Consider the following 576716-nt stretch of genomic DNA (forward strand, 5'->3'; position numbering starts at 1 on the left):
ATTGCGTAAAACATCTAAGTGCAATTACAAAATATTTTACGTTCTTCAATTCATTCTGAAGTTCAGATTTTGAGATTTTAATCCTAAAATAAGTCTTGTTCGATGTCCTACATAATTTTAAAACACAAACTGCTAGATGTTGTAGGAAGGAAAACAAAGTTTTACAAATCATTAATTTTATAGTTCTTGACGTATGTAATATCACATATTTCTACTGATTCGTTTAGTTTTTATTGACATTGTTCAAAACACAGTTGAACAACTAGCGTTTAAAAATAGGAATTTTATGACGTGTGAAGGTTTAGTTTACCACGAATTTTGTATCATAGGAGTGTTATTTTATGTAATACACTTGTAAATATTACACGCAGTATAGCATACCAATCATTCGATGACTTATAATTTCATTGAGCCTGAAATTATTGTTATCAGAAGTCTTGAATGATTTGGATAAACGAGTTCGAATATTACCCCACATTAAATTCTTTCAAAATTCTTCACTTTACATGTTTAATAGCATTCTGACAGACAGCCCCTCATAGATTACGAAACAAGCCCTAGAAAAAATTGGAATCGAGACGGTTCCATCAGTTGGCCCAGAGAAACACAAAATTTTCCATTTCACAAATAATTGAAAAACTTTCGCAATTTTCATCGGATTCAATCTAACAAGTGCTTATTTTCATTGGTTTTTAGCAGGCTTTAAGTTTCCATAAAAATATATTTTTTGGGATTGCTTTATCCAGCCGAAAATCTTGACCAAACGCACATTTTTCTTTAAAACATAAGAAAAAATTCAATAAACTCGTGAATAACGTCCGAACCAATAGTCACACTAAAACAAAATGCTCTAACGACCAAAACTACATTCTATTACCTTTAATTCAACATAATAATATTTCATATCGATGCACTACAACCGAAGGTATTTGGATTTTTTTTTATTTGAGAGGCAAAATTCACTTTTTTGCTGTAACTTGAAAACTGTTCTACTGTAAAAATTTCGGACCTCATTTTCGGATGGCCGACTTAAATTTGACGCATTTCATTGTACGATTATTAAAAAATCTGAAAAATCCTCATTTGCACTGCGTGCAGAAAGATGCTTCTTGTTCGATTTAGACATTTGTTCTTCAGTTATAAAAGTGTCGTCCCAATGAGAGTCCCAAGATGAGCACATAGCGAAATTTCGCTAGCGTATTGCCTGAATCCGAACTACTTGCACGCCAAGTTAGTGAAATCGTTCAAGGTAGCCAAATAAATGCCATCCAGAAGGGCCGATAATTTCAAGCATTTGAACGTTCTTCACACAGAAATATCTGATTTGGCAGGCTTTCTGTATTTGTGGCTTGAAAAGTCACATTTTCATTGCAACCTAGATTTTCAACTAGGAAATTTACGTGAAAGAGATCATGAAAAATTAATTCCATTAAGTAACACTAAACTGCTTGTGGCGAACAAAGTGGACGAAGTGACTGTATAGAATTTGATGGCAGTAGTCGCTCAACCAAAGGCAGTAGATGCTGAACCGAAGGTATAGCTGAATATTTTTCCTAGTCTAACACTAATTAAACTTATGGAAAAAATGCTTTTTTAATAAAAAAATTGCGCCAGTAGATGAGTGGTAAGCGTGAGTGCCACTTAGCTCAGTGGGTCTGGGTTCAATCCCACCCGAGGTCGGTGAGGTGCAAACTCTGTGTCTTGTCTTCCTTCGCAAGGGAAGCAGAGCCCTTGGTACTGGTCCAGGTGTTCATGAACCGATATCTTGTTGTGCAATCACCTCTCTGGTGTCAGTGATAGGCACTCAGTGTGGACAGAGACCGACGAAAAATAAACGAAAAAAAAATTGACCGTGACACCCTTTGAAATGAAAAATCATTTGTATTTACAGCTCTCAGTGTGTTCTATTACAGTTCGTCCACAAAAGTTTATATACACTGTACATAAAGCAGCGAACTATTTTTTCAATAAATTTCGAGTTCAATCGTTTCTGTGTTCGGAAAATATTATGTTGGACATCACGGGTCCGTAATTTCTCTCTAAAGCCCTGGATGTAATACATATTAAAATGAGTGCAACATTACTTGAATTTGTGAGTCTAGATCACTAATGATCAATCAAAGTAGCTTCTATCACATACCTATGACGGTTCTTGATGCCCCCCGGGGAACTCGCCAAGTTCCTAAGCAAATATCCAACTTATTTCCCAGCGAATTATTGAGCGGTTTTTACAAACTTGAAAGATACAGTAATCCCATTAACTGCTATTGAATTTGATTCGGTTCTGACTTTTGGTTCCGGAGTTACAGGTTGATTGGTAAGGTCACACTGGTCAATTTGTCAACAGTTTTTTCGGCATTTAATTAGCAAGGGACTGGAAGGTGAAGTATATTTTTCAATATTTAGAGCCATAGTACTCAAGGGAGAGCAAGGTGTTGAAGGGAGAAAGTTTAGAAAAGCGTGGAAGGATCATATATGCAAGCTTAGAGCTCACCGGCAACTTAACCTTTTGTCTGCTACCGTAGGAGTCAGGGTCTTTTGGCATTAGAAATGCGAATCACCTAAGTCTACGGCATGTCCGGACAAGCGTAAAGTAACTTGTTACTTCATGCTGTCGGAACCGACAAAAAGTTAAGTCACGGTAAACTTCCACACTAAGCATTTGCGACGTTGAAACTCATTGAATGAGCCAGTTTTGTTTGTTTCCTCACCAATTGCCTGCCTGAGTGATTTTATTTTATCGACTATTGTGACTGTCTCAGCGTCTGTGACAATATGGTCACATGTGATTCGCATTTCTAATGCCAAAAGACCCTGACTCCTACGGTAGCAGACAAAAGGTTAAGTTGCCGGTGAGCTCTAAGCTTGCATATATGATCCTTCCACGCTTTTCTAAACTTTCTCCCTTCAACAGCTTGCTCTCCCTTGAGTACTATGGCTCTAAATATTGAAAAATATACTTCACCTTCCAGTCCCTTGCTAATTAAATGCCGAAAAAATTGTTGACAAATTGACTCAATAGGTCGTTAACAAAAATGGTTAACAAAAAAATGGTAAAAAAAAACATCACACTGGTCACCTCCAGCATTTAAAAATATGATCACATGAAGATAATATTGAACTCATGTGGCAGCGTCGATTTTCGTGGTGGTCGTGTGATCGGTGCTAAGTAAAATTAGAATGTAATGTACATTTTCACAATTATATTGAACATTACCAGCTAGTTCCTCTTGTATATCAAACTGGATTCCTTGTTTTAATTTTTTCATAACAAAATCTATTGTCCCCACTCTTGTATATCGAATTGTATTTCCAGACTTAAAATAGCTGTAAAATTCTTCCTCTCTATATAAAAACATATCTCAGCATAGTAATCTTCTAGTTTTAAGTTATTTAAAATGCAAAAACAAAATAATTTGGCACCGCCAGGTAAACGCATTGGTGCCTATCAAATAAACGAATGAATATAAAAAAAACTAGCTAACGAATCATCGTTTGGATAAATGAGAAAGACGAAATGATACAGCTAGGTGGATTAAAACATGTTTTTCTTTAAACTTAATTGAGAAAACAATATTAAATGGTCCGATTTGCGCATAAAGACACAACACCTAACTTCGAAAAGTTGGATTTGTATTTCGTATTCTACTCGTCAGTAACTGACACCAACTTGCAGCCAGTTGGACGAGAAATCCTTACTGACATCAAAAGAGTATTCAATTACGAAATATGCATTAATTGTAATGGGAAAAGTTTCACTTCACTTATTTTCATCCACTTTATCCACTTATTTTCGAAAGCGCTTCGTTTTTCAAAAATTTGATTTTTATGATTGGGCTGAAATGAAAAAGAAATTTAATTATAATTACATTTATTCGACGTAATGGGTATCCCTATTTTTGTCGATGGAACAATTTTTTACTGTAGTGATGCTATCGTGTCTAATAAAATTATAAATTATAAATCGACATATAAGCAAATTCACAGAAGAAAGCTTATTTACGAAACTATACCGTCGAACCCACTAGACGGCTATTGACTGCCTTGGTTGAATTTAGAAAAATGGTAGCGTAGCAGTCTTAACGTCTCGCCCTAACTCAAGAGCTCCCTGTCGCTTTGCGAACACCCACGATGGCACAAAACAATAGTCGACCGACTAAATATACTAAGCGTAAACTAAGCCAACCAAAGATTTTGCCGAACAGTTTTACTACTTGTTTTATTGGTTACCATTTCTCTTCTATCTTCCGTTTGTTGCAGATCTGTTTTTTTTGTATGTGAGTTGTTTCCTTGCGAAACGTGACCCCATCCGACAGCAGCAGCAGCAGCAACAGCGAAGGAATGACGTTGAACGGAATGTAATTTAGTCGGGAAGAAAACAAATTAATTTTCACACGATAAATAATACGAATATAGCGCTGAAATTAATTTGACGTTTGAAGCTTCGGTTTCGCTTGCCGAGCAGAATGATATTAGAGAGAGAGACGGACGGACGGAACGGTCCTTAGTCATTTCCCCGTCTGCTATTTTCCGTGATGCTTGGCAAGGCTCTTTGGCGGGGTGAACGGTGCGAAAAATAACTGGAAATCAATTACGAGAGATTAATGATAAAGTCAAGTTATACAAATCGGAGTAGGATCAGGAGACGGTAGAATACGTGTGATCTCGAACTGGGGGGAGCGAGGTTGGGTTGGGCGGCGCTATCTAATGGATTGATGAACTGTTTTTATGATGCTTATGCTAGGATAATGAGCTGTTGGAGTTCGACAAAAGGGGGAAAGAATCTAACGCGTGAGAATTTGGTTTATGACGCGACCTGGTGGTGTCGTAAAAGTAAGATTGAAGCGAGTTCTATTTCGTTGATTAGCAGTTTCTCCGATGGGTTTATTGTCGGTCAGAAAACTACCACAAATGTACTAGACGGAGAGAGTGAGCTGGATGATTTCTCACATCACATAGTATGCCCCTTCAACAAAAATTTCAATTTTCTTCGTTTATTTCATGGATTTGATGTTTCTCAAAATTTCACAGCATTTATTGCTATTAGATTTTCGATGATTACGTTAGAATGACAAAACTTGATTCTGAGCCAACGATAGACAACGGTATATGATCAAATGATTTCTCTAGAAGTTATAACTTATTACAAAAATAATGAAAATCGTGTTTAGCAAGCAATTTGAAGTTGAAAACCAAAACGTGATGCTTTCGTTATATCTCGAGCCATTCATGAGGGTATTAGTCGTAGATATTTTCCTGAAAAGAGATGTGTACATCATCGGTTCTAGTGATACTGTGTAAATAAAATCCGTTTGGAGGTATTCGGAAGCAAACCAATCTATCAAGACGAAGAATAAGTCATAGCATAGCATACAAAGTTCGATGAAGATATATTTGTTTCCATAAAAATGGATCAAGGTAGACATTAATATCGTAATAATCAATATAATTTCTTAAATATTCCTAATATGCAATGTTAACATTTTCTACTCGGGGCTCATACGATATCTATGCAGGTTAATGGATAATACCTGCCCTAAAGTAAACTTCTTAGCTTATCTGGTTGTTCCACGCTCGATTTTTTTCCTAATTGTTCTGCAACAAACGATTGAATTTTATGTAAATGTAAATTTATTCCTACGTTCTTATCAATAATGGCACTTGCAACAATTACATCCGTTGCATGTTCCAGGAGTCAAATTTCCGAAAAAAATACTGCAGCTGCAATTACCCCAACAATTTTCTGCTGTAAAAAAAAGCAATCAAATATCGATCCCCTTTTTGTCCAGCCTTCAGCATTTCTTTTCCTCCGACCGTTGAACGTCGATATACACAGGAAAAGGCATGTGGAAGCATCGGATTTGCGTGATCAGATTTCAGCTGCTGCACTTGCATCGACTTTGGATATTATAATTTATGCTAAAGCATACACAAACACACACATATTTACACCAAATAGCATGAGGGAAACAAATGAAACTTGACTGCCGGCAAATACAGAAGCTGCCCTGGTCAGATTAAATAATTATAATTCTGTTTCAATTATCCTTGGCGTGATTCCGCTGCCTGCCTGCACCGGTTGGGGATCATCGCCGGACTTCTTTTTTTGGCTCTCACTCCAAATGAACGAAAAATATGTTGATTGCTTACGGCACTGTTGCCTGGCTGGATACACTTATTTTGGAGTTTCTTGACGCTTGCTTAGAAGGAAGCAACAGCGAAATATGGTCACAAGCCGAGGCGAAGAGCAGCGGTCACGCCGATGTGGATGTTTGATGGCGGGATGAGATGAGAATAGGACGCGTCGCGCATTTATCATCAAATGACGCATTCATCTTTCACCAATCTCATTTTCGTGGTACAATATATAGAATCGTGGTTCGGTGTGATGGGAGCCAGTGACCGAAAAAAGACAATTTCCTTTGAATTTTACGGTTATTTTTATAACATACATCATTTGGATTGTTGCGGGGGGAATCAGGTTGGGACTCTGTTTTCCGCTTGCGTTGATGATTAATTACTTCTAAATGATCGTAGAACACAGCGCGACTGACTCCCATGAAGAGGTTTTAGGTTGAAGCATCCGCCGGGAGACGAACTATTTACAGAACTATAAAGGCATATGTGTTAATCGAGTTTAGTGGTACAATTTAGAAATGAATCAACGAAAAAGTTTTAAATATACATAAATCAAAATAATTTTTTTCCCTTCATCACAAAATCCGCATCAATCGAATGAATATCCAATTTGCATGTAGACTGTCCGCAATGAAAGGTCAAGCTTTTCTGCCTCGGAATAATGGAAGGATAATTGACATGAAGAGAAATAAAAACATGTGGTCAGCACATTTTTTGTATCACTCATTGTGGCAGCCTGCCCTAATCCTGGCTTTGTTGAGTTGTCTCACGCAATGTGTCAGAAGGTTATCCTGTTCAAGTGAAGGACAATACATCGCTTGGTATTGGAGAAACCAAATGTTCATGAATGGCTTAATAAGCGTAAGTTGCAATTGGAAGTGCTTGCAAGAGTTTACATGATTATTTGAATGATCCTGAAATGTGTATGTAAATATATTCACGATCTGTATGAGTTTTATGAATCCTTGGCGTTAGGTGTTGGCATCAGAATATTTTACCGATTAATCATTGTTAGCGTAGCATAGCATACAGGGCCGCCGAGAGGGGGGTGTTTCCCCCCGGGCCCGTAGTTCTGAAGGGGACCCGGAATTTTATGAAAAACTAAAATTTTGACAAATACTTTTTCCACATTAATTTATTTGAAAATGCAATAAAAAATCAAAATTCTGTGTATGATGAAATTAGAATAGCGAAAATTCTAAGCTATTTTATTTATTTAGTATAAAATATATTTTTACCAAATCAGACGATCAGACACGGGCAGGCATAACGTAGTTGGTACATCGATTGGCATGTACGCAGCTCATCTGAGTTCGACTCCCAACCCCGCACACAGGACTAGAGATTTTTTTTTATAGAAATAACCTGAATGAACAAGCGAATGACCCTAATGATAAAATTTCTATAATCGAAACAAAAATAAGGTCAGACTTTATGCTATATTTCACCCTAAGGAGGAAAATTTGGTAAAACCAAAATTTCTCACTAGGGTGAAAATTTGTTGGTAAAAACCAGTCTTTGTACAGGAGGGCACAAATCCTTATTTCATACTATGTTGCGTTTCGGCTTCGCCTCATCAGAAACCGACACTAACACATTGTCGGAATAGATTAGCGCCGGCTTGACGCAAATCCCTTACAACTAAAACACACTATGTGTTTCAATCAAACGACTGATCAAACGTGATGTCCCGTTCGAGCAGAAGTTCTGTTTATGCCGATGAGACACAAGTGAAGCCGAAACTTGTCTTGGCTTAGCAGGCCTATGCGAAAGCACTATGCTATGACACAAGTGAAGCCAAGACAAGTTTCGGCTTCACTTGTGTCTCATCGGCATAAACAGAACTTCTGCTCGAACGGGACATCACGTTTGATCAGTCGTTTGATTGAAACACATAGTGTGTTTTAGTTTTAAGGGATTTGCGTTAAGCCGGCGCTAATCTATTCCGACAATGTGTTAGTGTCGGTTTCTGATGAGGCGAAGCCGAAACGCAACATAGTATGAAGATCAGACTTGTTTGGTTTAAAAAAGTTAAATGATTTGATTTGAAGTCATGAGGTTGTCTTCAAATTTCGCCACAATGAAATCGATTTTTTTTATTTATTGAATTTCCTGTCTTCGCAACTGCTGGATTATTATCGAAATCAATTATTAGAAAGAAACAGAAAACTTCTTAAACTTGTATTTAGAATCCAGTGGATTATTTTTTGGATCGTCCAGCACACAGTCATCATGAACATCATCCTCGGACTGCATGTCCTAATCGATAAGGAGGGCCTCTCTCGGTGCCATTTAAAAAGTGATCACCACCATTTGGGTTCAGCTTTACTTTTCCCCACAAAACCTTCGTTTCAATGGATCATCGTATAATATGCTCCCCACAAAGAAAGGTAAATAAGGTATGGATCTGGTTTGAATATAATACGAAGCAGACTTCAAAAAATTTATTATGCTTTGATAACATGACAACATGATAATATGATGGCTGACGAGACATCGCATTTTTCGTTCAGTCGTCCGCTCCGGGACAGACGCTGTTCCATAGATCTTTTTTTATTCAATTCGTTTATTTGATAAGGCACGTTTGCGTTAGCTTAAAGGTGCCATTTTTTCATTGCTTTACATTTTGAATTTCTTAAAACTAGGGGGTTACACATTTCAATATTTTGTTTTTAAATATAACTTAAATGTAACTTAAAAAAGCTTACAGCTAACTTATACATATACAAAAGGGGGTAGTATAATATTCGTAAGCTTAGGAGACGGGTCATTTTGTGTGTTCTTTGTATAGTAATGCACATTATGATTTTTAGAAGGGAGATTGTTGGGGCAATTAATTATTAACTAAGTTGAACATTTTATAAGCTTACTAACTAGAAATAACTAGAGGGAGTGGTTCAATTTTATTAAGATTAGGGGGATTAATCAGGGCTATTTTTAAGTCGGGGTACTGTTGGGCATTTCTTAACGAGATTAAATATTGCTCAACTAAAACTAGAAGATAGGGGGCACTTAAGTTTTGGTAAGATATTCAAGGGGAAGAAGGGGGAAGTGAAATCCTACATCTGTGTATCACAGACATGATAGAGAGGGTGGAAAAGGCTGACACGGGAAGGAGATATAATCTTTCAGTTTCCGGCATCAGGAATCAACAGAAAGGATTACAGAATCGGACGGATGCATCGTATATTGGGACGCCGGGCGCTCTTCCTCGAGCCGGCAGGGGTTCCTCCAGACGATTTCGTAGTACGGCTCAAATGCGGATCGGCAACACACCGCGTTGCGCGTGTGATGTTGTACTGCAGGTCTCGTGTTGTTAGGTCATTCGACAGATGTTTTGTCTCATCTTGGAGTCGCATAAAACCATCGTTGGGATACGGTAGGCGGAAGAGCGCACTTCTGGGAATGATAAGAGAAATGATAGGGGCATATTGGATGGGTTTTTAGGAACGTGTATATGAGGGACATGTAGAGGAGATCGCGGCTTGCCAGTGCATCTCGAACCGGGACATTGGGTGATCTTCCTCGGGCCTGAAGGGAATCCAATAGTTGAGATCTGGCAGAACTACTCGGCGCATGCCCAGACAATATGTTCGATCTCCGCTATCCTCCAGCCCAATACGTCGGAGATGAGCGTCCAGTGTGTAGTGATTGGACATGAGCCGAGACATCACGCGACCCACATCCATCCCCCTGAACCAAGGTTGCGTCGATACCTTAGGGATTATCGAATGTAGTCACCTTCCCAGTTCACCATTGCTCCATGAAGTTTGCCTTAGTTTGTCGGTGAAAGACCATGCTGGTGCAGCTTCTCAGAAATTTTTTTGATAGAAACTGAATCAAAAGCCTTTATATCTAGGAAAACTGATGCCATCTGCTCTTTGCTAGCATATGCCATTTGAATTTCAGTTGAGAGCAACGCAAGACAATCGTTCGTCCCTTTGCCTTTGCGGTAACCAAATTGTGTATCTGACAGTAAGCCATTTGCTTCAAGCCAATTGTCGAGATGAAACAAGATCATTTTCTCGAACAACTTTCGGATACAGAACAGCAAAGCAATCGGTCGATACAAGATGTGGTCGGAAGCTGGTTTTCCTAGTTTTTGAATGGCGATGACCTTCACTTGCCTCCAGTCATGAGGGACAATATTACCCTCAAGAAACTTATTAAATAAATTCAACAAGCGCACGGTACTCAGACACAGAAACACAAAAGAATGGAAAAATACTGAAACCTCGACTAGGCGGAGAGTGCGCAAGATAACTTTGAACGCGGATTAGCCTTATTCTATTTATCGCTATAGAGTGTACGGACTGACAATAAAAGACTTCTATCTCGACTGAGTGCTCCAAAACGAATCTCCATAAACCTTATGAAGGGAAAATATCTGCAAGTTCGTCACGAAATGACCCGAAAGCTCATTATGCGAAATAGATAACCAATCACGATCGGATCCATAGTCGTATACTTATAAATAAAATAAAATATTCCGCCACGCAAGTAATGAGAAAAAAAGATTGAAGATAAAATAGAATGGTTAGACATTACCGAGATTATTCTCCGTTCGGCTTACCTACAGACCTGCCTTGAAATACCATGATTTTTAACAAACTGGTAGAGGCTAAGTACGGAGTGGTTGGATACTGATTAATTTAATTATACTATAAATACTGATGGATACTGATAAATTGGATACTGATTAATTTAATTATCTCGTACTTTTTAAAGTAGACGTATTTAATAACGAGAGACTCTTCTTTTTTGATTTTTTCGGCGCCATTAAAACACTTTTCAAATATTTCCTAATATGAACAATGATTGTTTAGGCTAAAGTTTAATCCACAGAGTTTGCGGGTTAATGTAAAATGATTGAATAATCGACAGAAGAAATGTCTTCTGTCTCTCCTTTTTAGATATTCTTATATTAAAGTTTAAATACATCCTTAATTAATTGTTTTAATCATCAGGAGAACTTTAAAAATTTTGGGAATATATCACTTTTGGAACTGATCTTATAGTCTGGATTCCATAGTCGTAAACTCAAATCAATATCAAATCAAATATGTGACGAATATCGCGCTAAATCGTATTCAGAGTTGGCAGCAGCCTCTAAGATTTTAATGCAACTTTTTGTACATGAGAAATTTGTCACAAAAATCCATTTTGCATACTTTGTTTTTCCAAAAGTGATCTAGACTGTCTTTTGGAAAGGGTCAAACATTTTTTACCATTTTTTTCACATGGCTAAAGTCTAAAAATGATAAATCCTAGAAAAAAATGTTGCAGGAGTGATTTTCACAAAATTAGTTCAATTTTTGAATAAAACTATTGAAAAAATTCTTCATCGACTCCTTCACTGAAAAAATCGATTTTAAAAATTTAAAGTCGATTTACAAAAAACCCCATCTTAGATTTGGATGAAATATTTAAGTGAATCACTGACATAGTCACCTTTTCTGACTCGCTGTTCCTGCTTGTGTACCAACGTTTTAGGTTCCTTAAGGCGGTTGTACAATAAGCGTAAAGGATGAAATCTAATTTTACACTAAGTAACAGCATGTATTAATATACTAGCACTTCTACGTCAAGGTATAACTTTCAAAGCTTTTGTTTAAAAACCATATTTAAAATTGGCTGCGTCACTCTTTCGAGTTTAAGTTCGATCATATGGTAGTCGGTCTTTGCCAGTATTACTCTTCTCCCATCCATTCTTTTTCTGGGCCGCCGATAGAACAAGAGCCTTGTCGTTGTGTTTGTTATATTTATTGCGCATAATAAACATGTCGTTTGCAACTTGGCATTGAATCCACATATGGTAGCGTTTCTGATAGGGAGAGTGGAGATGTCAACTTGTCATTAACATTTCGCAGTGAATTTCTTCACATTCATTTGGGATATCTTTTATACTTTTTGAACGCTTGCTTTGTACTGCATTTGCCATTTAAGCCAATATATTCTGATTGTACTGCAAACTTTGGAAATGATCATTGGGTCATTAGGCCGAATGGGTCATCAGGCCGAATGGGTCATTGGGCCGAATGGGTCATTGGGCCGAATGGGTCATTGGGCCGAAGGGGTCATTAGGCTGAATGGGTAATTAGGCCGAATGGGTCATCAGGCCGAATGGGTCATTAGGCCGAATGGGTCATTAGGCCGAATGGGTCATTAGGCCGAATGGGTCATTAGGCAGAATGGGTCATTAGGCCGTATGGGTCATTAAGCCGAATGGGTCATTAGGCCGAATGGGTCATTAGGCGAATGGGTCATTAGGCCGAATGGGTCATTAGGCCGAATGGGTCATTAGGCCGAATGGGTCATGGGGCCGAATGGGTCATGGGGCCGAATGGGTCATTGGGCCGAAGGGGTCATTAGGCCGAATGGGTCATTAGGCCGAATGGGTCATTAGGCCGAATGGGTCATCAGGCCGAATGGGTCATCAGGCCGAATGTATCATTAGGTCGAATGGATCATTATGCCGAATTGCGCAGGCGTCTAACGTAAAAGGAGCCTTACGACTGGCGGCCCAAGATCAAACAACCGGAAATACAATCAGTCATGATTCTGAACATCCTGATTGAGCCGAATTATCCATGATTTTTTTTTTTAATATTCAACAGTCAAAGTTTAATAACTGAAAAAAAACACATACGCATTTATTATACCTTGAGAAATAAATCTTGCATCATGCAAACCATATAGAACAGCTTATCAAGTTGATAAATAGAGCCATTCACTAAATACAGTCAACAAATAATGTTACCAACACACTTTCCCCGGTGCTTTGGTGAATCCTCTCTCGCATAATATTTCAATTGTTTTGCAAAGGGGCTCAAGGAAGCCAAGTAAAAACTATAATCTTGGTATGGTACAATACCAGAGGTCACACTCAGATGGGAAAGCAAAGTGTCATCAAGTTTTCGTGTCCAATTCGCATAAGTTCGGTACGTTTGGTAATTGGCATAGCTGTAGTTGGTAAATTCGCACATAGGGTTTGAAATTTTTCATAAGAGATTTTTTTAACTCGAAGAGGCTAATCACCTTAAGGTTAAAACCTCTATAATCGAAATAAAAAAGGCAATTTGTAAAACATATATTCTGCTATGAAATATGAAAATTCTAAAGAATTGAAAAAAAATGTTTGTATTCTCCAGTCAATTTAAAAAAAACAAAACTTTTTAAGCAACGTAGTGGAATGTCATTATAAGCCGTTACTAGCTAAGCAAAACCCATGGTACATAACTTCTATATAAAAAGACCTCACAGCTGATTCTTAGTGTACAGGATAATTGGTAGGGATAGTGCTAAGGTCTTACTGATAACTAATCCTTACTGGTTGGGGCTCGAGGATACGACGAGTGCCTTAGGAGACCAGCGCAATTAAACTGTCTTAAGACGGGTAATACTTCAGGTAATAAAACAGTAGGAGTTTTGACTAATCGATTCGTCTAGTTTATTTCAAGCCAAGAAGTCCTGGAAGCTCAGTAGGATACATTTTAGCTTCTTTATTAAACATTCGGCTTCATTTCCTTTGGCCTAATGCCCATTCGGGCCACTGTCCTAGTCACCCTCATCGAATATGAAACTGTCAAAACCAAGATCCCCGCGTATATGAAACTTGATCGGACAGAAAACGATTAAACTAAACGATTTGGCCCCGCGTACTGACACGGATTATGTCGAGGTATGACGAAGTGGAATCCGTCCAAATGACACTTGGAGAAACTTTTTGTGTTGCATTCTTAATGGTATACGGCTGCCGCTGAACCTTATTTGACTTTCGATGGCAGCTCATCTCAAGGTGTTAACTACATACAAAGAAGCCCATGCTTATACCCTGGACAGACGCCCACGTACCAGTTCTGCAACCAGACGGTAAGCCATGAGTCAAAACAACTAGAGAAAATTCATCTACTACAACCAACATCACCAAACAGCTTCCGACATCTGCTGATGCACCCGAGACAGCCGGAAAAACAATATTTCGCGGTATCCCCAAGCCATAGTTAACATACCTAGGGGAAAATTAAACAAGAAAGAAGACGGCTATTCAAGAGTCACTCGAAAACACAAAAAGCACCAAACATCCAACTACGAAATTAAAAACTCTTGCGACAACGACATGAACGCAAACACGACCGAAGGCAGACGGAATGATAAGCAAGCAGCAGTGGATGCTCACCAACAAGAAAAAAAATTAACACAAGAAGCGAAAAGCAGTGCGCTTAGGATAGACGACAGATAAAATATTTATTTATTTTGTTCTTTTTGCCCTTTAAAGCCTTAATAAATAAAAAAAATAAAAACAGCTCATGATTTAAAGAAGGAAAAACAATTGCAGTACTATGCATCATGGCACGAAATGGTTTCTACTGGTACGGACCGCTATATCAAAGGCCTCAAAGTTATTTCAAAGTTATTTAGGCATCTGAAAACCTGATGACCCATTCGGCCTAATGGCGTATACGGCTTAACGGCTTTTTGCCTAATTGTCAAACTTTCGTAAATATCGTTTTCTTCAACGTAACTTTTTATTGAATGTTTCAAAGACTCTGGCTTGGATAAAATGTAAATTTTATAGGTCAAATACTGTAAGTTCAAAATAACATGTTTCAAAGGTTTTCTTTCACAAATAGTCTACAAAAATTTCGTTGCGCCTACTAGATTGAGTTATGTTATCAACAAAGTTGTTTGCATAGCATTTTTGAAAACTTCGCTGAAGAACTTAAGTTTCGAACTAAATTTGTTTGAACGGTAAATTCTGCAAGATTGCTTCTTGGAGGATTAATCACCAAAATTATATTATCAGAATATGTGCTGTTCCACGTCGTAAAATTCTTCGAATATACTAAACCACTAAATTTGACGTTGATGTGATCTTGAGCGTGAAAAGCTGTTTGACGGTTTCGAAAGCTGTTTTCGAACCCTTATTTTTACTTTGCTTCTCTATAAAAGAGCACAACTTGAGTACTAGTTTTTGTATACGAAATTTTATTACGCCATTTAATTCAGTACTCAAATGTACACCATTAATAGCCGCTAATATAAATTATTTTTAAATATTCTTCATTTCTTTTATTAGTGGCTATTCATATAATTGTTAACATTATTCGACAAAACAAAACAAATTGATTGTGCTATGATCGAATATTGGTTTTCGGAAAGAAAAAACCGATCCTGATGTAATAAATACAAACAGTAAACGCCATTTTTCGTCATGTTCTGTCCACTTTCCGAAAAACAATATGCTGCCACAGCACACTCAAGTTGCTTTTTTGACGAACAGTACCTTGTGTGCAGCTCACCTGGGCTCAATCCCCAACACCGCTCGTAGGGTAAGAGATTTTTTGTAGAGATTTTTCAAACCCGAAAAAAGAGGCGAATGACCCTCTATTATCATAAAATAAAATAAAGTTAGGATTAACGATTATAGCTCTTCAGTATGTACGTCGCGTCGATTTGCATACAACTGTCTTTTGTTTATTCACAACAAATGACTCAAATCTGTAAGTAAAAATAAGTGCCATTTTCAATATAAAACTTCGTCTTTATACAAGCTGACCAAAATGAAGAGCGAAAGAAATTTGAGACAATTAAATTTTTATGCCGAACAAACACAATCTGCAATATCAAACATCAATCGTATTGCAATCATCAAACAAACAGCGCGATTGGTCAATAATTTCATTTTCGCCCCAGCATCCAATACAGCTGTATTAACGTTAGCAGTCAACCCACCACCACCACCACCGCCACTGCCCACACCGGAAAAACACGAATCGAAAAAGAGAGTATGATTAACTGAAAAACCCTGTATACACACAACAATCGGGGCGAATCGACTGAACCCGGAAAGGTCTTTCCTTTGAGCGTGTGTGTGTGCCTGTGTTGGTATCAACATCATTGCCGACGTATAAATAATCCGCAAGCCCCGTGTATAATCATATAAAAGCACTCGGTCCGTAATCAATTTCATTCGTTCGCCGCGCCCCCTTGATAGGCGGAGTAGAGTGTATGCATTCTGTAGGTGGGAGAGCGAGAGACGATGTGCACGCGCGCGTGCCCGAGGGAGAGCGAAAAAGACGACGCGCACGAATGAGTATAGTGGATATAAACCGGAAATCGAAAAGTGGGGTAGAAGCGATCGTTTGAATCTCCCATCATCGTCACCGTTGATTTTATTTAATGTTTTGAGAGGTTTTTTTGTGCTCTTTCTCTCGATATCACACTAACACATCGACGGAGTGCTAAGTATAGAAACGGGGCTATAAAATACGCGATTCGATTTATGTGCACAGAGGGATAAAAAATAGCAACATATTTATCGTGTTGCTTACTTCGGTTCGGCTCTCGCTTTCTCTCTCTCTCGTTGCCAAGTGGTGGTGGTGGTCGCGTATTCGTCGCATAGCGACGCACCGCACACGATGTGGATTGTTTGAATGGTGTAATAATTGCAGGGTTGCCGGCATTTTCTTTGGTTCACCAGCTTTTTTTGTATCGTTCGAGGAAAAAAAAATTGCAATCAGTACACCTCATTGGTGGACTTACATTGCTATCAAATGAGGGTATAATAAATACAAGGCAATTTTAACTCTAGCAGACGAACCAAAATTGCAGCCTTTGTAAAATAAGTGGTTCTGTGTACGACAGACTATCAGAAAAAAACGAATTTTTGGAAACTCAATCAACCCAACCCTATGGAGTTTCTGCTCCATATTTGTATCAAATCGGACATGTCCAGCTACCGGATCAACGCGTTCGAACTTTATATGAAACTTTTGGACAATTTACATGGAATATGTGCACTAAGTGCATTTTAACTGCTAACTGGAACTGTAGGCATCAGTTTATCACTGCAAGTGAAAATAAGATGATTTTACTGTCTACAACTTTGCGGAGGACCGCAAATCAATCCAACTTCCTTAGCAAAAGTTACGAAAGTTTTAGTAAAGTGTTGTCTAAGTCAGTTTTATTACATAGATGCCAACACTAACTATTAAAAGAAGAGTGATAGGCTATGGACATGTTTACAAGAATTATTGGAAACAGCGTGTTCTATAACTTTATGGAAGACACTCAATGTTTACCTCTCTCCGTAGGAAAGTATGCACTGCCGCCCTCTATGCGGTGAAATATGCAACTAAAATTTTGTAGTCAAACATTGAATACGTTGGTCCGTTAGCTAGACTTGTCCAATATAGTTCAAATTTGAATCCGAGACTCCTAGTGTGACTAGTAATCGATTCGTAGGTCCCTCTAGTGTACAAGATATTTTGGTGCCAAACAATCTCAGGGTGAAGGGTTTCATACCTTGATTGCAGGATGTGTATTCATTCAACCATCTCCCCATCTATTTCAACGAAAACAGCTGTACTTTCATTTCCTGGCTGCATAGTTTGATCTGAAAATTGTTCTGCTTACTTTTTTCATACTTCCACCAATCATTTAACTTAGTTCTTTAGCTAGATACACTCGTCGAAACTATCAGCGACTGTAAACAAAACTGTATCATCAAAAAAACGGAATTACTGCCGCCTTCTTTAGGATTTCCCTCATGTCTTTAATGTATACGATATGCCAAACGCATGGCAACATCATGGCTATAGCGTGTGGATGCTACAATAAGTGGTAGACGCCATAGATTTTCGGCAAGTGACATTGCACACAGTTAAATCGTGTACGAGTTGTTCAGGTACCAGCACGGTGTCTCAGGATGATTTACAAAGTTGAGTTACATTGCAGGGTTCGATGAGTGTGCTGCTTGAGAGTTTACGTTTGAAAAAAATAATTTATTTTTATGCTTGTATGTGCGTTAGATTGGCGATGTTTTCGGCGGTTTTTGGATACGTAGAATAATGAGACTATTGGCACAAATGTTTCTTATTTCAGATGTATGTGATACGTTTTTTTATCACTAAGGAATTTGACAACATGCTTCTGTAGTTATTTCTAAAGCACGAGCTGACTCCATTCGATTTGCGCCAGAAATGTGTGGGTTAGTTGAAGATTTTTTCTGGGCGAGGAAAATGAATTATATTAGAACAGTTTTCCTTTGATTTTTTTCAAAAAGTTGCGAGATAAGCTATAGCGATTCTTTGTAGTCAACCCAAAAGTAATGCTATCTGTCCAAACGAAAGCACTGATTGGTTTTTATCATAGGTTTCTATTATTATTTTACATCTATCGAATTTCTTAGGACATAATTTGATTGTATTAGTTCGAAATTCAGTTGCTAGGGAGCACAGTGTTGTCAAACCCAAAAGAGACGGTCAAAGTATTTACTGGCTTTCGATGATGTTTTCGTGCTTAGGTGTTTTCAGTAAATTTAACACAACTTGATGACACATCTAAATTGGTTACAATTATAAATTTTGTAAAGTACTCTCATTTTTGAGAATCTTTTTGTCGTCCAACAGTGGCCTGCTTCGTGAAGATGAAGAGCAGTCTTCAAGTGGATACTATCTACACCGACCTGAAGGCTGCCTTCAACTGAATTGACCGTGATGTATTGCTTGCTTCGGGCGTACCCCAGGGTAGTAATCTTGGCCGTTATTAAGAAGATAAAGCATCAGCTTGGTTTTATCGAAGTTTTTTAGGAATTTAGCGATTCTTTCTATCTGTGATCGCTTTACTGTTTATTGAGATGACCAATTTTAGAAAGATGCCCACCGGAAAACAGACCAAGAAACAAATACCGGAACGGTGAGAATGAAGAAATTTATAATTCACCTATTTTATCGGAAACACTAAGAACAGATATGTGTTCAAGCAGGAATCGAACCTGCGATATCCCAGTTTAGTCTATTCCCGACACTATCGTGATCACCGCCGCAGCCTCCAACACCTACTAATTGACCTATCGACCCCCAATGTCTCCTATAAGCAGATCGTCACATCTCCTTCTCCTCGATCGGACCGAATCTCTCTCGTTATCTATTTTTAGGGCCAGCAGACTGCGCTCAGGCTAGAGATATTATTATCATTGTTTGCCGCCGTAGCTAGCTCAGTCGCAGCCAGACTTTGATAGTGGGTAGAGCTATGGAGGAGCATGTTGAAGTCTGCCCTCAAAGTCTATCGGCAGATGCTAACGACAAATCTAGCCGATGATGGAATTTAACTAAATTTCTTGTTTTGACGTGAGGAAGGAGTTTTGGAACATGGTGGCGGAGTGGTTAACGCACCCAACTAGAGACTTGGAGATCGCAGGTTCGCTTCCTGCTGAGGACATATATTTTCTCAGTGTTTCCGATAAAAAAGGCGAATTTTCACCGTTTCTTCATTCTCACCGTTCCGCTCTTTCTTTCTCTATCTGTTTTCCAGTGGACACGTTCCTAAAAATCTTTGAAAAAGGAAAAAAGCAAGACTCACGTCAAAACAAGGAATATGTATAATTTTAGAAACTTCTTACGCTAGCGTTTTAACGGAAAGAATCGAGCTGGACCAGGAGAGTTTCGTTAGATATGCTCTGCGGAACTTACCTTGGCATACTGTGCTGAATCTCCCTTAGTATGTTGATTGCTGCTGTTTATTGAACCTTGATAAGCTACCGTTTATCAAGCCTTAATATTGAGGAACTGAGTTATTTCAATTTCATTGAGATAAATAGACTATTTTTCGACGGTTTTGTTTTGGGAATTTTTATACGAGTTATTGAGAAAAGTTCAATATAAAGAAGAAAAATACACAAAAAGTTCGGATTGTTATTTTCACCTACTTTCACATCACATTACAACAAACTTAATCGCGTTTGATATTAGAATAAAAAAATTTAAAAAGAGCTTTCTTTATTGAAATTTTCCTTTTTATTCCAAAATTAAAATTCAAACATATTGGTGTGTCTCAGGAATAATCGATAAAAATCCATTGTATGGAGAAAATGACAGAAAACTGATTTTGAAGTAACCCTAATAACAAATAGGTGTACATCGTCAGTTATTTTTTTTGGGTAAATAGTATCATCGCATTGCATTGTTGTTGACAAACTCCGAAGTGTTGAACCAGAACAAATCTGGGCTTAATGAAGCTAACGCAAAAAATATTTGAATTTGCTTATTTTTTATAAATTTATAAGTAAGAAAATGTTTTTGCCTTTTTCCTATAGAAAGGTTATGCAATCACTCTAACATCGTCAACTTAATTCCGGCCCGGAGGGCCGTCTATTATATACCATTCGACTCAGTTCGTCGAATTCGGCAAATGTCTGTGCGTATGTGTGTGCGTGTGACCAAAAATAAGCACATCGGTTATTCAGGCAAACTTAGTCTTAAATGAGGTACAACGTTCCCATAGGCTACTGTTGAATTTCATTGAATTCCGACTACCGGTTTCGGAGTTACGGGTTGAAGAGTGCGGACACAGAGCAAATTTACATTTTTGCCTTTCTCCTATAGAAAGGTTGTGCAATCACTCTGAACATCGTCAACTTAATCCCGGCCAATTTTTTGACTTGTATAGGTTTTCTGTATTTTAACAGGGGCTTAATTAGGGGAATACGGTGAGGGGAACCCCCTCTCCCCCACATCACTCACCACTTTTTCCTAAACCGCCCTTCGCTCATCATGTACCTCCCTACCCGAATAAAATTTTCTTATTTCTTCAGAATAAATTTTCCTAGTGGGTCTGAAAAACCAGTAAAAAATTTGGTTTGAAATGATTTTGAGTTGAGAAACTAATTTAAAATTTCTTAACAAGTTGAAAATTTTTGGTGGGGTCCAAACTCCCGAACCCTCCTCCTGGATCCGCCACTGATTTCAAGTGTTTCAGTGTCGACACATTGCAACTCAAGCTCGAAGCTATCGATTCATTGTACGTATGTGTAAATCGCACTGAATATGTAATAGACATTTCCTCCATTATATTAAACATACCCAGCCATGGAATCGTAGTTTGGATAATTGAGAAAGGCACAATTGTACCATTAGGTGGATTAAAACAGGTTTTTTCCTCAACAAATTTTGTGTCAAAACTGTTCTTATAACTATGTAATTTGTTTCCAGGATCTAGAGCAGAAATATGCCAAACAATGATATATAATAAGACTTAGCAAGCTTTGGTTATTAATAATAATAACGTATTTTGCCGTGTAATAAATTACCATATAATCCATGCGCCCCATTTCCTAAAATTCATAGTACATTCAAAGTTTGCATCTCCACTTCAGATGATTGATCTACAGCTTTATCGAAAACACCACTACAAAACTATTTATAACAGTGCCGCCCTAGTGACTAAAATCCGTATCCATTTGATACAATCAAATTAATCGCTTGGTGCAATACAGCAACTTTGCTGAAAACATCGTAACTTTAAAACGAAAGATACTGGATGACATGGGTTTTAATTTTCCGACCGCGGTTTTCCGTTTATTTATTCGGTCAATTTTCATTGTAGACATTCATTAGATACACAATGTCCATGTATAGCAAGTATTTGAACGGAACTCATCTTTAGGGACGAGGGTCGATTTCATAATTGAACTTTAAATCGGCTATGTGTCCAGTTTCCCAACATATGTCCTTCAACCTATCATACCTAGATGGTGAATTAGTATACTAATTTTTCCTAACAGCTTCCATAAGACGCTATGTGGGGTTAGCCATTTTTGAACGCCAGCTAATACTGGGGTCAATCAAGTAGACAGCTTTTATTACACGGTGCTAGAGTAATTTTGAACTTTTCAAGACACCTATTATAGGTTATAGTACTCATCAACTGCAATACAAAAAATTGTTAAAACATTTATGAATACCCCCAAAATCTGCGCGGTCACTTTTTACCGATTTTTAATTTTTTAACAGCTCTGGAGAGTAGAAAAATAGACCTTTGCTATATGATGCTGTTTTGTAAGAAATTATGTAAGATTTTTGGACAACAATGTGAAAATTACCATTTTTTAGATGTTTTCATTAAAAATATGCAAATGGTTCAACATTTACCAATGGCAAGTATTAGTTCTAATGAAGATCATTTAATTCCGCGTTCAAAGACGTAAAGACGATCATAAAAATCGGTCTTGAATTGGTGAAATAATCCAATTTTTACCAAATTAGGTACGTCCCTTTTCCTTCTTTCCAGAACTGTAAAAAATCGATAATCGGTTGAAAAATAACACCGAAGCTAATTTTTTAGTGCAAAGGTCCCAAAAATGGAGATTTCGGAGGTATATTAAACGGGTCAAACGTGGTTTTGTGTTGCATTTGAGTAGACCTATAACCTATGCTAGGTCACTTGCAAAGTTTTTTAAATTATTGTGCAACGTGTTACTGATAGCAAAAAAAAAAACTGAAATTAATTTGCAAACGACTCTGCACGTTGATTTCTTTAAAAATATATATAAAAATGGAAAAATATAGATTAGCCGCATTTGCGCGCTAGCCATTCACTTCCTCTTATCTCATATCTCTTCAACACACCAATCGGTTTAGGTCGATGGAGAGCGATGGTTCCAAACAATCCTTTTAGATCGCCCAAATCTGTCAAAACAACTTTTTCATCCTCAAGGCTTGATTCAATTTAAATAATAATAAAATGTTTCATAGAATAACTTTTCAACGCTCAACAAATGAAGCTAAATTACCCGATCGTGAAAGTAATGACAGATATGGAATTGTGACCCCGTATTTTAGTAGTCCTGAATGGCTAATGCTACACGGTACGTGTCCAGTAAAGTTCCTAGTTCAAGCTTTTTATATGGTGTCGCCAAGGTACAATTTATCTTAATGTGATGTAATGAAATGCATTCCCACTCCCTGAATAACACAATCTTCACAAATGTACCAGATATCGAAGACCTTCAGTGATAAAATCAAAGTCATAAACATCTCTGGCAACTCTGACCCGCTCCACCGATTCAGTTTGTGTTTGTGCAATCGTCCGTGTGCTTCCTGTTCGTATAGCGTCAAATGCTCGATCATACGCGCAACAGCGCGCATAGCCTTCCTCTCTCCACACCGGTCTACGGAAGCCGACGACCAACGACGACGGCATGCGGTAGATTTGCAGAGAGTTCGTGTTGATGGTTGCTGAGCAGCCGAGCGTCTTCGTTTTGTTGTTACTGTTGCCTGCCGTCGCGGTTGTTGATATTGTTTTTATTTTTTCTTGTGTACAACGCCGCCGTTTTGTGCCCGCATTCGCATTCGGCCCGTCGTCTCACATTGGACGGCGGCGGTGGCGCGCATAACGTCTGTTCGTTTTGTTCGTCTCTCTCTCTTTGTCCACATACCTATCTGTCTGTTAGTATCGGGCGGGCGTGAGGCGGATTTTTTTTTTCGTCGACGTACAATCGAGATCGAGTTTTTCTTCCTCGGCGCGATTTTATGCTGCACTCGATGCGGAAAAAGTGAAATTAATTAAGCTGGCTGAACTTTCTGGCGTTGTGCTCGGCAGGCAGCCGAGAGCTGGTCTAGTTGGTCTATGGTGATGAAGGAAAAAAGTGCGATTTTTTTTTCGAAGCGGATTTCTAATGGTGGAAAATTGTCTGTTTACTGTTTGTTTACGTGGGTGCTGCTTGTTGCCGCCTGAGCTTGAAACTTGTGAAGTGTCAAACGTCGGCGTCGACGCCATCCACTTATGCTGCTGCGCTAAGGAGGTGCTGCTGTGACACACGTATGCTTCCTTCATGTTTGCACGTTGCTTAGGCGCGGACAAGAGTTTGGTCGGTGATCCTATTGGGTAACACCGGTGTCCTGGTGTGAGTGTTTGTTTTGGGTGATTTTTGTTTGTTTGATAATTTGTGGCAAAAAGTGTTTGAGACGCAAGCACTAATGGATTTGAGCTGAGCCGCGGAAGTTTCGAAGAAATGAATTACATTTGATAGACTTTCTAGCTATGGGAAAAGCAGTGAATCCAAAATGTTCGCTAGAAGTTTGAAATCTGTGGAAAATGATTGATTGTATGTGAAATGATTGTTTAGCGAAAACTTGCAGGTGTGTACTACTTCCAGTGAAGTGGGTTCTATTTTCGGGCCGATTTAGTGAAGAACTGTTTCGAATTGCTGAACTGAAATATTTCATCAATTTGGCTGCAAAGGCAAGTATTATATTTTTTGAACAACGAAACGAGTTAATCAAAATTTAGCCTTGTTTAGAAAGGTGTGTTCCGTCGGTAAAATGAATTTTAACGGAGGCGATTTAACGTCGATAATGTGTCAAATTTGTCCCATGGGTGCACCCTTCGCTGAACATGTATCAAATGTACAGCTATTTTTTTTGTAAAGATAGACCGACATTTGACAAACGTCGTTGCATTCTGAGCAAAGGGCACACCTGACAATGCATTACCAACGTTATATTCCCATTTAATTTTTTAATTTTCGAATTTAATGTACCAAATCAGTTTGAATAATATTCTGATGCCAATGCATGTAGGCAATGTAATAAACGATTTTTGAAACTTTTCAGTGGTCGGTTTAATAGTTCCAGAGTAGGACTGGTTTAAAAAAAATTCCGATGTTAATTTACAGACGTTGGTGTTTTTTCTAGTGCGACGTTGGCTATATACATAAAAATGTTAAAGCTTCCGTAACAGCGTACGTAATAAGTTGAGTAACAAGTGTCAAAATTCGCAGACAGTCTACATAGTAATCGTCTAAGTATCTTCTGTGTCTATCAGCCCTATGTATTACTAGTTACTTTTCTTAATCCAGCTGAACGTTCGTTTTCTGGAGAAAAAAAGTAAACCTGGGTCGAGCAAATTCTAGATGATATTTGCGTCTAATATATTTTTGTTATGTTTTTTTTACTCTATTGATCCTATTCATAAACCTTTGCTTCGTGTACATTTGAATTGTCCGGACATTCAGTTCTGTTTAATACTACAAGTGTAGTGACCAATAAAATCGGTATTGGCAAAACATTTATATAATTCATATTATTTGCAATCATCTAATTAATTTTTTGGGGATAACGTAAATTTGAATTGACTAATCCAGCCAACACTGTCTTAACATCGAGGACAAAGACTTTTTGTTCACGTTGCCAACCTGTATAAGATTTTTTTAGTTGAAACGGATAAAAGTCAACAACTACAAGATTGATATCGGTTTTTTCGGGTGACTACTAATAATATAATACAATATAATATAATTAACAACTAATGTGTACGAATAAAATGACTGACGTCCCGGAAGTACAACATATTTTATTGGCAAATAAGACCATAGTGAGATCGAAACTATCTCGGATTATCGAACAAATATCGTACTGCTTGAATAACCATAACTCTAAAATTATAGTACCGACAGAAAGATATCGACAATCCTGGGAATTCCGACCCATTGTTGGTACAAAAATATCGAAACTGAACAAAATCCGGTATTTTTGGTACCATGCAAATTTATGAAGAATTTGTGCGATCCTCAAATATAAGAGCTAAGAAGCTGTTTCAAAATATCGGCCAACAAAGTGGCGTTTAATAATATTATTCTAGATAAATTTTGTGAGTGTATGAGGTGAGGTCATCATCATCATCATTGTAGAATTATCACATTACTGACTCCCGTTGGGCTGAACAGTATGTTTTAATTCCTACACTATTTATTCGAAAATAATTTCAACGATCTTGTATTAAATGTCAAAGTGTGCATATTTACCGTAGAAAAGTTGATTTTGATTTATTCATTGATTCCTGTTATTCGCTTGGTAGTGTCATAATAAGGCTGTATTTGGTGTGCTCTTGAATCTTTATCTATATAAGAACTGACATCGACCTAGTAGTAAATTCATTTAGAGTTGATGAACTGCTTCGAATGCACAGTGGTCGCAATGGTACCAAAACGTGCGTTTAATTAATGGTGCTCTAGGAGTTGATTTTAGCGATTTGGTGTGGTAGAAACACTTTTTCAGAATGGAATCCCCCTTCTTTTGATGTATACTGAATTGTGATTAATCCACCTACAAGTGAGATAGAAAATTTATTTCCACTAACTTTTAAGATAGAGGCACGATGTCAATGACAAAGTTATAGTAAATTCTACTGCGAGAAAACTTGTTGAACTTGCAAACTCTCCAAAATGTAATGGTGTTGAGATAAAGCACGTTGTTTGTGGGAGGCACCCAAAAAATCATTTTTTCATTATAACTTTTTTCTGAGATTTTTGCAATTCTTCAGATGTTCTATGAAGTTGTTAAAATTAAGAAATTGCAGATATTTGTCGAAGACGTCAACATTTTTTATTTCAAAACTTAAGAGTTATTAAATAAAGTGGGTTAAAAATACCGCCATTTTGAATGACAATTACTAAGAGATGTGGAAATATGTGGAAGACATTTCGATTCTATGAGAAAGACAGTGACAAGTACTATAAGAAAAAATACTACTTACAACGGGCATCCACTGGCCTGTTTACAAAAAATACTTTCCGGCAATGTATGTTTTGCATTTTATAACAAAATAATTACGACTTTTTCAGCATATTTTTTTAGCGATTGTTTTTCTGTGTGTCGAATATTATCTGAAACTGTTCAAAAATTAACAGGATTTGGAAAGTGAACACTAGAGACGTCTAAAAAGGTTTACTGTATTTTCATGAGTATGAACCATAGCAAAGAGTATTAGATATCATTTTCACGAAACGACTGTGTAGTCAGAGTTGCTACTTAGGATCCGACTTGCCAGAAAATCTTTAGAAAAATATTTTCACCTATATATTACATCTCTGTCAAATTTTAACCCTCAAAAAGGCAAGGGGTCTCAGAGGCTCGGCTAGTTACAGTTCCCTAGTTTCAATGAATTTGTAATTCGAAATACAAATGATCGAGCGTTTTCGGGCTTTCGATTCTCTCACTGGTAAAACGACTAAAAAGAGGATCTTGGTTTCATTGGGTCTTAGAAGCGATGCTTTATGAAGTCACAATTTTCGCTTGCCTTTTTGAGGGTTAATTTCAAATATTTAATGTTTCAATGCGTGCTTGCAAAAGAATTATTGACAATTCCGGCCACGTAATCGTTTCATGAAAAGGGCATATAGGGTAGACGAGCCCTTATCCATCTCATTAGTCGGGATGTCACAATATTTCGTTGATAACTCGACTTAGAGTGACTGGATTGTGCTTAAATAAGTATCACCATCTTTTCTTCGTTCCTAAGAAGCAGTACAGTTAGACTTTTTGAGCTAATGCGTTGAATAGAGATAGCAAATACTTCTCTAACTAATGAGTCCCAATGGGTGGGATGAATAGAGGAGCTAAAATGAATTAGGGCACAGTAACCCTAATACTGTTTGTAATGGTTTTTATTCTTGTAAAGACAGCCAAAAAATTTTGCGCATTTTTTAGTTGATCACTTTTTTTGTTGTGCTAGTTTAGGAATAATTCGTAAGTTGGAGACTACAGAGCTGAGAGTTTTGGATTCATATGTGTACTTTGACATTTCCAAAGATTTTTTAGAATATTCGTAGAATAGAATAACACATAGAAACAATTGCTATAAAAAGTTATGCTTAAAATGTCGTAATTATTTTGTTACAAAATGAAAAGCATGCATTGCCGGAAAGTATTTTTTATATACAGACCGGTGGATGCCCGTTGTGAGTAGTATTTTTGCTTATAGTACTTGTCACTGTCTTTCTCATAGAATCGAAATGTCTTCCACATATTTCCACATCTCTTAGTAATTGTCATTCAAAATGGTGGTATTTTTAACCCACTTTATTTAATAACTCTTAAGTTTTGAAATAAAAAATGTTGACGTCTTCGACAAATATCTGCAATTTCTTAATTTCAACAACTTCATAGAACATCTGAAGAATTGCAAAAATCTCAGAAAAAAGTTATAATGAAAAAATGATTTTTTGGGTGCCTCCCACAAACAACGTGCTTTATCTCAACACCATTACATTTAGGAGAGTCTGCAAGTTCAACAAGTTTTCTCGCAGTAGAATTTACTATAACTTTGTCATTGACATCGTGCCTCTATCTTAAAAGTTAGTGGAAATAAATTTTCTATCTCACTTGTAGGTGGATTAATCACAATTCAGTATACATCAAAAGAAGGGGGATTCCATTCTGAAAAAGTGTTTCTAACACACCAAATCGCTAAAATCAACTCCTAGAGCACCATTAATTAAACGCACGTTTTGGTACCATTGCGACCACTGTGGAATGGAGCAATTTTTATTCTTTTATTAAGTAAAAGAGACCGGAGTCAGCCAAAGTCCACAATTTCCGGGAAAGTAAGGAGTCTTGCTTTTTCTGCCATTTTCGCTTTGATCTACTTTTGATAACAGGGTATCTCGTATCTACCAGTGGTCGAAGCCGAAGCAAGTGGCGCCGCTTGATAGTGATTGATTTCGAAGTGCCCCAGATCTCGAATTAAAATAAAGTGTCAAAAAATCTTCTGCTAAAATGAGACATGTCATTCCCAAGCAATTGAAAACAATAAACATACTTTTTGAGCAGAATAAATCAATCATTTGAGAGAAAAAATCGTCAGTTAAGCATTCAATTTCACTTTGGCGCGTTTCTCGATTTAAAAAAAAAATTAAGTACCGGTACTGAGGGCTCCAGTGCCGCATTACCGGTTCTCGTCTAAAAGAGCTTTACTAAAAACCCTACATAGCTTGTAGTTGTCTTTATCCCATTTGGCATAATGTCATTTGACATAATAGTTATTTGGCATATAAATGATTTGGTATAATGGCCATTTGACATACTAACCATTTGGCATAACGCCATGTAGAACAATGCCATGTAGCATAATGCCATTTGGCATAAAGACCATTTGGCAAAGAAACATTTGGTATAATGATCATTTGACATAATTTTTATTTAGCGCAGTGGACATTGGACGAACGACAATTTAGAAGCTAGCGATTTTCACTTACTTATGTAAATTTAAAATAGAGATATCCTTTCTTTTTAAGAGTAGCTCATGTTTGAAAGAAGGGAAAATTCCCAACGATTTGTTTTGCACTACTTGACACGTAAGTTTGTGCTGATCCTAATTACACGTTGCTTCAGCGATGTTGTACTTTTCAAGTGACTTAGTATAGGTTGTAGATCTCATCAAATGCATCACAAAATAATATGTAAAAATTTATTTATACCCTGTTGTATCTGTAAAAAATATTAAGTACCGGTACTGAGGGCTCCGGTGCCGCATTACCGGTTCTCGTCAAAAAGGGCTTTACTAAAAACCCTACATAGCTTGTAGTTGGCTTTAGCCTATTGGGAATAATGCCATTTGACATAATAGTTATTTGGCATAGAGATTATTTGATATAATGGCCATTTGACATACGAAACCATTTGATATAACGCCATGTAGCATAATGCCATTTGGCATAAAGACCATTTGGCAAAAAAACATTTGATATAATGATCATTTGACATAATTTTTATTTAGCGCAGTAGACATTGGACGAACGAAAATTTAGAATCTAGCGATTTTAACTTACTTATGTAAATTTAAAGTAGAGATTTTGATATCCTTTCATTTTAAGAGTAGCTCATGTTTGAAAGAAGGGAAAATTCCCAATGATTTGTTTTGCACTACTTGACACGTAAGTTTGTGCTGATCATAATTACACGTTGCTACAGTGATTTTGTACTTTTCAAGTGACTTAGTATAGGTTGTAGATCTCATCAAATGCATCACAAAATAATATGTAAAAATTTATTTATGCCCTGTTGTATCTTGACTTATAGCAAAAAAACTATTTTTCAAGACTTTCGTTATTAAAATATTTTCTGTGCGGTCACTTTTCAACCGATTTTCTATTTTTTGAGTGTTCTGGAAAGGAGCATAACGGTATGCTATGTTATGCTCTTTTTTAAAAATACTATGCGGTTTTGAGACAACTATTATGAAAACAACCATTATTTTGCAATTTTTTTTAATGAAAAATGTGAAAATTGCCTAATATTCTTTTGAAGAAGCATATTTATTTTAATGAAAAATTATAAAGAACATTCAATACCGCATCTAACGACATATTTAGTATAAAAAACTTGAAAATGGAAGAGGTAATATTTTGTTTCCATATTAGAAACTTCCTCGCATGAACTCTTTAGGGGTGAGTAAGGCATTGTCGCGCCCCACAGAGGAGTAATTGGGATCGAATCCTGGCCAAAATTATTTGCTACTGCAATTGTTATTATTATGCCTTAATATGAATTAACAATAGACAATTACTAGTTTTTGGAACAATTTGGCATCTACCCACCTACCAGTGCAGAGTCCAATTTTCTATATCCTTTCGAATACTAGTAATTTCTAGGCGATCTTTGTGAATACATTTGTTTTTCCAGTTACATAAACATTTGATCAGTGGGAAAGGGAGAAGAAAAGGGACGCCTATGCGTATTTTCATAGAGATACATTTTGGCAAACATAATATTTGGCCCTACAGCATTTCGTTGTACCTCAAATTAGTCAAAATTTCAATATTTTCAAATCGCTTGGGATTGGTGGATCGGACAAGATCGGAAGAGTTCGAATATTTTTTGTATACCTGAAATCTTGTTTTGTAATACTGCTTCAGCAACTTTGCCGGATCTAGCCATATAATGTAACTTTTTTATCATTCAAATTTGGAATAAAATGTTTACAAAAGGTATTTTTTAAAGTTGTTGCAATACACAGTAAGTCTTCATTTTTTAGTTAGTTTTAAGCTGAAGTTGAACAAACGGTTGTGTTGAACTACGTTTGTAATAATATTGTTTTATTTAATACAGTCATCATCACTAGAAAGCGATTTTGCTGAATATATAACGAAAACTATTAAAATATCCCTTAAAATATCACCATCGGGCATACAGGCAAAAATTCTTTAACAATTTTTGATATACTCCTAATTTTGCCATGTTATACAGTAGGTTCTTAGGTATGTAAAAAAAATATAACAAAAAAAAAATCAAAAAAAAAATTTGGTTTTTGGCCAATAATTTGTTTAGTTACTTCTCTGTGCGCACTATGGAATTCTCTAATTATATCTTCTGTTTTTTTTTCAATTTTAACTTCAAAGTTTAGTTTAAATATTTTCAAATCTATATGTAATGACCGTCCCCTTAAAATTTCATGTGAGCGAAGGTCTAATTTGAAAAAAAATTGCCATTTTTAAACTGATTTTGAATAGATCGTTGGATGCGGAAGTTAATGCTTTTTCCAAATATTACAAAGAAACACGCTTCTGAATAAAAATGTTGAGTAATTTTCAGAACTATCATGAAACAATCGCGAAATAATGGTTACTTTCATTTTGGCGTCCCCAAACCTTATAGTATTTTTAACAAAAGAACATGACATAGCATACCGTTGGAAAGGTAATTTCTTTTTCTTTCCATAACACGTAAAAATTGAAATTCAGTTGAAAAATGACCGCTTAGATTTTTTTTGTGCCGAAAGTCCTGAAAAATATTTTTTTTTTGTTATAAATCAAAATTTTGAGGGTAAATTCAATTGATCAAACGTGGTTTTGTGTTGTATTTGACCAGATCTACAACAGATCGCTTGAAAAGTGCATTAATTTTTGTTTTATTTTGTCGCACCGTGTTATTGAAAGGTAATTAACCTACTTTACCGAAAATTCTTCCTTCTTTTAACTATCAGCTGTTCCTGAGCGTTATAAGTTGCAAATTCTTAATTTCATATTTCCATTTTTTTTTTAATTTTAACCATTTAGCGGCATACCAAACTGGTCAATAAAACCAGATCAGGTCAATTGGAAAGCAGTAATAAATGCGAACTAGTTAAAAAGATTCGTAGCTATACACCCTAAAATCCCAAAAATCCAAAAGGGACCCAAGTACATGAACCAGTCTGATAACGTACCATCCATATACCACGTGGACTATTTTGGGAAGACTAGGGGTCCACACTTGTCCATGGGGATTGAGGAGAGAGGTGGTATGGCAAATATCCACGTGGACATTTTTAATAATATATAAACATTATTATCATTTATATACAAGTAAGACCATCAAGAGAAGAAGTATTGCCCTGCGTATTGCAATACATTTTTTAAAAACCTTCGAGTCGTCTAAATTTTTCTTCCATGTTATTGAATAACACTGGGAGAGATGCTTATCTGGTAAGTTACTCATGGATTTGCGCATCGATTTCGTTTCATCGGTATCTGGCGGGCCGACTTGGTTACTTAAATTGACTTCAATTCCATAAACGGAGCACTATTTGTGTTCACAAGAAAATTACTGGTCACGGTTTCTAAAAACTGATCAGTTCAGTTCTAGTAAATTGATTCCATACATATACAAAGGATTGTTTGAACAGATCGAAAATGTTTAGGAGAGTTGTCATTTTCAGTTTTGTTTTGTTTCTTATAAAAGGTTTATTAAATAACCAGGTTACTTAAATAACCAACCGGATTTTGGAAAAATAAACAAAAACAAGAAATTTAAACTGTATCTTTCATTAAAATTCCTACCTGAACCACTGCACAGTGGTCCAGAATGCGCAGGAATTTTAACTTTTTGCTAAAATTAAATGACTTAGCCTTACAACATGTTTGGCAAGTTGTTGTACTTTGCAAGGCCCTTCTTTTTGTTTAAACCGATGCTAGGGTGGTTCTAAATTTAGCAATATTTAAAATAGAACTTTTTAACGGTTTGAGATAGAGCTTTACTGTCTTCGATGAAGTTGTAGAACAACACATTTTAGACAAATTTGCTGAAGACATGCAAGCTCTAGCTTTTCTATTTTCCATTGCACGAGAAATTCAAATGTAAGCTTTGGGATGTTCCTTAAAAAAAGGTTTTATTTCTATAACTTATGAAGTTTTTATTTTACGCTAAAGTACCCTTTGGACAACTTGAAAATTATTTTAGGGCACATAATTTGCTTTAAAATACCAACTACTTAACTTTTTTTTCTTTTTAAAGTTATAAGAACTTTTATATAAAAATATAACTTTTTCAAGTAGAATTATCTTCGATTCGGGCACTGAACATTAAACACTGTTGCTTTCATATGAAATAGCATGCTTTGTAGTATCACCAAAAATGGCAAATACGATATTTTTTATATCTTGCAATATTTACTCAAAAAATAGTTTATTTTTAGTAAAAAGTATATATAACTTTCTAACAAGCGAAGCTAGAGGTTCAATATATTAAGACAAATTGTTCTCCTTCAAAATATCTGAAAGTATTTCTAAAGTGATCTTAATGAAAAATCAAAACTGCAAAAGTTATACAAAGAAAACCATTTTTTAAGAAATGCCCTAAATTTTTTTGGTAAATTTCTTGTAAAATGAAAAGTACGCGACATAGGGTTTCTGTGTCTTCGACAAAGTTTTTTAAAATTTCATTTTCTTCAATTTTCTGGAAGACAGCGAAACTCTATCTCGAACCATTAAAAATTTAGAACCACCCTACCCACTATTTAAAATAATAGAATAGTATTGTAAAGTGCAATATTTTATCATGAAAACGAAACTACATTTTTTATATTGTTCACCATGAAAATAATTGAAACATATTACAAAGAGTCATTTCATGAAAAACCAAATTTTTAATATAACTTTTTCAGTTTTTATTTTTTCCAACCTATCTATAAGATGTTTTTTAGAGTTTTTGAAGATGAACATTTTCTTCTAATACATCAAAACTCTAGCTTTTATTGTTCAGAAGATATAATCACTAAATATTTCAAAAATAGATTTTTTTAAATCAATTTTATGAAATTTAAAAAAATATCGTATTCGCCATTTTTTGCCCAATTATAGCTCTAATCATGACCTTATTTATAGTTCAATAAGAATTATCTTTTATTTGCCCCAAATGAGTGATATTGTTATTCCAAACAACCCCATTTTCGGCGAAAAAGTGTTTATAACTTTTCAACCGAAAAAGGTTGGTTATATGGTGCCATGGAACAAATTATTCGCCTTGAAACAGTCTTAAAGTTGTCTGAAGACTACTTCAGTTTTAAATGAATACAGCAAAAGTTATTGGAATAAAACTGTATTTCGAAGAAACACCCTAAGCTTCGACTTTAAATTTGTTGTAAAATAAAAAGTATGACCGATAGAGCTTACATGTCTTCAGCAAACTTTTCCAAAATTTGTCGTTCTACAACTTCGCTGAAGGTCGTTTGGCTCTAGCTAGATAATAATGTTTAGTTTTAGTAAAATCTCGAAATTCCTGCAAAATTTGCATTCTGGACCACTGTGCACTGGCACAAGACCCTTCAAAATGAAGCCATTTTCACTGTTTCATTGAATTAACAAAGATTTATTTCGATAAAATATACATGAATAATTTTATTTGTTTTTTTTTTATTCAATTCGTTTATTTGATAAGGCACGTTTGCGTTAGCTTGAAGGTGCCATTTTTTCTTTGTTTTACATTTTGAATTGCTTAAAACTAGGAGGTTACACATTTATTTTGTATTTGTTGATTATTACAATAATTAGCACAACGGTCAAAATGTGGCAAAAATGGTTATTTTATGCTATTCTTGAGTTTTTCTAATTATTTTGCATAAAACATGAATTTCACATCAATGGCCATTGATATGCATCACAAATGTAAAACTTCCTCAATGATGGATCTTTAATACATCCAAAAATAGTAGCTTTCGTCAATTTTTTTTAACTTTATATTATCACTGTTCGATTTACAGACATTATTTAGTGAAAGACCATGAGATTACTCGAATAAAAAGAGAGGGGCAAGAGAGAAGACCTATGCATTGGTTATTCAATTTGGTCGCCATATTGAAGCCAACCTTTTCTTATCGGAAAATGCCTTATTTTCTTTATATTTTGGTTTAAATTGAGTAATTTAATGGTTTTTTACTAAATAATGTTCATAAGTTATCAATAGTGGACTATTTATGGGTGTATTAAGGAACCGTCATTGAGGAAGTCTAACCTCCAATATTAATATGTATGATGCACACCGGTGGGTATTGATATGAAATTTATGTTTTTATGCAAAATGCATACATCCTAGAATTTTTTTTCGTGATGAAAACTCATTTGTTACCTAAAATTGTCGCTTTTGGAATTTTTTGATCATGGTGCTGATAATTACAAACTAAGTTAGTATAAAAAAAGTTTGAATAAAAAAACTCAATGCAATAAATGACCTGCATCAAGCCAAAGCGAACTGAGCGCCATATTTTATTCCGGTATTTTTAATGGAAAAATTATTTTTTCGATAATTTACCATTATCATAGAAAGTTTAAGGGTACTTATTTGCTTTCGATTGCTATTTCAGTTCTCAGAAATAAATTGATGTAAGTGTTTATAGTGCTACATTGGATGCGATAGCGATTTTTAGGAAGGTACCTCCAAATGGCGCTTGGTCCTCTTTGGCTTAACACAGTCCAAATAACAAATACAACTTTTTAAAATGTATTTTTTCGATACAAAACTTTGCTAATTCAATGGTACAGTGAAAATGGTAATATTTTGAGATGACTTGTGCCAGTGGTTTTAGTTGGAATTTTAATGAAAGAAACAGCTTAAATTTTTTGTTTAGGCTTATATTTTGAAAATCTTGTTAGGGCATCCTTACGAAAAATTTTTTTGATCCTGGTTAAAACATCATTGTTTCTATAAATAATTCTATTAGAAATACTTAGAAACACTTTTGTATATGTTACATACATTTTTATAGTACACTCTGTAGATATTGATACATTTAATTCAAATGGGTGCTGAGTTTTTCATGGAATGACTAGTCAATCATAATAATATGTTTTTATTAAATATTGAACTCGAGATTGTCGATAATCGTGTACCTACTGTTAGAAAGGGCAACTTTCCAACACGCAAGTTATGCAAACAACGCACCTACACATACAAACACACAGCCAATCGCGTCCGAATCGAGTGGCAACATGGGCTCTTCGCAGTAGTGCGATGCCTTCCCCGTGTAATTGCAACTATAACCGATTGGTGCCTGGCCATTACACTGCATTATTAAACGACGACGCGCGGCCATCGCGTTTCTTCTGGTCAAACAATTACCTTTAAAGCGTTTGTTTCTGTGCCTCACTACTTGGTCGGTAGCTTTAATCAAGCATTTGTGTACACCGCGTTGCGTTGTAGGCGTTCTGCTAGCATTGCATACCAGGGTGGTCGCTGGCTTTGGGATGGGTGCGATATAGTCTGCCTATATTGTTCGATGTTTGGAATTTATTTAAATGTTATTGCTATTTTCAAGATTATTATACACACATATGATGAATTATTAATCGTAGTTTTTCAAATAAAGTTTTTATTTCTAAAACGAGTATTTCAGAAATGCCACGAAGCGGCTTTCGTGGGCTTATTACGAATCGGTTTTATTAGTCAAATGAATTGTTTGTTGAAATATTTGAAAATATTACAATATTTTAATTACCGCAAGGTTCTACTTTATCGTTTTGGTTGGCTATTCTCGTTTAATTTAGGATTAAAAGAAACGAAAGCAATAAAATTGAAAGACGGTAGGTATTCTAGAGCGAATCAGTTATAAACTTAAAACGGAAAACTAGAGCTAGGCAGGCTCACATGGACATGGTCGAAAGAAAACGTTAAGAACTTTTTGCCTTCTTTGTTTTATTAAAAAATATTATTTTTTCGTATTTCCACCTTGTATAATGATAAATTTGGAGCAACTTTGCTGACACTATTTATCTATATAAAGGGTGTTTTTCTAACGTTTTTTCCACGTTGAAATTTCTGACAACTGAGTTGACGTATGATCCTAATTCTTCTTTTAATTACTTCATTTTTTTTGCAATTTCATCGTTTCCAAATTTTGGAAATTGAATAAAAAATTACCGTTTGGTGAAGCAAACGTTTCGCAGGTTGCTGCCAAAACATCATTTTTTCAGACATGGCCTCTGGATAAAGACTCGCCAACTCTATCGTTTGTTTACCATTTATCTGCCAGTGTCATTTCATTCCAATCGAGCACCAGAGAGATGTAGAATACATAAGGAGCCCGTACTTCAAATGTTTTGATACTAATGGGAATTGTCGGATAAAAAGTGATTTGGGCTAGGAATATTTCAAATTATTTTTTATAAAAATGATGGTGGTCCTGAAGAGAACCGTTTTGTTGGCGTTGTTGTCGTCGGCGCTGCACAGTGATCACCTTCCATACAAAAGTCGGACAAAACCTCAAAAGTGGCCTGAATTTGATGAAAACTTTACATTAAGGTAATTTTGTGACGCTGAATTCATATTTGATGGTCGTTTTTTGTTTTTTTATTGCTTCAAAATTTTGGCACGTAGGGTGGTTCGAAAATTCAATATTTACGAATATAAAGTGCACTACATCCGAAAATTCATTTTCAAAAAATTAGGCGCGGTGAATTTTTTAACAGAATACACATTTTTTCAATTGTTAATAATGATAAGACACATCTATAAATTATATTACGAACCCTGGGTAATCAAAGGCTACCATGCGTCTCCTTCAGACATATCATGAAAAATCACCTTTTTCATACCTCGGGGCAGAAAGGGGCAAAACAAGATATTTATTTTCGGAAAGTACACTAATTTTCAAGTATCATGAACAACAAGCGATCTTTCCGAACTGTTTCAAAAAAAAGTACAGCCACTTTGAATATTATAACTTTAATTTATTGCGCGATTTATTATTTGTTCCTCATGTCTGAGCGAGAAGAAAGGCTTGTATCGACTAAATCGTATGGCAACTATAAGTCCAGCGAATAACCTTTAAAATGAAACCAGTTCAATCCTAATAGGAGTCTTAAATAAAAAGATATATTCATTTGAATAACTTAGGTTTGAAAACAGTGTTTCTCAGAACTGATCATCTATTTCATCTTTGAAGTTCTGTAAAAAATCGAACTATTGGCCTCAGGACTTTATATTTTGAGAAGACTTTATTCAACCTGTCAAGAAACAGGGAAAAATGTTAAATCATGAAAAATCTAAAATAAAATTTTGAGGTTTTGTCCGGCTAGGCGACACTGTGCGCTGGCTTCGATTCTCGTTACTATTCCCGGGTTTAGCTGTTGTCCTGCATGCGATTCTGACAGGATTGGTTATTTGGTTTATTTCACGTTACAAAATAAACCACTGGATCAATTAAAGAAAGTGATATAAAAAATACGAACTATATCTTCGGGTTTCTGCATTGACTTTTGACAAATTATATTTGGCGAAGAAATAATATCTTCAAATTTTATTCTTTTCAGTGGACTTGCTGAAACCGACTGAAATCATAATTCTTTCTGTTCAAGCTTCGCGGTTCGGTGCATGAAATTAGCGGGAACCAATAACAAACGAGCTTCGGTCAGATGATTTAAATCGGTTTTTTTCATGTGTATGCTATCTTCCATCCATCGGAAATGAAAATGATAGCCTCTGCTAGTAGCACGTAACGACACAAACTGATTCATCCACCAGCCTTGTACAGCTCACAAATATTTCCTTCTTGGTATTGTACAGTCTTTCGCTCGCTTCAAGCACCCAAATACGAATGAAAATAGAAATTAATTTGTAGCGAACCTATATTTAAAACTTTTCCTCAATTACGTGTTTGGTTGGTGCACTATATTGACGGCTCTGACCGAGAGAAGCTAAAAATTTTCACCATTTTCGAGTAGTTTCCGAAAGATTTTTCAAAACATTTTTTTCGTTATAAATGCATGTTATACATACTCCAAATTTTAATACTACATTGCTGAACATACACTGAGAGAATATATTCGTAAATCTGCTACGAATAGTTTTCGTAAAGAAAACTTTCGTAAAATATATAAATTTTTCGTACATATGATGAACAGTTCGTAGTTTCGTGACGAGTTTTTGCGTAAAAACCATGAAACGAATTCGTAGGGTCATTACGAATCTGTTTCATCAATCAAACGAATTATTTGATAAAATACACGAAAGTCTTTATAATATTTACGAGCATCTTTATTAATATGAACAATTTTTTCTGAAGAATCACCAAAATAATTATGCACAAAAAATTATCTTTAAATTTGTTAAAAATAGATTAGATGCTTTCATTTCGTGCAATAAAAACATGGCGAATTGGTGAACGAAATTTTTTGTGATTTTTAAATATTTAGTGTACATTGCACGAAACGAAATGTATCGTTATTTTACCAAATGTTTGTATATAGGGGAGACTGAGGAGACTTGATCCCCTTTTTTATTTTTCAATCCTACTCCGTGGAATGATTAAAAAATTATGTATTTTTTGTAGTTTTATATTGTTTCTAGGGTTGACTGATAATCATAAAAAAAATTCATGGAAATATTATACTGGACATGAGCTATGAGCATTTTTGGAACACATCAAAAAAATGGAAAATTCTTTGATTAGTGGAGACTCGATCCCTAATTTGGGGACACTTGATTATTTTTTGAAAACGTGTTTAAAAGAGCATTTAGGGTAATAAGCCTATTTTTGCCCTGTTTCTATTATCATCCTACCCATCGGAAGCCTTTGGTTAGAGCAGCGTTTGCCATCTTTGCTCAACGCATTGGCTCAAATGGTGTTGCGATAATTGGGGTACTCGATTAGAGTTTTTGCTGCGCTCAAACAGAAGATTTGCACCATTCTCAAGACAATTTTGTTATTATATTGGCTCTTGATAAGAGGCGAATGACATTAAGGCTAAAACCTCCATAATCGGAATTAAAAATTGCTCCTAATAACAAAGCAAAGAAGCTGAAATAATAAAATTAATAATGAAATAATGTGGTACCCTTCCTAATAGGGCAAAAACAGTTACCTAGCCCCATTCAATGTTATAAATGTATTGTGGTATTGATTAAATTGTTGTGATTAGATATTACTATTTTTGTTACCACATATTACGCATCTCTCACCTGATTTTTATTACGAATTCCCCAAATCTCTGTGCAATTATTTGAAAGCTGTCGTTATTATAGTTGAGGAACGTCAAATGTGGGATGCATGGTTGCTACGTATACTGTAGTAAACAATTACAGTTAAGTTTTTGTATGATAAAGCGTTCATTTTTGACAGTTTTTTTGTTATTTTATGGCAACAATGACTTCAATTATTCTGGTGTGAATTTGGTTATTTTCAGTGGTGTGTATGAAGCATGGCGAAGGGGATCAAATCTCCACGAATTTGAAGGGATCAAGTGAACCCATAGCATCTATTTCAGCAAACTTTAGTACAAATATAGTTGAACAAAAAAATCAGCTCAATCATAACGTATTCATATAATTGACATCCTCCTGTAATTCTGTATGCAAAAGTATAGTATGTAGTGGGTGACTTTATCAATTGTATAAAAGTTTGAAAATTTGGAAAATAAATCTTCTTCAGTTCTTCTGAGATTTTTTTCTTTAAATCGTTAAAAATTCGGTAACACATGTCCAATTTATTTTTTTGTGTTAAAGAAACTTATGTTTAGATAAAACTACGCAACTTTCTAGTATATTCGATTAATGTATTCTGATCCGCCTTTGAGTTACAATGATGGGATCAAGTCTCCCCGGGGATCAAGTCTCCTCAGTCTCCCCTACACGAATATTTCATTAGTCGCACGATGCACCGAACAAAATTTTCGCATATTTTTTCATCCGATCATTAAGGATCGATGTTTGACAATATCGATTTTTTTATATTAAAGAGATCAATCTGGGAAAATCGATTTCATTTCAAGTGTCCAGCACTATTGAGTACTCGTGACATTTACTGAAATTTTAAACTATAGTTGTGGAGGTATTTAAGCGGTTCTTTATTGATTTTTTTTATAGACTACTTTATTTAAGTTACATACAATTCTAGCATTTTCGAACGAACCGAAACCCCCAGCAATTTTGAATGTACGGTGAAAATTTGAGAACGATCAAAAATCATTTGTTCGAGTTACATTTCCGGCCAGATTAAAAAAGTGGTTTTGGGAAAAACGTAATCAAAGTTTTCCGTACACTCACGGTATACATAAAAGTCGTTGCGAATTGAAAATTTGAAAATTTGAACATTTATATATTATTGTTGCCTTCTGATATTTTGATATATCATTTTCAGTACCCTAAAACACATTTTTGACCAATAAAATTTCAATTTTACAAAATAGTTATTGGGCTTATTGGGCCTTTTTTATGTTGCATGCTTTTTGCTACCCTCAACAGCCCAAACCAAAGTTCTGCAATTATCGTAACATATTGTGTAGATTTAGTCTCGTTAGTAGTTAAAATAATAAAATAATATAACAAGTAACAACGTGAGATATAGTTTTGAATTTGATTTGTTATGTGTTTCTGGTCGGGTAGTGTTTGCAATACTTTTATGGATTTCGAAATATTAACGTTCTTTTTTCATGTGCTGTGTGTTTTTGCCCCGTATCAGATTCGCGATACGGGCGTACGTTCAATAACCCACTTGAATATGCAAATGGGCATGCGGTTATAAACCCGTATTCATACACTTGAAGTTTCATATAAGTTAGTACACACGACATTCAAGCGCCCAGGCGTTGAAATACAACTACATACAATCGCTTGAATCTTTCGCGATCATCCACACACACACGCCTACGCCCGCGATCTTGCTGACATGAAAACGTTTAGGTGAATCAGTGAAACGTTTTAACACTTCTACATTTATAAACTCAGTCTCAGATGCGAACATATAAACGCTCGTTTCCATGCGAGCATGAAATCTCCATGTCCCCACATCTAAACCGTACACTCAATATCACATTCCGAATCACAGTCCGCTGCAATTGGCCTTAAGGAGTGTTTCAATGGGTGACATTCCCCGTCTCGTCTGCAATTGTAGTGAGTGCTTCTGACACTGGGAGCCCTTCCGAGAACGAAGCTCAACAACTCCTATTGGTCCAGTATCTTAAAAAAAAAGAAAGTAAATTCTACAAATTTACCAAAGTCATCATCTCATTACATTTGCGAAAACGAAAACTTAAAATATTATCTTACTTTTTGGCCGATTTATCAGTAAATATATGGTATTAAAAGAAGAGGATTCTAATGTCAATAAAATTTGCATTATTTGAAAGTTGATGACAGAAATGCACTGTAGAACGGTCTTAAAGAGTCAAAATTTGGTCAAATTGATTACTTTTCTGTTCAAATCACGATATTAAATAATTTTTCACCCTCTCGCAAATTGATGGAATTGACGGTATTGTAAACATCATCAAGCAACAATAGATTCAATAGAGTTATCTAAATATAAGAACCTTCCCTCTTTTTAGTTTCTATTTGCACCAAGTTCTGCTACTAGAGGTTAATTAGTTCTCATGTTAATAATCCACCAATCATTATGACTACTCAGGATTTGATTTATATAAGAAGCCCGCTTCAAGATGTTGATTACAATGCGCCTCGATAGTGGTGTATCGAGGAGGCCGGGTGGGCTGATGTGAGCCTTTTTTCTGTTCTATACTATTCCTCTCTTTACCAGCTCACAACCAACAATCAACCAATAACAAATAGATAATTGAGAAAGGCTGTGGTGGTTGGCTATTCAAGTATTACGAGTGTTTGAATTACTAATGTATAGTTGTCGTGTGATGATCATAACTTCAGCTGTATCTTTTACCTGTCTAATCTATTACATCTCCCATCTGTTGTCTTTGATCTCTTATTTTTGAGACTTATACTGCCATTCTACTGGGTCAGTCAAAGATGACGCTTGTATCCACCAGATAACACGTTCCATGGTGACATGACCGGGAACTACAGTTGATACGAGGGAACTCACTCCATTCTAGCTTCTGAACGGCGCACTGAAATTTAGTATCATATTCACGCCTCGAGCGATCGTTCAGGACCACACGCAAATATGTGAACGTTACAACGGTCACAGAATCGAGTGTATACACGCGAATTCGCATACACGCTAGTACACGCGAAAAACACATTAACATACAAACGCTTGAGCTCTTCGCTACCACCCACGCTCACCTTCGCCCGTGATCTCGTAAACATGATTACACCTCGGTGATAGTGAACGTCTGGAAGTTTATACTCGATCCTAGAAGCCTAGGTCCATGCCTTCAGCTGGACCATACCTATTAGACAACACGTCTCATGGCGACGTGACCGGGAACCCTAGCGATGTAAGGGAACCTACTTTGCTAGAATCTAAACCGTACACCAAAAATTTAATATTAGATTCACGGTTCGTCCGACCATTCAAGAAAACTCGCAAATATGTTACAAAATAACGTTAGCATACAAACGATTGATCTCCTCGCGATTATTCAAGCAACCTACGCCCATGATCTCGCAAACATGATAACACCCCGGTGATAAGGTGAACTTCTCAGCACTCATAAGCTTACAAACGCGATCTCAAGGGTCAACTTATAAACAGCCGCGTTCGCGCTATCATATTTCGGGCACGTCCCGAAGTCTTTATCCTCGGTTCCAACAGTCTAGGTCCATGTCAATTATTAGAAAAAAAAAACAAAAGAAAATTAAATTGAAAACTTAAGAAAAAACTAACTCCCACATCCACTAGACAACATGTTCCATGGCGACATGACTGGGAAATTTAGTAATATGGAAGAAACCAGTTTCTTCTAGAATCTGAACCGTACGCGCAAAATTAAGTATCAGATTCACAGTCCGCGCGTGATCATTCTAGAACACACGGGAATATGAGAAAGGCTCACGGTTTTAATATAGAATTTATACAAGTGAACTTACATACATGTTAACACACGCGACATACAATCGCACACGCGATAGAACACGTTAACATACATATGCTCGAGCCCTTCACGATGATACACGCAAACGTGATGTCTCTCGCACATATCTGAACCGTACAATGAATGATATTCAAAATCAAGGCCCGCTTAATTTTCCTTAAACAGTGTTTCAGTGGGTGATATTTCCCATCTCGGCTGCAATTGTAGTGAGTGTTCTGACGGGGAGCCCTTCTGAGAAGCTTTACAGCTCCAGTAGAAAAACTCTCGATAAAAATTACGGTCCACATGAAACCTCCTCCACAAAGGAACCATTTTTCAATTTGTAAAATTCTCATCACAGACAACTATATTTTCGAACATCATATCATCCCAACAGTTGTCTCTGTGTTCTCGTTTGACGACCAGTTGGCGCTGCTTTCAAAACAATTGATCATAGTTTACCCTTTATTGCTTTTCTACCATTATCCAATCCCCTCGGCTCCCGAACGATAATTGTCAAACCTGTCAATAGTTTAGCTAAAATTTCCATACCGACCGATAACGAATATTCCACCGGCTTCCAATTTTAGCGGGAACCGCAAATTCCGTATGATTCCAATTCCATCGAACACAAACTCGAAACTGGAAGCTGCCGGTGGAACGCTTCATTCGCCATCCTCCTACTGTGCTTCGGTAAATACGTCGCGTCGCGTCGGTCGGTCGATCGGTCAGTTTTACCCCCCACAAGCACAAAACAATTAATAATTCACTTTACAAGCGTGACATTCAATTTGTGATTAGTGTGGCGACCCCGCGAAAGGAAACAATAACAATAACCGAACGAAAATTGAGTTTGCTTCGTTCCCGTTACCTGCCTCCATTCCACCATCACACACCGCACAGTTTGTTGGAGGACGAATATCGTAGGTAGTGACCAATTCCTAGATTATACAACGGTTGACTTTTTTTCGATTCGAAGTGCCTGTGTGTTGCGGTTGATACACGTTGAGTGTAAAATTGGAATTTCTTCTTATCGGAAGGCTTAGTGCGCTAGGTGGAAGCTTTGTTTATAGGGTTAAATTAATTGCGAATTGTGTTGTACTGTTGATTGCATTTTATGGTGTATAGTTGGAACAAATCGTCGCGTGTGTCAATTTTTTTCGTTCTCTTCGTTTCAAACTAACTAGAATTTGTATTGAAATTTCCTACTCGGTCCCATTAAGTTCGAGCGGTTCTATCGCTCGAGAGTCAAACGAAAAAATTCGGTCCAAAAACCCGCTCCCTTTGCCGGCGTATGGCTCCCCGATGGAGCTTTGTGAAACCCAACTGGATGGAAGCTACGATCAGGACTCGGACCAGGGCAATGATCCGATACCGGTAAGTGTTCAGTCAGATCCGAAGGTGTGTTAGATCATTTGAAACCAACGAGTGCAGTTTAGTTGGACAGATGATCCTGATGTTTCTCCAGAAGGTTCAATATGTACTTCGCAGAACAGGTTTTCCCTGTTGTTTGCATTTCGCCGCTTCTCTCGAAAGCAAACCCGTGGCACCTTTCATTGATCGATGTCGTTGGCACTGAACCTAACCTCTTCACAGCAGCCGATCATTCGATTCTGACGGCGCGGCAGCCACCGACGAACTTTTTTTTTTGTTTGACTTATTAACTTTTGCTTTTTAGCCGGCTTTACCATGGCTAACGACGAGGGAGAACTGATTTTCAGGTGTTAGTCCAGCCTCAGTTATGTTCTTTCTTTTCCTCATACCGTCTAACCCATGAAACTACCGGCCAGCAGCCGAGAGCAGTGATGGTGGTGTCGTCGCGTTTAAACGAAGGAAGAAGCGTGAAACGTATTTCTACCCCGATCCGTGGTTGCTGCTACAATTCCACTAACAATTCCAACTTTTTCATGGGATGATGTTTCGAAGAATGAAATGCCTGAAGCTGTTCCGTTTAGGATACATCCTATATGTATATGTAGGTGGGGGAAGATAAAATGAACTGCCGTAGTATGTCTGAGATAATAATGCACCAGTTGCCGATGTTATTCGAGATATTTTGGTTGAGCAGATGTTCAATTCCCCTTAGGGGAAGTTCACGGAGCGCATTTTTTTGCACACCTTCATTAAAAGCTTTCATTGAATTTACTAACCTTCAGTACTACCAGTCCAGCTTGAATCTTCGTTCGATCCGGTCACAAAACTCAATTGCTCCAAGTTTACGTAGAGTTTTGCAACAGCAACAGTCTCTCGAGTCAAGATTGCCTATATTTTTCCCCAATGAATCTTTCTCTGGACCATCTACTAGACTGGCATAAAATTTTTATCGGAACACCGCCATATCGAAACGAGTTTGGCTCATGTAAAATGTTAACATATAACGGTCGATTCTGGTTTACTCACACGAATTTTCAACTTTGCATGTGAATATGTCTAGGCTGGGTTTTCAAAAGTTCGTAAGGGACAATGTGACTAAAATATACTTGTTTGCAAAAAATTAAAATCATATTCTACATATTCTGATAGTTTGAACCATTTCTTTTTAATGGTACTGGTTTGTACAGGATCCATATCTCAGGAGTGGGAATTCCGAATAAAACGATTCGCAAGCTATAAGGATAACTGGAAAGAGACTGCATTGTAATCGACTGAGTGCACGGCTTTTGTGCTATCGACAATAAAATAATCCTAGACATTTCGCACTCTTCTTTTTTTACTTCTATGGGATAAAAACCTTTTTTCACCTGTTTGTATTAAACCTTTCCATGGTCCGTTGGTCATTTGACGCAAAATAAATATTTTTTCAGAAATCTGAGAATTCCAAAATAAGTCAAACATTGCGGTGTCCTGATAACTAATTAAGGTCTATCAATAAAATAGAATCATCAGATAATCTTAAACGACGACGCCAAGTGAAGAACAACTAAAACGAAAAAGTGAGAAGAGAAAAGAATGGAAACACTAGATATTGCATTATATATTAATTAGCCATTATTCAAACAATGGGATTTTCACAAATATTTCTCAATGATTCTCAAATTCGTTTAACTTGTTTTATAAATTTATTTTATTTAAATAATTTTTGTCTTAAATTTCATTCAATATACCAATTTTTTCGGTTTATTTATTTCACGGATTTTATTCGTTTGGTTTATTTCATGTGTTTTTAATACTGGCCTAATTTTAAATAATGATCATTTTATTTAATCATTTATTTCATTCAGTGTTCTTTTTATTCATTTTGTGCATTAGAGTTAATTTATTCATTTCGTGCATTTAACTTTTTTATGTACTGTTTTCATTTTATGCATTTCATCCATATTTTTCAGTTCGAACATTTTATTCAATTTATTCATTTAAATATTTTTCGAATTTTTTCAATTAATTCATTTTAATCATTCCATCCAAATTATTGATTTGACACACTTTAACTTATTCTATAATTCTTTTCAGTTTTCAAGATACTGTCTATTTCTTCATTTCAGTAGTTCAACTCATCACAATATGTTTATATTTTCTTCATTTCTGTTCATTTTTTATTTTATTTTATTGATTGATTTATTGATATTAATTTTATTGATATTATTTATTTGTTTTATTTACTTTCTTTTTATTTTGAATCTTGTTTAAATTATTAGTTTCATCCATTTCATTCCTTTTTTCATTTCGTTTTTTGTTTTGTTTATTTTATTCAATTCATCAATTTAATTCATTTCATTTATATTGTTCATGTTATTTTATTATTTTAATAATTTTATTAATTTTATTAATTTTACTACATTTATTATTATATTAATTGGTCGGTGTTAAGTCAGACCGGACTAAGTGACAATATATTGATTTTGAGAAAATACGAGTTTAAAGTTTATATCGCAGGCACTTTTACATTATAATTGAAAATTAATTTTTGCCAAATGTAGCTGAAGAAATTCTTTATCCAGCGCTATCATTATCCTACTTTTTGATGTTTTGCGACTTAGTCCTGTCTGACTTAACACCGACCAATTGTATCCATTTAATTTCTATAATTCATTTAATTCATATAATTAATTAAATCAATTATTTGCATTTTATTCATTTTTATTTCATTCATTTTATTCCCTTTGTACTTTTGATTCATTTAATCAATTTGATTGACTTTATTCATTTTATTCATACCATTCATTCTATTATTTTTTTTCTTTTCATACATATTATTAATGTTAATAATTCCGTTCTATTATTTCATTTATTCATTTCATCCTGTTGTTTAATTTTACTCAATGTAATCTTTTATTTTATTCATTTTGTAACGTTTTCTGAACATTTAAAATTTTTTATTTAACGATCTGATATAATTTGATTTATTTATTTGAATAATTTGATTTAAATTATTCGCTCCCAAAGGTTTAGGGGTTTGACGGTATTGCAAACATCATCAAGCATATTGCGTGCATCAGTTCTACATAACCTCTGACAGACAATTGCTTTAAGATGGGTATTGCATTACGCCTCGATAGTGGTACATCGAGGAGACCGAGAGGGCTTATGCGCCTTTTTATGTTATATATTTCTTCATAGTCTGCACCTGCGCATACCAACGCTAAACCACTGGTCTATGCGCGGTGGCGTGGCCGACTGGCGGATCGACGTAGATTGACTTTTGCTATGTGCCGTGTTTGCAAATATTGTTCTATTGGTGGTATCCGTGGACGGGGCTCACAGAGGGAGTCATTGTGTGTCCATTTATCGGTCGAGTTCGTCATTGTGCATATACTAATTAAATTAATTTAATAAAGTAGAATAAGTCGAAACCTATTAGTTGTAGCTTTGTGATAATCGTAGTTTTTCGTACTAGTGTACAAATGTTATGTGCTAGTCGTATGTCTGAGTATTTGTGACAGTTGGGTCAGGGAATGGATGCAGAACTGACGTGTACGATAGAATAGTGGCTGATACTTCTGGTGATCAATCTGAGCATTTGGTTCTATTCATTTGGGAAAGTCGGGTTGGATAAATTAGGGTAAAATAAATTTACCGACGCACGTGAGTCATCCATTCCCGGCCAGCATAGAATGATGCAAGTCTAACAGCATGCAATTGTCGTTAAAGATAAATATACAACATTTGCTGCATTTAGACGAGTTTGATTGCATGTTACATGTGTTTTTCTATTCTACTTCATTGGTCTGTTTCTTTTGTGCATCTATTAGTTTGTTTTTCCATTATTTATGTATACCAAAATAGTATTGTTCAATTTATACACTTCTAGTCAAGCTCTTTGCATCTTTTTTTCTTTATTCGGCATGTCATGATTCCTTTTATTAGTATATCTTTACTATACGCTATCTATACTCATATAGGTACAAACGCTCGTGGCCTTCGCGATAACACAGGCGCGACCATGCAGTTGCAGTAATCCACATATACTTGTGCCCGCAATTTCGCCTACATGAAAACACCCCGGTAGTTAAGTAAACGTGGCACCTTTAAACTTCAAAACGCGCTCTCAAACATTAACCCACATCTCGCGCAATCATGAAACGGTCACGTCCGAAAGTTTTACCAGTCTGGACTAATGCCTTCAGTTGAACCAATCAAAAAAGTGACGCTCATATTCACTAAACAACACGTTCCATGGTGACATGACCTGGAACTCAAGTTTCCCCATAGGGAAACGGACTACCATCTGTACCATACACTAAAAATTAAGCATAAGATTCACGGTCCGCGCGCGATCAAACAAGAATACACGCTACATCATTATAAAATCAAAATTATACACGCGAAGTCACACAACGTGACAATCACGTTAATATACAAATGCTTAAGCCCTACGCGACCATCCCCGGCACCTACACCCGCGATCTCGTAAACATGATAACATCTCGGTGATAAAGTGAATGTCTCAGCTCCTATAAATTTTCAAACGCGGTCTCAAGCGTGAACCTAAAAACTCCCGCACTCGCACGATCATGAATCGATCACTTCCGGATGTTTCTATCCTTGATATCAGCAGACCAGGTGCATACCTTCAATTGGATCAATTAAAAAAAGAAAGCTCTCATATCCACTGGACACCACTTTACATGGCGACATGGCCGAGGACTCTAGTGATATGGGGTAACGTACTCCCTGTCAGAATGTGAATTGTACACCAAAAACTATCAGAATGAAGGTCCGCGTGCCCATCCAAGAACGCACGCGTATATAGGAAATGCCACACGGTTACTAATTCCAGTCTTGTACACGCGAAGTCACATGAACGCGAGCACACGTGACAAACACGTTAACGTACGAACGCTTAAGGCTTTTGCGATTAACAACGCTCACCTACGTTCGCGATCGCGCAAACTTAATAACACTCCGGTAATAAGGAGAACGTTTTAGCACTCACGAAGTTTCAAACGCTGTCTCAAACACGAACCTACAAACGTCCGTTTTCGCGCGCTCATGAATCTGTCACGTCCTGAAACCATTACTATCTGTCCTAAAAACCTAGGTCCATACATTCAGTGGGACCAATCGAAAAATAAAGCAAATATCCACTAGACAACGCGTCCCATGGCGACGTCACCGGGCACTCTAGTGATATGGGGGATCTCACACTCTTTTAGCATCTTAGCAGTACACCAAAAAATAAAGTATTAGATTCACGATCCGCGCGCGATTATCTAAGAACACACGCGAATATGCGAAAGACACACGGTTATAGAATGGAATTCATACACGCGAAGTTACATACACGTTAGCACACGCGACATACAAACGCACACACGATCGAACACGTTAACGTACAAATGCTCGAGCTCTTCGCGATTATACACGCGATCGCGAGTCCCTACGCCCGCACATACCTGAACCGTACAATGAATATCACATTCAGAATCACGGCCCACTACGATTGGCCCAATGCAGTGTTTTAGTGGGCGACATTGTCTGTCTCGTCTGCAAATTGTAGTATGTGATTCTGACGGGGAGCCCTTCGGAGAACCTAGCTCTACAGCTCCAGTAGGACAACTCTCGAAAAAAAATAATTTGATTTAAATTAATCATTCTACTCGTTTAATGAATAGAATAACTTTTTTCAATTGTTTTGCTTCATTGTTTTTTTACATTTCATTAGTTTTTTTAATTTTCTATAATTTATTCAATTTATTCGAGGTTTTATTCGTGCAGGACTAAAAGCACACATTCACTTTTGGCATTTTTTATAATTCTTACATCTATCATTTTTTTGCTTTTAATTTAATTTTAACAATTGTGATATTAAGTGCATTCTTTATAGTTTACATTTTTTCGTTTTTTGAACTGGTTTGCAGTTAATTTCTTTTCTTTCGAAGGAGAAATGCAAATTCCATAACTAGTTTAGTTATAGGTTTTGTGTTTTTATTCGCAAATTTGGTTTTAAACAATTTTCTCCGTAGTGAAGAAAAATAGTTTTACTCAAATTTTTCTCCACTAATGAGAAATACAGCAACTTTGTTGTAATTGGCTACCCGAAACATCACTCGGAACAAGCCTATTGCGTTCGCATATTTTGTGTGAATTGTTTCAATTCAGTGTCTAACTAGCCCCAAATTGGATTAGTTTGGATGTATCGTATAACTGACCCAAGTTGAGCTTGTGCGACCACCCCTGGCTGCTACTCCGTTATCGATATGGACTAGCTGAATTTGCACATAGCATTAGTAGATAATTATGCTTGGGAGTAGCGAAACATCTTTCAATGTGCAACTCCTGGTAATCCTGAAGTTTGATCAATACCGGCGCCGTTCATTTTTCATATTTACTTAATTTTTGCGTTATTACATATATCTATTACTGTAATTATTTTAAACATTTTACCCATTTTTTCGCTTGATTTAAAATATTAAACATTTTTTTCGTACCTAACATTTCAAACATTTTTAATATTCTCGATTCATCGAGTTTTTTTGTTTCATCAATCTTTTCATATTCTTGTTTACTACTGTTTTAATTTTTACCTCTCTCACTTTTTCCGTTTTTCAGTATTTTTTAACATTTGTTCAATATTTTGTTACTTATTCAATATTTGCCATGATTTTTTCTCGTTCTTGTTACCAATTTCTATCTCACTTTAACTTTACTTTATACTAATACAATGTTTCGATTGAAAACTTTAAATAGCTCTGTTATTATTTGTAGTGCATAGAAACTTTATAGCTATGCAAACAAGAATTTAAAAAGGTAGAAAATTTGAAAAGACCTGAACAAAATGAAAATCATATAATGAACTGAAAAAAATCCATTTTTTATTTTGTTGGTTATGTATATTTCTCTATTTATAATTTGTCTACCTTTGCACATTCTCTTTTTGCCCGACTATGAAATTTCTATGCACTATAAATAATAACAGAGAGCTATTCTAAGTCTCCAAGTGAACTTCGGGGGTTAGCATTGTTATTATTAGGTTTGTTCCCCTTCACAACCACCATATCGTTGTAGCACCCCTCCTCTAGGCGGAATTCCATTATCGATTCAGTCGATATAGTCACACGCTTATGACGGCTGGTCTGGGTAGGGATGCAGAACTGGCATAGATGATTGAATGGTGGGTGTATAATTCTACTTAAGATTTGTTGGTCACTTTTCCCGGTGGCTATGCATTGGTGGAATCGAGTTCCTATTTTGTTCAAATGATACAGGGTCAGTGGTCCGAAGGAGATTCGGCCGAAAGCTGTTCTGCCAAAGGACATTAGGCTGAATGGTGGTTAGGCCAAATGGTTTTACGGTCGAACGTCTATTAGACTGAAGAACACACGGTCGAATGAGTTAATTAAAGTAGCTAGAACTGAACACAAGATTTAATCATTGTCAGTTTTCAATGAAGGATGAACTTTTGCGATTTGTTTTGAAGTAGAACACTCCTTAGGTTCATATAGGGGTCCCGTTTTTTATTTCCCGATTTATTATCGTGAATATCTGCCGTTGAGCAGAATAAAATGAATAAAAGATGTTTTAGCTATCGGTTTGGAAATGTGCACAACAATATTGTAACTACACTCAGGTTTTTTACGCGGTTTTTTGCGCGGTGCTTTTTGTGCGGGTTTTGAAATTTACGCGGTTTTCATTTACGCGGGTTTCGTTTACGCAGCCTGTATCCCCCGCATAAAAAAAACTTGAGTGTATTTCCACAGAATGTACATTGAACAATCACTAAAATAACGGAAACAATGGATTTTATTGAAGCAGTAATTATCTGCACCATGATTGGTCCGTACAATTCGATCAAGCAGCGAGCGTTGCTAGGACAGGACTGAACGGCGACATAAGTATAAAAATGGAGCATCTAGTGAGATGGACCATGATCGGTCTTGCCGTTTAATAGACAACACAAAAAAATGGAACATATGAAAAATTCGAAAGTTTACTTTCTGAAGTCGTAGTAGCTACTACGTTTTTTGTCAGCTCAATAAACGGATTTACGATGAAGTGGTTGGGTGCGAGGGACCCCACTCTCTTGCTCGTTAAATTATGTGTGGCGTGTTCCGATAAATTCACCACGGCGCGCGCTCCAGAGTGCACCGCGGTGTGTATATTGTAGTATAAATTGGAGTGCGCTCTTTGGTTCGTTTTCTTCTGACAAGCGGCAGTTCGGGTGCGATTGAGAATTTTTTAATAGCACTGGTTGTTGCGTTGTGTGAAGGAGATGATGTTGGTTTATTGGCTGCTGATATTAGAAGTTTCTGTTGGTGCACTGATTCGAATTGCTTCGTAAAGCTTACGAGTTTATGAAGTATTGTTGCACTACCCTGGAAAACTTTTAGTACTCGGTCCTCGAGGTAAACTGGGAAAACGTTTTACATATCATCGTATATGCTGCTATAAACACAGTTTTATAACGATCCGTAGAATCAGAATAATTGTGTAAGAGGTGCATGTATGACGGGATTTGCACCTCCTAGCCAATACTGGATTATTTTATGTTCGGCTAAAAAGTCTAAAGTTCAGTTCACTTATTTTGTTTGCTTGGGTAAAATTTGAACATATTGTTTATAGGGTATTCGCCTTAACTCTCTAATGCTGACATCCCACGCGTAAATGCCCTTTTGTTGGCTTTTAACCGTGGAGTGAGTTTAACTTACAGTTAGTCTAAAAAGTATTTGTTATCTAATTTGTCCCTTAATTTACTTTATTTGTGCATATGCAGCTAGACGAATACATTCGAATCCCACTATTCATATGTGTAATGTAATATTCAATAATCTGGACCGGTGGGTAATGTGGGTAGTATAGATAGTACTACCCACTTGAAAATAACCCAGTGGGTAATTACCCACTTGAAACTTACGACCAAACCTAACATTTGAAATTTGCCACATATTTGTACACAATACGCACTATGAAATTTTGGAGGTAGAGCCACGATTCTATTTGCACAATCGCATCGTAAGTGATTTATGTGAATGCCTTGTAAGCGTATGTATTGCGAAAATGTGACGTTTTCCCAGTAATAAAGCTATCACGCTATGCTTTTCTTACTATCTACTCGGGCTCAAAGTGTGGTGCCGTCCCTGTCAATAATCGTAAGTAAAACATATGACTTAAAAGTTATTCTAGATTCATTTTATAATCTTGAAGAAACCTATGGATGTTTGAATATTTTCCATTCCAATGTACGTGTAACAATATATCGGTACTTCCACCAGAAATAGCTTATTTTAATGCAATATGCAGAAGATAGTAAAAATTGCAGCATTTGAATCAACAGTCTAAGTGTATGATACTTCACTTCGTTATGTCTTTGACATTACCTATCCATTTTGTTTAAACTTGAAAACTAAATTTTTAGCATATTTGCGACATCTTTTTCGCCGCATATTTCGATAAAACAGATAGTAAACAACGTGAATATATATTTATAATTAGACTTGTCACAAACCGAAACTAATTAGTTTACAATTCTTGAAGAACTTTCGTTACTGACGTAATGGAATGAATAACATTGACGCCTAAATAATGTAGCGCCACATCGCTACAAATCGCCGCATCACAGACTTCTCTTTTACTTCGTGATATCCAGAAATGATGAAACTGTTAATTATCGTATGTAATTCGGAGAAACAGCTAATGGTAAAAAGAAAGATAATAAGCAAATAATTATTGACGAATTTCGCGCTAAATCGTATTAAGAGTTGACAGCACCCTCTCAGATTTCTATGAATCTTTCTGCACATGAAGACTTTGTCACAAAAAGCAACTTTGCATACTTTGTTTTTTCAAAAATGATCTAGGCTGTTTTTTGAAAACGGTCAAACTTTTTTTCAATTTTTTTTTCAAATGGCTATAGTCTAAAAATGACAAATCCCACAAAAAAATGTTGTAGGAGTTATTTTCACAAATCTTTCAATAAAAATATTGAAAAAAAATCTTCATCGACTCCTACACTGAAAAAATCGATTTTAAAAAGTTGATTTACAAAAAACATCTTTGATTTGGATGAAATTTTGTTCCAAGATGTGTAATTCCCTACCTACCGTCAAAAATTCAAGTTGGTCACTTTCAAGGAAAAAAGTTGTTTAAAAAAACTTTTCCTTGTCCAAACTGCTTTCTTTCAGTGTATTTTTATCGAAAATGAAACCAATAAAAGTCATATTAATCTCAGAATTCGATGCAACTCAGTTTGTGAGAAAATATTGTCTAATTTAGCAACTTATGAATTTTATGAATCAAGAATCCCATTGAAAAAAGTTTTTGTCATTAAACAAATATTACTTATTTTTCATTATTCTTTAGTTCTGAGTTTAGGATCAGGGAAAGAAATAACCACCACAACATAACGTATAGAATTTTACATAATTATTTATTTATTTTTATATATAACCTTTGTCTTAAAACTATCTTCATGTATGCTATTTTGTATTATTTCTATACAAGGAAAATATTTTTGGTTCATCTTCTGAATACCTTTTCGGCTGTACTTTGCAACCAGGAATAGGCACAAAACTGTGGAATTACTGAGTGCATTATATTGTTTAGGCGTTATTATACAGTTCTTTGAGTTCTTCTGACATTTTGTTGTACTGTTCAGTGGATATGTAGCATAAATTTAATTTTGTGATATTTTTATCATTTTGTTCAACTGCCCAGTTATATAACTCTCGGGGAGTTATATTTCCATAGTCGCTAGCAAGACTGGCTCTTTTTGCGATTCGCTTGAGAGTGCCACCAACAGCATCACAGGGTCCTTTTCCATAATATGTTGCTAAAAAGTGCCATTCTGCGCTTAATTCATACTGGAATCTACACAAGCTTGCGAAGTTTTTCTTATTTTGTATTGTGTTGCTGCTCAATTGTTTCATAAAATTTATCATTTTTGAGATGAACAACTAAACTACAGTCTTCCAGTATTCTAGTCTTCATTCAAGTTAGTTAATTCCAAATTCGTTACTGTTACTTTTTGTATGTATCAGGCAACTAGCAGTTGGGAAAATGGATTCTGAGATGATTATGACTTTCGATGGTTTAGTTTTCGATAAAAAAATACTGAAAAAAAAATTCAGTTTGGACAAGAATATTTTTTTTCAAATAACTTTATTTCCTTGAAAGTACCCAACTTGAATTTTTGACGGTAGGTAGGGAACATAATTACCTATCTCGGAGGAGAATGACCCTTAGGGTTAAATCCTCTATAATAAAACACATCTAACATCTAATTACCTATCTTGGAACAAAATTTCATCCAGATTAAAAATGGGGTTTTCTTGTAAATCAACTTTAAATTTTTAAAATCTATTTTTTTCAGTGTAGGTTGATGAAGAATGTTTTCAATATTTTTATTCAAAAATATGACTAATTTTGTGAAAATCACTCCTATAACATTTTTTTGTAGGATTTGTCATTTTTAGACTTTAGCCATTTCAAAAAAATGGTAAAAAAAGTTTGACCCTTTTCAAAAGACAGTCTAGATCTTTTTTGGAAAAACAAAGTATGCAAAGTGGCTTTTTGTGACAAAGTTCTCATGTACAGAAAGTTTCATTGAAATCTGCGAGGGTGCTGCCAACATTTGTTCGAGTTAGCGCGAAATTCGTGAAGATCAAATGCGTTTTCTCCAAAAATGAATAAAACTTTAAGGTTTTCACAATACAGTTTCAAAAATACTCAAAGTAGTAGGGAAAAAAATGTAGGTTAAACATTGTATGCAAGCTGAGGAATTCCACGAAGATCCGTCCGAAAATCTTTAAAATCGTGACCGACCATCTTAGATTCCAATGAAACTTTACACGTTTCACCGTCATGCAAGACTAAATATTTTCCACAGGTAATAAGATTATTTTGACTCAAGAGCAACTTTTCAAAAGGGCGTAAACGTTTCTACGTGCATGAATTTCAAATTTTTTTTTGTTCGATTACTGTATTTTATACAGCAAAACTATCTGAGAACTAGTTACAGGGAATGAATACTTCTGTCTGAAAAAATATACACTGAAAAAAATGTCATTTTTCAAAAAAAAAATATATGATAAAAATTTAAATTGCGAAAAAACCCATTTTTTTAAATTTTTTATATTTTGTTACCAAAAACCTAAAGAGAAAAGAAACATTTTGAATGTGATTGCATGATGGAGAAAAAATCGGTAAAAAAGTTTTCCTAACAATTACTTCGTACATTTTTTTAAATTTCATACTAATAGACATACAAAATTGTAATTCGATTACAGCATATAATGCTAAGCACAATTTAAATCAAAATGCATTTTGCTCCTTCAAAACAATTCGTGTAATTATGCTCTTTTTAAAAGTTATTCGCGTTACCCCATCATAAAATGTCAAAAATTTAATGTTAATCGTTTTAAAGACGTAAAAGCAACTTTTTTAGTGTATTTGGATCATGGAGAAGCTTTCAATAAAAAAGTTTTCCTAACAACAACTTTTGACATATTTTTATAATTCTTACTATTTGCAGTCAAAAATACAATTTTCTTTTTGAATATGATTCTAAACGCCATTTTAAATCGAAATGCTCTTAACAAAAAAATTCTAAAATGTAGTAGTTCTCGAGATATTTTAACTTTTGTTTTAACAACACAATTATTTTGATTTATTACGACCTTTTCATAAGTTAGTCGCGTTTCTCCATCAACGATAATAGGTTTTTCAAAAGGCCCGTAAACTTTCCTGTAACTTTCTCTTTGACATCATTTTAAAGTTACATGAAAACAACCAACATATGATTCAGCTATATAGTTTAATAAACAGACCCTATGGTTGAAATATATTTTGGTTGCTTTCATGTAACTTTCAAATGGTTTACAATATCGCCTTGAAGTCAAAGAGAAAGTTGCACGAAAGTTTACGGGACTTTTGAAAAACCTATTACTGTTGATGGAGAAACGCGACTAACTTATGAAAAGGTCGTAATAAAGCAAAATAATTGTGTTATTAAAACAAAAGTTAAAATATCTCGAGAACTAATACTTTTCAGAAAATTTTTGTTAAGAGCATTTCGATTTAAAATGGCGTTTGGAATCATATTCGAAAAGAAAATTGTATTTTTGACTGCAAATAGTAAGAATTATAAAAAATGTCAAAAGTTGTTGTTAGGAAAACTTTTTTATTGAAAGCTTCTCCATGATACAAATACACTAAAAAGGTTGCTTTTACGTCTTTAAAACGATAAACATTAAATGTTTGTCATTTTTTGATGGGGCAACGCGAATAACTTTTAAAAAGAGCATAATTACACGAATTAATTGTTTTTGAAGTAGCAAAATTTCAAATATCTCGAAAACTATCGCATTTTGGAAGATTTTTGTTAAATGCATTTTCATTTTAAATGATGCTTAGAATTATATTCTGTAATAAAATTACAATTTTATATGTCAATTAGTATGAAATTTAAAAACATGTACGAAGTTATTGTTAGAAAAACTTTTTTACCGATTTTTTCTCCATCATGCAATCACAATCAAAATGTTTCTTTTCCCTTTAGGTTTTTGGTAACAAAATATAAAAATTTTTAAAAAAATGGGTTTTTTCGCAATTTAAATTTTTATCATAAATTTTAGTTTTTTTGAAAAATGACACAACATTTTTTTCAGTGTATATTTTTTTCGGACAGAAGTATTCATTCCCTGTAACTAGTTCTCAGATAGTTTTGCTGTATAAAATACAGTAATCGAACAAAAAAAAATTGAAATTCATACGCGTAGAAACGTTTACGCCCTTTTGAAAAATTACTCTTGTATCAAAATATTCAAATTACCAGAGAATATCAGGGAGATTCATACAGCGAACACACCTGCAAAGTTTCGTTCGAATCGACGATGGTCATATTTTGCGGTCGGCCGGTTTCTCATGGAATCCCTCAGCTGTTGGTGCAATCCACAATTTTTTCGAATTTTGGATCTGTCACGTTACAAGTTGTTTGCTTTTCATTACTTCACAATAAAAAAAGCATTAATCCATATTAATATCAAATTTTCAAGCAATATCATCAAATTTAAATTAGATTACGATGGAAAAATGTTGTACCAGGCAAACAGTTGAAAATGTGTATTTTGTTTACCTTTCTATCTCCTTACGGTTTTCTAGTCCTTTTCAGGTCATGCAAGAAGCATCAACAAACTTTTATAAATGACAGACATGGATTTTTTTTTCTGGGCTCACCACTCATATTGTTTAATATTTGAGGTTATATACATATGGAAAAAAACAGTTTGACGCAAAATTTCATAATTTTTTTTCTGTGGTTGCCATTTTTGGAGCCATGACCGTATACTTTTCATAATATTACCATAGCTGAGAAACAGCTGGCGGTCCGAATGGTCGCGCTTCCCCGTACATAACAATCTCGCGTAAAGTGCTCACAGCAAACAATGTCGTAATATGGTCTTGGGTCGAACGAAGATCACAAATGGCCCATTTTGAGAGATCTGGGGAGCGTTCGGAACAGGGGGGGGGGGTGTCTTAAATGTGTTAAGAGAGATAAAAACCACTAACTAATGTTTAAATTGGCGTCCAACGACGAACCGATTCAGCTTATACAGCTGGCTATTGTTTAATCCTTACGCGCGAGCAGAAGTTTGAGGAATGTGGCCTTGAGAAAAGACACAAAGCAACACCGAGGCAAGCGTCTAATCGCACACCGCACAGAAATAAAAACACACCCGAACTGTCTGAGAGTTACGGTACGAATGCGAGAAAAATCATTATGTGGAAATTCATTCTCGTACGTTAAGTAAGGCTCGATTATTATTCCAGCAAAAGTTTCAACTTTGGAAAATTCCGGGGAAGCTTAACAAATTTGTAATGAAAATTCTAAATACACAAATACAAATCTGGAAAGTAAAAGTGTCTACATATAATGACAGTTACGATAATAGATAATTCGGAACAGATAACAATGTCCGGTTACATACAGATGCGCCGAATTTTACAAATTTCATTCCTTTCATTTCCATGTTCTCCCTAGCCGAAAATGGCAATCCCTCCAAAGTTACAATTCACGTTGCTCTAAATATAAAGTCAGCGGAAACCATTGAAGAAGAAAAAGAGCGGATGAAAGGGTATAAATTCGCAATGAAAGCGATACTAACACTAACAAACAGGTAGGTGTTTCTAGCAGATACGTGGCCGTTGTATTCACGTAAGTGAGTAGGAATCATTCGCGCAATCCGCGGAATTGATATAGGCCACGCCTTTTTAGTGCAATTTGGACATTAAATTTTCCTGCAAAGAAAATGAAAAAAATTGCAATTCGTATAGCAAAACATGCTCAGCAAAACTGAAGTGAACATTTACTAGTTTGCGGATCTAGTTTGGGAACCTGGTCTGATTATTTTCGCATTGGATCGTGGTAGAACTTTCTTTATATATAACTGTTTTTAGAAAATATAATATAATATAATACTATGTTTCACATGTAAATTAAAACCACAGATCTACAATTAACAATCGTGCACTGGAAACAAATATCTTACATTGTTGATGACTGCATTCAGTTCATGGTCGGAAAACTAATCAAACCATAATGCCATACAAGATGATGAGAAAGTCAAGAATTTTTCAATTTGTCACTCTTTCACCAGGCGAACTGTCATGATATTGATAGTGAAAGGAAACAACATCGTTTCATTTTCGCATTTCGAGTTTCACAATGTTGTAATGATGTAGTAAACTGCATGAAATTATGTTGACCGCCAATGCGTTATTATATGTACAATAATGTTGTCATAGTGATTGAAATGACAAAACCATTCACGATTGCACCTTTTTAAATGTTTTTAATAACGGTTTTGTGAAATTGGACAGTAAAATCGTAAAACATACGAGGGTGATAATACCAATAGATTAAAATTCTAACCATTAGCAGTATCAGCTTTTCAAAGACGTTCACCGTCAGCGAGCGGTATTTCTACTAAAACAAGTCGTTGTTGTTGAAAATCTCTGACATGAATCGAACATCTTTTCCTTCTCTGCATTACCTTCCCAGCGGCAGTTCCTTCAATGGAAGTTGCAAGCAAGGTGCACCAAACTCAGCTACCGAGTGATTTCTCAGTGCCCGAGGAGCCTGTTTTGACCGGCAGTGAACGGATTCGATGCAAATTCTAATTGCCATCATTATAGTGTGTTCAATTACAAAAAGTGCTCATGCCAATCGAAGGAAAAGGAAGCAACTTGTTTTATTTTATTCAAACCAATTAACCCCCGAGCAGGGTAGCACTTTTCAAACACACACACATGTGCACAGACGAAAACACTGAAATATATGCAATCGATGCATATCGTATACATAAAATTACGATACTTTATAAAGACACACTAATGCTGGTTATGTAGCCAGTACTATAGGTAGAATGCTAAAAAGCCAAACAAAAAAGGGCCAGCCATAAATATAAAACACATCAACAGCCATGCACGGCAATTAATTCAGAACAATTATCCGGCAATTAATATAAATTAACAAGAAATACTACAATTCAAGGTGTTGTACTCATACAATGAATTCAGCAATTGCATCTTAATTCTGCAATTATCCTGCGTTGCCGTTGCTTCCCACTAGTAGAGTACATATACATACTTTTCCGATCGACTAGACCCCGGTGGGAAACACTACTACTATGTGGTACCTATTTAGTCAGCGATCCAAATTAACACGCACGCAGCTCTAGCAGGAGAACGGTTTTCGCAAAAAAAAATTCACTTTACATTGCATTTGCACCGGTGAACAATGTTTCTTGGAAGTTCAAATTAGACGGCGCAGTTCAAGTTCTGCGCTACCGATGCTAGATGCGGTTCGAAGCGTGTGAATATATGGCGAAATTTTAACCCTGACGATCACACGACCGACTTGCTTTAATTTGTTTGCTCCCCAACCGTTTCGGTGGCTTCCTTTTGACACGCAGACAAACTTAATTTTCCTCAGGTATTTTTTTTGCGTGTGATAACGACATGTAACACACCAATCCCCGTCAACCGGGTGCACCGAATAATTACACCCTTCTCTCGGGTTTGCAATTACCGAAGGCACTCCTTTGCCCGCGTGTGGTTCACCCCATCTCTCTCTCTCTCGGTGTCGGTTCGGGTAGCGCAAACCAAAGACCCCTCCCCGGCGCGCGGGCATACGACGGCTGCTGCGATCAATTTCTTGCTCACTTATCAATAGCCTAGCTACCGGATAATTGCAGGTTTCTCGCTAGCGCGCTGTCTCCTCCGAGAAACTGAGGCATTCAGCGCTTGACATCAGCAGCGCACGAAGGCTAAATTGCATACCGTGATCTAGGCTGCTCGGTGACGATCGACGACGACGACCGCGGTCACAACGATGATGATGGTGATGGTGGTGATTACGGTTATGGGAGCGAATTAGAGGCGATCACATCGGCGACGACGCTGGATAGGCGGTCGATTAGGCGCCGCCCTGGTTCGGTTTGACGACGTGAGAAAATGAACTTTGGTTGTGCGGGATAAATTGGTGGGTCATTTTGTAGCAATAGGCAAATTTCTTCGAATTGCTGGCAATTACTTTGTCCCACGGTGTCTCTGGTAGAAGAAGAATATTACTAAACAAAAATCAGTATAGCTGGAACTCTTACCAAAGGAAAGCTTATGCAGTTTGATAGAAACGTGTAAATTTCCATTGAATTTGATGTAACCAAAAGCATCCATCAATTATAACGGAATATGTTATGATATGTGTGATATGAAAATTACTCAATTATAGCGTTATTAGGAAAATATGGCACCAAAAATACTGTAATTCGAACCGACAACCGGATTAAACATTGCTCAAAAACACTTAATGCTAGCTACATCAAATTAAAACATGTGTTAATGCAAATACAGGCGATTATTACATGATAATAATCATCGGCGAAACGATATGTCGGAAACACAAGCTCTTTGAGTTTCCTTATCAAGCCTTCGGCAAGAAGGTTCCATGAAAGTGGTGACAGCATACCACCTTGAGGACATTCTCGAAAATGCAGTTGTCGGTTGCTAAGCATTGCGTGTATCCAGTTCGTGATATATAAAGGTACTAGATGACCTTGTGCTGCTTCCAAAATGGATTTAAAAGGCATGTTGTCAAAAGCATTTTGAATGTCAAGGAGAACTTCTAGGCTTGGTTTATTCTGAGGAAAACCCTTTACAATGTTATAGACAACATTCCCAAGCAACACTTGCAACATGTAATGGCCGCGGTTTGTGGCATAACCATAAACTTTTGCTGGTGCGCTTTTTAAGTTGCTAAATCAGTTGAATAATGGTTTATGTACGCTTCTTTTCAACGAATTTTATCGTAGAAACTGCTAGTCAACAAGTGGTGCTGCTTGGGTTGTGTAACGGAGTGGTAGTGGACTTCTCCCGCTGATAACTATTTTCCATTGCAAGAAGCAACTTCTCACCCAAGCTAATACCCCAAATGTTAAGATTGATTAAACGTTACACTAATTTGAGAAGAAAGAGGTTCAGATTGATCGCTCTAAAGCTCTTTGTCTTTGAATTTTACAATTATTTCCCATAACGCTAATGGAATGTTTGCTGTTGCAAGAGTACAAACTGGAACTTTTTTTCCTATTTGAAGTGTTTATATTCTTTTTGAAGAAGTAGAAATGGAATAATTCCATCTCTTCCCGGGGGCTTACGTAGTAACACTTTAAAACGCCCATTCGAGCGACTCGTCGCAATTCTACGAGCAAATGGTCAAGAGTTAAATCTAATTGAAAATAACTCAGGGGCTCTCGTCGGTAATGGTTGGTGTATGAAGAAGTATTTCATTTTTGTAAGATTCACTATTAAATGTTCAAATCGAACTGACATGAAAAACTCTCGATTTCGAAAGTAGCTTATGTAATCTCGTCTCGTCGAGACTTCATATATTTGGGAACTTCGCTCAGAAGATCGAAGAGTAAGCTTTGCGAGCCGATTTTAATGCTACCTACCATTTCTACGTCTGCGAAATCAAGCTCATCTACATAACTTTTGAGTTTAGCAAGTTCGACATTCCTCTAGGAGCACGTATAACTCGAAGCGGATAAACCTCTTGTACGAAAAAAAAACATGAACAAAAGATCACGATTTTGTGAACTGAACGATTTACGAAAATCGTGACCAAGTTCCTGAATTTGTGAATAATAATCCTCGAAATCATGAAAGTATTCGTGTTTTTAAAAAAACTAGTTCGCCCCGTTTATACACATGGCGTTACATTCGATTGTTTGGTTTTGTTACTGTTGTTGTCCTCTTCACATGTTTAGTTTTGTTTTAATGATTCTTGTTCATGATTTCGGAATACACAGAAGACAGTCAAACGATGTTCATGATTACAGGAGCTTTTTCGCAATGTTTGTGATTTCTCATCACGCTACCGTGCTATTTCATTCATGAGTTTATTATCGGATTTTTCTGTCTGACTGGCGGAATTTATGTTTATGATTCCAGGATCTTAGTCGCGATTTTCGTAAATTGTATTCACGTTATCATGATATTTTAGTCATGAGTAGAGTGACTCGTGTTCATGATTTCAGGATCTTAGTCACGATTTTTGATATTTTAATCACGAATAATGTGATTTACGTTTGTGGTTTCAAAAATTTTGTCATAATTTCTATTCACGTTGTCATAATATCTTGGTCACGTGCAGAGATTTATATTTATTTCTGTTCATGATTTCAGGATCTTAGTCACGATTTTTGATATTTTCGTCACGAGTTGTGTGATTTGTGTTCATGATTTCAGGATCTTAGTCACGATTTTCGTAATTTCTGTTCGCGTTATCGCTAAATTTTATTCTTCAGCTTACTTTCAAATTTGACACGTAGAGTAATGTGACTCGTGTTAATGATATCAGCAGTTTTATCATGGTGTTCGTAAATTCTCTTTTCCTTATCGCGATCTGTTATTTTTTGGTTACTATCGGTTTTTTACTCGGAGTAACATGACAATTTGAACTGAATCATAAAAGTGTTACTGATTCGCGGTATCTTGTCCTGTCAACTATTTCACGAACACAATTTGTGGTGCACTGTTTTCGTTATCTGTCCAGATATCACACTGAACCTTGCGAAATGAATAAAGATGTTAGAGGCCCTAATAGTTTTCTTATATCTGCTGTTCGTAGCTATCATTGGTCGCTAGCAGCTGGACATTTCATGAAAATGTGCAGCGATCAAAAATGATTCCACGAATAATACTTCAAATTATGTTAAATTGTTCTCGTGAAAATTTCATGACCATGAAATTGAAAATGACTAGGGATATCTTCTACATATCACTAGCACGCAAAATAGATCATAAATTATGTACAAAGAATCATGATCCAGTTTCATGATTTTGTGAACTATTCCACGAGCACGGATATTGTATCGTGAGTAATATATTATCAATCATGAACCAGTTCACGAATACATGAATAATATTTTATCATTTCGTGAACTATTTCATGAGCACAAATAGTAGATTGTCAATTTTATACTAGATATCAAGTAGGGTGGATGTACCAATAGTCGCATACTTAAGGAAAACTTTTGCTAAAAAATCAATGAATAGATCTATGGGCAATGTTAATACATTAAACGAAAGCTTTCAATCCCTACTTCATAGGAAAAATATGAAGATGGTTTAATAACCAATTTATGTATTCGAAACCGCTTGTACCACTATAGGAACAGGGTGTACCCCATTAGGTATAAATAAGTTAGGCATACGGACGTTTGGCATACGTACGTTAGGCATAATGGACGTTAGGCATAAATACGTTAGGCATAATGGACGTTTGGCATAATATACGATAGCCATAATGGACGTTAGGCATATTGGACGATTGGCATAATGGACGTTAGGCATAAATTATCACTTAAAGAAAATAAATTTTTAACTGTGATGGCCTAGAATGGTAAGAGCGTAAATGTTTGAACTTTTTAGATGTGGTTGCATTACTCTGGAAGCTGATCAAACTCGAGCAACATTTTATTCTACTGTATATACTTGAATAAATCAGGACTCAAATAAAATAAGCAGACCGAATGCATGGTATGCGGAAACTCAGCTTGCGTTAATTTCTCTATGTACAACCTATAAATTTCAAATGACTAAAATAGCAGTTTTTTTAGACTGATATGTATACTGAAGAAGCCTACAAGTAATAGTTGAAATAATAGTATCTGATTGATGGTGAAAAGCAATTGTTTTTCATTATTATTAATATAGTGGAATAAAACGGAAGACTTAAGTAGATTAACTGTGACATTCCGCCAAGTCGCTCAAAAAGTTTTGAATTTTGTAAAAATGATTGTAATTCAACTTGTTTTTTTCTATCTTTGATAGTACTCCTAACGAACTGTCTTTCGCTTTTTCGCCCTCTAAAAGTCACGAACTTACCTCATTTTATCGCCACAACTTTGTATATAACCTTTGTATATAACTTTGTATATAGGTATGAATAACACACATCAACTTAGATTAACTCTTACAAACATATATGGTGCAATTGTCCAAAAAGAAAATATGTGCTCTTCAAGAACAGCTCATGAAAGAAAGAATGATGCATTTTATTATTTGTTCAACTAATATAAGAACATTACTGCTTATATTGTTAAGTTCAATGATTGTATTGAGGCCATCAAAATAGAACTATGGAAACTGTCTGATACGAGGGAGACTTTATTTGTGTACTGTGACGAGGTACCGAAACGAAAAAGGCATTGTCTCAAACGTAAAATCTGTAGCCTAAGGCTGATGCTGTATATAATAATGCAAGTTTCCATAGACTCCAAAACTTAATGTTTGTTCATTATTTGGCTTTTTTAAATATTTGGATGCAACTGTATTGGTTATACATATAATCGGCTTGAAATGTACTTGTACCAAACTGTTGACTTAAATCAATGGATACTTTCTGCATCTCGTCTACGGAAAAAATAGAATAAACCCTACACTTGCAAGGGATACATATACGGCATGGTATTTTTCATTTCTCGTCTCGAGTCTCTCGTTAAACCCTAAAAGACAAGTGTACGATTGATATCTCCATAATAACGAAAGCCTTGGTATTACTTTTACATTTTTGTGAATTATGTCTATCGTCCATTATGCCTAATGTACTTATGCCTAACGTATGTCGTCGCTGTTGTGCTATCTTATGACAAGCGCCATTTAGCTCATTTCGAGAAAAACGATTTTTAAAGTTTGAGATTGAATATCTTGAATATTATAAATGGTATAAACAATTCAATGAAGACAATTGATGCTTCTATCTATTCTTTATAAATCTCTCAAATATTATGAGGATCGGTTGACTATGTTGCGAGTTTTGACTATAAATGTAAACAAAAGTCGCACTCACACGTGTCATAGGTGTGTATAGATGACAAAATTTGTATGGCGTGTCATAACCGTGCATGGAAAATTTTCCATAGAAAAAAATCATCAATTATTAACTTTTATTCATATGTTTGGTTTAGTTTGGCCTATAAAAAATCGGTGAGATGTATTTTAAAGGAAATGAGTCAGAGAATCTAGAAAAAATAGTTATTTTTGTTTACAGTGTTGCCAAATATGCTATATTTCCAGTTTAAAACTAAAACTACATTTTTCTCACAATTCGTGTAATTTTGTTTTGAAAATTATTATGCCATTGTGTTCTTTAGAGAGTTTTACACATAAAAACATCTTATATATCAAGATACCTTGAGGTTATCCTTAGATACAGTCATTTGAAGCAAAAAATTCAAAATTTCTCATCATGTTTTTTGCTATATCTCAGTAACCAAGCAGAATATCAAAATTCTGAAAACGCCACTTTGTAGAGATTTTTTAGACACGTGATGTGGCATATCTAACTCAGTTTACCCCAAAATGGCGTTTGTCATAAGATAGCATAACAGCGACGATGTATGCCTAACGTACTTCTGCCTAACGTATTTATGCCAAACGTCGCGCACCCATAGGAACACATGTACTAATAGTGGTGCAATCGCTAATTTCGGTTCCTATTTTATTTTTTTTATTCATTTCGTTTATTTGATAGGCACAAATGCGTTAGCTTGGCGGTGCCAAATTATTTTGTTTTTACATTTTGGATATTTTAAAACTAGGAGGTTACAATGTTGAAATATTTTTTTTATAAAAGAGAAAAATTTTACACCTATCTTAAGACTAGAAATAATATTCTATATACAAGAGAGGGGGCAAAAAAAAATTTTATTAAAAATTTTAAAACAAGGAATTCAATAGTAATAGTTTTTAGGAAATATTTACAGTTATCTTAAAACTAACAATATAGTTTGGCACACAAAAGGGGGAACAAATATTTATGAAAAATTTCACCGGTGTTTTAGAATTAGGGATACAATTCTATTTACAAGATGGGGGACAATAGCTTTAACAAAGAGGTAAAATTACAAATATCTTAAAACTAGGAATACGGAATACAAATTTGATTTTTTATCGGAGACTTATGCTTGGTCAAGATATTCAGAGGGGGGATTATTTCCAAAATCGGCGTAGAAGCAGTTGTATCAAGGACAGGGGAGAGAAGGCGTAGATGGTGACCGGGAGAGAAGAGCAAAACTTGCAACTTTCGGACAAACGGGAGATCAGCGAAAACAATTAGCGCCTCAGTCTAGTAGGTCGGATAGGCGGATGGTATTCTTCGGACCCGCGGGGAATCCTTCTTTCGGTTTCCATTGTTGCAAATCCCATTGATTTCTTGCGGGACTTGCAACTATAGGTACACTATATCAACTATAGGTGCAAGGGAGCTCAAAATTCAAAGAAAATCATTCGCAAAAATTTAGCATAATTTTAGTGCGATGAATCGTTACAAAAAATTTGTTGATGGTTGGTAGCTTAGTTAGGCGTATAACCGACTACTGCAACTATTGGTACACCTCAACTATAGGAGCACCCACCCTACCAGTTAACGAATACGTGAATAATAATTTATAATTTTGTGAACTATTTAACGAGCGCGGACACTAGGTCGTGACCAATATATTGAGAATAATGAATTAGTTCACAAAGATTGCATGAATTCATGAATAAAATTCCGAGTTTCGTGAAATAGTTCACGAGAAAATATCCAGAATGTTTTTATTTTGTGAACTAATGTTCCTAAATCTTTGAATAACATCATGAGTCTTCAATTGGTTTTATGAACGGGTGTTCATAAAGTCATGAACTAGTTCACTTACGGAAAATCGATTTAGTGATAACATAACCGTGACTACACAGATTTTTTTTTTGTAATTTTAAATTTATTTTCATGCACATATTTGGAGCATGAATATAAATGTAAAATTAAGTTCCACCACAAATACACACAACTTGTCGTGCTTTCTTCAACGAATGTTTTAATTTTAATTTTACACGTTGATTGAAAATTGCAGTTTCATTAAATGGCAAACCAACGCACTTTAATGTATTTTTAATCCAATGTTGCTGTAAAATTAATGACATATAATATCACACGAACGAAGATGTATAATCACATGCTTTATGATGTTCCCATTGAGTGCTTTAAATTCACTTTAATATTCCATCAAATTTTTGATTTAAGCTTTGTATGTTTACATTTGTATTGATTTACATGTCGTTTAAATTTCATCATTTTTTGGTGTGAAGGTTCACAAAACATAAACAAATATTTTCATTAATAAAAGCATTACGCGAGCGTTACTGAAGGGAAATTGACATAATTTTAAAACACATTATGTTTGTTCATGGTCCTGTTTTCGTAACGTAAAAACGTGATTGTTCCAGAATTCACGATTTTGAGAACCTTTTTTTTCCGTGTGGTATTTTGTAATTATGAGTTAGTTTGTTTTATCCACGACTTGAAGATTCAATCGTTGGAAAATACCCATGCCAAGCAATTTTCGAGTTTGTTGATTTATGACGATAATTAAAGAGGATGTCTTTATCCAGATAACGGCGGTTCGACCTCATTCGAGTATGAGCCAGTTTGCGAACTCATGCGTAATACTGTCGGAGCAGGGAGTTGCATATATCATTTTCTGCAAATGCCAGACGTTTTCAGATATTAAGTGTAAGTAGATTGGTGTTTTTTAAGTATTCCATCAATTCAATGCCTTTTATATTACTACCGATTGAGAGTAGAAGCAAATTTCGGCCAGAGTATGTACTTTGTACTTTCAGTGTGTTATGATGTTGTTTACTCCTTTTTGCTCCTTAACGAATTATTTAAGGTGGAAGTTACCCTAAAAATATAGTAAAATTCGGAATATCTTTTAACTATGTTCGGCAAAAATATGTGGTTCGATACCGCAAACAACTTTGTGGAAGATTTCAAGAAGATAGGAGAATGTCTAAAAAAGTTATCATGAAAAATCTAATTTTAGAGGGTCTTCCATATAATATGTTTCATAACTAGTAAACTATTATTTTTATGGTGTCTTCAGCAATTTCTTTTGTAGTAACATTTGCTACAACTTTGCCGAAGACACAAAGTCTCCATCTTAATTGGTTCGGAAAATAAATTTCATATACATGTATCACTTATAGGTTAATTAATCACTAAACGGTATACTCCTGTGGATGCATAAAATCATAAGAACAACAACTTCTCCGAACAAACTATACTTACTAAGTCAACGGTTTAGACGCTATTAATTTTGAGCACAAAAACGACGTTTTAAAACACTGTGCAGTGGTCGGAAATGCCAAAAACGTGAACTTAATTCACTAGAGGCCAAATCATAAAATATATTCACAGGGTGTCTTTGGAGGAATTGTTCGTTTAAATATTCCCCACAATCTGGTAAAAATTAAATAGATGCATGGCTTATTATGATTGAACTAGAAAAATTAACTTCTTATACTGACGAGGTAGAAAGTTGGTGTCTTCGACAAAGCTTTAGCAATGCTCATAATGAAGAACTTTGTTCAACAACTTGAACTTGTAGGACTTAAGGTAATCGATTTATAAAGCGTTTTCTATGGGAAGCTTCTTAAATTTAGTTTACTATTTTCAACGTCCAGACTACGCATAATAAAGATAAGAAGGTTTGATGTACTCTAGAATGCTATGAATAGGGTAAGCTCATTTCGTAATGCTTTCGACTTTTTCCATACAAAAATCAACGAAAAAAATGTATTTCTGATTTTTTCGTAAAATTTTGTAATTAAAGGTTTAACATTCTTTTGTAAGCATTCATTATGACATGTATATTTGAGTATATATCAGTTTGGGATCTCCAATGATATTGAAAAATCCAAATTTTTGCTTCCAAGTTTTTAAAATCGGAAATTATCACGTATAAGTACAAATCATTCTTGCAATTGAATATCAAACCAAAAGTTACTAAAATTCATAAAAATATTTAAAAAAAAATTTTGCGTTTTTTTAGAGTGCCACGAATCAAACCTTCTTGTCTTTATTGTGCCTAGTCTAAATATTGAAAAAAGTGCCTGTTCGTGCATTTTGGTTTGAACCTTTCTTTCTTTTACGTTGTTTGAAGTTGGCGTAAAAATGTTAAAATTTTCAATAACTTTGAAACGAATGAGTATTTTTACATACAGTCTTCAACAATATTATGTAGTTTTAATGCCTCCACATGTGTTTGGAACATAGTTTGCACGAAATGTGGCAATGTAAAAAGTTATATTAATAAAACTAAATTTAAGGTGGTTGCCGTAGAAAATGCTTTTCAAATCGATAACCTTAAGTCTTACCAGTTTAAGTTTTTCAACAAAATTCTTCTTTACGAGCATTTATAAACTCGAAGATACCAACTTTTTTCCTCTTCAGCATAAAAAGTTATTTTTTTGTTTGATCGCAGTTAGCCATGCCTAATTTTAATTTTTATCAGGTTGTGGGGAATATTCTTACGAACAATTCCTCCAGACACCCTGTGAATATTTTCGATGGTTTGACCTCTAGTGAATTAAGTTCAAGTTTTTGGGATTTGCGACCACTGTGCATTGCTTGCGAAACCATACCGTGGGAAATCTGGCCAAAGTACCTTTATTTTACATCTTTCGTATGTTTTTAACAAAAGCATTTTTGCAAAATCCCTAACGGCATGGTTTTGCTAGAAATGGGCCTTGTTTGAACTCGCCTCCGTTTCAACTCTCCTCGGTTTCTCTTACAATAACGATTGTACTGTCCGGATAATATAGTCATGATGTTGCTCGTTTAGTAGTCGAGCGACGAATGATTAAAACGGACACGCAGCACCTCTATTTGTACTACCCGTATTTGATTGAATCACTTAGCTGCAAGTGTATGCCAACGTTGCCGAAGATCCATAGCGTCTACCGTCGATTGTATCGTCTGGACAATACAATCAACATTGTTGCTCGTTTAACAAGTGAGCATCTACTGATACGAAACGAACACGCGGGGCATATATAAATAACCTTAATAATGTCATGGATGCGTTTCGACTTCGTTTCATCAGAAACCGACTCTAACGTATTGCTGGAATAGATTAGCGCCGGCTTGACGCTAAATCCTAAAACGGAAACACTATTTATGTTTCCAATTAAACGACCGGTCAAACGTGATGTCCCGTTAGGCTAGAAATTTAGAAACTTGTTTTGGCTTAGCGAAAGCACTATGCTAAATTCCTCTCTAAGTCGGAACACACCCATGATTTTATTAAATTAGGATTTGTGCTCTTCACGTATATAGAGTTGTCGCCTTTGGGATAAATTTTGATGTTTACCCAATTTTTCCTCCTTAGGGAGGAATATAGCATACACACTTAAAAATATTTACATCTCGCGAGATGCACATAAAAGGAGCTTAAATTTACATTCAAGAACATGTAAAAAAATGCGCTTTGTTCACAATTCTTCATCTCCATTAAACCGAGATCTACATCGAAAGAGACACAATATTTTATTTCACATGTTAAAACATGTAAAACTCCATTATTAGATAGCAAAATACGTCGCAATGTTGTTTACATCAAATGTAATTTAGATTTTTGTAAGTGTGTAGTTAACCCTTTCATACCCAACTTTTTTCTAGTGCATGTAGGATTTCAAAACTATTTTTCCTTGAAAAAGGTGGGTTCAAGAAACACGAAAGGCCTATTTTCATAAAGATAGGTACTTCCATGGCAGTACTAAAAGCTGGTCAATTTTTACCTTCTAATGCTCAATACAATTCTCCTAGAATAATTACAATAGTCCAATTACGTGGAAAACGTGGCCAACGACAGTCTAAATTGATAAGCTTTATCAGTTTTCAATAATATTGCACCATAACGAAGATATATGAAAAAATAATTTTTCGTCGTCAACGTAAACTGTCCCTGGTAGCACTGCTCCATCGGAATCCAATCAGACTAATTGCAATAACTTCAGTTCTAGAGCTGATCCTTGTAGCTGTTAATACTCAAATTAAAGGCAATAATCACATTAATGACTTACTTGTTTTTGTGAGCAAATCTCGCCTCAATCAAAAGTTATAGCTGTTTAAAAACGTTGTTGTCCACAAACAACATGGGCATGAATGGGTTAATAACCCAGCCGTATGTGATGGATCGCTTTGATGCTTCCTTTTGACGGCTCTGTCTGCAATATGCTTGCATATTTCGCATTTTCCTCGTCGTTTTCAATAGATATTCTGAAAATTAGTTTTTGCTTTATTTATAGTAGTCGCACATTTTGCGAAGTTGAATACAAAACATGTGCACATATTTCCGATCAGACAATGCAAAAATATTGCGATTTTGTTCACTACAATGGAAGTTAATTGCACTTAAAAACTGGGTAAATTTCTCAGAGGAATTTTTTGAAACGGGACCGCAGCATTTAAACGTTAGAAGTATTCTACTTCAAAACTATTAGATTTAGTTGTACATTTGGTAAGAAGCACGAAATCTTTCGAGCTCTCTTGCCTGTGTAATTTTTACATCTTGAAATTCGCGAACATAATTCCAATCCACAAAGACGAAATACGCTAGACAATAAAAAATATCATGGAATAACTCCATTGGGCGCTGTCTTGAGCTAGCGAATGGCTAATGGTTATCACTGGAGATTTCCAGGTACCCACATTTACTTTAACATCAGGTATGGCCCAAGGAAGCTGCTTGCGACAGTTGATGTTTCTACTTTACTTCAATAACGTGTATTTTGTATTGAAGGTTCCTCCTTCGCAGACGATTCAAAAATATTTTGTCTCGTTCGCTGAATTCGAGAGAGCGGCTTTCTTCAACAACAGCTTTGCTAGTTGTGTTGTAGTAAAAACCGCGTGTGTGTAAATCCAAATAAGTGCTCAGTGATCGTATTCTCTGCAAAGACATTCTAGCAGGGCTCTACCTGGCGACCCTTGGGAGAGTTTCGCCAGGCACGTTTGATTGAGCGGTAGCGCGGTGAGAGAAACCACCTTTCGACTGTCCTGGGTTTTTACTCGTCTGATATGGGCACTAGACTGCCCAGAAAAAAAAAATGAATTTTTGAAAACTCAATCGGCCCACCCCTGAGTCAATTCCTAGTCACACCAGGAGTTCTTGCACAAAATTTGAAGCAAATCGGACAAGTCTAGCTACCGGACCAACGTGCCTGAAGTTTGTATGAGATTTTTCGACAATTTACATGGAGAAAACACACTAACTCGCATTTTTACCGCTAGGTGGCACTGTATGCATCGTATTATCACTGTAAGTGAAAATAAGAAAGATAATTTAATTGTCTACAACATTGTCGAAGACTGCTAGTCAATCCGGCGTTGTTAAAAGAAGTTATTAAAATTTTAACGAAGTGATGCCTGAGTCAGTTTTCCATGACGCCTAGCAGTGCAAGGTTGTGTATCAGTACTCGATTCCCACGAACTATACATTTTTGTCAAATAACCGTTAGGTTTAGCTCAATAGTATGTTCAGAAGAGTTCTACCACATAATACGAGTAACGTTTTGGTTGGAACATTTTAGTTCCAACTGTGACCGCATAGAGGGCGCCAACACTAACTTTTTATAGAAGAGAGATAGAATATCGAGATGTTCGGGAGAATTATTGCAAAATGCCTGTTCTACAACTTTGTGGAAGACACCTAATTTCTATCTCTCTCCGTTGAAAAGTTAGTATTGGCGCTCTCTATGCGGTACAATGTGGAACTACAATGTTCTAACCAAAACATGACTCCTATTATTTATTACAATTCTTCGGAACATACTATTGAGCTAAATCTAACGGTTATTTCACAAAAATGATTAGTTCGTGCGAATCGAGTACCGATGCACAACCATGCACTGCTAGGCCCTATGGAAAACTGGCTCAGACATCACTTCGCTAAAAGTTTAATAACTTCCTTTGACAAAGACGGATATACTAGCAGTCTTCGACAAAGTTGTAGACAATTAAATTACCTTTCTTATTTTCACTTACAGTGATAATACGATGCGAACAGTGCCACCTAGCGGCGAAAATGTGAGCTAGTGGCTTTTCTCCATGTAAATTGTCGAAAAATCTCATACAAACTTCAGGCACGTTGGTCCGGTAGCTAGACTTGTCCGATTTGCTTCAAATTTGGAACAAGTACTCCTGGTGGGACTAGAAATCGACTCAGGGGTGGGCCGATAGGGGTCATTTTTTCCTGTCACTCTAATGGGCACCCTAGTTATATCGAACTGTAATCATTGTTTGAAAATAGCTGTAATATTATTCCTCATCTTTTTAATAAAAAAAAATAATCTCGAATTGCTATACCCAAATTTTAAGAAATTTAAAATATAAGACAAAGAAGTTGGCACGGTCAAGCTAACATAAACGTTACTTATCAAATAGAACAGCGAAATAAAAAAAAACTGCTTAGAGTTAACTTGCAAACATGAGCCCAGGTTATCCTCACAAAGATATCCATCACCAATCAAACGATGCTTAATCAAATTCTCACGCCTTCAGATTAACCATATCCCTAACAAGGGTGCATTCCTCGAATCAAAATGTGTGGGTTGATATCATTTCTGCAATCACACCCGCTAAATTATGTGTCATGCGGGTGTGGGACCCTTTCCTATAGTCGAGGGTCCAGCATTGATCTCGTTAATCATGGGTTTGTATTGTAGGACGTACTAAAATTAATTGGCTTTCTGGAGGCACACAGAATGATGTCTTTATCAAGTTAACTCGATCACATTCGCTCGTTGACCAGCGCCAGCATAATTTGCGGTTTCGATGTCCCCTTTGTGAACCGGCTTGAGGGTCGTTTTTAGAATTATGCGGTTTTGCTGTAGGATTTGATGCGAAAAATTTCACATATTTACTTTCGGCCTGATTTATTATCCTGTTTGCCATGGTTGTCAAGGATATCACTTTTGATTTACGGTTAATGGAAAGTGATCTCGGAATAAATCGTTATCGATTCGATCGATTGAAAATTGAGAAAATTACACTAACAGTTCCGATTCGGTAAAAGAACTGTAGTTTGAAATATTCAACAAAAAAAAACAAGTGGACTCAACCCACGATGCAAGTTAGAAACGCATACGTGAACTCATCAAAGAAGCTCAATTACTTGGGCTTCTTCCTTCGTAAATACGTACATCAACACTTCTAATTCCTTTCGGTATGATATTAAATATGTCGCCTCAATACGTCCTGCGTCTTAAGTGCTATTTTCATTCCACTGAAATGCCGATAGCAATATGAATGTGGTGAATATGAAACGAAATTCGATATCGTCTCAGACGGAATTTAATTTTGAAATAAACGTCACCGGAGTTGGCTCGTGTCTTATACCGTTACAGGTCGTGTTCAGTGCCGACATTAAGACGTGCCTACGAGCGACGACGACGTCAAAAGGAAGTACAGTCGTATCGATTGGATTTTAATACGAAATAAATCGACTTAGCGAGGAAGCATGGAAATTTCTTTCCAGGACAGAGTGCCAGCAGAGGCCAGACCGGTATTGAATTGCTTCGGTCGGTGGCTTCTGTTTTTCGCCAAGCATCTACCGTTCCAAGGATTTTTTGTTCAACAGTATTTAAACAATTTTTTTCAATCACATTCCACCCCGGCAAACTCTGTCAGATCACCGGCGGAATGTAACCCGACACACTTTCCTAAAATTAGCCTTCGCTCGTCTCATAAAATAGGCTAATTAATCCTAAAATTGGACTGCCATATACCTACCAGCGCTCTACTAACCCGCACACCAGTGTCTATTTTTTCCTTTGCATCCGCTTCGTTTTGCGCCGGGCAAAGTAGGCAGAGTGTAGAGCGGTTCTGCTGGCTGGCTGATACTAAAATCTGTCACATCTGGTAAAAATTCATTTGTTTGACATCGACAGCCCGAAAGTGTGTATGCCAAGTTGGAGGAAATAAAAAGAACATATTTGTGCCATAGTCCGCAGCTTTTGTGCGATGTGTGAGGATTCGAAGAGAGGGGACTGGTTAGGGACGACGAATGTTTACGTTTTTGAGCATGTCCCTTTTCGGATTGTGTCACGGTATATGTAGGTCAATCGTAAAGTAAGAAGCATTAACCCTCACTGGTACCGGCGACTGTTCCCAGTTAAGGTTACTTGTTCTGTAGCAGCTTGTGCTTCAAATTACAAAAAGGAAACAATAGTAAGTGTATCAAATCACTTTTTGTCTGTTTTATAATATTTACCAATTGCATAATAATAATAGATTATAAGCCTAAGAAGAAATGTTTGCCATCTATAGTGATTTATTTTTACTAACAGCTACGAGGCATTCTGTGTCACTGTGCTTATGTTTGCGTTTCGAAAACAGCTAATGATTGTTAGTAGGAGTGAACTTGAGTTTATAGACGAAATCTGAAGGAAGTTTTCGTTATTGTTTCTATTGATCCCTACACAATTCTTCGGACACATTCCCAGGCTTAGGATAAAAAATGTCGATTTTCAAATAATCGAAAGGATATTTTCGTATCTTTCTTAATCGTGCGCCGTTTCAGTAAATTGATGCCTCGTAATCCAAATTCGAGTTCTCAATTAATTCAATTGTCGAGCGGACCTTAGAAGAGATCAGCTGTGAGGGTGCGTCACCGAAAACATGAACGGCACAACGAGCGATTTGTAGTCTTACTCACTCGGTGATATAACCTGGTCCATTGAGAATTGGGACACACTCAACCAGGTGTTTTTCGGAGGGTTGTCACGTAAGAAAATTGACTGTATTCTAAACGAAAGTATTTCATTGTAAATTCATAAAAAATGAAATGAATTTATAATAAAATACTTTCGTTTTATAATACAGTAAATTTTCTTACGTCAAATCATACCACAATTTCTTCGGCGGCGTTGCGGCCAACTCGCAGGCTTTCTAGGAATTGCTGATTTCTGATACCATCTGTCACACACTAGATCGCTCAACCTTAGTGGTCATTTTGTACCCATATCCAGCCTGCTGTGCAGCGTACGGGACTGTCTTTCCTGTTCTCTTCAACTTCCACTTAATAATTTCCCAATACTACTCGATAATTTGACCAGAGTTCATCGATCTATTGGTGATAAAAAGCTTGCTTTGCAGTCCGCAGCACCGAATTCCTCGCCGGATCATCAGTTTTTGGACGAAAAAAGCTTATATTTGCTGGGGATTCCAACTATGCCAGTGCATATGTGCACCAGTTCGTTTTCTTGCCCGCCTCCGATGCATTTTGTACGTAAATTTCCACGATATATTCAGATCTTAATACATGTAATCCAAGGAGTTCTTAGATGACCTAGAACTTCATATAATTATACCGGATGCATGTACCACGAAATGATCAATAATTACAACTAAAATACGTGAATTTGTATGAATGGCTGGTCTCCGACCGCGGCTAACCCACTTTTTCATTACAGGAAATAGGGACACATTCGAATTTCCAAATTCACAAACTTTTTAATTGAACAATATATTATTTAATTATAGCGCATTGATTTATGTTGTCTAGAAAAAATCTTGAAAGATTGAGCGAATTCTATACATTTCATACAGAAATGAAAAAAATACTTGCACAATAAAGTGCCTCGTCATATCGTCGCTGTTGTGCTATCTTACGACAAGCGCCATTTAGCACATCTCGGGAAAAAAATGATTTTTAAAGCTTGAGATTTAATATCTTGAACCTTTATACAGTAGAAACAATTCGGAGAAGACAATTTATGCTTCTAACTATTCTGCATTAATCTCTCAAATATTACGAAGATCTGATGACTATATTACGTGTTTTTTGCTAAAAATGTAAACAAAAGTCGCACTCACACGTGCCATAAGTGCGCTTGGAAAATTTTCTATACAAATAAATCAACAATTTTTAACTTTTATGCATATTTTCGGCCCAATCCGGTCTAAAAACAATATGTGAGATGATTTTTAAAGAAAATTGGTCAAATTTTTGATAGGTACCGCATAAAAAAACCCGCGTAGAAAAACCGCGTTAATTGAGAAATACTCGTAAAGAACACTCTGTAAAAGACTTAGAATATTTTTGGAAGTTTTTTTTGCACAGATTTTGCGAATGCAAAGAACTTAGAAGAATTTGGCAGTCTTTTTTGTGCGGATTTCGCGATTATACGTTTTTTGCAAAAATATTCAAAGTCCTTTTGAAATAAAAGACTTAGAAGATTTTTGAAATAAAAAAAGGAGGAGACGCCACAAATTGCTGTTGAAGCCATTTTGAAATCCAAGATGGCAACTTCCTTGTCTCCTACTCGTCGAGACTATTCCGGAAATACCCATAATGATTGAGTTATACAGAATTTCTTTACGCCAGAACCGGCTTTTTTGCAATTGTTTTCTCCGCTGATGGTTCATTTAGAATTAGGTACTGGACGTAGTCATTACGACCTGAACAACAGATATTTACAAACTAGGCGGTATAATTAAAAAAATCTTTGCGAGCCACCTAGTGGAATGTCCTACAAACCATATATTTTTGTGGAAAAGGGCGACATATAAAATTTTAAATTTCAAAACATGACTCGCATTATATTCTAATTTTTTTTTCAAACATTCTATTCAGCTAAACCTAACCATGATACTCAACCATGTCATGTTAGACCCCATGCGTTAATGGCTCTGACGTCGCTTCGTTAAAAGTCTAATAGCTTCTGCTAACAAATTTGGAATGATTTGCAATTTTCAACAAGGTGGTAGCCAATCAAAGAATCTTTATTATTTTATCTTACACAATAATGTTTTGATACTATCGGGCTCATATATCCTTATATGTATGCATATATCTGTTTATATACATATGTATTAGGGAGGTGCTTTGTTATATGGAAAATAGTAATCATAACCACATCAACCGAGCACAGCACTTTTTGGTTTCATTTGGGGTCCCAAACAACTGTGCAAAACTGTTTGTATGGAAATTAGTATGGGAAAACATACTTTTTTGCATTTTCAATTTTACAGGCTACAACTCTTCCTGCAGTATACCAACAATTAGATAGAAGTGTAGTCCAGGATATGCTGAACAACTTTGCCGAAAGATGCATAGTGTTAGAATGTCTCTAAAACAAGTTATAGCTATTCAAAGTACGATAGATCGAATTGATTGCCAAAAATCAACACTGCGGTACCAATGATATGGGACCATTCATAAATTACGCAACGCTTTTAAGGGGTGGGGAAGGGGGTATGACATGTTGTGACATAGGGGGGAGGGGGAGTTAGCTAAATCGTTACGTAACATGTTTTCACCGAAAAAACTTTTCTAAGAATTTGTTACGTAACAGGGGAGGGGGGATGGAGAAATTTGTGACAATTTGTTACATGGGGGGAGGGGGAAGCAATTTTGCGCAATTTTTGCGTTACGTAATTTATGAATGGTCCCTATCATATATTTTAGATTTACCTCATTGGTATGTTTGAATGAATTATTCAAAATCCTTAGCTCAATTTCATAGGCGTGGGTGATTGAGGAATAGGGCGTAGTGAGGAGGGGGGGGAGGGCCTCAGCATATAGAAATTCGAACTGAAATATTGTCGAGTTGAAATGTTCAGATGAATTATTTTAAAACAATTGCACAAATTCCTATGCATAATAGTAACGATGAAACGAAACATACTGTATCCTTCTGCATCGACTTATATAAATGGAAGTAAAGTTGCAGACTGAATCAACTGATGTCAAGTTGATATGTCAGAGGATTGTATTGATTATATTTCAGTTTGATACGCACTATGATTTGATGGGATGCTCTTTTCGATGCTATTCGATCACTTGAAGTAAAAATTGTTGTTGAATTGGGGCTCTGGTGTTTTGTGTAAATGTTTTAAAATAATTCATCTGAACATTCCAACTCGACAATATTTCAATTATTTCAGCTCAAATTTCTATATATAAAAGCCCCCTCCCCTCACTACGCCCTATTGCCAAACTACCTACACCCATGAAATTAAGCTAAGGATTTTGAATAATTCATCCAAACATACCAATGTGGTAAATCTAAAATCTAAAATACAGGATGTTATTCTGGTATGCTATATGAAACATCATTGCCCCTGCAGTGTTGGCAAAAAATGAGCAGAATTCTATTTTTTGGCCCACCCTAAAGTATATATATATATATATATATATATATATATATATATATATATATATATATATATATATATATATATATATATATATATATATATATATATATATATATATATATATATATATATATATATATATATATATATATATATATATATATATATATATATATATATATATATATATATATATATATATATATATATATATATATGTATATATATATATATCTATTTATATATATATATATATATATATATATTAAGACAGTGGGGGTAATTCGGACCCCCTCAAATTCTCAGAAAATAGTAAGACTTTCTGACTATCGCTATTCTGAAACATTAATTTTGAAAGCTGAATTTGATTCTTTGTTCTTTGTGTAAAGGAGATATAACGTATTTCGTTTTTTTTTGAAATTCTCAAAACAAAAATCATTATAATGACAAAACCGTGATTAAATCAACAAATAAAAGTGAAAAAATAAATGGTGAGTGTTTTGGAAAGCTTGAGGCTCTTATTTTATGGAATAATTTTTGTTTGGGTGAAAACACAGATATTTTCATAACGCTCACCACTTTTGTGCGAAATGAGCGTACGGGGCTATTCGGACCCCCTATTCCGTCAACCACCGCTCAGCGGCTTGCTGCTGCGCACACCATTGCACACACCACGGCAAAGAAAATACATGGGCCGCCAATCGACAGCTGTGACTTACCAAATTAAGTTTTTGTAAAGCAATTCTTTTTCTTTTGCTTCTTTAGGAGTGTCTTTTATGAAGATTTCATAGGTAAACATAATTCCATTGTAAAAAAATTAAAGAAAAATTACGGTCTGAATTGCCCCGTATGGAGATCCGAATTACATTGTAAAAGGATGGAAAAACGTAGAGGTTTGCAAATTATCGCCTAGCGCTGCCATTCGGTAGTGAAAATGCACCTTTTATGGCATCAAAATGTAGCTGAGGTTTCAAACTAATAATTAGGACCTTTGACCGGTAATTTTTTTCTTATCTATCCACCTAAAAGGGCGATTTGCTTAAGTAGGTCCGAATAGCCCCGGGTTCCCCTATATATTGTTTTATACTTATATACATCCATCCTTATGTATATAACTAGGCGTGATATAATCGAAACATTACTGTATTATTGTTTGCAGTAGTTTTTCTAATGCATACAGTACCGCCTAGCGGTGAACATGTGAGTAGGTGGATTATCTCCAAGTAAATGTCGAAAAATCCCCTACAAACTTCCAGCACGTTGGTCCGGTAGCTAGACTAGTGCTATTTGCTTTAAAAGTGGACTAGATGGGACAAGGAATTGACTCAGGAATGAGCCGATGGGGGTCGTTTTTTGTCTTGTGAAGACCTACAACTTTGTCGAAGATATAACTTTTTTATCTAGCTTTATCAAAAAAGGTCATAATAGCTCCACCTGTTAACCTGTAGACTGAGATCCAAACTAATTTGATGCAATCAAATAAAGTGTTAGGTGCTATGCTGCAATAAAGCTTTTGGGAAGCACGGAATCTCGGACAAACTTCTAAAAGTCGGAAGTGACTGGCTGTACTAAGCAATCCACTACGTGATCGGGATGAATTGGATGGAAGGAGAAATGCCATAAGATTTGTTGCCCGAGCAATCGAAAAACACATAAACACCCCTATGCTTATGATCTAAATCCAACCCCTCCCCAATCGATAATGTTTGGAATGGGATCATCCCATGAAAACACCATCTCCTACCATATAAAATCCATATTTAGTTATTGACCTTTCATACTCTAGCTTCCAGAAGGGCCACAAACTCGAGTATTATAACTATAGAGGAATAACGATCCTTATTGCCGTCTATAGAGTCCTTTCTCGTGTTCTGTTTAGCAGACAGCGTCAGTTAGCTCAATTTTTGGCCGGTGAAAACTGAAGCTGATTCAAAGTAGTACGACAAACAACGGACCAGATTTTGTCCATTCTACAAATTCTGGCTAAATTCCGGGTATACAGCTTGCGGACTCACTATCTGATAGCGGATTTCAAGGCAGCGTATGATACAGTAAAACTAAACTATTTGATGCAAATAATGGTGGAACATGAATTTCCGACAAATCTGACTAGGTTGATCTTGTATGATGCTAGGAAGGATCCAAATTAATCGATAAGGTAATAGACCTTTCTCGTCAAAAAATTTTATATGCTAGAATGCTTCGTTTTTTATCCCCGATTCGTTACTGCATATTGCCGCGATGATTTGGTACCTCTAACTGTGATGTGATGTGATGTGATATGAAGCCACCATCAGTTCAAGGTTTTACCAGTGAATGCGGGTAGACTTACAGTAGATCCAAAATAGTTTACCGTGAAACTTTTACATTATCACTGTTACTGAAGGGAAATCAAAAGGGGGTTTGGCGGGTCCGTAAGCAGAGACATTTACATGTACCTCGCGGGGAAAAAGAATCCCTTCCAGCAATAATTTTCCAGTCAAAAGATAAAAAATTTCGCTATACCTGCTTTACCCACCTGATGATTTGTTTTGTGAAGGGTGCATCAAACTCTTATCTGACCTTCTGAAGAAAACAAGTTTTCCTCAAGTGACTTGGGCTGGCTATCCACGTTCCCTCGTCCAGTCCTCAATTCGTATGATACCCTGGTGCTCCCAACCCCTCCCAGTTTCATAAAATAACGAAAATCGAAGATAACATTTAATAAATATATCAAACAAAGTATCGCAATTAATGAATATAACAAAAAATATAATGATTATAATAAAAACAAAGCATATAGTGAGATGTTGAATGCACCGAATATAACATATATGTTTGAAATAGTGACATGTGGTAAATGTAATATAATAGACTGGAAATAAATAATATAATAAATGTAAAATATATCATAAAAGTAATTCACGATATAATATTTGAAATATAATAAACATGGATAATTACACCACTATAACAAATAAGGCGAATATATTAAGTATAATAAATGATACGAGAACTGTAGATATACGAATATACTAAATATAATTATAATAAACTAAATTTTAATTTCAATTTCAATAAGAACAGATTTCCAACACTATGTTAGTGAATATTTAAAACTGAAAATTTAATATTGTTATGATGGAAAAATTTAAAAAGTTCTGGCGACAGGAAATTACCTTGCTAGTATTGTATTAGATTATTACGAATAAAACCATAAAATTACTACATAATTTTAGATGCTCATTAGTATAGCCAATAAACCGTCAATACAAATATATTGTGTCAATGTTAATATTAATGTAGTGAATATAGTTAAAATAATGAACGATGATTTGGTACCTCTAACTATTGAAAAAATCAAAAATAGTGCGAGCTGCTTACTTAACCCCATATTCTTGTCTTGTTTCCCCGTATTTTCACACCATTTGGATGAATTTCCTGTGGAGAATATTAAAAGGATGCCAGATGTCCATATATATTAGTAAATCTGCAGATTTTTTCTTTTTGCTGCAGATCTTTTGCAGATTACAAATATTTAGCAGAACAATGTCTATACAAGCGAATTTTAACCAGCCTTTAACTTTTTTGATCATTTAAAATATCATTTCTATGCCAAATTTATTGAAAAAATTTGTGGCAATCTGCAGACTTTTATATTTTTACTACAGGCTAGTGCTTAAATAGACCTGTCAGCACTGATGCTAAAATAATTCATTCACCTGTTATAAACATGTCTTAGATAAACATAGATCATTATTTTTTTCTCCTGTAGTGCCAGTCTCATCGTTAAAATTAACTAAAAGAGCTAACGTCCTCTTCTGTGTACTTTCCCAGTAGAATCAGTTCCACGTCCGGCTGGAAGAAACGGAATTCAAGGTAGGACGCAACTGAATAGGATCAGAATCATATTTTCGATTTCAAAATATTGTGTTCAATTGTACTTTCTTTCCTCCGGTAGAAAAAAAGCCTTTGAAAACCGGTTGCTCGGACCAAATACCAACAGCAAACCCTCCGGATGTAGTTGGCAGATGATCTACAGCTACAGTCGGATTCTTCAGTACTGTTCAATCTAGATCAGTTGGACATCAGCAGTACTTGTTTTGAATGGAGCTACATGTTAAATCTAACGATGGATTGTTTCACGCATTGGTGGTACGTTGACGAAAGGTGGCGGACTACGGAATTACCAACGCCGAATTTTGAAGCATGTTTTTCTTGTCCACAATTATTTACATTATACTCCAAACCATACTATAATTTTGAATGTGCGAGTTACATAATTATTATTTTTGAAATTTGTTTATTTTACATTTTTATATAATCTGTCTAATTTTATCCTTTATATATCGATATATAATATCGTTGGCTCCAAATTTTATATCCTCGTCGGGTTTCCTGTGGAAGATATATCTATTCGTACGGATCGTGGCAACAAATGAAAACAGAAGTAACGGTAGTAAATCATCTCCGTATTCTGAAAAACTGGCGTATGTTGGACAGCTGCTTTTGGGACGGCCTATGCTGATAGTACACCGATTACCAAAGATTTCGGTTTGCATACAGGACTAGATTTTTGCTACAATATAATGCTGCTAGAGTATTGCCGAGATTTCGTTGATTGTTGGCATTGTAACGGTTTGTACCTTGGCGGTTTTTATACAAAGAAAATCGTCGTACTTGCTTTTCACCGCTAGAACTTTTGTAGCAAATGTTGTGATTGAGTGTAACTTGTCCAACATTTAGCGGATGCATCCCTTAAAAGTTGGATGGTTCCCAAAAATCCCCAACGGTGCAGGTGAGATGACTGAGTGATTAATTCAAAACCATATAATCTCATTGATTAACAATAGATATTTTCCAGTTACTGGGAAAGATTTTTCAAGAATCAATATAAGAGATTACAACAGTAGATACAGATACTTAAATACCGAATGTGCCGAACAGCGATAATCCTAGTGTAGTGTTTTGAGTCTGCCTATAAAGGTCGCGTGTTAATGCTAGCTATGGTTGAAATATGTATCATTTTACGGTTGCATAGAGGGTTGTGATATGCTGGATCGAAAAAAGATAGTTCGATCAGTAAATGCGTGATCAACAGTCCCCACCAATTTCTGTCTTGGAGATGATCAACTAGGGGCACAGAGTTAACAAGGAGACATGCAGCATACTAATTCGCTTATTTCTATGTTCTAATGACAACCTTAGAGCGAGTACAAAACGTTGGCAATTATTAAGTATAATAATATAGCATACATTGGATGTAGGAGTAGTGCCGGGCTCTTCCGGAGTAACGAAAATACTCTTCAAAGTTATTGAATACTGGTTAAGTAACAAGTCTCTTTACTCTACGTCTTCTCGAAATTTTCGATTGACCTGTCAAAGTAAAATCACGCAATCGGGTAGGTCAGTCCGATTGTTACTCTGACATCATTCCTTTGGATTGCTCCAGTTCAGGCTTCGTGTCTTTGCAGGTGGGGTTGGAAGCTGAATCATTTTCGTCTCACGGCAAAGCTACATTATATTCACCGCAGATTAAATTGTGTACGGTTGAGAACAGTTGAGATCACCTCAAACAATCGGTCTGACGACACAAACCGGACCGTGTGATCGGTATGATCATGTATTTAATGTTCATCAAGACTCGATCTGTCAATGACGATTATAAAATACACGAAATAAATAGTTGACTATGTAACTGAGATCTCTATTTTTATTGATAATACGCTCGCTGTAGGGTTCCTTTGGTTTGTTCTTAAAAAAGTAAACTCTTTCGGTAAATCAATCAGAAACTAAAGGTAGCAAATAATTCAAATACGCAACCTGTACATATTTGAAATAAATATGTAGAGGCGGACATAGCATAATTGGTAAATCGACTTCCTTGTACGCAACTCTCATAGATTCGATCCCCAAACCCGCACGTAGAGTTAAAGATTTTTGTAACCCCATAAGAGAATGACCCTAAGCTTAAAACCTCTATCTATAATCAAACCATAAATACGACAGTGGCCGTTATGTGGAGAAATGCCGGTTGGCTTATATTCAGAAAAAATGAAAAAACTGTTACATGAAATAGGCAGGGTAAATACTAAATTCTAGCTCTTTCCGTTCTTTGATTTGCTACAATTGTTGACAATGGTGAACGCCCAGTGTTTGAGGTTAGCTTGAATAAAAAATCGTCGAATTTGCGGTCAATCTACGACTTAGTATTGAATAATGTTTCGTGGTTTCAACGGTTAATAATTGCCTTTTCATAAAAGGACACAGCTCGGGTTTGTCCGTTTGGTTGGGTTGACTTGGTCGTTGGCAATGGGACATTGCAAAATAACAGACCAGCGAGTTTGTTTACATAGTGCTAGAATTACCCTAGGAATTTAAAAGCAATTCTTTTTTGTACTAAGTGGAATCAAAAACGTTAAGTCCAAATAAACAAACTCTCTCAACTGTCAGAAATGTGAGGTTAAACATTTTCATGTAATGTTCTATGACTTTGTTGACAAAAAGTCAAACTTGACAGAGTGAAGTTCACTCATGAATGTAGTATCGCGACTCACCACTTCATTTTCAGTGTTCCCGATAAAATAATAGAAAAAAAATAAAACTGTAAACGCATATTTTGCGTCTCACCATTCTTGCATTGGTGAAAAAAATATTCAACGTTCTTGCTATTTTTAAAATATCATGAAAAATCCAGGAACCGCCCTATAATCCTCATGTAAACGGAAATGTTTATAACAAAATGAAATCTTTCGATAAAAAATAAGAAAAAGGGGTGTTAGGTCTGACAAGAAAGGTCTATTCTGGGGTGGAAATCGATGGGGCACTAAGTGAGGTTATCGACATTTTCATATACCTTGGAACACTAGTGAAATGTGTTAACGATATTAGCCGAAAGGTAACATGGTATGTTGCTGCTGCGAATAGGACATTCTATGGTTTGCACGGTCAGCAAAAAGCTCCATAGCCTACATACGCGCACCAAACTCGCAATTTGCTGATACTCCCCATTGCTCAGCTCGGTCATGATGCATGGATGCTCGGTGTATGTTAGAAGAGTTCTTCGCTCAATACTCGGCGTCACGGTAGGAAATGGAAATAGCAGCAGACGCATGAATCACAAGCTGTACATGAAATGCAAATGCCGGAAGAGAGGCCAGCTTATGTTATGCTCAGCAGAGAACTTGTAAGACGTCGTCGACTTTGAGGTAGTCCCTACACTGGCTGGTTGTATACAATCGAAGAAAATGCGAATGGGCAACCAAGATCGTGTAACCTATGTTTTAAAGATCTATATACTGTTAAAAAGTTATGACAAATCGTCGCTGTTGTGCTATCTTATGACAAGCGCCATTTTGCACATTTCGAGAAAAACGATTTTTAAAGTTTGAGATTGAATATCTCGAAACTTATAAATGGTATAAAAAATTCAAGGAAGGCAATTGATGCTTCTGTCTATTCTGTGTTAAACATTCAATTTTTACAAAGATCAGTTGACTATGTTGCGAGCTTTTAGTATAAATGTAAACAAAAGTCGCACTCACACGTGTCATAGATGTGTATTGATGACAAAATTTGTATAGCGTGTCATAATCGCGCATGGAAAATTTTCCATAGAAAAAAATCATCAACTATCAACTTTAATTCATATCTTTGGCTTCATTTGGTCTATAAACAATCAGTGAGATGCATTTTAAAGGAAATAAGTCAGGGAATCTAGCAAAAATAGTTATTTTTGGTTACAGTGTTGCCAAATATGCTATATTTCCAGTTTAAAACTTAAATTGCATTTTTTTCACAATTCGCGCATTTTTGTTTTGAAAATGATTATGCCATTGTGTTTCTGAGATAGTTTTACATATAAAAACATCTTATTCATCAAGATAATTTGAGCCAATCCCACTACATAGTCATTTGAAGCAAAAAATTGAACATTTCTCAGCACATTTCTCGCTATATCTCAGTAACCATGCAGAAAGTCGAAATTCTGTAAACGCCACTTTGTAGAGATTGTTTAGACAAGTAATGTGGCATATCTAACTCAGTTTACCCCAAAATGGCGTTTGTCATAAGATAGCACAACAGCGACGAAATAGGGTAAAGAGCTTTTTTTAAACTATTAGGGATGGTGCCACACTGTTTTATTAATTAGTCGGTTTAAAATCGATGCAATGCGTACAAATTGGCATCAATATCTTTGCTTCGTTTATCAGAACCAATATAATAGCACAAATGGTCTGAAAACGTGAAATGCTCGCAACGAAAGCTTGAATTCGATGTCAAAATTATCCGTACCATTTGAGATAATGCGTTGAACAAAGATAGTAGACGCTGCTCTAACCAACGTTGCAACAGTTTCAAATTGACATACCTAACTTTCCACCGAGGAAAGCATATCGTTTTTGTTCTTTTTTGTTAAAATATGTTTGTCCCCATCTGTGGGCCACTTCGGAAAACCTACCAAAAATGCAAAAGTGTGAATTGAAATCAGTGCCGTCTTTACGCATGAGCCGGGCACTGGAATTATGAAGGATCCGAACATAGATTCGATAAAAAACCATTCTAAAAGTTATATTCTAAAAATAGTTGCACTCAATTGTTTTTGTAACTCTTTAGCTTGTAGGTTTCAGTGGATCGTTAGCAGTTTGAAATCGCACATTGCAACTTTTCTCATTTGATCAAGGCGTTTAGAGAGAATCAGACAACCAAGCGAAGTGATTGGAGCGGTATGAAATGAGGCACTGAATAAGCAGGATAGTATCGAACCAATCAAAGCATCAATCCAACATTTTGATTCAAGATTTAATTTATTTTAAGTACACGAGAACGTTGTGTACACAAAGTTCAAAGGCACCGAACAGAAGTGGCAACCATAATAGAGTGGCAAAACTTGCACGAGGAAGTTGAAGAAGTTGTCAAAATTCGCTATAAAATTCTTGTTTGGCAAGCGATCCGTGGATGTGGTAAATATCCAATTCTTCTTCTTTTGGAAGCCTCCAAAAGTGATTATCGCGCTTTTTAGTGTCTTACGAATTCACGATACTTTCTCGACCGGATTTGACATGGAAATGACGTTTGTAATAACCCAAACAAATCTGATAGAAGGAGTTAAGGCTAACGTGTGTGCCTTCGAGTATATTTGAAGAATCTCGGAAATTTGGTGACCTATTTTACGTGCCCATTTTTTCCGGCTATTTTACGTAACTGGTATTATGTGTCAATTAAGGTATTGAATATTTGTGTTTTCGAATGATGATAATGCTAATTATTGTAACTATTCAAAGTTATTTTTCGTTGGTCTCCTCCCGCACTGAGTACCTTTCTCTGACACTAGACGGGCGGCTACAGGCGTTGTCTTCGAAATACTTATTTGTGTAATAGGGAGTCTGTACATAATAAAAAAACTACTTCACCAACAATTCATGGAAAAAGAGACAGCATTCAAAGGCTGCAATATTAGGTCATCTGTAAGCAAACTGGAACATTGATTGAATGAATAAATGTGGCTTTTTCGAAAACTGGAAATAAAATTTATCCAGTTTTATCATATCAGGAACATCAAAAGGTTAAGAAGAATGCTGAACGAAACAATGTAACTATTGTACTGCCGTTCTACGCATAATTGTCCCATGTATATAGGAAATCCCATAGAACATGGGACAATTAAGCTTATAACGGCAGTGTAGGTCTCGTTGTTTAAGTTCTGGAATACATAAGTTGCATGGCATTATCATGTTTGGATCGTTAATAAAACGTATATTTACAAGTTGAATTGGTGCTAGGACAATTTGGGTGGTGTAGTCAAATGAATTCTGGACAGTGCTGTAGTTTGTATCGTGTATCGAATATGTATTAGAGTAAAGAGTTTTCAAACATAATCTACTAAGAAAATAAACTTAAAACCGTCAAAATTATTGTTTCCATATTTTGATAGATATTTGAAAAAGCGATGTTTAGCCATCCGTTAACGAAGTTTGATAGTTATTGATATAGAACAGTGTTAATGTTAAAAAACTCAGATTTAACATGTATAAACTACAAATTCAAAACAGATTAAACCTTTTCGTCCTTTCGATTATAGAGGTTTTTGCCATTCGTCATTTGCCTTTTCGGGTTTGAAAAATCTCTCATGAAAAATTAACCCTATGTGTGGGGTCGGGACTTGAACCCAGGTACGCTGCGTACAAGGCAATCGATTTACCAATTACGCCCACCCCCACAATTGACAGATTAAAGTTTCTCATTATGGAGTATGCGCGAAGGAAATTTTTACTAGTCTGCAAGGCGTTCAAATAAGGAACGTTTAACCCGCCCTACTCCACCATTCCTTATTTTTGACGGAAACACTTCATCCTCAAACAACGACTTACAACTATGAAGGTCAGATTACATAATATGGGGAGGTGAAACATTCTCTGTTTATTTTTTATTTATTTTCACTATTCCACCAAAACGGTCCACAAAAATAATAGATACCTACATATATATAGTTTACTTTCAAATAAAAATATAATGAAATAAAAATATAATTAACAGTTCAAATTTGATTGTGATCTTTTAACCTATTGTGCTGATTCCAAAATCAACTGTTGTTGAAAATATTATCGCATTTCTTTTATACCATGATTAGTCATAAGAAAAATTCCCCATTTATCAAGAATGCTCATAAAATTGTTCATTTCCTCTTGCTCCAAAAATCCCACCGACCCACGTTTGGTCCCTTCCACCGCATAATTATTATTATGCGTAAATGACCACATATTTGTCAAGCGATCGCGATTCATATTCACCGACCGGAAAAGGAGTGTAGAAACGGGTTTGTCACCGATCGGCTAGTGTTCTCGTGATACATATTATGATCGCTTGTGGTAGGGTAGATCAGGACGAAGGCAACACCGACGACGGCGGCGCTGAATGCGATGGCGACGGTTAAGGCCATTATTGATTCATATTAAATACGTGACTTTAGTGCGCCGAGTTCAAGACTGATCGGTGATCGATTGTCGAGGGCTTGCTACAGACTTGCTCAGGAAAAGGTCTCTCCATAACGTAACAGCGTTCGGGTGATCCCATCGTTCGGATAAGCGAGAATTTCCATTAAAATTGAAACACAATCAACAAGTTTCTCGGTAACCGGTATCTTTCGCGGGAAAGCAGACCATCCAAGGTAATGAAATTCTTTTCATAGGCAAATACTTGACTTGGGGTGCCCGCACGGAGAAGTAGGATGATTTGTTTTTGAATGGTTTATGTCCGCTGTTGTTGTCGAGCTGTCAAGTAACAAGGCGTTTCGGGGCCGTACAAAGCACCGGAAACAGGAAGTTTGAATGAATAACGAATCCGAAATGGACTTTCCGATAAATTATTATTGGTGAGAGATCCGCTGTGGCGCGGTGAAATGCGATAAGTCGTGGACTGTGATGTGATGGGATCAAAGTAGGTCGGTCATTCGGTTGGAAGAGTTACGGCGATCTACGCTGTTACACGATCGGACCCTGCTCTCATACCTACACGAGAAAAAAAACACACGTAAATGTAATGTAAATAAATATCGAAAAACAAGTGTTTGAACGTGTCGGACGAGACATCGGAGATGCGATAACCACCGAGAGGACGCTGCGATGAATGTGGAACGTAAGAGACGGAGCGAGAGGGTTTTAATAATTAAACATATCCCGCCGGACTTGTTGACTTTTTCAATTTTAATATTTGACTTATACGAGGTGGAAAGAGCTGGATAATAATTAATAAAAAATGTCGGACTCATCTGACGGAACGTTGCAAGATCCTAGGTTGATTGACCATCAAGCGCGGTTTGAGGCTCGCCACCATCATCATCGAGGTGGTCTCCGGACGTTGTTTGTTGTTGACACAAAGAAACTTTATTGCGTTGAGATTTTCTACGATTTTGTTTGCACTGCGATGAAGGAAGGGTTGAATCGTTTAGAAACGAGGCATATTGATGTAATGCGCTTTCAATTAAATATTGTTGGATTATTAATCAACAAGCAACATTAAGAATTGCAATAAATCATCTCTTCAAATGAAACAAATCAAATGTTGTTCAGTGACTTCTGAGAAACCGTCAAAATCGATCAAAAGACATGCATTATTTTTTCATATTTCGTAGCCGAGATCGCACTATAAAATATCTCCAAGCCGGATTTACGACGGCGTTTTTAAAAATGACACTCAAAATGTGCACGCTAAACGATCGTTTTTTAGATCGTTAAATTTTTCATTTTGATCCACTGACTGACTGACTGACTTCCCCTGCAGCCGACTGAGTGGGTACCGTGTTAACCAAACCAATGTCGGTCAACTGAGTAGGCATCATCTCTCTCTCTTTCTACCATGCCGATCGAAGCAAACGCGACCAAGAGTCAGTCAGCCAGTGCCGAATAAATTATTCAATTAAATTCCCCACGAGACATCTTAAGAGTCAACAAACACATTTTCACACAAATTAAGCTGCTATAAAAAATCAAAACTGCCTCTGTCTGCCATACTCCCCACCTCTTCCTCTATTCTTCATTCATATCTTTTTTCGGTTACTGGTGGGGAACATTTTTCGGTTTCTTCGGTAGCACACGGTGGTTGATTTGGTTGGGGTGTGGGGTGTATGCTAGAAAGAATGTCGGATAGGGTAACCAACTTCGATGATACTGTGAATTGTAGAAAAGTAATTTTAGTATGCTAGTTTACTAATGGTTTTCTGTCAATTCTACCTAGGGTAGTTAAGAATTATTATTTTAGCGAAGATCCAGATTAAAAATTCACACATCGTTCCGAAAAAAATGATTATTGAAAATAAGTTGTATCTAACCTTTTTGCCTTTCTCCTGTAGAAAGGTTATGCAATCACTCTGAACATCGTCAACTTAATCCCGGCCCGGAGGGCCGTCTGTCATATACCATTCGACTCAGTTCGTCGAATTCGGCAAATGTTTGTGCGTGTGTGCGTATGTGTGTGTGCGTGTGTATGTATGTATGTGACCAAAAATAAGCACATCGGTTACTCAGGAATGGCTGAACCGATTTCATCAAACTTAGTCTCAAATTGAATTTCATTAAATTGCGAGTTCTGGTTCCGGAGTTACGGGTTTAAGAGTACGGACACACATCAAATTCGCATTTCTGCCTTTCTCCTATAGAAAGGTTATGCAAGCACTCTGAACATCGTCAACTTAATCCCGGCTAATTTTTTTTTTGCTTGCATAGGTTTTCTGTATTTTAACAGGGTCGTAGTTAGGAGGATACGGCGAGGCTCTCCCCCCACGTCACTCACCACCCTTCCCTAAACCGCCCTTCCCTCATCAAGTACCTCTCTACACGAATAAAATTTTCTAATTCCTCTAGAATAAATTTTTCTAGTGGGTCGGAAAAACCAGTGCAAAATTTGGTTTGAAATGATTTTGTGTTGAGAAACTAATTTTAAATTTCTTAACGTTTCAGCGTCGACATATAGCGACTCAAGTTCGTAGCTGTACGTACGTATGTAAATCGCACTGAATATTTAATTGACATTTCCACCATTATATTAAATATAACCAGCCATGGAATCGTAGTTTGGATAAATGAGAAAGGCACAATTGCACCACCAGGTGGATTAAAACGGGTTTTTTATCTAACCTTGAAAAAAGGAATTATTGAAAATAAGTTTTATTCAACCTTGAAGACGCAAAAACATTTTTGAAGGTTAGATTTCATATTTGAGTATTTCATGTTGAGTTTTGGATTTATCTCCAACTAAATCCTTAAAATAGCTTCTTTTAATTTTTTTTCCTAATTTTCATCCTCGATCTAAAGCACTTTACCCTGTTCTTCTTTCATTTGATTTTTTTTTCTTTTCTGATTTTCTTTTCCCCATTTTATATTCTGTTTTGCTATTATTTTTTTCTTTTTCCTGATTAATCTTACTTTCGTGCTTTTTTGGTTTAGCTTTCATATTTTGGTTTCATTTTTCCTTCTCTTTTCACAATAATTTTAGTATACTGCTTTTCTGTTTTTGGTTGTTCCGGTTTGCTTTTTCTACTGTTATTTAGAGCTTATCAATTTTCTTTCCCTTTATTTGGCTATTATTAATTATTTCTTCTTTTGATTTCCGCCATATTTTCTTTCCTTAACTTTTGCTTGTTGAATTTTTTTTCTTTGCTAGTTTTTTCTCGCTTTCTTCCTTTCTTCAATTTCCAATTTGCTATTTTGCTCTTATATATTTCGTCGTTTTTCGTTTTCTTTTTTTTGCCTTTTTATTTTTACTTTCCTTTTTATATTTATCTTGAAGCTTTCTTTCCATTATTTTCGTACTTGGTTCTCATTTGTTCTTTTGTTTTCATCCTTTACAATTTCAGTTTTTGTTTCATTTGCTTCTTCTATTCAGTCTTGTTTGTTCTTTGTTCATTTTGTCAATATATTTTAATTGCTGTTTTTTTCATTTTTTTCCTTATCTTTCTTCTGTATTTTACTTTGTTAGCATATTCCGTTTTTGTTTTTTATTTTTCTTATCATTTTCCGCTTTTCTTTTTGTCTTTTTAAATTTTTCATTTTAAATTTTTCCCTGTTGGCTATTTAGTTTTTTTTCCTTTGCTCCTTTTAATCTGTCTCTTTTTTTTCCGATTCTTTTTCTCCAACTATCTTGCTTTTAATTTAACGGCTCTTCTATTTTCCTGTTTCTTTATTTTGATTTCTCTTTGTCCGTTTTTCTATATTCGTCCTCACTGTCTTTCCCTTATTTGTTTTATTTTCATACCTCTTTTGCCATTTTCTCTATCATTTTCTTTTTCCCTTTCTTCGTAGTCTATTTTTCTTTTCTTCTAATTTTGACTTTTTAGTCATTATATGTTTTCATTTTGTTTTCATTCTTTTTTCTGTGTTTATTTCTCCCTTGTCTATTTTTATTGTTCAATTACGTTTAATTTTTTGTTCACCGTTCTTTTTCTTTCACCTGTCTTAGTTTTTTTTCATTTTCCAACTCTTCCATGCGTTTTCTTCTGTTTTATTTTCCACATTTTGTTTGATTTTTTCAACTTTTGTTTCTTCTCTTATTTCTTCTTTTTCATATTTCTTTTATCATCTTTTTCATATTTCTTTCACCTTTGGATTCTTCTTTTTTATTTAATTTTCCTTGTGATCGCGTTTGTGTTTTTTTCTACTTTGTTCCATTTCTTTTTTCTAATATTTTTTCTGTTCCTTTTATTACTTTTTTCTGTATATTTTTCTTTATGATTTTTCTCTTATGTTGCAAGAATTTTTTTTCGGACTGCTTTTTTATGTTTGCTTGATTTTGTACGTTCTTTGCTTTCTCTTTTTTCCTTTCCAGTTTGTTGTTTTTCTTTCTCTTTATTTTTCCTTTTTTTCTTTTGTTTTATTCATTAGGTTTTAGGTTAATTTGTTCTTAATTCAGTTGCCATTTTTCATGTTCCCTTGTTTCTGATTTTCATGTTTCTTTCTCTTTTTTGCTTTTCTTTTTTCCTTGTATGTTGCTTTCATTGTTTTTTTTTTCCCTTTTTGTCTTTCATTGATTAGTTAACGTTTTCAATTTCATTATTCTTTTATTAGATTTTCTTTTCAATCTTGTGTGTTCTTTTTCCTTTTGCCTAAAGTTTTTGCAATACGTATTTTTGTTACTATGTTTTAGTTGCCGCAAGGTTCTACTGTATCGATTTTGTTGGCTATCTTCGGCAAATTTGAGACTAAGAGAAACGAAAGCAATGAAAATGAAAGACGTTGTCCATAGGACCCTGTCTAGTCCTAGTTTTCCGTTCTAAGTTTATAACTGATTCGCTCTAGAATACCTATCCGTCTTTCATTTTCATTGCTTTCGTTTCTCTTAGTCTCAAATTTGCCGAAAATAGCCAACAAAATCGATACAATGCGTATTTTTTGTGCTTTTTTCCTACTTTTGCGCCTTAGTTCACTTTTTTTCATTTTCCTTTGGTCTTCTTTTTATATAGCTTTTTGAGCTCATTACATTGCGTTTTTTCTTGTTTTTTTTGTTCTTTACTTCGTTATTCTATTTCTTTTTTAGTTCTTTGCTTTCTTTTTGTATATTCGCTGCTCAATTTCTCTTATACTCGAAGTTTCGCCTCTTGATGCATCTTCTGTTACTTTTTTGTTTTATTTTCTCTTTGTTTCCTTTTTTTCAAATTAAATTACTTTACCCTCTCACATTATTTCCATTTTTTTCTTTTTTTCTTTTAATTTTTTTCAATCTTTCTTTTTCCGTTTCTTACCTGTTTTCTTTCTTCTCTCTTTGTTTTTTCTTCTTGTTCATATTTGTTCTTCATTAATCTTTTTGTTTTAATTTTCTTTCTAGCTATTTCCACTTTTTTCTTTTTTCCTTCTTGTTTTTCCTTTACTATCCTCATATAGATAGATTATGTAATCGCTCAGAATTTGTATTTTCATTTTCCTTTTATATAGCTTTTTGAGCTTATTACATTGCGTTTTTTCCTGTTTTTCTTCGTTTTTTACTTCGTTATTCTATTTCTTTTTTTAATTTTTTGCTTTCTTTTTCTATATTTGCTGCTCGATTTCTCTTATATTCTAAGTTTCGCTTCTTGATGCATCTTCTGTTTCTTTCTTGTTTCATTTCCTCTTTGTTTCCTTTTATATCTTCAAATTAAATTATTTCATCCTTTCATATTATTTCCATTTTTTTCTTTTTTTCCATATTTTGCATCTTTCTTTTTCGCGTTTCTCATTTGGTTTTCTTTCTTCTCTTTATTTTTTCTTCTTGTTCCTATTTGTTCTTCATTAATCTTTTTGTTTTAATTTTCTTTCTGACTATTTCCCCTTTTTTCTTTATTCCTTCTTATTTTTCCTTTCCTATCCTCATATAGATAAATTATGAAATCGCTCAGAATTTGTAGGTGTGTATGTGTCAAATAATCTCACACATTTTTCGCAAAGATGACTGGGCCGATTTCAACAATATCATACTCAAACCATATTACATGGAATTACACATGAAGTCCCCTGAACCTTGCCTTTGCCTTTCTCATATAAGAAAGGTTATGTAATCACTCGACAATCGCCAACCGGCTTTTTAGCAGGGTCCGCAGAGCCGAGTCCCATATACCACTTGATTCAGCTCGTCGAGTTGGGTAAATGTATGTGTGTTTTTTTTATGGAGGTAGCATCTTCAAAAGAGCCATTTGTCGACTTGGCACATGCTACTGTCGGATTCATGCCATGCTTTCTCCAGTACACCTACCGAAAAAACCTTAACCTCTTGTTTGTTCGTGTTCTTGTCATCTTTGGACCACCGTTAGATATTACGTCGGGAGGGATTGTGCTGCTACATTTCTTCTTTCGTTAAGCCCTTGGCCCTCTTTGTGCTCATTGAGTCATTTGTATCCCCCCCTCGATCCGTTTCTTTTAGCCATTTAGCTCCTTGTGATCTACTCGAATAGTCCCCGGCAGTGTATCTACCCTACTCCGTCTAAGAATTCCTTAGCGTACAGTGGCGATGGCTATCCAGCTCGCGCTATCGAACGCGTTATTGACGTCTATTGTAATCAGGGCACAATATCGCTTTCCTCTTCTTTTCTGTTGGTTCGCCATGTCAGTTCTCTCGATCACGATCCGTGTGCCTACCGCCCGGAAACAGAATATATTAGCTTGAATGACACGTTCCCCGTTTGTAGTTGGAGATTTGTGCCTACCGTCTATTTGCGTGAATATGTGTGTTTGTTACTCACTTTTCTCAGAGATGACTGTGTTGATTTCAACAATGTTATACTCAAAGGTGTAACATCGCCATAGGCTGCTATTGAGTTTTATTTGGATCGGAGGTTTGGTTCCGGAGTTAAGTGTTAAAGAGCACACATCCAATTCCCATATCAATCGGTATCAGTTTGCTTTTTGAATGGCGTCAAAATTATTAAAATATTTTCAAAACTGCGGAGGCTTGTGATTCTGGCTCACTGACGGTCAATTATACCCTCTTTGGCCACCTATAAGATCTAGTAGAAATAAGCCTTAAATTTAGCTGTTCTCTATAGTAGAGCCAACGTTGTGTTAGTTACCCTTCTCAGGTAGTCTAGATTTCGACTACATTCTGATGTCACTTGAGCCCGTTAACTGACCTCTTTTATATTGTTAAATGATAGATCTAGTTTGTCAGTTTGTAACTTTGATATGATGGACGATGTTATGGTTCATAACTTCGGGAACAACAGTTCGTACTCGGTTGAACGGCGAGCAGAGCACTGCATTGCGTGTTTCCACAGCCAGTGCAGCTGTAGCAGCCTCGTAGCTTATCACCGAAGACTTCCCAGCAAACCAGCAATCGTATATAAAAGTTTACAATAAATTACAAATAATGACAGACTAAATCAAAATTACAAATAGTGCAAGTAAAAATTATGTTTTGTTGTAAAAAGTTCACATAAAATGCAAATCTGTGATCGAAATACAATTTTGACTTGAAGTTATTTATTAGTCCACTATAACTTAAAACAAAATTGTACATGCGGAAATTTTGAAACATTGTATAGAAATTAATTTGCAATTGGATTAAACTGCAAAATCGTTCAAAAAACATAGTCACCTCCTTATAGCACTTCGCAAATTCTCTGCCAGACTAGTTCAATATTTGAGCAATAAAAATGGCTTGAGTAAAGAATGTAGGTTTTGATTTGACAGGTATACAAGGTATCATTGAAGGGCCATATTTAGGTTGGATTATGGTATTTTTAGATCGTAATCACAAAGCGATAAAAATGATCAAATATAATCGTTGCTTGACAGTGTATAAATAGGTGAGTACATAGCGGCTATGCTGAGAATACGAAGATCTCAGGTTCGAAACTGTGGAAGTAAATCGTAGCAGCTAATTTAATGTTCCAGTAACTCCAAACTCACCAATGAAAAACATATATCTACCAGTGTGAGCGTAACTATGTCTTATAACAGAATTATAGAAATTTCATCCTGATTTTTTATTTTCATGTTATTTTTAAAAAAATACTCCTTGTTACCACCTTAAGCTGCATAAACCTTCATGTGTGATTGTAAAGTTGATCACATATAAACAGATAAGCTAGATGATTGTATAATGCTTCTGATGAGATCAAAATTCGTCGTAAATCACATAATTCTACTATACCGATTTGTTGTACGTATATGGCCTCCACTTTTGTTCACATAGAAGGGATCTGTACATTTTATACAATCAATTTATATCGTTTAAGAGTACAGTTAAATTGCAGTACAAATTGCAACTTATTAAAGTAAATCAAAATGTTGGCTGGGTTGTAATGAGTGGCAAGTCTGCTACACTGACTGTGGAGGTACGCAACACAGCGCTCTGCTCGCCGTTCAATGGGCGATTGTAGGAATGGACGATGTCAATGCGATTCTTTTAAAGTCGATTATTTGATTTCGAAAAATCGATGTTCTGCATCCGATCTTTTCTGTTCGTTGTTGACTGATGACTCAATAAAATCGATTTCGTAGAATTGATTTTTCTTCTAAAATTCCCATTGAAAATGAAGCGATTTTTGTCACAATCGATCTTTTTACTTCGAAAAATCGCTTTTTTTCATCCGATCTTTTCCAGCTCGATATTTGATCGTGATCGATGTGGCAAAATCAATTTCGTTTTTCAAAATACCCACAACTAGGCGATTGAGTTTGTCCGACCCAACGAACATCAAACAGCATGCTTCCCCTTGTTCTGCGCTCGTTTCGAGCACAATGCCGTCGTGGCACTAGTTGTCTCTTTCGCTCCACCCATCATCACTAGCACTGCTTAGTGCGGATCTTCCATTCGTGTACGTAAATGATGTACTCACACAACTGTTTGATTCGAACATTGTACAACCTAACACCGTTCGCTTGGGTTCAATGTTTGAGGCGAATGTGGATACCAAGGCATGGGTGTACCCCATTAGGCATAAATACGTTAGGCATAATGGACGATTGGCATAATGGACGTCAGGCATAAATTATCTAGTCGAAGTATCACTTCAAGAAACTTATTTTTTAAAGGGTTGGCCTCGGGTGGTTGCGTGAATATTTGAACTTTTTTGATGTTGTAGAAATACTCTGAAAACTGATCCAACTTTATCAATATTTTATTCTGCTGTATATGCTTGAAGCAATCTTTGCTCAAATAAAGATATCGAATGCTTGGCATACGGAAAGTAAAATAGAATTGCAAAGATTCCATTAATAAGGCCCATATACAATGACAGCGGCATAGCGGCATGTGAAAATTTACAGTGCATGGGAATACATTTAGCATCCCATAATGAGTGCATTTCGGCAAAAGCGGTATTGCGGTATACTAAAAGTTGAAACTACCTCAGATTGCATTAATTTCTCGACATACAACCGATTAACAGCATATGGCTAAAATAGGCTCAACACGCTTGTTTAAAAACAATCTCATTTGCATTAAGGCATGAATAATGCATAACAACTTAGATTAATTCGTAAATTCCTATTCATGCATGGTGCAATTTTCCAAGAAGAAAATATGAAGACATTTTTTTCAATAGGTTCAATCTACAAAAGAGAGCCTCTCTTTGTTTACTTTCTCTTCCGCGAATTACTCGGTCACCTTTCTGATTTCCCTTCAACTATTTGCGTAAAAACCTTGGTCTTTCGAAACATAAATACCGATACCGATAAATGTTTAAAAAGTTTTATGGTTTTGTAGTAATAAACGAAAGAGAAAGCGAAGGACGTATTGGGAAAAAAAGTCTTCGTATATGTCTTTAAGAACAGATCATGAAAGAAAGAATGATGCATTTTATTATTCATTCAACGAATGTATTCATATTGCTGATTTTATATTATCCAATATGGGAGATAATATAGAAGCAACCATATTCATATATTCATTGAACTGTTTAATCTGGGATACAGTTCAATGATTATATTCATGAGGTCATCAAAGGTAGAACTACAGAAACTGTCTGATACGAGAGATTTTTTCGTGTACTGTGAAAAGTCACCGAAATAAAAAAGGTATCGTCACAAACGTAACAACCTTAGCCTAATGCGTCCATAATATTGCAAGTTTCCATAGCTCCAAAGCATAATTTTTGGTAATTATTCTGACTTATTTTTCAATACTTTATTACAGATATATTGGTAATACATCCAATAAACTTGAAATGTATTTGAACCAAAACTGTTGACTTAAACGAGGAATCCATCCAGCTAATGTACGTAAAAAAATAGAAAAAATATCTACACTAGTAAGGGATAAATATCTCGCATTGTATTTTTCATATCACGGTGTCTCGATAAAGTCATACGATGGTATGGTATTGCAAAGTGTAGTTTTTTTCTAACCTGAAAAACGGGAGTAAGGTTGAAATATCTACAATAAATAAAGGCTTGCGATTAATTTTATGTTTTTATGAATTATGCCTATCGTCCATTATGCCTAACGTCCATTATGCCTAACGTATATTATGCCAATCGTCCATTATGCCTAACGTCCATTATGCCTAACATACTTATGCCTAACGTATGTATGCCTAACGTACTTATGCCTAACGTATTTATGCCGAACGTCGCGCACCCCAAAGGCATACCTAATTTGTTTTCTTCCGTTGCACAAAAAACGAAATTTTTCCTTAGCAACAAATTTGCGCGAATCGATGGAAAGCGCAACGAATTTTTTTTATTTACGTTCGATCCATTCATTGATTCCACGTGATTAATTTACACTTCGCCTATCCTACTCTTATTCTGCTAATACATACAAAAACGTCTATTTATGCATGAAAAAACTGCCAAAATACTGCCAAAAAAAAAAAAAAAAAAAAAAAAAATATATATATATATATATATATATATATATATATATATATATATATATATATATATAAAATTATTTTCCATTCTTGTATTAAGGGACTAAGGGGTTACACCACAAATAAGTAGGGTGGTTCGATATGTAACATTTGATGCTGATTGGTTAAACTGTACGAATAAAATATATTTAAATTTAATATTAATCCATATATACTAAGAAAGGAAATATTTTACATTAAATAGTGTCGTCCTACGTCTACAATTCGTGCAACCCGATAGGGCTGTTCCTTGATTTTTTTGTTCATCGTTCTTTTTCTTTCTCCCGACTTAGTTTGTTTTTTTTATCTTCCAATTCTTTTCCACGCGGCCTCCTTTAAATTTTATGTATTTGGTTGTCTTTCTTCCACATTTAATTTCTTATTTCTTCTTGCTCTTGTTTCGCTCACCTTTTGTTTCTCTTTCATTTATTTGTAATTTTTTGTGTGCTCTGAGTTACTTATTTATTTCCTACTTTCTGCTTCTTTTTTGTTTCTTTTGTTACCTTTTGCTGTACATTTTTCTTCTCAAAGTTATCATATAATCTATCATTTGTCTGCATCGGGGTAAGCATAGCGGAATTTGTGTTCCGTTTGTCTTGTATGCAACTCACTTAGGGTCGTTTTCTAACCTTGCACATGAACTTTATAACCCGAAAAAGAAGCAAATGGTTAAGCCATTACAACAGAAACAAATAAACTATATGCATCCATGTTCCAAATTTGCACCAAAAATGTTTCAAAACTTGTCATTAATTGCGTCTCCGTTTTATCTCCATTTTAAAAACAGTATGCAGTAATTGTTTTAAATAATTCATTTCTTTTTGGTTTAACCATTTTGCATTATACTGTTCTTTTTTCATTTGGCGTTCCTCTCTGACAACCTTTTCCCAATTGTATCTTACAATGTTCTACTTTTCATTTTTTATATCTCCTTTGCCATTAAACTTTTAGTTAATCTGTTTGCTTTTCAGATTTGAGAATTTTTATCTTTATTTTAGATTCATGAAATATTTTTTGTTATTCTTGTTTTCGTACGTTCTTTGTTTACTTTTTCTATTTTCATTTTCATTTTCAGTTTTTTCTTATTCCTTTCTTTTTCTTTTTTTCGTTGCGTTTTCATTTATATTGTTCTTATTTCAGTTGTGGTTTTTCATTTTCTATGGTTTCTGATTTTTATATTTCTTTTTGCTTTATTAATTTTACCTTTTCCTTGTCCGTTTCTGATTTTTGTTTCTCATTGATTGTTTGTTTTCTGTTATTAGCTTTACATTTACTAGTTTTTCTCTTCAGTCTTGTTTGTTCTTTTTTCTTTTGCTTTTCATTTTTTTCAATGTAGTTTTTTCCTGCTTTGGTGCCACTTTTCCATATTCCTTAGCCATTCTCCTTCTTCTTTATTCATGTTTTTGAGCTTATTCCATTTCGGTTTTTACTATTTTTCTTGTTTCTATTTTCTGTTTTCCTTTTTTTCTTTTTCACTTTTCATTTTTCTTTTCGTTTGTGCTTTCGCTGCTTGGTTTACTTCCTTTCCTCTTTATCATTACTTTCTTGTTCCTTTTTTGTTTGATCTCTCTTGTTGTTTTTCCGATCATTCCTTCTCGTCTTACTTTTACAGTTTCGCATCTTAACGCATTTGCCGTTTCTTATTATTTCCTTTTCTCTGTGTTTCTTTTCCTTTTCATAGTTAGTTCCTTTATTCGTTTATTTCCATTCTATTTCTATTTACACGGTATTATTTGATTTTTTTTCTTTTTTACGTTTCTCTCTTGCTTTTCTTCTTGTTCATGTTTGTTTTCATTTTCTCTTTGGTAACTTCCTCTAGCTTTTTTCTTTCCTCCTTCTTTTTTGTCTTTTCTTCTTTAAATTTCTCATCCTACTTTCACTCATTATTTTTACCTACTCTGTCCCTTTTTCTTTCTCACTATTGCCCTTTCACTGATATTTACTGCTTTCTCAGTCTATTATACTTAAGCAAACGATATATTTATAGATTGCCCGACGTTTGGCCGTTTTTGATGGCCTTTTTAAGGGAAAATTTAATTTACACGTTTTTGTCGAAATCACTGATTGTTAACGATGGGAGGTTTGGGAATTTAATAAACTGAGAAAGCCGTAAATATCAGTGAAGGTTCCGTAACCAGTCGCCAAACATCTAATTATAACCCTTTCTTTTCGTTACTTTGCCAATTGATTTCGTTTGTCTATTATTACTTATTTGTGTTTCGCTCATAATTTTCCCTTCGCCAATCTTTCATTTTCCTTTTCTTTTCATTTTCTAACTCTTTCCATGCTTTTGTTTTTTAATATAATTTTTGTATATTTTGTTATTTTTTCGCCTTTTACCTCTTCTCTCTTCGGTTTTTACTTTTCGTGTTCATTGATTTTCTGGTTTTCTTTTCTATTTTATTCTTGTTGAGTTAAAACTGTTCGATCGAAATCTTGTCTTAACAATGTTCAATTTGTTGATAACTTATTTTCGATTACCTCTTACCTTTGCATATTTTGACAAAGCTTCACGACATTTGGAGAATTATGAGGAAAAATATTAAATGCTATACATTTTGAAGTAGTACTCGGAAAATTACAGTTTTTGCGTAGTATTTGGATAGAGATATTAACCTGTCTTGAAAAATGCGAAAAATTGGGGTTTTGAGCATTTTGTCCTCAAAAACTCCTATTTTCAATAACTTTTCTGATTTACACTGCAAATAATACATATTTTGAAGTTTTTATTATGTGACAAAATCTCAGGAACCGAATGGAACCTTTGGTACCTATGCTTGTTGAGGTTCTAGGGTTTTGACAATCATATCAAATTGTATTATTTTTTTAATGAAGCAAATTCTCAGAAACAAAATAGAAATAGATTCGTTACCGTCAAAATTCAGGAGCATCAGCCCTTATTTTTTTCATTTAATGTCCAAAAACCTCTACTTACGTGGGGTCTAAGATTGTCCAAATGATATGAAATTTGGCATCGGAGTTTCCTTTTACATATGTCATAATATAAAGAGAGAAGGGGGCTATGAAAATTAAAAAAAAATGCAATGCCCTACTCGAGAATATTAATAACTTTTTAACGGTTTAGTTTAGAAATTACAGACGCGACCTAATAACACCAAAATCCGGTTGAAATCTCGAGTATATAAATTATTACAAGCTTTCCTTGAACAGGAAAAGCAAAACGAAGCGATCGCTAAATTTGCATCATCACCCTAAGCGACGAAGCAGTTGGTCACCCTATCCACCACTAAGCGGTGACGATAAAACTTACATTAATTTAATTAATTTGACACTTTAATATCACCAAATCTACACACGTTAATCCCATAAAACATCATCATTATCGGTGGTACATTTTATCACTGTTCCGTCTGACTGGTTCGGGTCACAGAATGCGTGGCCTGTGAGTGCTTTGGGGTGATGCTCGTTCAATCGCTAGTCGGGCTCCGTTCGGTAGCAGCATCCGATGTCGTGATCTTGAACCAAACGGGTCTCGCTGCCTGCCTTCTTGGCATATTTTACAATGTCATACTCTAACCGCCTCCCCCACTCACCACCACATTTTCCGAGCAGACTACAACATAACGATGGCAGTCCAGGGTCCGCTTGGTGGAACCGGTAGATTATAGGCGCCCCCATTCGGGAGTGATTGCGTAGCGACACCCAGCGAATGTTTCGATGTCGCACTTACGATTAATCATTTTGAACGCTCAGCCGGCCGGGATGATGCGAGTGGCTAATTTCAATTTATATTTTTACCTTACCACTCTTTTCCTATCTGACTTGTTGCAGTCTTCCCCTCGCCCGGAGGACGACGATCACGCTGAGAAAGGTGGTGCTTCAAGCGGCGACGGAGGCGTTAATGTAACTCAGACCGTCGCGGCAGAAGCGAAGATGACATCCGGGATGGAGTTTGGCCGCAGTCCAGATCATCACTCAGAGCTGAAGTAAGTCCGCAATCAAGCCAGATTGCGACGCATCTGGTTTAATTAATTTATGATCAATTTGTTTCACTTTCGATGTTCACAACTAACCGTTGCACGTATTTTCGATTCCCGACAGCAGCAGCAGCAGCGGTAGCGTCCATGCACCACAGTTTGGCCAGAACCACCCGCTGGGGGTACTCGGAAATCTGTCGGCACTGAATATGAACGTACAGAACCTGTCCGGGCTGTCGGGTCTGTCTGGCCTGCAGCACGGGGATGTGTTGGAAAAACTGAAGATGCAAGTGCGTGACATGAAGGTGGGACTGATGGGCGATCAGAGTGATTTTGCGACGTTGCACGCAAGCTTCGGTGCAAGTTCGTTGCTACAGCAACAGCAGCAGCACCAGCAGCAGCAACAATCACATCTAACCGGAAGTGGAAGTGGGTATGGTAGTGTGGTGGATCATAGAAGTAGTGGACAGAACAGTGGTAACAATTGTGGTGGGAGTGTTGGGGGTGGTGCGAATCCAGCAAATGGCAGCAGTTATCCGTTTACACTACCCAACCCGCCGTCGATCAGCAAGGATGGTGAGTTGAGTTGCGTTATGCACTATAGATCCCAGCATGAATAGATCCAAAATCCACGATGAACGATGACTCAAACCTCTTTATTTCGTCACCTTTCTTTCCTCTCAGCGAACCCGGGCTCGAATTCGTCGACCTCGAGCGAGACATCCAACTCATCACAGCAGAACAACGGTTGGAGCTTTGAAGAGCAGTTCAAACAAGTCAGACAGGTAAGTGGCCCTCTTTTCGCGTCCGAAGCATTGCTTTCTTTGATTCGATCAGACTTTTTATTGTTGTTCGTTTTTTCGTTGTTGTTGTTTGTTCCACTCAATTATGTACCATCTTTACGGGGGAGTTGGAGGCAGTTCCACCCCTTTCATTGAAGAAACTAATCATTCGACATTCAGTTGGATGCGTAGTAAAGAATAACAATCGATTTTTCTTGAAAACAAAAACAATCAACCAAGCAAGGACGTGCCGGAAATCACTTCAATACCTCGTTGATTAAATGTAATTTGCGTAAGAAAGCGTTCCTCTTAAAAGGCCTGTCTAGCTATCGATGGTGGGAGGAAATGAAGGCCAGCTAGCCAGCTTTCAATTGATAATTTATTCCAACCGGGCCTCCGATTACTATAACGACTATTGGCAATTATTTATCATAGGTACATGGCTTTTAGGCGAACGATTTCGCAGCAGACAGATCCAATAAGTGGTCTCCCAGATGATAATGAATATTCATGATCAGTTGCTCTATCAGTTCGCACAGTATTTACCTACATCCGCCACTCGTCCGTTGCAAACGAAAAGAACGGACCAAGGTACGAACCGATTCAAGTCCATATCGACGACGATCGTGACTCAATGCCAGCCGGTGCAATGTAGGGAATGTATCATGATCCCTTGGCTGCGATCCGAGAGGAATGGCAACTTGATTAACTGTGAAGGCAGCGTGCCGCGGTGTCGCGAGACGACAGCATCAGGAAAAGTGCATTGGGTCGGGATTCAAATTAAAATAAATAGAAAACTGAATTGAGGTTTGTTTGTATAACCTGCAGGGAAATCAGCGTGTTTCGATACGGATGGCGATCAATTTTCCGCATAGCATTGATGTGAAAATCCGCGGGAGGTTTGACGAGAAGATTGGTTCGTTGTTGGATGAGCTATTCCATTGATGTGTTGATGGTTCGTATCAATTTGTATCTACAATATCGTCGGCTGAACCTTTCTCTGGGTAGTAAAATTAAACTAACATTATTGAAGTTTGTTTAATAAATTGATGGTGCGAAATACAATGTTAGCAACGAGTTCATCTCCATTTTTCCGGTCATTTGTAAGTGGCAGGTTAATGCTGACTGGATTTGCCAAGATAAAATACACTTTTAAGCGAAACGGATTTTACCTGATTGAGGTTGGATGGTAGGAGAAAGTGAATGCACATGATTACTCTTTTGTTTGTTGTTCATATATATTTGAAGTCTTAATAATAATTATTCAATATAATAATCCAAATATGTAAATCCAAACTTCATATTTTTATAATTCGGAAATAAATTCGAAATAGCAAAATCTTTTTCACTAACCTAGTTCGTATAAACTATGGTATAATGGTTACAGGGTTAACACCAAGTTTCTTGCAACACAGTAAATTCACTATTTACCAAAAAAAAAAACCAAATGTGGTACAGATACAGTTTTCATATAGCCTTTGTTTCACGGTGCCCCGACTAGCGCAGTGAATTTATCCGGTGAAGACGAACGGACGTTGCTAGAGAAACTGAGTATTTTGTTTTCTTTTCTGCATTTTCATGTTTATACTTTGTTACTGCTGCTTTTTAGATTCCATTCCCTAAATAACCTCGTGTCTAAATGGCCGAGTGTGAGAATAGTTCAATCCTTATCGATAGATCCCCTGATGTTCCAATGAGTAAAATGGATATTACAAAAATTACGCCCATCTTTGATTCTTCCAATAGTCCAGCCAGTTCAAATGGACCCTGGGCAATCTACTTCCAGCCAGGCTGCAGCTTAGATAACAGGTGTTCGAACTAATAAGATACTCTTTATTGTGAATGACGACGACCAGGCAAACCAGATTGCTTACTGTGAGCGTTGTACGAAGAAATTTAGAGTATATGTACCTGTAAAGCAGTGGAGATCGATGGAGTTGTCGCCGACCTGAGCCTGACGCGCGAAGATATACTGAAGTATGGGGTTGGTTGCTTCACTTCCTTATGTGAATATTCTGGAATGCAATCAATTGTATTCAGCAACTATTACACAACACACAACCACCTATTATGTCAATAAGAAATGGTGCGACAATTGCAAGGGGGATAGTGAGGATAACCCAGCAAACCAGCAATCGTATATAAAAGTTTACAATAAATTACAAATAATGACAGACTAAATCAAAATTACAAATAGTGCAAGCAAAAATTATGTTTTGTTGTAAAAAGTTCACATAAAATGCAAATCTGTGATCCAAATACAATTTTGACTTGAAGTTATTTATTAGTCCACTACAATTTAAAACAAAATTGTACATGCGGAAATCTTGAAACATTGTATAGAAATTAATTTGCAATTGGATTAAACTGCAAAATCGTTCAAAAAAGAATTGTCACCTCCTTATAGCACTTCGCAAATTCTCTGTCAGACTAGTTCAATATTTGAGCAATAAAAATGGCTTGAGTAAAGAATGTAGGTTTTGATTTGACAGGTATAGAAGGTATCATTGGAGGGCCATATTTAGGTTGGATTATGGTATTTTTAGATCGTAATCACAAAGCGATAAAAATGATCAAATATAATCGTTGCTTGACACTGTATAAATAGGTGAGTACATAGCGGCTATGCTGGGAATACGAAGATCTCGGCTTCGAAACTGTGGAAGTAAATCGTAGCAGGTAATTTAATAATTGATGTTCCAGTAACTCCAAACTCACCCATGAAAAACATATCTACCAGTGTGGGCGTGTAACTATGTCTTATAACAGAATTATAGAATTTTCATCCTGATTTTTTATTTTCATGTTATTTTTAAAAAAATACTTGTTACCACATTGGGGACCTTAAGTTGCATAACTCTCCATGTGATCACATATAAACAGATAAGCTAGATGATTGTATAATGCTTCTGATTAGATCAAAATTCGTCGTAAATCACATAGTTCTACTATACCGATTTGTTGTACGTATATGGCCTCCACTTTTGTTCACATAGAAGGGATCTGTGCATTTTATACAATCAATTTATATCGTTTAAGAGTTCAGTTAATCAAATTGCAACTTATTAAAGTGAATCAAAATGTTGGCTGGGAACTCTTGTGGCAGGGAAACCGAAAGATGTAGTTACTGTGGGGACTTTCAGTATACTCTTAAATCATGCCCTGCGTACAAGCAGGAATCAGGAATCAGAAAATATTGGTTTAGATGGCACGTTCCCAGTATGTAGTCGGGGATTTGTGCCTTGCCGTGTGTTTTGATCATTTCCTGAGCGGAAGGAAAGGAGAAGAAGGTGTGGGGAAGTAGAATTGGAAGGGTGGGAAAATTAACAACACAAAAACAAACACCAGATAAGTTGAACTCACAAGTAAGCCTAAAGCTCTTTATCACATTGGATAAGAAACTTTAGTATGTCTCTGAGTTTCAGTCGTCGAAACATGGTTTCGTCTATATAAGGACGGCCGAAGACTCAAAATCGCAATTGCGCTACTGCTGGACAGTTGTATATCAGATGATATGAGGTTCCGTGGTCGGATTCACAAAGATCACATGAAAAAGACTCAGCGCGCTGAATAGTTGCTATGTGATGGTTGAGTTTGCAGTGGCCGGTTAAAGCCCTGGTCAGCATGCCGCAGTGGAGCTTCGAAAAATGTAGGAGATTTTTCGAAATCACTGGGCACGGTTGTTCTAGAAACGCCTTTGTTTAGCTACATGTTTCTAGAGTTCTCCAATAATTGCGGTGCTCGGACGAAGCCCAGGACCGTATTTTTTCCCTTATCCAACTTGTCGAAATTGGCAGCGCGGGCTCAGGACCAACGAAGTCAATCGCTGAACCTGCCCTGGCCAATTCGTCAGCCCATTCATTTCCAGTAATACCGCAATGTCCGGGTACCCAGACAAGGTAGATAGTGTTGACAATGCTTAGTTCTTCGATTTGGGTTCGGCACGCCATCACTAGCTTGGACCGGGATTTGTCTGAGCTAAGGGCCTTGATTGCAGCCTAACTATCGGAGCAGAAATTTATAACTCTGCCGGACAAACTCAGTTGAAGGGCCGATTGCACCCCGCACATAATCGCAAAGATTTCTGCTTGGAATACAGTACAGTATCTACCTAGTGAGTGAGATTGTTCCAATCTCATTTCACGACAGTAGACACCAGCACCAGCACGTCCCTCCATCAGAGAACCGTCAGTGTAACAGACCACTTGCGTTTGTTGTTGTCTTTCCATATAGCCAGACAACCACTCCTCTCGAGAGGGAATCTTCACATGGAATGTCCTGTAAGGAAAACTACGTGTGAGTGTAATATCGCTGGGAGCAAGAATATCTTCACCCCATGTATCCACTTGTGACCACAATCGTGTATGACTGGTAGCAAGATAAACATGGTTACTGTTCCAAAGCACAGTAACTTGCAGTCTGTATGTACATTATAGTGCTTCTTGTATGAGGTGTATGTGTAATGGTTTGATATTTAGAAGTGCCTCAAGAGCAGCAGTCGGAGTCGTGGTAAAAGCACCAATCAACGCCATGAGCGCCATTCTTTGCAGATGGTTTAGCTTTGACTGGACTGTCACCACCTCTCCCCTCTGCCACCACACAAGGCATCCGTATGACAGTATTGGACGTACAATTGTCGTGTAAATCCAATAGATGTATTTAGGTTTGAGACCCCAGGTCTTTCCAAAAGTTCGTCTGCAAATACGTTGGAGTCATATTTAAAATACGTTGGAGTCATATTGGATTCATGGCCATGCACGCTTTCCTGACTCTGAACTCAATGTGAGCAGACCAATTCAGTTTGGAATCCAATATGACTCCAACGTATTTGACTTGATCTGCACACAGTAGCTCAGAATTAAAGAACTGCAAGGGACGAACCCCGGTTGTTATTCGCTTCTTCGTGAGAAGAACCATTGAAGTTTTGCTTGGGTTAACTGATAGTTGAACTTGTCGACACCACTGTTCGACAGCTCTTAATGCCTGTTGCATTAAGTCAAAGATTGTTCCGATGCAAAATCCAGTAATTAGTATTTGGTAATCCTAAGCAAACCCGTAGGTTGGAAATCCAAGCTCATTGAGTTTCTTCAACATGCCGTCAGCTACCAAGTTCCATAACAAAGGTGACAGAACGCCGCCCTGCGGACAACTGCAACTACTCAACTTCCGTATCTCAGCTTGTCGCAGTGACGAGCAAAGTATGCGGTTACTAAGCATTGCGTTTATCCAACCCGAGATACATGCAGGTATCCCATGACCGCGCGTCGCTTCCAGAATAGACTGGAAGAACACATTGTCAAAAGCACCCTCAATATCTAGGAATACACCCAAGCTAGATTGCTTGAGCGAGAAGGCTTTCTCAATGTTGTAAACAACATCGTGAAGCAGAGTGATCGTGGATTTCCCACATTGATATGCATGTTGCATTTTGTGCAGCGGATATTCAACTAAACTAACGTTCCTGATGTGATGATCGATTATCCGTTCCAAAGCTTTCAGAAGAAAAGAACTTAAGCTGATAGGCCTAAAACTCTTGGCTTCTTCATAGCTTGAGCGCCCCCCCCCCCCTTTGGGAATAAATCTAACAGTTATTTCTCGCCTTCCTTTCGGGATATACCCGGTTGCAAGACTGGAAAGCAAAATCTTTTTCAAGACATGTTTAAGAATATCAAATCCCTTTTGCAGTAGCACGGGAAGTATTCCATCTTTTCCGGGTGATTTGTATGGAGCAAAGCTGTCAACTGCCCACTTGACCGATTCAGTGGAAACCAATGTGCGTGGTAACGCCAACGAGTCCGAATCACCAGAATGAGATCTGTGAACATTGTTCAACTCCGGATCGATACAACCTGGAAAGTGTGTGTCGAAGAGACAATTAAGAACATCTTTTTCTTCCGTCACATAAACACCATCTCTGGTTTTTAAGGAGTTCATCTGAAAATCATTCGATTTGGAGAGAATTTTATTTAACCTGCTAGCCTCGTTCAGACTAGAGACATTAGTGCATAGGCTTTGCCAGCCAGCCCGTTCTGCAGATCTAAGACATTTTTATATGCACTACGAGCTGACCTGAAAGCCCTGGAGTCATCACGATGACGCCGGTTCCAAGCTCTTCTCATAATTCTTTCAAGCTCAGCCCTCCACCAAGGGGTTCCCCTAGTCGATTTAACAGTACGAAGTGGACAAGCTTCTTCGTAGGATGCAAAAATGAATGAGTCGTCTAGTTCACTAATTGGTGGAAAATATCCATGAAATTTAGTCGCCAAGTTTTCCAAAAAGAGGTCCCAGTTTGTAGATTTAGGATTAGGATATGTTACTACATTGAAGGTGACATCAAAATGATCGAAAAATATATATTTATGATCGGATAGAGACGGTTCAGTTTCATGTGGAACCTGCCAATTTCCCAGCTCAGGCAAAATTCTATCAGAGCAAAGTGTTATGTCTAACACCTCCTCCCTCCCAGACCTCGCAAAAGTTGGTCGGTTTCCCACATTCAGAATATGGAGATTTGTACTACTTATGTACTCCATCAGTCCAGAGCCTCTCAGATTGATGTCTGAGCTGCCCCAAATGATGTGATGAGCATTCGCATCACTGCCGATAATGAGCGGAAGCCCATTTCTGCTACAATATGATACAACGCTTTTGAAATCATCAGAAGGAGATGACTCGTTATGCGGTAGATATGCTGAACAATATATATATTTTTGTCTACGTTTCCGACAGTCAGTGTAACTGGGACAACACAGATTTCGCGAGTTGTGAGCTCCGATATAAGACACGCGTCAATAGCCTTATTCGCAAGAATGCAAGCACGAGGCATTTCACGTGTGACTTTTTGGATTTAGTGTCTAACTGGCGCCATTTTTGGTGCTGGTTCGGACTTATCTAACGGGTTCCAAGTTGGTGTCAGTTACTGACGAGAAGAATCCGAAGCACTGAAAACAATACTTTCAAGTTAGGCATTGGGCCTTTATGCGCATAATTTCCTCTCACAAAAAATATCCAACAAACGGAGAATTTCTTCATTGACCTTCTTTTTCGATAATTACGACGCCATTACACAACTTTCCAATTATTTCCTAGAAACGATTCGCTTCCAAACCTGAATCAGTTTATTATTTTTTGGTCACTAATGATCTTGACTTGAAATCTCATATATATATATATATATATATATATATATATATATATATATATATATATATATATATATATATATATATATATATATATATATATATATATATATATATATATATATATATATATATATATATATATTTCAATAAGGTTTTAAGTTGAATTTCAGAGTGACTATGTAGTATTTTAACAAATAGAAATAGTGAAACATCATATATTGCTCTACAGCCACAATTGATGTGAGTTTTTTAACAGTTATGTGCCCAACAAAAAAACACCTTTAACAGGCCAACGAGGGTACCCGGGTACCCACAAATTGAAATCCTCATAACTATGGCTTCCTTTAACCGATTTGGACACTTTTAGATATTTTGGATTCAGGAACTCGTCCACTTTTTTATTATGTACAATAGAACCGGAATAATGGATCTGGTTTTTGGTAATCCGGATTTTCCGGAGTAATGTTCCAGTACTTGGATATGATTTGTAAATTTTAATAATGTACTAGCAATATGAGTATCAAAACTCTTCAAATTGTCTCGGAAGTCTATTTTTTATTGTTAGGGTCCCTATGGCAATTTAAAAAATGGAATTGGAATGGAATGGCCACTCACGGCCCCACGGGAACCTGCTCCGGAATATCCGTTCCGGGGTCAAATCACCAAATGGTTCCAAAACCACGAGATACAGCCTACTGATGCAATTCCAAGAATTTTGATGCCCATATTGCTAGTATTCCATTGAAGTTCGCAAATAGTACTCCTGCACAGGAACCTGCTTCCGGAAACCCGGATTCCCGGGAACCGAATGAAGTAATCCGAGTCATTTTTACCAAGTCCAAAAGTGGATTAATTCCTGAATCCAAAACGGCCAAAAGTATCGAAATCGGTTGGATATTACCTTAGTTATGGGCATTTTAGTTTTGTGGGTACCCGTGTACCCACGTCGGCCTGTTACGTAGTAAAAAATTTCAGGAGCCCCTCCTCACTCCCACCCTTACTATATCAACAACATTATTAACCCAAAAGCTTGACTTAGTGAAGTTCTAAGATGTCACAAAGTTTCAATTTCCAGCTATGGATAAAACATAGGAATTTCATTAATTGAAACTTAAAAAGGTACCCGGGTACCGCGTCGGACACACAACGGTTAAATGAAAAAAAAAACAGTTACGTTTAGGGTCCTGTCATAGGTTTGGCAATTAAAATTAAATGGCTGTGAAAAACGAATCCTGCACGGAACATTTAATATAATGGTCGAAAATTACCGATTGTTAGACAGACAATTCCAGTGACTTTGATACAAAAATTGACAATGGTTGGTTCATACAAGATTTTACCGGTTGATACGAGGAACCGTATCTCCGGACCGTAAAGTCTGATTCATATACTGTATGTGGATTACTCAGCAAAAAATATTATTTATTGTTCGAATGCTAGAACACTGTAATCGCCGTCAAGAATAATTAAAATACACACACTCGTAGCGAATCACACTAGTTTGCAACATATGTACAACGGTACGACCCGTCGCCTCAAAACCTACTGATGTTCTAACAGAAATACCAATTCAATTTACATCCTCCTCTCGGATGCTCTCTTCAAACACTCATTAACGCAACAATTTATCATCGTCTCATTGTACGCCCGGGAAATGGATTGCCCCCATTGGATCCATCCATCAGGCTCGATAGTAAAAAAAAGCCAAAAACAGCGCACCACGATTTGTGACCGTAAGGCGAACGAGAGGTGACGAACGAGTGCGGTCCCAGATGAATAACGGATCGTTGCTAGCTGCCGGTGCAGGATGCGGGGGAGGGCTGCCGGATTGGGGCTTATTTGTAAAACGTACAAAAAGTTGAATGCAAACAAAGACTTCTTGATAAATTGCTGTCATATTATGCGGCCTTAATATTAAATTTATCTCCGACCAGCGTCACATCTTCGGTTCGCTCGCTCCGGTACCATGAATCAAGGTGAAAATGAAACTATTTAAAAATTCATTTTTATTCAAATTAAGCCATACTTCGGTCGTGTTGAACGAGCGAGGACCAGCGGGGCAATCGTACGAGGAGCAAGACCGTGTGAATAAAAACCATTCAGTTGCCTATGGCTAAGTTTTCGGTCAACCCGGGGTTGGGGTTTCCTCAGACCCTGTCGCCCGGTTCGTTTTCTGTACGGCCCGCTCAAGTCGTACAGAGTATGTAGTTTCTCACTCGAGTTACCAGCGCATGCGATATGTTTGAACCGGGACGAATCTCGTCCCGCACGGGTCTTTTCAGCTGGCGATAAATTAATGCGACATTATATGGAAAGCAGCGTACAGCTCAAAGCGTCGTAATGGCTCAATTGGAATATCAATGCGAACGAGTTCATGTAATGGATGTTGAAGTAAAGCTGAACCATTGCGAGATGGGAGTTTGGTGATGTTTTCATATGAAAGGAATTAAAAATGGTTCGAATATATCTTTCTTATTTCCTTTGTATGCCCAGTTATGGAACCGCGCTAATTGATTAGTGTATTATAGCTAGAATTGGTTACTATTATCTACTCTTCACATTTTCAGAAAAGACATGTATAGTAGACTGCCCAGAAAAATAATGAATTTTTGAAAACTCAATCGACCCACCCCTCAGTCGATTTCGGGTCCCACCAGGAGTACTTGGACCAAATTTGAAGCAAATCGGATAAGTCTAGCTACTGGACAAACGTGCCTGAAGTTTGTATGGGATTTTTCGACAATTTACATGGAGAAAACCCACTAGCTGGCATTTTCGTCGCTAGGTGCCACTGTATGCATCGTATTATCACTATAAGTGAAAATAAGATAGATAATTCAATTGTCTACAACTTTGTCGAAGAGTGCTAGTGAATCCGGCTTTGTTAAAATAAGTTATTAAACTTTTAACGAAGTGATGTATGAGTCAGTTTTGCATGAGGCCTAGCAGTGTATGGTTGTGTATCAGTACTCGATTTTCACGAACTATACATTTTTGTGAAATAATCGTTAGGTTTAGCTCAATTTCACTTATAGCGATAATACGATGCACACAGTACCACCTAGCGGTGAAAATGCCAACTAGTGGGTTTTCTCCATGCAAATTGTCGAAAAATCCCATACAAACTTCAGGCACGTTTGTCCAGTATCTAGACTTGTCCGATTTGCTTCAAATTTGGTCCAAGTACTCCTGGTGCGACTCGAAATCGACTGAGGGGTGGGCCGATAGGGGTCATTTTTTCCTGTCACTCTAATGTATAACCTGCGTCGGATTTAGCTAACTCCTTCGGGATCATGTAATTTTAGTTGAAGACTAAATAGGGCTTTAAATATTTTTTTTTATAAAATTTTCATAGAACTTCCTAAAAATCTGTTAAGTACAATCTTTAGCGTTATTATTATACTCAAGCTGCAAAATGAATGCAATCACAGTACATGTTTATTACTTGTCAGTCAGGCCCGTAGCCAGGATTTTGTTTCGGGAGGGGCTTAAAACTTTTTGCATGAAGGTGTTAACTGGAAACTAAATGTAGTTTTAAAAAGTTATTTGTGAAAACAGTTTCAAAACTAAGGCAGTAGACAATATGTTATCTGATACTAGAAAGGCTATAATATATCGACGAATTATTGCTTTTGAATTAGATTTTTATTACTAATTTACAAGTTACCATTTTCACCGTTGGAATATGCAAACGTCGTCTTGTGGGTGCCCCTATCATGCAGCTTGGAGCCAAAGAATTGAAGTTGTCCAGCGCAGATTCATACGATATGTGTTACGTCAATTGCCTTCGAACGATCCGCTAAACCTGCCAACATACGAATGCCGTTGTCGATTATTAGGATTACACACTTTAGAATATGGTACACACGTGTCGTAGGCTACCTTCATGTCTTAGTTCCTTCTGACTGAATATGATGTTTCCGATCTCCTATCACAAATTAACCTCTCCGCACCAACCCGTGTCGGCCGTCTTCGACCACTGCTGCAGCGCAACACTTACTACGCTGCTAACAGACCGATATTAGAAATGACCCGTCGCTTCAACGATTATATCAACATCTTCGACTTCGCCATTAGTGCTACGCAGTTTCGTAACCGTTTGTTGCCATTTTGGGTCATTTCTTTTTAGTTTAGTTCATTAAGACTCAGTGTCAGTTGGACAAAAGAATGTCGAAATTCGCTACAAATCATCTGATCGGGCAGGCGATTTGTAGAAATGGCTTAGTTATATTATTTTCAATAATACAATTCATTAAAGACTATTTTCGGCAATATTATCAGACAAGTGAGAACAACTAATTATTTATCTATTGATATCATTAGACAGCCTGATTTTTCTAGGCCATTAGATCCTTGAAACTACGGCAAAAGGCACACCAGTAATTTTGTTAACATGTGAAGTGTGTGCAAAAAAACTACTCGTTTCTCTACAAAGCATAACCTAGAACATTCGCTCTATTGACTTACAATCTTGCAAAACCATTGGGACTCGATCAGACTACCTTAATTAAGCAAATATTATATTTGAGCACACAAAGCTTAAAGGATTTATTTCAGAATTGTTGAACAATACAAAAAATATGTGCCAGTCCTTTAATCCGGAATTTTATCTATTAAAAAACTGTTCACTAATCGGAAGGTAATCCCTCAGTACTGATTACTGTCTCTTCTAATTCACGTAAGTTTTGTTAAATGTAACATTGATGACACCACTAAAATAACTAGAAACTATCAATATGGGTGAGTTCTTTAATTTTAGCATCAGACTTGCTTCCGACAAATCAAAAAGAACACATCGCACTTGCTCCTCCTGTGCCGAATGGACTTTCTTTTATATTTCTCTATTTTTAAATTACTGCAATTTATTCGATTCCTGTGAATCTTTTGCAAATTTTTTGTCAGCCTCAGTATGCATGGCTTACATGGCAGTTTCCTTCTGGCAGTTGGATTTGCTGTGATGCGTTCAGTTACACTTTCTAAGTAAATTCCAATATGTTGACACTAATCTGCTCAGTAATTAGTTCGTTTTCAATTAATTTTTTTATAATCATTGATATTGGAAAAGATGCATCAATTCTTGAAAAAAACCTATAATGCTTTTTGAATACAGGTTTGTTTTACCAAAATTTAGGAAACAATTTTTGTTTATAGAGGTTTAACCTTAAGATCATTCGCCTCTTTGCCGTTTTTCCACACCGAATTTAGCGGATTAGAGCGCAATTCCGACAGCACTTGTTATGAGTGCATAGAAAGGATGGAAGAAATGCTCTTGAGGCGACTTAGATTCTCTTTTTCTCCTCCGTGATTTCTGATCATCTCTCTCATTTTATTCCAAAACAAACAAAAACAGATCAAGAGACTGCCATATAGAGTAGAGTGGGGTAAGTAGGTCAGTTTTGTTTGGCGAGCTCGTGCTCGGTATTTTTGCACTGATTTTGACGGACAAGCACTCGTTGGAAAGGTTATACATCTGGCAACGTTTTGGCAATAATGGTTCAATGCCTGGCTAAATATTTGTCAAGCTAAATACAATAAGACGAAAATACTTTCTTTCGATGTTTTTAAAATCTGGGGGTACGATAGGACTATATTCAAGGTAAAATTAAACAATGTACACGCCTAGAAAATCACCGGCTCAACTTTTATTTTAAGGGAATTAATACTGCAGATTATTTAAACATTAAATTGACGTCATTCAGAAAAGAAAATGATATGTTGCAAATGATGTGAAAAATCATGAAACTGCGAAAGGAAATTGAAAAAACATGTTCTTTCCGCAGCTACGTCTGGCTTTGTACTTGCGAATGACTTCTTCGGTGTCCTCGTCGTCACCAGAGTGTGTAATTGAAGTTGTTAATTCCGGCTCACTTTGTTGTTTAGCTGTGAGACGATCAGTAGTGACCTATAGTGCCCCCAAACGGTTGACCTATCGTGCCCCCAAGCTTATGTTTCATGTTGATGTTCGTATTTTTTCATCAACAAAATTATCAAAAAACTAACACAATACTCTGTTGCTTTGTTTTCATCACCGCTAGCAAATTTGGTATGGACGGTCATCGATTTTTTTCGGTGAAAATTAAAACAAACTGCATTTTACCGGACGTTTCGACCTACTAACATGTTCAGTCATCCTCAGCGGCTTAATGTCTACAAAAACGTCTACACAATGAACAATTCACATTATCAACTGCTGCCGTGTGAGTGTACAAGACAAGACAGCAGTTGATAATGTGATTGTTCATTGTGTAAACGTTGTTAGCATTAAGCCGCTGAGGATGACTAACATGTTCAGTAGGTCGAAACGTCCGGTAAAATGCAGTTTGATTTAAATTTCACCGAAAAAAATCGATGACCGTCCATACCAAACTAACACAATACTCGTGCTCAGCATTAATTTTTAAGTAAGAAAAGACCATCTTGACATTTTTTTACATTGATTAAATTCACACAAGATGAGAAACCTCTGCAATAATGTAACTTTATCTTTGCTACATTGTTTGCAGAGCCCTATATTATATTATTACCCCTATACCTATTGTATCCCCATACCTAGTTGACCGCATTCTACTCCACCAAAGATATGAAATAGAATTTATTGGACTTATAGATTCAACCAGTCATAACATTTTAGTCGCAGTGTTTTAATACGGAACGAATCCTCGCATGAAAATAAAATTAAATGTCAATAAAAATAATATTGCGTTAAAATGACGCAAAAACTATAACGGCTATAACGTTCTCAGTAAATTGAAATATTTTTTGCCTAGTACGCTTGAATACAATAGCTAGTATTTATACTAAGAGTACAGAGTGCACAGTAGGGCATTGCAAAAAAAACATTTTTTTTTGAATTCTCGAAGGCCCCCCCTCTCATATTGTGACAAATGTTAAAGTAAGCTCAGATGCCAAATTTCACATCATTTGGACAATTTTAGACCTCCGCCCACTTCGCTTGAAATTTTTTGAAATTGGTGCTATGGGAAAATATGGAGAAAAAATACATTAAATGCTATAACTTTTGAAGTAGCAATCAGAAAATTACAATTTATACCTTTTTTGAAAGGAAATAATCTTGATATTTGAATGGAAATATCTTTGTTCTTGGGAAAGTACGAGAAAGTGGGGTACTGGGTCATTTTGGCCCCAAAATCCCATATATTCAATGATTTTTTTGCTCCGTGATGCAAATCATACATATTTTGTAGTTTTTCTAATGTGAAAAAATCTCAAAAATCGATCGGAGCCTTTTTGACCTTTGTCCGAATACGAGAAGTTGGGGTTAAATGGCCTTTGTCATTCATATTAAACTTCATCATTTTCTCGTGCATATATCTCTATTATTCTTCATTCAATTTTCATAAACCATACCTTGTTGAACGTGGAAAATCCTTAGGATTATAACGAAAAAAGATTCGCTACCGGTAAAATTCAGTAACATCAAATTATCTGACATATAGTGTCGATTTCACATTTTTATCATAAAATCGCACATATTAACTCCATTTAACAACAAAATTCTTATTTAATTTACTACTTTTAGTGCAAAATATGCTTAGGGATCACATTAGAAAAGTTTCATTCCTGGAAAACTAGGGGAAGTTGGGGTATTAGGACAAATAATGAAAAAATAAGATTTGTAGAGTAAATATCAAAAAGTTTGAGGTTTCTGAATTTTACCTCTAACGTTTTTATTTTTGTTTTATTCCTCAGAATTTTCAACGTTCAACAAGTTACATTTTATGAAAATTGATTGAAGAATAATAGAGATATATGCATGAGAAAATGATAAAATTTAATATGAATGACAAAAAGCCCTATAACCCCCTTCTCGTATTCGAACTAAAGTCAAAAGGGTTCCGTTCGATTTCTGAGATTTTTTCATATTAGAAAAATTACAAAATATGTATGATTTGCATCACGGAGCAGAAAAATCATTTAAAATATGGGATTTTGGGGCCAAAATGACCCAGTACCCCACTTTCCCGTATTTTACTAGAAACAAAAATATCTCCATTCAAATATCAAGATTATTTTCTTTCAAAAAAGGTATAAATTGTAATTTTCTGATCGCTACTTCAAAAGTTATAGCATTTAATGTATTTTTTCTCCGTATTTTCCCATAGTATCAATTTCAAAAAATTTCAAGCGAAGTGGGCGGGGGTCTAAAATTGTCCAAATGATGTGAAATTTGGCATCTGAGCTTACTTTGACATTTGTCACAATATGAGAGGGGGGGCCTTCGAGAATTCAAAAAACAATTTTTTTTTGCAATGCCCTAGTGCACAGACCTAATACTGAAATTTAAATTGGGTGCAGTTAAAAAACTTTGCATTTAAATTGAAAATAGAGTTGCCAATATCGAGCCTCACATCTGAGTTTGGTTAAACGTGACAATCAATTGGGATAAAACGTTCACCTTTGGAGAGTTTTAGATCTCAGTCGTCCATAAAACTTCTACTATTTTTTAAATAAATTTAAAAATTCGTTTAGCGGATCCGGTCCAATGCTTTAGTCCATCGGAGCAGTAGTTCTTTTATCTATTTCTGTCTATTTCCAACAATAAAATAATAATACGAGTTTTAATGGTTGTCCAGCAGATCTCGCTCATGCTGTTCGGCATTGTACGTGAATACCTGTTTAAGAGGCTGGGAAATATTTTATCCTCACAAACTGCGTAAAGGGGGTCGTTCATATCTATCTAGCTATTGAACCCTTCCGTGTCATCATAGTGGTTGCTCCCTTTTTGTTCGCGAACAGATGAGTTGTTCCTTGCTTGTTGCCTTTACGAGTGTGAATTTTCTCAATGATTTACTGGCTGTAGGTTTTGAGATACTTGACGCAGCTTTTGCCGTTGTCAATATTACCTGAACAGGTGCCACAGATTTAATATTTTAGGTGTTCAGCGGTTTCTGATCAGGGTAAACCACAATGTACCGTTTTTTATAGAAGTAGAACATAATAGTTTGTGCTTGATATGTGCAAAGAATACTATGTGTGATTGTACTATCGCATTATGTTTTGTACTGCATTTCTCCCAAATGAGACATATATCTGAAAGTAAGCGGTGTCCGATCTTGTAACCGAACATTGATTTTCTCACCGTCCATATATATCAAGCTCTTAATTAAAGCATTTTCACACACAACAAGGTGTATTAAATTATTTAAAATGAATGATTTAGCCTGGGCCAATTTGTTGAACGCGATGAGCGCTGAATGCCTGAGATGGTAGAATTCGATAAAGGTAATTATCGTAAGTCTAAACTCCATTTTCACCTTAAAAAATATTCCTCATCACGAATACTCGGTCTTATGCGAGTCATCAATAATCACAGTATTTGGCCGAAGTTCCACTTCTTGCTTCTGCGACTTACTCATCTCGACAGAATACTAGTACAAGAAGTATAGTAGCAGTTTCCCTTGTTCTTCAGACAAGGCACACAATGTAAAAGTAACTATTTTTGTCGTTCGCTTTGCACTGACTTGGGCAGAACCATAAACCATACTGAGTTTTGTGACCGTTGTTTTATTTGTTGGAAACAACAATCTTCTTTAACTATTTCTCAATGATTTGTTCACACCAAACGAGTTACAAAATTGTTAAGTCGTTGATAATCATGTTTTTGAAATTTATTTTCAAAACATTTCGGAGGGGCTTTAGCCCTCTAGCCCCCCCCCCCCTCTAGCTACGTGCCTGTTGTCAGTGATTGTTAACTATAACTAAAATAAAACATCAGAGACAAATATATAATCTGCTAGGTTGGCGACATATTTTGTCATGTACCAATTCTGAATACTGTATTGTTGTCACATCAAAAAAGTTTTACACAATTTCATAATTCAATGTTAAAGCATTACCAAAGAGCTTACTTTGAAACGGTATTTATTGAATAATCAAGTTGTCATGTGTTTTTTTTGCATACACAGTGTTCGACATTTATTAATTTGTTTTAAGTATTCGTGTTTTACACTTTTTCACCTACGTTATTTGTGGTATTTTTATAAATAGTTGTAAATTACTTTCGCGGCGAACACATAAGTGAAAATCAGCTAGCAATGTTATTTAAGCACCGTTCTGTGAAATCAAAATAATTAGCACTATTAATTTCAAAGAATGTGAAATCAGCGATGCCCCTATGCTATATGGAATACTATATGAAAATTACTGTCTTTGATGCAGAAATTGTTTTTTTTTTATTTTAAAGAAAGTATAAAATAAATTTAATTTTGAAACCAAAAATTTCACCTCAGAATTAAGTATCCATATCGATTTTAAAATTGTTACTATTTTAGTTGGCACCTCACTTTATAAAAAAATGGCGATAAACTAGAAAAAAACATTCCGCTAGAGTAAACGCGCATGTCTCGATTTAGCATTGAGTAATATATTACCCTTCCTATCCCCTTTATCTACCCATCAACATACGAGAAAACTGCAGGTGCATCATCATTATTGGGATGGAATGTAGACACAGTATGCTAAATCAATTAGCACCTATTTCTCCAGAGAAATTCCAGAGTTACAAGAATTATGGCAATGCACGATGTGGATTGTGGAGATTCCATATCAAACAAGTGGCTAAAACATCATCGTCTCAAATTACTGATGCAGTGCAGTGTTCAGTACAGCATTTCAAATGAGAAAGAAATCGGTCAATATTATCTGTTCAGAAAGCTTTTTTTATTCATTTCGTTTATTTGATAGGCACAAATGCGTTAGCTTGGCGGTGCCAATTTCTTTTGTTTTTACATTTTGCATATCTTAAAACTAGGAGGTTACAACGTTGAAATATTTTTTTTACAAAAGAAAATAAAGTTTACAGCTACCTTAAGACTAGAAATAAGATTCAATATACAAGAGAGGGTCAAAAGATTTTTTTATGAAAAATTTTAAAACAAGGGATTCAGTTTGATATACAAGAGGGGGAGTAATAGTATTTTACGAAATATTTTACAGTTATCTTAAAACTAACAATATAGTTTAGTACACAAAAGGGGGAACAAATATTTATGAGAAATTTCACAGAAATCTTAAAACTAGAGATACAATTCTATTTACAAGATGGAGGACAAGAGTTTCAATAAAGAGTAAAAATTATAGCTATCTTAAAACTAGGAATACAGAATACTAATTTGATTTTTTTAACGAAAACTTATGCTTGGTCAAGATATTCAGAGGGTGGCTTATTTCCACATCAGTGTAGCAGCAGTTGTATCAAGGACAGGGGAGAGAAGGCGTTTGGTGACAGGGAAAGAAGAGCAAAAGTTGCAACTCTCGCTCAAACGGAGGGCAGCGAAACAAATTTGCGCCTCAGTCTAGTAAGTCGTCGAGTACCGGATTGGCGGATGGTATTCTTCGGACCCGCGGGGAATCCTTCAAAAGTCATCGGACCTCGAGTCGCTCTCGCTTCAGTTTCCTTTTATGCAGGCGTAGTGGTAAGGGCGACGGCGGTTACATAGTGGCACTCTGGAGCTGATCGGTTCCACAAGGCAGGAGGAAACTCTAAAAACGAGAAATAAAAAGAAAGGGGCTAAATTGGGATATTTATCGTGTTTATGAAAGTATAAATAAGGGACATATAGGGGAAATCACGAGTTGCCAGCATATCTCGGACTGGTACATTGGGTGGTCTACGTCGGGCCCGAAGGGAATCCTTTAACTGAGACCTGGCGTCACAATACCCGGCGAATACCCAGACAACGTGCTCGATGTCGTGATAGCCTTCGTTACAAGCGCACAGACTACCTTCCACAAGCCCAATACGCCGCAAATGCGCATCCAAGGTGTAGTGATTGGACATAAGTCGGGACATTACACGAATAAAATCCCGACCCACATCCATCCCCCTGAACCAAGGCTTCGTTGATACATTTGGGATAATCGAATGTAGCCATCGACCAAGTTCCCCATTGCTCCACGAGATTTGCCAACTGTTGAGCGTCCTCTGATGACAAATACTAAAAAATTCGTTGAAGCAGATTGGTCTTTCGTATATGTCACCATTTAATGCGCCCACCTTTGCTAATGAGTCGGCCTTTTCATTGCCCGGGATAGAACAATGAGAGGGGACCCAAACAAAGGTAATCTGATAAGATTTTTCAGATAACGTACACAAAGACTCCTGTATCTTCCCCAGAAAATACGGGAATTGCTTTTTAGGCTTCACCGCACGAAGAGCCTCGATAGAGCTGAGGCTGTCCGAAACGATGAAGTATGGTTCTGTGGGCAGAGTGTCGATGATCCCAAGAGTGTACTGAATTGCAGCTAAATCTGCGACGTAAACTGAAGCAGGATCATTGTGCTTGAATGAAGCGGTGATAGTATTGTTGAAGATACCGAAGCCAGTGGACCCATCGAGATTTGATCCGTCAGTGTAAAACATTTTGTCGCAGTCGACTTCTCGAAATTTATTATAAAATATATTGGGGATCACTTGCGGGCGTATATGGTCCGGGATTCCACGAATCTCTTCCTTCATGGATGTGTCGAAAAATACAGTAGAATCAGAAGTATCTAGGAAACGAACACGGTTGGGAGTATATGAAGAAGGATTAATGCTCTGTGCCATGTAGTCAAAGTACAAGACCATGAATCGGGTTTGAGAATTAAGCTCGACGAGCCTCTCGAAGTTTTCAATCACCAACGGGTTCAGAATGTCGCATCGGATGAGCAATCGATATGAGAGTTCCCAAAATCGATTTTTTAACGGAAGAACGCCCGCCAGCACTTCGAGACTAATCGTATGGGTCGAGTGCATGCAACCCAAGGCAATGCGCAAGCAACGATACTGGATTCTCTCCAGTTTGATGAAGTGTATGTTCGCAGCGGAGCGGAAACAGAAACACCCGTACTCCATCACCGACAATATCGTTGTTTTGTACAGCCTGATCAGGTCTCCTGGGTGAGCACCCCACCATGTTCCAGTTATTGTTCGGAGAAAATTGATCCTTTGTTGGCATTTCTGTTTCAGATACCTAATGTGACATCCCCAGGTACCTTTAGAGTCGAACCGGATGCCGAGATATTTAAATGTGAAGACCTGATTGATTGTTTCACCTATTAATAGAAGCTGGAGTTGCGCCGGCTCGCGCTTCCTAGAAAAAACAACCAACTCAGTTTTCTCCGTGGAGATCTCGATACCCAGTTGAAGAGCCCAAGCAGACAAATTGTCCAAGGTATCTTGTAATGGTCTTTGCAAGTCGGCAGCTTTGGGCCCTGTAACAGAGACCACCCCCTTCGTCTGCAAGTTGCCGTGCATGAATTGGCAAGACAATTGTCAATGTCATTCACGTATAAATTGTAGAACAGGGGACATGAGTCCTGTGGAAGACCCATGTAGCTAAATCGCGATGTTGTTAAATCGCCATGCGAAAAGTGCATGTGCTTTTCAGACAACAGGTTTAGCAAAAAGTTATTTAAAATTGGTGAAAGACCATGCTGGTGCAGCTTCTCTGACAAAATATTGATAGAAACTGAATCAAAAGCCCCCTTAATATCCAAGAAGACTGATGCCATTTGGATTTCTGTAGAAAACAAGGTAGGCAATCGTTCGTCCCTTTGCCTTTGCGAAAGCCAAATTGTGTATCTGACAGTAAGCCATTTGCTTCAACCCAATTGTCGAGGCGAAACAAGATCATTTTCTCGAACAACTTCCTAATACAGGACAGCATTGCAATCGGACGATACGAATTGTGGTCGGAGGCTGGTTTTCCTGGTTTTTGAATGACGATGACCTTCACTTGCCTCCAGTCATGAGGGACAATGTTACCCTCAAGAAACTTGTTAAATAAGTTCTGCAAGCGCCTTTTTTCAGTGTCAGGCACATTCTTCAGCAAGTTGAATTTGATTCTGTCTAACCCTGGGGTGTTATTGTTGCATGATAAGAGAGCAAGTGAGAACTCCACCATCGCGAAATCTTCTTGGCGAAAGCGAATATCCAACGGTTTGAATATTCCACGTTCTCGTTGGTACTATTACGGTTACGCATACGTCGAGCCGTACCCCAAAGAGTGCTCATCGCTGTTTCTCTCGTTAACCCGTCGACGAACCGGCGCCAATAACTACGTTTTTTGGCTTTCATTAGACTCTTCATTCGCCTTTCTAACGGCGCGTACTGTTGATAGCTATCGGGTAACCCGTCTTCCCGGAAGGCCTTATATGCGCTGGGTACTGGTTTAGTCTGAACTTGATTCGCACTGTCGAGAATCAAGCCAGCCGAAAACCTGTACTCTTCCTCCGGTGGAAGCTCTTGGGTGGATTCGAGTTTAACGGATATCGCGGTCGCGTAACTCTTCCAATCAATGTTCCGTGTGAGGTCATACGATACATTGATTGTTTCCGATGGTCTTGAACCGTTAGCAATTGAAATCACGATAGGCAAATGATCGCTACCGTGGGGATCAGGGATCACCTTCCACATGCAATCTAACTGTAGCGATGTCGAGCATAGTGATAAATCCAACGCGCTCGCGCATGCTGGTGGTGTAGGAATCCGCGTCATTTCTCCCGTGTTTAAGATGGTCATGTTGAAATTGTCGCAAAGATCTTGGATTAATGTTGATCTATTATCATCGTGAAGACAACCCCATACCGTACCATGCGAGTTAAAGTCTCCTAGAACTAGCGGCGGTGCCGGTAAGGATTCCGTGATATTACAAAGCGTTCGGTGCCCTACCGAGGCTCTAGGAGGAATGTATATGGAAGCAATGTAAAGGTCTTTGCCTTTGATTAGACAAGCGACAATTTCAATGCCTGGTGTCGAAGAGAGGTTAATTCGGTTGAAAGAATAGCACTTTTTAATCCCCAAAAGTACTCCTCCGTAAGGATTTTCTCGATCCAGACGAATTATATTAAAGTCGTGGAAGTTGATATTTATATCGGAAGTTAACCAAGTTTCACATAATGCGAAAACATCACATTTTAAACTGTTTAGTAAAAATTTGAAGGAATCGATTTTCGGGAGGATTCTTCTGCAATTCCACTGTAAGACAGTGATCGAATCAGTGACCTCGTTTGATGACTTAGCCATCGAAGGATACGATCGCTGCAAGGAGGGGCCATTTAGCAGTCAACTGCTTCAAAAATATTTGCACTATAGCGAGAAAACGTATCAGAATGCTTTTAAGAGGATCAGTAACATTGAATGTTGTGAAAATTAAGTCCACTAGGTCATAAAATTTCATGAGTCCGCTACTGGACTGAGTATCTGTTTGAAAAAAGGGGACACTTGGGGTTTTTGGTGTCCCTGGAAGTGGTGGGTACTCCTTGTTAGAATTAATATTTCCAAGTCCTGGAGCAAATTGCTTCGGCTGTAGTGCATCACTTCCGTTGGATTTATTGATTGTAGTTGGCGCACTCTGAGGGGACGACACCTTGGCACCCTTACGAGGCAATTTAGGGGAGGCTAGATTTCTCCTCTTCCTGGATTCCCCTGGGTTAACCAATGATGTTCCCTCTTGTGGGTCGTCAGATTCTTGCTCAACGCCAGCCAAAAGAGCAAAGGAATTTTCGGAAGGGACAGATGGCGAAGCATTCTTTAGCATTTCTACATAAGAGTGCCTCGAGCGATCCTTAAGGGAGCGCTTAATTTTATCCCCGCGCTGCTTGTACGCCGGGCATGACTTAAGAGCATGCGGAGGGCCCCCGCAGTAAATACACTTCTCAGTTTCTCCACCGCAAGCGTCATCCTCATGCTCTCCCTCGCATTTGCCGCACCGTTTTTTATTGCCACAATAATTTTCAGTTTTTGCGGAATACAATTGCTTGCATTCCAGAATCTTCACCTTTTGAAGTGAAGGGTCCTTAAAGCAGCCAACCCCGTACTTCAACAGGTCTTCGCGCTTTAGACCCGGTTCGGCGACGACCCCATCGATCTCCACAACCCTACAAGGCACATACACTTTGAATTGCTTCGTAAAACGCTCGCTGCGAGCAATCTGGTTTGCCTGGTCGAGGTCATTTACTATAACGCGTATCTTATTAGCTCGAACACGTGTTATCTGAGCTACGGCCGGGTAGTTAGCAGTCAGCTCCCGTGATATTTCTAGAATATTGGGCGATTTCGTGTTGGGCCGGAAATACACCACCCAGGGTCCATTTGAACTGGCTGGGTATGTTTTAATACGGGGAGGACTGGGGGAATCAGGGGAGGGAGTAATTTCGGGTTTATCCGGTAAATCCATGGGAATATCATTCCCATCCAATGTTACTTCGCCCTCAGCCATTTAGGCACGAGGATAACACGTGGTGTAAACGAGAGGTGAAACTTATATTCAGGGGGAAGGGAAGATGTAGAGACCGATCGGGGAAAGGTAAATGAAAGAAAAAAAAAATACTTAGCTTATATAGCGTCGATTCCGGCTATTCTGGTATTCACTTCACCAGCCTGGGCACCGGCGAACAAGACTGCCTCAAACAATGGTTGACCTTCACTGACAATATTTATTCTTATTCACTTTATGCACGGCACCAGAAAACGAACTGCTTCGATCGAGAGCTCGGAGGGTTATGAAAATTGTACCTTGTTGAACGTGAAAAATCTTTAGGAACAAAATAAAAATAGATTACGCATTTGATCACTGATCTATGAGAAGATTTGCATGTATACTTGGTTTAATCCAAACTCTACCTAAATGTTTGGTTGAAATTACACAAACGTCTATTGTGGATTATATTTGCAATTGAATTTTCTCGAAAAATCGTGCAGAATTTACATTTTGATTTTAAGTTTATTGCATCATCATTTATTAAATGAAGGCATACGAGTTTAGGATAACTATTGGAACGCATACGTATATTTGGACGGCGCTGGTGGTTGAGTGGAAAGCGTGACCGTTAGTCATACTTGTTGGCCTGGGTTCAATCCCAACCGAGGTTGTTGAGATTTTTCTGAGGTGAAAAAATCTGTGGTCACGTCTTCCTTCAGAAGGGAAGTAAAGCCGCCGGTCTCCGGTCCATGAGTTGATGGATCGATATCTAGTGATAGTGGAGTCACCTCTCTGGCGTCGATAACGAAGAAGTAGAATACAACTTCTATACTTACTAACAAATATCCTCCTCCCGTGATACTTGCGGAGTGCGCAGTAGTATATACGGCCTCTAGAAAAAGCAAGTATCGGACTAATATCCCTTTCCATTTCTTTCGCGTTCTACGTTCGGGCCTGACCGGCGCCGGTATTGATCAGACTTTAGAATTTCCAGGAGTTGAACATTGAAAGATGTTTCGCTACTCCCAGGCATTAATTATCTACTGATTCCCTGTGCAGCTTCGGCTAGTTAGCAATCGAAATGCTAACTTATAGCTTATCTAGAGTTTTAAATGAGAGCTTATGGTTACTTGGGTAACGACACAAAACAATTAAAACAGAGCATTCTGCACCCCCGGAAGGATGCTGAACAATCTGCAGGTGACACAATAGCTGGAATAATACTTCCAACCCCCGGAGGGAATTTTTATTTTAACGGTGAGCATATTCCGTCATCCATTTTAATCGCCGGTTAATTAAGGTCAGTCTACCTTCTCATCTCGCCCAGAGTAGAAACTAAAACTCGTTCCGCTATAGATACACGGCAAAAACAACTGCACATGAATTGTGTTGCTATTGGTTTTTGGAAATGTCCTGTAAGACCAGATACTCGGGAAGTGAAACAGTTACGAAATATACAGATTGTGCTCAATCTGGGAGAAGTTACGCCCTGCAAATGCACCTTATCAAACAACACAGTCGTTTGTTTCGTGGAACAACGTGCAGAACACCAACGAAAGCTGCCACGTTAACAACATCATCTCCGCAGGGCTCTAGAAAGATGTGCTTACGCGAATTATCTCCACACGCCCCACGTGATTAACAAATGTATGTCAGAAGTGGGTTACATAAGAGCTGTAACTTTGCATTTTCCCGGGTGTCCCTAACGTTGTTTTTGTGGTGAGAATACTCCCGTACAAACCAACTTTTTCATACGTCACAATTTTATGCGGGTCAACCGAAAATGGGACGTTTCATCAGACAATACTGGTTATGCAACCATGGTAGATTCTTATGCGCGAATTCTACAAAAAGACACTGCACAACGGAAAACTTCGTGCAAAAGCAGCTAAGAAAAGCTCAGCTACTGTAACCGTAAACAGCATACCGTTATCTTATGAAAAAACAACAAACGGCTACAAAACAAATATCTACGGGTCTGATAGGAACAAATATTCACTCAGCAACAATCACGCCCAGTGTCTCCAATCCAACAACCGGCACCATCAGCAAAGGGGCGAACGTAGAAGAGGACGGATGCGTTTGTCCGTGCCCTCGCATTTCTGTTTGACGCTTTCTTCGAAAATACTTTGAATTGGCTTCTCAATATTTTTTAGTGTATTCCGTTGATTCAAGAAATAAAACTCGTTTTATGAACTTGTACACAACGTAGACAACTCCCTTGAGAACATTTGTTTTAACAAATGTCAACTATTCAAATAAAGTTTTCATTTTTTTACGCTTTTATTATATAACAATTTAATAAGGCGAATAAGGCCCCCTTATACGACCCGGGCCCCATGGCCATTGCCCTGGCTGCCTCCCCCTCTCATCGGGCCTGGTAATATTCTAAGAGAATTGTATTAAGCATTAAAAGGTAAAAATTGAGCAGTTTCTAACGCCAGGAGGATACAGGGGCGGCGAAAAACTTTACGCCCGAGTGGGTAGAAAGCATAGGGTGAGGGGTCCATTAGTAACGATTTTTCCCTTTTCGTAATGCACACGCCTACATTACATTCACATTAAATCACGTTCGTTTATACAAATGGAATTGTGGTACATCAATGTTTTCAAATGTGTGTAGTGCGAGATACATGAGTTGCGCATCTAAATTTTTTGAAATGGTTCAAAATTTCGAGTGGGTAATTACCCACTCGGTTATTTTCGGTGTGGATAGTACTACCCATACTACCCACGCTTTCCGCCGGCCCATCGAGGATAGCATCTATCTGGAAAAAGATCTTTTAGGCTTCTTGACTTTACTGTTTTCAAGAAAAAAAAAGTTTTAAAACCCTACATGCATTAGAAAGAAGTTGGGCATAAAAGGGTTTTAAAGTTTTAGGGGGGGACGTTTCCCGTCTCGTTTGCAATTGTATTGAGTGATTCTGACGGGGAGCCCTTTCGAGACGCTAGCTCTACATCTTCAGAAGGACAACTCTCGAAGAACGAAAAGCCATCATAAATTGTAATATAGAGAACTAATCCACATCCACCGGAATAATTCAATCTGCTCTATTCAAGGTATGAAGTGTAATGAAGAATGGGACGATTTCAAAACTTACAGTTAATGATAATCGATATTACAGTATAAACCAACCCCACCTCTTTATGATACGTACAAATGGGACTCACGGTTCTGCCATCTATGTAACACACGTACGACAACCGCCGCGCGTCCCCCTGCAGTCCAGAGAACATTCAAATCACCCATAGTTATCGTTTTATTTATAAACATGCCAGACACTTACTAACCAAACAGAAAAGAAGTAAATACCTACAGCAAGAGTCACACAATCGTCTACCACACTAGCACGATAGTCCGAACGGGGCCGACGTCAACACACTCTGTGACTTTTCAGAACTCTAGAACGAACGGGACTACTGGGGTGGGCCGGGGTTCGGGGTCGCGTACGGAAATCGATTAGTGGAAAAATGAGCAAACCGAACGAGCGAAATAACAGCCACCATCTGAATCGCTTTATTTAGTATCCCCCTGATGAGAAATTTTATATCAAATTACGGGTATACACGGGGTTCCGCTTCTTTCCTTCACGGATTTTTTCGTCTACCTATAGCGTATAGTGTTCTACTGGACTCGCAGTCAGGGCTGCTGCGGTCGCTAATGGTGTTCACCATATCGGAGTCACTCGATCGGACGAGTACGCGATTTAGTTCTCAGAGCCGAGCAGAAAAAAAACAAGCAGATGTGAGGTGTTTTTGCTCTGTTTTTTCCGCAGTAGTAGAAAAAAAACACTAGGCTGTGCCAAAGGCTTTAAAACTGTAGAACGGTAACGCACCCAGGGTGGCCAGATAGAATTCCTTAATATCGGTAGGGTCACTGAAAGTTTATCGGTAGTTATCGGTAGGCCGGGTTGTTGTCCCAAAAACGTAGTATTGACATGGAATTGTAAAATACTGACAACACATATATCAGACCAAATCCAACCCAAAAAATGAATGTTGAGTGGGATGTGTCCAAAATCAATAAAAATCGGTAGTTTTCGGTAGGAATAACAAAATATCGGTAGTTTTGCCTTGGTCGTCTGTGAATCGGTAGGGAAGACCGAAATCGGTAGGACTACCGATAAATCGGTAGGTCTGGCCACCCTGCGGTAACGCACCGAACAAGACAAGAAATCTTCTGGGACAACAATTAATAAAGGCGTCGCATAGGCAAATTTTTCAAAAGAGCTTAGGTGAGAAATGTAGACTAACAGTAATCTTATCTCGATTGAGTTATCGCATCGAGGATCTTGAATTGTAGTTGTTCAAGTCATTCCGGCGAATGAAGATTTCCAACGATTACTAACATTCTAAATGAAATTCGGAATCCAGCACATCGTTTCCTCTATCCGCTACCGATTGTCGATTTTCCTCAGCGTTGAGATTGCATAATCGTTAATTGAGTTCCTCTTGTCCTCCCACCCCTGGATATTCGCTCAGGAAATTTTGAAAAATAACAAATGATCCCGGCCAGAATTCGTGTGTGTGTGCAACGGAAAACCACTGAATAAATCAATAATAGCCACCAGCAATCATCTCCCGCAAGAGTTCCCCGTTAATGAACATATGTTTCATATTACAACGAGATGTATGTAGGTCCACTTTTCCGCAGAGGTGTTCTACATCTCATTTTCTTTCCCGGTCCGCACCCGGGAGGAGCGTCACGTTGCGGTGCGGCGGGGTGGGTGTGTTGTTTCTTACAGCAGCCTACACACTAAAAACATTGGCATAGACTGTTCAACCTCGATCGCGTCCCATCAGAAGTCTATCGACCGTCATTTAAATCACGCAAATGAAGCGAACCCCTTTCGGGACAGACCGGCAGACCAACCAACCAACCAACCGGCCGCCAGCCCCCGCACATTACGGCCGGCGTAACACATTGATCGCGACTCAAACCTTGATCCCGCAGATCGTGATCCTCGACATCAGCACAGCTTCAATATGGTAGCAGTCAAGTCAAAGAGTGGAACGCGAGAAAAACGGATAAGGCGGGAAAATTGAGATGAAATCCATTAAAATTTTATAGTATTCCTGAGCATACACTAGAGTCTATTTATTTATATTGACTCTCGGGGATCTCTCGCTCGGGGAGGCGGTCGGTGTTGAACCCTGTCTGCCAAGTCTGCGACAGCTGAGGCTGCCGAGATGAATCGATTTCGTCTGATTTTACTCGGAAGCGAAATAAAACTCGAATGCTCGGTTGAGGAGATGCTGTCTTCCTTTGTGAGTATTTAATTTTAGACGAAAATTGCATTAATTTATTTCTAATTGAAAACATTACGCCTCGGTATTGTCGGTGTATGAGCACGTGCTGCTTTTCTTGCAGCCAGGAACCCGAAGGGAAAGTCAGTGACCGGTTGTTCTTCGCTGGCAGTAAAAGCTGTGATCTAATAAAATTGTGAACGACTGAGACAAACGTGTTCAGAGCGACTCTGGCCGACAGACACGTTCTTGTGCGTGGTTCAACTTTCAAGTTCAAGGTCTCCGCCACCCTTCCTTTCATCCTATCCAGAGTACCTGCTAGTCTGAAGTTGTTCGTCAGTTGCCCCGAGAAATCCCTTTCGGATACTTCCAGTGTAAAAAAATAATACTCAAATTAAATTAATTGGATCTTCATAAAGCATCACGAACAGGGTCCGTTCGATTTTTCACGAACCTCCAAGAACGTTTTCCCCTGGCTTCGAATCACGATCGTTTTTCCCATCGCTTCTTACCGCCGAATCCACTCGCCAAGGAATAATTTGGCTAAATTGTTTTGTTATTTTTTATATAAAATTATTCCACCGTCACGAGATCGAAGGTACACCCGGGGAGAAATATTTAAATTAGTTCGAATTAACCTAGCACGCAGCGGGCTTCTGTTTCGGGATGTTCCGTCGAAAACGATGCAACCCATCAGCGAATAATCATCGCGCGGTTTCCGTAAGGGGAACTCGGCTTCAAATTGTGTAGAGAGATGTGCGTGATTGCTGGTGATTGGTGATGAGCTAAATCAGTTTGATATCGCTGAACTGCTACAGGTTCAGGTATCATATGATGAGCTGAGAATTGAATGAGTTTGATGAGAACAAAATATGATATGATCCACCTAGCAGAGAGATGTGATCTTTTCTGTTTTTAAAATTGCTCATTATTGCACTACTTTATCTTTTGTCTTCTGCTGGCAAGAGTCGATCTTGGGCAGCATTACTGCGAATCGCTCAAGTCTAACAGACTTGTCCCTCTTTACCATGAGAACCGACAAAAGAGAAACCACGTAAGAGAAACCTGTCGACGATTACAGCATCAATGAAATGTTACTGTTCATCTCTGATTTTGTGTAACGTTCCTAATGTGATGATCGATTATCGGCTGCAAAGCTTTTAGAAAAAAAGAAGCTGATAGGCCTAAAACTCTTGGCTTCTTCATAGTTTGGCTGCTTCACTTGGGAATAAATCTAGCAGTTATTTCTCGCCAGGCTTTCGGGATATACCCGGTGGCAGGACTGGAAAGCATAATCTTTTTCAAGACATATTTGAGAATATCAAATTTCTTTTGCAGTAGCACGGGAAGTATTCCATATTTTCCGGGCGATATGTATGGAGCAAAGCTGTCAACTGCCCACTTGACCGATTCAGTGGTAACCAATATGCGTGCTAACGCCCATCAGTCACCAGAATGAGATCTGTGAACATTGTTCAGATCCGGATCTATAGAACCTGGAAAGTGTACGTCGAAGAGACAATTGAGAACATCTTTTTCGTCCGTCACATAAACACCATCTCTGGTTTTTAAGGAGTTCATCTAAAAATCTATCGATTTTGAGAGAATTTTATTTAACCTGCTGGCCTCATTTAGACTAGAGACATTAATGCATAGGTTTTGCCAGCCAGCGCACACTCCAGATCTAAAACATTTCTTGTATGCATTACGCGCTGACCTGAAAGCCCTATAGTCATCACGCTGACGCCGTTTCCAAGCTCTTCTCGTATCCTTCTTCATTTTTTCAAACTCAGCCCTCCACCAAGGGGTTTCCCTAGTCGATTTAACAGTACGAAGTGAAGCTTGTCTTCTTCGTAGGATGCTACTAAAATGAATTTGTCGTATCCACATCATCTAAGTCGTCTAGATGACTAATTATTGGAAAATATCCATGAAATTTAGTCGCCAAGTTTTCCAAAACAGAGGTCCCAGTTTGTAGATTTAGGATTACGATCTGTTATCACATTGAAGGTGACATCAAAATGATCGAATAATATATATTTAAACCTCCGGAAGTCACGCTTATTGCCAACTGAACGAGCAACCGCTGGTGCTCCAAGACGATATCACTAGATTTTTAGAACATCGTGCACTCAGTGCACTAGCGCGACTGCCGGAAGGTTAAGATCGGATAAAGACGGTTTAGTTTCATTTCGAACGTGCTAATTTCCCAGCTCTTGCGAAATTCTTTCAGAGCAAAGCGTTTTGTCTAACACCTCCTCTCTCTTAGACCTCACCCGGAAAATGTTTCAAATCAAGTATTCTCTCTAGACGAGATTGTTGAAACAAGCTATGATGACATCAAATCCATCATGAAAAACCTGTTTTAATCCACCTAGTAGTGCAATTTGGGTCTTTCTCATTTATCCAAACTATGATTCATTAGCTGGTTTCGTTCAACAGAATTGTGGAAATGTCTAATACATTCTAATTTCACTTAGCACGTATCCCACGACTACCACGAAAGTAGATGCAGACTCACTTTAAACAAAAAAGTATAGGGGAGACCGGGCCTAGTATTTTCAGTTTACTTTTTTTACCGCTTTGATGTAGATAGATCTTGCAAAATAGAACATGCGGCTGTAGCCAACATCCCTGAATTTTATTAAAGTGTTTGTTGCATTGTCTTTGTTTTATAGACAAAAATGTGTGATACGGAAATCCCGCCAATTTATCCCGGCCCCGGGGTAAGTTGGCGGTATGTATGAATACGCCAGAAAATGGAGATTCAATTATATCAAAGGTTCGCGCTGAATGTCTTTTCAATAAAATTGTATATTAACCGACAATTGTCAATATATTTAAATCTCAATACCTCGGCATTTTACTTTGACGCGTATTCCATATTCAAAAGCATATTTTCGAAATTGTCCGAAGTAAATATCCCCTGCATTGACGAGATACACAAAGTTTTATTTTGGAGTGAATTGTAAAAATTAAAATATTTGATGACTATATTCGCACTGTAAATAGTAGCGCCAACTTGCCCCGCGTACCGCACCGCCAAGTTACTCCAACCGCATATTTTACAAAAACCTATTTAAAAAATAACTTTAATTCATGGATAGATTTAATATCTATACGGATACTGAAAGCTCTTTTTACGCACTATCGAAAAATAAAATCAATTAGCAAATAGATTTAAATTACCCTAAATAACACAAAGTGTTCAAAATTTAAAAAAATTTACTTGGTATGCTCGAAAACACAATATCGCCCACAAATTTTACAAAACAAAATGTTTAAAAAAAACACATTCGATAATGGGTTTCACATAACTTGAGCTACACAATGAGAGGCAGCGCTATATGTCTAATAGAAACGATTCCGCCAACTTACCCCAACCACCAACTAGCCCCGGACTCCCCTAATATTTAATTAACTTAATCAACATGAGTTCAATGTAATCTTCATGTGATTATATTTTGAAATGTTGGTGGAATGAGTTTGGAAGCGGAACGGGTGGGGGTTTAGTAGTGGGAGTGGAGGATGCGTCAAAAATCCGTCGTCTTATTTCGGTAAACGGGGTGGATGAAGGAAATGCGGATGTGAGAGTGGTCCAAAGGGAGAGGAGTGATGAAGGAGCGAGGTGTGAGGGCAAGCGTGGGGGGGGGGCGGTTTGTGCTGAGTGGCGACACAATACTCAACCGCAAATGTTGCCTTTCATTTGAGACTTGGTTGGTCATCACCGAAGAACCGATGTGATTTAAATTGTGGAATATGCCCGGAATCCGGGACTTCCAGAATCGTCGATAGTGTACAATATATCCAAAGAATGTTTGATTGGCGATCAGTGATCTAGACGTGCGAATCGAAGTAATTTGGTGACCATTTCAATAGTTTTTAGCCTCTGCGGTGTTACGATTGTACCGATTTATATGGGAAATTCCAGTGTAACCTTACGAACCAACCTGTAACTCCGGAACCCAGAGTCAGAACCGAATGAAATTCAGCAGCAGTCAATGGCATTAAAATGGCAGCTTTCATTTGAAATCAAGTTTGTAAAAATCGGTAGTGAATTCGCTGGGTAATTGGTGTGACATTAGCTTAGGAACTTGGCGAGTTCCCCGGAGGCACCATGAACCGTCATAGGTGGTCAATGTGGTCAAGGCTAATTTGATTTATCATTAGTGATCCAGACCCGCAAACTAGAGTAATGTTGAACCCATTTTAATATGTTTTACGTCATTTGGACATCATGGTTGTACCAGTTTATATGGGAATTTGCTGTGTAACCGCACTCTTCAACCCGTAACTCCGGAACCGGAAGTCGGATAAACTAAAAATTCAATAGCAGCTTATAGGAGCGATATACCTTTCAGATGAAACTTTAAGTTTATGAAAATCGGTTCAGCCATCTCTGAGAAAATTACACACAGACATTTGCCGATCTCGACGAACTGAATCGAATGGTGTATGACACTCGGCCCTCCGTCGAGTCGATTTTTTCAGTGATTGCATAGCCTTTCTTTATATGAGAAAGGAAAAATATGATTTGAATACGACCTTTCATTCAAAATCGCATTGATGTTCTAGTTAAATCGTGTTCGATCTAAGTTGGTCGTATAGCACTGACAACTTATATTCATATAGCTACAAATATTTAAATCATTTAAAATCGCATCTGTGCTCGCATGTGATCGTATTTTACTTCGATCAATGTCGGATTAACAAATTAATAAAGTCATTGTGTTCGTTCCTATTTGTGGGAATAGTCAGTAAGCAGCATAAACATGTGTACGACTTAAATATACATCACAATGACTTCAAAAAGTTATATACGATTTAATATATCAAAACATATAAGAAAAACGATTTCGCAGAATTACTTATGACTTATCTCATATCTTTGAAATGAGATTGCTGCATACATGGCGAATGTTCATCGGAATACAATTTCTCTACTTGAAGATAACATAAGATTACGAATTATTGCCACACTTACAATAATTAAAATAGTTCCGAGTAGTCAGTCCTGCTCCACAATCTAAACGTCGCAAGTTCGAATCCGGTCTTAATATCCAAGGTAATCTGTGGTTGGGTTTCGTCTTCGGTTCGTTGTTTCTTCTCAGAGTCCGCTCTTTACGTATTTTTGTTATACTGAAGATGATCGATGTGCCTACATACCAAAAAAATCTGAATTTTATCGTCGACGTAATTCTAAACTTGCCACAATCTAACAAGCCGTAATTGACGATGTGACGGAATATAACAGCGTTCTGTTTAATTTTACATGAAAGATGAAGTTTCCATGCGCAATGCCAAAAAATTACATCCTTCAACATTTTAAACAAACGCCATATGTGGTGTAAAATTACGTGTCTCTCAAAATTCAATGACATGTAAAATTAAAATCAAATGTAAAACTATGTCATTTTTGATGCTCGTATATGTCATGTTCAGAAGACGTAAATTTACACGAGTTTTTCTAGGTGTGTAATTATTGTTTTTAACATTTGATCTTCTTTACCGACGAATCAGAATTAATCGTATATAGTTTTGCGGAATCGTATAAAAGTTTCGGATATCGTATATAATCTGATATTGTCTCGCATTTCCAATCGAAAATATATCCTCTAAAATCTCTTTCATATTATAAATTATCGCGCTTAACGTATATATTGTCGTCAGAAATCGTCAATTCTAATCGCTATGTACGTTTACGCCTCCAGTTTGGTACGCATATGCCGTTTTTGTGCATGTAGTGCGACTTTTTTGATGGTATACAAACGCGTATTATTCTGTTGCAACTTGGATATACTACCAAAAAGGCTGGCTGGGCGGTTAAGTATAATGAACTGGGAGGACGCTTTTCCGCTCTCACTGTGAAGGATCAGCCGAACGAACGTAGCTCTTCTTCACAGCTAAACGTCGAAAAAAGTGAGAAGTATACTGCGATGACTTCTAGGGGTCTCTCGCGGCGAGCGAGTAGATCCGACGATAATTCGCCATCGACGCAAGGGAGGTTCCAACAAAGGAGCAAAGCTCACCTCCATAGCTAACAGTCCAGGACCGCTGCCGGAGCAGCCAGCAAAAACCGAAGGAGAACGCGACCGTTGCTGTCCCGGCCGGTCGGAAGGAGCCACCCGCCTGCCCATCTTTGACGGTATCCATCGAACACCTGTTGGCGGCTGAGAAAGTAGGCGAATAAGCGGTAAAAGTAATTTATTTGTTTACTTTTTGTTGTTTGTTGTGTTACGAAAATCCGAAATTCTGGTAGGAGTACCGCCCTGTTAAAGAGGGTCCACCGGGAAAACCGGAACCCGATTAGTGGTTAACCCGCTACTTACCAGTTAACACTAGCCCCAGTTATCTAGTCAGATTTTTTTTATTTGAAATTTTGTGTTGCTTTTCCTTTTCTCGACAAACATATGATTACCCTAAAAGCCAACTGTCAAAATCCACTTTGAATGGAAATTCCGGTAAACCGTTACATGCCAATCACAGATGTTGGTAGTAAACGAAAGAGAAAAGTTTTCTCTTTCATAAACTGTTGTGAACTGTGTTCGACTAATAACGGTTTGTCTGGAATTTCCATTCAAAGTGGATTTTGACAGTTGGCTTTTAGGCCGTAATCATATGTTTGTCGAGTTTTGCTAGCTTATCTTCTGTAAAAATAATATTTGAATAAGTATAATTCTATAAATTGTCTCGTTATTCGCCATTACGATATTCCTAAAATACATTCTAAGCACCTAATGATGGTGGTCGGGTGCCCAGAGACTCCCAAAATCTTGAATCGTGCAAGAACTCCACCGAAGTTTCGAATCCCTATCTTCAATAACAATTTTCCTCCTCCAGTGACACTTGTGGAGTGCGCAGTAGCATATATGGCATCTAGCAAATGCAAGCGTCGGATTAACATTCCTTCCATTTCCTGTGCAATTTTAGAAGTGATTGTCATACTTTCGATCGCTTCAAGGGAAACAATTTTCATTTAGAACATTTCCATTCGATAGCGAAACCCTTCCCACATGTTCCTAACCTCGTCGATTAAGCTTGTATTAGCATAATTCTAGATGATTAATACAGCGAAATTAATCCTGTGGTAGAATGGGCCATAACTTATCCTTCCATTCATTTGTCACAGGCGTTCCTTTTGAACGGCTCAACACATGCGCCGGTTATATAAATTGCACTTTAATTTGGCGCAACGCGTCCGGTCCTCTGGCTGCGGTTTTCTCCATTACCGCACATTTGATGGTTGCCTGGTGGTTTTGCTGATGGCAACCAACCAGCATCTACCCAACAGCAACAACCTTTAGCTTGTTTTTGATTTTCTTCAAACCAACTGAATAATACCCCCTGTTTCCACTCCGGACGACACACTGCCGCGGACTGAGACGACGGAAAGATGAGGCAACGGCGAGGGACATAAATTCAGTAATTTAATATTCACTCATTTGCGAAAATGGCAATACAACTAGGGAAGCCGCTTGCACAGATCTTGATGCTATTATACATAGAGATGGTACCTCGCGATGCACTGTGTGGATGCCGCGCGCGCGATCCTCGCTATTCGTCCATTCATTTGAGCAATATTTTCCAACCCGTTCCGCACCTGGGTTTACTCCCGACCGACCAGTTTAACCCGACGCTTTTCTTGCACTTTGGTATTAATTTGCTGATAGACATTTTATAGTGTTTTACATGATGGTGCGGTGCTAATTTCCCCACCCCCGTCCCGGTCCAGAGGATCCGTGCACTGAACAAGTGCCTTTGACTGGGGCCTCTTTTTGCCGACCGCGGAAGGATGTACAAATGCATGCTTTGGTGTGAGATGATGATGATGATGATGATGATGTCCGGGGGCACTGTGAAAGAAATAAAGAAATTGAGATTTTAATGCTTCGGCAGTGTTTAGCATTAAAATAGAGCTATGTTATTTTTTACAGTGCATTCCATTCCTCCCCCGTACGAACGTATACGTATACAGGAACGGAAGGGTACCCCATCATCGGTGGCGGTGGGATCGTATAGTTACCGTTTATTTGTTGCACTCTCTGCACTTCGGTGGAGTGCAGGTTTTATTACACACTAAAAACGTTGAAGACTACCGCAGACTGAGCGAGCGAGCACCAATGTGTAGCATTCATCCATCCCGCCAATCGGCTGCTCGTCCCGCCACACCACATTCTTCAGTTAATTTTCCACCCAATCCTGGGGGGTGCTAGTGCTTGCCGGTTTCTGGCGGTGCGGTGGTGGGAGTGATTATTAGCTTGGGCTCAAGCTTCACATGTCGAAGAAGCTTCGCGGCATGATCTGGTCCGCGGATGTGTATGTGTGTGTGTGGGTATGTATGTACTCGGTAACTGTGTACATAATGATGAATACTGGTACCAGCCGCGAATAATGATTTGCCGCATAGTCGATTTTCCACAAGCTGGCAATTAATGTCACTTTAAAGATATATCATTTTATACGATAATTGGTAGCGAAAAGGATTTAATTACATGGTAAATCTGAGTCGAATCTTTGGTGCAATGGGTAGTGAAAGATGCGCTACCATGTTCAAAGGAGATGCAAAGTGTTCACCATGTTAATCCATAATTTGGTCCATAATTGATTTGTAGTCGGTTGCCGAGAGTTCAAATGCCACTGAAAAACGAATATCGAATCGTTGCTTCTATTCGTAGGTCGGCTGCTCAAAGGTTTTCCACATCAGCAAGGTGGCTTCGTCTGTACCAATGGAAAACTCGATATTTTATAGATTTTTGTCAATAAATTTGCAGCTCCTCGATGCTAGTGAAAGCGAGACTTGCTCTGAACATTCTAGCATTGAGCAAATTTCATGTTTTGTAGTAAGCAAGTGTTCAACAATAGACGTCGACGATAGAGCCGTAGCGTAGTCTTCTGGCGCCCTTGGCAGAGTCTCATTTTTACACCCCTTTCGGCATTTGTCTACGCTAGCAGCATTGCTAGCGAATATGCCACGGTGAATATGAAGTATCTGTAGGACTATCTAACCGGAAAGTAAAAATTTCGAAAGAACTGACGGAGAAATTTTTAGTCTTCACAGGTATCGTGAGTTCGCCTAGTTAAGCTCAGAATTGTGATATTCTGTTTAAAGCAAGCAAATTACGTTACTGGAGACAAGCTTTTTATGAAGGACTATCGCATCTACATGCCCGGTTGCAAAGTTGAGATCGACGGTGTAGCCACCGATTCAAGTTTGTCGCGCATGGATCTACTGAAGCACAGGGTTCGTTGTTTCAAGGCCCCCTGTATCTGTGAGACCATCTAACCGGAAAGTAATGTGTACCTTGTCTTTTATAAAAAAAAAATGCTGATACAGAATGTAGCTTGTGAAATTTTAAATATAAGCTCGCAGTAGATTTCCAAGTAATATCATTCGATGTTAGGTATTTTATAGCGACGGACAGAGCATTTTTTCATGAGACTTTGTGAAATCAGTTCACGCTAGGTATTTGAAGGTGACGGACGAATTACTAGAAAATTCATCCCGCTCTAACAATATGAAACGACAAGCTCTAGTATCAGTTCGAAAGAAAAATGTTTTTGATTAAAGCATTTATGAGACTTGGAAAATATTATAGTTCAGAATGTGTTGAACATTTGATTTTGTATCATATCATGATTTTTTGGCGTGACTAACGACTTACCTTTCAATATATATATATATATATATATATATATATATATATATATATATATATATATATATATATATATATATATATATATATATATATATATATATATATATATATATATATATATATATATATATATATATATATATATATATATATATATATATATATATATATATATATATATATATATATATATATATATATATATATATATATATATATATATATATATATATATATATATACAAAATTTTGCAAGGAAAGTGAAAATTTCATCTCGGCCAGAACCGTTAATGACCGTATGGCGCATGATACCAAGTAAGAATTAAAGTGCTGAAAAGTTTTAAATGTAGCTTCACTACAGTGCGCAGTAGTCCAGAATGTAAATTTAGCAGGAATTTTAACTTTTTGCTAAAATTAAATGACAGCCATACAATATGTCCAGGAAAGTTGTTGTACTTTGAAAGGCCCTGCTTTTGGTTTAAACAGATGCTAGGGTGGTTCTAATTTTAAAATTGGGAATTTTGACGGTTCGAAATAGATCCTGACTGTCTTCGATGAAGTTGTAGAACAACAACACATTTTAGACGAATTTGCCGAAGACACGCAAGCTTTCATACTTTCCATTGCACGACAAATCAAAATGTAAGCTTTAGGGTGTTCCTTAAAGAACGGTTTTATTTATATAATTGTTGTAATTTTTATTTCACACCAAAGTACCCTTTGGATAACTTGAAGATTATTTTAAAGCGAATAATTTGCCCTAGAACAAAAACTACAAACCTTTTTCCTTTCAAAGTTATGAGAACTTTTTTTATAAAAATATAACTTTTTTCGAATAGCATCTTAGATTAGGGCACTTTACACTAAATACTGTTGCTGTCATATGAAATAGCATGCTTTGTAGTATAGATTACCAAAAAACGGTAAATACGATAATTGTTTTATATTTTGCGATATTTACTCAAAAACAGTTTATTTTTAGTAAAAAGTGTACATAACTTTCTAACGAGAGAATCTAGGGGTTCGGTATATTGAGACAAATTGTTCTTCTTCAAAATATCTGAAAATATTTCTAAAGTGATCTCAATGAAAAATCAAAACTGCAAAAGTTATATAAAGAAAAGCATTTTTTAAGAAACACCCTATGTTTTGGTAAATTTTTTGTGAAATGAAAAGTACACGACATAGAATTCCAGTGTCTTCGACAAAGTTTTTAAAATTATATTTTCTACAATTTTCTAGAAGACAGCGAAACTCTATCTCGAACCACTAAAAAATAAATTTTCTGATTTTAAAGAATTTAGAACCACCCTACTCACAATTTATAATAATAGAAAAATATTGCAAAGTGCAATATTCTACCATAAACACGAAACTATATTTTTTAGTATTGTTCACCGTGAAAGTAATATAAACATATTACAAAGGTTCAATTAATGAAAAACCAAATTTTTAATACACTGAAGACCCGTTTTTATCAGCCCCTTGGTGAATTTTAGGTTCATAAAACGGGGACATTGACAAAATCGGGACATATATTTTTATTTTTTTTTTAAATACCGAAGCTCTCAAAATATGCTTCTTTAGTCCCTAGATAACTCTTTCTGATTATTTAGTTTAAAGTTCCCTTAGGGGGGTTAAAAAAAAATTTAAAAAAAACCTAAAATATTTTATTTTTACATATTTCGGTTCCCTAAGATAAGAAAAATATGATCAAGAAAGAATTTACTCGAAATCGACTTGGTTCGTTTGCTAGAGCCTATCAAACTACCAACTATCAATTTTCATATGAAGCTGGCAAAATCGGGAGTAGACAAAATCGGGGGCTGATAAAATCGGGTCTTCACTGTATAACTTTTTCAGTTTTTATTTTTTTCCAACTTATTTTTTTATGTTTAGACATGATTCCACATATGTTTAGACATGATTCCACATTTTATAATTAAATAGCTCATAGTAACTCCATTTAACAATAAATTTTTATTAAATTTACTGTTTTTAGTGTAAAATATGTTCAGAAATCACATGGTAAATGTTTCATTTCAGGAAAAATACCTGAAGTTGGGGTTTTGGTGGATTTGATGAAACAAACGAGGGTTCTAGACTAATTGTTCAAAAATCGAATTTTACTGGCAATGAGTCTATTTCTGTTTCGTTCCTGCGCATTTTTCACGTTTAACATGGTATTTTTAATAATTGATTGAAGATTAATCAAGATATATGCAAAAGAAAATGATTAAATTTGATATGAATGACAAAATGCCATAGAGCCCCAACTTCTCGTATTCTGACAAAGGTCGCATAGGTGCCGTTCGATTTCTGCGATTATTTTCAAATTAAAGAAAAATGTATGTTTTGCAGCATAAAGCAGAATGGTTATTAAGAATGGGGAATTTTTGGGACGAATTTCCCCAGAACTCCAGCTTCCCCTATTATTTTGGTAATCAAAGATACTTTAATTGAAATGCTATTTTTTTCTTTACAAAGAGGTATAAATCGTAATTTCCCGAGTGCTGCTTCAAAAGCTATGGAATTTATTGTACTTTTCCTCATTTTTTCTCATAGTGTCAATGTTAAAAACTTCAAGCGAAGTGGGCGGAGGTCTAAAATTGTCCAAATGATGTGAAATTTGGCATCAGAGTTCACTTTGACACTTTTCATAATATGAAAGGGGGAGCTTTGAGACTTCAAAAATGAGTGTTTTTTGCAATGCCCTACTGTTCAATACCGATAAGGAAATATTTGGGATCTGTGCACAGCTGATGGATTACGAATCAATTAGTTTGTGTCGTTGCGTGCTACTTCCAAGCAACAATTGAAGTTTTATAGCACGCGATAAGTGCAAATTAAGTTGCATGGGTGTCTAAAAAACTAAGGTATAATGTATATTGTTTTACTAGGGCTAGCAGAGGCCATTATTTATATTTCCGACCGAAGCTCGCTCGTGATTGGTTCCGGTTGATTTTATGCATTCAACTTCAAATCTTGAACGAAAAGAATTGTCCGTCAAATGCTGTAATTCAATCTTGATGTTCGTTATGTTCTGGGAGATTGCATATCAACACCTGATGAGAAGACGATTATTAGCATGCGGCTGCCTCAGTGGATTATTTAGCTTGTGTAGTTCCGTGCTATTAACCGCGACCAATTGGAACAAATATCTCCCACCCGGAGAGTACTTTCTATCGCAAACAAAACGACCCTTAACAGCGCTAACAAACCATTAAAAAGAATAGAAATTTGAAAATTTACACCAATCATATCAGAATCACACTCATGAACAACAGAACGTAGAAGACAGAGGCTGCATTCAACGATCTTCAAATTCAGTGCATAACCCATCAACACCTACGCACATGTTAAAGGTTGTTTTCAGAATCACCATAATTATATTAAAGAATAGTTTGAAAATTTCCCATCCCATGATTCCCGTCAATATCATTAGATTTCAATTAACAGTCCGAAGTGTAGTCACAACATTCCGGTTACATTTCAGACGTTAGCAACCCATCTTTTTAAAAAAAAGCTGCTTAACTGGTACTTTTAATCAGACTTCACGTGAACATTGACAAGTTTGTACCTGTGTACAAAATTTTGTGTACGCGTTGAACCTAAAACATGCTTCGTTTCGATGTACAGGTTCGCCTCCAACATAGAACCCAAGCGAACGATGTACAAACTCTAGTTCAAACATTCGTGTACGTCCACCGGGTGCGTACACGAGAACGATTCGCACAAGGCAACAAGAGTCAACGCTAGGGATGATGAGAGTGACAAAGAGAAAACTGGTGCCACGAACCTGTGTGTTCACCTGGTGTACACACACCGTGAACGTACATGGGGTTCGGTTGTGCAGACGAACATGTGCACGTGTCCCGGTACGAAATAGCGTGTTCGAGTTCGTACGCAAAATGTGGGTTTAATATGAGCATAGAACCAGAGCGAACATTGTATACGATGTTCATTTGGAAAGATTGCTTTTAATTTTTAAACTGAGATTTACAACTTTAAGACTTAAAAAAAGTGTATTAGTCACTTATTTTATAAAGCAGATCAAAATTTCAGCGCTCCCCAAGGTTGGCGCCCTTAGCGCGATCCGACCCGGCCAAGCGCACGCTACGGGCCTGGTCGACGAGCATCGGAACGTAGTCCATGGTTTGGAAACATGTACAAAGGCTAGTTTTAGACGCTACGATGTATCTGATGGAATTCAGCTCACGAACAAAAAGTTTCCGACACACGACCACACCAGATAGAAAAATGTTTAATCATTGTCCGTGTGAACCACGCCATCCCGCCGCCAGGCCATAAAACTAGACCGACGTAGAGTTAATCGAGGAAGGCATACCGTCTCGCTTGTAGCATATATGCAATTTCCCAACCCCGTCCAGTTTGCCCATATAAAGACCCACTTCTCCGGGCACGCTCTAAATAAAGAGATTAATCATTTTCAATTCGATTTCTTCTCCTTCAGCAGACCTTGATGAGTGTACTGCAAACCATCGCGACGACTCTCTCGTCGTCCTGATGTAAAGATCAATCTAGTACCTAGTAATGTTCGTTAAGGTTCGCTCTCGCTTCAGACAACCACCCACCCAAGCTGAACCTAGGCTTTTTCCAGCGTGTGCGCCCCCCCCCCGTTCGTCGTCGGGCTCGAGGCAAATTAATACTTTTCACGAACACGCTCGTAAGTGTTTTGGGGCGGATCCGGAGACAAATGAGACGTGATTCGTATAAAACGGCCGCCCGGGCTGTGCGCGCTGGTTAAATCAAGACCTTGCATCGTACGTGTAGGGAAGACATCATCAGTCAGTCAGGCAGTAGACGGGCAAAAAACTAAAACAAAAACACACACACAGAAAGTTGAGTACGCGCGAGCGTCCATCCGTCTTGCACCCCGCAGATATTAAGATTGCAATTAGTTCTGATTAAAAATTTCGCTCGCCTTCGCCTCATCAGTCCTACTTGAAGTTTTTTTTGCCCGCTATCTACAGCAGGTAACGCACCACCGTTGCGTTCTGGCAGCTGCATTCGTTTTGTTGCGGCGCACAGGGGGTAGATCATCATTATCAAGGGCCTGGTCAAACAGAGGGGGGAGGGGGAAGAAATGTTCGGTTCGAAATGTGTGAGTCACGAGACACATGTTTCCTTTTGTGTTATTAATTACCCCATTCGGATCGGTCGTAAACGCGCCGCACTTGGAAGTTTCTTCTACCATTGGGGTAGGTCCTGAATGTAGGGTAGATGGTGGTGCAAATTGTCGGCGATGTTGCAAGTAACAAAACATGTTTATTTATTCCTGTAAATAAATGTTAACGAATGAAATGATTTGAAAGTATATTAATGGCAATATGTCCCAGGCAGCATTTTCCATGTCATAAATCCGTATTAGCGTTTTATGAAAATTTCGTTGAGGCTACTAATGCTCAATAAGTTTTGTTAATTTAATTGGTTTTAATTTTTTTTTGCGTGAGCTACTCCGTTATCGATCGAGACCAGCTAAAATTACTGGCACTACACTACTGACTTTGAAATGAGTTGTGCCGATCTTATTACCAGATTAGAGTAATTTTGCTAGTTACCATTGTCAACGGAAATTTTATTATCAATCTGTGAAATGTATCGCTTATCGAAACCTACCTACCACAACAATAATGCGTGCCAAAAAAGACAATCTAACAATGATCCGTTATTTCTATTTCTGCAACAAAGATCATTTGAATCGAAAATGAATCAATCTAAAGCCTGCTCCTAATCAACCCAAATGACACAGTATCGATTGGTTTTAAGTGCTGTAAGATTCGACCATCTTTAAGCGATATATTTAGTGAATGAAAAATGTATGTTTTCCGAGATTACTTGTCGATTGTATTCAGTTTCATCACATAAATTTCTTTGTTCTGCTCACATTGAAGAAGTTAAGAACAATAATAAATGGAACAATTTATCCGCGTTTTGTAAAATTAAAAGTTTTAGGAGCCTTATCGTGTTTTAATCATAGTCTAGACTTAGTTATCTTTATGGCTGTGGTTTACTAGAAGGTTGATTACAGTCTACTATCTTTCTCGTAGCAAAACCAGCCTACAGGCTGTGTGGCATCTGGCGGAATGAAGTATCTCCTCCAAGAATTTATCCACTGGGTTCCTGCTCCCATGTCGTAAGAGGTGGCTGAAAGTAGAAGTCAGAGTATTTCTCCGTACCGAGGACTGAATGGCTGGCAGGACTAAACTATGTCAGTCGCTCACGGCGTGTCATTGGTCTTACTCATGCTGTGTTAAGCCAATCTCTGATACAATGGACGTTTGTTCGTTCGCAAATCGTGGTATTCAAATGATGGTAATGTGGCTTATACCCATTTTCGAGTTCACTGAAGGTGATTATAAAAGAACATGTTTGGGTATCCTTCTAGTTGCTGTACAATAAGTGTAGCTAATGAGATATGTAGTGATCTGATCCACCATGATTAGAGTAGCACAAATTAATCCTTAGCATAAACTATAAACCTATCCCGCATTTCGTAGGAAGGAGCTTCTAAAACTTTGTTTCTTAATCCCATCTTCGTAGCTTTCAACAAAAATGGTATGACAAATCCACGTGAAATGCATCGTGCATGTATACTTGCGAATAATGCTCTTGACACGGTCAATATCACATAAACATTTCTTGTTTATGTTATCTTGACACGGTCAATGATAACATAAACAAGAAATACGTCTATTGTTCGGCATATTCGACGCATAATAAACGATCTTTTTCTGATGATTTCAAAAGGTTTGTATCGTACAGTGGCAAAAATGGGTATTAACTCATAATCGGCAATGATACAAAATTCCTACCACATAATTTGGCGGACATCAGATAGCAATTTGAGAGAAACCGTACTGATGAAATACTTAGGGAATACAAATCTGCATATACTTAATGTAGGAAATGGTCCAACCTTTGCATGATCTGGCACATAAGAGGTGTTAGATGTGACTCTCTACTCTGACGGTGTTATGCATTAGTGGACAAACGTACCAAACGAGCTCGAACCGTCGTTATCTTATAAGTACATTGTCTTTGATCATTTAAACGTCTCGCGATACATCGTCACATATCGTAATCCCAACTCTACGAACTGGGACCTCCACGAAGAGGGCTTGGCGACCAGGTTTGAGGGGTATCTTCCGACGATTAAATCACCAAGTGAATTGGATGAGGTCGTGGATAAAACAAGCTCACTCATAGTAGCAGCATACCAAGAGGCTTGTCCGCTTCGAGTTATGCGTGCTTCTAGAGGAACTCCTTGGTGGAATACCGAACTGGTTCGACTCAAAAATTTATGTAGAAGAGCTTGGAATCGCAGACGCATGGACGGGTCGGAGGATTAAAGTTGGCTCGTAAAGCATATATAAATGCCCTTCGATCCTCTGAGTGAGGTGATTGGAAGAGCCTCTGCACAAATGTCTCAAGTCTCAACGAGACTAGTAGATTAAATAAATTTAATCGAAATCGAAATACTTCCCTGTCAGTTCGATTAGAGGTGCTAGTGGCGACTAAACGTTTGGTGAAGATATAGTACTCAACTGGCTTTTTGCCACACACTTTCCAGGCTGTACGGAACCATCACTGACGACTGTCCCCGAGTTCATTTCAGGGAGTTCTGATTATTGAGCATTTGCTCGTAGAATTATGACAACCGAATCGATCAAATGAGCGATTGAAAGTTTTCCTCCGTATGAGTCTCCGGGAAAAGATGAAATCATTCCAGTTCGACTTCAAAGAGGATTTGAACACTTGTTTTGAAAAAAGGATAGTTTCCATTAGCGTGACGGGTAATAATTGTTGAATTCATGCCCAAAGGTGGCCGCTGTACATATTAGAAGGCAAACCTTAACTTTAAACCGATCAGTTTGACCTCCTTCCCTCTCAAATCAGTGGAACGTTTAATCGACCACTATATTCGGACACACCTTGGACGAGCAGCCCCTGCTTGCAATTCATCCTGTTACACAATGAAAAAGCCTAGAAGGTTTTATTGAAGGTGTTTTGGCAACGTGTCGTTCGAATCCATTTTGGAAGCAGCGCGAGGTCATGGAGTACCTTTTTATATACTACGAACTGGATACACGTAATGCTTAGTAACCGACAGCTGTGTTCATCGTTGAGACAAGTAGAAACTGAGTGTTTGCGGGTGTCCTCAAGGTGGTTTGCTGTCACCACTTCTATGGATCCTTGTCGCTGAACTTGAGATAAAAGAATTTTCTTTAACAGTTAGGCTGCTATAAAAGTACTTAATTCGGCAGATTCGAGCTCGAAATAATCGCAAGTAATCGCAAGTCGAACTCCAATCAAAATCAGTTCAAATTCTATCTACCATTCATGGGTACCCTGTCATTCCAGTATCATTGGAAATGAATGGGCGGACGAATTGGGTAGAGCGGTCACTGCCACGGACTTCGCTCTTGGGCTGCATCCGAACATGTCAACCATTGGCATCTGCAAACTTGCGTTCAAACAAAAACTTTTCTTCCGGATGTGAGTCCGACAATGTCAAAGAATTTGTTGTATTTTTACGAACACAATTGCAGCATTCTAATCAGGGCACTGACTGGACATAGCAGACTTAATTATCACATGGCTACTATTCTGCGTGCTGAGCATTACTCGTGTGATCTTTGTGAATACGATTGCGGAACCTCATATCATTTGATATGTAACTGTCCTGTAGTAATCCAGGTGCGTATCCGGATTTTAGGTTCTTAATAGATAGATGAACCTATGTAACGGGAGTTGAAGCTCAAGAATATGCTATTGTTCCTAACCCAGTGTGGTAAAGAGCCATAGAGTTTGTTGCGAAATTCGGATAACCAAATCGATTACAGAGAAAATAGAGCAGCATTTTTGCAGTATCGACGATCGATCTTTGGAATTTCTGGCGAAAAAAAAGTTAAACGGCTTCCAAAGAATCACGGCGGCAATGTCCTCATTGCGGTGTTTTAAGGTGACGGACGGAGCATTTTTTCGGCAGACTTTGTGAAATCAGTTGACGCTAGGCGACGGATGAAATATTTTTTCCGGGGACAGTACGTACAGATCGGTTTACTGACCACATTTCTTCCTTCACCAATGCTATAATTATTTCCGATAGTTGCAAACAGTCTTCCCAAATGAACATCGAACACCATGTTCGCTCTAGTTCTGTGCTCATCCTACACCATCACTTCGTGTGCAAACTCGAACGCGCTAATGCGTACCAAAACACGAGCACATGTTCGTCTGCACAACCGAACCCCATGTACGTACGCGGTGTTCGTACACACAGGTTCTTGATACTAGTTTTCTCTTTCTCTTACCCATCATCACTAGCATTGACTCATTCTGTTTTGTGTGTGCCTTTCTTATGTACGCACACGGTGTACGTACACGGTGCTTAAACCTAAGTTTGCACATCGTTCGCTTGGGTTCGGAGTTCGATGCGAACCTGTACATAAAGCCAAAGCATGTTTAAGGTGTAACGCGCGCACGAAATTTTGTACACGGGTGCAAACTTGTCGATGTTCATGGGAAGACTGGTTGCAAACCATGGTTCGACCGAAGCTCGTTAGTATTTGATTGTCGGTCCTTGAATTTGAACTGGAGATTCGTGAAAACAGTTGACTCTCAGTGTTTGAAAGCAACGGACGGAGTATCTATTCAGGAGACTGTATATCAAGACCAATATCTTGAGGAGACATTTTTTATGAACTATGACTAGATCGGTGGGTCATTGATTACGGTGCAGATCGTTATATTTGAATTTCCAGTTCAAGTGCCATCACGTCATCCCGGTTATCTCCCAGATATTACTTATAATCCTTTTATGAGTAAGCAAGTGAAACAAAGATGCTCTTATGGTCTGTAGTTATTACAGGTTTTTGCACGTTTTTTATGCTATTTTCTAAGAAAATTGGTAGCATCCAGCCTTACAAAGAGTAAAGATAAGTGACCGCATTTTTGCTTTTCTATCCCCTGAGTCATCTTCCAATTTTTTTATCTCCTGTAGTCTCAGCCTCTCCCTTCATATTCTTTATTTAGTTTTCACTTTCTGTCGAGCTGAAAATATCCAGTTGATGATAAAGAAGATTCCGACTTCCTGTTTTAAAATCATGCACATTGAACACAGTCTGACCATGGTCTTTCGGATCTAAGATCGTCTACTGAGTAACGGATATTTCGAAAGTTCGCCCAGATAAACTAAAAATTGTGGTAGCTTGCCTTAAGCGAGCAAATAACATTACTGATAATAAGTATTTTATTGAGGACAACCGCATCTGTATACCGGCCCACAAAGTTGAGATCGACAGTGTTGGCATCGATTCGGGTGGAGTGCAGCATGGGGTTGGCTGTTTGCATTAGGAACATGCAACCATGTATCGAGGAACCTTTAGTGGGACAGCTTCACTAATGTACTTTTTTTACAATGGAGAAGACCTTTACGTCCTAGCCCAGTACACGTGCTATTGGTAGGGTCCAATCTACCACACGGGGTGCACTGGGGGCGTGTCAGGCTCGAATGGTGACCAGCCATTAATACCGACTAAACTCCATTGAGCTCCGCCATCATTCCTCCCAGGAACTACCTCTCGGTATTACTTCTGGGGGGATGGCTGTACTAAATGTACTCATTCACTCTCACTCACGCGTTCATACGTCCTGTATGAGGCTTACTTGGGTGCTCTCTCAATCGCACTTTGATTCACTCTCAAACACTCCCACATGAGGCTGACTTTTGTGCTCACCTTTTTCGTTCCTTGCGAGGCTGACTTGTGTGCTCACCTTACTCATTCCTTGCTAGGCTTACTTTTGTGCTCGCCCCACCCATACCATGTGAGGCTGACTTGGGTGCTCACCCTATCACCTGATTCACTCTCAATCGTGCCACTCTATTGTACCTTTGTCACTCCCTCTGGCATCCCATGTGGGACATTTTTCTTAGGCCCCACTTCTGACATACCATGCGAGGCTGACTTGTGTGCTCACCTTTTTCATCCCTTGCTAGGCTGACTTTTGTGCTAGCCTCTACCATACCATGTGAGGCTGACTTTTGTGCTCACCCTTAACATGCCGTGTGAGACTGACTTGGATGCTCACCCTTTCACTCCTCTGCCACGCCATGAGGTATCGATAGCTAAGTCCCAACATACTACGCTACGACCCTCCCGTCTTGGCATGAGGCAGTCCACTTATACGCCTATACACTCACTCTTCTGTCTTGCTTCGGGGTGGCTGGGTTTACCCCTTACGCGGTTGCCATTCGCTGCGCCAAACCTGCCTCGGCATGAACAGACCATTCACTCCCTTTTTTGCGCTTGGCCTTTTTCGCTCCAGCTAACCAATCACTAGTTGGCCGTGCCCGTCGTCTGTTGCTCGGTTCGCCAGATTACCTGTAGCCAGGTTGGTAGCAGCCGAGACTGCGTTCCACTTCTCCACCGATTGACACATCCGCTGAATAAGGGTATCAGGGGTTGTGTCCCAGCCACAGACGTCAAGCATTGCTCTTCTTTCGACGTCGAACCGATGACATACGAACAGTATGTGTTCGGCAGTTTCGTCTACACCTGGGCAGTCCGGGCAGACTGGGACCTCCGCGTGCCCGAACCTGTGGAGGTACTGTCGGAAACAGCCATGGCCTGACAGGAATTGTGTCAGGTGGAAGTGAACTTCCCCATGGGGTCTTCCCACCCAGCTCGATATGCTAGGTATCAGCCGTTGGGTCCACCTACCTTTCGAAGAGTTGTCCCACTCACGCTGCCATCTGGCGACCGAGGTCACCCTGGTGCGCTCGCGGGCTCCCCTATTTCCACGTAGCTCAAAGCACTCCTCATCTTCCCGAATGACCAGCCCGACTGGCATCATGCTCGCTATCACGCAGGATGCATCGTGTGATACCGTGCGGTAGGCAGATATCACTCTGAGGCACATCACGCGGTAGGTGCTCTCCAGTTTCTGTAGGTAACTGGTTACCCTCAGTGCTCTTGACCATAACGGGCCGCCGTACCTGAGGATAGATACGGCAACGCCTGCCAGTAACCTACGTCTACTGGCGCACACCTTTGAGCTGTTGGACATCATTCTCGATAGAGCCGCAACAGCAGTCGAAGCTCTCTTGCATGTATAGTCGACATGGCTGCCGAAGGTCAGCTTGTCGTCTATAATGACTCCGAGAGACTTCAGACTTCGCTGTGAAGTGATCGCGACTTCTCCCACATGGATAACTGCATGTTGTGCCGACTTGCGGTTGTTGACGATAACTACCTCCGTCTTATAATGAGCGAGCTCCAGGCCTCTCACGCTCATCCATTCCTCCACCGTGCTGATCGCGTGTTCTGCGGTTAGTTCTACCTCAGGAATTGACTCCCCGTAGACCTCCAAGGCTACGTCGTCAGCAAAGCCGACGATCTTGACTCCAGGAGGGAACTTCAGTATCAGAACCCCGTCATACATGAGGTTCCATAGCACCGGGCCTAGGATCGAGCCCTGCGGGACTCCGGCGGTAATCGGAACCCTTTTCTGACCGGCATCGGTCTCGTATAGCAGTACGCGGTTTTGGAAGTAACTTTCCAGGATCCGGTACAGACCCACCGGTAGGCTAAGCCGGTGTAACGAGAGCGTGATGGCATCCCAGCTTGCGCTGTTGAATGCGTTCTTCACGTCAAGTGTCACTAACGCACAGTATCGAATACCTCGCCTTTTTCGTTGGATCGCTATCTCGGCAGTATTTATCACTGAGTTGAGAGTGTCCACTGTGGACTTACCCTTCCGAAAGCCAACTGGTTGCTTGACAGACCGTCCGTACCTTCCGCGTACGGGGTTAGCCTGTTGAGGATGATCCTCTCAAGCAGTTTGCCAGTCGTGTCTATCAGACAGATTGGTCTGTACGCCGATGGGTCGCCTGGCGGCTTCCCGGGCTTCGGCAACAGCACCAGTTTCTGCCTTTTCCATCTATCGGGGAAACGGCACTCGTCAAGGCATCTCTGCATAGCTAGCCTGAACATGTTCGGGTTCGCTATGATCGCTGCCTTGAGAGCGTTGTTTGGAACTCCATCCGGCTCTGGAGCTTTGTTCATTGCTAGGGATTTAGCCACTGCGAGTAGTTCTTCATTCGTCACTGGAGCCACCATTTCGGCCGTGCCCGCACTGTCTCGTAGTGCAGGTGGCCAGGGGTTTGTGGCTCGAGACGGGAAGAGTACTTCGATAATCGTTGCCAACCGGTCCGGAGACCGTTCTGGGGGTGAGGAGCCCCCTTTGGTCTTAGCCATCACAATCCGGTAGGCGTCACCTCACGGATTCGCGTTGGCACTCTCACACAGGTTGTCGAAACACGCTCTCTTGCTGCTTTTAATGGCCTTGTTAAGGGCCAATTTCGCAGCTCGAAACACTTCACGGCGATTCTCTCTTGCATCCTCGGTGCGAGCTCTTTGCATCCTACGTCTAGCTCTGAGGCAGGCTGACCGTAGAGCTGCAATCTCGGCACTCCACCAGTATACCGGGCATCTACCGTTTCTTGGCAGTGTTTTTCTCGGCATAGTGGCGTCGCACGCGCGTGATAGAACAGCTACCAGCGCATCCCCGCTTAGACTGTCGGTGTTGGCCTCCAGTCCCAGGGCCGCGGTGAAAGCTTCGCTGTCGAAGTGATTGGACTTCTACCCGCGTACCTGACAGGGATCCCCCGCCCTCGGATCCTGCACACCATAGTTGATCCTAAAGCGGATTGCTAAATGATCGCTATGGGTGTAGCCTTCGTCTACCCTCCATTCCATGCCTGGAGCCAGACTCGAGCTGGCAAATGTTACGTCAATCCACGCCTCCACTCCGTTTCTACGGAATGTACTAGCGGAGCCATTATTAGCTAGCACAGTATCGAGTTTCGCAAGCGCCTCCATTAGCGCTTGACCCCTGCTATTTGTACAGCGGCTGCCCCACTCCACTGCCCAAGCGTTAAAGTCTCCCGCTATGACTACCGGTTTCCGGCCCACTAGGTCCGACGAGAGCCTGTCGATCATCTGGTTGAACTGTTCTATTGGCCACCTTGGTGGGGCGTAGCAGCTGCAATAGAACACACCATTGATCTTGGCAATCGCCACACCCTCGGCGGAGGAGTGTATTACCTCTTGAACCGGGAACCGTCCCGTTGTACAGATTGCCACCATTCCAGACCCGTCCGACACCCAATTGCCGTTGCCGGGAGGGATGCTGTACGGGTCTGATAAGAGGGCGACATCTGTCCTCGACTCCGAGACCGACTGCCACAGCAGCTGTTGGGCTGCTGCACAATGGTTAAGATTTAGCTGTGTGACGTTCACTGCTTCTTCTTATTTGCCTCACCAAAGGGACACGAAGGTCCGCCCATAGCATGTTTATGGGCTTGCTTCTTAGCGGTGCAGATAAGGCACTTGCACGCCTTAGTGCAGCCCCGCTCCTTATGCCCCTCCTCGCCGCAGCGATGACATAGTTTGCTCCTGTCTGTGTTTTTGCACTCGTAGTCTTTGTGGCCGGACTCAAGGCACCGATACCACCTATCCACTGAAGGCGACTGGGGTATGCTAATAGGGCATACCGACCAGCCGATCTTCAGCTTCCCTTTCTCGGTTACCTTTTTGGCATCCGCCTTCAGTAGCCTGAGGTAGGCTACTTGGGTGCCAGAGGGTCCATCTCTAAATCGCACAGAGGCCCGCTCGATTGTGACGTCACATTGTTCCTTAACGGCTGCGACGACATCTTCTGCGGTCGTGAACTCGTCCAGATGCTTGCACTGGAGAGTCATTTCCGCCCCTAGCGACCTGACTTGGGCGCCTTCTCCAAGGACCTCTTGGGCCAAGGCCTTGTATACCGCACTAGATTGTGCGCCTCGCTTCAGCACCAGAAGCATTTCTCCCGTGTTGGTGCATCTCACGCTACGCACATCTTGCCCAAGGGCCGAAAGGCTTTCGGCCGCCTTCATCGACTTTAGGACATCGGCGTATTTGTCCTTGTCGGTTTTTAACCATAAGGCCTCGCCTCTGTCGTTGGCCTTCTTCGCGGGCCATGTACGTCTTGTTTGACAAGGTTCATCTGTCTGTTCAGTTATCATTTTGTCCTCTTGGCTCAGGAAGAGTTCGATTCTGACGATCCCCTTATGAGGACAGCTATTACTGCTCCTATAAGTTGTAAGCAGACGAAATTCCCTGCACATGCTAACATTTTTCGCTTTAATTGTCGCGAAATATAACAGATCGAATAATCGCTGACACACAGCCGAAGCAGACAGCCTCTGCTCTTAGATATTTGAGATCAAACGAGGAGTTTCCAGCGCTTCTAGGAACTCCAAAGCTGAGGCTTTGGAGGCTTGGTTTTGGCTCAAAATTTCAACAGAGATTCAATTCAATGCAAGATTGGTTGGACACAAAATAGTTTTAGCCGTATTTTCTTCACATTCAGCAAAGTGCGATACTGCACAAAAATACAATTGCAGCTATACAATACCTAAACGGTAATATGTTCCATTTTAAACTAATCTCTATAACCGCTTCAACACCCTCCACTTTCACGAAGTGGTGATTATAATAACTAATCCGAAATGTGTTTCCAAACTTTTGCAAACTCCGTACCCGAGCGTGAAATCGGGATCCGTTACAAACAAACTAATGATTACGAAATTGTGTTCGAATCACGTCCATACAGCGCCCGGCGTAGCGTTCCCTGGTACATACTCTAAGCTCACTGGGGGAGGGTGGTTCAATGTCGATATGCTGTATACCACCACCACTACCTACCTACCAGTCAGTTTGCTGAATGAAAACATCTTTCGCTCGTCGCGTTATATGCGCCTACGACGGGTTGCTGCTGCTTTCATGTGGCACAATTTTTCCTCGAAATGAAAACACAGTCCATAGGGGTCCTTTCAGCCGGCGTTTCCGATGTCGATGACGTCTAAATTTAGAAGTAGAATAAATTTATTATTATTTTTATTCCCTCGCTCTTGTCGAAAGTCGGCTGGCTCGGGTGAGTTAGGGAAGAAGCTGGCTCTGATGGTGCGTTGGGTGAGTGACTGGTTGGCCCCCGGCACCTCTTATTGGGAAATAATTATCTGTGCTCGGGACGAGTATAAATAGATATCACTTCATCAATTTACGATAAAATTTAATTGCATTCTCGCACCTCCTCAGTTGCAAGGAGGAAAGTAGGGGAAGCTGCACTTGCGTCTGATGATGACGAGGAAATGTTTTAATTGGATTTCGGTTGTAAATGTTTGCTCATCTAGAAGATGAATGACCCGGAACGGAACATTTTCACGGTTACGGACCAATCTTGTACAGTGTGGGAATCGCACAATTTGATCCCAGATGAACGACATTGTAGATTTCAATCAGCAATCGATCTCCGGGGAGTCAATGTTTGTACAGTTTAAATGAGGGCCTGGCTATTCTACATGTTCTTTACACCCTCATTTCAAAGCAATCGCCCGGATTTCTCAGACCTTTATCTGTAGTGTCAGACACATTCAATGTGACAATCAAGCCCAAGTCCACCGATTTAAATTACCCTTTTCCCGCTGCTCATTTCCCGGAATCCATAACATTTGAGAACTGATCTTGGCTCACCAGAAACACATTAATACTCATTTTATGCACATTGTGCATTGTTTCACCCAGTTTTCCCTGATGGCAACTGCAAAGCTGCAACTAACTACCAGCGACAGCCATGATGCGGCAAAAACGGGCGGATTGGTTGGTTGCGTAAAACTATGCTGGAGAAAAGCCATAAAAATCAGCATAAGGAACCGTTTCTCGGGAGAGACCCCGCAGCAAGCAAGCGCACCCCTCGCCAACCGGCAAAGCGTGGCAAGATGTCAGTGTCAAGGCAAACATATTGCTCTGCTTTCGGTTTCTTCCTGTATGTATGTACATACTGCCAGAGCACTGTTATGTTTTGTTTTCTTATGTTTTGCTTCTAAAACAAAGAGACAGGGCCGAGAGATCGCACTGCAGCTCGTTCGGTTTTACACTTCGGGAGACATGTGCCACTTTTGGCTATTATGTAGGTCATATGTTTGCCGGGTGAGGGGAGTAGGAGGGAATCGAGGAAGTAAAATATTTTCAAATCTCATGGGTCTTCGATTGTTTGCTAAATGCAAGTCTCTAAATAGAAGTAGAGCAAATCCTTGGTAGCTACATTCGATCTTCTATTTTGACAGACTTTGTATTATTAAGTGTACAGGCAGTTACAAGGCTATTGCAATAATCTTACTGACCACTAAAAATACTTACGGGCTGAGAATCTAACATACGACGAGCGACACATGATATTAGCGCATTACCCGCTGAACCACAAAACTGTTAATATGAAAAGTGAACTTTTTTTAAATTTTAATATAATAATAGGAGATATTCGAAGCCTAGCTACCTTTTTGACGTATACTTTTGATGGTTTAGTTCTGTTTCTTAGAAGTTGCAAAGTCCAAACAGTCCCACAAACGCTAGATGAACAAAAATAGTGCTCAGCACGCTGAATAGTAGCCATGTGATAATTTAGTTTACAGTATCCATCCAGTACCCTGACTATCATACTACAATTGTACTTATAAAAATTCAACAAATGCTTTGAAATTGTTTGAGTCACATTCGGCAGAAATTTTTTTGCTTGAACACAAGTTTCATAGCTATGCCAATGTTCAGATGCAGCCCAAGAGCGAATTTTGTGCTTTATCCAACTAATCGACGGTGGTGGTGAAACGCTCGCTTTAGCCAATTCGTCTGCCAATTCATTTCAAGTAATATCGAAATGACCGGGTACCCATTATAGGTGGATATCATTTGAAATGCTGAGATCTTCGATTTGATTTCGACGTGCAATTACTTATTTCGATCTCGAATATGCCTAACTAAATGGTTTTAGGGCAGCCTGACTGTCAGAACCGCAAATTCCCTGTCAAAGTGCCTGTCAAAGTGCAGAGGCGCGGTGTGAGGTATGAGAATTACGCGCATTTTTATCGTCTGAGTTCGCACATGGGGTTAGAAATTTTTCATAGGAGATTTTTCTAACCCGAAGAGGCGATGGGCCTTAAGGTTAAAACCTCTATAATAAAAAAGCGTACCGACATGAGATCAAAATGATGCAAAACTTATTAAAATGGGTGCAAAATTACTTGGATTTGCCAGTCTAGATCAATAACGACTAACCAAAATCGCTTTGACCACATAGACCACTTACGACGAATCTCGATTCCATATAAGCAGGAACTGAAAAAAAAAAAATCAAAATCGAATTTGTATTTTGATGCCAAATTTCTTTAAAATGTATAAAGCGTCGAGATTTGGAAAAAAATGTTTTGCCTTTCTCAATAGAAAGGTATTGCAATTGCTCTGAAAACCGACTTTTTAACGGAGACTCGAAGTGACATATACCATTCGATTTAGTTCGACGAGTTCGGCCAATGTCTGTGCGTGTGCATGTATGTGTGTATGTATGTATGTGTGTGTATGTATGTGCATCTGTGTGTGTATGGGACCAAAAATGTCACTCATTTTTCTCAGAGATGGCCGATTTCGACAAACTTAGTCTCAAATGAAAGATACAACGTTCCCATAGGCTGCTATTGAATTTCTGATGGATCCGACTCCCGGTTCCGGAATTACAGGGTGATGAGCACGATCACGCAGAAAATGTCGATTTTAATAAATTCTGCAATGAATGTATAAAGGTGAAAATTTTTCCAAAATGTAACCACAACTACTTCGATTTGTAGTATTAGGTGTAGTATTAACAGTCATTCAAAGTCTCTTTGACCACATTGGCCACCATCATCGGTTCCGGAAGCCCCGGCGGAAGTATCTAAATTCAGAATAACAGTCACATCGGTTCGTCGGAGATGCCTAGACCACTTTCTACACCACACAAAATCGCGAAAATTTACTCTTGAAATACGGTGCAGTATCTACCAAGTGAATGAGAGTAGTTTGTTCTTATTTCACGACAGTATACACTACAAGTAAGCGTAAGGTCACTGGGACCAATCATATACTATTCCCAAGTAACCATTTGGAGCCACACTCTTGTATGGTTAGCTATACGATCCATTGGGCTACTGTTCCAGAGCATAGTAGTAGATGGTGGTTTTTTTCCAACTTGGTGGGATTCCAACGGCCGTGTGTTCCTGCTGGTACCGTTGGCTGCTATCACAGCGGTCCTTTTCGATTAGCTAGGAAGGTGAGCAAGGTACCTCCCTAGCGATACCGTAGTAAACTACCTCAGGTGGATCCGTTGCCCTACCTGATTCGCACTCATTTGCGATTGACTGTGTGCTCGTTCGGCTGATCCTCCCCAGTGAGGGCAGCGTGGGTACTTTGTAGTTAGCCGAAAAAGCGAATGGCTCCTTTGCAATCAGCTTCCCTTTCCCGGCGACCCATCAGGAATCAGGAATCAGTAGCGACTGGCTCAAATGGCACGTTCCCCATGTTGATCGGGGATTTACGGCTTGCCATGAATTATCTTTTCGTCATTTGCCCGATGGGTAGGATTGGGGACTCGGTAAGGTTAGGGATAAGGAAAATAACGACACAGAGAACATAGACAATACGGAAGTATTCTTCACTCCCAAGGGAATAAAGACACTTCTCCATGAGCTGATATATCAACACCCACGAGTGGATATTGAGATAACAGAACGACAACACCCCCGAAAAGATACTGTCATTCAAGTTCGGTTTAAACCGATGTGGGTTTATAAACTATCGTCGTGACATTTGAAAGTCATAGTTCAATTTATAACCTTTTTTCGCTAACAATTCCAGGGAACGGTCGTCGATACTGCAAAAATACTGCTGTATTTTCTCTGTAAGCGACTTGGTTCTCAGAACTTCCCAGCAAACTGCCCTCGAACCACAATTGTGGAACTCTAGCCTCATCAAAATATTAGTACTCTTCAAACATTCCTTGGGATAACACGGAATGTAAAGAAATACCTTATTCTAGTGAAGGCTGAATGGTTCGACAATAAAACGGAAGTCGCCTGCCTTCTCACTTATCTCGTCCAATTTCTATTTCAACCAGGTACGGCTTTGTTCGTTACCCGGAGAGAACCAAACAATACCATACCTAGCCAAACTCACTGAAACTGAAACTGGATGTGAATGAGTTAGAAGAGATTGAAAGGAGACACCCGTGAAGATCTTTTAACAGATCATCTTTCAGCGCAATCGAAAAGTGACCATTTTTCAACCTTGCTTGCACTCGATAACTATTGAGACTCGAGGACTCTATATAATGAGCCGAAGCATTGTTGAAGAGAGCACCTCTGCGGTTGTGCTTTGATTTTGATCAATTTGTTTCCCATTTTTTGAATTTAGTAGGAGCGTGTTTTTCGCAACTACCAGTATTCACACTAGATGGTGTGGGAAGTGACTCAATTTTCGATTCCCCGAAAATCCATAAAGGATCTACATGCATCAACGGTTTGATCAAAACGAGTGCGAGTACATTTTTTTGACAATTATTCAAAATTGAATTATCACACAGTAGAATCACAAGAGGTTGCTACATCTAGGCGTTCAAATGATCAAAGACGATGCACTTATGATCAGATAACGACGGTTCGAACTCGTTGGGTATGAGCCAGTTTGCCAACTCATGCGTAATACAGTCAGAGCAGAGAGTTACATCTAACACCTCTTCTCTGCCAGATTGTGCAAATGTTTAGTGATCCAGTGACAGTGCTGCTTGGCTGTCCGAGAAGATTGCGATTTTCGCATGTCTGTAGTTTCGTTTCCTACAGATCTCCGAGCAGGTATATTGCTCTGCCTGGAAAACTGTAGGCCACTTTCCCATTGATATCGCTTCTTTAATTCTTGGTCCGTAGACCCCAGAGCCAGTCAGCTCATCCATTGTAGAACCATCCGTATAGAATGTATTATAATGTATAACTTAGGTCCATACATTCAGTGGGACCAATAAAAAAATAAAGCAAATATCCACTAGACAACACGTTCCATGGCGACATTATCGGGCACTCTAGTGATATGGAAGATCTCACACTCTTTTAGCATCTTAGCAGTACACCAAAAAATAAAGTATTAGACTCACTGTCCGCGCGCGATTATCCAAGAACACACGCGAATATGCGAAAGGCACACGGTTATAAAATAGAATTTATACACGCGAAGTTGCATACACGTTAGCACACGCGACATACAAATGCACACGCGATCGAACACGTTAACGTACAAATGCTCGATACCTTCGCGATGATACACGCGATCGCGAGTCCTCACGCCCGCACATACCTGAACCGTACAATGAATATCACATTCAGAATCACGGCCCGCTCCAATTGGCCTAAAGCAGTGTTTTAGTGGGCGACATTGCCTGTCTCGTCTGCAAATTGTAGTATGTGATAATGACGGGGAGCCCTTCCGAGAACCTAGCTGTACAGCTCCAGTAGGACAACTCTCGAAAAAAAAAATTGTTCACAGGATAATTTTCGTCAGCATAATTATTGGAGTGAAATTAGAAACAAAGTGAGAGTTGCCACTATTTTTTAAAGAATATCTGGCAGTTCAATTAACCCTAGAACGTTGCACTGGGGTAAAAATGTACCCCACGGTTTCTTTGGAACCGTGTTAAGACGAGAATTCGGCATTTACCGACCCGGGACCCTAACCATAATTCAATTTAGAGTTCCTAGAAAGAGTAGGAAAAGACCTTATAGACAGTTTGCTTATAGCCTTTGTGGAAGCAGGTGTCAAAGTTAGCGTGGGGTACATTTGTACCCCAATGTACGATTGCCGTTAGTGTTTTGTCAGGTTTCGTGCTGTCAGTGGAAATGTGATTCGTGACAATACCAGTTTAAATACCAGTTGTTTTACTACGTAAGTAATAATTAGTGTTATATAATCGTTTTTAATCATTTATTTAATTAATTTAATTTAATTTTGAGGCGGAACAAAAAATCGTTCTCATTTTTGCTGATTCTTATTGTTTTATCGTTTATTTTTTATAGTTTTTCAAAGCAATGGCTCGCAAGTATAATTTGCGCACAGTAACTGCTGTAACAGTAACGTTGCGTGTTACCAATGTATTTTTTGTTTTTGTTTTTTTCTTTTTATTTGGGAGCAGGGAAAAGCCCGCTGGAGCTGAAATCCTTTCAATCTCGCTCTCCAGTAGGCATAAAACCTCCTCATCTTTTGTACCAACAGATTACAAACATCCAAATGATACATATAAACGATTCACTATAACTAATACTACGAGTACAATATTTACGCTTACAAACTAACACTGAGATTATTGTCGATATGACAGGGTATTATGGAACAATCGCTTTACAACATCTCGGGACAAGTGAAAATCAAAGACATTAGAACAACGATTGAATAGACGACACATACTAGCAAATGGCTCATTATACCCGTAATTGGTCCTGACATAAGGTATTCTTAAAAAGGGATGAAATCGAAGACTATGAGGTTGAATATTGAAATCCACATATTGTAGGAGATTAGAGCAATCAATTCGTGATTGTAGCAGATCAGCAATGAAAACAGCTTTAGAGACATCTCGTCGAACGGACAGCAGGTCGAGATTAATAAGTTGACAGCGGTCCTGGTAACTCGGGAGGTTTAGAGGATCTCTCCATGGAAGTCGACGAAGAGCGAAACGAATAAATTTGCGTTGAATAGCTTCTATGCGCTGGATATCGATTTGGTAATATGGTGCCCAAATAACAGCACCATATTCAAGCGTTGAACGAACCAGAGCACAGTAAAGTGCCTTTAAGCAGTATATATCGTCGAAGTTCTTCGAAACACGAAAAATAAACCTCAGTAACTTAGAGGCCTTGGAAATTGTATATTCTATGTGATCCTTAAAATTCATTTTTGAGTCTAGTAGAATCCCCAAGTCTTTTACGGATGACTATTGCTGGTCAGAAATGTTTTTTCATTTCAATTTCCGCCCCATTTTGCGGTATTTTCCAAAACACGATTTTTAAACTTTCACTCTTCAAAATATTTGCCCTTTTCAAGCATATCGAAATTCCTTTTCATACCGTTTCAAGATCATTCTTTCAACTTTAAGAATCATTCGATTTTTTTTAATCGCTTGAAAATTCGCAAAGTTATAGTAACTTTTGTGAAAAAATTTAAATCCGCGATTTTTTCACTTTTTATTTTGTTTAAACCAATTTATGTATCATTGATTCAATAAATTCATTACTTTCACTCACACAGCTGTTTTCGCAATTAAAAAACGAAGTAAATAATGTATCATACATTTCTTTTGTTAGCATTTTTACCTGCGAAAATTGCGATCAAACGCGTGGGGTACAGTGCAACGTTCTAGGGTGGAAAACGCAAGTGCAACTTTCTAGGGTTAAAAATGGCTGATAAAGTCTGTCATTTGACAGTGACCTCCAAGTCATCGAAATTTGGCATAAATTTTGGTCTTCATAGAACGTGTATTAATCGATTTTTGTATGATAAAATATGACCCTGATTTTATGTGCAATAACTTCTATTATTTAAAAATCTAATAGAATAAGAGGTTTGACTTTTTGCTGGACGCCTAAAAAACTCTGGCTGTGCCAGATAAAACTCGCGTAATGGCGTCCCCGCTGGTGTGTAACGTAGAATTCAGAATATCTGAAAAATCTGACGAAATTTAAAAAATCTGGCGAAATGTTTGGCCTGAACGAATGTCTGTTCAGTTGGGAAAAAGCTGGAAGATTCTAGATAAATCTGGAGCATTGGGAACGCTGAGCGACGTACAAAAGAATGATTGGTTGCATAAATTCAGGCAATTTCAAAACCCAACTTCGCAAAGTCCCAAAAGAAAAGAAAATTTGCTTGGAAAGCTATAGATAAATTTTCCGGCTAAATTTTTGGCGCTAAAATTGCGAAATTCCGTTCAGTACAATGACAGTTATAAACGTTTAAAAACTATCATTCCTTTATTCTAATATTTTAAAAAGAGACTCCTACATTGAAAGGTTAGTCGAAGTCACAACATCATATATTATAAATAAGTCCATTAATCGACGAAACACTCATTGGTGTTTCAGTTGGTAGTCTTCATTTAGATTTAATTCAATGAAACTAAAAACCAGTTCTGGAAAGCAAATTCAGTTGTTTTACGCTTTTTTTACGCGGTTTTTACGAAGTTTTTTTTACGCGGATTTTCCAATCAACGCGGTTTTTTAAAAAATATTCTAAGTCCTTTTGAATGCAAAAGACTTAGAAGATTTTCGGAAAGATGGAAGGGGAGGAATTTGGAAGACTCCTTATGACCCAACAATATGGGTATTTACGGAATGGACTTGACGAGTAGGTGCCAGCAATCATGTTTGACGGCATTTTAAAATCAAAGATAGCGATTTCCGGTTCGCTATAACCCAATCAATATGGGTATTTTTGGAAGTTGAAGTTGTAGTACAAATAGTTTTAATTAAACAGTTGAATTTATTTGAATTTTAGCAATGTGTTTAATTGAAACCAATTCAAACCCCAAACTCACACCACATCCTTCTCTTTCTCCTCTTACTTCCATTCCCACCACACTCTCCTGGATTAACACATAAAAATATTTTGCATTTCGCTGGTTTATAATTAGATCTTATGTTCGAGTTTTGGATGATCCCCCAGATTTTGCATGCGGGAATTTCGTTGAACCGGAACTCACCCTCTCGGATTTCAAAATGACGCCAAAAACCAATTTCTGGCACCTGCTAGCTATATTGATATTGATTGAGTTATAGAGAATTTCATTAAACCGGAAGTCGCCATCTTGGATTTCAAAATGGCGTCAAAAATTAATTTCCATTCCGAATGGATTGGTTTATAGTGAATTTTGCTAAACCCGATGTTGCCATCTTGGATTTCAAAATGGCGTCAAACATGAATTTCTGGCATCTTCTCGTCAAGTCCATTCCGTAAAGACCTATATTGTTGAGGTGCGAGTCATAAGGAGTCTTCCAGACCCGTCTTTCCATCTTTTCAGTCTTTTGCATTTCAAAGAATAATTTTTGCAATAACCCTGTTAATAGCGAAATCCGTGCAAAAAACTGCCAAAATTCTTTTTTAAAAGGACTTTGAATTTTATTCAACAAAAAGTCTATCTTTTGCATTCAAAAGGACTTTGAATATTTTTGCGAAATCCATGCAAAAAAACTTCCAAAAATATTCTTAGTCTTTTGCTGAGGGGTTTTTACGCGGATTTTCCAATTATCGCGGTTTTATACGCGGTACGTATCACCCGTATAAAAAACCTGGGTGTATTGCAATTCTGTGTACCGTAATCCTGCTCACACTATGTATAATCAATTGATATCTCACAAAACGCATTGATCCTACAAAGTGTTAACACACCATATTTATATTTTAGGACCAAAGGCGTTGTTTACTTATATAAAGGCTCGCACAGAATGAAGCCAAATCTACCAATCGAACATGTCACCGGCTACCTATCGTGCAAAGTAAACAAACATACTTCTTTAGCAATGCCATAATGCGTGCTCGCAAGGGGAGTATTGTTATTGGCAGGAAAAATATTACATTAATAGGAGTGAAAAACTATTTGTTTATATATTTGCCTTTTCTCAATTCTTATATTGCTTACAAAAATCAGCAAGTTCACAAGAACGTGATGAATGCATATTTTAATTGATTCACCGAACCTCTACAGTGCCATTGAACGACTATCAGGCTTATTTTCCCTTTTTTGTATAGTTGATAAATTCACAAACGGAACGTTACAAAACACTCTATTATCTAATTGCGAATATTATGACATTCTTTTTCAAAGATATTTATGGTAGGTGATTTCCTGAGTGTTGCCAGGTTTGATGAAACGTATTCATTGCAAGTGACGAAATATTCTCTCCAGCGCGATAAAAAACCAATACGGCTTTGCGTCGCTTCGGTTCCTAGGCATCGGTTATGCGTCTAAGCCGCATTGAAATGGTACCCGTTAAACAGAGGTTCCTGAAGGGTATCGGATGGTTACCGGAACCCAGTAAAGTTCAACCGTAAAGGAGCCGGAAATCTAGCTGGTTCTAATTCGTTTTCCGGCACCAGTAACACAAGCGATTCTAACTAGTCACTCCAGCACCCCGTCGAATTCTAACAATTTCACCACCTGGGCGCCAGTTTGACGATATAAAATGAACTTTGTTTACTTTCGACAAGTTTTGATTCGAGCCAACAACATCCAGCCCTCTTAAGAATGTATCCTGCAATATGGTACACTAGATTACGTTCTGAGTTATCGAACACGCTATCGTCAAAAATCTTCAGAATACTCCAACTCTACAAGAACCACCTGAAAAAAAGAAGACATTTTAGACCAAGACTATATTTGGTACCACCTGGTTTACTTTTTCTTTCATCTGTTCATTATACTCTTTTTGATCTGAACTGATTTTAACCATTTTATATCGTCCAACTTATAAGATGATGAAGGAATTTCAGATATGAACTATGATAAAGAAAGCAACTTCAAGTTATCTTTAAATTGAAGAACAGTTGGACGTTATTCAAGCAGTGTTGTTGCAATAAATTTACACTAAAATTTCAAGTGATAATTAATTTCATTTTCTAATAAACAATGATTCAGTAAATTAGCATTAATGTGAAATGCGTGGAACAAAATGATTTGTTAAATAACATTAAAAAAATAAAAATCAACACATGGCCAACCCTAGTTACTGTAAAAGTCTTGTTTTGGTATTATAGTATAACATTGGACTTCACTGCAAATTGTAATTATTGTTCTGTCACAGTGATATGGTGATAACCTGAAAAATCCGCTTAAAATAACCTGAGGCCTGCGTTGACTCAAATCCTTTGAATAAATTTAAATACGTTATTCATTGACTAAATAGCATTCAATAAATCAGATTCAATAATGTTTGAAATGGTTTTCGCTGGGATGTTCCGTTTGCCACGATAAAGTTGCTTAATTTTTCATTCAGTATGAATTTATTTTGTGATTTGATCAAAGTCACTCAAAGTTACAGCAAATATTCCGGTTGCCAGAAAAAAAATAAATAGTCTGTATTCCACGCAGTGTTGCGCATTCCTCTGTACGGGACTCTATATTGTATACAGACTCTATTTAGGACCATCACTATGCAATGGGTGATTTATGGTATAAATCAATCATGTTGTTTTCAAAGGACCCTACTATGGTATATTTATGGTGCATTATGGGGTTGATTAATTGTATCGGACCTTAGTATGGTCTTGTATGATCCCATATGGTGTCTCGGACCATGAGCATTTGTTCGGGTAATATCTGAATGCTTCCATCTCATCATTAGATGAATTGAAACGATGGTTAGATGTTCCAGCTAAGCTTATACGATTCATTGAATATATTTGAATTTTTTTTTTTCTGGTATTTTAAAGTTTGTCCGTACCAAATCTCTGCAACGAAAATGTTCTGAGATATTTAAGTTTGAACTGTTTATGTTGATGATTCTTTTTCAGTGTTGGCAGAAACAATAAATTTCTACAATTATTAAAAAACAAAACTTCTTGAGCGACTTAGTGGACTATTTCGATTAACCCTTTTAGGACATATGCCTTCAATTTAATCTCACTATGATATTAAAGTGGAATTAAACGGAAGACATCTGTCTTAAGAGGATTGGTAAATTTCCTCCATTTTTATATAAAATCCTAGCAAGTTATTCTTTTATTACTATATTTTTCCCTGAAGATGATGCCAAAAATCATCGAAACGTCGGACAAACTTTAAAATTCGTACTATTATATCTCAAAAACAGACAAAGCCGTTGAAATAAATTTTATATTCAATTTTAATTAAATATCTTAAAACTTAAAATGTGGTGAGCAACGCCGGACACAACCAATTGCCTTGAAAATTTTGACAGTCGATTGGAAAACAAAAAGTGTTGTGATCGCAAATTTCGGATTATATTGTTTTTCGTTTCTATACAACCACGAGCTATTTTTCCCTTCCAACTTTTATAACTCGCGTCATGTACTACCGTTAAAATTGATCTTTTTACCCTAGCTGTCAATAAATCGATAATTTTCCTAAAGGGCTAGATTGTAGAGATTAACGTAAACAAACTTATTTCGATCACTATTCCACTCCAGAGTGGACATTCGCGAAAAATACACATTAATTCCCATCGTAACCTTTCGTAGTATCAATTGTTTTATTTTAGTAGACATTATAACAAATTAAGAGGAATGAGCTCAACACACTTCGGTCACCAAATAAATTTGTCCCCTTGAAAAGCTGGTGTATTAAAATTCTCTTTAGTTTCACTTTGATTTTTGTTCAGGTAGAAAGTACTCCTTTGCTAACTCGTTTGAACGTGTTTGAATCTGGTCAATAAATTCGCGGCAAATGTTTACCTGTAAACAAAACTGGCAAAACTTCCAATGGTACATTAGCAGTGGACTATTGTCTGAGCGTGCACCACTTTATGGCATTCAATTAGATGGTGCTACATATTACGATCGTAAATTCACCGAAGGATCTAATTTATTTGATCGATTATCAAAATCGATCAAACATTTTTAGCCGATTTTCTCGAATTATACAAATTTCCAGAATTTTTAATGTTATGGTAACGAAACATTAATCAGCGCTTTCGATTGATTGAAATCCGTTTTTATGTGTGATAATATGAGAATCGATCATATTCATCCCTTATCGAAATTAAGCTTCATTTTACCAACTTGCATTCCTTTTATCTATTACAATTTTTTATGCATTTTATATATTCATAGATATGATTATACTAAAAATCACTGACGTTTTCGTTCGTTCATATTATAGCCCTGGGATTGATGCTCATTCGCCTACTTCTTACAACCACCCATTTCCCATTCCATAACAACTCGAATGCCAGCAGGCGATTGGTTATCGAATCAAAACATTATCGATCGACCGACGCAGACCGAACCTTTTCTATGCCTACGTGTTGGGTAGCTGACATTACTATTATGTGTATACCAGTGTGTGCGATGATAATTCCGCCTGCCCGGCCCGATCCCGTTCATAGGCAACAGAAATCAACCAACATACATTTTCCCAGTTCGCATGTGTGTGCAACATGATTGCCCCCATATACATGCACCCCTATACAATCCGAATGAGAGCGAGAGTAATCGACGACAATCCGATCCGATCACGATGCGGCCGTGACGGGAAATAACGAGAGAGAAGACCTATGCGCGAGCCTCGCTGTACGTATTGGTGTGCTCTCGGTTCGGCCTGCGGCGGAAGGTTGTGTTTGTGCGAATGTTTGTGCTGCGTACGACGAGTACTCGATCGATTAATTTTTTTTGTTCCAATACTCGAGAGCATATCACCGGGCGCGCGAGAGAGTGCGAGAGGCGAAGAGATAAAATTGATCGCAAGCACTGGATAGGTTAATCTGTTTGTAGTGGTGATTAATAAAATCGTAGAGTGGGACGGAGCGGCACTTCGGGCTGGGTGAGTGCGAACGAGACGGCTGCTGATTACATAGCTGGCCGTTGCTGGTGTTGAATGGGTGCCCGTTTTTTGCCTTCGGTGAAATCTCTCTAAATTGTTTTCTATTTAATTTTAGTTTATCTTTGACGTTTGAATCGAAAGACGGCTGATGATACTGCGCCGGCTAGTCGGTGCACGCTTCGATTGTTCGCTTTGATCGATGTGTTGTGGATATTTTTTTTGTGATCAGCCGAATCGGGATCGTGATTAATTCGCAGACGGGATTTCTCCTCGCAAATTAGTGTGAAACGATGTGTAATGAGCGTTAATTTCAGACCTACCGATAAGTGCAAATTAGTGAAAGACCGATTAGTGAAGGGGAAAAATAGTGGTTTTACGATGTTTTGAAATTAAAAGTAGATTTTTCCCGTCATTTGTAAATGTGATGTGTGCAACTGTTCGACTACTGTTACCATTGTATTTGTCAGTGTACTAAACAAACCCGTTATTTTTCTGTGTTTTACAACTGTGTGATCCTGACCCGAGTTTAAAGAAAATCCATCACTCTGGACGACTACCTGCAGCAGGACAAAATGTTACCCGTGGATAATCAGCTCAGCGAGGTATGTTTTCCTCCATTTTTAATATCGCCTGACAATGACAAATTTCCACGATTAAATTTGTCGTTGGCACGAAAGCCCCGAAGGGAATCAAATTACATTGTGGTGTATACTGCCTGAAACAAAAAAAAAATGTTCCTTTTCCTGTACATAACCGATTGTTATACGCCTACTAGTGCGATCGTAGGGTCCTTAGCTGGTGGCTGGGTTAGTGTGAGTGAGTCAGCGAGTGTTACATCCCTAAGTGCACGTAAAGCTGCACACAGTGTTTTTCCGCCGCACCCGCTTTCCGTTATTGCAAATATGTACCTACACCTACTAAGGGAAGAATGCACTCTTAATTTAGGATGACACTACTCTGGCTAACGCCACTGCTCCTCTTCTTCAATGACAAATGGAGTGGCGGAAAATGCCAACCATTTGCAGGGGTGTTATGTAAAGTTGTTGATGAAATTCGGAATGTGACGTATGTTTGACCATGTGCCGAGTGAAAGCATGAAATTCGATGTTGAAGTATTCGTTTGCCGTCGGTAAAATGTTGCAAAATGGGTTTCTTTCCGTTGCGAGGATGATGGTTTTTGAATTGTTTTGGAATCTTTGGTGTCATGAATAATAGTTCACAACATACGTTTTAAAGTAAGAAAAGTACATGCAATTACTGTAAGTGATTTTCAGATTGTGCTAATTTCCCTTTTTTAAATTCTTGAAACATGCAGAACTACAACTTGTGAATTATTATTATAAAGTGCAACTTCGCTTTTAATTACTTAATTCATAAAAGTAATTTTAAACTCATAATATAACATAGAGTAAAATGTTACATAACTAGTTCTAAGTTTGTATATTTTAGTGTTTCTGTTTGGGACCTAATATTCTCTCATTTTCAAATAAACATTGTTTACCGAAGACTTATGGCGTCAATGCTTGATTACAAATATTGCTGAAGTGCCAAATTGCTATATACCCTCATTGAAATTTTGATGGGAGAATGAACCCATCCAAAACAGAAAATATCACAGTTGGCTTTGCTCAGGAGCTCAGTCTTGTCACTAAGTTAGTGTCGGATTCTAATGAGATGATCATACTCTGAAATAATAAGCCTATTTCGTTTACAGTCGACATCAAGAAATGCAAGAATTACGTTGTAAGATAGTTCTGTTATTTTCAATGGCCTAATAAAAATATGTAAATTAATTGTTTTGGGTATATCTCATTTTATTTAACAATTCAACCTTTATTCGTATACAATTATCATGTTCGATAGGAGATATATTACACTAATATCTTGCTCTGGACAAAATCTGCCCAGATGCCGTGCGTCTTCCGGCGGCTCATGCAAAAATGTATCCACTGGGTTCTAGCTCCCATGTCGTAAAAGGCAACAAAAAAAAACTTCTTTTATGTACTCTTTTTAGTTTTTATCACTTTGTATCATTTATTTATTTTATTTATCATTTTATATCATCGTTCATCTTCCGGCGTTCTTTAGGGCTTATCTGTTATTTCTCTTGACTCGTGTCTCTTCTATAATCAGTAATTACTTTATTGTTAGCTCTTTTATTAGATTGAACTATTTAGGGTTACGGTTCTCGACATTTGCACATATTAATGCGTATTACGTATATCAATAAATAAATTGCGCTCGGATATCGAATGCGTCAGAGACGATATTTTAATTATACATTTTCCGAGAGGAAAAATAACACATTTTACCGTTTGATTATTCATCACAGATTAATTTTGGTGATAGTCATTTTCACTAAGACATATTGAATTATGGTACCTGGTTATCTATTACGACAAAAGTTTTGTTGGGGTAAAACGAACATAGCACTTTAAAGCAACTTGGCTGTCCAACCATTATTGATTATAAAAAAAGGCAAAGATAGCTGGCTTTCCGGAGTTTAATGGGCGGATATTGCGAACCGAAATAATATAAACAATTTAAAATTTTTGAAAATCTCGGCAGCTGGCCGCCCAGAGTAATTAATACATGTTAATGCAATTTACATACTTACTAACAAATTTCGGTAGTCCGCGATATGAGTGGAGATGCGGAGGATTGCTCGGTCTTTAGCGGTAACATGTACTATACTAACATTTCTTCATTTCCTAGCAGACGACGTTTACCCGCATTCGGATGTTGTCGGCATCGGTAGCGATGAGCGTACAGGGAGCCATACCGATTGCACAATATCATGCATAAATATCACGTTGTTACTAAGTGTGTTAGCCTCGGAATCTTTCCTATTTTGGAACTTCAGGTGCTTGGATATTTGAATTTGCTGATTAATTTAATTTTTAAGTTTTGTTATGATGGATTTTTGGGTCTCTCGGCTCATCAGAATCTTTGCATCATTGGAATTGATCTTTGGAATCTAAAATTTTGTTTTCATATTTTGGCCTGTGAATCCCTGGATCTTTTTAGCTTTAGATCTTTGATTCTGAATTTGTCTTTGGTTTTATTTTTAAATTCTCGCCATTTTCAATTTTGGGATATTTTATCCTTTCAGATCTTTAGAACTTTCTGATCCTCGGACTTCCGTTTTAAGATCTTTAAAACTTTAAACTTCTGTACCTTGCAACTCTATAGGATCTTTTAGTCTAGTTTTTGCACCTTTGGATTTTTGAATCTATGGGTCTTTGGAGCTTAGAATAGTTGGTTTATCGAACAAATTTTTTAGGTATTCAGTTTTTTTTTGCATTTTTCGGAAGGATTTTGAGATCTGTTCATCTTTGAATCGTTAGATACTTGTTTGATCTTAGCAACCTTGAATATTTGGTATCTTCGATTTATGTTAAAAAGAGTTTCAATTGAAACATGGTGTCTGCCCCCTGGAAAAACCGTGGAAAAGATACTTTGGGATTTTACTTTTGCCTGGACAAAACAGGAATCCTCGTCGAATTCTTCGTGGAGACCACGGTGATATAGGAGTTTATTCAATTTTACGAAAGTGTGTATCAAATTCAGTCGCAGTCTAGTAGAATTCTCACTTCTTCGCGCATTTCTCCTGCGCAATGCTTTTAATTTTACGGTGGTGAGGTAGTTGGTAAATCGAAGTTGGTAAATTCACGCAGTTCATCTGGTTTTGATTCTCAGCTCCGTACACAGGGTCACATTTTTCTAGAGATATTTTTCTAAACTGAAAAAAGAGGCGAATGACCTTAAGCTTAAAAGCATTATAATCAAAATAAAAAAAACTATTGCTTTGCTAAAAATGTGTGCCAATTAACGTTCCAAAAATCTCTAGAACAAAGCCATTGTGAGAAATTAACCTATGCAAAGATAATATAAGAAATCTGATTTTGTATGTGCTACCTTGAATTAAAAGAAAAACATGGAAAGTTTATCGCGTGGGAAGGTCTAGACGTGCCATCCTAGGCTTGGGATGTGTAACCTTCTCTATGGAAATGCGTGGTATTTAGAATATACTTAACATTACGCAGTGTTTCAGTGTTGCAATAAAAATATAGTTTTTGTTTATTGGAATCGTTTTTTAAAAGTATTCCTGAGCATCAGGTGCAAATATATCGAAAACAAAATCTTGCCTCAAAATTCGGTAAAAAGGTTATCGTTGGGCAAGCAATTTGCGAAAGCGGAATAATGTGAAAGCCGAATTTCGAATGAATGATTATGAAAATACGTGACCAAACCAATGAGTCATCCGAATTGTTTGGACGTTCGGAAGGGTGTCGATTCCTAGAAAACGCTGGAGTTTGCAGGGAATTTGCACTGAAATCAGGAAAAAAAATTCAAAGTGAAATAAAAATATTGTTGTACAAAACTGGACTCTGTAGGCCCAACATTTCAGTAGATCCAACATTTCTTGAAGTCGCACACGCTATTTTTTCTTCTAGACACTAATTCTGTTATGTGACAGCGCGCACTGCGTTAGCTTGATTGAGCAGTGGGTCTTTTTATACTTACAACTTGCAAACAATAAATACAAATCATCCCTGCCTTGTTTCTCTGTAAACACCCGGAAAACGTCATTCCGAATCGCATCAAAAACGAGCTGTCACAGAAATTCCGTTGATACTGGAACCGGCCCCATTTATTCCCCATAGAAGACAAATTAAAATATCAAAATATCCATAGGAACAATTTATTACCACCAAACTATGGAATGGAATATTTTCTTAATTGTTTTTATTTCGAAGTAGAATACTTTTAACGTTTCAATACAGGACCATAATTTTTTTTCCGGTGAGCTAGTGTTAGATAGCATACAGGTAAAGTTAAGATGTGTCATTTTTCGATCAAGCTCCTGTCTGTCTGTATGGCTCAGTTGGTAAAGAGACGTGTTCAGTGAAGAAATGGTTGTCCGTTGCCGCTTCGAATTCCGGTATTGCCTATTGCATACTTTAATGACGCCATGGTCATGTAATTTTCATATCGCACGTTATATTCGAAGGCTGCTTTTTGTTATATCTAATTCAATGTAAATTTACAGGTTTCTCTCAATCTGTATTGCAGTTTTTGAAGCACAAGAAACCATTCTTTTTCGATTTAACTATTGAACGTTATTTGGTCCGAACATCGTAGATGGTGGAGCTGTTTAATAGTGATTCCCGCAATCCTAAGATCTATTTTTACCTTCAGGATATGTTTCACATGGTGAACGGACGGACACGGCAATATTTGAAATCAACAACCACCGAGCTTGAAATGAGTTTTTGGGTCCATCAACCTTATCAACAAATCGTCTATCTCTATAACATTGTTTTTATCACTTGTTTTCTGACTTGTATGGAGTTTCCAATGATTCCAGTCGTTAAAATATTCCTTCCAAATTTTAACAATTCATTCAAAGTTATTATTTGACATATGTTTTAAAAAAGTTTACGTGTGGCGAACCACGATGCTCTTTTTTAATTACACATTGGAATTTATCACTTTACCAAAAATAATCTAGTTCAAAATTCTTGTGCGTAAAATTTTCTAGCTGTCATCTCTTGTTTAATAGTGCTTTTATGGGTTTTTAAATTGTATTTAAAATAGCGATGAAGAGGATCCACATTTATAGGTACTTAAATTGAATATAGGGCGGATAAAGTGGCTGTACTCCGTTTGGCATAATGATCATTCGGCATGATGGCCAATTGTCATTATAGTCATTTGGCATAATAGTCATATGACATAAAGGTCATTTGGTATAGCGGTTATTTGGTATAATGATTTAGCATTCCGCATTCGCTGAATGTAAACAATCAAGCAGAGAGCGCGTGCACTAGGAATGCAGGGAGAAGCAGTATTTGCGGTCCAAGATCTACCAACCTGGATATCTTTAATACATTATCAGGGATCCACGAATTGTTCAATCACGATAATGGATAAGGATGTCACTTGTACGGCTTATAACAACTATTCTCTTTATCAGATGTTTGTTTATTTAAAACAATTTTATGAATTCTTTCTCGAAGATTATTTGTTTAATTGTCACAAATAATCTTAGGCTTGATTTTTATGCATGAAATTTATATTCGATTTTTACATTCTAATACACTTGAAGCGGGTTTTAAGAAGCACGTTCAGTCTGCGATCTTATTTTCGGTCGCTGATATACTATCGAAGTAAACAGAACCAACCTTATTTACAATTGGGTATCCAACACATTATCTACAGAAGAGTTTCAAAAGTAAAATCCGGTTTGAGTCAAAATCCATAAATTATGGAAATTTAAAATTAAGAATTTATTAACTTATCGTTAAAGAACAGCTCATAGTTGCAATAAGGAAGAATTTTGGGTAAAGTATGTTAATTATCTTTCAATAACTAGGATCAGTACAAACTTACGTTGATAATTTCGCGTTCTTTTAAACATGAGCTGTTCTTAAAGGGGTTCTCGACTCTCGAGGCCTGCAATAAAGTTATTTTTTAAGGAATAAATTGCAATTGATTACAATGATGCACCGCAAATGGAAGGTCTTACTGCTGCCGAGTAACATTTTTTATAAAAATATTGGCCCGACTTCTATATTTTTTTTTAAATTATTCAGTAAGCATACCGTGACGTTTAACATTATTTTGTTCCATTTTTATGGCATCTAATGGGGGTCGAGGAAAAACATAGTTTACTGACGAATTAAAAAAAAATATTAATACTTCTTACTCATAACATAGCATTAATACTTCTTACTCATAACATAGCATAGCATGATAAAATTCTTACAGAATGCAATTGCCGTTAATGGCTAATCAATATTATTTAGTGGCATTTAGACGAGTTCAAGTAGCTTGTTTGCATGTTACATATGCGCTTCTCTTCTGCTTCATTAATCTGTTTTTGCTGTACTTTTAGTAGTTTGCCTTTCCACTACACATGTATACCCAAAATAATATTGTATAATTTATATGCTTTTATTGAATATCTTTGCATCTTTTTATCTTTATGCGTTACTTTTACTTTTATAACTATATCTACATAATTAGATTCATACTGAAACCCACTATCACAATCAATTGCATATTCTCTCATATACACTAACAATCTCTCCCGTTATAAACGTACAAACGCTCGTGACTTTCACGACAAACGTGGTAGCGAATCAAACACCTATAAATTTACAAACGCGTTTTCAGGCATTAACTCACCGCTTCTGGCACGATCATGTATCGATCACGTCCGGAAGTATTTACCCTTGGTCCTAGTAGCCTAGGCTTATGCCTTCAGTTGGACCAGTATAAAGTGATGCTCAAATTCACTAGACAACAAGTTCCATGGCGACATGACCGGGAACTTTTGCGATATGGGAATACTCTCTTCTAGCGCAATTAACCAAGAACACACGCGAATATGCATATGGCCGCACGGATATAAAATCGAATTTATACACGCAAAGCTACATACACGCGCCAAACACGTTAACATACAAACGCTCGAGCCCATCGCGAGCATCCACGCACACTTGCACCTACGATTTTACAAACAGCATAATGCCCCGATGTGAACGTTATAGCACTTTCAAATTCACAAACGCGGTCTCCAGCGTGAACCTACAAACGTTCGTGTCCGCGCGATCATGGTGACATGACCGGGAACCCTAGTGATATGGAAGAACTTACTACATCTGATTCTGAACCGTACTCTGAAAATTAAATATCAGGTCTACGGTCCGCGTGCGATTATCTAATGCCACACTCGAATATGTAAATGGACAACCGGTTATAAAATCGAATTTATACTCTCTAGCACACGCGACATACAAACGGTCATGCGGTTGAATCAGGAATCAGTAGCGACTGGCTCAAATGGCACGTTCCCCATGTTGATCGGAGATTTGTGCCTTGCTATGATTTGTCTTTTCGTCATTTCCCTGATGGGCAGGTTTGGGGAAGTGGTAAGGTTAGGGATAAGGAAAATAACGACACAGAAAACATAGACAATACGGAAGTATTCTTCACTCCCAAGGGAATAAGGACACTTCTCGATGAGCGGACCCCCGACGAGATACTGCCATTCAAATTCGGCTTAAACCGATTTAGGTTTATAAACTATCGTCGTTACATTTCTAAGCCATAGCTCAGTTTATAATAAGTGCTGTATTTTCTCTGCAAGCGACGTGGTTCTCAGAAGTTCCAAGCAAACAGCCCACGAACCAGGATTATGGAACTCTAGCCTCATCAAAGCATCAGTGCTCTTCAAACATTCCTTGGCATTCCACGGAATGTAAAAGAATACCTTATTCTAGTGAAGACTATATGGTTCGACAATAAAACGGAAGTCTCCTGCCTTTGTACTCATCTCCACCAAATTCTATTTCAGTCAGAGAATCAAACAACATCATACCTAGCCAAACTCATTGAATCTGGGGATGAATGAGTTTGGAGGGATTGAAAGGAGACACCCGTGAAGATCTTTTAAAATATCATTCTTCAGCGCAATCAAAAAGTGACCTTTCTCTAACCTTACTTGCACTCGATAAGTGTGGAGACTCGAAAACTCTATACATTGAGCCGAAGCATTGTTGAAGAGAGCACTTCTGCAGATGTGCTTTTTTCTTTGATTTTGATCATTTTTTCCCATTTTTAAGGTATTAGAAAGAGCACGTTTCTTGCAACTACCAGTATTCACGCCTGATGTTGTGGAAAGTAGCTCAATTTTCGATTCCCCGAGAATCCAAAAAGGATCTACATGAAATCACCAGTCAAAACGAGTGGGAATTCTAGCAAAGTCCACACAAGTAATTACAATTTTTTACCACTTATTCAAAATTGAATTATCACACAGTAGAACCGCAAGAGGTTACTAGGCGTTCAAATGATCAAAGATGATGTACTTATGATCAGATAACGACGGCTCGAGCTCGTAGGGTACGAGCCAGTTTGCAAACTCATGCGTAATACAGTCAGAGCAGAGAGTGACATCTAACACCTCTTCTCTGTCAGATCGTGCAAATGTTGGGTGATTTGCTGCATCCAGTATATGCTAATTTGTGTTGCTTAAACAGTCCATCAATTCGGTGCCTCTCAAATTGATATCCGAGTTGCCTCGAATTATGTGGTGGGTATTTGTAGCACATCCGATTATGAGTGGAAACCCATTTCAGCTACACTATGATACAACCCTTTAGAAATGATCAGAAGGTGATGATTCATTATGCGGCGAATATGCCGGACGATATACTTTTTTCCTGTTTGTGTTATCAACAGTCACATTGACTGTGACAGCACAAATATCACGAGTTTGAGGTCGATAGCACAAGTTCACATGCACGAGGCATTCAGCGTGGATTTGTCTGCCCATTTTGTTGTAAGCTACGAAGACGGGATTAAGTAGTTTTCCAATATAGAAGTTTCCTTCATGGAAATACGGTTCTTGAACCTATGAAAGCTTCTGCTTACTGCAAAAGGCGGGATAGATTGATAGTTTTTTTTGTACGTCTATGCTGAAGATTAACTTGGGCTACTAAAACCATGGTCGATCAGAGCATTGCACATTTCATCACCGTCGCTTTTTGTACAGCTACTAGAAGATACCAAATACGTTGGTTTGTAATCGTCTACAGCGAACCTCGAAGTGGGCATTATTAACATGACCATCATTTGAATCTCACGATTTACGAAGAAACAAACGTCCACTGTGTAAGAGATTCGCTTAACACAGCAAGGACAATACCTACGAAACTCCGTGCGTGGCATGAAGAAACACTTCGACTCGAGGACTTCTGTTTTCAGTCGCCTCTTATGACATAGGATTTGGAACCCAGTGAATAAATGTTTGGCTGAGATACTTCAACCCGCCGGATACCACACGGCCTCTAGGCTGGATTAATTAGAAGAAAGATAATAGACTATTATCGAACTCCAAGTGGACCACAGCCACATCTGTTGTTAGTCGCCTCTTACTACATGGGAACAGAAACCGGTGGGCCAATTCTTGCCTGAAATACTTCGAGAGATTTCAGCCCGCCGGATACCACGCGGCACGCGTGCGATTATCCAATAACACTCGCGAATATGCGAATGGACAACCGGTTATAAAATCGAATTTATACTCTCTAGCACACGTGACATACAAACGGTCACGCGATTGAACACGTTAACGTACAATCGCTCGAGCCCTTCGCGATGATACACGCGATCGTGAAGTCCCTGCAGCTGGCATATATTTGAACCGCACAATAAATATCAGATTCAGAATCACTGCGATTGGGCTTATGCAATGCTTCAGTGGCTGACATTTTCCGTCCGGTCTGCAATTGTAGTGAGTGATTCTGACGAGAACCTACTCTACTGCTCCAGTAGGAAAACAACCGAAAAAAAATCCAAAAGGTCTTGTGCCCTAGCATTCGTACAATTCTGTCCGTTGCCGAGTTCACAAAATAGATAAACACTCACACATCGAAAGTTTTCAAATCGTTTGGAACGAGTGCACGCTGTATCTATGTCAAGGCTGACTTTCAGCAATTACCGCTGCCAGAGATAAATTTAAAATCGCAGATAAATTCAAATGAAAAACTTATTTATTTATGCCTATCAAATAAACGAAATGAATAAAAAAAATAAAAACTTATTTCGAGCTTCACCAAAAAAATATTTAAGTTGGCAAGCGATCCGCAGTTGCGGCAGAGGAAGTCAGGTGCTGGTCATTTTTGAAAATGTTAATCAGAAATGTTATCTCATTTGACATCGGTTATTATGCAGTAACGATCCTGGAAGGATGACGAACCAACATTAATTTTGCATCAAAAGATGGCAGCTTTCTAAATAGCTAAGAATTCCGGCTAATCGCACTATGAAGTAACAATTGTGAGAAATAACCAGAGTTTTCCAAAAATTAAATTGAAATTGAAAAAGTGAAATACTATTGATAAAGAAGTAATTGCCTTGCAAAGAATTAGAATATTACAAGTAAAGTACAGTATTTACAGCATTACAATGTTCTCATCTAGGATCAGGTGTAAAACTGCATAGTTGGCGTTGGCTGGCGATAACCAAAGATTACGTTAGGAATAATAAGGATAGAACTCCAGTGATTTGTTAAGCGTCCTTCCACGTAGTCTTAAACCACAAAACAACACTTTTATGGTCGACGATATTCTAGAAAATAAATTTACTGTGTTAGTTATTGACTTTGCGTTTCGAATTCGTCTCGTCAGAATCCGACACTGACTTAGTGACAAGACTAAGCTAGCCCCAGATTTAATTTACCGTGGTTTTATCTATCATTGAACTCCTGACTTACACTAACGATCAAATCGAGAAATTCCCTCACAAAATACACTGCCGTTATAAGCATATTTGTCCCATGCTCTATGGGATTCCCTATATAAATGGGACAATTATGCGTAAAAGGGCAGTACACCAAGCGTATAATAAAATTATTCCGCTCGGTATTCAACACGTCACATCCAGGGCTGCCACTTTGGTCCCGCCTGAGAGCTCCCACCTATCCACCCGTCCAGTCCGGTACAATGTTAGACTTCCAAGTAAAACAGCGAATTAAAACATCAACCAACTTGGTCGGCCGACCTTCAACTCCGCATCGGCTTTCGACGACGACGACGAGAACGACGTTCCGACAAAACGATCGAATCGGTTTTACTGGCTCCTTGGTGAAACGCACCCCCATCTCTCTCGCTGTCCCTCGCCCTAACCCAGGATAAACGTCGCAAATTATGACCTGTTTATAATCGCATTTATTACAGAATCATGACAAAAAGCATCACTTCTTTTTGTGATCCTTTGTCGCTGTCGTCGTCGTCGCAATCCTCGCCGGCATCATCCAGTATCACCGCCACAATCCAACCCACCGAACCAATGGGGGGAGAGACTATAAAATCTTGTACATACATTCGGAAAAGGTTTCGCCTCATCAATGCTCATACAGTTCTCCCTTGTCAGCAGCGGCAGCCGTAGCCGCGCAATGGGCGACAACGGCGACGCGGCAGCCGCGCATCAGCACTATACTGCTGGCGGAGGCTATTTATAAGCTCAGCGGTTGGCGCGAATATTGATTAAAATTTAGCTACAAAGTTGCCAAATGAAAAGCGACTGACTGCCGGGGCCGCGTCATCATCGGTTCGGTCCGTCGGTCGGTCGCCCCGCGCGATGCTGCCTTTTTATTACAAACGACACTTTAATGATTAATAATTTATAATTTTGCCACTTTGCTTGCCGGGGCACGAAGCTGCCTGATTTTATAGAGAAGACTTGGCCGGGGATTGCATATCAAAAGCCACTTAAAGTTCCGGCAAAAAGATTCCCGCGGCAGCTCAAACTCAAGACCACCTGCATGATAACCGCCGCTTCGGATACCCCGGCGATTGGAAACCGTATTCCGTGTATGCACCGGATTCCGCGAAGTCGTAAATTAGTCAATTGATAGTTTTTTAGGATGTTGTTGTTGTTGTTGTTGTGTTCAGAGGGACAGACCGGGTTCTATGTGAGAGGGAAATTTATAGCTCGTTAAAATTATAATTATCGATCGATTTTAACATTCGGCTTGGCCCTGGTGCATTCAAGGACGCTTTGGGTGCAATCTGAGTCCCTCTGTTGATGGTCGTTCAGATGTTATTTCACAAAATGGAGAAATTAACACAGGAAACACCATTACATAAGGCTCTGGTTATGCAGCTCGGCATGGCGAGACGATTTTTATAGGCCAATGTATTCACTCCGACCGGGCTTATTTGTTTCGTTTACATGCATGCTGCTGCTGCATTTTCGCTTCGATTTCCGAAGGGTCTTCTCTCACTCTTCTCGTCCGGCAAATGATTCCAAGGATTCGTCGAATGTGCATCAGCAGCGGCAAAAAAACAAGCAGTACCAACCAGATTTCACAGGAATCGAAGAAGGGGCATTCATTTTTCCTTAATTTATTCATATTTTTGTCTGATCCCTTTTTTTCGGTGCTCGGTGTTGTGTCCTGTGTCTGTGTGTTGCAGCGAAAAACGTGCACTTCTCGCTCGGGTAGTGAACGGACGAAAAGGACTCGGGGGGAGGATCCGGGGTTGATCGAAACAACAGAAGGGCTATAAAACATGCAGCAAATGATCCGTCTCTTCGGCGGCAACGACGGCGAACGGATGATCCGTTTTTTTTCTGTTTCTGTTTCTCTGTGTAGGTACCCTATCTATCTACTTGAGAGGGAATCGCAATGGCAGCCGTCGCCGATTTCGCTGTGTGGCGTTTTGTTGGTAGCCGCAAAACAAGAGGGTTTGATTCTGGAAGATGGAAATTGCTTTACCGTTGCGACATTTTTATGTTGTTTTTGTGTTTGGATTTGAAGCGTTGCCATTCTGGATTGAAATTTTGTCTTACGTTAGAGGCGAAAATGTTGTTTGTTTGTTAGTTTAGTTGCTCAAGCTTCGAAAATGGGTTTTAATATTTTACAGTTTAATATATCGATACAGTTCGAGCCAAATAATTAATAAATGCGTTCGAATTTTGGAAATAAATTGAGCGATAGAGTAGCAAGAAAAAACTGATTTATTTCTGACTTCTACTGACCATCCCCTTTAAAATGACACCTATATTGATCATGGCTTTTATCGTTTTGTGGTAACCGGCGGAAGTCGCTTTCTTGGTTTTCTCAATGGCGTCAATCGCCAATTTCCGTCTTCTGCTGACCACCCACTTTACAGTGATACGATTACTGATGATGGTTTTCACTGTTTTGTTTTAACCGGAAGCCGCCTTCATGGTTTTAAAAATGGCGTAAAATGGAACCGGCACCGGAATGGCCATACTGAGCTGGAGGGAGCTGTAGGGGCGTATGAAAAGGTCGTATTTTATTTAACTCTATGAATCCAATAAGCTAGAATGATAGAAAAATATATACATTTTCTTAGGTTCTTCCGGTACAGTATTCCGGTGGCCAAGATTGCTCCAATTAATGTCCATTGAGAAGGATCAATGGAAAATAGTCATATTAGACCAATTCAAAAAAAATCTTACATTTGTGAGATGTTTCTTCAAAACTCGTCCGTAGCCCCACTTGGATACCGTCACCCCATGGAGAATCTGTTAAAGCAGGCGAAGCTTTGTTCTCGATTGTTATGTCTGTTAGTCTGTTACTGCTGGACCCGGTCTGTGGATATGAAAGCTAGTGGAGACACAGAAACTGGACTAAATCCCAGATTTTTTAGAGCTGCTTATATACAGAATGAACAAAAATTGAGGAAATGAGTGCAAAATTAAATTAAATTTTCAGAAAAATGATAACCTAGTACTGCAAAGGCTAACCTAAGTGGAGGGGCCCCCACAATTGAACAGGTGTAAACAGATGTAAAGTTACATTTGATGAAACGGATAAAGCTTTGTATCACAAAGTTGACTAATTTCAGTATATCGTATACACCTGGCTAAGCTTCTATGATGAGGCATATTGCAATTGTAATTGAAAAACAAGAACACTGACATATTTTGCGCACATTTCTCTCATCCGCAGTTAGCAGCATACGGACAGAATTAACACTTGGTAATCTAGGCTTTATAGTTACAAAACGTTGTTTGAGATAGAAGTGTGCTTTGGCCAATGAGGAATGATGAAGTAGGGGTGGGTTGAACGTGTATTCACCATTCGAACTTTGTTGTCCAGGCCAGCATTAAATTCTTCGTACTTCGAGGAGTGTTTAGGTTTATTTTTGTAATCGAAGCGCTCTCCTAATTATGATTTCTAAAAATATAACATTGCTACTTAATAAGTCTGTGATCTCTGTGACTCTGTTGTTGATTTTGATTCATTTGAACATCATGTCAATTTATGGAGGTCAAATTTTGAAGCTATAGAATTGAAAAAATGTATGTTGTAAAGGGTTTACGGATTCAAATTACATCATAAGGAAAGGTTCATCAAATGTCACCACAATCAACCGATTGTTTTCTAAGCTTTCTGGTAGGTAAAAAAACATACTATTATATTTTTTCATGTTCGTTTTATTGAATTTCATAGCCTTATTCAAATTCACGTACCTATCTTTCAACACTGTTCTTATCTTGTAACATGGTTGGTCCAACTTATTTTCATGTGGAAAGCCATTTCTTCTTTATTTCAACTTTCGATGTTACCGCCAGCTTCATGCTTGTTCAGTATTTTTCAATTGGTCACAATTCTGTTGCTTTCGGGGAAATAAGATCCTTGAACATGAAATTGAACTCCTTAGCTCTGTACCACTCCAGAATATCTTGCGAGTAATGGAACGTGGCTTAACCCGGCCAGAAAAGCTTAGAGCCACCGTGAGACCTCAGAAGTGGAAGTTTAGAGGAATTTTTTCGAGCACGCTTGCCGTGACCCTTCCGGTTGTCACGAATGGAGCGCTCCGCTTTCCACATGAGCAAATTGCCTGCCAAATCGTGTATTTTTGAGCAACCTTGAACATCTTCTGCTTTATAACTTCATCTGTGACGATACATTGTAGTTTCATCAACTTCAGCTGTAGAGCTTCCGCACGTGATTTTTCCACTATATTAAGCCTGCGATTCGGTGCCGTTTCCGGGTGTAGACGCAAAGGTTACAAAATAGCTAGTGAAACTTACACAATGTAAACTACCCACATTGATCTAATTTCACCCAAAAATCCCAATAGCAAATACCCAATGGGAAAAGTTCTATCAATTTGAAAGTGATGCAATTTGAAAGTGATGCAATTTGATTCCTCACACCCTTTGTTAGGTATAAATACGGTATTATCCACGACAGTGTTGTATTTTGCTACAGATTAATCTAACATGTGTTAGGAAAGCTTTTAGACTTTTCCAGTGTACACCATTTGAAAGTTTGTACACGAGTCATGATAATAGATCATGTGAACTATCCCCACAATAGACACAGTTTTTAGCATTCCTAATGCAAGAGTCACCTTCATGATTCTCTATGCAACTGTCACACCTAATACTATACTCTAAAGACCTATTTGCTGCAATGCATGACGCATGGTACAAATAGTCGAACAGAGAGACGATTGTTGTTGAAAAAGACGTACTTAAACGCAAAGCCATCCCGTCAAATGTCACGCGTCATGAGTTTGAAGGGACACGCAAGTTTGTCTAATCCAGTTCGAATGCCGTTCCGAATCTTCGCTCATTAGAGCAAGGTGCCTTTGAAATAGCTAACCCCTTGCTTTAGTAGATGCAAACATGACAAGCTTGAATCGAAGACTGCACCGTCGATCTCAACTTTGTGAGCGGGCACGTAGACGCGGTAGTTTCTCACATCATATGATTGCTTTAGACAGAATATCACACTTATCTGGGCTAAAATTTCGAGATATCAGCTGAATATTTCCGCGTCAATTCTGTCGAAATCTTCAGGATACTTGAGTAGGATATGATCCGACCGAGTTCAATGTGTTTGATTTTAAACGGGAAGTCGGTGGCGACGAATCTTGTTCGTGATCCATTTTAGCATCAGCTGAGTCTTTTCAGAAGAGTTTATTCACGGAATGAGAGAATTAGAAAAAGTTTTTTAGTGATATAATAAGTTGAAAGTATAGTCAGAAGATCTTAAAGCAATAATGTGGTCATTTATCTTCACTCTTTGTATGACTGGATGCAACCGATTTTATTAGCAACTGGCACGAATCAGCTGTAGATCATAAAAGCGTCAAAAGATGGGTGAGTACTTTCTGGTACCGTAAGCGCAAAAATATGCACCATAATCAACAATCCAGCAACCAAGTCATAGCTCCCAAAATTGTCAGTCAGTGTCAGTGCCCGAAAAAATTTGCACACTAAATTTGAGCTGAATCGGAAAAAATGTCACGAAACGTCAAGATCTGGTGCATTTCGAAAAAAATGCCTTTCTGGGACATGAAATACTTTTGAGTTGAGATGGGACTTGAGTTTCGAAATGCAGTTTTTACTTCTTTCGATGTGCCATAGGTTTTCTAGTATTTTTACAAGTTTTTGAAATTTCCGCTTAATGGTATTTCATTATAATCTATTTAAAAATACATTTACAGTGCACTTACAGAATCATTGTTTTCGATTTTAATGCAGGGTGGAACGAACATCTGTAATTTAGTTTTTGAACGATTATGATGTCAATTTCGGTCTAAATCTTTTTGATTTGACGTGTTTATGGCACGTTTGGAGTGTTACTCTTATTTGGCACAAATAGCATTTTTTGCTAATTCAGCTAATCCGTCATATTTTTGCATAGTTGCTTGAAAGATACGGCCAAAACATGAATTTTGCAAGCATTTACTAGCATCGACCATTGTCCGATCAGAATGCAATAAAAGATAATGTAATACAATAAAATAACACTACGCAGTGTTAATAGTGAACTGTGTTATAAATCTGGTCTCGTTAGTAGCTAAATTAATAGAAACGTGACAATGTGAGATATAGTTTTGAAAACTTTTTTGTGTGTTTCTGATCGGGTTCAGCTTTGTTCGGATTTCGATGCAGCCATCGTTTCCACTTAACTAATGGCGCGAAAATGTAAAGTGTGTTTACGTTGAAGTGTATGGCAGCAAATTGGTATTTTTCCTTGATGTTTTGGGGCCCGCACTATTTTTCTTCAAATACAGAGAACAATTGAGTTTGAAACACCAAGTTTACATGCTAATTTGCGTGTTGATTGTGCAATCTTTTTTTTTAATTTCGATTATAGAAATTTTAACCTTAAGGTCATTCGCCTTTTCGGGTTAGAAAAATCTCTTATGAAAAATTTCTAACCCCATGTGCGGGGTCGGGACTCGAACCCAGGTGCGCTGCGTACAAGGCAATCGATTTATCAACTACGCTACGCCCACCCCCATTGTGAAACCTTGTTTTTGGCACTTGACAGTACATTTTTGTTCTGACACTTAATTTGGGGTGAGCGACGCATTTCTTTTTACCTTCCGGCTTTTTGCCATCATGACAAACCTACGAAACATTGAAAACAGTAGCACGCGAGATTGGCTTGTCTTTGAGCACTTGAAGAATTGCTTTTGTACTAAGTCGTGCAAACAGGTTGGAGACAAACTTAGGTAAGTCTAGCTGGTACGTTTTTTGGTAAAGAACTGCACAGTTTGAGGTTAAATGTGCAGTAAGAGTACTGGTAAATTTAACAAGTGCATTGGTTGACTACGCTTTTAAGTTACGATGGTGACATTTTTATTCTGCATATGTTCCCTCCATTTCTAGGATATTTTGTTAATTTTCCTATGTTTTAAAACATCCACATTAAGGTGTTACACCACAGCAAAATTTTAAAAAAATCGAAATTCTTTTTATTGTCCTAAAATGTGCTTTAGTGTCTCAAAAATGAGATTCAAAATATGAAAGCCTGTAGTAATATATAAATGTTCAAATTTTCAATTCTGCCGAAACGTCTCTCACGTAAGCCTTAAGAATACCAAAACTAGGTTTTTGTAGAAACCACTTTTTTACCTGTCCGTAAATGTAACTCGAAGAAATAATTTTTCATCGTTCTAAAATTTCCATAGTATAAGGCTCATTCCACGTCAGATTTAGAACCAAAATTTTGATTTCTTCCCAATTTTTTTCTTGCATGCTTTAGCTAAAAATAATTGACACGTAGGTTTTGTTTTGGCTGAATATGATTTTTTTTTTCAAATTATTAGTTTTTGAACTTTTGAAGTTTAATAAATTGAACATTTTTCAATCACTAATAACTCTGAAACGATTCGAAATATGGAAAAAATATTAAATGAAAAAAGTTGCGTTTTTCATTCAGCTTACCGAAAAAAATTCACAATTTTTTTGTTATACAACTTATGAAATTTCCAATTATTTGAAATAAATTGAATTTTTTTAAGTTGAACCAATTTTTTTTTACTTTTTATTTTCTTTAAATATTAAGGATTATGTTAAAAAGCATGTGTAAAAATTTGGGAGTGGATATCGAAATACTTTGCGAGATATTACAACAATAAACTTAAAACAAGGAATTTTTACACTAAACGCCCAGTGATAGGCCTGTTATAAGTGAAATAGCTCGTTAAATACTTCGAGTTCTAATCTGAAATTTTCACACAATCTTCTCGATATAATTATAAATTATTGGAAAAAGCAAAAAAAAAAAATCGGCGCGGCCCTAAAACAAATTTTTTGCTTCTAACATTTGCAGAATACTTAAATTACATAACAAAAAAAATTCTGCTGAGATCATGCGAAATCGCAACTTTTATGGTTTAATGTTGTTTTTCACTAATCAAATAGTTTATAAGTTATCAGGGATAAAAATGCTCAATTTTATTAAATTTATGAAATTTAATAAAATATTTTATATAGTTCCAAAACTCAAAACTTGAAAAACATTAAATTCAGCCAAAGCTTGAAATTCGTGTCAATAATTTTTAGCTTAAAAATACAAAAAAAGTTGGAGGGAACTAAAATTTTAGTTGTAAATCTGACGTGGAATGAATCGCCTTCTACAAATTTAAGAATTTTTTGGTGGTATCCAAGTGTTAGAAACCAATAATTTTTTTTAAAGTCGCCCTGAAAACAATTTTTTTTGATAACATAAGTATATTAAGAAGATTATGTAAAAATTTCAGAATGGAACTCGAAGTATTTTACGAGATATTTCAATTATAACAGGCTATCACTGGGCGTTTAGTGTAAAATTGCCTTGTTTTAAGTTTATAATTGTAATATCTCGCAAAGTATTTTGATATGCACTCCCAAATTTTTACACAAACTTTTTAACATTATATTCAAAGAAAATAATAAGCAAAAAAATTGGTCCAACTTAAAAAAAAATCAATTTGCTTCAAATAATTGCAAATTTCATAAGTGAAGGTAGACGTGCCCCTATTCATCTCATTAGTCACGATGTCAAACTATTTCGCTGATAACTCGGCTTACACTGATTGGATTGCACTTAAATAGGTATCAACATCTTTGCTTCGTTCTTAAGAAGCAGATCAATAAAAATTCTGGCATGGAAAATGTAAAATACTCGCGCTAGAGCGAAGCGAAAAGTCGAGTACAACGCATCCTTATTCATCCCACCACTTGAAAAATGTTCAATTTTATATACTTCAAAAATTAATAAACTAATAATTTGAAAAAATATCATATTCAGCTAAAACAAAAAATACGTGTCAATTATTTTTAGCTAAAGCATGCAAGAAATTATTTTGGAAAGAATCAAAATTTTGGTTGGTTGTAAATCTGACATATTCAAAATTGCTTCCTCCGGCGTAGCATTTTATTATATTTTTTATATAATTTTTTTAAAAGGACATGTTCAAAAATTTGAAACGCACGTTGCGTTCTACGGAATCGAAAAAATTTTGGTTTTGAGCTCCAGGTCAAAAATTATGGGATAGGTAATCTAACTCATCTTGCTTGTAAGATAAATGATCGGGAATGAAGATTATCTCTTTGAGTACCATAAACCAATAGCATGTGAATCGACATTGGCGGCCACGAACATCTTCGGCAATACTTAGGATAGGGTAGATAAAGTTGATGTGATACGTACTTAAAGGAAGGCCACCGACTCAGCGACGCTTCAATAAGTATCGCCGAGTTGGATTGAAGGACAAGCTTTGGTATAGGATGCGACCAAAAAATGAATATGTTTTTATGTGGAATGTTGGTTCGTTTTCGAGTACAAGAATATTCAGAGCAGAAAAATATTTAGTTATGTTTTTCTTTTGTTTAAACTCTGGGTAGCCGGCAACCGAGAGTGATTTACTTTTTTTCTTAAACTACAGCAATTGCAACTCCAAACTGTGGGAGTATTGATAAAATCTTAAGTTCATTTGATATCTATATTCGACTGATAATTGAGCAGTAAAACCACAAACATCCTATCAACACTCAAATAAAGCAAAACGTAGTTTTTTCCGTATATCGAGACATAGCATCCGTGACAACTATATTTGCATGCTGCACTGAACTCCAACGTCTCAAGCTAAACTTTGCCGAATCGCCGATCACGATTTACTCAAACGTCCTATGTTGGCGAATAGTAACTCTCCTCATTAAAGTCCGCCGTTTCGAACCCAAGTATTACTAGTTTTGTGGTCATTGATAATATATTGCATGTACAGATCAAAAACATGAAAGTATTTAATGCAATGAAGAAAATTATTCTAATGAACAACATTTAACATGCCATAAATTGGTAACTGGTTTTCTGTACTACTCGCGAATTGTCAATTCTTCATACATGATTCAACAGCCATCATTCCACTCTGACAAGACCATTCGTATTCCCCACGCACATTTAATGTCCGATAAATTAGATCGTTGGGTTGGTCAAATAAACACCAAACAAACCAAGAAATTAGTTTACTCAGACCAAAGAAATGTCAGCTTGATTGGCATCAACCGGTGGAATCCAGTCATTTTACAATGTTGTCAAAGCAACACAGAGTTTTACATTCCATACATCATGGGGAGTGCAAAAAGATATTTATAAATTATGACATGACGGACAATTCTACTATTAATTACGAGAGCAGATCATCTTTACTTTGAACCTTTCTTTTGTTGAACCACTTACTAAACCTTATTATAATCATACAGAACAACGCTCCAAGTCAAATAAATCAACCCTGTAGCAGCGAATCATCCAATCATCATTTTCCATTTATTTATGACAGCCACAATTTGTCAAACTAGTCACATTTATTAACGCAATTCCGGAACAAATCCGGATGATTCCAAGCTTCAATCAATCTGATATCATCAATCACCCAAAAAAGTGAACCAACAGAAGCACGTGATAAATCAAGCATCCCATTCCCGACCCATTGTGAATTGGCTCTTTTTACTATCTGCTCAGCCAGGTCACATTTCAATACCAACCGATCCCATTCAATTCTTCATTCACACGAACACAGGGGAAGAAAGGTAGCTGGCTCTGATTGGCAGAAGGAAGTGTTCACCTTTCAGCTACAAATTCGAGTCCCATTATGAAATTGTCGTTAATCAAAGCCTCTCGCTCCATTCTCCCAATCTTAGGCAAGACCGAAAAGGTCATCGCTTTCTACCGATCAGGTATCGAACAAAATAAAAAAAATGAAATTGTAATCCCGCTGTTGTAGGTCGTAGCCTCTATCTGGCTCGAGCCATCGCATCTCCTCAAAGTCGTTGTCAGCCAGCGATCGGGTGCCACAAACTAGACAACAAAAAACCAGGTATCACCCGTTACACCTCGGGATCGTGTTCAACACAAACGGAACCCACCTCTTCCTCCCGTGCTTTCCGAACATGACTACATATTGTGGTGGAAATAAATGTGCATTTATAGTCAACAAAGAGCCGCTGAATGAATCCAAATAAAGCGATCTTCTTTGGACGACGACGAAGAATGAGACAACGCAACGAAGAAAAGGTTCGAAGCTATTCAACCATAAGTACATCCCTCACTCGGCGGATCAGGCATTATCTCACCCCCTTTTGCCGTCTTGTTCTTCGTATTCGCTAGATAGGAGGACTCTATCATATAGAAGAATTTCGTTAAATTAGGATCTTTGAAGAAGCGCATTGCGAAAGATTCTCTTCGCCTGTATTTGTAAACGTTCGTCTGTATACGATTAAGTTTGAGTGTATGAGTACTCGACTATCGAAGGATAATGTGATGCTATTTTAAGGATTCATACAAACGCCACGGGGGAGAGTTGTGCAGCTCAGGGACCGATCGACCGTCAGACCGACCGAACTGAAAACTCGGCCAAGAGGATTAAGAGATTTGTCACATTTGAGTTAACCAATACCAATGTGCTGATAGAAGATAAGACGTAGCGTGGCATGCAATGTGGTAAGGGGCGCACAATCTCGGAATCTGTTAGTCATTAGGATTGCTGCTGCTGCTGCTACTCTTGGGATAAGGACGAAATTAATTTCCAGACAGATGCTGGCACTCTCGAGAAAGACAGGCAGCAAGGCACAATCGGCAGAAGTTTTCGAATGATGAAATCCTTGTTGCAGGAAGTGGAGGATTTTATTGGTAATAAATTATATGTATGTAGCTTGCGAGACATGGTACAAGGATGGGTTCTCGGTATGTCTCGAGTTATTGGCGCTGACGTTTTGTCTTTTGGTGTCTTCATCATGTTGCATATTTTTTAATGTACATGATCGTTAAATTCAATTTCATAAACCGTTGATTCAAAATGGTACTAAAAATTACCCAATTCGAACCTCTTGTTCAGTGGAGTGGCAAGAAAAGCAGTGCTCAAGTTCAGGTTGTAACTACCAAGATATACATACATTGAATAAATTTAAATAGTTATTTGATAACGTGTTGTTAAATTCCCTCAACTCAACTAACAAGCTGTCTTATAAATGCAAACAAGCTGTCTTATAAATGCAAAAATTGATTTCCATAATCAGTTCTTGCTACGCTATTTATTGATTCGGGTTATCAGGGAAGCAATCTGAGATCTTTGATTTTCACACTGTTTGTTAATTAACCCTGAAGGTCTCAAAATGATGACGAAATTTTGTTTCGGATGGAGTTAGAAACTCAATGCACAAATGAATTATTTCTGATTACGTGAGATAGTCACTGAAATCTGAATGAAATTTTGAAAAGTGAAAACAATTCTAAATGCAAAAAGTGAAAACAATTCTAAATGCAAATAGTTCTGGACTACAAAGTGTAGAAGACACCAAATCGGAATGAGCAGAAAAATGTCAGCAAAAATGTGTGTCCGAAAACTCCACTAGCAGTTGTTAATCATTAATTTTGCATCGACGAAGTTTATGATAAGGCCGACCTTCTTCAACTGGAGAGGCAAGAATATTTCGGCGTAAAGTCCAAGTTTTGAAGCCCCGAAATAGTTCAAGAGAAGAGAATATTATTTTTGCCTTAAAACTTCTGATCGGGTAGGCGATTTGAAGATGTGGTGAAATAGTTCAACTCTGCTTTGGTCTGATCGGGTGATACATCGACCGAACACTGTGGCTATTGAGTTCCGGTTAAAATATACCTCAGAGTTTCGGAAGACGCCTTTATCCAGTTCAATCATGTCAGTCATTCAGCACTGGAAACGTGCAACAACGTGGAATACAAATGTTTCAAATGGTTTTAATTTTCTTGTGGCGGCTGAACCGACCCGTTCGCTTCTATTTTACCCTGCCGGATAAAAACCAAAAACATCACACAGAGATATTTTTGCACATATTAAGGACAAATTAATTCGTGCCGGAACAGATGACACATTTCGGACAACCGCTTAGGAAAGCTCATTTAGAGAATTAAATTCCAACATGCAGTCCCCAATACCATAAACAACCACAAACGGTTACGAAGTTTGTGAGCTGTGTAAATGCTCATTATCTTCTTTATATATGGGCACACTGGATTAGGGACAGAGGTTCCGGAATTTTGGGGTCCCGCACCTATGATAAACATAAAATCATAGTAACTACCAGCGTTCATGTTATTTTTGTCTCGAGGATAAAATGGGTGGGTGTGTAATATCAAATACACAATCAGAGTATTATTACAATTTAGGCTGTTAATGCGAATGTTTTTTTTATGTAGCACTGAAAAATCGTATTAAAGTACTTCAGAATTTAGCACTCTAAATACCGTCTATTATCGGCACGGAATCGAACAAATTATTTGAATTCTCCATAACAATGTACAGTCCTACTTGGTTCCAGTACCAAAGGCTTCGTATGGCAGTGTATAATCAGTGATGATACAGACATATAATATATTGATCCAAAACCAGTCTAACTGCTTAGTGAAGTCGTAAATAGTAAATCGCTTCATTTACGAAAACAACTTTAATCATATAATGAAATATGAAGAATTCCTTGCTGACGTGCCTTCAATCTACCTACCAACTACTTCATCATTCCTCACTGTTGACCTGGGTACTCTCTATCCTCAAACAACGTTATGTAACTATGAAGCCAGATTACGACGTGTTATTTTGTCACGTGAATATATTTCACTCCTTTAAAACAAAACATGTTATCTTTCCAATTTCAATCACAATATGTGATATTGTGGAAACATAGATCTAAATACAGTATACTGAAATTAACCATTTTCATTATGTGATGCTTTATCTTTTTCATCGAATGTATCTACATCGGTTTACATTTGGAAACTTATAGAAGCCCCTTAGTTCAACGGCGCCCAGGGGTGCCGAGTGTTTTTACGACAGCCTAGCTAAAGCTGCGTTTAGTATTTCAAATTCAACAACCAGAACTGTTTTTTGAGAAAACTACTACCAAGGGAGGAGTTGTCGTTCAAGCTCAATTGTTCACTGTATTTTGAAGAAAGCAACAGAATTGATCATAAACGTAAACGAGCACCAAAATATACAACGAATCAATTAGAAAAAAAATGCAATTTGCTGCTGTACACTTCACCGTAAACACTTTGCGTTTGGAAAAGTTCAATTTGGTTGATTAATAGTACTTTACATTTTCGCACCACAGATTACCTATTACACTGACAACATTGAAGCTACACTAGACGATGTAAAACCTATTTGAGACCCTAGTTGTCATTTTTGGGCCAGTATTTATTCATAGGATATTTTCACAATATTAATCTGCAACAGTGAAAATAATACTTTTTCGGATTAGACTAAAGTAGAGTACTCGAGCTAATACATGTTCGGTATATTCCGTAAAAGGTTTGAACTATCGAAATGAACACCGTTCTATATTACAACAACTTGCTGCAATGATTTTCGTGATTATTTCTTCAATAACTGAGATATTTCAATTAACTTTTTTTTGGTAACATAAATGAGCAAATTCTTTGGCAAAGTTGTGGAGTTGGCTGTTACGAATATCTTTACTGAATACACGAAGACTCTTCTTTTAATGCTTAAGAAGTTATAGCTCGTTATATTTGGATGACTCTCAAAAATATTTTTTAAGATATCTTTTCAATTATCATTCCGACAAATTTCATATATTCCTCTCAAAAGTTATTGCTTTTAAAACTTTTGTTAATCTAACCAAAAATTACCCAATAACTTCTATGTTTGCAAGAGATAGCCCGATGATCTGTTCTAGAAATATATGTATTTTGATAAGACGAACACCTTTCTGCAACGTACTGAAGTTTTATCTACTATATTTAAGAGGGTAGGGGTTTCAGCGTGAAAAAACACACTTTTCTTGCGAATTTTTTTAGAACTTTACGTGAAGCGAACGGATCAAAACTTTTGTACATTATAGTATATCATTTCAACAACATGCTGAAATGTTTCTATGCAAAAATATCGACACACGACTCGGTGACGAAGCTTTTTGTAGAACGCCTCTGGAAAAACATGATTTGCGGTGTTACCTGCCATTCAAAAACTACTTAACCGATTTCTATCAAACTTTGCATTAAAGGATTTTTTACTAATTTTAAATTAAAATTGCTATTTTTGACGAAATATTTCGCGTTTTTATGAGTAAGAAATTTAAATGACGGACGCCTTGTTTGCGATGAATGGGATATGGGTATGGCTTACGGGATGTAATATTATTTTAGACAACATATACACTGTTGTAAATCGCCGAAATTGTTCGGTAACATGTAACGAATTTTTTTCGATTTAATCAAAAACATCCAATCACTTAGAACGTTTCTATAGTGATAACCTGGACATTTGTTGGTATCAGTTAGGTTGGCACCCGACCGTAAATGTTTTTTTTCAGATTTTTTGAAAACGTTTTTCGCTTTTTTTTCGCGGTGGTGTGAAAAATAATCTGATGCATTTTTTAGAATCTCTTTTTAGATGCTCTCCCTAGAAAGGACCTTCGACGTCTGAAGAAAATGCAATCTTCAGATACTAACAATTGAGTCTGACACAGAAACGAAAAGGAACAAATTACTTAAAATTAGTTTTCTGTGTTTCGGATTCTCCTCATCAGTAACTAGCACCATCTTGGTGCCAGTTTGATGATAAACCTAAACTAGCAGCAAAATTAGCACTAGTTGGACGCTCTACCCTACCCTCTGGTTTGCTGATGTGAATTCTGAAACTGTTTTTTAGTTTGCGAACCGAAACGCCTGGCACCATACCAACAAATTGTTTTTGGGGAGGAGGGCGCAACACCTAACTTAAAATTAATTACAATCCAGCGTGGTCGTGGTGATGTTGAGTCCTGAAGCAGTAGCTTCGTCGTATTCACACAGTTAATAACGCATGGTGGTACCGGCCAATATTCAGTGGACCTATGGTGTTGTGCCTATTTTCGCCATGTTCCTATTATCACCCTACCCATTTCAAGCCGTTGGTTAGAGCAGCGTCTGCCATCTTTGTTCAACGCATTGAGTCAAATGGTAGCGCAACAATAGGGGCTCTCGATTCGTTGCGCTCAAACACGAGAATTTTACCGTTTTCAGCGCATTTGTGTTATTATCTTGCTTCTTAACAACGAAGCAAAGCTTCTGATGAAAATTTCTTCTTTTCGATTGGTGCTTGTTAATGGCGGCTTTTCCCGAGATTTGCCAGAAAGCTTTTCCTGTTCTTTTAAAGAGATTTTTGAAAATCATTTTTTAACTCTATCGATGCAAGACAGCTTGTATTTGTGCAGTAATGCAACAAATTCGCAAAAGAGAAATTTGGAATTTTGCGCATTAAGAGTACGAGACCCAGTTTAAATTAATTATGATTTTTATGTTTCGAATTCATCTCATCAGTAACTGGCACCAACTAGTTAGACGTGAAAGCCAAAAGCAACTGTTTTGACCTGAGTGATGTCCCGGGAAGTAAATACAGAAGCTGTAATTGCTTGACGGGAAAGCGAAAACGAACTCTTTTCTTTTGGTTGAAGAACCAAGCGCCTTATGTAATAAATACCCGAAATGGAAAATTGGATTAAACCATTTTGCATATTAAACTTAAATTTAGTTTGATTTTTGTATTTCCAACTCATCTCGTCAGTAACTGGCCCCAACTGGGTGTCTAGTTAGACAATGTAGTTGGTGCTAGCTATTGACGATATGAACACAAAAATCAAACGAATTTTTTTAATCAAAATTATAATTTTAGAGACTAAATAGTGCACATATTTAGAAATTTCATTCGCATCAACTAATAATATTTTTCTAAGCATTATTGAATTATTCGAAGCCGGTAATTGAAAAATGCTGTACACAAGTAGATCATTGTGTTTGCTGTTGAAAAAAATAATTTAAATCTAATGATTCGGTATGCACGCGTTAACTTTAACACCTTAATTTCAGACAAACGACAATCGCTAAAACAAATTATGGGCTGCGGCGTTATGCACTTGATGTGTGTTCCACTCCTTCCGTCATACACGACAAGTTTTGAAATAAATTGTGCCGCCTATATTCATGGGTTCGAGTTAAATTAATGTTTAGATTCGAGAGCGATTTCGAACGAATTTCACTGTGCATAGCTCAGTTCACCTTATACCTCAACAGCAGCTTGTACAAAAAGTGAGCAACAAAGAACCGTTATTTCTATTCTTACAGGAAGATACACGAGGATCTAAATTGAATAAATCTTTAGCGGATTAACAGAATATAACTGTTGAATCCCTTGGTCGCAAGATTTGGTCGTCTGTTAGCGAAGTGTTCATTCAATGAAATGATGTTCCTTGTTTGGGAGTTGGAAGTCGGTTGTGTCGAGTTTCGACGCATCAGCAATTTACAATAATTCATACCATTTACTTTACTAGCAATGGCAACCACGTGGAAACCCTATATACCGACTTCAGTGAAAGAATTGATCAATAAACACTTTAGGATTACCAGGAGTTGCACATTGAAAGTAGTTTCGCTAATCCCAAGCATAATTATCTACTGATTCCCTGTGCAACTTCAGCTAGTCCACATCGATAACGGAGTAGCAGCCAGGGGTGGTCGCACAAGCTCAAGCTCAAGCTAAGCAGGATGCAGCGTGTCTCATATGATGGAAGAGGAAATGCGGTCTAATTGAAAAAAAAAACAAATTTTCTCCTTGGTGGAGAAAAATAGATTTTACCTATTTTTTCTCCACTATGGAAAAATATAGCATAACTGGACCTAATTAAACTCTTCAGCTATAATTTGGAAAACCCTTCCATCAGTCAATCATTATACAATAAATACGTCAGAACAATTCTGGAATATTTCAGCGTAGTTTGGAGTCTATAGGCGATCCTGCATGAAGAACGCATAGAGTCCAACTGCAATTTGGACTTCGTAAGCTCATTTGGACCACATTTCCTCTTCCATCCTATGAGACACGCTGCATGTTCATTAACGCACAAACACATCAAGAATGTCGTGAATTTGCAATGATGTATCTTATTAACGGCAAGTACGAACAATTCCTTGCTAGCGTGGACAACGAAGTTCCAAAGGCGAATATGCATTCAACCTGCCCTTATCCACCATCCGCCATTTTCTGGAATAAAACGAGCATGATAATCGTACGTATTGTACGGTCATTTTAATAAAATTCATTACACATTTTCACATAAAAAGCACACATTTTGAACAATCATAATTAGTCTTTTATTAGGGGGTCATATACAAAGTTGTGGTGAAAAAGCGAGCAAAGTTCTTGATTTTTTAAAAGTGTTTTATGTAAATTTTATTTGAAAAAGCGAAAAAGTTGGTAGTACTATTGAAGTTTGAAAAAATCAGCTCAATTAAAAGAAATATTCAAGGTTGCCGGAGTTATGGCTTATCCCCCAAAGCGTGTTTTTTTTGGCAGAGGTTTGCGGTGAACGCTCCCCAAACCGAACCGCTCAAGTGAAATCAAAAAAATAAAAAGATTATTGAAGAAAAATGTATTGTGGTGTACTTGAACGGATTCGTTTCCCAATAAAAAAAATTCCACGCAAAAAAAACATCTAGACTAAAAAATTGAGTGTTGTGGTGTTCAAAATTTTAAACAAAAATTCATTACAAAGAATCGAATATTTTTGGATGAAAAAGGAACCGTTCAAGTACACCAGAATGTAAATACAAACAATTCAAAAGAAATTGTATGAAAATCGGATGAATAGTTTTTGAGCTATCACGTTCACCGCAACGGTACTTTTCACAAAACTTAGTTTAGATATAATTGCGTTTAAAGTTTTGTGTTAACTTCATTCGCGAAGAACCTGCGCGCTACGAACGGCTGTAGTTTGAAATCTGGTGCTCCGATCTGGATGAAATTTCGCACAGATATTTTCAAAAGAAAATAATTTTAGAATATTCAATAAAAAAAATCAATTTTTTGAGTTCCAACTTTGTATATAACCTCTTAAGCTATTTTTGGTACATTAGTTCGGCTTCTCAGGAAAGCAAACTGCGATCTTCAATTTTCGTACCGTTTGTCAATAATATAAACCTCTATGCAAGTATATCTTTTGTCAATTAGATGGAATCTGCCCAAAACCAAGTTCTCTTATATGCACTTCTTTAGCTCAATTGGATCGCATTTCGTCTTCCATCACATGAGGCACGCTGCATACTTTTTGACATACAACTACTTAAAGAATGCCGCGGCGAATTTGCAATGATTTATCTCTTTGACGACATTAACATTTGATATATCATTTTACTTACGGTCTTCTGTGACGGACAGTTCGGAAGGATCCGACAGACCTGTCTGTTCAAAGTGGACCGCAAATGCTGGAGAACCGAAGAAACAACTTTAACGGGACTTTTCTTCAAAGCACGCACTAATTGAAAATACATCCGTATTGTAGCACTTGTAAACTAGAATGAGACATATCTCATGGTTTATTTATGAATATGCGTTCAACTTGCCCTACTCCATCATTCCTCTTTTTTGGAGCAAAACGAGCATGATAAGGTATCGTACGGTCATTCAACTAGGATTCATTAGACATTTTTGCATAAGGAGCTCAAATTTTGTATAAACGTAATTAGTCTTCTATTAAGCTATTGAGTTAAGTCGCATTTTTGGCTCATTGGTTCGTTGGTTGATATTCTCAGGGAAGCAATCTAGGGTCTTCAATTTTTGCACTGTTTGTCAATAACTTCTATTGGCATCAAGACGACGTGACCTCAGTTTTTTATGCCGCTGCTGGTCACACCAAATCATGTTATACCCAATCAGCCTTCAAAACACCCTTTCACTGCCGGATAATTTGCAGGCCATCCGAGAGGGATATATTGAATTATGATAGTCAAAAACATGATACGTACCATTACCAAAAATAAAAGAAAACACAAAATCCTATTTCATCCAGAAAATGTTTATCCAACAGCACACGACCGACCAACTCGACCGCAGTCCAGACCAAATCGGACCGTGTGAAAAGAAAACCTCTTCACATCCAGCACCAACAGCAGCCTGCTTCGATCAAGATCGAATCAAGCATCTTCAGCCACAGCCTTCGCACAATCCAATCCAAAGCCCAAATGTGCGCACCCAATTACACTCGACACTCGGTGGCTCCGCAGTGCACAGAGGGGGGCCAAATCAATAGTCGAGCGCATCGCGATCTCTCGCGTGATCGCGCCCGCCAAGTCAGGGCGAAGAAAGTCTTTAATCTGATAAGTGGGCTTCTCCGCATCGATTACGCCCCGGAGTCGTCATCGACGTCGTCGTCGTTGTTGCCTCATGCGGCCGGGAACGGAGCCTAGAGTACCATATAGTACTACATAGTACCAGCCGGTTTGCTGAACGAGACCCAGGAGGGTTACGGTGTTTTGATTTACGAGTACCCTTGAGGCTTCCGCCAGTAGACCCCGAAAAAAACTACCCACTCACCCTAGGGGCTCGCGCCCGTGTGGAAGTACCCGAAAAAACACCTCAATAAAATTGATATTCGGACCTTGAGTGGGCTGGGTTGGGTGCGCGCTACTCGGGAGCTGCCCCGACAAGAGGAGTCAATTGATTAACATTCAGCGTCCGATAAAGTGCCTCGTCATTGTGGACACAGCTCGTTGCCGATGGCGAATGGCTAGTTAGAAATAATTAAATGCGCTTCGAGGTTTGGGTGTTGAACGGTCTAGTGGTTCCCGGTGAAAGAGCCTCCGGGATTGGGCTGAGAGAGTTGTGTTGTTGTACGGTTCTTAACATGGACCCCGGTTAGGGAAGAATCTTCGCTGAAGAAGATTTTGGTCAGAAGTGCAATGGAAAACGTTATTTTTATCTCTGACGGTGGTACGGTGCTTATCAGCTATCTAACGCCACACACTCGAACGTACGTTGGATTGGACGGCTGCCTGCCTCTTGGGAGGTTGTTGATGGCGTCAAAACAGTTTTTCGTGTTCGAGAATAGCATGTTTTACGCGTCGCGTCGGTCATGAATGAAAACTGGATCTACGCGCGAGTGTGTTTCGCAAGTGAATGACTTCTGGAGAGTTTTTGTTGTGTATGTAATTCACCATCAAGTTGCGTTGTACCGAGGGCAGTCGAACTTGAAACTCAAAACGGTGACCCATTTCCTTTACCAAACCCATTCGCAAAGATTTTGCAAGATGAAATCATTTATGGCGTTGTTTTCGGCCATGAACCAAAGGTTCGAAGCAAATCGGACCGTAACCACTTGAGTGATAATCGCCCCGCGAAGAGAGCAGTACAAAATACTGAAAATAAGAAGAAATAATTGTAATAAAGCATTTTAATACCGTGCCGTCAAAACATAACCTCGTCATACTCGTGAATTCAGCGTTGCTTTTCTGAAGAAAAGGGGTTACCGGTCCATGATTTTATAAGATTCATTTATCATAAAACTGTTTTCTTGTGTTTCAACCACATCACATTGCCTCCTTCGCGGGTCCTGTTTTGAACGGCTTCGAAGTTCTCCTTTTCTCTCTCTCATACATGGTAGTCGTTTAAAAAAAACGAGCAGCCGTGAGGCACCAGCTTATGATCAAATTGCTCATATGGATCCGTGCCTATGTCTGTTAATAACCTAACGCGGGGTAGCTCGGGTGGTTCTGCGCTATATACGATATATTTTTGATGTCCTTGAATTTCTGTATTGTCCAGATTAGTTATGGAATTTGCATTTCGACTTCGTCTCATCAGAATCCGACATTAACTTACTGACAGAGCTAACCTGAGTAAACTTCTAGTCAAGCTTGATGTCCCGTAAGAAAAACAGCTCATTTTAAGCTGATGAGACCCAATGAAATCGAAACATTTGGTTTGGCTAAGCAAGATGTATTATGCTATATTTTCATCGATGAGACAAAAACTTTCGAAAAAATGGAACCACCCTAACAAAAGCTACAAACACTTACAGCGCCCATCGCTCTGGACCGACCCTGACGGACTTGGACTGCTTCGACCGAGTGTAGTTGCCACACAATTATTTATCACGCGCCTATAAAAACTACGTCTCCGACGAGCGCGCTCGATTTGATTTGACTTCAATCAAAAAATGTTTTATGTGGATGTTCTTTTTTTTTTTGGTTCTCTTCTGCTTCGATGATTCCCTCCAGGACCAGGTTTGAACGTTGGTTGTTTGATTAATCGTGGAATAATTACGGTGGAGAATGAGCTGGACCGAATTTTCCCAGGGTTAAAATTCTGCGGATGAACGCCTGAAATTGTTGTTCGACCGTTTGTCGGGGAGGTAATTAGGGACATTCCCGTATAAAGTGAATCGAATTATAAATTACGGTATAGTTGATTAGTTTTTATGGTGCTTTTAAAGTGGGGATTAATGGCAATAAGAAGTTGGGCGGATTTGGTGTGTTTAACCGTAAAAACGTTCAAGTTCAGTTTAAAATATACCTCCTTGATACTGGATGCTACATTTTTTGGAGTGATTTTTGATGCGTTATGTGAGACGATAATTACTAGTTTTCAGTACACTCAAACTATTCTTAAATTTTAAAAGTATTCTCCAAAGTTTTGTTATTCGTGGATGAGCTTCGTCTCATCAGTATCTGCCCACCACAGAGGTGTTATACAAAAAACCGAAATACGATTTGTTTACAAGCTAACAACTGGCCACGAATGAAGTCTCGCAAGAACGTTATGCCATATTCATTTATCAGGTGTATACCAGGGTAGTAATCTCGGACCCTTGCTATTTTTCTTGTTCTTCAAGGACGTTTGATATGTCCTTCCAGTATTCTGTAAAATTACCTATGCACATGTTTCGATCTGAATTGACCTATATAGAGCTATAGTAGCAACCAGATGAGTTTTGTAAATGGTGTAGTGTAAACCCTTTACGATCACTAAATTGCTTTTTTAACCCGAACAGACTACCGAAACTTTTATTTTTCATATGAGTTTTTCTCTAAGCCGATAAACTTGGGACTTGCTATACTCTTTAAGAGAATAGTCAATTTAAGTGTAAAACCTGAATGTTTCAATTTGTGCATAATCACAAAACGAAATATTTGATTCTCTTATGTTTCTGAAGGGTCACAAAATTGCCTTTTTTTCTATAACAAAACAAATTCATAGATTCCAATAAAAGTAATAAATTCCAATCAGTCGGTCGTTTTATGATGAATAAAAACCTTCATTTTTAATATATAGTAACAATAATTAATCCCTTTTGAAGCAAGATACAAGTTCTTTTTAATTATGATAAACAAGATGAAGTCTTCAGAAATGTTGATGAGTCTTTACTGAAGACCACAAATCTCTAGTTATACTTCCTTCACTCGCGCTAGTGCACTGAGTGCATGCCGCTCTGGAAATCTAGCGAAAGCTTCTTATACCACAAGCCGCTTCTCGTTCCATGAGCAATTTTCACTATTACCGTAGGGTTATAAAACACTCGAACTTATAGACCAGTGATTCTCAACCTGGGGTCCGCGGACCCCTGAGAGGGCGCCGTGAAAAAGTTCCTGGGGTCCGCAAAAATGAATCTCTTTTCCTGTTAGATATTGAAATTGAAAGATTTTTCGCAACAGAAGATAATATATTGATATCAAGCAAAATCGATCTTCACAAACACTATTATATCGTTACTTCTGGCCAGGGTTGCCACTATTTTTCAAAGAATATCTGACAGATCAACTAAAAATGTCTGGCAAAATCTGTCACTTAAAAGCGACCTCAATGTCATCAATATTTATCAATCGATTTTTGATAAATTTTGGAAAATATGCCCCAAATTTTCAAAATGTGAGCGCAAATATTTCTTTAATTTAAAAACCTGGCAGACTGAGAGGTTTGTCTTTTTGTCTGGAAGCTGCAAAAAACTCTTGCTGTGTCAGATAAATCTGGCATAATGGCATCCCTGCCTCTGGCTACGCAGTGAAATGAGTCAGAAAATGAAAAGGGCATGTAACGCTGGAAAATATGATTTCGATTGACTTTCAAATAAAGTCTTCTTTGACCTACAGTACATGACGTTGAACTGTTATTAAAAGTGAATCAAGGAAGTGACAAACATACAGTTACACCACGCGAGAAACGTTGAATAGATAATGTTTAAAAGTTTAGCCCAGGCAGAAAACTTCATTATGAAGAGCAACATGCAACACGCCATCGTACATGATAACGTTAAAACTGAAATTCTGAATATATGGATAACGACAAAATTGAAGTGTGCTTACACGACCTAGCGCCGGGCATTAGACCAGAGCACATTGAAAGATTGGCGACGAAATACCCTTCTAGCGGAAAAAAATATGGCTTTCAGAACGGCGTTCTTGTTAAAATGCGCTTGGCAAATAACCCTGGTCAGATTCCTACGTGCCAGCTTTGCAACCAGACGGCACATTACGAAAAACGATGCTCCGAAGTCGCTAAGAAAAATCAACCTACTACAACCAACTTCAAAAACAGTTTTCAATAATTGATAAGATACAACCAACTGGCCAACCGATAACTGATGCGCTTTGCATATCGAAACTAACTTCCTGTCCTCACAACGAAACTAAAAACGGTTGGTCTAGTATCTCCAAACCAACAACCAGCACAATAAATGCCGATATACATATTTACAACATGCGACCCGTAAGAGCAAGAAAGAAATAAATACTTCCGACTACGAACATATAGACAAGATATAGACGTGAATGATAACGCGAGAGAAGGCAAACGGGTTGGATCCCTAGTTGTGGTGGACAACAGCTAATGCATCACCGCCTAGGAAAAAAGTTCTTAACACCCAGCAGCAAACCATAAGACCCTACTGTCCGCAGTGATTTTGTGTTATTCTTTTATTTTTACATGCTATAAAAACATGAAAACTCCACGGCTCCGTTATGCTAACGCATAGAGTTGTGTCAAATATAACAAAACTAAATTTCAAAATTGATGCTAAGCCGTGATGATCCACAACAATCCAGGGTGATGTCGGAGTGGTCCGTAATACGAAAAAGGATGAGAACCGCTGTTATAGACCATTATTTGTGAATTACCCCTTAAAAACATTTTGTAACAAAACTTTTTCAATATCGTTTATAAAGCTTCAGTATTTTCAAGAAAGTTGTTCGCCTTGTCAAGATACATACTTACCCAGAAAAAATTGGTGACTAGATATTGGGTAATTTTTGATGAAATTAGCGAAAGTTTGAATAATAGAGTAGAATGGGGTCAAATAGGTATGGGGGTACAATAGGTATAGGGCATTATCTTTACTATGTTATTGCAGAGGTTGCTCATATTGTGTGAATTAGACACACGATAAAGAGCAAAGGGTACACGATAAATGACGACTGTCATATCGGCTTTTACCATGGATCAGCTGTATTAGTTACGGCGTCATTTATGTTTTCGCGTGTTGTTCTGCGAAAACGCATTGTGTTTCGTCCACTGTGCAGTACATTTAGTAAAAAATGTCAAGTGAGTTTTTTCTTACGTAAAAATTAATGCTGAACACGAATTTTGTGTTGGTGTTTCGATATTTTTGTTCTTGAAAGCAATACCCACATCAATATAAAACATATGCTTGGGGGCACGATAGATCAGACGTTTGGGAGCACTATAGGTCACTACTGATCGTCTCACAACTAATTAATCAGGTGAGCTGGAATGCACAACTTCAATTCCACATTCTGGCGATGACGAGGACACCGAAGAATTTCGCAAGTGTAAAGCCAGACGCAGCTTCCGAAACTACATGTTTTTTCATCATTTCCTTTCGCTGTTTCATGGTTGTTCACATCATTTGCCATTTCTCATTTTCTTGCCTGAATGACGTCAATTTAATTTATAAATAATTTGCAGCATTAATACTCTTCAAATAAAAGTTGAACCGGTAATTTTCTAGGTATGTACATTGATTAATTTTTATATAGTGACCTATCATAACCCCAGATTTAAAAAAAAACATCGAAAAAAGTACCTTAACCTTATTGGATTTAGCTTGAAAAAAATTTAGCCAGGCATACAACGATTATTGCCAAAACGTTGCCAGATATATAACGAATGCTAGTTTGTCAAAATCAGTGCAAAAATACCATCGTGTAAGCTCGCCAAAGGAAACTGACCTACTTGACCCCACTTTACTGTTATTAATTTTAAACTAGTAAAAATGAACAGTTAGCTCTAGTAGCAAATAGAAACGCTATACCAACACTATAAATCTCAATGCATTTCTCTCGTTAACTGCAGTAAAGTTACAGAAGGCTTGAGAAAAAACATGGTTTGCTAAAAAAAATATCTATGTAAATATTTGGGATGCGAAAAAAATGCGTTTATGAAAGTTGTGTATTCTGTCAATTTGAATAATATTTAAAGTATTTAATGCACAGAATTGCTGTATTCAGCTAAAATATTCGCGAAAGCAATCTCCCCAATTTTGTCGAAGACGTCCGGTCATTTCTTCTCCAAAACAAAATGATAATAAAAATAATGGAAAAAATCTCACTTCTAGGAGGATTAATCATTAAAATCATAGCAGCAAATGTAGGACCAATATATCATAGCAGCAAATGTAGGACATTATCCAATCAATCAATCACTATTTGAATAACTATGTTTTTCAAAACTTACCGAATTGTTTCAAAAATACAAAATAGTAGTTTTTATACATATAAAAAATTTTATTCAAGAATTGGCTTTTGAGGGGTCATCCACCAACAACAAGCAATAATGTTGAATGTATATCAATGATAGAGACTTTTTATCTTCAGCCATGTTGTTGGCAAATGCATGCTATTCAACCTTGCTGAAAATATAATCTTAATATAGAGGGTTTCCATGAGTAAGTGGCCAACCATAAAATATGGACACTGCCGATAAGAACAAATCTTTGCAGGTTGTATTTGGCTATGAATCTCCATGATTTTCTCTGGCAATAAGAACATTTTGACACAAGAGCGTAGATGTTTCGCATGAAGCATTTTACAGAAAAAAGTTTGATCACCGTATTTTATACAGCAGAAAAAATGCTGGAAATGAAAACTTGCGCACGAAAAAAAATTGCACTGAAAAAAAGTTATAACATTATTAAATACAGATGTAGATTTCCCCTAAATTATTCAGACTAAAATATCTCTGAATATTTCGTAACCAGCCAAATAAAACTATAATTTTATTACAAAATATGGTTCTTAATATCATTTCCGCTAAAACTGCATTAAACTAAAATCTTCCAAAATGTGACAGTATTGGACATATTCGGAATTTTGTTTCAACAAAAACAATTAATTCGTGAAATTATACCCTTTTTTAAGTTACTCGCGTTTCTCTATCATGAACTATCAACAATCAAATTCTCTTTAGTGCTCTTTAGATTTTTGTTGACAAAAGTTCAAAATTTAAAAAAAGGGTTTGTGTGCAATTTTATTTTTTAATGTATATTTTGTTTCATTTTTCAGTGTATATTTTTCCCTGCATAACTATTTATTCTCTTTAACTTATTCTCGGATAGTTTTGCTGGACAAAATAAAGTAATTGGACAATTTTTTTGGAAGTAATGCCTGCAAATACTTCTAAGGCCTTTTGAAAAGTTGCTCCTTTGTCAAAATTTTCAAATTGCCAGAGGAAAACATGGAGATTCATAACAGCACACGACTGCCAAGTTATGTTCGCATCGACGATGATCATAATCAAGGGTCGGCTGGTTTCTCATGGAATCCCTCAATTGAAAAACTATCGATTTTATTGGTGAACATGAAATAATTTTGAGCAGCCTAAAATAAGCATTAGCTATATCTTTACTATGTGTGACGGGTACACTAGCATTTTTGCGTGCTCGTGGTTTGTTTTCATTCCTTATTAGCATTCATAGTACTGATCCATGCATGCCTCTATCGCTTTTTTCCAAGCTAACAAGAAGATATGAAATAGAGAAAAAGCCATGGTACCTTAATTTCACCGCGGGCTTACAATCTTCGTTTTGATTGATCCATTTTGTTGATGTTAGGCTCCGGGGTCCCGGCGGCCATGATTAATTTCACTAGCAACAAGCCATCGCGTTCAAACATAACGAATATGAACATCTATACTATAATACATCTCAGTGTCAATCGATGTGAGAAGAATAATAAAAGCAGATCGTATTGCTTGAATTTTTCTCTTGGTATCCTCGTTTTACTGTATAAGGATTTCTCGCTTCTGCCATCAATCGATCACATTTCAGCGCAATTTACGCTATTTCAGGTTTGGTTGCTCGTCTTCTTTACACACCATGGATTTTTCTTGGTTCCTACCTCCTCCGTTAACCAGAAAATAACAAATTGCGTAAATCAATTCATGCACCTTCCAAATACAAAATGGTTAGCAACTAAGTCGGTGTTCATTCTTTACTAAATGGAAGTTTAACTGCAAACATACGTAGCATAGACAACAAAATAGAACATCAAAAACTTAATTTTTTCATAATTTATGCTAGTTCGTCGCTGTTGTGCTATCTTATCACAAACGCCATTTTGGGGTAAACTGAGTTAGATATGCCACATAACTTGTTTGAAAAATCTCCACAAAGTGGCGTTTTCAGAATTTTGAAATTCTACTTGGTTACTTAGATATAGCGAGAAACATGATGAGAAATTGTGAGTTTTTTGCTTGTATCTAGGGATTTGCACAAGTTATATTGAAGTTTTAGTGTTGTTCTATTGTTATAATTGTGTCGTACATGCAAGAAGTAGCTATTGACTTCCTGTCTTTTTGTATTGGACCGAGTGTTGGCTATGTTAAACATTTACGGAAGAAAAACACAGATTAGGCTTACGGAAGTCACCTATATCCAGTTCCATCATATCAGGCATTTAGAACCTTCAACAAATTGACCTTGGCGATACAAAAACATTTCTTAAAGTACAAAAAAAATTAAATTGCTGTTGGACATATTGTCGTTGGCTTGGCTCGCTCTATAATCGGAATACGAAAAAAAGGTTGGACAGACCCATTCCTTCCTACCTGACCTTACAATGCATGAAATAAAGCGATTTTAATACACATAACACTCTTTGTACATTTTAATAACACATTAATTCGTGTCAGTTCTGTGATCAGATAGCTTATTAATGGGGTTTTCGATTGATTGACACCGGTGTAGTGGAGTGCACTGAAACTGCACCGTTTTTTGCACTTTCTAGCAGAAGTGCAGAAAACTGGGTATGTTCCATTGACACTTCTGCTAGAAAGTGCAAAACCAGAGCAATCCACTACACCGGTGTCAATCAATCGAAAATTCTATAAGGAAAACTATACGCAGAAACTGAAAAAAGAAAATTCATTTACGGAAATCTAATCCAACACAGTGTACAAATACATTACCTCTTCCATCAGAGATGTGTCTGCTGTCCAGGACATAACTGCAACAGCTGCGTCCACTACCTCAAAATCAAAAGCCAGCGCATTTGTGAGAAAACAATTACAAACGATGGCGGGTTCTAACTCGTTAATGTAAAAGCAAAGAATGCCCCTCGATCACGAGCTTCTAGGTAGTATTAACAATGACGACATTATGTGTACGAGCAAAAGAGAGATATAAGAATGTTTCCCAAGATGCAATTAGCGATGAAAAAAACGTTTCTCCGAAGCGAAAAAGAGTCTCAAGTCGCGCCGACCTAGTTCCCCAGTCGCGCCCACGAGATATGACGGATATCTGCTAATAATCGCTTCTTTATTTTTATATTTTTATAGTTTCCATCCCGTAAAAATGTAGGGTAAGGTGGGGCAAATCCGACCTAGTAAATGGTTTTGGCTGTAAAATGCTCATTTTATACACCAAATTAAAGATTAGACTTCAGGGCTACTTTCTATATATAGCATTTTATTCAGATCTTGGAAAAACTTTGAGTTAAAAGCGTTTTACGAAAACGTTCATTTTTGCTGTTTTCAAAAATGGTGGGGTAAACCCGACCGCCTATGTTTTTGGTTGAGTACAGATACCCGATCAGAAAGACATAACAGAAAGCTATCAAATTTATATCTCATGTTGATATTTATTACTCACTGTGTTTTCTTTGTGATATCCCAATCAGCAAGGCAAGCAAACATACTTCAAGATTATATCTTCCGGTGATATCATTGGACTGCTAATATGAAGTCTCTTTTCATGCGTCGTTATTCAACTTTTTAAAGCAAATTTGTGAAGTTTTAGATGTAAATTGTCAGTAAGGTGTTTGACTTACTTGGTTGCATTTTGATTATAAGATTATGTACTTTCTGAGACACTCGTATGACACACAATTTCGAATATGGGGCTAATGATTTCAATGCCTTTATTCATTTTTTTTGGAATCGTAAAGTTATCAACAAGATATTTTAAAGTTTATAATTTTCATATAAAAGTTATTTTGAAAAAGATGCAGGAAGTATCAAGTACTCCAGATGAAATAATAAAACGCGAATTGAAATAAAAAGCATTTTAAAACTATTTGTTATGGTTTAGTCAAATGGTTATATGATTAATTTTCTTTTAATCGATTGTGCATATTACGAAAACGAATTTTCAGAGCTTAAAAACTTTCTGATGTATACTGATTTCTACAATATCGTTATGTATTTTGAGGATCTTCGAGGATCTTCAGTCCGATTTCTCCAATTTATGCTGGTTTTTCATAAACAATTAAAATTGGCCAGTTTGTGCGTTCTCCGAACTACCAAAGCGTTGCATTTTTTTTTCAAGCGCATAAAATTTTTTGAGTTACTTGATTGTTATATCTTTTCATTCCACGTAAGACAAGTTTGACATTTTACGGTTGAACTGACAATTGCTTTGAATGCGCAATGTTCTAATGTTTCTGCTGTATTCGATGGTTTTCGTTCCTTTTAAAAAAAATCATCGAGCTAGCAAATTTTCGTAATAGTCAAGATACTTGATTCATTTTGTAGAAAGTTAAAACAAAATAAGGCGACCTGTTCAAATTGTTGAAATATTAATATTTGTTAGTATGCTGCATAAAGCTGGCCTAGAAATCTCTGATTATATACAGCTGTTACAATTTAAATGAATTTTAAATAATGCTTGAAGTAGCTAAAAACTTTAATGTAAAAATATTGAATAATTCCCCTTAAAATAAAATAAAATTTAGAATGGAAAATGTATTTTAGAAAAACATGAAATATTCTAGAATTCGTCACACCGAAGAATCCTCAACGATTTCTCGAACTTTCTGATTATCTGTTATAATATTCGCAGTTAATAGATTGCACTACCGTAAAAGATTTGTATTTCTGGGAATTATTAGGTTGCGATAATTGTACTGGCTTCATCTTCCCCATATTAAAAGTGCTAATAACAAAACCTCTTGAAATTTCAAAAAGCAATCCTCAAAACTATGGTATTTGTTTATTTGAATCTATTCGGAATCATAAATAACATTTGCCGTATTCTCCGTTAAATAATGTACGTAAATTATCCACTCAATGTTACCACATCGCATCGACATTATTACTAGAAATCGTGTAAAACATGTTAACGTACAAGAAAAGCGCCGATGTGCACTATTCAGAATCTAAAAACAGCCACTTTCCTAATCTGCAAAGATACCATAAAGCTATTCAGTCTATCGTAATATAGACAGCTGTAGTAGTGAGTAAAACTGCATGAAAACAAAGCGTATGACATAAGGAAAACAAACAGTCCATAGGCTTTGGCAAAGTTCAATGTGTGCGTTCTGGAAACAAGATGCATCTATAATCGTTTTGGTCTTGACGGATGCGAGGAATATTATGCTAAAATTAAACATCAGTCGAAAGCAACGTCTTTGGTTCATGCAGGAAACATCCACATAAAACTCAGAATACCCAGGTTCAAATCGCTATAATCCACAAATAACCATCAGCGTGTCATATATTCGTAATTACCAATCAGCCAGCAGGTATGCAATCATTTGACGAAACTATAAAAAGCTTTTGCTACATGAAGCTTTTTGCTGCCAAACGAAAACGCCTTAATGTATGCTATATTTTTCTATTCTATTCTATTTTTAGATCTGCACGCTAAATTTGTTGATACTATATAATAGGTAATACAAGCTATATTGGCCGTGGGAGAACCTAACAAAATTTGTTATAATTCTGATAGAAGCCTATCACAGGTTGTCATATTTTTGATATATACTAGAAGAATTTCTGTTATGTTTTCTGTTATTTTACCAACTAACGAGACCAGAGTTATTACACAACTTGTTATCATAACAAAATAACACAGTCTGTAATAATTTTGCTATTTCTTTCTGATCGGGATATTACCCAAATTTTATAGTTTTTCAATGATAAATCAATGAATGTTATGTTATTCAATTCTAACATGAAGAAAATGGAATTCAATATCAATCTTGGAATGTCAAAATCATGAGCAGTAGCACAAAAAGATATTCCCATTTGCATCGGAGCAATTGCTCGACGGATACTATATTCATCACATCATGTGTCTTTCGTTTGTAATTATGAACCATTGTGCAAAAAATAATTAATAATAACAATAAAAATATACTTCAATTTGATAAATAATCATTTTATTAGCAAAAAAAGGATTTACCCCATCATTTAGAGGTCGGATTTGCCCCATCGCGTCATTTTTCATTACGATGCAATTAAAAAAATTATGAAAAAAGTTGGACTAATCAAAGAATTTAAATCCACTTACATTTTTTATGCTATCACTTTAGCAATCAGAAATATCCTGTAGTCATTGATGCATAAAAATCAAATCAAAAGTTGTAAAAACATACTTATTGTCGTTTGAGCATCTCAATGTAGACTAATAAAATGCTGTCATACTACCATTATGATTATTTTCGATGTTCTACACGACAACATTGATATTAGTTCGCGTAGTGCTTCCTATTTTCGATAACAGAAGGGGGTCGGGTTTACCCAACGGTCGGATTTGCTTCATCTTACTCTTAGCAATACAAAAAGTAGATACGATCTTGTAAAACAGACTACTCCCTTAAGCATTGATCTGGTGCCAAGGCAGTGCCGGATACTGATGAGATGAATTCGAAACGCAATCCGAAAGCAAAGCAAAGCTGTGGTACTACATTCCGTAGCGGACTTTAACCTTCTTCTTCGACAGACTTCGTAGCCGATTCTTAGTGTACAGGACATTACATACCATTAAATTACTAAATATGTATCCCATGTAGTTATGTTTAGTCAGCAGATGCCCGAGTGTTAGCTTATTAATCGTGTGCTCTTGTTTGTATCTGTGATGTGCTCTTGTTTACATATTTACTGCAGTAATGAACAGGTACCGGCGTAAGACGAATATTTTGGAAGTTACAATTGGTGCTTAGGAAATATTCGAACTGTTACAGACCAGCTTATTTCGATTTTACTACTTAAATTTTAGATTTTTATATTTAACTAAGGGTATTAAAATAGAAAAGTATGCACGATAGAAATAATAATTGAGGGGTGGGCGTGGCGTAGTTGGTAAATCGATTGCCTTGTACGCAGCGCACCTGGATTCGAGTCCCGACCCCTCACATAGGGTTAGAAATTTTTCGTAAGAGATTTTTCTAACCCGAAGAGGCGAATGACCTTAAGATTAAAACCTCTAAAATCGACATAAAAAAATAATTCGCTAGAGTTGGCAATCTTTCACGATTATTTTCATTCTAATTTGAGACAATGCTGATAGTTTTTTATTTAGTTTCATCAATTATTATGCCCCTACTCATGCCATCTTTTCTTTATCTTTTCAGGTATGTCTTCTGCTATAAATGATACAAATTAAACGAGGTTAGGCCAGTGACAAATACGAACAAACGTTTTGATGCTACATACCAAATGGGGATCGATTAGATTTCTCAACAACAGACCAACCTCTGCTACACGGAATAATCGTACGATACACGACCTTTTCATCCAGTGAAAGGCTATCGATAAAATTGGATGTCGAAATGCCACACAAACGTGTCGTTTTCTGATCGTTTTTAGACAATTTGAGTAAAATTTGGATGTTGAATTGTACATGTTCGATTAAGAAAACACGATTCGCGTGTACGGAGAGTACCTCTCCCGCTAACTAGGTCTGAACGAAGCGTCCCCGAACCATGGGTAGATTTTGCATCGGCAATAGTTCACGAAATTTAACCGTCTCCACCCGGACATGAATCAGCCCTTGACCTAGGCCCCAAATACAGCAACGAATCTGAATCAGAACCTTCGATATTCATAGGTCCTACCCATCCCGTACACGACGCTACATTCTACTGGGTGTTTTAGAGCATTACAGATATTAAAATAAAACGTATAGCCGCTCAACATTAACCATATAAAATAATCAGGCGGCGTAAGATCGCATCTCCTTGGTGGCCAATGGAAACGCTAAATACAGTTTCTAATAAATTGAAGCAGTCGCTGTATGGACCATAGCTTCAACATGTTTGAATCAAAACACTCTAGGATCCATGCCTTCTATGTTCTGGAAAAAATATCGATACATCATGATACTGTACCTGCACAGTTTGTTGACCGTTATGTAGATTCCTGCCGTGTTAAAAAAAAACTGGAAACTATGATGCTACAAGCGTGTACTCCTCACCACAGACCACACTGGTACTATTCTCGTTTGTTGGCTTGAAAAAACCCCTTCTCGACCACGCGAAATTGCGAGAGCATCCACACTCGCCTGTGCTCCTTAAGGTATTCCCTGCTTACGAGGTTACACACAAGATGCACAAGCGTACTATTCGTACACGCCCGCGAACAAAAGGGGCTTTAGCCCAAGTAGCAATTCTGGTTTTATAGCATACTACAAGTGCATTCTATGTTTTGAGAAGGGCTTCAAAAGCTTCATAAAACCTCAATTGTTACTAGGGAGTACTTCCCGTTCGCTTCGCAACGCTGTCAGGAACCTCGTGAGTATTGTTCTGGCCCCAGAAACGGAAATTTTGTTTGTTAAAAAACCCTTTAAGCCAGAAATCAGTTTCGTTCGTTAACGAAATTTCGCTGTATACAAGCGGATCCTAGGCCAACATCCCCAGAGGCCCATTGAGCGAACGTAGGGCGTTGTCCATGATCTCCCGACATTAAGTCCTGCACCAGCTGGACCATGCATGGAATAACGCAATGTCCTTAAAACTATTGCGTGCGCCTCCCGACAATTTTGGGTTTTCGATCCACTCTCGTTTACAGTTGCGATAATGGTGGACGTCGATTACAAAGAATTTGGAGCGATATTTATCAATACTCGATGATTGGATCGTTCAGTTGGTCGGTCCTGAGCACCAAAAACATATCCTGTGTATTTTACGAACAGAGTTTTTGTTTTCAAATAACAATTTGGTAGCTTTGATCGAGCGATAGTGAGAATTGGAACCGGCAATATTCTTCGAGTTAACGTCTCATCCTATGAGAGATTTATGATCTAACTGCCCTACGTCACATTCCGATCTTCAACTGTGGAGCTCCAATGAGATAAACAGTTGCGATCGTCGAACTTTCGGAATCTTATTCACCGTAACGCCAACGGTTGATTAGTTTTCCTGCTCTGAACAAGCTGAACATCAGCGGTTTGCAGCGTGCCTTTCCTCGACCCTCTGGTCTGTTGAATTAGCATTAGCCGAGGTTGATTTTCCAGCTGGTTCCGGTTTATCAGTCACATTTGAAGTGAGAGAAAGCCATTCTCGATGAATTGCATCCGAATTGAAGGGATGCATACCGGTCGTATCGAATCTAATAATGATTTTTTATGCGATGAATGCATTACGGAAGCATTCGGCTACATCATAGGTGGTAATAGTTTTTCTTGTGGTATTTTGTGTCATGCAATAGGTCACTCGCTCCGTTGTAAGGGGAATTCAATGGATCACGTACAGTTCACTTGAATGGCTGTACCTATTGTGACGTGTGCGGTTGAATAGTTAACTGATGAGTTCCGTTTAGCTTGGCGTGAGATAGAGCAGCAATGCTAAGATCGATTATTTCTAGGCATGGCACGAATGAGCACATGCTATGCTTCGCAAAATGCATAATTAATTTCCCGAAATCATCTCAATTGGTGGAACCGACGAATCAGTTCAAGTATTTCAAAAACAAGAGGTCTTCGAAATCGTTTTTAAGTATATCGTAGATAACGAGAGATAAATGAAATACGTATTTGAATTTTATTGTGCAATTTGTGACAATAGCTGGCTACACGCTTTTCCTACTAATATGTTATTACTACTACATATAGCGCAATTGTTTTCATAAATAACCCAACTTTGACAACACAAAAGATAGATTGGTTATCTGAGCTTGAGCTTGTGCGACCACCCCTGGCTGCTACTCCGTTATCGATCTGGACTAGCTGAAGTTGCACAGAGAATAAGTAGATAATTGTGCTTGGGAGTAGCGAAACATCTTTCAATGTGCAACTCCTGGTAATCCTAAAGTATTCATCAATACCGGCGCCGGCCAGGCCCGAACGTAGATCGCGGAAGGAAAGGGAAGGAATGGTTAGTCCGATACTTGCTTTTGCTAGAGGCCGTATATACTACTGCGCACTCCACAAGTATCACAGGAGTAGGATATTTTTGTTAGTAAGAATATAGAAGTTGGATCACTTCTTCTTTACCGACGCCAGAAAGGTGACTTCACTATCTGGACTAGATGTCGATCTACCAAACACATAGACCGGGGACCAACGGCTTTACTTCCCTTCCGAAGGAAGACGTGACCACAGATTTTTTCACCTCAGAAAAATCTCAACGACCTCGGCTGGAATTGAACTCAGGCAAATTGGAATGAGTGGCGGTCACGCTTACCACTCAACCACCGGCGCCGTCACAAAAGATAGATTGGGTATCTGTTCCAAAAAGTCAATAATTTTAAAACTATGTCAATCTTTATACCAAACAAACTAGTTTAACCGTATTTAGAATTTGGCTGTACAAAATAATATTTCTCCGAGGGGAAATAATGTATAAAACCGGCTCTATCGATCTTCAGGAAGAAACGAGAAAAAATTTCTAACTTCTCTAATCAGATGAATCGTGTTGGTTATTTTACCACATTTTTTTATTTTCCTTCCGTAGCTGCAAATGACTTGCCGAATCATCAACTTTCGAGCGAATTTAAAGTTATCCCCTATCTGCTTTGAAATTGTTTACGCTCCATTTTTACGTTTACGAATTGTTCAAAGTCTATTTTTACGTTTCATCGAAATACATCTCACCATAATTGATCATAACTCGAGCTCGTACAGCTTTTGTGTGATAAACTGAAATGTTCATACTAAAATTGTTATTGATTCTAAAAAAATGTTTGAAATCCCAACAAAATAAAATGTGGGATCAGATCTTATAATCTCCATTAAATTATAAGTTCTAAATCCAAAATATACTCAAAAAGCAAAAAATAAGCTTTACCTTTTTCGAGTTAAAATAAAATATTTGGTAGCACGACCGACGAAATGTGGTACATATTTCAAGAATTGCTCCAATATTGTTCTTAAAAATCTTTCTCGGATTACTTTTAAACCTAATTGAAAATATAAGTAAACAGTAAAAAGCGTTTTTGTCCATTCATCAAAACGAAACCGAAGTGTAAACCCTAAAACAGGGGTTATTACACATTCAATAATTCCTCTAAAATTAATTCAAATCCGTGGAGTTTGATGACATGTTTGAATTTTTGCCGGTCACTTGGAGTATAGTGATCCGTATTTATTTAATTTGATTAGGTTCTATTTCATTTATAATTTCTGAACATGTTGCATTCCATTTCCAGTTTCACGCATTGTAGCTGTAAATTTCAATTCTAAACTCCATTGGCCAACTCGTGATAAAGCGAGAGGCAAATAGACATTCTGCGATGTCGCCACCGCTCTCAGGACAGTACTGTGAGACCGGATCGGTGGACCGTCATCGCTGCTAGCCACGATAATCGTTCTTATTCTGCACTGTACCTTTAAAACCGACCAGTACATAGCCCTTAACCGCTCGAACCATCCCTATCCCCATCATCGAGGTTCCCTCAAGATACCGCGCGCAGGTATTCGCGGGATTGAACTGACTGCGGCTAGTTGGCTGGCTGGCTGGTTCCGCTGGATGGACGGATGGATGGGTTATAAACGATGAACGTAGATTGATTTGAATTTGACACGCCCCTTCTATACGTGGCTGTATATAAAGTGCTTAATAAATTTATATGTTTCTTCGTGTGTTCATTCGCGTTTTACGTTTGCGCGGACTGTCGACGGCGGACTTCCCGAGGACTGTGTGGGGCCCCTTCTTCTTTCACAAAGGAGTTACACCGGCGTCGTCGTCGTCGCATCAGTCGTTCGCTTTGTTTTAGTTATTAATATTAAAGCGGTTTTTTGTGTCCATCTCTTTTTGTTCGTTGCGGAGTTCGAATCTTCTCCATGATTCGTCAGGAATCAGGAATTCGTTCGATTTGCTACAGATTGTCGCAGTTAGAATCCGGACGCTTTATTTTGGGATGGGTTTGCTGCAGTAAAAGGGTTTAGTAATCAAAAGGAAAGCATTTTAGTATTTTATTGCACTTTTATAACATATTCTAAAAATACCCTGTCGATATTTATTTAGTGTCCAATACAAATTATCTTTAGGGTTTGCGCAATCCAACAGAGAGCAATATAAAGTCTTGAAACACAAAAGATCGTCGATTTGCTTTGTCAATAGTCGCTGATAAGTAATTGCTATAAGTTGGCCTTCCACCAAGAATAACGCCTAGATCTTGTACGTAGTCAACGCCTTGCTGCTGAGTTCCTGCTATATTGTAGTTGAAATAAAACATGTCCTTTGAATGATGAAAATTGATGACTGATGATAAAACATTTCGCAAAGGTCAACATGGACATCAGTTGTAAAATGTATTAATGAGACACTGTAGTTCACGGCAATCGGCTCATTTCTTATAAAAAGAAATATTTTCAAGTTATCAAGGCGAAAAAAAAGTTTGCCTCCACGTATTAGAACGAAGACCGCGTCATTAACGAACAATGAAAATAGTAGTGAACCTAGTGTACTACCTTGAGGAACTCCGGAGTTATTAGAAAAGGATTCAGACACGTTGGCACTAATTTGAACAACGACCTTGCGTTGTACAACGTAGGATTTAAGTCAGTGGCAGAAACTTGCGGTACATCCTAGCTTATCAAACTTTGCTAGCAGTATCTCGTGGTTAACTGTGTCGAAAGCTTTAACCCTTTCATGCCCAAATTTTTTTCTAGCTTTAACCCTTTCATGCTCAACTTTTTTCTAGTGCATGTAGGGTTTCAAAACTATTTTCCTTGAAAACGGTGGGCAACACGAAAAGCCTCTTTTCATAAAGATAGGTGCTTTCTTCGCAGTGCTAGAAGCTGCTCAATTTTTACCTTCCAATGCTCAATACAATTCTCCTAAAATATTTACTACAGTCCAATTGCGTGGAAAACGTAGCCAAAGACAGTCTAAATTGATAGGTTTTATCAGTTTTCAATAATATTGCAACATAACGAAGATGTATGAAAAATTCATTTTCAGTTAACGTAAACTGTCTCTTGCAGCACTGCTTCATCGGAATCCAATCAGACTAATTGCAATAATTTCAGTTCTAGAGCTGATTCTTGTAACTGTTAATACTCAAATGAAAGGCAATAGTCAAAAGTCAAAAGTTATAGTTGTTTAAAAACGTTGTCCACAAACAACATGGACATGAATGGGTTAAGATCTGTGTAGACCGTATCCATCTGGAGTTTTCTGGATATTTTATCTGTGGAAAATTAGTTAAATGATTCCCTGGAAACCTCATCAGGAAATTTTCGCTGCTGGCGTGACACATTGAAAAGGTGAGCCATTGGATCGCTAAAAATACTTTTTCAGAACAGCTAAAGGCTTGGTACTTTGTCCTGGGACATAAGACGGTTTAGTTTTCCGTATTGCCGAGAGAACTGACTGTTCTGAAATGGTGAGTACATTCATATCCACCACATCAATGGGAACATTAGGGCCAGCGTTTTCGAGCTCGATAATAGATGGCACATCAGTCGTGAAGATATACGAGAAGTAGTTGTGTAGTCGCTGCTTCACCATTATAGACCATCCTAGACGGAAGACCCTTTTCCTTTCTCTTCGTAATAACAAAAGACCAGAAGACCTTCGGATTTCGTCGTAAGTTTTACTGGATGCGGTTCACATATCCCTTATGCACCAATTTATTGTAACTGCGGTACTCATAACTGGCGAAAAAGCACTTGAGAATAGGACATCGTCGAATTGTGTACGCACGCAGAGATTTAGCACGGGTACGTTTCAAATTCCGTAGCATGGCTGTAGATCAAGAAGGCGTCCTGGGAGGATGATATTTTGGCTCGGATTTTTTAACGCACTTAAGCAGTTATATCGATTATAAACGGCAACGGAAGATTCTACATCTACTTGATCCTGTAGTACGCTCCAGTCGTCCAGAACGAGAGACACTGTAGAGAATAAATCGAAACAATAATCCCACCTTACTGACTTACCAATGCAACTAGTCGTCCCATTTTAGTCGCTCTCCGTGATGTCTCTTCGCTGTTTCGTCGAATAGTTTGTACACTGACATGGACATACATCGGCAATCATGGAAAGCGACTAAAATGGTGCTGCTGGTTGCAGCATTAAGTTCATCGTGTGAAAACTAATAGATACGCCGATACGCATCATAGTAAAGTCGATGCTGTTTGCTTTCACGCGAACTTTTTACTCGAACTTTTGGGTTCTCTTGTATGTTTTTTTTACTTTTGATTTTAGAGGTTTTAACCTTGGGTCATTTGCCTCTTTTTCGGGTTAGGGAAACCTCTATCAAAAAATCTCTAACTCTGGATGTGCGGGGATCGAACCCAGATGAGCTGCGTACAAGGCAATCGATTTATCAACTACGCCATTCTCACCCCTCGGCATGTTTTTATTGTTTATTGGACGATTGTTTAAAATGACACTGTTCACTGTTTTAGTTATGATTCTTGTTCATAATACACTGGTTTGTATTACTACATCAACTAAATGAGCCATCAGTTAACATGTTGATGTTCATGATTCCAAGAGCTTAGTCGTGATTTTCGTACTTTCTCATTATATGATATTTTATTCATGAGCTTGCTGTCTGTTGTTGTTGATTTTTGTAATTTTTATTCACGTTATCGTGATATTTTAGTTGCGAGTAAAGTGATTCGTGTTCATGATTTCAGAATCTTAGTCACGATTTGTGATATTTCAGTTACGAGTAGTGTGATTTATGTACATGATTTGAGGATCTTGATCACCATTTTCGTAATTTCTATTCACGTTATCGTAATATTTTATTCCTGAGCTTACTTTCGAATTTGAAACGAGTAGTAATGTGAGTCATGTCCATGACTATATTATTTTTTATATTATATATTTTTATATTATTTATATTATATTATTTTTTGGTTACTTGGAATTTTTTATTCAGAGTAATGCGATAATATGAACTTGATCACCAAAAGTGTCACCGATTCGCGGTGTCTTGATTTGTGAACTATGCCACGAACACGATTTCTGGCACTATAATGTATTTTGGTGCTCAATGCAGTTTTCGTTTTCTGTCCAGACATCAAACTGAAATCGAATCAAATTAAATCAAACGAATAACGATGTTTGAAGTTCTGAAAGCGCTAGCGTCTGGACATGACTATATATTTCATGACAAAGTGCTTAAAACAGAAATGATCTAACAAATAATATTCCAAATTTTGTGAAACAATTCTCGTAAAAATTTCATGACCTTGTACAGAGTTGCATGAAATTGAAAATTGTTACAGATATCCTTAATATCACCACCCCTCTCCTAGGTTGACGGGTTTGACGGTATTGCAAACATCAGCAAGCATATTTGTTCATCAGTTTAAAAGAACTTCTGACCGTCAACCGGTTTAAGAGCCTTTAAGCCTAGCTAGTGGTGCATCGAGGAGACCGAGAGGGCTTATAGTCCTTTTTATGTTTTGCGTTTTTTCACACTTTATACCAGCTCTGAAGTCTGGTGAAATGGTTGAAATCCTTCTCTTCTAGCAACTGAACCATACATTACAAATTAAGTATCAGATTCACGCTCCGCGCGTGATCATTCACGCGAATGTGCTAATATGGCTATAAAAAATAATTTATACACGCGAAGTTACATACACGTCACGTTTAAAATACAATTGCTCGAGTCGTTCGCGATCATCTACGCACATCTACGCCCGCGATCTCGAGAACAGGATAACACCCCGGTGACTAAGTGCACGTTTTAGTACTTATAAATTCACAAATGCGGTCTCAGAAGGGAACGTACAAACGCCCGTGCTCGCGCAATCATGAATCGGTTTCGTCCAGATGTCCCTATCCTCGGCTCTAGCAGCAGAAGTCCAATGCCTTTAGGGGGAGCAAACAAAAAATAACACTCATCGTCGCTGCTGTGCTATCTTGTGACAAGCGCTATTTAGCACATTTCGAGAAAAACGATTTTTAAAATTTGAGATTGAATATCTTGAGACTTGTAAATGCTATAAACAATCCAAAGAAGACAATTGATGCTTCTATCCATTCTGCATTAATCACTCAAATATTACGCAGGTCGGTTGACTATGTTGCGAGTTTTTACTATGAATGTAATCAAAAGTCGCACTCACACGTGACATAGGCGTGAATTGATGACAAAAATTGTATGACGAGTCATAATCGTGCATAGAAAATTTTCCATAGAAAAAAAATCATCAATTTTTAACTTTTATTCATATCTTTGCGTTCATATGGTCTATAAACCATCGGTGAAATGCATTTTGAAGGAAATGAGTCAGGGAATCTTGAAAAAATTGTTATTGTTGTTTACAGTGTTGCCAAACATCCTTTATTTCCAATTTAAAACTAAAACTGTGTTTTTCTCACAAATCGTGTAATTTTCTTTTGAAAATGTTTATGCCATTGTGTTCCTCAGACATTTTCACACATAAAAACATCTAAAACTTCAATATAACTTGAGCAATTCCCTAGATACAGTGATTTTAAGCAAAAAACTCATAATTTCTCATTACGTTTCTCGCAATATCTAAGTAACCAAGTAGAATTTCAAAATTCCGAAAACGCCACTTTGTGGAGATTTTTCAAACAAGTAATGTGGCATATCTAACTCAGTTTAACCCAAAATGGCGTTTGTCATAAGATAGCACAACAGCGATGTCATATCAACTAAACAACACGTTCCATTACGACAAACAAAAAATGAATTTTTTACATCCGAAGTCACATACACGCGACAAACAAGTTAACATAAATATGCTTGAGCCCTTCGCGATTATCCGCGATCTCGCAAACATGATAACATCCCGGTGATAAAGTGAATGTCTCAGCATTGCTAAATTTTCAAACGCGGTCTCAAGTGTGAACCTACAAACTCGCGCGCTCGCGCTATCCTGAATCGGTCCCTTTCGGAAGTCTCTGTTCTCGGTACCAGAAGTCTAGTTACATGACAAATTCGACCAATTAAAAAAAGAAAGTTCTCATATCCACTATACAACACGTGGCGACATATCACTCTAGTGATATGGGCTAATTCACTCCCTATCAGTATCTGAAACCTCCCTATCAGTATCTGAACCGTACACCGAAAAGTAAATATCAGAATGACGGTCCGCATGACCATCCTGGAACACACACGAATATGTGAATGGCCACGCACATATCTGAACCGTACAATGAATATCACATTCAAAATCACGGCCCACTGCAATTAACATTAAACAGTGTTTTAGTGAGTGACATTTCCCGTCTCGTATGCTATTGTAGCGAGTGATTCTGACGGAGAGCCCTTCCGAAAACCTAACTCTACAGCTCCAGTAGGATAACCCTCGGAAAAAAAATTGTTTCTGAACCTTCTAGCTACTAACCAGGCTACTAGTTTACACTATTTGGGTATGCCGTAGAACAAGGACATCCTGACGCCTACGGTAGAAGATAGGTATGTAAGCAGTTGGGAAACTCTAAGGTTGCTCATATAATCCACGCTTTTCTAAATGTTGTTCCCTCACCTCTTTGCTCTAGCTTGCGGAGAATGTGCAACCTGTCTTTTTCCCAAAGGACAAAAAATGCGCGTAAGGGCACAAGACCTAACTTGGAGAGTTGGATTTTAATATTTCATGTTGCACTCGTCAGTAACTAACACCAACTTGCTGTCAGTTAGACGATGTATCAAAACTTAAACCATGATGGCGCCGATGGTTGGGTGGTAAGCGTGAACGCCACTCACCCCAGTTGGTCTGGGTTCAATCCTAGTCGAAGGTCTTTGAAATTTTTCTGAGGTGAGAAAAATCTCAGGGTCTCACGCCTTCCTTCGGAAGGGAAGTAAAGCCGATGGTCCCCGATCCATGAGTTGATGGGTGGATATCTAGTCCAGATAGTGGTAGTCGTCACCTGACGTCGGTGTTTGACCTCGTAGCGGAAATAGGCCGACGGAAAATTACCAGAACTAGAAGAAAAAAAAACCTAAACCAAGTTGGCGTCAGTTACTGACGAGTGGAACGCGAAAAATTAAAATCTAACTTTTTAAAGTTAGGCCTTGTTCCCTTATGCGCAAATTGGTTAATCCAATGGTTTTATTTGGGGAAAAAGAAAGGTTGCATACTCGCAGGCGTTTGGATCTCATGTCAAAAGACAGTTCGTTTCCTGCACTCGTCAGCGAAACAGAGCTTCGGTGCTTGGCTAACCGGGACATGACTCGGTATCAGCCGATTACTTTGGGCGTTCGCGCATGTTGTGTGAACTCGAACGCGCTAATGCGTACCAAAACACGAGCACATGTTCGTCTGCACAACCGAACCCCATGTACGTACGCGGTGTTCGTAAACACAGGTTTTTGATACTAGTTTTCTCTTTCTCTTACCCATCATCACTAGCATTGACTCATACTGTTTTGTGTGTGCCATTCTTATGTACACACACGGTGTACGTACACGGTGTTTAAACCTAAGTTTGCACATCGTTCGCTTGGGTTCGGTGTTCGATGCGAACCTGTACACAAAGGCAAGGCATGTTTAAGGTTGAAAGCGTGCACGAAATATTGTGCACGGGTGCAAATTTGTCGATGTTCATGGGAAGACTGCTGTTTGGATTTAGCGTCTAACTGACGCCAATTTGGTGTTACTTTGGATACATCGTCTAACAGACAGCGAGTTACTGTCAGTTACTGACATTAAAATCCAACTTTTCTAATTTGAGGGGAATGGCTCCTCCTAATAATAAAAAATATATTTCATATCTTCCAGCCCTTTGCTAACTGAATGTCGCTAAAACATAAGTTACTAAATACGACATCAGAATTTAATTAAATCAGTTCTTGAAGAGGCGTTTCGAGTTCCTCTCATCAGAATACGACACTAACTTTGTACCGGATTGACGCTAGCTCCAGAAACAAAAACATTATTTGTGTTTCTGAGCGAACTCCTAGTCCTGCATAGTGGCCCGCAAAAAGTAAATTACTGGCAATAGGACAGCGAGTTATCTGTGAGAGCTCCAAAACGCTCCGAATGTTTTGGTTTTTTTTTCAAAACACATCCCAACCAATTGTCTCAGAAACGCAGCAACAACGCAGACCGAACCGTAATTAACCGCGATGGCCCCGATAATGCCTCGGTGAAATCCAATCGATTCCGCCGGATAATTAACCTAGACCAAAGCGTATCGTGATTGATGCCCAATCAACAACCATCATTAGAAATTATACATATCAGTTACTCCCCGGGACCGGCAACCGTCGTTATTAGTGGTGGTGGTGGCGCAGTGCCGGGCCTCTTAGAAAGCACGCTCTCCACCCGCCACCCGTCGGTTGTCTTTTGCGATTCCCATTTTTTTTATTTCTATTTCTTCTTCACCCCTTCCGGCGTATCCTCCCGATCATCGGGAGAGAGATAGATTACCCTGGGTTAATCCACTGCAAACGACGATTCCCGGGAGGGGAGTGCGGGAAAATGATGCAAAAGATCATTAATTAAAAGTCTTGTTAAGGCTGTGAGCGAGTAGCTCGCCGGATTCATGCATGAAAGCAACCTAGATTTAGATTAATATCTGTGGCTGAAATTGATTTCGGCCGAAGCCAACCGCCGGAGTCCGTGTGAAGCCTGAAGCAACCCAAACAAAATAATGACGGATTATTACACCTCTAATCTGGAGTCGTCGAAAAGGTTCGAGTTGAACCGTGACCGGGTGGTGTTGTAGCAGGAGCAGCAACGGCAGCAGCAGCAACGGCAGCAGCAGCCTCATCCGCTAGTCTGGGAAGTTTCGGGAGGTCGTTTTTTTATCCCTGCTTCGTTGCTAGCCTGCAGCGTTCTCATTTCTCACCCCTCCTTTTGGGAGTCGTCTGTCGGTCGGTCCCCGTGCGTACAAAACACAAAGCCTGATGTAGTGTTTTTTATCGTCTATTCTTCATCCGATCTCGGTCTACCGTGAAAGTACGATGGCAACAGGAGGCCAAACCAAAACATCTATAAACATTCGACAGGGGGCACGTGCAACAAGTCAACACGCACCGCACAGGTATTGCCACTTTCGGTTCGTCGTCCAACACATGAATGGGTGCGCGCAAGCAAGCAGGAAGACTGAAAAGGATATCTTCGGTCGGGGATTTTTCTCCGGTGGTCTTTTGTGTTCGGGCAGAGAAGAATAGACCTACATTCCGGAGCATTTATCATGCCGAATGCTGTGAAAAGATTTGTTCAACAAGATTGTTTCCCCTGCCGCTACGCGCCGCCAGGACGACTACCGGATCGGCTGAATGGTTTGGTGGTTTCGGTGCTCAAGATGTGCCCTAATTGAGTCCCTTTGTGGCTTTTATTCCGGAGGGTGACCGCATTATATTACACATTGTTTGGATTTGTTTGCCGATTTCAAGTTCTATTGAGATTTCGAGGGGGATTAACATTTTAATTAACACGTATCTTTAGCTGCACATATACATCAAACGTGTTTGTTGGTAATCGAAGGGACAATGGCATAATCGAAGGAACTTAATCACTATAATTATCTGATGGAAGTAAATACGAGTTGATTGGGAGGATTGTCTGAGTCACTTTGTTAAGTCAAAATGGAATCGGAAAGATTTGCATTTAAAGCCCAAAAAGTGCCCAATCCCATTGACATTTACCACCAAATACTTCAACGACTCTCACCAATTATTACAACAATCAGCCAAGAGGGCACATACACATCCAAGTACACATTTATGAATACTGAAAACTGTTACCCCATTGACTCTAATTTCCAATCCAGTACGTTTATATCTGGCCCACTCCAGCCGAGGGAAGCCAACAACGGGCCGGTGGTTTTCTGCAAACATCATCACTTAATTGTTCGCTCCCGTGAAACCGGACCATGTTTGGTACCTGGATCTTTCGCTCGGTCCATCCTGAGTTAAAAACCCCTTGTCGAGAAGTGTCTGATAGCCGAGTGGTACTTTCCTGCATCAGAAACGAAAGATTTTCGGCTTGATTACTACTAGGCCCCCCTCTCTTTTTGCTACTCTTTTTTTTCTTCTTCTCTTCTCATCGCTCGAATCCATCATCGATGGCCACTTGGCAGCAGCAGCAGCACTAGTACTGTGCTTATGTACAGCCATAGGCCAATTGATCGTTTGCGGGCAAAGTAATCAAAATTGCAAATCAATCCCTGCCGTAGAGTGGGAACCGCCATTTAGAAGTGCCTCTCTCTCTGTCTCTCACTCAATATCTCCTCTTATTCCGATGTGGTACACAGCTTTCGATGGAAATCGGGACGGGATTCGATCGTGGGAATTAAAAACTTGGCCCATCTCGTCCCATCGCTGATCTACTTCGAGTACTACTTCGAAGGTAGGTAGATAGGGGACGAGTAGCCACTAGAGAGGAAAGGTGATCAGAATGGAAATTTTCAGTCGACGTAGGTTTCAAGCATTTATTGTATTGTGTACAGACAAGTGCGTTTTGCTCCAAACCATTGGAGGCTGGAAAGGTTCTTACTTGGATACGTTTATGTGACACGTTGATGGGGTATGTTTCAAAATATGCTAATAGTAGAAAAAATTTTCGGTCTTTCTTCAATGTTAAAAGTTTCATCATGCTACGAGTAGTTTAAACTGTGCTACGTTGAATCCGATAGAACAGCATTGATTGCATGGAGGAAATAAGGTTTTCGAAGACAACAGCTTCCAACAATCTTCAACCCGTTCTTGAATTGTTTCCCATTTTCGTAAGTACTGCGCAACTTTTTCACTGTGGTATAGATCCCGAGTAATGCTCCTTAAAAAACTTCTACTTTGATTAAAAAAACATGTTTTGGTTAGTTTTAAATGGTGTATCGTAATACAGGGTGTTTTTATCACTTTATCTAATCGCAATTATTTTCTCTACAATAATTCCAAAAATATTTGCTTCAATAACGTCTTCAAATATCGGAATGCTCAACAAAAAATTACCTCTCTGTCAAGCAAACTTTGCGCCATTAGCTGCATTAATTCACTAATGGCATGCTGGGTCCAATTTTCTCCAAAGTGATTCTGCTGACAATGTAAACATCACTTGCGAGCAATACCAAGACATGGTTGAGGATTTAATGCTTACATTTCTCCATGTACTCACTGCTTGACAAAGCTGGTTGTACATGACGTATGGTTACTGGAAGCTCCAATTCTGCGCAAATCTGTAATGTTGTTCTTGCCATGTTCAATGCTACTCTGCTACTTCGTTTCATCACTATCCGAAGCAAACTTAGAGCCAGGACTAAACTTAGCTATGAAAGATAGCCTGAATAGTGGTCGAAGTGGCAAAGTGTCCTCCCTCCACCAGGAAAAAAACTAGTCACGATTTGACGCTAGTTCCTGAAACGGAGGCACTATTTGTGTTCGAATCTTGTTTTTGGCGTTTGTTTGTGAGCCAAATGCCTGCCACTATGCAAATTCGATTCTTTATAATCATTATTATCGAAATATTATCGAATTTCAATACTAATACTTTTAATCCCATGCCATTGAAACGGAAATAAAGTTGTCTAATAAGATCATAGTATGCAATTTTATTTTAGATCTTTACTACCCGTGATGAGACAAAGAGAGAACTAATGTTCATGCTGTTATTGGCGTCGGTTTATCGATGGTTTATCAAGGGAAACATCGACGAGTTTTCTATTTTAAACCTCCAGAAGAATACGTGGAAATACAAAGAAATAAAGTGATCAATATTTTTCCACAACATGTGTGGCTATAATACACCCAGTGGCAAATCCGAGAAATCTGAAAGTGATGGAACGTTTAATGAAACCGTGGTTGAAAAGAAACCCCGAATAAAATATATATTTTGATAATACGAAGGTTCTGAAAAAAAAATAATATTTCGCGAATTTCAAGAAACCCCAAAAAGTTATTACAACAACAAACAAACGCTGAAATTTTCATCTAAATCGGAGCATATCGAGCTCTATCGTCAGTCTACTTTCTACTTCTGCCCAAGTCAGACGTACAATCGAACCAAGTGAACAAAAACTAGCAACCTCTCGATCTAGTGTGCATTGTCTCGAGAACAAAGGAAATTTTTAATTTATTCTTGCCATCATGAGTAAAGTTGACGAAAAATCTCTGCTCCGACCCAACGCAGCGGTCGTTGACTTTAAATTCTGTTCAATAAGATTGAGTTTTCGTGAAGTGCTGAAGGTGAAGATGCAGTTTAAGCTCAAGGAGGTTATGTATCTACAGTATCATCATCTTCGTAATGTCGTACTCATATCATTCAACACGTTAGCACAAGCCGAACGTTTCGTTTTGCAGAACAACTTAAAGCACGTGGCTCAAAGTGATAAAGTTGGAATTAAGATTCCCGTGTATATAGAAAAAGACTATGTAGATGTAAAGTTACATGACCTATCACCACGTACCCCTCCTGATCTAATCGCAAAATACATGTCGCAATACGGCGAAGTAGAATCAGTTACACGTGATACGTGGAGAAATTTCTTCCCGGGTACACCTAACGGTGTTCTTGTGGTGAGGATGCGGATCGGAAAACCTATCCCCTCCCACTTGACTATAAAACTCAAAACCCACGAAGCTACTATTAATCAAACTACGTTATGCACCCATGAGGGGCAAACTCCCACGTGCAAGTATTGTAATCAAACAGCACACCACGGACAACCTTGCGCGGAAGATACAGAGGAGAATGCATCTCTACCGATTGCCAACGAATCCACGGTAAACCAACCCAAAAAAGAGTTTTCAATACCAATACCTGAACCACAAACGGTTGCCAAATTTGTGGCAGCTGTTCAGTCCATATTGACAACTGCCAAAGCAGCATCCAGCACCCCAGAAACCACTGTAAGCAACATCGGTGATGAAGATAATAGCAATGACGACGGATTTACATTGGTCACCCGTAAGTGCAAGAAGCAGGAAAGAACATCTGGTCGCGAGCACCAAGGCACTTTTAACGATGATGACCTTGATGTGGAGGACAGGAGAGAATTAATCGGTCCCCATGACGCAGTAGGCGAGCCGCGAAACAAGGTCTCCGCTCGCAATAAAAAGTTGCGCGCACGAGATCCAACGGACAATCAATAATATTTGTTTTATTTTTATTTTTTACATATTGTAAACACATAAAAGATCCACGGCTCTGTTAAGCTATCGCTATGAGCCGTGTCAAATAAACGAAATAAAAAAAATACGACCTCTAGAACAAAGAGGCGCCTACTTTTGAAAAGCTGGCTCTTAAGGTCGTCTGCAATCTGCAACCGTGTCCCTTTCACTTGATACTTCACATCATTTAAAATGACCAAGGAATAGCTGGAATGCCATCCATCACGACTAACTCGAAGAATTTAAAAACGGCACAGAGAGCATTCACTTCAAGGTAATTGTTGATGTACTACTTATGTCCTTTGTTGCGGACTAGATGGATGAAGGGTGATTTTCGAAAAATATGGTTATCCTGTAATAATTTAAAAAGTTGTGGTTGCATCAAACTGGCCTTTTTAAATTACAGAGGAGACACCATCTGGCCCAGGAGAGGACGGTGTTTGGATTCTGCTGATATAATATTTAAGTGATCCACGAAAATCTCACTCACCACGCTACTAGCAACCATATCTATCCGCTGCGAGGACAGAGTCTTATCGACGAAGACACTTGAAAATATAGAACCAAACAAGTTGCAGATTGCTTGCAAATCATTCCCGACTTCACCATTCAAATATATTGAAGAAGACGTGACAGGATATACGTATCAAAGATTGCTATCCGTGAACAAGAAAAATCAGCCTCCTACCACAGTTCGTATCGGCCGATCGTTCTTGTTCTTCGACGCAACGATGCAAGAGTAGAATTGTTGAACTTCGGATTACTTTCATTCGTAGGGAATTCTAGCATTTTTTCCAGAAATATAAATACGAATTCGTTGCATGTAAGAAAATGTTCTTTATAGACACGTCACGTATCAAAAAGTAGAAAAACTCATATTCATAATATCACCGATCCTGCTTTCGTGTATCTGACAGAATTAGCTGCAGTTCAGAATGCCGCCCTCAGCATGGATACCATTATTTCATCATCTGCCCACAGACCATTATTGAATCTTCACTAACAGTCTAACAATTTAGGCTCTTTATTCGTGGGAGTTCGATAGCAACTCCCTGCTTTTTTTTCTAAGAGTAGGGGAGACCGGGGCTAGTTGGCGGTGTTTTCAGTTTTCAATTTATACCGCTTTGATATAGGTAGATCTTGCAAAATAAAACACGTGGCATGAAAGAGCAGACTGTTGGCAATATCTCTGATTTTTTGAAAAGTGTTTGATGCATTGTCTCCATTTTTAGAGACAAAAATATGTAACGCGGCCCCGGGGTAAGTTGGCGGTATGTGAGGATACGCCAAAAACTAAGCAATCAAATGAAGATGGAATTACTTCAAGGGTCCTTTTGGAACGTGCTGAATGTCTTTTTGAGAAAACTGTATATTAACCGACATTTGCTATTATATTTCAGTTTCAATACCCCGGCATTTTGATTTTGACTAGTACTCCCTATTCAAAAGCAAATTTTCGACAATCTTCATGCAATTGGCCGGAATAAATATCTCCTACATTGGCGAGATACACAAGAAAAAGATTTTCTTACTTTGGAGTGAATTCCAGAAATAAAAATATTTGTTGACTTTTTTGCATTGTAAATAGTACCGCCAACTTGCCCCGCGTGCAGTACCGCCAACTTACCCCACCAACATATTTTATTAGAAACTATTTAAAAAATAACTTTTTGAGGATAGATTTAATATCTATACGGATACTGAAAGCTCTTTTCATGCGCTATCGAAAAATATAATCATTCGGGAAATAGATTGAAAATCACCCTAAATAACACAAAGCATTTTAAATTTAGAAAATTTACTTGGTATGCTCGAAAACACAATATCACCCACAACTTCCACAAAACAAATCGTTTTGCAACAAAAACACATTGGATAACGGATTTTATATAACTTGAAGTACACAAGAAGAGGCCTCGCTATATGTCTAATAGAAACAAAGAAAAAGGGATTCCGCCAACTTACCCCAACCGCTAACTAGCCCCGGGCTCCCCTATACTAGAATCTCCGATTGCTTTAGCGGGGAAATCATATCACTTGATCAGAATATGATTTTCAAATTCCAGAAAATGTGTGTACAGACTAGAGATGGTCGGGTTTCAATTTTTTCGAATCCAAACCCGACCCGAACCCGAGAGCATGAAAATTTAAAAACCCTAACCCGACCCGAGCCCGAAATAATAAAATTTAAAAACCCGAACTCGATTCGTACCCCAGAATGAAAATTTTGTAAAACCCGAACCCGACCCGACTCGAGAATTTTAAAATTTGAAAACCGAACCCGAGCCCAAAAATTTAAAATTTGAGAAGCCCGATCCAAATGTTAATACGAAGAATCAACCAAAGATCTCGAAGTTTTTTAATTCTAGGCACCCGAGCTGGACCCTAGGCTCATCTAATCACTCGAATCTGAAGTAGCACCATACGCATTGAGTTGTATCTGCATACGGCAAAACAAATCACTGCCGAGTAGAATACGCATTTATATTTACTATTATTGAACGTCGAATTTGTAATGTTCTGAGAAACTTATAAATCGTCGATATCTTAACCGGAAATTAAGTTACATCGGCGGCTAACTCATGGGGAAACAGTAATCTTAATGATCACAGTTTCCAACAACCTTGCCCGTCGTATTTAACCATTTTTTTAAAAAAATTTAACCAGAAACCATTCCCGCAAGGCAGTTTTGTATAATTTGTTACATGTATTAAATTAAGCTATGGCAATTGGCAATTCGTATTCGACAGTTTACATGACGTCACCCACGTTACTGGTTGGAACGATCAAACCTGTATCGAAGGGTATCAATAAAAAAATTTTCTGACGTGTTCTTGATGTCCCATCATTAGCGTTAGGACGATCTATGATTGGGTATCTAGGTTATTTTATGCTTCGAATTATACGGTAAGCGCGCCAATAGAGATGCTTCGACATCTCCAATGGAGCTCTCGGAACGACTCCAAACTTTTAAAAACCGTTAATGGCTTCAACAGAACACACAAAATTTTTGCGATCAATTCCTTAAGTTCGTGGAAATTCATGTATTTTCATGAAGGAATCCGGATCATGCAACAGCTCAGCCCGGGAACAATCTGACCGAAAGTGCTTGTTTCATATATGTACCACTGATTTGATAGTGGTGCTATTATACCATCACCTTATGAGTGTCATGAACAACGAAACCTGGCGGAGGTGAAGCTAGGTTTAGGTCTGATGGAACAAAGACAGTCTCTAGAAAATAAATTTGGCCTAAACTATCTGCTTTTAAAAAAATAATGTGCCCTTTTTAAATTTGAGCCGCCATAATGACACCAATGTACCACCAAATTTGTGAGTTCAAATCCTTATTTCTCCGTTACAGTTTATTTTAATTGCAAGCAATCTTTATCATAAACCAATTTGATTATTAAACTTCCGTTAAAGCAGGTACTACCTATTTGCTTCATTTGACCAACTTAACAGTGCTCGCTAAAAGTTTGTTTGGGGTACAAATGTACCCCACAAAACCGTTTGCGTCAGTGTTTTGTCATGTTCACATAATTAAAAAAATATTACTTCTTTTTTTAAAAGCAAAATATCGATACATAGTAAGCGAGAAACTTGTGTAAAATTGTATAAGTTCCAACTCTGCCGAATAATAGTATCTTGATATAACAAAGCACTATACTTTGCTAGAAAGAGTCAAAGCACATTCGTGAATATGATTTGTATATAGTATGCAAGACGCATTATTCGATTCGTTATCCTCAGCAGCCCAGGCTCTGGAATATACTTTATATACACGTACAATGCACCTGTTTCTTCGACGCCTTTCTGTTTCATCTCCGTTACTGCATATTGCTGTATTTTTAACATTGGTATTGGCGTTTGGTTTTCAAAAAAAAGCATCAGGATAAATATACTTTTTGACCAGTTTTTGAAAAAAAAATTCAAAAGCAAATTTAATAAGCTTTACAACGTCGTATAAATGGTCAAAATCGATTTGAAACTACCGGAGTTATAGCAATATGAAGAAATAAGCGAATTTTGACGTATTTTAAAGACTTGTTTCATGCAAAATGAAATATTACATAATTAAATAGCCAAAACACGAATATTTTTAAACAGGTTACTTTACACGCATGATTTTAGAATAAAACTATCCAATTTAATTATAAATTTAATAAAATTAGACATATTGGAGCGATTTTAGTTCTGGGGTACGAATGTACCCCACAAAACCGTTTACGTAAAGAAAAAGTCGCCGCGGCCTAAGTATCGGTTTTAAAGTACCTATCGAAATTTATATTCCGTTATACTACCCATGATCGCATATTTGTCCCGTTTTCTATGGAATTTCCTATCTTTATGGGACTGATATGCGATCATAGGCAGTATAGAAAGTTGAACCAATATTTTCCGATAAATTCCTGTTGACTTGGTTTATTAATAATTATCATGAAAATAAATCGCAAAGCGATTTTAGATGTGAATCACGTATTGTTGAATGCTCTTTCGTGAATGTTCGTTTAAAAAATTAAATAATTCAGGCAGTTTGTGAATCTGAAGAGACGGAATTTTATGCGAGAATGAAAAAATACAATATTTGAGCACCAGAAAATACGACAAATTCTAGTGATTCAGAGGTGCTAACATTTGGTACGGTTATGTGCGTCATACATTCGTATCACGAAGTATAATTCACTACTACAAAGAAGACTGCGTTTTGTGTATAGACGCAAACAGTGTCATGAAATGGTTGGGTTGTTTTGTTCAAAACCCAACCCGAGCCCGAAAGTTCAAAATTTCATAAACTCGCACCCGATCAAATTTGAAAACCCGAAACCCGACCCGAACCCGAGAAGTTTAAATTTATAGAACCCGAACTCGACCCAAAACCTGTCGGGTTCGGGTCGGGCCCGGGTTTCGCGTCCAAAAACCCGAACCCGACCATCTCTAGTGCAGACTTTCTATCTAAGATGGGGACGGGCATAACGTAGTTAGTAATTAGATTGTCTTGTACGCAGGTGATCCAGGTTCGATTCCCAACTCCGTATATAGGGTTAGAGAATTTTCTTAAGAGAATAACCTTAAGGTTAAAACCTCTAAAATCAAAAATAAAAAGCATAGTGTTATTTACGACTGATCTACCGCGTTTATTGAGTTTTTCATATCCAATTTAGCAGATGACAGAGAATACTTAAGAATTGGTAAGCCTCATGAAATCATGAGATGCTAGGTCAGTGGCAACATTCCATTGTCCCAATGGTAGAGACGAAACCATGGATGAAATGGTTGGAAGTCAGGATTTCACTAGCATGGTCTCTAGACTGATGCCCAATCACTAAACGTTCGACGTTTATTTTCATCGTATCGGGTTTACTGAGCGAATGTATGCGTCTATAGCAAGACCTCCAGCACGTTGTTTGATCGTATACAAAATATCGTGGTGCCAGGCGATTTCTGTTTTGCATAGCCTACCATTGCTGGGAAACCATATATGTGCCATTTTTAGCTTATGTGAACAACTGTGGAATCTGGGATCTTTCTGACATCTTCGGTTTCTCGCAAATATCAGCTATCGCAATGCGTATCGATCCTGCGTCGATGTTCATTCTTTTGTATGTAAACTATAATCTGTAATCCTAATATAGACGTGGCTAATGCAACCGAATAAATCAATGGGCTACTTAGTGAATTGTGGCGAACCAAATCTGGTACTGATCTGCCTTCAAGCAGAATTGGCCACACTGATGGTTGTTAAATTACAAGGAAAACTTTCGAATTCACCACTAAATAAAATTTAATACTTGATACTTTATTGTTATTGCTATCTTTGTTTTGTTTTAAGCTCTACACGGAAAAAATCTGTTCATAAATTCATGAACAAAAGGTCACGATTTTGTGAACTGAACGATTTACGAAAACCGTGACCAAGTTCCTAAATTATGAATAATAAACCTCGTATTAAGGAAACTATTTGTGTTATCCCAAAACCAGTTCGCCCCGAATATATACATGGCGTTACATTAGAATGGTTGGTTGGGTTACTGTTGTTGTTCCCTGGACATATTTAGTTTTTGTTGTGATTCTTGTTCATGATTCGGGAATGCACAGACGTTGTTCATGATTTCAAGAGCTTATTCGCGATTATTGTGAATTCTCATGACGTTAGCGGGATTAAAGTTCATAATTTCAAGATCTTAGTCGCGATGTTCGTAAATTCCATTCACGTTATCGTGATATTTTAGTCATGAGTAGAGTGCTTCGTGTTCATGATTTCAGGATCTTAGTCGCGAGTTTTGTAACTTCTGTTCATGTTATCGTGATTTTTTGGTCATGAATAGATCAATTAATGTTCATGATTTCAGGATCTTGGTCACGATTTCAAATATTTTGGTCACTAGTTGTGTGATTTGTGTTCATGTTGTGAATAATATTTTATGATTTCGTGAACTTTTTCGCGAAAACGAATGATAAGTTGTGATTATTAAACGTGGTGTCATGAACCAGTTCACGAATACATTAATAATATTTCATGATTTCGTGAATTATTTTACGAGCATGGATATTGGATCGTAACTAATATATTAGGAATCATAAACCAGGTCACAAATGCATGATTTATATCTAATATATGAGGGATCATTAATTAGTTCACGAGGATTGAATGGATTCATGAGTAAAATTCCGAAATTCGTGAAATAGTTCACGAAAAAATAGCCAGAATATTTTGATTTTGTGAACTATTGTTCCTATAACTATGAAAAAAATCATGAGTCAACCTTTGGTTTTATGAATAATGTTCATAAAGTTGTGAATTACTTCTTGGCGGAAACCGTGACTGAAGTTCACAAAACAAAATCAAATATTTCCACTAATGAAAGCGTTATGCGGGCGTTACTGATGGGAAATTGAACATAATTATAAAAGCCATGATTTTTGGTCATGGTCCTGTTTTCGTGATTGATTCGAAAAAACGTGATTGTTCCAGAATTCATGGCACTATTCACGATCTTGGGAACAATTTTTTTCCGTGTAGTATGATAACAAAAATGGGTTGAAATGGTGAACGAGTGTGAAATAATCTGTAATTCAAAATGATCGTCCATTGGAGCACGTACCTCCTAAATCATGGTCACTTTGCTGTGAATTGTGCACCTGATCACAGAACAAAAATGAAGCCACGAATAATATCCTACATTGCGAGTTGCGTAACATAGTACAAATACAAACATTAGATCCATGCATAGCATATGAAAGTGGAATGGATCAGCGTTATCTTATCGCTTTCAATCACGAATTCGAGACCATTTTCGCGTTCTGATTTGTTTTAGCGAGGCTTTTGTTTGGAATTCTGTTCTTCAACGTTATCTGAGCTTCCGCAAGGCGGTGACTTGAGACCGTAGATTTTCGTCATATTAATCAAGCGTTGTGCAATAAGCAAACTAATGGAGACCGTATTATGCGATCGCTTTTACGGATATCGCCGTAATAAATTTAAACAATACGCTCGTTTGTTTCGTGTGTGTTTCAAACATCGGATTAAAAATAATCGAAACAAAGCGTCGACATGGAGTATTGTCTTATCTATGAATATGAACGTATTGTCAAACTTCCACCAGATAATGGTTCACCATCTATAGCATTCTTGTAAAATTATCCCCGTCATCGACTTCAAAGTACATCCCCTGCGTTGTCCGCAAAGATTTACATTCCTTTACAACATTGTTTTGATAAAACGTATAATTAAATTTATGAAGATAATTCATAAAGAGGCAGCCATCGTAAAAAGCGCGTCCGCTTTTGCAGTCAACCTTTTTTTTCTCTCTCTATCCCTCTCTTCCCTCTTCTTTCGCTCACCAAATAACTTCCCCTGTACGGAAAATCGCGTAGACGGCACGTCTGAGCCATCACTCCGTGGTGGCAGCGACAGCAGCAGCAGCATTAAACCATAACCCAGAGCATATGCTCTTACGAGCTGCCCCTCGTAACCTTTGAAGAATTTTTGCACCGCCTTCCAAAGTTTTGTTTTACGATTCTTCCCGGACCCGACCAGGACCGACGCGACGACGAAGTGCCGAAGCAATATTGGCAAGTGCGCGATTGTGATTCGGTGCAATAGCGGTGGTTGTGGTGGTGGAAGTAACGACGACGGTGGCGGCAGCAGGCACTTCATTCATCACACAGAAAAGCGGCCAAGTTGAAAATCCATAAAATTATAAAATTTATACGAAAATTACTACACGCGCGCATTGAGTGAGGCCCCGTTTCTCCAATTTTCCCAACCTGAAATTTGATGACTTTTCGCCCCAAAGTCCGGGAAGTCATCCGCCGCCGTCGCTGTTTGTTGCTGGTCATGTTTTAGCACTTTCGAAGAAGTATTCATCAGAACATAAAAAAAATGTGCATTTGCGCACATACCTGCCACATACATAGCTGTACGTGTGCAGTGGAGCACACAAAGCAACAGCAGTAGTACTCGGTGCAAAAGAGATGAGCGGAGGTAATAAATGCACGAATAAATTATATTAAATTTAAGGGAACGCATGGCGGTCGAAGAAGTCGGTTTGGTTTGGTTTGGGGCTTCGCGCGAGAAATTAAGCACCGTAGAACGCGAAAAACACCCGCGCACAATTCTCGCCAAAGGAACCATGACTATTGCGGCGACTGCTGGCAAGGTGGTCTCGTCTGTCCCCTGGCCGCAGCCGGTACCAAATGTCGTGTCGAATGTCGGAAGGCATTAGTTGAAATTTAGGAATTGAGGCGTGTTTTTGGGTACGTAAAAGTTTGAATTTATGGGGATACTTTCCCGGAAATTTGTGCAGTACCAGCAGCGCAAGTTGACATAAGTCCAAAACCGCGAGGGCTCGAGTTCTAGTATTGTATTGGGTTTTGGGTTACATTTGAATAAATGGAAAAATCATAAAAAATGTGTAGTGCTACCGATAATAGCAGGATAGATGGTTTCTTATCTTACTCATATGTTGGAATTGACTGAAGACCGAGTTATCGATAAAATAGCCTATTATTTTATCGATAACTCGGTCTACAGTCAATTGAATGTGGTTAATTATTTACATATTTATAGAGATTTAACTTAAGGATCATTCGCCTCTTTTTCGGGTTAGATAAATCCCTTTGGAAAATAACTGGAGTGAGGAGAATAGCCCGCGCGTTGTGCACGAATTATTAATGACAGGAAGTTGGCAGTTGCACTCTCCCTGTTCAAGTCGTTCCAATCGGGTACTCTGATGGCCTTTACCAGTTCCCATACAGTGTTATGTTGTTAATGGTGAATGCAATATGACTTCGATGACAATAATACCTAAAATGCATCCTCTTGCCTTGCAGTATTTGAAAATATAGTCGCAATTGTAGCAGTAGAGTCGTACTGTGGAATAGAGAAATGTGTGCGTTCTGCCCATGGAGTGTTACGTAGTAGGAACTCCTAACGTAATGAATGTAACTTACCTTTTTCTTTCTATTAATATATAGAATTCATAATCATATCGTCTAAATTTCCATAATTCGAAAATTTCAAAATTCTAGAATTCCAAAAATCTAAAATTTCGACATTGCAAAATTCCAAAACTCCAAAATTACAAAACATAGAGACTTTATAATTCTAAAACTCTAAAATTTCAATATTAAATTCCAAAATACCGAAACTTCGAAATTCCATGACCCGTTGCGCTACTAAATGGTTTTTGGCAATCAACAATACAACAAAAACGATTAACTTAAATTTTCCTTGAAAATAGCCATCAAAAACGGATGAAACGTCTGGCAATTTATAAACCAATCGTTTGCCTAAATTTTACTGACTGAGACAGCCGTAAACACCTGTTAAATTCCCGTATCCAGTCGTAACAACACCTAAACATAATTCAATAATTCAAAAATTTCAACATTCCATGGTCCTAAAATTCCAAAACTTTGAAACTTCAAGGATTCACAACTCTTAAATTCGAAAACTCAAAAATTCCAACACTCAAAAATCTTAAAATTCCAAGCTTCCAAAATCCCAAATTCCATGAATCCATGCTTCAATAATTCCATAATTCAATAATTTCAAAATTCTAAAATTCCAACATTCCAAAATCCCGAAATTCCAAAACTTTGAAACTTCAAGATTCCAAAACTCCAAAATTCAATAACTCTAAAATTCCAACACTCCATCTTAAAATTCCAAGATTCCAGATCTCCAAAATTTGAATATTCCAATAATCCAAAATTCAAAAATTCCAAAACTTTGATACTTCATAATCCCAATATTCAAATTTTCCAAAATTTTTTATAATTCCAGAAGTCCAAAAATCAAAAGTTCAATGATTCCGAAATTTCAAAACTTCGCAATTCCAAGATCCTAAAATTCCAAAATTCCATGATTCCATAATTTCATGATTCCGTAATTTTAAAATTCCGACATTCCAAAATCCTACAATTCCAATATCCAATTCCAGTATTCCAGTATTCCAGTATTCCAGTATTGGAATTCAAAAATTCCAAAACTTTGATACTTCAAAATCCCAAAATCCCAATATTCCAGTATTCCAACATTCCAATATTCCAATATTCCAATATTCCAATATTCCAATATTCCAATATTCCAATATTCCAATATTCCAATATTCCAATATTCCAATATTCCAATATTCCAATATTCCAATATTCCAATATTCCAATATTCCAATATTCCAATATTCCAATATTCCAATATTCCAATATTCCAATATTCCAATATTCCAATATTCCAATATTCCAATATTCCAATATTCCAATATTCCAATATTCCAATATTCCAATATTCCAATATTCCATTATTCCAATATTCCAATATTCCAATATTCCAATATTCCAATATTCCAATATTCCAATATTCCAATATTCCAATATTCCAATATTCCAATATTCCAATATTCCAATATTCCAATATTCCAATATTCCAATATTCCAATATTCCAATATTCCAATATTCCAATATTCCAATATTCCAATATTCCAATATTCCAATATTCCAATATTCCAATATTCAAATATTCCAATATTCCAATATTCCAATATTCCAATATTCCAATATTCCAATATTCCAATATTCCAATATTCCAATATTCCAATATTCCAATATTCCAATATTCCAGTATTCCAATATTCCAATATTCCAATATTCGAATATTCCAATATTCCAATATTCCAATATTCCAATATTCCAATATTCCAATATTCCAATATTCCAATATTCCAATATTCCAATATTCCAGTATTCCAATATTCCAGTATTCCAATATTCCAATATTCCAATATTCCAATATTCCAATATTCCAATATTCCAATATTCCAATATTCCAATATTCCAATATTCCAATATTCCAATATTCCAATATTCCAATATTCCAATATTCCAATATTCCAATATTCCAATATTCCAATATTCCAATATTCCAATATTCCAATATTCCAATATTCCAATATTCCAATATTCCAATATTCCAATATTCCAATATTCCAATATTCCAATATTCCAATATTCCAATATTCCAATATTCCAATATTCCAATATTCCAATATTCCAATATTCCAATATTCCAATATTCCAATATTCCAATATTCCAATATTCCAATATTCCAATATTCCAATATTCCAATATTCCAATATTCCAATATTCCAATATTCCAATATTCCAATATTCCAATATTCCATTATTCCAATATTCCAATATTCCAATATTCCAATATTCCAATATTCCAATATTCCAATATTCCAATATTCCAATATTCCAATATTCCAATATTCCAATATTCCAATATTCCAATATTCCAATATTCCAATATTCCAATATTCCAATATTCCAATATTCCAATATTCCAATATTCCAATATTCCAATATTCCAATATTCCAATATTCCAATATTCCAATATTCCAATATTCCAATATTCCAATATTCCAATATTCAAATATTCAAATATTCCAATATTCCAATATTCCAATATTCCAATATTCCAATATTCCAATATTCCAATATTCCAATATTCCAATATTCCAATATTCCAATATTCCAATATTCCAATATTCCAATATTCCAATATTCCAATATTCCAATATTCCAATATTCCAATATTCCAATATTCCAATATTCCAATATTCCAATATTCCAATATTCCAATATTCCAATATTCCAATATCCCAATATTCCAATATTCCAATATTCCAATATTCCAATATTCCAATATTCCAATATTCCAATATTCCAATATTCCAATATTCCAATATTCCAATATTCCAATATTCCAATATTCCAATATTCCAATATTCCAATATTCCAATATTCCAATATTCCAATATTCCAATATTCCAATATTCCAATATTCCAATATTCCAATATTCCAATATTCCAATATTCCAATATTCCAATATTCCAATATTCCAATATTCCAATATTCCAATATTCCAATATTCCAATATTCCAATGTTCCTATATTCCAATATTACAATATTCCAATATTCCAATATTCCAGTATGCCAATATGCCAATATGCCAATATGCCAATATTCCAATAATCCAATATTCCAATATTCTAATATTCCAATATTCCAAAATTCCAAATTTCCAATATTCCAATATTTTAATATTCCAATATTCCACTATTCCAATATTCCAATATTCCAATATTCCAATATTCCAATATTCCAATATTCCAATATTCCAATATTCCAATATTCCAATATTCCAATATTCCAATATTCCAATATTCCAATAATCCAATACTCCAATGTTCCAATATTCCAATATTCCAATATTCCAATATTCCAATATTCCAATATTCCAATATTCCAATATTCCAACATTCCAATATTCCAATATTCCAATATTCCAATATTCCAAAATTCCAATATTCCAATATTCGAATATTCCAATATTCCAATATTCCAATATTCCAATATTCCAATATTCCAATATTCCAATATTCCAATATTCCAATATTCCAATATTCCAATATTCCAATATTCCAATATTCCAATATTCCAATATTCCAATATTCCAATATTCCAATATTCCAATATTCCAATATTCCAATATTCCAATATTCCAATATTCCAATATTCCAATATTCCAATATTCCAATATTCCAATATTCCAATATTCCAATATTCCAATATTCCAATATTCCAATATTCCAATATTCCAATATTCCAATATTCCAATATTCCAATATTCCAATATTCCAATATTCCAATATTCCAATATTCCAATATTCCAATATTCCAATATTCCAATATTCCAATATTCCAATATTCCAATATTCCAATATTCCAATATTCCAATATTCCAATATTCCAATATTCCAATATTCCAATATTCCAATATTCCAATATTCCAATATTCCAATATTCCAATATTCCAATATTCCAATATTCCAATATTCCAATATTCCAATATTCCAATATTCCAATATTCCAATATTCCAATATTCCAATATTCCAATATTCCAATATTCCAATATTCCAATATTCCAATATTCCAATATTCCAATATTCCAATATTCCAATATTCCAATATTCCAATATTCCAATATTCCAATATTCCAATATTCCAATATTCCAATATTCCAATATTACAATATTACAATATTACAATATTACAGTATTACAATATTACAATATTACAATATTACAATATTACAATATTACAATATTACAATATTACAATATTACAATATTACAATATTACAATATTACAATATTACAATATTACAATATTACAATATTACAATATTACAATATTACAATATTACAATATTACAATATTACAATATTACAATATTACAATATTACAATATTACAATATTACAATATTACAATATTACAATATTACAATATTACAATATTACAATATTACAATATTGCAATATTACAATATTGCAATATTACAATATTACAATATTACAATATTACAATATTACAATATTACAATATTACAATATTACAATATTACAATATTACAATATTACAATATTACAATATTACAATATTACAATATTACAATATTACAATATTACAATATTACAATATGCCAATATGCCAATATTCCAATAATCCAATATTCCAATATTCCAGTATTCTAATATTCCAATATTCCAAAATTCCAAAGTTCAAAAATTGCAAAACTCCAATATTCCAATGTTCCAATATTCCAAAATTCTAAAAATCCAGCATTCCTAAATTCGAAGATTCAAAAATTTCAAAACATCAAAATTCCATAACTCTAAATATCCAAAATTCCCAAATACCAAAATTCTAAAATTTCAGCTTTCCAAAAGCCTAAAATTCGAAGATTCCACTAAACTAAAAAATCCAAAACTTTAAAAACTTAAAAAAATGCAATTTTCATGAGTGATAGTGCTAACATTGCTGTAAAGTTAGAACTACTGTACCGATTTTTTTAAAACAATTTTTTTACTTCGCAGCTAATTTACTACAAATGTGTAAGTGTGATTAACGCGTTCAAAATTAAAAAAATGCAGTTTTTTGAGTGGTAGTGCTTACTTTACGGGAATGCTAGCACTACTATACCGATTTTTTTAAAACACTGGCGACATTTTTTTTTAAATTCACAGCTAATTTACTACAAATGTATATTATATTATTACTATATATTATATTTCCTGATTATACATTAAATTATCATGATTCAATCTGTTCCACAATATTTCAAATTACGACAAATGTGTAGGTGTGATTCAAATGTGCAAAATTTTGTGAGTGGTAGTGCTTACTTCACGGGAAAGTTAACACTACTATACCGATTTAAAAAAAAGAAAAAAATAAGCGCGACATTTTTTTTACCTTCCCAACTAATTTACGACAATTTAGCGACAATTATATCCTGTGTCATGGTTCACCTTTTCGTAAATTGTAGTGCTAACTTTATACACATTCTTCTGTTTTGCGGATAATACTAATAATTGTAAGCGCTCAATTTAAATGTAATAGTCCAAGTTACTAGTCCTATTTTTGTGCGTAAATCCACCTTAAACAAAAATGATTACTGTCCAAAACCCCTGTTGTTTATAAGCAGCATGGAAATAAAGTGGTTAAAATGATAAATGGAGGATTTACCCTGACTAGAACTAGGCTGTTTGAGTGATGCGAATGCGATTGAAATTCTGTAACTCTGCAATCAGGTTCAACCTGTGCTCAGATCACGCTGTGTACTTATGACAATCAGTCTCGCACGTGTCAGTACTTTAAACAATCCATCCGAAAGTTTTGCACGGAAACACAAAAGAAAAAAAAACACCTGCCACAAACCAAAATATACACGGAGACCTCAATGAAAAATCTTATCAAAACAATCAATATTGATGATACAGGGTGAAATGAAAGTAATGCATAATTTCTGGGATAAAGAAGGTTCTTTGATCTGATTGGTACAAATAATTTAATTTTTTATATGGTCTCCTCATGTATTGACACAAAAGTGAAAATGCCTATGCCACGCCTGGAAGGCACCTTGAAACTCTACAACTGGAATGTGTCTCAGAAACCTCGGAACATGAGTTTGGATGTACTACACCATCCCTTCAGTTCTCTTTTATTGGGGAGAACGACTTGATCTGGTTTTTGGGTCTTCTTCAGGTTATACTTGACTATGACCTAATATTTCTCGATTGTGTGTAACTCAGGCATGTTTGGAGGGTTCTTGTCTTTGAGTACCACGTTGCACGTTGTTTGTGGCATGCCACTCCATGATCCTTTTTCGTAATAGCAGAATACCAACTCCAGTTAAACCAGTATATGAAACAATCGTATGGCTTCAGCAAAGCTAGTCAATGTTTTCCCAGACTCTCGTTCACGTAAATTTCCTGGTTGAGTATCCCAGGTGCAATGAAAATGTCGCTTTTCAAGTCACGGGTACAGATAGCGTGCCAAACCAGATATTTCTTAGCGAACTCTAAACTTTTGCTTAGGAAGCTTTGAAATTTTCCACGACGTAGGTTTCGTCACACCAAGTAATTGAGCTTTGTTAGCATCGTTTGTATTCACTACTTTCTTAAAAGTCGACAGTCTGGCTCGTTTTTTCAGATTTATGCATGGGTGTAGACTACCCATTCGTTTGCGACATTTCGTACGGAGAGATTGGGGTTTTACATGAAACACGCTTGGTCGTTGCTGCGGTTTCCGACATTCTATTTCAATCCGATCCAGGCTTCCTGGCTGTCGACAAGCGTTTTCCGAACTTTTTATTGCGTTGGTGGCGTTTGACTGCTTTTAACGACTACGTTAACTCGGCAAGTAGTGTGAATTTTCGCGATGCACAAGCAAAATTTGAATGCTTGGACGCCATTTTAATAACTGAAGTGCAAATATTAGAACCAAAATAGAGACATAATTCTACACGCACATATCTACAAAATGAGGAGTGTTCAGTTTTTTAAATGCAAACATTTAACTTGACTGAATTTTTAATAGAAAAAATAATATTACACACTGTTTTAGTTTTAGTCATTTTTATAGTCATACTATGCCGTCTTATATCCCAAAGGCTTCCTCACAGAATGGGATGCGAAGCCGTACTTTTACCCTTTTTTAATACAATTTACTCAAAGTTTACCCTCGCCCTTCGATCCGGTCCAATGCTGCTTCGTGTACCAGGGATTTGTATCGTACTGCGAGCAACAAACTTACACCTGCCAAAAGACCCAACGGGAGACAGACTTGGCAGCACGTGCGCACAATCAACTAAACGCTGCCTGCGACTGATGCTGCTGCACCACCGCCAGCAGCTCCTAGACAAATTGAATCCTTTCACCGGTCGTAAATTGGTGTCAAAGGGCAGCATGTTGTAGCGGGCATCGCAGCATTATCCCGCCACACCGTGGAAATTGTTTTAGATTTTTTGTGGTCTAATTTGAATTCCCGCGTAGTGCTGAACGCTGCAAGCATTCACACGCGCGCGCTCGTTCATGCGATTAATCAACAGGTCAGTCAGACTGGAACGGCGAATGTTGCAGGTTCGTTACAGGATAGTCGTGATGACCTGGCCTGGTCTGGTCGGTCGGTCCTAGTGGCGCGATCGGATAGTTCAACGTGCCTGGGCGCCAAACGAATCAAAACAACAGTCGATCGTGCGATAATTTCTCATCAACATCCTCCCGGGAACTGGGCACTGGACGCGGGTGGGGGAGACGGTCAGGTAGACCATCAATCCAAAGAGCTCATTCATTCAGAGTTTCGCATCTCTTGATTGATGATTTGATTTCAAGTGCACGCATTTATCACTCGATGCGATGTTTTGATGTGAAAAGAGTTGTTCGTCGATGATGAAGACGGGGCTATGATTCGTACCTTATCCAGGACAGCCCAGACAGGCCACCAAACCAAAGGCGTCGAGATTAATTATGGGACATACCAGGGGGGAGCTTGCCTCCCCCTCCATACTTCGGTCGGTATCGAGGAGAGCAATTTGCCGAGTGGAATTTTATATCGAAGCCTGCCAGAGCTGATTGTGCTTTGCTGCTCGATGGAATCTAGACGCAATTAACCCTGCGGGCTACACCGTGCACACCCAGTCGATGACTGCCTTGATGAAGGCTCGCGCAATTTGTATATCCACGGATTTCAGAATCGTATCACAAACCGTGTGTGAAAAGTTCAAAATGACTCCAATCAATCATACCATTTTTGATATCTCCGATTGTGTATTGCTTCTTGCTACGAGACGGCCTGGAGCTACAACAAGCGAGAGATAATATTAATTTATATTAGTCTAAATTACAATCTCGAATTTCTTCGAACGTTCGTGAAAGCAGATCATTTACCATCGGCTTCGCAACCATTAACCGAGTACGCGAGCGTGCATTGAAAGGTCTAATCACCAATGGATCATATACATACATATATGTTGGCTCTCTCGTCTAGGTTTGCTTCATTCTCGTCCAATTAAAGTTCCCGTCTCTATCAATCTTTCCGCGGACAGATCGTTGGCAAAAAATAATCGCACGAATCGACGTTCATAATCTGCACTCTGCACCTTGGTGCGATCGATCCTCGTACCCAAAGAGCGTAGCGATCAACGTTGCGTTGGTGGGTGCGGGGTAGAGGCGGGGTAGTATGTAGTAATAATTTCCATCATCAATCATCGTTTTTCACTAGCTGATAGCTACACAGAACTAGCCGATGGTGAAAGAGCGATAGAGTTAGGAGTACTTGGGGAAAAGGTTTGTTGTTTTGCTTGCAATCTATCTGATTATGGTAGGAGAATTATTCTGTGTTCTATGTTTGGGATCATTTCGTGATGCTTTGAAATGATTCATTACCTGCTGCGTTAACTAATTCAATGTAAAATCTAGACTTCAGAAGGTTTTATGATGGGATTAGCATACAACCAGAAATAGGTCTTATTATCTTCCGGGTAGAATTGAAGTAAATTGTTCTTTGTCGAATTCGTGGAACCGAGCATTACTTTGGGTTAAATCCTATTTCATCGTAAGGGTTACTTGGACGCATGTCACTCTTTCTATACGATTATTTGACAAAACAGTCGAAGTATAGAAATAAACAAATATGACCTAATAAATATCGAATGTGATTTATTTTTCTTAACTGGGATCATGTGAACTTATACATATATTTAAGAAATTTGCAAAAGTTAACTTAAAAAAATCGCTGGACAATTTTCTTTTTTTTTCAAGAGCTGTTATTTCCATCCGATTTTCATAATTTATGTTTTCAAGAAAAATAAGTAACGTATCTATTGTTTTGTATCTATACTATTTTTCAAAATTTATTTGAAAAAAATTGGTGGATGTAGGGTAACTAAAATATTTCACACTTTTTTGTAGACATATATTACAGAAAATGTATAAAACGAATAGCTCATGCTAGAAAAAAGGAAATTTGCCACCGATTTTAGAAAAAATTTGAAAAAATGCACATTAGATTGGGTCACGGTTGCATGATTTTTTTTTCTTTGCTCTGCTCAACCCACTGGTTTCCATTTCAACTGTTCATATTCTAAGCTCAATCGGTGGAACTATATTTTGCGGCCCACGACATAGTGTGGAATTTCTTTTGGGAAATCGACTATAATAGAACTATTGAGGGATTCCATGAGAAACCGGTCGACCGCAAAATATGACAATCGTCTATTCGGTTGTGTTCGGTTTATGAATCTGCATGATTTTTCTGGCAATTGCAATATTTTGATACAAGAGCAATTTTTCAAAAGGGCTTAGACTTTCTACGTGCACTAATTTCCAAAAAAATGTTGGTCGATTACTCTATTTTGTACAGCAAAACTTCCTCAGAACGAGTTATAGGGAATGAATACATCTTCACATAAAAATATGCACTGAAAAAAATGTGTAATTTTCTACAAAAACAAAAAAAAATATATAAAAATTTACATTGCAAAAAGACCCATTTTCCTGAATTGTTTATATTTTTTCAACAAAAACCCAAAGAGAAAAGACACCTCCCCAAGGTTTACGAGTTTGACGGTATTGCAAACATCATCAAGCATTAATTGCTTTAAGATGGGTATTGCATTACGCCTCGATAGTGGTGCATCGAGGAGACCGAGAGGGCTTATGCGCCTTTTTTTATGTTATATGTTGCTTCATACTCTGCACTTGCGCATACCAACGCTAAACCACTGGTCTATGCGCGGTGTCGTGGCCGACTGGCGGATCGTCGTAGATTGACTTTTGCTGTGTGCCATGTTTGCAAATATTGTTCTATTGGTGATATACGTGGACGGGGCTCACGGAGGGAATCATTGTGTGTACATTTATCAGTCGACTTCGTCATCATGCATATACTAATTAAATTAATTTAATAATTAAATTTATTTAATAAAGTAGAATAAGTAGAAACCTATTAGTTGTCGCTTTGTGGTAATCGTAGTTTTTCGTACTAGTGTACAACTGTTATGTGCTAGTCGTATGTCTATCTATGTATGTATTCGTCTGAACATTTGATACAGTTGGGTCAGGAAATGGATGCAGAACTGACGTATATAATAGAATAGTGGCTAATACTTCTGGTGATCAATCTGAGCATTTGGTTCTATTCATTCGGGAAACTCGGCTTGGATAAATTAGGGTACAATGAATTTACCGACGCACGTGAGTCATCCATTCCCGGCCAGCATAGCATGATGAAAGTCTAACAGCATGCAACTGTCGTTAATGATGAATATACAACATTTGCTGCATTTAGACGAGTTTGATTGCATGTTACAGTGTTTTTCTATTCCACTTCATTAGTCTGTTTCTTTTGTACATCTACTAATTTGCTTTTTCATTATTTATGTATACCAAAATAGTATTGTTCAATTTAAACACTTCTAATCAAGCTCTTTGCATTTTTTTCTTTATTCGGCATGTTTTGAATTATTTTATTAGTATATCTCTACTATACGCTATCTATACTCATACAAACGTTCGTGGCATTCGCGATAACACAAACCTGGCCACAAACGCGACCATGCAATTGCAATAATCCACATATACTCACGCCCGCGATTTCGCCTACATGAAAATTCCCCGGTAGTTAGGTAAACGTGGCATCTTTAAACTTCAAAACGCGGTCTCAAACATTAACCCACCATTCGCGCGATCATGAAACGGTCACGTCCGAAAGTTTTACCAGTCTGGACTAATGCCTTCAGTTGAACCAATCAAAAAAGTGACGCTCATATTCACTAAACAACACGTTCCATGGTGACATGACCTGGAACTCAAGTGATATGGAGAAACGGACTACCACCTGTACCATACACTAAAAATTAAGCATCAGATTCACGGTCCGCGCGCGATCAAACAAGAATACACATCATTATAAAATCAAAATTATACACGCGAAGTCACATACACGTGACAAACACGATAATATACAAATGCTTGAGCCCTTCGCGACCATCCCCGGCACCTACACCCGCGATCTCGTAAACGTGATAACATCTCGGTGATAAAGTGAATGTCTCAGCTTCTATAAATTTTCAAACGCAGTCTCAAGCGTGAACCTAAAAACTCCCGCACTCGTACGATCATGAATCGGTCACTTCCGGATGTTTCTATCCATGATATCAGCAGACTAGGTCCATGCCTTCAATTGGATCACTTAAAAAAAGAAAGCTCTCATATCCACTGGACCACATGGCGACATGGCCGAGGACTCTAGTGATATGGGGTAACTTACTCCCTGTCAGAATGTGAATTGTACACCAAAAACTAACTATCAGAATGAGGGTCCGCATGACCATCCAAGTACGCACGCGTATATATTTTGTAAACGTGCGGCCACACAGTTACAAAATCCATTTTTGCACACGCGAAGTCACATGAACGCGTGCACACGAGACAAACACGGTAACATACGAACGCTTAAGCCCTTCGCGATTAACAACACACACCTACGTTCGCGATCGCGCAAACTTAATAACACCCCTGTAATAAGGAGAACGTTTTAGCACTTACGAAATTTCAAACGCTGTCTCAAACGCGAACCCACATCCATTTTCGCATGCTCATGAATCGGTCACGCCTGGAAACCAATACTCTTTGTCCTAATAACTTAGGTCCATACATTCAATAGGACCAATGAAAAACTAAAGCTCATATCAACTAGACAACACGTTCCATGGCGACATCACCGGGCACTCGTAGTGATATGGAAGATTTCACTTTCTTTTAGCATCTGAGCCGTACACCAAAAATAAAGTATTAGGTTCACGGTCCGCGCGCGATTATCCAAGAACACACGCGAATATGCGGAATGCACACGATTATGAAATAGAATTCATGCACTCGAGGTTACATACACGTTAGCACACGCGACATACAAACGTACACGCGATCGAACACGTTAACGTACAAATGCTCGAGCTCTTCGCGATGATACACGCGATCGCGAGTCCGTACGCCCGCACATACCCTAAACGTGCAATGAATATCACATTCAGAATCACGGCCCGCTACAATTGGGCTAAAGCAGTGTTTGTTTTAGTGGGCGCCATTCGTCTGTCTCGTCTGCAAATTGTAGTATGTGATTCTGACGGGGAGCCCTTCCGAGAACCTAGCTCTACAGCTCCGGTAGGACAACTCCTGAAAAAAATTAGATTTATTTGTTTTAAATGGGATCTTGTGAAATTATTCCTATATTTACATTTACAAAAAAAATCTTTGGATAATTTCCTTTTTTATCAAGAGCAGTTCTTTCTGTACGTGGACATTTTAGGGAAGGGTAGGGGTACGAAATTGTCCATGGAGAGCGGTCATTATCAATGCAGTCCAAGACATTGGAAGTATCCGTATTTTACCCGAATTGGGAACCCTTTTTATAAGATCAACAAAAAACGCATTGGAAAAGTCTACGTGGACATTGTGGGAAGGGGGTAGGGATACAGGAACTGTCAACGCTTGTCCACGGAGGGGGAGGAGAGGGTAAAAACTAAGGTTTTTTGGTCTACGTGGTATTTGAACGGTCCCTGTTCATAATTTGTATTTGCAAGAAAAAAAAGGAAAATGAATAACGTATTTCTTTTTTTGTCTATTTTTAAAATTTTGTTAAAAAAATCGATGCTAAACACAAATTTTTAGCATAACCTCTATCTGTATCTTTCCGTAATATATGGCAACAAAAGTTGTGTAATATTTTAGTTATTTTAGTTACTTTTTATGCATTCTTGTTCAATTTTTCTTCCGTAACGCCTATATTTCTGAAGCTTATCTTTCCTTCGTGAATATCGATCCTGTTTCCTGCTATGTTATTACCAAAGACGCGATTTTGTCCATGAACTATTTCACGAAACTCGAAATATTTTTCATGGATCCATCTCTCTCTCATGCACCAGTTCTCGATTCACAGTATATTTCATAAAGTTGTATGATACAGCCGTTCATGCAATTTTTGTTCATGGTCGAACGTGAACTATTTCATTCAGATTATTATTCACGGGCTCAAGAACTATTTTACATATTATGCAATTTGGGACATGGTTGCACGTAAACTATTTCACGTAACTCGGAATATTATTCAAGGATTCACGAACTAGTTCACATATTATACAATTAACCCATTCATGCCCATGTTGTTTGTGGACAACAACGTTTTTAAACAGCTATAACTTTTGATTCAGGCAAGATTTGCTCACAAAAACAAGTAAGGATCATTAATGTGATTATTGTATTTAATTTGAGTATTAACAGTTACAAGGATCAGCTCTAGAACTGAAGTTATAGCAATTAGTCTGATTGGATTCCGATGGAGCAGTGCTGCCAGGGACAGTTTACGTTAACGACGGAAAATGATTTTTTCATATATCTTCGTTATGGTGCAATATTATTGAAAACTGATAAAACTTATCAATTTAGACTGTCGTTGGGTATGTTTTCCACGTAATTGGACTATTGTAATTATTCTAGGAGAATTGTTTTGAGCATTAGAAGGTAAAAATTGATCAGCTTCTAGCACTGCCATGGAAGCACCTATCTTTATGAAAATAGGCTTGTTATTTTTCTATTTAGTTTCTGTTCGCACGTGAACTATTTAACGAAACTCGGAGAGTTTGTTCAAGATTTCACGAACTAGTTCATATATTTCTTTATTTAGTTTATAGTCGCACGTTAGCTATTTCATTATTATTCGTGGATTCACGAACAAGTTGACATATTATTACGCAAAACTCGAAATATTTTGCATGGATTCACGAACCAGTGCACATATTGTGCGATGTAGAGCTTGGTCGTGCGTGAACGTTACTTCCTGCGAAAATCTGATGGCCAGCACTGGAACACAGTGCGAACTTGAAGAAAAACTACTGAAATCGTAAGTAAGTTCCTAAAATCGTGACATGAGTTCACTTCGTGTGAAAATCTGATTGTAAATTCAAGAACACAATATTCCGATACCGTTAAGAAAAATAACGGAAATCGTGACTAAGTTTCAATCTAAGTTGAAATCATGAATTTGAGTCACGTTACTCCTTGTGGAAATGCCATAAATATCACGTGAATAAAATATCCCGATAACGCAATAATAAATTACGTAAATATTGACCAAGAATTACTGAGTTGGCGGAACTTGAATCCTTATCAAATAATGAACTTATAAAATCATAAACTCGGGTAATGCCATGTAGCTCTGAACCACGGTTCGCACGAACATTATACAGTTCACATGTATATGCAAGAGGTTACACGATTATACAAAAGAATTGACATATGCGACACACTCGCTCATCAAACCCGTTAACATGCAAACGCTTGAGTCTTACGCGATAATACAACTCTAATCTCAAATCAGTTTTGCCACCGTTGAAGAGGTTTCAAAGAACGCTTTTAATCCACCTAACAGTGTGATGATACATTTCTTATAACTCTTATCGCTTTCTTCGGGTATTATATCGATTAAGAACATTTAGAACTTGATGCTTGGTGATGTTTTTGATAACACATACTACATGGGATAGTGGCAGGACTCAGTAAAATCACAATACCAAAAGAAAGGGCATATTGTATGCTTTAAATTCTACGAAGATACTTGACCTAAAATTATCCGTTTTGGCGCTAATAATACATTGAATGTTTTTGGTCTTATTTCTGGCTATGGGAAATGATTAAAATCTTTCGTCCGCATTTAATGTTAGATATCTCTTTTGATAATAGTCCGATTTCAACAATCTATAGCTTGTTCGAAAGGTATTCGTATAAGCTTCCTAAAAATCACGTTGTAAACTTCGGCAGCAAACCTCAAACTGCAAAAAACGCGATTTTTGCATTTACAAACATTCATATCTTGGAAACTAAACATCAGAATCAAAAACCATTTAATAGCGTTCTGTCTGGGTGATAGGCCTTTCATTTAAAATTGGTTTGGATAGGATCGGTTCAGCTATTGCCGAGAAACACGAATGAGAGTTTGTCCGTTACATACACACACAGACATTGCCCTAAATTTATTTATTTATTTTATTTTCATCTGACCTACGTGGTCTACATGAAATATAGAATGAGGAAAAGCCCATTTGGAGTCCATCAAACAACCTCCAAATGCGCGTAAAAACCTCATTATCTTTTCACATATACACATTAAACAATATTACACATTACATTACATTACAATATGTTACTAATAGTACATCTAACAAATTAAAATCCCTATCTAAATCACATTTTATGCACTAAGTTAGCCGTTTAAGTCTATTTTTAAAAACGTCACTTGATACAGAGAAGTCAAAACATTCATAAACATTATTAAATACGCTACACATCGCCCTTATGGGTTCATCCCGTCCATAATCAGTACTTTGATAGTCAAGTCTTAAAAAATTCCACGATCTTATACTTCTAGCGGGCACATTTACATTAATCTGAGAAAATATATTTGGGGCATCTATTTCACCAGTTAGAACTTTCCCTACAAACACGGCTCTGGATATATTTCGCCTTTTTGAAAGAGGGTCCCTGTCGAGCAGGCGACAGCGTTCAATGTAAGGTGGCAACTCTATCGGGTTGCGCCATGGCAGGGTTTTAAGGGCATATCGGAGAAACCTAGCTTGTATTGATTCAATTCTGGTAATCCAGACATTTGTGTACGGGCACCAAATGACAGCTGAAGCTTCCGGGATGGAGCGTACAAGAGAGAAGTACAGTGCTCTCAGGCAGTATGGGTCAGTAAACTCTTTGGCTATTCTAATGATGAAACCAAGGTTCCGGTTGGCTTTCGCAATGATGTGGGAATAGTGATCTCTAAACGTCAATTTAGAATCCAGCTGTACACCAAGGTCCCTGACAACTGACACTCTATCCAGTAGTTTCCCTGAGATAGTATAACACCACAGAATTGGATTTTTTCTGCGCGTGAAAGAAATTACTGAGCATTTGGATACACTGATAGTCAACCGATTTCGAGTACACCAGTTACAAAATTCATCTAGTTGTCGCTGTAGTTCAATGCAGTCCAATTCAGATCGTACAATAAGCAACAGTTTAAGGTCATCTGCATAGATAAGTTTGCATCCTGGTGGAAGGACATTACAAACGTCATTGAAGAACAAGGAGAACAGCAAGGGTCCAAGATTACTACCCTGGGGCACACCTGATAAATTTATAAAGTTATGTGACTCAACATTTCCTAGTTTGACAGATAAGATACGCCCTACAAGGTATGATTTAAGCCACTTGGTGAAGTTGAGTGAGGCACCCAATCTTTCTATCTTCGCCGGTAGGAGCGAGTGATCAACACGATCGAACGCTGCTTTGAGATCTGTATAAATAGTATCCACTTGTGCTCCGCATTCAAAACTTTTAATGCAGTGTGAATTGTGCTAAATTCGTGGATGTTGATCTACCTGGGAAGAACCCGTGTTGATCTGTTGATATATATGTTTTGGCTTCCCGGAACAATACATTGCTTACTAGAATTTCAAATAACTTGGACCCCGCACAGAGAGAGGTTATGCCCCGATAATTTGCTATGTCCTGCTTATCACCTTTTTTAAAAACAGGAAACATAACCGATTTTTTCCAACAAAGAGGAAACGACGTCCCTTGCGACAAAGATATATTAAAAATCAGCTATAGGGGAGCGGAAAGGGCACTCGCACATCTTTTTACAATAATGGCAGGAATCCCATCAGGACCAGCCGAAGTCGAAGATTTCAATTTATCAGTAGCAGCAACAATGTCTTCCTCCGTAAAATGGATGTTACATAGGTCCATCACACCCCAGGGAACATCTCGTAGTCCGATTTCGACCTGTTCTGGAGTAGTCGGAACTGTTTCAAATGCACTCGAAAAATGTTTTGCAAACAGGTTACAGATACCGCGAATCGTGCTAGAAGTGTCATTTGCCAAAGTCATACTAGAAGGAAGTCCACTCTCTTTACGCTTCTTATTTACAAAAGACCAGAAACGTTTGGGATTTCGCTCAAGGTCAGATTGCCCATGCCGAGAGTATAGGAAGCGGTTATAAGCTTTGTAATTGTTGCTAGCAAATATGAATTCCAGCTTTGTATTGGGATTTCGTCGGTTGGTGTAGTGCCGAAGCGCGGCTGCCCTGAGTCGTTTAAGTTCTCCGAGACGTCGATTGGACCAAAGTGGTTTTGGTTTAGGACGCGGGGCTGGGACATATATTTCAAACAGTTGGGTCAGGATGAGAACTTTTCTACTGCGTCATTTACATCGGTTGCGTTATTAAGCAAAGTCACCCAGTCAATCGTTTGCAGTGAGTTGTTGAGTCCAGGAAAATCGGTTTTTGAAAAGTTACACTTCAAATCGTCAAGAATCTCGTCAAAAATAACCTGTCCAGGACAGGTCTGCTCAATTAAGAGGGGAGGGTGGTGCGAATCTATTTCAACGAGTGGCTCATCTACACGATAGACATGTATGCATCTTCATTTACAAACAGAAGATCTAACGTGCGATTTAGTCTGTTCGTGATCGTACACATTTGCAGCATGTTGAGTAATGACATCCCGTCTAGTAAAGCAACGCTAGATCTCGAAAGGGATGAGTCAGAATGGTCGGCGTAAGCATAACCGAAAGAAGTCGTTTTCCATACAAAACCAGGCTGGTTGTAATCTCCAAATAACAAATGAGAAGCTTGGGGTTCTAGCGAATTAGCAATGTCAAGTGCGGATTGAATATGGTTCTGAATAACGTTTATGTTATCTGCGGAGTCCGGAGGGAGGTATACGACGCCCACGCATGTGTTATTACCATGGCTATTAAGGTTTACCCAGAGTTGTTTTACGCCGTTTCTGTTAAAACTTTTTTGTTTAGACGCTAACCGATTATAAACAGCTATAAGTACACCCCCGCCCCTTTTTTTTACCAGAAACGACTGGGTCACGATCGTTACGATAGACCGTATATCTAGGTCCAAAAAGCTGCAGGGAATTGATTTCGTCGTTCAGCCATGTTTCTGTCAGGATAATGACATCGTGCTCTGCGTCGGGTACAGCTACGAACAGCTCATCGATCTTTGTGCGTAGTCCTCTCACGTTCTGGTAGTATATTCTGAGCTGGGAACGGGAATTCATTTGAAGGGAAGCAGTATCTGTATGTCTAGCTTCGGAGGAACATATACATTCCTGGCATTTACCTGGAGAAACAGTCGTGGTGTCTTCATAAGTCACGGATAGCTAGGTGGAAGTCAGCTACGGAGTCGGAAGTATGTTGTCCAACGGTAGACTGGAACCGAAAATTACTTTGATGGGGTGCAGTATCAAGGGTAGCTTCGAGAGGACATATACCCTCTTTGGCTTTACCTGGAGAAACAGTAAATCGTCGAGCTGAGTCGATTGATATATAAGCCTCGGCCCTCGGAAAAAATCTTGAAAGTTTGAGCGAGTTCTATACATTTCTTTTCTAATAAATGTAAAACATTACCAAAAGGCTTATATTGATACTATTTTGTGACCTGTCTTAAACACATCGAATTCCATACAAAGTTAAACAAGCATGTGATCACACAAAAAATCATCCCAGCTGCCTGTTTGGTAACACGCTAAAATAATTACTTCCTCCGACGGAAACAGCCGAAACATGCAATCTTTTGTTGACGAAGAAAAACGAAGATATAATGCAACGAGCTACTGGTAACGAATTATACTGAATTCATGCCCACGGGGTGACAAATTTTTGAACGTGATACAATGAAAAGGGTGCAATTTTAAGAATAAATTTGTAGTTAGCTGGTTCAACAGTAGCAACAATTTATATTTAAGAAAATATTGCTCTGTATCGCATGGCTATGTAAACAATATAACCTCTACTGATTGAATCGTTAGGCGATTACTTCCGCACAAAACAATCGATAGACAATAAATTTTTATAGCAGTTACTAATTGAAATTACAACAACACATTGCTGCTTTTATTTTTCATAACGCCCCGAGCCCGACCGACAAACGCCAGGATAAGCATGATGCGCACATCAAATAGCACCCGTATCCATAAAAAAACAACCTACAACTATTTTGCACCGCAGCCAACTCAATCGGAACGATACTGCAGGCGGCCTAGGGGAGGGGCGTTGATAACGCAGCCTTTATTATTAATGCGATTTTAATTTTTCCCATTCTGACAAGGCGTAAAGTGCGGCTGGGGTCAGACACGATTAATTGCTTTATTATCACGCGCGCGAGTTTGAGTTCCTCAACAAACTCACGACTCAAAACCGATCGTTACGTACTTTATGGGCGGATGAATGGCCGTACCAACCGTGTACCACCGGCACCACCAACCGGCAAAACTCTCAAATTATCGCTATTGTGTCACATCATGGGGCTGCGTTTGCGGTTGGTTTTCCTGCTTGCTGTGCCACCACCATGTGCGCGCGCGAGCCCTGGTTAGTGTGAAAAACACACTTTGCGGTTTTCCGCTGAAGCATGAGAGTATGATACAATTTTTCTGCCAACCCAAGCGATGACCCAAAACCGAAACCGAAGAATTGTTTCCATTGACGATCTTGTGCACAGTGTACCGATTCAAAAGGTAGCAGGAGGAACGTGTGGGGGGAGGTAATTTATTTTTCTTTGATGGCAACGTTCCTCGCCGATGTCACCAGCATTTGTAGTCGTCGTCGTAGTCATCGTCGACGTTGAAGAAAGGCGAAAAAATCGTTTTATTTTGACTTGTGGAGACATGGGAAATGTAAATCGCTCGAAAACGAAATGTAAATATGTGTCAAGTGACAACCTGCCCCGGTTGATGGTTGATGGTCGTCCCCCGAATGCAGATGTGGTCAGATCGAGGTGAGCGCACACATTTTACGTTGCGTGTATCACTCTCCAACCGCATCGTAATTGTTGCCAGTTGATGGATGATCAAATTTGAATGCTTTATTGAGGGTCTTTTGTGTTGGCTAAAGAGTTGATGGTATCGTGGGAAAACGCTTTCTCTTCCGATGCCTTATGATCCTTGCTCTAGTGGCGGGCGTTTGCTTGGGCATTCGATGAGATGCATAATTTTGACCGGTCAGTGAGGTAAATTGTTTGTCTGTTGATTCTTCACCGCTTCGCCTTGGCCCTTACTGAACTCATACAATTTAATAGCTGTGGTCTAATCCGGTTGTAACAGCAGCTTAATTAATATTAAGCTCAGAAACACAATTAAGATATCTGCCCTTAAGATGTTTCCTTCCAACTTATCTTAAATAATCCGCCGCTGACAGTAGGTTCTGCCAAGGTTCAAAGGAGGACACATCTCTCCGATTCGATCCCCACTGAGTACAGCAATCCACCGAACCAACATCGCCCGACCTTCCCGTTATATTGACAACAGGGTATTAAGTGCCGCTTAATCGCTTCAATTTATTTAGCTTTCCATTCTTTGCCAAACGGTCCAGTAGAACCTGTTTCAATCGGAACAGGGCAAAACTGATGGGAACAGTCAGTCCGGCAAAGGATTCCCCCTCAAGCGAGCGAAGCCGGATAATTTCTTTTCTCACTTTCCTTTCGTCACATCGACCGAGAAGCGACGGTTAACTACTACTACTACTACTGCTGCTGTTGCTGCTGATGCCTAGATGCCAGGAGATGCTGACTGGCTGGCTGGTCGACTGAATGACTGAAACTTGTTTGCACAGCATGCGGTGCGCAATGATGCAGACGGAAAAGGAGTTCTCGAACGACGCAACTCGATGATGTTTATTCAATTAAGAAGACCGTTCTCCCCTCTCTGTCTCTCTCCCGCGCTGTCACTGCCAATTTGGATTCGGATTCGGACTCGAACACGAACGAAACGGTCCCACCAGCAGAGGAGGGATGGCTGCTGCCTAAAGAGCTGGAGACGATTTATCCCGTAATTTATAGGATTCTCACAGTCCTCGTAATTAATGTGTATCTCAGTGAGCAAATTGTTGTGATTATAGTCCTATTATGGTTATTATACGGGAGTCGACGGAATTCCTGCTCCTTTGTGGTTGTCGTTTTTTTTCGTCGGATTCGTCGGTTTCGTGCGGCGCTTGATTTGGCTTTTTGATGCTGGAATTGGGAGGTATACAGACGGGAAGATGGTGTGAACAAGTCACGCGAGACTAGTATCTACAACATTGATGGGATATTGTTTGACGAATAAAGGCGAAGACGACTGAAGCAGGTTTTTTCGTGTACTAGTTGATGGGATTTAACGAAATCAAAACACAAATTACCATATTCGTAATCAAATTTTGGCATGCAATTCATTGAACTCGAACCGACGAAACATGCGAATATCCGCCCTGGAAGTGATGGAACTAGAGTTGCCAAATTCAAATCTGAATATTTGTAGAATTGTTATATTTTTTCCATCTGCATTTATGCTTTGCGAAAAATCCGCATTAAAATATCACAATCAATACCCGCTGTAATTGGCCTTAAGCAGTGTTTAATGGATGACATTTCCCTTCTCGTCTGCAGTTGTAGTGAGTGATTCTGATGGGGAACTCTTCCTGGAAGTTGTGGAGCTCCAGTAGGACAACTCTCGAAAAAAATAAATCCTTTGTTTTACGCTTATCTTGTAGGCTTGTTTAAATTGTCTTAGGATATTTGATTGCTTGGCATGTTTTGGTAACACGTTGAACAAAAGATAGCCTTTATAAAATAAGGAGTTCTACGCACATGTTTTTAGCATTGAAAATGCTTTACTCTACTATATGAGGCTGGGGCTAGGTGTAAAACTAAAATCTGATTTCGAACTGCGTCACGAAGATTTGTCATAATTTTAAACGACTTTAGCACAGTTAATTGTTCATGGATTTGCGTCATTTAACTACTAATAGATTCAGAGAAGTCCAACTTAAAAATTGGTTGCAACTATAAATTGGTATTTCAACTGTACACTATTGAAAAATCGGTGTTCTTGTAAAAACGTTGGGAAAATGTAAGAAAACAGACAAAGTTTTCGCTTACGTTTTGTTAATTATTGATGGATGAAATGATTTGAACACCAATCGATTCTGAAAATTTCCAGTAAAAATTGTTATCAAATTTATCTGTGTATTTTTTAGCACACTATTAAAAAATACGTAAATATGTAATACACCCAGGTTTTTTCACGCGGTTTTTTACGAGGTTTTTTTACGTGGATTTTCCAATTGACGCGGTTTTTTACGCGGATTTTCCAATTACGGCGTTTTTTTACGCGGATTTTCCAATTAACGCGGTTTTTGCAAAAATATTCCTTTTGAATGTAAAAGACACGCTTTTTCAATTTCTGGCACCTACTCGTCAAGACTAGAGGTGTGCGCCACGCCGACGATTGCATGTAAAAAAAGTAAGCACATCGGCGTGACGCCGGCGCGCCGCCGATTTTTACCTGAAATCGGCGGCGCGGCGCACACCTTTAGTCAAGACAATTCCGAAAATACCCATATTGATTGGGTTACAGCGAATTTCGCTAAACCGGAAGTCGCTATCTTGGATTTCAAAATGGCGTCAAAAATCAATTTCTGGCACCTACTCTTCAAGGCCATTCCAAAAATATCCATATTGATTGAGTTATAGCGAATTTTGCTAAACCAGAAGTCGCCATCTTTGCTTTCAAAATAGCGTTAAAAATCAATTTCTGGCACCTACTCTTCCAGACCATTCCAAAAATATCCATATTGATTGAGTTATGGCAAATTTCGCTAAACCGGAAGTCGCCATCTTGATTTAAAAATGACGCGAAAAATCAATTTCTGGCACCTACTCTTCAAGACCATTCCAAAAATATCCATATTGATTGAGTTATAGCGAATTTCGCTAAACCGGAAGTCGCCATCTTTGGTTTCAAAATGACATCAAGGATCAATTTTTGTCACCTACTCTTCAAGGCCATTCCGAAAATACCCATATTGATTGGGTTACAGCGAATTTCGCTAAACCGGAAGTCGCCATCTTTGATTTCAAAATGGCGTCAAAAATCAATTTCTGGCACCTATTCTTCAAGACCATTCCGAAAATAGCCATATTGATTGAGTTATAGCGAATTTCGCTAAACCGGAAGTCGCCATCTTTGATTTCAAAATGGCGTTAAAAATCGATTTCTGGCACCTACTCTTCAAGACCATTCCAAATATACCCATATTGATTGGGTTATAGCGAATTTCGCTAGACCGGAAGTCGCCATCTTGATTTAAAAATGACGCGAAAAATCAATTTCTGGCACCTACTCTTCAAGACCATTTCAAAAATATCCATATTGATTGAGTTATAGCGAATTTCACTAAACCGGAAGTCGCCATCTTTGATTTCAATATGGCGTCAACGGTCAATTTCTGGCACCTACTCCTCAAGACCATTCCAAAAATATCCATATTGCTTGAGTTATAGCGAATTTCGATAAACCAGAAGAAGAAGTCTTGATTTAAAAATAACGCGAAAATTCAATTTCTGGCACCTACTCTTCAAGACCATTCCGAAAATATCCGTATTGATTGAGTTATAGCGAATTTTGCTAAACCGGCAGTAACCATCTTTGATTTCAAAATGGCGTCAAAAATCAATTTCTGGCACCTACTCTTCAATAACATTCCGAAAATACCCATATTGTTGGGGTGTGGGCCAGAAGAAGTCTTCCAGACCCATCTCTTCCATCTTTCCGTAAATCTTTTAAGTCTTTTGCATTCAAAATGACATATTTTTTGCAAAAACCGTGTTATTTGCGAAGTCCGCGAAAAAACGAGTCTTTTGCTGAGTTTTTTACGCGGATTTTCCCATTAACGCGGTTTTTACGCAGATTTTCCAATTAATGCGGTTTTTATACGCGGTTTTTTTTTACGAGGTACGTATCCTCCGCATAAAAAAACCTGGGTGTAAATAGGGAAAACATATACATTTTTCACAAATTTGCGCAAAACTTTTCCTAACACGGACCTCATCTCGACATTCATAAACATTTCATGGAATGTTTTTGATCTAATTCCTTCATTGCTATGCCTGCTCTGCTGGCAGAACCAGTTGGATTATCACCATTGTTGCTTGTAGGATAGCTGTTAGATCTTCCGGGGAAGGAGAACGTTTGTCTGTGTGCGCTGGAAGGATTTTGTTTGCAGCTTCAAACGCCGGTGGCGGAACAGAAGCAAGATGGCAAATTGCTGGTTTATGCCGTGCAGGCAAGGCTTAAATCGTTCCATAGGATTCTCGTCACTTATCCCAAAACATAGCTGTTAGCAAACCGTCCTTATTAGGACGAGCATATAATGGAAAAAGAATTTAATTAGAAAATTACTTTTATTAAACTGTGTTAAGTTTGTGCTTGTTAATTCTATATTTTTACCAGTGAATCATATTATATGAAAATATTCTTCAAAATATTAATCTACCAACCCGATGGTTTTTGCAACTCCATTACGAAAAATATGGCAACCATGCCACTAAGCGAAAGCCACGCCAAAAAGAATGATGAAAATATTTTTATTTGTCGCCCAAAAGGATGGTCTTTCATCTGCACCAGAAAGTTAATAAAAGAGATCGCCTTTTGTTACATAGTGCTCATTTGACATAAGCTGTGGAAGATGAATGTTCGTCTGTGTGTATGCAGCAGAAACGAATCGCTGAATTCGGTTCGAATTGTTTCAAAGGATTATCGTCCCCTATCCCAAAACATAGTTGTTAGCAAACTGTCCTTACTGGGACGAATATATAATGGAAAAAAAATCGAATTGCGCCTTTAACTGCGGTCGTGTCTTGTACACAACCCTATAATTTTTTTAGAGGTCATCGGTCTCAGATTGCCGGCTTATCTTGTTTCATACCGGTGCACATTTCTTCCATACACAACTATACTGCCCATAAAAGCATAACAGTTCCATGTTGAAAAACAGCAAGCCGAGAAAAACGCTGTTGAAGATTTACTTTTTCATTGAGTCTTATGGATAGGACAGTCACGTTTTGGTATTTTTTTCGATATTTGCTAAACAAACCTGGTAATTTTATTTGTGCATTGTGTTTCATTGGCGACACAGAATACAATCCAATAGATTACTCATTTTCGACAAAAATCCAGACTCTTATGCTTTTATGGGCAGTATACTAGACTGGTGCTTCTGTGTCATGCCATCATTTATTACTCTTTGGATAAAACAAGTAGGTTAAATTCAGTTCGTTACTGAACTGACCCCCCATTGTAAACAAACGAGCAGTAAACTTCGTGGAGTTAATCTGTCACATCGTGGCAACAGTCGCATTACCTTGTTTTGAAAGATCTGCATTCACTTACGATGTTTCTGGGATGCTAGAATCAGAATAAAAGTGCAGTAATCAAAACTAGCTGCTATAATGGTCTTATAAACAGTAATCGTTAAGTTAAAAGTTAAATCGAACTTTCCGGATTGTCTAGTTTACATACTCATTAAGAGTGAGTTTTTGTCCAATGTAACTCTAACTAGTTTAACCCATATATTTCAACTGTTGCAGTACTTTCATTCCTCGGACGCGTAGTTACAATCATATATTTGGTCTTGGAAATGTGATCGGCAAACAGGTTTACTTCTAAATTCTCCAAGATTAGTCTCTTGTTGTTAATGTATAGGATCAATAATAGTGGCTCTAGTACACTACCCTATGGTACACCAAGGTTAATTTCGGTTTCCGATGATGCAGAGCTGTTGTTGCTTGTAGCTTGCGTACGTCTTTCTAAGTAACTGCGAAACAACTCAACAGCATTTTTTTAACACCATATCTCTCGAATAGGCAAATAAGTTTACAGCGATGAAATCGTGATCATCCATCAACATTTGTTATACTTACAACCTTTTAAACGCGGTCTCAAATGCGATTTTACCAACGCCCGTTCCCATGCGATGCGAGGTTTCATCCGGACCATAGCGGCTTAGTTCCATGCCTTCAGTATTCGCTCAAAAAAAAACTCAAATATGTACACTAGAAGTAGCTAGGCGCTATGGCCATTAGAGAATGATATAGGGAAGTTCGTTGCCCTCTAGATCTGAACCGCGGTTCGCACGAATCTTTAAAAGCTCACTCGAATATGCAAGCGATTACACGGTTATACAAAAGAATTTATACACGAGACACACACGCTCACTCGATCAAACCCGTTAACATACTAACGCTCCAGCCACATGCGATAATACAATCCTGGTCTCAAACTCGTATAAGCAATGGCGATCATCCATGCTTATCTACACCGTCGGTCTCGCTAACATAAAACGCCCCTGTAGTTAAGAGAATATTTTAAATCGTACGAATTTGTGAACGCGCTCTCAATTGCGATTATACAAACTAATGCGGTCATGAATCGGTCACAGCCGAAAGCTCCTGCCATCGGCCGTAGCAGCCTAGGTCCATGCCTTCAGATGAACCCTTCTAAAAAAAAATCAATGCACTAGACAACAAGTTTCAGGGCGACTTTGCCGGGAACTCTAGCGATATGGGGGAACTCACTCTCTTCTAGCACCTGAACTATACACTCAACATTAGGTAACAGACTCGCGCTCCACGCGTCGATTAAGAAGCCTACACAAATATGCAACTGATCACGGGGCAATTCAATCGAATTTATACTAGATAAGTTACATACACGTTCACATACAAACGCTTGAGGTCTGACCGATCATCTACATAAATTTTGAAAGACATGGATTTCATAAAATGGGCTTTAAAGATTTTAAGTTAAGGGTACCTTAAATGCATGATATGTTACTCAGCAGTAGGTACTCTGAAAATGTTGCAAGAATAACGATTGAAGCAAAAACAAATAAATCGATTGTTTTAAGCTGACTGATAAGGAACGCGAACATATGAATGCTCGTTCCTACGCGATCATGAAATCTCCACATCCGCACATCTGAACCGTAAACTCTATATGACACTCAGGATTACGGTTCGCGGCAACTGGTCTTAAGCAGTGTTTTAGGGGGTGACATTTTCCACTCCGTCTGCAATTGTAGTGAGTGATTCTGACAGGGAGCCTTTCGGCGGATTCAGGTCTACAGTTCCAGTTGGACCACTCTCAAAAAAATATTAAATAAATTCACGTTATTTATTTTATTCTTTTTATTCTTTCAATTGCTTCTATTCGTTTTATTCGTTTCAGTTGTTTTATTCATTTTATTCCTTCTATTTGCCTAATTTGTTTTATTTATTTAATTCATTTAATCCATTCTATTTATTTTGTTAATTTTATTCATTGTATTCATTTTCTTTGTTCAACCAATTTCATTTTATGCATTTTATTTCATTCAATTCATTTATTCACTGTTTTCATGTTTTATTTTATGTATTTCCTTTGATATTATTAATTGAATCCCGTGATATATTTCATTTACTTCATCCACTATTTTTGGCATTTGGTTCGTTGCGTTCAATAAATTCATTCTGCTCAGTTGTCGCGTTTCATCGGATCTGTTTAGTTCATGGATTGTATTCATTTTATTCTATTTTCTTTTCATTTTACTGACTGTATTGTATTTATTCGTTTTATTTTTTTTATTTTATCCATTTGTTATTTTAACCTTTTTATTTATCGATTTATTTTGATTTTTTCCAGAAAGTCTCTATCTTAATTAGTTCAGAACATAAATTTCGTTTATCACTTATAGGTGAATTAATCACTAAATGATATACTCCTGCAGATGCGCAATCATAAGGGCAACAACTTCTCCGAACAAACTATAGGGGAACTGGGGGGAAGCCCGACACCCTGGGTAAGCCCGACACCCCACGACTTTTCCCAGATATCAAATTTTAAATCATACAATAATGACAGGATATTATTAGTACGATTATTTTTGGCATTTCGATACATATCGATGCCATATGGGTTCATAAACGTCAACAAAATAAACAAAACAAGCGAAAGCACAGTTGATGCGCTTTTGGATGTTAGTTTTAGTTGATGCATTTTAAGGTTTTAATAACACAAAAGCTTTGAAAATGACCAGTTTTTTTGTCACACATTCTATTCTACTCTCCATATCGTTATTTGTGTATTGAAGATAAGTTTGAGTATTTCAATACTGTTAATTGAGCATTTAACAAAAATGGGCGCTGTTGGGGTAAGACCGACAGTTTTTGGGTGGGGTAAGACCGACACAGTGTTTAGATAATAGGGTTCGTTTTTGATTCGATACAAACGACTGGGTATATTTGTTGTGTTCAATTATACTATAATTACGTCATGTTAATAATTGAAATACACGGAAACTATGTTTTTTGCATTTATTTATCAGTATTGTCTCAAGCCGACCAAAAAAATTAAAAAATTATTGAACGTGATTAATATTACAAAGAGAAACGAAAAGTATAATCTAATATGAGATTTTGAAATGATATTGATGGAAAAAATTCATTGACCGTCGGATTGTTGATCAACAGTGTTCCGAAAAATCACAACACGAACCGGATAGCTTACTACGAAGCGTGCGTCACTTCTAAGTGAATGAGTCCTAGTAACAGCGTATATAATCTGCTTGCAGAACAGCTCTTCCTCGTTAGAATGGCTATACAAGTGGCAATAAAGCTCGAAAGAATTACTTGAGAAAACCCGTACCATAATATAAACCATGCGTTAAACATTATTTATTCATAACACCACGCATTCGAATGCTCTTCCTCTTGCTACGCGATGAAACTACAGAAAGTATGCGTTTGCATCACACACACTCATATACACATAATTGCACTTTATCACACATACACAATACATTTTTAATGGAAAAAATTGGACAACAAGAAAGTTCAAAAGGGGGTCGCTCTTGCCCCTTTGGGGTGTCGGTCTTACCCGCAGCGTTTTTAAAATGACATTTTCTCCATTTTTTGGCAACCAATAATTTTTAATGAATTCAATTTTTTGAAACGCTGAAAAAATTATATTTTGTTAAGAACCACCTAAACATGGATTATGCACAGAATATACAATTTTAGGAACTTTGTGGAATTTTAGAAAAATTATTGCGCTTAAGGTGTCGGACTTGCCCCTCGTTCTCCTACTTCTAAAGTTAACGGTTTAGACGCTACTAATTTTGAGCATGAAAACGACGTTTTAAAGCACTGGGCAGTGCCTCTATTGTATGATGGTAGGAAGCTCAATATAAAAGTGGATATGGAAAGTATTTCTGTTACTGTCTCTAAATTCTGGACAGAGTTGCCAGTCATATTGATATGCAGTATTCGATAAAATATAACAATATGTAGGAATATAATAGATTTGTCAAGAAATAGTTCTGTCATGTAATGAAAATAAAGCGAAGATTTCATTTCTTAGCTTAAATATATGAAAATTTGATCGGCTACTGTATACTACAAAGATAAAATTTAACTTGATTTAAAAAGGTTAGGGTCATACAAAATCGCGAACGTGCTCCTAGACGTCAGTTTCATGTTTAGTTTCCATCCAACCAATGAATGATTCAATCAAAGTTCATCAAACAAATTCCGAAATTGAGATATCAGCGACCAAAATAGCACCCATTATTACAACATCATCGCACTCAACCAAGATGTCAACTCCCCCCGGGGATTCCGGTAAGTGTTTCGGCGCCTCTTTGAGAAGCAACAGTGTACTACCTTTTGATTTCAGTTTCGCTTCCCCGTCGAAGTTTCAAAGACTAAAGATTATTTCTGCCGAACCCCATCCGACAGGACGTGTCCGTCACTTCTGGTGTCGCTCATGGCTGGGAAGCGGGCGGCAACGGGCTGGCCCCTTGAACATAAGTGACCCGCCGGCCGATTGATCGATTCTAATGACAAACATCACGCTCGCACTGTACGGCGGCTCCGGTCGGTTCGACCGAGTTCAGCTTTTATTTTCGAATAATATCGAAAAAAAAATGTGACCGCCTTGCGGGTGTGGTGACCTATACGGTTTCTTTTATTTCATTTTTGACTTTTCATTTATCTACACTTTCCGGTCTGTTTCGCCATTGTCGCCGCAGCGTGACATCCGCGGCGACAATAGTCAATCTTTCATCCTGTTCAATTTGTCGACGGTCGGTCGGTCGGTCGCTCGGTGATAATTTGGGGACAGTTCGGTTCTGTCAGTTTTCGGTAATTTGAGCCGGTGTGGTAGTGTGGTAATATATTTAAATGGAGCACAGTATTTCCTTAATTCTACGTAATTTTACGTAATCTCATTCGCTTCCAACAATCGGAGAGGCAGTTCCAACCGAAAGAACTCGGCTACCATCCTTGGGCCATTTAGTTCGCTCTTTTAAGACCTTAGCAGTGGATCCATTGTCGTACCGAGTATTAAATACACCTGCACCCATTTCGCAGTCGCCATTGCACGGAAATAAAGCTAACAATTTGCCTCTTCACACTTATTAACTTTTGACGTGCCCCGGTGCAGGGTGTGTGTGTTGTTTTTATAGTAAGTTCAACAAATTATTGTGCACTTGTTCTCGTTGCTGGAAGCCCGTTCCGAGGGTTCAGTAGGAAGCAAAAAAAACTGACCTCGAATTAATTGTAGCACACCACTGCTGTTAGGTTTCGATAAAAGAGGCAGCCAGTGAAATAAAATAAAACGCACAAGCTACACAATAATTTTTCCAAGCACGCAATAAATTTAAATAAGTTTAATGCGCTGCCAATCGCAATTAAACGTCAAATGTGAGTGTGTTGTTTTCGATTATCGCATGTTTGGTGTGTATACATATAATGAGATAGGTGACCGAAGATTTTTTTTCCTATTATTCAAAATAGTTTTTCTTAGATGCAATGGTCTCAAATCTTGGGCAGGAAGTACTGAGCCTAGGATTGTGTATCTGTTACCTAATTGTTTTATGCGATGAATGTTAGCTATCTTTTTCGTTAAGTGGAGATTCTCATTCAAAAGACAAAAAGTAAGCAAAATTTGAAATTGCTTTGGGGGCCAATGAAAAAACATACCAGGAAACAGTTATAGAAATCAAAAAGTTTACATTTTCATATTCAGTTACAAAGCTTTTCAAGACGAAGAAACAAAATGCTGCGCCTTAGGATCGATCTGAATCATAAAGCTAATAATAAAGCTCTAAAGTAAACTAAATTTATTGGAGTGACCTAAGAACGGGTAAAAAACTAAAATTTGACGTAATGGTGCAATTTCAAACTTTGAGATCGAATTTTAACCCTTTTTTCCATGAACGGCGCACTCCGTTCGCCACATGAACAGATCGCTTGCCAAATCATGCATTTATTACGTTGAAAGTTTCTGCTTCTTTACTTCCTCCGGAATATCAAACTTGTGCTTGGTGGTGAGGAACAGTAGCCCCGGAAGCTGCCATCATCCATGATGAGACAATGAGTCTTCGTCAGCATCTGGGTGTACAGCTTCCGAGCCCGTGACTTTCCCACAGTATTTTGCCTTTCGTCACGATTTGGAGCCTTCTGCACTTTGTACGTATGCAGTCCCTCTCGGTCCTTGGTTTTCTGAAAGAAACACTCGGATAGATTCAACTTTTTGGCCAAAACCCTGATCGAAGCATTGAGATTCCGCTTAAACGCTTTCACTACACGCTTGTGATCCAGATCACTAATAGAACATCCATTCTGACCGCATTTTTCTTTCCGTTCGCTGCTCGCTGTTTGGTAGGACTGTTTAATCACACGACTTACCGTTGACTGCACGATTTCGAGTTGTTTTCCGATGTCCCGAAAAGAGGTAATCATTTTCCAGGTGCTTGCGCAAAATCGATTTGCGACGTTTCGACGCCCTTTTGTTCCAATTTTTGAAAAACTGCCAACGATAAAAATACAGGGTAAAGAATACCCTCTAAACTACTTCTATCAAAATGCTAATGGTAAATGCAATTATAATTTGGGTTTGGGCCGAAATCGGAACGTGGACACTTAAGGAACCTTAGTTGCATTTTGCTAACGGAATGCGATTGCTTCGTAATGTTATGTATAAAAGGCCAAATTTTATAACACAAAATTGGACAGTTTTCGAAAAAAAATCTTGTTTAGCAAGAAATAAGCAGCTGCAGGCTGGAAAACGTCAAAGAATAGATAAGATTTGTCGAAAGCAGTATCTTTAGAAGCGATTGCAGCGGACTTTTGTTTTCTGTGTTAAATTGGCGAGTTATCACTCCTAAAAATAGATATAACGGGTGTACCCCATTAGGCATAAATACGTTAGGCATCCCGAGCAGAGTCTGATAACAAATTGAGAACTAAACTTGATGTTGTGATGTAGTAGGGAATGATTGCTCAGGTTGATATCATTTTGGTCGTTTTAACGGTTAAAAGATCAAAATCGAAAGCAGAAAAATTGCACTATAACATCAAACAGAAAACTATTTATGCTATCAGTGAAAGCAAATTGAAAACTCATTGAGATGGTGAAATATTTCATTGATAACAAAATAAGTAATGTTGGACTTTTCTCGGGATACGGTCGTTTGGCATACGTATGTTAGGCATAATGGACATTAGTCATAAAGACGTTAGGTATAATGGACGTTAGGCATAACACACGTTAGGCATAATGGACGTTAGGCATAATGGACGATTGGCATAATGGACGATAGGCATAAATTATCATGTTTAAGTATCACTTAAAGAATTTTTTTTGCGATGATGGCCTCGGGTGGTAAGAGTATGACTGTTTGAACTTTTTTGATGTTGAAGAATTATACTGGAAACTGATCAACCTCGGTCAACATTTTATTCTGTTGTATATGCTTGAAGAAATATTTGCTCACCGAATGCTTGGCATGCGGAAACTCAGATTGCGTAAATTTCTCGGCATACAACCAATAAATTGCACATGACTAAAATAGTTTCATCACTTTTGTTTAAAATCAATCCCAGATGTATTAACCCTTTCATGTCCATCTTTTTATAGTGATTATAAGGCTCCAAAATTATTTTTCTTCGAAAAGGGTGGGGTCAAGAAACACGAAAAACCTTTTTTCCTAAGGATATGTGCTTCCCTAGCATTGCTGGAAGCCGCGCAAATTTTGCCTTCTACTCAATACCATTCTGCTAGAATAATTACAATAGTCAAAGTGCGTGGAAAACGTAATTGAAGGCAGTCTAAATTGATAGGTTTTATCAGTTTTTAATAATATACCAAAATAACGAAGATATATTGAAATTTCATTTTTCGTCCTCAACTTAAACTGTCCCTGGCAGCACTGATTTATTGGAATCCAATCAGATTAATTGCAATACGCATTGTTTATAAATAACATGAGCATGAAGGGGTTAAGGTATGAATAATGTACATTAACTTAGATTAGCTCTTACATACATTAATGGTGCAAAGGTCAAAGAAAAAAATGTATGCTTTGTAGAACAGCTCATGAAAGAAAGAATGATGACTTTTATTATTCATTAAACTAATATACGAATATTACAACTTCTATATTGATTATCTCCTATGTTATTCAGAAGCCATCAAAGAACACAAAATAGATTTCTTCGTTACGGACCGTTTTCGGATAATCACTAAACCGCAACGTACGTGAGTCAGTGGCAATACGCAAAAATAGCTGAACATGACTATTGCACCAATATACGAAGAATTGCTTGACGATAACACGGTAACTAGCATAATTCCTTGAAAATGGCGCAATACATGCCGCCGAAATGTCGGATGAAAAGTAAATATTTCGTTTGTTAAATAGTTCAAAGACTGGAAGCCGAACATAACCCCACCAACAGTCGTTAGTTTTTCTCACAATTTCAATATTTTGATACAATTGTAGAGTTATTGCTCCCAAATTCATCTTAGCTCCTCTATTCATCCCACTCATTTGAACACGTTAGTTAGAGCAGTATATGCTATCTCTATTCAACGCATTAGTTCAAATGGTAGGATAAATAAGGGTACGTTGCACTCAACTTTTCGCTTCTCTCAAACACGACGAAGCAAGGATGATGATACCTATTTCAGTGCAATCCAGTCACTCTAAGTCGAGTAATAAACGAAATAGTGTGGCATCCTGACTAATGAGATGAATAAGGGCTCGTCTACCCTATTAATCGCCTTTTTTATTTCGACTGATATGTAGTCACAGTTTCTTTTTAACGACCTTTAACGATGACTACAATACAAAGAGTTATGAAAATTTAGAGCCATACTCAAGTGAGAGCAAGGATGTGAGATATACAGATCGGAAAACTAGAAGTGGCTTAAAATTTAACAGACTAATCTTTTGTCTTCTGCTGGCAGGAGTCGAGCTTAGGCAGCATTACTACGAATTGCTCATGTCTACCAACACGTCTCAAGGCAAAGACAGACTGTCGGTCTTTACTATAAGAATCGACGGTATTTTTGCTGTCTCTCGTTAAAAGGGATGGGGTAGCAAGCGTAGTGTTTACTGAGCGGATAAAAACGAGTTTAAGGTTGAGGATCCTACAATAAAGAAAGGTTTGCGATTACTCTTATATTTTTGGGAATTATGCCTATCGTCCATTATGCCTAACGTACAATATGCCAATCGTCCATTATGCCTAACATCCATTATGCCTAACGTACTTATGCCTAATTTTTATTTTGTTGATAAAATGCTGTACCTTTGAACAACGACAAGGACTGGAACGGTAATACGGTAGTCAAATAAAGCAAACTTCTATAAAAGTAAAAGCAATATCGCTGTAAGATTCGGTAGTGTCCACTAACAAAATCACTACAATTAAATGAATGTACTGATTATTCCCAGGGAGCGAAATTGGGGCTAACCCCTTAAGTAAAGTCGTATTCGGATTCCCCTCGCCAGTAAGCTGATCCAAAATAGGCGTGTTAGTCACAAAAGTTTCGATTCAGTTTAGTCATCATCAGCAAAAAACAGAACTGCTGTACTAACCGTAAAATCCGTAAATTCACGTTGAGTCGTTTCAATCGTGGACATAAATTGGGTGTCATTTTTGTACCTAGTGTCACCTAGCGGCATTTTAAACCCTCCCACAGGCTGAATGGATTGACGGTGTTGTAACTACACGCGAGACACATGCCCCCTCGAAGAAACTCTTTAACATACAAACGCTCGAGTTCTGAGCGATAATACAACATTGGTTACGAACATATGTATGCACCCGAAGTTACATACACTCTGGCACACGCGACATACAAACGATCGAGTCCTTCGCGATCATTCACGCACGTCTACACCTGCGATCTCGTGAATGGGTGGGTGATTCAGAAAGTATTTAGTCAATTTCCATACAATTATTCAACCTTTCAGGAAAAAGTTTCCTGGATTTTTATTGTAAGATTTTAAAATTTGGGTGAGTCACACAAATCTTCAAGAGGCACCTTGAAAAAATGCGGGGCTTGCCATTGCTCAAAATCCAATCTTTCTGATATTTTGCACAGTTCTTCTTCGCATAATTGTCCAGTTAACTGTGGGAGCTTTTTGCAAAAATTTAATATTATTTTTCACAATAATGTTATTCGATTTTTTTTGCAAATATCGGGCTTTTTTGGCTTCAAAACACTACGAAAAATTCAAAAATCGAGCAAAAAATAAACCTTCTGTAGTCACCTGAGAAATGATGTGAAGAAAAACTGTGCAAAATTTCAAAATGATTGGTCAAGTCAACATTTTGAGTTACGATGTACACCGCAAAACAAGTTTTCGACGAAGTGCGTCCGCAGATTCATTGTCACTCCCGCAACTTTCAGTATTTTTCAATGACGTTTTGAGAAAGTATTGTGTTCTTATTATGTAGAAATTGAATCAAAATACAAACACTCTCTGTAAACATTTTAGCACTTATGAATTTACAAACGGTAAAGCATCGCTTTTCTTTTTTAATTCTCTAAGCCCCCTTCAAATTGTGACAAATTTTAAAGCTTGCTCAGATACCAAATTTCACATCATTTGGACCATTTTGGATCCCAACCTACTTCACTTGAAGTTTTTAACATTGACGCTATGGCAAAATAAGAGGAAAGAATATATTAAATGCTATAATTTTTTATATAACGTTTGGAAAATTACAAAATTCTCGAAAAATACAGAAAATTGAGTTTTTCGTACATTTCGTCCGCGAAATCCCCTATTTTTAATAATATTTTTGCTCAATGCTACAAATCACATTTATTTTACAATTGAAATCTCAAGAATTAAATTTTCATTCAAAATAAATGTGATGTGTAGCATAGAGAAAAAATATTATTAAAAATAGGGGATTTGCCTTTCGATTTTGTCCGAATACGGGGGCATTTTGTCATTTATATAAGATTGCGTCATTTTCTCGTTTGTATATCTCTATTTTTCTTCAATCAATTTTCATAAAAAGGGTACATTTGGACAAGTAAAATTCTCAGGACCAAACGGAAATGGATTTCTCATGGGTAAAAATGAGTTTTCTGCAATACCCTAATAAACGCGGTCTAAAGCGCGAACATATAAACGCTCGTTCCCACGCGATCATGAAATGAAACCACGTCCCCACATCTGGACTGTTTACTCAATATCGCAATTAGAATCACATTACTCACATCTCGTCTACAATTGTAGTGATTGATTCTAATAGGAAGCCCTTCCAAGAATATAGCTCTAGAGCTCTAGTTGGACCACTCTCGAAAAAATGTCAGCTGGTGGCATTTACATTAGAGTACACACTAATATTTCTCCCTTAGGCGAAAATTTTGGTGAAATTCTTTAGGCAAAAATTCAAACCTAAACATGTTATGTTAGTTTCGTTTACACTTAGATCCAGACCAATTTAGCGCTGGATTGACGCTATATCCTTCACGCACAAAGAGTGGTTTTACCAAAAAGGGAACCTTTCTCAGTGAAAAATATTGGTGATTAGGCAATTTTTTCTGCTTAAGGAGAATTATAACATCGTGCATTCCACATTGGCCTGCTAAGCCAAACCAAGTTACTATTTCATTGTGTTATTGTTATTTATTTATTAGGGCTTTAACCTCGAAGATTATTCGCCTTTTTGAAGATAATATGCATTTCGAAGATACAATTCAATTTAAAAATTTAGAGTGGATATAACAAATGGTGGTTAAATAAATGATCAAATATTATTTCTGGCGATTATCCTGGGACACTACTTCCAGCTTCTTGTGTTAATTTTCTTTCTTGGTGTTGAGCAATGGTCAGGTTTACCCTCTACCGCATGTCGTCGTCGCTAGAGCTTTGATTTTCGCTGTTACATGTTTGGTGCTTTTTGTGCTTACGATTGACTCCGTTATAGCCGACTTCTTTCTTGTTTATTTCTTACCTTGGTATGTTAACTATTAGCTTGAGGGTGCCGTGGAATATTGTTTATCCGGATATTATTTTTTTTGCCTGTTGTTTGTGGTGTATCAGCAAATGTCGAAGACTGATTGCTGGTGTTGGTTGTAGTGGTGGAAATTTCTTTAGTTGTTTTGGTGCACGTCTTATCATAGTGTAGTGTGCCATCTAGCTACAGACACGGGCACGTGAGCGTCTGCCCAGGATATGTACATAGTGTTCTTTGTATGTAGTTAACATCTTCAGCTGATCTGTCCTTGAAAGTTAAGTAAGACGGTATAGGTTGTTATGCCTATGCTGGTCAATTCCGTTGAAAAAAATCCGTGGACCATGCGGACTGTGTGCCAGACCTTGGTGAACGATTGCTTTTCGTCGCAGAATGGCGTACGGATTTTGTCGTCAGAGTAAGTCAACTTAGTTATGCTGCATTCGCATCACCCGAACATCGTTCAGAATACAAGAGAAAAATTTTCTCCAAGTGTCGTTTGTGACGGATTCCACCTCTCCATACTTCGACATGAATCTTTTAATATAATCCGTGCTAGTACGTGGTTCCAAATTGTGTAGGCAAATTTCCGTCAGATACCTTAGATCCATATACACGGGGATCTTGAATTTAGTGTTTTAATATTCGACGTCGTTTTAATATTCGACGCCGGCCCGGTTGAGTGGTAAGCGTGACAGCCACTCATTCCAGTTGGTTTTGGGTTCAATCCCAACCGAGGTCGTTGAGATTTTTCTGGGGTGAAAAAATCTGTGGTCACGTCTTCCTTCGGAAGGGAAGTATAGCCGTTGGCCCCCGGGTTCATTAGTTGATGGATCAATATCTAGTTTAGATGGTGGAGTCATCTCTCTGGCGTCGACAAAGAAGATGTAAAATCTAACTTCTATACTTACTAACAAATATCTCCTCCTCCCGTGATACTTGTGGAGTGCGCAGTAGTATATACAGCCTCTGGCAAAAGCAAGTATCGGACTAACATTCCTTTCCTTTCCTTCCGCGATCTACGTTCGGGCCTGGCCGACGCCGGTATTGATCAATAAAACACTTTAGGATTACCAGGAGTTGCACATTGAAAGATGTTTTGCTATTCCCAAGCATAATTATCTACGGATTCCCTGTGCAACTTCAGATAGTCCAGATCGATAACGGAGTAGCAGCCAGGGGTGGCCGCACAAGTTCAAGCTCATATTCGATGTCATGTGGCATGTTGTTCTTTGCTGTGAAGCTTTCTACCTCGGCTAAGGAGTTATTAGTACTAGTTGTCTCGTATGATGCAGCTGAATGTGTGAAACTTATGTAAGAATAAGTTCCATTTTTACATTGATCAACTGTTCCACCTGGCGCGCTGTAAGTCTAAGCCGCAAAAAGTCAATCGCGATTGTGTTCTCCTGTAAACGGTGCTCTTTTTGACTTCTGATCTGTACGAGATGAGGAAGCAAACTGGGATTTCGCTGTATCTGATCGACATAACAGAACTTTAGCTCTAACAGGACGTCACATTTGATCAGTCGTTTGCTTCGAAACACAAATTGTGTTTCCGTCTTGGATCTAGCGTCAAACCGGTGCTAAATTATTCCGGCGCTAAGTTAGTGTCGGATTCTGATAAGACGAAGTCAAAACGCGACCCACGATTTTACTGAATTGATAGTACTTACTTTCAACTTAAGTCATCGTGTTCGTATTTTTTCGTATCCCTTCAACAATATGTAGTACATCATTATCCCTCGTGTTCGATTTTATTCTAAGAATTTCTCGACTAAGTGTCAGAATTTACAGTAGACCGACTTCATGTTTTTCTCAGTTGTCTAAGTGTCATTTTTATTTCATTTCTCCTTCCAGCTCTACGAAATCAACGATGATCCCAAACGGAAAGAGTTCCTGGATGATCTCTTTCTTTTTATGCAAAAACGAGGTAAGTAAAATTGTACTTCTATATTTGAATCAATTCCCTCCTACGATGAATAGGCCGATAGCTTAATAACAATTATTTTCACTACCAGTCTCTCTAAACTATTTTAATAGCTGGTTTTAGTCAGAACCATTCAAGAAATGATTGTTGAATAAATTAAATGGATTTTTAGCCCCTAATTGGCTGCCACAAACGATTTCACAGTTGGCCAGAAAGATTTCGGCTTGTATGAATCGGTAGCTTGTTAGTAGCTTATGGACTAAAATTAGTGAATTTACCATTCTGTACGAAAGTTGTTTTATACCTTCGAAATTAGCTTGTAAAAATTTCCGTAGCACCCATAATCAACAGCTCATGATGACTAATTTCGCCTCGTAGATGTACCCGGAAATCCCTTAAAAACACGCTCAGGTATATGCATGCGATTTCTATACACCCACATTTCCTAAAATACATACCGAATGCGATAACAGTCATCGCAGAAAGTGCACGGCAGATACATTGTAATGGAACAATAAAAAATATGGAAAACACCAGCCCGTGGCCTTTTCTCGATAATAACAATAATAATAACGATAGTTCTGACTGAAACTGAGGTTAGGTTCCGTACAGTCACTGCTGACGGTCGAAGAAAAATGCATTTTATTACCTAAGCTGCAGTAAGTGAGGGATTTTGTACCTGTCGGGTCATCCTCACCGTACCGTACAGAAACGATATTTGTATTGGTATTTACAAACCCCATTCATTTGAATTTCGATACTTGAACACGCATGCAAATACCGGAGCACCGTGAGACGGGGTGGTTTTGAGTGGTATCATTCAACTGGGTTGATAATCTTTCAACTGGAACAAATTAAGATAACCGTTCAAAGTGGATTAATTCAAATTTGAAATTAGGTACTATGGTATATTTCTCCTTAGTGGAGAAAAATTGGTTAAAACTATGTTTTCTCCACGAGAAAATTGTTTAAAATCGTCTAAATTATTTATGGAATTTGCTTTTCGATTTCGTCTCATCAGAATTCGACACTAACTTAGTGACAGGACTAATTTGAAATTAGGTATTGAATTCCCACTTGTAAATCTTGATATCAATAATTTTTAGCGGAATTTAAAAGCACATTTCAGAATCTATTCTGAAGTACCACCCGAATACCATCAAACTTGCCCGCTCCACAATAAGCCGCTTCGTCGGTTCGAAGGAAGCTCAAGGTGAAGACCTCCTTTTCGGCTTCTCACTGTGTGTGTTCCTTGGTGCATATAGTAACCATATCTCCATTCCACTTATGCTGGCTAATTATTTATTAGGGCTTCCTGGAACGATATGAACGCTTATGAAAATGAGCATCGATACCCGAATCCCGTACCCTAGTCTATAGTCTGTCAGTCGCATTAGCAAACGGAGGAAATGTGCAATGCATCAGCGGTCTGAACAGAACAGGTATTGGAATTATACGATAGATTACGGTGTGTGGTCCCATCTAGGGACAGTATTTGGTCTGTATTTTTTTATTTATGGAAGTAGTCAGATAAAATTAGAAATATTTACATTATTACTTACTGAGGAAGTACCGAAAAACGGCCATCTGTAAAAATTCATTACATTACTATTTTCGACACCCTTTTCTTAACCTCCTTGAAAATTTATCACAATATTCGGAACATTGTTAGAATGTTGCTGATTAATGTCCATTAAAATTTATCCTACGATTCGGACCAAATAACTTTTTTTTTTGTTTTCAAGGATGGCCGCTATTTGGAGCTTTTTCAGTCGAATCTTAACTATGTTTAATAAAAAACATTTTGTTTCCCTTGAAAATGGCACCTAAAAACTATCGAAACGTCGGACAGTTCAAAAAACAAATCATTTGGTCAGGAAAAATCTACTGAGAAAGCCGATATTATTCGTGGCAAAATTTAAATATCAACCTGATAACCTGATCTGAATAACGGCCCTACACCTGAGCTGTTGGTCCCGATAAAAGTACCATTCCCCTTTGTTTTTTCTCAACTGTCCCATTCCATTCGAGAACTAAATGTTGTTATTGTTGGGTGCGGATTAAAAATTGCTTCCTTCGCGCCGAGGGTGGTAGGCTTACATTACCTCGTGTTCTCATTCTTAGGCAGGCCCGAGTCGTTCAATTTCTGACGAAACATATATCGACAACTCTGAGATTGATAAATCGATTTTATGTTTGCTTTTATTGCGTGACGCTCGTGATCGATTCGGTTCGTCCTTCTCGGTATATCTGATGGAATGTCAACGGGATCTGATACGTTTTCATTAAAATTTTCGTTTTTTAAGTTTTCAATCAATATCCGGCTGAAATCGGAAAGAATAGGTTCACACCCTAAATTGGGTTTCAATATGACAGGCAAGAACGTGCTCTACTCCGGTAATCAGGTAGAAAATCGTTCCGCGACGAATCAAATGCAAATATGTTGAAAGTTTCCACGAGGGTTGGAATTGAACAGTGAATTGAGCACTGAGGGCTACAGCATAAATGTTAATCAATTACAGAACTGCTAAACAAATCATCAATCATCATGGTTCAGGCAATTTTCCTTGAACCGAACCGGCATCCGGGTGCTAGTTTCGGGTGATTTGTTTGGTACGCTTTTTTGCATTGAATCGGTAATTATCGTACTACATTGTGCTGAATCAACTTGTAGGAGTTTGGTTGGTAGTTGCTCAATTCACCGACATCATGCTGCATAAAAACATTATTAATGATCTAGTAATTACACGTTTGATAGTTAATTGAGATTGCTGTTCATACGTTGTTCATTTATTTAGTATCCTTTGCAATCATGATATTCATTGCAGACGCAAGTTAACTCCAAGGGATTGCTAGACTGCACAATTGAGAAACACTGTTTCTTTTAAAGATTTTGATTACTTTTTTATATTTTGTTTATTTGACTTGGCCCAATCCGTTAGCTTCACTGAGCCGTGGGTCTTTTTTATACATCTAGACAACATAAGGTATAAAATGACGCTAGACAAAGTGCAAAGCGTTATGCGTAGGCTATACGAAGAAATTCATTGTGTGATCTGGGGAAAGAAGAAGAGTCTTCGGGTTGATTGAATAGCTTCAAGGTATAGCGATCCCTATTATCGCCTATAAGATTATGTCCGGAGTTCTGTGTAGTATACTGCACCCGATGGTTGTATCCTTTGTCGGTAAATACAAAAGCGGGTTTTGAGAAAGACGAACAATAACGGGTCAAATAGTTACCATGCGACAAATATTGGAAAATTTTCGGACAGACAACTTATGAACTTGTCGTCTGTTTGTGAAATTCAAGTCTGCGTCCGATTCAGTAAAACGAAGCGAACTGCGGCAGATGGACTGTGATTGGATACGTATGACGCTGGATGGGTCAAAATCAAGCATCAGAATAACGGGACAGACATCCGAATTGTTTGTGATATTAGATGGATGCAGATAAAATTTCCATGATCTCGAATACCATACGGTCCCTTAACGGAGTGGTTGGGTATGGTATATTTGGTGAATAAAGCGTTTCCATTAAAGTTTTTTTACGATAAACTGCTAGATTATTCAGTGAAATGTCATATAACAACGACACATTTGAATAATATTTTCCCCAATTTTTATTGTACAATTTGGAATATTGAGTGAGTGACAGTGGATCTCCGGAGGCACCTCGAGAAAATTTGGTGCACTTCATAACTCAAAAAATACTTAACCTACGCTGTCACGTTTAGAAATTTTTCTCTAAATTTTTAATATTTTGCTAGGAAAGACGCTATTACGAATCGGTCACGTCCGGAAGTCTGTCCTTGATCCTAGAAGCCTGCGTCCATGCCTTCAGCTGGACGAATTAAGAAAATACGCTCATACCTATTAGACAACACGTCTCATGGCGTCATGATCGGGAACCCTATCGATATAAGGAATCCCAATATCTGCCAGAGTTTTAACCGCACACCGAAAAGTTGATATCAGACTCACGGTTTGCGCGACCATTATGGAACACACGTAAATATGTTACAAAATCACGTCAGCGTACAAACGTTAGAGCCCCTCGCGATTTTCCAAGCAACCTACGCCCACGAACTCGCAAACATGATTATACCCCGGTGATAAGGTGAACGTCTGAGCACTCATAAACTTACCAACGCGATCTCAAGCGTCATCCTACAAACTTCCGCGCTCGCGTTATCATGAGTCGGGATCGTCCGGAAGTCTCTATCCTCGGCACCAACAGTGTAGGTCCACATTAATTATTAAAAAAATTAAAAATTAAGAAAAAATAACTCCCATATCCACTAGACAAAACGTTCCATGGCGACATGACCGGGAACTCTAGTGATATGGGATAACTCACTCCCTGTCAGAATGTGATCCGTACACCGAAAACTAAATGAATGATGGACCGCGAATATGTGAATGACCATAGGGTTTCAAAATCAAATTTTTGCAAGCGAAGTCACATACACGCGAGCACACGCAGCAAACACGTCGACATACGAACGCTTAAGCCCTTCGCGATCATCCACGCACGCCCGCGCTAGCACATACTTGATAAAACTCCGGTAATTATGTGAACGTTTTAGTACATACAAAGTTACAAACGCGGTCTCAAACGCGCACCTGAAAACGCGTGAGATCATGAATCGGCCACGTCCGGAAATCTTTACTCTTCATTCTAGCAACTTAGGTCCATACATCCAGTTGCAACAATCGGAAAATAAAGCTCATATCCACTAGACCACACCTTCTACGGCGACATGACTGGGAACTCTAGTGATATGGAAGAACCCTCTTTCTTCTAGAATCTGAACCGTACACGAAAAAAATGTATCATATTCACGGTCCGCGCGCGATCATTCTAGAACACACGCGAATACGCGAAAGGCACATGGTTTTAAAATAGAAGTTATACACGCGAACCTCATACAGGTTAGCACACGCGACATACAAACGCGGTCGAACACGTTAACGTACAAATGCTCGAGCCCTTCACGATGATACACGCTATCGCAAGTCCCTACACCCGCACATACCTGAACCGTACAATGAATATCACATTCAGAATCACGGCCCTCTAATTTGCCTAAAGCAGTGTTTTAGTGGGCGTCTGCTAATTGTAGTATGTGATTCTGACAGGGAGCCCTTTCGAGAACCTAACTCTACAGATCCAGTAGGACAACCGTCAAAAAAAAATTATGCGCGTTCTCAAAATGCTGCTCATTGCACTGTACATGTGTTCAGGTCTCGAGAACGTATTTCACGGCTTGATTTGTGGAGAGCGCCACTGCTGCGGTGAACGGTGAAAAGCGAAAAAATTGGTTAAAACTTTTTGTCACATTTTAGTCCGCCAGATTGGAATCGCCATTTTCATGTTTTTGATTTTATTAACTCAAATACGTGTTTATAAATCACAAAACCTTTTTTCTCGATTTTGGCTAAAATACCACATATATATTTTTAATGGCCATATTAGTTTGACTATTTTGAATTTCGAAAAACTGACTTCAGATTTGTAATCAGCGATGTCCAAAACCCAAAATATCGTGTTATTCTTACATAATATTGACATTATACCACGTATATTTCATGTAAAGTGTCCTCAAATTTTTAAACGCGTTTATCTGAAAACATGATTTTTCAAAACTACGTGCTATCTCATTTGAAAACGGTCCAATTCAAAAACTTCTCGAAAGAAAACCTTTTGCATTGGATTTGCACCTATAAAATCTACCAATTCTTTGTATTCATTATTTTAAGTGAAGCCTTAAAGTGTAAAAAGGGCTAAAAATCGATCTCAAAGTTTGACATCGCGACATTACGTCAAATTTTCAGTTTTTTACCCGTTCTTAGGTCCTCCAAACATTTTAGTTTACTCCAGAGCCTTTTTATTAGTTTTGTGTTTCAGATCAATCCTGCGGCAGTAGGCTGCACGTAGTTTTAGAATTCCATGCGCAAACTTCAATCAATGTGTCACCCTGAACAAAGCTATTTATCATAAAATATGCTACGCGACTTGTAGACGTTTTTATGAGTGGTAGCTTTTTGGCAGTACACTGGCATCGTGTCGTCGAACTTCGACGAAGTCATCGTCCGTATCATGTTCGATAAATTGTTGTGCATGTCTGTCTTAGCCAGATTATTGCACATTATCAGAATGGCACTGCGTATGTGGTGGAATTGTACTTGGGAGAATCCCGTAAACTTAAGAACCATTTTCAGTTTTAATAAGTGATCGTGGATCAGACGCAGGCTTTTTTTAAGTCGCACATTTTGATGGACTGTCAACTTTTCTCCGAACTCATTGATGTCGGGATCTTCCGAAGACCGAATGTCGACTCTGACCATTATCAGGTGGTGTGTAAGATTCGCGCAAAACTATCCAGCAACACTGCCTTTAGGCCTGAGAGAACTATGCGACTGAACATACTGCGACTGTCAGCTGCGGGTGTTGTGGAAGATTGTACCCAAAAACTCGACGAACGAACCGAAGATTGATGCTGAACACAATATGTTATCAGGTTCATGAGGCGATCAGTACAACAACCACTCGAATGTGTTTGGTACCACACGAGGAATGGCTGATTTTATGTGAGTGTCAAAGAGTCATAGACGAGAAAAAGCAGGCAATAAGCCGAATGCTTGCAGTGGCTACACGTCAGTACAAGGAACGTGACCAGCAGAGAGAACACTACATCAACGTAAGGACGAAAAGGATCACACAATATTAATGAGCGGGATGGAATCTATTGACATACAGGAGTGGCCGCCAGGGGATAGGATCACTTTGAGTTGCTATTAAACGGTCAAACGAGTAGAGAAGGTACAAAAAGTATGAGGATTGGGAGGGGAGAGAAGACACAAACAGATTGCGAATCTACTCGCGTTAGAAGAAGTGCGAAAGACTATTTAACACCTGAAAAACATTACGGCCGTTGAGAAGGACGGCATCCCAACCAAACTTTCAAAAAATTAGGAGTGACCGGCTGTATGAAGCAATTCACTGTGTGGTCGGAATGATATGTGTGTAGGAAGAAATGCTTCGGATTTGTTTTGATCGCCGCCCGTTGACTGAATCCTTTGTCGGTGACTACCAAATCGGGTTCAGAGAAGGAAGGTCAACGACGAACCAAATTTTCTGGTTCTGGTTAAATTCCAAGAATACAATTTGCAGACTCACCACCTGTTTCTGGATTTCAAGGCGGCGTACGATTCTGTGAAATGAAATGCACTATGGCAGATAATGCTTGAACATGGTTTTCTGACAAAACTGATTGAGCTGATTCGTGTGACGCTGGATGGGTCAAAATCAAGCGTCATATCTAGTTGGCGAGACATTCGACTCATTTGTGATGTTAGATGGATTGAAGCAGGGCGATGCAATCTCTAATCTAGTGTTCTGTCATAGCAGTCGATGGTGCGATACGAAGATCTGTTATTTAAAAGAATGGAACCATCATGGTTGACATTGACATCATTAGCGTTGATCGCAGAGCAATCTTTGATAACGATGTTAGTCTTGAGGTAAAAAGGCGTGCTGCGGCTGCGAGTAGGACCTTTTACAGTTTACGTAGTCGGCTAAGGACCTGTAGCCTACAGACGTGCTTACACTATACAAATCGCTGATACTGACCGTTGCTCTGTATAGCATGGACGTCTAAGGAAACAGACTATCAAGTGCTTGCTGTGTTTGACAGAAGAATTCGGTTTTCAATTATCGGCGGCACTGCAGAAAATAAAAAAATGACAGCAGACGCACGAGCTGTACCACTTACATTATATTGGTTACATTGGTACATTGTGCTAAAACATGGCCGACTACAGTAGGCTGGACTTGTAGCACGAATGCCGAAAGAGAGACCAGTTAAAGTTATGCTCAGCAGAGAGCCTGGAAGAAACCATTAACTTCGGGGCAGACAACGCTCTCGCTGGTTAAGTGCAATCAAAGTGTGGCAGGCGTTCAAGGAAACTAGAGAATGGCTAGCCAAGATCGAGTAAGCTGAAAGTCTGAAATATATTTGTTTATGATTCGGAAGCTCCTGGATTTTTCAGCCACAATAATGGTGATGATTATCCCGCACGGCAACTTTTTTCTTCTATCGTTCAATCATTTTCACTTCAAAGTTGGAGGTATCGACACTGTACTGCTTGTACAGTGGTAAAATAACAAAGCGGTAAGTAGAGCTATGTGCTCGCATTACTGATAGCCATGGCGAAGCGATTATTAAAAATCAAATACTTTTATGTTACATTAAGTGAAGTGTCAGCTATTGTAGCACTTCCATTTGACGTAGCTAGAAAATAATGCAAGGGTTATGATCCAGACGGTTTGTTTGTTCAGCAGTGAAAATTTGATTGATTCATACACATTAGGGTGCCAATGACATGTATGGCAAAACAGTTAGCAGCGAATTCAATAACCGGACTGAAATTTCGAAAATCATGTTCGTTTGTATTTTATATCAAATGTTAGAATGTCATGAAACGCGGAGATCTTGCGTCATTTTTAAATTTTTTGAAGGATGCCTTAATAGGGTTTAGCAATTTTTTGAGTTGAGTGGAGACTTGGGTCTAGAAAATCAGCAATTTTTTTTTTTGATTCCAATTGCCTTAGAAGTGGATCAAATGTTGAGATCTTGTATCATATCGTGCATTTTTTTACATTTCTTATAATTTTAGAAAAAGTTGCCTGTCTGGGAATTTCTACACTGTTTTTCTAATTGACGATTCATGCATTTCTAAGACATTTCGCATATAAAATGAGAACCGAGTTTTTGTCTCAAATCTCATGCTAACTAAAAAATTCTCAAATACTCAAGTTTTTGAGATTACACCTGATTTCGACCTTTCAGGACTTTCTAAGAAACTTTGCATTAAAAATTAAAATTCGATTTTTGAAATTGCAAACTGTCAGCTCACGGGTGAAAATGTTTGTACCCTGTCCGCTTTGCCCGAGCTCGTATCATGTTCTATTGAGCTTAAATTTTGCATAAGAACTTTTTTCGAACTACTTAAAGTTTTGAGTTGCGTTCTGTTTGAAAATTCGAGATGAATATAAATATTGGCAAACATTAAAAAGATAAAGAAGATGAAACGCGAGAGATATGAAATAAAAAATATCACACTCCTGTTGAAAATCCACCGTGTTCAGGAGGAATGATCGAAAAGGTGTTCGAGATTACAAATTGAACAATAAATAACGTGCTTAAACATTAAGGCAAAACACAAGAACAAAACGAATGCTGAAGTGGAACATGTAACCCGAATCAACTAGTTAATATCATTAGGATAGTCTTGATGAATCCCGGTAAATTAGTACCAAGCAACCAAAACACCCAACTAGTGACCAATCACGTCTACATTTGCACGATCTGGCAGGAAAGAAGTGTCCGATGATACTCTCTGCTCCGACAGTATTACTCATGAGTTAGAAAGAGATTTGTATTGAACGCTCTATCTTATTTGATAATTTAAATATGTCAAATATGTCGTAACTTTAAATCTACGATCCTCTATGAAGAGGGTTTGACAACTAAGTTTTATGGATGTTGGATGCAACGGTTGAATATCCAAGTGTCTAGGATGAGATCATGGATAAGACAAACTCACTCATAGTCTGTATTAGCCTATCAAGAGGCATATCTGCTGTGTTATTTAGAAGAATTTTTTGGCGGAAAGCAGAACTTGGTAGACTCAAACAGTTGTGTAGAAAAGCTTAAAGTAGCAGACCTGCCGCTTCTTCGTAAATCACGAATTGGGTGCACGCAATGCTTAGCAACCGACATCTGTACTCGTTATTAAGATAAGTAGAGATTTATGAACTGAGTGTGTGCGGATAACTTCAAGGTGGTGCGAAGGAAACGTGTTCTCTTTTGTTGGTTGCTGCGGTCTCTTCATAAATTCTCCTAAAAGTGAATTTTGACAATTGGTTTTTACGCTTTAATCATAGGTTTGTTAAGAATTCTACAGCGAAATAATTGGCCTTTTTAACGGCACCATACTAATCGTCTTTCCAACACCATCCCGTTCTTCTCCACGTCATAAACAAAGCCATAGGTAGAGCCACTAGCTCGGTTGCCCTATCGCCTTCCATTGACGAGGAAAAACTATATCCCAACGATCGCGCGTTAGCATTTGGTTAAGACAAAAGCCAACGGAATAGCGGCGCGCAGTCCACGAAACCACCGCCATGCACCACCCAAAGAGCCGAACTGAGTCAAGCACTTGAAAGCAGCATGAACAATGACCAATAAATAAATTTGTTGAAGTCTTGTTAAATTGTTGCTGTTATCACGTCGCGTTCCGGATCGGGTACCCCTTACTCTCCCGCATCACACACCACACGACACACATACCGTAGCTCTGCCACAAGCTACGACACGGATGCAGTTTATAAATATTATAATCGAATTACTCTTCTTGGTGTCTGCTTGCCTGCCTGCCTGCTCGTTTAACGGTGTGAGCGTTGGTCTGACGAGGAGGGGGTACTCGAACTCGCTGAAGCGACCTGAAGTTCAACCCTGCACAACCATTCAATTCAACCGGCCGATTTCGTGATCCCGGCTAATCGATCCCGAAGGCGTGAAAGCGCACCCTTTTTAGTGAAAATAACACTTCAATTTATCAATTTACGAGCTGTCAATTCAAAACTAAGGCTCTCCTAAGCCTTTCGGATTTTTTTCTGGCGAGTACGAAACGACCTCGTTGCGAGTTCATACCCCATGAAAACGCCTGCGGCGGCGGTGGCGGAGTTGGTTGGTGGCGATCCGGTCGGTATGCAAAGCAGCAGATCTCTTTCCCAGAGCGAATTTACGAGCAATATAAAAAGGTGTAAAAAGATAGCAGATTTATTGCTAATTGAAATCAAATTTATAATTCCACGACGCGAGACGCGGTGGTATCGATTCGGGCAGTCTCACCTGTTTGCCCGCGAGAGAGGAGGTTTTCACCGGTGGCGGTGACGACGGGCGGTGCCGGTTCGGATTTCGCAATATCTCATGTCACTTCCGATCGCAGCTGTTGGGAACCTGAAATTTGACCACCAGCACGCAGCTCCAGGGTGGTTTCATCGGACGGGGAAGCGATGAAAAACCAATTTGCGACGAATCTGGTGGTTTATTGAATCGAATAATTCTGGACGGTAGTCGTGTGAGGTGGGAGATAGTTGATGCAATTTGAAAGAAGAGTTTGAATAGGAAAGTTCATGTAGCTCTGCAAAATTGTCACCGGTTTAGGCATGAAAAGCTTCTTCGAATGTTTTTAACGTGTCTGAGGTGATATGTTAAATTCATCGATCTAGGAACAATAAAGCATAACACAATTAGTTACGGAATTTGCGTTTCGACTTCGTCTCTTCAGAATGCGACACTAACTTAGTGACATGACTAAGCTAACGCATGATTTACGCTTGCTCCACAAAAAAACGGAGACACAACTTGTGTTCCCAAGCGAAACCCTAGCGAAGCGTTATATCCCGAGGAGCGTAATTCCGAAAGTACTCGTGTTGAGTGTGTAGAATAGATAGCGGAGGTGCTCTTGAATCGATTTCAATTGATTGATTTTATCTCTCTTTTCTCCGTAATTTCTGATGATCTCTCTCATAGTATTCCATAACGAACAAAAAGGAAACGGTAGACTGTCACATTCTGATGGTATAAGATCGAAACGATAATCCCAGCTTATTGACTTATTGATTCAACCAGTCACAACATTTTAGTCGCTTTTCGTGATTGCTAATTGACATCTGTTCGCTGTACCATCACGTTGTTTTCAAACTTAAATGGACAGTAATTGAAAACCATATGGAGCGACTAAAATGCTGTTCAGCTGATTGCAACACTAAGCTCATTATGATTGATTGACTAAAATGTGATTTAGCAGCGACTGACATTCGATTGAAAAAAAACGGACAAAATCACGACCGTTAGTCATATTGCTACTGTGTGTGTTTCTTCATATCTGCAAAGTTAATAATACTACGAGTGTATTTAATTCGTGGGTAGATGGACTCGCATCTCAGTAAACCGAAGTTTTTCTACTTTTTACCCTATTTACTTTAACATTTTTTAGCTGTTTGTTGTAGGATTGTTAAAAATATCACGGTATTCCAGATGAACAGTGTTTTAGTACGGGACGCATTCTTCGCATGACGAATGTCTTCTCGGCTATATCGTTATTAGCCAACTGAAATCTTTTCAATGCAATCAAACTCTATATTAGCATTGGAAATGCACACAGACGCAGCCGAAATGTAGCCCTCTATTTACGTTTATAAAGCTTATATAAAGCATATATGTTTCAAGGATCTTTAAAGTAAGTATGCTTTAAATGTGCATTTGGCACTATTTTAGAGCAATTATACAGTCAATATAATGTTAAGGTAATGCTGCGGATTTATTCTTTATGTTTCTTCCCGTGAGAATTATAATCGGCATATCTTATGGCATTCGAACATATGCAATATAGCCTTTGCAGAAAAACAGCGCTGGTACCGTTAAGGACGAGTCAAGATACATCCGTTCGAGCAAGACTGACTAAAGGTAATTGTCGTAAAACCATTATTCATATTGTATGAGAACCAAATTAGTGCCAATATCACACTTTAAAATTTGCTCTATATAATAGCATTAGAAATGCAGAAAACGGGCCGTGAATTTCTGCACAAAAAAGCACAATATTTCACCTTTTCTGGTTAATATCAGTATTATATAAAAATATAGGACTTAACGGCTCTTTGCGACTGCCCTATATGCAGATCTAAAGCAGATATTAGGCTACGTTATCATGCTTATATAATTGGTTTATTTGACTCAGTTCTTTGCTTTAACTAGCCGTGGGTTTTTATATATTCTTATAATATAAACAATAAACATAATAAAACGTGTTTTGATGGTCTCGTGCGAGCTACCAATCATTGCCCGTGGAGACATGCTTACGAGGTGGGGAAATATTTTTTTCTCACCAATTGATTCTTGGGGGTCTATGCCGTATACTTCCGTGTCATCATCGTGGTTTCTGCCTCCATGTTCGACAATATCTGATTTCTTCCTTGCCTTTAACCTTTTACGGGTCACGAGTGTGAGCTTCCTCGACTTTTGCTGTTTTCCGTATTACCTGAACAGCTGCAACAAATTCGTCAGTTGCTTGTGCTTCAGGTAGAGCAACTGGAAATCTCTCTGTTACTATCGCAACATACTTTGTCGGAGGAAATGGGTCGGTCTAACTAGGTTTTCACCGCAAATACACCATTTGGAATACTCGGAAGTAGTTGTGTCCTTCGTAGCGAATGCCATTTTTTGTAAATGTGACATGAATCTTTTAATGGTTACGGTGCACAGTGGTCCAAAATTGAAATGGTGGAAATATTCTTATTTCCAGTAGAACAGGCACATAAATGATCACTGACACTCCTTTGGACTGGTTAGTATTGAGACAAAATAGGCCGAGTTGTTAATATTGTATATCGCAAGGGTGGAAGAACGAACGCCATCTGTCATATTAACCCATTATTGCCCAACATATTTTTCACGCGCATCACAAATTGTGTTTTCCGATCGAAGAAAAATGATGTGGTCATTCCACTAAAAATATTTTTGTACTCAAAGTAGCTGATATAATAAGGAACAACCAGTGAAAATTTAAGATTGATCGGTTAATCCGTTCCTGAGACGTGATCGCCGCGGATGAACTTTTCAACAAAATACAACTCCGAGATAATCGAGTTTTACTGTCGGTGCAGCGAGTCAACGGTCTAGCGTATCAAACACTACGCACCGCCTACGAGTGGTCAAAGGGTATCGGTCTATGAATAGATGTAACTCAAGATCCCGATCTTAATGAAACTTTGAGAAAATTTTCCTCAGCGTATGTAGTTTCAGAATATCTAATTTACAAAAAATCGATTTTTTTCATCCTAACAAAAATGTGTAACCCCTTAAGGAAAAATTGATTAAAAACAAAATATAAACACCGGTTTAACCACTCTAACTTCTCTAAACGTATTTTGCAAGAGTATATGGACAATATTAACTCGTTGATAATGCCTGTTCTGCGTTATTAATTGAGTAATAGGAGTTATTCTTAGCACCTACTATATATAGTAGGTTGGGCAATAATGGGTTAAGAAATCGCTTTCGATGTATAGTCTAGCAATGAATATGAATCCAACTGGTCCTACGCCATCATCCTTCTTTTTTTCTTCATCCTCAAACAACTTTATGTAACTATGAAGATCAAATTTTGGTGTGTTGTTTCTGTCAGTATATTGTTAACTGCGGATTTTAATTTCCAATTGCAACCTGTTTCATTTTAGAAGCTTTCGATTCAAACAAATGTCTGTGTGCATGTGTGTGTGTGTATGTCATTTAAATACACAATTTTCTCAGAGATGGCTGAACCCATTTTCACACACTTAGTTTCAAATGCAAGGTATAACGCTCCTATAAGCTGCTATTTTAGTTGATCCGACTTCAGGTTCCGGAGTTACGGGGTGAAAAGTGCAGTCACACAGCAAATTCCCATATAAACTGGTAATATCATGATGTCCGAAAGACGTAATAACATGGGTGCACCATTACTTGGGTTTGCGGGCTTGGAGTAATGACCAATTAAAGTAGCTTTGACCACATTGGCCACCTATGCCGGCTCTTGAAACTCGCCAAGTTCCTAAGCTAATGTAATGGCACAACTATTTCCTAGCGAATTCTTGACCGATTTTTGCAAACTTGATTTCAAATGAAAGATACAGTGATTCTATTGACTGTTATTAAATTTCATTCGATTCTGACTTTTGGTTCCGGAGATACAGGTTGGTTAGTAAGGTCACACTGGAATTTACCATATGAACCGTTACAAACGTAATACCTCAGAGACTAAAAATCTATTGGAATGATCACTAATTTACATCGATTAGCAGTTCTAGATCACTGATTGCCAATCAAACATTCTTTGAATATATTGTCCCCTATCGACAATTCCGGGAGTCCCAGATTCCGGGCATATTACAAACCAAACCAAGTCTCGATTGGAAGGTATAATAAGCAGTTAGGTACGAAATCCCCCCCCCCCCCTCCATCATACGCTTCCACCTCATCCCTTTCATCACCTCCCCTTTCCCCTTGGACCACCCTTACATTCGCATTCCATTCATCTACTCCGCATACCGAAATAAGGTAAAGGATTTCTAACGCATCCTCCACTCTTGCTCTACTAACCCCCTCTACGTCCAAACCCATTTCCCCAGCATTTCAAAAAATAACTAAACTAATTAAATATAATACTTTTTATTTAAAGTGTGTCAGCGTCGACGTTCGTGGTAGTCGTGGGATACGTGCTAAGTACATCAAGAATGTAATAGACATACCCATAATTATATTGAACATAATCAACCATGGAATTACAGTTTGGAGAAATGAGAAAGGCACAATTGCACCACTAGGTGGACAGGTTTTTTCGTAATAATCGATTTTTTGTAACTTTTTAGGGCCTAAATTCGAAATGACGAACTATTTTTTACGAACTAAGTAGAGTGAGTGGGGTCAAGTAGGTCAGTTTTCTTTGGCAAGCTCGTGCGGTATTTTTGCAATAAGGCGAAGGTACTTTTTTCGATGTTTTTAAAATCTGGGGGTACGATAGGTTACTATATTTAAGGTTAAATTAAACAATCTAAACACAATCAATCAACACAGCAGATTATCTAAAAATTAAATTTACGTTATTCAGGTGAAAAAATGAGAAGTGGTAAATGATGTGAAAAATCTTGAAACAGCGAAAGGAAATGTTGAAGGAGCAAGTTGTTTCGGCAACTGAGTCTTGCTTTATATTTGCGAATGACTTCTTCGGTGTCTTCGTCGTCGCTAGAGTGTGGAATTGAAGCTGTTCATTCCTGCTCACGTGATTGATTAGCTGTGCGACGATCAGTAGTGACCTATAGTGTCCCCTAAACGGCTGACTTATCGTACCCCCAAGCATATGTTTCTGTTGATGTCCGTATTTTCTTTTTTCAAAAACAAAAATATCGAAAAACCAATACAAAACTAGAGTTCATCATTAATTTTTACATCAGAACAAACTCACTTGACAATTTTTTCATTGATTAAATGTACTTTACAGAGGACGAAGGACAATGCATTTTCGCTGAACAGCTCGCGAAAACATAAATGGCGCCGAAACTAGTACAGGTGATCCACGGTAACAGCCGAAATGACAGCCGTCAACGATATACTCTATCGCGTATCTAATTCACACAAGATGAGCGACTTCTGAAATAACGTAGCAAAGATAATACCTATTCTGCCCATAAAAGCATAAGAGTCCCATATTGAAAAACAGCAAGCCGAGAAAAACACTATTGAAGATTTACATTCTCATTGAGCCTTATGGATGGGACAACCATGTTTTGGTATTTTTTCGGTATTTTCATAACAAACCATGTAATCTTATTTGTTCATTGTGATTCAGTGGTGATACAGAATACAATCCAACAGATAACTCATTTTCGTCAAAAATCCATATGGGACTCTTATGCTTTTATGGGCAGTATTGTACCCTCATACCTATTTGACCCCATTCTACTCTACGTGCAGTACCGTGGGAAGTTGTATAAAACATATTTTAGCTAACTATTGCTAATAATAGTTGAATATTTTCAGAACTGGGTTGATGAGAACACGTCGGAAATGGATGGCTGGAATCATTTTGGAATTAAAGATGGCAACTTCCGGTTTAGATTAATTCTCTATAACCTCCACAAAATGGATATTGTCGGAATGAGGTTGACGAAAACATGACGGAAATCGATATTGGAAGCTATTTTGAAAACCGAAATGGCGACTTCCGGTTTAGATAAATTTGCTATGACCTCAACAATGACCGTATTTTCAGTATGGGATTGACGAGTAGATGACGCAAATCGATGTCGGAAGCCATTTTGTAAACCAAGATGGCTACTTCCGGTTTAGATAAATTCTTTATAACCTCAACAATATGAGTATTTCCAGGGTGGTAAAATTATTTAGGTAAGCTGACCAACTCTGACGAAAAAATCCGTACACTATTCAGCAATGAAGCGTAATCGTTCACTTAGCTCAGGCAAACGGTTCGCACTGGATGATATGGGTATAGAAAATTTTGCTCAACTCATGGCCTTAAAAATGGTGTCACTCATCGATTTTCATCATCTACTCATCAAGTCAATTTAAATAATACTTTAATAGTTACGGTTATAGAGAATTTCGCTGAACCGAAAGTCGCCATCTTGGTTTTCAAAATTACACTAAGCAGCCATTTCCATTATCTACTTGTCAAGCCCGTTCGAAAAATACCCGTATTGTTATGTTATATTTATTAAATTTTGTGAACTACTTTGACGAAACGATTTGAAATAAGAATGCGAAGCGAACTTTTTTCACGAAAAAAATGCTAAATAACGAACACTTTTTTACGAACTTATTCAATTCACGGCACAGTGGTCGCAGTGGTACCAAAACGTGCGTTTTATTAAGTTTACTTTAGGAGTTGATTTGAGTGATTTGATGTGTTAGCAATATTTTTTTTGGGACGGAAGCTTCTTTTGATGTATACTGAATTGCGATAAATCCGTTTAAAAGTAAGAAAAAAAATATTTCTGGTAAATTTCGGGATAGAACCTTGATGTCAATGACAAAGTTATAGAAAATTATACTTGGAGAAAACTAAACTAAACATGAAAACTGTCCAAAAAAAGTGAGAGATAAAGCGCGTTGTTTGTGGAAGGCACTCAAAAAGTATTTATTTCATAGTCACTTTTCTTAATTTTTTTTCCAATTTTGTAAATGTTGTATAAAGTTGTTGGAATTAAGAAATTCCAATATTACAATTAGATTATCTGTACTTGCGGGACTTCATCCTTGAATAGTTGTTGGCTTGTAAAGAAAAATTGTATTCTATTGTTTTCGATTTAGCGTATATCTGGTGACCAAGTCGGTCCTGTCCAGATACTGATGAAACGGTATTGACACGGAAATTCCTGTTATTTGTTGTACGTGTTACCATACGCTGTTAATGCTTGGGCAGGCACCATAGTCAACCAAATAAAAAGCGTTCTTTATGTAAGGGATGAAATAGCTAGGTCGCCGAGAAAACTGCTCACATGACTCTATTTAACTTGTACTTTCTCGCTTCATAATCCTCTTCACTCTTCAATACTGTAGTTCTAAATAGACTTTACAATTATGTCAAATTTCTTTCTAATTGAATGTCGTCAGAACAAATAAAAAATGAAAACCAAATTTAAACGGTTCTTGCGATTCCTTTAATACGGCAATTTATCAAAATCTATTACATCGGCTACTGCTTATCAGCAAACTGCATGTATCTTCCATCACTTGTTGTGTACACCCTCGTCAATATGACAACGCTATTAACGAAAATTCCAGACACAAGCACGCGCCAACATTAAACGATAGAAGCACAATGGAATGCTGATCTCAAATCGTGATTCGACAAATTTCCACCCAATAAAACAAATATCATGTCTGGCAGAATACAGAACCGGCAGCTAGCTTCCAATTTGAAACCGAATGACTCGTCCCATTTCGAGTACGCCTCCCGTTTGTTCCGGCTGGAATTCCAATCAAATAAAATGATTCCTCAAACTTCAAATGTGAAAAATAAGACAACAACAAAGTATCAGTTTCCAGCTCGGATCACTCATCGAATCCGCGGGCACTCTGTTTATCCGACTCCGCTCCGAAATGTCCGGATTCAGTTCACACCCTTTCGTTTTGTGATTGTGAGTCGCGCGTCGGTAAAAATGTTTGAAATTCTTAATCACACCAAACGCAACATTGCTCCGACGACGTAAACAACAAGGGTTTCCCGTTTTGTTTTTCGAAACATTAGCCCACGTATGTACAACCCAACCACAGACCAGACAGCCTTCCCCAGAGACTTGCAGCAGCAGCAGCGGCAGACAGTGCGTCGCCGCCATCCAGCGGATAATTTCCTAGTTGTTGATTTCCCCGGAATCGGCTTCGAATCAAACAAATCCCTGGAATCAGTACACCATTCGTGATTGTGATGGACCAACAAAAGCATCGTGCGCTCGAATTGGATCCAGCTGTTGTTCGGCTTGGTTGTTGCTGCGCGATCGTGGCCTGCCTGGCAGAAAAAGTGGCGAGTGTGGCGCGCGCGATAATAAAAAGATCAAACGGAAGGCGAACAACAACGGGGGGCATCAACAAAAGCCGCGGTTTTGACACTTCAAAGTGCAAAATCGAAATCGGTTTTGCGGGCGGCTTTTTATAGCTTCGTTCGTTCGGCGCCGAATCGATTGATATCGACGAATTATCCGTTCGGTATGGGATCCGTGTTGTTTAGTCGTCTGGTGTGAATGAGAGTGTTGAGATATGTTTTCGTCAGATGTGATTTTGGTTTGAGAAAGTTTTCGTCTATTCAGGTGAGATTTTACTGTTTAGTCGTGGTTTCAATAGTCTGAGTTTATCATCGAATAAATGTTTCCATTAGCCCAGAGTTACATTCAAATCCTAATTTTGCCTAATTCAGTGAAATGAATTACATTGCAACACTCCATTGTGTAGACGGAAACGGACCCGGCAGCGAAGTCGAAGAAAGATTACCTTTAATAGAGTGCTAAGCGTTGCTGCCCAGCACGAGCAGCATCCCTGCGAGCAGCGAAGGCATAAATTAGCTGACAAATTAATAACTCGCTGGAATCCGTCATCACGCGCTCGGCATGTTCTTTCCCATTCCTCCACGCCGGCGCTCAACGACTCTGGAACGAAATTAGTCAAAACACTAGCCCTTCTCTAGCGACCGAACAACATATGTTGAGAAGCCAGCTAAAATTGTTTCCTAAATTTGATATTTTATGATTAGTTCGTACGTACATACACTAGTAAGGCACATTACATTCCGTACCACCGGCCATGCCGGGCAGATGGATGCTCTCGCGTGACTCGTGTGCCATCACGACTGACACGCGTCGTAATAAATGTGTAACTCCTTCAGTTTTACGAGAAAGTCTTAATGCACCACTTAATCTCCTGGTTTTGGCTTGGCTTACGACACGGGGCACCATCACCGGCAGTAGTAACTGAGGAAGGTACAGATTTTCCGCTGCAAACATGATTGTTTCCACGGGGCGCAGAGTTCATGAATGGGAGATGGTATTTAATTTCGGTATAAAGATTGGATTTTACTGCCCATACTTCATCTCTCTCCCGGTGTGCACTGCAATGTGGGGAATTGTCACGACGACGACGACGACGACGTTGATGAACTGCCAGGGATGTGCGTCTGCTAGCAGTAAAGACTTCCTGCTTCTATATAGCTGGAGATAGACAGCAAGAGAAAGAGATAGAGACATGCTTTGATCTGCAGCTGATTGAAATATGTCGCTTTGTGCGCGATTTCGACGGTGCACTTGCAAAATGTGCAGGGATTTATAGTTGGGATACTGTTTACTCTGCTACACGGAAAAATATCCGTTCATAAATTCATAAACAAAAAATCGCGATTTCGTGAACTGAACGATTTACGCAAATCGTGACCTTGTTGCTAAAATTATGGAATTCTTATTCACGAAATTATCTGTGTTTTCAACAGTCTTCCCATGAACATCGACAAGTTTGCACCCGCGTACAACATTTCGTGCACACGTTCAACCTCAAACACGCTTTGCCTTTGCTGTAGGTTTGCATCGAACACCGAACCCAAGCGAACGATGTGCAAAATTAGGTTTTAACACCGTGTACTTACACCGTGTGCGTACACAAGAAAGGCAAGCACAAAACAGAATGAGTCAACGCTAGTGATGATGAGTGAGAGAAAGAGAAAATTATTTTCAAGATTCTGTGTGTACCAACACCGGGTACGTACATGAGGTTCGGATGTGCAGACGAACACGTGCACGTGTTTTGGTACGCATTAGCGCGTTCGAATTTGCACTCGAAATGTGGTTATAAGATGAGCACAGAACTAGAGCAAACATGGTGTTCAATGTTCATTTGGGAACACTGGTTTTCAATAACTAGTTCGTGTTAAAAATATACAGAGCGTGTTTGATTTTTGTTACGATTCTGGTTCAAAATTTGGGTATACACTGGCTTGAATAAAATATATCTACCAAAAGAATTTAAACGATGTTAATGATTTCATTACCTTAGTTACGACTTTCGTAATTTATATTCGCATAATCATGATACTTTGGTCACGAGTTTCGAATTGGGTTGTTCTGGCAGAGTATTGTGGTTTATGTTCATTGCTCTTAGCTTCGATTTCTGCAATTTCTGTTCACGTTATCGTGATATTTTAGTCACAAGTAGAGCGATTTGTATTTATGATTTCAGGCTCTTAGTCACAATGTTTGATATTTTAGTTACGAATAGCGTACTCTAAGATTTTTACTTTCAGAAAAAAAGCTTTAAAACATTTTTCGAGTTTTAGAAAATAAATAAGGGTGTTTAACCCCTTTTGTTATGTACAGCAGTTATAGCTTCAGCTTGTGCGACCACCCCTGGCTTCTCCGTTATCGATCAGTTAGTCCGATACTCGCTTTTGCTAGAGTATACACTACTACACACTCCACAAATATCACTGGAGGACGATATATGTTAGTAAGTATAGAAGTTCGATTCTACTTATTCATGTTCTAGTTTTTTCCCGTCGGAATGTTTCCGCTACGAAACCAAAGACCGACGCCAGAGAGGTGACTGCACTATCTGGACTAGATATCAATTCATCAACTCATGGACCGAGGACCAGCGCCTTTACTTCCCTTCCGAAGGAAGATTTTTTCACCTCAGATAAATCTCAACGACCTCTAGAATTGAACCCAGACCAACTGGAATGAGTCGCGATCACGCTTTCCACTCAACCATCGGGGCCGTCCTTTAGTTAAGTACAGCAATTCGTTCCCTTAAAACTCCAGTTTTGCTCAGTTTTAGCATAGTTATGTTTCTTTTGAAATTTGAATTTCCTGCTGAGATGAATACAATTGAAAGCACTTTCAGAAACCGAACACCGGAAACGAGCCTTACGATTTCTATTATTTTGCCCAAGAATGCATTTGCTGTTACAATAAATTATTTTTTTCATACATATTTCAAAAAAGGCGCATGCAGAGAAAGGATTTTCAATTTAAAAAAAGATACGAGCTGAAAACCAGTTCAAAATGGTAATAATTGTCTTTTTGGATATTATCTAGTTTATGTCAAAAAATTAGCACACTAAATTTATGAATAAAATAATAAGCAAATATGCGGTGCAAGATCATGTAGTCGTACCTCGATTTTATCGTCGTACATATGCACGGGAAGCTTGATTCGAAGCTGTTACATCCAACCATGTGTTTTAGGTTACTATGCTAAAAATATTTTTGTTTCTTCTTTGCCAATTGGTTGAACATTATCCGTGCTGAAATGCCGGATATGATAGAACTGGATATATGCAACTTCTGTAAATATTCCGTCACGTTCAGTAAATGTATACTTGGTCTATCTGATTAAAATTGGCAACTATAGTTGTATTTGGCCAAAACACCACCTTTTACTGCTGAGACTCACGTATTTCGTCGGATCAAGACGGAGAGAATCAAAGTATGGTTTAAGAAATTTTATATATTACTAAATATGGCCAACAAATTCCACTTTCTGCTGCAATATATTGTCACTGTTGTGCTTTTCGAGAAAAACGATTTTAAAGTTTGAGTTCGAGCTTTGAAAATATGATGGTAGAAATATTTCTGAGAAGACAACCGATCTATTCTGTATTATTTTCTCAATATTTGAGAAGATCGGTTGTTGTAAAATTTCACTACAATTTCAGTCATATTTTCCTTCATATCCGCAATAAAAAGCGAATTTTTCGACGTTGTTTATATTTTTTTTTGTTTTTTTTTTTTTCGTGGGTATCTATCCGCATTGAGTACCAATTATCTACACCAGAGACATAACCCCACCATCTGGACCCTAGATATCGGCCCATCAACACAAGGACCGGGACCAACGATTTCACTTCCCTTCCGAAGCAAGACGTGACTATAGAGTTTTCACCTCAGAAAATCTCAACCACCTCGACTGGATCAAAGCCGGACCTTTGCCCCCCACTTCTCACTAAGGATAAAATAGTATTAAAGCATTATGTGCGCTAAGGGCTCAACTTCTAAATTCAGTAAGTCGAGGAGTTAGTGTTTCAACTTCGTCTCATCAGTATTATGGCAGATCGACTTGGCCGTCAGATAAGCGTTAGATACGCTGCATGCGTGCACAACTAAACTAGTCCTATGTGATGTCCCATTGGCATACAAGTTTTATTTGTCAACGAGAAAATATTGAAATGGAAACCTGGTTCTGACTACCATACCACTATGCTCTATTTCTCATTTCAGGAATTTATTTGAATTTTTTTTTTTGAAGAACGTGGTAAAATTTTTGAAGAACATGGTAAAATTAAGTTTTTAGATGGGCGGCCCTACACTGTTTTAAATTATAGAATAGACCTAAAATCATGTTCTACTTTTTCAGTAACTAACAGGGATTCCATGTCAAATAAATGAAGGATTGGATAAAATTTATCAATAAAACAATACTTTCAAAAAGAGATTGATGTCCTATATCAAAAGAAGCGGAATTCAGTTTGCTAAAACTTCCCTGAAGACACCTAAGCACAGAGCGACGTTAAATCGATTGAGGACCGAGCATAGCATGGCTGGTATTGCCTTGTACGCAGTTCAGCTGGGTTCGATTCCGAATTCCTCATAGAAATTTTTGTAATCAGAATATGAGGCGATTGACTGTAAAGCTTCTAAGTACATATATTTTAGTGTGCTTCAACTGGAGCTGTTGGGTTTGATTCTCGGAAGGGCTTCTTGTCAGAATCACTCACTACAACTTCAAACGAGACGGGAAATGTCACCCACTAAATTTTGCTTAAGGCCAATCGCAGCGGGCCGGGATTAAGGATGCCATATTGAAATCTGTGTTTTAAACAAAAAAAAATCTTTTGACGATCTGTGATGCACAGTTCAAGAAAATCTGTGTAAAAGTTCTCAAAAATCTGTGAAATATTATTTTTAAAAATTTGTAGAAATTTGTAAAAATTTCATAAAAATGGCAAAAATCTGTCATCTGTGATCAATATTCTGTGACCAAAAATTGTTCAATAAATCTGTGACATTACAGAAAAATTTGTGAATGTGGCAGCCCTGGCCGGGATTCTGATGATATTGAGTGTATGGTTCATATGTGGGAGTGTGGAGACTTCATGATCACGTGGGATTTTGATATCAGGCATTAAATTGAATTCTTATTTTGATATTGGTTTAAACTTTTTCAGATACGACATCATATTACGATCTCATTTTGATATGCTTACATGCTTTGCGTTTTTAGACAAAAAAAATTGCTTCTGTTTCTTTGGCAAACATTGATTACTTATTTTGTTATCTATGAAATATTTCAACATCTCGATGAGTTTTCAATTTGCTCTCACTGATAGCATAACAAGTTGTATGTTTCTGCTTTTTCTGCATTCGTTTTTGATCATTTAATCGTTCAAACGACCAAAACGATAACAATCTGAACAATCATTATCTACTACATCACAACATCAAGTTTAGTTCTCAATTGGATATCAGACTCTGCTCGGGTACACTAGCATGGATGATCCCAATTGCATGTTCACGTTTTTAACCTGAGTTGTATTATCGTCCAGACCTCGAGCGTTTGTATCGTAACGGGTTTGATCACGTGGGAGTGTGCGTATGTGTCGCGTGCGTGTTTTGACGCTTAGACTGGCTCGAGGTAGCATGGAGAAAATTGAATATTAACGAGCACAGCACTTCTTAAGTTCCTTTTGTGGTCCCAAATAACTGTGGTTATTATAGGAGCGATTGGTTATTCCTCGGATTTGCGCATAGCGTTTAAAATTTGTATGGAAGTTAATTTAGGAAAATGTACTTTTTGCATCTCTGCTTATACCGATCGCTATTTCACTCCAATGCAATAAAATAGCAATCCAGAATGTGGTTAACAAGTTTACAGAAAACTGTAACACACTACCATTATTTATAAAATATATTAATACGATTTTAAGATTTAAGTGATCACAGAAATTTATTAATTCTGTCAACACTGTAAATGTACTACCCACACCTACGTTTCCATCCGAAATAGCTCAGCATTTGTGCATTGCAGCGACTTGTAAGTTTCGAAAGAATTTTTCAGAATAATTTTCTGAATTAGGTAAAGGTAGTTAAGAACTCAAAAAACCGATTTAATTCAACTAACAGTAAGATCATACTATTCTTATATTATTCCACACAGCTGCTATTTGCATTTTCTACATCAATTGTTGGGGTTTAGTCTACAAGTCTCATAAATAAGTTGTCTTTTGTTTGAAATCCAATGGGAAAACGTCCCCCTCTTGCAGGTTGATGGGATTGGCGGTATTGTAAACATCATCAAGCCCCAATAGATTCAATAGAGTTATCTAAATATAAGGACCTTCGCTCTTTTTAGTTTCTATTTGCACCAAGTTCTACTACTAGAGGTTAATTAGTTCTCATGTAAATTATCCACCAATAATAATGACTACTCAGGATTTGATTTATATAAGAAGCCCGCTTCAAGATGTTGATTACAATACGCCCGGATAGTGGTGTATCGAGGAGGCCGGGAGGACTGATGTGAGCCTTTTTCTGTTCTATACCTTTCCTCTATTTACCCGCTCATTACCAACTATCAACCAGTAACAAATAGATAATTGAGAAAGGATGTGCTATGTGTGGTGGGTGGCTATTCAAGTATTAGTAGTGTTTGAAGTACTAATGTATATCTTTCATGTGATGATCACAATTTCAGCTGTATCTTGTACCTGTCTAATCTATTAAGCCTCTCATATGATGTCTTTTATTTCTTCTTTTCGAGTTCTATACTGCCATTCTACACCCGCCTTCAGCTGGGTCAGCAAAGATGGTGATAGTGAACGTCTTAACAGTCACACATTCTCAAACGCGGTCTCAAGCGGGAAAAATGCTCTCGCGCACGCTATTACGAATCGGTCACGTCCGGAAGTCTATCCTTGATCCTAGAAGCCTAAGTCCATGCCTTCAGCTGGACCATTTGAGAAAATACGCTCATACCTACACACCAAAAAAATCTGAATTTTATCGTTGACGTAATTGCAAACATGACACAATTCAACAAACCGTAATTTACGAAATGACGGAACATTACCGAGTTACATTTAATTTTCTATGAATCATATACTTTACATGCGCAATGACATAAAATTACACTTCCTACCATTCAAAACAAACGCTGTGGAATAAAATTACATGATTTCCGATATTAAACGTCATGTAAAATTAAAATCAAACGTAAAACTAAGTCATTTTTGATGCTCGTATATGTCAGGGTCAGGAGACGTAAATTTACTCTATTTTTTCTAGGTGTGTATTAGACAACACGTGTCATGGCGACATGACCGGGAACCCTATCGATATAAGGGATCCCACTCTCTGCCAGAATTTTAACCGCGCACCGAAAATTGAATTTCAGACTCACGGTTAGCGCGACCATTCAAGAACACACGCAAATATGTTACAAAATCACGTCAGCGTACAAACGTTAGAGCCCCTCGCGATTTTCCAAGCAACCTAGACCCACGAACTCGCAAACAAACGCAAACGTCTCAGCACTCATAAACTTACCAACGTGATCTCAAGCGTCAACCTATAAACTCCCGCGCTTGCGCCATCATGAATCAGGATCGTCCGGAAGTCTCTATCCTCGGTACTAACAGTATAGGTCCATGTTAATTAATAAAAAAAAATAAAATTGAAAAATTAAGAAAAAATAACTCCCAGATCCACTAGACAAAACGTTCCATGGCGACATGACCGGGAACTCTAGTGATATGGGGTAACTCACTCTTTGTCAGAATGTGATCCGTACACCGAAAACTAAATATCAAAATGTCGGTCCGCGAATATATGAATGGCCGCAGGGTTTCAAAATCGAATTTATACACGCGAAGTCACATGCACGCGACAAACACGTCAACATACGAACGCTTAAGCCCTTCGCGATCATCTATGCACATCTATGGCCGCGATCGTGCAAACTTGATAAAACTCCGGTAATTATGTGAACGTTTTAATACTTACGAAGTTACAAACGCGGTCTCAAACGCGAACCCGCAAACCCGCGCGATCATGAATCGGTAACGTCCGGAAATCTTTAGCCTTCATTCTAGCAACTTAGGTCCATACATTCAGTTGGACCAATCAAAAAAATAAAGCTCATATCCACTAGACCACACGTTCTACGGCGATATGACTGGGAACTCTAGTGATATGGAAGAACCCACTTTCTTCTGGAATTTGAACAGTACACGAAAAATTAAGTATCAGATTCGCGGTCCGCGCGCGATCATTCTGGAACACACGCGAATATGTGAAAGGCACACGGTTATAAAATAGAATTTATACACGCGATGTTACATACACGTTAGCACACGCGACATACAAACGCACACGCGATCGAGCACGTTAACGTACAAATGTTCGAGCCCTTCGCGATGGTACACGCGATGGCGAGTCCCTACGCCCGCACATACCTGAACCGTACAATGAATATAACATTTAGAATCACGGCCCGCTACAATTGGCCTAAATCAGTGTTTTTTGTTGGGCGCCATTGCCTGTCTCGTCTGCAAATTGTAGTATGTGATTCAGACAGGGAGCCCTTCCGAGAACCTAGCTCTACAGCTCCAGTAGGACAACTCTCGAAAAAAAGTCTAATTGGAAAACATCCCTAGTGGCAGTAGAAGTATTGTATTAACCTAGCAATAGCCAAAAGTTCGTTTGGAATCATTCTGCGAAGTTAAAATATTATTTGAATAGAAAAGCTTCTCAAAAAAATTTCAACAAGGAATCTAAAACAATGCACTGGGTTATAATTCTAACACAAACTTTAAATGATGATACTAACACACAAAATCCTTTTTGATTGAGATTCGAACAAAGGGCGGCCTAATTACGTATCTTGCATCTATCATCTTTGAATTGTCAATGGCAATTGATATGTAAAATGCAATAATAGTGTGATAAACATCAGTATGTTTTAATCTCACTGTTAGATGAATTGAATCGGTTTTTCTAATTCCCAACTTTATGTGATTCAGAAAATTATTCTGAAAAATTCTGCCGAAGGCACCAAGTCATTACGATGAACGTATTCTGAGATATTTAGAATTGAATCGTAGATGTTGGTGGTACATTTGCAGTGTTGGCAGAATTAATGAATTTCTGCGATTAATTCAACTATTCTATTCTAAAATCGTGTTAATATTTTTTATAAAAAATCCTAGCTAGTTACAGTTTTCGGCGACATTATTAACCACATTCTGGACAAACTTTTTACAGATTTGTTTTTCAATTTGTGTGAATTTACGATCTAAACGTGCGGAGATCCAAAAAAGTACTGTTTCCCATACTAATTTCTATACAAACTTTAAACGCAATGCGCAAAACTGGGAAGCAACCAATCGCCTTCAAAATTTACACAGTAATTTGGGACAACAATAGAAACTCAAAAAGCGCCGTCCTGGAAAACGGCATATGTCGAGCCACTCTAATGAACCTAGGCTGTTAGGACCAAATGTATGGGCGTTCGGACGTGACCGAGCTGTGGTTGCATAGGAAGGGGCGCACTTGTTATCGCTTTTATAAATTCGTACGTGCTAATATATTGACTTGATCAATGGTGCGTTTTCATATGTGCGAGATCGCAGGCGTGAATGATCGTTTTTGCGACCGGGTTTGTATTATCGCAAAAAGCTCGAGCGTTTGTATGCTATTGTGCGCATTGTTTTTATCGCGTGAGCATTTATATGTCGCGTTTGTTAACGCATTTACAATTTCGCTCGTACTAATGCCGTACCGTGTGGTCCATGCGTTGCCGAAAAAAAAACATCAAAACAAGAAACAACTGATTAATTAGACATCAATTCAGTAAAGTCTGAATGGACACACGACTCGTATACTACAATTTATTGTAGAAAGACGTTAGTTATTGCGAAAATAACGCAAAACGGCAATAAAAATTGAAATAAAAGTGAGAATTGCAAAAACATGTTTCATATGATAAATATACTTTTTTATTCCAAAGCACATGAGTGCTTCAAATACTACTAATTACTGGTTAAACTTTCGTTTTGAAAATCATAGGTGTTAGATATTGGTGCCCACTTGTCGCTGAGATCAAAGATCTTTGCCCCACACGGTCAGATGTTATGCAAGTCGGTTAATTTGATCTATTGGAATGCAACGATCAACATTATTGCGAACTTGTGCAGTCAGACCCCCATCAGATGACAAAATGGTTCCGTGGGTAAAATTATCGCACAGGTCTTGCCATTCAATTTATCCGGCGATTTGCGCGCAGCTATCTATATGCATCCCGATCAAAATGAAATAACAAGATTATAACACAATAAAATTTTCGTAACAGATTGTGTTAGAAATTTGGTCTCGTTAGTAGTTAAAATAACAGAAAATTATAACAAGTAACAATGCGAGATATAGTTTTGAAATCTTTTTGTTATGTGTTTCTGATCGGGATGGCCACCTAATTCAATTCTTCAGTGGTGGTGACTAATGTAGAATATGGTTTCACAAAAGCAATTTCGCAACCGTTCGATTTCGTTTGTTGTCAGTTGACATTTACCGCATTGTGTTTTTTATCCATTCATCCGTGATCATGACTACAGAAGAAAAGTTAAAAGGGCAAAAAATGTCCTTCAGTTAGAATGAAGATGTGCGGTACAAATGAAACTCAATCTGATATGATGATTAACATAGAATCACGAGTGAGATTGACCACTGCGCGATGTGGGGTACTTCGAGCGACAGGATATCAGAATAAGTGGAATATGCTTACTACATCACAATTCTTGTGTTGGTTGCTACAATCCTTTTGCGAAATTTTCAGCTTCTGTTTAAACAGACTGTGTAGCCGTTTCTTTGTGTATATGACAATTGCTAGGTTACTGGTAAAAGTTCTTCCTGGACAGAGCACGAACATACAACGAGCCATACTCAAGGTATTGTCATCATTAGCATCTTATTTGTGAAGTCATTGCTTTTTTTCCGGATAAATCCAAGAAAAATTGAAGTTTTTTGGAGGTATCCAACGGGGAAAATAGATCGACATAGTGAGCTAAACGGGAGCAATGATGTGAAAAAAATAACCCCAGAGGCAGTAATCGAACATGCAACCCTTGGGACTCCGGGAGTCTGATGCACAAACCCTTACGCTATCCCTGGACTATGATGACGTTCCAGGAAAAAGACATGATCATCGCACTGGCGACAGTGATCATACCCTCCAAAGCGAGATCGCACACAACCGCAGCTGCCACCAACCACAATTGATCTATTGATTTCCCCGCTAGATACCAAAAAATAAAAAAATGCTTTATGGTGGAAATCGTTCCAACCAACGATTGAGAGTATCTTACTATTAATCGTTGGAAATATTTTGTGGCATAAGCCCCGTCATTACACAAAAAGTTACTGAAAGGCTGAGTATTTCAAATAATCTAAAAAAACGAATTGAAAATGCCTTTTTAGCAATGAATAGAATATGGAAAGGATTTGCACGAGATAAAAATGTTATCGACTTGTCGTAAGGTACCTACTTTAAGTAAGTCATTTGTGCTCGGGAATACCAAAAAAAAATGTTGGCTGAATTGGCATTGGTTCGTGACCACTCAACTTATTTAATTTATAACCTGTTTATCCACATTTTATTAAGCTTGTCCAAATGCGCACATTTTCCGCCCAATTAATGTGACATCCAGTCGTTTGCAAGCTGCCTACCTGCACGACACATGTCAACAGACCATATTTTTCATCTCTCCCGAATTCTTCCCACCCACGCTTACCAGAAAATCCATTCCTTAATTAATACTACAAAATAGAGAACAGTGTTTATATTTTCACCGCAAGTTTATAAACAGTAGCCAGCAGCCCCATCTGTTCCGATCAGATTCGAACTCCGAAAAGCCGGTTGGAACTTCATCGAATTCCCCAGATTGCCTTCATCATCTCCCCTCCCCTCAATCCACCTACCAACAAGCACTCTTTAGTATACCAGTAATTGTCAAAATCGAAAACCACTCCGAGCAGTTGCCGGGACGAAACCGAAGTGGAGAATCGCGTGTTCCGCGAGACATGCCATCATCAAGGCTGGCAGAGAATCTGTTTGGCAGCAGCGTCTATCTAGCTTCTCAGCCTTTTTTCTCTCGCGTTTCAAGCTGATGAAGTTGTTTACCGAAGCGGGTGTCATAACACATGTCTCGTGACGATCATTACTCACCCGGGGCTCGTCGTCGCCCGCGATCGTCATGACTCTTAATCCAGTCAGTGCTACCCGCCGCGTGCTCTGCTGTTACTGCTGCTCCCTCAAGTGGATGATTGCGTGGATTGTGGCCACCCACACTCTCGATTGAAGTGGGAAGTGAAATATTTCCACCCTGCTAGTGCGGGATTGGCCGTCGGATTTATCTCTACACCAGTAAGTTCCGCGCGGGGAAAGGATCGGATTTGCCCTCATCAGGTGAAAACTATACCTACTGATTGATAGTTTACGAAAAACAACCATCGTCGTTCCGGCCAACCCATTGCGATGTGTTGCTTTATGTACTAAGCGGTCACTTGTTGGCCCCATCGGTCGGGGTTTGGATTTGGATTTTGTTTCTTTTTTCCGAACGGGTAATAAAATAAATTTTCGAATCGCGGTAAGATCAAAAGATGACAACACGAAGGCGGGGTGGCGAGAATGGGAAACTAATAAATTTAATGTAAACAATGGTTTTTACCCAAATCGTTCCATCGCTCAACCGAGCGGATCGAGGCGATGCATACGATTTATTTGTTTAATTCCGCACTGGTCACCGAAAACGAAAACGAGATTTTTTTGTTTGAGCTTGGTTGCCGAGATAAAGGTGTGAAATATGTAGGTGAAGTGGGTTGATGACGGGAACCCCGAGTGAGATCTCTAGTCCTTCGAATTTCAGTATAGAGCATGTTTTTAAAAAAATTTCCGTAGCACAGTTTATTTACTACTACAGTGGAGACCAGATTTTATCAGCCCTCGCTTTTGTCAGCCTTACATGAAAATTGATAGTTGGTGGTTTGATGGTCTCGAGTTGAATTCGAGTAAATCCTTTCTTGAGCATATTTTTCTTATCTTATACTTCGTTCACACTGCAAGTTGAAACGTGTTTTAACGCTATCTTGATGACATTTTTCTTGCTGTTAATTATTATAACATGTTTTTACTCTGTATTGTGAACATAGTATTAGAGATCTGAAATATGCAAAATTAAAATTTTCATTTTTTTTTTTTTTTTTTTGCGCTGCCAGACCCTCTTAACCTTCCGGAAGTCGCGCTAGTGCACTGAGTGCACGCTGCTCTGAAAATCTAGCGAAATCGTCTTAGCGCACCAGCTGCTGCGTGTCCAGTGGGCCATTTGCGCGACTTCCGGAGGGTTAAGGGAAATTTAAACAAAATAATCGGAAAAGGTTATGAGGCTATATCTAGGGACTAAAGAAGAATATTTTAAGAGATTCGGTTTATTAAAAAGAAAGAAAAATATATGTCCCGATTTTGTCAATGTTTCATCAGCAAAAAAAAATCACCAAGAGGCTGATAAAAACGGGTTTTCACTGTAGTACACAAAACTTTCTGAACCACGCATCCGAAGACATACACAGTTTTTATCTATTAACTTTTGTGAGAAATTTATAAAGATATCATAAACTATTGCCGTCAATATCAATCAACAGGATCTTCAACTTTCGTATAAATTCTATTAAAAGTTGAATATCAACAATGTGATCAATCAAAGCGGCTATGTCAAATTGAGCTATGAATGTATTGTGTTTTAATTGATATATTTTCTTTAAGAAACAATACCGAGCTTTCGATCAAATTATAATATATTCAATTTAGGATTTTCATAGTGTGCAATACGTTTAGAAAAATTGACACATGCCATTTTGGTTTTCATAAGTATACAGCGTGATCCGAGTGTAAAGGGTCATGAAGGGTGGAATACTGGATTTTTAACACAAGTTTGTTAATGTAGGATGTTTATTTCATACGGCGTCACGTTGTAGTGCTTTGGTGAGATTCGGTACCCAAAGGCAGTACGAGGGGATTCTGAAGACGAGAAAAAAAACCTGTTTTAATCCATCTAGTGGTGCAATTGTGCCTTTCTCATTTGTCCAAACTTCGATTCCATGGCTGGTTATGTTCAATACAATGATGGAAATGTATATTACATGTTTAGTACGATTTACACATACATACATTGAATCGACAGCCAAAATCTTGAGATACTATGTATCGACACCGAAACATCGCTTGAAACCAGCGGCGGATCAAGGAGAAAGATCCGGGGGGTCCGCACCCTGCCGAAAATTAACTACTTGCTAAGAAATTTTAAACTAGTTTTAATTTTAAACTAGCAACCCCTTATTGCATACTTCTACCTAAGCCTTTATAGGTCAAAAGAAGGGATTAGGTTGACGATTTTTAGAGTGATTGCATAAACTTGCTATATGAGAAAGGCAAAATGTGCCAAAGTCCAAAAAAGTCAATTCGCGCCAAAAAAATTTTTTTCGAAGTTTCATCAAATCTCAACGTTTTATATATTTTAAAGTCATTTGGCATCAAAAATGTAAATTCGATTTTGAAATTTTCCCTTACTCCTCCCTTTTGAGAATTTTTCATTTTAGTTTATATGGGAATTTGCTGTGTGGTCGCACTCTTCAACCCGTAATTCCGAAACCACAAGTCCAATCAACAACAAAATTAATAGCAGCCGATGGGAAGGTTGTACCTGTACCTGAGATTAAGTTTGTGCAAATCGGTCCAGTCATCTCTGAGAACAGAGGTGACATTTTTTCCACATACACACGCATACATACACACACAGACATTTTCCAATCTCGACGAGCTGAGTCGAATGGCATATGACACTCGGCGCTCCGGACCGGGACTAGGTTGACGATTTTTAGAGTGATTGCATAACCTTTCTATATGAGAAAGGCAAAAACAATAAGTGGTGCTAAATTTGGATATTTATTGTTTAAAAAAAGGTTCATTGAGGCCATCGTGGTTTGCGTGCCAGGTCTGGGAGCAACTAGATTTAAAGCAACACTTCTGTCGGTTTTTAGTGTAGTTGGCGCACCCACAGAGGAGCATACCTTATAACCTTTACGAGGCATGGGAGCAAAGATTTCTTCTCTTCCTGGACGCACCGGGATCAATAAAAGATGTTTCTTTCTGTAGATCATCAAATTCATACTAAACACGAATCAAGAAAGCATAGAGGTCTTCGAAATGAATAGTTGGCGAGACATCCTTAAGCATTTCTGCGTGACAGTGCTTCGATTGTTTTTAGCGGAGAGCTTAAGTTTATCGCTGCGCAACTTGGACATAGGGTATGGTGAAAGATCATGTGGAATGCTCCCGCAGAAATACACTACCGTTTCTTTGTCGCAAGAATCATTCTCATCTTCTCCTCAACATTTGCCGCATCGTTTCTTATTGTCACAATTGGTCTCTGTGTGGATCAACTGTTTGTAATTGATGTAGTTGAAGCAGTCAACCCCGCACTGTAGATCTTCACCAATTCGTTGACAACACCATCAATGACCACAGCCCGAGCGGGTACGTAGACACGATAGTCCCGCGCAAAATGGAGGCAGCAAGTAATCCTGTTTGTCCGGTGGAAGTCATTCACGATAACCTGTCCATTATTTACTTGAATCCGTGTCATGTGTTGCACAATCAGGTCTCGAGAAATTGTTATAAATTCACTACGTTTTTCAGTTCCGGAATACACGACCCAATGTCCGGGTATAGACGGATTGTATTATCAGGGGGATCTTTAGAACTTCCGTAATTTTGATTACCATATCAGTGTATTTATTGCCCTCAATCATCTGTGCTCGAGGGTCGGACGCTATACAAACGTGAATATAAAAGAAGTGGTCAAAAAATGAAAACGAAAGGAAAGAAAATACAATATTTAACTACTCCAATTATTCTTTGGTGCCAGCAAGTACAATTGCACGTGGCGAATGTGTATTTTATACCACCGACCGAGACGTCACCAAACAAACCGCACAAAAGTTCACTTTCGAAAGTGAAACGATTTTCTCCGGCCAAAAAGAGATGAGAAACAATTTATTTTCGTACCTATAGTCGTGTTACTAACGAAAAGCTGTTTTTGCTCGCTACCACACATTTCTGGCCAGATCAAAACTGTTCTTGCCATTTTATTAGCAAAAATCATCTTCAGACTGAGGTCAAATACTCGTTGTGCCCTGAAAACTGAATCTAATTCATATCGTTAGTACTTTACTTCACAATCTTCTGGCATGCCTTTTTGGCGATTGGATTCATTTTGGCGTCTTCTATGACTGCCTCTTTGCCCGAAAAAGCGATAGCCTTCTCGCAAACAGTTTTCCCCATTGGTTATATAATGCGTCAGCGTGGTTTCTTTAGAGAGGTAGTCTTCGTTCATGCTTTTGTCCTAACTAGTCTCATTGTTGGTTGATTTATTCGAGTGTTTTTGTCCTGTGACTTATATTTTTGATTCTCGTCTTTCGTTTCGCTTGCTTGATTTGGCAGCACCACAGAATATTCGAGTTACTTAACTTTTTTTTATGAAGAAAACTTGAAATAACGAACACTTTTTTACGAACCAACTTCGTGAAAACGGAATAAGTGCGTCCAGTATGAAGTTGTATACATTATAACATATTCTTAGCTAACAATTACTAATAAAGGTATAACATTCGGAATCGGGATGACGAGTAGATGACGGAAATAGATGTTTGACGCCATTTCATAATCCAAGCTAGCGATTGCAGGATAAAACCAAATTCTTTATAACCCTAAGAAACAAAGTTAACGAGTGTGTGACGGAAATTGACATCTGAAAATTAAGTACCCTATTCACGATCCAGGCGATCATTCAAGAACACACGAGAAAATGCAAATGGCCACACTGTTACAAAATCGAATTTATACACGAGAAGTCATATACACGCTAGTACACGCAACATACACATTAACTTACAAACGCTTGAATCTTTCGCGATCATCTACGCACACCTACGCTCACGATCTCACAAACTTGTTAATACCCCGATGACAAAGTGCATATTTAAGCACTTATAAATTAACAAACGCGGTCTCCAATGTGAATCTACAAACGCCCGCGACCATGAATCGGTCACGTTCGGAAGTCTCTACTCTCAGTCTTAGCAACCTATCCCCATGCCTTCAGTTTGATCAATCAAAAAGCAAATAACGCTCATATCCACTAGACAACATGGCGGCATGACCGGGAGTTCTAGTAATACGGGGAAACTCATTCTCGTCTAGCATCTGAACCGCACACTTAAAATTAAATATCATATTTACGGTCCGTGCGATCATTCAAGAACACACGCGAATATGGAAATGGTTACAAACAAAGTACAAAAACTCACGCGCTCTTACAAACGCTCGAGCCCTTCGCGATGATACATAAAGACGATCATACAATAGCGATCATCCACTCACAACAACGCCTAAGATTTTGCAAACACAAAAACGCCTTATTGATTTAGTGAATGCTACAGCACTTATAATCTGATTAACGCGGTCTCAAGTGCGCACAAGTAAACTCTCGGCCCCATGCGATCGTAAAATCCCTACTCCCGCAATTCTGAACCGTACATTCAATATCGCAGTCAGGTTTGCGGCCCGCTGCAATTGGCGTTAAGCAGGGTTTTTTAGTGGGAGACATTTGCAATTGTAGTAAGTGAATCTGGCGGGGAGCTCTTCTGAGGGAACTCAGCTCTACAACTGAAGTAGGACAACTCGAAAAAAAAATATTCCTAGGTGACTCACGACGAGGGACAAAAAATTGGACAAAAAAATCACCTCTGAAATTTCCTCACACCTTTCAAACGGAATATGAAGCATAGCATTGTAATGATCAAATCGTATTTTATGGGCAGAAAAAACCGTCGTTTCCAGCCGTGCATTGCTCGAACTCACAGTGTGTTTAGCTCTTCCGCAAACATTTCCTCTCGTTCTTATAAATACATTTAAAATTCATCAGAATTATATCTTCCGAACTACAGGCTGGATTCCGACACTTCGGAACCTCAGAAACATATCCATTTTTTTGTACCAAAGTTTTGTAAATAACGTGCGTATCAACCTATAACAGACTTAACGGCCGTTCACGCCAATATCTGGGCACTGTTTTAGGATTGTTACTCCTCCAAACTTCCGCTAAATATGATCATTTTTGTGTTCTTGACTAATACATGTACAAACGTAAATAGTAAGAAAAAATGCGTTGACAGGAACTTTTAGTTTTCAAGTGGCTTCGCCTGAGTTAGCATGCGGAAATATTTAGTAAATCGTAATTTTACGATTAAATATTACTTACATTACTTCAAAAAGTTCAACTACCTTACTGGACCAGAATTCCTGAAAATAGCTTGTATGGCAAGCTATACGTTCTTGTGGGTTGAAATCTCGGACATTCGTACCAACAGGTACAGCACAATGGGGTCGAGTAGGTCAGTTTTTCTGACGAGCTCGTGCGATGGTATTTTTTAACTGATTTTGACAAATAATCTCTCGTTGAAAAGTTTATACATCTTGCAACGTTCTGGCAATAATGATTTTGTGCATGGCTAAAGATTTTTCAAGATAAATTCAGTAAGACGAAGGTACTTTTTTCAATGTTTTTTAAATCTGGGGGTACGATATAATAATAATGCACACAGAAAAAATAAAATAATGTACACAGAAAATCAGCGGGTAGACTTTTATTTGAAGAGTATGAATACTGCAGATTATTTAGAAATAAATAACACAAATAATAAATGCAATCCATTGACGTCATTCAGGTAATAAACTGTGGAAGTGGCAAATGATGTGAAAAATTATGAAACCGCGGAAGGCAATGTTAAAAAAGCATGTTTTTTCAGCAGATGCGTCCGGTTATGTACTTGAAAATTCGGTGTTCTCGTCATCGCCAGAGTGTGGAATTGAAGTTGTGCATTCCGGCTATCGTGGTTGCTTAGCTGAACGACGCTCACGTTTACGCTTTAGACCATTTTTTGGATTCCTTTTCCTTCTTTTTTAGATGTTTCGATTATCTACTTCAACTTCAACAACACGACGTGCACTTTCCTTTCACATGAACACGTAATTGTTTAGAGGCTGATCGAATACTGGCGCCATCTCAAACAGATGCAATTGCGTTCTTCATGTCCTCCTCACTTCGTTTTGGTGTTTTTCGCACGAAATTACGCACAATTTCCCTGTCAAAATAATTCAAATTTACATCATAGTAGTGACCTACGGTGCCCCAAAGCGTATGTTTCATGTTGATGATCGAACTGATACATTTGTCAAGCCAAATGATGGAACGTGCTCACCATAGGATGAAGGTGAGGAGAGAGCTGACAGAATGAGCAGAGATTGGGATCAGATCGATGTTGAGAATAATAAAGGAATAAAGTGAAGGAGGAGTGATTGGAGGAAGATTCATATTATTTGTGTTTCTATGGATTGTAAATAAGTGTAGGAAATAATAGAAGACACTAAAAGAAAGTATACTCAACAGCCCATATAACATAATAGCTAATCGTGATATGTATCTCAATTATATAATAGATGAAAGAATACCCTCCCCAAGGTTTAGGGGTTTGACGGTATTGCAAACATCATTAAGCATCAATTGCTTTCAGATGGGTATTGCATTACGCCTCGATAGTGGTGTATCGAGGAGACCGAGAGGGCTTATGCGCCTTTTTTATGTTATATGTCGTTTTGGTATACATAAATAATGGAAAAGCAAACTAATAGATGCACAAAAGAAACAGACCAATGAAGTAGAATAGAAAAACACATGTAACATGCAATCAAACTCGTCTAAATGCATCAAATGTTGTATATTTATCATTAACGACAATTGCATGCTGTTAGACTTTCATCATGCTATGCTGGCCGGGAATGGATGACTCACGTGCGTCGGTAAATTTATTTTACCCTAATTTATCCAGCCCGACTTTCCCCAATGAATAGAGCCAAATGCTCAGATTGATCAAAAGAAGTATTAGCCACTATTCTATCATATACGTCAGTTCTGCATCCATTCCCTGACCCAACTGTCACAAATACTCAGACGAATACGTACATAAATACATATACGACTAGCACATAACAGTTGTACACTAGTACGAAAACTACGATTATCTTAAAGCTACAACTAATAGGTTTCTACTTATTCTACTTTATTAAATTAATTTAATTATTAAATTAATTTAATTATTAAATTAATTTAATTAGTATATGCACGATGACGAGGTCGACCGATAAATGGACAAACAATGACTCCCTCCGTGAGCCCCGTCCACGAATACCACCAATAGAACAATATTTGCAAACATGGCACACAGAAAAAGTCAATCTATGTCGATCCGCCAGTCGGCCACGCCACCGCGCATAGACCAGTGGTTTAGCGTTGGTATGCGCTGGTTGCTTTTCCATTATTTATGTATACCAAAATAGTATTTTTCAATTTATACACTTCTAGTCAACCTCTTTGCATCTTTTTTTTTCTTCATTCGGCATGTTGTGATTCCTTTTATTAGTATATATAGTCTACTATACGCTATATATACTCATATAGGTACAAACGCTCGTGGCCTTCGCGATAACACAGGCCTGGCATCGGGCGCGACCATGCAGTTGCAATAATCCACATATACTTGCGCCCGCGATTTCGCCTACATGAAAACACCCCGGTAGTTAAGTAAACGTGGCATCTTTAAACTTCCAAACGCGGTCTCAAACATTAATCCACCACTCGCGCGATCATGAAACGGTCACGCCCGAAAGTTTTACCAGTGTGGACTAATGCCATCAGTTGAACCAATTAAAAAAGTGACGCTCATGTTCACTAAACAACACGTTCCATGGTGATATGATCTGGAACACAAGTTTCCCCATAGGGAAACGGACTACCATCTGTACCATATACTAAAAATTAAGCATCAGATTCACGGTCCGCGCGCGATCAAACAATAATACTCGCTACATCATTATAAAATCAAAATTATACACGCGAAGTCACACACACGTGACAATCACGTTAATATACAAATGCTTGAACCCTTCGCGACCGTCCCCGGCACCTACACTTACGATCTCGTGAACATGATAACATCTTGGTGATAAAGTGAATGTCTCAGCTTCTATAAATTTTCAAACGCGGTCTCAAGCGTGAACCTAAAAACTTCCGCCCTCGCATGATCATGAATCGGTCACTTCCGGATGTTTCTATCCTTGATATCAGCAGATCAGGTGCATGCCTTCAATTGGATCAATTAAAAAAAAGAAAGCTCTCATATCCACTGGACACTCTAGTGATATGGGGTAACTTACTCCCTGTCAGAATGTGAATTGTACACCAAAAACTAACTATCAGAATGAAGGTCCGCGTGACCATCCAAGAACGCACGCGTATATAGGAAATGCCATACGGTTACAAAATCCAGTCTTGTACACGCGAAGTCACATGAACGCGAGCACACGTGACAAACACGTTAGCATACGAACGCTTAAGTCCGTCGCGATTAACAACGCACACCTACGTTCGCGATCGCGCAAACTTAGTAACACCTGGTAATAAGGAGAACGTTTTAGCACTCACGAAATTTCAAACGCTGTCTCAAACACGAACCTACAAACGTCCGTTTTTGCGCGCTCATGAATCTGTCACGTCCTGAAACCATTACTCTCGGTCCTAAAAACCTAGGTCCATACATTCAGTGGGACCAATCAAAAAATAAAGCAAATATCCACTAGACAACGCGTTCCATGGCGACGTCACCGGGCACTCTAGTGATATTGAGGATCTCTCACTCTTTTAGCATCTTAGCAGTACACCAAAAAATAAAGTATTAGATTCACGGTCCCCGCGCGATTATCCAAGACCACACGCGAATATGCGAAAGGCACACGGTTATAGAATCGAATTCATACATGCGAAATTACATACACGTTAGCACACGCGACATACAAACGCACACGCGATCGAACACGTTAACGTACAAGTGTTCGAGCTCTTCGCGATGATACACGCGATCGCGAGTCCCTACGCCCGCACATACCTGAACCGTACAATCAATATCACATTCAGAATCACGGCCCGCTACAATTGGCCTAATGCAGTGTTTTAGTGGGCGACATTGCCTGTCTCGTCTGCAAATTGTAGTATGTGATTCTGACGGGGAGCCCTTCCGAGAACCTAGCTCTACAGCTCCAGTAGGACAACTCTCGAAAAAAAAAATTATATAAGACATGAAAGAATAGAATTTAACGAAGAACTGAAAGTTACTAGTTGGTCGTATTTTTAGTGTATCCGGATTTTAGTGTGAACGGCATTTACATATTCCTTGCCAAACAAGATAATTTTATCTTAAAGTCGGGTTCATTTTGGAATATATCAGCTTTGCTTTCATTTGGCTCCAGGATATACTAAACAGTACAGTTACAAGAAAGAAAAATACCTCCATCGGTCCATTAGTAAGTCAATTCCTAATCCCACCAGGAGCATCTGCTCTGAATTTGAACCAAATCGGACAGGTCAAGCTGCCGGACTGACGTGAATAAAGTTTGTATGAGACTTTTCGGGAATTCGCAAGAATTGTCAATGTTAGATGGCACTGTAAACATCAGATTACTACCAAATGTGAGATTCAATGATGATGTTATTGTGTCCAACTTTGTCAAACACAGCAAACCGATTTATTACACTTTTAACGAATTCATATCTGGGTCAGTTTTGCACGGCGCGGAGCAGTAAATCGTTAGTCGATTTCATCGAATTTTATTTTTTATGTGAAATGATTGGGATTAGCCGAATGATTTGAAATAACGTCCACAATGCACACTCAGTTTATAGCTGCAAATTTGTTGTTACACTAGGTTATATCCTATTAGCTTATCCACCTTCAACCTTGTCCGAATGCTTATCTTATACGATTGAAATAATCGTTCTGCTAAAACATTTTAGAGCGAACCCCCTGCACGTATTCACAAGCCTGCATATCATTAAATGGCATATAATTTGAATGAAGTACAGTGCGACCGCCCCGACGGAACCACCCGATGCACCACCCCGGTGGTGGAGCTCGAATCGGGGAGTGCAATTTGTTCAAGAGCAAAATAAATGCAATTAAAGCGAGAAGAGGAAAAACATGCTTACTCTGCATTTTCCTTCTGTTAAATTTCGTTACCTGACACCGTTCGCCAGTCTGCTTCCATTCTTGTAACTCCCAGTCGAGGGTGTCGTAGAAGAAGGAACCGGTTTTTACCTCAGGGGGAAATGGATCGGTGCGTTCCGTGCGCCCTAACGGTGGAAAATGCAAAATGTTTTTTTTTTCCTGCGTCTGTCTTACAGACAGAATACACTCTGAGAATAATCACAAAACTCCCCAAAACGTAGATCGCACGCTCCGTAGCTGAATGGATCGGGGGACTTCACACATCCGATTCAGACCCCTAAAAAGGCCCAGCTCAGCGAATCGCGTGATGCAATTTTATGGCTTTTCGTAGAACATGTCTCGCTTTTGATGCATGTATAAAGGCGCGCGAGCGACTTGCTCAAACGTTCCGTCAAACGTTGATGTCTTTGTGGAAAAAATAATATAAATATGTGGGTATAACATTTATTGTCGTTTTGTTCAAGTTGGTATATTTGTTCTTTATTCATCGGCGGTCGAATCAGTTGCTCACGGGCCGGAAACGTGATTTTATCTGCCGTTGGTACCTAAATATTTCGTTTGTCCAATGTTGGTACTGTTCTGCATTTGGATTATGCATTACGTAATTCAGTTACTTTCCTCTATGATGCTTCACATTTTGAAACAAACGAGCGAGCTCATGAATCATCGAAAAACACATTTTCAAATTTCCCCAGCTTCACAAAAAAACGAACTGCTCCCCCGAAACTCAACCCAGCTGAATCCATTCATTTATCAATTCCCGCTACCGACATGTCGAACGTCAGGTCTAATCTCCCACCAAATGATCTACATCGTTTGATTTTCCCTCCTTGTTGCATTAATTCAGCACACATATCGCCTATCCCAAGTTCTGAAACGTGACAAATTCCATTAGCGTTGATCCAGTTTTTCCAGTCGGTGGTTGTACACTTTCCTCCTTCGTTCCACATCCAGCGAAATATAGAGAAAATTCGTTTCTCGCTTCTTTCGCCGGGTGTTCGTCGTGCTCGGCTGTCTGTCGGGTCTGCTTTATTCTCCGATGATAGGCGAGAAACGACGACAACAAACAACAACACCAAACGGAATATGAAAAGTGGGTGGATTTCCGTGATATCGGGTAAATAAATTATAACAGCCAATTTAGTGCTACATGATCGCGCTGACAGAACGGAATTTGCCGGTATTTATCGGCACTCCGACCGGCAGCTGGCCCTATCAATTATTAACACACGCAAATCCGCCCAAAATTTAAATGTAACCTAATCCCGGGATCTCCCCTCCCCGATGACTGATCCAAAGCAGTAGTGAGAAGCGATTTTTTAGGGTGTAAAATTTGATGCTTAACATGGGCTAGCTTTAATCGCTGCTCCAGTGCAACTCCCAGGTTCCGCCTCGTGATTATACCACGCGTGAGATGTAAACAGACGATGTAATCATTTTCAAATGCCCTCCAATCTCGGGATCGGACTGGGAACAAAAGCACCGACTTCAAAATATTTGGAAAACACACAACAACCCCGAAGGCAATTTTCCGGGAGATTCTTTTATGGCTCATTTGTGGGGAAAACATCTACACCGGGATCGGGAGTCATACGGAGGCAGTGACGGAGAGGGGACGGGTGCACAGTGGCCAACCAGGTGGTTCATCACTTGCAGATCGTAACTCTTGAATTCTCGACGATCAGAGTGTTATTTTTCATTTCAATCAACCACGCAGTGATCGGATCGAAGAAGTAATTCATAGCCGCCGTAGCCGCCTTTGCCCTTCTCGCTGATGGGCTGACGCGTTGGTCGGTGAATCTACTCCGCGGATGATCGTTCCGGGAAAATGTGTGTTTCGTTATAAATCACATTAAAATGCTATAAAAGTTTGTTTTAGTAGGAGGGAAAGCCGCTTTTATTCAGTAGAGATTAGTGGGGCAATCTTTTACGGGCGAACATGAGTATGTTAGGGTTTGAGAGATTAATAAAAATATCTTCTGTGATACTACCGTAAAATTATAAAAAATGTAAAATTCTGGTATGATGTTTCACCCTCCCTAGGTTGACGGGTTTGACGGTATTGCAAACATCATCAAGCATATTTGTGCCTCAGTTTTAAAGTGCCTCTGACGGACAACTGCTATAAGATGGTTATTGCATTACGCCTCGATAGTGGTGCATCGGGGAGACCGAGAGGGCGACACGACGAGCGACAAAACCCCAAAAATTAATGTCTTGTAATTCTTTTGCAAATATTAATTTTATTTTTCTCTCAGTTTGAATAAAATTATCTCATAATTTTACGATAATCGGATAAAAAATGACTTTTTAAGAAGTCGTTGAAGCAAGTGATGTCGAGGATTTCTGTTCAATTTAATTCATGAGAATTGTTCGTACCATCGAGCTTTTAATGGCGGTATTTCAAGAACTACATGGTCGATTGTAGGAGTAGCTTAAAGTTCTTTGGAAAGAAGAATGAATATACTAAACTATAGATGTAAGCTTTTCGTGCAGATATCATTTACGTTTGTTTTGCATCAAGAAAAAGCAACTGAGAAATTCAATGTCATATCAGTAATTTATCTTCCTACGTCCCATGGGTCACGACTATGTACGGGGAACGTGCCATTTGAGCCAATATATTCTGATTCCTGATGGGTCACTTATCACGAGTCTGATTCAAAATTTAGTGTAGTTTCAAGATATATAGGTCTCATGTTGCGCATTTTCGCGCCAAAGTTTTTATATCTATGTTTTTAAAAATACCCATATGAAGACGCCATGTAGCTCATAAATTTTCTTACAAATTGGTTGCTTAAACAATATCATATTACTGAAAAATTAGTGATTTTAACTAGTTTTGCCAACAATTTCTGTTATCCGATGTGATTGGCTACTAATTGGCTATTAACGTGTATATTAACCTTTTAACGACCAACACCTTCATACGGGTTTACACAAAGTAGCCGAAAAAATAATTATGAAATTTCAAAACTGATAGCAGAAATGGATTCAGCGACCTAAAATCAATTAAAAAGCCCGTTTTTAGCCACATAAACCATATTTTATTATTTTGTAACAACTTTGTATGGAGATGTGCCACTGTGTGGCTGGCGGGTTGACGTGGATTGATCTTTGCTGTGGGCAGTGTTTTACAACAGCTTAACGGCAGTGTTTGTGGACACAGCTCGCGGAGGGGGTCATTGTGTGTCGATTTATCGATCGACTTCGCCATCGTGCACAGGTTAATAAAAAATGCAAAAGTAGAAGTCTATTAGTTGTGTTGTGTTGTAATAATTGTAGTTTTTAGTACTAGTGTACAATTGTTATGTGGTAATCGTATGTTTATCTGTGTATGTGTTTGTATGAGTATTTGTGACAGGATGCAGAACTGGCTTATATGATAGAATAGTAAGTAATCCTTCCTAAGCTTCGTTGGTCACTTTTCTCCGATTTTCAATTCGTGCATTCGATTCGATTCATTCGAGAAGACCGGATTGGATAAAATAAGGTACGATTAATTAACCGACGCACGTGAATCATCCATTCCCGGGCAGCATAACATGAAATAATTCTAATAGAATGCAATTGTCGTTAATGGTAAATAAGTATCATTTACTGGCATTTAGACGATTTCAAGTAGTATCAATTCATAGTTCAATAATCCATACTTACACCAGCGATCTCTCCAACATTAAACACCCCGGTAATTAAGCAAACGATTTAGCACTTATACATTTACAAACGTGGTCTCTAGCATCAACCCACCGATCTCGCGTGATCATGAATCGGTCAGCTTCGAAAGTCTCTACCCTCGATCCTAGCAGCCTAGACTCATGTCTTCAGTTGGACCAATTAAAAATGATGCTCATATTCACAACACGTACCATGGCAACATGGCCAGACACTCGAGTGAAATGGAAGAACTCACTCTCTTCTAGTATCTGAGCCATACACTAAAAAATAAGTATCAGATTCACGGTCCGCGCGCGATCGTTAAAAAACACGTGCATATGCGAATGGCCACATGGTTATAAAATTATGTACATACGCGAAGTTACATACACGCTAGTACACGCGACAAAAACGTTTACATACAAACGCTCGAAACTTTCGCCATCATTCACGCACACCTACGCCCTCGATCTCGCAAACAGGATAACACCCTGGTGGCTAAGTGAATGTTCTAGCACTTAAAACTCACAAACGTGCTCTCTGGAGTTAACATACAAATGCCCGTGTTCGCGCGATCATGAATCGGTTATATTCGAAAGTCCCTATCCTCGGCCCGAATAGCATAGATTAAATGCCTTCAGGTAGACTAAACAAAAAATACGTTTATACCCACGTTTCATGGCGACAAAAAAAAATCGAATTTGTACATATGAAGTCACGTTTACATACAAATGCTTGAGCCCTTCGCGATCATCCACACAAATTATACCCGCGTTCCCGCAAACATGATTTTTTATAAATTTTTAAATGCGATCTCAAGCGTGAATCTACAAACTCCCGCGCTCGCACGATCATGAATCGTCCATTCCAGGAAGTCTCTTTCCTCGGTACCAGAATTCTAGGTCCATATCTACAATCGATCCCATTAAAAAAAAACAAAAAGCCTTCATATGACGCTAGACAACACGTTTAATGGCGACCTGGCCGGGAACTCAAGTGATATGGGATAACTCACTCCCTGTCAGAACCTGAACCGAAAACTATATATCAGAATGACGGTCCACGTGGCCATCCAAGAACACACACGAATATATGAATAGCCACACGGTTGAAAAATAAATATTATTCCAGCGATGCCAAATACACGCGAGCATGTGAGACAAACACGTTTACATACGAACGCTTCAGCCCTTCGCGATGAACTAAGCATACCTACGCCCGCGATGGCGCAAACTTGGTAACACCCCGATAATAAGATGAACGTTTTAGTACTTACGACGTTACAAACGCGGTCTCAGACACGAACCCACAAACACAAGTGTTCGCGCGATCTTGAATCGGACAGGTCCGGAAAATTGTAATCTCCGTCCTGGCAACTAAGGTCCAAATGACGCTCATATCCACTAGAAAACTCGTTCGATGGCAACAAGACCGGGAAATCTAGTGATATGCAAGAGCTCACTTTCTTCTAGCATCTGAACCGTAAGCCGAAAATTAAGTATCAGATTCACGTTAGCACGATCATCCAAGAGCACACACGAATATGCGAACGACAGACGGTTATATAATAGAATTTAATCGCGCGTAGTCACATACATGTCAGTACACGCGACATACAAACGCACACGCGATCGAACACATTAACGTACAAATGCTCGAGTTCTTTCGCGATGATACACGCTATCGCGAAGTCCCTACGCCCGCACATATCTGAATCGTGCAATGAATACCACCTATAGAATCACGGCCCGCAATTGGCCTTAAGCAGTGTCTTAGTGGGTTACATATGCCGTCTAGTCTGCAATTGTAGTGAGTGATTCTGATGAGGAGCCCTTGCGAGAGCCTAGATCTACAGCTCCAGTAGGATAACCCAAAAAATGTTTTTCTCATTTAAATTTAATTCAATTTATTTCACTCATCATATTTGATTATATTATTTATGTTATTCATTGTATTTATTTAACTTGTTTGATTAATCGTTTTTCTTTTGATACTTATTTCGTTTATGTAGTTTACTTAATTTTAATGATTTTGTTTATGGTATTTGCTTTTTTTCGTTTTTTTTCATTATATTAATTTTTCAATGTGATTTACTTAACCCTCAAAAAGGCAACGGATTTCAGTGGCCCGGCTAGTTACAGTTATTTAGTTTCAATGAGCTTGTAATTTGAAATGCGAATGATCGAGCGCTTTCGGGTTTTCGATTTTCTCTCTGATAAAACGACAAAAAGAGGCTTTTGATTTCATTGGGTCTTACGAGCGATGCTTCTGGAAGTCACAATTTTAGCTTGCCTTTTTTGAAGGTTAATAACTCTATTGATTTTATGCAGTTGATTTACTTTTAGTTTTTTTTTGTCGAGTATGACTGGAACCTACTTTCTCCCCGTCTTTAATGTGGAGTCTCAATTTCCCATTTTTTCCAATTTCTATGGTATTTTGTAATATAATTCAAAAGCGATTTACTGCTTCGAAAATTTCTAAAATGGAATAATACAAATTACGTTCGGTTAAAAAAAATATTTTTTGTTATTTTTCATTTTTTTCATGAAAATGATGATGAATAAATGATGAATTTTCCCGAATAAGAAAACTAGTTTGAACGTTACTGCATATTGATTTTAACATATCTCTAGGGGGTTTTCTACTGATGTTTAATCTTTTAACGCGGTTTTCTTAAAACCCTAAATCTTTTATTTCGGATGAATAGTATGAAAAAATTCATTCGATATAGAAACAAAATGGCGGCCCCTTGAAAATAAAGTATCGTTTTTAGCATGATTTTTCCACTTTGACCGGCTGCAAAAAAATCGTTTTTGATCAAAATATTGCGATTTTGTAGGTTACAGCGTTCGAGAATGTTGTCGTTTTGTAGGCGGGCAAAACCCGAAGTTGATTGGTTGAATGGTTAAAAAACGAGAATACCCGCAGATTCGAAAAATCTACACTCGAAAATTTTGATTTTATGGATGAACCCTTAATAAATATTTTGTAGTATAGCACACATGCCTAAGGGATCATCCATAAATTACGTAGCATTATATAGGGGAGGGGGGAGGTTTTCATTTTGTGACGATGTGTGATAACGGGGGGGGGGTAGGGGGTCATGTCAGGCTGCGTAACTTTTTTAAAGGGGAATAACTAACATCGTGTCTTACTTTTTAAAAAAATTGCCTTGGCAGGGGGGGGGGGGAGAGTTACCGTCAAGCTACGTAATTACCAGGGGGTATTTAGAGGTTTGTGACGAAATGCTACGATGGGGGAGGGGGGTGTTAAAAATTTCTCAAAAAATGCTACGTCATTTATGGATGGTCCCCAAGTCATCCTACTGATTCAAAAAAAATTAAAATTAAAAAATTAAACTTTTTGCCAAAATTATATAAGAGGACCCCTTAACAGGCTTTTGATCTGATATTTTTCCTTGATTATTGCATTTGCGCATTATAGGTGCAAAACCGCCGTCTTCCGCATTCGCCTTCCCCGCTGGTGGTGCTGGTTGTTAATTTGGAGGCGCTGAGCATAGGAATGGAGGTGTTGAGAGTAGGATGCCGATGCGACTTTTTTAAAATCGACTTTGAATCAAAATTCGATTTTTTTCATCCGATCGTTCCAGTTCGATGATTGACTACATAAATTTTTGGGAAATTAAAAACCGGCACTAGCTTAATCCTGTCGCTAAGTTAGCGTCTGATACAGATGTGACGAAGTCGAAACGTCTTCTTACTATTACCTAAATTTTTACCCATTAGGGAGAAATATAGAATAGTTAAAAAAAATCGATTTGCATTCGGAATTACCTTTAGAAAATAATACGATTTATTTTAAATCAATTTTTGTTCTCGAAGAATCGTTTTGTTTCACATTAAAATGTGGTCTTCGAAATTTTGTGGAATTTTCATCATTTCTTAGCAATTGAAAATACGACAAATTACGCAATTTGAATTGAATTGAATTCTAGAGACTCACTGCTGAAATCGCAGCAATTTAAGTCATTACTTTGACTGCGCAATTTTCGAATTCGGCTCGATATACTCAAAATTCAATAATTGCGCTGTTAATTTGACTATGTTTATTGCCAATTTTTAATAAATTTAGTTTTTGTAGTTAAAATTTCTGAGTTTTTAGCATCCAAGATTGCTAAAATGTTCAGCTGATGAGAATTTGGAAAAAATACTGGCACACCAGCGTGAAAATTGGTGTACACTGAATGCCTCATGTGATGGAACTGAATAAAAGCTACTTTTGTATGCTTTCTGGTAATCTGAAAAACTCATCTTTTGCATTTAGTAAATGTTACACATTGCAAATATTTGGGCTAATTTGAAATGTACTCAACGGCAGCCGTATTTGTCAGGAGCACCACCGTTTGCTACTGAGACCACCATGGTGAAAATGAAAGTATCAGTTTCCTTTGTGACAATGCACACTAGATTCAATAAGTAGCTGTTGTTTGTCATTTTTCTCGCACTTGCTCGAGAAAAAGAGTAAAGTAAACTTTGTGGCTATAGTCTTTGGGAACTGGAAAAAGTTTGTTGCACAAAAATCGATAATTGAAAAAAGTGTAATAGATTAAAAAATTTCTCGTGGTTACATTATAATTTGTCAAAACCAAAACCATTTTGTAGCTTTGAATCACGAAAATGGTAATTGTTGCAGTGTAATATTTCTTCGCACCTTCACTTGTTAACTTTCTCTTTCAACCAGCAGCGACAAAATCAGTTAAGTGGTTTTTAAGGATCCATCTGTTAAAGTTGTGATAGATGTGAAATGTGATTTTTTAGATCACTTTAATTAAACAGAACTCTCTCTAATCGCAGAATAAAACAAATAAGGGTTCAAATATTTAAATAAAATTATATGATCAAAAACATAATATAAAATAATGTGATCAAAAACTAAAATAGGTGTTCAATTGCCGTATTTTTAATCGTGTGTACGCAGTTTGCCACTACACGCGACTATTCTTTTCATTAAGGAATCTTTGGCTGCTGCTTATAAGTCGTTCAGTATACATTCGTCTCCACGATATTGTCGCTGCTGGGGACATGGTTTTTAAGGTCGTTTTTTGTTTGCTTTATTATTTTGTGAATGTGGCTTTGTGTATCCGTCATCTTTACTGTATGCTTGTTCGTTGGTAGTGCTGGCTGTTGGTTTGGAGGGACTGGTTGCATATTCGTTGATGGTTGTATAATAATGTTTGCGATACAGAAAGACTTGTTATCGTTTTTAAGTGAGGATCTTGACATCTACTTAAAATATATTCTCAATCTGTTTCATGTTTGTTGTTTAGATTACTAGTTTGAAGATGATACAAATTATATTTGTGCGGTTTTGGCTGACTGCGAGGACTTCGTTTTACGATTTTTATCCAGTACTGTTTTACAAACAATCAAACATTAACAAGACATAAATAACTAAATGATTTTTTAAAATCGTGTGAGAATAAATTTTATTTTTTTTATGCAGACCGATAAACTGTGATTTCTTTTCTCACCATCATTAAGTTAATTAAATTTCAAGTTTACTTCTAAACGGTGCTGAAATTTAAAAGCTGATCCTTCCTTAAATAGTTATTCCTCTAGTTGAACCAGTGGCAATAAAACATCCCATTGGATGCGCAAATAAAACAAAACCAAACAAAACAAGTCACTATAACATCCCCAATATGTCAAAATCCAAAAACAGACAAATCAATTTAGCTTAGTATTTAAAAAAAACAACAACAGAGAACAAAACCCAACTGGGACTTTGCAGCAACAACAACGAATGATCCTCCCGGGGAACGTAAATTCGCTACAACATACCCGCCATGGAATGGCAAATTAATCTGGCGTCTGCCGAAAATATCGATCCTCCCCTTTTCCGTCCAACCTCCTCGAAAACTGAGAGCTCTGCGGCAATGGGGCAGGGTACGTACGGATGCTTCTTTTGCGCTGCAAATAAATAAATATAAAACAAAAATATTTTGACTAACTCTGCCCGTCTGCGCCTGTCTTTTCAGCGGAAGTTCGTTAATTGATAGATTAGTATGAGACGAAACACATTCGTTCGGTTTCCACCGAATTTAATGGTCGAGTGTGTATGTAATTTATGCATAGGTCTTGAGTCGGCAATTACGGCAATTTCTTCACTCTGCCAGAACATTAAAAGAACAAATTTCGCTGTCGAACGTCTGATAAATGCCAGCGCTGCCGCCGTGTTGGTCAGTCAGTCAGTGTATGTAATTTAAATATTCTTGCCCTCCCATTCGCCAAAGGAAGAAATCCGAGGGGAGTGACTCGTCGTCTTCAGAGTCTCCAGGTCCATCAAGGAATAAATTTAGTACCCACATACTCAACAGGGCACGTATGTGTGTGTGTGGTAGCAAGACAAGCTAACTTATGAAAATATTCATCATCTACATTCTTCAACTCTTCTCCTGTTGAACCCCCCACCCGCTCCGATGGCGTTCTTCAGGAACGTCGGGGACTTAGAAGCAACTGCTACTGTTCGGAAGCTGACTCGGCGGGTGCACATGGAGATGATGAAGGCGACGTTCGGGCAAAGAGAAGAGATGTCAAAATTGATTGTCAGATATGTGTTTTTCTTTTCGAGAATAAATATTCTGCGCTCGAGAAGTTAGCATAATAAAGACAAATATTAATAAAAATAGATTTTTTTCTCCTACTCGCCGGTCGGTAGAGACGAACCGCGCGGGAGAAGAAAGTTCAGACGCACGAACATTTTTCAATTTCGTTAGACCCCCCGCTTCCCTGCACAACAATATGGTACGGCGACTTCTACCCCTTTCTCCCCCTCCCCAGGCTTTAGATGACCTCTTGGCTTGGCCAACGCGTAAAAATGAGTTTTTGACGAAAGGTGATAATTACATTGAAATTTTTGTTTTATTTTCTAACTTCTGTTTTTCAGGCACACCGATCAACCGTTTGCCCATTATGGCCAAATCGGTGCTGGATCTGTACGAGCTGTACAATCTGGTGATAGCCCGCGGTGGACTGGTGGACGTGATCAACAAGAAGCTGTGGCAGGAAATCATCAAGGGATTGCATCTTCCGTCCAGCATCACTAGCGCCGCCTTCACGCTTCGAACACAGTAAGTTTGGTCATTTGCATTCCTATAGTGTAGTGCACACATTCAGTTAGTTAAGAGACGTTCATCTATAGATGAACGCGGCCCTTTCTTGTCCGTGGTGTGTAGATAATGGACAAATGTCGATGTTGATTGACACATGATGAGAGTGACAATTTTTCGGCGGTTATTCATCGGAGCAAAAAAAAAGTGTCATCATTATGTATTTGTCATCACCGGACCGAAACTCTGGGAGGGTAATCAGTTTTCCTTATCGGCACCGTTCACGTAATTTGTAGTCGCATATATTCATGAATGTGTGTATCCGGTGAAGCTTAACAAAACGGTTGTCGATGTTGTAACGCGGCTGTCCTTGACTGGTGACACTTTTCCGTTCAAATTTTTCATCTTGTTTTTTTGCATAAATAGAATCTACTCAGAAGATGCCGATGGATAGGATAGGATTGCTCTCGAGAAGTCGGTTCAATATCCGCTCTTGAGAAAAATTATTGTGTGTAGTATTAGGTGACACAAACGGAGCGATATTGAGTATACTTGGAGTTGTTAATTCTATTACGCCGAATTTTTAAAGGTCCTCACACACCTCCTGCTCATGGTAACGTTACAGTAGCTTGTTTTACTTAAATAACTAGCTTTGGGGTTTGGGGCACTTCTAGATCACGCTTCTCAACCGCGCTCATCTATGCTTCAAATCCTTTTAACTGCTAGCTATTGAGTTAATTCTGAATACAACTTAGGTTTTCTTGCGTGGAGCATTTGTTCTCAAAGACTGTCAACAAACTTTTACAAATAAACGAATTGAATAAAAAAATTACTCTTGGGGGCGGGCAAAACGTAGTTGGTAAATCGATTGCCTTGTACGCAGCTCACCTGGGTTCGTATCCCAACCTCGCACATTGGGTTAGACATTTTTCTTAAGAGATTTTTCTAACCTGTAGAGGCGAACGACCTTAAGGTTGAAACCTCTATAATCGAAATAAAAAAACCTACTCATATTGACTGTGCGGATTTTTTTTCCCCCAAAATAGTGAATAAAATGACATGAGTTCAGGAACAAACACGTTTCTACATTACGAAAACAAGACCCTGAAAAAGAATCATGTGTTTTGTAATTATGTTCAATTTTACTTTAGTAATACCTGCATAACGCTTTATTAATGGAGATAGTAGTTTTTATTTTGTGAACTACAGTCACGATTTCCGCTATGTCAGTACCAAATTGATTTTCTGTACGTGTACTAATTCACGACTTTATAAACACTATTCATAAAATTGAATATTGTTATTTATTCATAGATTTAGATATATTATTCAGAGTCGTTGTGAACTGATTCACGATTTATTACATCTTGATCATGAGCTAGTTTTCGTGATTGTGAATTAGTTCATAACAACAAATCAGTCTGAATATTTTCACGTGAACTTTTCCGCTATACTCGGAATGATATTCCTGAATCTTTTCAATCCTCTTCAACTTTTTCATGATTCCTGATATATAGGTCACGATACAATATCCATGCTCGTGAAATAGTTCACAAAATTATAAAACATTATTCATGGATCCGTGAACTGGTTCTTGATTCATAGTACATTATTCACGATCTACCTTGCGCGCTCTTTTACAAAATTTACAAATTTTACAAAAAATTTAGAACACATTAAAAGCGCCACAAATCGTGTTTGTGATATTATTCTCAAAATAAAAAACCGCGTATCTCACACTTTTTTAATCCAGCTCATAATAAAATATCGCGATAACGTGCATTTAAATTACAAATGTCGTGGATGACATTATGAAATCCTGTACATGAATTACTCTACTCTGCCAGAAACTCGTGAATAAAATATAACGTTTATAATCATTTATAAAAATCACACTGCTCTGTCAGAAAAATCCGACAATCAGCTCATAAATAGAGGTGTTCTGGCAACATTACTGAAATATGTCTGCCAGTTCCCTGGTAAAGAGTTGTCAGCAATCCGCGTAGGCAAAATTGGAAAATAAAATCGATTTTTGCATTTTCTGAAAGTAGAATATAATAACAGTATTCTCTGGAAATTTTGGATAAATACGGAACGATTTACCGTTTTCTGTGTACAAGCAAATCGTACACAAATCTATACAGGCATTTTACGAAACCACGTCTTCGAATTCAGGACCATGAATACATCAAGAACTGTTCGAGCAATCCCCATAATTTTTTGTTTTATACTTTATTAAATTATCAATCCTTTGACCCATCCATTTCGCGAAATTTGAAAAAAATAGTTTTTTTATTTACATAATGGTGATTTTTGAGGCATTTTTTTCTCTTCAAAAACCTACCATTGCATTTACTCTCTTATATGCATTGCAGCTTCTTTCTCGACGACTTTCAAAAGCACACGAGAATATGCAAACGACAGGCGCGAAGTTCGAACGACCACGCGATATAAAGAACAATAACATACAATCGCTCAAGCCTTTAGCGATAATGCAATCCCGGTCACAACAACGATCATTTACGTAAGGCCCACGATCTAATGATGATGATGATGGTCCCACCTCATACCCCCACAAAGGTGTGAGCTGAACGATTTATCTAGAAGATTATTAATATTTTGACTCATGACAAAACCAGTTAACAAAAAAAACGGGCTGGTTCAATTTGCATACATAGTCTTTCCTTCAAAAGAACGTAACCAGATACATTTCGTTTCATTTACTCTGTAAGACTCCTCCCTGACCAAGACATCGGTACTATGACCTCCTACGCTAAGAAGTGACGGCCGTAGTGGCAGTGCAGAGCCTAGTCGAGTTATATCATCCTCATCAGAAACCTTTATTGAAAGTTGCCTACCACCAACCCAAGGCAATCAAAGAATATTCCTATCCGGGCATATTCTAGATTGAACAGGAAATGAACCCAATAACTTGTTATATCAGGAGTCATCAAGACGCATACCCTTTTGTCAAGCAAAGCCTTCACAACTCCATCATCAATTCGAACCCACTTTACGATTTAAAAAAAGCGGTCCCAAGAGCGGTTACCCCAACGCCCGTTCCCACGTGGACAGTAATCGATCTGGTTCCTACTTTTGGTCCTATCAGTCTTCGTCTCTATAAAACAAACTCATATACACTGGAAGTCTAAGGGCACCATGGCCTGATACTCTAGTACTATGAGGATCTAAATTGTAGACGCAAAATCACGAATCGCGCGAGCATTCAAGATCTTACGCGAATATGCAAGAAGATACACGGTTATACAAACGCATTTATAAACGCGAAGGTTCGTACACGCTATATACGCATTACGCATCCACGCGATCAAACCCGTTAACATACAAATGTTCGAACCCTGCGCGATAATACAACGCTGGTTGCAAACGAGAACATGCAATTGTGATCATCCACACAATCGTACACCCGTCACCCATGCAAACATAAAAATGCCCCTGTGATTATGTAAACGTTTTAATATCTATAATTATACAAACGTCCGTTCGCACGTGACAATGAATCTTTCACATCCGAAAGCTCCTACCCTCGATCCTAGCAGCCTATATGCATGGCTTCAGTTGGACCATTCTCAACAAAATGACATGTGTGTACATGAAGTACACAATTATTTTTGCGATGTTGGAGTTTTGTCCGTAGCCGGTCAAAAAATGAATTAAGACACCAAAAATAATTTGGGTGAAATTTTCAGCGCAATTATATGAGGATTACATGTATTTTTTTCATACGTTTTATATAAAAATTCATAACTTTTTTCAAAGAGATGGATTTTTTTTCGAAACTTGGTAGAGTGCTAGACCTCGATGCAAGGTTTCCAATGGATAAAAAAATATTTTTAAAAATATTGTATTATAAACATGCTCAGATTTCGGGTTTAAACATCAGACTCTCAGTCCACACGAACATTCATGAACCCACGAGAAAATGCAAATGACCGCACGGTTACATAATCAAATTTATACACGCGAAGTTGCATATACGTCAGCACACGTGACATATAAACGCGTACGCGATTAAACACGTTAACATACAAACGCTCCAATCCTACACGATCATTCACGCCCACCTGCGCCCACCTGCGCCCACGATATAACAAACTTAAAAATGCTTTGGATATTAAGTGAATGTTTCAGCCCTTATAAATGTGTAAACGCGGCCACAAGCGCGAACTTTAAATCACTACGTCATACATCTGAACGGCCCATCCAATATCACAATCAAAATCACGGCTCATTTCCTTTAACCTTAAGCAGTGTTTTAGTGACATTCGCCGTCTCGTTTGCCATTGTAGTGAGTAATCCTGGCAGGCAGCTCTTCTATGACCTATAAATAACAGTTCATGTTCCAAAGAAGGAAAGATAAGTAAAAAACAAAATGCAAAATGTACTTTTGCATTGTGTATATAATGGGTTAATAGAATCACATTAAAAAAAAAACAATAAGTGTAAATAAAAAAGAGAAAGCCAAATTGAAATGATTATCCTAATATCAGTGAAATGATGTTTCTGATGGTTAGGTACTGTTCATCGTACATATTGAATTTATAACATCATATTTTACTAAAATCCTAGAAGAACAGACAGTTTTATAATACATGTGTATAAGCCTACCCCTACTAGATGCATAACTTTGTCGACTATTTTCAAAGTTCTATATGGCTGTTAAACCTACTGAACGAAATGGCGACAGTAGCGCACCTGCTGGTGATATCCCAATAATCACAAAACTGGCCTTTAGTATTTAAACAAGCTAAAAGCTCAAGATGGACGTCTGTTCTCTGTTCCAAAATTGTTGATTGCTTAATGGGTCGAAGTAGCAGATTATTATCACATCGAACTATCAAAGCGGGAATCTACAGTTCATGACGTGTTATCAAAACAATAATTGAATTGTGTATTGCATTTGGGAAAAGAAACAAAATTATGAACAATTCTTGCTTCTTTCAACATCTTAAGATAGTTTTTTTTTAAATTATAAGGATATATCAATTTTTATACTTAAAAGATAAATAGGACAAGGAAGAAAGTCCAACTATAAAACTATAAAACACTAGTTTACAGATGAGCAATATGTGATTTATAAATTCAACATTTCATTAAACATTACGTTTATAAGCCCGAATATCATCCATCCATACACTCTCCTCCGAAATCAGACCTTATCGATCTCTATGCACAATAAGGAAAATATTGCACATTTTCTTTGTTGAAATATTATATATGTAAATGTATAGAAATGTATAGAAAGAACAACTCATGTTTGAAAGAAGGAAATATGCACAGAATGTTTAGATAAATAAGTACAAACATTGTCAGTACAAAAATAAATATACATCATTATATTTCGTCAAATAAATCGTAGTCGCTACTAATTAGCTCATATTCATGAATTTTTCTATTACGCTCATTCAGTCAAATAATCGTTTTGCAAAAATGGCATTCGTCTAAGCAACGCTTTCAACCAAATAACACATGGACTTATACTTCGTTACTTATACACGCTAGAAACAGCAAAGTCTCGTTGCCCCCGTACGGTGAGCGAGATGAGTGAATCACAAAACAAAGTGCGCTCACTAAGGAAAAATACAACCACGGTTGACTTCACTCACACCCGTATTAGGGTGCTTACAGAGTGGCAGCGAGAAGCTGAGCTGAAACTGGTACTGACATTGGGATGTGAGATGCGAGAAACCTGCTTGCTGCAAACCAAAGGGATGATGTCAGAGTGAGAGCCGAGCCAACAGTGCGCGAGATTGAACAGTTGATAAAAGTGAAAATAGAACTCTAGCTAAAGCTAGTGTCCCACGTTCAACTTCACCATATTCGCAATGAGGAACTGATAGCGTTCAGTGGTTTAGTCGCGGCAGACGGTTTCGTGATGAAAAACAACATGCAACACGACATCGAATATAAACATCCAAAGATCCACGGCTCCGTTAAGTTACCACATTGAGCCGTGTCAAATAAAAATAAAAAAACAAAGTCGAATATGACAACGTTAACACCAAAATTCCCGTGTATATTGACAACGATAAGACGAAAATTCGCCTACACGATCTGGCTCAGCACACTTACTCAGACTACATTAAAAGATTCATGTCGAAATACGGAGAAGTGCAATCCGTTACGAATGACACTTTGAGAAACTTTTCCTGGTAGTCGCAACGATGTTCACAGGTGGTGAGAATGCAGTTGAATTGACGTATTACTTCCTTCTTGACTTTTGAGGGCAAACCTTGGGCAGACGCCCACGTACAGTTTTGTTGTAAGCAGACAGCATGCTACGAAAAGCCGTGTGCTAAAACCACTAAAGATAATTTATCTACGATAATCAATACTAACAAAAAGCTTTGGACCTACGCTGTCAAAACACAATCAAATAACCAACCAATAACTGACACGAAACCAACTGTCGCTACACCACAGACATCCGCCCAAACAATAATTGTCGGTCAAGCAATAATCCTCGATATCACTAGACAAACGACCAGTACACCTAGCGAAATAATAAAGCCAGAGTTATTCAAAAACATAATAAGCATTTAACAACGAAAACCAAAACTGCTCTAGCGAAGACGACATGGACGTACACGAACACAATGGAGATCGACAACCAGCAAATAAAGGACCACCAAGAATGAAGATTCACACGCGTAACAATAATTTTCATATATTTTATTTTGAATTACTGTTTTTTTTATTTCTTGCACTATAAAAGAAAAACAGGAAATTTACGGCTCAGCAATACCAACGCCTATTTCAAATAACCATTAATAAAAAAATGTGACTAGGTATCACATGTGGTAGTTGGTAGGAAACGAGGCAGTCCGAACGGTGTTGGCACCGGAGGTTGTCAACGAGTTCATAAGATTATCTGCAGTTTCGTAGTTAGCTGAAGTCCTGTAACCTAGAGATGCGTGCAAAACTTGATCTATACAATAAGCTTTCTGTTGCTCTAATCGTTTAGTGCGTGACGCGTGAACGTTGAAGAAGACAGACTCTCAGATGCTCGGTGTGTTTGGGCGTTCACTATTTGGCGGCGCAATGGGGATGCGGAGAGTATTGCAGATGCGTGTACCTCGATTAGTGTAAAGTAGCTACTGACATCGGAAGGCTGCTAATCACGGCAGACTATAGTAGGCTGGGCATGTAGCTCACATCCCGGCCAGTTAAAGTTATATTCAGCTTAAAGTTATAATATTATATGTTGGTGGTCGCCGATTGCGGAACAAGCTCCACAATGTCAGCATATTGTTTGCAGATCCTTTCCTGCCTCGTAAACTGATTAGTAATTCGTGCATGTAAAATAATTTATAAAACCATAATATAAGTTTCTATTTTCATGTTATAGTTCATGGAAGTATGCAATTTTGTGCATGGTCTGACTATTTTCACGCAAACAATTTCACAGAGTTCATATTATTCGTGTGTCCGTTGTTGTTTCGTGAACTTTTTCTTAATTTATGGTATATTAATCACAATCTATTTTACGTGTTCGTGAATAAGTTCACGAATTTAGATGATTACTCTAATCGTACTCACTTTCATGGTCTTGTCTATAGTTCAAGCAACTTAACCCGTGGTTTTGGTATTTAACGTGAAATTTTATACAAAATTCGAAATATTATTCTTAGTTCTGATTTCGCCGCGTAAACTGTTTCCTGGTGATATTCGTGCTTGTGAAATAGTTCACAATACCGCTGATCGATCGATGCTCTAGTTAATATATTATACATTAGAGAGCATGGTCTTAATATTTACATGGAAAATATTTCACGATACTCTAACAAGTGTTGAGCTCCATCACGGTACTGATGGCAAACCTGTTAGATTAAAGATAATGGAACGGTTAGCAGTCAAAACAGTAAGCGATGCTTATTAAGATACGATTCTTACTGCAATGAACTGAAAACAGTAAGACGGTTCTCTTCTGAATCTCTCACTCATTGGAATCATTATTGAGAGGAATTGAAGCTGACTATCATTTTATTTACAATATACATACCGTTCTGTCGGTCAAGGTAGCATTAACAAACAGGCGATTTCACATAGCATTGCATAAAAGAAGCAGAAAGGTGGAGAAGAAATCAACAAAGCACCGCATGCTGCCTGAATACAATACATTGATAATATTTTGTTTGCCATACCAATACAAAATAAATCGTACTTAATCTATCATTTCAATTCGCTTTCTCTCGCACGGCTTCTGTGAAGGATACTAAAACAATATGATGAGAAAAATGAAAATAAAATAACGATCATTTTTGTAGTGATACGCTCACTTCATATTTACCGTCACAATTCAAAGACCATCGTGAGATTGCACAGCACTGACTCCAACCATAGATCCATTCTTGTTTCGTCACCTAACTTCTGATTTGTAATATATTAGATGAGACTCACCATTCGTTTTTGTTAAACAGCTTACAAACCCAAAAAATCTACTTTTAGGCTATATTTCATATAGCGTGCAATTTTGTACTTCTGGAATCAGAATGCATTGGCTCATTTGGCACGTTCCTCATCATACTATGTTGCGTTTCGGCTTCGCCTCATCAGAAACCGACACTAACACATTGTCGGAATAGATTAGCGCCGGCTTGACGCAAATCCCTTAAAACTAAAACACACTATGTGTTTCAATCAAACGACTGATCAAACGTGATGTCCCGTTCGAGCAGAAGTTCTGTTTATGCCGATGAGACACAAGTGAAGCCGAAACTTGTCTTGGCTTAGCAGGCCTATGCGAAAGCACTATGCTATATTTCACCCTAAGGAGGAAAATTTGGTAAAAACCAAAATTTCTCACTAGGGTGAAAATTTGTTGGTAAAAACCAGTCTTTGTACAGGAGGGCCTGCTAAGCCAAGACAAGTTTCGGCTTCACTTGTGTCTCATCGGCATAAACAGAACTTCTGCTCGAACGGGACATCACGTTTGATCAGTCGTTTGATTGAAACACATAGTGTGTTTTAGTTTTAAAAGATTTGCGTCAAGCCGGCGCTAATCTATTCCGACAATGTGTTAGTGTCGGTTTCTGATGAGGCGAAGCCGAAACGCAACATAGTATGAAATAAGGATTTGTGCCCTCCTGTACAAAGACTGGTTTTTACCAACAAATTTTCACCCTAGTGAGAAATTTTGGTTTTTACCAAATTTTCCTCCTTAGGGTGAAATATAGCATAACGTTCCTCATGTTATTCGGAGATTTGTGCCTCGCCATGTCGTCTCATCATTTTCCTGTCGGGAAGGGAAGGAAGGTGAAAAAAGGTAGGGAATGGACAATGACAGCACAAAACAATAAACAGCTTATGTTGTCACTACCGAAGTAATACTGAACCCTACTGATAAAGCCTATAGCTCTTTACCACACTCGGCTAGGAACAATAGCATATCCTTGAGCTTTAGCTCCCTGCGCATGGGCTCATCTATGTATGGAGAACCAAAAGTTTAATATTTAAGTAATCCTCGTGGTTGCCCAATACACGAATGCGAATAGTCTACAGAAAAAACAATGGGTCCAACGGTGTCCTACACGCTATGACTATGAAAGTGCGTTCGGTCTGTCTGTTCACCGCCGGTGGTACTGTCATCTGCGCAAGAGGAAATCATTAAGAAAATAACAAATTTAGACAAATAAACGTATATACACAAGTTGAAAGTGACGATGCCGCCGCGGCTTCGGTTTTTGCATGTTGCGTCGCTGGTGCGTCAGTAACTGAACTGCTGCGACGAATACATCATAAATTATGATTATCACTTTATGACGAATCGCATTCATCCCATATTTAACTGTCTCTCTCTCGCTCTCTCTCTCTATCTCTCCGAGGAAGGTGTTTTTCTTTTTTTCTGTCCCGCGACAATGACACTATTAATTCGGTTTCGCCTGTACAAGAAAGGTATGTGTATGCGCGACACCGAAAAGTGACGTGAAGGCAAACGAAGCGAGTCTTTTGCCGCGAAATATTAATTTAATATTCAAATTATCCGCAATGTCAAAAGCCGTTACTAACCGAAGGGGGGGGGGGGTGAGAAATCGAAGAGGTGACTGCTTTTCCGTCCACGTATGTGTCTGTCGCGCGGTATCTGAATGAAAGTGGAACACCTGCGGCATCAAAGTGCGTCGGTTGCAGACTGTCAATCATTTTGGATGCGCATTGTTTTGCCCCTACTTTTGTGGGCATTCTTTCTGTTAGCTAAATTATTATCATGCATCCCAGGTGTTAGATCGAGACCGACTTTTGCGCGCCTCGTGGGTGTTTGTCGTTGTAAAGGTGGGAAACATTCCTTTGGTGTTTGAATGCTTTTTCGAAAATTATTATATCTGTGTCTCCTGTAGAAACCCTATTGGAAATCCAAATTAAATCATTTTTTTAAATTAGATTATTAAACTCGTGTAAAATATAAGTAAACTTGCCAATTTATTCGGCTGAATTTTCCAAAACTGATAATAATAATAATAGTCCAGTCACTAGGTCAGTGTCGGATTCTGATGAGAAAGTCGAAACTCAAATTCCGTGAGTAATTTAAAGTATTTCTGCTCTTCACGCTCAAAAACAGTTTTGAACAATTTTCTCCTCAGCGAGGAAAAAATAGTTTTTACATAAATTGTTCTCCACTAAGTAGAAATATAGCATAGTGCGTATTGCATTTGGCTTGCTAAGGCAAACCAAGTTTCGATTTCATTATTATTTTCAAATCACCTTAATCAGAACTCTTTTTCACGCGGGACATCACGTAGGACTAGGGGTTTGCTCAGAAACACAAAAGGTGTTTTCGTTGTTGGGAGCTAGTTTCAATTCGGCACTAGCTTAATCCTGTCACTAAGTTAGTGTCGGATTCTGATGAGACGAAGTCGAAAGTGCATTCCATAACTAATTTGCTAATAATATTTTTTTTACATCCTGGTACAAGTGCATAAAACGACTATGAGTTCAAGGCAGATTCAATTTGACTATAGGGGGAAACGATTGAGTTTGTAGTTAGGGTGCAAAACATTTTAAACGCAATTGGCTGTACATATAGAAATAAAACAAACCTGCGTTTAAATTCTGTAAACAACACGAGAACCGTGTAACATTTCTCGGTTCGTTACTCAACATTTCCGATTAGGAATTTTTTATACCCTGGACAGATTAAACTACAGTTGAAGAACTGTTTACATATCCATTTTACCCATTTCACATAACTTTTCTCAGCCTGCCGTTTACCTATTAACCAGCTTAATGACTTTTTAATGGATTAATGCTAATTCGATCAAACATTGCTTGCCGTTTGAATAAAACAATTAATTAGGAATTCACAATTACCTTTAAATGCTAAAACATGCGATCGAATCGACGGGTGTGAAAACTATGCCACCAGCACGTAGCATGTTTTATTCATTTAATTTTGATTATATTTTTATATGTGCGCGCTGCTTAGCGTTCCTCCCAAGGTTTCCACGAACAAAGAAAATATTAAAAAAAATAATAAACGCAAAATCAAATCAGAATCGCTTCGCCGAACTGCAGTTCAATTTTGATTTGCTTCACTCGATTAATTTTAATGCTCGTATTTTGACTCGAGTCCGCGCACCTCGTCGCTCTCCACAATCCCATCTGTTTGGGGTCCCTGGGCTGTTTTGGAAATGTGGCGAGCGTGGACGGGTAGGGTAGCACAACCTGCCCCCATCGGCAACGCAAATCGATGCATTTATTATCGCAAATAAAAGATTATGAACAATAAATTTGTGCTTAGCAGCGCAGTGTGTATTGTTGTAGCAGAAGCGGTCGCACCGCGTTGGTTGGTTGGTTGGTTGTGCGCAGACCCAGGACCCAGCGAGAACGCGGATTGAGTGAAGTTTTGCATCCCGTAGACGGCAGACACGGACGGTGATGGGCCGTAAAGCTGAATCGAATAGCGAGCGAGAAGTGTGTACTTCTGTTCTGATGTTTAACGATTCGGGAGAATATAAATGACCTATCCATCATCATCATCTTGGGGAGCAGTTTGGTGGATTAGAGGGATGGTTGCTAGCTGATCGGATTTCAGCGGGATGGATGCCATTTCTTGGGGCCAGTTGCTTCGTATGTCGAAAGCTGGATACGGAAAGTAATCGTGGGTAAGGTTTATTTTAAATCATTGAAAACTCTTTTTTTTAATTCATGTGCATATGAAATTTAACCGGCCACCAAGTTTTAACAATGTCGTCTCACGTTATAAAACTCTCCTGGAATCGTATGGTTTCATATGCACGAACACATTTCCGACTCGCCCAGCTAGTTCAAATATTCTTGATCACGTTGTTTGTAGACTGGAGGATGCTGCTCGCTTACGAAACGACACGGTTTACACCATAGTTAGTGATCACGTTCAAATTATATCTTCTTATAAACTTGCAGTAAAAAGAGAACCCGTTAATTTGACTAAATCAATAATCAATCATCAAAAACTCAATAACGACTTCCAAAATTTCATAGAAAACATCGAGTTGATTGATGATGTCTTACAAATATCATCACAACCTACAATTCTTTACTTGCGGAAAACACTAGAACGGTCTCCAAAACTTTTAAATGTAAAGGCGTTTTTTGCCCCTGGATCAATTTCGATTTGTGGACACTGATTAGAATCAAAAGTAATTATCTGAAACGAGTAAAAAATAACCCCAATGATGAAAACCTCAAAGCTCTTCTACAACACATAACTAAAAAAGTTAATGTAATGAAAAAGCGGTGCAAAAAGGCCTACTTTGAAAACTTTCTATCCAACACAACTCATTCAAAACTTTGGAAAAATATTAATACCATTTTTGGTCGTTTAAAGTCGGATGTTCCCATCAGCCTAATTTGCAACGATATCAGAGTCACTGAGACTAAAGAAGTATGTAATGTTTTCAACGAGTATTTCTCTAGCATTGGCAAAAATTTGGCTGACAATATTCCCACGAGTCCCAGCTCAAATCCTATTACAAATATACAACACGTCCAAGAAACAATCTTCTTGCGTCCTGCAACCATAAACGAAGTGATCCTTTCGATTAAAGACCTCGAAAAAAATAACAGTTGTGGTCCTGATAAGATCCCCGCTAGTGTTCTTAAGAGTAACTGTACCGCTTTTGCAAACATCCTAACCAAAGCTTTTAATTTAATAATTCAAACCGGCAGGTACCCAGACTGTTTAAAAATAGCCCGAGTAATTCCAATTTTCAAAGCTGGTGATCCAAACCAACCTTGCAACTATAGACCAATTTCAACATTGTGCGTTTTCAATAAAATTCTTGAGAAATTGTTCATCACTCGACTACTTGAGTTTTTGAACAAACACAACATAATTTACAACTACCAGTATGGGTTCAGGCAGGGCTGCAGCACTTTAATTGCAATGACCGAACTAATTGACTCCATCATTAGTCAAATTGATAGCAAAAGAATTGTTGGTGCCCTTTTTCTGGACCTAAAAAAAGCATTCGATACTCTGGATCACTCAATCCTGCTGAAGAAGTTAGAATGCTATGGTATCAGGGGATTAGCAAATCATATTATTCGTAGCTATCTGTCGTATAGGCACCAATTCGTATCTATTGGAGACTCGTGTAGCTCTTATAGACCAATAGAAATAGGAGTGCCCCAAGGCAGTAATATTGGGCCACTGTTATTTTTATTGTATATCAATTACCTAGGTAGACTCGGGTTAAAAGGGACTCCTCGTCTTTTCGCGGATGACACAGCGTTGTTCTACCCGAACAACAACTGCCTGGATATTGTACGCGACATTGAATCGGATTTAAAAACACTAACGACGTATTTCAACGAAAACCTCCTTTCCTTGAACCTATCAAAAACTAAATATATACTGTTTCGTTCATCTAGAAGAGCTATAGGCGTGCATCCAGACCCAAGAATGGGACAGTCTGTAATTCAGGAAACTAACTGCTTCAAATATTTAGGACTTCACTTAGACCCCACACTCTCCTGGATTGAGCATATAACATCTATAGAGAGAAAAGTTGCATCGTTATGTGGGGCTATGCGTAAAGTATGCTCTTTTGTTCCCCAGCATGTACTTCTAAAATTTTATTATGCGCACATCCACTCATTGCTGAACTACCTTGTATCTGTGTGGGGCCGTGCCAGTATCTCGAATCTGAAAAAGCTACAAACGGTTCAAAACAGATGTCTTAAAATTATTTATAAAAAACCATTTATGTACCCTACTATTTTGTTATACAATAATAATGCCCATAACATTTTACCTTTGCTTGGGTTGACTAACTACCAAACAATAATATACATCCACAATGCTTTGCATAACACTATTGCTCATAATAATCTAGAATTTACAACAGGCATTCGAGCTCACAGCACTAGACAAGCCAATCATTTATTATACTCCAGAGTATCCACGAACCTTGGTCAAAGACGCATTTCTTTCATCGGACCTAAGTTATTCAACCAGCTTCCTACTGATTTAAAGCAAATAACATGTCGCACTCGTTTCCAAGCAAAATTGAAACTAATTTTAAAAAATAAAATAGAAGAATTTTTAATATAAACTTCGTTCACCACCAATCGAGCTTATTCCTTTAGCTATAATTGGTTAACATTTTTTTTAATAAAAACAATTGATAAATGCATTTTTTTCTAGCAATTAGTAATAAAGAAATTTAAATTATTATGAGCTTCCTGCAAAGCTACGATGGGACCCTTAAAAGGATTCTTTTCCGCTGGGTACTCGCCGTAGCTTCTTGTCAAATTTTGTTTTTTGTCGGTCTCGTATTGTTTTTTTTTGTTCTCAGCGTTTCCGCGATTCGTAACTTTGTTTTGTTGTGCTGACCTTTTTTTGTACGCTGAGAACTGATGTGTCCACTACCAGGGGGCTCCGTTTGTGAGCTTTTTGGTGTGCGGGTAAGAGGCGGGCTATTAAAAAAAAAAAGTTGTGAAGTTATTTTAATCAACACATTGATTGAAGATTAAGTTAACATTGAAGTACACTATTATTGATTTATATAACGCGTTTTTTTTCATCATGGCTAAACTTCCCAAATAACATTTCTAGTTTAATAGCTTATATTATTCACAACAAGTGCATTCTAAGTTTTAAGAAGGGCTTCAACAGTTTCATAAAACCACAATTGTTACTAGGGTTCAAATCATGTAGATTATTACGAATTATGAATCGTTGAGGACAGGGCTACATGCGATTGAAAAGGTTAGAATATAACGACCAAGAACCAAAGTTAAAACCGATCATTCACGGTCGAAAACCGTTTCAATGTCCGAAATACAAACTATAATCAGTAGCACGAAACTCGCGTCAATGCACTTGTGTTTTAATATTGTAAATTTTAAATAAATTTGCGAAAAATAGGCTGATAAAATCACGACCACGTCATCGCATGCGACGATCAAATCCTTCATACGCATACAATGCTCAAATTTCTCAGGGAACCAGGTAGGGAATTCGGAAGTAAATAGTTGAGAAAAAACAGCTTATGTGTTTTCTTGTTTTGTCTATCTCTTTCCTCGGCTGGGATTGAACCCAGACCCACTGGGGTGTGTGGCAGTCAACCATCCCACTCACGTTAACAAATGTTATCTAAACACCACCAAAAATTTCACTTCTCAAAATCCCTTCGAATGCCGCATTATTTGCTAGGGTTCCTAGTGCTTGTCCTTTTAGTGAGAGCCTGTTATCTCTCAGCACCGGTCCAATATCGGTACTGAAATGTTTTTCTTAAAAAAAACTAAAAAACATCAGATGTTAAAAAATATATTTTTATTTTCTTCAGTCTACCCTCTAATCTCGCACGAAGCAGATGCAAAAAATTACTCTGTTACAACTGTCAATAAACCAAGCAATCAATTTTAGTACTTAGTTGCTTATCCACTGCACAAACAGTACAGTATCGTTCCACTGGCTGAGTAGTGAAGTCAGAAAACCACAGAAGTGAAGTGCCTCTACTATGAGATTTACCGTTGCAACTGACTTTAAATAAATTCGTATTAGATTAAATATGCGCTTGGTGGAACCGTGCCCAAATGTGATAACGAAAATGATCATCACGGAAGTGGCTACATCGTGAGCGTAATGTGGTACTGCCAACGTTCACAGAAGTTTAACTTAGGCGTGTCATTGTGAAGAATTTCATGTAACACAACATCGAATACAGCAACCTTTTGAGCCAAGGTTGCAGTGTATATGAATGACGATGAAATCAAGGTACGTGGATCTGCATCGCGCACTAACGTGGAGTGCCTTAAAAGAATCACGTCTAAATAAGTGGTATTGAAATCCATTAGTTGAAAAAACTTTTTCGCATGAATTTTCAACAGTTCATGTTGTGAGAATACAGATATTCCTTTTTACCTGGCTATGGATGCCTAACACATATAATCAAACAACGCTGATCACAAACTCAGGTCAGATCCCTATATGCCCTATTCGTATCGAGATTAGGTACCAAGTCGGCGTTAGTTCTTTTATAGATTAATATTTAACAGCAAAATGTATATAGGAGTGACATAGGCCCGAAACTTATTATTTCGGCATATAGCGAATAACCCAACCCGAATGTTTCTTACGGGACATTCCAAAAAATCTATTTTTTTAAATTCATGCTAGGGTGGATGTACCAATAGTCGCATGCTTAAGGAAAACTTTTGATAAAAAATCGATTAATAGACCTATGGGCAATGTTAATACATTAAACGAAAGCTTTCAGTCCCTACTTCATAGGAAAAATATAAAGATGGCTTAATAACCAATTTATGTATTCAAAATCGCTTGTACCACTATAGGAACACATGTACCAATAGTGGTGCTAATCGCTAATTTCGGTTCCTATTGTTGCAAATCCCATTGCTTTCTTATGGGACTTGCAACTATAGGTACACTACATCAACTATAGGTGCAAGGGAGCTCAAAATTCTAAGAAAATCATTTTTTTCGATAGTTATTTGAGCAAATTTCAAGGATAACAGTTTTATTGTCGCATAATTTTAGTGCGATGAATCGATAAAAAAATATTTGTTGATGGTTGGTACCTTAGTTAGGCGTATAACCCACTACTGCAACTATTGGTACACCTCAACTATAGGAGCACCCACCCTACTTGGGAATACATGAATGAAATATGGTTGTATTTATTCATGAATCAATAGTTAAAATATCAAATTGCGTACAACGGGAGTTATAGTCGCTAATCTTCTAATGTCACCTTGATGGCCGATGTTTGAAACAGGCCCCTATTTGTGCTGAAAGATTAGGTTAACTATATTGCTCATCAAAAGCTTTGCATAGTACCGAAAATACCGGTACTTATATTTATGCAGTATTTTCGCTATTTCGGTAAAGAATGGGTCGGTATTCCCGGGATTTTTGGTACCGGTATTACCCGTACCACAACGTTAATGTTTACGCGACAGTCATCAATAAAGTTGATCAGCTATTTACTACTATGAATCATCCCCTGATTGGATTATTAAAAAACGATTGAACCCACGTAGCAGTGAAATCAAAGTTTTCTTATACATATTGCTGTTTCTCATTCATTAGTGTACAGAATTTATGCTAAGTTTGTACCTAACTAAAGATTGGGTGACACAGTTTCGAGTCCTGCACGTATAAAACCTCTATTAGAATGAATTAATTATAAAAAAGTCAATAAAATGAATGAAATTAACAAAATGAATGAAATTATCACAGTGAATATAAAGAAGAAAGAGCTTTTTTTCGAACAATTCGAATTAGTTCTGCTATGTATATGATATTCTTTTGAATACGACTAGTGGTATAGATTTGTCATGAACTTTCATCAATTAAAACAAAAAGCATAGTCCAAGCTTGATCCAAAAAATCTGGAATCATATACTGACAAGAGGCAAATGAAACGCTAATTCTTCAACTTATCAAAGTTAGGTTTTGTGCTCTTCATACACTAATTAGTTTACATTTACTGATTACTCGTGGACCATCGAAATGAGTGAATCGCAGAAGCTCCAACCAAATTCGGTCTGCCGGTGATTCATTTAGCATAATACTTAAATTACGTGGTTGTATAGGACTACATTAAAATTTATATATAGATTCTGTGAAAAGTAATATATAGATTCTGTGTGTGTTCCTACCAGATTATGCAATACAAAAATTACGGCGATATCATTACACAGAGCATTGTTTTCACATATCAACAGCACATTAAAATGTGTCAATTCTGTGATCATACAGCATATTGCAAAAAGGCAGCTCTAAAGCCGCGCAAACTCATCTATGGAAATCATATCCAACTCACAATCTATAATACCGCAAGCTAAATCAAAAAGGATTACACAATTGTAGTTGCTATTCAAGCATTAACGAAAACGGCAAAAGTTATCACAAAATCGCACCTTTTACGAGGAAACTAATACCACCGAAGGAGTGTCACGTAAATGCAAGAATAGAGGAATAGCAATTGCATTAACTGGTTGCATGCAGCATTAAAGATGAAAACATGAACGAATATGACACCAAAAGTGAAATTAATGACTTCCCAGAAGCAGTTGAAAATCGGACGGCTGGCCACTAATATTCGTTTTTTGTTATTTTTATTTTTTATATCTGAAAATATGGAAGATACCCTCGGCTCCGTTGAGCTAGCGTATTGAGCTAAAGTAAACAACTATTGCACAGTTCCCACCAAATCGAACTGCACAGTATGAAAATGTGATCAAAAGTGCAACTCCTTTGACCTGACAGATTATAGACATTGGAAAGAGTCAAAAACAAACTTCTTACTTTTAGTAGCTGGTAGGTTAGCATGGCTGGCAGTATCCCGGTTTTCATAATATATTTGATCGAAAAAGTTAATTGTTTGTCGATTTCATATCATTTCATTTGGCAACCGTGAAAAAAGTGTGATAGCGAAGTGCATCAAATCGTAGTCGGTATCGCAGGATCACATGAAAAGGAGTAGAACGTGCCACAAGCATCCTCTTGAATAAACTCGAGAAAAAGCTTAGAAGGAAGTTACGAAAAGATGTCTCCTTATTCCGCATTGATTCTTACAATGAGCTTACCGGAAGTACGCGGTAATAGAATATATTGTTGTATGACGTGTTGCAGGTTGTTAAGCACCATAAACGTTGAATGTTATCAGTATATAATTTTGGCTATAATGGAATTGTATGAAGTGAAAGTTTAAACTTTATTTTTATTTTATATCGTGTACAGAAGGACAGGTATGGCAATAATGAAAATCAACAGCCCCTGAGTTGAACCGAAGTGTGTAACTACTTTGCTGAATCAGTTTGCTAGACCAATCCACAACAAATAGAATAACGAGCACCATTACAATTATAAAAGAAACATTACTTATCGCAGGACAAACTATTTGCAGGTGAACGGGAGCCCGAAAAAAAAATCATTTTTTCATTTTCAAAATTAAACATCAGACTTGCGTTTCGCGCGAATATTGGAGAGCCCACTTGAATATCGGTTTCTCCTCGTCAGTAGGTAGCTAAATCCGGTAAATGGCACGCAATTTAGGCGCCGTTCAAAAAATTCGTAACGCAAAAATTGCTTAAAATTGGCTCTCCCCTTCCTCATGTAACAAAAATATCATAAATTTCTCTATCACACCTTCGTAACAAATCCATTAATTTTTTTTCAGTAAAACATGCCACGTGACATTATAGCTTACTCTCTCTTACCCATATCACTACATATAACAATTTGTCATACCCTCTACTCCTAAAAGCGTTGGAAGTGTCCCCTAACGTGCCCTTTGAAACAACTTGTCGGGAAGATGATCGGCTCATCCTCGGCCAGCTGCAAAGTAAAGTCAGAAACAACCGACTCGGAGGAGTGATGGGGTATTTTGGTCGGTGTTAAATTTAATTTTTTTTTTCTATTCCGGACGTCAACAGCAAAGTAGCGAGTGCACAAAACATGAACACTCCTTCGCTTCTTGAACGAGAAGCAAGACCTACGGACTGGATCCAAGTATCCGAACCGTGGGTCCGGATCCAGACACTTGTCTGGATCTAAGAAGCAAATCTGGGCCTGGTTTAGGTTCGGACCTGGTAAGGGGAAAAGGGGTTGATTTAGACCTGGGAACAGGTCTGGATCTGGGAATTCGTCCTGATTCATACAGAGCTAGTTATATTCTTACCCAAAAGTAATAGTAACGTATCCGTCGCATTTCGGGTGTAGAACGGTGATAAAATACACATAATCTATACCGAAAACAAGTAAAAAAATTGAGTCACGGAAAATTTTGTCAAGTTTATCAGAAATGTATGCATCAACGTATAAGACTTGCTCATCTTATCATGAGGCAACGCAACAGTAAAAATGACATCATCGATTAAATGTTTACAATCGAATCAAGAAATTGCGTACTTGTTGTATTCGGGGGTGTCGTCCACAGAGTTCCAACGTCAAGCACTCGATTTCTTATTATTCGAATATTTCACGCATATCATTCAAATGTGCCCCGGGAATGAATCACACGATACAGCATACTCCCCCCTTTCTTACAGCAGATATGCTCAGATGTATTCGAACAAAGCACAAAATAAAAAAAGTAAATCAAACAATCACTTAATTGTTCAAACACCCAAGTGTGTGATATCGTGTAGTAAATTGATTGTTTTTTTCGAAGGCATTTTCTACTTCGTACGTAGGTACACCAGTCAGGGTACCGAAATGGAAGACCATCAAATCAGAAACCACTTCGGCACACGATCACCACTCGCGCACTAATATAAATAATTCATTTACTATCAATTTACCTGCACGGGCACGGCGAAGACGGCCGAACGTGAAACGCGCGCTAGCGGAGAAGCACTGGAACATTGGCTGTATGAAAATATTTGAAATTTGAATAAGCATGTGTGCACAGTCATCGGAATCGATGTTTTGCGTTGGTAATTAGTGTTGGCCACACTCTTCGGGAAAGTTACGTCTCGTTGCGCTTAAAACATTTGAAATCCGCGTATGGGTCGGTCTCTCTTGCCGCAGCACACTCTTTCGAAACTACGCCGAGCGAGAGAAACTCGAAATTAATGGTTGGCAAATAAGCGCACATTGTTTCAATGTTGCATTTAATTTCGAAATATGCAAATAAATAGGTTGACCCTGATGCCCCAATCAGTCGGGGATCCATTTCAGTTCTCCGGGTACTCGAACCGGTTAATGGTCGCGCCATTTTTTTTATAAACGATAAAAAGCGGATATCTTGACCCACACGAAGTCGAAACATGGACGGAGCTGGATGACGCCATCTTCCATGCGTGGCGGAATGAAACACGGTTAAAACAAAATAAGTCAATTAATTCATCAAGATGTCGTCGTCATTCGTCAAGACTACGATGACGACGACGACGACGATTCCCGATCTTGATAACTGCGGCACAGCAGAGGGTCTACCGGTAGGAAGGGTAGATATAGCAGGAAGCACTGATTCGCTTCACTTCTCTCCCCACTCGCGGGTACTGCGCGGAGTCCGATCAGCCAGCAAGCCGAAAAAAGGGTGGAGTGAAGCTCTGCTCAGATCGCCGCGGCAGCAGAGCGGTGTGGAGGAACCGACGACGGTGGCGGTTGTGATTGGAAGATTTTACACGTGGTTGAAGATACGATACGCAAACATTCACATTAGGCCTGGCTGCTGTCGGAAAGTTGATTGGAATCCACGCGAAACGACGAGCGGCATAAATTATGATGGATCCTTCGAGCTGCATTCCCATGTACCCGAGAGCCGAGAGCAGAAATAATGGCTATAAAACCGATTTCAATTCCATCATTTTTCCATCATCTTACATGATCATATTTTTTTTTGCTTGTGCCTGTGATCGGTTCAGAAGTGCATCGCAGCTGCGAGAGTGAAGGGAGACAGGATGAACGCTCGCCGGAATGATTTATTGTCCTTAGTCCGTCCTCGTTTTATATGCTTTAATATTAGTTATACCGTCTACTTTTTCATGTTATTCCATTAATTTTGTCAAGTACTCGAGGAATACATTTGATATGGAAACTCAGTGTCGTATCAATTGATGCATTTTCGTTTCCTAAGTTTGTGTCCTTCACTAAGTTTGTGTCAGATTCTGATGAGACGAAATCGAAACGCAAATTCCATAACTAATCAGAAATATGTCACATTTATTTTGAATACAAGAAAAAACGGGATATAATGGCGCTGTTGGTTGAGTTGTAAGCGTGACAGCCACTCACTACAGTGGATCTGGGTTCAATCCCTACCGAGGTCGTGGAGATTTTCTGAGGTGCCGTTGGTTCCGGTTCATGTGTTGAATGAGCCGATATCTAGAGTACAGATGGTGGAGGCCATTTTGAGGTCATTTTTATTATTATACTGGTTCTTAGGAAGGAAGCAAAAAGCTATTGATACCAAATTTTATAGGCATCCCATCGATTGTAGGTCTACGAATTAACGAAATGATGCGGCATTCCGGTGAGGTGTTCCACCATAACCTGTCATCGCAGTGTATCAAGAAGCTGTGTGTAGATGCTGGACACTCTGATGCTACTCCAAACGAATAAATATTATTCAAAAAATATCATTATTATTCAAAAATAGATACGAAAGGAAACTTTTTTTAGATTGAACCAAATGTTTTTGTGTACAGGTGCACAGTACCATACATATAGTTGGAATGTTTTGCGTTTCGGATTCTCCTCCTCATATTCTGGGATTCCGCATTCTCATCAGCAAACAAGAACTTCTGTGCTTGGCTACCCAAGACATCACTCGGAAGCAGCCAGTTGTTTTGACTTTTTTGGATTAAGCGTCTAACTAGCGCCAGCTTTGGTGCTAGTTTAGATTTATTGTCTAACTAGCCCAAAGCCTGATGCTGGTTACTGATGAGGAGAACCCGAAACGAAAAATATTCCAACTATATCATTATTATTGTTTTATTGGGGCTTTAACCACGGTGGGTCATTCGCGCTACACAGAAAATATATAATCATCAAAATGGTTACGTTTAAAAACGATATAAACATTAATAAATCAGATAAAAAATCAAGACTAAAAAAACGGAAAAAATTAGTAAAAGTGAAGAAATGGAAAGATTAAAAATGTACAAAAATTAAAATAAGTATATAACCGGAAATCAATGGAAAAAGACAAAAATAAAACAATGGGAAAACTGAATATTGAAAGAATGTACAAAAATAACAAAATTAACAATATAGACAAATTAAAATCAAATGTAAAAAATGTATCATCGAAAACAACCAAAACACTATAACAAAATGGATAAAAGAAGCAGGAAACTCGACAGATAAATTGCCAAAATTAAAGAAGCCGAAAATTATTGAACAAATTGAGAATGAAAAAAATGAAAATAGAAACATTTAAAAAATACAAATATCAATATAAAAAATGCATAAAACTAGAAAATTCGATAAATCGAAATTTAAAAAAACATATTTTACATTAAAAACAAGAAATATGTGAAGAAATAGAAAAGTGAACCAAACGATAAGAATGTATAACATTAGAAGAATAGATATAGGTCAACAAAAGATACAAACTTGAATTCGACCTTTTCGGATTTGAACCAAATTTGGAGACATTTTTCATCTAGGGCCAGTATATAAAAACCCTTTTTTGTGACAATTGAACCCACCCCTCGGTCCATGGGAGAACTCTCCGTTTTGCAAAATTGCCAAAACCTTTGATAGTCTTTTGATTATATTTCCGGTTCTATTTACTTTGGAATTGAACCCTAAGATGTCATTTAAAAGAAATTGTTCATCTGGTCTGGAAAAAATATAGTTTTTAGCAACAGTACTGCCAACTATGCGATTTTCACAGTTCAATATTAAAACTTCATTTTGCGTGCAATTTTGAAAACTCCAGTTCCATCGTGTTCCTCAAACATTTTAACCAAAAAAATACTTATAATTTTTACTATAATACACCGTTTTGAAGGGACAAACTCGCGTTTTCTCATATAAAAATCAATTTTATTGACCAAAATTGAGAAAATCTTCAAACGGTCATAAAACCGACCCTGATCTGCTAGAAGCAAATCAAAAACAAAATTTTTCATTATGTCTCGTCTACTTCACGATAAATTGTATGTGAACTCACAATACTCAAGTTGTTTTTTTTATTGTTGTGCACTTGCGATTTTATATGGGAAATTGCGATTTTTTTGCTTCAAAACAGAGTATTTCAGGATAGGCTTAAATTATATTGTGATTATAAGTGCTTTTTACGTAAAAATATCTGAGGAACACGATGGAATAGGAATTTTCAAAATTAAAATACTAATATTGAGAGGACCATAAACTTTTATTTGATAGAAAAAATCGCATAGTTGGCAGCACTCCCGCCAAAAATTTATATTTTTTATAGATTCTTTGAACAATCTTCTTCCAAAGCCGTTTTGCGGTATGTTTCTAGAGTAAATGGAACCGGAGATATAATCACAAGAATATCAAGGGTTTTGACAATTTGTCAAAATGAGGGGTGCTCCAATACCCCGAGGGTGGTTCAATTGGCGCAAAAATTTGAATTTTCATATATTGGCCCTTGATGAATAAATCCTTCAAAATTAGGTTAAATCCGTGAAGTTCTTGCCTTGATTATTTCGCGCGAGATGACCCATATAGATGATAAAAATAAAATTAAAAATGAACAGAACGGAACATTTTGAAAAATTAGATGAACATGGCAAATTTGAATGATGGAAAGACGAAATAATGGAGAAATTTGAAATGTATGGATAAAAGAGATTATAACTACTAGAGGTCGCATATCGCTGTTAACGATCCGGAAATCGCGCAAATGGCCCACTGAACGAACAGCCGCTGGTGCGCTAAGACGATTTCACTAGATTTTCAGAGCAGCGTGCATTCAGTGCACTAGCGCGACTTCCGGAAGGTTAACACCGATGGTGTATTATCTCGCTCTTACATATACTAGGACCATTTGTTTGACACATGTTGCCTCGGATAGACACATGTCAAAGTAATGGGATACACTATGTTGGAGCGAGATCCCATGTTTAAGTTCGTGAATATACTCAGGCTTTTTACGCGGGGGATACAGGCCGCGTAAATGAAAACCGCGTGAATTTCAAAATCCGCGTTAATGGGAAACTCGTTAATGGATACCGCGTAAATTAAAAAATCCGCGTAAATGAAAACCGCGTAAATTTCAAAATCCGCGTGAAAAACCGCGTAAAAAATACCGCGCAAAAAATCGCGTAAATTTCAAAATCCGCGTAAATGAAAACCGCGTAAACTTCAAAAGCCGCGTAAAAAACGCATAAAAAATACCGCGCAAAAACGCGCTTTTCTTCCTCCAGTAGTTAAAATCTCTTTTGCATGGGTTGAACAAAAACAGAGCAGCTGGACAAAACATAAAACAAAAAATAGTAGAAAAAGTGGCATACTATTGAAACATAGAAAATGGAGAAAAGAAATTGGAAAAAATATAAAACGGGTTAAATTATTTAAATAATGAAAAAACATAAGAAATGAAATTTGAAATAGATTGAAACAACGGGCTAAACGTAAAACGAAGAAAAAGTACAAATAATAGCAAAAAAAGATAAATCAAATGCTTTTTAGGAAAATTTAAAAAAAGAAAAAGTGAACTTAAAGGAAAAATGCTTAACAGAAAAAGTACTTTTGAAATAGGTTAAATGCAAGAAATGAAGCAATAACAGTAATGATCAAAATGAAAACTTAAGAAAAATAAAATTACAGAAAACGGAAAGTTAAAAAGCTAGAAAACAAAACGAAATACGAGAGAAAGGACAATAAGACACCCTGAGAAGAATTTAAAAAAGTAATCAATCTTGTAGTAATCCACGCGAAGCTATATACACGCTAGCACACGCGATAAACACGTTTGCATACAAACGCTCGAGCCCTTCGCGATAATTCACGCGCACCTACGCCTGCGATCTCGTAAACAGAATAACACCCCGGAGACTAAGTGACCGTTTTAGTACTTATCGATTTACAAACGCGGTTCCAAAAGTGGCCCTACAGTGGGACCAATAGAAAAAACGCTTTTAATCCACCTAACAGTGTGATGAGACATTTCTTATAACTCTTATCACTCTCTTCGGATATTATATCGTTTGAGAACATTTGATGCTTCGCGATGTTTTTGATAACACATACTACATGGGATAGTGGCAGGACTCAGAGAATCACTCAAATCATCATAGGACAACATCAGTGCTAGAAATCTCAAACCAAATCAATGGGAAGGCGAAAAAATGGCCCATAAAATAGACATACAAACGAATTATTGCTAATGCTCTGTTAATAAAATATCTAAATTCCTCAATCAATGCATTATGGTGGGAAAACTGATTTTTCTAAAGGGGTTATGTATATTGTACTGAGCCAAATCGTTTTTTTTTTTTTGAATCGATTTGAAGTTTATACTTTACTCAAATTTCCAACGCGACTGAGAATTAAGAAATCAACGCTTTTTCTTGAAAAAAAAACCACCATTCAAAGAAAATCAACAGTGGATATTTCCAGACTTGGTTTTATTTCCTATTTAAGAACTATTGTGTTTTTTACATCCTAGATTGCATGATTCAGTGATCGAAACCCAAAACTTCATGAAGTATTTGAAATTATTAAATTAAAATTGTGTGTTTGCTATTGAAATTGACAAAATGATTGTATATATAGTATATAGTCCCTTTGGCGATTGTTTACTTTTTCGGTCCCACCTATCAGCATTGAAGTATCGCCATTACGTTTTTTTACAATACCGATTTTACAATTGGTGGGGGTTTGGTGAAAATCGATCTTAATGTTTAAACGGCATAATTCCGAAATCGTATTTTTTGAAGTTTTAAAATTATGCAGAATTAATTTTTCAGAAAATAGTAACAGAGCAAAAAAGTACCAAAGTCCAAAAAAATCAATTTTTGTCAAACGTTATTTTTTCGAGTTTACATCAAATCTCAATGTTTCATGCATTATAATTTCATTTGGCATCAAAAATACAAATTTGATTTTGAAAATTTTTCATTGCGGTTTATATGGGAATTTGCTGTGTGATTGCACTCTTCAACTCGTAACTCCGGAACCGGAAGTCCAATCAATAAAAAAAATTCAATAGCAGCCGATGGGAAGATTGTACCTTTCATTTGAGACTAACTTTGTGCAAATCGATCCAGCCATCTCTTATTAACAGAGGTCACATTTTTTTCCACATACACACATACATACACAGACATTTTCCGATCTCGACGAACTGAGTCGATTAGCATATGACACTCGGCCCTCCCGGTCGGGATTAGATCGACGAATTTTAGAGTGAATGAGAAAGGCAAAAACATTTTTAGCAAATATTGAAATTTATGCATTTTTTGGTGAGCAGTTCTATGTTTCATAGACATGAAATCAATTTTAACTTCGCTTCCTATTAAATAAAGACCCTTATTGCAGTACATCTCTACAAAAACGAGATCAATTTGAGGATTATGATTAATTACAGAACTCTGGAATTTTCTATTGGAATGTTTTCAGGCAGGAATTTGATATTGATGCTATTAGACAACTGTGAAATCAAGACCAAGAGATCAGTTACATATCAGGACCCCATTCCGACAATTTATCAAAAGTCCTCATGATGTTTACAACAACAGGTTATCAATCTTCGGATCAGATAATTGTTATTGTAATATTTAATTAAATCAGTCTGCATCAATAAATTTTCAACTTCAATCCAATATTTTTTTTTGGGTGTTGTGGGGGGGGGGGGGGTTGTATGGTGTTAAACCCTAAAACCTTCTCTTGGCTACGCCGTTGCTTGGGGTTATTTATTTCGCTTTTCATTTTCCGATATGTTTCAGATCGATCCGATGGTTATAAGTTAGAAAAATTGCAGTCAGAAGGTTCGCACAAATGAACATTTTTGCACTGATAAGTTATCAAGTTCCTGCCAGACAACTTGGAAGTGTTCGGTGATTATTTCTAGCGGTTGTAGATAGAAAAATGAAATACAAAATTCGATTTATCGAAATAATGTTTGGCTTATTTCAATGGATTATTACTATATTGAACAATAAATAGGCGACAAAGAGTAATCCACAAACAACAAGCCATAACTTTTAAAGTATTCAAAATAGATATTTGAAGTCTTCAGTAAAGTTATTCGCAAAAGTAAGAGCTACAAATTTGCTGAAGGCATCATTTCGATATTGTCACTTCCAAGAAAATTTGTGAAAATATCTCACTCATAGGGGGATTAATCAGCAAAAACACAATACCAAAAGAAAGGTCATATTGCCTCCATTAAATTCTCCGAAGATACTATTGACCTAAAATAAGCCGTTTTGGCGTTAATAATAGATTACATGTTCTTGGTCATATTTCTGGCAATGGGAAATGATAAAAATCTTTCGTCCGCATTTAATGTTAAATATCTCTTTTGATAATAGTCCGATTTCAACAATCTATAGCTTGTTCGAAAGGTATTCGTTAAACCTGTCTAAAAACATATAAATTGTTAATCTATATTGTCAATTTCGGCAGATAATTCAAAAAAACTGCAAAAACGCCATTTTTATGCATTCAAACATTCATATCTTGGAAACTAAACATCAGAATCAAAAACAAATTAATAGCGTTCATACTGTTTTTTAGTTCTTTCATTTAAAATTGGTTTGGATAAGATCGGTTCAGCCATTGCTGAGAAACACGAATGAGAATTTGTCCGTTACATACACACACACACACACACACACACACACAGAGACATTGTCCCAAATCGTCGAGCTGAGTCGATTGGTACATAAGACTCGGCCCTCCGGGCCTCGGAAAAAAATCTTGAAAGTTTGAGCGAATTCTATACATTTCTTTTATAATAAATGTAAAAAGACGCTCATATCCACTAGACAACACGTTCCATTGACCGGGAACTCTAGTGGTATGGAATAAATTACTCTTTTCCAATATCCGAACCGTACACCAAAAATTATCAGATTCATGGTCGACGCGCGATCATGCAAGAACACACGCGAATATACGAATGGATGCACGGTTATAAAATCAAATTTAGACACGCGAATAAACATACACGCTAGCACATGTGGTATACAAACGCCCACGCGATCGAACACGTTAACGCACAAACGCTCGAACCCTTCGCGATGATACACACGATAGTGAAGTCCCTGCCCTCGTATTTATCTGAACCGTACAATGAATATCCATTCAGAATCTCGGTCAAAAAAATTAAAATCGGTTGAATTGTTTTTCGGTGATCATAATCACTGCAGAGGCATTTTGGAAAAACACCCATTTCGAGATTATAGTTTCAAGTTAATGTATGCCGAATAAGGTTTGGATAAAATTCAACAGGCAACATTTTGTAGAACAATATCTAAACTTTCTTACTTCAAATCCTTGCTCTTCCTTGAGTGGCTCTTAATATTTGAAAAATACCTCACCTTCCAGTCCCTTGCTAATTATATGTCGTTACAATATAATATGTATAACATTCGTCAGCTTAATATTTACTATTAAGAAATGGAGCCCATTCGACGTTACGACATTACTTTGCAAGTTGATGTTTGCATTTTCTTGATCTTACTTGATTTTGGTTACCAGATATTCTATAGTTTTCGGTTGTAAATTATTGGCATATACTCTCCGCTTCAAATTAAAACAGATATACTCAATTGGACGCAGTTGGGGTGCATTTGGAGGATTAGCAGCTTTTTGTACAAAAAAGGAGTACATGGCATCTCCTCGATCCTCAGCTTTCCCGTGGAATGCGCGTGAATGTCTCTGTTTACGGATCCGCCCAACCCTATTTTGGCTCTTCGTTAACAGCACTAATGTGAAGGTAACCCGATCAACAAATTCTGTCCACTGTAAGTCGACCCGCATCCACTGGTAATGCCTTGAACTTATGGTGGCTTCTTACTACATTAATACAAAAGCTATGCCATATAAAGGGCGAACACGAAATTATTGCGACACATTCTACAGGGCATAACTTTATTACCATTGGGTAAAACTCAACCAAATTTTGCACACTTTCTCATTGATGTGTATTGTTTAAATGCTGTCAAACTGGAAGTCGTGTTTTCGATTCAACGAAAATGGAGGTGAACCAACGCGAGTCGAGAAAACAATCCTGGAATTTCCTGACCTGTCGCACCGGCAGTTGGGAAAAATTTTGAACATTCACCATTCAACCGTCTCCAGAGTGTTGAAGCGGTTCCAGGAGCGGTTGACGTTGGACCACGGCAAAGGAGCTGGTAGAACACCGGGACTGGACAACAAGAAGACGGAGGGAAAGGTGAAGCGGATGATTAAAGCAAGTCCCATCGTCTCAAGCCGTGATTTGGCTAAAAAGATCGGCATGTCGCAGAGCTACGTCCAGAATGCAAAGAAGAGTGCTGGACTACATACATACAAGGTACAGAACTTCCCGAACCGCGATGAGCGGCAACAATCGACGGCTAAAACTCGGGCACGGAAGCTCTACGAGAAGATGCTGACAAAATATGGCTGCTGCGTGATGGACGACGAAACGTATATAAATGCCGATTTTAAGCAAATTCCGGGGTTGGAGTTTTTCACCGGCAAGAGCAAGTTCTATGTGGACGACAAATTTAAGAAGAAGAAAATGTCAAAGTTCGCCTCCAAATATCTCATTTGGCAGGCCATCTGCTCTTGCAGACTGAGGGGTGAGCCGTTCGTGACAAAGTACACAGTAAATGGCGAGATCTACAAATCTGAGTGCCTCGAGAAGCGCCTTTTGCCGTTCTTGCAGCAGCACGACGAAGCTCCGCTATTTTGGCCAGATTTGGCATCATGCCACTATTCTAAAAGTTTCCTGGAGTGGTATGAGGCCAATTCTGTCTATTTTGTTCCAAAGGACATGAATCCGCCAAACTGTCCGGAGCTGCGCCCGGTGGAGCAGTACTGGGCAATGATGAAGCGGGAACTTCGGAAGAGCAAGAAGACAGTCAAAGACGAGAAGGACATGTTAAGAAAATGGAAAAAAACTGAGAAACTGGTACCGGATGACACTGTAAAGACTTTGATGGAGGGCATCAAGCGAAAATGCGTTCAATTTTACACTCAAAGCTCCATCGATTAACTTTTCTTTTGATTTTTGAAGTAAATATATGTATAAAACTACCCTAAAATTTTTGTTTGATTTTAAACATTATGAGAAAATTGGCACGACATTTTCGGTGTCGCAATAATTTTGTGTTCGCCCTTTATCGGACTAACCATTCCTTCCCTTTCCTGCCGCGATCTACGTTCGGGCCTGGCCGGCGCCGGTATTGATCAATAAACACTTTAGGATTACCAGTAGTTGTACATTGAAAGATGTTTCGCTACTCCCAAGCGTAATTATCTACTGATTCCCTGTGCAACTTCAGCTAGTCCAGATCGATAACGAAGTAGCAGCCAGGGGTGTTCGCACAAGCTCAAGCTCTAGTAATGACATGGCGGAAAACATGATTTAAATTCACAAAACAAAAATAAATATTTCCACTGATAAAAGCGTTACGTGGGCGTAACGCGAAGGGAAATTGAACATAATTAAGCCATGATTTTTCTCCATGGCTCTGTTTTCGTTACGTAAAAACGTGGTTGTTCCAAAATTCATGGAACTTTATTCACGATTTTGGGAACAATTTTTTACCGTGTACGGGCCTGCAATTCTAAGTTATTTAACACCATTTTTAACGAGTGTTTTAACATATAGTTATCATGGTGGTACCAGTTTTTATGGGGATTTACGGTATGACCGTACTTCTCAACTGGTAACTCCGGAACGGGATGTCGGATCAAAATTACATTCAATAACAACTCGAACATGGGAATAAGCAAACTAAATACAATACACTCACAATAACGTACAAACGCTCGAGGCTTTCGATACAAACACGGTCGCAAACGCTATTCACGCGCATTTACGCCCACAATCGCGCAATCATACAAACGTCCTGGCGACTAGTATTTACGAATTTACAAACGCGGTCTCATGTGACAACATACAAATGCCCGCTCTCGTACGATCATGAAACATACTCGTCCGGGAGCTTCCACTCTAAAATCCGGAACGTATATAGGGTAGACAACAAGTCTCAGCGCACCATAGTTATAGACCTCAGTGAGGTGGGGTAGTTCACTTTCTCCCTTCATTTGAACCATACGCTTAAAATTGAACATCAGAATGAAGACCTGCGAGAACATTTAAAAGCCCACGCAAATATGCGTACGGCTATAGACGCTTATATGAAATAATTCAAACCAAAGTTATAAACACGCCCTCGCGATCAAACACGTTAACATAGAAACGCTCGTTCCCTTCGCGGTAATACAAAGCTGGTCATTCTTGCGATCATGTAATCCTGATCTCAAATGATCTCAGTTAATGAGAAAATTAATAACGAAAATTTTAGAAAAAACCTGTTTTAATCCACCTAGCGGTGCAATTGTTCCTTTCTCAATCACGAACACGAGAATTTCATCGTTGTTTATATTCAATAAAAGTTTTCAAATGTATAACACAGCAAAAATATGAAAATTAACTTAAATGTATTTCATGATATCGCAGAAAAACTATTCGTGTAATTATGTTTCACGAATAAATTTACGCTATATATCATGCACATAAAATGACCCCTGAAAATCATGCAAATCTGTATGTTCCTATGGAAATTTACATTATTCTGCTCGCGACCTGCGCGCTATTCATTCAACTTTCAGATAAAATATCTTATTTTTACACGATTTTATACGAAACGGTGTTGAGCAGATAGAAAAACTAACTGCGTCATACACATACATGCACGAGTCGCAACTCAAACGCGCTTGGATCGTCCACGCTCAAGCGAAGCTTATGTACGCCACTTTGCAGTCACGTTGTTATGTGTCGCTTTAGCCTAGGTCATAAGGGGGTGTCTCTGGTGAGTCAATTATTGTCGGTTCAAGTCTTGGTATTATTTAACAGATTTTTTTATGTCGGTATCGTCACCAGTACATACGTAAGTTATTTATAGTACGATTTGTGGCCAATGTAAAATTAATCACTCGCATAATTTTACACTGTTGGTCGCGTTCCCTTTATGTGCAGTATAGTTAGCATAATTTTACACGAATTTTTTTATCTGTGAAATTACATTTTTATTATACTTGACATGACAATTTTTTTTTTATTTCAATTATAGAGGTTTTAACCTTAAGGTCATTCGCCTCTTCGGGTTAGAAAAATCTCTTAGGAAAAATTTCTAACCCTATGTGCGGGGTCGGGACTCGAACCCAGGTGCGCTGCGTACAAGGCAATCGATTTACCAATACGCTACGCCCACTCCCCCCACATGACAATTATATACAAGAAAAAAATCATTATTCGAGTTCTAAAATTTTGCAAAAGAAAACAGTCCAAACTTTAACCATTAGAACCAGTAAACAGCGGTTTGAGACTTAGTTTGGTCGTCTTGTTTATCTGGCGGGAGAAGAAGAGTAACGAACTGTGGTCTAAACACCAAACATTTTTTACGAAAATTTTTCGAAACAGCCGCCGTAACATTGAATTGAAAAAATCGGCGAGGTCCCAAAAAGTCGATTTTTACCAAAAAAAAAAAAAACAGGTGAGGTGGCTTCCAAAATTTCATGGGGTCCCCCATTTGAACAAAAAAATTGAGTTCCAGCTTATATGGGAATTTCATATGTGACCGGACGGTCCAGTCTATATTTCCGGAACCATATAAGCTTATAGAATTTTATAGACATCTGAGGGGATAATATAGCTATCTCCGAGAAACCAATATAACCGTTCCGCCGGGGCTTCCGGAACCGATGATGGTGGCCAATGTGGCCAGAGAGACTTTATATTGTTACTATACAAATCAAAACAGTTGAGGTTACATTTTGGAAAAAAATTCAGGTTACATTTCATCACAGAATCCGTTAAAATTGGGATTTGCTGTGTGAACGTACTCATCGCCCTATAATTCCGGAACTGGAAATCGGGTTCATTAGAAATTCAACAGCAGCCAATGGGAACGTTGTACCTTTCATTTGAGACTAAGCTTGTTAAAATCGGTTCAGCCATCTTTGAGAAAAGTGAGTGACATTTTTGGCCAAATACAGACGCACATACACACACAAAAATATTTAAAATCGTGACCGACCATCTTAGATTCCTATGAAACTTTACACGTTTCACCGGAATGGAAGACTAACAATTTTTCAAAATCAGTAAGACTTTTTTGAATCAAGAGCAATTTTATAGAAGAGCGTAGACATTTCTATATGCCATAATTTAAAAAAAAAATTGTTCGATTACTATATTTTATATAGCCAAACTTTCAGAGTGAATTACAGGGAATGAATATTTCTGTATGAAAAAAATATAAAAATGTTGTGTCAATTTTTCATAAAAACAAAAATTTGTGCTAAAAATTCAAATTGCAAAAACCCATTTTTCTATGCAATAAAATTGGACTAAACCGCTTTGCGCGTTAAGGGCACAAGACCTAATATAAATTAAGTTTTGATTTTTTGTGTTTCGAATTCATCTCGTCAGTAACTAGCACCATCTGGGTGTCTATGTATCTAAACTAGTACTCAAATTAGCACTAGTTAGACACAAAAAATTCCAAACAGTTCACACGACATATCGTCGCTGTTGTGCTATCTTATGACAAACGCCATTTTGGGGTAAACTGAGTTAAATATGCCATATTGTTGGTTTAAAAAATCTCTACAAAACGGCGTTTTCGGAATTTTGACATACTACTTGGTTACTGAGATATAGCGAGAAACGTGCTGAGAAATTTTGTGATATTTGCTTAAAATGACTGTGTCTGGGCATTGGCACAAGTTATCTTGATGGATTAGATGTTTTTCTATGTAAAAATGTCTAAGAAACACAATGGCAAAATCGTTTTCAAAATAAAAATACACAAAATGTGAGAAAAAATGTAATTTTAGTTTTAAACTGGAAATATAGCATATTTCGCAACACTGTATCCAAAAATCATTATTTTTCTAGTTTCCCTGACTCATTTGCTTTAAAATGCATCTCACCAATTGTTTATAGACCAAATAACGCCAAAGATATAAATAAAAGTTAATAATTGATGATTTTTTTCTATGGAAAATTTTCCAAGCACGATTATGACCCGCCATACAAATTTTGTCATCACCTTTGACACGTATGAGTGCGACTTTTGTTTACATGTTTAGCAGAAACTCGTAATATAGTCAACCGATCTTCATAATATTTGAGAGATTAATACAGAATAGACAGAAGCATCAATTGTTTTCTATGAATTGTTTCTACTATTTACCAATTGCAAGATATTCAATCTCAAACTTTAAAAATCGTTTTTCTCGAAATGTGCAAAATGGCGCTTGTCATAAGTTAGCACAACAGCGACGATATGTGAACGCCTAAAGCTACATGTCCCGAGTGATGTCCCGGGAAGCAAATATAGCTCTGGTTTGCTGACGAGAAAGCGAAGACGAGCTCTTGTCTTTTGGTTCAAGAAACCAAACGCCTGGTATTATGCAATAAAATTGGACTAAACCGTTTTGCGCGTTAAGGGCACAAGACCTAATATAAATTAAGTTACTGCTAGTTACTGACGAGATGAATTCGAAACACAAAAAAGCAAAACTTAATCCATTTTTCTAATTTTTTATCTTTTGGCAACAAAAACCTAAAGAGAAAAGAAACATTTTGAATGTGATTGTATGATGGAGAACTTATTGGTAAAAAAGTTTTTATAACAATTACTTTATAAGTGTTTTTAAATTTCATACTAATTGATATACAAAACTGTAATTTTATTATAGAATATAATTCAAAGTTCCATTTTAAATTAAAACGTATTCAACAAAAATCTTCCAAAATGTGATAGTTTTCGAGATATTTGGAATTTAGTTCCAACAGAAACAGTTAATTCGTGTGATTATGCCCTTTTTAAAAGTTTTTCGCGTTACCCCTTCAAAAAATGTTAAAAATCTAATGTTTATCGTTTTAAATACAAGACGCAAAAGAAACTTTTTCAGTGTATTTGGATCATGGGGAATCTTTCAATAAAAAAAATTCCTGGCAACTTTTGACATATTTTCATAATTCATACTTTTTTCTGTCGAAACAATAGGTTTTTCAAAAGACCCATTTCCTGTAACTTATCATTTGACATCAAAGCGATATTGTAACTCATTTGAAAGCTACATGAAATATCATGCTGATTTATAAACCGAACACAACTTCAAAGTTTCGTTCGAATCGACGATCGTCATATTTTGTGGTCGGCCGGTTTCTCATGGAATTCCTCAATACCTTTGTACTGAGAAAGGCAAAAATGAAAATCGGTTGAATAGTTTTTCGGGGATCGTGATCACGGGAAAGGTACTTTTGGAAAAAAAGAACAATTTCGAGATTAGTGTCAACTTACCACCGCTCTTGGTAGTAGAAACGCAGTAATTCGCAAACTCCTAGTTAACCCTCCGGAAGTCGCGCATATGGCCCACTGAACGAGCAGCCGCTGATGCTCTAAGACGATTTCTCTAGCTTTTCAGAGCAGCGTGCACTCAGTGCACTAGCGCGACTACAGGAAGGTTAACCCTCCAGCACTCGCGCGAATGGGTCCCCGAATAAGCAGCCGCTGGTGCTGAAAGAAGATTTCGCTAGAGTTTCTGAAGGTGTTGCATAAAATACAACGGCGCGAGTGCCGGAGGGTTAAATTTGGAAAATTGTTCTCAAGGACTTTTATTTTCAGATAAAGCAATATTAAAAAAAAGGTATGTAACTCCTTAAAGAGCTGAAACAATTGTATCCTAGGGTTTGAATGGTTATATTAAGGTATTGACTTATGGTTAAGCTGGCTTCGAATTATGTTCCAAGCTTTTCGTATAAACCATGAGAATTAAATTTGTTTCTAAAAATTTCAATGTTTATTTTCCCGACTGAATAGCAATTGCTGTAACACCCTTCTGAAAAGTTGTCCTAGATTTCACACATTTTTCTCCCTTCGCCCTACGCGTCGCCAGGCTGGAAAATGAAAAATAGCAAACGTTCATTTTACCTCCACGGGACGGTCTATGGCGTGTCCACACCTCGTCTCATACAATCCCATCCATTAACATTGGAAAGAACCCGCGGGATGTGACGGCAAAGACTCAACTTATTCTAGCACAAGGTAAAAACACAAACGGCACAACACCTACCTACCTGGCCAACCACGAGTCGGATGGGGGGATCATTCAGCCAGAGCGCGTTGCGCGTTTTGATGGGTTAACAAGTTTGTTTGATGATTCTATTTGTTTGTTGTTTAATTTAATCATTATAAAAACGTGTTCTCGCCTGTGCTGTTTTCTCACTTGCTCTCCTGTTCCAACCGACTGGCATCATATTCCGCACGGTTTTGTGGTGAATGCGCAAAGACCCCCAACCATCCGCTACGACAACGAGACGAGGTGACGGGAATGAGTGCATTTTCTTCAATAGCGTATCCCTCGGATCGGATCCAGTCGATCGTCGACGGAGTAGAGGCAGAGTTACGGGAAATTAATTATTTATGGAAATGCATCACTTCTCGGGGTCCGAGAATCGAACGGGCGTTTGGTGCGAGAAATACGATATTCTTCTTGGGTTGCACTCTTGACCAACTGTTTGTTTTATCAATTAGAACTGCAGCGATAGGACTGTTTCGTTGCGGAGAAATTCTTGTTATAATATCTAACTTTTCTTTTTTACTTTTTCAACAGGTACATGAAGTATCTCTATCCGTACGAGTGCGAGAAGAAGAACTTGAGCACACCGGCCGAACTGCAGGCCGCCATCGACGGGAATCGACGCGAGGGTCGACGTTCCAGCTATGGACAGTTTGATTCGGTAAGTCAATGCACTTTTAAGTTAAGTTTTCGTGTTTCGTGGTGAAAAAAAACTTATTCCTCGTTTGCTTTCGAGACGACGAAACATTATAAATTGTTCAGTAAAAATCATTAAACCGAGTTGAACTTTAAAGTATTATCCATAGACACAATGATTGGCAATTAACTATAAAAAAGTTGATCACATTCGCAACCAATCATTGAATCATTGGAACACTGCAAAGTTCCAGCTTGTGCTGCTCATTACTCATTGATTTATGTGCACACATTACTGCCGGCCCTTGAGCTATCCCCACTTGTCCCTCACCCCTAATGGCAACAATCATCTCAACCATCACGAGCCAGCAGCAAATCTCAGTTCCTCGAGATCTCGCTGTTACTGACTGATCGTTTGATTATTCATATTTTCATTCACTCATTCATTAATAAACGCCCTGTTGGCTAAACAAACAGGCAATAAAACTGCAAATCGATCTCGTGTTTTTGCGATCGTTTTCCATTTGCTCGTTCATTTACAAGCTTTTTCTTCATCTTCTTATATTGATCTCTCTCCCATTCTCTCTCTCTCTCTCACCCAACATCACTCTCGTGCATCCAACAACAACAACAACAGCCATCGGTTCAACGTTCGCCTATTCCACAGAGCATCCAGCAGATGTCCCCGCTGTCACTGGTCACCCATGTCAACCAGCAGCAACACCATCGCCTCCTGGGGGCACCGAATGTCGGTCAGATGCCGAACATTCTGCCGGCCGATTTCGAGCAGCGCATGCTCGACTACATCAAACTGTTCCAGCCGAAGGAGATGAAGCGGGAGCAAAGCCCGGATCAGATGACCCCACGGGATGCGCTCAATGCGCTGGAAATGTCCCGCGTTGCTCTTTGGAACATGTACAATAACAACACGAGCCCGCCGAACTCGCTGAACACAAGCCCACCGGAAATGCAGAGGTTGGTATTTTGGGCTAAGTACAGAGCTAATCATCATTCACTCACTAGTTTGTTCCATTTCAGGGAAGCTCTCAATCTGGCGGAATCTCCGCCTCATCATATGTCGATCAAGCGTGAACGGGACCACCCGATGGACTTTACAGATCGCTCGGGTGCCCGTGACTACCACACTGGAATTCCACCGGCAAAGCGCAGCAACAACAATTCTATCGCTGCAGTTGCTGCTGCACAATTGCAGCAACAGCAACAACATCAACAACAGCAGCTGCATGCCCACAGTCGCTCACTGACCCCACAGAAATTGAACTTATCCTCGCATGATGAAGACGATGTTCGCTCCGATGGAACACCGATCAATTTGCGAGGAGAAAATGGCCTACGCCATCACGATGAGGATATCCCCGAGGACGAGGAAGAAGATGAAGATGAGGATATGACTATAGCGGAAGATCCCCATCCGCTGGCGCTGAACAGAATTACGGAACACGCGGCAGCACTGGCCGCTGCCCAGAGAGAACGCGAACAGGTCCAGGTTAATCATTTAGCCAGTTTGAACCTGAGTCTACTGGAACGTGAACGGGAACGGTGTGATAGTGCGGATAAATTGAAACGCCAACAGCAGTTACAGTTGGAACAACTCCAAAGGGAACAGTTGCTCCATCACCAGCAGCAGCAGCAGCAACAGCAACAACAGCAGCTACAACGTGAGCGGGATTTGCAACGAGAACGAGAGCGCGAACTTCAGAAACAACAGCAAACACAGCAATTACAAATGCATCAGGAACATCATATTCATCAGCAACAGCAACAACAGGAACAGCACCGTCAGAACGGTGATCGTCTCAGCGGAACTGGAATGGATAGTGAACGTAACAACACAAGTACCAGCAGTGATCCTCAAGCCCGGTCCGGATCGGTGCATGATACATATAGTCCGGGTAGTGCGGGAGCTGCTGGAGGCATTATGGGCATGCAGTTTAAGCTGATTAGCAGAGGTAAGTTTGCTGGTTATTTTGTGAGCTTGGGCAACTGCTCCCAGGAATGGAAAATCCGGAGGATTTTTATTTACATCAAACCCCCCCCCCCCCCCCCCCCCTCCTGAAATTGATATTTTGGATGTGGGTGTTAGCTATAACTGCTAACATTAAAATAAATTAGGACACAAAACTTAAACTGACAAAAGACTTATAAATGGAATATTTTTATTCCAATGAAAATTTGCTAGGGCTGCAATTTGTATGGTTGTACCATAAAAACTGCATTATAGCCTCGAACATGGCAGAACACTATCTTTTCCAAGAACTATAAGAAGTTCGTTTACTGTACGGGTTAAAGTTTTTTTCATGCTCGAAATACTTCGTTTCAGGGATATAGGGTAGACATCTCATTTTCTGATGATGCAACTTTAAATAACACCGTTTCACAGAATTAACCTTACTTATGGGGTTTTCGATTGATTGACACCGGTGTAGTGGAGCGCACTGAAACTGCACCGGTTTAACACTTTCTAGCAGAAGTACAGAAAACTGGGTATGTTCAATTGACACTTCTGCTAGAAAGTGCAAAACCAGTGCACTCCACTACACCGGTGCACACCAATAGAAAATCCCATTAAAAAGTGCGCCTTCCCAACAAAATGGGTAACACATACGAGCAAAATCTCATTGACAATCTTTAAATATTTGATTCAACGTTAATCGATATTGGGCAGGTGTACTGCGAAAATGTTGATTGCACTACTTATTTCTCTGGGTAATGGCTGTTTTTAATCTCTGTGTAGAGTTTGTTGATCGTGATGAAAATAATTTAAAACATTTTTTTCCCTGATTAGAAAATTCTCTGCAGGCATGTTATCTGTTCCAAATATTATTGTTTGCTGCCATTTTAAAATCATATGGTAGGTGTTAAGTCAGACAGGACTAAGTGACAATATATTGATTTCGAGAAAAACGAGTTTAAAGTTTCAATCTCAGCATACTCTACGTTATAATTGGAAATTAATTTTTGTCATAATTCTTGTTTATTGTTACATATTTTAAATTTGGCAAGAGTTTTATGTAACTGAAGAAATTCTTTATCCAGTGCTATCTCACTTTTTGATGCTTTGCGACTTAGTCCGGTCTGACTTAACACCGGCCATATAGTACTTAAATATTTTCAAGTATTCCCAAACATTCACCCTTCAATGTTATTTTTTGGCAGGCTATTTGCACCTGCAGCGAGCGAAGTAAAATTTTTGCTACAAAAGGTTTAATTGACAAAACGGAATATCTCCAGAAACATCTTTTGTCATTTATGGAACATTTTTGTCATTTAGTGGAAACCAAAAGTTATAGCTGTTTAAAGTTTAAGTGCTCTACAAATACCATAAGCGTGAAAGGGTTAAGAATTGGAAAAAATATATTTTTTATATTTGGAAAGCTGAGCTGTTTTGATGTATATATGGTACGTGACGATTTTTTGCAGTAATTATTTTATTTAAAAAATTACTGCATACATGTTTTAAACAGTGATTCTATAATTATCGATAATTATTGTAACACTTAAATTTTCGTAACCTTTTCCACATTAGACCGAAATTAACCAAGTTTTGCTCAGTTTCTCTTTAAAGTGTATAGTTCACATCCGCCCAGTCGTGCAGTTGTCATTCTCAGCGAGATTTCGATTGAAAAGGAAGGGGACGTTCACGAAAGGATTTTTTTTCCAGCCTCCTGGCAAACCTATACCATCATATGGAGTTTGACAGCGACCAACATATATGGGGCGTTATAGCTATAAAGCCCCAAACAAAGAATTATGTTCTATACACGATATTCAAGCATTCTACACGATGTTTTGCATCTTGTGGGATGATTTAATACCATATTATTCAGAAAATCAACATTAGTAACTAATTACAGCTTTTAATCATTCGATTCAAAATTAATGTTTTGATTTTCATGGCAGTGATGCTGGCTGTACAGAGACGTCGTCCTTGACAGGGGGCTGTTTTATTCACTCACATGCAAATCTCTGGGTTGTCGCATCGCGCCTTGGGATGATGGATATACATCATTCGATCGTCTTAAAAGTCTACAGAAGGTTCCAGATACGGATGACAATGTGTACAAGTTCAGGAACAACGCGTAAAAAACGGCTAAAAATCTGGATGTTTCGCAAAGTTTCGTAACGGGAGCCTAGAAATCGTCCAAGTTAAAAACGTACAACGTGCAGAAGTTCCAATATCGGGACGAACACCAGCAGAGTGTTGATAAAACGCTGGCCCGAAAACTACTCGACGCGACGCTGCTAACGAAGTACCGATGCTGCGTCATTGATGATGAGAGCTACATCAAAGTGGATTTCAAACAGTTGGCGGGACAGGAATATTACCAGGGCAAGGTCAAGCTTGCCGTGGATGATCGCTTCAAATCGAAGAAGCTTCCAAAATTCGCTTCGATGTACCTGAAAATGGCAAATGAACTGAACAACCAACGGCACCATGAACTGCGTGCTTCCAAAGACGTATGTTGCCGTTTTTGATACAGCATGATCGAAAACCGTTGGTTTGGCGTCATGCCACTATTCCAAAAACATACAGCAGTGGTATGCATTTATTTCGGTGTATTTTGTCTGGAAAGTAACAGGACTCCGTTCTAACGAAACCTATTGGGCCATGAAGAAGCGCGAACTTCGGAAGCCCAAACAAGCGTTGAAGAAGGAAATGATGAGGAAACTTTGATAAGAGGAAAGCTACTGGATGAGATAACATTGCCATTAGGAAGATGACCAAAAACATTGGCGAAGTTCAATGGGCCGTGCCTGCTCACGAAGAGCTGGAAAACTACGGTGCGCATGGTTAACAGAAGATTAATGTCGTTCCTGTAGAAGAACGATTTATTGGGCAATCGCCAGTTTTCATTCTAAGGCTCCCTTCTAGACTCGCACAGTGTAGAAGCACAATAAATCGTTCTGCTTTAGGCATAATTAAGACAAGTAAACAATGTACCGATCGTTTTTTTCTTTATTCAGTGCACAAACAGCTAGCCCCACTGTGGACTAACTGTGCTGCTATTGACTTTTCAAAATGTCCCGTAAGACCAGCTATTCGGTGTACCATTAAATTTAAAGTACAAATGGAGTTCAATCCGGAAGAAGTTAACACACTTCACTCTAACTGCATCATATTTCACATCAAATGCCAATTATGTTCAAGGACATTATCCAAGCGGAGTCATTCGTTTCGCGGAACAATATGCAGCATACCGCTGAATGCGGAAACGATCGAAATCAGCATCATCGTATATAATGACAATGACTCTATAGAAATTCGCTTACATGACTCCGCGCACCATCGACATCGTGATTAAAAATTACATGTCAAGATACAAAGAAGTGGATTGCGTCACAGCTGATACTTGGAGGTACTTCTTCCCGAGTTTTTCAAAGGATGTTCGTGTGGTGAAAATGCGTCCGACCAAACCAATCACTTCATACATGACCATTACATATATGCAGTTCGACCGAAAATGGGACTTTTAATCAGAGAACGCTGGTCACGCACCCATGGCAGATTCCCACGTTCCAATTCTGTAATGAAACACTACACTACAGAAAACCTTGCGCAGAAGCAGCTAAGGAAAGTCCGTCTACACACTTTATTTTGTTCCACTGAATCCCAGCTTTTGTGTAACTTACCGAGTTTTACATAGCCGAACACACAGTTAATGATAGCTTTTACCGAGATCTCGGTAGAAGTGACGTTTGTTTTGCTGAAACTCGGAACATATATCGCTGAAAATCAGCAACTTATAGCAACTTTGCTGAACTATCAGTTGAAAATTTTTACTGATTGTTCAGCTGTGTGGAAATTACAGAAGTGAATTGAGTGTGTACTACAATCAAAAACAGCGCCTGCAAACACAATATCCACGGATCTGATAGGAACAACTATTCGCTCAACAACAACTGTGCCCAATATCTCGAAGCCAACAACCAGTACCACCAACAAAGAATCGAACGAAGAAGAGGACAGATTCACAATAGCGATATCAATAAGAACAAAAAACCAAACAAGAACAGTCGACCGTAAACATCAACAAAACAGTACCGATGACGAATCAAGAAAGAAGATCTCAACACGTTGCGTCAATAAGACCCAACGACGGTAGTTAGAAGCGGACCCTACACGACCAGAAATATTGACAATAAATCATATTATGATCAATATATTAATGGTGTAAGGTGATCTTGAAAATGTTGATTCTGTAGAATTAAAATAGGATTGATAGATTGAAGCAGTCTTGTCAATATATTTATTGACAATATTTCTGTCTCGTGTAGGGTCCGCTAGATGTCATTTTTTCATTTTGTAAAAGCATGAGATCCACAGCACAAGTTATTTATGCTAACGCGTTGAGCCGTGTCAAATAAACAAAAAAACAAATAAGAAAAAAATTTCAGTCGGCTAAATACTCTGAACCAACATTTAACTTGTAAGAAATCTACAAGCGGAAATCGGCTGTCGGTCGATGGTAAAACTCAGCAACATAAAAAAAACAGCCATAAGTGTACCGAAATACACCATTGGAACACTATCCTACCAGGGTGATTGACCTTCTTTAGTTAGAGAGGGAGATTTATGGGATAAATGTAAATGTAAGCAGGCCGGGCCTCACACTTCGATAAACTCGGTCTTATCAGCAGATACGGCTGCAATTGGCCTCGTCATCTCCCACAAATCAGTGAATGTACCAGCTGTGATCTGCTGCGACGCAATGTCCGTCAGCAAAGCCTCAAAATAGTTATAGGACCCCCGCACTCACGGCGTCGAAGAAAACGGGAAGGACGATTAATTAGCTGCATTTTGATCGGACTAAATAGTCGAATGACGTCAGGGGCCCTATTCTCACAGTCACGTCACTTAGTGACTAGAGCAAAATTTTCTTCTAGTCACTAAGTGACGTGGCTGTGAGAATAGGGCCCAAGAACGGAGCATGCAACACTCTCCAGACTTCGTCCACGATACTACCGCTCACACGATTTATCGCTTCCCAGTGAAGCACTTGTTGACTTACCTGAAGTTCCAAAACCTACGTAAACGCTACCAGCTCCTTCATCGTTTATCATGGACCGGTAGACAAGTAATTCGTTCTGTATTTCCTCTAAAACACCGATCTCTACGAAGAAATGAAATTGGATTTAATTCAAGCGAGCCCTCTGCCTCACCACTAATGCCGCGGCCCATAGATAATGCTCCTCCATCTATAATCGGGTCCTCGAAGAGCAAGGCGCTCACAACCTGAGACGAGACATGCAAATAGCAAAAAATCGAACGTCAAAAATGCAGCCAGGGGGTACTGTCAAATGCAGCTAGTCCATTTAAACTATGTGAAGCAAAAAAGAGGCTATGTGAGACGAACGATTAAATGAACAGAAAAAAAAGAAAAAGAAAACATCTATCGGCAAGTCCCGTACCAGCTACCAACGACCCGCCAAGAATGGTCCTATTGGAAAACAGTACCAAAAATAGCACGTCGTGGATTCCCATCCTCATCAACTTTCAGATGCATGAGAGGTTACTAGCGGCCCACTCCAAATAATACTACGTCACTGATGTATTATAATCGTAGACACAATGTTTCAATGTTTTTAAACATGTAAATCAACAAACTGTTGATGATTGATTAGGCTAAAACCTTTCTCAATTAATCCAATAGGGGCCGATTTCTTCACCCGCGCCTAACATTGAAACCAGGTGTAACGAACCATCAACCTTAGTTTAAAATAAGCAAGGGTAAAGAAAATAACTAGGTTTAACGCACTGGTAAACATGATTGACCAGATAAGCGAGGATGAATAGATTAGCCATTAATCAATGTTTTAGGACAATTCGAGGTTTTTACGTTAATTTGTGTTTGTGTAAGCAAATTTTAACTGGCGACCATTTTTTTTTCTAACAAATAGCAGAGTGTTAGGAACTGTAGCTCCCCCTCTAGCTAAGTATCTGGAAAGAAAGAACCTGTAGTAATAGTCGATGAAAAGTGATTATTTCGTGCGCAGCAAAATCCGTCCATCGCTACATTCAATATTAAAATTCGGCTAAAAACTACTATGTAAGATCGGGTATATTTTTGTTTGGTTTTTATGCTGAAGGTGTTTTAAGGTTCAACGGAGAAAGCTTGGAAAAGCGGACATCTTGGAAAACGAAAAAAGTAGGGGGGCCTTGGGTAGGGTATTATTGATTGATTTTCATGAAGATTTTTCCAATGATGTGAGGAAAAATTGCTTTTTTCGTGTTCCAATATGGCCGCTTTTCGAAGGTTTCTCAGTTGAACCTTAACCGACTCCGATAGATAAGTACCCAATCCGATTTTTACAGTTGAAGTTTATATCAAAACTTTACATTCTAATCTGTTTAAAGCTGCTTTTATGAAGCCTGTTCTGTTTCTCTCGACGTTTGTTTTTTGTGCTCTTCAAAAATTCAACAAAAAATATTGCAAACCATATTCTTCTCTTATAATATTTGCAGGTGACGCCTCCAAAGGGGACCAACAGCTGGTGGTATCAATGGAATTCAACGGTGTCCAGTATGAGGGCGTCCTATTCGCTAACCCATCGACCTCCCCCAACTCCTCGTCCTTGCTTACAGCAGCAGCAACAGCATCAGCAAAAGCCAGTAGTAATGCTAAAATGAACCATGGTTGCAGCAACAACCCAGCATCCTCCCCGCTTCTAGTAACGGCGTCCGGACCAATGCCACTGGGATCACGATCTTCATCATCCCCGGCTGGCAGCATTAACAGTAACAGTTCCACCTCGGTAGACTCGCCTGGCGGATCGTCGATTATTTCACCGGCCAAAACCACCAGCTCTTCGATTGGTGCGGATGAAACAATGGCAGCGGTGGCTGGTCTGAGTGGCCATCAACCAGCACCACCGCCAGTGATTGCGCCGAGACCGCTGGTGTCCTAAGCGCAGGCACGCGCCTTTTTACTACATCGCATCGTTTGCTCCGACGAGGCGTTTCAGTTATTTTATCTCGCTACCTGCCAGGAGAGGTAGCAAATCTCGCAATTCACAACTATCTATTCGAGCTCTCGAATTTTGCATTTTTTGTGCTATTTGAAAACGGGAATTCGTTTCTGTTCTTAACGAAACCACTAAACTTTAGGTAATGATTAGGTTAAATTTTAGAGCAAAATGACTAGAAAGTTTTATCAGTGTAAAAGCATGCGCGCGGCTGAAAGTGATGTTAGGTCGAACCGACAGGTGGCTTCCTGCCGGGAATGGTGCGTTTTTTCGCTGAGCTTCGAATCGGTTTTGGGTTGGTGTCTCGACTCAACGGTTCAACGGTTTTTACACACACTGAGCAGAAAGGAATCACTTTTGAACCAAAAATTATTTTTAACTTGTTTTTATTGGAAATGGTCTTAATCGAAGAAACGAACAGCAGAAGAAGTGGTAGGCGAGGTGTATATGTGAAAAGCTTATGATAGATAGATGAGCTAGTATAGCTTAGCAGCACACACGAGTAGGCAGTTAATGTTAGAGAAAAAAGATGTGATTATTTTTACTTGAGTTTAGAGTTAAACAGGCAACTATTCGAGACTGTAGAAATGCAACGAATTTTTCTTTCCGTTTAACATGTGTCGCATTGGTGTTTGTGCAAATGTAAGTTCAAATACATTGCAGTATGTATGAGTAAAATTTAACCTACTTAAGAGAAGGTAACCCGATCAAACAGAAACTCTCTTACAGTGCACGTTTATGACAAAAAAAAAATGGAAAATTGTAAATTTAATAATTGATCGACAATTTCACATTTCAACACGAGTTTAGGTAACATCACTTAAGTTTCAGTTTAAGTGAAAAAAATGGAAAATTAACAAAACGAATTTTTCGCCTGTTATCAACTGTATGCAATCGTTTCTCATTTATTGTATGAAACAAAAAAATTACAAAAAAACGAATACGAAAATATCTCTTGCAATATAAGTTAAGACAATTTCAAATCAATGACAAAAACACACAAACAACAAAGTTTTAAAAACAAGAACAAACGTGTGTATCTGTAGTTTTTTTTATAGTATCCCTAGTGGAGATAGAGATGCATAGATTTTAGTTATGTGCTAACTATTTTGTGCTCTTGATTGTAGGTATTTTTATCATTTTTTATGTTTATTATTATATGTTCCACTGAGACGAAGAATGAACAAGTAAACTATTTAAACTAGATTGATGATACCCACTAGCAGTAGTAGTAGTAGTAGTAGTAATAGTAGTAGAAGTTACAAGTTAGCGTTTAGCAGAAAAGACATGACCGCTTGCAAACATCACAGACAAACAGATTCGTTAGTGAAGCTTTAGAATCCAAGTCACTTTTATACACATACACGTCACACGGACACGCATACGCAAACCCACACAAACACACATCAGCTAGCTGTAATAATATGGTATATATGAAGAACAAAACATAATCGCTTTTACTCTGTCCTTAAATGGTTAAAGTAATCCTATTTCCTTCACGTCGTAGGCGAAGGAAGGATACTTTTTATTTGAATGTGGAACAATTTGATCTATAATATAGAAAAATGTTTTAAAGTAAACCGCCGATGGTCTGAGTTTGTGTTTTCCGTTAGCTGAATATCACTGCATTGTATTGTTATTGTTGATCGGCTATAAACGTGGTATGATGAGAGTACATTTTGGAATTATTCACTCATTTCTGCGTGCGATTTCATACGGCTTCACCTGACATGTCGTGTGCAGTTGTATCATTTGAACGCATTCGAACTGGTTCTTTTACTTAATGAACAATGCATAGATTCAGCTGTTGTTTTTAAATATTCCTCCGGTATCTTTACAATGGAGACCGTCTCACTATATTGAGGCATGAATTTGTGGACTTCGCTATCAGGTGTACCAGGAGTGTTGTGTTATGTCGATTGCAGCGTCTCCACACGGGATTCTTGACCTTAACGTTATCATGTTCCATAAGGTTACGTCTTTGGAATTATAACAGTCCATTTCGTACGTGTTGAAGCTGAATAAGGGTAACTTCATAATTGGTAACACACCTTCTCTATCTCTTGATAAGCTTCACTTCTCGCAGGGGTAGACAAATTCCAATCGTTTTGGTACCACTGTCTGACCGCTGTAAAACAACGCCTTAAAGGAACTACTTTTGTTTAGGCTGAGATATCTCGATCCACAAATGGAATTCATCGAGGATTTGTCGCAGGGTCCGTCGTTCATCGTCCTGCGCTAAACCCGTTTTTGTATTCACCGATAAAAGCGTTAGACAGCGGGCGCAGTCTGCTGAACAAAACATGGGAGAGTACAGGTGCATCGGAAACATTAGGCTTCGATAGTTATTACCCTTGAGTTTATGCCCCTTCTTGTAATTAGGGCATATGAGCCTATCCATCCAATCCGTGATGTAAGTAAGTAATGAAGGCCAATTTAAAATCATTTGATTTGAGACAATTTGAAACAATACACTTGCGTTGTGTAAGAACGGTATACTTCGCAGATTGTAGACTGGTGGTCCTCATTCGCACACAGACAATTTGAGAAACAATGTTTGGAAATAATAATTTTCCCAGTCCATGCGCCTGAGAGCCACCAGTGCAGGCCACGACCATCTTTATCGTAACTTGGAATATGAGTAAGGAAGTGTTAATGTGGTACTTACTAAACGGAAGGTTCCGACCCGACTTCTCTGCATGGTCCCGACCCGACTTCTCTAGCTTAGTCCTGTCACTAAGTTGGTGTTGGATTCTGATGAGATGAAGTCGAAACTCGAGTTCCATAACTAATTAAAAAAAAATGTTTTAAGTGCATTGAAGAAATCATTATACGAATGATAATATAAATATCGGTGGATTTTAGTGACTTCCTTATGTCGTTTTCGATTGAGAACCTAGTCACGGACCCAGGTTAGTTTCCTCAAACAAACGTTTTAATGGAACTGAGTTGGGTTCTCGCAAAACAGCGGTAGTGTGAGCGAACCCGAAATATATTTCAGGTTGGTTTTCAGCTCAGTGGCGCATAACCTAGGTTTGAAACTGGCTTCAAACAAACGGTTTGACAGCAGTTATGTACGAAACTGAGTTAGTTTCTACCTCAAGCAAAAACGACATTAAAGAACACCTCTCGACAAACTTACGATTATGGCTTATAAACCAACTGGCAAAACTCACTTTGCGGGGTAATTGCGGACAAATCGTTACTCGCTAATCATAATTGCTGATAGTAAACAAAAGAGAAGTCTATCCTCTATTGCTTATTGCTGTAAACAAAGTTCAGCAAATAACGGTTTGTTTAGAGTTTGCCCTCAAAGTGAATGTTGACAACTGATTTATATGCCCTAATCATATGGGCCCTTATTACGGTTCTCACTTCTACGTTCACTTTCACTTCACTCTCACATCACTTTTTCCACCTATTACCGCTGTCACGTACAGTGAAGTGATGAAAATGAACTCCGTGAAGTGACAGTGACAGTGATGTGACGTTCGGAATAGCCCTGGTTGCCGTGTCGTTCAAATTTGTTTTTGTAAATCGGAGGATTAGGCAATCCATGAGACGTTTTTGATCAGCTGATTATTTCTTGTTTACTTATTCTGACGTTACTCCGAGGGGTGCCGCGTCCGACAATATCGTTGATTCGATCCAACGTCAAACGAATCGGACTAACAAAGTTGTTTGTCGGACGAGTTTTTCTGTTCGCAGGAGTAGACTTGTTGACAGAACCCACCGCTGAATGGTCAAACAAACGTCTAATGGATTGCCTAATTAGTTACTTTTGCTAGCAAAATTCTTTTTTTCTGAAGATGAGTGTAGAATTATGGTTCGATACAGACAGTGAAGACGAGGAGGAAGATGCTAATCTTGCGGTAGAGCGTCGGCGCATCAGAGATAACTCCAATCCGTTGGATCAAACAGAAAAATCGTATGTATATTTGAAAACAAAATTCTAATTAAAATCTGAAAGTGTAGATAGAAAGTTACATACTTCACACACATCTTCACTTTTATTCGTTTGTTCAGGATATCCAAAGATATTTTTAAATACCTACTGGATATAATCGATTCGAAAATCAATCCAGTCCAACTATCTACATCAGTTCCTCCGACGATCATGCTGGCAGCTTCCTTGAGATTTTTTACGGAAGGCAACTACCAGAAAGGCGTAGGAAACGATAGATTTATCGGATTGGCGCAACCAACGATGTCAAAGGCGTTGCAGCTCGTTTTGGACATTATTGAAACTGAAGTATGTCCACTTGTAATCCAGTTTCCATCCGAAGACCGAGAAATAAATGCGATTAAACTTGGTTTTCATGCCAAAACCCGATTTCCAGGAGTAATCGGACGCGTCGATGGAACTCACGTAAGCATCATACCTCCAGCTCGCGACAAGCACCTGTTTTACAATCGTAAAGAGTTCCACAGTCTGAATGTTATGCTGGTAAAGTTGAAATAAGGTTTTAGGATCATTCATTTTAGTAATGCAGATATTGAATAATTTTACAGGTTTGTGACCATAACTTAATGATTCGACATCTTGATGCAAATCACCCAGGTTCCTCCCACGATTCTTTTGTATGAAATGGTAGTTCACTGAATCAGCTCCTATCACAAAGACACGAAAACGGGGAGAGGAACTCCTGGTCACTAGGTGAGAATAAAGTTAATGAGCGTATTCAAATGTCATAGAGATTCAACTTAGTGTTTTTCGATTTAATTCACTTTGTTTTCACCGTGAAGTGATACTCGTAATAAGGGCCATGGTCATCGAAAACTTTAGAAATTTCTATGTTGTACTTACAATAACAAAAGTGCATCGTTTTGAAAGAGATGATAGTTGTTATCAATTGTTCCATAAGAGACTATTCATAAATTATGTAACGTAAGTGTTCGAGCACGTCTTGACAGATCGAGGAAAGTTATAGAAAGAAGAGAGTAAACCTCGTCAACGCCTACCTTGATGACTTTCAAATTTTTCAAAACCCCCAAGGTGCGGACCTTGGGCCGGGAGGTCGGTGCGAATGACCCGACGGTCAAAATATTCGGCCAACCTGGATATCCTCTCGAGAAAGCGGAAATCAATGCCGGCCGTTTCGAAAGCGCAAGTGGCCATCCAACAACTCTCGCCGAAGGTGCTTGTCAAGGATGTCTTCCGTGCAAAGTGCATCATAATTGTGATCTTGGACGACGCGACGTACCAGACGCTCTACGGCATTGACTGGAAAGGAGCATGCTGTTTCACGTTCCACAGGAAGGAGCTGAGTGGCGACATGAAGTATATCTTCAACACGAAGCTCTCAAAAAAGGTCGCCTTGTGGCTGACAATCAGGGAGAAGAAGATGTCGCTTTTCTTTTCTTCGAAATTCACGTTCAGCGGGGAGGTCTACAGCATGAAGTTCTTATCGAGGTTGCGGCCTACATTAAGAAACACCACCCGAAAGACGATGTCGTGTTCTGGCCGGATCTGGCATCGGCACATTAACCAAAGTGGCCGCTGGAGGAGATGTGCGAAGATCCCAGTCGCACCCAAGAACGCTAAACCTACCAACGTGCTCCAGCAGCGCTAAAAATTCCTGGGTGAACCTGAAGTGGAGAGTCTTTTTGAACAATTCCATGACGAAAACCGAAAAAGAACTGATCAGTTAGGCGACCAGAAAATTGGAAAATTGCCAATATCTTTCTTTTCGATTGTTAAATATGGCCAAAATTTTCGGGCAACTGCCATAAAGCCGCCCGAAAAGTCTTTTTTGTGAAATCTAGTCCCATGAGGGTGTGAATATGGTGAAAGAAGAGATTTAGATTTATTCGGTATCGGCTACAACTCCCACTCCCTACCTTCCTCTATTTTAGGTATTTTGTGCACGGGCTTGCTTCTTTAAAATGTCAATATGTGTAATGTGGCACATAACTTGACCACCACAAAAACTTTTTTTTAAACAAGGAAACACTAATTGTGTTCGCATAGAATAACTGGTAACGTAAGATGTTCAATTTTGATTCTGAAAGGTCGTTAACACTCAAAAAGGCAAGGGGTCTTTTTTTATTTTTTTTTACAATGGAGAAGACGTTTACGTCCTAACCCAGTACACGTGCTATTGGTAGGTGTCCAAGCTACCACACGGGGTGTACTGGGGGCGTGTCGGGCTCGAATGGTGACGCTGCCATTAATACCGACTAAAGTCCATTGGGCTCCGCCATCGTTCCTCCCAGGAACTACCTCTCGGTATTACTTCTGGGGGGATGGCTGTACTCAATGTACTCATTCACTCTCACTCGCGCGATCATACATCCTGTATGAGGCTTACTTGGGTGCTCTCTCAATCACACTTTGATTCACTCTCAAACACTCCCACATGAGGCTGACTTTTGTGCTCACCTTTTACGTTCCATGCGAGGCTGACTTGTGTGCCTACCTTACTCATTCCTTGCTAGGCTTACTTTTGTGCTCGCCCTACCCATACATGTGAGGCTGACTTGGGTGCTCACCCTATCACCTGATTCACTCTCAATCGTGCCACTCTATTGTACCTTTGTCACTCCCTCTGGCATCCCATGTGGGACATTTTTCTTAGGCCCCACTTCTGACATACCATGCGAGGCTGACTTTTGTGCTCACCTTTTTCATTCCTTGCTTGCTACCAACCTGTGAGGCTGACTTTTATGCTCACCCTTAACATGCAGTGTGAGACTGACTTGGATGCTCACCCTTTCACTCCTCTGCCACGCCATGAGGCATCGATAGCTTAGTTCCAACAAACTACGCTACGACCCTCCCGTCTTGGCATGAGGCAGTCCACTTATACGCCTATACACTCACTCTTCTGTCTTGCTTCGGGGTGGCTGGGTTTACCCCTTACGCGGTTGCCATTCGCTGCGCCAACCTACCTCGGCATGAACAGACCATTCACTCTCTTATTTTGCGCTTGGCCTTTTTCGCTCCAACTAACCAATCACTAGTTAGCCGTGCCCGCCGTCTGTTGCTCGGTTCGCCAGATTACCTGTAGCCTACTGGCAATCTGGATGGTAGCAGCCGAGTCTGCGTTCCACTTCTCCACCGATTGACACATCCGCTGAATAAGGGTCAGGGGTTGTGTCCCAGCCACAGATGTCAAGCATTGCTCTTCTTTCGACGTCGAAAGAACTACATGACTGCATGTTGTGCCGACTTGCGGTTGTTGACGATAACTACCTCCGTCTTATGCTGAGCGAGCTCCAGGCCTCTCGCGCTCATCCATTCCTCCACGGTGTTGATCGCGTGTTCTGCGGCGGTTAGTTATACCTCTGTGATTGACTCCCCGTAGACCTCCAAGGTTACGTCGTCGGCAAAGCCGACGATCTTGATCCCAGGAGGGAACTTCAGTCTCAGAACCCCGTCATACATGAGATTCCATAGCACCGGGCCTAGGATCGAGCCCTTCGGGACTCCGGCGGTAATCGAAACCCTTTTCTGACCGGCATCGGTCTCGTATAGCAGTACGCGGTTTTGGAAGTAACTTTCCAGGATCCGGTACAGACCCACCGGTAGGCTAAGCCGGTGTAACGAGAGCGCGATGGCATCCCAGCTTGCGCTGTTGAATGCGTTCTTCACGTCAAGTATCACTAACGCACAGTATCGAATACCTCGCCTTTTCCGTTGGATCGCTATCTCGGCAGTATTTATCACTGAGTTGATAGCGTCCACTGTGGACTTACCCTTCCGAAAGCCAAACTGGTTGCTTGACAGGCCGTCCGTACCTTCTGCGTACGGGGTTAACCAATTGAGGATAATCCTCTCAAGCAATTTGCCAGTTGTGTCTATCAGACAGATTGGTCTGTACGCCGATGGGTCGCCTGGCGGCTTCCCGGGCTTCGGCAACAACACCAATTTCTGTCTTTTCCATCTATCGGGGAAACGGCACTCGTCAAGGCATCTCTGCATAGCTAGCCTGAACATGTTCGGGTTCGCTATGATCGCTGCCTTGAGAGCGCTGTTTGGAACTCCATCCGGCCCTGGAGCTTTGTTCGCTGCTAGAGAATTAGCTACTGCAAGTAGTTCTTCGTTCGTCACCGAGGCCACCGTGTCGTCTGTACCCACCGTGCCTTGCGGCGCCGGGGGCCAGGGACTTATGGCTCGGGACGGGAAGAGTACTTCGATAATTCTCGCCAACCGTTCTGGTGACCGTTCGGGGGGTGAGGAGCCCCCTTTGGTCTTTGCCATCACGATCCTGTAGGCATCGCCCCACGGATTCACGTTGGCCTCCTCGCACAAATTGTCAAAACACGCTCTCTTGCTGCTCTTGATGGCCTTGTTAAGGGCCGATTTCGCAGCACGAAACACTCGCTGCATCCTACGTCTAGCTTGTAGGCAAGCTGATCGTAGGGCTGCGATCTCTGCACTCCACCAATATACCGAACGTCTGCCATTTCTTGGCAGGGTTTTCTTCGGCATAGTGGCGTCGCACGCGCGTGGTAGGACAGCTACCAGCGCATCCCCGCTTAGACTGTCGGTGTTGGCCTCCAGTCCCAGGGCCGCGGTGAAAACTTCGCTGTTGAAGTGATTGGACTTCCACCCGCGTACCTGACAGGGATTACCCGCCCTCGGATGCTGCACACCATAGTTGATCCTGAAGCGTATTGCTAGGTGATCACTATGGGTGTAGCCCTCGTCTACCCTCCAGTCCATGTCTGGAACCAGACTCGGACTGGCAAACGTTACGTCAATCCACGACTCGACCCCATGCCTACGGAATGTGCTAGCGGACTAGCACTGCGTCGAGTTTCACAAGCGCCTCCAGAAGCGCTTGGCCCCTACTATTTGTACAGCGGTTGCCCCACTCCACTGCCCAAGCGCTGAGGTCACCCGCTATGACAAACGGATTCCGACCTACCATGTCAGACGAAAGCCTATCGATCATCTGGTTGAACGGTTCTATTGGCCACATAGGTGGGGCATAGCACCTACAATAGAACACACCATTGATCTTGGAAATCGCGACACCCTCCGCAGAGGACTGTACTACCTCCTGAACCGGGAACCGTCCCGTTGTACAGATTACCGCCATCCTAGACCCGTCCGCCACCCAGTTGCCGTTATCGGCAGGGACGTTATACGGGTCGGATAGGAGGGCGACATCTGTCCTCGACTCCGATACCGACTGTCACAGCAGCTGCTGAGCGCGTACGCATTGGTTAAGATTCAGCTGTGTGACGTATGCCATTGCTTCCTCTTTCCGGTCTTCCCGAAGGGACACGCAGGTCCGCCCATAATATGGCTGCGGCCCTGCTTCTTACTAGCGCAGATAAGACACTTGGGTGCCCTCTCGCATTTCAGCGCCTTGTGTCCCTCCTCGCCGCAGCGACGACACAACTTGCTCCTATCTGGGCCCTTACAACCGTATGACTTGTGGCCTGGCTCCAGGAATTTAAAACACCGGTCCACTGACCATCCGATCTTCAACTTCCCTTTATCGGTTACTTTTTTGGCTTCCGCGACCGGTAGCTTGAAGTAAGCTACCTGCGTGCCAAGCATCCGCTCCCTGATACGAACAGAGGTCTGGTCGATCTTAACGCCGCACTGCTCCTTAACGGCCGAGACGACGTCCTCTGCGTTTGTGATCTCGTACAGTTGCTTACACTGGAGAGTCACTTCCGCTCCCAACGACCGACCTCATCTGAGCGCCGTTTCCCAAGACCTCTTGGGCCAACCTCCTATACGTCACTCCGCTGGATTGTGCACCACGCTTCAGCACCAAGATCATTTCGCCATCTTTGCTGCGTCTGACGCTTCGCACATCCTGTCCTAAATTCGAGAGGCTTTCGGCCGCCCGCATCGATTTTTGGATCTCAGCGTTGGTTATCACCAGCAGCGCCTCTCCTCTGTCTCTCGCCTTCTTTTTCTTCGCGGGTCGAGGTGCGATCGACTTCCGCTTCCTACTGACCACCTGCCATTCACCATCTTCTGCCGATGGCGCCGGCTGACTGATGCCAGGTTGCTCCACATTTTGCGCCCGATTGGCGACTTTCGCCTTTTTAGGCTGAGAAGTCGCCTTCTCGGGTCGCCGCCCTGCGGGATTCCTCGCACCCGGATCCGCGCCTTCCAAACGAAGTTTGGCCTTATTGGTTGAACGTCGTTTGGCGTTGCTTCGCGCGCCTACTCTAGGCCTAGGCCGCTTCGCAGTCTTACCCTCTGTTACGCCCTTTGGTGAGCACACCTCACTATAAAACGCAGCCGCTCCCTGCGACGTCCGATGGGATCAACATCGATCGACCTTGCATTGAGATGCGAAATACTAACACCAAGAAGCTATAGCAGCGACAGATATTAGCTAGTAGTTCAGAACCGAAGCAAACTTTTCTTTAGAAACGGTTAGGAGTGATAGAAGCCAATTCCATTTGAAGTCAGGTCGTTTGTTATACATTTCTCACCAAGAAAGAGCGTGGTATAATTTGTGCGCGCAGTGGATTACTTTTAAGGTGAAATTAGTTCATTTAGTTAAAAAATCTTACTGAATATTTCTTTGTCTATTTCTCATACCACATGCGATTTGCAGGTTAATTATCTAATAAGATCATTAACATAACCTACCCAAACTATCAGAATTAAAATTTATCACCATTAAGGATTAGCAGGTAATATTTTTATATATAAGATCGTCGCCTAATAAGCCTAATTACCTAAATCGATTACCAGTACAGTTCATAAACTCATAATTACCGCAAGGGACCATATTCCGGTCGTTAACAGGAAAATACGGCACTAAACGTGAGTTGAAACTATAATCCTCTCGCACCATATGCTACATGGTTGCTCATACTAATTGTTCCTATCAATTGCATTTGCAGGGAAAATTTAATTCGACTGAATAAATCGTATTTAAACTCTGGAAACGCCTGTTGCACATTACTGTAACACCCTCCATCAAGCGTTTGGTGGCCGATAAAGCGAAATCTATCGCCTCCTGCGCCATCGTCGCTCCGCCGTGGAAGGAGAACACCTCGGTTTGGATACCTCTATCGGCCTTATCTCTTCCCGGCAACCTCTCCATGTAGGCTACTTGTTCTTGTCTTGCGACTCGAACAGCCTGGCGAAGCACCAGCAGGTTCTGTTTAAGCTCCTTGCTGATGTTGTTCTTCCCGCTTGTGAACTCGATAATACTATCCAACTGCTTGACCACCTCCTGCATCGCGGGTAGTGGTCCGCCAAGCGTGCTGGTAATATTATCTCCTACCACACCCATTTCTCCCTCGGTGCTGTTGTTTACAGACCCCCTTTGGCAAAGGGGTTCAGCGCCGTAATCGTTTCCTCCTCCTCATTGCATCCTTTTTTGTTATTTCTTAATTGACTCATATTCAATCCCACGAGTTGCGCGAGAAAATAGGTCCGCCATGCCAGAGCTCCGCATTAACGTGGTAAGAGACAATTACTGTGGGGGGTGCCCAGGCACCCAACAGGCTCCGTTAACGATCGGGCATCTTTTTCGCCCCCCGATCATTCATCCCTCGGCACGGGTCGCTTCACGCCTTGGAATTGGGGTTATCCCGTTTGGTGGGCCCATATCACCGGAACGGGAGATCCGTAGCGCTATTGTATGCCGGCCACCACACGGCCCCCCTTCCCTGGCAGCATACGACCATAGTCCCAACGAGTTGGCTACCCGAACTTTCCTATGGCTACTCGTATCCCAGCCGGCTCCGCGGGGAGGTAAAGATAGGAGTTCCTGGGCAAGAGGCTAAGGACCACTGTGGCTAACCACCGGGTCTATATTGCGCATTGCCCAGGCATTTACCAGCCTGCAAAAACCTCTAACGAAACAACATCAACACACAGCCTTCAACAACATCAACAAAATCAACATCAACCGTAGTTGCTGGCACCAACGAATGCCGAAGCAACAGAAGCTACACCCAGCGTTTCCGACTGTTGTGATCAAAATCAACAACCTGTACCACCAACAATAAAATAGATGACAAAACACGGATATAACATCGTGACTCGTATTGTTCTCTAAGGCATTTAATCGAGAAACATATACAATTTCAATAGCGAAGACGGTATGGACGAAAACGATAAATCAAGAGAAAGCATACAAGGTGAACCATAAGCAACAGCAGAATGCAGGATCGCCAACAAGAATGAAGATCCTTACGGAAAGTATACAATGAAATTCGATTTATTTATTTCTATTTATACATTTTATATATTAAAAGATTTACGGCTCAGTTAAGCTAACGCATTGAGCCGTGTCAAATAAACGAAAAAAAAAACAAAAAGTGACATAAAAATTATGAATAAATTTGTAAAATCGAAAAAAAACTATACTGGAATAAATGATTAAAGTTCTATTTGTAGCAGCTGTAAATTATGGGTATTTGTTAATTCACAACAGATTTGAGCCATAGCGTTGCAAACAGCCTTAAACTGGTAGTAAACTTTGTCCGATATTTGACAACAAAATAAATTCGATGACCATTTTTCAAATGTCCAGCTCATTTCTGTAAACATCGACTGATTTTACTTACTGTGAGCTAAATTACAAACAGTGTGCTAGCGGTTTTAGTGTTTTTGAACCTTCACACCGCGCCAGCGGCGGCAACAAGTTAATCACTCACTTTCTGCTCGATTGTTCACTCCACTGGAAACATTCTCTTCGAGAATACGCTGCCGCAGAGAACCGACCGGAATAGTCAACAGTGAACCGACATCTGTTTGAGAGCTAACCGCACTCCACAGGTTGTTCTCGGCGGAAAACTATATTTTCCTCCTGCTTTGCCACCCACCTGCTGCTGCTGAAACATGCTTTTCGCTCTGGATTCCGGCGGGCAGCTTGAGTGGCGGGAACTCATTCCACTGGGGTGGGTGACTAGTCCCAGCCGCCAGCAGCCAGCATATGATTTTTATCTTCGCACACTTTTGCTCTGCTATTTTTGTTCTCCGCACCGGAGCAATCGTGCTCGGTTCGTTCCGTTTTAACACACATTACATATGATAATATTTTAGCTGTTTGGCCTCCATACCAACTAATCTACCATCGACGATTCATGCCGGTTTCACGTCTGACGTACATATTCGCATAGTTAGTCACGTAGCTAACCATCGTCAGCACATCGGTGGTTCGTGAGCTCGCGCGAATTATTTTGTGAAATGTGTGATACAATGCAGTATTTTCATATTATCCTGTGTTTCTGCAGCAACCACCGATAAACGGAAAGAAGACATTATAACCAGTTGAATGATTGGGTGCTTGGAGTATGAAGAGATCAAGCATAATAAAATGCTGGGTGAAGTAGGGATTTACAATGTCTTCAAATTTGAACGGCATCAGCAGCGAGGCGCAGACAAACAAGACCACTTTCACGGTTGAGTTAGACTAAATTGATGCTCTTTAGGCTGAATTATTGGCTTGAAATACTTTATGATTCGTCGAATTCATGAAGGAGGAAAACTGGTTATGTAATCCGCAGTAAAAAAGCAATCTTTTTAACCTTTGCGTCCCCGTGATAATTTTCACTCATCAATTTAGGTGCTCAATTCGCTCTTGTTTTAACAATTGTCAACGGATTTCAATCAAACCACTTGCAAACGATCGGGAATTCATTCAAGTTTCTTAGGCTGTATATGTTGGTCAGATCAGATAACCGGTTCCGGATTTATACGGAAATTCCGTGGGGTCTGTCCGAGGGTCATTTTAGTTATTTTCTTTAACTTTTCAACGTCTAGCTATAAATCTGGTATTATTATGGCCCGTACATGATCAAAACTTATATACAAACCCTTTGAAGTCATTTTGGGATGGTATTGGCCACATCCTGGCATGCTGGAACCGGTTCCGGGGGACCTAGTAAATCCAAAATGCGCTATCTTTACCAAAAGGCATATCAAATATTACAAGATTTCATGAAAAATACACAACGATGCAAATTGCATACTCATAGACTATTCCTCCGCTAGCGAATGACGGATCCCAATAGTAGCATGTCTGTAATAACATACGTACATGGAACTATTGAGATCCAGAGCTACAGGTCCAAAGCCCTGGTAAAGGAGGATGGTTGTGATGATCCGGGCCGAGATCACCACGTAAAGCAAGGTAGGGCATAACCCCAATTCCAAGGCGTGAAGCGACCCGTGCCGAGGGATGAGTGATCGAGGGGGTGAAAAAGATGCTCGATCGTTAACGGAGCCTGTGGGGTACCTGGGCAACCCCCACAGTAAGCGTCCCTTACCACGCTAATGCGGAGCTCTGGCGTGGCGGACATATATTTCTCGCGCTACTCGTGGGAATTTTCATGGAGCAAAATAAAAATAATAAAAATAAACAGACGGAGGTGCCAAACCCCTTCGCAAGAGGTGGTTTGGCGAGGTCTCCCCCCCGTGGGGAGAGTAGTGGAACGATGAGTGCTGTACTCGAAAGCACCAGTGACCCCCCAGCAGCGGTAGGCAATACCCCTACCAATGCATCGGAGGGGCCAATAGCTGCGATGCGCAAAGTAGCGAAGCAACTCGATGCTATAATCGACTTCGCTAGCGCAAAGCAGAACATAGCCAAGGAGTTGAAGTTGAGCCTTCTGGAGCTCCGGAAAGCTGTTCGTGTCGCAAGACAGGAACAGCAGGCATATGTTGAGAGGGTGGAATGTCGGGAGAGGCCCGACAGAGAAACCCAGACAGTGGCCTCCAATAGGGAGGAAAGAGAGAAGGTTAATAGAGGCTCACAGACAGTGGCCTTTACCTTCTATGGGGCAGCCACGTCGATCGGAGCGGCGACCGAGTTCCCCTCGAAGGGAAAGGGAAAGGGCAATCGCAAGACGGCATCGAATGCGAAGCGCCCTAGGAAGTCGCCAGGAGAGGGTGCCAAAACCGACACCACTCGGCGTGCAACCGTCAAGGTCAAACGCCGCCTGGGTGAGGTAAGCGAGGGCGAGAGTGACCTCGCTGTTGAGAGCGATGGTACCAGCAACCCGGCACGACCGGGGCAGGGGGGCTCAAACCCCTGGACGCTGGTTACCAAGAAAAAGCCGGCACCGAAACCGGAGGTACCGCGGCCTGCGAGGAAGGCCAAGGACAGAGGCGAAGCCTTGTGGTTAAAAACCGACAAGGACAAATACGCCGATGTCCTTAAATCGATGAAGGCGGCCGAAAGCCTCTCGGCCCTTGGGCAGGATGTGCGTAGCGTAAGACGCACCAACACGGGAGAGATGCTCCTGGTGCTGAAGCGAGGCGCACAATCAAGTGCAATATATAAGGCCTTGGCTCAAGAGGTCCTTGGCGAGGGCGCCCAAATCAGGTCGCTAGGTGCGGAATCAACTCTCCAGTGCAAGCACTTGGACGAGTTCACGACCGCAGAAGACGTCGTCGCAGCCGTCAAGGAGCAATGCGGCGTCACAATCGAGCGGGCCTCTGTGCGATTGAGGGACGGACCCTCTGGCACCCAAGTAGCCTACCTCAGGCTACTGAATGCGGATGCCAAAAAGGTAACCGAGAAAGGGAAGCTGAAGATCGGCTGGTCGGTATGCCCTATTAGTATACCCCAGCCGCCTTCAGTGGACAGGTGCTATCGGTGCCTAGAATCCGGCCATAAAGCTTACGAATGTAAAGGCCTAGACAGGAGCAAGCTATGTCGTCGATGCGGCGAGGAGGGGCATAAAGAGCGGGGGTGCACTAAGGCATATAAGTGCCTTATCTGCACCAGCAAGAAGCAAGCCCATAAACATGCTATGGGCGGACCTTCGTGTCCCTTCGGCGAGTTAAATAAGAAGAAGCCGTGAGAGTCACACAGCTAAATCTTAACCATTGTGCAGCAGCCCAACAGCTGCTGTGGCAGTCGGTCTCGGAGTCGAGGACAGATGTCGCCCTCTTATCAGACCCGTACAGTATCCCTGCCGGCAACGGCAATTGGGTGTCGGACGGGTCTGGAATGGTGGCAATCTGTACAACGGGAAGGTTCCCGGTTCAAGAGGTAATACACCCCTCCGCCGAGGGTGTGGCGATTGCCAAGATCAATGGTGTGTTCTATTGCAGCTGCTACGCCCCACCAAGGTGGCCAATAGAACAGTTCTACCAGATGATCGACAGGCTCTCGTCGGACCTCGTGGGCCGGAAACCGGTAGTAATAGCGGGAGACTTCAACGCTTGGGCAGTGGAGTGGGGCAGCCGCTGTACAAATAGCAGGGGTCAAGCGCTAATGGAAGCGTTTGCGAAACTCGATACTGTGCTAGCTAATGATGGCTCCGCTAGTACATTCCGTAGAAACGGAGTGGAGGCGTGGATTGATTTGACCTTTGCCAGCCCGAGTCTGGCTCCAGGCATGGAATGGAGGGTAGACGAAGGCTACACCCATAGCGATCATTTAGCAATCCGCTTTAAGATCAACTATGGTGTGCAGCATCCGAGGGCGGGAGATCCCTGTCAGGTACGCGGGTGGAAGTCCAATCACTTCGACAGCGAAGCTTTCACCGCGGCCCTGGGACTGGAGTCCAACACCGACAGTCTAAGCGGGGATGCGCTGGTAGCTGTTCTATCACGCGCGTGCGACGCCACTATGCCGAGAAAAACACTGCCAAGAAACGGTAGATGCCCGGTATACTGGTGGAGTGCCGAGATTGCAGCTCTACGGTCAGCCTGTCTCAGAGCTAGACGTAGGATGCAAAGAGCTCGCACCGAGGATGCAAGAGAGAACCGCCGTGAAGCGTTTCGAGCTGCGAAATTAGCCCTTAACAAGGCTATTAAAAGCAGCAAGAGAGCGTGTTTCGACAACCTGTGTGAGAGTGCCAACGCGAATCCGTGGGGTGACGCCTACCGGATTGTGATGGCCAAGACCAAAGGGGGCTCCTCACCCCCTGAACGGTCTCCGGACCGGTTGGCAACGATTATCGAAGTACTCTTCCCGTCTCGAGCCACAAGCCCCTGGCCACCTGCACTACGAGACAGTGCGGGCACGGTCGAAATGGTGGCTCCAGTGACGAACGAAGAACTACTCGCAGTGGCTAAATCCCTAGCAATGAACAAAGCTCCAGGGCCGGATGGAGTCCCGAACAACGCTCTCAAGGCAGCGATCATAGCGAACCCGAACATGTTCAGGCTAGCTATGCAGAGATGCCTTGACGAGTGCCGTTTCCCCGATAGATGGAAAAGGCAGAAACTGGTGCTGTTGCCGAAGCCCGGGAAGCCGCCAGGCGACCCATCGGCGTACAGACCAATCTGTCTGATAGACACGACTGGCAAACTGCTTGAGAGGATCATCCTCAACAGACTCACCCCGTACGCGGAAGGTACGGACGGTCTGTCAGGCAACCAGTTTGGCTTTCGGAAGGGTAAGTCCACAGTGGACGCTCTCAACTCAGTGATAAATACTGCCGAGATAGCGATCCAACGAAAAAGGCGAGGTATTCGATACTGTGCGTTAGTGACACTTGACGTGAAGAATGCATTCAACAGCGCAAGCTGGGATGCCATCGCGCTCTCGTTACACCGGCTTAGCCTACCGGTGGGTCTGTACCGGATCCTGGAAAGTTACTTCCAAAACCGCGTACTGCTATACGAGACCGATGCCGGTCAGAAAAGGGTTCCGATTACCGCCGGAGTCCCGCAGGGCTCGATCCTAGGCCCGGTGTTATGGAACCTCATGTATGACGGGGTTCTGAGACTGAAGTTCCCTCCTGGGGTCAAGATCGTCGGCTTTGCCGACGACGTAACCTTGGAGGTCTACGGGGAGTCAATTCCTGAGGTAGAACTAACCGCAGAACACGCGATTAGCACGGTGGAGGAATGGATGAGCGCGAGAGGCCTGGAGCTCGCTCATCATAAGACGGAGGTAGTTATCGTCAACAACCGCAAGTCGGCACAACATGCAGTTATCCATGTGGGAGAAGTCGCGATCACTTCACAGCGAAGTCTGAAGTCTCTCGGAGTCATCGCAATGTTCATAGATCATGAAACTGGTGTAATTTGATGTGCCGCATGACAGGCATATTCGCCAAAAATGTTTGGTCCGAAGAACCGGATTCCGGAACATCCGAAACCGGTCGAAAGGTGTTCCCTTGTGGCCGGATGACACACAACGTTATCGCTAAATGCATACATCATCAAACTGATGTAATTTGATGTGCCGCATGACAGGCATATTTACCGAAAATGTTTGTTCCGAGGAACCGGATTCCGGAACATCCGAATCCGGTCGAAACGTGTCCCCTTGTGGCCAGATGACAAACAACGTGATCGCAATGTTCATAAATCATCAAACTGATGTAATTTGATGTACCGCATGACAGGCATATTCACCAAAAATGTTCGGTCCGAGGAACCGGATTCTGGAACATCCGGAATCGGTCGTAAAGTGTCCCCTTGTGGCCGGATGACAAACAACGTGATCGCAATGTTCATAGATCATCAAACTGGTGTAATTTGATGTGCCGCATGACAGGCATATTCGCCGAAAATGTTTGGTCCGAAGAACCGGATTCCGGAACATCCGAAACCGGTCGAAAAGTATCCCCTTGTGGCCGGATGACATACAACGTAATCGCAAAGTGCATACATCATCAAACTAATGTAATTTGATGTGCCGCATGACAGGCATATTCACCAAAAATGTTTGGTCCGAGGAACCGAATTCTGGAACATCCGGAACCGGTCGAAAAGTGTCCCCTTGTGGCCGGATGACATACAACGTGATAGCAAATTGCATACATCATCAAACTGATGTAATTTGATGTGCCGTATGACACGCATATTTACCAAAAAATGTTTGTTCCGAAGAACCGGATTCCGGAATATCCGGATGCGGTCCTAAAGTATCCCTGTATGTCTAGATGATCTAAAAGAAGATTACATTGTTCATACATCATCACGGTGACATAATTTGATGAGCCGCATGACAGGTATGCTTTTTTTCAATTTTTTCATAGATAGGGCTTGCTGTTTCCGGAAATCCGTTCCAGGAAATCTCTCGGAATCGGTTCTTGGATGTCCCGGATGCTTTCGAAAGGGTCCAGGAATAGTCTATGAGCATGCAATTTGCATCGTTGTGTATTTTTCATGAAAATTTGTAATATTTGATATGCCTATTGGTAAAGATAGCGCATTTCGGATTTACTAGGTCCCCCGGAACCGGTTCCAGCATGCCAGGATGTGGCCATTACCATCCCAAAATGACTTCAAAGGGTTTGTATATAAGTTTTGATCATGTACGGGCTATAATAATACCAGATTTATAGCTAGATGTTGAAAAGTTTAAGAACATTGCTAAAATGACCCTCGGACAGACCCCACGGAATTTCCGTATAAATCCGGAACCGGTTATCTGACCTGACCAACATATACAGTCTAAGAAACTTGAATGAATTCCCGATCGTTTGCAAGTGGTTTGATTGAAATCCGTTGACAATTGTTAAAACTAGAGCGAATTGAGCACCTAAATTGATGAGTGAAAAGTATCACGGGGACGCAAAGGTTAATAAAGTCATATTTATCTTTATCTCATAAGTTATTTTTTCAAAAATTGTGAGAATGAATTGGTCGGTGTTAAGTCAGACCGGACCAAGTCGCAAAACATCAAAAAACGAGTTAATGATAGCACTGGATAAAGAATTTCTTCATCTACATTCCACCTTTACCAGATTTGAATTATGAAACAATAAACAAGAATTATGGTAAAAATTATTGTCCAATTATAATGTAAAGGATGCTGCGATTCAAACTTTAAACGCGTTTTTCTCGAAATCAATGCACTGTCACTTAGTCCGGTCTGACCTAACACCGAGCAATTGATCTTAAAATCTAGTTCAGATCCCACAATTTCCAATATTCTTACCAAAGGAGAAAATTGATTTAAAATCCCTTTATGCAAAAGGGTACAAAACTTAACTATAATATGTCAACAGGTTTACGTTTCGACTTCGCGGTCAAATTCTCCGAATCTATCACTGGCAGTTTCAATCATTTTTTGTTTAGAGTGGAATATTGCATATTGCTATGCATTGACTTGCTGAGTAAAAGCAAATCTTAAATCATGTCCTATTATGTTAAAGCGGTAGTTGTTCGTTACACCATTTCACAGTGGTCCCAAAGGGCAAAAAGGGTTTTTTTAGATTCTGTCAAAACTGTTAACTTTAGCAATGTGGTGTCTTCAAGAATGTTTCCTGGAATAGAACTCCCCTTCTTTCCGTCTTATTGGATTAATGATTAAACCCCCTAATAGTTAGTTACGAAATTTATTTTCTCCAATAATTCAGATAGACAAATACTTATTTCAGCAAACTAGTAGAGAAACGCGTTACAAATAATTTACTTGCAGACTTCAACTCTGTTTTTTAAGCTTTTTGAGGTATGAGGCATTATTTGTGAAAGGCCCCTTAAAACAGTTTATAAGTTTTGTTCTATATTTTTCCATTATATAAATGTTCTAGAACATTGTTTGGACTGTTAAACTGCATTAATTTTCCGAAGACGGAAACTGGCATTCGCTAGTGTCTCTGTGGAGATATTCTCGTTTTGCCTTTCTCAATAGAAAGGTATTGCAATTGCTCTGAAAACCGACTTTTTAACGGAGGCTCGGAGGGCCGAGTGACATATACCATTCGATTCAGTTCGTCGAGTTCGGAAAATGTCTGTGTGTGTATGTATGTGTGTATGTATGTATGTGTGTGTATGTGACCAAAAATGTCACTCATTTTTCTCAGAGATGGCTGAACCGATTTTGACAAACTTAGTCTCAAATGAAAGGTGCAACGTTCCCATAGGCTGCTATTGAATTTCTAATGGATCCGACTTCCGGTTCCGGAATTACAGGGTGATGAGTACGAACACGCAGAAAATGTCGATTTTAATAAATTCTGCAATGAATGTATAAAGGTGAAAATTTTTCCAAAATATGACCACAACTGCTTCGATTTGTAGTATTAGGTCACTAACATCTATTCAAAGTCTATTTGGCCACATTGGCCACCATCATCGGTTCCGGAAGCCCTGGCGGAAGTATCTAAATTCAGAATAACAGTCACATCGGTTTCTCGGAGATGGCTAGACCGATTCGGCTAAACTTGGTCTCAAATGAAAGGTATTGCGTCCCCGTAAATGGCTATTTAATTTCATCCCGATCCGATTTCCGGTTCCGGAGTTACAGGCTGTGGCGTGCGATCACTTAGCAAATTGTGATTCAAACCGATACTCCGATGAAAGCAAAAAAGGTAAAAATTTCGCTAAAATGTCTCTCAAACAACTTAAATTTGCTGTTCTAGGTCACCGACGGCCAACCAAACTTTCGTTGACTACATTGACTACCATAGATGGTTCCGGAAGTGCCCGGGAAAAGCGGCCATCTTTCAAAATTTACGAACTCACATCAGTTTCCCGGAAATGGTTTGGCAGATTTTCACAAACTTAGTCCCAAATGATAGCTATAATATCCCCACAGATGTATATAAAATTTCGTACGGATCGCTTATATGGGTCCGGAAATATAGACTAAATCGTCCGGTCACATATGAAATTCCCATATAAGCCGGAACTCATTTTTTTTTTCAAAGGGGGGACCTCATGAAATTTCAGAAATAAAATTCGTATTTTTGATGCCAAACTTCTTTAAAATGCATGAAACGTCGAGATTTTATGTTATCTCGAAAAAAAATTTTTTTATGAGAATCGACTTTTTGGGACTTTACCGATTTTGCACCTTTTTTCAGTTCAATATTACCGTAGCTGTTTTTTCTTTTTCAAAATTTTAGAACTCGAATAATAATTTATTTTCCTGTATACAGTTGTCATGTGATGTATAATAATAAAATGTAATATATGCATTTAAAACAACGCACACGTTCTCGTGATTCATGATTGAGAAAGGCACAATTGCACCGCTAGGTGGATTAAAATAGGTTTTTTTGATTGAAAATAGCTCTTTTCTCATGCCGATAACTTCTAAACGGGCAAACCACTTGGTAAACAAATTAAGGTGTAAGAAATGCACAACAAATGCTGGAAAAATCAGACCAAGGTGACGCACTATGAAAATACTCGAGTTGAAGTTTGTCTTATTCCGTCATCAAATGTATAGTTGCACTTGCGCCATTGTTATGAAGTAGGCGCTACGGAATTGTAAGTTTATAGTGTCAGGCGTATGCATTGAGTTTTTGAACAGCTGTAACTTATGAATTGCTCAAGACGTACTAACAAAAGTAAGAAAGGTTAATTATTGCGACTTTCATTAACATTAGTGATGTATGCGATATGGTAGTGCGTGGTGCCAAATCGTGTAAGCGAATTTCCGTCAGATCAAGGTCCATGTACTAGGGTGTCCCAAATAAAATCATGTTAAAAAATTTATCGGGCTCACCTATTAAATGAGAGGTTCGGGTATTATAATTAATTTCTTTTTCCGAGAGAATTTGTTAAAATGCTCCCTACGATTTTTAATATTTTGAAAAAAAGGACTGATTTCAGATAAAATTTCAAAATCATTCCTGTTGAAGTGCAGATAGAATTTTTCAGCATTTTTTGTTTTTCTGGAGATCTAAATGGAGAAGTTTGGTGAGTTAGTGAAAAGTGCAGTATTTGGTGTTTCCATTAGTTTTGTTTTATCAGTAGCAACTGGCTCAAATGGCACGTTCCCCATGTTAATCGGAGATTTGTGCCTTGATATGATTTGTCTTTTAGTCATTTCCCTGATGGGCAGGATTGAGGAAGTGGTAAGGTTAGGGATAAGGAAGATAGCGACATAGACAATACGGAAGTATTCTTCACTTCCAAGTGAATAAAGACACTTCTTGATGAGCGGATTTATCAATACCCCCGAGGAGATATTAAGATAACAGATCAACAACGCCTCCGAAGAGATATTGTCATTGGGGGTTGGCGTAGCGTAGTTGGTAAAACGATTGTCTTCCACGCAGCGCACCTGGGTTCGAATCCCGACCCCGCACATAGGGTTAGAAATTTTTCATAAGAGATTTTTCTAACCCGAAGAGGCGAATGACCTTGAGGTTAAAACTTCTTTAATCGAAAAAAAAAGATATTGTCATTAAAATTCGGCTTAAACCGATTTAGGTTTATAAACTATCATCGTGACATTTGGAAGCCATAGTTCTGTTCATAACCTTTTTTCGCTAGAAATTCCAAAGAACAGAACGTCGATACTGCAAAAATACTGCTGTATTTTCTCTGTAAGCGAATTGTTTCTCAGAACTTCCCAGCAATCTGCCCAAGAACCAGGATTATGGAACTCTAGCCTCATCAAAACATTAGTACACTTCAAACATTCCTTGGGATTCCACGGAATGTAAAGGAATACCTTATTTTAGTGAAGACTATAGAGGGATTCCATGAGAAACCGGCCGACCGTAGAATATGACCATCGTCGATTCGAACGAAACTTTGCAGGTGTGTTCGCTGTATGAATCTCCATGATATTCTCTGGCAATTAAAATATTTTGATACAAGAGCAATTTTTCAAAAAGGCGTAAACGTTTCTACGTGTATGAATTTTAAATTTTTTTTGTTCGGTTACTGTATTTTATACAGCAAAACTATCTGAGAACAAGTTACAGAGAATGAATACTTCTATCCGAAAAAAATATACACTGAAAAAAATGTTGTGTCATTTTTCAAAAAAACAAAAATTTATGATAAAAATTTAAATTGCGAAAAACCCATTTTTTTAAATTTTTTATATTTTGTTACCAAAAACCTACAGAGAAAAGAAACATTTTGATTGTGATTACATGATGGAGAAAAAATCGGTAAAAAAGTTTTTCTAACAATAACTTCGTACATGTTTTTAAATTTCATACTAATTGACATACAAAATTGTAATTTTATTACAGAATATAATTTTAAGCACCATTTAAAATCAAAATGCACTTAACAAAAATCTTCCAAAATGCGATAGTTTTCGAGATATTTGAAATTTTGCTACTTCAAAAACAATTAATTCGTGTAATTATGCTCTTTTTAAAAGTTATTCGCGTTACCCCATCAAAAAATGTCAAAAATTTAATGTTTATCGTTTTAAAGACGTAAAAGCAACCTTTTTAGTGTATTTGGATCATGGAGAAGCTTTCAATAAAAAAGTTTTCCTAACAACAACTTTTAACATTTTTTTTTATAATTCTTACTATTTGCAGTCAAAAATACAAATTTCTTTTTGAATATGATTCTAAACGCCATTTTAAATCGAAATGCTCTTAACAAAAATTTTCTAAAATGTAGTAGTTCTCGAGATATATTAACTTTTGTTTTAACAACACAATTATTTTGTTTTATTACGGCCTTTTCATAAGTAAGTCGCGTTTCTCCATCAACAATAATAGGTTTTTCAAAAGGCCCGTAAACTTTCGTGAAACTTTCTCTTTGACATCAAGGCGATATTGTAAACCATTTGAAAGTTACATGAAAGCAACCAAAATATATTTCAACCATGGGGTCTGTTGATTAAACTATATAGCTGAATCATCTGTTGGTTGTTTTCATGTAACTTTAAAATGTTTCACAAGATCGCCTTGATGTCAAAGAGAAAGTTGCAGGAAAGTTTACGGGCCTTTTGAAAAACCTATTATTGTTGATGGAGAAACGCGACTAACTTATGAAAAGGTCGTAATAAAACAAAATAATTGTGTTGTTAAAACAAAAGTTAAAATATCTGGAGAACTACTACATTTTAGAAAATTTTTGATAAGAGCATTTCGATTTAGAATGACATTTAGAATCATATTCAAAAAGAAAATTGTATTTTTGACTGCAAATAGTACGAATTATAAAAATATGTCAAAAGTTGTTGTTAGGAAAACTTTTTTTTATTGAAAGCTTCTCCATGATCCAAATACACTAAAAAAGTTGCTGTTACTTCTTTAAAACGATAAACATAAAAATTTTCACATTTTATGATGGGGTAACGCGAATAACTTTTAAAAAGAGCATAATTACACGAATTAATTGTTTTGAAGGAGCAAAATTTCAAATATCTCGAAAACTATCGCATTTTGGAAGATTTTTGTTAAATGCATTTTGATTTTAAATGGTGCTTAGAATTATATTCTGTAATAAAATTACAATTTTGTATGTCAATTAGTATGAAATTTAAAAACATGTACGAAGTTATTGTTAGAAAAACTTTTTTACCGATTTTTTCTCCATCATGCAATCACATTTAAAATGTTTCTTTTCTCTTTAGGTTTTTGGTAACAAAATATAAAAAATTTAAAAAATGGGTTTTTTCGCAATTTAAATTTTTATCATAAATTTTTGTTTTTTTGAAAACTGACATTTTTTTCAGACAGAAGTATTCATTCCCTGTAACTCGTTCTTAGATAGTTTTGCTGTATAAAATATAGTAATCGAACAAAAAAAATATTATTTATTTTGTATTTGTATTTTTTTCTGTATATCGATCTGAATTATTTGTTTTAAGATGTAGATGTGTCAGTATAACTGAAAACCCGTTTTAATCCACCTGCCTTTCTCATTTATCCAAACTACGATTCCATGGCTGTGTATGTTTAATATTAGGTGCAAATGTCTATTACATATTCAGTACGATTTACACATACGTACAATGAATCGACTGTTTCGAACTTGAGTTGCTATGTGTCGACGCTGAAACACTTGAAATCAGCGGCGGATCCAGGAGGAGGGTTCGTGAGTTTGGACTCCACCAAAATTTAAGAAATTTTAATTTAGTTTTTCAACTCAAAATCATTTCAAACCAAATTTTTCACTGGTTTTTCAGACCCACTAGAAAAATTTATTTCTGGAGGAACTAGAAAATTTTATTCGGGTAGGGAGAAACATGATGAGCGAAGGGCGGTTTAGGAAAAGGTGGTGAGTGATGTGGGGAACAGGCGGTACCCCTCACTGTATTCCCTTAATTACGCCCCTGTTAAAATACAGAAAACCTATACAAGTCAAAAAATTAAGTCACAAAAAAGGGATTAAGTTGACGATGTTCAGAGTGATTGCATAACCTTTCTATAGGAGACTCGATCAGAAGGGTATAACTGATTTATAACACCTGGAGTTATTTATTTCAAAAATATTTTGAAACAGAACCTGTTATAAATCCGGCTGGTTAATTTTTAAAAATAACAAACAATGAAATTGTAACAAAATTTGATATGATTTTATCAAAGTTAAAATTAAATGACATATAATTTTTTTCCAAAAGTATATAGGTATTCTGTGAGAGAACTATATTAGATATAATCATCTAATGACAGTGACCTAGTAACAAACGATCAATTCATAAATTGATGGTCTCGTAATAGATTATGTTATAATATTGATAGTATAGAAAACTGTCCGCAATCCAATTTCAATTCTGTTATCTGAATATAACTCCAGTTGTTATAAATATCAACCATAGTTATAATAGTGTTATTGTTTTGTTACGCTCTTCTGGTCGGGGAAAGGCAAAAATAATGAAATTTAAATTGTAAGCCAAATGAAATTATTGTGCAGCGAGAATTTTAGATGCATGCATTTTGTGCACAAGACAAATATGCGGTTAATTTCAGGTTTTGATTTGTTCTAAACCTTCGAGCAGTGTTGCCACAATTAAATCTGTACTGGGAGTTAAAAATTCTATTCTATCTATACCCTTCTATTTAAAAATCTGTACCGGATTCTGTATCCAAACAATAACAAGGTTGTTTTAAAAAAACATTTTTCTTAAACATAGGTATTTTTCATTCGGAGAATTTAAACCAGACATTCTGACTCGGTTGTTTTATTTGAGTTGGAATTTCACAAGAAACCAGTTAGACTTCCGGATGAGTTTGACTGGGTAATGTCAATATCAGCTCCAGCTCAGATTCTCGCTGACACTTTGTTTGCAACCAAAGGTGGCCAACAGAGTGGCGGCGAGAAGCTGATATGGGGCTGGTAATATCAATGGGATGCGAGAGGCCTGTTTGCAGGAATTCAAATGGAGCAGGTCAGAATAAACGTATGCACTCCGAGAAGATTCGCTCGGCTTTCACTTCGACATCATCACTTTGATTTGCTGGAAGCAGATTTCTCGCATATCGCATTCTAATGTCAGCTTCAGTTAAAGCTCAATCAGTAGCAGCTTCACTTCAAATTCTTGCCATCACTGCTGCCCAAATAAATTTTTACCTGCAGTTTACTGGGTGCATCGCAGGGTTAATTTATTTTAACTTGCTGTCATGTAAAAAAATCTGTACCAATCTATACTTTTTACAAAAATCTGTAATCTGTACCGTTCAGAATCTGTACCAAAAATGCTTCAAAAATCTGTACCTTTCTAGATAAATCTGTACTTGTGGCATCACTGCTTTTGGGTGGGTATTTCCCCTCTCGGTTATTTTCGAGTGGGTAGTATTACCCATACTACCCACCAGTGGCGGCGCGAGATGTTTTGTCGCTCGGGGCCAAACATTAAATTTGCCGCCCTTTTTACAACGAATTTTCAAAAAAGTTCAACTATGTCCCACCTTTTCACATGAAACGAATATGATAAAGGTATTAGAAAGGGTCTACAGAAAAATGAACTTTTTCACATTTTATTGTCAATATTTTGTCCTGGCGGTAGTGTTGCGCATGAATTTCCTCGCGAAATGTGTGGCTACGACTCCGTTCACATGTTCGCTCCGCGCTCATGTCCTTTATTTATGGCAATAATTGGTGCCTATAATTTTCTTGTTTGAGCAAAGAGAGGGCATTCTTCATTTGGTTTATGACTACTGGTACACCTTCTATAAAATATTAGATATTAAAAAAACTGATCAAGGAATTGGACAAATCATTTTAAAATATTATTTTTGTGAGATACTGGCGATCAACCTTTTTTTAAAATTCTCTAGCTAAACGTTCAGAGAAACATAATTTTCTTTTAACCCCTATCAAACCCATTTTATTTATAAACAATAACGTTTATCAATTTTTGGCTAAGGAAAGACTAGCTTACAAAACTAATTATTGAGACTGTTAAATTTTATTTGAGCACTAGCACATATAAGTAATATTCATAGAACTGATGTAATTGCAATTTGTCTGGATAGATCCCGGTGAAACAGTGCTGCCAAGGACAGTGGGCATAACATAAATTTTTGATATCTTTATGATGGCTCGAATTATTATTGAAAACTGATAGACTCAATTAAGACCGTCTTTGACTACCTTTTCCATACTATTTGATTATAGTAATCATTGTAAGGGAATTGTATTTTGATCAGCTTTTAGCACTGCGAAAGAAGAACCTATCTTAATTAAAACAGGTTTTTATGCTCCTTGATCGCGACAGTTTTGATGAAAAATTGTTTTGGAGCCCTATATGCACCAGGGAAAAAGTGGAACATGAATGGGCTAATGTATGTTTTTTAAATATTAACTTTTCATATTAAAGTATCGCAACGTTCACTTTTTTAATGCCTTTGGAGTACTACAAATAACACGGTGCCATAGTGATTCTGTACTTTTCAAGTGACCTAGGTTATAGATTTCATCAAATGCACCATAAAATAATGTATGAGAAATGCTGTATACCCTCAAAATCTCGATTTATAGCCAAAAGTTTTCATATTTTTCGGGACCTTCGCCGCTGAAAGATTTTCTAAGCGGTCATTTTTTAACTGATTTTCAATTTCTGTGTTCTGCAAAGAAGACGAAAAGACCTCTTCAACGGTATGCTATGTTATGTTCTTTTGTTTAAAATACTCTGCGGGTTTAGGACAGCAACTCGTAAACAACCAATATTTTGCGATTTTTTCATGAAAATTTGGAAAATTACTCAACAATTTTATTAAAAATTTAGAGATTTAATTCTGCATCTAACGACCTGTTTATCTCCAAATTCGGCTACAATCTTCAAACTTTCACTTTAAAGTTTATGCACATGCTTCCAAATGTATACGCAATCGAGCAAAAAATCGAATTTTTTTTATGGGGACGGCCCCTTGAAAGATCATGCGAGCAAGTTTCTAATTTGGAAACGCTGTCATTTTTCAACCAATTGTGATTGAAAATACCGCATAACACTTTTAACAAAAGAATATAACATAGCATACCGTTGATAGGGCCATTTCTTCCTCGTTACAGAATTCTCAAAAAAAAAATAAATCCGGGTGAAAAATGACTGCGAAACTAATATTTTAAACCCGAAAAATAGTTTTTTTTTGCCATGAATCAAGATTTTGAGGGTATAATTTGATCAAATGTGGCTTTGTATTGTATTTGACTTAACCTAACCTTCACTAAATCACTTGAAAAGTACATTCTTTTTTATTTTGTAACCCCGTGTAATGATTCATTATGGTACAAGAGTCGACAATTTTTTATAGTATTTGTAGTATTTGTAATATTTGTAATATTTGTAGTATTTGTAGTATTTGTATACTACTAACAAGGTCATCGAATTATGTATACTTACATGTGTTCGCCAGCTTCTACCTCGTGCCTCAGCTTTGTAAGTAATTGTTTGTCACAATTTGAGTCCTATTTATATGCTCCCAAACGACCCCAGATGAAAGGGCGGCCAAGAAGCTTCTACCATAATTCCAAATTTGCGTAAACAAATTAATAATCGTCATCATTATCTTAGTGACCTAGTGACCGAATCATAATTGAATGTATTTTAGAGTTCCAGGTTACTTGATCTTGAATCGCCGGTTCCCAACCTCCATGGACGCCCACAGCACGCGCATCTTCCTCAATGCACCGCCAGCGATAGCGGGATATACCGCGCAGTCCACGACCTCTTCCAGGTTCTCTGCTGATCATAACTTTAGCTGGTTTTCTCTTGTCATACAAGCTCAGCTCACTGTAGTGTGCCGTGTTTTATCAGCCTTCTAATCATGCTGGCCATGGTTGTATACTTGGCACCGTTAGGGGTTCATGACCCTGTGCTATTCTTAGGCTGTGGGGCTTTAGCTGATTACGTAAACCACATTCGCAGAAGCAACATGCATTGTTCCTTCGCGGCTAACATCGTTATCATATGACACTAGCGTTCTAACATATATGAATTTGTTTGTACCGTACCGTACCGTACCCTATCGATTTTCACCTCGAACCCAATGTCGTGCTGTCACGTTCTCTACCAGCTACCATGTACTTTGTCTTGTGAGAGTTTATAGTCAGTTCGATTCTTGCAGCTTTACTTATGAAAGGCAACAATGCCTCCTCCACTGCTCTGCGATCAACGCCAATGATGTCGATGTCATGTTCCTTTTGCACATCAGATCTTTGTATCGCTTGATTTTATCTTACATAGCGTCATACGAATCAGCTTAATCAGTTTTGTCGGGAAACCATGCTCAATCAGATGGTGAGTCCGCAAGTTGTATTTCCGGAATATATTCAGAATTTGTCGCTTAGTAAACATTTGGTCGTTGATCGTTGATCGATCGACAAAGCATTCAGCCAACAGGCGCAGGGTCCTCAATAGAACACGAGAGACTACCTTGTAGGCGGCATTGAGTTATGCCTAAGAAGATATTATGTTCGAGTTTGTAGCACTTCTTGAAGATAGGACATATGAGGCCATTCAACCAATCCAAGGGCATTTTTTCTTCCACGCAGATCATCCCGAAAACGGAGTGAATTGCTTCTCACAGGTCTCTTAGACTTTTAGAAATTCATCCAGAATTCCGCCCTTCCCAACGGCCTTATCGTTGTTAAGCTCTCGCACCTGACCAACGCACATGATTTTTAACAGGAACGGAAACACCTTTCCAATGGAATTAAAAGATTGTAAATACAAAGTATACTTTTTGAGTTAGAGACATTTAAAAACAAACAAGTTGTTTACAAAAAAAATCAATAGCTTTGTAGTTGAGTTTTGATAGTTTGTGTAGAACAATTTTTTCCCCAAATACAACTCTCTATCACCGCTCGAGAGATTCTTAACCATGAACCAAACACTCTGTATATGATAGAGTTCCCTGGTTTAATCCCAGCAAATTAGTCTGCATACTCCCACTACTTCAAGTTCGTTCGGAAACTAATCTCAGTTGAATCTTTTGAGTCTGAGCAATATGTATATAATTTTGTTCGATTGCATCTGTCGTCTTGATCCCCTATACTTTTTAATGGTCAATCGCCAAAATAATATAAATTCAACCGTTTCACCCACACTTGATTTTGATCGTGATTATTGAAATTTGAAGAATTATTAAAAAAATGAAATTGAAATTTGTTTAGTAGGAAATGCCGCCCCCGATTTTGCCGCTCGGGGCGGTTGCCCCCTTCGCCCCCCCCTTAGCGCCGCCACTGCTACCCACGGTATCCGCCGGTCCTGAGCGCAGTTCTCGACGGCCCTGTTGATCGCATTCGTGTGAAATTGTTCTCGAATAAGACTTTCCATAAGCGTATTGGTCCAATTTCAATATTTTTTTAAATTATTCAGTAAACATACCACTATGCTTTCCTGAGACAATTTTTTCATTTTGGAAATTGTAAAATTTATGCAAAGATTCGTCATTTTTTTTAAATTGTTGCGTAATTTGAAAAATGACGCAAATCGTACACGGGAAGCAAAGCGTTATGTTTACTGAATAATTAAAAAAAAATGAAATCTGACCAATACTTTTATAAAAGGCCTTACTCAGCAACAGTTTCAACATCAATATAGTCAACGATGGTTCAAGGTCGCCACTATTTGTTTCCAGTCTTCAAAATTAAAATCCAAGATGTATTCAGTAGTTAAACCTTAAATTTAATCCTCAAAATACAGCTAAATTTCGAGATTCCAAAACCTTCAAAACCGATTCTACCATGCAGTTGAACGAATCATTTAGCAGCAGGTGACTTTCCGCTCCCAACTGCTCGAATTTTCCGCGCGAGTTACCACACACAAGCCAGCAACCGTGGGAGAGTGAGAACCCAGCGACGTACCGTTCAACACAGCAGAGCGTAATCTCCAAAACTATTCCTTCCAGTCCCGACCACCAACCGGCAGCACTACCACCGCGCACCCACCTGCTGATGAGTAACTGTGTGTAAGTGGAGCCACCCTCGCACGCAAGTCCACAACCCACCCGAGCAGCAGTAGCAGTGGCTCTGTACGTACAGTTTACGGCTTTGCTCAGTCTGCTCCGCTCTGCTGCTCCGTGATCCATATATTACGCTTTTTGGAGTCGAACGGCACGGCGGCGGCGTGTCGACGAATGTTCTGGCTGCCCACAGTGCCAAGACGGTGCCAGTCAGTCAGTTAGTATTTTTGGATCGCTCCGATAAATCGGTTCTACGGTTCCTGGCGCGAGACCGGAAATCCTCTGGCAGTAATCATTGGTCAATCACGGCGCCGTTTGCCGTCGACGGGGAGCGTTCGATTCTCGCCGGTATTCGCGTGTGTGTTTCTGGCGGAATCTTCCACTCGCTGGCTGCTGGTTTTCGGGGTTCCGCGTGTCGCGATTTTTCTTTCTTTCTATCTCTTTAAAGTTCGCGGTTCGATTCGTACCGCGCGCACCGGAGAGGGCTGGAAAGGTGTGGGCCTCGTGGATGCAGGGATGCGATAAGGCAAGTGGCGACGCGTTTGTGACGTTAATTTTCTGTGATTGTGTAGGTCCGGAGATCCACTGCTTCATTATCACCCTCTCTACTAGTCTAGTTTGACTGCACAGGCGGATAATGGGTAGTGTTTACCCCAAGAGATCGGCTCGGCCGTGAAGCTATACAGAGGAATGGATATGTTTGTGGATCCGTATGTGTGTGAGGGATCATGTGTTTGTGGAGATGTTTACCGATCCAGATTTTTTCTGTACTGCTCTGAAAGGTGAAGATTGCAAAAAAGATCGCTGGTCTTTATTTCTTGCATGTTTATTTTTTTGCTATTCAAACATATTGCTTTCGTTCAACGGATCAAACGCCGCGAGGGAATTCTTGGTGCTCGGGAAAAAAAATCCTCGCTAAAGGTAATGAAAAAATCGTTAACATTACCTCACGTGCTTCGCTATTTGTTCGGTGCATTGCCAGGTGTCGGAAGAAGAAAGATGAAAGCCTACCCCTAGGGCGAAAAATATGATTTATCCCGGTAAAATGTGCGATTCCAGCGAATTCCGTTGGGGAAAAGCGAAACCGGATACGACAATAAAAGTGTACATTTTGCGTAAAATCGTACGTAACGTAATTTACTTACTTGACTGAATAGGATACGCTCAATTCTCGGGCGGATTATGGCTTTGTGAAAAAGCCGATATCGTTGTATTGCTGTGTATGTGGGAAGTATTCCCATGTCACAGTTAGGATATTGGAAGTATCTACGGTGTATATTTTATGTGGTTCTAGCAGAATTAAGGGAAGGGTAAGGCCAATTGGGTAAAAACACATATTTAAAAAAAATGTTTTGGAGATACAGAACTTACACTCTCATTCAACTTCTATATAATAATATTACAATTCATCAATATTTTCTCAAATTTTCCTTTTCGAAAAAAAAAAATAATTTTGCGGTGCAAATTATATTTCCAATTTACTGATTTTGAAATTTTGCACTATATTTGTCAGCATATTCCTCGAAGTAACGATGGAAACTTTCTTCTTTTTTCGATTTTTGAATTTTTCGTGGCATTTTGGAGTCAAAAATACGAGTTTCGTTGAAAAATATGTCATTGTAAACAAACAATATAGCTTTCTTCAAGAAGCCGAACATCTTTTTTATTTATTGGGATTTTGTTTCGTATTCTACTCACAACTTACTGCTACCAACTTGAGGACTAGTTAGCCGATCAATCCTAACAGTTAATGCAACATACACACTCAATTCAGTTCGGTAATTTCCGCACAGCTGAACAGTCGGTAAAATTTTCGAACTGATAGCTCAGCAAATTGTCGTTAATTTACTGATTTTCAGCGATATATTTACCGAGTTTATTCAAAACAAACGTCACTTCTACTGAGATCTCGGTAAAAGCTTTGTTAGCTGAGTGCTCGGCTGTGCAAAACTTGGTAAAAGTAGCGAAAAAAGCTGGAGTTCGGTAGAACAAGATTAAGTGTGTATGTGAACGTCTAATGCAGCAGAAAGGTTCCGAATGATGTCCCGGCTAGCCAAGCACAGAAGCTCTAGTATGCAGATGAGGAAATCAATAGGAACTTTTGTTTTTTGCCTAAGTTGGTTTCAGTTACTGACGAGTAGAATACGAAACACAAATCCAACTTTTCTAAGTTTAATGTTGCAACTTCATTCACAAACAAAACTTCAAAAAATCCCTTTAGGGAATTAAACAAATTCTACGTTTCTTGAATTCTTGATGATGTGTATTGAAAATAACCCAGATGTCTTGTAATGATACAGATTGAGTGAAGCTGATGAATGGTATTGCGTGAATGATATTTTGAGTGAAGCCAAATTGTGAAGAGATGGTTGAGAGGAAATGAGTGCAGAAATTGAGGATGGATTTTGAAAGTGATTAGTATTGTGGTGCGTCAAGCAGAATGAACAGAAATGTTAGTGACAAGCTTCTAGTCATTGCGAGTCATTTAGTATTCAGCGGTTAAGCTAAATGATTGAATCAAAAATAATTTTTGGAAATAGCGAAAAGAAAGAAAATAAAAATGTTAATTTGGAAGATGTTTCTATCTTTTCGATGAAGTCGTGATTCATGCATGGACATCGTTTAGAACAAAATATATGTTGTACATTTCCTGAGGTGTTAAATTTAGTTGTGAATTTAATTTTAAATAGTCTTTTCAGTAGTTTAAAGATCACATTGCATTGTTCCTCATAAATCGACTACTATGGAGGAATCCAGTTCAATGCAATCAATATGAATTCTCTTTTAGATTCCAGAAGATGAATCGAACTTTGAGGAGTAGCATTATTGCGTTTTCTTCCAGAGTGTTGGTACAATGACATTTACATTTTGAAAAAGTTTTGAAATATACATGGGTCAGCTCAGATTTTTGTTCTAGTGTGAATTTAAAAACTTTCGCCAAAAATGACTTAATTTAGAAATGATTTAGAGGTGTCTCCAATCAAAAATCGTGTTTTTGCTATGTTTCCATAGTAAGATCACTTACACTCTGATTTAATAGGCTCTACATGCCAACAAATCATCAAAGGTTGTTTCTTAGACCTGTTTTAACATGCTCTAACAGGTGAACATAGTTCTAATCGCAATAGAAAATTTGTTAACTGGATTTTTATATAGAAAAGAATATCAAAACCAAGAAAAAATGTTACTAATATTTCTTGATTTGGTATACATTTTTATATAAAAATCCAGTTAACGAATTTTCTTTTGCGATTAGAGCTATGTTCACCTGTTAGAGCATGTTAAGACAGGTCTAAGGAACAACCTTTGATGATTTGTGGGCATGTAGAGCTCATTAAATCAGAGTGTAAGTGATCTTACTATGGAAACATAGCAAAAACACGATTTTTGATTGGAGACACCTCTAAATCATATCCAAATTTAGTTGTTTTTGGCGAACATTTTTAAATTCACGCCTAGAACAAAAATTTGAGCAGACCAGGCATTGCATTTATCCCTCATATGAGTAAATGCGTCCGGATAGATTGCTACTGCGACAATAAAAACTCACATTTTAACACAAAAAGTGTTTGGCTTCTCACACAACTTCTCCGGATAAATACAACGAGTTATTTCTCCGGATAAATAAAACCGCCGGAGAATGAGCGAATGAGTTTATCACGGTATTCTTTTTGCGCTCACTGCCTTGTTGTCGATATTCCAAACACGAAAAAACAAGTCTATCGCACTTCTTTCGAAATTAAGTGTATACTTTGACGTTTTTATTGATTCCCACGAAATTAAAATATTATCCCCTACTCCGGTGAGAAGGAAAAAATCAAATAAATTTTATCCGGAAAATTATTCTCACGCTATTTATGTAGACGGAGAATTTTGCGACTTATCTTATCTCGGAAAAATTGGACATCGGATAAGCTTCTTCTCGCGTGAGTGAGAGAGAATTACAATTCCTGGAGCTGACCGATGTATATTTCAAAACATTTTCAAAATGTGGAGAGGTCTGATAAGCATAATGAGCTTCTCGTGCCTTCAAATTAGAATATCATATAGCAGGGCCGTCTTAAGACCACTCGGGACCCCTGGGCATTATTGAACCAAGGGACCCCTATAGTTGAACAGAATTCGTTGTACTTCATGATGCGTTTAAGGTTATTTTCGTAAACAATGTGCTCTGCTATGGATAACTGCGTGAATATTGCATCTATTATATATGTCATAAGATGCCAATATTCATTGATAGATGGGCGAACATTACTAGTTTAAAAATCTACTGCTGAAGTAAAGGGCGAACAAGAAATTAATGCGACACCGAAAATGTCATGCAAATTTTCTTATAATGTTAAAAATCAATCCAAAATTTTAGGGTAGTTTTATACATCTATTTACTTCAAAAAGCAAAAGAAAAGTTAATCGATGGAGCCTTGAGTGTAAAATTGAACGCATTTTCGCTTGATGCCCTCCATCAAAGTCTTTACAGTGTCATCCGGTACCAGTTTCTCAGTTTTTTTTTCCATTTTCTTAACATGTCCTTCTCGTCTTTGACTGTCTTCTGTCGCCAAACTGTCCGGGCGCAGCTCCGGACAGTTTGGCGAAATCATATCCTTTGGAACAAAATGGACAGAATTGGCCTCATACCACTCCAGGACACTTTTAGAATAGTGGCATAATGCCAAATCTGGCCAAAATAGCGGAGTTTCGTCGTGCTGCTGCAAGAACGGCAAAAGGCGCTTCTCGAGGCACTCAGATTTGTAGATCTCGCCATTTACTGTGCCCTTTGTCACGAAAGGCTCACTCCTCAGTCCGCAAAAGCAGATGGCCTGCCAAATGAGATATTTGGAGGCGAACTTCGACATTTTCTTCTTCTTAAATTTGTCGTCCACATAGAATTTGCTCTTGCCGGTGAAAAACTCCAACCACGGAATTTGCTTAAAATCGGCTTTAATATACGTTTCGTCGTCCATCCCACAGCCGCCATATTTTGTCAACATCTTCTCGTAGAGCTTCCGTGCCCGAGTTTTAGCCGTCGATTGTTGCCGTCCATCGCGGTTTGGGAAGTTCTGTACCTTGTATGTATGTAGTTCAGCTCTCTTCTTTGCATTCTGGACGTAGCTCTGCGACATGCCGATCTTTTTAGCTAAATCACGGCTTGAGACGTTGGGATTTGCTTTAATCATCCGCTTCACCTTTCCCTCCGTCTTTTTGTTCTCCGGTCCCAATTTTCTTCCAGCTCCTTTGCCGTGGTCCAACGTCAACCGCTCCTGGAACCGCTTCAACACTCTGGAGACGGTTGAATGGTGAATGTTCAACATTTTTCCCAACTGCCGGTGCGACAGGTCAGGAAATTCCAGGTGTTCGGAAAGAATTTGTTCTCTCGACTCGCGTTGGTTCACCTCCATTTTCGTCGAATCGAAAAACACGACTTCGAGTTTGACAGCATGTAAACAATACACATCAATGAGAAAGTGTGCAAAATTTGGTTGATTTTTACCCAATGGTAAAAAAGTTATGCCCTGTTGAATGTGTCGCAATAATTTCGCGTTCGCCCTTTATAAGACTTTTGATACATTCAATACGAACAAAATACGGAAACAATTCAAAACTATCTATATTGAATTTTGTTGGTTCATAGGAGAGCCCGGGGCTACTTGGCAGTTTGGGTAAGTTGGCGGAATCCCCTTTTCTCCGTTTCTATTAGACGCTACTTCTCGTTGTGTGCCTCAACTAATATGAAACACATTGTCCAATGTGTTTTTGTTGCAAAATATTTTGTTTTGTAGTAGTTGTGGTTGATAATGTGTTTTCGAGCATTTTCTTAAATTTGAACATTTTGTGTTATTTAAGGTGATTTTTAATCTACACCACGAATGATTATATTTTTCGACAGCGCGTGAAAAGAATTTTCAGTATCCATATAGATATTACACCTATCCACAAACAAAAGTTATTTTTTAAATAGTTCTTTTTATAAAATATGCGGTTGGGGTAAGTTGACGTGCAAAAATAACCATCAAATATTTTTATTTTTCTTCGAATTTACTCCAAAGTAAGAAAATCTTTTTCTAGTGTATCTCGTCAATGCAGGGTACATTTACTTCGGCCAATTGTCTGAAGAATTTCGCAAATTTGCTTTTGAATATGGAGTACATGTCGAAGTCAAAATGCCGGGGTATCTAAAATATAATGGCAAACGTCCGTTAATATACAGTTTTATTAGAAAGTCATTCAGCACGTTCCATTAGAACCCCTGAAGTAATTGAATCTCTATTAGATTGCCGATTTTCTGGCGTACATAGAAACATACCGCCAACTTACCCCGGAACCGGGGTAAGTTGGCAGGTTTTTCACGTCCCATATTTTTGTCTATAAACTTAGAAACGATTCGTGGCAGTAAACGCCACAATTTCGAGAGTGACTGATATTCACCGTCAGAGATAGATTTAATATCGTTGAACAATACAAAGAATATTAATTCGAAATTAGTCAGGATTTTTTGGTTTGGCAAGCAATCTGCAGTTACGGTAAACGAGGTCAGATTTATGTCACAACCGGGATTATGTACCAGGAAAAAGAGCTTACCACAAAGAGTGCCTTCAAAAACGCCGACTACCTCTTTAGACAAAACTGTGATTCTCCGGTGTTTTGGCCTGATATGACATCGTGTCGTTATGCAAAATCAGTTCTAAAATTGTATAGACCCATTAAAATAAATTTTGTGCCCTAAGACTGCAATACGCCAAACTGCCCGGAGCTTCAGTAAATCGTCAATTACGAAACAGCATCTAAAAATACGGTGAAAAAAATGAAATGCAAATGTAATGAAAGTAGATCATTACTGATACTACTGTGTAAAAGTTGATGAGTACCGTTCAAAAATGTTTTTAAATATTACTTATAACAAACTGATTTTTGTTCTTAATTTGAATAACAAATCTATTTTTGGCCACCGTTTCTACGTACTGCAATAATTTCGTGGACAACCTTTGGTTGTATAACTAAAAAATATCTAATATACTAGAAGTATGCATGATATATACTACATCACTGCCACTCAGTTTGATGCGTTTTACTTCGGCCTTAGGCTAACCGAAACCAGAAGTGCATGTACCGAGGATTCGTTTGTCTATTTCGTTTGATCATGCAGTATAATATGGTTAATATAACACTATGAAATTCTAAGAAAATCAACTAACAATATGCCAATAAAATTCAACTGTTAAAATTATGTATTGGTTAATATTTCAATACGAAGATGTCTTTAAACGAATCTATCAATTTTTATTGAGCTCACAAAAGTGTTATTCTTAACGTATTGAACGTGAGCAGTACCACGTTCCTGATGTGGTGAAACTGGATATTATGTGGCTTCAGAAAGCCATATTTTGTTTTTCAATAAACATTCCACTCTGCGAACAGAACGAATTGAAATCACTCAATATTGTGTTAGCGAATCCCATTTAGATGATTTAGAGTCAGAATGATTCTTTTTCAACCGAGTTTCTTGCTGCAGGATAACGATTCTTTGGTCGGTCTAATATATATCATTGCGTTTGACATTAATCTGATTTAACCGAAACTGAAATCAGCAACTCACGAATATTCTACTTTTGATCGGTATGTTAATCCAAGAATGCTCATCGAAATAATTTTGGAAACAAATAAAGATTGGACCGCTCTTTTTTTAAGTTTTCATGACACCAGTAGTGCAGACAGTGAGTATGATTTTATGCGCCTATCCTCATCGCGGGACCCCCAGAATCCCGGGGCCCCTCGGCCCTGGCCTGGGCCCATGCGTAAAGACAGTACTGTCATATAGCCAGAGTCGTAGCGTAGCCTTCTCGTGCTCTTGGCGGAGTCTCAGTTTTACCCCCCTTGTGGCATTTGTCAACGCTATCAGTATTGTCAGGGAAGATGCTGCGGTGTATGTAAATTTAAGTCCTTGTTAGACAATCTAACCGGGCAGTAAGATACATGTTCCAATGTCTCCGAAAGATTTCAGGTTTAAAGAATGAAAATTTTAGCCAACTTCTGGGAAAAGGATTGTCTGCATGTTCGCCTGTTTGCACAAAAAGACTATTGCAGCAATAGGCGTCGGTATGACAATTTCGCGGAGAATCAGGAGGATGAGGGAAAGCATTGGAACTACTGAAAACGGTTGCCTATTGTGGGGTGAGTTCACATGATCTATTACCATGCCCCGCATACAAACGGCTCCCGATGAATCTAAAGTGTTCCCTTAAACGGTGCTCTAGGTACGCTTTTGTAGAAATTTCGGTCCGGATCCCGACACTTGTCTGGAGCTAAACACCAAGTCTGGGCCTGGCAAGGAGAAAGGAAATAGGTTAGATCAGCGATCTGGTCCGAATCCGGGAACTGATTCTGATCCAGACTGCATTAGTTCGGACCCTTGGATTGGTTCGCATCCATGGTCTATTCCGGATTCGGGGTCTGAATTTGAGCCTAAGTCGGATCCAGGCATCTAGAATCCAAGGAGAAAGTCCGGAACAAAGCATCGCATCGATTTTAATTTTTTTTTTGTTCAATCCATCCTATTCTGTCACAAATTCGGAATTCCGACTGGCTTTTGCCAGTACTCTGGCAAACTCAAGCCGGGATTTCGGCTTTTTACAGTATTTCCGACTGATTTGACTCTGTAGAGGATCATGGGGAGACTTGTCCAAGCGCAGAATTCTATAATTGGCTTTGCCGTGTTCTACTAGGTTCATCAAAAATTTCAAAGAATATTTTTATACTTGTTTCGGTCCCTTAAGGGGGTCTTCTACTCTCATGGTTTCAAAAAATCAATTTTTTTTCTTTGTTTAATTTCAATCTATATGTATCTGAGAACACGCCAGAGAAAGGATTTGGTGAAAATCATATTCCTTGGCATGTTTCTGGGACCCGAAAAGTATCCATCTCCGGCCGTTTCTGAGATACTAAGCGCAGCGGCACCACGATGGCGGTTGTCTATGGAAAAATCATTGTTCAAAGAATTCACCGGTCCATTCTTTACGGTTTATGTAAATGTAAGCGTCTGTGAATGGTTGCTTCCTTTTTTTGGAACGCGATTATCGCACGGAAGAAAAAAATGCGTCGGACATGTTGAGAAGCGTATGGGAACGAGATTACGAAAACTGAAGAAAGAAAACAAAGGTATCTGTGGGAAAGGAAATGGAAAGTCAAGGGACAAATCAATCGGTCAGCTAAGAAAATTTGATGGGCTGGCGATTCGGAGAAACTCATGGCGTTTTCGTTTTTTCTTGGGGCTACACCAGTGTAGTGCAAAGAAAGAGATAGACTGATTACACCCAAGTTTGAATGAGTGTAGCACCGACTACACCGGTGTAGTGCACTGTCAAAAACGAATATGCCATCAAATTCTTTAGAACATATGTGAAATGCAATCTGGGCTTTCCTCGAACATTGCTCGTCATCGAACGAAAATACTCAACACTTAAAGTGTTCACCCGGCGAGGACAGTTGGTGCAAGTGGCGTCAGGCTGAAGTAAAAGGTAAACTTTATAAACTTTCGATCATGTCAGGATCTACGGCCATAAAAATACCGTAAATATTGGAAATCTTCACAAATCGTTACATAACTTTTACAAATTATAAAATAAAAGAAATGATTACAAAAATATGAGTTTTCTGATGACAGATTACCCAATTTGCCACAACTTTACTTAAGCGGGACCCATGCAGTTTCAACATCAATGTCATCAATGAAGTTTGAAGGTCGCGAGAGATTTTTTTTTGTGTCTTCAAAAGTAAAATTGAAAAGTTAAAACATGTATCTTCAAATTAAAAAAAAAGTTTCTAAACCCATTGAGTAGATGCTTTACAATGTATTCCCAAAAAAGTGCTCAATTTTAGGCCTCGCGAGTAAAAGACCCGCTTAATCCACCGAGACCTGTACGACGGCGCCGGTGGTTGAGTGGTAAGCGTGACGCCACCCATTCCAATTTGCCTGGGTTCAATTCCAGCCGAAGTCGTTAAGATTTTTCTGAGGTGAAAAAATCACGTCTTTCGCTATTCCCAAGCATAATTATCTACTTATTCTCTGTGCAACTTCAGCTAGTCCAGATAGATAACGGAGTAGCAGCCAGGGGTGGTCGCACAAGCTCAAGCTCAAGCTCAAGCTTAATCCACCGAGACCTGTAGCTACTTGCTTCGGTATGGATGCAGCACTTCCAAGAGACGTCACTTTCGGATTCCCGTCAAGGGACACCTTCTGGCCTTTACAAGGAATTTTAGGAGAATGTGCCTCATATTCCTGTAGCTTCTAGGCACCCTAGTAGATGTTCCCTCGTATGGGTCAGCCTCGCCCTCGTTAAGAGGCAAGAGGACATAGAGGTTTGTCGAGGATGGTGGTGTAGCATTTTATTTGCATTTCTGCGAAAGAACGCTTGAAATTTCCGCAAGATAACGTTACGGTTTAACCCCGCGTAGTTTGTACGCGGAACATGTCAAGTTATCATACAGACTTTCTGCACAGTAAGGGCACTTTTCAGCATTCTTACTGCGGGAAGCATCTAGATGACCTAGGGTGTGTGACTTAAGACCCAATTGTTTACTTTTTGTGGAATTCATGACCCGCGGTACAAATAGACGGATAGGGAAACGGACTTTGTGCAAGAGAAAGTAGTTCGGTAAAGTGGTACCAGCGAAGGTCACCAATAAGAGTATGATTGGGGGTACGTTTTTGAATCATCCCTCGCAACTACTACTGGGTGCAAACTGTAGGACTCAAGCTGCAAACTCTAGGACTAGCTGAAAAAAGCAATCTCTAAAACAGCTAACCCCGTACTGCAGCAGATCCTCACATGTCAAAATCTCATCGTTGACGATGCCTTCCGTCTCTGCACCTACCGCTGGATTATATACATTAGCTAGCTGAGTTAGCTAGCAACTCGAATCGCACTCCATACAAAATTAAAAACACAACCGAACTGTCTGAGAGTTACGGTACGAATGAATAAAATTGTGCTTATTATAAAGTATAAAGGTTTTGAAGCTGAATTTCCTTCGTTTAATCACTGGCTATTGTGATTATAAATAACCCCTGTAAATACACGATCGATTGGCTCAACGGTATTCAAAATATCTTGCCCATCGCGAGGTTACTTTTCGAAACATGCCCGCATGCACTTCAGAGGTATCGTGCAATTAAGAGCTGGAGTTTGAGTTTCAGTGCTCTCGCCATAAAAGTTTGAGTGAACATTATTGTGTATGAAATTTTGTATATTCCTTGTTTGGACGGGAGTCTTTGTTTTTTCCTTTCTTAAGGATTTTTTATGAACGTGTCCACTGGAAAACAGACAGAGAAAGAATGACCGGAACGGTGAGAATCAAGAAATTCACCTTTATTGGAAATACTGAGAAAAGATATGTCCTCAAGCAGGAATCGAACCTGCGATCTCCCAGTCTCTAGTTGGGTGCGTTAACCACTCCGCCATCGAGGAACTGTGATGATGCCATCACATGTTCCCAACAGTTTTTGTGATCACCGCTGCAAGCCTCCAATACCTCCTAATTGGCCCATCGACCCCCAATGTCTCCTATAAGCAGATCTTCACCTGTCCCTCTCACCGATCGGGCCAAATCTCTCTCGTTATCTATTTTCAGGTCCACTGGACTGCGCTCAAGGCTAGAGATATTTATTATCACTGTTTGCCCCATTTCCTAACTCAGTCGCCACCAGACAGTTGGCAGTGATTATGAGGTATTGTAGGCTGCAGCGGCGATCGCAAAAACTGTTGGGAACATGTGATGGCATCATCACAGTTCCTCGATGGCGGAGTGGTTAACGCACCCAACTAGAGACTGGAAGATCGCAGGTTCGATTCCTGCTTGAGGACATATCTTTTCTCAGTGTTTCCAATAAAGGTGAATTTTCATCGTTTCTTCATTCTCACCGTTCCGGTCATTCTTTCTCTGTCTGTTTTCCAGTGGACACGTTCATAAAAAATCATGTATGGAATTGTTTTGAACGTTTCGCGTTCCGCTCTTCAGCACATGGCAGCCGTCGTGACCGCCATGCAGACGTTAAGTCCAACAAAGCAAACATTACTTATGATCGCATAAAAAGACTGCTAACAGTTGTCGTCGGCTCTAAGAATCAGAATTTCTGCTCTAACGGGACGACAACCGTGAGCAGTAGTTTTATGCGATCATAAGTAATGTTTGCCAGCTGGTTCATTTGATCTGCAAAATTCATACAACACAGTCAATCTTTACTTCGCGTCCGGGTACGTCGATACGGAACTCTGTCGTTTAAGCCTTGTTACCAGCAGCCCAGATAAGCCTTAGTATTTCGACCCAGACCTAATATCGTTTAGTCAGAGTTTTTGATATCTAAGAACTGTTAAAGCTTTTTTTTTTTAATTTTGACCAGGAAAGCACGAAGGGTCCGATTGGAGGTTCATGGATTAGATTTCAACCATGAAGACAATTTTATTTTTGACTTTCATGAGAGGAATATTTCTCACAGAAAGCCATCATTACATGATGCTAGAGACCGGTGCAGGGTAGTATAGCAATGGCTGGAGGCATAGAAGTACGAAAGGAGACTGATTGAAAGTAATATGGTGGTGGCAATTATTTTTAGTCCAGGAAGTTCAAATGGCTCACGACATAATTATCCTTAAATAAGGAATGATACACAAAATAATGCAAAAACCTTAAGGAGCAAAGATGGGACGGGTTTATATAGTCGGAGACATAACCAGAGTGACGTAGGGCTGTTAGTTCAAATGTAGCAATGCTCACATGCTTCAAATAATATTTTTCTCGGTTTTTATGAAAGTGTACAGTTGGATTGTTGTATCTGAAAAAGGTATCTTATGTCAAGTAAAAATTTGATTTCGCAACAAGAAAAAATTCTTTATTGTTCTTACACTCAGAATGACTTCTAATGTGGGCACGAATAAAATGAAATAATACAGATAGCAGCTCGGGGCTCTAAATATTGCCTTCATAGTATACCGGTCTCGATTTATAGTCTTGTAGCAGATACTCCATCGCATTGTACCAGCTAGCTACGAATGGTCGTACAAGTAAATATTCAACGAACCACTTAAATCATTACAAAATTTAGATTTTTTATTGATTCTTCTTTTATTGGCGGCTTCGTCTAAGATAGGCTGAAAGCTTTAATTTTTTCTCGATCCGCTTTCGAAAGATTTGTTTGAAATAGGTTTTTCGTAATTAATGCTATTAATAATATTAATTCTTCAAAAATTTATTACAAAATTTGTGGAACATAGTGCAATAGTGGAATAATTCCATTCAGTACAACAAAAGTTGCAGACTTTCGAAATCCATCACATCTATTTTCCTGCGGTTTTGAACCTTTAGAAGAATTCTAGCTCAAAAAGCACTCTTTAGACAATATGGGTGTAGCACGACCTCGCACGTACGAATAATTGTCATCTATTGACCGCATAAACTTAAGATCAAGCTGAATCTCAAGCTATATAGAGTTTAAAAGGTTCCAAGAAGCAGTATCTACCTTCACACTTTCAACTTAAACCGACAAAAATTCACAAACCAACTTTCCAACTAATCATTATTTTTAAATTTTTCTTCCCCTGCAGCTCACTTGCAGAGACCTGGCTGTGAATTATTTCCTCCACTGAACGAAAAAGTGTTTGGACGGCACGAAAAATTCCGCGCCAGAGCAGTCTCAGACCAGGTAGTTTCCGGCAGAGCTAAAGTTACATTCTTCCGGTACTAAACCGTAATGGAGACGCTGGTACTGGTAGGTGATTGAGGACTAGTATCTCGGGTGGTGCGAGCAAAAAAAAGTTCTGTTCGTGGAAGAAGAAAAAATGCGAACGATGTGTGATTAAAATAACCCAGTAGCGAGTGAATGGTTGCCTGATATAGCTGTGTGTAAGTTATTGCTTTATGTGGATGGAAGCTAAGGTGGAACACCACCATCATCATCATCATCTGTGAGAGTGGTGCAGGAGTCAAAATGCTAGCCGTGTAATCGTACGGCTACACAGCAAGTGTCAGAACGGAACTGGGCAACCGGAAAAGGTGTAAAACAGGAGAAAAGTAAGTCTGAACAAGTGCCTACAAACTGGTTGTGTGTGCGGTTGCCTGAATCGAAAGTGAAGAATGTGATGGCAGAGCTAACCTCCCCAGGGCAGGGTAGAGGGTGGTTGCATTTTAAATCGTAGCGTTTTATAGTTCTCGAATGTCGCGTCACTACTGGTGCACTGTAGGTATCGCAAAGTAAAACAAAAAACCAAAGTGAAGTGTTTGTCAATCCTTCCACGTGAAGAACAAGTAGTCAACAAACGTGCTGCTTTTTTGTGCGGCTCAAGTGTGCGACTTTGGGTGTTGACATGAGAAGATAAGTGGTGCTACAAGAGTGCTAAGGAAAGTGGAGCGCGGATGAGGAAAACTTTTCCTCTTTAATACGTACTCTCGCTCGCGAGTTGTTTGGGGCTGACGGGCAGCCGCCAGCAGTCGGTGGAACAAGGAGTGAGGTGAATGGTAGGTACGTCACGTTTAACTTTCCTAAAATATTCATCATGGGAACGTATTGATTTTAGCAAATAGCGTCAATTATATTATTATAGCCGCACAGTACAGGAGTGACTGAGATGGTCCTCGGGTGTGGGTGGCAGGGTACGATACTCGGCTAGTTCCTGTGTGTCCTCTTTATTTTAGAGACGATTGGTTCGCTTGCCGCGAAAGTGTTGATGCGAAAATGTATATCGTTCAGGTATCGGGCGACAGGTGAGAAATGATGGTACATAAACAACACGATTCCACAAATCGTCGGTTGTTTGTAGGCCGTCACATTGAATGACGCGCTTGAAGTATATATCATTTCAATGTTTTACCCCGTGATTGTACAAGGTACAATGTTCAGATTTGCTAGGGTGACCAAATAAGCAAGTTAAAGACACGTTCGATTCGATCTCGATCGAAGCAAGTTGGAATTATGTAGTACCAATGCCAGATGAAGATAATTCATTTTCATACTACCTCATGTTCAGCTATATAACAGATTTTACTCATATTTGAGTGAAAGTGATTTCGATTGCAATGGGCCCTAGAGGGTGAACATTATTTGCATTTAAACATAAAATTTACGTAGGAATGAAGTGACTAATTCAAATGAGCATTAAAAAAATCCTTCTCACGGAATAAACTTGATCTGAAAGATTTTGAATATGCCAAGATTTTGAGACTGAAAGCAATGGCATTTGACATAAAGTAAAGGACGCTTTCCAAATTTGTCAATATTAAGGCAAAGTTGGTAACTCTAGATTTTCATGCAACTTAAACCAACAACAATGTTGCTTTACTTACTGGATTGTTTTCGTACAATCTGTGGGCATAGTTTTCTTTATTATTATTGTCATTAACGTTTGCGTCATATTAATTAACATTTTCACTATTTGTTATTAGATCTTTTCAACAGTTTAGTTGTTACGTAGAGTTTGTTCAAAATTGCTTTCGAATCGAATCATACAAATTACTCGAATTTATAAATATGATCGAAACAATTCGTTTCAATGTCAGCAATGTAAAACAGTCGGAATATAAAAGATACCGAGTGTACGTTGCCGCAACGCATAATATGCTATACCTTTCGTCATTTATCTTGAAATGGGGTTTAAAATTTAACTAGGAAAAAAAAACTTGAAAATTATTTTATTTCAGCAACACAATAATGTTCTGCTTGTGTGTAGCACCATAAAAGAATATTTAAAAAACTATTTAAGCTACCAAATGTCTGAGGTTCAAATATCCTCACACTGATAATATCAATTCGTAAATATAATGAAATTGATTGTGCAATGCACGAATTCATTCATCGTTTTCTGCAACGAAGTATTTTCGTGCATTGTAAATAGTAGGTTTCGTTCATTTCATGAACAAGAATGTTCATTTCATGAACAAGAATAGCCGCTTACGAAAGCTTTCGTAAATTTTACACATTTAATGTACACTGCACGAATGTTATCGTTGATAACGACATTATTTTTTGTGAATGAAACGAAATATTTCGTTTATTTTAATAAACGTTTATGTATATTAGGAACGAATTCATTGTTCACACGAATTTATTTCGTTCATCTTAGGAAAGTTTTCGTATTAATTAGCATATCATTTTTTCAATCGATTAGTTAAGATCGATGTTTAACAACAACGATTTTTTAACTAACTAAAAGGATCGATCTGGCAAAATCGATTTTATTTCAACCTGCTCACCTCTATTGGGGACTAGAAAGATTGTGGTGTGAAGTAATGGCCACTTGATGAACAAAAGTTTTCGCAAATTTTACATATTTAGTGTACATTGCAGGAATGTTATAGATGATAACGACATTATTTTTCGTGGATGAAACGAAATGATTCGTTTATTTCTATAAATGTTTATGTATATGATGAACGATTTCGTTGGTCGAACGAATTTATTTCGTTTATCTTAGAATTGTTTTCGTATTTATTAGCCTCTTATTCTTTCAGTCGATCTTTTAGGATCGATGTTTCATAACATCGATTTTTTTTTAATTTAAAGAATCGATGTGGCCAAATCGATTTTATTATGGTACAAAGAAATGGCCGCTTGATGAACGAAAGTTTTCGTAAATTTTCCTTATTTGGTTTACATTTCACGAACGTAATCGTTAATAACGACATTATTTTTCGTTAATGAAACGAAATGTTTCGTTTATTTTAATAAACGTTTATGTATAATGCAAACGATTTCGTTGATCGCATTCGATCTTTTAGGATCGATGTTTGACAGCACCGATTTTTTTAATTAAAGGGATCGATCTGGCAAATTCGATTCTATTTTAACCTGCTCATCATTATTGAGGACTAGAAAAATTATGGTGTAAATGGCCGCTTAATGAACGAAAGTTTTCGTTAATTTTACTTATTTAGTGTACATTGCACGAATGTCGTCTTTGAAAACGACATTATTTTTCGTGAATGAAACGAAATGTTTTGCTTATTTTAGTAAACGTTTGTGTATATTACGAACAATCTCGTTGGTCGCACGAATTCATTTCGTTCATCTAAGAGAATTTTTCGTATTTAATCGCATATTATTTTGACATTAATCCTGAAGAGAAAAACTCAAAATTATTCATACAAAACCAACGAGCAGTTCGCGATGGCTCAACTGAATCCGTACTGCTCCAGATTCTGGATCAACAGGAAGCAGAAGAGGTTCAGAAAATCCGGCAGATACGGATGCGGCTACTAAATAGTCAGACCGAGACCGTCGTGATGCTCGACAATTATCTGACGTATAGCAAGTTCACGGTTTGACGAATGGTGCTCGTAAATATAATAAAGATATTCGTATATAGCAGCGAACAATTCGTTTGTCGGACGAAGCTGTTTCGTAATAAGCCAACGAAAGTCGTTTCGTGGTTTTCACGAAAAACTCGTAATAAAAAATAAAAGTGTTTCAATAGAACTACGTATGATTCATTATATGTACGAAAATTTCGTATATTTCACGAAAATTTTCTGTAATTTCTAAGCGATTTACGAATATATTCTATCAGTGCATTTAATCAAATCCAGAGTATATCCAGGAATGATGCATGTAGACACTTTCACAAGGGCATTGTTAAACTTCTTTCTTGGGTTTTTGCAAACCTCATGACAGATTTAAAAAAATTAGGGAGGAGTGAAGAGCAAAAACAACAGTATTGCTTCCTTGTTAGTCCTAGACTGACCGGGCAGAGTGAATCAGGCCGAATCCAGCCAAAAAGTATCGAGTCTTCCTTTCGATACCTCATGAAGTCACTTTTGGACGTTTTCATGTGGATTTGTCCGATGACAGACCCAGATGTGACAAAGATATAAAGATTACCGTACAGAATTATTGGCAACCGTAATGAACAACATTGCGTTTCGCATGTTATTGCTGCTAACGGGCGTAAAATTATGCCAATTTCTCTAGCCCTTCTGGCAACCCAGTTTATGATGATCGCCTTCGTACTTCGATCTGTCGCGATCATCAGACAGTCTTCGTTAAACTTGCATGTGATAAGGAATAAAATTTTCTGTGACCGATAATTCGTCGATAATAAGTCGAAAGTGTAGGAAATAAATTGTGGTTCAATGCAAAGTTCTTTGTGCATATAAATTCCAAGTTGCACGTCTGTTCGTATATACCGAATGCCCAGTCCGCCATTTTGCGCTTCTCGGCTTTGGTTGGTGCTAGTGCGATCTACGCTATTTCTTCTGCACTGGACTGTTGCAACTAGGGTGACGATCCGAATTGCTGCCATCACTACGTCGGAACGATTCTGGTGAGCATTGAAAATCAGCACAACGTACCCCCTCGGTAAGCGCCATCACAAGGTTTTCTGGTTGGTTGGCTAAGATCCGGTGTTTTCCATAGTATGTATACTTGGTGTTTTATTGTTGTTGTTGTTAAAAAATAAATTGAAACTTGAATCAAAATGTTGGATTGACGTTTGAATCGGTTAAATAGCCATATAGTGCACAGTGGGCCAAAAAAAGAGGCACTTAATTAGTCGTCGGATTTCTATCATAATTTGTATATGAAAAGTTGCGGAATTTGATTGAACATCGATCGAGGCAAGTTGAAATTAAGTAGTACCAACCCAACAAACATTTCGTGGTTTTATAAACGTTTTAACAGTTGCTTTATTCAGCTCTAGCTGAACATTGGAAGTATACGTGTAATCATATATCGTTTATTCCACCCTTAAACATCCGGGATTTGGAGAATTTATTCAGCTTGTCTGATTAAGACACATGAAAGAACAATTCTTCAGCACGTATACAGCCTGAAGAAAACCACAGTTCAGCTTTATCAATAAACCTTTTCGTTACCGCTATTCAGCTGAGAGAATTATCATAGGAAAATTGTTAAAAAAGACATTTATTTCAAGTTACACACGCTATCAATCTCTTTGGAAGCCAAATTCTTTTATTAGTGTTACGTTACAGTTACAGAAAAATTGTATTACCTTGTTGGATATCATATCACGTACCTGGATCCGAACCAGCAACCTGTTGAATACTAAGCACTTACCTTACTGTCTGCACCAATCTTGCATACATCGAATGCTTAAGATTTCACCGATGTACCGACAAGTCTACGCTGCTGAATAGAGTCTGTACAAAGGCTACAGTAGCCTTCCATAGATTTGAGTGAACTTAGTTGGCTTGGGTTCGAATCCCAACCTACGATAATTTTGTAATTTCAATTTTTTTTTATTTAATAATTTTTAGAACATTCGGGAATTTTAAATTAGATAATTTATTTATTTCAAAAATGATGATTATAGTCGCTTTTGTTTCCAAGGTGAGGATTTATGGTTGTCACAAACATTTAGATAAGTAAAAATGGGTGTTATATGAAAGTGGTGGTAACTGAATGATGGATTGAAGTCATTTATTATTCTAAGATGGCAATCGTCTCAATTTATTTACCACTTCCTGCCAAATGATTTTCTTTCCATTGTGATTTTTTTGGTAAGCGGAAGTCGCTGTTCGAATTCAATAGTTTATTTATTTATATCAATTAAGTTCGCCAGCGCTAATAATCATTTCATTATATCTTTGTTTGCAAGTCGATGGATAGAAAAAAATCATGGTAACAATGCTGGTGTCTAAAATTTATAGCAACGTTGGAACAAAAAGTTTCTCTTGTGTTCAATATGAGAATATTCATGTTTCACAGGTAAACAGACCGTTTCGAATTAAAAGGTAAATTTACATAAACGAGGGCGCGTGTGATTTGGTAAGCTTGTACATTGAAAAGCTGTAAATCGTGTATTTCCCGTGGTGAAAACTCAGTAGATATAAAAAACTAAATAAACTTTCTTTATTTCTTTATTCATTTAATGATCTATTGCTCCTTAACTGTAATATATGCAAAACATCTCAATTGGAATATACCTAAATAATAAAAAAATCCTTCACTTAATAGTAAAAAAAATATTGTGTGTGTATTGGGACTCGAACCCAGGTCGGTTGCCATTCCTCATGATTTGCTAATCGCGCCAATTTTTGTAGTAGTTACCTTTGTTAAACACATAATTCAGCTAAAAGTCAAAGGTGGTATAACGGCAAATGTAAAGGTAGAAACAACCTCTTGAAGACATGTAGTGCAGCTTAATGATTAAAGGTAATACTATTGGTAACAGCATCGTTTATTCAACTCGCAATTCAGTCTAATTAGGATGGTTGAATAAAAGCTTTAATATTGTCGCTATTACATTTATTAGCAGTATAGTTCAGCCTAGTTGGAACTGGCGAATACTGGATTTTAAATAGGCTGAATAAACTGTTAATGTTTAAGTAGTTCAGCGAAAGTTTTATTCAGCTTACATAACCTTTAATCTGCTTTAAATCAACACGTAGTCTTATAGTTCAGCTCCTAATGTTTGTTGGGAATGCTTGGATAATTCATTTTGATTCTGCCTCATATCTAGCAGATTTTTCTCATATTTGAGTGAAAGCTATTATGGTTGCAATGAGCATGCGACTGTTTCTTATTTACTATAATCCTTTTTAATTTCGTAAAGTTATATATTTTTAATTGCTTTGACACCATAATTCAGTCGTTGGAAGTACCACACGTCGCAAGGTGATGAATTTCAAAAACTTTCGGGGAAGTAGCAGGGCTGTCTTAAAACTACGCGGGCACTATTGAACTGAGGGGTCCTTCAATTGAACAAGTATAAACAGCTGTCGAGTATGAGCTTGAGCTTGTGCGACCACCCCTGGCTGCTACTCCGTTATCGATCGGAACTAGCTGAAGTTGCACAGGGAATCAGTAGATAATTATGCTTGGGATTAGCGAAACATCTTTCAATGTGCAACTCCTGGTAATCCTAAAGTGTTTCTTCTGATCAATACCGACGCCGGCCAGGCCCGAACGTAGATCGCGGAAGGAAAGGGAAGGAATTGTTAGTCCAATACCTGCTTTTGCTAGAGGCCGTATATACTACTGCGCACTCCACAAGTATCACGGGAGGAGAATATTTTTGTTAGTAGAGTATAGAAGTTGGATATACTTCTTCTTTACCGACGCCAGAGAGATGATTCCACTACCTGGACTAGATATCGATCCACCAATTTCATGGACCGGGGACCAACGGCTTTACTTCCCTTCCGAAGGAAGACGTGACCACAGATTTTTTCACCTCAGAAAAATCTCAACGACTTCAGCTGGAAATAAACCCAGGCCAACTGGAATGAGTGGCGGTCACGCTTACCACTCAACCACCGGCGCCGTCAGTATAAACAGCTATCGAGCATGAGTATGATAAGTTGGATTCAAAACATACGAAGAGCAAAGACAATTTCAGATTTCCACAAGCAGATGTCATTGCTGATGTACAAATATGGTCGATAATTGCTGGATGATATGAGAAAATCTCAAAAAGTTATTAGTTTTTTGGCCAATCTGACTGATAGTGGCAAACGGCCTAACACACTATATGCGGTGTCCCACCACCGAACTTAGGTGAGCTGCGTACAGTGTAATAGACATACCAACTATGATATAGTCTGCTCAGAAGGTGTTATCTGTCCTTCATAGTTACAAAACGTTGTTTGAGGATTATGACTGCATCCATCAAGAAGGAAAAATATTGAAGGAGGGTTGGTTAAACTTTCATTATTTGAACGTTGACCAGAGTAGCAAAAATTGCATTGTATATAATGTGTAACCATAACCAACCATATTCAAAGCCCACTGCTGTTTATAATTTCTGGAATACTCGATTGCACATGCTCATTTATATTGTTTCGTTTAGTGTTTTCTTGATATGCTAGCTTCTTGTTGTTCTTTATATGAAGAAACTAAACAGAACCCCAGAATTTGGAAAAAGCCATAAGTTTACTTTCAATCAGTATTCCACTTTGCTTACAGATGGCGGCATTTGGGAACCTTTGAAACCAATCGATCGATCGCCTTGAGATTCGTTCATTTTGTTGGCATTCCTTTTGGTCGAAATAGAAATAACGGTTCATAGAAATATTGTCTCTTTTTGCACGAATTGTTTCAGCAAAAATTTTCGCCTTTGGGAGAAAGATTGGTGTTTATCCATTTTTTCCTCTTTAGGGAGGAATGTAGCATAGTGCGGTTTTTCGTGATTTCGAAAAAAGGTCATATTTCAAAAATAAGGTGACTTTAAACTACGTATACTTGTCGAAAATGCCTTTGTGCCGTACGAATGTATTGCAGAAAACAGAAAAGAATAATGTACTATATTTACAATGTTATATTAAGGGGTTATACCACTGTAGAGCATGAAAAAATTGGCATATTTTGTAATTTTTATTGACGCAATGAATAGGTGAATCAAGATAATTTAAAATGGGATTCACAATACTAATTATGATGCACGTAAAGTAATGTTTTCAAGTAATTTCATCATAAGATGGCGACTGAGTAGTATTTTCCCGCCGGCGACCTTTTTTGGTAAGATTCAAAGACCGGAAATCTGTCTTCCGTATTTTTTTTCCTGGAGACAAAAACCAAAATCTTTCTACTCTCTAGAACGATAGCAAGCAACCTACATAGGATTTTTCTTTCGATATTTTGCTAATTCGTAAAATGGCACACTTATTAGCAGAAAAACCCCGAAATAAAGCATATTTTAGGCAATAAAATTTCTTGTCGATTTTTAAAAATTATGCAGCGGTGTAATCCCTTAAAAGAAGTATTTACGGTAGTTTTCGTTTTTCTCCCATATCTCGAAACGGGCTTTTTGAAAACTGCACTGAGCTCCTCATTTTACAAATAGCAAAACATAAAAGAATCACGGCTCAGTCAAACTAAATAAATTCTCCTACTGCACAGTGTTTCCAAATAGGTAAATACGTGATCAAAATTGTTTGGACCATGGAAAGTTGATTTTTGATCTTCAGTGAACTTTTCACTTCTCACTATTCCTGGATTCTACACTTTTATAGTGCGAGTAATCAAACTGCTACTGAAAACTGCGAGCTGTCAAAACAAATGAGTGATAGAGATGGTACTCTCATAGAAAAACCAGTCTAACGAACCTTTAAGAATTTATTGGAGAAAAAATTGGTACGCAGTGCAGCTCGAATCCAATTTTCATTGCCACAAGCAATATTTCCCCTTTTATAAGGGTATTAAGTAGAGGATTAAGATGAGAAGAAAACTTTAGTTTACTCATTTATGCATATAAACATTTACCTTATCCAACAAAGTTATAGGGCATGTAGTTAGAAACCTCCCTCTTACTTTCCATCTACCCTGTAAATGAGTAGTATAATTTATGTATGGTCTCCTAATAGTATTGTAGTTGAGGCTATAACCGTCGATAACTCAACAAATGTAAGAGATAGAAATATATTTCTGTGACAAAAATGCCTAACAATTATTTGGAAAATCACCGGAAAAAGTTATTTCAATGAGTGGTTTTAACGGGCATATCATAGAAAACTCCACAAATGTGTGTGTGTTTATACAATCCACCTCTCATTGAACGGAAGTGATTTTATGACAGAAACTTAACTGCGTCAATTTAATGATAAATTTGGTGTTATTCATTGAAACTTTGTACTCTTGTTTAGCCCTGGAGATGGAAGGCGATAGCTCTACTGTACATAAAAATGAAGCCGCCTTCATACAAAATAAGCCCTGTGCGAATACATCCACGTACTAGATATTTGCAACGTATACGCACTTCCAGAATGTTAAATAAGTTTTTTAATGTTTTTGATTTTGGCACAAATTTGCGTTAACGAAATTATGTGGGTAAAATAAATAAGCATTGGAAAATAACTTAAAATGATTTCACCAGGGTGTTGTTCCCTTTTTTCTCAGAGTCTATTTGACACGGCTCAATGCATTAGCACAACTGAGCCGTGGATCTTTTAAGTTTTTACAATAAGTAAAAATCAAACAAGAATGTCTGTCTGCCAGATCTTGCTGATGCAGTTTGCTGCTGCGTGTTGAGATCCTTTTCCTTGGTGGTGAAGTATTAGTTGCGTTATCCGTCGCTTTAGTCACGTTATCGTTCAATACAAACGCCGTTGGAATACCGGTGAAAAAATTTCTCGAAGTGTCATTCGTAATAGATTCATAATTCGTTTGATGCAACCTTCCTTAGTGCGCGGTGCCAAATCATGGATACGAACTCCACCATGTCGTTTTCCATATACACGTGGATCTTGATTCTGGTGTTATTCAATTCGAGCTATTGTTGCATGTTGTTCAATGCAATGAAGTTTTCTGCCTGTGCTAAACTTCTAAACGTAATCAATACACAGTTTTTGGCGTGGTGTAGTTGAATGTACGCAACATCCGCGAGGTTAAGCTCCATTTTAACTTTAACTAGTTGTTCCATCTCCTGAATAGTGGGTCCAGCACGAGTTTTATTAAAATCGATCGAAATCGTGCTATCCCATAGCACGGGCTCTTTTGTTTCCTTTGGCAGACTCATTGCACTTCACAGCCAGGGCCAACGATACAATACTGTTTGTGCACTGAATATAGAACAAAGCGCTGGCTTGCTTCACTGGTGCCTACAGCGGAGCGATTTTTTTCGATTCTGCTTGATGCGAGGTCAGAAGATAGACTGAAGAGTGTTGTTCTGAATACTCTATCCTCAATCAATGTTGCATCAACTAGTCAAGTTCAGACGGCGCTGTAGATACTAATCGGAACGAACGGGCATATTTTTGACAGTTTGATTCACGCTCACACATGGCAAAATTATAGTCACATAAATCACTACATAAAATCTATTCTCGCGGTATTTTAACACTATAGTCCAAAAATCGACTTTTCGTGGTTAAAATAACTTCGATCACGTTTTTGACTATTTGAAAACACTGTGCATGGACAAATATTAATTAAACATTTCATAGTTTCTCTTTCAATGTAATGTTTACATCCTGTGAAGTTTGAAGTTGGGTTTTTTGTTGCAGTAAACATAGAAATGAGTTAATTCTACGTTCGCATGGAAAATTCTGAGCATTAAGGAAAATGTAATAAAAACGTGTCAAGAGTAATAAAACAGCAAGTCATCAACGGAACGAGGCAGCTAGGAATCCGTAAGCAGCATCGAAGAAGTAGCAGGGAAAGATACGTCCAGAAATTCCAGGAAACAGTAGAATACCGCAGATGTAACTGGGATAATGTGACGCATTTTTTGAGTTCTGTTAAGTGAACATAACTAATTACTTTCAAGTGTAAACTTCCCGCAGTGAAGAAAAGCAAATAAGCTCTCTTTGTTCTCAGAAACTAACCGAAAATACTTATTTTCCTAAGAGTTACCGAACTCCGACTGTTCAAAATAACCAAAATTGAAAGTCTTTTGTTTTGGGGGTAAAGTGGGAAACTTCGCGTAATTCCGGTATCGGAAATCGCATCGAGATGAAATTTGTAATCCGTAAGGGTAACAATTTAGCGCTGGCTGGAAATATACCTAATTTAGACTATATACTCCATAGAGTGTATTTGTTTACGCAACATTATGCTCACCGCTGTTCTGTACCGTTCACATTTAGTTGTAAATTTTTGTTCATTTTCGCGTAGTAGTGGGCAACTTACAAGAACATACTTACAAATTAAATAGCCTGGAGGGATGGGGGTTAGAGTGGGACATGGTTACATGAAAAAAATAAAAATAAAAATTTGCTCCGAGTAACTTTTTGGGTCCCATTTAGCTCCCAGAACAACTCTGCATCATACTCAGTTGCGGTTCGGCTTCGCCTCATCACTACTCTAACACTAACTTATTGTCGGAATAGATTAGCGCCGGCTTGACGCAAATCCCTTAAAACTAAAACACACTTTGTTTGTCAATCAAACGTGATGTCCTGTTCGAGCAGAAGTTCTGTTTATGCTGATGAGACACAGTGAAGCCGAAACTTGTCTTGGCTTAGCAGGCCTATGCGAAAGCACTATGTTATATTTCACCCCAAGGAGGAAAATTTGGTAAAAACCAAAATTTCTCACTAGGGTGAAAATTTGTTGGTAAAACCAGTCTTTGCACTTGAGGACACAAATCTTTATTTCATACTCAGTTGTGTTTCGGCTTCGCCTCATCAGAAACCGACACTAACTTATTGTCGGAATAGATTAGCGCCGGCTAACTCTGCATATTTTTAGCTCGATCGGTGAAACTATATTTTTGCGCCCAGGGTTTAAAGTTCACATGGGATTTTGTATGGGAAAGTCGTCTTTTGCGAAATAATTCTTCCAAGAGTCGCCATTTACCTCCTAAAAATAAATAGATGTCTGCTTTTTATAGAAAACTAGCCAATACCCATCGCGCGCTGGTGTGACTTTCAACGAAATAAGAGGAAAACACAATTTGTTCCGAAGCGCCATCTGGCGAGCAGATAATCCCCAACCAACAGCGCACAAACATACTCCATAACAAAGGCCTACTATGTATAATTTTTTACGGCAATCGGTTAAGCCGTTTTCGAGTCCATAAATCATATACATACAAACTTTGATTTTTATATATATAGATTTGTCAAGGAAACAAAGTCTAAAAGACTGCGAAACGATCTGATGCTTGTGGAAAAGTTATTTAGAAAAAAAAAAAAACTGATCGATGTCCTGAAGATTGATGAAAATTTCACTTTTCTAGCATCACTGCTGCTGATAGTCGAATTATACACAAATTTTTTAAGTTTCTCTTATTATGTATAAAAGAAGCCTCAATTTATTCCTCAAAACTCTTGCGAAGTGACCAAACAGTATAGATAAATGGTTTTGACACATAAAGAGAAAATTAAAACAAAATTGCGTATAATTGGACAACGAAAAGCAGTGGTGCTAGAAAAAATGAATATTTTATCAATCGTCAGAGCATCAATCGGTTTCTGCTTAATAACTTTTTTCTCAAGCGTCAGATCGTTTCGTGGTTTTCGAGACAGTTATTTTTAGGAAGTAATGGGCGACCCCTGAAGGAATTATTTTGTGAAAGTTAATTTTCCCATACAAAATCTCATGTAAACTTCAAACAGCGGGCGCAAAAATATAGTTCCAGGGATGGAGCTAAAAATTTGCACAGTTGTTCTAGGACCCAAATGGAACCTAAAATGTTGCTCGGAGCTGGAATCCAATTTTTGTCCCACCCTAGTGGGATTGCGGTAGGGATGTAACACTTTTCATTTGAGACTAAGTTTGGTCAAATCAGCCATCTCCGAGAAACCGAAGTGACATTAGAGATTGAGCTTGTACGACCACCCCTGGCTGCTAGTCCGTTATCGATATGGACTAGCTGAAGTTGCACAGGGAATCACTAGATAATTATGCTTAGGAGTAGCGAAACATCTTTCAAGGTGCAACTCCTGGTAATCCTAAATTGTTTATTGATCAATACCGGCGCCAGCCAGGCCAGAACGTAGATCGAGGAAGGAAAGGGAAGGAATGGATACTTGCTTTTTCTAGAGGCCGCATATACTACTGCGAACTCCATAAGTATCACGGGAGGAGGTATTTGTTAGTAAGTATAGAAGTTGGATTCTATTTCTTCTTTACCGACGCCAAAGAGTTGACTGCACTATCTGGACTAGATACCGGATCCATCAAACTCATGGACCGGATACCAACGGAAGGCGTGAGACCAGACTCATCTCATAAAAATCTCATTGACCGTGGCTGGAATTCAACCCAGGCCAACTGGAATGAGTAGCAGTCACGCTTACCGCTCAACCACCGGTGCCGTCCCGAAAAACCGAAGTGGCATTAGAGCACAAAAACTTTTCTGCACGCGTCGCTTTACCATAAAGATTCGGTTAGGGTTCCAATAGATAGTTGTCAATAGAGCATGACAACTCTACATTGATAGTTTGCCCAGAAAGTGCCATTTCCCACTTTACCTCACAAAATACAAAATTTCCCAAACCGCATAATGTACATTGTACAGTTTGCTGACTCGACTCACACTAGGAAACTCTAGTCAGAGATATTAATAGGGTTACTAGTACCGAACCGTTTTGTCAAAAATCGGTGCTGCGGTACTGAAACGCTCAGTACCGGTAGTATCGATAAAATACCGGTACTCGACCATTTTTTTATAAAAAACCTATTTTAATCCACCTAGCGGTGCAATTGTGCCTTTCTCAATCATGAACACGATAATGTGTGCGTTGTTTATATTCATTAAAAGCTGTTAAATGCATATATTACATTCTATTATTATACATCACATGACAACTATATACAGGAAAATAAATCATTATTCGAGTTCTAAAATTTTGAAAAAGAAAAAACAGCCACGGTAATATTGAACTGAAAAAAGGTGCGAAATCGGCAGTCCCAAAAAGTCGATTTTTACAAAAAAAAATTTTTTTTCGGGATAGCATAAAATCTCGACGTTTCATGCATTTTGAAGATGTTTGGCATCAAAAATACGAATTCGATTTCTGAAATTTCATGAGGTCCCCCCTTTGAAAAAAAAAAAATTGAGTTCCGGCTTATATGGGAATTTCATATGTGACCGGACGATTTAGTGTATATTTCCGGACCCATATAAGCGATCCGTACGAAATTTTATAGACAGCTATGGGGATATTATAGCTATCATTTGGGACTAAGTTTGTGAAAATCGGTCCAACTATTTCCGGGAAACTGATGTGAGTTCGTAAATTTTGAAAGATGGCCGCTTTTCCCGGGCACTTCCGGAACCGTCTATGGTGGTCAATGTAGTCAACGAAAGTTTGGTTGGCCGTCGGTGACCTAGAACAGCAAATTTAAGTTGTTTGAGAGACATTTTAGCGAAATTTTTACCTTTTTTACTTTCATCGGAGTATCGGTTTGAATCACAATTTGCTATGTGATCGCCACAACCTGTAACTCCGGAACCGGAAGTCGGATCGGGATGAAATTAAATAGCTATTTACGGGGACGCAATACCTTTCATTTGAGGTCAAGTTTATTCGAATCGGTCTAGCCATCTCCGAGAAACCGATGTGACTGTTATTCTGAATTTAGATACTTCCGCCGGGGCTTCCGGAACCGATGATGGTGGCCAATGTGGCCAAATAGACTTTGAATGGATGTTAGTGACCTAATACTACAAATCGAAGCAGTTGTGGTCATATTTTGGAAAATTTTTCACCTTTATACATTCATTGCAGAATTTATTAAAATCGACATTTTCTGCGTGTTCGTACTCATCACCCTGTAATTCCGGAACCGGAAGTCGGATCCATTAGAAATTCAATAGCAGCCTATGGGAACGTTGCACCTTTCATTTGAGACTAAGTTTGTCAAAATCGGTTCAGCCATCTCACTCATTTTTCTAGTGACATTTTTGGTCACATACACACACACATACACACACATACATACATACACACAGACATTTGCCGAACTCGACGAACTGAATCGAATGGTATATGTCACTCGGCCCTCCGGGCCTCGATTTTCAGAGCAATTGCAATACCTTTCTATTGAGAAAGGCAAAAAGGTGGAATTCTTTTGATTAGATGATGTATGCTTAACAACACAGTAAAAAATCATGAATGTTAATTGTAACGTAACTTGTACATTAATTAATTCAATATTGACGTAAAACTGAATCCAATACAATTTTCCGTTCAAATTAACATAAATAAAACTCACATAACTCATAACACAAAGCTTCAACATATCTCAGTCAATATTACTGCAGAAGATTAAATCTTATCCAAGCGACATTGAAATTTCCACTACTCAACGATTTTTTCGATTACATGTCATTTAAAAACGCATGTAAAATTCAATATCAATTCTTCAAAAGGGCTTATGAGATTTTTGTAAACAAACTTATTTCGCTCATTATTCCGCTGTTGAGTCGAATTTCATGAAAGATACACATGAATCAACATCTTTACCCTTGGTAGAATCAGGGCCGGCGGAAAGTGTGGGTAGTATGGGTAGTACTACCCACTCGAAAATAACCGAGTGGGTAATACACATTTTTAACCATTTCAAAAAAATTTAGATGTTCAATGCAATTATCTAGCACTACACACATTTGGAAACATCGATGTACCACATTTCCATTTGCATAAACGAACGTGATTTAATGTGAATGTAACGTAAGCGCGTACATTGCGAAAAGGGGAAAAATCCTTACTAATGGATCCCTAACCCTATGCGTGCTACCCACTCGGGCGTAAAGTGTTTCGCCGCCCCTGGGTAGAATCAATTTCAAATGTCTCCTGTGTTGAAATTATAGCAAATTAGGAGAAATCAACAAAACAAAAGTTTGTTTACAAATCTTATTAGCCCTATTTAAAAGTTGATATGGAATTATGTTTTATTTACATGAAAATCATGTAAATTTCAAATCACATGTAAAGTTAAGATACGGGTAATGTAGCACATTTGTTACATTCAAGTAAATGTAAATTTATTGGTGTTATTCGTACTGTGAAGTTGTCTGATCAACAAAGCATGTATACTAGAGTGACAGGAAAGAAATGACCCCTATCGGCCCACCCCTGAGTCGATTTCTAGTCTCGCCAGGAGTACTTGTTCCAAATTTGAAGCAAATTGGACAAGTTTAGCTACCGAACCAACGTGCCTGAAGTTTGTATGAGATTTTTCAACAGTTTACATGGAGAAAAGCCACTAGCTCAGATTTTCGCCGCTAGGTTGCACTGTTCGCATCGTATTATCACTGTAAGTGAAAATAAGAAAGATAATTTAATTGTCTACAACTTTGTCGAAGACTGCTAGTGAATCCGGCTTTGTTAAAAGAAGTTATTAAACTTTTAGCGAAGTGATGTCTGAGTCAGTTTTCCATAGGGCCAATCAGTGCATGGTTGTGCATCAGGGTTGCTTTCTGTAACTGTAAACAGAAAACACTCATAGACGGACACAAGCACTCACCACCGACTCCCTTTCGATGCATATTCCCTCACTGTGACGACAACACACACTGTTGTTAAAACAATGTGAGTGCCACTGCGAAATTTGCTCTCTCATTTCGCACTTTTTCTCATATTTCTTCGGTTCAATTCGATCAACATCTCACTGAGACAGTCAATTACAAAAATGATCGTCGTTATTGTCAACTTTTCATTCAAAAGCATTTTTGCTAATCAGGGTTGGCTTTTATATCAAGAGATAACATCAAACAATAGTAGGTTTTTCTAAATACTAATTCATCAAATTCATTATATATTTAGACTAATTATTACCAACTATGAAACTTTAATCTGACAAAATGTAGACATTGCAAAACAACACCAATCGGTTTGCCATTTCTTTTTTGAGTCTATCGATTATTTTAATTGATACTGCATGTGCGTAGGTTTTGATGTTTTGTCTAGTTACTTTAGCATTCATTGCTTCTGAAATCGGGTCCAGTAGCATTCGAAGCCCTTCCCATTCGAAGCATCGCATTGGCAGATTATGGCAAATGACTAGCTTCAAACAAGCTTCAATAAAATTATGCGCATCAATCGCCACCGGTCGTTTTGCAACTGGACGCTTCATCTTTGCTACGCCATCAGAGTCGTTGAGAAGTCCTCTAACATTAGCTGCTTCCGGATGCTCTAGTCGAAAATGTCGAGTAAAGTTACCGGCATCATAGTTATTCTGAAAATAATCACAATTCCCATTCTCGTCTATATAACATTTGAAAACTCCTTCCGCGATTTTAACACATTCTCGAGTGATGCAAACGAACGCTTTGTTGCCTTTTTCGCCTTTTCCATCCACCTCAAAATCGAAATAGAACAATCTTCACGGTAAGAAGTGTACACGCCAAATAGAATAGCGCGAAGCACACACAGCAGAGAGTATGAAAAGTGAGTTGCATTCGCATTAGTGGCAGTACTGTCAAGTTTTATCTCACTTCACACATATACGTTGTTGCCACTCACGGGCTTCAGTTTTGGTTGCTTGAGTTCTCTCAACTTAAAATTACGATCGTTTTGGTTCGTGACTGAACTTTTACACACAGTTTGAAAATTTATTGATATTCATGACTTCGTGCAACCCTGTGCATCAGTACTCGATTCGCACGAACTAATCATTTTTGTGAAATAACAGTTAGATTTAGCTCAATAGTACGTTCAGAAGAATTGTAGTAAATACATAATAGGAGTCATGTTTTGGTTGGAAAATTTTAGTTCCAACTGTGACCGCATAGAGGGCGCCAACACTAACTTTTCAACGGAGAGAGATAGAAATTAGGTGTCTTCCACAAAGTTGTAGAACAGGCATTTTGCAATAATTCTTCCGAACATCTCGATATTCTATCTTACTTCTATGAAAAGTTAGTGTTGGCGCCCTCTATGCGGTCACAGTTGGAACTAAAATTTTCCAACCAAAACATAACTCGTATTATGTGGTATAATTCTTCTGAACATACTATTGAGCTAAACCTAACTGTTATTTCACAAAAATGTATAGTTCGTAGGAATCGAGTACTGATACACAACCTTGCACTGATAGGCCCCATGGAAAACAGACTCAGACATCACTTCGTTAAAAATTTAATAACTTCTTTTAACAAAACCGGATTGACTAGCAGTCTTCGACAAAGTTGTAGACAATTACATTATCTTTCTTATTTTCACCTACAGTGATCATACGATGCATACAGTGCCACCCAGCGGCAAAAATGCGAGTTAGTGGGTTTTCTCCATGTAAATTGTCGAAAAATCCCATACAAACTTCAGGCACGTTGGTCCGGTAGCTAGACTTGTCCGATTTGCTTCAAATTTGGTGCAAGAGCTCCTAGTGGGACTAGGAATCGAATCAGGGGTGGGCCGATTGAGTTTTCAAAAATTCATTATTTTTCTGGGCAGTCTAATGTATACTTTGTAACTTACTTTGGCACCGTATTGCATATTTTAACAAAAGCTTATTTTTTCTAAAGCGTAAGCTTCTTTAATTCCGGGGTTTTGAGCGATTTTAATTAAAATTACTTTAGCGATGCTATTTTCCCCGAATTCGATAAGCTCTCTCTCCAATAATATATATTTTGAGGTTGCTAGATTGAATTCTCCTTTTTGTCACATTTTGAACACATTTCAGGGTAAACGATGCACAGCAGCCAAATGTAACAGTACGATTGGCTTGATGCTCTCCTTTGCACGCTATGATTCCTTCGTCTTATGTACACCGCATTTTCTTGATGGCTACGACCTTTCCTCGCCAAATCCATTCGAAGCGATTTATAAGATTACTAAATTCAAAATAAATGTACCAAATCGGTGTACGTTCATTTATAGATAAATATTGCATAGCTACCCGAAAACAGATCTTTCGCAAACTAATTATGTCGGCACACAAAGTTATTTTACAGTTCGCAACACATACCTGAACAAACACATCACTCTCCGCTCAAATTCCCAAAGGAGAAGCAAATCATTACTTTTACCGTACGAGAGATCGTTAACCTTTCAAATTTGTACTCCTTAGTGCACTGTTTACAAACATTTCTTAGTGTTCTGCGTGGTTTTTGTACACAGAGACAGCTAACAACAACTTTACTGTCATTCGACTACTGACTGTGTCATTGTAACTCCCGTTATTAACGGATAGATTTCTATATTCTTAGCTATAGTCTTTATTGATAGTTTTACATAGTATCGAAAATACCGGTACCGGTATTCCGTACCGATATTTCGGTACTACAAAGGGGTCGGTATTCCCGGGATTTTCTTTAGCGGTATTCCCGGTACCGAGACCTTAGATATTGATCAGATACAGATGACGAAATATAGGTTAATGTTGACTTCCAACAAATACCAGAACATAATTTTTATAAAGACAGTAATAATTTCGAAGTGGACGATCGTTGAAAAAATGCCGAAAATCGCATTGAAATACCAGGCAATTCGGATCTGTGGAAAGTAAAGTAAAATTTTTGTCACATATTTATAACTCCAAAACATACTTAAATTTGTCAAACTCAAAGATTTTTCAATTACTTCCTGCTTTTTACTGTAGTTGCTCATCCTACCTTTTACGGGTGTCAGTTATATCTGCATACATACCTTTTACTGAGCTTTTCCCCGAATAAATACTCGCACAGGTTTCGCAAACAAAAATTACCTTTAAGCTCAACTGGACCATTTTGTCATCGAGAACCATTATCTTCTTTCAACAACCTTAGTTGAACTTCGAACAGACCAGATGGGCCAGCAGGAAAATGAAACGAACAAAGACCGTAAATTCGATTTGATTCGCTACACCAACCACCCACACATAACACACAAAATAAAATCAAATAAATTGATGTCGGTGGATGACAGCGTAGGGACAGCGGGCAGGTGTTGATTTCGACACGAAATTTGAACAACTGGCCGGCATTGTGTCACTTTACATCGTTAACCGCCCGCCACCGGACCGAGGATTGCTCACTGGTATGGGTCGGTGATAAATTTTAGTGGAAATGAGAATGAAAACAAAAATTTCCAAAACATAAGAAAAATTGTTTCTACATATATCACTTTCTTTCTTCTCACGCGAACAGCCATCCTTCTAAAACTCTGATTGGCCCCATGCTACTGTCTTTTAGGTTGGGTTTCGTAACATTGACCTAATTTTACCATGGAATACCGTTTGTGTGATGACGGTTTTGTCGCTAGCTATTCGACGGCGTAATGATGGAATATTTCACCGCGGCTTAGATTTAGATTAGGCAGGGTTTATGACACGCTTCCTCTTGCGTCTTGCGAATGGAATTCGCATGGCAGCTGATGAAGATCAATCTTCTTAATCATGACCTGTGGCTGTGTATATGAATGGAAATAAGAGTAACCGTACACTAAAATTTTACTTTAGTAAACTAACGTGACGAATGAATTAAATTTGAAGTCACGAGATAGGAAACGAAAATATTCAGAAGCCTAAATACTTTGAAATTCCATTTTTCAGATGAAATAACAAGAACAATTCAAAGGTCCATCCTATCTCGTAAACTTGCACAATGCCAAAGCTTCCAATTAGACAATCGAAAAACAATCATCGACAAACAGATCTAAGTCTCTCGATTTAATAAATAATGGGATAAATGGGCATGCCTTAATATTTACTCTAAATACGGGCGCACTCAAGAACCACTCAGCATAAACTAGGCTTCAGGCTGGAAGCAAACAAACAACGCACAAATTCCTACAGGCTGAGGACCTTTCTTCTTGAGCAAACACTACCGACCATTCTTCGTAGGAAGCAGGCAAAACATTCACCGGACGAACCAACAACGATTCGTGATGAGATCACAACTTTCCTGTTTCATTTCAATTCAATTATGTTCCCGCTGGTTTTACTGCTGCTTCTTACTGGCCCCAGGTGTAACAAGTTTTCAATTTACTAGGGAGGAGGTATAAATTCACAAACGGGTGGTTCCGTTTTCGTTTCTCGATGATGCTAGGGTAGATCTACGCTTATTTATCCGTATCAATATATGTTTACTTAATTCTTCAGAAGCAAACTGGCGAGCAAAATGCAAAGAAAACACTAGGGAGAAAGTTTTCCGCAGAACCGAATCAAACCCCCAATTTTTACACTATCATTTAATCCAACGCGATGAAGAGAGATAACAGATGCTACTTTTAAGAATGCGTTCAAATAGAGGAGAAGCTGAGCTGATTTAGGAATCGTCTACCCCATGTGGCAAGCTTTCGAGTATCATTTTTACTCCTAATTGGACGACTACACACCTAGAAAAAATAGTGTAAATTTACGTCTCCTAACCATAACATATACGAGCATCAAAAATGACTTAGTTTTACGTTTGATTTTAATTTTACATGACGTTTAATTTCGCAAATCATGTAATTTTACTCCACATACAGCGTTTGTTCTGAATGGTAGAAAGTGTAATTTTAAGTCATTGCGCATGTAAAGTATATGTTTCATGTAAAATTAAATGGAACACGGTAATGTTCTGTCATTTCGTAAATTACGGTTTGTTGAATTGTGTCATGTTTGCAATTACGTCAACGATAAAATTCAGATTTTTTTGGTGTGTACATATTTGTAAAACTTCCGTAATATAGGGGTAAAAATGTTTTATCATAGTTTAACCAAACTTCAAACATGTGTTAAAACCATCCATTTGATCAACAAACTATATAGCAACAGAGCACCAATAAATGCTATTGAGCTTGGTTTTCGCAGATAAACTTACTTGAAAGTAAGATTGTTTGTGAAACTGTTCTAAATTAATTTACTGTAGTCGATTGCTCTGCAAGGGACGTTCGGTAGAGGCCAAACTTGCACGTAACTATCTGGCCAGGAAATCGACTTTATCCTAGCTAGTTATCATTGGGAACTAGTAGAAGGTACCTTATCAAGCCGCACCGAAATGGTACCGGCGGTGTTTACCAAGCAATCGACTGGCAAAAGGTAATAAAGCAAAACGGTAAAGTTTTCACATTACGACCTCCCCTGATTTTCTTACCATTTTCTTTAGCAATTTGTTTTCCAACAAATGTGTGAAGTCTGATCCTCATTATGATGCATTGGAAAAGGTGAATTTAACAGCTTCAAACTAAAGTGTTCAGATGGAGCTCAATTTTCATGCAGGCGCAGGCAATCTTTATAATTCAGTGGCGCAGCCAAAGGGGGGTTTTGGGAGTTAAAACCCCTTTCCAAACGAAATTAATTTGATTGAAGAAAAAAATATTTCAACTGACTAAATTAATTGAATATCATAATCGTAATTGTTTGATCAATTCTCGACGTATTCATTGTTTTAAGCATCATGGGGACTTTGAAACAATTGTGGGAATGGGATCTTCTAACTGATCTTATAGTACGGATCCTATAGTTGTCAAATCATATCAATATCATTTAAAATACCTGCATGAGAATACTTCAATTGAAACTGATCTCGGAATTCGGAAACTAATAACACGGTGCTACAGTGATTTTATATTTTTCAAGTGACCTACACACCAAAAAAATCTGAATTTTATCGTTGACGTAATTGCAAACATGACACAATTCAACAAACCGTAATTTACGAAATGACAGAACATTACCGTGTTCCATTTAATTTTACATGAAACATATACTTTACATGCGCAATGACTTAAAATTACACTTCCTACCATTCAGAACAAATGCTGTATGTAGAGTAAAATTACATGATTCACGAAATTAAACGTCATGTAAAATTAAAATCAAACGTAAAACTAAGTCATTTTTGATGCTCGTATATGTCATGGTCAGGAGACGTAAATTTACACTATTTTTTCTAGGTGTGTAGTATAGGTTGTAGATCTAATTAAAATGCAACACTAAATAATGTATGAAAAATATTGTATACCCGCAAAATCTTGATTTATAGCAAAAAACGAGTTTTCGGACCCTTTCGGCACTAAAAAAATTTCTCCGCGATCATTTTTTAACCGATTTTAATTTTTTGTGTGTTCTGGAAAGAAGATGAAATGGTCTTTCTAACGGTGTGCTGTTTTGTTCTTTTGTAAAAAAATAATTTGCGGTTCTGGGATAACAATATGAAAACTACGATTATTTTGCGATTTTCCACGAAAATTATGAAAATTGCTCAACTTTCTTCTAAAGAAGCGCCTTTGCTTCAATAAAAAAAATTAGAGAGAACATTCAATTTTGCATCCAACGATCTATATATCATAAAAATCGGTTGAAAAATGGCAGTTATTATTTTTTTTCCAAATTAGATACTTGCTCTCATGATTTCTTAAGGGTACTGTCCCACACTATAAGATTCTATAATAATACTTCCCTTGTTTTTACCAATTTCAAGCTCAAAGTTCATACACATACTTTTGAATGTACAAAAACGCATTTTTTGAAAATTTTACATCAGTCAGTCCCCTTAAAAGTTCATGCGAGCAAGTTTCCAAAAATTAATAAATCTGTCATTTTTCAACTGATTTTGATCATAGATAGGTCGTTGGATGCGGAATTAAGTCTTCTCTCTGAATTTCTGTTTAAACATAGATGCTTCCAAATAAAAATGTTTAGCAATTTCCATATTTTTAATGAACAAATCGCAAAATAATGGTTATTTTCATATTGTTGTCACAAACCTGCATAGTATTTTTAACAAATGAACATAACATAGCATACCTCTGGAAAGGTCATAACATTTTCAACATACACTCAGGGAATTGAAAATCGGTTGAAAAATGACTGAGTAGAAAATTTTTTTCGTGCACATGGTCTTGAAATTTTTCTGAGAAGTATTTCACGAAACTTTGGAATATTATTCAGGGATTCATTTTTGTTCCGTGGGCTGTTCTTTTAAAACATGAAAATTGGGTATATCCGAGTTCGTGTATAATCGGTATTAGGAAAAAGTTCGGGCGACGCGCCGTCGGCCTATCGTTCGGCGTCGGTGTATGTTAAAAAATACCGGCATCGGCGGCGCAGTGCCGCACATGTCTTACATGGTTTTCAAAATGGCACCAATCTTTTTCTGTCTTCTGCTGTACGCTCCATTACAAATGACACCCATATTGATGATGGTTGTCTCTGTTTTGTGGTAACCGGAAGCCGCCATTTTGGTTTTCCAAATGGCGTCAATCGTCTATTTTCGTTTTCTACTCACTACTCGCTTTCAAATGACATCGAAATTTATGATGGTTTTCACTAATTTGTGGTTACCGAAAGCTATCTTCTCAGCAAATTTTTTTGTAGTTATATTGAAATTTCAACCGAGTTATGCATGTAAATATACAGTACAACTAAATCGCATACCATGCGCAAATATGCTATATACAGACAAAGACGGAGACGAATTTCACGCTAAATCGTATTCAGAGTTGGCAACAGCCTCTCAGATTAAAAAAAAAAACTTTCTGTATATGGAATCTTTGTCACAAAAATCCATTTCTGTATATGGAATCTTTGTCACAAAAATCCACTTTACATACTTTGTTTTTCCAAAAATGATCCAGACTGTGTTTTGAAAAGGGTCAAGCTTTTTTACCAATTTCTTTCATATGACCACAGATAACAGACGCTTAGGCTCGATTTGAATGGTGTGTAAATTCCCGCTACTGAAATTCCGAATAAATCAGACGTGTGAAACACTTTTGGCAAACGTTTGTAGATGGCACAGTGCTCGATACAATGTAGCTGTCAAACACGTGTAGCAAACAGTTACGAAGATGGCAATAGCGAAACACGGATTTCCAACGTTTATCAATTTGAAAGTTTACTCAGGTTTTTGAAGAAATTTTGTTCTAACCTAAACGTCTGTTATCTGTGATATGACTATAGTCTTAAAATGAGAAATCCTGCAAAAAAATGTTGTAGGAGTGATTTTCCCAAAATTTGTTAAATTTTTGAATAAAATTATTGAAAAAATTATTCATCGACTCCTACACTGAAAAAAAATCGACTTTAAATATTTAAAGTTAATTTATAAAAAACCTCATCTTTGATTTGGATAACATTTTGTTCCAAGATAGGTAATTATGTTTCCTACCCAACATAAAAATTCAAGTTGGGCACTTTCTAGGAAAAAAAATTGAAAAAAATAAATTCCTTGTCCAAACTGATTTTTGCCAGTGTATTTTTATCGAAAACTCAACCAATGAAAGTCATAATTATCTCAGTATACAATTTTCTAACTTCTAGTTGCCTAATACATGCAAAAAGTATCAGTAACGAATTTGGTATATATTCATAACAAACTTGAATGAGGGCAAAGATAAGCCATTTAACATCATCGATGTATGCGAAATTTAACTAAATACCACTTGGCCCTGTACGAAGAAGTATCTTGTCTATGTGCCCGCCCGGGAAGTAGAGGTTGATGGTATAGTCTCCAACGGGGGCCTTAATTGTAAAGTATGGGGTTCGCTCTATCCAGAACCCTTTGCTTCGGCCAGTGAAAATTCTGGTTCGCAAGCAATTGCGTTCAGGAAAAATCAAGTAGTATATGAAAACAACTTATTTTCATATATATATATATGTATATATATATATATATATATATATATATATATATATATATATATATATGTATATATATATATATATATATATATATATATATATATATATATATATATATATATATATATATATATATATATATATATATATATATATATATATATATATATATATATATATATATATATATATATATATATATATATTCCTTGTTTTAATTCATCCTTATTTTCCATCCTCATTTAGAATCTTTCGCCAAATCTGCTCTTCCAAACTTTGATCTTTTGGACGGGGTTAGTCTACCTGTTCGCCTTTTTGTGTCGCGAGTCATGAACTGCCGTCGTTGCAAACAATTGGGCCTGTAGAAACAAGGCACGCTGTGAAAAATGCAGAGAGAATCATGAAAAGTTTCCTTAACCGTTGTGTATCCGACGCGGTACCCGGGTAACTTTTTAGGTTTCAATTAATAAAATTCCCATGTTTTATCCATAGCTGGAAATCGAAACTTTGCGACATCTTAGAACTTCACTAAGTCAAGCTTTTGGGTTAATAATATTGTTGATATAGTAAGGGAGGGAGTTAGGAGGGGCTCCTGAATTTTTTTACTACGTAACAGGCCGACGTGGGTACCCGGGTACCCACAAAACTGAAATACCAATAACTAAGGTAATTTCCATCCGATTTTGATGCTTTTGGGTGTTTTGGATTCAGGAACTCATCCGCTTTTGGACGTGGTAAAAATGAATCGGGTTACCTCATTCCGTTTCCGGGAATCCGGATTTCCGGAAGCAGGTTCCAGTACTGGGATACTATTTGTGAACTTCAATGGAATTCTGGCAATATGGGTATCAAAATTCTTGGAATTGTATCAGTAGGCTGTATCTCGTGGTTTTGGAACCATTTGGTGATTTGACCCCGGAACGGACATTCCGGAGCAGGTTCCCGTGGGGCCGTGAGTGGCCATTCCATTCCAATTCCATTTTTTAAATTGTCATAGGGTCCCGTAACAATAAATAACAGACTTCCGAGACAATTTGAAGAGTTTTGATACTAATATTGCTAGGACATTATTAAATTTTACAAATCATACCTTAGTACTGGAACATTACCCCGGAAAATCCGGATTACCAAGAACCAGATCCATTCGTCCGGTTCATCTTTACAGAATCAAAAAGTGGACGAGTTTCTGAATCCAAAAAATCTAAAAGTGTCCAAATCGGTTAAAGGAAGCCATAGTTATGAGCATTTCAAATTGTGGGTACCCGGGTACCCACGTTGGCCTGTTAAAGGTGTTTTTTTTGTTGGGCACATAACTGTTAAGGTGGAGAGACTCCGCATGATCTCCCGACATATCCCGTGCATAAATTATGTGGGGACAAAATGAAATATTCTTTTGAAGAACGCTCCGACAAGAAATGCAAAAAAGCGCTACGCCACCGACAACGACTAATTTCTACATTCTTTGTACACTAAAGAGCGATGGAAGTTCAGGAATCCCGAAGGAATCAACAAACCTTGGTACAAGAGAATGGATGAGGGTCATGACTTCATTCGGGTGATATCTCGGGTCATGTACAATCATTATACGTAGAATGCTCATCTTCGGCGTATTGGGGTCGAAGAGAGCGGTCTCTGCGCTTGTTGTGGGGGTTATCACGATTTTAAACATGTTGTCTGGTCGTGCGCTTAGTGTTCTAGTACCAGATCTCCGTTACACGAATCCCTTCGGCCTCGTTCCAGTCCAGTCTGAAATGCTACACAAAATTCGTTACTGATACTTTCTGCATGAATCAGGCAACTAGCAGTTGGGAAATTGAGTTCTGAGATGATTATGACTTTCATTGGTTTAGTTTTCAATAAAAATACACTGAAAAAAATTCAAAAAAGGTTTTTTTCAACTTTTTTTCGTTGATAGTGCTTAATTTAAATTTTTGAAGATATGTAGGGAACATAATTACCTATCTTGGAATAAAATTTCATCCAAATTAAAGATGGTTTTTTTGTGTAAATCTACTTAGAAATTTTAAAGTCGATTTTTTTCAGTCGATGAATAATTTTTTCAATATTTTTATTCAAAAATTCGACTAATTTTGTGAAAATAACTCCTACTACATTTATTTGTAGAATATGTCATTTTGAGACTATAGCCATTTGAAAAAAGTGGTAAAAAAGTTTGACTCTATTCAAAATTTAGTCCAGATAATTTTTTGAAAAACAAAGTGACTTGTAACAAAGTTCTCATGTACAGAAAGTTTCATTAAAATTTGAGATGGTTCTGCCAACATTTGTTTGAGTTGGCGCGAGATTCGTCTCTTTACTCTTTACTCTTTACTCTCTACTCTTTACTCTTCACTCTCTTTGCTCTTTACTCTTTACTCTTTACTCTTTACTCTTTACTCTTTACTCTTTACTCTTTACTCTTTACTCTTCACTCTCTTTACTCTTTACTCTTTACTCTTTACTCTTTACTCTTTACTCTTTACTCTTTACTCTTTACTCTTTACTCTTTACTCTTTACTCTTTACTCTTTACTCTTTACTCTTTACTCTTTACTCTCTACTCTTTACTCTTCACTCTCTTTACTCTTTACTCTTTACTCTTTACTCTTTACTCTTTACTCTTTACTCTTTACTCTTTACTCTTTACTCTTTACTCTTTACTCTTTACTCTTTACTCTTTACTCTTTACTCTTTACTCTTTACTCTTCACTCTCTTTACTCTTTACTCTTTACTCTTTACTCTTTACTCTTTACTCTTTACTCTTTACTCTTTACTCTTTACTCTTTACTCTTTACTCTTTACTCTTTACTCTTTACTCTTTACTCTTTACTCTTTACTCTTTACTCTTTACTCTTTACTCTTCACTCTCTTTACTCTTTACTCTTTACTCTTTACTCTTTACTCTTTACTCTTTACTCTTTACTCTTTACTCTTTACTCTTTACTCTTTACTCTTTACTCTTCACTCTCTTTACTCTTTACTCTTTACTCTTTACTCTTTACTCTTTACTCTTTACTCTTTACTCTTTACTCTTTACTCTTTACTCTTTACTCTTTACTCTTTACTTTTCACTCTCTTTACTCTTTACTCTTTACTCTTTACTCTTCACTCTCTTTACTCTTTACTCTTTACTCTTTACTCTTTACTCTTTACTCTTTACTCTTTACTCTTTACTCTTTACTCTTTACTCTTTACTCTTTACTCTTTACTCTTTACTCTTTACTCTTTACTCTTTACTCTTTACTCTTTACTCTTTACTCTTTACTCTTTACTCTTTACTCTTTACTCTTTACTCTTTACTCTTTACTCTTTACTCTTTACTCTTTACTCTTTACTCTTTACTCTTTACTCTTCACTCTCTTTACTCTTTACTCTTTACTCTTCACTCTCTTTACTCTTTACTCTTTACTCTTTACTCTTTACTCTTCACTCTTCACTCTCTTTACTCTTTACTCTTTACTCTTTACTCTTTACTCTTTACTCTTCACTCTCTTTACTCTTTACTCTTTACTCTTTACTCTTTACTCTTTACTCTTTACTCTTTACTCTTTACTCTTCACTCTCTTTACTCTTTACTCTTTACTCTTTACTCTTCACTCTCTTTACTCTTTACTCTTTACTCTTTACTCTTTACTCTTCACTCTCTTTACTCTTTACTCTTTACTCTTTACTCTTTACTCTTTACTCTTTACTCTTTACTCTTCTTTACTCTTTACTCTTTACTCTTTACTCTTTACTCTTTACTCTTTACTCTTTACTCTTTACTCTTTACTCTTTACTCTTTACTCTTTACTCTTTACTCTTTACTCTTTACTCTTTACTCTTTACTCTTTACTCTTTACTCTTTACTCTTTACTCTTTACTCTTTACTCTTTACTCTTTACTCTTTACTCTTTACTCTTTACTCTTTACTCTTTACTCTTTACTCTTTACTCTTTACTCTTTACTCTTTACTCTTTACTCTTTACTCTTTACTCTTTACTCTTTACTCTTTACTCTTTACTCTTTACTCTTTACTCTTTACTCTTTACTCTTTACTCTTTACTCTTTACTCTTTACTCTTTACTCTTTACTCTTTACTCTTTACTCTTTACTCTTTACTCTTTACTCTTTACTCTTTACTCTTTACTCTTTACTCTTTACTCTTTACTCTTTACTCTTTACTCTTTACTCTTTACTCTTTACTCTTTACTCTTTACTCTTTACTCTTTACTCTTTACTCTTTACTCTTTACTCTTTACTCTTTACTCTTTACTCTTACTCTTTACTCTTTACTCTTTACTCTTTACTCTTTACTCTTTACTCTTTACTCTTTACTCTTTACTCTTTACTCTTTACTCTTTACTCTTTACTCTTTACTCTTTACTCTTTACTCTTTACTCTTTACTCTTTACTCTTTACTCTTTACTCTTTACTCTTTACTCTTTACTCTTTACTCTTTACTCTTTACTCTTTACTCTTTACTCTTTACTCTTTACTCTTTACTCTTTACTCTTTACTCTTTACTCTTTACTCTTTACTCTTTACTCTTTACTCTTTACTCTTTACTCTTTACTCTTTACTCTTTACTCTTTACTCTTTACTCTTTACTCTTTACTCTTTACTCTTTACTCTTTACTCTTTACTCTTTACTCTTTACTCTTTACTCTTTACTCTTTACTCTTTACTCTTTATACTCTTTACTCTTTACTCTTTACTCTTTACTCTTTACTCTTTACTCTTTACTCTTTACTCTTTACTCTTTACTCTTTACTCTTTACTCTTTACTCTTTACTCTTTACTCTTTACTCTTTACTCTTTACTCTTTACTCTTTACTCTTTACTCTTTACTCTTTACTCTTACTCTTTACTCTTTACTCTTTACTCTTTACTCTTACTCTTTACTCTTTACTCTTTACTCTTTACTCTTTACTCTTTACTCTTTACTCTTTACTCTTTACTCTTTACTCTTTACTCTTTACTCTTTACTCTTTACTCTTTACTCTTTACTCTTTACTCTTTACTCTTTACTCTTTACTCTTTAACTCTTTACTCTTTACTCTTTACTCTTTACTCTTTACTCTTTACTCTTACTCTTTACTCTTTACTCTTACTCTTTACTCTTTACTCTTTACTCTTTACTCTTTACTCTTTACTCTCTTTACTCTTTACTCTTACTCTTTACTCTTACTCTTTACTCTTTACTCTTTACTCTTTACTCTTTACTCTTTAACTCTTTACTCTTTACTCTTTACTCTTTACTCTTACCTCTTTACTCTTTACTCTTTACTCTTTACTCTTACTCTTTACTCTTTACTCTTTACTCTTTAACTCTTTACTCTTTACTCTTTACTCTTTACTCTTTACTCTTTACTCTTTACTCTTTACTCTTTACTCTTTACTCTTTACTCTTTACTCTTTACTCTTTACTCTTTACTCTTTACTCTTTACTCTTTACTCTTTACTCTTTACTCTTTACTCTTTACTCTTTACTCTTTACTCTTTACTCTTTACTCTTTACTCTTTACTCTTTACTCTTTACTCTTTACTCTTTACTCTTTACTCTTTACTCTTTACTCTTTACTCTTTACTCTTTACTCTTTACTCTTTACTCTTTACTCTTTACTCTTTACTCTTTACTCTTTACTCTTTACTCTTTACTCTTTACTCTTTACTCTTTACTCTTTACTCTTTACTCTTACTCTTTACTCTTTACTCTTTACTCTTTACTCTTTACTCTTTACTCTTTACTCTTTACTCTTTACTCTTTACTCTTTACTCTTTACTCTTTACTCTTTACTCTTTACTCTTTACTCTTTACTCTTTACTCTTTACTCTTTACTCTTTACTCTTTACTCTTTACTCTTTACTCTTTACTCTTTACTCTTTACTCTTTACTCTTTACTCTTTACTCTTTACTCTTTACTCTTTACTCTTTACTCTTTACTCTTTACTCTTTACTCTTTACTCTTTACTCTTTACTCTTTACTCTTTACTCTTTACTCTTTACTCTTTACTCTTTACTCTTTACTCTTTACTCTTTACTCTTTACTCTTTACTCTTTACTCTTTACTCTTTACTCTTTACTCTTTACTCTTTACTCTTTACTCTTTACTCTTTACTCTTTACTCTTTACTCTTTACTCTTTACTCTTTACTCTTTACTCTTTACTCTTTACTCTTTACTCTTTACTCTTTACTCTTTACTCTTTACTCTTTACTCTTTACTCTTTACTCTTTACTCTTTACTCTTTACTCTTTACTCTTTACTCTTTACTCTTTACTCTTTACTCTTTACTCTTTACTCTTTACTCTTTACTCTTTACTCTTTACTCTTTACTCTTTACTCTTTACTCTTTACTCTTTACTCTTTACTCTTTACTCTTTACTCTTTACTCTTTACTCTTTACTCTTTACTCTTTACTCTTTACTCTTTACTCTTTACTCTTTACTCTTTACTCTTTACTCTTTACTCTTTACTCTTTACTCTTTACTCTTTACTCTTTACTCTTTACTCTTTACTCTTTACTCTTTACTCTTTACTCTTTACTCTTTACTCTTTACTCTTTACTCTTTACTCTTTACTCTTTACTCTTTACTCTTTACTCTTTACTCTTTACTCTTTACTCTTTACTCTTTACTCTTTACTCTTTACTCTTTACTCTTTACTCTTTACTCTTTACTCTTTACTCTTTACTCTTTACTCTTTACTCTTTACTCTTTACTCTTTACTCTTTACTCTTTACTCTTTACTCTTTACTCTTTACTCTTTACTCTTTACTCTTTACTCTTTACTCTTTACTCTTTACTCTTTACTCTTTACTCTTTACTCTTTACTCTTTACTCTTTACTCTTTACTCTTTACTCTTTACTCTTTACTCTTTACTCTTTACTCTTTACTCTTTACTCTTTACTCTTTACTCTTTACTCTTTACTCTTTACTCTTTACTCTTTACTCTTTACTCTTTACTCTTTACTCTTTACTCTTTACTCTTTACTCTTTACTCTTTACTCTTTACTCTTTACTCTTTACTCTTTACTCTTTACTCTTTACTCTTTACTCTTTACTCTTTACTCTTTACTCTTTACTCTTTACTCTTTACTCTTTACTCTTTACTCTTTACTCTTTACTCTTTACTCTTTACTCTTTACTCTTTACTCTTTACTCTTTACTCTTTACTCTTTACTCTTTACTCTTTACTCTTTACTCTTTACTCTTTACTCTTTACTCTTTACTCTTTACTCTTTACTCTTTACTCTTTACTCTTTACTCTTTACTCTTTACTCTTTACTCTTTACTCTTTACTCTTTACTCTTTACTCTTTACTCTTTACTCTTTACTCTTTACTCTTTACTCTTTACTCTTTACTCTTTACTCTTTACTCTTTACTCTTTACTCTTTACTCTTTACTCTTTACTCTTTACTCTGTACTCTTTACTCTTTACTCTTTACTCTTTTCTCCTTACTCGGTATTTATCATATTGTTTCAAATAACAATTTACCGTTTAGTAAACCCAGTTACCCATTATAAATAAACAAAGACTATTTATGTATATCAGACTATTCGTGTCAGACCAATATATCACGCCGATTTCTGTCTCTGATTTCCATAGCAGTTTTTCATTGGCCGGTCTAATTTTACCTCATACCAATAAACCGCAAATAAAACAAGGTCAGTCGTCTCTAGACATTTTCCTTGATGTGCCCTTACTACCGCAACATTCACGCATAATAAACGCTCTCTTCGGTAAAAGTTTTCGATAAGGACCCCCGATCTGTGCCGGTTAAGTTTTGTCGTGCTAAATGAACCGGCATTGCGTCGGACAGTATTGAATTTTATTAGGTCAACTTATGACGACAACTATAGCCGCAGGTATGGTAGCGACCACATTTTGACGCTAGTATGACATCGTCACTTCCGTTTGTATCTCATCGTCAGGTGGAAAGAAAGTTCTTCGTCGATTGAGTTTGCGTCCTAATGAAAAGTTGGAAATATTGTTATATGTTATATTGTTATATGGGTAAAGCATGCTGTTTAGGATACAGTAGGGAAAATAGACACTGCGTAGCTCTACAGAAAAATGACTCCATAACATTTCTAGTGCTCTTAAATGCTTCTAAATCAGTGGTTTTCAACCGGGAGTGAATTCACCTTCAGGGGTAAATTAGACTAATGCAGGGGGTGAATTATGCGGGGTAAATTTTAAGTTGTTATTTTAACATTCTTGTAGGAAACCTTTACATATTGGTTCAGTGAGTCAAGCATAAAAATGCTGCCTGAGAGAGCTCAGGAACAGAGTTCTAATTGAAATACTATGTTCATTCAATTGAAAATCATTTTTCTTTTCTGACAGGTTGGTTAGCAATTTTCACCAAAATATAATATGATAAGGATCAATATTCGGAAAGGGGTACATGGAACGGAAAAGGTCGAAACCCACTGTTCTAAAGACTGTTATTTTTTAATTTTTTATTTCAATATTTACCACCACAACTAAGCTAGATGATACAAATTTTCCACGTAATAAAATAGAGAATAAAACTTGAAATCCGTTCCACACTGACATGATATATTGGTTATTCAACACTTAACTCACAAAAGAAAAACTAAAACTAAGGAGTTAAGAATCATTTTTCTTAATTTGTTCCATCTACTTCTCTACTTCATGTAACTACTAAACTATCTTCAGTCGAGACCACTCTTTTCTACTTGACAATGGAAAACTTTTGCCTGTTAATCATAATTCCCCTTCATCGGTGGTTCGGTCCCAATGGTTCACCGCTTATAGCTGTGATAGTGGTTTGGTTAGTAACGCCATACCACTGCTGACCTTGCACAATAAGGACGCAATAAGCAGGGCAGAAATAAATTTCAACCATCCACAGCGCGAAACCGAGGGGGGGGGCAAGGAAGGGGAGATTGAGTTTTTCTCTAGCTTTGGCGTTAACTTTTATTAAGAGCGATATTTCTTCATTTGTTTTACCCACTTCATTGTTGTGAAGTCTTTGCCGCTTTGTCTGCTCCTGTGCTGCTAGGACCTGGTTGCAGGGAGTATGGCTAATTGGTACAAACGGTAGAGTCGATGGAATGAAACTTACACCTCACACTTCGAATGAAGCTGGTCGATGTGAACTTGGCTGCGGACCTTTTTTCCCCAGACGGTAACCAGAAAGGTGCGGCGAATAATTCCAGTAAGCCACGGCGTTAGTTAGATTAATGCTATTAAAAGTATATATTGGTTTGATTGTTGTTTGTGACCGCTGGCTAATTTGCATTTTCGCAATCTATTTAAATTCATCACAATTATATAAATGGCGAAAAGTGCTCAGAAGAATTTGGTTTTGTACTGTTCAGATGAGTTACTTTATCATCCGAAATGATGAACTTTGAGAACCTTCAAATTATTTCATCACTTTACTACGCTAAATAACGGTATGATCGAAAATTCTGATTCCACTACGGCATATTTGAGCAAAAATTTCACAAAAATGATTTCAAAGCTTAAACATAAGTTTTGATGTTCGAAAGGGTGTTGCGATCAAAAGTTGGTCAACTTGAACTTGACGCATTTTTTTCATCGTGAATTACAAAAAAGCACATCCCTCCTTTTAAATATGTATGGGTTTTAGCTGTAACATCATGCCTGCTGTTCGATTTTGACATGTTCTCTTACGTTGCTGAAATGGTATCGAAACAAGAGAAACACTAGAGTAAAATTTTGCTCGCGCATCACGAAAAGCCGCACTCCGCAAATCAGCGCGGAAGCTGATGAAATTGTTGAATATGGCTAAATCAGCTTTCACCAACGTAATAAAAGTGGAAAACGTTTACCAATGGCCAGGAAGACTGGATCGGGCCAATTGAAAGCCGGAAGCCGCAGAAACGACGAAAATAGTGGCCAACTGTTTCAAGCGGAACCTACACCTTTCTTTCCGAACTGGTAGTGAAGTCTACAAACGTGTATGCGAGCTGAAAAGCGAACCGGACTGCCAACTTACAAAAAGGTAGTGACTCGAAATCGAGACAATAAGCAAAACAAGTCGGTCAGAAAACGATCGCGGAAGTTGAACATGATCAACATCAAGTTTGATTCCGTGGTACAGGGTGACGAAACCTATGTCATGGAAGACTTCAAATTGTACCCTAGACAGGAATATTTTACGTCTACTAGAAGAGGAAAGGTAGCTGAGATTTTCAAATATATTAAGCTGTCGTATCTCGTGTGGCAGGCCGTCTGTTCCTGTGGCTTGAAGAGCGATATTTACATCGCTAGCGGGACCGTCATCCAAGAAATTTTTGTACAGGAGTACCTGGTTCCGTTCTGGTTTGGCCGGATTTGACATCTTGCCAAATCCAAATGATGACCAAAGACATGAAGTCTTCCAGAACGCTAGAACTTCGTTCAATTGAAATGTAATAGGTAATCGTCAAGTGGTTGAAGTTCCGATGGCACGAAAGACATTTGTCATTGAGATGTAGTTCAAGGCAAACAGGCGAGGAAAATTATCAAAGAGACCCGGCAATTCGTATTCGCTAAAGAGGAAACATGATTTGATTTTTTTAATTAAGAGTTTAACCAATTGGTTCTTGTTTTTGATATCAACACCTTTTACTTATAGCAATAGTAAAAGCGAAAATTTAAAATAAATAGTTTTAAAAATGTAAATAGTTCGTATTTCTGTTGTAAGTTATTGTATTGAAAGCACACAACAAATACACCAAACATCACACAAAAATCAGTGTAAATCCTAATAAATTCTGAATAAATTCTAAATAAAAATAAATTCGATTTAACTGATATACGGATTAATTAACGGAACATATAGCAAAGAATTTAATACTCGTATATTATGAAGCTTTCTGAGTTGAAATAAAGTATTTATTGAATTATTTATGTCTTTATTTGTTTATTTATGTATTTATTCATTTATTTATTTATTTATTTATTTATTTATTTATTTATTTATTTATTTGTTTATTTATTTATTTATTTATTTATTTATTTATTTATTTATTTGTTTATTTATTTATTTATTTATTTATTTATTTATTTATTTATTTATTTATTTATTTATTTATTTATTTATTTATTTATTCATTGAATTATTTTTTTTATTTCTGTCCTTTTTAAAAGACCAATCAAATTTGTCAAATTCGAAAAGATGTAAAAATCCCGTATCTTTTTACACATGTGACAAACATTTAAACATTTAATGAACAAATAATACTACAAATTACAGTACAAACTTAACTATGTCGATGTCAAGTAAGCTGTGAAATTATCTATTGGTTTTCATGGGAACATCCATCGGAGGGTTAACTTACCGTAGAGGTATACAAGCTCGAATCAAGAACCGAAAAAGCAAGTACTGGACAGGAACTTACCCGATCTCACTTATCTTCTAGCAATGACTTTACGTTGAAATGAAGTCGCAGTCAAGGGCAATATGTTCACACGAGAAACTTAATGTTACAATCAGTAGCAGAATGTTTGCCGCTCTCTTCGATTGCCAACTGAAGTCCATGCTATTGTCCACACGACGCGATGAAACAACAGAGGGACATCATTAGATGATTCCGAAGTGCGGCTAAAATATTGCGACTGGTTGTAACGTTCAGTTAGTTAGTTGGATTTCATGGATTCAGTATGTAGCAGCAAAGAGCAAAGAGCAAAGAGTAAAGAGCAAAGAGCAAAGAGCAAAGAGCGAAGAGCAAAGAGCAAAGAGCAAAGAGCAAAGAGCAAAGAGCAAAGAGCAAAGAGCAAAGAGCAAAGAGCCAAGAGCCAAGAGCAAAGAGCAAAGAGCAAAGAGGAAAGAGCAAAGAGGAAAGAGCAAAGAGCAAAGAGCAAAGAGCAAAGAGCAAAGAGCAAAGAGCAAAGAGCAAAGAGCAAAGAGCAAAGAGCAAAGAGCAAAGAGCAAAGAGCAAAGAGCAAAGAGCAAAGAGCAAAGAGCAAAGAGCAAAGAGCAAAGAGCAAAGAGCAAAGAGCAAAGAGCAAAGAGCAAAGAGCAAAGAGCAAAGAGCAAAGAGCAAAGAGCAAAGAGCAAAGAGCAAAGAGCAAAGAGCAAAGAGCAAAGAGCAAAGAGCAAAGAGCAAAGAGCAAAGAGCAAAGAGCAAAGAGCAAAGAGCAAAGAGCAAAGAGCAAAGAGCAAAGAGCAAAGAGCAAAGAGCAAAGAGCAAAGAGCAAAGAGCAAAGAGCAAAGAGCAAAGAGCAAAGAACAAAGAGCAAAGAGCAAAGAGCAAAGAGCAAAGAGCAAAGAGCAAAGAGCAAAGAGCAAAGAGCAAAGAGCAAAGAGCAAAGAGCAAAGAGCAAAGAGCAAAGAGCAAAGAGCAAAGAGCAAAGAGCAAAGAGCAAAGAGCAAAGAGCAAAGAGCAAAGAGCAAAGAGCAAAGAGCAAAGAGCAAAGAGCAAAGAGCAAAGAGCAAAGAGCAAAGAGCAAAGAGCAAAGAGCAAAGAGCAAAGAGCAAAGAGCAAAGAGCAAAGAGCAAAGAGCAAAGAGCAAAGAGCAAAGAGCAAAGAGCAAAGAGCAAAGAGCAAAGAGCAAAGAGCAAAAAGCAAAGAGCAAAGAGCAAAGAGCAATGAGCAAAGAACAAAGAACAAAGAGCAAAGAGCAAAGAGCAAAAAGCAAAGAGCAAAGAGCAAAGAGCAAAGAGCAAAGAGCAAAAAGCAAAGAGCAAAGAGCAATGAGCAAAGAGCAAAGAGCAAAGAGCAAAGAGCAAAGAGCAAAGAGCAAAGAGCAAAGAGCAAAGAGCAAAGAGCAAAGAGCAAAGAGCAAAGAGAAAAGAGCAAAGAGCAAAGAGCAAAGAGCAAAGAGCAAAGAGCAAAGAGCAAAGAGCAAAGAGCAAAGAGCAAAGAGCAAAGAGCAAAGAGCAAAGAGCAAAGAGCAAAGAGCAAAGAGCAAAGAGCAAAGAGCAAAGAGCAAAGAGCAAAGAGCAAAGAGCAAAGAGCAATGAGCAAAGAGCAAAGAGCAAAGAGCAAAAAAGTAAAGAGTAAAGAATACTCTTGAATATACAATGTAAACTGAAACTCATATAGGCGCAAAACATGAGAATTTTTTTTTTATTTTCGCGCAGAAGAGCATTTTTCGAGAGTTATCTTACTGGAGCTGTAGAGCTAGGTTCTCGGAAGGGCTCCTCGTCAGTTTCACACACTGCAAATGCAGTTGAGAAAGTCTGATTCTGAATGTGATATTCATTGTACGTTTAGATATGAGACTTCACGATTGCATGTGTCATCGCGAAGGGCTTGAAGATTTGTACGCTGACGTGTTTGATCACGTGTGCGTTTGTATATCGCGTTTGCTAACGTTTATGTAACTATGCCTGTATAAATTCTATTTTATAACCGTGTTCCTTGGGCATATTCGCGTGTGTTCTTGGATTATCGCGCGCGGACCGTGAATCTAATACTTAATTTTTGATAAACGGTTCAGATGCTAGAAGAAAGCGAGATCTTCCATATCACAAGAGTTCCCGATCGTGTCGAAGATGTTTTCTAGTGGATATGAGATTTATTTTTTGATTGCTCCAACTGGATGTAAGTTGCTAGGATGAAGGGAAATGATTTCCGGGCCTGTCCGATTCATGACAGCACGAACACGGACGTTTGTGGGTTCGCATTTGAGACCGCGTTTGAAACTTCGTAAGTGCCTAAAACGTTCATCTTATTACCGGGGGGTTATCAAGTTTGCGCGACCGCAGGCGTAGCTGTGCGTTGTTGATCGCGTAGGGCTTAAGCATTCGTATGTTAACGGGTTTATCGCGTGTGCTCGCGTGCATGTGACTTCGCGTGCACTAAACTCGATTTTGTAATCATGCGGCCATTCACAAATACGCGTACGTTCTTGGGTGGTCACGCGGATCGTCATTCTGATATTTAGTTTTCGGTGTACAATTTAAATTCTGACAGAGAATAAGTTACCAAATATCACTAGAGTCATGTCGTCATGGAACGTGTGGTTCAGTGGATATGAGAGCTTTCTTTTTTTAATTTGTCCAATTGAAGGTACGGACACAGTCTGCTGATACCAATAATAGAAACTTCCGAAAGTGACCGATCCATAAACGTACGAGCGCAGCAATTTTTAGGTTCACGCTTGAGACCGCGTTTGAACATTTATAAGAACTGAGACATTCACCTTATCACCGGGATGTTATCATACTTGCGAGATCGCGTGTATAGGTGCCGTGGATGGTAGCGAAGAGCTCAAGCATTTGTATGTTAACGTGTTCGTCACGTGCATGTGACTTCGCGTGTATAATTTCGAATAATCATGTGGCTTGTATTCCACGCGCGATCGTGGACCGTGAATCTGATGCCTAATTTTTAGTTTATGGTACTTATGGTAGAAGAGAGTTAGTTTCCTTATATCACTAGAGTTCCCGGTCGTGTCGCCATGCAACGTGTTGTCTAGTGAATATGAGCGTCATTTTTTATTAGTCCAACCGAAGGCATGGGTCTAGGCTGCTAGAACCGAGGTTAGACTTCCGGGCGTGACGGTCTCATTATCGCGCGAGTGGTGGGTTAATGCTTGAGACCGCGTTTGTAAGTTTATAGGTGCTAAGCTTACTTAACTGCCTGGGTGTTTTTATGTTGGCGAAATCGCGGGCGTAAGTATGTGTAGATGATTGCAATTGCGTGATCGCGTTTGTGACCAGTCTGTGTTATCGCGAAAGTCACGAGCGTTTATACTTCAGTACCTATATGGGTATAGATAGAGTATAGTATAAAGATATAGTACTAAAAGAAATCATAACATGCGGAATAGAGAAAAATATGCAAAGAGGTTTATTAGAAGTGTATAAATTTACCGAAACTATTTTGGTATACATGAGTAATGGAAAAGCAAACTAATACAAGTACAAAATAAACCGACTAATGAAGCATAATAGAAAAACACAGGTTACATGCAATCAAACTACTTTACTCTTAACGACAAATGCATTCTGAGTTTCATCATGCTATGCAAACCGGGAATGGATGATTCACGTGCGTCAGTAAATTAATTGTATCTTAATTCAATCCGGCCTTCCCGAATCAACAGAATCGAAGAAATGCATGCAATATGCTTGATAATGTTTGCACTACCGTCAAACCCCTCAACCTAGGGGAGGGATTTTTTGCGCAGAAGAGCATTTTATTTAAAAAAATATATTCCGATTTTGTCAGTGTCCCGATATTGTCTTTCTTAAATATATACATCATGGAGCTAACAAAATCGGGTCATCACTGTCAGACGAGATATTCGAAATCGATAGCGAATCCAACACCAATTGGAAACACGAACTAGTTTGGTCTAAAATACATACACACCAGATTCGTTGCTTCCGATTTGGTACAGATTCAAAGAATTTCAAGGATCGAACGTGCTCGTTTGAGTTCCGTTGCTTTTGGAAGGTTGCAGCAAAAAATAACACACACAAGTGAGCTTATCTTGTCCATTAATTCGAGCAGCACGTGAGATCAGGTTTGTAGTCGTTCTTTTTTGTATATTTGTCTGAATGGGTTGATGATGTTATCAGTGGATAGGGAAGACGGGAACCTTTCCTACATTAATCTCCATTCGGAAGTATATGTCGGTATGTGGATTTCCGCATGAATAAATTTAGTCTTCTTCGAACTGTCGATTGCTTGGATGGCACACGGTGCTGGTATGAGTTTAGGTTAGATTATTTACTCCAAATTTTGCATACATTGATTGGTATAATTGTTGAGTTTTTTGATATTTCTAGACCACAGGTAAATCTTTAAATAATATATTAATGCAATATTTTACGTTTTTCGCGTGAAAAATCAGTAAATTGTCGAACTCGGAAACTTCATTTAAACCACTTAAAGTACATGATACTAGAATTACATTCCACTTATTAAATTTCTACGACATCGGTGGCCCTGGCGAAAGAGACATCTAGCTTCTTTACGATGTACTCAACATGCATGCTATCTTTAAGAATCTAATTACGACTATACGTATATTTAGCTTTTCATGTGAGGCATAGCATGGCTAATTAGAGCTTGGGAAAACACTTGACACCTTCGAGGCTGTACCTACCAAGTGCTTATGTATTCCCGAGCAGAAGGAAATAACTGATCGGTAACTTGAGCATATTATTTTGTGGTATCATATCAAAACTAGGTATAATTACTTAAATTTATTTCAAGAATTTCTCTGATGCGTTGTAAATACTTCAAAGGACTTGGCACAATATTTTAGTATTGCCAAACAAACACCTTACTATATTATAACATTTTAGGTTCACTAACATGAATATATTAACGAGTTATTCTATTATAATGGGTTATCTCTCATACATTAAAGTTTAGGTACTCAATTTTAACTTTTTAGTAGGGCTCGTTAATACCTCATTATGGAATTTAATTTTTTAGAATGGATCAGCTAAAATTGGTATTCTAAAGTTATTTTCTTCGACTCGGGTGCTTTGCTGACATCTTTATAGACTATCTCAACGATCGGAACCCAGGATATCGGATCCCATTCACTTTTTATTATTATCTTCCATGTATATAGCTAAGCCTTACATTTTACATTTTTCTTCTTCCGACACTTCCACTTGGTTCCAATTTTACAGCTCTTCTTGCCGGTTCAGTCAAGTGCTAAACATTCACCCAACACGCTTGTTTAATAATAATCAAGCAAGAGGAAACGCGCCACGCCAACGGCAGATTGTGTGCTGTCAACTGTTGTAGATTGCAAGGCAGACTTTCAGCAGACTGGCGGCGGCGGTGGCGTAGATATGATCCATCATATTGGGATTGGAGAAGTCTGCCGGCAGACATCGCGCGCTGGAAGGGTGGTAAATTAATAAGACGAAAGTGTCACATTGTTTTCGTCCCAAGAATTTCCTTCCTTCCATCGTCGTACACGTTATTTGCAAGTTTTGTAAAGGGATACCAACACCGGATCGGATCGAGTATCTGCAGAAAGAGTGCCGCTAAGAAGCGCGACTATGATGAACAATGTTTTGTTAAGTGCTGCTACAAGTAAATAAATACTTTCGGGTACAACGATGTCCTCAAATATTTCCCCGCATATTCTAGACCAACGGTTTCATCAATTAATAATATGAATAATATTTTGATCTCGGTCTTCTTATCATTTTAATTAAAACGTTGCATATGCTTCCGGTATTCAATTTAAGAGCAGGTTTTCATTCAATATTTTCAAAAATTTTATTTTTATTTTCATTGCATTTTAGACAGGTATAAGTACTATATTGTGGGTTGTTGATCCGCGCATCAAAAATGTTTTTACAGGCTATTGTTCGAAGCAGCGTCCTGGCCGCCATGGGAGCCCCTCGGCTCGAGACGCGCCTCAGGTAGAAGTCTTTTCATGGAATTATGTTCCCAGAATGCTTTACGTTGCACTGTACATGTGAACAGGTCTCGAGAACATATTTCACGGCTTGATTTGTAGGCATCGCATACTATACGTGAGTTCCCAAACAACCACAGAATACAACGAAAAGCGAAAAATTTGGGCAAAATTTTAATGTCACATTTTAGTCCCCTATATTGGAATCGCCAGTTTTATTTTTGTGACTTTGATACATATTAACTCAAATTTGTGTGTTCTAAATCACAATTTTTTTCGATTTTGGCTGAACTACCACCTATTTTTTCAGTGGGGTTACGTCATATTGGATCGGCCATTTTGAATTTCAAAAAAACTGACTTCATATTCGTAATCAGCGATATCCAAATCCAAAAATTCCATGTAATTCTTATAGCATAGAGACATTCTACTGCGAATAATTCATCGAAAGTGTTTCCAAAACTTAAAACGCGTTCAATTTAACCCATTCAGTACCATGCTGTTTAGGGACAACAACGTTTTTAAACAGCTATAACTTTTGATTGAGGCAAGATTTTCTCACAAAAAGGTAAGTCTAATGATTGTCACTATTGCCTTTCATTTGACTATTAACTGTTACAAGGATCAGCTCTAGACTTGATGTTATTGCAAGTTGTCTGATTCCATTCCGATGAAGCAGTGCTGCCATGGACAGTTTACGTTGACGGCGGAAAATGAATTTTTCATATATCTACGTTGTGCTGCAATATTATTGAAAACTGATAAAACTTTTCAATTTAGACTGTCTATGGATACATTTTCCACCGAATTGGACTACTGTAAATCCATTAGGAGAATTGTATTGAACATTCGAATGTTCAAATTGAACAGCTTCTAGCACTGCGAGAAAAGCACCTATCTTTATGAAAAAAAGATTTTCGTGTTTCTTGACTCTACCGTTTTCAAGAAAAAATAGTTTTGAAACCCTATATGCACTAGAAAAATGTTGGGCATGAAAGGGTTAAAGACTTCATCTATAAACCTCTCGAAAGAAAACCTCTTTCATTTTAGGAATGACCTATACAATCTACAAATTCTTTGTGTTCACTATTTTTAGTAATGCCTTAAATTGGAAAAAAAACTAAAAAATCAATCTCAAAGTTTGAAATCGCACCATTACGTCAAATTTAAAGTTTTGTACCCATTGTTAGGTCATTACTCCAAAAAATTTAGTTTACTTTAGAGCTTTATTAATAGTTTTTTGTTTCAGATTGATTCGGAGGCAGCAGGCTGTACGCAGTTTTGAATTTCCACGCGCAGTTAGCCTTAGACAGAACGTCACCACGGGCGCCATTTTATTTTTTTCGTCTTGGAAAAATTGTAAATGAAAACGAAAATTTAAACTTTTTGAATTCTAAAACTGTTTCCTGCTATGTTTTTTCATTAACCCTCCGGAGGTGATTTCGCTAGATTTTCAGAGCAGCGTGCACTCAGTGCACTAGCGCGACTTCCGGAATTGAATGAGAACCTCCCTTTAAGAAGACATTTGCGAATTTCAAATCAGAGCACGATTCAGTGAAACGAAACGAATAGTGTTAGATGACGCGTGAAACATGTTTTTGTGACATAACTGATTAAACTGATTCGTGTGACACTGAGTGATTCAAAATCCAGCTCTTGTGACTTTAGATGGATTGAAGCAGGGTAATACATTATATGAGAAGCTGAGATCAGCAATGGGTTAAAAATTTAATGCCAGCAAACTGGTTTTAGTTCCAGTAAGAGCAGATATGGGATAAATATATGCCTTAGCGCAAAAATGGCTTATAAAGATACACCACTTATGCCCTAAGAAAGGAAATATGGATATGGATGGTGGCGGTAAGTACACATCGGAAATGGATGATGAACGTCAATTTAAAACCAAAGATGACGACGTCCGGGTACCACGAAACAGTTAAAACCATCATCATTGCAACTGTCATTTGAAATGGGTTGGTCAGTAGACATCAGTGATTGATGATTAACGCCTTTTCGAAATCAAAAGAGCGTGACTTCTGGTTATCAGAAAATAGAAGCAGCCTCAATATGAGTGTCATTTAAAAGGGGTGAGCAGCAGAATGTAGTATTGACATATATTGAAATATGTAATTTAATAAATGAATACGTAACAGGATATGACTCAAGGAAAAAAAGCAAAGCCGTGGTACTATATTCAGCAGCGAAACTTGAACCTCTTTTTCGACTGACTTCGTAACCGATTCTTAGTAAATAGGATGCTACAAGACTAGTGTAGCTATCATACTCAAACTAAGGATCCTTCCTAATTAGAACTGGAACATACAACGATATGATAGGGAAAGGTGATCCGAAACCGACCTTCTTGAGCTGTTGTCGAATGCATCAGTTATGGTTTTGAAAGGTTGTACATAACCAATAATTTGGAGCCATGACGCCATTCTCCTGCCATATTCCAAATTTTTAGTTTTGACAGCTGTGAAGTTGATTTTGGAGTGGCATGAAACTTGCGTTAATAGTGCTGTTTCTTCACATGAAAAACCCAAAGGTAGGTTGTTTAGATTCCATAAAATTCGTGGTGTTCCAAAACCGACCCCCTAAGGGTAATCCCCGCGATTTCGCGATTTTTAAAGTTTTAAGGCCTGTTTTCGATTATTTATTTGTGTTTTATTAACCGACTAATAACATCTAAGTACTCAAGAAAGAAATGAACAAGAAGAAGTTCAACAAGAAGACACTAATGAATACAATCAACATCGAGAAGAAGAACTGGTTTCAACAGACACATCTGCCAGTACCGTTTTTACGTATGGGCACAATGGGCCTAGTCCCCAGGTTTTTGGGGACCGGGAGAAGTTAGAAAGCAGAAGATGTCTAAGTTTGCCAAAAAATACATGATTTGGCAAGCAAGTTGCTCATGTGGAAAGCATAGCACCCCGTTCGTGACAACCGGAACGGTCAATGGGAAGAAGTACTTGTAAAAATGCCTCCAAAAGCGTCTACTTCTACTTGAGAGGTCTTACAATGGCCCTACGTTTTTCTGGCTAGGTATAGCCTCGTGCCATTACTCGAAAGATGTTCTGGAGTGGTACAAGGCTAAATGGGTAAATTTCGTGCCTAAGCATCTTAATTCCCCGAACGCACTAGAATGGCAGCCAATTCAGAAATACAGGGCAACCGTAAAGTAGGCCTCCGGAAGCATCCTAAGGAAGTGAAATCCGAAGTAAAACATTAAGGTATCCACACAAAAACAAGTTGGTCCAAAGGTTGTACAAGATTTGAAGAACACTGGTTAGAGTAAGGTACGTGCATTTGAAGATGGCTATAAAATTGATGAAAACGATTGAATCCTAGAAAAAGATTAACATCATAGTTCGTTCTTTTTTTAAACTCCGTTTACAGAGGTTTTAACCTTAGGGTCATTCGTCTCTTTTTTCGGGTTAGAAAAATCTTTAGATTTTTTTTGTCCCTATGTGCGGGGTTGGGAAATCGAATCTAGGTGAGCTGCGTACAAGGCAATCGATTTACCAAATACACTATGCCAGCTCCCTGTGTTTTATTCTATTCCCTGAAAGTTTGAAAACGATCGATTGAATAGGTGGACTTTAATGAACCTTTTGTTGTGATGCAATTTGATTCCGTACACTCTTTAGCGGCAGGAAACGCAGCACAGCAAGGTCAGAATGGCATTAAACCAATTCTTGTGTCGCACAAACATTTCTGTTCAAGGTTCCATTTATTTTGAGTAAAACTAATGATGTTATTGGACTACAAGTATGTGTACATTGTTCAATGTTTGGAAGGCACCGTACTGTAGCAGCAAACAGAACACGATTGTCAACAATCGTGTCTAGCAAGCGTGCTGCGGATGTGGAACAATGATTTAGATTTTCATCATATTTGGACCCGTCAACGGATAAATCTACTACTATACCTGGACCCTGCACACTCTTAAACTAAAAAATGCTGTAAAATGCTCATTTTACATCTGATCATATACCATATATATACCAAATTAAAGGTGAAACTCCTGGGCAGCTTTCTGTATATAGCATTTTATTTGGATCTTAGAAATATCTTGAGATACAAGCGCTTTACAAAAATGTTCATTTTTGCTGTTTTCAAAAATGGTGGGGTAAACCCGACCCCCTATGTTTTTGGTTGATTTAGTGCAGATATTTCTCAAATTTTATGGTTTTACATTTCTTATAAAAGAAATGTATAGAATTCGCTCAAGATTTTTTCCGAGGCCCGGAGGGCCGAGTCTTATATACCAATCGACTCAGCTCGACGATTTGGGACAATGTCTGTGTGTGTGTGTCTGTGTGTGTATGTAACGGACAAATTCTCATTCGTGTTTCTCAGCAATGGCTGAACCGATCTTATCCAAACCAATTTTAAATGAAATAACTAAAAAACAGTATGAACGCTATTAATTTGTTTTTGATTCTGATGTTTAGTTTCCAAGATATGAATGTTTGAATGTGTAAAAATGGCGTTTTTTGCAGTTTTTTTGGATTATCTGCCGAAATTGACAACATAGATTAACAATTTATATGTTTTTAGACAGCTTTAACGAATACCTTTCGAACAAGCTATAGATTGTTGAAATCGGGCTATTATCATAAGAGCTATTTAACATTAAATGCGGACGAAAGATTTTTATCATTTCCCATTGCCAGAAATATGACCAAAAACATGTAATCTATTATTAACGCCAAAACGGCTTATTTTAGGTCAATAGTATCTTCGGAGAATTTAATGGAGGTAATATGCCCTTTCTTTTGGTATTGTGCTTTTGCTGATTAATCCCCCTATGAGTGAGATATTTTCACAAATTTTCTTGGAAGTGATTATATCGAAATGATGTCTTCAGCAAATTTGTAGCTCTTACTTTTGCGAATAACTTTACTAAAGACTTTAAATATCTATTTTGAATACTTTAAAAGTTATGGCTTGTTATTTTTTGATTACTCTTTGTCGCCTATTTATTGTTCAATATAGTAATAATCCATTGAAAAAAGCCAAACATTATTTCGATAAAACGAATTTTGTATTTCATTTTACTATCTACAACCGCTAGAAATAATCACCGAACACTTCCAAGTTGTCTGGACGGAACTTGTTAACTTATCAGTACAAAAATGTTCATTTGTGCGAACCTTCTGACTGCAATTCGATCTGAAACATATCGGAAAATGAAAAGCGAAATAAATAATTCCGAGCAACGGCGTAGCCAAGAGAAGGTTTTGGGGTTTAACACAATACAACCCCCCCCCACACCCCCCACCACCACACCAAAAAAAAAATTGGATTGAAGTTGAAAATTTATTGATGCAGATCATGAGGACTTTTGATAAATTGTCGGAATGGTTCCTGATATGTAACTGATCTATTGATCTTGATTTCACAGTTGTCTAAATTGCATCAATATCAAATTCCTGAGAACATTCCAATAGAAAATTCCAGAGTTCTGTAATCAATCATAATCCTCAGATTTATTTTCAAATTGAGCTCGTTTTTGTAGAGATGTACTGTAATAAGGGTCTTTATTTAATAGGAAGCGAAGTTAAAATTGATTTACTGTCTATGAAACATAGAACTGCTCACCAAGAAAAATGCATAACTTTCAACATTTGCTAAAAATGTTTTTGCCTTTCTCATTCACTCTAAAATTCGTCAATCTAATCCCGACCCGGAGGGCCGAGTGTCATATGCCAATCGACTGAGTTCGTCGAAATCGGAAAATGTCTTTGTGTATGTATGTGTGTGTATGTGTGTATGTGGAAAAAAATGTGACCTCTGTTTCTCAGAGATGGCTGGACCGATTTGCACAAAGTTAGTCTCAAATGAAAGGTAGAACCTTCCCATCGGCTGCTATTGAATTTTTTATTGATTGGACTTCCGGTTCCGAAACTACGAGTTGAAGAGTGCAATCACACAGCAAATTCCCATATAAAATGAAAAATGAAATGAAAAATTTTCAAAATCAAATTTGTATTTTTGATGCCAAATGACTTTAAAATGCATGAAACATTGAGATGTTTGACAAAAATTGACTTTTTTGGACTTTGGTACATTTTTGCCTTTCTCATATAGAATGGTTATGCAATCACTCTAAAAATCGTCAATCATACCGGCTCGGAGGGAGTATGCAGTGAGGGGTTGCTACTTTAAAATTAAAACTAATTTAAAATTTCTTAACAAGTTGAAAATTTTCGGCAGGACCTGGACCTCCCGGATCTTTTTCCATGATCCGCCGCTGGTTTCAAGCGATGTTTCAGTATCACATAGTATCTCAAGATCGTGGCTGTCGATCCATTGTATGTATGTGTAAATCGTACTGAACATGTAATATTCATTTCCACCATTGTATTGAACATAACCAGCCATGGAATCGTAGTCTGGACAAATGAGAAAAGCACAATTGCACCACTAAGTGGATTAAAACAGGTTTTTATTTTGGGAATGCGTCGAGTTGAGACGAAAGCGTAATATGATTAATAACGAGGATAACACTTTCCAAATGTAGAGAGAAATTTATGAAAAAGGTTCTGATCGATTTTGATGAGCATTTGATTTTTGTTGTATGACCAATTATATGTATAAGTCAAATGTTTAAAAACAGTAATTTAAGGTCAAGATAGCATCATTTTGAAACCGCCAATTTCGGAGGTTTAGTATCTTCAATGAGTTTTACAAACGTTAAACAGCGCATCATTTGATAAAATAATTTTGACGGTATATCGTCCAAGAAGTATTTATGGTGAATTTTCTCAGGTTAATATTTATGACTACAATAAAGTCTCAACAAATTCGCTAAAGACACGAACTCTGTTACTATTTTCTGAAAAATTAATTCTGCATGATTTTAAAACTTCAAAAATTACGATTTCGGAATTATGCCGTTTGGGCAGTAAGATCGATTTTTACCAAACCCCCACCAATTGTAAAATTGGTATTGTAAAAAAACGTAAGGGCGATACTTTAATGCTGATAGGTGGGACCGAAAATCGCCAAAGGGGCGATACTATCATTTTGTCAATTTCAATAGCAAACACAAATTTTAATTTAATAATTTCAAATACTTCATGAAGTTTTGGATTTCGATCACTGCATCATGCAATCTAAGATGTAAAAAACACAATAGTTCTTGAATGGGAAATAAAACCAAGACTGGAAATATTCACTGTTGATTTTATTTGAATGGTGTCACTACTAGTATCGCTTTTTTCAAGAAAAAGCGTTGATTTCTTAGTTCTCAGTCGCGTTGGAAATTTGAGTAAAGTATAAACTTCAAATCGATTCAAAAAAAATTTCGATTTTTTTGGCTCAGTACAATATATAACCCCTTTAGGAAAATTCAGTTTTCCCACCACAATTTAGATATTTTATTTATTTATTCCTTCGTCTTTGGCTAATTCTGCCATACAGACTGTTACTTAAAATTATTTAACATGTACAGTAACAATATATAACAACACAGACAATCGAGCAACAAGCAAAGGTAACAATACAGTATTCCAAACAAAATGTCAAACTTTTCGTGAAATTGTCGGAAACAGAGTCCTAATGGCCATGTTGATGGAGATAGTGCTATTTTTCTTAGCCTTGCGTCAATTCCTACTTTGAATGAAATGAACGGCATTAATGACTCGTCCTTCCATTCAGGTACGAGCTTCTTCACAATTGCAGCATTAGTTCCGAGTGATTCTGCGACCAGAGTAGCAATATCTTTCTCACTCACTGTGTTCTTGACACGCGTAAAGAATAGCCAACAAAGATTTGTAGAATTACTTGACTCCAAAGAACCAGCAACCCTACACCCTTGTTTCAATCGAGTGGACGACATTTGCGGGATTGATTGAGCTAGAGATGAACTTGTTTCCGCCAAAGAAAAACGAGATTCAGCCATTTCGGTAATTGATTCGCTCAGTATTCACATCGACAGCAACAGTAGCCGCATGAGCAGGGGTAAATGAAGTAGCGTCGGTGATCGCCTCGCGTTTATCTCGAAAAGCCTGTATCTTGCGAACGCCGTCCATGATCGTCGTACACGGGGTACACATCCACCAGATATTCTTGTACCTGTTGCAGCAGGTGACCTCTGCAGTAGACAGCACAGCACATTCTGCATGATAATTATCCTGACAAAATCCATCACAAGAAATGGTTACCCCTCCAGGCATGATAGGCAAGGCACATTCGCAGCAAAACATCTTCAATCAGCACGACTTTCTCTTGTTCAATACAGCTGGTATGATGAAGAATAACGTTCTTTTGTTTTCGACTGTATAGAAGCGGTAGCACCGAAAGATAGAACAAACGGGTAGTTCGTTTAATCGGGTGAAAAATCGCCTTTTTATCTATAATATCACCAGCGATGTAAAATGTGCGATCCGAAAACAGTGCACTATAACTGATAAAAGCGAATGGCAGCAAAATACGATATGGAAATCGATCGCGCGACTATTTTCCACGAAAAAGCGAAAGCAGCTCAGCTGACAAACAACCGGTCGGAGGGAATACACACAACTGACTTTTATTAACAGAGCATTAACAATAATTCGTTGGTATGTCTATTTTATGGGCCATTTTTTCGCTTCCCCATTGATTTGGTTTGAGATTTCTAGCACTGATGTTGTCCTATGCTGATTTGAGCGATTCTCTGAGTCCTGCCACTATCCCATGTAGTATGTGTTATCAAAAACATCGCGAAGCATCAAGTTCTAAATGTTCTCAAACGATATAATATCCTAAGAGAGTGATAAGAGCAATAAGAAATGTCTCATCACACTGTTAGGTGGATTAAAAGCGTTTTTCAATGATAAATCAATGAATGTTGTGTTATTGGATTGTAACATGAAGAAAATGGAGTTCAATGTCAATCTTGGAAGCAAAAATCACGAGCAGTAGCACGTAATGATATTCCCATGTGCATTGGAGCAATTGCTCGACGAATACTATAATCATAACGTTTTTGTGTCTTTCGTTCGTAATTATGAACCATTTTACAAAAAAATAATAAATAATAACAATAAAAATATATTTCAATTTGATAAATAAAAATTTTCTTAGCAAAAAAGCGGTCGGATTTACCCCACTATTTAGAGGTCGGATTTGCCCCACCGCGTCATTTTTCATTACGATGCAATTAAAAAAAATATGAAAAAGGTTAAACTAAATTCATCTATGCATTTTGTAGGACTTAAATCAAAGAATTTAAATCCACTTACATTTATTATGCAATCACTTTAACAATCAGAAATATCCTGTAGTCAATGATGCACAAAAGTCAAATCAAAAGTTGTAAAAACATACTTTTTGTCGTATGAGCATCTCAATGTAGACTAATAAAATGCTGTCATACCACCATTATGATTATTTTCGATGCTCTACACGACAATATTGATATTAGTTCGCGTAGTACTTCTGATTTTCTGTAACAGAGGGGGGTCGGGTTTACCCAACGGTCGGATTTGCCCCACCTTACCCTACATATTTTTTTATTTCGTCATTAGGGTTTCCACGTTAGACTGGTTAAAAAAATGTGATGTTTCAAAAGTTGAATTTTTAAAAAATTCATAAATTCATTTTCATGGGTTATAGGTCAAATGAAAGGTATTTAAGTGTAGTTTCAAGTTTTGCTTCTTCTGGTTTTTTGATACAAAAATAAATAATGCCGAAATATGACCCTTTTAAATCCACCAGGATTTTTATTGAAGTGAAATTTTAAACCAAAGATGACGCTCGAAATTTTTTTTTTAACGCGAGGGTCTGCAATGTCTAAATTGACTCGCTGGAGGTGTATGGTGAACTACCATGCGGTTTCATCGTTTCCATGCATGTGGGATTTATACACAGATTTTTTATTTTCAAAAAATTATCTCTCCGAAACCTCTCGATCTGACTCAAAAATATGTTTGGAAATATTGTGCATAATTGAATGATCTTTCAAATAAAAATATAAAAGTATGGAGTATTCAAGGACCCTCGCAGTGAAAATCAAGAAAAACCATTTAATGCGTATTTTGTTCATACAAAACTCAATACCTTTAAGTTAATAATTTTCTTGAAACTACACTTAAATACCTTTCATTTGACCTATAACCCATGAAAATCGGTTCAGCGGTTCAAAAGTTACGAATTTTAAAAAAATTCAACTTTTGAAAAATCACAATTTTTTAACCAGTCTAACGTGGAAAGGGACACCCTAATGACGAAATAAAAAAATATGTATCTAATATTTTGTGGTAAGGAACGATTCTACCAAATATTGCAGAATTCTGAGAGATCGTTTAACTTTTTTTCATGGAATTTCTGTAGTAATATTTTTTCTGATTATGGAGAGATCTTATGATTCTACCCCAAAACTCTAGTTTATGGTTATACGATGAACGCAAAATTAAAATATGAGCTTATGAAGGATGGCGCTGTCTATAAAATGTTAGTAGGTAGATCGTTATTACTAACAATCTATCATTTAGTTCACTTTCTACGTCTTCTCAAGCTGGTCACAATGAACGAATGTGCAAAACGACTATTGAATTATTTAACAAATAAACCTACCTTAACAAAAAATTCGTACAAAAAGCGAAAATATTACAAAGAGCCGTTATTTCTATTCCTACAGCGGAACATGCCTGAACCTCAAGGCGATATGCGCGCTCGGAATCAACATTATATCGATTGATTTCACAGGTGGCAAGATTAGGTGAAGTGGAAAGTTCATTTGAAGAGAGTTGGAAGAGTTTCATCGCAACAGGACTGTTTTACTGCTCACAACCAAGAAGTTCAAAACAAATCTAAACGGGACAATATTATTGCGAATTATTGTAACTCTCGTAGTCTAAAAATTAGTTAACTTTAGTTGACATTGGAATGTATTCTCGATGTTAACAAGCTCTGGTTGAGCACGTGAAACCCGTAGGGGACGGTGGGGAGTTGTGAACACCGTCAATTTCCGCTGAGCTATAGATGATAAAAATGTGGTAACTACTGTTAACTGTTTCTACTGTCATGACGTCACTTTCTCATTAGCAAATGTTGCATTAACTCTTGTTCTTTATGTTTAGGTAACTAGCGACTAAATATACGAAACAAAAAGTTTTTTTTACTCGGTTATATTTGTGGTATGTGGAGTCCCGTTATGTAACTGATTTCAATGTAAATTAGTGCAAAACATTCCTTGGGTAATTGGCTTTCATCAACAAAAAAAATGGAAGAACCTTTAGTGTGTCGATGGAGATACGTTTTTTTCGAAGATATGTAAAGTGGGGAGTTGTGAACCGTACAATTCAGTGGGTTATAGTATTTTTTAAGTAGAACAGTATCATAATTCAAAAATCAGGGATGAATCATACATATTATGACAGAAAAATGTTCAAAAAATGCCTATTTCACGCATTTCACACATTCTGTCATATCTCAAACAAGACAATGATTTTTTTGAATTGCTTCAGCCTGCGGATGTATTAAGGTGTTCTTAACAAATACCAGGTCTAACATTGAAAATCGACTAATATTTATGGTAGTTATGCTCCGAAAACAAAACTATGTTCACAACTCTCCACCGTCCCCTACTATTACAAATAATCAAGAAATTGGCAATTTTGTGAGTTGATTACGAAAACAACCTTAAACTCATCACGCAGTTTTTTCCTGGTCCAGGTCCAGGTCAAATGGTCGACGGTACACCCGCCGTACTTCACCATTCCCCCTTGGCCAAAACATTCATCATGCTAAAACAACGCCACGCAATCATGAATGTCAGATTACTATATGGTGATTCTGCTACAATATGAAACTGCTATTAAGAGAAACGCCACGCAATATCTTTCATTTCTAGTCAGCCAGTACGATATGGTTCTTTTCGGAAATCTTAGAATGAAACACGAATCTTCTCTGTGATATGCTGCTTTATCATTTTAATCGATAGTAACTCTAACCTTGGGTGTCCGGTATTATGCTTTTTTTTTGGAAATCCTACATATGTTGGAGTGACTTGCCAATCAATTTTCAGCTCAACCCAGTTCATCTTGCGTGTATAATTCCCCTGATTAGAGCTGTTCAATGATAGGGGCCTTTCAGTTCAATAGTGCCCAGGGGCTCCGAGTGGTCTTAAGACAGCCCTGACATCAACCCCGAAGCCATCAACATCGCTGAATGAATTAAGTCTTGAGTCGCTTGTGCCTATCCCAAAGGCTCCGCCGCGCAGTCTGAAGGAGAAAGGTCGACTAGAGGGCGGATTTCAATTTTGACGTCAAATGCTGACTTGGGAAAAGTAGCCGTAAAGAAAGGCAAGAGAAGAAAACAACAAAGCAAACAAGGACGAAAAAATTACAAAAAAAATGCAAAACATAAAAAAGAAACTCAAGAGCATAAACTCGACAATAATGAAAAATAGAAAAAGCAGCTGAAGGAGTAACAACGACAGAAACAAACAAACAAGAACTTCGAGCAAAATCTATAAAATAGGTGTAAAATAAAAATGTAGTCAAATCTCAAATTGTTAGTAGGATTCTGACCATGCATTTTCGATATGCCTATTTGTACATTTTCATAATCTTCAACAACCAGAAACCTACCTTGCGCAACTACCTCAAATGTCGGAAAACTTTTTGATTAAACTGCATTTTAAGCAAAATAAATAATTTAAAACACTTTTAACAACTTTTTGCCTTTCTCAATAGAAAGGTATTGCAATTGCTCTGAAAACCGACTTTTTAACGGAGGCCCGGAGGGCCGAGTGACATATACCATTCGATTCAGTTCGTCGAGTTCGGCAAATGTCTGTGTGTGTGTATGTATGTGTGTGTGTATGTATGTGTGTGTGTATGTGCGTCTGTGTGTGTGTACGCGAACACAATCTCACTCACTTTTCTCAGAGATGGATGAACCGATTTTTACAAACTTAGTCCCAAATGAAAGGTGCAACGTTCCCATAGGCTGCTATTGAATTTCTAATGGATCCGACTTCCGGTTCCGGAATTACAGGGTGATGAGTACGATCACGCAGAAAACGTCGATTTTAAGAAATTCTGCAATGAATGTATAATGGTGAAAATTTTTCCAAAATGTGACCACAACTGCTTCGATTTGTAGTACTAGGTCATTAACAGCCATTCAAAGTCTCTTTGGTCACATTGGCCACCATCATCGGTTCCGGAAGCCCCGGCGGAAGTATCCAAATTCAGAGTAACAGTCACATCGGTTTCTCGGAGATGGCTAGACCGATTCGACTAAACTTGACCTCAAATGAAAGGTATTGCGTCCCCGTAAATGGCTATTAAATTTTATCCCCAACCGACTTCCGGTTCCGGAGTTACGGGTTGTGGCGTGCGATCACATAGCAAATTGTGATTCAAACCGATACCCCGATGGAAGCAAAAAAGGTAAAAATTTCGCTAAAATGTCTCTCAAATAACTTAACTTTGCAGTTCTAGGTCACCGACCGCCAAACAAACTTTCGTTGACTACATTGACCACCATAGACAGTTCCGGAAGTGCCCGGGAAAAGCGGCCATCTTTCATAACTAGCAAACTCATATCAGTTTCTCGGAAATGGTTGGGCCGATTTTCACAAACTTAGTCCCAAATGATAGCTAAATTATCCCCACAGATGTCTGTAACATTTCGCACTGACCGCTTGTATGGTTCCGGAAATATAGACTGAACGGTCCGGTCACACATGAAATTCCCATATAAGCCGGAACTCAAAATTTTTTTCAAAGGGGGGACCCCATGAAATTTCAGAAATCGAATTCGTATTTTTGATGCCAAACATCTTTAAAATGCATGAAACGTCGAGATTTTATGTTATCTCGAAAAAATTTTTTTTATAAAAATCGACTTTTTGGGACTTTGCCGATTTCGCACCTTTTTTCAGTTCGATATTACTGTGGCTGTTTTTGCATTTTCAAAATTTTAGAACTCGAATAATGATTTATTTTCCTGTATATAGTTGTCATGTGATGTATAATAATAAAATGTAATATATTCATTTAAAAGTTTTTAATGAATATAAACAACGCACACATTCTCGTGATTCATGATTGAGAAAGGCACAATTGCACCGCTAGGTGGATTAAAATAGGTTTTTGCTTATGGGGTCGGTTTCGGATCACTCTAATATGAATAGATAACATAGTGTGTTGTACCTATGACATAATTTTTTCTTTGAACACAATCACAAACAAAGCGAGGCAGCTTTCCAGTCATAACTGTAAAAATTAACGCCATTGTCAAGTGATAAATTGTTTGCTTCATAGAGAGCCATTGTTATGCATCTAGCATGAAATTAGTGGAAGGTTATCTGTTAGATTTTAAAAAAACTTTCACATGATTCTGACCATGATTCATTATGATGGTTGCCACTGTTTCATAGTAACTCGCAGCGGTCATCTCGAATTTCCAAAAGACGCTAATAGGGGAAGATGAGGTAAAACGCACTATAGAACATAAATTGGGAGAATTTAATTAATGATATCGTTTAACCAACATTTTCCTCTGTAATCAAAATCACAACGCTTTGCAAAATATTCAAAAACATGAAAATAATTCAATTCTTCAAAATCATTAAAAATCACCTTTTGAAAAATAAGCGGAGCAAAACGCACCTGTGCGGGGGCAAAATGCACCATAACAACGGGGCATAATGCACTACAACAACGAGGTAGAATGCACCGCTACACTGGGGCATAATGGTGGGCGAACAAGCAAGTAGTTTTGTTTTCTAACGAGATTTCACAATAGCGTGCCATTAAATAGCCTAAGGTTGATGCACTTGGTAGATGTTCAGAACGATTTTTCTGTTTTCTATTAAAAACCAGCAAAATCACAGAAGAGGGCATTTTGCCCCCGATGGAGCAGAGATATTAATTTAGCAAAAAGTGAATTATTTAGTAGATTTTTGATATGTATTGCGACAAAATAATGAACAACGGTATAAATAGAACTGGAATGCTCTAATATAATAGTAAAATAGTATTTATAAGAGCGGAAAATCCTTGTTGCACGAGCCACAATAATTACATGAGAAGAGCACGTTATTGTCTTTTCTTTATTTCTCGAGCTGCTATTGATGTACGGTTATCAAACTATGACAGTGTATGTTTACTATGGCGCACTCCCGACTGGTGTTACCGTTTTCTAGAAATTTCCAGCTGTTTTCGATATAAGCAAGTGGTGCATTTTGTCTTGGGGGTGCGTTTTACCCCATCTTCCCCTAATCAATGTCTGATGTCTACCGACATTCAAATAACAATCATACTGATGCTGCTTTTCTCTATTGCCTGGTAATCGGTAACCGGCCTGGTTGGATTTCAAAGAAGCGTTAATCATCAATTTCCGTCATCTACCGACCACCCTCGTTCAAATGACGATAGCTTTTATTGGTTTGTGGTATCCGGAAGTCGCCATTTTGGCTTTCATTGTGGCGTCAATAAACAATTCCCGTTAGCTGCTATCCTATACTAATCCAATATCTCACGTTTTCTAGGGTGTCGAAAAATTTACTGAAAGTGATGAGTTTTCAGTTCAGGTCCAAATTAAAAATATTCCTGACGCATATTATGAACCTATGTATTAATTTCTTAGCCCAAATACGGGTTAATATTCTATACCTTTCTTGCCCTGAAAATTTTGTCGAGCCATTTTTGGACTAACTGATATTTGACCCACTTTGGCCTGAGGTTGTGATAAGTATAATATTTATGATCTAGCAGAACATTTTAACCCACTTTTGCTCACAACAAAGTTTTAATCCACTCTTGCACACATTCTCTTATACTTATCTTACATGAACGGAATATAAAATAAACGTGGTTGGTGTTCTGAACTGGTGCAATAAAATCTTGTTCGAATGGTAATTACCACTCATCGAATCTTACTTGCTTTGAAAAGAAACATGCGGTGATGTATTAATAAATTACATAAAAATGTAGTTTCGCATGTTGACACGGGAAATTCAATGCTGCATAGTTTACTGTTTGTCGATAATTCTCCTAGTTTATTGCCAACATTCTTGCACGAGGTCAAAGCGAAGTGTTCACGTTTCGTCGGTATGTAATGAATGCTGTCTCTGGGTTAATAGATGTATTTTTAATCGACAATAATTATTGCGACCGTGGAAATTTTCCCTCGTATTGCACACAAATAGATCAGCGGTGAATATGAATGCATTACCAATACCGTCTACTGGGTGTTATCAGCACCCACAAACAGACCCTCACAAAGCTCAAGTGCTCCTGTTATGTATTGTCTAAAGATGAGGAGTGTTTGCACTCCCCCAACAAGCCAAATCAACACGGCAGTAGCGCTGATAATCCGCCTAGCGGAGCGTCGGCAGTAATAACGCAACTAGCTACCGGCTTTCATTATCTTCGTTTGATTGATTGCTGATATTATTTCACCTGGCGCTTCTCTCAGGCCCAGATATGACCTGGTTGTAAACTCGAACATATAACGATTCACAAATCTTTCAACCGGACGGGAGGGGACAGAAACAAAAGATTGGATGTACCCTCTCAACACACAGCAGTGAATGGATTATGTTAGCTCATTAGTTTTCGCGAGCGAATGATGTATCGCCGCCGCGTGTTGGTCGTGGCCCGAATCAGATACTACGTCATAATAATTACAAGAAACCGGTAGCTTGTTCATGCCCTATCGAAACTGATACATGATTTGGACTCGGCAACAGCAAAAAAAAACGTCTGCCTTGTTCAGAGTTAATCACCCAAGGCGCTATCAGTCATCAGATTGTATCAGAGCCGACGGCCGCTAGCGATCTCCTTTTGTGGATGTTGTTAGCAGGGGCGATCTTGAACTACGTGTTTTTGGTTGAAAGAAATAGTCCTTGTTTTGTTCCAAAATAGTTAGTAAATAAATAAATGTTCACGAGCTGTTGCTGAAGCGGTGTTGTAACAATCACAGCTTCAATGGAAGGGCGCTGGAAACACATTAGTTAATTTTGGGAATCGATTCGGCGCTGAAGTGGGCGCCACAAAGCTTAACCTCCTCTAGCGTGACCTTTGGCTATAATATCAATAAAACAAATGGAATTATATCAACTTGGTGTTACACCAGTTTAGATTAGCTGATTAGTTCTGAAAATAACTCTTATTTAGTTAGTTTGATTTGTGAGATTGAAAGGCAATATTTGGAAAATAATTTCTGACATATTTAGGATAAACGAGCCCTTATTCGTCTCATTAGTCAATCCCCCGTTACTTCTCGCTCGGACGTGCCTAGTGGAATTCTCCCTAGGTTTTCGGCAGTCATAAAAAAAATTCTGTGAGTCTGGCAGGCAGACCTCTGCCAGAATATCTTTCGTGACAATTCGATCACCGGGCACTTCTTCGGAATTACATACACGTGATTCTTGCTATATTACAATGAGCAAAGATTTCAAGCTATTGTTTGGGCAATCTCATCCTCAATGGAGATCTCTAATTTGCAAAAAATGTACCAATTTTCCTAAGACAAAAATTTCCCACGCTCTGCATAATACAAAACCACAAAATGCAGTGTCTATTTTTTAGAAATTGATTATTTGACATGTCCGGACGATATGTGAGCTGTTAATTCCAATTTTCCCAATAAAAAGCCGTTCGATTTATTGAAATACCTTTCATCTTAAGTACTGAATAAATTCTCAAGCTATCTATTATAAAGATGCAATTTTTGTCATTTCAAATGTTGTTCCATGCATGGAATAGTTTATGAGTTATCAGCAATTGAAAAATGTTTAAGCCGTGTGGTGTCCGGCGGGCTGAAATCTTTTTGCACTATTTCAGCCAAGAATAGAACCTCTGGGGACTGCTCCCATGTCGTAAGAGGCGACTAACAACATGCTAGGAGTTCCTAGGTCGAGGTATTGCTCCGTACCGAAGGCTTAACCTGGACGGACCTTAAGGTTTTACATCATAACCATTATCCATTCTGTATTTAGTAAATCACTGATATATAGTCAGCTTTTCTGATTCGCTATTCTCGATTGTGTACCAACGTTTTAAGTTTCTTCTGGCGGTTGTATAATAGCCGTAAAGGGCAAAATCTAATTCTACACTAAGTAATAGCATATATTAATATACCGGCTCTTCCACGCCAAGGTTTAACTTCCAGCTTTGGTTTAAAAACCGTTTTTTAACAAAAACTTTCATGTAGGAAATTTATTGAATTGGCCTAAGATGGAGCTGTCAAATTGCACAAAAAGTTTTTTATGTTGCAAGCGATCTGTAGATGTGTTAAATTAGTTTTTTTTAATTAAATCTGGAACCGTCTACCGACAAATCTACATTAACGAATACCTCCAAAAGTGACTTCTTGAGGTCTCATGAAGGCCTGACACTAGCTTTATGATACTTTTGCTTTTCTAAACAGTGATAAAAATCTCAACATTCCTGAACTTCACTTTGTCAGAAAATGTAGGGCCATCGGAAGCTAAAAACACCGGCTACACCGGTGTAGTGCACTGTCAGGGGCGAAAGCGACATGGGAGAGGTGCGAGTCGAGATTTTTGATGGCTTGCGAGTCATCTGGTCTGGTGTTGTGTTGGGTGTTCCGCGGGTGAAAGTACACGTAAACGTTGTACGAAATTCTTGGATTTAGTGATGTCCGATTTTGACAAATTGTTATCTGCTGGTCGAGTGATTTTCGAGAGCCCGATTGGTGTATTCGATTAGTAGACCGTAACAACCGATTACTGCGTACAGGTATGAGTGGCTTGGTGTTTTTGGAGAGTCTTCCCGTTTTGTTCCGCGATTTTCAAACTTGAGTGGTGGCCTCTTTGTGGTATTTTGTGGTGCTTAACGGATATCAGTTGGTTGAGTTACTGGATATTCGGAAAACTGACAGCCGATTATTGATTTTTTTGATTGTTATAATGATTAATCGATTATCTGCGTGAATCGTGTAAAAAATCCATTACTACATGTATTACCTATGTATTTTCTTGTTAACGGTTTTCTGCGGATATGATTTTCTATAGACTCTTTGCGCACGGTCTTGCGAGATGTCGGGGATTACGTCCAGAAGCGCTGTCAAAACGTTTTTTTTCCTTTTTGGTTGCGTTTTTTACGATTCGCGGGTCTGTATAAAGAGTCCATGGGATGTAGTTTGCTTCCATTGAGAGTAACGTTGGGAATATTGGATTGAGAAGGGATTCTCTGCATCGGTCTATATCAGCGGTTCTGAAGCATTTTCGTGCCACGGGCCCCTTAGAAATCACCCTGCGATGTTGTGGACCCCCACGGTTAAACATTGCTGTCAATATATCATTTTCAGTCTGTTGGGAAGCAGGACTTGATTTTTTATATCCACTCGAAGGGGATATTTTGCTTCGCGGACCCCCAGCGGCGACTTCTCGGCCCCCTTTCAAGGTACCTTTCAATACTTAAAATTAGGGTTTTTCATTTGGGATGAACCATGAAAAATAAAAACAAACATTAACATACCCCAGCGCGAATTCGTCGTGAGATAGCATAACATCGCGCGTGAATAATAGTTACAAAAGCCGGCTTGTTCGTCATGACTGTATAAAGAAAGTATATATGCTTATATCGCGATTTAACCTCGATAATTATACTAAGATAGTAATATTCAGTCAAGTAACAACTTTTCCATTACGACGGGTATCTCCGGAGAGTTAAGACAATCGTATCATATTCTATGTTATTGCTCTAAGTTTTTCGATCTTCGTCGGAGTAAAGAAACTTGAAAGTTCCCTTGTCTTATAAAAATATTTGTTCAATCAAAGAAAAGCAATACTCCCGATGGCCGGCTGTCCGGAGTATAAGTTGCATATCTTTAAGCCTAGAATTCCCAAATTAATACAACAAACGATAAATCTTCTTGAAATTCTCGGCAGCCGGCTGCCCAGAGTAATTATTAACTTATAACGCTTCTGAGAGTCGCATAGATTGTATCACATACCAAGGTGAATCCAGATTTATGTAACTATGTATCCCATCCCACTAACAAAACCTCCTTTCCGTGGTAACCGTGGAGATGCAGAGGTATACACGGTCTCCATAACAACGATTATCACACTAACATTCCCTTCCTTCCCCGATGACTGTAAGGACGTGGCCGGCGCCGTTATTGACACTTCAAAATTTGAAACTCTCGAAACGTGCACACTGAGGATGGGAAGCTACTCCCAGGCTCCATTCGTTGGTTCTTTGTGCAATTTCGCTTGTTCTGGTCAATCACGGAGTAGCAACTACGAATTGTACGGTCATCATGCTCATGCTCATGCTCATGCTCATCAGCAATTGAAAAATGTTTAATTTAAATACTCTTTGCCTTTCTCAATAGAAAGGTATTGCAATTGCTCTGAAAACCGACTTTTTAACGGAGGCCCGGAGGACCGAGTGACATATACCATTCGATTCAGTTCGTCGAGTTCGGCAAATGTCTGTGTATGTATGTATGTGTGTATGTATGTTTGTGTGTGTATGTGCGTCTGTGTGTGTATGTGACCAAAAATGTAACTCATTTTTCTCAGAGATGGCTGAACCGATTTTGACAAACTTAGTCTCAAATGAAAGGTGCAACGTTCCCATAGGCTGCTATTGAATTTCTAATGGATCCGACTTCCGGTTCCGGAGTTACAGGGTGATGAGTACGAACACGCAGAAAATGTCGATTTTAATAAATTCTGCAATGAATGTATAAAGGTGAATTTTTTTCCAAAATATGACCACAACTGCTTCGATTTGTAGTATTAGGTCACTAACATCCATTCAAAGTCTATTTGGCCACCATAATCGGTGCCGGAAGCCCCGGCGGAAGTATCTAATTTCAGAATAACAGTCACATCGGTTTCTCGGAGATGGCTAGACCGATTCGACTAAACTTGGTCTCAAATGAAAGGTGTTGCGTCCCCGTAAATGGCTATTTAATTTCATCCCGATCCGGTTCCGGAGTTACAGGTTGTGGGATCACATAGCAAATTGTGATTCAAACCAATACTCCGATGAAAGCAAAAAACGCTTTTAATCCACCTAACAGTGTGATGAGACATTTCTTATAACTCTTATCACTCTCTTTGGATATTATAACGTTTGAGAACAATTAGAACTTGATGCTTCGCGATGCTCAAACAAAATCAATGGGAAAGCGAAAAAATGGCCCATAAAATAGACATACAAACGAATTATTGCTAATGCTCTGTTAATAAAATATCTAAATTCTTCAATAAATGCATTGTGGTGGGAAAACTGAATTTTCCTAAAGGGGTTATGTATATTGTACTGAGCCAAAAAAATCGATTTATTTTAATCGATTTTAAGTTTATACTTTACTTAAATTTCCAACGCGACTGAGAACTAAGAAATCAACGCTTTTTCTTGAAAAAGGCGATACTAGCATTGACACCATTCAAAGAAAATCAACAGTGAATATTTCCAGACTTGGTTTTATTTCCTATTTAAGAACTATTGTGTTTTTTACATCCTTGATTGCATGATTCAGTGATCGAAACCCAAAGCTTCATAAAGTATTTGAAATCATTAAATTTAAATTTGTTTTTGCTATGGAAACTGAAAAAATGATAGTATCGCCCCTTTTGCGATTGTTTACTTTTTCGGTTCGCCCTTACGTTTTTTTTACAATAACTACCGTTTTACACCACCGATTTCGTCCGGGTTTTTTCAATAGCGATCATTGTTACTATTTACAGCTGGTATCAGCTTGATAATACTAAAAAATACGAACAAAACAGTTTCGCGTCTAAACTGCTAGCAAAAAAAAGTATCGCCCTGTTTGTTTGCATGGAGCGTGGAAGGCGAAACTTTAAATAAACAAACAAAAATACAGTTTCGCCCTTTGTATTTTTGCTGTAGTTTAAGAAAGCAATATCGTAGAATCCAAATTTTTAGGTTAATTTGTTGCGTTTCACAGCCCTCATTCGCATATATGAAAAAAGCCTTATGTTTACATTTGTAAGTATCGCCCTTTTCACAAAAAAGTGTTGAAATGAAATCGCAGCTCCTGATATCACGCTTTCTCTGAAAGGCATGCGTGCATAGTTTCAAATTTTACTTCGACATCGAATTTTTCTAAAGATAACTTCCCAGTAATATCCTTTATTTTGAATTATTATCGCTAATCCTAATGCCAAAGAACAAATGAAAACCTCTCGAAAACGAACCGTTTGGGAAAGTCATCATCATTACTGGAATTTTCATTTTCACGAAACTTTTCGATAACCTTCCGTCACTTGCGTTAATGCACTGTGTGCACAGTGCACTGAAAATCTAGCGAAATCGTCTTAGGGCACCAGCGGGTCTAATTCAGAGGTGTCTGCGCGGCGAGTTAAATCTGTAAAGAATACTAAAATTTAATTTCTATTCCATAATTTTCAGTTCAGCAATTCGAGAGATCGTGCTCACCGCAAGCCATGAAAAATAGACTACGTTGTGAAGCGACTATTTATTAAAAAGCACGGTTAAATAAAAAATAAAATTATTAAAAACAATCAAATTGTTTATAATTTTCACAAACTTATTAGGAAAAATTGTTTATTAAGCTTTCGTAATATTGTGTAGGAAAAAACCTGAAAATTTAAGTATTTTCTCTATCTGCAATATATAAACCCTTAAGTATACCAATTAATTGGTATACGAATTGGAATATGTTCACCAAATTTTGGAAGAAATCTATAAAATAACCCCTTGAAAAGTACCTAAAAATTGTTGTAGTTCGATGCAATAAAAAAATCCCCAAAAATGAAATGTACCTATTAATGTGAAACACAGTGAATAATACATACAATAAAGACCCATTTTTATCAATCTCATGGTGTATTTTAGGCTGACAAAAAGGGGACATTGACTAAATCGGGCATTTTTTTTTACTTTATAATAAACTGAAGCTGTTAAAATATTCTTCCCGTCCCTTGATGTAGTCTGATAACTATTTCTGATTATGATGAACTTTTTATTTTTGCATATTTCCATCTTCATGATACGGAAAACATGCTCAAGAAAGGATTTACTCGAATTCAGTCTTGTTCGTCTGCTAGAGCCCATCAAACATATGTTCATATTTGGTTGATACAATCGGGGTTTCAATGTATTATAATGGATATTCAGCATTCGAAGAAGTTTTTTGTGAACGAATGTTTCTACTTACTTGTAGTCAGCGGCGTAGCCAGAAATTCGGTTTGGTGGGGGTTTGGTGAAAATCAATCATACTGTTAAAACGGCATAATTCCGAAACCGTAATTTTTGAGGTTTTAAAATCGTGCAGAATTAATTTTTCAGAAAATAGTAACAGAGTTCGTGTCTTTAGCGAATTTGTTGAGACTTTATTGTAGTCATGAATATTAGCCTGTGAAAATTCACCATAAATACTTCCTGGACGATATACCGTCAAAATTATTTTATCAAATGATGCACTGTTTAACGTTTGTAAAACTCATCGAAGATACTAAACCTCCGAAATTGGCGGTTTCAAAATGATGGTATCTTGATCTTAAATTACTGCTTTTAAACATTTGACCTATACAAATAATTGGTTATACAACAAAAATCAAATGCTCATCAATATCGATCAGAACCTGCTAGAGTCGAATGGAAATCGTCATTTTTCATAAATTTCTCTCTACATTCGGAAAGTGTTATCCTCGTTATTAATCATATCACGTTTTCGTCTCAACTCGACGCATTCCCAAAATAAAAACCTGTTTTAATCCACCGAGTGATGCAATTGTGCTTGTCTCATTTGTCCAGACTACGATTCCATGGCTGGTTATGTTCAATGCAATGGTGGAAATGAATATTACATGTTCAGTACGATTTGCACATACATACAATGGATCGACAGCCACGATCTTGAGATACTATGTGATACTGAAACATCGCTTGAAACCAGCGGCGGATCATGGAGAAAGATCCGGGAGGTCCAGGTCCTGCCGAAAATTTTCAACTTGTTAAGAAATTTTTAAGTAGCAACCCCTCACTGTATACTCCCTCCGGGCCGGTATGATTGACGATTTTTAGAGTGATTGCATAACCTTTCAATACGAGAAAGGCAAAAATGTACCAAAGTCCAAAAAAGTCAATTTTTGTCAAACATCTCAATGTTTCATGCATTTTAAAGTCATTTGGCATCAAAAATACAAATTTGATTTTGAAAATTTTTCATTTCAGTTTATGGGAATTTGCTGTGTGATTGCACTCTTCAACTCGTAACTCCGGAACTGGAAGTCCAATCAATAAAAAAATCAATAGCAGCCGATGGGAAGGTTGTACCTTTCATTTGAGACTAACTTTGTGCAAATCGGTCCAGCCATCTCTGAGAAACAGAGGTCACATTTTTTTCCACATACACACATACACACACATACATTTTCCGATCTCGACGAACTGAGTCGATTGGCATATGACACTCGGCCCTCCCGGTCGGGATTAGATTGACGAATTTTGGAGTGAATGAGAAATGCAAAAACATTTTTAGCAAATGTTGAAAGTTATGCATTTTTTTGGTGAGCAGTTCTATGTTTCATAGACATTAAATCAATTTTAACTTCGCTTCCTATTAAATAAAGACCCTTATTACAGTACATCTCTACAAAAACGAGCTCAATTTGAAAATAAATCTGAGGATTATGATTGATTACAGAACTCTGGAATTTTCTATTGGAATGTTTTCAGGCAGGAATTTGATATTGATGCAATTAGACAACTGTGAAATCAAGACCAATAGATCAGTTACATATCAGGACCCCATTCTGACAATTTATCAAAAGTCCTCATGATGTTTACAACAACAGGTTATCAATGTACGGATCAGATAATTGTTATTGTAATATTGAATTAAATCAGTCAGCATCAATAAATTTTCAACTTCAATCCAATATTTTTTTTGGGTGTGGTGGGGGGGAGGGTTGTATGGTGTACCCCAAAACCTTCTCTTGGCTACGCCGTTGCTTGGAGCTATTTATTTCGCTTTTCATTTTCCGATATGTTTCAGATCGATCCGATGGTTATAAGTTAGAAAAATTGCAGTCAGAAGGTTCGCACAAATGAACATTTTAGTACTGATAAGTTATCAAGTTCCTTCCAGACAACTTGGAAGTGTTCGGTGATTTTTTCTAGCGGTTGTAGATAGAAAAATGAAATACAAAATTCGTTTTATCGTAATAATGTTTGGCTTATTTCAATGGATTATTACTATATTGAACAATAAATAGGCGACAAAGAGTAATCAACAAACAACAAGCCATAACTTTTAAAGTATTCAAAATAGATATTTAATGTCTTCAGCAAAGTTATTCGCAAAAGTAAGAGCTACAAATTTGCTGAAGGCATCATTTTGATATAATCACTTCCAAGAAAATTTGTGAAAATATCTCACTCATAGGGGGATTAATCAGCAAAAGCATATTACCAAAAGAAAAGGCATATTACCTCCATTAAATTCTCCGTAGATACTATTGACCTAAAATAAGCCATTTTGGCGTTAATCATAGATTACATGTTTTTGGTCATATTTCTGGCAATGGGAAATGATAAAAATTTTTCGTCGGCATTTAATGTTAAATATTTCTTTTGATAATAGTCCGATTTCAACAATCTATAGCTTGTTCGAAAGGTATTCGTTAAAGCTGTCTAAATATATATATAAATTGTTAATCTATATTGTCAATTTCGGCAGATAATTTAAAAAACTGCAAAAAACGCCATTTTTACGCATTCAAACATTCATATCTTGGAAACTAAACATCAGAATCAAAAACAAATTAATAGCGTTCATACTGTTTTAGTTCTTTCATTTAAAACTGGTTTGGATAAGATCGGTTCAGCCATTGCTGAGAAACACGAATGAGAATTTGTCCGTTATATACACACAGACACACACACACACAGACATTGTCCCAAATCGTCGAGCTGAGTCGATTGGTATATAAGACTCGGCCCTTTTTCCCGGCCTCGGAAAAAATCTTGAAAGTTTGAGCGAATTCTATACATTTCTTTTATAAGAAATGTAAAAACTTCATGTTGAACCACCCTGTATATGCCAAGGTTTGAGACGAAAATTAAGGACATTTGAAGTAAAATAAGGACGCTTTCCAAAAACTTCGAAAATAAGGACATGTCCTTTAAAATAAAGACGGTTGGCAAGCCTACATAATCCTCTCAGAATCCATTTTTCCAGCTGCTAGTTGCCTGATACATGCAAAAAATATCAGTAACGAATTTGGTATATATTCATAACAAACTTAAATGAAGACTGGAAGACTGAAAGACTGGAAGACTTGTAGACTGAAGTTCATTTGTTCTTCTCAAAACTCATAAATTTTATGAAACAATAGACAAACTTTTCTAAAATTTATTTTACGTCCGATGGAGCAGCAGCACAATACAAAAATAAGAAAAACTTTGCAAGCTTGTATAGATTCCAGTCAAAGTATGAGTTAAGCGCAGAATGGTATTTTGTTGCAGCATCCCATGGAAAAGGACCCTGCGATGCTATTGGTGGCACTCTCAAGCGAATGGCAAAAACCATAACCAATACCATAACAAGTCCCCGAGAGTTATATAACTGGGCAGTTGAACAAACTGATAAAAATATCACAAAATTAATTTTCTGCTACATATTCACTGAACAGTACAACAAAATGTCAGAAGAACTCCAAAAGCTGTATAATAACGCCAACACAATATCTGGAACTCAAAAATTCCACAGTTTTGTGCCTATTCCTGGGGGTAAAGTAGAGTCGAAAAGGTATTCTAATTTAGAAGTTGAACCAAAAATATTTTGCTTGTATAGAAATAATACAAAGTAGCATGTATGAAGATAGTTTTAAGGCAAATGTAACATATAAAAATAAATAAATAATTATGTAAAATTCAATACATAATGTTGTGGATTCTTCCTCAGCACTAAACAAGAAAATAAAAAAGTAATACTGGAATATTTGTTTAATGACATAAACTATTTTCAATGGGATTCTTGATTCAGGGTTACATACTTCTTAGTGATAAAAATGTCAAGAAAATTTAAATTTACGCAAAGGAATAAAGCAATTATTTCATTACATCAAACTTATAATATTTTGGTAGTACATTTTTCAGTGAACCAAAAAAGCATAAGTTAATAAAAATAAATTGATAATTGGCGGAGTTGTGGCTTTTTCCCCGAAACTCTTTTATTTAAGAGGTTTGAGGCGATCACGATTGGAGAACAATAGATAATCTAAAATCCCAAAACTCAAAAAAATCCATTAGTATATGAGTATTCATCGTACCTTAACGATTAGTTGAATAAATAATATTTTTTCCTGAATTCGAGAACGTTTTTAGTAAAAAATCGCTGTTTTAAGCTCTAAAAATTGTATTAAAAATTCTTATCCATGAAACAAAAATTTCTGAATAAAAAAGGAATCGATAAAGTACGAGAAAAATTATTTACGATCAATTAAAAAAATTGATTGAGTAGTTTTTCGGCAAACGTGATAACGGAAAAAACCATTTTAGTAAAACGACATTTCGAGATAATCGAGTTTAAAATTTCAAATTACCACTGTTCTTGGTAGACGAAGCGCGCTTGGAAGCGCTGTAACTTTCGATCTATTTCTCGGATCTTCATAAAAATTTTGGAAAACATTCTCAAGGAGTTGTACTTTCAAATAAAGTAATAAAAAAATTTCAATTTCATGAAAAATGAAAAAGTAGTTAACCCCTTAATAAATAAAAAGCAACTAAGCATTGCTAAATTAGAGAATATCTTCTCAGAAACTGAGTTTTTTTGGATTCTGAGATGATTATGCCTTTCGTTGGATTAGTTTTCGATAAAAATACACTGAAGTAAAAAATTCAGGAAAAGTTTTTTTCAAATAACTTTTTTTCCTTAAAAGTGCCCAACTTGAATTTTTGACGGTAGGTAGGGAACATTATTATCTATCTTGGAACAAAATTTCATCCAAATCAAAAATGGGTTTTTTTGTAAATCGACTTTAAATATTTAAAATCGATTTTTTTCATTGTAGGAGTCAATGAAGAATTTTTTCAACATTTTTATTTGAAAATTTGACTAATTTTGTGAAAATCACTCCTACAACAAATTTTTTGTAGGATTTGTCATTTTTAGACTATAGTCATTTGAAAAAAATGGTAAAAAAAGTTTGGCCCTTTTCAAAAGACAGTCCAGATCATTTTTGGAAATACGCAAAGTGGCTTTTTGTGACAAAGTCTTCATGTACAGAAAGCTTCATTAGAATCTGAGAGGGTGCTGCCAACTCTGAATACGATTTGGCGCGAAATTCATCATACTGCAAATTTCAATAAATTTCATCCAGATGAAATTTATTGAAATTTGCAGTAAATTCTTTAAAAGGGACAGCCACTTTTACAAGATCGAAAAACCTAATTTTTATTGCTTAAATCAATAGATACAGTATCTAAGAACACACCATAACCATTTTAGAAACTAACTTAGTTGTTCGAAGCCGAAAGTACATTCCCCATTCCACTTTTAAGATTCTGTGTAATTTGCGGGAAAGATAACTAATAAAATCAATGACTGATTGGAATTGTTAGGGCGATTTAAACTTCCGGGACACGCACACGGACGACTAGATTCCGTTGGAATAGAGATCAATAGGAATAAGTACGTACTACTAGAAAATACTCTAATTCGCGGTCTGATATTCTCGACGGTTCAATTAGGAAAGAGAAATTTTATTAGCATAATACTACAATTTAAACCTACGTTGTTTCAATTCAATTTCCTTACACTCTAATTCTGTGATATTCAACAGATAGCATTGGCAGCATTCCGTGTAGAACTGTCAGGAATAAATTAAAGTTTGTTTTCTTTAGAATTTAATTTTCTTCTGCATGAACCTAAAATCGTAGTGTAAAAACTTTTCTAACATTTTAAGTGCACATTGAAATCATTTATTTTTGTCGCGATTTCCAGAACTTCTCCCACCAATTAGGTACGACAGGGATAATGCCGCTGCACTGATTCACTCATAAGCCCGCATTCTTCTACATTCTTAAAATTACTTAAAGGTAGTAATTTCTTTTGCTCACAAAAACAATTGCGAGAAAATATTCGTTTGCCTCCTCTATCAATCATAGGGTGACCATATGACGCGAGTAAAAAACCAGGACAGTCGAAAGGGGACTCCCTGCCCCCGTTACCTATCAATCGACTGTGCCTTCTCCACAGGTTTTCGGCAGTTGAGGAATTCCACGAAGATCCGTCTGAAAATCTTTAAAATCGTGACCGACCATCTTAGATTCCAATGAAACTTTACACGTTTCACCGTCATGCAAGACTAAATATTTTCCACAGGTAATAAGATTATTTTGACTCAAGAGCAACTTTTCAAAAGGGCTTAAATGTTTCTACGTGTATGAATTTCAAATTTTTTTTGTTCGATTACTGTATTTTATACAGCAAAACTCTCTGAGAACGAGTTACAGGGAATGAATACTTCTGTCTGAAAAAAATATACACTGAAAAAAATGTTGTGTCATTTTTCAAAAAAAAAAACAAAAATTTATGATGAAAATTTAAATTGCAAAAAACCAATTTTTTTTAAATTTTTTATATTTTGTTACCAAAAACCTAAAGAGAAAAGAAACATTTTGAATGTGATTACATGATGGAGAAAAAATCGGTAAAAAAGTTTTTCTAACAATAACTTCGTACATGTTTTTAAATTTCATACTAATAGACATACAAAATTGTAATTCTATTACAGAATATAATTCTAAGCACCATTTAAAATCAAAATCCTTTTAACAAAAATCTTCCAAAATGCGATAGTTTTCGAGATATTTGAAATTTTGCTCCTTCAAAAACAATTAATTCGTGTAATTATGCTCTTTTTAAAAGTTATTCGCGTTACCCCATCAAAAATGTCAAAAATTTAATGTTTATCGTTTTAAAGACGTAAAAGCAACTTTTTAGTCATACTATGTTGCGTTTCGGCTTCGCCTCATCAGAAACCGACACTAACACATTGTCGGAATAGATTAGCGCAGGCTTGACGCAAATCCCTTAAAACTAAAACACACTATGTGTTTCAATCAAACGACTGATCAAACGTGATGTCCCGTTCGAGCAGAAGTTCTGTTTATGCCGATGAGACACAAGTGAAGCCGAAACTTGTCTTGGCTTAGCAGGCCTATGCGAAAGCACTATGCTATATTATAATATAGCATAGAACTTTTTAGTGTATTTGGATCCTGGAGAAGCTTTCAATAAAAAAGTTTTCCTTGCAACAACTTTTGACATTTTTTTATAATTCTTACTATTTGCAGTCAAAAATACAATTTTCTTTTTGAATATGATTCTAAACGCCATTCTAAATCGAAATGCTCTTAACAAAAAATTTCTAAAATGTTGTAGTTCTCGAGATATTTTAACTTTTGTTTTAACAACACAATTATTTTGTTTTATTACGACCTTTTCATAAATTAGTCGCGTTTCTCCATCAACAATAATAGGTTTTTCAAAAGGCCCGTAAACTTTCCTGCAACTTTCTCTTTGACATCAAGGCGATATTGTGAAACATTTTAAAGTTTTTTCGCAATTTAAATTATTATCATAAATTTTTGTTTTTTTTGAAAAATGACCATTTTTTTCAGTGTATATTTCTTCGGACAGAAGTATTCATTCCCTGTAACATTTTCTCAGATAGTTTTGCTGTATATGATACAGTAATCGAACAAAAAAATTTGAAATTCATACACGTAGAAACGTTTACGCCCTTTTGAAAAATTACTCTTGTATCAAAATATTCCAATTGCCAGAGAATATCATGGAGATTCATACAGCGAACACACCTGCAAAGTTTCGTTCGAATCGACGATGGTCATATTTTGCGGTCGGCCGGTTTCTCATGGAATCCCTCAGTTACAAAGATCTTGGGTCGGGCAGGCAGAGCACAGTGGTCGGAAACGTCAAAAACGTGAACTTAATTCACTAGAGGCCAAACCATCGAATATATTCACAGGGTGTGTTTGGAGGAATTGTTCTTGTGAATATTCCCCACAATCTTATAATAATTGAAATGAGGCATGGCTTACTATGATCGAACTAAAAAAATTAACTTTTTCTGTTGATGAGGTAGAAAGTTGGTGTCTTCGACAAAGTTTTAGAAATGCTCATAGTGAAGAATTTTGTTGAAGAACTTGAGCGTGTAGGACTAAAAATTATCGAGTTATAAGGCGTTTTCTATGGCAACCCCCTTAAATCTAGTTTTTTTAATATAACTTTTTTCATTGTGACTTTTCTTGCAAACTATGTTCAAGACAAATGCGTAAGTATCAAAACTGCATAATATTGTCGAAGACTGTATGTAAAAATACTTATTCGTTTTAAAGTTATTGAGGATTTTTACATTTTTTTAGACCAACTTCAACTACGTATAAGAAAGAAAGGTGCAAACCAAAATGCACGAAAAGGCACTTTTTTAACTGTCTAAACTATGCACAATAAAGGTAAGAAGATTTGGCACGTGGCACTCTAGAACCCTATGAATAGGGTAAGCTTACTTTATCATGTTTTTTGACTTTTTCCATACAAAAATAGGCAAAAAAATTTTTTTTAAGTTTTTTTGCCCCAATTTTTGAAATTCTTGGTTTGATATTCAATTACAAGTATTATTTTCACTTATACCTGAATATTTCACATTTTATAAACGTGGGAGCAAAAATGTGAATTTTTTTATATCATTGGAGATCCCAAACTACTATATACTCAAATAGACATGTCATAATGAATTTAATGCTTACAAATGGATGTCATACCATTAATTACTAAATTTTACGGAAAAAATCAAAAAAAAATTTTTTTTGCTGATTTTTGTATGGAAAAAGTAAAAAAAAAACATGATAAAGTAAGCTTACCCTATTCATAGGGTTCTAGAGTGCCACGCACCAAACCTTCTTAGCTTTATTGTACATAGTTTAGACAGTTAAAAAAGTGCCTTTTCGTGCATTTTGGTTTGCACCTTTCTTTCTTATACGTAGTTGAAGTTGGTCTAAAAAAATGTAAAAATCCTCAATAACTTTGAAACGAATGAGTATTTTTACATACAGTCTTCGACAATATTATGCAGTTTTGATGCCTACATATTTGTCTTGAACACAGTTTGCACGAAAAGTCACAAGGAAAAAAGTTATATTAAAAAACTAGATTTAAGGGGGTTGCCATAGAAAATGCCTTATAAATCGATAACCTTTAATCTTACAAGCTCAAGTTCTTCAACAAAATTTTTCACTATGAGCATTTCTAAAACTTTGTAGAAGACACCAACTTTCTATCTCGTCAGTATAAAAAGTTAATTTTTTTAGTTCGATCATAGTAAGCCATGCCTAATTTCAATTGTTATCAGATTGTGGGGAACATTCATACGAAAAATTCCTCCAAAGACACTCTGTGAATATATTCGATGGTTTGGCCTCTAGTGAATTAAGTTCACGTTCTTGGCGTTTCCGACCACTGTGCAGAGCTTTGGCAGTAAAAAAGTTCTGTAGGTCTGGGAGGAAGAGCTCCACCAGAAATTTTTTTGTGGGAATTCGATCACTGTGCTTTTTAGGATTTACACACACGCGAAGTTCCTGCTACACCACCACCAGCGAAAGTTCCATGCTGTTGTTGGAGAAATCGGAAATCCAAATGAGATGAATTATTACGAGATCGTCTGTGCAGGAACAGGCGTGGAGTTTTCAGCACAAAATACACGTTATTGAAGCAAAGCAGAAACATCAACGGTCCCAAGTAGCCATGCCCATGCGCGAAGCCATGTAAATCACTTTGTCCGCTTTCACTCGGTTTATCGTTTTCGTCCATGCTGTCCTTTTGATGTTGTATGGGTTTTCACGATTACCTGGTTTGAATCGTTTGTGGGACCAACGGGTCACGATCGTTTATCCGTATTTTTTGTCATTTACTTTATTGTCGGGGGTGCTGGCAGTTGATTGGTAAGAAGCATCACAATGATCGAACACGCTGTGTGTAGATTCTGTTGTTCCAGCATTCGTTGGTGGCTGAGTTGCAACTCCGGTTGTTGGTGATTTAGTTAATGTTGTTGGGTTTGCTCGCAGTTGATGTTGTTTCATTAGAGGCTTTCGCACATGGCTTAGCACGTAGGGATCTGTCCTTCATATGTGCACAGCGTGATTTTAGATTTGCTTGGAGCTTCTATTTCGTATTGAATGTTCAGGTATGAAGGAATAGGTTACGTAACTCGCATTCTCACGATACGAACACCATTGGATATACCTGGAAAAAAGTTTCTCCAGGTTTCAAACTTTCACCGTTACGTACTTCGACATCAATAGTGAATTTATTGGTTGTACGCGGGGATAGATCGTGCAGATGCACACCGGTCTTATCATCGTCAATCTAAACGGGTATCTTGATTCTAACATTGTCATGTGCAACGACGTGTTGCATGTTGTTTCCCACAGCCAAACTTTTCGCCATGGCCAAAGTTTTAAATGCTATCAGTACCGCATTACGAGTATGCGCCTTTATAAATTGTTCCACTTCGCAAACACAAGGGCGGATTGGACAAACGACCACTGTATTGTATTGAAGATTGTTCAAATTTTGCTGCTGAGTTTCAATCATTTTTAAATAAATGATCGATACCGCATCAATGAAAGTAACGCAGCGCATTATTTTCCACACAGGCTTGGGACAACTTTTATTTTTCGATTGCTTTGCTGGCGCGGTACATATAGACATCAGACTGTATGTGGAAACGTTCGTTTTATTCACTGCAATGTTAACAAGTAGCGCGATTATAGCTTCCGATCCTATTGAGATGGAAAAGTAGACTCATTAGGAACTGGTATTGATCCTAAAGGGATTCCATAATTACCAGCTCGAGAGAGCGGTTATTCCACGACAGTGGTTGTTTGCCATTTTTCTCTTTATGAAATGGATTTCCAGTAAAACGAAAAACTGCCACTTGCAAGAGAACTCTAGAAGAAGCAGAATAGACTTTTCTACGGCTCGTGTACGTACACATCACATGACACAAATACTACATCACAAGCTGGTGGAAAATAATAAACAAAGATGGCAAAAGTAAATGGGTTTGTTTTCAACCAGGAAATTGCATTAGTGTTCGTGAGACCGGTCGACAAGAACTCAATCGCCAAAACTTCGATGTGTCTTCCTAGAGGTAAGTACTTAAGGAAATTTTTCGGATCACGGAATCATTGTTTCATCGACATTGATAGCGGCCACAATTTGGTACACAACTGGAATCGGTTCGATGGCCAAATGTTGTTGCAAACAGACAACAGCTCATTCATATGGTACGTACCACAGATTTGTAACTGGGGTCGAATCCTGGCCAAAACTATTTATTGCGGCTATTGCTGTTATTATGCCTTAATATGAACTACAAATAGAAAATAACTGGTTTTTGGGACTATTTGGCATCTATCCGCTTACCAGTGCAGGGGTCAATTTTCTAGATCCTTCCGAATACTAGTATTTTCGAGGTGATCTTTGTGAATACATTTGCTTTTCCCGCTACACGAACAGTTGATCAGTGGAAAAAGAAAAAGAAAAGGGATACCTGTGCACACATTCATAAAGATTCATTTTGCCAAACATAGTATTTGACCCTACAGCATTTTGGCGTACCTCAAATTAGTAAAAATATCAATATTATCAAATCGCTTGGAATTTGTGGATCGGAAAAGATCGGAAGAGATTGAATGTTTTTTGAATAGCCGGAATCTTGTTTTGTAATGTTGTTTCAGCAACTTTGCCGGATCTTGCCGTATAATGTAGCTTTTTTATCATTCAAATTTGAAATAACTTGTATAAAAAAGGTGTTTTTAAAGCTGGTCCAATAAATAGCAACACTACTATTTTCGGTTATTTTCAAGCGGAGGTTATACAAATAGTTGTGTTCTATTACGTTGTATTGTCTTATTTAATAAAGTCACCATCATTTGAAAGCGATTTTGCTGGATACATAATAAAAAACCTGTTTTAATCCACCTAGCGGTGCAATTGTGCCTTTCTCATTTCTCTAAACTATGGCACGGAGGCTTTTTATGTTCAACATAATTGTGGAAATGTCCATTACATTCTTAGTACACTTTGCACTTATACACAATGGCATGCCAGCCACGAACTTGATGAGCTACGTGTCGACGGTGAAACACTTGAAACAAAAAAATATCATACTCCATTAGCCTAATCAGCATTAGATCAATGTTATCTGCTTGCTAACTCATTTTGTCATGCGGCGATAGGTATGTGAGGAGGGCGAAAGTCCCATGAACGAACGACTCCCCAGCTTAAATTGGTATGCTTTGTAATATAGTTGCGGTTTAAAGATGATGGGTTAGAAAGGGAGGGGTATGAGGTGGTGGTCTGAGGGGTGATTTAAGGAGATTTTTAAAGGAGGGGAGTGAACAGTAGAGGGGGAGTGTAACCCCTCTCCGTAAACCATCAACTACGCCTCTGTTAAAATCCAGAAACCCTAAACGAGTCGAAAAAAAAATTTGGCCGGGATTAGGTTGACGTTTTTCAGAGTGATTGCATAACCTTTCTATATGAGAAAGGCAAAAATGTGCCAAAATCCAAAAAAGTGAATCGTAGTCAAATTTTTTTTTCGAGTTTGCATCAAATCTCGACGTTTCATGCACCTTGAACACATTTAGCATCAAAAATAAAAATTCTATTTTTAATTTTTCCTATAGTTTATATGAGAAATTTCTGTGTGGCCGTACTCTGAAACCCGTAATTCCGGAACCAGAATTCCGATCGATCCAAAATTCAATAGCAGCCGATGGGAAGGTTGCACCTTTCATTTGAGACTAAGTTTGGGCAAATCGGTCCAGCCATCTCTGAGAAAAATGAGTGACATTATTTGACACATACGCACATACATACACACACACACACACACATACACACACACATACATACATACACACACACATACAGACTTTTTCCGATCTCGACGAACTGAGTCGAATGGGATATGACACCCGGCCCTCCGGGCCGGGATTAGGTTGACGTTTTTCAGAGTGATTGCATAACCTTTCTATATGAGAAAGGCAAAAATGTGCCAAAATCCAAAAAAGTGAATCGTAGTCAAATTTTTTTTTCGAGTTTGCATCAAATCTCGACGTTTCATGCACCTTGAACACATTTAGCATCAAAAATAAAAATTCTATTTTTAATTTTTCCTATAGTTTATATGAGAAATTTCTGTGTGGCCGTACTCTGAAACCCGTAATTCCGGAACCAGAATTCCGATCGATCCAAAATTCAATAGCAGCCGATGGGAAGGTTGCACCTTTCATTTGAGACTAAGTTTGGGCAAATCGGTCCAGCCATCTCTGAGAAAAATGAGTGACATTATTTGACACATACGCACATACATACACACACACACATACACACACACATACACACACACATACACACACATACATACATACACACACACATACAGACTTTTTCCGATCTCGACGAACTGAGTCGAATGGGATATGACACCCGGCCCTCCGGGCCGGGATTAGGTTGACGTTTTTCAGAGTGATTGCATAACCTTTCTATATGAGAAAGGCAAAAATGTGCCAAAATCCAAAAAAGTGAATCGTAGTCAAATTTTTTTTTCGAGTTTGCATCAAATCTGGACGTTTCATGCACCTTGAACACATTTAGCTTCAAAAATAAAAATTCTATTTTTAATTTTTCCTATAGTTTATATGAGAAATTTCTGTGTGGCCGTACTCTGAAACCCGTAATTCCGGAACCAGAATTCCGATCGATCCAAAATTCAATAGCAGCCGATGGGAAGGTTGCACCTTTCATTTGAGACTAAGTTTGGGCAAATCGGTCCAGCCATCTCTGAGAAAAATGAGTGACATTATTTGACACATACGCACATACATACACACACACACACATACACACACACATACACACACACATACACACACATACATACATACACACACACATACAGACTTTTTCCGATCTCGACGAACTGAGTCGAATGGGATATGACACCCGGCCCTCCGGGCCGGGATTAGGTTGACGTTTTTCAGAGTGATTGCATAACCTTTCTATATGAGAAAGGCAAAAATGTGCCAAAATCCAAAAAAGTGAATCGTAGTCAAATTTTTTTTTCGAGTTTGCATCAAATCTCGACGTTTCATGCACCTTGAACACATTTAGCATCAAAAATAAAAATTCTATTTTTAATTTTTCCTATAGTTTATATGAGAAATTTCTGTGTGGCCGTACTCTGAAACCCGTAATTCCGGAACCAGAATTCCGATCGATCCAAAATTCAATAGCAGCCGATGGGAAGGTTGCACCTTTCATTTGAGACTAAGTTTGGGCAAATCGGTCCAGCCATCTCTGAGAAAAATGAGTGACATTATTTGACACATACGCACATACATACACACACACACATACACACACACATACACACACACATACACACACACATACATACATACACACACACATACAGACTTTTTCCGATCTCGACGAACTGAGTCGAATGGGATATGACACCCGGCCCTCCGGGCCGGGATTAGGTTGACGTTTTTCAGAGTGATTGCATAACCTTTCTATATGAGAAAGGCAAAAATGTGCCAAAATCCAAAAAAGTGAATCGTAGTCAAATTTTTTTTTCGAGTTTGCATCAAATCTCGACGTTTCATGCACCTTGAACACATTTAGCATCAAAAATAAAAATTCTATTTTTAATTTTTCCTATAGTTTATATGAGAAATTTCTGTGTGGCCGTACTCTGAAACCCGTAATTCCGGAACCAGAATTCCGATCGATCCAAAATTCAATAGCAGCCGATGGGAAGGTTGCACCTTTCATTTGAGACTAAGTTTGGGCAAATCGGTCCAGCCATCTCTGAGAAAAATGAGTGACATTATTTGACACATACGCACATACATACACACACACATACACACACAGATACACACACACATACACACACACATACATACATACACACACACATACAGACTTTTTCCGATCTCGACGAACTGAGTCGAATGGGATATGACACCCGGCCCTCCGGGCCGGGATTAGGTTGACGTTTTTCAGAGTGATTGCATAACCTTTCTATATGAGAAAGGCAAAAAGGTGCGAAATCGGCAAAGTCCCAAAAAGTCGATTTTTATAAAAAAAATGTTTTTCGAGATAACATAAAATCTCGACGTTTCATGCATTTTAAAGATGTTTGGCATCAAAAATACGAATTCGATTTCTGAAATTTCATGGGGTCCCCCCTTTGAAAAAAAATATGAGTTCAGGCTTATATGGGAATTTCATGTGTGACCGGACCGTTCAGTCTATATTTCCGGAACCATATAAGCGATCCGTGCGAAATTTTATAGACATCTGTGGGGATAATATAGCTATCATTTGGGACTAAGTTTGTGAAAATCGACCCAACCATTTCCGAGAAACTGATATGAGTTTGCTAGTTATGAAAGATGGCCGCTTTTCCCGGGCACTTCCGGAACCGTCTATGGTGGTTAATGTAGTCAACGAAAGTTTGGTTGGCCGTCGGTGACCTAGAACAGCAAATTTAAGTTGTTTGAGAGACATTTTAGCGAAATTTTTACCTTTTTTGCTTTCATCGGAGTATCGGTTTGAATCACAATTTGCTATGTGATCGCACGCCACAACCTGCAACTCCGGAACCGGAAGTCGTATCGGGATGAAATTAAATAGCCATTTACGGGGACGCAATACCTTTCATTTGAGGCCAAGTTTAGTCGAATCGGTCTAGCCATCTCCGAGAAACCGATGTGACTGTTATTCTGAATTTAGATACTTCCGCCGGGGCTTCCGGAACCGAGGATGGTGGCCAATGTGGCCAAATAGACTTTGAATGGATGTTAGTGACCTAATACTACAAATCGAAGCAGTTGTGGTCATATTTTGGAAATTTTTTCACCTTTATACATTCATTGCAGAATTTATTAAAATCGACATTTTCTGCGTGTTCGTACTTATCACCCTGTAATTCCGGAACCGGAAGTCGGATCCATTAGAAATTCAATAGCAGCCTATGGGAACGTTGCACCTTTCATTTGGGACTAAGTTTGTAAAAATCGGTTCATCCATCTCTGAGAAAAGTGAGTGAGATTGTGTTCGCGTACACACACACAGACGCACATACACACACACATACATACACACACATACATACACACACACACACAGACATTTGCCGAACTCGACGAACTGAATCGAATGGTATATGTCACTCGGCCCTCCGGGCCTCCGTTAAAAAGTCGGTTTTCAGAGCAATTGCAATACCTTTCTATTGAGAAAGGCAAAAAGGTGCAAAATCAGCAAAGTCCCAAAAAGTCGATTTTTATAAAAAAAAATTTTTCGAGATAACATAAAATCTCGACGTTTCATGCATTTTAAAGATGTTTGGCATCAAAAATACGAATTCGATTTCTGAAATTTCATGAGGTCCCCCCTTTGAAAAAAAAAATTTAATTCCGGCTTATATAGGAATTTCATATGTGACCGGACGGTTTAGTCTATATTTCCGGAACCATATAAGCGATCCGTACGAAATTTTATAGACATCTATGGGGATATTATAGCTATCATTTGGGACTAAGTTTGTGAAAATCGGCCCAACCATTTCCGGGAAACTGATGTGAGTTCGTAAATTTTGAAAGATGGCCGCTTTTCCCGGGCACTTCCGGAACCGTTTATGGTGGTCAATGTAGTCAACGAAAGTTTGGTTGGCCGTCGGTGACCTAGAACAGCAAATTTAAGTTGTTTGAGAGACATTTTAGCGAAATTTTTACCTTTTTTGCTTTCATCGGAGTATCGGTTTGAATCACAATTTGCTATGTGATCGCACGCCACAACCTGTAACTCCGGAACCGGAAGTCGTATCGGGATGAAATTAAATAGCCATTTACGGGGACGCAATACCTTTCATTTGAGGCCAAGTTTAGTCGAATCGGTCTAGCCATCTCCGAGAAACCGATGTGACTGTTATTCTGAATTTAGATACTTCCGCCGGGGCTTCCGGAACCGAGGATGGTGGCCAATGTGGCCAAATAGACTTTGAATGGATGTTAGTGACTTAATACTACAAATCGAAGCAGTTGTGGTCATATTTTGGAAAATTTTTCACCTTTATACATTCATTGCAGAATTTATTAAAATCGACATTTTCTGCGTGTTCGTACTTATCACCCTGTAATTCCGGAACCGGAAGTCGGATCCATTAGAAATTCAATAGCAGCCTATGGGAACGTTGCACCTTTCATTTGGGACTAAGTTTGTAAAAATCGGTTCATCCATCTCTGAGAAAAGTGAGTGAGATTGTGTTCGCGTACACACACACAGACGCACATACACACACACATACATACACACACATACATACACACACACACACAGACATTTGCCGAACTCGACGAACTGAATCGAATGGTATATGTCACTCGGCCCTCCGGGCCTCCGTTAAAAAGTCGGTTTTCAGAGCAATTGCAATACCTTTCTATTGAGAAAGGCAAAAATGATTAAAAACCCTTAAAATATCACCATTTTGCATCCATGCAAAAATTCTTTAGCAATTTTTGGCATACTTTTATTTTGCCACAATATGCAGTATGCTCTTAGATATCTAAAAAAATATAACTAAATAAAAAATCGAAAATTTTTTTTTTTGGTTATTGGCCAAGAATTTGTTCTAGTTACTCCTCTGTGCGTACATACGAACGCCTCTTTCTCTTTTCAATTTCCATGTAAACAAAGTAAGTTGGAAAAAGAAATAACGAGGTACTATCGAGAGATTAAAAAAGGCATCGGATGGTACAATTGAGTGATTCGAGTGTATTAAGTTTTATTTGTCGTACTCTGGAGCAGAGTGAATAAAGCGAAAACTCAATAATTTGAAATATAACAGATGTTCAATAAAAAATGAGAATGATTTCAATACCTTTCTGTAATTAAAAAATAGAGCGTAAATTATTTTCACTCCAAGAGAATTGCTCTCTGTACTCCCTATAAATGGGAGACATGTTTCTTTTCGCTCGGGAGCTGTCAGTTCAATCGAAGATGGCGTCGAAACAGCAAGTACTCCGCGAGCGTGTTGTGCGGTTTTACGGTTACCACGGTTACGGTAGACCACTTTCGAGACGAAAACGTGCCCGTGAGTACAGTTTACCAGATCCTGGCAGCGTTGAAAAAGCTGTTCGACAACAAGGACGAAACGAGTTTGCGTGATGCCGGCCTTGATGCACCGAGCTCTCAAGATGGAGGACATCATCTGTCGGAAGAAGACTCTGGCCCCCGATGACACGGACGAGCAGATAGCACCTTCCAGGAAATGACAGCTACTGTTCCAGCGACAAGTCTGCCACACACCCCTAAGTAAAATATAAGTTTAAGGACAAATTTAAAAGAAATGTTATGCTGTACATCGCCATATCGGACAGAGGGGTTTCAAAACCGTGGTTCAAGCCGAGCGGTCTGGCCATCAATCAACAAGTGTACCAGTAGGAGTGTCTTGAGAAAATTTCTCTGCTGTTTTTAAAGGAGCATCATACGGTTGGGAAGTACGTCTTCTGGCCGGACAAGACGTCTTCGCATTACGCCAAGAAGACGCTGAGCAGAAAAAGATACCTTACGTGCCGAAAGAAAGAAACCCGACTGACTTGCTCCAGTGCGGTAACATTGGGGTTTCTTTCGGCTCCCTCCGTGTTTTAGTGTATAAAAATAATTGACGAGTCAAGGATACGAAGCAGTTGACCACCAGGATCCGGAATTGTATCCGGAAGAAGGACGTCAGTGCCGTCCAGTGCTCTTGTGAGAGCATCGCGACTAAGTTGTGTCGTACGGCTGACCAGGACCCCTTCTCCAATATTCATTCGCGTTTTTTTTGAAGAATAAACATTATGTTTTTAGCAAAAAATTCTGAATTCGTTGAAGATTTTTTTTTTGTTTTTCAACCACATGACTGAAAAAACTCTCATTTTTATTGAACACCTGTTATTAGGCTTGCAGGAGAAAAACCAGGACAAATCAAGCTTTTGCCTCGACTTCCCAGGACACTAGGACAGTCAGTGAAAAACAAGGATATGTCCTGGGAAACCAGGACGTATGGTCACCCTAATCAATCACGATTACTGATAATCGAAATTCATCTTTCTTTTTTGCTGCATGTCTCAAACTCCAATAGGGGGTGCTCGTGCCTCTCACCTAATTATCGTATAAAAGTAACGTGCGAATTTTATTTTCTGATAATATATTGCTGCTTAAAGCGAACAAATTTCTGGGCTTTTATAAAAGGATTATAGCTGTTAGCTGCCACTACTAGAATGGAACTGCTTTAGTAATAAGTATCGGTGCTTTCGTTTATAACCCATTCACCTCAATTCATTTATGGTTCGAATTCATTGATGAGCTTTTTTAATAGAATCTGCTTCATTTCATTTAAAAAATCGGCAATAAATCTTTCCCAATGAATAAAATTTCGGCATCTGGCAATGATTTATGCCATCGAACAAAGCCCAAAAGTTGCATCAATAAACTTCACTCGACGCGGATGAGATTGCACTTAACGACATTGTCCGGACGAACGTAGCTATATCGAGTGAAGAATTTCCAAACAGTGAATGTTATCGGACTATAACGAAAATCATCAACCGAACACAGCGCACCAGCTTTTTTTTACGTCCTGGATGGGGATTACTGCTAATACACTCCGAAAACTCCCCACCCAACTGGAGAATAACCGACCAAGAGCTGCTCAAATCTGCCATCAATTTGCTTCTATGCATGGATATAGGGTACTGATCCTATCGTTACTAATTTTTCCTTTCCAGCAATGTATTGGAAACCGATGACTACACTTTGTCGATTCAATTAATTATGGAATGCAAGTTCTGTGAAATGATAAAATAGGCTTATCACCATATAGGACACGAAACCCTCATCCGTTCGAAGGATACTTTACTGCCTCGATTCAGATTCTGGCGGATACCGGGTTCAGCTTTATGGTCGGCTGCAACTCTAATCTCGATTGAATCGTTGTCCGACGAGACGACGTTCCATGCGGATGGCAAGGAGTGCCTTTGAGCACTATCCATTCTTGCCTGTGTCCAGAAAGCCAAATTTGCATTTCGCTTTAGCAGCAGCAGACGTCGACCGGGAAAACCACGAAAGTTGGCCACTCTATCGTGTCCGCCATCGACCAATGATGAGTTTTTCATTAGCTTTAGCGCTATCACAAACACGAACGTAAACAAACTCCTCATACCCACGCATACGCGAAGCAAGCGATGTATAGATTGATGAGTAGCACAACTTGTTGATCAGCTTTTTCACTTTCGTGAAAAAGAGGATGTTTTCAATAGCATAATGGATAAGTACAAGATTAGCTCGGCAGGTGAGCACATTCTCGCCGAAACTGTTGGCATCGCCTGCTGGCGTATTATACCGGATTGCTATTGGGGGAGCAAATTGCACCAGCTGGGAAGCAAAGGAAATGATTGAGGGCCCTCAAGATGGTAGCAGCGATTGGTATTCAGGAGAAAAACTTCGATTCGATGAACAGATTGATGTTTTGATAGGGTATCGAGCTGTTTTGGCCCTATTCGGAAGGGTGTCGCACTATTTTGTTAATTGCTCGGACTTAAAACGAAGGAATACCTGTTGGTATGAATATTTCTATTTAGTTTCGAAGAACCGAAAACGCAACGAATACTCGAAAGGAGCGCTCTAATTTCCGCCCTTCTATTTAAGCAAATGTATTGAGTAAAAATGGCAGACGCAGCTCTATCTGAAGGCTTCCGACATCTACGGTGATAACGGGAATTGTCACATTACCCTATATTCGATTACGAAGTAGTAAATCGCGCTAGAGAAACAGCATAAGAAATGATTTATAAAAAGAAATTTGAAGTATTTATCTAGACTATTACGACTTTGAAAATTTAATTACTTTAAAATTAGGACAAACCAAATGAACCTACCAGGAGACAAAGCCTTCTGCCCTAAAAGGATTTATCTACAGGGACTTCTGTACATTCACCAATAGGCATTCCTGTTGCCTGACCTGACGCAAGCTATAAAATACGAAGCTGAACATCTAATATACCAAAATATTGTTTTCTGCTTGCTTTGTAAACGAAACTTCCCTTCCAAAAGTAATCGAGCGAACTACACGTTCCCATTCCCTTGACATCAGGGCAGATTCAACCTTGTCAGGATATGACATCCCAGACCATGTTCAAAGTAGCAACATGGAAGACATATACGTGTTCTATACACTGTACCAAAAATCAAGTTATTTGGCGTGGTTTCGCCGCCATCATCTCTACCCTATTTATCTAACTGGCTCTAAGTCGATATTAGTTACTGACGAGAAAACACTAAAAAACGGAATTTTAAGGTGGAGTATTGTGTCCTTATGCACGAAATTTGGTCTAATTAAAAATTTGTTTCTAATTTAGTAAATTTTGTATACGAAAAATTTATTAAAATCCAATTATTCTTCAGTCATCCATACAGAACAGTAGTTTAATGGAATTTGTTCCATTTTGATGATCATAGTCCGTTTCTCTCCATTTCTTTTTTCAATAGTTCGATAATTCGACAAAGCATGAAACGTTTCAAATACGATAGTTTGTAGTGATTTTTGTTAAGTGAATTCATTTTTGGCACTAAAAAGTATTTATCAACTACATTATCATTAATTAGGGTGGCTAAAAACTATTTTGCCGAAATGTTCCAAATTAGACGTTTTGGTTCATTAGCCTTTTTCATGTCCAAATTCTATATGAATGAGGAATTGATTTACATTATCGGTCGCTTTTAATACTTTAAATGTAAATGTAGGATTTGAAACCCACGACTTAAAGATATAGATAGAAAATTAGCAAACTGAATTGTTTATCATACATTTTATTATCATCCTGAATATAGCTGACTAGTGCACAAACAATACAAACATGACATTGTGGTTCAGTGTACTCTACCTGTGCATAGCACGTATCACCGGGATGATTCGAGCCGCGAGGTCTCTGCTTTTCTAGCTCAATTTATTGCTTGTCGTTGCCATCGCAGAGCTGGCTGTGTATGCGTACATGCGAAGATAACGAATAGGTTACATTTAAAGTAAAACCCACTCCGCTGGGAGCGCCTGAAGATGCTTGTGTACGACATGAATCACAGAATGATTGAATCTTTTTCAAGGATTACATCTGCAAGAAGATTCCTACGTGCCACTTAAATTATCCTGTTAGTTTCGAAGAATGTTACGGTAAACTAGGGTTTGACTATTTGTTGGCGAAGATGTTTTCTATCATCACAAATTACAGTACTTTATCATTACTGTAGACATCCGTTTGCAAGAAACATAAATCCTGCAATACTTTTTACTCACCAAAGGTAAAACAAAAAATGTATGAACCAATTTGTTAGTGAAGACACAGCACCTTACTTAGAACAGGTGGATTTTGGTGTTTCCAATGCATCTCATCAGTAACTGACACCGAAATCCAATTTTTCAACTTGGAAGTAGAAAGTTTTGCATAGGGCCAGGCGTTTTGTTCCTGAATTAAAAGCAACAGTTCGTGTTTGCTTTCTCATCACCAAAGTAGAGCTTTGGTGCTAGCTTCCTGAAATATCACTAGGATCGCCACTGTTGCTGGTTTAGTGTCTAACTAGTTGGAGCCAATATGGCGCTAGTCTGGATTTATCGCTCAACTAGCCCCAAGTTAGTGCCAGTTACTAACAAGGTGAATTTGAAGCACCGAAAGACTAGTTTTCGAACATAAATTCGATAATTAATAGAACCTAGTTAAACGTGTTTTACAATGCTTCTGTACTACCCATGATCGCATATTTGTCGAATTTTGATTTTTTTAAAATATGGGCCGATTTTGGGTAAAATTTCAAATTTATGCCTGTTGAAGTGGTCCTGAACTGTCTTAGATTTTTTTCGGCATTTTTTATTTTACTGGAGATCCAAATGGAGGAGTTTGGTTAGCTGGCTTGTACAATTTTGAATTATAAGAGCGGCAGAGCCATTAAAACTTAATAAAAAGTGAAATTTTTGGTGCTTTTCAGTATTTTATCTTCAAAACTGGGTATCTACAAAATTTTAAAAGTATAGAAAACACATTATAGTTGAGCCGAATACAGGGGTGTAATTTTGCAGAAGAAAGTGTATAGCTACGGCTAATGGAGTATGAGTTATAAGTTTTTGTTAGATAACCTTTGACATTTTTAGCAATTGATCAAAAATAATGCTGTTCCAAAAAGTAAATCAGTTCAAATGTGCTTTGACCACACATTGTTTTTCGGAAAATAGAAGAAAAATGATGAAAAATGACGTTTTCTGAACGTCTTTAGTATGTCAGGATGAGGTTTAATGAGCATCTGATGATTTTTTTGTAACTTAAATTATAAAAATAATGATAACTTTGCTAATGACGCCAAATCTTTAATTATTTGTTGAAGAGTTAATGCTCCATAATTGCTTCCAGGAGGCATCTTCAACAAAATTATTGTGTCAGAAGATGCGCTGTATTCTGTTGTAAAACTTTTTCGAGGATATTTGCCCCAAATTTACTCAAAGAGTGCTAATGCACCGTCCGGTGTGCCTCAAGGCTCAGTGCTTGGTCCTCTGCTTTTTAGCTGTTATATAAACGATTTACCGACGGTTCTGAAGTACTGCTCCATTCAGATTTACGCCGATGATGTACAACTCTATATCGGTCGGCTTGGACCTTGTGCACGCGAGCTTGTTAGGATGGTGAATGCGGATCTCAAACAAGTTTCTGATTGGTCGCGGCGACATAACCTTCACGTGAACCCTGCTAAAAGTAAGGCGATGTTCATCACAAATCGGCGTCGTAGAGCTACTGGTTTTTCTTTACCAGTACCGGGAATTATGATGGACGATCAAAGCATCGATTGGTTCGACAACGCAAACAATCTAGGATTTATCTTCCAAAATAATTGGCAGTGGGATGGTCTGATAGCACAACAGTGCGGAAAAATATATGCTGGCATTCGCACCTTATACAGCTGTACCTCAGCCGCCCCAACTTCCACCAAACTGAAGCTCTTCAAATCCTTGATCCTTCCTCACTTCTTGTTCGGTGATATTCTGCATGTCCGTCCCAGTGCAGGATCCTTCGATCGGCTTCGTGTCGCACTAAACTGCTGTGTGCGTTATGTTTATGGACTAAACCGTTATGAACATGTAAGTCACCTGCAACAGAACCTCATTGGATGTCCGTTGCAAAATTTGTACGCACATCGATCGTGTATATTCCTGCGAAACCTCCTGGCAACACGGTCACCAGCTATACTTCATGAAAGGCTCATCCAAACTCGAGGTCGCCGTCTGGAAAACCTAGTGATTCCAGCAAACAACACGGCGTGTTACGCCAATTCACTGTTCGTTCGAGGTGTGGTAAATTGGAATTCGTTACCGCCCGCAGTGAAACGTTCTTCGTCGGAAGCAATTTTCAAGAGTGGCTGCATCAACTTTTGGAACCGTAATTTGTAAATTAAGTTAGATTAGTTTAAAGTTTAAAATTAATTTAATTAATCAGACATGTACGTATTGTAAAACCGGAGGTAGTAATTTTTAAAAGATATTTATCTTACGCTACTGGACAATAAACAAACAAACAAACAAACAAATTTGACTATTTCGGAATTATGTGATCTAAACAGTAAATATCAGTTTTTCAGCACTCGCCTCACTATTCTGCATTTTTCTCCGCTTTAAAGCTCCTAACATGGAAATAAGACCTTATTTACAAAATGTGAATACGTCAATCAATTAAGCCTTCGAATATACGCCATAACTTACCATTGACTCGACATATTTGTTTAATTTTGATGATTTTCAAATCTTCTAGGTGGCTATTAGTATACAACATAATTTTAAAATAAATCGTCAAATGCTCATAAAAACCGATTCTGATGTAATAGAGACAAGTAAAAAACGCATCATTTTCCTTCTATTTTCCGAAAAATAATATGCGGACTAAGCGCACTTAAGTTGTTTTATTTTGTAGAACAGTGTTATTTTTGATGAACATCATAAAATGTCAAAACGTTATTTAACAAAAACCTAAATAAATTAGGCCCCTGTATTCGGCTCAACTGTATAAAGTGTTTTCTATACTTTTAAAATTTTGTAGATACCCAGTTTTGAAGAAAAACTACTGAAAAACATCAAAAAAATTCACTTTTTACTAAGTTTTAATGGCTCTGCCGCTCTTTCAATTCAAAATTTATACAAACTAAAACTAACTAAACTAAATGAAAAACGCTGAAAAAAATCTAAGGCCGTTCAACACATTTGAAATTTTACCCAAAATCGGTCCATTTTAAAAAAAATCAAAATTCGCCATCTGTAGGGAGCATTTTAGCAAATTCACTCCGAAGAAGAAAGTGCTCCAAATACCCTTCCCTTTCATTTAAGAAGTGAGTCCGATGACTTTTTTAACATGATGTCATTTAGGGACACCCTAGTCACCATGGAGGCAACCTAGGAAATAGCTTTCTAACTGCTCATATTATTATTATATCATTGCATCATTTTGTACCGAGAGCAACCGCATTGTTGTATCCCTGACTTTTGGAGAAAATATGATTTATTTGTAAAATTTACACTGTATTTCTCACGGTACAAATGTTTGTAATTGATTAGGTGTTTGCTCAGGAACATAAATTGCGTTTCCGTTTTTGGAGCTAGCGTCAATCCGGTATTGATGTTATTTTTTACTGATCAATACAGTGGCGGCGCGAGGTGTTTTGCCGCTCGGGGCCAAAAATTAAATTTGCCGCCCCTTTTATAATGAATTTTTTGAAAGAGTTCGATTTTTTCCCACCTATATGAAACAAATATGATAAAAGTATTACAAAATGTCTTCATGAAAATGAAGTTTATCACATTTTATTGTCAATATTTTTTCATGGCGGTAGTGCTGCGCATACATTTACTCGCGAAAGGTGGCGCTATGACGCCGCTCACATGTTAGCGCCATTAATTATTAATTATAATTACCCTAAATATAAAATCATAGTATGAAATTTAAGTGCAAGATTAATTAATTTTAATATTATATTAAGACAAAAAAATCGCGAAGTTACTAAAAAGTTCCAATTATTGTAACAAAATTAACGTGTTTTCAAAACTTACATATTTAAAAACACTGATCAAAGAATGGGACAAATCATTTTAAAATATAATTCTTGTGAATTACTTGAGGAATTCCACGAAGAGCCGTCCAATTTTGTAAAAAATCATCTTCGATTTTGATGAAACTTTTTACGTTGCGCCTATGTGGGAAATTAAGTATATTCAAGAGATAATCAAATCATTTTGTCTCAAGGGCAACTTTTTAAAAGGGCATATGTGTTTTTGCGTGCACTACTTTCTAAAAAATATTGTTCAAGAACCATAATTTGTACAGCAAAACTATTCGAGAATGCGTTGCAGGGCATTCATTAATCTTTAAAAAAAATGCGCTGAATAAAAATGCACCGATTTTCAAAAAAATTATAATTTATATTAAAAATTGAAATTAAAAAAGAACCCATTTTTTTAATTTTTTATTTTTTTCCAGCGAAAACCTAAATAAAAAAGAAACATTTTAAGTCTAATTTCATGGAGGAGAAGTTATCATTAAAAAAGTTTTTCTAACAATAACTTTGTACATGTTTTTCAATTCTGTACTATTTTACAGACAAAAATATATTTTTATCGATTGTGATTCTAAATGTCATTTCAAATGAAAATGCTCTTTACAGAAATCTTCGAAAATGTAGTCGTTTTCAAGATATTTTAAAGTTTGTTTCGACAAAAAGTAATAATTCGTTAAATTACGCCCTTTTCATAAGTAATTCGTGTTTCTCCATCAACAATCGTACGATTTTCATAATAGTCATAATACATTCTACAACTTTCCTCTTTACACCATGACGGTATAACGAACCATTAAAAAACTACAGGAAAATAATAAAAAATTTATTTGACTACATAGAAATTGAATTCTCTACAAATGTTGTTTTCAGCGCCAAGCTGATAATATTCGGATAATAGTTCAATTTGTACGTTATTTAAGTCGCACATTTGAGAATTACTCTTTATTCTGGAGAAACCATAGGAGGACATAGATTTTACCTGCCAATGTTTTCTGAAGCAAAATAGTTGATACCTGTATGAACCATGCATTAAAACTTACCTATATTTTACATTGTAATAGGTTAACACATTAAAGAGACTTAGTCAGTACGGTGTTTTGGTGTCAACAAGAGCAAATTATTATGGATATCAATAAAGTAAGGTGTTGTAAGCCATTTCCTAGTAAACGGTGTTCATCGAAGCTTCGCAAAGTAACGCAAAAAATTATTGAAATTTTAAAATCCACAGAGTGTAAAATTCAATTGGATGAGTCTGTGTTTATATGTGATACTTGCAGGTTGCAGGCATGCAATTCTGACAATATAAAATATCTGCAGTTACCGAGCATCTACACTACAGAACCACAATCATCACCTTCAGGATATGATCCAGTAGACATACCATCGGTTACATCAATCTTCTCAGCATCTACTCAGGAAAGCGATGTGCAGGATTATTCCAGAATACATAACATTGAAATATTCAATAAAGGAGTCCTGGGAATCAACGTTTCACCAATAGCAATAAACAAGCTTCAACAAGTCAATTATTCCAATATTAAATATTCGAATATTTCACATGGAATACGAAAACATTTATTCGGGTTTAATGTAGAAAATGATGAGCTGGAGTTATTAAAAACCTTGATGATATAATTTCTCAACTGAAAGAGAGATTTGCCGATTCAGGATGTTCAAGAAACGATCAAGTGAGGTTATTGTCTATTTTACCAAAATCTTGGTCAAATCAAAAGATAATGGATGAATTTCATGCAAACAAACACATTGTATCGCAAGCTAGGTTTTTTTTTTTTTTTTTTTTTTTATTTCGATTATAGAGGTTTTAACCTTAGGGTCATTCGCCTCTTCGGGTTAGGAAAGTCTCTTATGAGAAATTTCTAACCCTATGTGCGGGGTCGGGACTCGAACCCAGGTGCGCTGCGTACAAGGCAATCGATTTACCAACTACGCTACGCCCACCCCCTACAAGCTAGGTTGTTAGCAGAAGGAAAACATCACAACAACAAGAACAACAACAACGAAAAGATGGTTCATACTTTGGATTCACAAACAAAAAACACGGTGTTGGAGTTCTATGATAGCGACCAGATTAGCAGAGCCATGCCTGGGCTAAACGACTATGTTTCTGTGAAAAAGGATGGTAAGCGTCAACATGTACAAAAACGTCTGTTAATTTGTTCATTGAAAGAGATAGAGATGTAATCTAGAAACACTCGTCAAACCAGTTGATGAGTTTGTAACATATTTTGGTGAGAAGTTGGAAAAATTGATAACTCATGATTATATAAAAAATCAACAGTCTATTTTTTTAAATGAATCAAAATCGTCTTTAAAAATAGGCGAAGTTTTAGTAATTTGTAATTTTTCTGAGAATTATTCATTTATTTTGCAGGATGCTTCTCAGAGTAGTTATTGGAACAATGATCAAGCTACAATTCATCCGTTTGTTATTTATTATATGGACTCTGGAATAATAAAAAAAAATTAAGTTTTGTAATAATATCCGAAGTTCCAAAACATGATACAATCGCGGTGCAGGTATTCATTTCAAAGTTACTAACTTTTCTAAAACTTTTCTAATACAAAAATAGAAAAAAATTGCTAGTCTTTGTAAATATAAAACTAATTATAACATTGATGCTGAGTGGCACTTTTTTGCAACTTCTCATGGAAAAGGACCCTGTGACGAAATTGGCGGCACATTGAAACGAATGGCAAGAAATGCGAGCTTAGCAATAGCACACGAACATCCAATCACAAGTGCAGAAGAATTATATAAATGGGCTAACCAGCAAAGTAATGAACAATCTAGTCTAGTCTACACAAACACAGCCAATACATGTAGGGATCCTGGAAAATTGCAGACGTTCGCCCACAATTTTTCTTGTCATTATTAATGTTTGTGGCACATATTGAATATGACACAAGCATTAAAGCGGCCAGGCCAACTGTGCAGCGTACAAAATAAAGATGATTCAAAATAATACGGCAATCATATTATTCAGTTAATGAATAATTTAATCAACGGATTATTTTGAACCTTGAATAAGGAAGAAACGTGGACAACCGTACGCAACCGTTTCAATTTGATGGGGGTTTGGTAAATCGGTGGGAGTGATTTTGCTAAGAAGGTTATAATGTCACTCCTTTGGTCTTCCTTCCTGGGATGGGACAGAGGTATTTAGACCTGTCCTGGCTAATGCTTACAGCTTATAGCGCCTTTACTTGCTCTCTGAAATGAAACATAAAACATAAAGAGTCTAACTCAATTAGATACATCATCAAGCGACAAGCAATACAGGATCGTGAAAACAGAAACCTCGATATCCTCTATAAATACTATTTTACACTGAAGCAAAACTGCCAAGAGAAGTGTAATATACTAATCAAAGCAGCTTGCATGTCAGCCAATGAACCCGAATAAGGACACCAAATCTTCCGCAAAAAGACTAGACACCACAATCCCCTGTCCGTATCGCCCCACTCGAGCACAGGACTTGTTGACAGCATTGAAATTTACGAAAATTCCTTCGAAACCCTCTCGAATGAGGCATTGATATTTCTCGCGCTCGACCGGAACGCCACAGACAGACAAATGGCATACGGAGGACTTAGCTTTAATCTAGAACAGCTAATCTAATAATGCAGATCACGCTACGTTAATGACGGTATCTAAGCTATAAATATAAATAAATAAAAAACAGCTCAATGAATAAATATTATTGATATGCAAACTAGCAGATTAGGTCAAGATCAAGATAATCAGAACGAGCTCACCGGATATAAATGCGACATCCAACTCTGCCAAGCAGTTACTCTGCCGGGGTAACACTGGCAGAAAATCTGCTGGAGCAGAATGAAACTGACATTCACAAATGGATAGATATTTAGTTCCTGGCAGCGATGATCAGGACGTACGAGGAATGTCGCCTCTGCTGCCGATGGTGGTTGCGGGGCGGGCTCATACAGCCGATCAACACTCGTTCTTTGTTGATCGGATTTGACATTCGACTCCACCATTGTAGAAATATAGATACCGGAAACCACAAAACAAGTTTGATCCTCTGAATGGGAATTTACAACACCCAGGTCCTACATTTTGTCCGCCAACTTTAACATATTTTGTGGATTCGGTACCCTCAGCACTTTCTGCGCGCCTAACCCGTATTTTATTTTATTATCACAGTAAAACCGCAGCAAAATTAATCAAATTCACTCATAGTTTAGGAACATTAACATTTTGATTCACTTTTTTTAAATTTTTCACAAAATTTAATCCCGATACAATTGACAGCGAAAAATTTGCACCTCTTGCGTCGACGATTGCTACGATCGGACTCCCTAACCAGCAAAGTAATGAATATTTCACAAAAATTTCGTTTTGTTATGTATCACAAGAAGAATACGAACAGGGAGCAGCTGAATGGAGTAGCCTGTATCAGAAGGCAAAAATGATTCCAGGTACACAGAAATATCACTCTTTTGTTCCTATTTCAGAAAATAGAATTGCCGCGAAACTGTTTTCGAATGACGAAACACCAAGTATTTTTAGCATATATAAACGAACAAAGTGTTAAGGTGTATATAGAAGATAGGAATTATATATAATAGGAAGAAATAAATTTTAGTATAAAAAATGACCGATAGTGATTTTATAAATCGGACCTATAACTTGCAACATTATCCTCTTATCATCTTGGTGTCAAAAGGTAAGTTGTAGAACTTATCATGACTATTATGAAAATCGTGCGATTGTTGATGGAGAAACGCGAATAACTTATGAAAAGGGCGTAATTTAATGAATTATTACTTTTTGTCTAAACAAAATTTAAAATATCTAGAAAACGACTACATTTTCGAAGATTTTTGTAAAGAGCATTTTGATTCGAAATAACATTGGGAATCACATTCTATAAAAAAATATTTTTGTCTGTAACATAGTATAGACTTGAAAAACATGTACAAATTTGTTGTTAGAAAAACTTTTTATTGATAGCTTCTCCATCATAAAATTAGACTTAAAATATTTCTTTTTTATTTAGATTTTCACTGGCAAAAAACAAAAAATTGAAAAAATGGGTTTTTTTTAATTTCAATTTTTAATATAAATTATATTTTTTTTGAAAATCGGCACAATTTTTTTTTCAGTGTATATTTTTTTACAAAGATTAATGAATGCCCTGCAACTCATTCTCGAATAGTTTTGCTGAACAAATTATGGTTTTCGTATTATTATTGTTTGTTCATTATGCATGCAAAACACATACGCCCTTTTTAAAAAAAAGCTCTTGAGTCAAAATGGTCTAATAACCTGTGGAAGTCATGGAGACTCATAAACCAAACATAGTTGCAATTTTTTGTTAAAATCGGAGATGGTGGATTTTTATGGTCGGCCACTTCCCCGTGGAATTCCTCACTTGCGATCAACCATGTATTTTTTTTTTTTAATTCTCAAGCTAAATGATCAGAGAAACTTTATATACCTTTAACCCCATTAAACCCATTTCTTTCAATAACTATAAGTTTTGGCTGAGGCAAGACTAGCTTATAAAATTAATTGTTGAGATTATTAAATTTCATTTGAGCACTAGCATATATACGTATTATTCGTAGAATTGCAATTTGTCTGGCTAGATCCCGCTGGATCAGTGCTGCCAAGGACAGTTTCTGTTAAGGGCGTAACATAAATTTTTGATATATTTAGGATGACTCGAATTATTATTGAAAACTGATAAACCCTATCAATTTAGGCTGTCTTCGACTACCTTTTCCATACACTTTGATTATTGTAAATATTTTAGGGGAATTGTACTGAGCATTGGATGGTAAATTTTGAGTAGCTTGCAGCACTGCGAAAGAAGAAACTAAAATAGGTTTTTCATGCTCCTTGATCCCTACAGTTTTGACGAAAAATTGTTTTGGAGCCGTATATGCGCCAGGGAAAAGTCGGATAAGAATGGATTAATGTATATTATATTAATATTAACTTTTCATACTAAATTATCACAATGTTCACTTTCTTCTTGCCTTTAGAGTATTACAAATAACACGGTGCTATAGTGATTTTGTACTTTTCAAGTGACCTAGATTATGTTGTAGATTTCATCAAATGCAATTCAAGTTAATGTTCTAAAAATGCTGTATTCCCTCAAAATCTTGATATATTGCAAATAATTTCGCATTTCCCGGACCTTTGCCGCTAAAAAAATCTACACTGAAGAGAAGACATTTCCAACGGCATGCTAAGTTATGTTCTTTTGTTTAAATTACTCTCCGGGTTTAGGACAACAATTTGTAAACAATCAATATTTTGCGATTTTTTCATGAAAATTAGGAAAATTACTCAAGATTCTTATTTTATTAAAAAATTAGAGGGATTTAGTTCTGCATTTAACGATCTGTTTATCTCCAAATTCGGTTAAAAATGGTGAAGTTAATTTTTGTTTCTCCAAATTAGATACTTGCTTGCATGAACTCTTCAGAGATTAGTTAGGCATTGTGCGCACTATGGCATTCTATTTACAAGAAAAATGAAGCTTCAAGAAAAAGTATTAAAAATTTTTTTTAATTTTGGGTCGCTGAACACGAAAACAATATTCATTTTTTGTTCAAAGAACCGATTTTGTAATTTTCTCAAAAAACTCGTTTTTGAGCACTTTTTGTAGTTTTTAGTCAATATTTCTTGTCAAAATTTCAATTAATTTCGTCGATATGCAGGTTGAAAGATACCGAGATGCCCTTTCCAAAACATATAATATGTGTCGATCATATGTAGAATTTTTAGTGCTGCAAGCGACCAAAGTTTAAAAAAAGTGCATTTTTGACCATTTTAAAAGTTATTCATTTTTAAATGATTTTTTTTACCGAAAAACAAATTTTTTTCGGACCGTTTAGAATCTGAGATGACAAATAATATATTTACGTTAATTTTAAGCCTAATATCACTAACATCGGATGGAAAATATTGATGCTAAGGCACATTGAGCGAAATGGAAATTTTATGATTTTAGCGGACCCTGCCCTGGTGCGGCGGTTTAGAGGGTGTAGCACTGGTCTCATAAGCCAGCCGACAAATATTCGAGTCCCTATCGGGAAGGAGTCTCAGTGGGATCGTAGCACGTAATATTCTGTGAACTGAGAATCTGCTGTGAAGCCTGTTGAAGCAGAAAGCTAAAATTCCTTTAATTCGTAAAATATGGAGGGTAAGGTGGGGTAAATCCGACCTAGTAAATGGTTTTGGCTGTAAACTTCCTATATATATGTAGCATTTTATTCGGATCTTGAGATTATTTTGAGATACAAGCTTTTAACGAAAATGTTCATTTTTGCTGTTTTTCAAAAATGGTGGGGTAAACCCGACCCCCTATGTTTTTGGTTGATTTAGTGCAGATATTACTCAAATTTTATGGTTTTGCCTTTCTCATATAAAAAGGTTATGCAATCACTCTGAAAAACATCAACCTAATCCCGGCCCGGAGGGCCGAGTGTCATATCCCATTCGACTCAGTTCGTCGAGATCGGAAAAAGTCTGTATGTGTGTGTGTATGTATGTATGTGTGTGTATGTGTGTGTGTGTGTATGTATGTGCGTATGTGTCAAATAATGTCACTCATTTTTCTCAGAGACGGCTGGACCGATTTGCCCAAACTTAGTCTCAAATGAAAGGTGCAACCTTCCCATCGGCTGCTATTGAATTTTGGATCGATCGGAATTCTGGTTCCGGAATTACGGGTTTCAGAGTGCGGCCATACAGAAATTTCTCATATAAACTATAGGAAAAATTAAAAATAGAATTTTTATTTTTGATGCTAAATGTGTTCAAGGTGCATGAAACGTCGAGATTTGATGCAAACTCGAAAAAAAAATTTGACTACGATTCACTTTTTTGGATTTTGGCACATTTTTGCCTTTCTCATATAGAAAGGTTATGCAATCACTCTGAAAAACGTCAACCTAATCCCGGCCAAATTTTTTTTTCGACTCGTTTAGGGTTTCTGGATTTTAACAGGGGCGTAGTTGATGGTTTACGGAGAGGGGTTACACCCCCCCCCCTCTACTGTTCGCGCCCCTCCTTTAAAAATCTCCTTAAATCACCCCTCAGACCACCACCCCATCCAGCCCTCATACCCCTCCCATTCAACCCCATCATCTTTAAACCACCACTATATCACAAATCATACCAATTTAAGCTGGGGAGTCGTTCGTTCATGGGACTTTCGCCCTCTTCACATACCCACCCCCGCATGACAAAATGAGTTAGCAAGCAGATAACATTGATCTAATGCTGATTAGGCTAAAGGAGTATGATATTTTTTTTGTTTCAAGTTTTTCACCGTCGACACGTAGCTCATCAAGTTCGTGGCTGGCATGCCATTGTGTATAAGTGCAAAGTGTACTAAGAATGTAATGGACATTTCCACGATTATGTTGAACATAAAAAGCCTCCGTGCCATAGTTTAGAGAAATGAGAAAGGCACAATTGCACCGCTAGGTGGATTAAAACAGGTTTTTCAATGATAAATCAATGAATGTTGTGTTATTGAATTGTAACATGAAGAAAATGGAGTTCAATGTCAATCTTGGAATGCTAAAATCACGAGCAGTAGCACGTAATGATATTTCCATTTGCATCGGAGCAATTCCCTATCAGAAGGGCATAATTGATTTATAACACCTGGAGTTATTTATTTCAAACATATTTCGAAACAGAACCTGTTATAAATCCGGCTGGTTAGGTGTTAAAATAACAAAAAATAAAACAAAAACCTGGCTAATTATAATAAAAGTGTAACAAAATTTGATATGATTTTATCAAAGTTAAAACTAAATGAGATATAATTTTTTCCCAAAAGTATATAGGTATTCTGTGAGAGAACTGTATTAGATATAATCATCTAATGACAGTGACCTAGTAACAAACGATCAATTCATAAATTGATGGTCTCATAATAGATTATGTTATAATATTGATATTATAGAAAACTGTCCGCAATCCACTTTTAATTTCGTTATCTGAATATAGCTCCAGTTGTTATAAATATCAACCATAGTTATAATAGTGTTATTGTTTTGTTACGCTCTTCTGATCGGGTTGCTTGACGAATACTATAATCATCACGTTTTTGTGTCTTTCGTTTGTAATTATGAACCATTTTTCATAAAAATAATATAAAATAACAGTAAACATATATTTCAATTTGATAAATAAACATTTTCTTAGCAAAAAAGCGGTCGGATTTACCCCACTATTTAGAGGTCGGATTATCCCCACCGCGTCATTTTTAATTACGATGCAATTAAAAAAAATGTTATGAAAAAGGTTGAACTAAATTCATCTACGCTCTTTGTAGGACTTTATTCAAAGAATTTAAATCCACTTACATTTTTTATGCAATCACTTTAACAATCAGAAATATCCTGTAGGCAATCATGCACAAAAGTCAAATCAAAAGTTGAAAAAAACACACTTTTTGTCGTTTGAGCATCTCAATGTAGATTAATAAAATGCTTTCATGCCACCATTATGATTATTTTCGATGCTCTACACGAAACCATTGATATTAGTTCGCGTAGTGCTTCTGATTTTCGGTAACAAAAAGGGGGTCGGGTTTACCCAACGGTCGGATTTGCCCCACCTTACCCTACTCACCACAGACAAAACAAAACTTTTCCAACGATATTTCCACATTTTAAAAAGAGGACTTAGTTGTACAATGAAATATCCAAAACCATTCAAATTCCGCAGGATGGATGGATGCAAGCTCGAGAAGACAGTACCCAACACAAACAATAACTATCAAGTATAGAAGATTATTTCAGCCGAAAGTATGATTGTGCGAAAAATAAAAAGTTACAATTTTCACTCAGTGCTTCACACCATCTACATTTTTCATCCGACTTTTGTGACCATTGGATTAAAATTTATGCAAAAAGATTGTTTATCTCATTTGATTCTAAAAGAAATTTCTTCTGTCCTTGATTTATTATAAAAAATTTACTAGAAATATGCATTTTTTTTAAAAAAAAAAGGTCGAACATTAGACTTTTTTTTTACTTTGGTCGATTGTAATCATAATAAATGTACAATTCTCGACAAACATACGATTACGGCTTAAAAGCCAACTGTCAAAATTCTCTTTGAAAGGAAATTCCTGACAAATCGTTACTGGCTAAACGCAGTTCATAGTAGTTATTGCAAGAGAAAACTTTTTTTCTTTTGTTTACTATAAACATCTGTGATTGGCGGGTGTCTGAAATTTCATTTCAAAGAGAATTTTGACAGTTGGCTTTTAAGCCGTAACCATATGTTCGTCGCGATTTGATCTACGCATATTATACATTTTCGGAAAGGGCACATCCATACCTTTCGAACTGTTTCGATCGGATCCTATTTGAACAAGATATTGACAAATAACTGAAATAGTGCCCAAAACACCTTTTTCAAAGAAATCTTGAAAATGTTTTCTTGAAAAAAAGGGACTTGGTTTTCGTATTCAGCGATCCAAAATTAACTGAAGAAGCACCTTTCTTCTTAGCTTATCGCGATTACCTTAAAATTGTTAAAATCTGTCACATTAGATTCTGAAAATATGAAAAAATATTTTTCTGTAATAAAAAAAGCGGAAGCAAAAGAAAAACGTTTTTTTTTAACTTCGAACTTCTTTGAAAGGGAAATAGAGTATTATTTTCGTATTCAGCGACCCAAAATTAATCTAGAAAACACTTTTTCTCGTAACTTCATTTTTCTTATAAACTAGTGTAATCTTATTTAAGACTAAAAGAGATATGTGAAAAACAGAGCAATTTTCACTCGGTGCCTAATAACATCACCAGTTTTTGTCGGATTTTCGTGATCTTAGGCTTAAAATTCACGTGAAAAGTTTTCCTGTCACATAAAATTTTAAAAGATTTTTTTTGCTGATTCATTTTTTTATGAAAAATCAACCAAAAATTAGTAATTTTACCAAACACTACTTTTTTTGACTTTGGTTGCTCATAACCCTAAATTGTTGATATTTTATCCTAACATGTTATACATTTTTGGAATGGGCACATCAATACCTTTCGAATGGTGAGTCGTTTGTGTTAATCGGAAGATTTGTTTTTGAAATATTGGCCAAAAACTGAAAAAGTGCTCAAAAACACCTTTTTTAAAAAATCACAAAAAAGGTTCTTTGAAAAAGGAAATGGATATGATTTTCGTGCTCAGCGACCCAATATTTACTTTGAAAACATATTTTTGCTTAACTTCATGCAATTAACCCAAAATTTGTAAACTAGTGTAATCATAACTTCCGTTGTTTTTCCTAATTTTATTTATGATCGAGCAAAAAAAAAAATGATTTTTTGAAAATTTTATATGAAACCGTCCCCTTAAAAGTTCATGTGAGCAAGTTTCTGATTTGGAGAAAAAAATTAATAACATAATGAATGTTATGAAAAGTACCGCATAATACTTTTAATCCATTCATGCCCATGTTGTTTGTGAACAACAACGTTTTTAAACAGCTATAACTTTTGATTGAGGCAAGATTTGCTCACAAAAACAAGTAAGGCTCAATAATGTGATTATTCCCTTTAATTTGAGTATTAACAGTTACAAGGATCAGCTCTAGAACTGAAGTAATTGCAATTAGTCTGATAGGATTCCGATGGACCAGTGCTGCCAGGGACAGTTTACGTTGACGACGGAAAATGATTTTTTCATATATCTTCGTTATGATGCAATATTATTGAAAGCTGATAAAACTTATCAATTTAGACTGTCGTTGGCTACGTTTTCCACGTAATTGGACTATTGTAATTATTCTAGGAGAATTGTATTTAGCATTAGAAGGTAAAAATTGACCAGCTTCTAGCACTGCCATGGAAGCACCTATCTTTATGAAAATAGGCTTTTCGTGTTTCTTGACCCAACCGTTTTCAAGGAAAAAAAGTTTTGAACCCCTACATGCACTAGAAAAAAGTTGGGCATGAAAGGGTTAACAAAAGAACTTAACAAATGACGGCGTAACTAATTTTTGAGACCTGAGCAATAGTTTTTTGCTATAAATCAATATTTTAAGGGTATATTAATTTGATCAAACGTAGGTTTGTATTGTATTTGACCAGACCTGCAACCTTTTCTGGATCACTTGAAAAGTTACATTCTTTTTTTATTTTGCGGCACCGTGTAATTATTCATTATGGTGCAAGAGTCGACAAAGTTTTTAATAGTATTTGTAGTATTTTTATAACAAGGTCGCCGAATGGTGAATACCTCCCAGTATTCGCCAGCTTCTAGCTCGTGCCTCAGCTTTGTAAGTTGCTTGACACAAATTGCGTCCTACATGCTCCCTAACGTCCCTAGGTGAAAGGGCGGCCAAGATGTGTTTGTCATATTTTCGAATTTACATAAAAAACTAACAATCGTCATCATTATCTTAGTGACCTAGTGACCGAACAATCCGGATAATCCGAATCATAATTGATATTTTAGATTTCCAGGTTTTTCGATCTTGAACCGCCAGTTCCATGGACGCCCACCGCACGCGCATCTTCCGCAATTGTGCACAGCCAGCGAGAGCGGGGTTTGCCCCGATGTCGACAACATCTTCTATGTCATAACATTAACTGGTTTCTCTTTCGTCATTCCACGCTACAAGCCCAATTCACTGTAGTCTGCCAAGTATACAACCACGCTAATAGCCTTCCAATGTCAGCATGGTTGTATACTTGGTACCGTTGAGGTTCATGCGTCTGCGCCATTCTCCATTTTCTACTGTGCTGCCGAGTATTGAACGCAAAATTCTTCTCCCAAACAAACCGAGCACTCGATATCCTGCTTCCTACAACATCCATGCCTCAAGGCCGTACAGAGCAACAAGGAGTATCAGCGATTTGAATAGAGCAAATTTTGCGCGTATCCTTAGGCTGTGGGACTTTAACTGACTACGTAAACCATATTCGCAGCAGCAACAAAAAATTTCTTTCGCGGCTATCATCGTTATCATATGTCACTAGGGTTCTAAGATATATGAATTGGTTTTAGCGTATCCCATCGATTTCCACATCGAACCCAACACGACTGCACGTTCTCTACCAGTTACCATGTACTTTGTCTTGCCAGAGTTTATAATCAGTTCGATTCTTGCAGCTTCCCTTTTAAAAGGCAACAATGCCTCTTCCACTGCTCTACGATCAACGCCAATGATATCGATATTGATCGCAAAACCAAAAAGCATGTGAGATCTCGCGATGATGGTTCCGTTCCTTTGCATATCAGATCTTCATATCGCTTGATTTTATCCCATCCTGCGTTATACGAATCAGTTTAATCAGTTTTGTCGGGAAACCATGCTCTGCATGGTTTATTGAATCGTATGCCGTCGTACAATCCACAGATAGTGAGTCCGCAAGTTGTATTCCCGGAATATATCCAGAATTTATCGCATTTGGTCCGTCGTTGATCGTCCTTCTCGGCGCAGTCACCTGAACATGACACGAGCATGTACTGGATTCTAAGGTGTGGCAATGATATTTTGCTCTCTCGCTCAATTTCTGTAAATTTATTACGTAATAAATTTCGACTCCATATATTTTCCATATATCCACGTGCTTTACAGACACCGAGCGAGAGAGCAATAGCATTGCCGCACCTTAGAAACCAGTACATTGGAACACGAGGACTACCTTGCAGTGGGGCAGAATGCAATTTTCGACGCTCAAACCCTCTAACGCCCTGGTTGTGTATCCTGGAGGATTAGTGTCTTCAGTAAAGTATCTTGGATGGAAATGACCATTAACAACTTTGGATTTGATCTAGATAAGTAGAAACTGATATAGATCAATTGTATCTTTTGACAGAGGCGTTCTATTGAAAAAACTTTCTTCGGCAAACTTGTTTCTTTTGATATTTTTAGCATACGTACCAAAGACACTTTTGCTTTATAATCTATGTAGATGGCGCTACATGACATTAAAAAAATACTCGAGAAAATGAATTTTAACATTTTTTTTTATCAAAAAATCTCTGGATTAAAATATTTTATTCCTAAATCTTCGAAAATATACAATAATAAAAACAAGTTTCTAGGAGTGATAGATGTTATCATGACATTTAAAGGGTGTTTTCATATATGTTCCTCAATTTCTAATAACCCACGAAGCGGCAGAGGGCGGCAGCTAGAGTTTTGTTTGTGACGAGGAGAGACCTTTAACTTATAATTACGAAAAGAAATAAGTGGGACAATGCGTGGCTTTTCTTCTACAGACACATAAAATAAGGAAAAAATAAATAATTCATGTGAAATAATTCTAGTTCGCTTGAAACTTTTTGAGTGATCTAAAAATATGTATTCATTGTTTTTGAATTCAAATATGATATTTCGGACTGAGAATAAATTTATAAAGTAATTTCAAAAAAAAAATATTCAAACGCTGGGTGCGTCTTGTCTTCCCAACGGCCTTATCGTTTTTAAGCTCTCGGATAATATTCCGTCTAGAAAACAGTGAACAAAAAATGTTGGTTTGTTTACCCCTTGCTAATCGTCGGTTCAAAAAAAAACCATTCGGTCGAAAAACGTACGCTACCGCACGAAACTAACCTTCTATAGAACACTTATTAGACCGGTTGTCTTATCGACTATGCTGGACCAACGTACCCGTTATACGTAACAGGCAAGGGAACACATTTCCAATGGAATTAAAAGATTCAAAACACAAGGTATACTTTTTGAGTTAGAGACATTAAAAGACAAACAAGCTGTTCACGGAAAAAGTTGAATAACTTTGTAACAGTTGAGATTTGATAGTTTGTGTAGAATGATTTTTGACGCCAAATATCTATCACCCGTCGAGAGATTCTTAACGATGAACCAAAGTATATGATAGAGCTTCCTGATTTAATTCCAACAAATTAGTCTGTGTATAGTTTTGTTCTATCGCATCCGTCAGTCCCGATCCCCTACCATTTGAATCGTCAACAGACATGAAAATAATGTACATTCAAGCGTTTCACCCGCACTTTAATTTTTATTGAGATTAATAAAACTTGAACAATTATTAAAATATTAAAATTTGTTGAGCAGGAAATACCGCCCCCTGGTTATGCCGCTCGGGGCGCTTGCCCTCTTCGCCCCCCCCCCTTAGCGCCGCCACTGGATCAATATGAGATGAAATCATTGAAGAAACAGAAAGAGTGTGTATTTGTTGAATAAATAAAAAGTTTCATTCTTCATTTCATGAGCTGTTCTTCAAGACAAATACCTTCTTCTTGAACAGTTGCAACAAGTACGTAAAGATGTATACATCTTAACGTATTTGTTGCGACTGTTCATATGAGAAAGAATCTTATAGAAAATGTGTGTTATATATACCTAAACACAATTAAAATTGATTGAAACTATTTCAGTCGTGTTTTCATTTTCAACCTGCCAATTTGTGCCTGCTGCGTTGATTTAATTTAGTTCATATTTTGATCTCAGTTTTGTTATATGTATGCACGCTCTTAGCATTCGACACAATTACCGCTGCAAAATGAGATGATAAATTTTGCCAAACGTCCATTATACCCAACGTACGTATTTAGTCATTAGTTGTATAACTGATACATTTTTTAATGAGTAAAGCGATAATTTGAAAATTAGCGGGATATTATATGTAATGATGAAAAACTTTCTGTGAGAATTTAATTGATGCCATTACCGTACTCAAATGTCCTATTCAACTATATTCAAGATCACATGATCAGCGCCAAAAAGTCGTCACGTCCCATAAAATCTAATTGGCTCACTTTTCTATGGCACGAGAAAATTTGCTTTCGCAAGCACTCGCGTATGCGACAATCGTAGTGTAGATCGAAGCCGCTTTCAGCAAGATGCGAAACATCGACGGAATTACGTCAATTGCCGCGAAATCCCTTTCGCCAAAACACCACGTTCCCGAATTGTTTATCTGCGTTGATCGGTCGATTCGGATCGCACCGGTCGGCGTTGATCGTCAGAAATAATGCCACGACGGCTGTTTCGCCGTTCGAGTGCTGGCTGGTCGCCGTGTTGCTTGTGGATGAAATTAATAAATACAATTAGGTAAAGGAACCTGACTCAAAAATTGTCGGAAAAATATTCCATAGAACAAGTCCGCACACGATCGACGATTCGTTCGACGTTATAAGGGAAATGAGGCAAAATAGGAAGGAGCACCGCCGCGTATTTTGATGAACGATCTGTTTATTTGCATACAGTTTAGATATTCTGCAAGGGTTTGCTATTTGCCAAATTTAATCACGCGTGTTTGTAAATAGTTTGACTATGGACTAAAAATACGACCGAATGAGGTCGCTGCCAATGGATAAATGGCATCATAAATGCGGTAAGCAGCAACTTGACAGCCTGAAATATAGTTGATATTGTGTTGCTTGGCAAACGAGTGATATGTTTACAGGACGTTTCGACACGGATTCGTGCCAAAGTGAACTTATTTCGAGGGTCTGATCGGGTTGATTAAATGCAAATTTTGACAGCAAGGTATGAGTTTTTACATCTTATTGACTATTTAGTTTTATCAATGAATTCTCTTTGGATTTCATATTCCTTTAATCACAAGCAATCTGTCACGATTTGCTTTGGTATTTTGTAAATGTAATTGATTGACGATATCAAAACAAGGAATGAAAAAAAAAAATCTGAGAATTAAACTCCTAACAGCTGCATTCGAGTTTTAGCCGTTGGTGTCTTTCCAGTCTAGTTACTCATCATCGTTTTATGATTTCAATACACCTGAATAATTTACATTCAATTAATGGAAACCGCGTGAACATTATCTCACAAAACAGTGCCCAGCGGTTAAACAGGCGGTTCGTTTCGTTTTATGTGTATATACAAAGTACCTGCCAGCTTTTTTGTAGGGAAATCGTAATACAGAGTACAGACGGGATCTTTCAACGTTCAGCTCAAGGCTAGCCAAGTAAATAAAAAGTTTATCGGGTAAACCAACCAACAGTGATTATCCTCCAAAGTCGGACAAATTTTCGAAATTGCTGAATATTCTACCATAGCATATTGTTTTTGTTTATATATACAAATTGTTTTCATTTTAGAGTGGCCAAGAACTCCGGCCAGTTGTGTTCAGCTAATGATGTTCTAACCCACCAACAAAAACCAACTCAACTGTGTTCCCAAGTCGAATTCTAATAATACCTCAAATTCTTCCAATCATTTCATGAATGTACTTTTCTATTTGTTTAACATTTTTCAAAGAATAAATACAATGATATAATTATAAAGATGTTTCATGGAGAAAAATTTCTTACTTTTAATAAAAAAACAATAAGCTAATGGAAAGTCAGGTTTTAATGATTTCTGTAAACTATGTAAACTCATTTCACTGCTAGGTGGATTACGTATTTTTTATTTTATTTGTTGCCTTTCGGCTATGTTGTTGAAATCAGTTCAGATGCTATCCAGGCTACAGTGCATTATAACCGTAATTAGGTCAGCAACCAGGAAAAACCAACCTCGAGTAGATGGAAGAAGAATTCAGTACGTCTAAACTTATAGCACCATGACAAAAAATCCTGGTTTCATATACGAACATTCTCATCCACAGTTGCCGCCGAAAAATGTGATTAATTTACCAAAACAACAAAGATATGGTCCTGTCCGTGCTACGCATTCCTGGACAGAACCCCACCTGAGCAGAGTACCAGAGTACATTTGGCAGTTCAATTTCCCACTCTGTTTGGAAGCTGGAATGTATTTTGCTACACCGGGACCGAGAGTTGAAATAATGAAATTAAATGCCAGACCAAAGTTCGACTTCCAGCTGCCCGCTAACCATTACCTACCGTTTCACAGGGATTCACTGCTAAACTGCCACTGCTGTGATGGTGGTTGGTGATGCTGGTTGATGGACAGCATTGCAATGCTGACAGCAGCTTTCGGTAACTTGATTTACTTTGGAGATGTGTCTGTCGGTTGGGTCGGTCGTATCTGGGCAGGAAATTTTATGCGGTGGACAGTATGGTTGATGTTTGCGAAAATTTAATTTGAAAAATATATATTTATATGTTATTCAACAGTGTCTCAATTCATTTGTGGAACTGTTATCTTTCGTTTCAATAGATTTTTGCTACGCTGCGATCCTATTGACACGGCGATGTTTTATGAGAACGGTGCTTTTCCGCACCAGGGCGAAATGAAATCTAGTTTCCGGGAAATCGCTACATGTTTCCGCGAATCTTTTTCTATAAATCCTCACGCTAGGCAACCGCAGCCCTGGACACGAATATCCTAGGGGCACTCACTCACCGGCTAGCTGCAGCGGGGGAGCTTGATGAAATTAAATTTCCGTTTCACCTCGTCAAACAATAACCGAGTCCGGACAAACCCGAAGGTTAAATCTGGTCCCACTGCGGGGACATCGAAGCCGACTGGTAATCCCACATTTAGATTGGTTTTGTCACAGCTTGATGCTTCATTCGAGTGTATGGGATTAAATTTAATGTGTGAGTCTCCAAATGTTGACCTATTCTGCCAGGAGCCAATCGGTAGGTATGTAACATCATTCCAGGTGCTAGAAGAAGAGAGTTTGGAATTACTCGATTCAACGTCTAGACCCTGACCTCTAAAGTTATTATCGTTTCAATCAATTTTGTAAATTTTCGTGGCTGCAAATACAGTTTACAGAAAGGTGAAAAATTAAAATAAATTGTGATCACAAGAACGTTTTTTTTTCTGTAAAGTAATTTTCGTACTACTTTTAATTTGGGATGTAAAGTACATGGTCAAGGCTTCTGTCTGTCACGTTACATTTTACGCATATTTCATAAGATAAGTTAGCAAAAACGATAAAATCAGATTCTATCCCAACTGCACATTATTAAGGTCACTAAATCGCACATTTTTTCTACAGAAAGTTAATTTCTATCATGAATGGTTTTCGTGTTATTGTCATTTTAATAGGGGAATTGTGGGAAAAACCGACACTGTGGGTAAAACCGACACCCCACAACTTTTCCTAGAAATCAAATTTTTATTCATTTCATAATGATACAATATTATTAGTACGTTTATTTAAAGCATTTGAAGAAAAATTGGATTTACGTTAGTGCGCCGAATGTCATAAAAATTAACAAAACATTCGACAGCAGCGTTCATACTCGTCTGGATGTAAAATTTCGTTGGTAGATTTTAAGGTTTTAACCGAACGAAAGCTTTTCAAATCACCCCATTTTTCAGTACCTATTATTATCGGCCTGTCCTATGATCAACTAGGTGCATTGAAGACGAGTTTGAAAAATTCAATATTTTTAATTGCTTTTATAAAAAATGTGCGCTGTTGGGGTAAAACCGACACGCTATGGTTAGGGTAAAACCGACACCCTGTTAAGATGGTTGTGTATAGTTGCGATTCATTTCAAAATACTGGGGATCTTTGTGACACTTCAATTAGCCTATTAGAACACTATAGTATTAGCAGAAACACACAGAAATACTTTTATTGTGTTTATTTCTTGTAAGTCTCTTTAAAAATCAAAAATTGGAATTTTTGCTTATCTGATTCTAACGAAGCTTTTGCTATTTCTGCAAAAAGGTCATCAAACCGAATTCATAGTGTTCTCTTGGTTTGTCATAGACGAATTTTATCACAATGAGACAATGATATTATGTATACTCCAATAGATCGTTGATGATCAGAGTCTGAAAAATCAAATCTGAAAAAGATAGTTTTACTAAGAAGTGTGTGTGTCACTTACAAGTGAATGAATCCAATTAGCAGAACGTAGAACGCTTGAAAATCTTCTCTTATGAAATAAAATGACACTGGAGGTTGCAATGATGTGCGCAAGGATTATTTGGAAATACTCATATCAATAAATAATCCTATAGCATAAAATACTCTTATTTATAGTACTACGCTTTCGTACTTTCTTCCCCTCACTACATGATGAAGCAATAAAAAGCACATATTTGCATCATACATACTCACACTTTATTAATCAAGCATATATCTCATGTTTAATAAAGATAAAGATTTTAATAAAGTGGAGAGAAAATAAATTAAAGGGGGTGTCGATCTTACCCCTATGGGGTGTCGGTTTTACCCGCAGTGCTTACAAAAAGTCACTTTGTTTTCCAAGTTTTACAACCAATATTTTTTAATGAAATTAATTTTTTGAACTGCTGAAAAAATTAAGTCTTGTTAAGAATTTTCTGAAGAAGAATTCTGCATAAAAATTATAATTTTATTGGTTTTGTGGCAACTTAGAAAAAGTGTTAAGCTTAAGGTGTCGGTTTTAACCATAATTCCCCTACGTCTGTTACGTTGTAAATTTTCGGCAGTTAGTTTGGAGGTTGCCCGACTAAATTGAAAAAGTCTGTTCTGTTGGCCCCCAAATTTGAATGAGCACAGTTTTAAGTTGAAGCTTGGAAAACAAGGAAGAGTTCAAAATATAGTTTTCCTGAAGAAAAACTTTGTTTTCGATTTTATGGAGTATTCTCAATGATCTGTCACGTTACAACTAGAATCTGTCATGTTACAGTTCTGCATTTTTATTGAAGCAAGGATCAGGGCCGTCGAGTGCCACGTCGGGCCTCAAGGCTTGTATTACTGCCGGGCCCTTTTAAACCTAAGCCCTCTAGTTTAGTATGAGTTGGGATCTCTTCAGCCATGAGAAACTCGTGAGTCCGTGGTTTCTATTAGTGTCCAGTAGACTCATATTGCCACATCCACAAATAGCGTGCCAGACAGGTGAATTTCGACAGGATCTTATTCCATGGTATCCAAATCGGGTGAAATTGCCGTAGCTACGGGTTTTTATTTGCGGGTACTCAGGAATCAGTAGCATCTAGCTCAAATGGTACAAATGAATCGTCTTTTCATGATTTTCCTGATGGAAATGATTAGGGAAGTGGTAAGGTTAGGAGTATGGAATATACCCAAGACATCACGAAGCATTATTAAATGACTTCAGATATGTACTATATTCGCATACAAATCATTTTCTTTACGGCTTCATAGTTCTATAGAGATCATTAAAGCACACTTAGTGTCGGAAAAGATGAAAGAATGTGCCAGAATAGAGCAAGTTCAGAAGCACCTTAATGGCCGTCAGTAATGTTAACATAGAGCTGTTTTTTTAAAAACAGTTCCCTTCTTTATCGACACAGCAAACGAAAAAACTACCTTTCGATAACGTACCCACCCTTCGTCTCTTGTTTTGTTTGACATGCCGACTGTTTACATTAACGATTTAGTGCCTATAGAAATGGAATTCGATCCGCAGTCGGAAACCTCGTCTGAATTTGGTATACGCGTTTGATCACCCAAGTAACCATAAGCACTAATTTAAAACTCTAGATTGACTGTAAGTTAGCATTGCTATTGCTAACTAGCCATATACAAGTTTTTTAATGCTTCAACGCACCTAAAATTTGAAACATTAAATCTAGCACTATATCGACATACAGAACATAGACATCGTGCTAAAAAGCTTTTGAAGTTAAATGCTATGAAGTTTCTACGGAAAACTCTAAATGCAAATATAGAATCTTCTTATAGTGCTTTGAGATACCGAACAACAACACAACAAATATACCTATGCGTTCCAATAATCACCTAAACTCGTATGCCTTCCTGTAATAAATGATGATGCAAAAAACGTAAAATCAAAATGCAAATTCTGCACCATTTTTCGACAAAGATCTAATTGCAAATATAATCCACGTTTGCGTAATTTCAACTAAACGTCTAGGTAGAGTTTGGATTCAACCGAATATACAAGCAAATCTTCTCACAGATCAGTGATCAAACGCGTATACCACATTGGGACGAGCTTTTCAACTGCGGATTGTATCCCATTTCTATAGGCACTAAATCGTCAATTGAAACAGTCGGCACGTCGAACGAAAGAAGCGTGGTAGGGTGAGTGCATTATCGAAAGTTTATTTTTTCTTTTGCAGTATCGATAAAGAAAGGAAAAGTTATTTTTAAACGGCTCTATATTAACATTGTTGACAGCCATTAAGGTGCTTCTGAACTAGCTCTATTCTGGCACACTATTTCGCCTTTTCCGGCACTTAGGACCATTTGACATGTTTGTCGAGAATTATCTCCACACGCCTCTGACATCGTGATTAACAAATTTATGTCATGATACGGAGAAGTGGCTTCCATAAGAGCTGTAACTTTGCATTTTCCCGGGTTTTTGTGATGAAAATGCTCCCGTAAAAACCAACCTTTTCATACGTAACCATTTTACGTGGATCAACCGAAAATGGGACGTTTCATCAGACAACACTGGTTATGTAACCATGGTTTGTCCGTGCGTTCTATTGCTTTCTTCGAAAATACTTTGAATTGGCTTCTCAATATTTTGTAGTGTATTCCGTCGATTCAAGCAATACAATTCGTTTTTTAAACTTGTACACAAAGTAGACAACTCCCTTAAGAACGTTTGTTTTAACAAATGTCAACTATCAAATAAAGTTTTCGTTTTTTACGCTTTCCTAATATAACAATTTAATAACGCGAATGATTACAAAGAAATTACTATTACTATTTTATTGCTCTTCTATGAATACGGGACGTGTTCGCCCATCTTCCGGGTAAAAACGCGGGCCCCCATATACGACCCGGGCCCCAGGGCAATTGCCCTGGCTGCCTCCCCCTCTAATCGGGCCTGCCAAGGATATCAAGACAGTCGTACACAAATCATCCTTGATCTAAGAACTGAGTATTAACGGGAAATTTCATGTTTATTTTGAAAAACATATTGGTTTTGATGCACAAACGTGAATAACTTTTGAATAGATCGCAATTTCATAAAGTAACATATTGTCGAAATAAAATCTAAAATAACTTGAAAACATCTGCATTTTGAAGGACAATTTTTCACGACCATTTTGAATTGAAAACCCAGTTTGATATGCATTCTACAACTAAACTATATAAAGAAAAAAAATTAAATGAAAATTAAAAATTAAATGAATTTTTGAAATATGTTAAAACTTTTTATTGTTATTTTCTTTACGATGCAATTATATTTTAAACTTTGCAATTAAATTTTAAACGTGTTATGTTTTTTGTGTTTGGTATTTATATTTATTTATTAAAAGGGCGAATTTTCACTACTAGATATTTTTGTTGAAAAAAAATCAAAATATTTCGGAAAATTTTTCTTAAGAACATTTTGCTTCGAAATGATATTTAGTATTAATATTGAATACGAAAATTATATTTATGACTGGCAAATACTAAGAAATTTAGAAGAATAATAGTGCAATTACAGTTTCTTCAATTTTTAGGCTTTCGTTAACAAAAAAATCATTGTTTTTCTGTAATTGTATTTTATTTTTCTGTTTTTTTAACAATGTATTTGTTATTTTAATATTTTTGTAGTAGTTTTTACCATTCTTTTTTAAATATTACTCTTTGATAAAAAAATGTTTGTTTAATATTGAAAAATACTTAGTCTCTCTTATAGATGAAACGTAAAAGGTTTCATCAGAATCAAAGATGGTCACCATTCTTGACGTAATTGAATCAAAATTATTGGAATTGCTTTACAGGGGAAAACATCTGTCACGTTACAAAAGATCAACTTCAAAAAGTAGACTCAAAATAGTAAGAAAAAATGCAGGTTAGACATTGTATGCATGCTGTTGGTGTGGTCCACAAAACTTTTTCGAATTTTTGATCTGTCACGTTACAAGTTATTTGGTTTCCATTACTTCACAACTGAAAATAAGCAATAATCCATATTCATCTCAATTTTTCAAGCAATATCATCAAATTTAAATTAGACTACGATGAAAAAATGTGGTTCCAGGCAAAAAGTTGAAAATATGGATTTTGTTTACCTTTTTATATCCTTACGGTCTTTTAGTCATTTTCAGGTCATGCAAGTAGCATCAACAAACTTTTATAAATGACATACATGAATTTTTTTTCTGGGATCACCATTCATATTTTTTAATATTAGAGGTTATATACATACGGAAAACAAACAGTTTGATGCAAAATTTGATAAAAAAAAATTTCGTCTGTGGTTGTCATTTTCGGAGCCTTGACCATATGTTCAATCGAAGCTAGGCAATATATTGCAACCCGTTGACAACTTATCCCCCTTGCAGTCCAATGACGTCTTTGGATCAAAAACGCCCAGCAACGGGTGTACCCCATTAGGCATACGGACGTTTGGCATACGTACGTTAGGCATAATGGACGATTGGCATAATGGACGTTAGGCATGAATTATCACATTGAAGTTTCCTTTAAGGAAATAACTTCTTGGTGGTGACAGCCTTGGGTGGTGAGAGCGCAAATGTTTGAAATTTTTTGAATTACTCTAGAAGCTGATAAAACTCGATCAACATTTTATTTTATTGTATATATCTCAGGAAATCTTCACTCAAATAAAAGATGCAGAACGAATGAACAAATTGCACATCTCTAAAATAGGCTAAATACTCGTATTTAAAAACAGTCTATTTTGTATTAAGGTTTGAATAAAGCACATCAACCCCTTCAATCTTCATGCCCATGTTGTTTGTAAACAACGTTTTTAAACTGCTAAAACGTATGATTTTGGCAGAATTTACTCACAAAAATAAGGAAGACCAGCAACTGGGACTATTAGAACTTAGAACTGAAGTTATTGCTATTAGTCTGATATAACTCTACTGGAGCAGTACCACCAGAGATATTGACAGTTGGCGTTGATACATGAAATTTTGATATATCTTCATTATTTTCCATCATTAGAATTGTGTTGAGCACCGGAAGGTAAATATTAAGCAGCTTCCAGCACTGCGAAAGAAGCATCTTTCAAAGCGAGTTTTTCGTGTTTCTTGAACCCTATGAACGCTAGAAAAAAGTTGGGCATGTAAGGATTAACTTAGGTTAGTTCTTCATGCATGCAAGATGTAATTGTCCAAGAAGAAAATATATAACCTGGAAGAACAGCTCATGAAAGAAAGAATGATGCATTTTATTATTCATTCAACGACTATACGAATATTGCTGGTTCTATATTGATTATCTCCCATATTCTTAAGCACAGTGACTATATTCTTGAGGCCATTACAAATAGACCTACGGAAACTCTTTGATGTGAAAGAGAGTTTATTCCTGTACCGTCATGAGTTATTGAAACGAAAAAGGTATCGTTACAAAACGTAGAATCCGTAGCCTAATGTGGATCCTGTACATAACACTGCCAGTTTCCATTGGATCCAAAACTTAATGTCTGTTCGTAAATTTTTCCCATTTTTTGTTAATAACCTATTGAGTCAATTTGTTAAATGTTGTAACGGCATTTAATTAGCAAGATACTGGAAGGTGAAGTATATTTTTCAATATTAAGAGCCATAGTACCGTAACCCGGGGTGACATTGATCATTTTTCGAAGTAATCATTGCATATTTTTAGACGCAACACATTTTATTCAAGTTTAATATTTTTAAACCATGTACTGATGCATGGAGAACAAGATTGGATGATTTTACCTACAATTGTCCGCTTACAGTCTTTTTTTCAAAAATGATTTCAAGTTGAAGTCCGTTTTCGTGTTCCGGGGTGACTTTGATAACCTGCATGTTCACCCACATTAAGTTATTGATGTCAATGTTTTTCATTCAAATGTTTGTTTAAACTAATACTGGAAAGATACTCATTGTTAAATAGATGTTAATTGGTATTATACAAAGTATTTCAATGTACTGTAAAATTCGAGTATCCAAAATTCGTATAATTTGTGTTCAACTAGAATAAAAGATTCTGAAAACTTTTAAAACTGCTAAAATTGTTTTATTTCAGTGCTTTATCAATGTACAAAATGTTTCATCCATTTTAACATGTTGGAATATTGAACAATGAAAAAATGTTGCGAATTTTAGCTTAAAATAATTTGAAATAATTGCCAACTAGTTTCACAAAAAATGTATTAAAAATAAACAAACTCTTAAAACTAAATTTAGCATATGCCAATCTAAAGGAATATAAAAACTCGCTTGTAATTTATTACTCTTGCTCAAATCTGAGATTTATTTGTTTTATAAAAATAGACACTTTTCGAAGCTTCGTAAAAATCAGGTAAAGTCAACTTTCGGGTTATTGTAGTTTTTGTACCCAAAAACCGAACAATATACTCAAAAAGTATAACAAATCAGTATTTTATAAGTTTAGAGTAAAAACCATTTGAAATTAAAATGATTCGGTAGACTATTCTGGTTTAATAAGCGATCTACGAAAAAAGTTTCGAGTGATCAAAGTCACCCCGGTTTATGGTACTCAAGGGAGACCAAAGTGTTGAAAGAAGAAAGTTTAGAAAAGCGTTAAAAGGGTCATATGAGCAAGCTTAGAGTTTCCCGGCGACTTAACCCTTTGTCTGCTACCGCAGGAGTCAGGATCTTTTGCCATTAGAAATGCGAATCACCTGAGTCTGCGGCATGTCCGGACGAGCGTAAAGTAACTTCGTATTTCATGCTGTCGGAACCGATCTTCCACTCCTTGCTCTCCCTTGAGTACTATGGCTCTTAATATGGAAAAATATACTTCACCTTCCAGTCCCTTGTCAATTAAATGTCGTTACAACAGTCTGTTCATTATATTGCTTTTTTAAATATTTGGATGCAACTGTATTGGTAATACATCTAAAAGGCTGAAAATTTGGCTGTATCAAAACTGAAGGGATATTTTCTTCATCTCGTCTATAGAAAAATAGGAAAAAAGCTCTACACTTGTAAGGGTTAAATATCTCGCATGGTATTTTTCATTTTAGAGTCTCTCGCTAGAGTTATGCAAAGGTATGGTATAGCAAAGCGTCATTTTTTCCTAACCTAAAAAAAGCGAAATCTCTAACGGAAGCCTTGCGATTATTTTATATTTTTGTGAATTATGCCTATCGTCCATTATGCCTAACGTACATTATGCCAATAGTCCATTATGCCTAACGTACTTATGGCTAACGTGTTTATGCCAAACGTCGCGCACCCCCCAGCAACACTCAGCTAATAGTACTTCAACAGCGGAATCAGTTAGGAATCTATACCAAAATTGACGAACTTTTTGTTGCGGTCTACGACGAATGTTATGACGTCATCGTTTTGACCGAGAACGATTTGGTTGAACGATGAAATAAATTCTCTTCAATTATTTGGCCCGAACTACACCGTTTGCCGCAACGATAGAGATTCAGCTAGAACAGGTAAAAGGCGAGGTGGTGGTGTCCTTATCGCTGTGACTAATCGGTTGGCATCTAAAATAATGGATGGCACTGATAGTTATCTTGAACAACTGTTGGTGACCGTTATCAGTGAAAACCGCATGATCTGTATAGGAGTTATCTACATTCCCCGAATTTGCTCATGATCTCAACGTTCATATCGTAGCTTCATAGCTACATATCGAGACAATGCTGACTACGTCTAGTAAGCTCAAATCACACGACTTTTTCTTAATGTTCGGTGATTATAACCAGCATTGAACCTACTGTTTGTGAATGAAGAGACATTACCTAACTGCTGTGTCTGCTTAAAACAAAACAAGTTCAGCGTGGCCACCAAGATTTCGGGAGACTATTCTAGAGGTTCAATACTAACAATTAAGCGGATAAAAAAGTCGATTTCCTTTGTCCACTACACCAGACGCCCCCCTTAACTCTAGAACGTTGCACTTGCGTTTTCCACCCTAGAACGTAAAAATGCAAACAAAAGAAATGTATAATACAAAATTTTCTTCGTTTTGCCTTTCTCAATAGAAAGGTATTGCAATTGCTCTGAAAACTGACATTTTAACGGAGGCCCGGAGGGCCGAGTGACATATACCATTCGATTCAGTTCGTCGAGTTCGGCAAATGTCTGTGTGTGTATGTATGTGTGTATGTATGTATGTTTGTGTGTATGTGCGTATGTGTGTGTGTATGTGACCAAAAATGTCACTCGTTTTTCTCAGAGATGGCTGAACCGATTTTGACAAACTTAGTCTCAAATGAAAGGTGCAACGTTCCCATAGGCTGCTATTGAATTTCTAATGGATCCGACTTCCGGTTCCGGAATTACAGGGTGATGAGTACGAACACGCAGAAAATGTCGATTTTAATAAATTCTGCAATGAATGCATAAAGGTGATTTTTTTTCCAAAATATGACCACAACTGCTTCGATTTGTAGTATTAGGTCACTAACATCCATTCAAAGTCTATTTGGCCACATTGGCCACCATCATCGGTTCCGGAAGCCCCGGCGGAAGCATCTAAATTCAGAATAACAGTCACATCGGTTTCTCGGAGATGGCTAGACCGATTCGACTAAGCTTGGCCTCAAATGAAAGGTATTGCGTCCCCGCAAATGGCTATTTAATTTCATCCCGATCCGACTTCCGGTTCCGGAGTTACAGGTTGTGGCGTGCGATCACATAGCAAATTGTGATTCAAACCGATACTCCGATGAAAGCAAAAAAGGTAAAAATTTCGCTAAAATGTCTCTCAAACAACTTAAATTTGCTGTTCTAGGTCACCGACGGCCAACCAAACTTTCGTTGACTACATTGACCACCATAGACGGTTCCGGAAGTGCCCGGGAAAAGCGGCCATCTTTCAAAATTTACGAACTCACATCAGTTTCCCGAAAATGGTTGGGCCGATTTTCACAAACTTAGTCCCAATGATAGCTATAATATCCCCACAGATGTCTAAAAAATTTCGTACGGATCGCTTATATGGGTCCGGAAATATAGACTAAATCGTCCGGTCACATATGAAATTCCCATATAAGTCGGAACTCTAATTTTTTTTTCAAAGGGGGACCCCATTAAATTTCAGAAATCGAATTCGTATTTTTGATGCCAAACATCTTTAAAATGCATGAAACGTCGAGATTTTATGTTATCTCGAAAAAATTTTTTTTATAAAAATCGACTTTTTTGGACTTTGCCGATTTCGCACCTTTTTTCAGTTCAATATTACCATGGCTGTTTTTTCTTTTTCAAAATTTTAGAACTCGAATAATGATTTATTTTCTTGTATATAGTTGTCATGTGTTGTATAATAATAAAATGTAATATATGCATTTAAAAGTTTTTAATGAATATGAACAACGCACACATTCTCGTGAGTCATGATTGAGAAAGGCACAATTGCACCGCTAGGTGGATTAAAATAGGTTTTTTAATTGCGAAAACAGCTGTGTGAGTGAAAGTACGGAATTTATAGAGTCAATGATACATAAATTGGTCTGAACAAAAAAGAATTGAAAAAATCGTGGTTTTGACTTTTTTTCGCAAAAATTACTATAACTTTGCGAATTTTTAACCGATTTGAAAAAAAAATCAAATGATTCTAAAAGTTGAAAGAATGGTCTATAAACGGTATAAAATGGAATTTCGAAATTTGTCAAAAAGTGCAGAGTTTAAAAGTCGGGTTTTGGAAAATACCACGAAAGGGGATAGAAATTGAAATGAAAAAAAAAAAATATTTCTGATCAGTAATACATTGGTAACACGCAACGTTACTGTTATTACAGGGCCGTCGAGAGCCGCGCCGGGCCCCGGGGTTTGAAGTACTGATGGGCCCTAGCATATATGACTTCTTATTTCAATATCGATTAAAGAAACTATACGGATGCAACGGTTTCAATTAAACTATTTTTTATGAAAATTGTTTATTTGACACGATTCAATGCTTTAGCTTAACAGAGCCGTCAGTATTTTAAACATGTAATAGATGGAAAAATTAAAATTAATAAAGGAATATTTGTGGCTGGCTATTAGAATTACTTGCGTCCGACTTGCCATTGCAATTGGAAACCCTTTTTGCGGCGTTGCCATACAGTCTATATCGCCATCGTTCATGCTCCCTTGACGCACGTTAATGCTACCATCGTTAATGCTGCCCAGAATCAGAGCTTAGAAGAATTGACATCCCTTCTTGAGCTTGAAAGAGAAACAAAATTCAATTCATGCCCGCCGCGATGAATAAGATATCCCAAATGAATGTTTGGTTTGTTTCCCTCGTCCTTCACTTTTTCGGTACAACACATTCATGTTCGCATATGTTCAGATTCAGGAGCAAACTGAATCTTGTTTCTATGCTAGCTCTGAGAGGGATTATAAAGCAAAAGTGCACCAGATATAGATTACGCAAATCAGTTAGGCTCGAAAATGTAAAAGAACTTCTTCCTTCAAACTGTCCACATAATAACAAATAAATGCTTTGGTTGGTGAATGAATTTATATTTCCTCTGCACTCAACCATTCGATTCTGCATAAAATTTCAGTCAGTTTGGAAGTGAATTAATGAAAGAAGCGTTGAAACTGAATATTGGTTTCAGCAAATTAATCAGAAATAGGCAACTGAATGTAAAATTTCGCACCACTGATGCTGCCTTGTTTCTTGTTGTTGATTTTGAGGTGCTGGATGCAGCTATTGCAGTTGTCACTATGACCTGAACGAATTTTCTTAATCGGTTTCTGAACATGGCTAAATTCGGTTTTGGAATCAGTTGTTACATTTGCGCTGACATTCAGAGAGAAAACATTCCGAATGCGATGACTGGGATCCAACAGCGAAGTCTGCTGTGTACACTGCAACCTCTATTTACGAACCAAGTCAAGGGTTCGTAAATTGAATTGGTTCTTTTTTGGGATTTAGATCGCAAAAAAAGTTCGCTTTACATTCTTATTAAAATTAGTTGGTTGAGCAACATTATCGATAACCCTAACAATATGGATATTTCCGGAACGGGCTTGACAAGTATTTGATGAAAATGGATATTTGGTACCTTCTTGAAATCCAGGATGGAGACTTCCGATTAAACAATAATCTCGATAGCCCTAACAATTTGGGAATTTGTGAAACGGGCTTGACGAGTAGATGATAAAAATGGTACCTTAGGGCTATTTCGAACAATATCCACATATAGCCACATATAACATTATCGCTTGCTCTATATGCGTATATAAAGCTGATATAACGCGTACATGCTTCAAGAATCTTTAAAGCATGTAAGCTTTACAAGTACATTTAGTGCCATTATAGAGCAAATAAAAAGCCGATATAATGCTATTGTAATGCTGTGGGTTTATTTGTTATGCAACTCTTCTTGAAGATTATATTCGGCATATTTCATTTCAATCGAACATGTGCAATATAGTCTAGGGAGCAAACGCAGCGCACTTACCGTGAAGGATGAGGTACTTCAGTTCGAGACTGACTAAAGGTAATTTTCGTAAAACATTCATATTATGTGAGAACGAAACCCCATTAAGGATATTCATTACAATGCATTAGAAGAGAGACAATTACGGTTTTAATCAGAACATCTTATTTTAAAATTTTTCCTTTTTGCTTATCATACTGAAGGGAAACATAAGAAATGGTTTCAAAACCATGGCGGACAATGACAGCCAACTAAAACTTTTTAATAGCATTAGTATTGCCAATATAAGGCTTTTAAAATTGACATTTGTGCGCTGGTGCTGTATAATAGCATTAGTACTGCAGAAACAAGCTGTCAATAGCACTATATTTCGCCTTTCCTGGCATAATATCAGCATTATATCAGTATTTAGGGCTTCACTGTTCTTTAAGACAGCTTTATATGTGGATCTAAAGCAGATATTAGGCTACGTTATAATGCCTATTGGTTACTTGGGAATATTGCGTCTTTTGGTAGCGAAAAGTTTTCTATAATCATATCATTCGCATCACAAATCACTATATCTATTCTATGATTATCTTATATTACTATATATCTATTCTATGATTATCTTATTCAGAAAACGTCAATATTTTAGGTTATAATGATGTCTTAACTGGAATTCGCCATCTTGGTTTTCAAAATGGCTTCATACATTGATTTCCGTCATCTACTCGTCAACTCCATTCCGAAAATATCCAACTTTTATTAGTAACAGTTAGCTAAGAATATGGTAAATTGTATACCACTTCATACTGCATATTTGCGATAAATGAAACCAGAATGGTTCAATTGTACTGTTAAATGAATCTAATTGGGTTACTTCAGAAAACCATTGGAACGATTGGAACGTAGTTGATTGTAATATATTTGCAGTGTCAACAGAAACAATAAACTTCAACAATTAAATTAAAATAAATTTAATTCAGTTAAAAATGCGGGCCCCCAAAACAGACCCGGGCCCCAGGGTAGTTGCCCCCCCTGACCCCCCCTCTCGTCAGGCCAGTGTTATAGCAGTTATTGTGCGCAAATTATATTTGCGAGTCATTATTTTGAAAAACTATTATAAATAAACAATAAAAATCAGCAAAAATGATAACGATTTATTTCAACATCAAAATTAAATAAAATTAATTGAATAAATGCTTAAAAACGATTATATAATTCTAATTGTTACTTACGTAGTAAAACAATCAATATTTAAACTGGTATTGTCACGAATCACATTTCCACTGACAGCACGAAACCTGACGAAACACTAACGGCAACCGTACACTGGGGTACAAATGTACCCCACGCCAACTTTGACACCTGCTTCCACGAAGGCTATAAGCAAACTGGCTACACCACCTTTTCCTACTCTTACTAGGAACTCTAAATTGAATTATGCTTATGGTCCCAGGTCAGTAAATGCCGTAATCTCGTCTTCAAACGGATCAAAGAAGGCGTGGGGTACATTTGTACCGCAGTGCAACGTTATAGGGTTAATGAAACAAATGTGGGATCGAGACTAAATGTCAAAAAATCTGATGTTTCTGAATTTTAGTAGTAATGAATCTGTTATTATTTTGTTCAACAAAGTACACTTTATAAAAATTAACTGAAGAATAATAGAGATATATGCACGAGAAAATGATGAAAGTTAATATGAATGACAAAAGGCCCCATAACTCCAACTTCTCGTATTCGGACAAAGATCGCAAAGGTTTCGTTCGATTTATGAGATTGGTTTACGTTATAAAACTGCTAAATATATCTGATTTGCATCACGGAGCACAAAAATTTTAAAAATAGTTGATTTTAAGGAGAGAATGACCCAGTACCCAGTTTCCTGTATTTTTCAAGAAACGAAAATATCTTTATTCAAATACTAAGGTTATTTCCTTTAAAAAGAGGCACGAATTGAAATTTTCTGAGTGCTACTTCTGAAGCTATAGCATTTAATATATTTTCCCGTAGTATCCAAATGATGTGAAATTTGGCATCTGAGATTACTTTGACATTTGTCACAATCTGAAAGGGGGGGCGGGGGTAGTTTGAGAATTAATTTATTTTTGCAATGCTCTAATGGCAGCCTGTGCTCATATATCAATGGCATTCGACACAGTTAAGTAGCATAATCCACGTACTGGGGGTATGTATTTCAGAAAGGTTCTTAGTTGACATATCTTTATTAAAATATTGATTAATTACAACTGGCGGCTCTAAGGGGAGGCACAAGAAGGCACGTGCCCCCGCTTTTCAACCGAAAAGTAATTCAGTAAAAAGCGTGTGTATTTAACCCAACTACAATTTAACTGATTGAAACAGTATCATTGATGAATGAAACAGATGTGAGCAGTCCTTAGTGGCTTCCTTGAGGAACACAGTTTTTGATGTTTGTGATTAGCCAAAGTTCTACGCAAAATTCGAAAATCCGTTCTGGCTAGCTGCTAAGCTCAAAAAAAGCTTTGATGCAATTTGTATTGCGTTCGAGCGTTTGTGTCGTTCACTTCGTATTATGTATGTTTAAACTTTCTACTGTAAGTCTCAACACCAAAACTGCTACCCTGCTCAACCAACTCCTTCTTTAATTTTGAAGAATAAATTTCCGGTTCTCGTTAATTTTAGTTACGACCATCTCCATCATTAAATTTCGCTCTCGCTGGCCCCGGTGCGGCGTGAAACGAATCTCTACCAAGGGGAATCAGTTTCGTCCCAAAACATTACAGTCCCTGGCAATATTATTATACTTATTAACTACTTAGATGGTAGCTGTGTAAAACATGGTAACATAAAATAAGCTTATAAAAACTCAAACACAGTGGAATCATCAAATGGTGCATTTTAATTAAAAAATAAGCAAGTTTGGAAATTGTCCAAAGAAAGTTCATTGTTGATACTTTAACATTTTGCCAACCAAATATTTAACTGTTTGTCTGTTTTTTACTAAATATGTAAAACAATAAACGTGTATTACAGTTACAACGGTGAAAAAGTATTTTTTGCAGTATAAGTATAAGAATATGGCCAGGAACTGTAAGTTGTTAAGGTTTAATTTACACACTTAAAATCCGTTACCTACTAGTAGGTAATTTTGATTTACCGTCCTTATTCAGCTGTCGGAAAATAATGGAGAGAGAATGATTATTTTATCTACAATTAATGAGATGAAGTTTAGTTGTCTTTGGGGAAGATTAAATAATTTTTGGGTAAAACTAGACTCCCAGTCTTTCGTTTTCACTAGAGGAAGAAGGATGCACAGCTTTAAAATTACCTACTGCTAGGTAATGCAAGTTCTCCGTATACTTAAATTTCCATAAAATTCAAATCGGAACATCCACACGTTCCAGCAAAGCTACGACCAACTCGCACAAAATTACGTTTTCCGCACTGGAACTGGCTTTCCGCCACGCGGCAGAGATTAACGAGTAGAATTTCCTGGCTCTTTCTGTGGCGGTTCTGTCTCTCGTCTTTCGTCCTTACTTCGAGTAGAAGGATGATATGAAAATTTACATTGATTTGTCAAGTTCGGGTTGTGAATTATGAAAGCGCTATTGATGGTGTGTTCCCAAGCAAATCCGTTCGGTAGCTTTTGAAACTGAGAATGCATTGCTCTTTTTTGCCGGGGGAAGTTGAAATCTTTGTGGATAAAATTTTGCACATCACTTGCAATTTGCAACTCGTTTCTTCAGCGAATTGAAGAGACGAAAGTAACAGCGCGCATATCCGGTACTTGATTTCCGACGGCTCGTTGCGGAAAATGTTGCATTGTGGGAAATAATTGCCTCTCGAGCAATGAAGGATCTGATAAAGTCACTGAGAATACAGCCGTTTGAATGAACGGTGAGAATGTTTATGATGGTTGTACTTAGTTTCAACTTTGTAAGATTTACTTGTCAACGAGAAACAATTACGATAAAGCTCAATCGAGTATCTGAGTAGGTGAAAAAGCGGTAAACTTTTGGAATCCAATACGGGTAGCTGTTAACATGTTAACTGACAAGATAGATTCAAATTAGTTATGGAATTCGCGTTTCGACTTCCTCTCATCAGAATCCGGCACCAACTTAGTGACAGGACTCTAAGCTAGCGCCCGATTGACGCTAGCTCCAAAAATGAAAACACGATTCCCGGGGTGATGACCCGCTCGAAAGAAAGATATGTAGATTCTTGTATTTAAGTCACTGTCATACTTTACTACGAAATTGTAACAGCTCCAGCATTTGGACGACCTTTTGCTGAATTTTTAACTGTTTTCCTTGAAGAACATTATCGACAAACAGGTCTGACTTTCTCGGAAACAAAAACGCTCCGTTGCATACTTCATTATCATACTTTCCACTCCCATAAGTTCTGTTTTTTGTTTCTTTATCAAAAAGTAACTTCATCGCTGGGTATAATAGCTTCGACGGTTTCCTTCCCTAACGAATAATTGTCTGGAACAAGTTGTAAGAGAGAAAAGCTTAGTTTTCTTCATGGAAGATGTAGTAATGATAGTTGGCAACTGTACCCATCGGACGTAGCAAACTGTTCGCCTATCCTTGCAGACACACTCGTCGGAAGCCACCCAACGAGAAATGGCTGCGGTCCGAATCTAATATACACATACCGCCGCTGACAACGAACGAAGTTAACTTGGAAAAGTGTACAACCCTCGCTCTAGCGTAGGCAAAGGGAAGGGTGACAAAACGACTAGAAAATTACATTACCCAGCAGTATAATAAAATTCCACTCACGACGACCAGCGCAGCAGCCGAACAGATTCAATTACGTACGTACTCTCCAAAGTCTAGCCTCGCCGCCCACACGCGGCGACTAGTTGTTGAACCGCAACGCACTACCCGGAGCCATCCGAAATCCGAACGACTGACTGTTATTAAATTGCTGGCTGGCAAACGCTTAGGTACCTATACCGTTCAAATATCGGCACAGGACGCGCGGGAATTAAACGCTGTTTTGGATGTAGTTTTCACTGTACATATTCGAATGGATGGGGATGGATGGGGCGGGAAAATTCCGTTATCGATCGTTTGTCGGTGCTTTGCTACGTGAATCGAACGGATTGAATTACTTATCTGATATCTCGAAACTGATAACATCACACCGCAAGGGCAAATATAATATTCGTATTCGTATACCGCAAAGGGATGATTGCCGAAATTAGATCTAGACCGCAAACATTGTTTGCCTAATAGGGTTTGATGTTGACTGGGGTTGAACCCCTAGATTTAGGCCAGATTGGTTCTGAGCTATATAAGGACGAAACGGGTGATTGGTCGTTACTTGTATAACGCGCTGCTTGTAATAGGATTAAGTATCTTCGAAATCTTGAGTGATTGGGTAAGATTAGATGTAGCCCAAATATACATGACGATGATAACAAAATAAAGCATCCAATTGCAATTGTATGAATGTAATTGATGGACTGAGGACATTGTTAAAGCTTACCTATTCTGATGCCCGCTAGGTAGCAGGTTGAGATTTTTATATTCATTTATTTGATATGGCTCAATGCGTTAGCTCAACTTTTATATTGTTTACATTTTAACGACATTCAATTAGCTAGAGATTACTGGGTAGGGAAAATTTAGAGCCATAGTACTCAGGTGAGAGCAAGGATGTGAAGTATACAGATCGGAAAACTAGAAGTGGCAGGGTCATTAGAACAGGCTTAATACCTTACGGGAGTAACTTTTGTCTTCTGCTGATGAGGGTCGAGCTTAGGCAGCATAACTACGAATTACGTGTGGAGACCTTCTTTGTTGAACGCCATTTATCTCATTTTGCCCTATGTCGTCAATGCATTCTCATTGATGATGCTGACTGTTGATTTTGAGGTACTTGGTGCGGGTTTTCCAGTTATCAGTAGTGTTTGAATATTGTCCAGAATATAGTTTAGGTAATGGTATTGGAGACTGCCTGTTAGATTTGATTCCCATAGATGAGTTTTCATTATCGTTTTTTGTGCATGTTATTCGCTAATTTACCGTTTGATAACAGAAGAACTCGTACGTATTAATTACTCCTTGATATGTGCAAAGAGTGGTCTATGTAAAGTCTACTTCGCTTAGAGTTCGGACAGTTTATTTGTTCTGTACCACCAGGTCTAGTGGTCCTGTTTAAATTTTTTAACAGTGATTTGGTTGGAAATTACATGTGTTTCAGTGGTTAAACCTTCGTCTCGACTTCCATATAGTATTAATAAGTTGTTCTAAATGGAAGACGAGAAAATAAAATTGATCCTGCTTACCTACATCGAAATCACTACACCGTACCACCTCAGTGACTGTTTTTTTTTTTTCGAAATAGAGTCGTCCTTTCAATTTTCTTTCGCTTCCGTTTGATATTAGAGTGCAGTCAAGTAGATCAGTTTTGGCGAGCTAGTGCGGTAGTATTTTTGCTCTGATTTTGAAAAGAAGCATTCATTGGAAAGGTTATATTCCTGGCAACGTTTCGACAATAATAATTTCAGGTATGGATAAATGTTTACCAAGTTAAATCCAATACGGTGAAGGTACGTTTTTCGATGTTTTTAAAATCTGGGGTGCGATAGGTCACTATATTCGAGGTTAAATAAATCAATGTACACACCTAGAAAATCAGCGGTTCAACTATTATTTCAAGAGTATAAATACTGCAGATTATTTAAAAATTAATAACACAAATAATAAATGCGATCGATTCGTCATTCAGGTAAGAAAAGGAGAAATTGGCAAATGAGGTGAAAAATCATGAACCCGCGGAAATGTTGAAAAAACATTTGTGGTTTTGTACTAGCAAATGAATTCCTCAGTATCTTCGTCGTCACCAGAGTGTGGAATTGAAGTTGTGCATTCCGGCTAACGAGGTTGTTTAGCTGTGCGACGAACACGTTTGCGTTTCGGAGCATTTTTCTTAGATTCCTTTTCCTTCTTATTTACAATCATGTTTTTTGCGATTATCTGCTTCAACAACATCTTAAATTATTATTTTATTATATTATCGCAACATGAGCGACCTCTTCAATAACATAGTAAAGATAATGCCCTATTGTACCCCCATACCTACTCTATTCTACTCTAGCAGCGTCACATCCGGAAAGCGATAGAACTTGTAAAATTTGAAAATTATTCTTTAAAACGGCTACAGAGATGTTTATAGACCAATTCATTTTACCGCTACAGAGCACAGTGGTTTTTTTGCCAAAAACACGCGATATTGTATTCTAAAAGTTTTATCAGTATTTCAAGACCTTTCTTCTGGTTTAGTACATTGAGTGATTAATCTTCCTAAAAGTGAGATATTTTTCTTATTTTTTTTTTAAATGTATGGATAATGAGATCATATGTTCTGCAATGTTGTAGAGCTACTTTTTACGAACAACTCTTTCTCTTTCTCTCGCTCAATTTCTTTCCTGCACACGCATACGTAAAAAGAGGAACGAGAGCGAGGAACAGATGAACAATTCCACCTTATGAAAAATGCATACTAAGCAGCGGAAAGCACTTCCTAAACCGTCCATAACAGCACTGGAGACAACAGTAGACAAATGAAATAAATTGGATTTTGTAGTTCATTTGTAGTACTAATGTTTATAACTATAGCTGGTTGCCCATTTTTGCCCGTTCAAAAATTATGCCTATTGAAAATAGCACCATTTTTTCAAAAATTGCTAAATAACTTCGAAGATAGAAGAGCTAGAACAAAACGTTCTTCTAGAGAGTTGCGGGTGGCATTGACGCAAATAACTTTGTAGAACATTCTAAATTCATAGGTACGATACCAAAAAAGTTATATTAAAAAAATGATTTTAAGGGGTCATCCACAAACAAGGCACTATAACTTCACAAGTATTGAATATATAATTTTGGACTCTTAAGCAAAGTTGTTCGTAAAAAGTAGCTCTACAATATTGCAGAACATATGATCTCATTATCCATACATTTTAAAAAAATAAGAAAAATATCTCACTTTTAGGGAGATTAATCACTCAATGTACTAAACCAGAAGAAATACTGATACAACTTTCAGAAGACATTATTGATCTAAACTTGACCGTTTTTGTGTAAATAATTATTCGCGTCTTTTTGGCAAAAAAAAACCACTGTGCAGTGTGTAAGTTCATGAAAAATACACCTTAATCATCATCCTAACCCTTCGTAGTAACAATCATACCAATGTTATAGCATTAGCAAATTAGGAGTAATCAGCGAAATGAGAATTTGTTTGCAAAATCGTTTAGCGCTATTGAAAAGATTATATTCAATGGAAAATAGAAAGAGAAAGAATGACTGGAACGGTGACAATTCACCTTTGATTGGACACACTAAGAAAAGATATGTGTATATTCAATCAATTCCTCAAGCAGGAATCGAACCTGCAATCTCCCAGTCTCTAGTCGGTTACGTTAACCACTCCTCCATCGAGAAACTATGATGATGTAATCGCAGATTCCCAACAGTATCGCGATCACCGCCACAGCCCCAATACCTACTAACGGATCCTTTGACCGCCAATGCCTCGTATAAGCAAAACGTCACCGCCCCCTCTCAGGCAGATCTCACTCGTTATCTATTTTTAGCTCCAGTAGATCGCGTCCAGACTTGAGATATTATTATCACTGTTTGCGTCCCATTAGCTAGCTCAGACACCGCCAGACTTTGGCGATGAACGGAGCTATGAAGAAGCATATTGAAGCCTGCCCTCAAAGCCTATCGGCAGAAGGTAACGGCAAATCCAGGCGTTGATGGAATTTACATATTTTATATTCCTTGTTTTGACGTGAATCATGTTTTTTCCTTTTTTCAAGACTATATTGATTTGTATGCAGAACTACACTAAGTACTTTTAAGTGTTGGATACTTTCTACATAAAAGGTTCACACCAAAAATTCGTCTGTTGATCAATTTTTTGTTTCAAAACGAGGGGGGAACGTCATTCTAACGAAAAAAATCGTGTTCATAATTTAGGAAACTAAAAATGTTTTATTTCTTTCGACTTTCGGTTAGAAAAATTCAATATATCGAACTAACGTTTCAAAAGCAATTTCAGATTGAAACCATCAGGGGAAACCAATTTACACCAAACACCACGTATCAATGTAGAATAGCGTAAACCAGTGGTTCTCAACCTGGGGTCCGCGGACCCCTAGAAGGATATGTAAAGGTTTCTGGGAGTCCGCGAAATTTAATATCGTTTCCAGTTGAATATTGGCCTTTCAAAGATTTTTCGCAACAAACAGAAAATAGTATTGATAACAAATAAAATCGATCTTCATAAACATTGTTACATCGTCACCTCCGGCTGAGTGCCTGTAAAACGGACAAATGTACTTTTGATTGACTTTAAATACAATATTTGAGCTACAGTACATGACGTTAAACTGTTATTAAAAGTGAAAACGGAATTTAATGTCAAGGAAGTAACGTACATACAGTTTCACCACGTGAGAAATTGTGTGTATAGATAACATTTAAAAGTTTAGTCCAATCAAAAAACTAAATTGTGAAGAACAACATGGAACACGGCATCGTACATGACTACGTTAAAAACAAGGTCCTGAATATATGGGTAACGATGAAGTTGAAGTACGTCTACAGGACCTAGCGCTGGGTATTAGACCAGAGTACAATAAATGATTTATACGGAGAAGTGGAATCCGTTACAAACGGTACTTGATGAAAAACTTTCAGTAACATTTACAACAGCGTTCATGTTGTTAAAATACGTTTAACAAGCAGCGCTGTTCACCTAACCTGGTCAGATAACGGATAACGGAAACAATGCTTCGAAGTCGCCAAGAAAAATTACCTACTACAGTCAACACCAAAAACAGCTTTCAACAGTTGGTAAGACATAATCAATTGCCTCTACCAATAATTGATGCACTTTGTATATTGAAACTAACTTCCTGTCCCAACAATGAAAGAACAACGATTGGTCTAGTATCTCCAAACCAACAACCGGTACAATAAATGCCGATAAAGCCATATTTACAACAGCGAGCCGCAAGAGCAAGAAAGAAACAAGAACTACGAACATCATGAAAATTGTACCGATCAAAACATGGGCTGGAGTGCAAAGCAAGCACATCGGCCTATGCGTGACCTGTCTTCCCGGGTTTTGAACATATCCCGGATCTATCCAGGTAAAACTTTCGTCTCGGTATCAAAATCTGGCCAGAAATTCAGTGGAGCAATGTGAATCCATTACAGATGAACAACGCCCGTAGCCGCGAATTGCTTGTTAGATCTTCAGTTTTTGGAAGAAATTATTGGCGAATAAAATCTTAAATTTGCCGGAGATGTCTCCCTCTTGTAGGGCCAGACAAAACTTTCTCCCGGGCACATGCAGAGGTGGCAGCTTTCAATTTGTAATATTTCGAATTGACCACGTCGGGATTTCGACGTGGGTGTTCAGGATCTATTTTATTTACTTGTTTTTCATCTGGCACTACTTTTTAATTTTACAATCGTGACGTAACTCTCACCACCGAAACACGTGTATGTTCCAAAGAAATCGCTGTCAAAAAATTCCAAATCCGACGATCAGTGGCGCTTTTTTGTTAGGGGAAACTTTGCCACTGCGACCACTATTCAGGTTATGTTTAGTGGCTGCCTCTCTCTACATGTTACAAATTGCTCGACTCCAATGTAGTTGGAAGCAGGTTGTTTGTTTGTCCACATGTGTCGTCCCAACCGGGTAGTACATTATTAATGTAGCTAAGGATCCGTTTGGGACAGGTATGCCATACCTCGTGAATAAGGAAATAATACAGCACAAGGAATAATACAGCACAATGGCAGAAAATATGTTCCGAGCTCTCGGGTTCGTAGTTACAGAATCGACAAATGACATTTTGACTTTTGCCAATTTTTTCAGCTGATATGTAAATCTTTTCGTTTTAGATCCATTAGTTTTTTGGCGCCCGTTGTATCTAGATGTACATGAATTTCTTAGCTTGTCGAATGCTTTCTACGTTAAGTCAGTCGCTTAGTAGTTGGTCTCTTGCCCAAACCGAAAGTTCTAGTTTGATTGCACAGGTAGATATACCTAGAAATAGTTCGGGTCCAACAAACATGTTTGTTGAACCATGCCTGGGTAATTCGTCGGCTACTTCGTTGGTGGCCAGGTACCCAGAATATCATTACTTTATTCCGAGTTGCCAGTTATTGAAAAGATGTGATACACTCCCTAACCAGTTTGGACTGAATCATCGCTGCCTCTGTTACTCCGTACCTCTTCTTTAATCGGATCGTCATGTGCACCTCGTCCAGGTTACACTGTGTCTTCAGTGCACCTCTCATCTTGTCTACTTTCGTGATCTTATCCACCGTCCCAGGGCTTAAGTCTTTCACTTCTACCTCTTCGCTCAGCGATTTGGTCATAATCTTCTGCTCAGTCGAGTTGTTCATCCTTCAACTCGATGAGTATTTAACCTTTTTTGGTACGTCTGGTGCCTTCTCTTCTGCTCCTTCCGCTTTTGCTGTTTCCTTTGTTTCTCCTTCTAACCTACAACGACTCTCCAGCTTTCTCCCTGTTGAGTGGCGTCCTTCTGTTCAGCAGTGAGAGCGTCCTCGCGCGTAGTGCTGCCTGATTTTCCGTCTCCTGGCGAGGTACTTGCATACTTTGGAGTCACGGAAACTGGAATGTTCTCTACTCCAACCAGCTTCTCCTTCCCCTGCTTCTAGCCAAGAAAACGCTAAAACGGTGACTCCAAAGCACGCTCAGCTACACCAACCCTCAGCGTTGCTGCGTCATACTCCTTCACAGCAGACATTAGCACCTTTCGGACTTTGAGTACCATCACCTTAATGTCTTTATGGACATTGTGTCCACGCAGTTGTGAAGTTCTTCCACCAAGCATTTTGCTGGCACTACTTTGGATTGCTGTGGTGTATTGCTCATCCCGCTCTGCTCTAGTGGTTCCTGCTGCTTTGATGAAAAGTTCAGCTACCGCTGCAGTCACCGTCAAAGTTTCTTGGTATAAGTTTAGCTACAATGTTGCTAAAGACAGTAATATTCTACCTCCTCACATTCAGAAAATAATTTTTGGAACACCGTAATAATAAGAGCCACTCTAATACATCTACATCTAAACATGGTCTATCCGATACTGAGTATTTGTCCTGAAGTCATCGTAGCTCTAAAATATAAGGTTTAGCTACAAACATTTTTGTCTTCCTAGATAGTTTACTCGGACTACTGCTCGCTGGTGATGGTGACCCCACCAAACCACTTCACGTGAACGGGTTCGCCTCGCCTACTCCGCATGTGTATGATCTTCATTTTATTTTTTACATCTAAGCAAACACGTGAGCCGGAATGCACAACTTCAATTCCACACTCTGGCGACGACGAGGACATCGAAGATGTCATTAGCTAGTACAAAGCCAGACATAGCTACTGAAAAAACATGTTTTCCCAACACATTTTTCCGCAGTTTCATGATTTTTCACATAATTTGCCTGAATGACGTCAATGGATTTCGTTTATTATTTGCGTTATAAATTTTTAAATAATCTGCAGTATTCATACTATTCAAATAAAAGTTGAGCCGCTGATTTTCTAGGCGTGTATATTCTTTTAGTATAGTTCCCCCACATTTTGAAAACATCGAAAAAAGTACCTTCGCCATTTGGTATTTAGCTTGAAAAATATATAACCAGGTATAAAATCATTATTGCCAAAACTTTGGCAGTTCCAACGAATGCTTGTTTGCCAAAGTCAGTGCAAAAATACTATCGCTTGAGGTCACCAAAAAAACTGACCTACTTCACCCAACTCTACTATATCTAATATTTGTCGTTGAGTAGACATCCAGTTCGCCATTGGTCGTGTTTCTCGAAATCCGTTTTGATATTCTCCGACAAAGGATTTATCAAACGGTTCAGTCTGCTCAAAATTAAAACACACTTCAAATCATTCGTAAAAGTAATATTTTTTATTTAAAAAACAAATCTTGAAGCCATGCATATTTCATATCCCTCGACGGTCACTTTTTCTTTCGGTGATTTCTGTCCGGGCTTATCATTCCCTATCCCATTTTCACCTGTTCCGCAGTTGACACAAAAATACCCTAAAATGATATACATTATGCATCACAACCTCATTAGAAGGCACATTTTCAATTTTTAAAAGCCATGCCAGCTAACGAACAGCCTTCCCACGTATAATCCCGGAGCCAAGTTCAACAGTGTGAGTGAAAAGGAACGAAAGCCCCATTCTCTTCCACCATAATATAATGAACGCGCTCGTCGGTGCTTGTCGATGACGCATGAACGATTTTTCCTGCCGAACCGTGCTAATTTTGGGCTTCCCAAATTCCCAGTACATACTACCAACCCCATCCAAAGAAGCCCACTGATCCGTGATGCAGAGCTTTCTTACCGCAGCATTCAACCGCTAATCGCTTACGCCTTTTCTTCTGTTCTTTTTCCACTTTCAGAACAGTGTTTCGACAATAGACGCACGGATTGTTGCGAGCTTTCGACTGGGACGAGGGCAACGGAATAACCTCCCGGCAACCGATACAACCGCTCTGGCTCTGGCATCATCAACACTAGTGTGCGCCTTTTTCGGTTCGAACACGATTCGCCGACGATAGCGAGCGAGGAGGTATTTTCACATTTTAATCATCTCCGTCGTCGCGTCGTGTCGTAAGTGAGGGGGCGAGGGGCTGTTTTGTGTGAGCGAAATTCCGGTGGAAACGAGACCGGAAATTTAACATCAACAGGAAAGCGGGAATAAGTGGTCGTAAACAGGCATTGGCCGCCAGTTACCCGCGCTGTATCCACCGGAGCAAGAAGAAGAAGCCGGAAAAGTTGCGCTGAAAAACCGTCGTGATCGGGCGGAGATAAATAGTTTTGTGGTTTCAAGAAGTAGGAAAAGTGTTTCGTTGCTTTTATCGGAAATTGTTTATTGTGTTAATGTGGTAGCTTGGCGAAGCATGAAATCTAGATGTTCGCGGATCTCTCCGTGAAGGAAGAGGAGAAAAAGCGGTTTTATGGTTTCATTCTGAACATTGAGGTGTAGTGGTAATGAGCAAAAGATGAAAGATAATTCAGCTTTTGGATGTTCTGAGGATGTGTGCAATCGTCAATAGATGTGCGTGATTTAGAGGGCTTAAAGTATCTTAAAATAAGAGAAAATGATTGTGATAATACGATGAAACAAGAAAAAAATATTAGCTTCGAAAAGTGCGCCGACGTTGACTCGTCGACAACAGCTTGCGAAGACAAGGCGGATTATTTCACGGTTGGCTTCTCGGAATGAATTTTGTTCTTTTTTAATTACTTGTAGGTACATATTACTTTGAAGGGAGGTATATTTCAGCGGATAATTTGGCAGTGTTTCAAAACAAAAAATTAATGATGGAAATTGTTTTGATCTGGAAAAGTTGTTTATTGAGCTATAATGCCATTAACAAAGTAGGTATATAAAATATTTTCCATTTTCTGGAGGTGACAGTTTGGTGATTAATCCACCTGTAGATGAAAAACAAAGTGCCCTGACGATATTCTGCTCAAGAAATCTGTTGCTCGAATTCAACAAAACTTTCGTAATATTCTGTAAATTCTTCTTCGATAATTTAAATCTGTTTGGACCCGCCGTATTATTGTTGCACAACTGGGTTACGAATGAAAATCTCATCATTGCCACGTGAGAATGTTCCGAAAAATTTGAAAATTTTAAAAATTCCCATTTGTGCTTCCTCTTTGTTTTAGAGGTAATTTTACAATCGATTTATTTAACTTCATATGCATCAGAGCATTATCTGTCCCACCTTGGGATGAGAAGCCGTCTATTTACTTTCACATCATCTAATGCGCTTGGGTGGAGGTGTCAATCCGTGTCCTATTTCCTGTATTTTAGACTGTGATATTAAATTTTGCAAATCGCAAATATTGTGTACCAAAGGGGATCGATTATCATTGAAGAAGGAACCCCACAGTACTTCGTGCGAATTAAAGTTAAAAGCTTCCTGAAATATTTTAACTTAAGGAGAAAATTTAATTCCGTATTCAACTTCCTATTTATGATCAAAGTCGGTTGAAAAATGGAAAAGTTATTAATTTTTTTCCAAATTTGAAGCTTGGTCGCATGAACTTTTAAGGGGACGGTCTCATATAAAATTTACAAAAAAAACGATTTTTTTCCTCCATTAAGTATACATTCAAACTTATGTGAGTGAACTTTGAACATGAAATTGGATAAAATAACGGAAGATATAATTATAGCATCTTATAGTGCGAGACAATACCTCACTAACCCCATGCGAGCAGGTTTCTAATTTGGAAAAAAATAATAACTCAGCCATTTTTCAACCGATTTTGATCAAAAATAGATCATTGGATGCGGAATTCAATATTCTCCTTAATTTTTCATTAAAACAAAAACTTTTTCCAATTAAAAATGCTGAGCAATTTCTATATTTTTAATCAAAAAATAGCAAAATAATGGTAACTTTCATATTGTTGTCCCAAAACCGCATAGTACTTTTAACAAAGGAACATAACATAGCATACCGTTGGAAAGGAAATCTCCTCTTCTTTCCAAAACACTTTGCTATAAATGAAGATTTTGAGGGTATACAATATTTTTCATGCATTATTTTGTGTTGTATTTGATGAGATCTACAACCTATATTAGGTCTCTTGAAAAGTACAAAATCAATGTAGCACCGTGTAATTGAAATGACATGATCGAAAAAGAGAAAGAAAAGGAGTCCAAAAAATGCTCTGAAGCGCAAACGTGGTCGTTGCGCAGCTACGCAAACACGTGAGCTGAAATGCACAACTTCAATTCCACACTCTGGCGACGACGAGGACACCGAAGAAGCCATTCGCAAGTACAAAGCTAGACACAGCTACTGAAAAACATGTGACATTTGCATGACTGCATGACTGGGTTGCGAAATGAAAATCTCATGATTGCCGCGTGAGAATGTTCCGAAAAATTTGAAAATTTTAAAAATTCTCATTTGTGCTTCTTCTTTGTTTTAGAGGTAATTTTACAATCGATTTATTTAACTTTATATGCATCAGAGCATATCTGTCCCACCTTGAGAAGCCGTCTATTTACTGTTACATCATCTAAAGCGCTTGGATGGGCGTGTAGGGTCCGTGTCCTATTTCCTGTATTTTAGACTGTGATATTAAATTTTGCAAATCGCAAATATTGTGTACCAAAGGGGATCGATTATCATTGAAGAAGGAACCCCACAATACTTTGTGCGAATTAAAGTCTCTTGAAATTTTTTTCAATTCATAAAAGTTTCCTGAAATATTTTAACTTGAGATAATGTCGAGTTTCAAGCGAAGTCAACATTTATTTATTTTCAGTTTTTTTCTAATCGTTAATAAATAAAGCCAGCAGCATAATAACGGCTTTGAAACAGTATTTTTTTTATTTCGAGCGCAATTTATGTATTGGAGAATATTTTTTAAACCGTTTCACAGTGGCACGACGTGTGACAAATGTCATGTCTTTTGCAACCATTTATTTTATTTTTCTCTACATTTGAAAAAAAAAATATCTCAAAATTTTATGATAATCGGATTAACATGTCGTCGAAACAAGTGAAGTCGAGTATTTCTGTTGAATTCAATTTATATGAATTTCTCATACCTTTGAACTTCAAATGACGATATCTCAAGAATTACATGGCTGATTGGAGTAGTATTGAGTTCTTTGGAAAGAACAATGATTGTATTAAATTATAACTTTTAGCTTGTCATGCACAAAATTTTTTTTTTGTTCTGGATCAAGAAGACGCAATTCAGAAGATGAATGTGATATCAGTCATTTATCATAATACGCCTGATATGCCATTTATCATAATATGAATCTGACTCATAATTTATTGTAGTTCTAAGGTTGTGACTTATCTTGCGCATTTTTGCCCCAAAGTTTTTTACATATGTTTTTTAAAATACTCATATGGAGACGCCCTGTAGCATAGCATAGCATAGCATAGCACGAACACCTGCACAAATCGTAGATGGAGTTGCAGAAATGAGCATATCCATTGTCATATTAGTTTTCGCCACAAACCGCAATGACGTAGACCTGCTCATTTCCCCACACCTGGCCACGTCCTTACAAGCGTTTTAATTTCATAATTGCCCTATCGTCTACTTAATGAGAACGCTCGTAACCGAAACAGTTTCCATAGATGACGGAGATTACAAAAGAAAGATATACATAATGTAATAATTGGAAGTTATATAAATCAGAATTACTAGTACTAACTACTAATACTTACAAACACAGCCCTCCTGTATAAATATTGTTAAAAGAAAATAAAAACATTTCCTCTAAGGGAAACCAACTTATTTCGTAAAGGTCGAGTCGAAAGCACTAAAGGTAGGAATCCTAACATCGAGCTCCCACCAATTGGCAGCGTATTACAGAAAAGAAATGTTTCCATGTATGCATTCATGCATAGTAACAGTGTCCCAATTAATAAAATAAAAACTATTAACAAAAAAACTAATCAATAAGCAAGGACTTAATTATAGATATTCTTGCAATAAACCAAAAAAGGGAAGCAGCTTAGTCGGCCTATCAGATGGATACTTCCAGATATGACCGGAAATCCAATATTGTTCCAAACATAAAGCGTATACAGCAATATTTAAAAAAGAATATTAGAAACGATCTCACCGGTGTCCAGAACGCAAATTATGTCCAACATCCTGCTTGCTTACAGGTTCTTGATGCCGCTTCTGACTGATGACAGTTGCAGGATATTCAAGATCCTCGGTCACCTAAGACAACACATGACATGATGTGTGTTTGATGATCTACAACTAATGGTTGCAACACTCATGGAGCATTTGAAGACAGAACCACATCTCGAACATAACTGTAGCAAGCAAATCTTCGCTTTGTAGTTTGTGCACTAAGGAATGCTTCTTCTTAAAGCTAATCCATGTTTCCCGGAATCTTCACCAGTGTGAAAATGGTTTGAATTCTCATCTCTTCCCCAACAAGTCCGCCCGCAAAGGTAGCATCTGTAATTTCTTCACCCAGCAAGTGTTTTCAGATCCGGACGACGAAGCGTTTCTTCAAACTCCGGAAACGGTTTTAAACCTGTCGATCAGTTTTCCGTGTCGTAATTTCACTACTCTTCAAAATTAACGCTTGATAATTTAGGAAAAAAGTTGACGGGAGCGAAAAAAGTTGACCACCATCGTCAAAGGTTGCTGTGATTCCATCAGTTACTCATAAGGAGACGCCCTGTACCCCACAAATCTTCTTACAAATTAGTTACCTAAGGGCATCTCCACCGCTAGATCTAAATCCCTGTTCTATGTTATACCAGATCTAAAAATATAGATCTGAAAAAATAGATCAAAAGTTGGATTTATGCACCGCTAGATCCAAACGACTAGATCTAAAAGTTAACAGATCTAGCAAGCCATTCAAAGTGCAATTCAGTTTCCATAGCTGAAAAAGTAATGATTTGGAATGATGCAAAGTTGAGTGATGGTAAACAACAAAAACTGAATCTTCGCAACGAGTGGAACATTGAATTAACAGTTAGTTCTAACTTAAACACCTATGAAAGACGTAAATCTATTATACGATCTGTATGCTGCAAAAGTCAGTGATTATCAAGATTATCGGGACATCCACTCGAGTTCCTACTGTATCATACTAGGAAACATGATTTGGTATTATGAACATTTTGATTTTTTGTGTTTAATGACAACATTGTTTCCCTTCTGAAGAGCCAAGAGGACATGACGGTTCCCAATCGCTATCATCATTTTCATTCAACTGAAGAGTTAATCAAACTGGAACTGCTTCAGAACTATCGGGTCCACCACTTCACCGATGGAGTGTTAGCAAAGCCGTACCTGAAGTGAATGACCAGATAGGTTAATTACAAGAGGTGGTCGTTCCAAACTCCTGTGATTTGCTGGATTAATTGACCTTGGCAGATGTGTGTGCCTTTCAGTAGTATATAAGAATAGTATCCCATCGCCGTTTAGCACACCGGTAATGCTGGCACCATATTAATTAGCAGCCTTTGATGATAGGCACTAATCTTCCTCATACTATGAGTATTTGTTGCCATATGCCGGATTACTAACTTTCTTTTCACATTCTAGCCTTTTACCCCGGCTTATCATCCTTTACGCTCGATCCACATTAATTTACATTTTTCGGAATTGTTGATTCAAGAATCGGTATACTAATTTACCAGAACTGTGATACCTAGCCTCCTGATTGGGTTGCCATATAGATTAAATCAGCCGAGAGACCTCATTTCTCCTTCCAGCGTCCGTTCTTGATCAGACAAGTCGATAACACGAAGAACAGACGCTCGTCAGGTTTATTGTTTATTGTTTCCTGTCAGCATACGACCAAAGAGGGTTTGTTAACGGATCTCCACAAAGGTTGCTCGTATCCCATCTGGTATTGTAGGGAGCTAAAGGATAGGACTTCTGTATCAGAGGAGAATGACCGTGTTGCTTCTGCACGAAGATACAGCATTGTAGACCTGACGTGTGTGGGTTGGATAGATTGGCTTTCATCAAGGACGCCAACTTTAGAGTGTTGCTGAAATCTTGATCTGCTTTGTAAAATTAAGTCATGTAAGTCATAAAATAAATCAGGCTAGGAGTGCTTCTTCCAGGTATACAAAATGATTGTACGAAAGTTGCTCTGAAAAAGAAATCCATTGTAAACATCAAACTGAGATCCCATAAAAGGTGTCAGAAGATCACGCTGCGGCCCCAGCAGTCCCATTCCAATTTATCCACAAGAAATGGTGTTGTTGTCAAATGTAAAGTGGATAGAAGAACAAATAACGAAGGTGTTTAAATTGCACGACTCGACAGTACTATCTGCAAAAACTTCAACCTAATTATTGCGAACTCATTTTCACAGCTTGATAGAATCGAGGATGCAATTCTATGCCATACAATGAGAATTGAAGCCGCTTCGGTGCCAGCAGGCGTTCTGCAATACCACAATGTTTCCGGTACACAGCCTAGCTGCCACCTGTATTGCACTAAGTTGAATCTCTGTCGCATGTCATATTAGATTTTCGGTGTTTCTGGAAGAGCTGGAAACTACATGATTGATGTAAAATTTCGAAGATGTTGCGGCTTTGTGTCAGAGCTTCCTCCAGCTGTCATATTTCGCGGCCTCCCATGAGAAAATTTTAAAACTTTATAAGGAAGCTCTTCTGTCTATAGTTTTTAGGGGCAAGAAAAGATGTCCCCACATTATGGCCATCAGAGTCACAGCCAAGAAAGCTTCATGATTTGCCGTGAAAAGTGACATGGCTATTATTAGTATTTCCGCAAATGAGTGCTTAGAGCGTCTTTTACGTGGTTTGTACGCGGGGCTTGGCAATAGATCATAGGGACTTTTCCTACAATAAGCATACTTTTGAACATTATTAATGCAATGATCATACTCATGATTCTCTGCGCAATTGTCACACCGAGCCTTAATTCTATAATGGCCCATTTCCTTGTATTTAGGGCAATGCCCAGAACAATTCTTTTCATCGGGCGTTCTTCCTCTTGGAAAACCTTGATGTACTCTGCGTTCCATTCGGTAGCAAAACGGAACTCGTCTTCAACCGGGTCTCAAATGACGCATACCACACGTTCGTATTCGGTGTTCTTGTCCC

General features: G+C 37.8%; 2 protein-coding genes across 10 annotated transcripts in view; both read left to right on the forward strand.

Moving 5' to 3' along the window:
- The first annotated feature begins 23253 nt into the window (after window positions 1-23253).
- Window positions 23254-388207, forward strand: LOC131688433 (protein dead ringer). Of its 5 annotated transcripts, none has more exons than XM_058972658.1 (10): window positions 23254-24162; window positions 107215-107369; window positions 107485-107936; window positions 108045-108145; window positions 286611-286683; window positions 339629-339812; window positions 377536-377662; window positions 378275-378612; window positions 378661-379607; window positions 386123-388207. In XM_058972658.1, exons 2-10 carry the CDS (start codon window positions 107317-107319, stop codon window positions 386563-386565), a joined length of 2718 nt encoding a protein of 905 aa, XP_058828641.1. In that variant the 5' UTR covers window positions 23254-24162; window positions 107215-107316; the 3' UTR covers window positions 386566-388207. The 5 variants fall into 5 exon arrangements, with proteins under 5 accessions (XP_058828641.1, XP_058828636.1, XP_058828638.1 ...); XM_058972653.1 differs by lacking the exon at window positions 23254-24162 and adding an exon at window positions 44269-45088; XM_058972655.1 differs by lacking the exon at window positions 23254-24162 and adding an exon at window positions 44269-45088 and having other exon boundaries at window positions 378676-379607.
- A 30505-nt stretch (window positions 388208-418712) lies between these two features.
- Window positions 418713-576716, forward strand: part of LOC131692520 (high affinity cAMP-specific and IBMX-insensitive 3',5'-cyclic phosphodiesterase 8) — a 591531-nt gene continuing 433527 nt past the window's right edge. The window contains exons 1-3 of one of the 5 annotated variants that reach the window (XM_058979616.1): window positions 418713-419318; window positions 432129-433042; window positions 569508-570166. The gene's annotated coding sequence lies outside the window, so the exon portion shown is untranslated. The remainder of the gene's footprint in view (window positions 419319-432128; window positions 433043-569507; window positions 570167-576716) is intronic. The other 4 variants (XM_058979617.1, XM_058979619.1, XM_058979620.1 and 1 more) reach the window with 4 other exon arrangements.

This window comes from Topomyia yanbarensis, chromosome 3 (assembly GCF_030247195.1).
Source record: "Topomyia yanbarensis strain Yona2022 chromosome 3, ASM3024719v1, whole genome shotgun sequence".
In the NCBI taxonomy this organism is placed as follows: Eukaryota; Metazoa; Arthropoda; class Insecta; order Diptera; family Culicidae; genus Topomyia; species Topomyia yanbarensis.

Coding starts and splice junctions, on each gene's coding strand:
- LOC131688433 (XM_058972653.1), top strand. CDS start 45,017: ATGGAGCTTTGTGAAACCCAACTGGATGGAAGCTACGATCAGGACTCG. Junction 107,370..107,484: donor GATCATCACTCAGAGCTGAA/GTAAGTCCGCAA, acceptor GATTCCCGACAG/CAGCAGCAGCAGCGGTAGCG. Junction 108,146..286,610: donor AGTTCAAACAAGTCAGACAG/GTAAGTGGCCCT, acceptor TTCTCCTTCCAG/CTCTACGAAATCAACGATGA.